Raw genomic sequence first — 541640 nt, forward strand, 5'->3', positions numbered from 1 at the left:
TGGTGAGGGAAATAGTGTATGTGTTGGGGGAAGGGCAGGGGTAGGTGGGGACTCTCATATTTTTCCATTCAATTTTTCTGTGAACCTAAAACTGCTTTAAAAATGCTAATTAAAGAGAAAATATTATAAACAGCAAAATAATTCAGTAAGATGTCTGAATATTAATATTAATATTTAGAAACTAGCTTTCACGTTTACAAACAACAACTAGTTAGAAAAATTAATGGAAGTAACAAATCTATTTAAGAATCTGTAATTTAAAAGCTCCCTACAACCAAAAGTTCAAGACCAGATGGCTTCATAGGAGAATTCCACCAAACATACAAAGGAGAATGTATACCAATCCTTCTTGACCTCTTTCAAAAGACTGAAGAGGAGGGAATACTCCCAAAGACATTCTGTGAAGCCACCGTCACCCTGATACCAAAACCCAACAGAGACATGGCCAAAAAAGAAAATTACAGGGCAACATCGCTGATGAATACAGATGCAGAAACTCTCAACAAAACATTAATAAACCATAAAACAACATATGAAAAAGATCACGCTGTGCTGTGCTTAGTCACTCAGTTGTGTCTGACCCCATGCACTATAGTCTGCCAGGCTCCTCTGTCCAGGGGGATTCTCCAGGCAAGAACACTAGAGTGGGTTGCCACGCCCTCTTCCAGGGGACCTTCCCAACCCAGGGGTTGAGCCCAGGTCTCCTGCATTGCAGGCAGATTCTTTACTGTCTGAGCCACCAGGGAAGCCCAAGAATACTGGAGTGGGTAGCCTATCCTTTCTTCAGGGGATCTTCCAGACCCAGGAATCAAACTGCAGGTGGATTTTTTTTTACCAGCTAGCTAATACACCATGACCAAGTTGGATCTATCCCAGGGTAATAAAGATGGTTCAATGAATGCAAATCAGTCAATGTGATACACCAGATCAACAAAGACAAAAACCACACCATCATTTCAACAGATGTGGAAAAGGCATTTGATAAAACTCAACATCCATTCATGATAAACTCTCTTACCAAAGTAGGTGTAGAAGGAACATATCTCAACCTAATAGAAGTTATTTATTACAAACCCACAGCCCAGTATAATACTCAATGGTGAAAAACTGAAAGCCTTACTGCTAAAACCAGGAAAAAGACAAGGATGCTCACTGTTACCACTTCTATTCAACACAGTATTGGAAGTCCTAGCCACAACAATTGGACACAAAAAAGGAATAAAAGATATCCAAATTGAAAAGGAAGAGTTAAAATTGTCATTATGTGCAGATGACATGATACTATACATGAAAATGTAAGCACTCCACACAAAAACTATTCAGTTCAGTTCAGTTCAGTTCAGTCGCTCAGTCGTGTCTGACTCTTTGCGACCCCATGAATCACAGCACGCCAGGCCTCCCCGTCCATCTCCAACTCCCGGAGTTCACTCAAACTCATGTCCATCGAGTCGGTGATACCATCCAGCCATCTCATTCTCTGTTGTCCCCTTCTCCTCCTGTCCCAAATCCCTCCCAGCATCACAGTCTTTTCCAGTGAGTCAACTCTTTGCATGAGGTGGCCAAAGTATTGGAGTTTCAGCTTTAGTATCAGTCCTTCCAATGAACTATTAGGTTGGTGTAAAAGTAATGGCAGTTTTGCACTGTTGAACTTTGCTGTTTGATACTGGAATACATTCCTAATAAATGTGGTTATGTTATACACCATTTTAATGCACATTTTTTGCTTTATGCTTTTTCTAAAGACTTATTATTTGCTGTTTATTTTATACTTATTTCAGACTATAGAAATTATGTTAGACAAAAACAAATTTGAGTGATTTCTTAATTCGAGTTCAAAATGAGTTGTAAAGCAGTGGAGAAAACTCGCAACATCAACAATGCATTTGGCCTGGGTACTGCTAACGAATGTACAGTGCAGTGGTGGTTCAAGAAGTTTTACAAAGGGGAGGAGAGTCTTGAAGATGAGGAGCATAGAGGCCAGCCACAGGAAGTTGACAACGACCAACTGAGAGCAACCATTGAAGCTAATCCTCTTACAACTAAATGAGAAGTTGCAAAGAACTGAATGTCAACCATTCTATGATCATTCAGCATTTGAAGAAAATTGGAAAGGTGAAAAACTTGATAAGTGGGTGCCTCATGAGCTGACCGCAGATAAAAAAAAAACAGTCGCTTTGAAATGTCTTCTGTTATTCTACACAACACGGCAAAACATTTCTGGATTGGATTGTGATGTGCGACAAAAAGTGGATTTCATATGACAACCAGTAATGACTAGCTCAGTGGTTGGACTGAGAAGAAAATTCAAAGCACTTTCCAAAACCAAACTTGCACCAAAAAAAGGGTCATGGTCACTGGTAGTCTGCTGCTAGTCTGATCCAATACAGCTTTCTAAATCCTGGCAAAACCGTTACATCTGAGAAGAATGCTCAGCAAATCTATGAGATGAACCAAAAACTGAAACACCTGCAGCCAGCATCAAAAAGGGTCAACAAAAAGGGTCCAGTTCTTCTCCACAACAATGGCCAACTGCATGTCGCACAACCAACACTTCAAAGGTTGAACAAATTGGGCTGAAGTTTTGCTTCATCTGCCATATTTCCTGACCTCTCACCAACTGACTACCACATCTGCAAGCATCTTGACAACTTTTTGCAGGGAAAATGCTTCCAAAACCAACAGCAGGCAGAAAATGCTTTCCAACAGTTTGATGAATCCTGAAGCACAGACTTTTACATTACAGGAATAAACAAACTTATCTCTCATTGGCAAAAGTGTGTTGATTGTAATGGTTCCTCTTTTAATTGATAAAGATATGTTGGAACCTAGTTATAGTGATTTAAAATCTACAGTTAATTTGTACCAACCTGATAGAACTGATAAACAAATTCAACAAAGTAGGGGAATTCAAGATTAACATACAGAAATTTGTTGTATTTCTTTACATTAATAGTGAAATATCAGAAAGAAACTTGAAACAATCTCTTTTAAAATTGCAGCAAAAACATAAAACATTTAGAAATAAACCTCACCAGGAGGTGAAAAGACTATTATGCTGGGAACTATAAAACATTTATAGGGGCTTCCCCAGTGGCCCAGCAGGTCAAGAATCCACTTGCAATGCAGAAGCCATAGGAGATGTGGGTTTGATCCCTAGTTTGGAAGATCCCCTGGAGGAAGGCATGGCAACCAACTTTAGTATTCTTGCCTGGAGAATCCCATGGACTGAGGAACCTGGTGGGTTACAGTCCACAGGGTCATAAAGAGTCAGACATGACCGAAATGACTGAGCACACATGCATAAAACATTAATAATGGAAACTGAAGATGATTCAAAGAAATAGAAGGATAAACCATGCTCTTGGATTGGATGAATCAATATTGTTAAAAGGCCATGTTACCCAAAACAAGCTACAAATCTAATGTTATCCCTATCAATTTTCCCATGACATTTTTCATAGAACTAAAACAAATAACCCTAAAATTTATATGAAACCATAAAAAACCCATAATTGCCAAAGCAATCCTTAGCAAAAAGAACAAAGCAGGATACATAACCCTCCTAAACTTCAGACACTACTACAAAGAAACAATAGTCAAAACAGCATGGTACTGGCACATGGATCAATGGAATCCATGGACATATGGGTCAATGGAATAGAATAGAGACCCCAGAAATAACTCCAATACCCAGGGTCAACTAATCTTCAATAAAGGAGGCAAGAATATACAATGGGGAAAAGTCAGTCTCTTCAGCAGGTGGTGCTGGCAAAGTTGGACAGCAACATGTAAATCAATAAAGTTAGAACACACCCTCACATCAGACACAAGCTCAAAGTGACCTAAAGACTTAAACATGTTTTATGACATCATGAAACTCCTAGAAGGGAACATGGGCAAAACATTCCCTGACATAACTGTACCAGTGTTTTCTTAGGTCAGTCTCCCAAGGCAATAGAAATGAAACAAAAATAAATGGGACCCAATCAAGCTTTTTCACAACAAAGGAAACCATAAACAAAATAAAATGGGCAGTCTACAGAATGGGAGAAAATATTTGCAAATGATATGTCTGACAAGAGCTTAATTTCCAAAATATACAAACAGTGGTTTTTGATATACATACAATAAAAAACCCAAACAACCTGATTGAAACTAAACAGACATTTCTCCAAAGATGACAAACAGATGGCCTACAGGCACATGAAAAGATGTTCAACATTGCTAATTATTAGGGAAATGAAAATCAAAGCTAAAATGAAATATCACCTCACACCAGTCAAAATGGCCATCATTGAAAAATCTACAAATAATATATTCTAGAAAGGGTGTGATGAGAAGGGAACCCTCCTATCCCACTGGTGGGAATGTAAGTTGGTGCGGCAACTATGGAAATCATTATAGGGTTTCCACAAAAAACTAAAAATAGAGTTGCTATATGATCAAGCAATTCCACTCCTGGGCATATATTTGAACAAGGCTGTAATTCAAAAAGATACATACACCCCTATGTTCACAAAGCGAAGACATGGAGGCAACCTGAATGTCCATCAGCAGATGGATGGATAAGGAAGATGTTGTACATATATACATGAATACTACTCAGCCATAAAAAAGAATGAAATAATGCCATTTTCAGCAACATGGATGAACCTAGAGATTATCCTACTAAGTGAAGTAAGTCAAAAAGAGAAAGAGGATGTGCTATCACTTATAAATTGAATCTGAATCATGACACAAATGAACCTATCTACAGAACAAATAGACTTACAGACAAAGAGAACAGATTAGTAGTTGCCAAGTTGGGGGGATGCATTGGGAGTTTGGGGTTGCTCCTGCTGCTGCTGCTGCTGCTAAGTCACCTCAGTCGTGTCCAACTCTGTGTGACCCCATAGACGGAAGCCCACCAGGCTCCCCCTTCCCTGGGATTCTCCAGGCAAGAACACTGGAGTGGGTTGCCATTTTAGCAGATGCAAATTATTATGTAGAGAATGGATAAACAACAAGGTCCTACTGTATAGCACAGGGAACTATATTCAATATCCTGTGATAAACCATAATGGAAAAAGATATTAAAAGGAATATACATATGTACAACTGAATCACTTTGCTGAACAGCAGAAATTAACACAACACTGTAAATCAACTATACTTCCATAAAATTTTTAAAAAGAAAATATATTTGTATTAGCAAAACAAAAAATGAAACAATCAGGAAAAACATAATGAGATGTATGCAATATATTTATCAATAAAACATTAAAATTCTACTAAGGAATACTAAAGACTTAAACAAACAAAAACTACCACGTTTTTAGAAAGTCCATTTACTCTAGGTTTATAAATGTTAAAAATACCAACAGGTTAAATATTATAAATCAATGCTATCTCAAAAAAAAAAATCCAAGATTTTTTTTAAAGCAAACAAGCAGGAATATCCAGGACAAATGAGAGGGAGCCAGACTTATCAGCAATTAAAGTGTCTTATCTTATCACACCCATTATAATTAGTGTGGTACAGGCACAGAGGAGAGATAGATCAATGGAACAAATAGAAAACACAGGAATAGATTCAAATACAAAGGAACTTAGGATATGATAAAGTCAAAATTCCAAATCAGTGGAGGAAAACTATTCAATATAAAACTGCTAGGCAAACAGGGTAGGCTGTCTGGGGAAAAAAAAGTTTATCAATACCACATACTTCACAGTAAGATAATTCTAAGATTGACCAAATATGTAAATGTTTTAAAAAAATGAAACTAAATGAATAATCCACTTTGCAATGCAGGGGGCATGGGTTCCCCCTGCTGGGGGAACTAAGACCCCACATGCTGTGGGGAACTGAACCTGGACACCATAACGAAAGGTCCTACATACAATGAAAGATTCTGACCCACTAAATAAATATTAAAAAAAAACCATGAATAATGAGGAAGCAATGGAAGAGTTAAATAACTTTGCAGATGAGAAAGCACTTTTAAGAATGGCACAACACGCAAAGAGCCTTAAAAGACAAGGAGCAAATTGTACTACATAAAATTTAAAAAGCTCTCTGTGGCAAAAGATACCATAATCACAGGCAAAGTCAAAAAATTAGGAAAGAATATACTGCAAGGAGATCCAACCAGTCCATTCTAAAGGAGATCAATCCTGGGTGTTCATTGGAGGGACTGATGCTAAAGCTGAAACTGCAATACTTTGGCCACCTCATGCAACGAGTTGACTTACTGGAAAAGACTCTGATGCTGGGAAAGGTTGGGGGCGGGAGGAGAAGGGGACGACGGAGAATGAGATGGTTGGATGGCATCACCGACTCTGTGGACATGAGTTTGAGTGTACTCCGGGAGTTGGTGATGGACAGGGAGGCCTGGCGTGCTGTGATTCATGGGGTCGCGGAGAGTTGGACACGACTGAGCGACTGAACTGAACTGAACTGAACTGAACTATGCCACATCAACAGATTCATACTAAGAGAAATGCAAATTAAAACTCACTGAGATACCATCTTTACCTATTAGTTTAGTAACAGTCATAAACTCTGGTAATAGGTTATCAGAGAGATGCATGAATGGGTATTTTCTTATGTTGCTGGTGGCTATGTAAACTGGCACAACCTCTGAGTTTGATAATATCTATAAAACTACCACTATTATTTTTAAAGACAGGGTTGTTTGGTTTATATCTTGTTATTTCCATTTACCTACTTGGCATTCCCTCTCTTATTTTAAATCTTAGGCTGCTCTTGTGAGATCATTTTCCCCTCGATAGTGCAGGTTTGTTGATGGTAAAGTCTCACCCTTCAATCTCAGAAGATAGTTATACGTGTTTATAATTCTAGGTTGATAGTTATTTTCTATCAACATTGGCAAGATTGTATTCACTGTCTTCTGACTGCTATGTTGCTGTTGAGGAGTCCACTGTCCTTTAAATCATGGAATCTTTAGAGCGACCTTGCCTTTCTCTCTGGCTATCTTGAAGATCTTATATTTGTCTTTTATCTCTTCAGTTTTACTGAGCTGTGTCTAGATATGGATTTATCTTTATATTCAGCTTACTCAACTAAGTACACATTTTTGCAAACTTTAATAAAAGCCATTATCCCTTTAAATACTTTCTTTCATTGCTCTCCATTTTTATATGCTTATATTAGAGCTTTTTTAGTCTAACCTTCATAGCTCTTAATTAGTGCTTCCTTTATGTTTTCCCTCTATTTATCTCTCAGCACTGTATCTGTAGTAGTTTATTAACTCCCAATTCTCTCTTTTATCTCTGCCTAGTTGATATTTTAAGAATTACATTTTTTGTTTCAAGAGAATATTCCTGGTATTCTCTTGTTGCTTTATTTTCATCTCTGTGATTGCCTTATTTCTTTAAGCTTTTATATACAGCTGTATCTTTTAAACTTCAATTTAAGAATTTTAGATTGCAGAAGAATTATAAAGAGAGTCCATGCAGCACAGCTTCCCTTCATGTTAACATCTTATAAAACCATGACATATTTACCAAAATTAAGAAGTTAACATTCCACTAAAGCCCTTTCTGTTCTAGGATCCATCAGGATACTATGATGCCTTAGTTATCATCACTCCTTCAATTCTTACAGTATACCATTGTATCTGTCTCTCGTTTTTCATGACCTCAACTTTTGACGAATGGTGGTCAGGAAATTTATAGAATCTCTCTCAACTTGGATTTGTTTGATGTTCTCTAATGACTAGTGTGGGGTTATGGATTTAGGTGGAGAATACTAGAGAGGTGAAGTGCTCTCCTCATAAAATCATGTGGGACTGATATCAATGTGATTTATTATTGATCATATTAGTCTTGTTCATGTGGTCAAGGTGGTGTCTGTCAGTCTTCTCCACTGTAAAGCTATTTTTCCCTTTTCAGATTCTATTGGTGAGAAGCCAGTCACTCAGTCCAGCCGATCTCAAGGGAAATGGAATTAAACTCCTTTTCCCTGAGGGAAGAGTATCAAAGAAAATGGTCAAAGCTAGTGTAGCATTCAACAATATTTCGGAAGACATACTTTGAGTCCATGTAAATACTCTGCTGCTTCTTAGGGCTTCTCTCCCTGATTAGCATTTACTTGTAGGTCCTACTTGCAGGAATCACTATGTAGTATTCTAATGGTGATTTTCTATTTCACTCATTCCTTCTGTTTATCATTTGAAATTCTTTTGTAAGGAAGATTTGTCCTTCTCCTCCCACTTATTTATTCAATCATTCACAGATGTGTATGTTACATGGTTATAAAAATTACTTTCTTTTGAAGGCAGGAAAGGAAAAAGCAACAATATATAGTAAATAGAATATAAAAAATAAGGTAGAAATAAGTCCTCATACAATAAATAGTATTAATAATAATTATAAGTAAACTGTCACTAATGATAATTATATAAAGGCAGTATACATCTGACAGAAACTCCTCGTGTTGATATCTTGACTATAATCAATCAGCAGTAGTTGCTCAGTCACGTCTGACTCTTTGTGACCCTGTGGACTGTAGCCCTCCGGGCTCCTCTATCCATGAGATTTTCCAGGCAAGAATACTGGAGTGGGTTGTCATTTCCTTCTCCAGGGGACCTTCCCAACGCAGGGACTGAACTCAGGTCTCCCTCATTGCAGGCAGATTCTTTACCATCTGAGCCTCTAGGGAGTTTATTAAAATGATAGAGAAAAATAAAAAAGAAACAGAAAAAGGTGTATCAGCTGAATATGAACCAAAGAATGCCAGAAGAGCAAGATTAATAACAAAATATAATTCAAGAGAAAAAGCATCATATTGTCAAAGAATGATATAACATATGGTAAAATGGCCATAAACCAATGCATCCAACAGAAGTCTGAAAATATATAAAGCAATCACAGATAGAACTGCAGGAAAAAAACAGTTTAACAATTTCAGCTGAAGATTTTAACTGAAATCTTTGCCTCAGAAAGAGATAACTTAGGGGAAAAAACAAACAAAAAACCCAAAGATACAGATGATTTGAATCACTCAGTTAAAAATCTCAAGAGTGAAGGTGTATCCAGAGATGGAGGCACCTGGCTGGCCATTTCCCAATGGTGAGAGCCTCTGTGAATTAGAAATACATCATGGGATCTGGACTGGTTTGTAAAACATCGCATTAAGTGAAAGATAAGGTGAGAAGGAGATTGACGTTTCTTAGCACAGGACAATGTATTTAAGCACAGGACACATATCCATGAAAACACATATGCTTTACATAAATGCAAGAAGGCACATCCAAACACAGTAGAATAGATGCCCATGATCGGATAAGGGAGGAACGGGAACAGGAATTGTGTCCAACTGTAAAAAGGGGGATAATAAATTAATAAAACAGGAGATGGGTCTTGTGGGTTGGTAATGATGATAAACCCTGAGCTGAGGCAGATGATAAACTCACCACCTTCTGTAAACAAACCTGATTGTAATCTTTCCTATTAGCAGAAAGGTCTGAGGATGTGCTAAGTGACCCTAGCAGTCATGGGACCTGCGGATAACTAATTCTTTGCAGAACATCTCAAGTGACTGGGAGCCCAAAGGCAACTTTGGAGGTGGGAACGGCCCATTCCCAGCACCAGGCACTGGATCACCTGCCCTCCCAGCCCGGGCAAAACTCCCTCAAAACTGGCATTTCGGTCTTGGGGGATGCACGCATTCTGAGCTGAGCCACCCAGAAACTGGCTCTAGCTCAACCCAAGCTTCTGGATTTCTCAAGGTTTGAACTCCGGAGAGCAAAGTTCTCCAGGCCAGGGTCCAAGCTGGCTGAGATTTCTCTTTGTGGCTCCCCCTCCCTCATCACTTCCTATTCCCATAGGAATATTTGGGTGGGGAACAGATCCAGCCCCAAGCAAGCAACCGCAGAAAAAATATCCCAATGACCTTCAGAACATCCAGAATAGGAGTTTTAAAAAATCTTAAGTAAGGACTTAAGGACTTACATAAGTTGTCTAAGGACTCGAATGACATTTCTCCAAAGAAGATATACAATAATGTATTCAGTTCAGTTCAGTCACTCAGTCGTGTCCGACTCTTTGTGACCCCATAAATCACAGCACGCCAAGCCTCCCTGTCCATCACGAACTCCCAGAGTTCACTCAAACTCATGTCCATCGAGTCAGTGATGCCATCCAGCCATCTCATTCTCTGTCGTCCCCGTCTCCTCCCGCCCCCAATCCCTCCCAGCGTCAGAGTCTTTTCCAGTGAGTCAACTCTTCGCATGAGGTGGCCAAAGTATTGGAGTTTCAGCTTTAGCATCAGTCCTTCCAATGAACATCCAGGATTGATCTCCTTCAGAATGGACTGGTTGGATCTCCTTGCAGTCCAAGGGACTCTCAAGAGTCTTCTCCAGCACCACAGTTCAAAAGAATCAATTCTTTGGTGATCAGCTTTCTTTATAGTCCAACTCTCACATCCATACATGACCACGGGAAAACCATAGCCTTGACTAGACGGACCTTTGTTGGCAAAGTAATGTCTCTGCTTTTTAATATGCTATCTAGGTTGGTCATAACTTTCCTTCCAAGGAGTAAGCATCTTTTAATTTCATGGCTGCAATCAACATCCGCAGTGATTTTGGAGCCCCCAAAAATAAAGTCTGACACTGTTTCCACTGTTTTTCCATCTATTGCCCATGAAGTGATGGGACCAGATGCCATGATCTTTGTTTTCTGAATGTTGAGCTTCAAGCCAACCTTTTCACTCTCCTCTTTCACTTTCATCAAGAGGCTCTTGAGTTCCTCTTCACTTTCTGCCATAAGGGTGGTGTCATCTGCATATCTGAGGTTATTGATATTTCTCCCAGCAATCTTGATTCCAACTTGTGCTTCTTCCAGCCCAGCGTTCCTCATGATGTACTCTGCATATAAGTTAAATAAACAGGGTGACAATATACAACCTTGACATACTCCTTTATTAGGTTGGTGTAAATGTAATTTTGATTTTGCATTGTTGAACTTTGCCACTTGATATTGGAATACATTCTTAAATAAATGTGGTTATGTTATATTTAATTTTAATGAACATTTATTAATTTGTTTTCTGCTAATGAATTATTATTATTAATATTATAATTATAAATCTATAATTATATAAATATATAATTATAAATATTATTAATATTTCTGTTTATTTTATATGTATTTTATTTTTATTTCTTTTCTTTTCTTTTTTTTAATTTTTTTTTAAATTTTACAATATTATATTGGTTGGTTTTGCCATACATTGATATGAATTCGCCCCAGGTGTACATGAGTTCCCCCTCCTGAACCCCCCTCTCACCTCCCTCCTCCCTTTATCCTCCCTCTGGGTCATCCCCGCACACCAGCCCCGAGTATCCTGTAACATGCATTGACCCTGAACTGCTGATTCATTTCACATATGACAACATACATGTTTCAATGTCATTCTCTCAAATCATCCCACCCTCACCCTCTCCCACAGAGTCCCAAAGACTGTTCTATATGCCTATGTCTCTTTTGCAGTCTCGTATACAGGGTTCAGGTTACCATCTTTCTAAATTCCATATATATGCGTTAGGATCATGGAGAAAGCAAGAGAGTTCCAGAAAAACATCTATTTCTGCTTCATTGACTATGCCAAAGCCTTTGACTGTGTGGATCACAATAAACTGTGGAACATTCTGAAAGAGATGGGAATCCCAGACCACCTGACCTGCCTCTTGAGAAACCTGTATGCAGGTCAGGAAGCAACAGTTAGAACCGGTCATGGAACAACAGACTGGTTCCAAATAGGAAAAGGAGTGCGTCAAGGTTGTATATTGTCACCTTGCTTATTTAACTTATATGCAGAGTACATCATGAGGAACGCTGGGCTGGAAGAAGCACAAGCTGGAATCAAGATTGCTGGGAGAAATATCAATAACCTCAGATATGCAGATGACACTACCCTTATGGCAGAAAGTGAAGAGGAACTCAAAAGCCTCTTGATGAAAGTGAAAGAGGAGAGTGAAAAGGTTGGCTTGAAGCTCAACATTCAGAAAACAAAGATCATGGCATCTGGTCCCATCACTTCATGGGAAATAGATGGAAAAACAGTGGAAACAGTGTCAGACTTTATTTTTTTGGGCTCCAAAATCACTGCAGATGCTGATTGCAGCCATGAAATTAAAAGACGCTTGCTCCTTGGAAGGAAAGTTATGACTGACCTTGATAGTATATTAAAAAGCAGAGACATTACTTTGCCAACCAAGGTCCGTCTAGTCAAGGCAATGGTTTTTCCCGTGGTCATGTATGGATGTGAGAGTTGGACTGTGAAGAAAGCTGATCGCCGAAGAATCGATGCTTTTGAACTGTGGTGTTGGAGAAGACTCTTGAGAGTCCCTTATACTGCAAGGAGATCCAACCAGTCCATTCTAAAGGAGATCAATCCTGGATGTTCATTGGAGGGACTGATGCTAAAGCTGAAACTGCAATACTTTGGCCACCTCATGCAACGAGTTGACTCACTGGAAAAGACTCTGATGCTGGGAAAGGTTGGGGGCGGGAGGAGAAGGGGACGACGGAGAATGAGATGGCTGGATAGCATCACCGACTCTGTGAACATGAGTTTGAGTGTACTCCGGGAGTTGGTGATGGACAGGGAGGCCTGGCGTGCTGTGATTCATGGGGTCGCGGAGAGTCGGACACGACTGAGCGACTGAACTGAACTGAACTGAACTGAACTGATACTGTATTGATGTTTTTCTTTCTGGCTTACTTCACTCTGTATAATTGGCTCCAATTTCATCCACCTCATTAAAACTGATTCAGATGCATTCTTTTTGATGGCTGAAAAATACTCCATTGTGTATATGTACCAAAGCTTTCTTATCCATTCATCTGCAGATGGACATCTAGGTTGCTTCCATGTCCTGGCTATTATAAACAGTGCTGCAATGAACATTGGAGTACACGTGTCTCTTTCCATTCTGGTTTCCTCGGTGTGTATGCCCAGGAGGGCAATTGCTGGATCATATGGCAGTTCTATTTCCAGTTTTTTGAGGAATCTCCACACTGTTCTCCATAGTGGCTGTACTAGTTTGCATTCCCACCAACAGTGTAAGAGGGTTCCCTTTTCTCCACACCCTCTCCAGCATTTATTGCATGTAGACTTTTGGATAGCAGCCATTCTGACTGGTGTGAAATGGTATCTCATTGTGGTTTTGATTTGCATTTCTCTGATTATGAGGGATGTTGAGCATTTTTTCATGTGTTTGTTAGCCATCTTTATGTCTTCTTTGGAGAAATGTCTGTTTCTTTGGCCCATTTTTTGATTGGGTCATTTATTTTTCTGGAATTGAGTTGCAGGAGCTGCTTATATATTTTGGAGATTAATCCTTTATCAGTTGCTTCATTTGCTATTATTTTCTCCCATTCTGAAGGCTGTCTTTTCACCTTGCTTATAGTTTCCTTTGCTCTGCAGAAGCTTTTGATTTTAATTAGGTCTCATTCGTTTATTTTTGCTTTTATTTCCAATATTCTGGGAGGTGGGTCTTGGAGGATCCTGCGGTGATTTATGTCGGAGAGTGTTTTGCCTACGTTCTCCTCTAGGAGTTTTATAGTATCTGGTCTTACATTTAGCTCTCTAATCCATTTTGAGTTTATTTTGGTGTATGGTGTTAGGAAGTGTTCTAGTTTCATTCTTTTACAAGTGGCTGACCAGTTTTCCCAGCACCACTTGTTAAAGAGACTGTCTTTTCTCCATTGTACATTCTTGCCTCCTTTGTCAAAGATAAGGTGTCCATAGGTGCGTGGATTTATCTCTGGGCTTTCTATTTTGTTCCATTGATCTATATTTCTGTCTTTAGGCCAGTACCATACTGTCTTGATGACTGTGGCTTTGTAGTAGAGCCTGAAGTCTGGCAGGTTAATTCCCCCAGTTCCATTCTTCTTCCTCAAGATTGCTTTGGCTATTCGAGGTTTTTTGTATTTCCATACAAATTGTGAGATTATTTGTTCTAGTTCTGTGAAAAATATCGTTGGTAGCTTGATAGGGATTGCATTAAATGTATAAATTACTTTGGGTAGTATACTCATTTTTACAATATTTATTCTTCCAATCCACGAACACGGTATATTTCTCCATCTATTAGTGTCCTCTTTGATTACTTTCACTAGTGTTTTATAGTTTTCTATGTACAAATCTTTTGTTTCCTTAGGTAGATATATTCCTAAGTATTTAATTCTTTTCGTTGCAACAGTGAATGGAATAGTTTCCTTAATTTCTCTATTTTCTCATTATTAGTGTATAGGAATGCAAGGGATTTCTGTGTGTTGATTTTATATCCTGCAACTTTACTGTATTCATTGATTAGCTCTAGTAGTTTTCTGATAGAGTCTTTAGGGTTTTTTGTGTAGAGGATCATGTCATCAGCGAATAGTGAAAGTTTTACTTCTTCTTTTCCAATTTGTATTCCTTTTATGTCTTTTTCTGCTCTGATTGCTGTAGCCAAAACTTCCAGAACTATGTTGAATAGTAGTGGTGAGAGTGGGCACCCTTGTCTTGTTCCTGACTTTAAGGGAAATGCTTTCAGTTTTTCACCATTGAGGATAATGTTTGCTGTGGGTTTGTCATATATAGCTTTTATTATGTTGAGATATGTCCCTTCTATTCCCACTTTCTGGAGGGTTTTTATCATAAATGGATATTGTATTTTGTTGAAGGCTTTCTCTGCATCTATTGAGATAATCATATGATTTTTATTTTTCAGTTTGTTAATGTGGTGTATTACGTTGATTGATTTGCGGATATTGAAGAATCCTTGCATTCCTGGGATAAAGCCCACTTGGTCATGATGTATGATCTTCTTAATGTGTTGTTGGATTCTGATTGCTAGAATTTTGTTAAGGATTTTTGCATCTATGTTCATCAGTGATATTGGCCTGTAGTTTTCTTTTTTTGTGGGGTCTTTACCAGGTTTTGGGATTAGGGTGATGGTGGCCTCATAGAATGAGTTTGGAAGTTTCCCTTCCTCAGCTATTTTCTGGAAGAGTTTGAGTAGAATAGGTGTTAGCTCTTCTCTAAATTTTTGGTAGAATTCAGCTGTGAAGCCGTCTGGACCTGGGCTTTTGTTTGCTGGGAGATTTTTGATTAATTATAAATCTATAATTATATAAATATATAATTATAAATATTATTAATATTTCTGTTTATTTTATATGTATTTTAGACTATGAAAATGATATTAGACAAAAAGCAAATTTGAGCAATATTCTTATTTGAGTTCAAAATGGGTCATAAAGCAGCAGAGACAACTCACAACATCAACAATGCATTTGGCCCAGGAACTGCTAACAAATGTACAGTGCAGTGGTGACTCACTAGTTTTTCAAGGGAGACTAGAGCCTTGAAGGTGAGGGAAACAGTGACTGGCCATCGGAGGTTGACGACGACCAACTGAGAGGATCTGATCCTCTCACAACTACACAAGAAGTTGCCCAAGAACTCAACGTCTACCATTCTATAGTCGTTTGGCACCTGAAACAAACTGGAAAGGTGAAAAAGCTTGATAAGTGGATGCCTCATGAGCGAACTGCAAATAAAAATATGTACGTTTTAAAGTGTCATCTTCTCTTAATCTATGCAACAACAAATTATTTCTCAATTGGATTGTGACGGGCAATGAAAAGTGGATTTTATACGACAGCCAGTGATGACCAGCTCAGTCGCTGACCAAGAAGAAGTTCCAAAGCACTTCCCAAAGCCAGCTTGCACCAAAAGCAGGGTCATGGTCACTGTTTGGTGATCTGCTGCTGGTCTGAGCCACTATAGTTTTCTGAATCCCAGTGAGACCATTCCATCTGAAGAGTATGCTCAGCAAGTCAATGAGATGCACTGAAAACTGCAATGCCTGCAGGTGGTGTTGGTCACCAGAAAGGGCCCAATTCTTCTCCACTATAATGTCTGTCTGCACGGCGCACAACCAGTACTTCAAAAGCTGAGCGAATGGGGCTGTGAAGTTTGGCTTCATCCGCCATGTTCACCTGACCTTTTGCCAACGTACTACCACTTCTTCAAGCATCTCAGCAACTTCCGGCAAGGAATAATGCTTTCACAACCAGCAGGAGGCAGAAAATGCTTTCTAAGAGTTTGCCGAATCCCTAAGCATGGGTTTTTATGCTACAGGAATAAACAAACTTATTTCTCATTGACAAAAATGCATTGATTGTAATGGTTCCTATTTTGATTAATAAATATGTGTTTGAGTCTAGTTAAAATGATTTTAAATTTGGAGTCCGAAACCATAATTACTTTTGCACCAACCTAGTATAACGGCCAATAAGCACATAAAAGATGCTCAAGATCACTAGTCATTAGGGAATGCAAACCTAAAGCATAGTTAAATACCTCTTCACACCCTTTAGGATGGTTATTATAAAAAAGAAAAATAAAACAAGTGCTGAAAAGGATATGGAGAAATCGGAATCTTTGTGCATTGTTAGAAAGGTATGTAAAATGGTGCCACCTCTGTTGAAAACAGCATGGCAGTTCCTTAAAAAATTAAAGATGAAGTTACCATATGATCCAGCAATTCCATTTCTGGGTATATACATAAAAGAATCAAAAGCAGGGACTCGAAATGTTACTTGCACACTCATATACACAGCAGCATTAAAAAGGTGGAAGCAACCCATGTCCATAGACAGATGAATATATAAACAAAATGTGGTAGAGAAGTTAATGGAATACTTCAGTTCAGTTCAGTCGCTCAGTCGTGTCCGACTCTCTGTGACCCCATGAATCACAGCACGCCAGGCCTCCTTGTCTATCACCAACTCCCGGAGTTCACTCAAACTCCTGTCCACAGAGTCAGTGATGCCATCCAGCCATCTCATTCTCTGTCATCCCTGTCTCCTCCTGCCCCCAACCTTTTCCAGCATCAGAGTCTTTTCCAGTGAGTCAGCTCGTCGCATGAGGTGGCCAAAGTATTGCAGTTTCAGCTTTAGCATCAGTCCTTCCAATGAACACTCAGGATTGATTTCCTTTAGAATGGACTGGTTGGATCTCCTTGCAGTATAAGGGACTCTCAAGAGTCTTCTCCAACACCACAGTTCAAAAGCATCAATTATTCGGCGATCAGCTTTTTTCACAGTCCAACTCTCACATCCACACATGACCACAGGAAAACCATAGCCTTGACTAGACGGACCTTTGTTGGCAAAGTAATGTCTCTGCTGTTTAATATACTATCTAGGTTGGTCATAACTTTCCTTCCAAGGAGCAAGAGTATTTTAATTTCATGGCTGCAATCAGCATCTGCAGTGATTTTGGAGCCCCCAGAAATAAAGTCTGATACTGTTTCCACTGTTTTTCCATCTATTTCCCATGAAGTGATGGGACCAGATGCCATGATCTTAGTTTTCTGAATGTTGAGCTTCAAGCCAACCTTTTCACTCTCCTCTTTCACTTTCATCAAGAGGCTTTTGAGTTCCTCTTCACTTTCTGCCATAAGGGTGGTGTCATAGAATATTTATCTAACCTTAAAAAGGAACAAAATTCTGACATACACGACGTGGATGAAACTTGAAGATATCATGCTATGTGAATTATGAAATAAGCCAGGCACAAAAGGACAGATGATTCCTCTTATATGAGACACTCAGAGAAGTCAAACTCACAGAGACAGAAAGTAGAGGGGTTGCTGCGGGGGCTGGGGGCAGGGGCTGGGGAGGAGTGGGGAGTGGTTAGTGTTTCACATACAGAGTTTCAGTTGGGGAAAAGGAAAAAGTTCTGGAGGTGGATGGTGGTGATGGTTGCAGAGTAGCATGCAGGTACTTATTGCCACAGAACTGTACACTTAAAAATGGTTGAAATGGTAAATTTTTATGTTATGTGTATTTTTTCACGATAAAAACCGTGAAATTGCCTGAGAGGAGACTCTGCAAAGCAGATGCATCTCAACTAAAGCAACCTCCATCCCACCCCCAGTGGGTCCTTCTTAGGACCTGACCTAAGGTTGGGGGAGGGAGGAGGCCTAACTCTTTAAAAGTTCTTTGGCCTTTGATGGAGAGGGAAATGGGAAGAAAAGAGGAAGGGCTTCGAAAGTTGGATCCTGAGATAGCTCCGGGTGAGGCCGGTTCCTGTCAGCCTTTCCTGGTAGGAATCAGCACTCTGTCCTTTCACAAGAGGAAAGGTCTGGAAGTGGGTGTGCAAGCTTACACGTGGGTACACACGTGTATCATGTACTGGTGGCTGTGCGCACAGGCGCTGATGCAGGGGTGCTATCTCTTACTGAAAGAAACACATTAAAACCATCCCCCAAGCTTAGTAGCTGGGCCCGGTGGCCCCTGTCAGCCTGCATGTCGCTCCTTCCTAGTCACACCCACTCTCTGCTGTGGGACCAGAGACCCTTCATCCAGGAACACTGATGGCACAGATCTGCAGGAAGAAACTGCTCCCAGCCCTCGGTAACCCCTCAAAAGGAGGGACTTCCTGCCCTGAGGCTCAGCCGAGCAGCCAGTGGCCGACAAGCTTTGCTGTGAAATTCTGTCGTTTCAAAGATAAGCTCACGTCTCTAACTTGGGCAGGGCCAGCACTTCTGTTATCAGTGAGGATCCCATGAACCCACAAATGCTGACCCAGGCTTCCTGCCCTGGGTCGGGGGCCCGCCTGACCAGGGCTCTGAGATGATCATGGAGATCTGAGTGCTGGAGATAAGGGCAATTGCACCTGGACTTTGGCTGGGGTGTTCTGGAGGCTGCGGCAGGCACACCAGCTTGCCACCACCATGCCCTGGGGCTGGCTGTGCTTGGGTTCAAATCCCAGCGAGTTCTTCCATTCTCATGGCCTCACTCGCCTATCCTGTAGAATGGGAGTGAAACTAATAGCTCCCCAGAAGGGATGTCAGGAGGGAGAGATGAGGTAACAATGAATGTTGGGGACTGAATGGACAAAATGCTGCATCCTTGAAAGATGCCTCACTGCCACTTCCGTTGCAGTCCACGATGAGTGAAGCCAGCTTGGAACCCTAGGGCAGATGGAACTGAGACAGAGAAAGAAAGTGGAGGGAAGAAGGGAAGGAGGGTGGGGGAGCCGGGTTGGGGTTTGAGCACACTCTGGAGCAACGGGCCTTGGGAGAGCCACCTTCCTCCCAGCTGTGCCCAAGCTCTGAGCCATGCCCCATCTATCTGTGCATCACACCGTCTGGACCCGCGCCTCTGCCCCTTCATGAGGGAAGGTAAGCAGAGTCAGACACATCTTGGGGCTCGGGGAGTGCCACACAGATGGCCTGATCTGGGGGACATCTCACCCAAACATTGTCTACCTCGATAGTTCAGCACTGGTGGGGGATGGGCAGAGAGACCGTGGGTCATTCCCTGCCCAACCCTGCCCAACAAAATAAGAGCGAACTGTCACGGGTAGGAAGATGTCCTCCCAAATTCACATGCTGAAGTCCTAACCCCCAGTACTTCAGAATGCCTCTGAATGAGGATATTTCCTGTCATCCTCTACTGAGGAAGGGCCTGGAAGTGGGTGTATATGCTTACCACAGGTACACATATCCATCATGGACGTGTGGGTGCATACACACTCACTGACAAAGAAAGGCTATCTCTTACTGAAAGAAATAATTTATTCAAACCATCCCCTGAGCTTAGCAGCTGGGGCAGGTGGCCCCTCAGCCTGCCTGTCCCTCTGGCATGACCTTATTTGAACACAGGGTTGTTGAAGATGGAATTAGTTAAGATGAGGTCATGAATATGGGTCTTAATCCAATATGTCTGATATCCTTGTAAAAAGGGGAGATTTGGATATAGAGACACAGGCATCAGGCCAAGATTGGGGTGATCTACAAGACAAGGGATCAATCTTCTGACATCTTGACCTTGGACTTCCAGCCTCCAAAACTGAGACAATAATTTTTGTTGTTTAAGCCACTCAGCAAACTATATATACATCCTGGGAAAGGGGCCAGCCTTGTGCCTAGGAATAGACAGTGGCCAACCCTGATGCCAGCAGTAATCCTTTCTTTGTCAGCTCCATAGTCTGGGAGTTGCCAGAGGCTACTCCAGGAAAGGTCTACTTACAGAATGCAAAACTAGCATCTTATCTCTCTTGCCCATTCATTCATTCTTTTAGCTAACACCTTATTAGGCTGTAGCTATGTTCCAGATTGAGCTTGGCCCAGGGACTGCAGTGGACAGAAGGCAGGCTTGGTCTCTATCCTTGAATAACTGGGTCTGGGGATAGATCTTTCCCAAACACAAACTGTTAATTGAGGAGGGGAGAGGAGAGCCTGGGGAGAACATGGAAAGCAGACTTCTGGTCTGTTCCCCCCTGTCAGCCTTCCCTGTCCAGCTGCCAGGCTTTGGGACACATGGATCTGGGTTCCCAGGACAGCCTCTCATGGGTAGAGAGGGCCACACCCCACGCCCAAGGAGGAAACACACTATGTCCAAGGAATGTGGGGTTTCTGGCTGTCAAAGATCATCTTTTGCTGGGGCTGATGATGCTGCAGAACACAGCTAGCACTTGCGGTTTGCAATATGTGTTACAATCGTTTCTCTCCAGCAGTCCTCCCAGTACTGGAGCAATGCAGGAATAACACTGAGGATGACCCTCATTTACAGCTCTGTAAACTGAGCTTCCCAGAGTCCTCTGGGAAGGACTCTGTGGGGATCATGGAGCCAAACTCTAGGTTGCCTGTTTGGTGTCCAGTGCCAGCAGCCCTGCTTGAACTTGAGCTGTGAACAGAGGTGAGACTTGGACTCCTCCAACCAGGCTTAGAGTAGGGAGCCTACAAGCAGTGCAGACTGCAGGTGGGCTCAGCTGTCTGTCAGCCTGCAGACCGGTAGGCAGCTTGCAGAGGTCAAGTTCACTATGTTCTCCTCTTACTCCAGAAAACATTCAGAATATGCACCTTATCCACAAGCTACTGAACAAGGGTTCAGTTTATCAGTGTGGCCTTATCATGTAGTGGCTCTGGGCTCAAATCCTGACTTATTAGCTGAGTGACCTTGGGCCAGTTACTTATCATCACCAAGCTTCAAATGCTTCATCTGTAAAATGTGGCTGTAATACCATACACCTGCTTTTGAGGGTTGTTTTGAGAGGTAAGCTATATAACTTACAGAAAGTGTCTGGTACAATGCCCAGCACAGTAAACACACTCTTTAATCATTAGACATTCACATGAGTATTGAGGTTAAGATGTGGGCTTTGCATGCTCTTGGACTGGAAGAATTAATATTGTTGAAATGGCCATACTACCCAAAGCAATCTACAGGTTTAATATAATCCCTATCAAATTAATTATGACATTTTTTCAAAGAACAAATAATCCTAAAATTTATATGGAACCATAAAAGACCCAGAATTGCCCAAGCAAAGTGGGAGGGTTATAGACTTCAGACAATACTACAAAACTGCAGGAATCAGAACAGCTTGGTATTGGCACAAAACCAGACATATAGGTCATTGGAACACAACAGAGCCCAGGAATAAACCCACACACCTATGGGCAATTAATGTTCGACAAAAGAGGCAAGAATATACAATGGGGAAAGACAGTCTCTTCAGCAAGTGGTGTTGGGAAAGTTGGGATAGCCACATGTAAGTCAATGAAGTTTGAACACATCCTACACCAGACACAAAAACAAACTCAAAGTGGCTTAGACTTAAACATAAGACCTGACACCATGAAACTCCTAGAAGGAAACAAAGGTAAAACATTCCCTGACATAAAATGTACCGATATTTTCTTAAGTCAGTCTCCCAAGTCAATAGAAATAAAAACAAAAAGAAACAAATGGGACCTAGTCAAGCTTACAATCTTCTGTATAGCAAAGGAAGATGAAATGAAGACATACTACAGACTGGGAGAAAATATTTGCAAATGATGCGACTGACAAGCACTTAATTTCCAAAATATACAAATAGTGCATACAACTAATTAACAAAAAAGACAAATAACCCAATAGAAAAATGGGCAAAAGATCTAAATAGACATTTTTCCAAAGAAGAAATACAGATGACCAACCGGCACATGAAAAGATGCTCAACATCGCTTTCAGTTCAGTTCAGTTCAGTTCAGTCGCTCAGTCGTGTCCGACTCTCCGCGACCCCATGAATCACAGCACGCCAGGCCTCCCTGTCCATCACCAACTCCCGGAGTACACTCAAACTCATGTCCACAGAGTCGGTGATGCCATCCAGCCAACTCATTCTCCGTCGTCCCCTTCTCCTCCCGCCCCCAACCTTTCCCAGCATCAGAGTCTTTTCCAGTGAGTCAACTCGTCTCATGAGGTGGCCAAAGTATTGGAGTTTCAGCTTTAGCATCAGTCCCTCCAATGAACATCCAGGATTGATCTCCTTTAGAATGGACTGGTTGGATCTCCTTGCAGTATAAGGGACTCTCAAGAGTCTTCTCCAACACCACAGTTCAAAAGCATCGATTCTTCGGCGATCAGCTTTCTTCACAGTCCAACTCTCACATCCATACATGACCACGGGAAAAACCATTGCCTTGACTAGACGGACCTTGGTCGGCAAAGTAATGTCTCTGCTTTTTAATATACTATCAAGGTTGGTCATAACTTTCCTTCCAAGGAGCAAGCGTCTTTTAATTTCATGGCTGCAATCAGCATCTGCAGTGATTTTGGAGCCCAAAAAAATAAAGTCTGACACTGTTTCCACTGTTTTTCCATCTATTTCCCATGAAGTGATGGGACCAGATGCCATGATCTTTGTTTTCTGAATGTTGAGCTTCAAGCCAACCTTTTCACTCTCCTCTTTCACTTTCATCAAGAGGCTTTTGAGTTCCTCTTCACTTTCTGCCATAAGGGTAGTGTCATCTGCATATCTGAGGTTATTGATATTTCTCCCAGCAATCTTGATTCCAGCTTGTGCTTCTTCCAGCCCAGCGTTCCTCATGATGTACTCTGCATATAAGTTAAATAAGCAAGGTGACAATATACAACCTTGACGCACTCCTTTTCCTATTTGGAACCAGTCTGTTGTTCCATGACCGGTTCTAACTGTTGCTTCCTGACCTGCATACAGGTTTCTCAAGAGGCAGGTCAGGTGGTCTGGGATTCCCATCTCTTTCAGAATGTTCCACAGTTTATTGTGATCCACACAGTCAAAGGCTTTGGCATAGTCAATGAAGCAGAAATAGATGTTTTTCTGAAACTCTCTTGCTTTCTCCATGATCCAGCGGATGTTGGCAATTTGATCTCTGGTGCCTCTGCCTTTTCTAAAACCTGCTTGAACATCTGGGAGTTCACGGTTTACATACTGCTGAAGCCTGGCTTGGAGAATTTTGAGCATGACTTTACTAGCGTGTGAGATGAGTGCAATTGTGCGGTAGTTTGAGCATTCTTTGGCATTGCCTTTCTTTGGGATTGGAATGAAGACTGACCTCTTCCAGTCCTGTGGCCACTGCTGAGTTTTCCAAATCTGCTGGCATATTGAGTGCAGCACTTTCACAGCATCATCTTTCAAGACTTGAAATAGCTCAACTGGAATTCCATCACCACCACTAGCTTTGTTCGTAGTGATGCTTTCTAAGGCCCACTTGACTTCACATTCCAAGATGTCTGGCTCTAGGTCAGTGATCACATTATCGTGACTATCTTGGTCGTGAAGATCTTTTTTGTACAGTTCATCTGTGTATTCCTGCCACCTCTTCTTAATATCTTCTGCTTCTGTTAGGTCCATACCATTTCTGTCCTTTATCGCTTTAGAGAAATGCAAACCAAAGCTACAATGAGGTACTGCCTCACACCAGTCAGAACTATTGTTGCTGTTCAGTTGCTAAGCTGTGTCCAACTCTTTGTGACCCCATGATCTAGAGTATGCCAAGTTTCTATGTCCATCACTATCTCCCTGAGTTTGCTTAAACTCATGTCCATTGAATCAGTGATGCCATCCAACCATCTCATCATCTGTCACCCCCTTCTCCTTTTGCCCTCAATTTTTCCCAGCATCAGGGTCTTTTCCAGTGAGTCAGCTCTTCACACCAAGTGGCAAAAACATTGGAGATTCAGCTTTAGCATCAGTCCTTCCAATGAATATCCAGGGTTGATTTCCTTTAGGGTTGACTAGTTTGATCTCCTTGATGTCTAAGGGACTCTCAAGAGTCTTCTCCAGCACCACAGATAGAAAGCATCAATTCTTTGGTACTCAACCTTTTTTATGGTCCAACTCTGACATCTGTACATGACTACTAGAAAAACCATAGCTTTCAGTCAGAATGGCCAACATTAAAAAGTCTACAAATGACACATGTTGGAGAGGGTGTGGAGAAAAGGGAGCGCTCCTACACTGCTGATGGAAATGTAAATTGGTGCAGTCATTATGGAAAAGTATGGAATTTCTTTGAAAACCTAGAGTTGTGATATGATCCAACTATCTCGCTCCTGGACATATACCCAGACAAAACTATAATTCAAAAAGATACATGCACCCTGATGTTCATAGCAGCACCATTTACGATAGCCAAGACATGGAAACAATCTAAATGTCCACCAACAAATGTATGGATAAAGAATATGTGGTATATAAATACAATGGAATATTACTCAGCCATCAAGAAGAATGAAATAATGCCATCTGCAGCAACATGGATAGATCTAGAGATTATGATAGTAAGTGAAGTCAGTCAGAAATAGACAAATGCCATATGCTATCCCTTATATATGGAATCTAAAATATGACACAAATCAACATATCTATGAAACAGAAATAGACTCACAGACAGAAAACAGACTTGTAGTTGCCAGAAGGGAGGTCGTTGGGCTAGGGAAGAATTGGGAACTTGGGATTAGCCGATGCAAACGCTAGTATATATAGGATGGTTAAACAATAAGATCTTACTGTATAGCACAAGGAACCATATTCAACAGCCTGTGACAAAATGTAATGGAAAAGAATATATATAAAAAACTGAGTCACACACAGCAGAATTAGCACAACATTTAAGTCAACTATACTTCAATAAAATAAAAAATATATATATGTGGGCTTTGACCATCTGGATTGGAATTCTGCTCCATCATTTACTGGCTGTGTGATCTCAGGCAAGTTTCTTCCCCACTCTGTGGTGGAGGTTGCGGTCCGCTGTCCCAAGCCCCTTCAAGACTGAGGCTCTCAGTCCTGAGCTGCTGGCAGTGTTGGTGGTTGATGGGTCCCAGTTGTGTTTTTCTCCAGGACTTGGCCCTCAGCGGAAGAAAGTCACCTTGCTCAAGGTCACATGTTCCCTCCCCCCACTTCTCAAACCTGTCTCCTCTGGAAGGTTGAGGAAGGCGTATAAAGGCCTGATCCTCTTGCTGTATGGCAGGATAATCCTGAAGGGACCCTGGAGTTCCTTGTGGGATCCGCTGGGGTCTCCCTTGCTACAACATTGCATTTCGACTCCTCTCCGCCCATTTCATGAATCCTCACCCCCTTGGAGGTACTGTTCCTGAGAGCTCTCCTCAATAAATCTGCACACACACCTGTCTCAACCCAACATGTGACAGTGACTAGTGATGCCAGGAGACAGGCTAGGAATAGAATTCAAAGTGGGATTTTGGTGCTGGATCGTGGTCTAACAGGCAATGAGGACCTCAGGCATGTAGTGGCAGCACATTGTTAAAACTGTCCCAGGTGGTGAACTGGGTTGGGATACTTATGGAAGGCAACGCATAGGTTTGTGCTGGTTACTGTGGACTGTGTCCTGCTACCCAAGAGCTGAGAACCAGGCTCTGAGTGTGAGCCTGGAGCTACATTCCCATCAGCAGAAAGTGCTGCCCTTGTAGGCCTTGTTTTCCTCAAAGATGAGGGCATGGGAGACACTGATTGGGAAGCTGAGATTTCTTCCAGCTCTCGGATTCTTCACAAGTGAACTAGTGATGGAAGCGGGTTGGGGGCTGAGGGGAGCGATGGGAGTGCCTTGGAGACAAGTGTGAATATGCGAGGTGGAGGGTTCTGGGGGGGATTTTGTGTGTCTCCACCTTCCCTGAAGCAGCCGGTCTGATCTTGGGCTCAGGCCTCTAGCCCTCCCCTAGGCCCATGGGTTCTAATTCTGACCTCAGAGGGCTTGGATTTTTGTCCACTTCTCTCAGGAAGAGCTTGGCTTCATAGATTTCTCTTTCTTCCTCCCACATCTGCCCACAGCCTGGCAGGAAGGTGTGGGCTCAGGATCGCACAGTTACAGAAGTAGGAGAGGTCAGACCCATGTTCTGGGGTCTGGTGCATGGGGCCTTGAGTTTGTGCTCCTGCACTGGCCTGGGCAGGCGGGCCCTCACTCCATCCCCTCCAGAAGATCCATGAGCACTTGACTCACTGTTATTGCCTGCCCCCAGCCCATGAGGCAGACACTCGGGGAAGAAATGGAGGCTCTGAAGGGCTCACTGTCTTCTTGAAGGTTCCATGGCTCGTGGAGGAGCCCCTTCCCTCCAGCACAGAGTAGCTGTAAGCCTGGTCCTCCTGCTGGCCTGCTCTGCTCCTCACTGGGGCCGACTCAGCGTTGTTTGGCAAGAGATGAGAGGATGTGAAACATCAGGACGGTGATCGGGACAGTGGAAGGTTTTAGGTTTTGCTTGTTTATTTATTCATTCCCAAATGAAAATTTGCTTTAAAATTCAAAATTAAAATTTAAAGAAAAAAAAGGTAAAGTAAAAATTACCCTTAAATTCCACCAACTGGAGACAGTTACCGTTAACAGTTTGGTGAACAGATTTCCAGACAGCTCCGTGTGTGTGTGATATTTTATGATAATGGGATCATCCACTGTTTCATAACCAACTCTTTTTACTCAACAATATGTCATGGAAATCTTTCCACATGGGTAAATATAGCTCTGTAGTTCATTTGCTGGCTGCAGACCATCCATTGTATTTCACTGCAAGTGAAAATATGCATTATCTTGCATTTATCCAACCTAAAACCCTGGGCATTTAGGTTGTTTGCAGGATCTTGCTGTCACAGAGACTCTCTGATGAGCATTACCACATCTCCGCCTTGGCTATTTGTCTACTGCTGTCTCCGGGCACATTCTAGCATGCTGATCTTCGAGAAAATTCCCACAGCAGTGGTGGCTACTCTGCCGCCTCATTCCAGTCATAGAGTTTTGTTTTCCAGGGGCTTCTACACATTCTCTCATGGCAGCTCAGCAGGCACACACCCAGGGATGCAGCTTTTTTTTTCTCTTGGGCAGCTCTGGGTGAGAGGCAGGGTGGGCCTTGACCCCAACCTGTGAAATTTCCAAGTCCAAACCCAAAGACACAAACCAGGCCACATGAATCAGCCCTACAGAGGTTGGTGGGGCTTGAGGGTGGCCTGAAACTCAGCCAGGGGCTTGACTTTGCCCTCTAAGACGCCAAAGGGCCAGGTGGGGCCTAAAGACCTTGGGCCAAAGGCTGCCAGTGGGCCACGATGGAAGCCTGGGCTTGGTACCCCATTGATTCATTTATTGACCTGCGGTTTTATCTAGTAAGGTAGGTTTGTGGTAGGACTGGGTAAGCAGAACCAAGGAAGATTTCACAGTTGGTAGGGGAGAGCCCACAGGCAGAAGCGGTAACTGACAATTCTCATGCACTTGAGGGAAGCAAGGTGTGGGGGTTGGAGGGTTTTAGGTGGTCGTTACTCCATTAGCAGACTTTAGTCTATACCTTAGCCAGGTAAGGCTTATTTTTAAAAAAACAAAGTGGCCTTCCCTGGTGGTCCAGTGGTTAAGAATCCACCTGCAAATGCAGTGGACATGGGTTAGATCTCTGGCCTGGGAAGATTCTACATGCTGCAGGACAACGGAGCCCTCATGCCACAACTACAGAAGCCCACACGCCCTAGAGCCCGGCTCCATAGCAAGAGACGCCATTGCAACACGACAGTGACCCTGCTCGCCACAACCAGAGAAAAGCCCATGCGGCAACGAAGACCCAGCGCAGCCAAAAACAAATAAATGGAAACTTAGAAGAAAATGGAGTGAGGGCAACTTTCATTGTTATGAATACACTCCCTCAACACTCACACAGAGCTTTTTGCCAAGGGGAGAGACACAGGTGAACCTATTTCACCATTTTCAAAGGCAAGGTTTCCTCTGCGCCCCTTCAGTGTGTCCCAAGGTCATGGGTTGTTTTGCTGGGGTACAATGACTCTATCAGGGGCTAGGTTTGAGGTCTGGAGGAGGCCTGCTAAAGAGGGTGAGAAGGGAGTTGGGGAGAGGACAGCAGAGTCCCGGAGTCTAGGTGGTGAGATCCTATCTATGAGGCATCCAGGTTGTTTCCATGGAGATGAATATCTCTGAGCAGACATCCATCAAACTGATCATGACCTTGACTGTCATGGTTGCCAGTTAGTGCTTCCTCCCAGGAGATGGTCTTCAAAAGTGCTTTTGGGGAAAAATGTACAACCAAGAATATTCTACCCGGCAAGGCTCTTTTTCAGATACCAGGGAGAAATCAAAGGCTTTACAGACAAGCAAAAGCTAAGAGAATTTGGTACCACTAAACCAGCTTTACAACAAATGCTAAGGGAACTTCCCTAGATGGAAAAGGCAACAACTAGAAGCCAGAAAATTACTAATGGGAAAGCTCACCTGTAAAGGCAAACATAAAGATAGGAAATCATCCACAGAAAATTATTAAACCCAGTAATTGTGAGAAGAGAACAGTATAAATATTGGGATATTGCAGAATATTATAAATGCATTTGAAATGAAGGGAACAGCAACTTGAAACAATCTTGTATATATACATAGACTGACATATCAAAACCTCATGGTTGCTGCAAACCAAAACACCCTGTTACGAAAATCAAAGTTATCACAAAAAAGAAAATTATCGGCCAATATCACTGATAAACATGGATGCAAAAATCCTCAACAAGATACTAGCAAACCAAAATCCAGCAATACATTAAAAGGATCATACACCATGATCAGATGGGAAGAAAACCATAATTTGAAAAGATACATGCACCCCAATATTCTTTGCAGCACTATTTATAATAGCAAGACATGGAAGCAATGTAAATATTCATCGACAGATGAATGAATGAGGAAGACGTGGTACATATATATACAATGGAATATTAATCATAAAGAAATGATTGCTGCCTTTTGCAGCAATATGGATGCAACTAGAGATCATCATACTAAGTGAAATCAGCCAGAGAAAGACAAATATCATATAGCACTAATGTGTGCTGTGCTTGGTCTCTCAGTTGTGTCCGACTCTTGTGACCCCAGAGTCTGTAGACTGCCAGGCTCCTCTGTCCATGGGATTCTCCAGGCAAGAATATTGGAGTGGGTTGCCATTTTCTTCTCCGGGGATCTTCCTGACCCAGGAATCAAACCTGAGTCTCCTGCATTGCAGGCAGATTCTTTACTGACTGAGCTACGAGGGAAGCCCTTGTAGCTTATATATGGAATCTAAAAACAATGATATATATGACTTATTTGTAAAACAGAATCAGACTCACAGACTTCAAAAAATAAGCTCACGGTTACCAAAGGGGAAAAGTGGAGGGAGCGATAAATCAAGAGTTTGGGATTAACATATAGACACTGCTATACATAAAATAATCAGCACAAGGACTTCTACTCAATGTTCTGTAATAGCCTATATGGGAAAAGAATCTGAAAGAGTAGATACATGTAAAAGTATAACCGAATCACTTTGCTGTATCCTGAAACACAACGCTGTATATCAATAATACTCCAGTAAAAATTTAAAGAGCTCTTGCTGTATTCTTCCTCTTGCTAAGACAGTAGGGCCCCACCCATGCTTACTCAGGAAGTTCAGAGAGGCAGCACGTGCTGTTAGGAATCCATTTCAGGACAGGGCTGAGGCTGGGCCAGGGTGGAAGATGATCTGGCTCCTAGCAGCCTCTATCCATTTCCTGTCTTTAATCACAGTACTCTGATTTTCCCCTTCCTCCCCCAATCTTGGGCTTTTCTGGTGGTGCAGTGGTAAAGAGTTCTCCTGCCAATGCAGGAGACACAAAAGACTCGAATTCAATCCCTGGGTGGGAAGATCCCTTGGAGGAGGGAATGGCAACCCATTCCAGTATTCTTGCCTGGAAAATTCCATGGACAGAAACGCTGGCAGGCTACAGTCCATGCGGTCGCAAAGTGTCAGACATGACTGAGCACTCAGCATACACACCCCCATTCTTAGACCTTGTACTTTGGGGGATGGCTCTACCAATCCATATGTGGCAGCGGACAATTTATGACCCTGCTGACACCAATTAGAAGGGTCTCAGACTTCTCTCCTGCCATGGCACCATGCCCCATCCTCCCAGATGCAGCAAAAACTCCAGCTGGCCATCCACCTGATGACAGGGGCTGTGGGACAGGGCGCAGGTCTGCACAGCTACTCCGGAGCTCCTTTCAGGGACAAATGTCAACCACTCTCTGAGGATACTCAAAGGCTTATGACAACTGGACTGAATTATTGCTGACACCTCTAATTCCATGCTTCAGCTAAACATTGTATTCCTCACGGTGCCACCTATTCCTAAGGTCACCTCCTGCCTTATCACTGAAATCCCCCCTGAAGCCCAGCCCTGGAACTCTCAGGTGACACCAACTCTGATTCTTGATTTGAGCCACAGAAGGTCATACAGAGACCCTGGAGACCCACAGATGAAGTTTATTCCCACAGATGACTTTCCCTGAATCACACAGCCTATTAAAAAACCAGGACAAGTCCCCAAAACCCAACTTGTGCCCTTCCCACTGTTAGCACTGTATACCTCATGGGTACATTCAGCTCAAACAATGGATTAGAAAATCACATGAGAACAGTCTGGCCTGGGTGCTGCTGCTCACGCCACCCCAGCATCTCCCTCTCTCTGCTCTGCTCACCATCTGCGCTCCCTGTGTTTGGTGCCTCGCACAGCAAGACTCTTGTGTCTGCTTTCTGGGCCCAAGAAGAGAGAAAGCGCAGGGTTACGATAGCCCGAGTGGCTCCTGTGAAAGCGCCTTCCTGAAATCCCTGCTCTGTAACTTGTTTCATCAGCCGGGCCTGGTTGCCTGGCCATTCAGAGTGAAGAGTTTCAGCTGAACTTGCTGACATTCAGCAGCAAACCAAGGTGTGCCAGGGAGGAAGCCGTGGGAGGGGATGGTGGGTGCCACAGGCAGAGTCTGCCGTGAATCTGCCTGGATTGGGATTTTGATGACTAATTCTCCGCTGGCAAGTTGCCAGGCCCTTCTCTTCATCCCCCAGTGTCCCAAAGGCTGGCCACAGTAGACAATGTAAAATGGAGTTGTTTCTGGGAACGTCAGAAACTAAAAAAGTGGAAGAGGGTTATTCTGACCATATGTGCTCCTCATGCTCGTCTTTGAGAGCTTTCCCTCTCCTGAAAGCCCTGCTCAGAAATGCTCGGTGGGGGACCCGGGGGCAGCAGGAGCCAAGAGCCATGTGCTGGGTGGAAGGCCAAAGTCAGGATGCCTGCCCTCACCCTTGGCTACCTTGCTGGGACCCCTAGGCTGGGCACTTCAGCAGCACCCTGCACCTCCCTCCCCTCCTCCATGGAGCATGCAGCGTGGACACAGGCCGCCCCTTCTTTCAGGCTGGTGCAGCTCCCTCCATGAGTGCCTCCTAACTATGCGCCTTTCTCACCAGGCCTCCACCCCACAGGGACTGCACTTGTCACGCGCTCAGGGGATGTGAACTCCTCTCCAAATTGAGGTGGCCTGAGGAGCAGCATCAGAAATGCTCATTCTTGGGCCCCACTCCTGCCCCACGGAGTCAGAGATGCTCAGGGTGGGGCCAGCGCTCCGCCTTAACCAGCACTCTGGGTGGTTTCTGATAAACGGTCCAGTTTGGGAAGAGGTGGCAAGAATACACAGAAGAACTGTACAAAAAAGATCTTCACGACCAAGATAGTCACGATAACGTGATCAATGACCTAGAGCCAGACATCTTGGAATGTGAAGTCAAATGGGCCTTAGAAAGCATCGCTACGAACAAAGCTAGTGGAGGTGATGGAATTCCAGTTGAGCTATTTCAAATCCTGAAAGATAATGCTGTGAAAGTGCTGCACTCAATATGCCAGCAAATTTGGAAAACTCAGCAGTGGCCACAGGACTGGAAAAGGTCAGTCTTCATTCCAATCCCAAAGAAAGGCAATGCCAAAGAATGCTCAAACTACCGCACAATTGCACTCATCTCACACGCTAGTAAAGTCATGCTCAAAATTCTCCAAGCCAGGCTTCAGCAATATGTGAACCGTGAACTCTCAGATGTTCAAGCAGGTTTCAGAAAAGGCAGAGGCACCAGAGATCAAATTGCCAACATCCGCTGGATCATGGAGAAAGCAAGAGGGTTCCAGAAAAACATCTATTTCTGCTTCATTGACTATGCCAAAGCTTTTGACTGTGTGGATCATAATAAACTGTGGAACATTCTGAAAGAGATGGGAATCCCAGACCACCTGACCTGTCTCTTGAGAAATCTGTATGCAGGTCAGGAAGCAACAGTCAGAACTATACATGGAACAACAGACTGGTTCCAAATAGGAAAAGGAGTACGTCAAGGTTGTATATTGTCACTCTGCTTATTTAACTTATATGCAGAGTACATCATGAGGAACGCTGGGCTGGAAGAAGCACAAGCTGGAATCAAGATTGCTGGGAGAAATATCAATAACCTCAGATATGCAGATAACACTACCCTTATGGCAGAAAGTGAAGAGGAACTCAAAAGCCTCTTGATGAAAGTGAAAGAGGAGAGTGAAAAGGTTGGCTTGAAGCTCAACATTCAGAAAACTAAGATCATGGCATCTGGTCCCATCACTTCATGGGAAATAGATGGAAAAACAGTGGAAACAGTGTCAGACTTTATTTTTTTGGGCTCCAGAATCACTGCAGATGCTGATTGCAGCCATGAAATTAAAAGACACTTACTCCTTGGAAAGAAAGTTATGACCAACCTTGATAGTATATTGAAAAGCAGAGACATTACTTTGCCAACAAAGGTCCGTCTAGTCAAGTCTATGGTTTTTCCCATGGTCATGTATGGATGTGAGAGTTGGACTGTGAAGAAAGCTGATCGCTGAAGAATTGATGCTTTTGAATTGTGGTGTTGGAGAAGACTCTTGAGAGTCCGTTGGACTGCAAGGAGATCCAACCAGTCCATTCTAAAGGAGATCGATCCTGGGTGTTCATTGGAAGGACTGATGCTAAAGCTGAAACTCCAATACTTTGGCCACCTCATGTGACGAGTTGACTCACTGGAAAAGACTCTGATGCTGGGAAAGGTTGGGGGCGGGAGGAGAAGGGGATGACAGAGAATGAGATGGCTGGATGGCATCACCGACTCGATGGACATGAGTTTGAGTGAACTCCGGGAGTTGGTGATGGACAGGGAGGCCTGGCATGCTGTGATTCATGGGGTCACGGAGAGTCGGACACGACTGAGCGACTGAACTGAACTGAATGACTTTCAGGTTGTGAAATAGCTTCTAGGCTGTTTGTGCCAACCCTAAGGCAGCTGGGAAAGGCAGAAATAAAAAGAGCCCACCTGGCCCCTTTGTGCTCAGCACCAACCAGGCAATAATCCTGGGAAGACGGAGACTGTTGAGTCTAAGAATAATTGTTCGGGCTAGGAACTACAGAGGGACCGTCCAAATCTCCATTTTGTAGGGCTGGGAACTGAGATTGAGACAGGAGAAAGCATTTCCCTGAGGTGAATACCAAAAGTGGAACTGCAATTCAAATTTCTTCAGTCCTAGGTTTATTTTTCTCCCCAAACTGAAACATCTTTTAAAAAAATTATAGCACATATACCTATTGTGTGAACCTTTGTAAGTCGTGGTCCTAACGGATCCATCCTCATTGCAAACTTGTAAAGAAAGCCCTGGGGAGGAGTCTGGAGCTGGGGGTGATGTTCTCTCCTCAGTGTGCTGAGAAGCCAGGAGGACCGTCCGTCCTTGTTGGGGGGTCACTCATTTTCTCACTGTCCCTTCTTCCACACACTAGCCCAGTGGCCTCACCAAACAAGCCCAAGGGCAGGGGCAGTGGGCTTTAACTGAACTTGTGTCTTCCGGAGCCCTGAAAAGAGGTTGTCAGAGCTGGACAGCTGTGCACACAGCAGGCTGGTGCAACCCAACTGCCTGCAGGGCCCAGACAGTTTCTACCACACTGCTACAAATTTGAAGCTTACAAATCAAGTTAACAAACTTAAACATGTCCTGTCCTCCTACTTTGACAAATAAACCTTTATATAGACTTGGCTGACTGAACTCTGAGGTTCAGAGGGAACAGGCTCCACCCCATAGCTCTTCTTACCCAGGTTCCATGCCGTTCTTTGAGGGCCTGTTCATCAAGCTCCAGCCACGCCTCCCATCAAAGGGCCATCTTTTGACCACCCCTTGGAGGCAGGACCTGGAGAAGAGGCCGTCTGGACCCTGGAAGCTGGGATAAGAATTTTAGGATTATGTCTAAAAAATGGGGTCTGGGCTTCAGGTGAACATGTCCCCTTTCCCCATGACTCCTCCAGCTGTTGGGGGCCGTGGTCAGAGAAGGGCTCACTTCTCAAAATGCGGTCCCAGGACTGGCAATATGGACACCTCTTGGCTGCTGGTTAGAGCTGCAGCCTTGCTGCAGACCCACTGAGTCAGAACTGGCAGTCTAACAAGATCCCCAGGGATTCAGGTGCACATTGGGATTTGCAGAGCACTGTTCTAAAGCCCAGGCCCATCTTGCCCAGGTCTATGGGTACTAACAGTGGGTATTAGTAAATATTTGCTCAACGAACACCAAATGCCACCTAAGCCAGCTAGGGTGAGTGGCTGCCTGGCTCACAATTCTTTAATCTTGTCTTTCTGTGGCCTCTGTGGCCAGAGGTGATAGGTCCAGCAGGAGTCACCTGACCCACTTAGGGTCCAGATTTCTCCCGCAGGAATCCGAAACCAAAGCCCCCAAATCCAGATCCCAGAGTAACAGCAGTAGCAATAATTAATGTCTCCTGTACCTGTTATGTGCCAAGCACAGTGCTGAGTGTTTTACATACAGTATAAGTATCCTGTCTTCACAACAACCTCATCAGGTGGGTATTATTATTCTGTTTGTTGTTTAGATGAGGAGCTGTGGCTTGGATTTAATTAACTCCCCCAATGGATTGGGGGGGGGTGCAGGGACTGCATCAAGAGAGCTGATTGGCCAAACCTGAGCCACGTGGTGCAGAGACAACATTATCAACTTCTGCTGCCAGGACCCCAGACTTCCTGGCTTCATGGTGATTGGGTGCCTTGGGGAGCAGGGTCCCAGCTCTGTGAGGAGGGAGGGAGGGAGGGAGGGAAGAGGGCAGGCTTGGGGAAGAATGAAGGGCGGGAGCCCTGGGAGAGGGGAGCACCAAGAACCTCCACTTCCCAAGTGAGTGTAGGGCACCAGCCAAGACCAGCCCACCTGCCACTCTTCAGTACAGGCCAGAGAGTTCCCACTGCGAGGATCAACTCCTCCTTCCCTTCCTCCAGTGAGTTAGCAGCCGGCTTGTCAAAGGAACGGTGTGGGTGACTTATTTTGGAGACACAGGGCAGTAGGTGGTGGAGAAGACCGCACTGCTCTGCGCCTGGTCCCCAGAGGAACAGACGCCTAAGAGGCCGAGAGGACGGAGGCAGCGGGGATGTGCTGGGATGGCTGAAGCTAGAGAAACAGTCCGTACTGGAGAAGGGAGTTGTGGGCCTCGCTGGATGGAGGCTCGGACTGGTTCCTGACCATGGTTCTGAGTGGAATCTGTCATTCTGGGAGGTAGGAGGTGACCTGGGGCTTGCAGACCTCTGACCACCCATGAAGAAAAAAGTGAACCATCATCAGTTGTCTATCAGAATCCAAGCCTCAGCCAGTGCAGGGTTATTTGGCTTTATTTAAAAGAACAAACCAATGTCTTTCATGAGTGTTAACACAGCAGTGGCTCCTTGCTGTCACCTGACAGTCAGAAGTCGCCCAGCACTCAGGCAGGTCACACCCTTGAGGGGCTCACAGTATAGGGTCACACCCTGGGCAGCACACTGGCCCAGGACGGCCACATGGATACACTCCTCACTGCACAAATCTCCCTTTAAAAAAAAAAAAAGAAATCAAACAGTCATCAAGTCAGAGAAGAATTACTTTGCTCCTTCAGAGAAGAGGGTACAAGCTTGGTAGCTGAGGCCGGCTCCTTCTGGCCTCTCACAGTGGGGTGGGGGCCAGGACTCCTCAGGATGGTGCGACAGTGGCCAGAACACTGCCAGTGGCCTCATTCTCCGCTGAGCATGGAAGGGATCCATCCCCACGCCCACAGGTGGGGGCGAAGCCCTGGGAGCCCAGCCTGTCATCAGCATCCCCGAGGCCCCCGCAGACGGAGATGCAAATAGCTCCAGGCCCACGCGGCTCCCAGCCTGCTGACGAAGGTGGCTTGCTCTCATTTCTTCTTTTCACTTTTTTTAAGGGAGCAGATTTCAGAGTAAGAGCTGGCAGTTCAGGGAACTTTTTCCTGCTCTCCAAACAACCATGACGATAATGGACACCCTCTCCCAGAACTTTCCACTGATTTGAAGGCGATGGGGAGGATGGAGCCTTCCGCTGAAATGAGTGGCCCTCAGGCCCAGTCAGAGGACAGCTGGGAGGAAGAGGCCCCATGTTCACACCTGAGGAGCAGGGACTCCCCTCAGCCCCTCACTGGACTGAGGTTCATCTGACAAACAGAATGGCATCTCCCTATCCTCAGCTCTTCAGAGGCAGCCCCCCACACTTAAGCGCCTGGAGATCCCTTGGTAGCCCCGAAGGCTGAACCCTTTAATTTGGAGGAAACCACTGCTGCCAGAGGTATAGGAGTAGCTCCAGAGCGGTGGACATCACAGCAGGGCAGGAGTAGATAAACTGTGATGGAGCCTAAGAGGAGGAAACTCAGGAGTGGGGATTCTTGCTGATGGGGCTGAGCCTCAGGACAGAGCCTGGTGCAGCTGAACCACCAAAGGGCAGGGCACACAGATCATGCCTTGTTCTGAGCCCTGCCCTTCTTACCACAGACAAGTATTGAGGAAAGATTTTAGACCTCCAACCCTGCATCAAGCCCCCTACCTAGTAAAAATTCTGAGAAGCATTTCCGTTGCCCCAGGACCCTTGAGGACTTCATTCTTAGGGTCCAGCCCTGGCCTCCCCAGCCCAGCACAATCAGGGGTCCAGCTGTCCTGGCCATGCCAAGCCGCAGAAGGCAAGGACAAAGGGCTGTGAGTGCCCAGAAGCTTTGCCTCCTTGGAGGGCCTGGCTCCAGCCTCGTCAGGTACTGCCTCAGTGGACAGACACATAGTCTCCTCACGAGGGAGCTGGAACAAGGAGTACAGAGGACAGACGGAGCGGGGGCTGACGGGAAGTGCTGGGTGCGGTGTCCATTCCCCAGAGGAGGAGGTGGGAACCAGCAGGGAGGGGCTGGCAGGACTGTCATCTCACCAGGCCCCCCTAGGCGGCTCAGTAGGGCGAGTTCCAGCAGAGAGGGCCATGTGGGAAGCTCAGGTTCAGTCCGTTTCCTTGGCAACCGGTCTTTTCCAAACCCGAGGCTGGTGAGGATCTGCGTGGTGGGAGCCTGCAGACCTACAGGGAGGCGGCTGTGCCAGGCTGTGGGTGGGGCGTGACTGGAGGCGGGCCAGCGCGCCACCTCAGGTAGCGGAGGGACAGGTGGTGCCTGGGAGGCAGAGGCTGGGTTCCAGCAGGAGGGACCCGCTCAGTCCAGTTGGGGGCACTTTGTTTTAACATTCAGCTTTATTCCACTTTGAAGCAATCACAGAAACTTCAGTGTCGGAATCGCAGCCCTGAGGAGCTCTATGGTTTTTCACGCTTCCTTTTCCATCACACATTCTTTTCTCTGAGCAGTGTTAACCGGATTTACTGAGAACAGCCTGATTTAGAGAGATTTTTGAATAGGTTTCCATTCCAAAGGAGGGCAAGGCTGGCCCAGAGATGCTTCAGAAGCAGGGCTGGAGGAGGCTGGCTGTGAGGGCCAGCGGGAGCAGCAGCAGGAGTAGGGAGACCCTGGAGGCCACGGTCGCTGAGGGATTAAACACAGACTGTTAGGGCCTTGAAGTGCCAGGGGCTGTGTCTGTGACCCACTGCCACTCATGTGCAGGGCTAGATGGAGCGTACTTTTGTGTACTAAATTCACTCCAGGCTCCCTCTTGCTACCCTATTACAATTTTTCTTTCCCCTGGTTTCCTTACATATTCATTTCTTTCAAAATTACACTACATGTATATTTATGCAGTTGCCTGAATCCTCTTTGGATGATTATTTTTAACATTTATATTCATTATCCAGGTCTGTCTGGATTCCACCGCCAGTGTTTCTGCTATAACTGTTCAGACCCTCTCAGGGCACTTCATCTTGATCGTTTGCAAAGACTCAGAGTGCCCTTCAGTTCACTCAAGGTTTGGGGAGAAAGGCTTGGGAGGATGCCCAGGGATTGTGCCCACTCTTCTGTGGGGTGTGACCCTGCTGGCCTGCCCTACCTGTGCCTGAGCACTGCTGAGACAGCATCCCTTCCAGAGCCACCACGTAGTCAGGGCCCAGCCAGTCACGGTATGTTGTCTTCTCTCCCACAGGTACCACCCGGACGGTGGCATCCTTGAAAAGCAGGTCTTGGCCATGATAGCTGGAGGAGTCGAACATTTTGAACCCATTCTTATTGCGGTCATCTCCAAAGAGGTCCTGGAAGCACACAGCAGATCTGCTTTGCATTTGGGCTCACAAGTGGTCACCTGGCTATCACTTGCCATTAATTTCTTTATGCACCAAGGAGCAAGGAAAGTCAGGTGCCAAGACTCTGCATTAAAATCATTGATTCATTGACCTCTGTCACCAAAGCCAATGTGCAGTAAGAGATGACCAGAGCCACCACAGTAAGACAGCCATCCAGAAACATCACACCAAACCAGCTCTTGGATATTGAAGCCTGAGCCTTCACAGGAAGAAAGACTCAGAAATTAGAGAGGATGTGGAGGAGATTACTGAGGGGTCTGCTAATTCTGCTCAGTATTCCTCATCCTTTTCTACCAGGCTTCCTTCCTCACTCTTTTTTATGGGTATCCTTTATCCCAAACCAAAATGATTTCATAAGAGAGCCATTCATTCTGATACCAGTACTAAGAAAGTACTAGGTAAGTTGAATATCCTTTACTAACCCACCCTCCTCGCACCCAAGAAGTTCTTGAGGAGCTGTTCTCTTCCCTGTTGAGGGTTCTCAGAGTGAGTGTGCTATGGCTCCTGCCCTGAGACAGTCAGGAAAAAGGCCAGAAGGGATGTGAGAAATGAGGAATACATACAGGACATCAGAAGAACATAGACAAATGCCCACTTCAGCCTTCAAATACTGGTCAAGGGGGAAAGAAAGAGTAAGGTGGCTATTGATCTTTTGGGGAAACTCATGGATCCTCGTGAGGATCTGATGAAAGCTCCCAGCCTTCTCCCCAGAAAAGTGCACATCCATACAGGGCTCTTCCTGTTTTGAGACCCTTGGGGAAGCCCACAGACCCAGAGTTAAGAATTCCTGAAACAGAGGGATTCCATAGGAAAGATGAGGTTAAACATCATTTCCAAGCTTAGGAACTGGCCTAGAGGGTCAGCTGGTTCTGCCAGTCTGTGGTGCTTATGGACAGAGGGAAATGAGGTCAGTTTCAGGCTACATCAGGTTGGGGGTGTGTAGAGGGGAAGGTTTGGAACCTGGGGCCGTATTGTCAGACGGCCTGGGTTCAAATTTCAGATGTGTTTTGAAAGTGTGGCCAATAGGATTTGTTGATGGACTGGAAGTAGGGCGTGAGAGGAAGACAGGAGTCTGACCTGACTCCAGAGGAAATGGGAGGTCTGAGGCTGCTGTTCACTGAAGTGGGGAAGACGGAGGGAAAAAGAGGAGTCCAACTTTGAATTGTTCAGGTCAAGACGCCTGTTGGAAATGTCAAAAAGGCAACTGCCAAAGACGCATGTTTGAGATTAAAGGGTGAGACTGAAGCAGGGTTGAGGATGTACACTTAGCAGTCCGGATGGTAGTTAATGACCTGGGGCTGGATGAGATCAATAGGGGTATAGGTGCTGACAGAGAAGAGGGCTTAGGATGAACCCTGGGGGCACACTAGTGGGTACCAGCCAGGGAAATGAGGAAGAACCAGCAAAGGAGATGGAGGAGAGGCTGGAGAGTAGCAGGAAAGCCAGGCAGGCATGGGGCATGGGGCCTGGGGAGCCAAGGGGGAAACTGCATTCAGGAGGGTGGTGAAGTTCAGGAAGAGGGAAGTGCAACCAGTGCTGCTGAGAGGTCAGGGAGACGTGGACTGAGAAACAGCCACAGGATTTAGCAGCATGGGTCAGTGAGACGTTGGCCAAGGCAGTCTCAGCACCCTGGTGGGGCCTGTCTGGAATAGTCTCCATCCTTAAGAGAGACCAGGAAAGGAGGAATCGATAACTGCAGACTAGAGATGGCTCTTTGAAGGAATTCTGCTGTAAAAGGGAGTGGGGTTATGGTTACAAGGGGATGTGAGACCAAGAGAAGGGTCACTTGTCTTTACAGGATGGTAGAAATAATAGCAGGTCTGTATGTTGGTGGGAATGGTCTGGCTGAGAAGGGAAAATGAATGGTGCAGGAGACAGAGGGGACGGTGGTTGGCGGGATGGCCTTGACTAAGTGACATTCACAGCATTTCTGAGAAATTCCCTAGAATTTCCTCAGTTTCTCCTGATGTCTGCTCCAGGTAGACTGAGGTGACTGAGGCTTGGCTTGCCTCTGTCACCATCCCCCCCGGCAAACCACCCAGTGGGGCAGCTCCTGCCCTCGCTCACCTGGGCCTTGTCCAGCAGTCCATACACAGTGAAGATGTTGGTGTCCGGACGGACCATGACAGCATGGGATGGTATCTGTGCCAGGTTGCAGGCTGCAAACTGGGTCACCTCGGCCCGGGCCCCATTGGGACACAGCAGCTCGTAGTCCTCCGACATGAGCTCAGCAGCCCAGGGCTCAGAGCTGTGGCCTGAAGGGATGAAACAGAGGGAGGGAGAGGATAGAGAGAGACTGCTCTCCTCAGGAACCCCAAGTCCTTGACTGGGGAGAGGTGGTGATATCTGGCCAGCTCCCCAACCCTCCCTACCCTTCAACTGCTCAGCTCTGTTACCAGAGTGAGTGAGCCCAGCGCGGTTTATGATGTTATTTGTGGGGAATAAGAAGCAGGTACTATGTAGCAATGAACTATATAATCACTCCCATTTTTCAAGTAGAAGAACAGGCTCTTAATCACTCCTTGGCAAAGAACTCCATCTGTGTGTCATAGGTCTCAGGCTGGAGGGTACGATGGACTCTTCCCTAACAGCTGAAATTCTCAAGCCAGACAGAATAAAACATCATGTGTTGTTGATCTATAAGAGGCAATTTCAAATGCCCCTTCTTGCAAAGAATCTCATCAGGTTTGCTAGAATGGGACTCCGAAATCTGCATTTTAAACCAGTAACTCAGTAATTCTGATGCAGGTGGCTGGTCCAAAGGCTTCCTGACAAACACTACATTCGTGAATCACATTACTCTGTGCCTTCATATATTCACTTAGTAGACACTGCCTTTCTATCTCCAGGAGGAACTCCAGGTGGGTCCTTGAGATAAAAAAATTTGAGTGGCTGTGGGAAGTGGGTGCCTCTCCACAGGTGAACCTTGAAAGGGCCCCGTCTCCTCCCTGAACCCCCAGCCCAGGACACAGAGGGCACAGGCTGGGGCAGGGCTCACCACTCCCTCCTTCTGGGGGATGACCCCCAGTGCTGTTGGTGGGTGGTTGGCAGGTGAGGGGGTTATGACAACAGGGCCTGGAACCCTTCCAGTTCTGTTGAGGAAACTGGTTTTCAGCCTTAGTGACTTTCATAGGCATGGTGGGATCTGAGTTTTGAAATACTGATTGATGTTTTTTCCCTGTATGTCTTGCCTTTCCTTCACCAATCTCCACCTCCCCTTCAGGCCTTCTGCCTTTCTGCCCTGAGTTCGTGGGAAGAGATGTGTTAGGAGAGGGTGGAGAAGACTTAGCTTCCAGTGTTTGGGGTTGCAAAGCCTGGGGTGTAGGCAGGGTATACAGAAAACACAAAAAAGGTTGAAGGGAAATAGTTTCCAGTCTTCAAAATGCATAGATTCCCCAAGGAGGGAGAACAGAACAGGGCAGGGGAGTGAGGTATAGGCCTGCAACCCAGTAGAACTTCAGGTGGGGGTTTTGGGGTCCCAGAGCAGAGTTCCTGGCCTCTTCTCCCCAGTGGAGCCCAGGAAGGTGACTCCAGAGAAAAAACCACCTTATGATGTGAATGGGGGCATGCCTTGCCTCACGCACCTTGGGGCTGCAGAGTGACTTCCCCGCATGTGGCGTTGACAGGCTCGGGAACAAACACAAGATGCTAATGTGAACTGATGACCCCGGGGTGAGCGGTCCCTGCCACCCTACCCACACAGCTTGGTGCCATGCAAACCCCTGGAAGGGGTTTCTCCAAACTGACTGTCTACCATTTTGGTAGAGTGGGAATTTGGCTTCCAGAGAAATAGACTGTCAGGTGACCTGTGCCCTTGGATATGTAGCCCGAGGCCTGTTCTGACTGTTTGGCCCTTGGTCTCCTGGGCTCCTCAAGGGGCAGAGCCTTCTAGACTCAGTCTTTCCCTGCTGCAACTTGGCCTGCAATCCCAGCAACATCTAGTGCTAGATTCTGCTGGAGATGGGGAAGGGCCCTACCAGTGTGTCCCAGGGCTGACACATACCATTTGTATTGTCAAAGACCGTCGTGTGCTTGACGAAGGCAACATCCCCTGCATTCTCAACCAGGCACCTGACACACAAGAAGTCAAGACAAGTGTCGGCAGAAGGTCCCATCCTGGCCCCTGGCCCCAGGACCTCCTCCCCTGCCGCCCGGCCCAGCCCCCCGGGTACCTGAAGGCGCCACTGTAGCCGTAGTACCTCTCCTGGCTGTTGCCCACACACTTGTTGCGGCCTTGCTCATCCCCCACGCAGAGCGCACACAGTGAGGAGGGGTAGTTTTTGGGGTTGTTCACGGGCACACAGCTGGCACTGAAGAACTCACTCACCGCTGGGGCAGAGGGAGAGGGCCGTGCTGAGGGGCCATGGCAGAGAGGGTGACTGCTCCCCCACAGATCTGCCCCCCTTGCCTGGCACTATGGCTCAAGGCCACCCATTTGCTCCCGCCCATCCAGCTCTGAGCTGCACATCCCCTCCTGTGAGGATCACGGGGATGGGGGATGCAGAGATTGTCTAGATATGAGAACCCTTCCTGACAACCTCTGGTAGAAGAACCCACCTTCCCTTAAACTCCCTCAGGGACAGGGAACTCACTACCTCATAAACTCTTCTGTTCTAGTCAGAGCAACTGCCCAGCTGTCTGGGAGTGGGAGCAGCCAGTCCTAACACCTTACATGTGCTTGTGTGGGTGGTTAGAAAAAAGATGTGTTATTTTCCTCCAACGTGCCAGCCGGGACAGAGGTGTGTATGCAGCCAGCTTCCTCCTGCCTTCCTTGCACCATGAATGTGCATGACTTAACACCCAGGGAGGGCCCTGCCTATGGCATATGCTAGATGCTGGGTAAACGTGTCTTCTTCAGCACTTATATAGATGGCTGGCCACTTCCCAACAAGGTCCCCCAGATGCCCAGTGACTGGACTACACAGCCTGTGAGCCAGGACAGTGTGAGCCAGGCCTAGAGCCAATGCACTTGGCCTGCTCCCCACCCCCCTGGAAATATTCCACTCTGAGTAAGTGGTTAGGGGCCCTGCTACCCTCCACAGAACCAGACACCATTGTTCTGGGTGTGGCCAAGAATATTCCCCAACCTTCCTGAGAGCAAGGGGCATGTCAAGGAGGAAGAGGAACTCTCTCTGGGACTGCCTTTTCTGGGGTCCTGCTGGGAGAGGACCTCAACCCTCAGAACTGGCCCTGACCCCAGTGAACCCCCAAGAAGAGCTTGCACGTGTGTGTGTCTGCAGGGGGCGGTACCTGTGAGGACATCGCAGTCCCTGGGCCGGATGAAGCCCCTCTGCACGAGGGCACCCACAGGGATGTCCCAACCTGCGGGGCTGCCAAAGCCTGGGTGGCAGGAGCGCTTGCCCCGCAGCTCATCCAGGGTGAAGGCATAGGAGCTGTTCCGCTTTACCACGGCCACCACGAAGTACGAGTTACTTCTGTCCTCCGCTGGGGGAAGGGACACCAGTGAGGCCCTTCATCTGTGCTTAGTGGCCTCGGCTGAGCAAGAGCCAGGACCAGAGCCTGCAATCTATTCCCTCCAATTTGTTCCCTCCAGCTGCTTTGACCTCAGAGCAGTGGCTCTGGCCCCACACACTGCTCCCCACTGCAGTCAGACCCTGGCTTTCCTGGGCTCAAAAGCGCCCAGGCCGAGAGCCAGGTGGGTGTTCAGAGAGCGTATCTGGCAGCAAGACCTCTGTGTGTCCCCTCATTGCTGAGGGGCAGCCTGTGGGGCTCCACTTTTCAGCAGCTCCAACTGCTGAAATTCCAGAAGAATTTCTTTCTTTCCTTACACTCAGGTGGTATTTTTCTCACCTCCTGGGAGAAAAGTGGAGGCATAGCTGAGGTTACAAATGTGCTTTCCCTAAGATGAGAGAGTTCTCACGTCCAAGTGGAGTGGACCTGAGGTCAGTAGACCTAGGGACAGAGCGCCTGGGCCCTGGTCATTGAAAAGGTGTTCATGAGCTGACAGGAAGGTGGGTCCCAGGGCCACCTGCCATGAGCCACATGGTCTGGATGGAAGAGGCCGAGGAGGCTTTCTAATTCAGACCCTGGCAAATTATTCAGCCTGCTTCTGTATAGCCTGGGATGCAAGCTAAAAATAATTTTTAAAGCATTGTTTAAAAAAAGAACATGCAGCAGAGTCTGTATGTGGCCTGCAGAGCCTGAAGTGTTTACTCTCTGACCCCTCACAGGAAGTTTGCTAAAGCCTGCCAGACTTTCAGTGACTGGGTGGGTACACTGTGCCTGGGGCCAGAGTTGTTTGCCTGTGACAGACAGCAACTGGGAGAAAGACTCTTTTAGAGAAGTTTTTATTAAAAAAAAAGAAAGAAAAATCAACCACCTCCCTACTGAGGCCAGTGGGCTGGCACCTGCACTCACGGGCATAGTGCTCCCCGGCTGCTGGAACCAGGCCGTATGTCTTCCCTGCTGTATAAATGTCCTCACCCTTTAGGGTCACAGTGTCAATTTGCCCAGCCTGCAGAGGGGACAGAAAGGGTGGTCAAGCTGAGGTGGGTCCCCAGACAGCTCTGGGTGTCAGGATCTGACAGAGGTGCCAAAGCTGGGTCTCTCAGGAACTCTGGCCTTAGGCTCCCTTTCCCTGGGAACCCTATCCAGCCCCATCTGCCCCTTCCTCTCCTTGTAAGGATGCTTGGAGGACCAGAGACCTGAAGCCATCCAGCATCAGCATTCCCATGCACGGGTGTCTTTCAATCTTGAAGCAAATGTTTTCTGAGGGTCTCCTGTTGCCAGACCCTGTTCTGAGCAGCACCTAGCACAGTGCCTGCTCTCGTGCTCCATGTGGGGCTTGCCAGCCTCAGAGACCTGGGCATTGCACTGCATCCCCAGAACCTGGCCAAGGACTGGCACACAGCACGAGTGCATTACATACTTCTCAAATGTGTGCGTGAATGGGTGAACGAGCCAGGTCTGAAAAGAAGACAGTCTCAGGGTCTATGGGAGGGGTCTCCATGGTTGAGGGATAGAGCCTTGCCTCAGGAGTAGCCCAGGTCTGTCCCCCCTCAGATGCCTCTAGAGCCTGGGTCACCTGTGCCCCATCCCCACTTGTCCATTCTGAAGCCTCTGGACAGGTGGTTCCTCAGACCCTGCCAAGAGATTAACTGATAATCAAGCCATACCCCAAGGAAGGAGATGGGACCCAGGGAGAGAGGGGACACTGGCACCCCAGGAAGGTGCCCCCCATGGTCAAGGGCTGAGGCATGAAGTTATGACGACAGAATAAAGGCAGTGATGTTGATATTCAGAGCCTAGGGGGGCATCTCTAGGGGACCCCTTCCCTCTCATTTAGATCTTCTCCTACACATCATGATGCTGAGGAGGAGCCCAGACCCTAAGCCACAGCCTAGGGGCCGGGCCAGCTGACCCCTACCTTGCCTGGGTCACTGTGGTCAGGCAGGAAATAGATATTAGAGCTACACTGGACACCATCTCTGAGAGCCTTATAAGTTAGAACTGAGAATCTCTGAGCCTTTTGCTGGGGTTCTCAGGACCCCCCTAATGCCAGTCCTTTCCTCCTGTGGTCCTCTGTGAGCTCAGATGGAGAGAGGAATTGTGCCTGGAGAGAGCTGCATCGCCCAGCAGCTCTGCCTGGTCTAGGGCCCCTGCAATCAGCCACTCCTACACAGCACAGCCTGCCCACGACTCGGAAAATGAAGAGTCCCAACCCCTGAATCTCCCTTCCTCAATTCCAGCTGGCCTCCCCTCCCTCTGCGCCATATCATGCTCCAGGCGACCTCTGGGGAGAGAGGCTCCCCCACCCTTGACCTGGGTGTCCTGGAGCAAGTTACTTCCCCAACCTCCCCTAGCCTCAGTCCCCACCTCTGATAATAATCATACCCACCCCACAAGTGTCGTCATGAAGATTAACTGAGGTCACCCACACGAAGGCTTAGCACAGTGCGGGGTACGTGGGAAGTGAGTGCTTATGAGATTGTTAGTGTCATGATCCCGGCCCCATGTCGTTCCTGCCTGCTTGCCTCTTTTCAAGTCAATGTGCTGCCTGGCTGGGGCAGGGTGGACACCCCAGAGCATGTGACTTGGCCTGCACTTGGGGACCACTTTGAAAAGGGCTTCTCACCATCAGGCCCCACCCTAGCTGATCTTAAAAAACAGGAGGGAAGCAGTCCAGAAGCAGAGGAGACCCCTGTGACCACAGTAGGACCTCAGCCCTGGCTGCAGGGCCATGGGACTGCTTCCCACTCCTGGCCTCAGTCTCCAGTCAGAGAAACAAAGCAGGACAGAGCTGAATGGGTCTCAAGACCAGGGTCAGGTGGCAGGCATATTAATGAACGCTTAATCAATTTAATAGGCCATGATAAGCTTAAAAAATAAGACTAGGATAGAATACACAGAAACTATTAGCACACATTGTACTTAGTAAAGGTAGGCACGGTTTGGTTTCATACCTCTCTATAGGGGATATATATTTTTACAGGTTTATTTCTGAAAGAAAACTTTTGTGTGCTAGACTGTGACGTAAAATGTATTTCTGACTGCATTACAGTTTAATAAATGATGCCCAATGCTACCCCTCAATGTGCACAAGGGGAAACAGACTCAGAAAGGGAAAAGAACTTGCCCAAGGCCACAGGGTCATCAGCGCCAAGTTGGGCCAGTCCCATGGTCCTTCTGCTCCTGGCCCACCTGCTCAACAGGGAGGAGTCCCTGGGCTCCCCCAAGGGAAACAGCCTCCTTCTCCCTGCCTTCCCCCACCCCCCACTAACGGGTGGTGGTTGCTTCCTGTGGCAACTTCCTCCTCCCCTTTCTCTGTGGCATTGTTCTTCTACTCAGACTGCCCTGTATCCTCCAGACCAGGCAGGCAGAGCGAGGACCAGTAAGGACCATCCCAGGCAGTGGCACTGCCAGCCCACCTGGCCCGCTCTGCCCTCTGGACGCAGCTCCCACCTGGATTCGTTCCATGCACTGCTGGGGGGACTCGGCTGACACACACTGGATCTCTGGCTTGAGCCTCTGCCGGCTGAAGGCCACAGCCATGTCGCCACACTTTTGGATCTCGGGCGTGGACAGCACACACCAGCGCAGGTAGTGGGGCAGCCCTGTGTGGGTATGAACATGTGATCACACTGGCCTGCATCAGGGGCTGGCCCTCAGCAGGAAGAGCCTGGAATCAGACCCAAGAGAAATTATGCCCCTTTCTTTCCGTGGTTAGCTAAAAGGGTAAGTTATTTCTCTATCTGATCCTGTTTCCTTACCCAGAAAGGAGAGGACAGAATCCCTTTCATGGGGCTGTGAGAAGGCTTGAGGCAGATCATGGCTGTCATGTATGTAACTCAGGTCTGGCACAGCATCTCTCTGGTTGTAGGTGGTGGATACATGGGGGTGGGGGCTAGAAGCATGAAGTCATTGGTAGACTACTGTAAGGGTCCAGGCAAGGAACAGTGCCAGAACCAGGGCCACGGCCACATGGTGAGGAGGAGGAGTGAGGCGCTGTGGGAGAATGAGGGCATTGTGGGAGGACGGGGGCATTGTGGGAGGATGGGGGCATTGTGGGAGGACAGGGGCATTGTGGGAGGACGGGGGCATTGTGGGAGGACGGGGGCATTGTGGGAGGAGCAATGCACAGTGAAGGAAGAAAGATGGGACTTGACAAATACTGGGTGGAGGGGCAAAGAGACCCTTCCCAAGACAGACCCTGGGGTTCTGGATCCCATCCCCCAGAGCAGGTAGGGTTTCCAGGGTACAGTGCTGCCATTTGACTCCAGAGATGCGTCTTCCCCACCCATGAGAGGCAGGGAGGTGGAAGAAACAGGTTCCCACTGAGGCCAAGAAGCACACACACCTCCTGGGGTGTGTGTCCTCCTCTAGCCACCTCTCCAGCAAGCCTGACCACACCCATGGTCAGGCTGGGGCCAGCAGGAGAAGAGAAAGGTAGACTTACGGTTGGGATCACAGATGAGACCCTTCATGGCATGCAGGTATTCACGGCCCAGCCATGCCTCATAGGTCTGCGTGGCAATGGGCACCAGCTCGGATGTGGAGTCTTTGAACAGCAGGTTCTTCTGGCCATAGGCCTCAGAGCTGAACATGTGGAAGCTGCTACCCTCATGGCTGAACAGACGCTGTGTGTCAAGGGGCAGGGGTGGGGGCTGATGATGCACTGCAGGGAGTGCTTGTATGTTCTGCCTCTGGGTTCTGCCTCTAGGTCCTGCCCCTGGTCTGGCTGGTGCAGCCCCGGGATGGCTCTGAGTTCCCACCCTGGTGAAAGACAAGAAGGTCCCACCACCCCGAGAAGCTGTGTGGGGTGCCCTGAACTCACCTGGCCTTCGTTGAGCATCCGGAAGATGAGGCCTCCATCTGTGTCGGCCCGGACCACCACAGCGTGAGCTGGTACCCGAGCCAGGTGGCATCGCCTCCATTCAGTGACCTCAGCCCGGCTGCCATCCCGGCACAGCAGCTCAAAGTCCTGTGACAGCAGTGCCTGGCCCCAGGAGGGCAGGGTTTTCCCTGGAAAGATGGGAATCCTGTCATGAGCCAACTCCTATCCTGGGTGGAGCTTGGTGAGGACATCAGGGAGGACCCTTGGGAGGGGGCCTGGGGAGAGCCTAGGGTGTCATGGACCACAGACACACAGTGAAAAGTGGCCCTTACAGGAAGTGAGAACCAAATCACACCAAGAAGTGAGAACCCAGAACCACACCAGGAGGTGAAAACCAGAACTCGGAATGAAGAGGAGCTTGGTGGCTGCACTGTATAAAATCAGGTGTCTCTACAGACTGTGTCTATTTACTTACGTTTTAAATTTGTAGCCAATTTCTAATAAAATGGATTTGAGATATCTGACAATAAAATAACACATATAAACAGAACTGCTTATTAAAGACAGAAAGAATAAGAAAGTAAGAGAAACTGAGGATGACAGAGAAATATATCAGGAGCTCACCACTGCCATTTGGCACTAAATTTAGTTCCGAGCATAGAGCAATGGTGGAAACAAACCCTGACAGAATTTTCCAGAACTGTGGCCTAGATAGAAAAGGGCAAATTCTTGAAGCTTCACCCACCACTCCACCTATTAATATTTTTGTATTTTTTCTCCATGTTCTTTTTTCTATTCTATCCTTTAACCATTTTAAATACGGTTAAAGCCATACATGGTAAGCAATTTTACATCCTGTTTTTTTTTCACTTATTTAAAAATATTTTTCCACATTACTGGAAGCTTTCCATAAAACTCATTTATAAGTCTGAATATCAACACCAAACAGGAATATTAATAAGACTAATTTTAAGGATTGTAACTCATGCAATAAAATATACCACAGATGGCCCTACATAACAATATTTTAATGACTTTTAAATTTTAAAATGAGGAGGATAAACCGTTGCTAGATAATAGGAGGGAAAAAGATAATTTGTGTGATCATGAACACTCTATTCACTCCAAAGCTATTTAAAAACAAACAAAAAAACCAAGAAAGTAATAGTTTGGAAAACTCCACAAAGGTCATTTTTAATGACTGCATGATAATTTATAGAACTCTCAGCAATTACTCAGTGTCATTCTCTCCCCACTCCTCAACTTTCCTCTATTTTTAAACTGCTACAAAACCTCTGTAATAGAATTCTGGGGGATCGCTTGGCCTTCACCCGAGACAAATGCGTCATTTAGGTAATTCAATCTGCCACTCCTGTTTTCCTTCACTAGGGACAATTAAAGACATATTACTTCACTACTTTGCACATTTATATCAATACCAATCTTGTTGCAATCTTTAAAGGCAACTCTTTAAATAATTACTTTCTTATATTTCCTTAGATTATCATCAAAATTTTAAATAATTATAACCCAATACACCCCTAATGCCAGGCTTCAGCAATACGTGAACCATGAACTTCCAGATGTTCAAGCTGGTTTTAGAAAAGGCAGAGGAACCAGAGATCAAATTGCCAACATCCGCTGGATCATGGAAAAAGCAAGAGAGTGCCAGAAAAACATCTATTTCTGCTTTATTGACTATGCTAAAGCCTTTGACTGTGTGGATCACAATAAACTGTGGAAAATTCTGAAAGAGATGGGAATACCAGACCACCTCACCTGCCTCTTGAGAAACCTGTATGCAGGTCAGGAAGCAACAGTTAGAACTGGACATGGAACAACAGACTGGTTCCGAATAGGAAAAGGAGTACGTCAAGATTGTATATTGTTACCCTGCTTATTTAACTTATATGCAGAGTACATCATGAGAAACGCTGGGCTGGAGGAAGCACAAGCTAGCATCAAGATTGCCAGGAGAAATATCAATGACCTCGGATATGCAGATGACACCACCCTTATGGCAGAAAGTGAAGAGGAACTAAAAAGCCTCTTGATGAAAGTGAAAGAGGAGAGTGAAAAAGTTGGCTTGAAGCTCAACATTCAGAAAACTAAGATCATGGCATCTGGTCCCATCCCTTCATGGCAAATAGATGGGGAAATAGTGGAAACAGTGTCAGACTTTATTTTGGGGGGCTCCAAAATCACTGAAGATGGTGATTGCAGCCATGAAATTAAAAGACGCTTACTCCTTGGGAGGAAAGTTATGACCAAGGATATGTGACCAATAGATAGCAAGTTATGACCAAGGATATATGACCAATAGATAGCATATTAAAAAGCAGAGACATTACTTTGCCAACCAAGGTCTGTCTAGTCAAGGCTATGGTTTTTCCAGTGGTCATGTATGGATGTGAGGGTTGGACTGTGAAGAAAGCTGATCGGCGAAGAATTGATGCTTTTGAACTGTGGTGTTGGAGAAGACTCTTGAGAGTCCCTTGGACTGCAAGGAGATCCAACCAGTCCATCCTAAAGGAGATCAGTCCTGAGTGTTCATTGGTAGGACTGATGTTGAAGATGAAACTCCAGTACTTTGGCCATCTGATGCGAAAAGCTGACTCATTTGAAAAGACCCTGATGCTGGGAAAGATTGAAGGCAGAAGGGGACGACAGAGGATGAGATGGTTGGATGGCATCACCGACTCAATGGACATGGGTTTGTGTGGACTCTGGGAGTTGGTGATGGACAGGGAAGCCTGGCGTGCCGCGGTTCATGGGGTTGCAAAGAGTCAGACACGACCGAGCAACTGAACTGAACTGAACTGAACATCCCTAATTCTTTCTCCACCTTCCAATTGCTTGATTCATTATAGGACTGTTGTGCTCTGGGGACAATCCTATCTTTTTTTCAGATCATTTTTCTCTTGAATCTGGTTCATGCTCTTTGCCTCCATGAATGTCAGACTATATTATGGACCTTCTAATTTAAAGGGAAATAATAACAGTAAAAAAAGAGATAATGATTTTTTTTAAAGAAGAGAATGATCAGACATGATGGAACATGAAAAACTGTAGAGACAAAGGTTGATTGATAGCCATCAGGGAGGGGGTTGGGAGAGACTGACCAGAAAGTGGTATGATGGAACTTCGCGGTGAAAGGTCTGCCACAGTCACTATCTTTCTTTTAACATATATTTTATCTATTTATTTAGGCTATTTTATATATTTATTTAGGCTGAGCCAGCTCTCAGTTGTGGCATGTGGATCTAGTTCCCTGACTAGGGATCGAACCTATGTCCCTTGCATTGAGAGCGCAGTGTTATCCACTGGTAACCAGGGAAGTCCCCACAGTCACTATCTTGATTGTGGTGGTAGTGGTTATACAACAGTGTATTTTTAGCAAAACTCATAGAACAGTACTTCAAAAGGGGTGCATTTTGCTGTACATAAATTATACTTCAATTAAAAAAATAAAAGATTCTTAGGCAAATCCAAATTAGAGTACATTCTATAAAATAACTGACCTGACTCTTCAAAAATGTCAGTGTCACTAAACACAAAGAAAGATTGAGAAACTATTTGAAGTTAAGGAAAACTAAAGCAACCTAACAACTAAATACCATGCATGATCCTAGATCAGGTCCTGGCCTGAAAAAATTGTGGCAAAGGACAGAATTGACAATTAGCGAATCTGAAATATGGTTTATAACTTAGATATTATGTCCATGCCACATTTCCTGAATTTGATAACTGCACTGTGGTGAGGTCCATAACACCTTGTTCTTAGGAGATATGTACTAAAGTATTAAAGGGTGTGATGTAAGCAAACATACTCTAAAACGGTTCAGAAACACACACACAGACACACAAAGAATGATCAGTTCCGTGTGGCAAATGCTCAGAGCTGGAATCTGGATAAAGAATAAATGGAAGTTTTTTTAATTATTCTTGCAATTCTTCTAAAGATCAATTATTTCAAAATCTAAAGATTCTTAAATGACAGTGGTGTAATTGATCAACACGTAACACCAATCCATCTTTAGAAAGTCCTCATCTGGGGTAAAGGGAGGGCTCTTCAGGAAAATGAGCAAAGGCTGGAAGGGGACAGGAGATGACAGCTAGTGCAGAGGTTTATAAACTATTTTTTTCAAAAGGAGAACCCAATCTTCACAAGGAAAATGAACCCACAGCCAGATATGTATCTGAGCAGGGCAGAGCAGCTCACCAGCCCCCTTGTGCGCAGAGCAGTTTAAGCTCCACTGGTGAGACCCAGCTCTTCCATTCCATCAGGGAGGCTTATGGGGCCTGACGCCCGCCGCTGGGGGCCAGCCCCTCACTCACCATCTGTGTTCTCCAGAACTGTGCTGTGCTTCACAAAGGCCACGTCCCCGGCCCCTTCCGCCAGGCACCTGCGCGGGTGGACGCAATGAGGCAGGCTGGGGTCCAGCTGCCATCCTCCGCCTCGGGAGGTCTGGCCTGGGCTTGTGCTGGGTGGGGTCTTGGCGGGCATGGAGCCGGGCAGGCAGCCCAGGCTCCAGTTCCCCAGTCTGTGTGGCTGAGCAATTTGTGGAACCTACCTAACCTCTATTGCCTCTAAAGCAGGGATGAGAAAGCAGCTCCCCTAGAGAGAGATCCTTTATAATCCATGTAGATTCTGTGCAGCTGAGCTTGGGGCCTGAAAGGAGCTGATGCTCGTAGGACTGCTGCTTGATTGGCAGCCTTAATGCTCAGGATGTTTTGAAGATGACTCTGTCCTAAGGCAGGGGATTGGGCTAGACCTTCTCAATCCACATCGACAACCCTGTGTGGAAGGGCTCAGGACTTTGTGGATCCTCCATCTGTCACTACCCAGTGAAGGAGGCAGGTCAGGGCCACTGGGCAGAGGGGCTGCCCAGGTCCCTACAGTCAGCAAGCAAGCCAGGACTGGACTGGGGCATGTCTCCAGGAGAGGCAGGGTGGGTGAGTCTCTGACTTGGAGGACCAAGAACCATTTCTCCCTCTGTGCCCCAAACTTCATCTCCCCTGTTACACCCTGGGGTGTGGGGCGGCAGCAAGCTCTCCGGTTCCAGGTGGAAACACTGTAGCCAGGGTGGAGAGGGAACCAGGAGGCTTCCACGCCAGCCCCCACCGGGCATGTTTCCTCCTTTGTGGGCAGATGGAAGGGCCCACAAGCAGTTAAGAGACTCCTGTCGCCATGGAGCACGGATTTAAAGGGCCAGCCTGAATAGGAGCAGAGAGAGGCCAGCCCTGAGTTCACGCCTTGGGGGTCCCTGCCACACTGCCTCACTCCAGCATCCTCCCTGCTGGTCTCAGACACCACAGTGGGGACCTGGGAGCAGCAAAGGGCCATTTTTTGCCATTTTCTTCTCTCTGAGCCCTTACTTCTTTAAATATACCAAACATGTTGATTTTATGAGTAAATCCTGTCTGGCATATTCTGGTTTGAGGTTTTTAAACTAACCAGGCACATGAACTATATAAAGGGTGCTTTGATGAGATGCAGCTGACATCACCACTCCCCTAGGGGCCCATTCAATGACGAGGTGTGTTTCCCCAGTGCTTGTGGCCCCACCCCAGCCCCTCTCACCGGAAGGCCCCGCTGTAGTCATAGTATCTCTCCAGGGGGCTCTTGTCACACACTCCTTCCCCAGTGGTGTCACCCCGGCAGAGGCGACAGAGGGACTCTGAGTAACTGGTCTCTCCTGCCCCCGGGACGCAGCTCCCGCCAAAATAGTCGCTGACAGCTGTGGGAGAAGAAAGAGTGGGGTCAATCGCACAGCATCAGACCCCCGCCCCATCCTCCAGGGAGGGCTTGGGCCACTCAGGCTGTAGTCAGGAGGGCTGGACTCTCCAGACTCCAGTCTGAGCAGACCTGGGGAACTGGATCCGTTCAGAAGGAGGACTGGTTGGTGAAGAGGGTCGGGATCTGCAGGATTTGGGGGCCTCTTCAAGCACCCGGGCCCCAGGTCCACCCTCTTGGCAAATATTTATCCTGTGCCCAGTTACACCCTAGTGCCATGTAGGGTGAGCAAGTGCTGGTACTACACTGGGCCAGTTGCATAGTGCTTGGCTAAACCAAGCTCTTCCGAGGCGGGTTCCTTTCTTGGTCTTTCTGCATCCTCACAGGGCAGTAGATATTTAATAACTGGGCCAAGTGACTGGTAAACCTCCCACCCCTGGTCACCATTTGAGAGGACATGGCTTCCAAGTTCTTATGCATGGCGCTCTGTGGGGACAGAGTATCTGTGTATGTGTATGCAGGCGGAGGTAGCACGCACGTGTGTAGTGTGTGGGTTTGGGTGTGTGTGTGTGCTCTCTCACCACTGTGAGAAGCCCACCGGGAGGTATGGAAGTTGAGCTCCCAGTAAGAGCAGCTCCCCGGAGTGAGCGCACACCCTGTGTATTCTGCAAAGGCACAGTGTGCATGATCTCAGTCCTCCAAACCACAGCACTATAGTAAGTCTTAACCTCCCCCTTTTGCAGGTGAGGAGAGTGAAGTTCATTGTGTATCTTTCTGAGGGCAGGCCATGCTGAGCCAGGGTTTTCACTCATGTGTCCCCACAGAAAAGTCTGGGCTTTGAAAGACTCCCAGGTACAGACAAACCAGGAGGCAGCCTGCTCAGGGATACAGGGTTTGGGGACACCCGAAGCTCTGTCTGAGGTGCGCTGTAGTCCCAAGAAGGAAGTTTAATAATAATGTAGTTGTGATGTGTCGGAGGCCACCTCAGATTGACACAGCACAATGGCCAGTGGCTGACTGGGAAAAGAAGCCCAAAGCATGAGAACCAGGGCTCTGGGCTCCTGGCCAGGCCCCCTGGGATCCCCTGCCCTCACCCAACTCAGGGACACATTTCGTCTGCAGGACAACCCTATTCTCACCACCCGTGAATCAATGTGGGGCTCTGATTAGCCACTTGTGAGCTTACTGGGTACAAGCCTCGTTTGAGTCCTGAAAAAATACAGCTTCTGACCCTGTGAAGCCGATGGCACATTTATGGAAACAGCAACCATGTCTACCGCAGGTGCGAGGCACTGCTGGGAGATTCACCATCTCCCGTGGGGAGGGCTTTGTGGGCCTCTTGTGGGCCCTGTGCTTGGCTGTGCTGTGGAAGCCGGGACGAGGGCACACTGCCTGGAGGAGCCGGCCAAGCAGGAATGTAAGTGGTGCAGCACCAGGCCAGCCAGTAGGAGAGGGAGTGACGTCCCTGACCAGCCGTCCCGAGGGCCCAGGGGAGGGGGGACTGTGCTGCTCCTTAAAGGGTTCCAGGACGGTGAGCCTGGAGAGGGGGTCCTGTGAGGGGAAACGCAGAGCCCTGCGGGAGAAGCCTCTGGCAGCCAAGCCCTCACCTCTGAGCACATCACAGCCCATCACCGAGAGGCGGCCGCTCTCGACCAGGAAGCCCACGGGCACGTTCCAGCCCACCGTCCGGTTGATGCCCGTGTGGCAGGACTTCACGCCTTTCAGGGTGTTGATGGTCACCTGGGAGCCCCTCCTGACCACAGCTACGGCATAATAGGAGGTTCCAATCTCTAGAAGGAGGGGAGAGGAGAGTAGTGAGCGTGGCAAGGGAGAAGCTGCGAGAGAGGCTGGGACCCTGCTCGGGAGGGTGGAGGGGGAAGGGTGTGTGTGGGTGTGCTCACACACGCGTGTGCTGTGTTCTAGTACTGAGGTAGCAAGTGGGTGCAATGCACACGTCATCACAAGACCCCACCCCTGCCAGCCTCAGGGGGTAGCTATTATCCTGAGATGTTAATTCATGCATTAACTTCCCCCTTTTCCTTCCCAAGTCAGCAGGCACTACATTTGCACACATCAAGGGATCTCTGCAGCCAGACCAAAAGCAGAAGTAGCCTGTAAGTCTTGTTTTCCAAAAGTATAGGCCCTTAGGAGAACCTAAAGGAACTGAGGGAATGGTGTCCTGTTATGGGAATAAGGGTGGTTGGGAGGGAGCAGGGCAGGGGCTTCCCCCAGATTAGAAAAAGTGATTTCTCAGTGCTGGGCCGGGGTGGGAGGATAGACTGGAAGAGAAACACTAGTAATGTGGTCCTGAATCACTCAGGTGAGTCATCCCAAATAGCCACAGTGAATCGCCTAAAATGGGCCTGGTCTGCATCCTTGTGTAGCCCCGGTCCCAGCACAGGGTCTCACTTGGTCACTTGATCACTGTCAGATGAGTGGGGTGCATGTGGGTAGGCAAGGGTCTAAGCCTTGCAAGAGTGCCCTGGACCAGATGTCGCCTGGGAGAGGCTATTCAGACAAGACAGCGATGACTCCTCTATGGGGTCCGACGACCAGGGAGCATCCCAGCACACACACACACAGATATGCACACGACTGCCCGGGGCGGCGAGATGCCCAGGATCAGAATGAAGTTAAGTTCGAGAAAACCAAGCTGGTGTAATTGCCTGCACACCTGAGCCTGCCCTGTGCCAATCGGGGTCTCACCCTCGGCCTCCCCAGTGTGGCTTTCCTTTCTAGCTCCTTGAACGCACCGAGCTCTTTCCTCCCCGGGCCTTTCTCCGAGCTCCGGTCTCCAGAGAGGCCCTCCTGCGCTCTATGTCAGCAGGCCTCCCATCGCCCTCATCTCCTGCATGGCCATTACTGCGCTCACAGCACCCAGCACCCAGCACATGCGCAGCTGAAGCGTTTGGTGTTTACTCACCACGTGACTCCTGCTCTGTGAGGGCAGGAACAGGCTCTCGTGTTCACTAGTCTATGTTCATGATTGGCATAGAGGTGCTCAATGAACATGCAGAATTAATTAAAAGAGGAAGAGCTGCGTCTGGGGCCCACGAGGCAGGGCTGTTTCTGGCCATTGAGTGGAAAGGCTGGCTGGTTTGCAGGGCTGGACCATGTGGACCATGTCCTGTGTCCTCTGACAGTTATCAAGTGACCAAGTGAGACCCTGTGCTGGGTACCAGGCACCGGGGCTATGCAAGGATGCAGACCAGGCCCGCCTCGGGGTCTTGCTGTGCTGAGGACAGAGAAGACAGACAGAGGGGACAGGACCTTGTGGAGTGAGCGAGTGCTCTGAAAAACAGGAAGGAGAGGCCTTTGCAGGGGTCGGAGGGCCCAGGGGAGCTCTTTGGTGGGGACAGCTGAGCTGGGCTTGGAGAGACTAAAGGCACTGGACAGGTGGGGAGGGGGATCCAACCAGCAGGCTGAGCCAGAGGCAGGTGTATGTGAGTGCGGGACCCACATTCCTGACTGCATCCATGTGTCAGGGGCACACAGACCCACTCACTGAATCCACGTGACACGGCAGGGATCACTGTCCCGATGTTATGGTCTGGAGGAGGCCATGTGGAGGTCATCAGGGGTCACAGAAGATGATGGCAAGGACAGAACCAGGGTTCCTTCATGGTCTGTTGCGCTCTGCAGCTCCTGGTCACCACTTCCTGTCCAGCCTGTCCCACTCCCCGCTGCATCTCACAGAGGCCACTGGGATGCAGGCAGCTGGACCTCACTGACGCCCTGTTCACCTGGCTATCGTGCCCAGCCTTACACCAGGTGTGGGGCAGCCCCTCAGTAAGAGCTGATGGGTGACAGAGGGCTGCTGGGCTCCCCATGAGGAAGAACAAACTCAGGTCAGCCCTGCGTGTTTCTGGCACCCCCAGGTCTCAGGGGCGGGACATTCTGGGGACAGGACCACTGACCAGCTCGGGGGCTGTGGGGTCGGGTCAAGTCCAGCAATGACACACTGCTGAGAAACCTCCTCTCTCCTGCCATCCTTCCCACTTGCCCTCTGACCTTGATCGTACACCTCGCCCACCACAGGCTTCAGACCGTGCTCCTTCCCCGCCTGGTAAATGGCTCCTCCATCCAGAGTGATGGCATCAGCCTCCTGGGCCTGCTGGGAACACATGGGTCAGTGCAGCCTGGTGCTAGGACTGCTCAGCCAGGAGCTTGGGGATGCCCACCAGTCCCCCTCGAATAGCCCTGGGGGTGCACACAGTCAGTCCTTCCATCTGGCCCAGAAGCCCTATCCTGGCTCAGCCTTGCAGGCCACTCCCCGCCAGGGCCCAGGGGGCTCCCCTCATCAGGACCAAGGGCTCGCCTTATTTTTCTAATTATATTATTTTTAATTTTATTGGACTCTGGTGGCTCAGATGGTAAAGAATCCGCTTTGAGAAGAACTGGGTTCGATCCCTGGGTTGGGAAGATCCCCTAGAAAAGGGCATGGCAACCTGCTCCAGTATTCTTGCCTGGAAAGTCTCATGGATGGAGGAGCCTGGCAGGCTACAGTGCGTGGGGTCACAGTCGGACATGACTGAGAGACTAAGCAGTATAATAGACACACATAGCTAAAAATAAGCACAAAATGAAAATCAGTGAAAAGTGAGTGTCCCTCACTTTCTTGTTTCTCCACCCCTTGTCTCTACCGCTAACCTGTTTCCCGGGTTTTCTCTCTAAGATGCAGGTTGAATCCTACGGATGCTCTCCTCAGTTCGGTTTATTCCTTTTCATTTTAAAAAACACAAATGGGGTCACAATAGAATGACGGTTCAGCATAGTTGCTTTCCACCCTTATGGTGGATCCAAGCCGCTGGCCACATGGACTCTGACTGGATTCGCTCTGGGGGCACATCCGGGGCTAAACTGGAGGGAAGACCCAGGGGCCCTTGTTCCTCTCCCCATCGCCTCCCTCCACACCTCGTCCTGCACTAAAGTCCTGCCTCTTAACTGTCAGTGCTAGTTAGCAGACCTCCCACCACTCAGGAAATCTCTCCCACTCCCCACTCACCCACCCAGGACTGCTGGCTCTGTTCCTCCTGCCCCAGAAAAGACGCAAGCCCTATTCTAGAAAACTCCAGGGAGGAGGGAGAAACTGCTGTGGGTCACCGAGTGGTCTGTTGTACGGGCTCCCCTGGGTGGGGCAGGTCGTGTCCCTCATGTAGAAGGGCTCTGTGTAAGGAAACTCTGCCTCTCAGACACCTTTCCCCACCAGTGCCTGAGCAGGGCCCTCCCGGGGCCTCCCAGCGCCTGGCCTGTGCCTCCTCAGCAGGAAACAGGCTGGCCCTTGTTACCAGGGAAACTCAGGCGATCCTATCACCTGGCCCTGGCAGGGGGACTTGGGAACCTTTCCCAGTGAATGAGGCTGTTGTGTGCTCCCTCCTGAGTCACAACCCTCTTGTCTGGGCAGAACGGAAGGGAGAGGACTCACGGTGATGAGCTGGATGCAGTGGTCGGCGGAGGTGCCCTGGACACACAGGACAGAGGGCTGGATGCCTGCTTGCTGGAAGGCCTTGCTCATGTCACTGCACTTTTGCTGCTCCGGGTCTGAGATGGTGCACCACCGCACCTCCATCCCGCCAAGCACTGGGGACGGGCGGGGGACAGTGAGGCTGGGCCCCTGCAGCCCAAGCCCACTCTGGGACCCTTCAGCACAAACAGCCAGTCCTCACCACAGCCCTGGCCTCCCACTGTGGGGTGCTAGGGCACAAAGAGGTGTTGTAGCCAGGGAAAATGCTGGGCTCACCTGTAAAGCCATATGTGGGCCATGCATTCCCTGCCCGGAGACAGACATCTGGCCCTTTGCATTGGCCAGGGAGGGTCTCCCAGTGTAGCAGCCGGGTTTTCCTCACCCACCCCTCCCCAGCCTGGAGCACAGCCTGGCAGATGGAAGGAGCACTGGCTGGTTCCTTCCTCTCTTGAGTCTTTGTGTCCTCTAGCAAGAGAGTGCTGGACTGGGTCCTCTCCCTCAGCAGTGTCCCTGGGCCCCCATCATAAACTGGGACATGAGACCAGGAAATGGTCGTGGCTGCCCCTCAGGAGACTTGCACCCCTTGAAGCATCAGTGGTTACATCCACTGCAGACCCACCCTCTGTGGGCAAAGCTCCAGGCCCCTGACAAGGGGAGGGAGGGGAATCAGCAGGTTGGCCTTAAGTTCCTCTTCCTCCAGCTGGTGACTTCAGGCAACTTATTTGACCTCTCTGAGCCTGTTTTATTGTCTGAGAAAGCAGATGAGGGCAATACCTTCTGCGCTAGAAGTAAACCTCTCTGGAGAGTCCGGATACAGGGTCTTCAGCTGACTTTCAGTTAGGCCCCTCCTCTGGTGGGGACCCTCTTGGGTCCTGGGATCTGACCAGGTCAGAGTTCCAGAGAGCCCCCAGTCTAGGGGCCCAGCAGGGAGCCTCCTCCACTAATCACCCTCCCAGCCAGACCTGCCCTGAGGCTTTGGGTCCATTTCCACCAGGCAAGGACTCTCCCAAGGCAGTCTGTGCTTCCCATCCCTACTCCAAGGGTCAAGACTGCAGATTTCTCCAGTCTCCCTTCCGCTCCTCTTGGCCTCCCCCAGCCCTGCCCCAGGGATGTAGAACTGCTCTCCCCTCTCCAGTGCTCCAAAGCTGCACCCTGGTAGAGCTGGCAACTGCTGGCCCTGACCGGAGTGGCAGTTCCATTTTCTGTACTGATGGTCAGAGCAGTGGCTTGAAGCCATCCTTTCACCAGCCTCCGCCGGCGATCCCTGCGGGCAGCCGGGCAGCTCCCCAGAAGATCCCACCTCAAGTCTCAGCGTCAGGGATCCTGACTCCCTTGGGAGTGGCCTGCCCAAGGAGAAGACCCTGCCTGCACCCCCTTCACTGTTCATGCTGGGCACCCTGGAGCGGTCTTCAGGGCAGTATCTCTCGCCTCCTCCCCTCCAGTCCCTCAGTCTCCTCCCGCCTCCCTCCGGAAAAAGTAGAGCCTCTCTGGCTCCTAGACCCTCCCTGGGCTTCCTAGGCATCAAGAGCATTCACTCTCCGGACCTCCTCTCCAGGATTCTCGCGTCCATGCCTCTGCCGGCGCCTCTCCTTGGCTACCTTCGCTTTTTCAATGCCCAGCTCGATGCCGCTTCCTCAAAGAAGCCCTCCAGACATCCTGGTCTGCTCGGGTCAGGGCTAGTACCCTCCCCTGTCGTCCTTCGCGCCTTTCCTAATCTCCCCTCTTTCCTGGGAAACAAGGTTCAGGACACAATTTTCAGCCCGCGAGACCCTCCTGTGGCTGGGGATGGGGGTTGTGGCTGGAGAACCCAGGACCCCCGCCCCAGCTCCGTCTCGCAGGGCCGGGCGGCGGGGTCTCACCAGTGCGCAGAGTCAGGAAGAGCCACAGAGCCGCGCAGGAACCCCGCATGGCGCAGCTAGCTGGGGCCGGGCTGGGCGCGGGTTTTGTCTACTTCTGGGTCGCAGAGGGTCAGCAGCAGCGGGACTTTCTTCCTCCTTCCTCTCTGGCACTGGCCTTCAGCTCCTTAAGAGCGGTTGGGGCGAGCTTCGGTGGCGTCCACGCCTCTACCGTGCACCCGCCCACCCTGACTGGACACCTGGGCTGACCTGGGTGGCCCTGCCCTTCCCTCTGGTGCCCCCTGCTGGAGCCTCTGCAGGTACGCAGTGGGTGCTGGAGTAGTCTCTCAAGTCGTCTCTCTTGATCCCCGCGCTCCTAGGCCTGGACAAGCACACACAGCTGTTCCTGAGAGTCAGGTAACTGCTGTCTAGGGCCCGATTCCCCCAGCTGACCGGTGTTTCAGGGCTGTCTCCCTGTAACAGTCTGCCCCTCATTCCAGAACATCCCTCTCTTGTCCTAGAAAGATCCCCAATAGCTTGTTCCACTGGAGAGGGAAAAGTTCAGATTTGGAAAGACGAAGAAGAGGTCAGAATCCTAGGGCATGAGCTGGAAGAAAGGAAGCTCAAGAGCAATGGAATTCATTCACCAGCATCTCTTCAAACACAGGTTTGTACAGAGAATGTGGGGCTACAGAGATGACCTCCGGTTGAAGGGGTCCTGGCCGGAGAGAGACTGGCAGTGGGGGATCTCACTGCCTCCTCTTGGACCTGGAGGAGGTAAGTGACTTGCCCTGGGTCACACATTCAGACAGTGACAGTGCTGGAACTGGGACCCCGGTCTCCAGCAGAGCCTGGCTCATTCCATCATGCTTTGGTGGACGGGAGGAAGAGTAAAGATGGGGAAGAAGAGGAAGCAGAAAAGACGAAGAGGGGGATGAGAGGAGAAGGAGAGTGAAGAAGGAGAGGGACGAAAGAGTGGGTTGTCTGTCTAGGCCAGTGCGTCTCAAAGTGTGGTCCCCAAATCAACAGCAGCAGCATCACTTGGGAACCTATTAGCTATGCAGATTCTCAGGCCCACATCCGACTCACTATATCAAAAACTCTAGGGGTAGACAGTCAGCAGTCCGTGTTTTAGATTCTGGTGCACAGCAGGGTTTAAGAAGCACTGCTCTCGGTAGACTGGAATTGTAGTTCTCCATGTATACTGAGGGCGTGAGGAACGGACTACACAAATGGTTACTCAGTGATCTACCTCCATTTATATCCTCATCTTTGGTCATCACCACCCCTCCTCTACCCCCATGAGTACCCAGGAATGAGACCCTCCCTGTCTTGGGTAGAGGACAAGAATACTCTGTGAGAGAGAAGGAACCTTGTGTCTGAGTTTGTCAGTCCCCGAGTTTGCTCTGCTCCCTGGGGAAGGGAGCCTTGGCTTTTCTGATTGGATCATGAAGCTGTTGCTTATCACACCCTGAGATGATCAGTGGAAGCCACATGGGCCGGGCTTCAGGAGACCTTGTTATCTCTTGTCATCACTGACTCAGTGTGTGACCTCGGCAAGTTCATTCTGTCTGGGCTTGCTTCCCCTGTAAAAGGCAGGTCATGATGACCCTGACATGCCATTCCTCTTTCCCGATAGCTGTCTGCTCTGGAGAATCTGAGGGGAGAATATTTGGTGGGAGCTGTTTCTTCATCCCCAGCTAGATCCATCAGGAGGATGGGTACCTCTAATTTGCATAGAGAGATGGCAGGTGACTCTGGAAGAGGGGCTATGACTTGTCCTAGGGGATGGAATAGGTGTTCTTAGCAAGCCTCACTCTGTAAGGATGAAAAGGCTCACTTTACCATACTCCAGGAGCAACCAGAAGTTACGGACAGGATTTGTGTTCATTACATTATTCCTTTAGTAAAACTCCAGGTGACATTGATAAGGTGTCAAACATCTATAAAATAAGAGCTTGGGTGAGCTCTTTCATAATGGGTTCTTTTCCTGTCTCTTAGGAGTCATTCCTCAACTGTGTTGCGTCAGGGAACTAGCTGTTGGTGGGCTCCAGGGCCTTCTACCTCAGGCCCGTTTGCCTGACCTTAGCATGGACATTGCTTAGCATTGATGCTCCTGTGTAATGGGGAGCTCTGCCATGGCTTGAGCCTGGATGCTATTTCTGGGGTGCAGACATATCTGGGTGAATCAGAGGAATGGTGGGATGCAATGAGAGTAATGGAACCCAGGAATAGTCCTATAGAGGAGCAGAGGCACTGAGCATAGTTTGGTCCCCATTCTGGACTTACACTGGGATTAGAGGGAGAGGATAAAAGCTATAAGAACTGGTTTTACTAACACTTGCGTAAGATGTTAGGGCCTAAGCAACAGTGCTTTGGGGCTTCCTCACCTTATTTCATAATATGAAATACAGAGAGCCTTTTTCTACCAAAGACACAGCTCTGGTTCTCCAAGGATTCAGGAGCTTGCTTGTAAGGAACCAATGCTGCTGGATGGAACACACCAAAGATAGACTCTGGGGACTCAGAAGAAAGGGCCTTTGACAGGGAACAGAGAACCTACATGGGCAGATGGTAGCTAATGAGATAGCAAAACGTGAACAATTCTTTTACCCAGAATCTTAGGAAAATTCAAAAAATTTTTTTCAACAAACCATAGTTTGTATTTTTCTATTTCTATGAGTTTTCATGTCTATGACTAGGAAAAAGTCCACTTTATTCTGGATAATTGAAAGGGCTAGTATGCACAGAGAAATCAGGCATGGTGAACACTTACAGAGATAAATGTGTCATCAAAGGACACTACATTCTTACTCCTGATATCACTCCCTAATATTTGCTGTTTAACACATCTGGATTTGTATATTGAGATCAATGGTAGGCATATTAAGCAAATTTTGTTAATAAAAGCTTTTGCTTCTCTAAAAGTGTTTACCCTATGAAACTGGACTTAGAGGAAGCCCCTTGGAAGAAAAGCTAGCTATGACCAACCTAGACAGCATATTAAAAAGCAGCATTACTTTGCCAACAAGGTCCGTCTAGTCAAAGCTATGGTTTTTCCAGTGGTCACGTATGGATGTGAGAGTTGGACTACAAAGAAAGCTGAGCACTGGATAATTGATGCTTTTGAACTGTGGTGTTGGAGAAGACTCTTGAGAGTCCCTTGGACTGCAAGGAGATCCAACCAGTCCATCCTGAAGGAAATCAGTCCTGAATATTCATTGGAAGGACTGATGCTGAAGCTGAAACTCCAATACTTTGGTCACCTGATGTGAAGAACTGACTCATTGGAAAAGACCCTGATGCTGGGCAAGATTGAAGGTGGGAGGAGAAGGGGACAACATATGGTTGGATGGCATCACTGACTTGACATGAGTTTGAGCAAGCTCCTGGAGTTGGTAATGGACAGGGAAGGCTGGCATGCTGCAGTCCATAGGGTTGCAAAGAGTTGGACACAACTGAGCAACTGAACTGACTGTATTTGGGCTACATGATACCTTATGTGTAACCTTTTCAAAGGCAGATTCTCTTATCACAGGGCCTTGAATGGGAGTATGATTTCTAATTATGAGCTATTAGGTTTGAGGATCTTACTACCATTGTTAAGGTCTCTTTTACTGCTGGAGGGAGGAGGCTGAGAAGAGCCACAGAAACTGGGAGCAGATCCCCAGAAGTTTTGTCTGAGCCATTTCAGTGGCATGGCAAGGGCTGAGGCTTGACCAGGAGGCTGAACTCCACAAGGGCCCGGGTGTCATCTTGTCTGCCACCATTCCCAATGTCCAGCACCGTGCCTGGGATAAGCAGGCATTCAATAAACATTATTTAAGTGAAAAGTGGATAGTGTGTCTCAAGATATTTGGCTAAGAAAGGAAGAGAAGAGGTTGTTTTCAGGAGATTCAGGGTCAAGGGAAAGTTACATAGGATAGGAGAGAGTTGATCATATAGTCAAGCACAAGTAGCCCATGGAGGAAGGAGAATAATGACACAGAAGAGGATGATGGAAGAAGATGGAAGGAATAAGATCGGCAAGACACGCAGAGTGGTCTTGAAAGGAAAAGAAAAATGCTTCTTCCTTGGAGATGGGTAAAATTAGGGGTGGGAGACTCCACCTGAGTCAGACCTGCATTCAAGGCTAACTCTCTCATCCTGGAGCTCAGTTTAATGATCAAACCACAAAAGTTTGTTTCCCCTCGAAAATTCTCCTTGCAGTCCAGACTTTAAAATTTAGAAGATTAAAATGCTCCAACTCCGGAGATACAGCTTTAAAAGCTATTAATAAGTCTCTATCTATTTCATTGAATAGAAGATTTAATCTGAATGGAAACCAGTATAAAAGGAAGCTAAAGAGCAAAGATCTTTAAAAAATCAATTTAGAACAGGAAATATGGGTGGCAATGTCTAATGATTCCAAGATTTGAGAAGTTCATAGTGCCTAACAAATGCATAAAGTAACTTTGAATATTTAAGAATGAAATAAAAATACTATTTTGTCTTTCAACTATTAGCTTGATAGAAAATAAACACTTTAATAAGCTATTTAGACCCAATTACTTAATAAATTAAACTACTAGACCTAAAAGCATTATGAAAAAGACATTAAGGGGGTGTGAACAGAGAAAATTTGGGAACCTCTGTTTTAGAGTACTGTATTTTACTTTAGTTTTTACCAATGTAAAAATCACTTTTAAATAAACTTAATATGAAATTCAAATATGCTTTCATTGTGTACTGCCAATATAAAAGGAGATTTGGGATTTATTCTTCATAATACTTAAAAGTAATATACTTGTTGAGTAGTCATCAATAAGATATTTATTAAAAACTTAAAAAAAATGTTATTTATCTATTTTGGCTGTGCTACGAGAGCTTCTCATTGAAGTGGCTTCTCTTGTTGCAGAGCACTAGCTCATGGGCTTCAGTAGTTGTGACTCCCGGGCTCTAGGGCACAGGTTCAACAGTTGTGTCCCAAGGGTTTAGCTGCTCTACCTGGATCAGGGATCAAACCTGTGTCTCCTGCACTGGCAGGCAAATTATTACCACAAGCCACCAGAAAAGCCCAGACATTTATTCTATTAAGAACATCACATAAAAGTACACACAAAACTCCCTAAGTCCATAAGAAATTTCAACTGAAGTAGGAAAAAGCATATAATTAAGTTCTTAAAAAATCTTCCCCCAATTAGAGAAAGCTAGCTGGACTGTGCCTTTAAATTAGACAATTCCTGGGCAGTCCAGTGGTTAGGACTCCATTCTATCACTGCTGGGGGCCTGGGTTCAAGCCCTGGTTGGGGAACTAAAATTCCACAAGCCAGGCAGTGTGGCCAAAAAGAAAAAAATGTAAATTAATCTAACACTTCCGATGGTGATTTTAACAATCACCATCAGAATGGCTGATTATAATGGTTGAAATTATAAAAATATACAAGTAACTATTAAATTTCAGTTCAATAAATATTTGAGCTTCTACAAATAGAACAGTGCTGTGCTTTCAAAAAATATATAGTCTAGTGGGAGAGTTCGGAGAAGGCAATGGCACCCCACTCCAGTACTCTTGCCTGGAGGGTCCCATGGACGGAGGAGCCTGGTGGGCTGCCGTCTATGGGGTCGCACAGAGTCGGACACGACTGAAGTGACTTGGTGGCAGCAGCAGCAGCAGCAAAGAGCAAAGAAGTAAAATCCAAGAATATTGTATTTGGCTCTGTCACTTTCAGAAAAATTCATACCCAGCTACTTAACGATGTTTCAGATGACTTATTATGAAAATGTATGCACAAGAAGATAAAATCGATACAAAAAGACAAAAGTCACAAAGTATGTTCAGGAAGGGAGATTGTTATTTTGGGAACAGAAAAGGAAAGGACTATAATTTAAAAAATTTACCTAATTTAGAGATTTATTGTCAGACCTTTTTATCCACTCTCATCTATTCTCTATGTTCCCAACTCTTATCAATTTGCAAATTAAGACACAGCCAACACTTATACAAGGCTATTTTTAGCCCACTGAAAACCACAGCAGTGAAGATGACCATGCTGTTGAGAGGCCTGCAGGCTCTGGACAAGTAGAGGAGCTGTGCGCCCTGATTACCTGCCCCAGACACTTCGCTGGGACAGAGGAATACAAGGGGAAACCACCTCATCTGTAAAGGCAGCACAGAGAGTGCATGCTCAGTGTTAAGGGGACACCCAGTAAGTGCTGCAGGAATTCAGGCATCGAGGACTGTAACTAGGAAGGCTTCTGCAGGAGGGACTCAGGGGGTCTTTGAAGAAAGGTGGAGCTTTAGTGAGGGGACCTCGATCAGCAATCATCATAGTAGGAATCTGCATGATCACCAGTCTCAAGACAAACACTGTGGAGGGTGTGTGACTAAGGATGACTGGGGAGGTAGATGATTTATCGACCACATAGTATGTTCCAGGGACTACACAGGCACATGGATTTGTTTGTATTTAGTCCCCATGAAGGTCATTGAAGAGATGCACGATCCAAGTTGCATTTTAAGAAAAAGCAGATGCTCGGGGCTGGTGCACTGGGATGACCCAGAGGGATGGGATGGGGAGGGAGGTGGGAGGGGGGTTCAAGATGGGGAACACGTGTACACCTGGGGCGGATTCATGTCAATGTATGGCAAAACCAATACAACATTGTAATTAGCCTCCAATTAAAATAAATTTTTAAAAAATTAAAAAAATAAATTATTGGGCATTAAAAAAAATAAAACCATATGAAGAAGAAACATAATAAAGTCAAGATTCTGATAAAATATATAAATGCTTGTAGTAAAACTTTATGATAAATGTGCCAAAAATAAATAAATAAGAGATACAGGAAAAAAAGGAAAGAAAAACATCTGGTGGATGACTGACTGGATTAGCAAGGCAGGATCAGAAGTTGGGCAAGGATTTAAGGGGCCACTGAAATAATCCAGGCCTGGGGGTGAGACTGGGTTAGGGTCCTGGATTAGAGTGATGACAGTGGAAATGACAGCAAGGAAAATATACTTAGGAAGAATCAATAGTATCTAGTAACTAGATATTTGAGGGAGAGAATGTGATGGAGAGAATATTCCATTAAGTACAGCTATGATTAGCCAAAGGTAGAAAAATAGTTAAAAGGTTAGTAGAGCTTTTTTCCTCATAAGGAAGCAGTGAGGAATGTCAGATAAACTAAATCTGAACCAAGCACTGAACTTTCAGAGAAAGAAATGGATCTATCATCGAGAGGTATCTTTAGTCTTAAATACCACTAGGGAAGTAGATATTTTTGATTAAATTACTCTCACAAGATTTAGAAAACCTTTTGGTAGAGATTTATAGTGTGGAACATATGGGACCTTCCTCTTGTTTTTAGCCCTTCCATCTGTGAGGTAAATGAACCTAATTTTAGACATCCTAAAGAAAGATTACATCACTTGTTCTAGTCTTTACTTCCACCAGAAAATTCACTGTACCTTGTTTCACATGCTAATTGCTTTGTGCACTGACTTCTGTATAGTTAAAAAAGATTATTCTACTGTAGTTAAAAACTGTCCAAATGAAATGTCATTAACAGCTGATTAGCAGAAGTAGGGGTGGTTACATACTCAAGTACTTTATTTTGAGTGAAGACCAGGTAGTTCCTAAGCTTTAGTCTAGAACCAGTTTAAAGGCATGACCTTTTTTTTTTTTTTTGAAAACACACGAGAAAGCAAGTCATGTTGTGGCAAGAATAGAAAAGGCCACAAGATGAGTGTTCCATCTACATGCAAAATGGCCGAGAGTCAAACCAGTCAACCAGCTCTGGTTCAGATTCCTTGAGTACGTGGCACTGAAATTAGATTTCTGTTCATCACGTAATATTAGTAGTATTTAAGATTCAGAGAGGTTACCTCTAAATAAAATTGGTAGTAAATAATTAAAAAGAAAAAACAAAACAGTCTGTGGGTGTTCAGCAAACTAGATTTTCTTAAAAGGTTAGGTAGGGCTGTCTTTTCACAGACTGTTTTCTAAATTATAAGGTTATCAATTTCATGTCTGACAAACAGTTGTTTTGTTACTCAGATGACTCTCTCCTTATTTACTACTGTCCTAAACAAACTATAGTTTCCTTAGGAGACTAACAATGAGAATCTGGCACCAGTAACTGGCACATCTAGCTACTGGATCATCTGAGTGTTATTCCTGGGAACCTGAAATTCTACAAATCCTAAATTGCTTATTCTAGCAGTCTCCTACTTCAGGCACAATTTTGTTCTGTAAACAGGCTCTTGGGATCTATTACTATGCATTTAAAGTTTGTTTTAGGATGATAGGTTCCTGTGCAACTGCCAAAATGCATGATGCTCACAGTAGAGATAAAGGTGGGCCTGGGGAGGGCCTGCCATAACTGTCAGATCAGACCCATTTCTGGCTTTGCTCCTTGTTCCTTCAGGCTTATGGTCATAATGAAGCACAAAAGCATAGCGGGGAAAACTGGAAACAATCCCAGATCACTTCAGTGACTGGATAAATGAACAGTAGTACATCCATAAATGGACTACAGTAATGAAAATTAGCAAACTTGATACCTGCTGTGTCAGGGATGAACCTTGGATGCACTTTGATTAAGTGAATGAAGCCACACCCTAAATGCTACATATATGATATGATTCCATTTATATGACATTCTGAGGAAGGTAAAACTAGATAAGTACTAAGAAAAGATCGGTGGTTATCAGAAGTTGGGGTCTGGAGGACTACATAGGAGCCAGAATGAGGAATTTTGGGGATAATGGAAGTGTTTTGTATTTCTGATTGTCAGAGTGGTTACATGACTCTATGCACATATCAACATAGAACTGTACACCATTCTACTGTGCAAAACTGAAAGACAAATACAATAAGCAAGTTAGGATAGTGGCCTCTTTTGCAGTAAGAAGTAGTGACTGGGAGTGAGCTGAGGGGGTGGCAGTGCCTGGGGTGCTGGTCATGTTGTTTTCTGAGCTTCAAGCTGATTACATGGGAGATATTGGTTTGTAATAATTCAATGAGGCATATGTTTTTATATATTATACTTCAATAAAAAGTAAACAAGAGATGGTGAGAGAGAATTCCAATCTTCACTGTCCCCTGGTCTCCTCCACCTAATTCTTCCCATTATCTATTTACTACCACTTTAGGTAACAGAAGCCACTAGAAAAACCCTAGTGCGAAACTCTCCCTGGTTAAGGTCTGGTACTTGGTTCCTAAAAGTCTCAAATAATAATACCAGGTTACTTGACCACCGATTCTGTTCACAGTGCTGTTTGGCAGACCAAGGTTTGTTTTGCCAGTTCTCAGGTAACTGTATTTGGAAGCGGAATGCAGAAAGAGCTGGTAATAGTAGGAAGTGAATGAGAAAGTAGTCAATGAGTAGTGACTGTTTTATTCTTAAATTGAAAGAAAATGTATCAGGGCAATTTAAAGCTTTCCAGACATGTCTCTCAAAAATTAATATTCTAGAGAACTGCTATAACTGTAGGGTCTAACACTGCAGAGACGTCTGAGAATGGGTTATGAAATCTTGATGCCTTCCAGTTCCATGTTTGAGTTACAATAGGTCACGGTCACAGCATCTGACAAAAAGCTGAGAATCCTTAGAAGATGAGAAAGCATGATTATGTTGTTGTTCAGTTGCTCAGTTGAGTCTCTTTGCGACCCCATGGACTGCAGCATAACAGGCTTCCCTGTCCTTCACCATCTCCCAGAGCTTGCGCAAACTCATGTCCATTGAATCGGTGATGCCATCTAACCATCTCATCCTCTGTCGTCCCCTTCTCCTCCTGCCTTCAATCTTGCCCAGCATCAGGGTCTTTTCTAACGACTCGGCTCTTTGTATCAGGTGACCAAAGTATTGGAGACTCAACTTCAGCATCAGTCCTTCCAATGAATATTCAGGAGTGATTTCCTTTACGATTGACTGGTTTGATCTTGCAGTCCAAGAGACTCTCAAGAGTCTTCTCCAACACGACAGTTCAAAAGTATAAATTCTTTGGCACTCAGCCTTCTTTATGGTCTGACTCTCACATCCATATGTGACTACTGGAAAAAAAATAGCTTTGACTAGACGGACCTTTTTTTGGCAAAATAATGTCTGTTTTTTAATATGCCATCTAGGTTGGTCATAGCTTTTCTTCCAAGGTGCAAGCATCTTTTAATTTCATGGCTGCAGTCACCATCTGCAGTGATTTTGGAGCCCAAGAAAATAAAGTCTGTCACAGAGACTTACTAAAATGAAAATAGTTTTGTAACTAAAAGTCTGTCAGAATTTATAGGGATGTAGAATGGGGGACCATGTTCTTCTTTCTCAGTCTTCTGCACCATAAACACACTCCAGAGCAAGGGAAAGAACAGACATTGAGAGTCAAGTATCAGATGCTGTAATTAGTGTTTTATACACACTGCTTTATTTAACTCTTATTAACAACCCTGCAAAGAAGTCAATCAAATCTCACTTAAAATAGAGCACAATGAAGGCTCAAGTTAGTCTTTATACAAAGGGAACTGGAACAAATTCAGGCTTCTAATTCCAAGGAAAAGGGAATTAATTTTAAAGGGCTCCCTTTATTTGTAATCTTACTGATTCTCAAAATATATCCGTTTTACAGATAAGTAAACTGAAAGAGGGATGAGATGACTTGCCCAACTAATGTTACATAAACCAGTTAAGTGGCAAAGCTGTCGTTCAAGTCAAGCTGTTTCCATAGCCCACATTCTTCACAGTATAGTCTTCTGCTGCCAAAGCCAATGAGAGCTATACTGTGCAATTCTGGAGTGAGATAAACAGAGTCTTCAATACTGGGCTAAACCATCTAAACTTGGGTCAGAAAAGTGACATTTGTGTTCTGATATCTTTTAAATTCATCCATCTCAATAAAATCTCAAGCTCACTGATACTTTCTTTTAATCAATAATTCAAAATTTGAGGGACTGAACAGCCCACTTAATTAAGCTCACAGCAAGGGGAAGAAAAGGACCTGGAATGGGAGAAAAACAACTGTTCTTAGGAGCCAGGAGTTACAGGCTGTAATCCTGGCTCTGTCCCTGGCTGCAGCACAACTTTGATTAAGACACAGGGATCTCTGGCTTCTGTTTCACTACCTGTAAATCAAGAGTATTCAAGGCAGAATCTCAGAATGTAACTGTTTAGTACTTTGGAAAACAAAATTTCCACACCAGTAAAGTCCCCAAATTGCCGTTTGGAGTTTATGACTGTGCAGTGGTTTAGCAGGTTTGTGTGCTGACCAGTGCTTTCTGCTTGAAACTCGCTTCATCATTTTTTGAAGAGCCCTGCACAGATACAGCGGAGAAGGCAATGGCAAGCCACTCCAGCACTCTTGCCTAGAAAATCCCATGGACAGAGGAGCCTGGTGGGCAGCAGTCCATGGGGTTGCTACTAGTCGGACACGACTGAGCGACTTCACTTTCACTTTTCACTTTCATGCATTGGAGAAGGAAATGGCAACCCACTCCAGTGTTCTTGCCTGGAGAATCCCAGGGACGGCAGAGCCTGGTGGGCTGCCGTCTATGGGGTCGCACAGAATCGGACACGACTGAAGCGACTTAGCAGCAGCAGCACAGATACAGAATAGCAAAGCAACCAGAGCCGTGTAGTCATATTTAAGAGGTACTTTTATTTTTGCCAATTTAAGGGTATTAAGGTGCACACTGGGCTACGCATGTGGTGCAGTGGTAAAGAATCTGCTTGCCAATACAGGAGACACAAGAGACTTGAATTTGATCCTTGGGTTGGGAAATCCCATGGACAGAGGAGCCTGGTGGGTTACAGTTGCTGGGGTTGCAGAGTCAGATATGACTGAGCAACTGAGAACAGCATAAGGAAGATAATTTAAATATGGAATATTTCATAAAACATCCAAAATAGTAGTATTCCCTGTGTATTAGAATCGTGGACTTCTCCCCTAATGAATAGTGTTCCATTTTTAATCCTAAAGAGGTTCTTTGCCAGTATGACAGTGCTAGGGCTACTTGTTTGCCAGAAATAGTCCTTTCAGCTGTGATGGGAATGACTTATTCCATGTGTTTGTCCTTACTTACTGTGTGACTCTGGGCAAGGACCTTCATCTATCTTTAAGAGACAATAACATAAATTAAGCTATAGCGCCTTACACAGTAGGGGCTGAAAAATGAGGCAGCCTGGTGTATCAGAAAAAAAACATGCAGAAGAGACAGCACTGCCATTTACTAGCAAATAAGTTTGGCAAAGTGATTCTGCTTAAGCCTGACAGTGGGGCCAGTAACTTGTATCTTCTTTTAAACAATTAAATGATACTATACTAAAGTGACTGCTGCATAGTAGTACTAAGCAACTAGTACTTTTATTAATAATTCTATACAATCTAGAAAGGTGAACACAAGTTAGTATTCTCTTACCAAAAAAAAATCACTTAACAAGGACATTCAGAAAGCAATAATTTTAACACAAAAATGGCATCATTTTATAAGCTCCTGATATTTTACAACATTTGACCAGTAAATGCTGCAAAATGGCTTAGGCTGGGTCCTGCTATAAGGTGATTTCTGGGGCTCTGGAGATCATATGACAACAGTAGTCTTCTGATATATTTATGTTTGGTAACAACTTACTATATTCAGCATATAACACCTATGGTATATATTTCAATGTGTTAACATATTCAATTCCAAAATCGATAGAAGATATTTGATTAGGTTGCCTAACAATTCCTGAATTCTGTTTACAAATTATGTGATGCTCCAAATTGTCCCCCAAAATGCTAGCCTGTAAAATAATTTTTTCTTTCAGAATACAAGACACATTTAACATACAGATTTTACAATAAAGTTTATTAGCTGTTCTCCTCTTTCTCATAAATGGAATGGATAACGTCAATAATTCTTTACAAACCAGTATGCATTTAAGAAACTGTAATGAGGAGGCTGTCAAAACACATATTCAATAAACAACTCCAAAAAAAGCCATGGGAAGCCAAACAGTATTATAAAAGACCAGAGAAATTGATTTCTGAAATTGTTATCTACTTTTCACTAAAATTTCTTAATTGCTCACCATGAAGATCTGTGCAACTCTACGGCAGAGCAGCTACAAGAGATGAAAGGTGTGCAGTCTGAGGGGAAAATACTCATACACATGAGGCTTTTGCCTATTAATAAAGGAGAACTGGAAAGAGGTGGAGACCATTCCAAACCCAATGACAAGAACAACAGTAACAACAAAATCCACCCCCCTGAAAAAACACCCCCCACAAAAAACCAACCAGGAACCATCTGAAAACTTTTATAGAAAAGAGGAGAACATGCCCATGTTTTTACTTATAACCTAATTTCCCTAAAGGTTTCTTTCCACACCACCATACTCTCATTTTCACTTCACATGATTAAGGAAGATAAAGTCTAATCAATTAATATTTAATTTAAAAACCGAACAAAAAGAGTAGGTGGCAAAAGAAAAAAATATATTTTAAATATACATATATATGTTTGTGTGTGTGCAACTATGTAAAGAAAATAATTCCCATAGTTACAGAGTTTAAAGAAAGTTTTATATATATTTATATATATATATTTTATTATAACAAAATAGTCAGTTATTGTGGGTAAAATATTCATTAAAATCTGACCCCTAAGAATGCATTTAAAGTTTTAGACTATGTATTGGACTTCTTTCCCACTGCCATAATGAATACTACATCACTACTGTAATGTCTGTTTTGTATTTATGTCCATGAAATCTTCTCAACCTTATGTGTAAAAGGTGAGCTCCCCAAGCACCTAAATATGGCCTCAATTCAGAAAATGTGATGATCATTATGTATGAACAACTTCTGTAAGACACTATAAATAGTGTTGCACAAGTAGATTAAAAACATTTAAACACTGTTATTCCTAGCAAATCTACTGGGAGGAAAAAAAACAAACTTCAAATAATAAAAGACTTTAAGAAGAACGCTTATGAAAAATGAATATCCCTTGTGAAATTAATAGTTAACTCAGATATTAATTTGAAATTAAGAAACATATATTGCTGTTATTTGTCTGTATGAAATATTTGCTTTGATAAGAGTCAATTGAGAAAAGGACTTGAGAGTTAACATACTGGCCAAACCATGCTATTAAAGTTAAGCGTGCACTGTTGCTCAAAATTCACTACATTGATTAAAAACACTTTTCTTTCATTTATATTGAAATTTGGAAAGAATGTATATAAAGCTTTTCTGAAAATCTCTTAAAGTTACTTTTCCTTAAACATTAAGGAATTTTACCACAATTACCCCGTCTCCTAAAATCCTATTAATAGCTGGTCAGGCCATTCTATCTTCACCTGTAAAAAATGGCCACAAACCAATAGTGACATGAAATAACACAGATGGTACAACTTGAGGGAGACACTAAGACATCAAAAATAAGTGCAACTGCAGACCATGGTGAGTGGGATATGATTCAACAAGAAAGAAGTAATGAAGACAGACTCGAAAAGGAAAGGGCAAAGAAGTGTTGAAGAAAATGAGACTGTGGAAAAGAGAAACATCAGTCCTCATAACTTTTCTTTTGCTGGAACCCAAATGTAAGGACCAGACTGTTCTTCTATGATCTGCTTCACTTGGTTGTAAATGTCTTCCAGCGTATCTCCCTGTACAATAGCTGTAATGATAGAATCAGAAACCTCCATTAATTGCTTATCTTCACCATTACAATTATTTGTAAAATAACTGGAAACACTTATTCAGGAAGAAATACTGTTTATGTATTGTTTAACTAGTAAAAAGCTCATTTTATTAATTTTCCTATTTGTAAAATAGAAAATATTTCAAAAGTTTATCAAAAAGCAAGATTTGGTGATGTTTACTTTGTGCATTTGGGAAACAGACACTGAAGTAATTAGATGCAAAAGAACAGCTATCTGCAACTTACTCTTAAATGTTTCATAAAAAAGTATAAATGTGGTAAAATGTTAGTGCTGGTGGAATATGAGTATACGCAAGTGCTGGTACTATTCTTGTGACTATTCTGTTAAGTCTGAAATTATTAAAAAATCCTTAACAAAAAAACACTTGGGTTACAATTCCATGATACTTAATGGTACTTATTAATAATATGAACACCAAATATAAATTAATCATCATTTCAAGCAAATAATTAATTACAAAAACCTACCCAAAGATACCTTAGGAATAACTTGAATAAAATTTTGGAACTGCTCTCTTCTCTTTCTAAACAAATATCTTAAAAATGGATCAAAATTTATAAAGGATAAGAGAAAAATCAGTATCATAAGAAAAAATCAACTCTGAATGTTTCCCTCTGGTCAGTATGAATTATTCTGGTACATGCTGTCCTTATCAACAACCTAAGATACACTAAATTTCAAGAGTCTTCATCACCACAACCTAGATTACATGAATTATTCTGAAAATGATAGCACTTATTACTGGTAATTGTGGACATAGTTCAAAATTCATTTCACTGAGTCAGTTCTTATGGTCCCAAAGCAAAATTCTAACATACAAGCATCTACACATGATGCCAACCTGTGAAATGTTCAGTAAATTCTTGTTCCAGTTTCATGGCTCTCTCAAACGTCTTTCTGGCTTGTTCTTCTGTCAGACGCTTATTCATTTCCCTAGGCAAATAAATTTAGAAATTAATAATTACATTATAATACTTTTGAAAAAGGGTGATAAAGGAAAGAAGACACATATAAAGTCATGAAAAGCTGAGGTCTGTTGAGAACTGTAATGTAAATTGCAAACTATATTCAGTCACTGTATCTGGAATGACAGAAGGGTTTCAACATTTTCTTGCATGAGTTCAGGACAGCCAAAAAAACCCAAACACTAATTTGTCAATTTTGACTTTGATGAAAATATCATATTAAAATATGACTTACAGATCTACTTACCAATTTATAAGGTAGTAAAGGGGATATATGAACACATTAAATAATACCATGAGAAGGCAATCAGCAAAATAGTCTGGGTGACACTGCAGAGTAAGTGAGTTGGTTTCTTCAACAAAGAAACAGAAAAAAGGAAAAGATGGGAGGGAGAATCTGTAGATCAAAAGACTTAACAAACTGTCATGAATAGACTTTGTTTGGAACTTGATTCAAACAAACTGAAAACTTAAGAAACAAGAAAATATGAACTATCTGATGCTATCAAGGAATTACTGTTTCAGTGTGACATCACAGTGATGTTTTTAACAAGGAATTTTATCTTTCAAATACATATAAAGATGTATGGATGAAATCATACAATGTCTGGGATTTGTTTCAAAATAATCTGGAGTGGAGGGTTAAGGAGGTGTTGGGATAAACAAGATTAGTCGTAGTTGATAATTATATTACAGCTGGATGATGGATATATGAAAGTTTGTTCCCAATTTAAGAGAGAAAGCTTTCAATGTTTCACTTTCAAATATGACATTTGCTTTGATATTCTGTAGATGACTTTCTTCAGATTAAGGAAAATTCCCTTTTATTCATAGTTTACAAAATGTTTTTGTCATGAATAAATGTTAATTTTACCAAATGCTTTTTTTACATTAAAATGATCTTTTTTTTACTAAAATTTGTTGTTTTTTTTTGGGGGGGGGTGCTGTGCTGTGCATCTTGTGGGATCTTAATTCCCCAGCCAGGGACTGAAACTGAACTTGGGTCACCACAGAAAATCACTAAGTCCTAATCACTAGACTGCCAGGGGAATTCCTGTAAAACTGATAATGTGGTACACTACACTAACTTTTTAAAAAACTGAAACATTGCTGATTTAAAATGCTCTTAGTTTTAGGTGCAGAGCAAAGTGATTCTGTTTTATCTATCTATATGTGTACATATATTCTTTTCATATATATATTATATATACTTTTTCAGGTTCTTTTCCATTTTATGTTATTACAAGATACTAAATCTAGTTCTCTGTGCTGTACAGTAGGTCCCTGGTGTTTATCTATTTTATATATAGTCACTTTCACTTTTCACTTTCACACGCTGGAGAAGGAAATGGCAACCCACTCCAGTGTTCTTGCCTGGAGAATCCCAGGGACGGGGGAGCCTGGTGGGCTTCTGTCTATGGGGTCACACAGAGTCGGACACGACTGAAGTGACTTAGCAGCAGCAGCAGCAGTGTGTATCTATTAATCCCTCAATTCCTAATTCATTTTCCCATCTCCTCTTTGGTAATAATCATGTTTGTTTTCTATAATACACTAATTTTTAAAAATCACTTTAAAAATTGTGGTAAAGGGGCTTCTCTGGTGGTTCAGATGGTAAAGAATCCACCTGCAATGCAAGAGACCCAGGTTGGATCTCTGGGTCCAATATCATATGGTAATCTGATTTTTAGTATGTTGAGAAAATCCCATACTATTTTCTACAGCAGCTGCACCATTTTATATTCCCACCTACACAAGAGTTCCAGTTTTTCCACATCCTTGGCAGCATTTATTTTCTGCTTTTTGACAGTAGCCATCCTAATGGGTGTGAGGTGGTATGTCACTGTAGTTTTGATTTGCATTTCCCTAGTGATTAGTGGGGTCACTGAGGGTCGGACACAACTGAGAGACTTCACTTTCACTTTTCACTTTCACACATTGGAGAAGGAAATGGCAAGCCACTCCAGTATTCTTGCCTGGAGAATCCCAGGGATGGGGGAGCCTGGTGAGCTGCCGTCTATGGGGTCACACAGAGTCAGACATGACTGAAGAGACTTAGCAGCAGCAGCAGCAGCAGTGATTAGTGATGCTAGGCATCTTTTAATGTGCTAACTGGCCATTTGTTTACCTCTCCTCTTTGGAGAAATATCTATTTAAGTCCTATCCCCATTTTTGAATCAAGTTTTATGCTGTTGTTGAGTTTTAGTTTTCTATACATTCTGGATTTTAATCTGTTATCAGGTCTATGATTTACAAATATTTTCTCCCATTCTATGGATTACCTTTTTATTCTGTGGGTAGTGTCTTTTGATATAAAAAGCTTTAAGCAGTCACAAAGTCTAACCTCCCTTTTTTCTTTTGTTACCTGTGTCTTTGGTGTCATATCTAAGAAATCACTGCCAAATCCAATGTTGTGAAGTTTTTGTCCTATGTTTCCAAGAGTTTTACTGTCTTATGTTTAGGGCCTTGATCCATTTTTAGCTGACTTTTGTATGTAGTATTAGGTAAGGGTCCACCTTCATTCTTTTGCATGTGGATACACAACTTTCCTGGCATCATCTGTTGAACAGACTATCCTTTCCATTTTTTTTTTTTTTAAGATTTTTGTTTGACATGGACCATTTTTAAAGTATTCACTGAATTTGTTATAATACTGCTTCTGTTTCATGTTTTGGTTTTTTAGCTACAAGGCATGTGGGATCTTGGTTCTCCAACCAGGGATTGAACCTGCATCCCCTGCACTGGCAGATGTTGACCCCTGAACAAGGCTGGGGTTAGGGATGCCAACCCTCCACACAACTGAAAATCTGTGTATAATTTAACAGTCAGCCCTCCATATACTTGGTGCCTCTGTATCCATAGTTCCCCATCCACAGATTCAGTCAACTGTAGACTGAGTAGTACTGCAGTATTTACTACTGAAAAAAGATCCATGTTTAAGTAGACCCATTGGGAGGACTGATCAATACTTTGGCCACCTGATGCAAAGAGCTGACTCATTAGAAAAGACCCTGACCCTGGGAAAGATTGAAGGCAGGAGGAGAAGGGGATGGCAGAGGAAGAGATGACTGGATGGCATTACCGACTGGATGGACATGAGTTTGAGCAAGCTCTGGGAGTTGGTGAAGGACAGGGAAGCCTGGCGTGCTGTAGTCCATGGGGTGGCAAATAGTCCGACAAGACTGAACAACTGAACTGATGGCTGTTCAACTGAACTGATCAACCGTGACTGAACAACTGAACTGATGCGATGTTCAAGGGTGAACTGTAGACACAACAGAGAAATCCTGCAGGTCCAACTGTTGTCTAGGTGGGAGATGGATTCCTGGTGCTTCCTACTCCAACTTCTTTCTACCTCTATCATGGATTAATCTCAAATGTGAATCTAGCCTTGCATTCCTTAAATAAACCCAACTTGGCTGTTATATTTTATCTAATAAAAACTGCTGGATTCAATTTGCTCATATTTTGGTAAGGATTTCTGCATCTACATTCATGGTAAGACTCGTCTGTCAGTTTTATTTCTTGTGAATCTCTGACAGATTTTGGTATTAAGTTAATGCCTATAAAATTAGTTGAAGAATCTTTGTTAAGACTAGTATAGCTTTCTAATTTTTGGTAGAAGTTCTTTTGGCTCAGTGTTTTATTTGTAGGAAGGCCTTCCATAATAGAGTTAAGTTCTTTAGTAATACAGGCCTAGATTTTCTTTTTTCCTTTTCTATTTCTTCAGATTTTTTTAAAGTATAATTCTCAAACACAGAAGACAAATACCATAAATGTTTATCCTGATGAGTTTTCAGCAACTTATGTTTACCTGTATATCCAGTACTTAGACTGAGATAGAGAACATTACCTTGGCACCTAGGAGGTAATCTTCACTCCAGTCACCAACCAACCCTCAAAGAGTAACCTCTATTTGATTTTTATAATGATTAAATTTGGGACCATGGAATATACATATACTTTTAGGTCTGGATTTTTGTTTCACTCAAATTGTATTTATGAGATTCTTCTATACTTTTGTGTGTGGTTGGAGACTGTTCATTCCCATTAACGTAGAATATTTCATTGTGTGAATGTTATAATTCACGAATGTATGATGGGCATTTGGATAATTTCAAATTTCTGGTTATTTAGTATAGTATTTCTGTCTAACCTAGTACTTGTCTTTGTAAACACAGGTAAACATTTCTGTTGAGTGTATATCTAGAAATGAGACTTCTGGGTCCTAAGTAATGTATATGTTCAGCTTTAGGAGATACTGTGAACAGTTTACCAATGTGGATATACCAATTTACACTCCTACTGTGCTAATCAAGGTTGCAAAGCAAAGGTATAAATGTATCTTACTAATGGAGTAAACCTTTAACTATTATGAATGTCCCTCTTTTTTTCTAGTAATACTTCTTACTTGAAGTATACTTTGAAAGTAGCATAAACCAGCTTTAATTTGTTGAGTTTTCCATGGTATATCCTTTCTCCCCCTTCTCTTTCAGCCTTTTCACAGACTAATAATTAAGTCTGTCATATGACTGATGGGTTTTCCCAAAATATGACACTTTGGTATAATGAGCATTTTAAGTTGAAGGAATGTGTAAAATGACAGGTGCAGGAGGGACTCTCTGACCTTTCTCTGAAGCAGGTCAAGAAGACCCTCATGTCAGACGTGACCTCCCTATATCTGAAGAAAAGCAGCATCCTTATCCCTGAAGACAGAGGGAAGCTGAGAGGAATTTGAATGAACAAGCCTTACTAAGTTTCCACCAGGTTACTACTCTTAAGTCATATCCTCTGGTCCTATCACATTTCCCCATCATTCTCCACTCTTCATCTAACCTAGTATAAAAATGTTCAGGTTTAACCATTTCTTTGGGTTTTCATTTCCTTATGAAGCGTCCTATGTGACCGTAAAATGTAGATTTGCATGCTTTTCTCCTGTTAATTTGTCTTTTGTTACAGAGGCCCAGCTGAGAACCTAGAGGATTAAAAGGTAAAGATATTCTTCCTTTTCTACAAAAGTAACGTATCGTTATTTATTTTTCATTCTTCTATTCAGACAATTTTTGTCTTTTAATTGGACCATTTAGGCTAGCATTTAATTAACTAAACATTTGGGTTAATTTATACCATCTTATTATCTGTATCCTTTTGCCCCCCCTCCCCATATCATGTTTCTATTTGTTCATTCCTCTCTTTTAGTATTTATTTAAATTCTATTTTTTGCCCTCTATTAGATAAACAGTCATATATTATTTGATTCTCTTAATCAGAGCTGCATCACCTAATTAAGTAGGTACTAGATCCATGTGATTATTTAAACTTAAAAATTCCAATGTCACTTAATATGTAGTATATTAATGTTGATTATGATAGTATCAAGAGTGCTTATTTAATCCTCACAACAACCCTCTAAGGTGGATATACTATTATTACCTGCATTTTACAGACAAAGGAATTGAGATGCAAGAAGGGTAAGTAAATTATCCAATCTAATAAGTAACAGAGACTGGATCTGTACTTAGAGGCTGTGCCTTAGGAATTTACACTTACATGATATTTTCCATGGATTTGGGTTTAATAAAAATGGAGATTGGGTAAAGTTGTGCAATCTGTAATCTCTTTATGGCATTTCCAGACACATCAAGGATACAGTGTTTGCCCTAAAATAGAGGGGATAGAGAAGAAAAGTAAGTGAACCAAGTATTTTCAATTGTATTGCAAGTATATTTCCTAGAAGTACAAAATCTTAATTATGATATGTTTGGATTCTGTTCACTTTAAGCAAATCTGTCATTTCTATTATGAAGACAATGTATAATGACTATAGATAATTAATTCTCCATTCTCAAATATTACATTTAAAAAGGAATAAAAATGCAGTTTCCACAGACCAGTAATCTCTCAAAATGGCAACCAATATGGGGTTCCTGTCTTTTATTTTGCTGAGAAAGGGTACTAAAATATATCCTAAGGTTACCATCTTGCCACAAATCATCATTTTATAAAAGAATATATGATTAAACAAGAAGGTAAAAGCGAGACTCTTTAAAACTGCATATATATTACCACTATCCTATTTTTCATCTTACTGGGGAGTGGTGAAAACTTTATCACAAACTAGAACATTTGAAAACCCCAGTTCTGAATTTAAGAAACTTTCCTGACTAACTTAAATTCACTGCCAAAGGCCATCAAGGTTTTCAGTAAAGAGGAGCATTTCCATGTTAAATAGGGTAGTACTTCTAATTTATCAAACAGATTTTATTATAACATTTCCCTGGTGACTCAGACAGTAAAGAATCCGCCTGCAATGCGGGAGACCTGGGTTCGATCCCTGGATTGGGAAGATCCCCAGAAGATGAAATGGCATCCCATTCCAGTATTCTTGCCTGGAGAATTCCTGTGTACAGAGGAGCCTAGTGGGCTACAGTCCATGGGGTCACAGAGAGTCGAACATGACTGAAGTGACTTAGCACTAAAATCAGGTACTCCCCTATAATGCATCTTGGAATCTAAGGGCTTAAATCCAGTTCAGTTCAGTTCAGTTGCTCAGTCGTGTCCAACTCTCCGCGACCCCATGAATCACAGCACGCCAGGCCTCCCTGTCCATCACCAACTCCCGGAGTTCACTCAAACTCATGTCCACAGAGTCGGTGATGCCATCCAGCCATCTCATTCTTGGTCGTCCCCTTCTCCTCCCGCCTCCAACCTTTCCTAGCATCAGAGTCTTTTCCAGTGAGTCAACTCGTCGCATGAGGTGGCCAAAGTACTGCAGTTTCAGCTTTAGCATCAGTCCCTCCAATGAACACCCAGGATTGATCTCCTTTAGAATGGACTGGTTGGATCTCCTTGCAGTATAAGGGACTCTCAAGAGTCTTCTCCAACACCACAGTTCAAAAGCATCGATTCTTTGGCGATCAGCCTTCTTCACAGTCCAACTCTCACATCCATACATGACCACGGGAAAAACCATTGCCTTGACTAGACGGACCTTGGTTGGCAAACTAATGTCTCTGCTTTTTAATATACTATCAAGGTTGGTCATAACTTTCCTTCCAAGGAGCAAGCGTCTTTTAATTTCATGGCTGCAATCAGCATCTGCAGTGATTTTGGAGCCCCCCAAAATAAAGTCTGACACTGTTTCCACTGTTTTTCCATCTATTTCCCATGAAGTGATGGGACCAGATGCCATGATCTTAGTTTTCTGAATGTTGAGCTTCAAGCCAACCTTTTCACTCTCCTCTTTCACTTTCATCGAGAGGCTTTTGAGTTCCTCTTCACTTTCTGCCATAAGGGTAGTGTCATCTGCATATCTGAGGTTATTGATATTTCTCCCAGCAATCTTGATTCCAGCTTGTGCTTCTTCCAGCCCAGCGTTCCTCATGATGTACTCTGCATATAAGTTAAATAAGCAAGGTGACAATATACAACCTTGACGTACACCTTTTCCTATTTGGAACCAGTCTGTTGTTCCATGTACAGTTCTAACTGTTGCTTCCTGACCTGCATACAGGTTTCTCAAGAGGCAGGTCAGGTGGTCTGGGATTCCCATCTCTTTCAGAATGTTCCACAGTTTATTGTGATCCACACAGTCAAAGGCTTTGGCATAGTCAATGAAGCAGAAATAGATGTTTTTCTGAAACTCTCTTGCTTTCTCCATGATCCAGCGGATGTTGGCAATTTGATCTCTGGTGCCTCTGCCTTTTCTAAAACCTGCTTGAACATCTGGGAGTTCACGGTTTACATACTGCTGAAGCCTGGCTTGGAGAATTTTGAGCATGACTTTACTAGCGTGTGAGATGAGTGCAATTGTGCGGTAGTTTGAGCATTCTTTGGCATTGCCTTTCTTTGGGATTGGAATGAAGACTGACCTCTTCCAGTCCTGTGGCCAGCGCTGAGTTTTCCAAATCTGCTGGCATATTGAGTGCAGCACTTTCACAGCATCATCTTTCAAGACTTGAAATAGCTCAACTGGAATTCCATCACCTCCACTAGCTTTGTTAGTAGTGATGCTTTCTAAGGCCCACTTGACTTCACATTCCAAGATGTCTGGCTCTAGGTCAGTGATCACATTATCGTGACTATCTTGGTCGTGAAGATCTTTTTTGTACAGTTCTTCTGTGTATTCCAGTTCAGTGAATGGTAATTTCAATTTAGTAGGAATATTTAAAATAAAAAAAATTAATACTGTATGAATACTTCAAACACACAGAAAAGTAAATAAAAGACATATATGTACCTACCACCCGCTTTTATTAAATATTACTGCTTTATCTGATTGCTTAGAAATGAAAAACGTTTACACTGAAACATTAATATCTTGTTTGCTTTATTTTATCCCTCTCTATATATGTACACAAATTGTAGACATAATAACTTCTTTACTCCTTACTTCCTGAACTCAATGACATCTCTTATATAACCACAGTACAATTTCTCAGTTGGTCATCTAGTACTGTTTACCGCAAAAGGAAAAAAAAAATTCTTGCTCTAGGGCCAGTCCAGGACCACACATTGTATTTAGTTGTAATGTGTCTTTAGTCTGTCAAGCTGGCACAATTCTTTAGTCTCTTTCATGATCTTGATATTTCTGATAGTACTGAATATTTTTTTCAGAGAATATGCCTCAACCTGGGTTTGCCTAATATTTCTCATCAGATAGCTGGTACACATTTTTGGCAGCAATAGCACAGAAATGATGTTGCATCTTTCTCAGTCCATCATGCTCAGTCCAGGAAGCATATGATGACTACTAGTGATTTTAATATATTTTTTTAGTGATGTTAATTAAAAACAATTTTTTAAAAATTTATTTCTGGTTGTGCTGGGTCTCTTGCTGTGTGCAGGTTTTTCTCTAGTTGTGGCGAATGGGGCTACTCTTCATAATGGTGCTTGGGCTTCTCACTGCAGTGGCTTTTCTTGTTGCAGAGCACAGGCTCTACAGTGTGGGTTCAGTAGTTGTGGCACATGGGCTTAGTTTGCTCCATGGCATGTGGGATCTTCCCAATTCAAGGATCGAATACATGTCTCTTGTGCTGGCAGACAGATTCCTAACCACAAGACCACCAGGGAAATCCTGATGTTAATTCTGATCACTTTTTAAAGGTTTTGTCTGCCAGATTTCACCACTGTAAGACTACTGTTTCCCTTTTATAACTGATAAATATTTTGGGGAAGGATATGTTGAAACTATGTAAATATCCTGTTTCTCATCAGATAGTAATTAATTCACTCAATAATTTTAGCATACACTGGTGACTCTTGCCTTAAACAATTATGGTATTTGTCAAGAGAGATCTAACTCCATTCATTATTCCCTCTAACTTTATTAGTAGACATTAATAATGTAAGGTAAAGCTTTCCTTCCATCCACTTATTTATTCATGTATTTACTTATACCATTGTGAACTCTTAGATTCTTATTCTCTGTGTTACAATAAGCTATTATCATTTTAATATTCTAATTTTTCCAAACTTGGCCACTGGGTGACTTTACAGGTTGACTTCAGTGTCTTTATGAAATATTTGTATCATTCTTTAAGCACTTCCTTAGTTTTCTGGCACAGCAAAATGTTCTAGGCTTATCTTTTACTTTCCCAATGGAACCAGCCATAATTCTAATGAATTCTAGGTCTTTTTAATGGAGGATAGTATTTAGAAAACAAGATCTAAGCAGTGGTATTACTGAGAGTCATCATTTTTAGGCCTTCTTTGTGGAAACAGCAAGAAAATGTATACACACGTTTATATTTTCTATATCTACTATATTAAGATGTATAGATTTACATTCATATCTCTAATTCCAGTCCAATTATCACAGTTTATTCTATCCTTATTTCTAAAATCCCTGCAATGACAGTGAGAAATCTAGCTCACAAACTGTAAATTTATTATTTGCTCAACTCTAAAACATATATTAGTTTCAGACCTATTATCCCATACCACTCTGAAAAACAAACCTACTAATTAGAGTTCAGTATTTGTTCACAGGTTTTCTGTCTTAAGACTATCTTTAAGGATTATTGGGATTAAGACTTTCCCCTTCCCTTCCCCTCTTCAATGAAGTTATTTGAAAATTAATTTTAAAATAACTATTTGAAATACAGTTAGATTAGATTTAGTTTGTTCATATATCATTCTGCTTTCTTCTATTTTCTCTTTTTATTTTTTGAATATACAAAATGCTAACATAGTGCTGAAGTCAAAATTATACGAAAAGGTATACTTGGAGAATTGTTACACCTCCACCCATTCTTCCTCAATCCCTCTCTCTCATCCTTTCCAATCCTCCCTCTGTAGGTAACTCATCTCAGGCTTGATTTATCATTTAAAAAAATGTTTTAAATCTTACTTCTGTGTGAATTATTTATATCTTTTGTCTATTTTTTGTTAGATTTTGGTCTCTAGTCCCTCAATTTTTAAGTATGTTTAATATTTTGGGAATATCACCCCTTGGCTTGCAGACTTTTCATCAGGTGTTTTGTGACATTGGTAATGGTGTTTTATATTAGTTTTTAGAAAAATTTCTTTGCAAGCCGAAGTCTTTTTATTTCCATATGGTCAGAATTTATCAGTCTTTTATTGCATCTGCATTTTGATTTATGGCTAAAATATCTTTCCTATGCCCAGGTTATATTTTCTTCTTTCCATTATTGTTGCTTTGTCTCTAAGTCATGTCTGACTCTTGCGACCCCATGGACTGCATCCTGCCAGGCTCCTCTGTCCATGGGATTTTCCAGGCAAGAACACTGGAGTGGCTTGCCATTTTCTTCTCTAGGGGATCTTCCCGACCCAGGGATCGAACCCATGTCTCCTGCATGGCAGGTGGGTTATTTACCACTGAGCAACCAGGGAAGCCTGTCAACTTTAGTAGAGCCAATTCTTGCATATGGTGTGAAGTATGGTTCTAATTTATCTTTTCTTCAGTTGTTCTAACTCTATTTATTAAAAAGTTCATTATTAAAAGCCCCAGTGACTTGAGATTGCACCTTTATCATATACTGTATTTTCATACGTATTTGGGTCTTTCCTGGATTTTCTTTACTTTGGATCTATTCATCTCTTGGTCCTATTCATGGGCCATTGTGCTGCTGCTAAGTCGCTTCAGTTGTGAGGACACTGTTTTAGTGTGCTAAAAAGTGCTATAAAGAAGACTTTATAGTATCCTTTAATATCTGGTAGGGCTAAAATCTCTTGAAGCTTTTCTTTTTGTATTGTCCTGGCTTCTCATATGAACTTCAATTTCTTTAACTTCATAAAAAAGCTGGTGGTCATTTATTATGTTCATATATAAATTAGCTTAGAACTGGCAGCTTTATAATGTTAAATTGTCATAGCTAAGGACAAGGGATGTCTTTCCATTTGTTCAAGTCTAATACTCTTCTAAGGGTGTTTTACAGATTTCCTCATATAAGTCAGAATATTTCTCATTAAGTTCACTAAGTATTTTACATTCTATTTCTTATAAGTATGGTTTTCTCTATCATCTGATAACTATTCATGTAAAACCTATTAATCTCTGCAAATTAATTTTATAAGCTACCTTACTCTAGCTTTTTTATGTCTTTGATTTTACAGTGAATTTATATTTTATCAAATACATTTTATAATAGATTTTTTATGGTGTATTCTTGCCTGGAGAATCCCGTGTACAGAGGAGCCTGGTGGGCTGCTGTCCATGGGGTTGTACAGAGTCGGATACAACTGAAGAGACTTACCAGCAGCAGCAGGAATACTATAATATCTGAAAACAGAGACAGTTTTCTTTCCAATGATTATGCCTCTGATTGATCTGTATTGTGTAATAGCACTGACAATACCTTGAGTAGTAGTAGAGATGGACGTCCTTGCCTTCCTCCTCATCATAATGGCACTGTCTCAGTGTTTTTCCCATTAAGGATTTAAAATGAAGATTATCAATCCATCCATCTCAATCTTTTTCCTTTTACTCTTTAAAAAATAATAATCTCTATGTTTTTGAGATTTCTTCCTCCAGGCAGAGGTACTGAATTTACCAAATGCTTTTCAGGCATCTATGAATATATTTTTTTCTCTTTAGATCTGTTAATGTGATAGATTACATTAATGGATTTCCTAATATTGAGCTGACTTTAAATAGCTTTAATTCTACTTGGTCATGGTATATTATTTTTGCAATGTGGTATTGGATTCTGTTTATTAAAATATTTAATACTTCTGTATTAATATTTATCAGTAACATTGGTCTGTAATTTTCACTGTCTCCATCAGGTTTAGATATCAATATTAGATTTGCTTCATAAAAAGAATGCTCTTGAATGGTGTTTACAGAGCTTTAGGATGATCTAACCTTCCATGAAGTCGTCTGGACCTAATGCTTTTTGTGGGATAGTTTCTTGATAACTTGCTCTATTTTTTCTAAAGACTTTTTCTTCTATAACTCTTTTCATCCCTAATAGGTCAATTTTGGTAAACTTTTTTTTTCAGGAAATTATCCATCTCAACCAAGTTTTGAATTTTATTTATATAAAGATATTCAGTGTATGATTTCATACTATTTCAAGTGGCTCAGTGGTAAAGAATCCACCTGGCAATGCAGGAGATGCAAGAGACATGGATTTGATCCCTGGGTTGGGAAGATCTCCTGGAGTAGGAAATGGCAACCCACTCCAGTATTCTTGCTTGGAAAATTCCACAGATAGAGGAACCTGGTGGGCTATATATAGTCCATGGGTTTGCAAACAATTGGATGTGACTGAGCATGCACACCCGCAAGCTATGGAATAGGAAAACAACCAGAGACAACGTAATCACATTTAGGAGGTAGTTTTATTTTAGCCAAATTAAGGGTATTAAGAAGCATACTGGGCTACCCAGCTGGTGCAGTAGTAAAAAATCTGCCTGTCAATACAGGAGATGCAAAATATGTGGGTTTGATCCCTGGGTTGGGAAGATCCTCCTGGAGTAGGAAAGGGCAACCCACAATACTGTATAAGTACAATATTATAGAAGTTTCCGGTATAAAACATAGTGATTCATACATTTTAAAGGTTATATTCTATTTATGGTTATTATATTCCTTGTGCTGTACTATATCTTCTCATAGTTTATTTTATACTTATGCCTGTTTTTAAGTTAATGAAAACATAAAATATATTTATAAAAACAAACTATTTAGGCTGTCTTATGTTAAAGTTTATATAAATAGTGTCATCCTGTATATATCTTTTACAACTTCACGGACTTACAATTTTGAGATTTATTAATGTGGCTACACATAATTAGTGGATATTCTAGTTTATTCACTTTAGCTGCTGCATCCTACTGCATGAATAAATAATTATTCATTCTCCTTTGCTGAGTCTAATTTTTCACTACTGTAAAGTTCTACTATGCATATCATTACACATACTTAGATATCAAAACCTCTACTTAGATATCAAAAAGTAGAATTTCTGAGTCACAGGTTTTATACATTTATTTGGTATTGCCTAATTATTCTCAAATGAAGTTCTACTAATTTTACCCCCATTAACCATATCTAATAGGATTTTCTATTTTCCCAAATTCCTACCATCACTGAACATGTCCATTTTTATGATTTTTAAAATTAGAATTAGCTCTAATTATTAGTTCAAATTAATTAGTTCTAATAAAGAATTAATCAAACCTCTTATTAGAAAAAGGAGCACTAAGAGATGGAAAACTGAGATGCTGAATTACTGCTGTATTTTTGTAGATATCTCATGACTAAATCTTAAACTATTATATAGTTTTGAAGGTATAAAATAATTTGTTGATGTCTGTTCTCTAGGCCCAAAAACTAAGTTAAGCAGCACACCTGGAGCACACTGTTTTCACTTTACCATTAATACTGCTTTAACCCAAGGTCAATATATCATCAGACTGCTTTCAAAAAATCTGTTGCTGTTAGTGTTACTGAGAACTTTCCACACTGTCTTTTATTAAATGACCATTCAGGGAAAATTTTTGTCTAGTCTCAGTACCAGAAGCAATGCACACATATCTTGAACATCTGGTTCATTTTTATCGATGAACATTGCTGATCTTAGCTTCTTAATTATGCTAGATGTTGGAAAGCTAGTGCTAAACAAAAGGTCAATCTCTAGCAAAAGCACAGGACCTCAAAATAATCATTCCCCTCTCCTCTTCAAGAAGGGGCTTCCCAAGTAGCTCAGTGGTAAAGAATCCACCTTTGAATGCAGGAGATGCAGGTTTAATCCCTGGGTCAGGAAGATCCCTTGGAGGAAGAAATGGGAGCCCACTCTAGTATTCTTGCCTAGAAAAATTCCACAGACAGAGGAGCCAGGCAGGCTGGAGCCCATTGGGTCGCAAAGAGTCGGACATGACTGAGCACGCGTGACACAGACCTCTTAAGAGAGACTTATGCTATCATTTCTATTCTTATTTTCCTAGTTGATCTTTTTTTTGGCGTGTCAGGGCCTGGGTTTTCACCTCCCCACATGGAGGAGCCAGCAGTGAGCTAAGGCCCCTGGTGGCTCTGGGTGCCGAATCTCACCTGTGGCCATGGCCAAAGTCAGAGGTGATTTTCAACCAACACTGACTGTTGATCTTCTTAATCTACTTTATCTTACATATTTTCCTAAAATTAACCTAAAAGTTAATATTTAGTTGAATAAATTTATAACACTGCTTAAATTAATGCTGCAACAAGGACCTACATTTTTTTTTTCAAAAACATGAATTAAGTTTCTATCTCATCATTCTTTCATACTGTCAAAGGTGTATTTGATTAGAAACTTCATTCTGAGATCACTTTGATACTTACCTTTTCTGCTACTTCTCGCACAGACTGAACACTTGTTCCATACAGATGGTTATTATACTGGCCGGCTTCAATGAATTTATGTTCCTGGATATCTTTTTCCATTTGCTCTCTTGAAGTCACAAAATGATAATCTCTTCCATCCACCTCATAATCTCGTTTTGGTCTAGTTGTATCTTTAATAGAAAAGAGCTTGAAGTGTTTAATATTAAAAGGCACAAGAAATTCATTAGCTACTTGAAGAACTGTTTTGTAAAGTTCAATATAACAGAGACTGAAAGTGACAATAATATGAAGGATATGGAGGAATTACTAATAAAGTAAATATAAACCACTAAAAAATGGTAATGTGTTACCACATCACTCTACTTAGCCCCACAAATTGTATACAATTATTTTATATTGTTAGATTAATTATGCTTCCATTATGGATTCTGATTATAATTACTTTTATTTTTTGTCTGATTATTGACTGTGAAGATTGATAAACACCTTTTACTATTGTGATTATGTAATTATTATTCACTGAATACCACCGAATTATGACTGGTAAACAGAAAATAACAGAATTCTATATCACTAAAACTACCATTTAACAGAAAACCATGTAATTAATTTTTAAAATCCAGATGGATATTGGAATTTTCTGAAAAATACAAATGCTCAGGTATTGATTTTTTCCTCCAAGGCTCTAGATGTGCTTTTAACAAGCATCCATGTTTAAAAACAACTGGACTATACGATGATTTTTTACTTTTATCTAGTTTGTTCACTTTATGAAATATTCATTTAGTTTGTTTTCCAATTTTTCCATGTCTTTTCCTGTTGTTCTTCTTTCTCAAGACTTTATCAAGTGTAGTAGAAAAGCTTTTGTACACATATACAGACACATTTATAAATATGGTTCATATAATATATATATATTAGAAAACTTATGAATTTTTGCCTAGCTAAAAAATTTATGACATTTTAATTCCACTTGTATGACTTAGTATGATTAAGAATGCTAGATTTCTAATTTATATTCTCTCAAAATTTGATAATTCCATGTATTTTGGCATCTAATATTACTGCTAAAAGACTAGAAAGTTTATTATCTTAGTGATTAAAAAAAAAATTTGAATGAGAAATGAAACTTCTAATCCAATTCTGAGAATAAAAAGAAATACTATGTTGTAAAAAAAACACACCTCCCCCACAGGAAATAAACAGTGATACAGTATTATTAACTAAAGTGCAGATTTTGTTCAATATTTCACAAGATTTTATGACAGTGTCCATTAAGTAATGGATCTTATTCAAAATTCCACATTGTATTTAATTGCATTGAGCAGCTTCAGCTGCATGCAACAGATTCTGGTAACATTTTTATTTCTGTTACAAATATTTTCTAAGTTTCCTTGTTATGGCTTCTTAGATACACCCATCATTTAAAAGTGGAAAACTTCCAAATACATCAAATCTTTAAAGTATCTTTTAAAAAAATTTATTGGAGTATACAGTTGATTTAAATTTTTGTGTTAGTTTCTGCTGTATAGAAAGGTGACTCAGTTATACATATATCCACTCTTTACAGATTCTTTACCCATATAGGTCATTATAGACTACTGTGTAGAATTCCTTGTGCTACACAGTAGGTCCTTATTAGTTATCTATTTTTTTATATAGTAGTATATATCTGTTGTAATTGGTATTTTGTTCTGTAATTGGTATTTCTTAGCCATTTGCCTACCAGTTACTCCTATGGTCCTATGATGTATCTTCTGAAAATTAATAATGAGCAATATTTTGAAGCAAGGTTTCACACTTAACTGTGATATAATAATTTATGCCAGCTTATGGTCTAGATTTGGAGGATGGTGATACATATTACAGAAGTCAGTATTCAGATTGGGCTTCCCTGGTGGCTCAGTGGTAAAGAATCTGCCTGAAAGGCAGGAGACCCAGGTTTGATCCCTAGGTCAGGAAGAAAGGCACGGCAACCTACTCCAGTATTCTTGCCTAGAGAATACCATGGACAGACCAGCCTGGCAGGCTGCAGTTCCATCAGTCAGTCAGTCAGTTCAGTCGCTCAGTCGTGTCCAACTCTTAGCGACCCCACGAATCATAGCATGCCAGGTCTCCCTGTCCATCACCAACTCCTGGAGTTCACTCAAACTCATGTCCATTGAGTCAGTGATGCCATCCAGCCACCTCATCCTCTGTCGTCCCCTTCTCCTCCTGCCCCCAATCCCTCCCAGCATCAGAGTCTTTTCCAGTGAGTCAACTCTTCGCATGAGGTGGCCAAAGTATTGGAGTTCCAGGACAGATTTCCTTCAGAATGGACTGGTTGGATCTCCTTGCAGGCCAAGGGACTCTCAAGAGTCGTCTCCAACACCACAGTTCAAAAGCATCAATTCTTCCGTGCTCAGCTTTCTTCACAGTCCAATTCTCACATCCATACATGACCACTGGAAAAACCATAGCCTTGACTAGACGAACCTTTGTTGACAAAGTAATGTCTCTGCTTTTTAATATGCTATCTAGGTTGGTCATAACTTTCCTTCCAAGGAGTAAGGGTCTTTTAATTTCATGGCTGCAATCAGCATCCACAGTGATTTTGGAGCCCAAAAAAAACAGTCTGACACTGTTTCCACCGTTTCCCCATCTATTTCCCATGAAGTGATGGGACCAGATGCCATGATCTTAGTTTTCTGAATGTTGAGCTTAAGCCAACTTTTTCACTCTCCTCTTTCACTTTCATCAAGAGGCTTTTGAGTTCCTCTTCACTTTCTGCCATAAGGGTGGTGTCATCTGCATATCTGAGGTTATTGATATTTCTCCTGGCAATCTTGATTCCAGCTTGTGCTTCTTCCAGCCCAGCGTTTCTCATGATGTACTCTGCATATAAGTTAAATAAGCAGGGTGACAATATACAACCTTGACGTACTCCTTTTCCTATTTGGAACCAGTCTGTTGTTCCATGTCCAGTTCTAGCTGTTGCTTCCTGACCTGCATATAGGTTTCTCAAGAGGTAGGTGAGGTGGTCTGGTATTCCCATCTCTTTCAGAATTTTCCACAGTTTATTGTGATCCACACAGTCAAAGGCTTTGGCATAGTCAGTAAAGCAAAGTAGATGTTTTTCTGGCACTCTCTTGCTTTTTCTATGATCCAGTGGATGTTGGCAATTTGATCTCTGGTTCTTTTGCCTTTTCTAAGACCAGCTTGAACATCTGGAAGTTCACGGTTCACGTATTGCTGAAGCCTGGCTTGGAGAATTTTGAGCATTACTTTGCTAGTGTGTGAGATGAGTGCAATTGTGCGGTAGTTTGAGCATTCTTTGGCATTGCCTTTCTCTGGGATTGGAATGAAAACTGACCTTTTCCAGTCCTGTGGCCACTGTGTCGCACAAACTTGGACACGACTGAAGTGACTAAGCAAGTAGCATGTATCTGCTAATCCTAAACTCCTAATTAATCTCTCCTCTACCTCCTTTCCCTTTGGTAACTATAGATTTATTTTCTATGTCTGTGAACCTGCTTCCATTCTGTAAACAGATTCATTTGTATCATTTTTTTTTTTTTTTTTACGTTCCACATATAAGCAGTATCATACATTGGTTTTTCTTTATATGCCTTAAAACTCAGTATGACAATCTCTAGGTCTATTCATGTTGCTGCAAATGGCATTATTTCACTCTTTTTAAGGCAGGGTGATACACCATTGCATATATGTACCACATCTTAGAAGAGTGATTTCTTCCTACTAAATAACAGTCTTAATGATACAGAATTCTATTATTTTCTGTTGACTAATCGTGATACAATGGTATTAAATAATAGTTACATAATCATGATAGTAAAAGATGTTTATCAGTCTCACAATCGGTAACCAGACAATAAAAAAAGATAATTATGATTGCAAGCCATAATGGAAACATGTTTAACCAAACAGTTTGGGGGGTAAAGTAGAGTGATGTGGTTAGTTGAAGCACATACATGCACATGTTCTCATCTGCCCAGCCAGTCTAGGTCTTTTGGTTGGTTCATTTTAATTGTCCATATGTATGATTCTATTACCATTTTCTTAATTGTTTTGGATTTATTTTTTGTAGGTCTTGTCCTTGTCTTGGGTTTCTTGCCTAGAGAAGTTCCTTTAGTATTTGTCGTAAAGCTGGATTTGGGGCTGAATTTTCTTAACTTTTGCTTGTCTGGAAAGCTTTTGATTTCTCTGTCAAATCTGAATGAGAGTCTTGCTGGGTAGAGTATTCTTGGTTGTAGGTTCTTCCCTTTCATCACTTTAAATATATTGTGCCATTTTCTTCTGGCATGGAAAGTTTCTGTTGAGATATCAGCTGATAACCTTATGGGAACTGCCTTGTATGTTATTTGTCATTTTCCCCTTTTTGCTTTTAATATTTTGTCTTTAATTTCTGTCAGTTTGACTATTATGTGTCTTGGTGTATTCCTCCTTGAGTTTATCCTGCCTGGGACTCTCTGTGCTTCCTGGACTTGGCTATTTCCTTTCCCACTTTAGGGAAGTTTTTGGCTATTATCTCTTCAAATATTTTCTCAGGTCCTTTCTCTCTCTCCTCCTCCTGGGACCCTTATAATGTGAATGTTGGTGTGTTTAATGCTGTCCTAGAGGTCTCTTAGGCTTTTTATTTTTTCCTATACTCTGTTCTGCAGCAGTGATTTCCACCATTCGGTCCTCTAGGTCACTTATCTGATCTGCATCAGTTATTATAGAATAACTGCTATCGATTCCTTCTAGTGTATTGTTCATCTTTGTTCTTTCTAGGTCTTTGGCAATCATTTCTTGCATCTTCTCAATCTTTGCCTCCATTCTTTTTCCAAGATCCTAGATCATTTCCACTATCATTATTTTGAATTCTTTTTCTGGAAGGTTGCCCATCACCCCTTTATTCGATTGTTTTTCTGGGGTTTTACCTTGTCCCTTCATCTGGGACAAAATCCTCTGCTTTTTCATCCTGGTTAACTTTTTGTGATGTGGTTTTGTTTCCAGCTGCTGTGGGATTGTAGTTCTTCTTGCTTCTTCTGTCTGCCCTCTGGTGAATGAGGCTAAGAGGCTCGTATAGGCTTCCTGATGGGAGGGACTGGTGGTGGGAAAAAGTGAGTCTTGCTCTGGGGGGCAGGGCTGTGCTCAGTAAAACTTCAATCCAATTATCTACTGATGGGTGGGGCTGTGCTCTCTCCCTATTAGCTGTTTGACTTAAGCCCTGGGGTTTATAGGCTCTGTGGGTTAATGGCAACTTTCCAAGAGGACTTACACCAAAGGGCCCCTCTAGGACTGCTGCTGCCAGTGCCTCTGTCCCTATGGCAAGCCACTGCTGACCCACACTTCCACAGGAGGCCCTCCAACACTAACAGGTAGGCTTTGTTCAGTCTCCTGGGGAGTCACTGCTCCTTCCGCCTGGGTCTTGGTGTGTACAAGATTTTGTTTGTGTCCTCCAAGAGTGCAGTCTCTGATTCCTAGTCCTGTAATCAAATCCCACTGGCCTTCAAAGTCAGACTGCCTGGGGATTCCCAGTCCCTTCGCTGGATGTGCAGGCTGCAAAGCCTGATAGGAGACTCAGAACCTTCACAAGGGTAGGAGAACGTCTTTGGTACTATTGTTCTCTAGATTGTGGGTCGGCCATCTAGCAGGTATGGGATTTGATTTGATTGTGTTTGCACCTCTCCCACCATCCTGTTACAGCTTCTTCTTTGTCTTTGGACATGGAATATCTTTTTTTGGTGGGTTCCAGTGTGCTTCTGTTGATGGTTGTTCAAAAGCTAGCTGTAATTTTGGTGCTCTGCTGGAGGAGATGAGCGCATGTACTTCTACGTAACAATCTTTGATTTTAATTTCTCACTTAAATGTTTTCTTCTCTACAACACTCTCTGTGGTTTTCCAGTCTTCTAACTTTATTGAGGCTTTCAATGGCTAGGTCAAAGATCTCTATTGCTAAATGTCACATTACACTTGAAAATACGTGGCTTAAATGTATGATTTCATTTCATTAGACCACAAATTTTTTCTGCATCTATGTCCCTGGATATGTTCCAGTGTCTCCTAGTTTACAGTCTATGGGAACTTGAATAGAATTTGTTTCCCACTATAGTGTGAAAATTGTATAAATCTTAATAATGTTGAATTGGTTATAGTGCTTTTGAGGTCTACTACATCCTTCTACTTTTCTGTATATTTATTGTATTAATTTTAGAGAGTTTGATATTGAAACTCCAACTAAAAATCTTAATTTATCTAGTAATAAAAATAATTGTAATATAATAGTGAAACTATATATAACTTTGTTCTGTATTTACCAAGTCTCCTATAAATGCATTTCATACTTTCATAATTTAAAAAATAAAAAAGAGGAAAAAAAAAAGGTAATGCTTACTTTGACCACACAATGACAAAATGTTAAGAACATTAATTAAGAATTTTTATGTGAGTTACTCACGAGGAACACATGATCCAAATTTGTCAGGAAATTCTGAGATAAGGTCATCATTTATCCTGTCTTTCATAGGTCCCAATATGATCACTGGTCGAGTATAATTAACTATAAAAACAAACATGTTAAAAGGAATAAACACTTAACAAACATCTATGTATTTTACTTTACTAGAAAACAAAAGTATCCTTAACTTATGAAGAATTTCTTTTTTCTCTACCAATGAAACTTCAATCTGTTTGAAGTCATAGTAAGTGTTAGTGTCACTCAGTTCTGTGCGACTGTGACCACATGGACTGTAGCCCGCAGGCTCCTCTGTCCATGGAATTCTCCAGGCAAGAATATTGGAGTGGGTAGCCGTTCCCTTCTCCAGGGGATCTTCCTGACCCAGGGATCGAACCTGAGTCTCCTGCATTGCAGACAGATTCTTTACCATCTGAGCCACTAGGGAAGCCCTGTTTGAAGTCATACACTAAGATAAATTTAACCAAGTTAAACCCAGCATTTTAGTAGATAAGACTTCTATACATTGCTAGCATCATCTCATTACAAATGAGAAAACAGTACAGTGTTTTACTGATCCTTTCTGAAGCAATAACTGCAAGGAAGCAGATCAAAGAAGGGCAAAAAAGAAATGTGGTATAATCAAGAGTAGTCATCTAGAATGATGATCTAATAGAAGTGTAAACACTGGACTGTAAGGGATCATGCTGGAAGCAGGGAGACTGGCAGTGAAAATCATACTTAAATTTGGTAGGAGGGATGAAAGGAGGTTATAAGTAAGAAATACATGATAAGAATAAATAGGGCCTAGAAACTGATTGGACAAGGGAGATGAAGTGCAGAGAAAGATAAAAGATGATTCTAAGATTTTGAACAAGGATTATTAGAAGGATAGTGATACTATTATGAACACTGGAAAGAAGCTGCTTAAGAAATAAAAAGCAATATAAAATGACTAGATTTTAATAATCTAAGGGTTAAATCATGTTTCATAAAATATACATAGTAAAATTCTACATACAGATACATATAGTAAGAAAAAACACTAAAATTCTAACAAAATGTTTTTTTTTAAGGTATATCTTAATAATGTTTTAAGATATGAGTTGAGTTAGACTGATTTTCCAAATTATGTTTTTCTATAAGACTGTAAAATATAAACAGACTTCACAAACCTTCTTGTTGATTCACTGGTTCATAAGATAAGACATATTCTTCTTGACCACCTATTAGAAAGTTAAAATACAGGTAAGAAAATCTATAAAGATAACTATACCAATTTAATTCTTTAATAGAACATATAAAATACTAGAATTTTCCTGAGAAAATCAGTGAAGACATAAAAAAGGCACTTTATAAATTAATTATGGCAAGATTTAGGGAAAAAATAAAAATTAGAGTAGCAAAGATTGGTATATATAAAAACAAATTATAAATGTGCTATTAATAACTAACTTTCTGTTTTTCTGTGTTTTACAGATTAAATCTTCACTTGGGATGTCAAGCATAGCTATTAACTTTTTACTGAGAATCTAAACTCTTAAATATTTTAAAGTTAATGCTTTAACAAGCAGTCCTACATATATGCATATTAGATAAGTTAGTGTTATTAATATGCTGTATTTTTGGTTTTACCAGGTATAACATTTAATACTGCATATACATTTTATAATTACAACTATTTTCTAACCAAAAATTTTAATGCAAAGGTAAAATTAGTGTTACTATTTCACTGATGAAAAAAATTCATTGATTACTATAATAATTCATTTGTTCAATTTAAAAAAAATAACATTTTGAGTTAAAAAAAGTTTTAGATAAAATTAAATTCTTGTTTTTCAACAAAATGCATCACATTGATAGTAAAGGAGAAATAATATATTTTGCTTTGATCTTAAAAGCACTTTCACAAGTTAAATTCTCTAAGTGAAAGGATTAGAGCATATGAATATCCTACACAGAAATGTCTACACATTATACCTCTGCTCAACTAAAATAAAAAGTTGAAAACGTCAGTTCTTAATACACAAACACACATACACACACACACGAAGAAAACAAACTAGGAAGAATTGTTAGATTCAAGTGGTTCAATGAAATCAACCAGTATTTGGAGAATGTATTTAAAGATATTTTCCTTAATGATTATGACTCTATAACAATCTTTTCACTAAATTTGTTTATTTTATATGTATGCAGCTATAAATCTTTTAAATTCTTATACTGGTAAAAATATTCAAAGTATATTTTGTTGTTTTAAAATTTATTATATCAGATATATATATATATTTATAAGTTGCTTTTAAAAGTACTGTATGTAAAACATGTTTTACATGTTATCAGAAACATGCAATTTGAATTTTCCACACCTAATAATACATGCAAATGGTGAGACAGACAGTATATACTTTCATTACCTCTTTTTAGTCTAGAAAGCTTCACAACTACTCTCTGGTGAGTTCTGATATAAGTTAATAAAATGCTAAAATATGAGAAATTACACTACCACACCAAAAAAGAAAATCAATAAGTAACTATTATGCATAAAAAATAACAACCAATCAAATGAATGAGGGTTAAAAGTATATATTGTCAACACAGAAAATACTAGACTGATATTAACAGGATGGACCTTTTGAGCAGCCATACTCATCTGTAATCAAGATTACTTTCATATTAGACAGCAGTAAAAAAAAAAAAAAAGTCAGAAAAGCAATTTTAATTTTTAAGGTGTTAAACTGACAATATTCATGTACTCTTCCCGCCTCCCATGCCCAAATGTATTTTAAAATTTCAAATGCTTACATACATCACTTAATAATATAATACCAAGACTATAACAAAAGAACCAAAAATTAAATTAGTATTACTATTTGAATAATAGTTGAAAATTTTCCCTCTGTCATTTCTTACGTTCACCAAAAGCTGGCAATACACAGTATCTTGACACACACCAGTATTGGTGACACAAAACAAAAAAGGATATAAACCTAATTATAATTTAGCATTATTGAAAATTATTTTAATGCCTCTGTTAGAAACAAAATTACTAAACTTAAATGCAAAACACAAGCTTATCCCTATTTAGTTAGATATTTACTTCTTATAAAAGATACAAATACACACACACATATTGTGTACATGAACAGCAGTTCTGTTAAAATGAATTTTTGTATTTTATGAAAACTTTGGGAAAAAACCCCACAGTATGTATTACTGGAGATAACAAAAGAACAAATAACTTAAAACACTTACGGTAACTACTTTCGCTATCGCTGGCATTAGAAGTTACATGTTCTGAAATTGCAGGACAATGGAAAAAATAAAGAGAACACAGAGTCATGAGTTTAAGAAAAGCAAATTATCAAAATAAACACAAGGTGACAACAAAAAGTTGAGCTATAAACCACAGATATCCAAAGAGTTTTTAAAAACATTTCTGATTTTCTTTGAAAAGTTTATTTCAAGTAAATGAATATGAATTAGCAAGGAAAAAATCTGTAAGCAAGGACAATGCTTCATTTTCTGTTCAACAGTTTATGAACAAAATCTTATTATGAATGGCAAGCAGATCCTAAATTAGTCCAACTGTCAACATAAAAACCCCAATGAGAAAATGTCCCTGTCACCATTTACTTTAGGTCGGTCATGATACAGATATGACTAACAAAGAAGACTTGTTATATCTGAGAAAACAGATGTCCATTATAAGGAAGTTGTATCTTAAAATATAAATGGAAAAAAAAAATGACCCTGCTTTTAGTTTAGTTTCTTTCTTGTTCCTGAAATAAAATCCATGTCTGAGATCATACAGATAAAAGTATTCTGGATACCACAGATTTCCTGATGCTCTAAAACAGGTCAAATGGAACAGAAGGTGGGATTGTATTCTAAAGTAGACTAGAGAGACACATGTACTCCAATGTTCACTGCAGCACTGTTTACAATAGCCAGAACATGGAAGCAACCTAGATGTCCATCTGCAGATGAATGGATAAGAAAGCTCTGGTACATATACACAATGGAGTAATTTTCAGCCATTAAAAAGAATGCATTTGAATCAATTCTAATGAGGTGGATGAAATTGGAGCCTATTATACAGAGTGAAGTAAGCCAGAAAGAAAAATATACCAATACAGTATACTAACGCATATATATGGAATTTAGAAAGATGCAAATGATAACCCTGAATACGAGACAGCAAAAGAGACACAGATGTATAGAACAGTCTTTGGGACTCTGTGGGAGAGGGTGAGGGTGGGATGATTTGGGAGAATGGCATTGAAACACGTATGTTGTCATATGTGAAACGAATCACTAGTTCAGGGTTGATGCATGTTATAGGATGCTCGGGGCTGGCATGCGGGGATGACCCAGAGGGAGGATAAAGGGAGGAGGGAGGTGGGAGGTGGGTTCAGGAGGGGGAACTTATGTAAACCTGGGGCGAATTCATGTCAATGTATGGCAAAACCAACCAATATTAATATTGTAAAATAATTTGCCTCCAATAAAAAATAATAAAAAAAAAATGAGAGCTATCATGTAGGAAAAAAAAATAAAGTAGACTAGTATTTCTGAGAAACTGCTTTGGTAAAACTGACAACAGCTGTTTAGTAAAACAAAAAGATGATTAAAAACACACCCATATGCCTGGCCCCTCCCTTCAAAGTGACCCCATTTCATAACTTGATTGTTCAGTAACACCCAGCACTCTTCTCATGTAAATGTAATCTCTAGTGTTGTCTTAGTAAGTGTTCTCCTTCGAATAAAAAGGAATTTTATCTATAAAATCTAAAATAACAAAAATTTCCATGGAAGAGAAGTAAAGATAACAAAAATTAAAGGATAAGGAAAAAGTTTGGGGAGAAATATATGCTGTACCATACAAGAATTGATGCTTTTGAACTGTGGTGCTGGAGAAGACTCTTGAGAGTCCCTTGGACTGCAAGGAGATCCAACCAGTCCATTCTAGAGGAGATCAATCCTGGGTGTTCATTGGAAGGACTGATGCTAAAGCTGAAACTCCAATACTTTGGCCACCTCATGCGATGAGTTGACCCACTGGAAAAGACTCTGATGCTGGGAGCGACTGGGGATAGGAGACGGGGACAACAGAGAATGAGGTGGCTGGATGGCATCACTGACTCGATGGACATGAGTTTGAGTGAACTCCGGGAGTTGGTGATGGACAGGGAGGCCTGGCGTGCTGTGGTCCATGTGGTCGCTAAGAGTCGGACACGACTGAGCGACTGAACTGAACTGATTGAACTGAATACCACCTACACAGTCTCCTAAAATCAAGGAGCACTACTGAAAAGTTCAGAGAATGGTAAAACTTAGTGTTAGTACAGTTCTTGAATTGCTGTCATCGTGAAAAATAAGTTCATTATTCTAATTTGCAAAGACAAGATACAGCTTTCTTAATCATTGCTATGTATATTTTAAATAAAGGAGGAACATTAAAAATTATAGACTGAATAATATATAAACATTAAAAAAAGTTGGTTTTTTAAAGTTTATATTTAAAAATTTCTTCTATGTTAACACACAGATGTCAAAACAATCATTTTAAACTGTTGCATAATATTCTATTGGACTGTTAAATCATGATTTATCTTACTATTTGTTTTGTTTTAAATTGTTTTTCATAGACATCAACAATTAATGTGTTCATTTATATGTCTTTCACCTTTTGTCCCAGTTCCTTAAAATTCATTCCCAGAAGTAGGAATGCCACATAGAAAAAAGAAAAAGTTCTTAAATTTATACTAGGATTGGAATTACATCCTGAATATAAAAGAAAGAAATGTTAGTTACTGCACTTGAGCGAGTGGAAGGGGAGAGTAAGTCAAAGTATAAAAAAAACAAATTAACCATGAGTTGACAATTAGAGAAGTTGGATAAATGAATGCTTGTGGGGTTTATTTTATTTTTCCTCTTCTACTGAATATATCTGACATGTTATATACATATATACAAAGTTGAAGGTGCTACATTCTCTTTTCTGGGCATTTCTCTTACTTATCTTGCATTCTCTAAAATTGCCAATAGTTATAAAGCAATCAAATTCAAGTTCTTTCAAGTATGCTTTAAATAACTCCTCTACAGTAAAATCTTGCTACTTAAAGCATTGCCCTTGGAATAGCATTATCACCATTGGTTGGGAGCCTATTAAACAGGTAAAATGTTCTTTCCCTGATAATAAAAATAATCTTTTCAAGGCATTTTTATCAAAGAAAATATTCAAATATCCAATAAACATATAAAAGGTGTTCAAGCTTATTACTTATCAGGTAAATGCAAATTAAAACCATAACAGCTGACTGTGTGGGAGAGGTGAGTGTGGGATGATATGAGAGAATAGCACTGAAACATGTATATTAATCACCATATGTAAAATAGATGACCAGTGCAAGTTTGATGCGTGAAGCAGGCAGGGCACTCAAATCTGGTGCTCTGGGACAACTCAGAGGGATGGGGTGGGGAGAGAGAAGGGAGGTGGGTTCAGGATGGGGGGATAATTCCTGTACACCTATGGCTGATTCATGTCAATGTATGCCTAAAACCACCACAATATTGTAAAGTAATTAGCCTCCAATTAAAATAAATTAATTAAAACAAAACACCACAAAAGGTATCTATCATCCACCAGAATGACCAAAATGAAAAAACAGAAACAAAAGATATGTCAAGTGTAGAGAAAGATATGTAGCAATTGGAACTCATATACTTTTGGGGGCAGGGTGGGGTAAATTGATACCCACTTTGTAAAATTACTTGGCACCATCTACTAAAGCCTATCATACTTATGTATCTGTGACTCAATAATTCATTTCCTAGGTTTATCCCCAACAGAAAGACATATGTTCATACTAAAAGACATTAAAGGAATGTTGAAAGGAACACCATTCAAAATAGCCCTAAGTATATGTTTATTTACAAATCTCAGACAATATATGTAGTTTCATAACTTTCTTACTTATATTGTGAGCATTTTCCACATCATTATGCTTTAATGTGATTTTCAATGGTTATAAAATATTATATTGTATAGTATGTCATTCTTCATCAACTACTTCCCAGCTGTAAGGCATTTTAGGGGCATTTTAATTTTGAGGGGCTGTAATTTCTAACTCCATCACTTCATGGCAAATAGATGGGGAAACAGTGGCAACAGTGTCAGACTTGATATTCTGGAATCCAAAATCACTGTAGATGGTGATTGCAGCCACGAAATTAAAAGACGCTTACTCCTTGGAAGGAAAGTTATGACCAACCTAGATAGCATATTAAAAAGCAGAGACGTTACTTTTCCAACAAAGGTCCGTCTAGTCAAGGCTATGGTTTTTCCAGTGGTCATGTATGGATGTGAGAGTTGGACTGTGAAGAAAGCTGATCGCTGAAGAATTGATGCTTTTGAACTGTGGTGTTGGAGAAGACTCTTGAGAGTCCCTTGGCCTGCAAGGAGACCCAATCAGTCCATCCTAAAGGAGATCAGTCCTGGGTGTTCATTGGAAGGACTGAGGCTGAAGCCCAAACTTCAATACTTTGGCCACCTCATGCAAAGAGTTGACTCACTGGAAAAGACCCTGCTGCTGGGAGGGACTGGGGGGAGGGGGAGAAGGGGATGACAGAGGATGAGATGGCTGGATGGCATCACTGACTCGATGGACATGAGTCTGGGTAAACTGTGGGAGTTGGTGATGGACAGGGAGGCCTGGCGTGCTGTGATTCATGGGGTTGCAAAGAGTCGGACACAACTGAGCAACTGAACTGAATTTTTAAAGATTAATGAAACACCCTGATATATAAACCTATGTCTCCAGCTCTGATTACATCCTCAGGGTAAATTCCCTGAGGAGGAATTAGTAGGTTAAAAGATATGCTTTTCCAAAAATCCTGTACCAATTTACACTACTAAAAGTAGTATGTTAAAAGCAGTCATTTCACAGAACCATGTCCATCACTGGATACTCCTTTAAAAGAACAGTTTGCTAAGCTGATGGGTAAAACATATCATTTTGTTTATTAATTATTAGGGCTGTTAAACATTTTTATATGTTTATTTAATTGGCTTATCTTCTGAGCACTCTTCTTGTATCATTTGTCCAGTTTTCCAGTGAAGAGTTAGTTTCTTACTTGTCAGAAATCTGTGTTAAGAATATTATCCTTTTGACATAAGATAGTATAAATAGTAAACAGTATAAACAGTACAGTAAAACTCTTAAAAGTTTTAATTTTTGTTTATAATGTTTGATGACCACAACCATTTCAAATCTCTCTAATCAAGTCTCACCTTTCTAGTCAAACATTTCTTCTTGAGACTATGTGTTTTCTCTTTGTTCTCGATAAATACTACAAATCATCAGTCTCAAAGAATACTACTACTCTCACACTTACTCTTTTTTTACTCTCACATTTCCTTCACACAAATGAAAATGTCTGGCTTTGGCATCTAAGATCTCTGCACCATTCTACTTACATAAATCTTTAAGACAGAGAAAGAAGGAATGCAACAGGAAACCTATGTGCCTAACTGTAGAAGTTTCTGATGTGTTCTACAAAATAGAAAGCTATAAAAATAAACTGCACACAAAACATAGGTACAAATCATGTCTGAAATTGTATGCTATAATTTCATTTCTGAGCATCTTATATAAACACTACTGAACTACACACACTGTTTACTCTTTTCTAAAGGAATCTTACCCAGTTTTTTTCCTCTTGAATTTTTTCAAAATTGCCTTCTTAAAGCATAAAAGCTACACAGATTTCTATTTCTGGCTTTTTTATAAGCTATGATGATTTAGTTGCATCCTCCCAGATTTCCATCATATTCTAATCAGTTCTGTTAGTCAAAATTAGGTTTTGAAAGACAATTTCTCTTATTGTTTCCTCTACTGTCAGCAGGGTAAATCAATAATTTGATTTTCTTTTTTATAGAATCTTTGAATTCTTGTCTACGAAGAGTATTCTAGGGTATTTTGTTTCTGTGTTCTTTAATTAAATACCCTATTTTTTCAAAGGTTGTGTGAAATTACATGCAGATGTCCATCTTTCTTGCTATTCAGTGTTATTCCACAGCTCTTCAACAGGTTTATCTGGAATAATTTGTCCTTCTGTTCTCAATCCTTTCAGAGTCCTGTTCCAACAAAGCTTAATGAATACCAACATGAAGTCACACTTATTTTCTTGTATTAAAATTGCACAGAATTTTGCTTTTTTCTTGTATCCTGAACTTTGTTGTTTGGTTGCTAAGTTGTGCCTGACTCTTTGCGACTCCATGGACTGTAGTCCATCAGGCTCCTCTGTCCATTGGATTTCCCAAGGAAAAATACTGGAGTGGGTTGCCATTTCCTTCTCTAGGGGATCTTCTCCTACACTTGCAGGTGGATTCTTTATACTGCTGAGCCACCAGGGAAGCCTATCCTGAACTTTAAGATGTAGATAACTGAGGTCTTAAATAATGCTCTTGACCCACCCTTCTTCCCAGTATAATAATTAGCATCCTATCAGCTGCTAGTAATATTTTATGTGATAGCCTCCATCTTATCCAGTTTTAGAATTTTACTGATTTTTTTCCTGTCTCCATCAACCTTTTCTAAATAAAATCTTCTTGATGTGATTTAGTCACCAGGTGAATAAATTCTTTCAGTTCCTGTGAGATGAAGCATAGAAACCTATCATTCAAGAAATCTTAAGTCACGACCAGAAAATAAATCAATGACATGGGTAATCAGTTATCATTTTTCATTTGTTTCTCTTTCCAAGCCCCACACCTCAATTAAAATGAGAGATGAAAATATGATGTGGTCAAGGTATAGTTATCTATTATAAAAAAATCAACATGGGAACCAAATTCTTCATTTAGTTCCTTTTTCCATGAGCTTTCCATAGGTCTCTGATGATTCAACAGATAGCAGAAATCTGTGGGATCATTTGATGATCCATCGCACTGCATGACCATTCTCAAAATAAATTCTATAGCATTAACAATCTGTGGAAATATTTTACAGTTTCTGAAGATTTTCACCGATAGTTTTTCCCAAAGGAAAGAGATTTAAAAAAGGTGCCACTAGTGATAGTAAATTTGTGACTCTTGCCAGATCCTAAAAAGGCAAATGCATAAATAGCAAAGTGTGAGTACCAGAAATAATTACATATAAAGCATACTGCTTTCAATCTAATATAAACTTTTAATTATTAAAAGTTGAAATAAAAATCAAGTACCTATAGTTAAGCTTAAAAGTCCAATACAAAGTTAGCATTAATCAAGGAAAAAAACTATGAAATTTAAAGTTTATTAACTTAGGAAGTTAAAAAAGATATTGGCTAAATCCTTAATGATCAACAAATTATGAAGTTTTCAAAATGCTTAATAATGTAAACGGAAATATCTAGAAAAAAACTTTAGCCTAAAAGATTACTTCTATGAGTCACTGTCACCTAAAATAACTTAGCAGGATTTGGTAAAATTTCACATTTAATCAATTTGAACAGATTCACATTTAAAATTGTTTGCGAAAATGACTTATTTCATTCATTCTAATATTTACTGAATGACTCCTACATATCAGACTCTATACCAAGCTTTATATGAAGATTAAATACTAACTAGAAAATTAAATGGGAACAATGAACACACACACACACAATTCCCCCCAAACAGAGACAACATCTTGGTTTAAAAAAAAAAAAAGGATAATAATTCTTATAATTCTTTTTATAACTTATATCTTCCATAAAAAAGACATATAAAATTTTCCTACCACACAGACTGCTATTTGAACTTGAGTTCTACAATTCTTTTCTAATATTTAAGATCTATTGTGTTTTATAGTTTCACATTATAGCAATGCTTTTTGAACAGAGATTCAAAGTGATTTTAAAAAAGGTGGGTGGAATAAAACGGTAAGAAAAATTATATTCTACCTTCTAATAATGAGGGCAGATGTTTAAAAAAAATTAAAAGTCTTTCTTCAAATTTAAAAAATTCCTAGAGAAAAGTAATTACCATAAAAACTATAAAGAGGGAAATATGAGCAGAGAGCTCTTCAAATGATGTGAAAAATGAAAAAAATTAAAGGGTATTATAGAAATAAAAATCCCAAGCATACTATTAACATGAAAAATCTAAGAGCAATCTAAATCATACACCTCCTCATGCCAGATAGGCACTACCATGAGTCTCAAAATGTATCTGAAAAAGGTAGGTCTGTAGATGGAGGTAAAAAAGTAACTTGGGAGTATTTTGATCACTTACTCAGGCCTTTTGATCCCATGTCGTCAGGGATCTCCTGTAGAGAGTAGTTCCCAGAGAGCAAGCAATAAAAAGATAATCAAAGAAAATAGTTGTCAGTAATGCATAAAATTGGTGCTACAATAAGAGACAGTTCCAAGACCATTACAGGTGCACGTATCTTACAGAGCATGTCTGTGTATTTCTGAAAGTTTAATTAAGCTAATGGCTAGATATGCTCTACTAAAAGAATGTGAGTTCTATATGAGAAGCTGATTAGGATAGAGAAGCAAAAATTTTGACTGTTTCTTGCTATTTTAAAAGTAAAATTCAGATTATCTACATATAATGAAGAAATAGGATAAAATAGAATGTTTTGAAAAGATCTATTATCAAAGATTGGCAACGCTATACCTAGAAGGTTCTGAGGTACTCATGTTTTTGTCTAAAATATTCTTTTGAGATTATGTTGAATGTTTCTTATAAGAACCTTTACATAAAATAATTCTATTTGAAACACAGCTTAAAAGTATCATTTGCTTTAAGAATTCCTAAGGGGCCAGAAAAAGTTAAGATTGGTATGCAGATTAATTTATGCTTGTTAAGTCGTCCCTAGTTAAGATAAATAGTAACCTGTTGCAGCTCTTGAAACTGTCTCCATGGTAACAACCAACTGCAGGGCAGTAGGTCCCTCTACATTTATCTTCAGTTGACCACTGGATCCACATACTTACGGTCAGCATCACTTGTTTCCTGCTCACTCTGGTCCTTGTTCTTGTAGAAGGGGAATTTTCGGGAAAAGAGGTTCTTTTTACGCTTGTCATTGAATGACTGCTGAAGAAGAGAAGGAGGGGCAAAACAAAGGGATGTCTACTGTCTGTGTGTACAAAGGCCCAGCCTAGTAGCTCTGTGAAAGCTGACTCTTGTGACCACAGTGTGCAGTTTGTATATGAATTTTGCTTTAATGACATATACAGTAAATTTCTAATTTAGTATTAACTTCTCTAATTCTAACATTTTAACTGAAAGTACTGAAAAATTTAAGTTTATAAATTAAGGAGTATAATTCAGTGATACCTAAAAATAATGAGTAAGTGCTATTTGATTTAAAAAAAAAAAAGGAAGAGTAAACCAGATTAGCTACTACGATAGTCCAAACCAAATTCACGTTTATATCAATCCATATTCTTTGAGATTTCTAAGTGCTCTATAGTCAAAATTACTTTAGCTATTCAAATATTTTTAATGGTTTACATAATAATCTTCATTTTCCTCTGGCTTTAGCAAATTTTTTCCTTTTCTCTCTCTGTGGCTCCAACAAACTAACAAAAAGCCACTACTAAAAAAGAGAACCAAAAAAACTAAGAAAGTTGCTAGTGTTGAAAATTTAAAACAATCTTTTTTTAAAAAGAGAATTAGGATAACTAAATGCTTATGGCATGAATCACGAAATGGGAAGAAAACTAAGATGTGTCCATCAAGCACAGAGTCCAGCAAAAGAATTATCAGTGCTATCTAACCAAGGAAGAAGATTCAACTTTCCTGGCCAATTTAAATGCCATCATAACTGATGTATTAGCCTTTCAGCTCTATCATATTATCTATTTTTAAAGTATATATAAATAAAATGGAACCAGATTCAATCCACTGACACCATGTCCTGAATAGGGAATGAAAGGTTTGATGCCTGTAATGCCAGAGAGGCAGTTAAAATTCTAGTAGTTTATACATAATTGTTATGACAGCTGATTTGATGGTCCATTATTGCACAGATGTCAGAAACAAGTTTTTTCCCTTCTTGAATGTCCCATTTGTGCATTCAGAGTTTTAACAGCATGTAGCACAAAGAAAGATGAGGCTAAAGAGGAATAGCTTCTTTTGTAATTTGTCACAGGCATCCATGTCTTGAAGGAAATGGCCTTGTGACACCAGGAATTATTTTTTGAAGTGGGAACAATATAAAGGATAGAAATTTTGTTTTAATTTTCTTTTAGTTTATCCATGTCGTACGATGCTATCAATATTTTGAAGTATATCAACACCAGATGGTGTTTTTTTGGGGGATGCCTATATTTTCAGTCATGGGATATCAGGTGATTAAGGTACTGAAATGGATTAAAGTGACTTTAAGTTCAAATTCTATTACTTGAAAAGATTTATCTTGGTAAGAATATTTATGAAAACTTTTATTTTTATTTTTTCATATCAACAGGTCAAAATTAATAAGTTCATAGTCATTAGTCAAGTGAACTATCTTGATATTAATCTTAAAATATGAAGGCTTTGATAAAGAAATCAGAAGTTAAAAACTAAGTTGAGGAAAAAATACTGTGGAGAAATGTAAGCTTATAGTTTCATAAACTGTCAAGTAGCATTATTTGAATAAAAATCCTTGCCTGAATCCAAATATTAGAAAACAGAAAGAGAAGAAAACAAATTTCTGTAGGAAAAAAATTCATGGTAATCTAATTTAGGGAAGGAATTTTTTTTTCATGACAATCACTGATTTCAAATTCAGTAATAATTTTAATGCCATCCAATAAAACTGGTACATTTTTAATAAAAGGTTATTTACTCCTCCTACTGCTTATACAGTGGTCAGAGTCAGTTTCACAGCAAACAACCAAAAGAAACATGAAGTTTAAAATGTTTTGATTTTTGATATCTTTGCAGTTAGCCAAAATGAGATATCATAAAGATATCATAATATAGGACAGAAAGAAATGCTTGTTAGTCAAGAATGTATTAATTGTATTATATCTAACATCCTGCAGGTGAAGAATTTATTAAAAGTGAAAAATAGCACAAGCAAACAGGATGAAAATGTGTAGGGAAAATGCAAAACTGAAGAAATGTACTACCTCTAGTTTCTTTATATTTTCAATACAAAACGATCTGTTTAGTTACTTATTGTTATTCATGCTATACTGCGAGAGTGCAATAAATAAAAGGACTGATAAAACATTATAAATTTATGAAACATATATCAAATATCTAAATATATAATTTCCATATGTAGTATTTCAAAATAGCTAGATGAATGTTAAAAATGTTAATGAGAACCTGAAGTGTTTTTAAAAAGTCTGTATTGGAAATAAAGTCCATAACCTATCACATAAGGACAGGAAAAGAAGAGCTTAGAATGGGAAACGGTATTACAGAGAGATGCAGTTCTGTATCAATGGCAAGCGTATTTTTACCCCACTCAGTACCATGCATACTTTGGGTGCTGTGTTAGAACACAGTGACTGTTTATAAAGTTGGTTATAGTCAACAAACAAGACTAAGATTTAAATATGTCGTTAATTCAGTTAACTTCTTACAGTTTGAAAGAAAAGTTACAACATGCAATTTCTTTTTCAATACACTGACAATGTATTTATTAAAATATTTTAAAAGACATTATAAAACGAGCATGAAAATCACTGTATATATTTCAAATCCTGAGCATTTACTTGGGGATATTTTTCTTCAAAGATTTTCTATTTCAAATATTTACTTCAGATTATACTATATAATTTTGTATTTTCTGAAAGGTACAAATAAATTTAAAAGAAACTTTTCATTCCCAAAATAACTGAATACATTATACAATTTACTGAGATTTAATTTCTTTGATCAAGGACCATATTCCTTTAAAATATTAAAACTTTGAATGCTTAGTGACATCAGACATGTACAAAGAGTAGGATTAATTTATTTGCAGAGTTAATTTTCCATATTCTTTTGAAACTTGATCAAAAGATGTATAAAACATTTGCTTTAGATGTAAAAATCCCCAAATATAAAACACTGCTATAAACAGTATTTCAACACAGTATGTGTTCAGCTCTTTCTTCAGGCTTATTGCTAGAATATTCCATTGCAGTATTTATACACATACTACAGGATGAAGACTGTGATATCATCCACTGACATTCACCAGATTCAAGAAGGACTTTACATGAAAACAAAAATACATCTAAAACATATATAAAATAATTTTGATATTTTTCTTGCCCATTTACAAAGTCCTCCTCTTGACTGTCCCTTTATTTCCTTAAGATAAAAATTCATATAGATTTAAACATTTGAAACATGGATTCTATTAATATGTAATATTAGGAACAAAGGAGGAAAAGAACAAGATAATTTCCATACTTGCAAAATCCCATAAACTTAGATTATGAACTAGTTAATAATTTGGGGGGACCTATTTTCTCAGAAGATGTATTATTAGTTATGGCAATTAATACTGTTGACACAAGTTTCTAAATAACTGTTCATCTGTATGAAGGCTGAATTCATTTCAATTATAAAAATAACAACCAAAAGTATGTAAAGAATATATCAAATGACAATTCTGATAATCTGGAAAAGTCTGTGAAATGGGTGCTTTCATTTAATAAATTGCTTACTTGAGCAAATCTATTATTGTAAACCACCAATGGCAAGAGCTGTTAATAGTTAATTTTTATGGCGAGGTCCTTCTAACTTTAATAATGTAACTCAAACAAGGATTATGAAAAAGTCAAAAACAGATTTCATATACGCACCCCTTTATCTCCTCTTGCTTTAGAATTGAATTTCACTGTTTTTAATCGGGCCCGTTCTTTCTTCTCAACCCTGGCAAAGCACAGATTATTTTTTAAGTATAATAAACATAATCAAGGCTCTAACTAGAAATCATCAGGATTGCTACTTTAATATGGCGCATTTTCATATTCTAAAGCCTTTAAAAGTCATTTGCCTCTCACAATTAACAACAACTTCTGAGAAATGAAATATGGGGCTCATTTTATTATGAAACAAAACCACTTGTGAAGTAAAAGTATGTATAGTTATATATGCACTCAAATCCATAACTATACTGAAATTTTTATGATGTACCACTTCTGAGTTCAGCAATTTTCCAGGTTTTCCATTTGTTCTGGTTTTTGAATATTTAGCTTATGGACCATATATGCTAAAAACTCAGTGTCAGAGAGAAAGCAAATGAAGTAAAATGTTAACAGCTGAGGAAAGCAGATAAAGGAAATGTGGGTATTCTATGTACTATTCTTGTATTTCTTTTGTACTTATATTTTCTGCAGCTCTGAAATTTTTAAAAATAAAAAGTAGGGAAATAACATTTAAGTTTAATTCCAATGATATATTTGTATAAATACATAAAGTAACCATTTACAGTACACAAAATAGAGTTTTAAAGTATCTTCGGAAGGATACAGAAGAAATGGTAACCTTAGTTAACTTCTAAGGGAAGAAGGTGAAATGGGTGGGTGGGGAACAGGGTTCAAAGGGGGCCTGTACAGCTGTTAAATCTTTTTAATTTTCTTGTTGAAAGTGTTACCTTTCAAACAAGCAAGCAACACACTACAACAACGTACACAGTGTACAATCTACAGCCATGTATGAATACTGCAACCAGTATGAATCATGAAAAATTTCATACAAATTAAGCTTTATAAATCCTTGATTTCAGCATAGCAATTATATTAGTATATAGCAGAAAAACCTACCAAAAAGCCTATGAATAAATGCATATTTTTCATTTTTTATTATCTAACTATAAAGTTTTACCATGGGTACACAGAAGAACCCTAACAGTCAATTTAAAATTTGTGTTTTTTCTATTCCAGAGCAACCCTGAGGGTCCATGATAGGAATAATTAATTTATAATTTTGCCAAGGCACTTATTCAGGGCACTGAGAAACTAACATTTAGTGAGTGAACATTCACAACTCAAAATGGCTTTGTTTTCTAATCATTATTTTGCTTACTAAAATAGTTGAGTGACTTCAACTGTGTTTGTCAATACTGTTCCCAAAAGAAAACTAAGAACTGTAGGAACTCCAAGTCCTTGTGCTATTACTAGACTTAAGGATGTCTAAGAAAGATAGCATTCTATGTAAAAAATTACAAGTATAGAATACACTGAAGGATGAAATGGCATAATTGGTTGTGATTTCATATTGTAATTTATGGCAGGAAAATTATATTCTATATTATTATTCATGAATTTGGGAATTTGTAGCAGTGTCAAGGTATATCTCTTTTATCATTTTTGGCTTCAAAATCCAACCTTATAGGATTTTTATACAAAATGAAAAATAGCTCTTTCCACCAAAGTCAGCTGTATTTCTCATTTGTTGCAGACACATGTAAAGCCTTTGCAAGATAAAAGACTTCAAGAGATAAAGACAATTTTTAGGAACTCTGACCTTGATATTTAAGATGTGAGGTTTCTATTGACTCAACAAGGCACAGAGGAAGCATTTCTGCATTTAAAGGATACTATCTTCTATTCTAGGGAAGAAGTTATGCTGAGGGCTGCATTGCTAAAAGAGGAGTTGTCATCAAATAGTTGGATCTTGCTAAAAATATGGATCTAGCCAACAACAGTCATAAATTCCAAAACCACAATTTCAGAGATTTTGGCAATATTTCAACATTTGTATTCTTCAAAGTCTATCAACAGATGTACAAATATATATATGGTAGAGAGGTTTATAAAGAGGCATACAATTTGGCATAAGTATCAATTTAGAGTCTCAACAAAATAAGTCCAATTTATTAATAAGGAAAGAACAAGTTTATTATATCATAAGCTTAACTTGAAGTGAATTAACTAGCTAAAATAAACATCAATGTCTCTCTGACAATTTTCACTGGCTATCTTAAAACTTTTAAGTTTTAGGCAGTGATCTGGCTGAATCAGATCTCATATATAAGTTCTTTTGGGGAAGTTATGAACTGATGTTTTAACACCTTTCCCATAAAAGTAGAGACATCCAATAACATTTCATTGACCTCAGAGAGGATTGTTGGGATCACCTTTTTCAAAGAAACTCTGCACTTAACCACTTATGCCACTAGATGGTAAGTATGCACCAGTGAGTGAATCACTACGATAACCAGTTAAAACAAAGAGGAAAGACTACTGAATGCACGGATGATTCTAAATTAAGCAAGAAAAAGAGATGATATCTAAAAGAAATGTCTAAACATATCTAACATATCTAAAAGAAAATTTTATATATTCCTAAAAATTTTGCATTTAAAATGCTTTCTTTTTTTTAATCTAGAAGAGGCAATTCACACAATCAAGACCCCTGAAAATTTGAGTTTTAACACCACTGACATGGGAAAACTCATAGCTCAGTCAGTAAAGAATCTGCCTGCAAAGCAGGAAACCTGGGTTTGATTCTGGGTCAGGAATATCCCCTGGACAGAGGAGCCTCGCAGGCTATAGTCCATGGAGCTGCAAGAGTCGGAATGACTTAGCGACTGAAATCAAACCACCACATGGGACAACTATAGAGGTTTTTAATTCTTTCTCCACTGGTACAGATCTATGGCACAGTGACTTAAAATATACTTACTTTGTTTTAACAACTAGTAGGAACTTTAGAGAAATTTCCATTTGTGGACTTCATAATCTCTTACTATATCATTGGTTAAAATAAAAAGTGAAAGGAAGTGAAAGTCGCTCAGTTGTGTCTGCCTTTTTGTGACCCCATGGACTATACAGTCCATTGGATTCTCCAGGCCAGAATACTGGAATAGGTAGCCTTTCCCTTCTCCAGGGGATCTTCCCAACCCAGGGATCGAACCCAGGTCTCCCGCACTGCAGGTGAATTCTTTATCAGCTGAGCCACAGGGAAGCCCAAGAATACTGGAGTGGGTAGCCTATTCTTTCTCCAGAGGATCTTCCTGACCCAGGATTCTAACCAGGGTCTCCTGCACTGCAGGTGGTTTTTTACCAAATGAGCTATCAGGGAAGCCCAGTTACAATACAAGGTGAATAAAATTAAATGGCTGTGAAACACAATATAAAACACCAAGCATAAAATCATCACTTCAGTAAAAGAAATTTTAAAAATTCCCAGCAATTATTCATGTTGTCCAATTTTCAAGTGGTAAGACTCTAACAGACTTATATTTACCTGCGTTTACTTGGAATCACCCCAACTTCATCACTTTCACCATCTGGTGTAACCTGTCTGGCTTGCCACCATTCATCATCAGAAGCATTAATAACATGGAGGATATCTCCAAATTTGAAGTTCAATCCCTGACTAGGAAGGCCACTGTCTTTAGTCTTGTCATAATCAAAGAGGGCCCTGGATTAAGAAGAAAAAAATCTGCATTTCTTATAATGATACTATCAATATTAAATAAACAGAATCCTAAAAGTATATATATAATTTAGGTAGATAATGAAATAATGTACCATGGTAGGCAAAATAATGCCAAGCTCAATTCTGTGTTATATACAAGACAATGAGAGTAAAAAGAAATAGCAAAATTAACTTGTAATGGTAACAGACGTACTATTCTCTCAATAGTGTATGAGAAATTTAAAATATTGTACAAGAAAATAAAAAAACATACTTTTAGTACAATCAAATAGCAAACTATACTGAATTCTAAAATGATCTGGTGAGTTGCTCTAAATTAATAAAGTAAATATTAAAAGACACTCTCCTCTTTGACTAGACACACTTGGGAAAACAAATTTCCTGACTGATCTGATTCACCATTTGTGGACTTTAAGGCTAGCAGAACAGAGTGATTATTTTCCCAGGTAAGTATTTCTTTCATTTGTTCATAAAAGCAGAGTTAATAGGGTTTTCAGAGTCAATAACAATGATGAAAACTAATTACACGTGACTATATGATGACTTAACAGTTGCCAACTGTTTTGGAAAAAATACTGTATTAATTTAACATAATTTCAAGATGTTAGGAATATTTTAAAATTTGATAACAAGAAAGTAATGTCCTACTACTTAATTAGTATACAATATTTAAAGAAATTAAAATTCTTATATTCAAAAAACTTCTCTCAAGAGTAGAGGAAGGATCCTAGCAACTACATTTAAAATATAATTTATTGATTCTTTTGTTTTAATTTGGCAACAGGAAATTAGGACACAAATCATATTCCTTTTCATGCTACTCAACTTTTAAGAAGCTGTCTCTTGAAGTCAAACTGAAGAGGGGCGAAATTAATTGACAGCTAAATGCTAGTTAATGCTTTTCAAATATGTTCTTTCAAATCTTTTCAGTGGCTAATAGTGTAAAGGAAATTGGTGAATCAAATGTGGGAAGGTTTACTTAAACATATATTAAAACATATACAACACATTGGATTTTGTTTGAAGAAAGAATTCTCAAAGTACAGAATTCTACTGTACAAATTAGGATTATAAATGATATTAATACTAAAGTCATTACTTCAATAAATTCTGAATACTGAGGAAGCATCTTTCTATTGAAAAAATAGAGTTAACATCAAAAAACAGAGGTTTGATATAGTCAGGCATTTACTAAATGTTTATTTAAAAAGGTAAAGATGATGAAGATACAAATAAATAGAATACAAGATAACAGAGTAGCTTAAGAGGTAGAACAAATGCCACAAGACATTTAGAAAAAGGAAAACTATACCTTAACATTTTTATTATCATAAATTAAATTTTGAATTACAAAATCAATACAACTATTACTGATGAGCAATGGAGAAACTCACAATTTCTACTCCCTATGTTAACATTTAAACTTTGCCTTTTAGTACTTTGATTCATAAAAAAAAGGGAAGTACTCATGGAATACTTATGCAAGTTATTAATCATAAGAATATAATGAACACTTGTTAATCTACTACCCAACCTAAAGGTTTCTACACAAAACTTTTATCAGTGACTCACATTCACCTATGTATTTTTCCCCTCGATCCTGCTTTCCTCAGATTGAGTTAAGCACTAATTAGAGTATAACCACCATTCTGAATACAGAGTTTGTTATTTCCTTGCTCTTTACCCTTTTTTGCTGATGCTTTGATTTTATCACACACATATGGATGACTCTGTATTTATGTATGATTTCACTTGTTTCAGATCTTTATAAAAAAGCACCATACTGTACATAGTCTATTGCAGCCTTAACTTCATTCTTACTTTTGAAATTAAAAATATATTTACCAACAAGAACCATAAGACTTCTGGTTAATTACGGCAGATTGGCTATATGTGTCTACAGGCATGCCTCATTTTATTGTGTTTCTCTTTATTACACTTGGCAGATATTGTATATATATATTTTTTTTCCCCCACAACTGGAAGGCTCTGTGTTGGTTTGGCGTGACTATTGGTGTCATTTTTCTGACATTTGCTCACTCTGCGTCTCTGTGTCACATTTTGTTAATTCTCCTAATACTTCAAACTTTTTCATTAATATATTTATTATGGTGATCAGTGATCCTTAATTTTACTATTGTAATCATTTTGGGGTATCACAAACCATGCTTTCATAAAAAACAGTTATGTTTAGTGAAGAAGGCATGGTGAAAGCTAAGACAGGCCAAAAGCTAGGCTTCTTGCATTAGTAAGCCAAGCTGAAAAAAAACCCCGAAGGCACACAGGAATAATAAGAAAGTGAAAAAGCCTTATTGCTGATACTGAGAAAATTCTAGAGCTCTAGACAGAAGATCAAACCAGCCATAACATTCCTTTAAGCCAAAGCGTAACTCAGAGCAAGGCCCAAACTCTTCAATTCTGTGAAGGCTGAGAGAAGTGAGCAAGCTGCAAAAGTTTGAAGTTTAGCTCCTAAGGTTTCAGGAAAGAAACCGTCCCTATAACATAGAAGTGCAAGGTAAAGCAGCAGGTACTGATGTAGAAGCTGTAACAAATTATCCAGAAGATCTAGCTAGGATAAGTAATGAAGGTTGTTACTCTAAACAACAGACTTTCAATGTGGACAAAACAGCCTTATATTGGAAGAAAATGCCATGAGGAACTTTCATAGCTAAAGAGAAGTCAATGCCTGGCTTCAAAACTTAAAGGGCAGGCTGACTCTCTCGTCAGGGCTTAATGCAGCTGTGAGTTTAAATTAAGCCAACGCTCAATTACCATTCTGAAAATCCAAGGGTCTTTAAGAACTATGCTAAATCTACAGTGCTCTAGAATTGAAATAACAAAGCCTAGATGACAGCACATTTGTTTACAACATGGTTTACTGAATATTTTAAGCATACTGTTAAGATCTACTGCTCAAAAAAGATTTCTTTCAAAATGTTACTGCTAACAGACAATGTACTTGGTCACCCAAGAGTTTTGATGGCGATGTACAATGAGATGAATATTATGCTGAGACAACTTCCATTCTGTAGTCCATGGATCAAGGAGTAATTTTGACTTTAGATGTCATTAAGAACACTGTTGATTCATGGGAAGAGGTCAAAATGTCAATATTATTAGGAGTTTGCAGGAAATTGATTCCAGTCTTCATGGATGACTTTGAGGGGTTTAAGACGTCAGCAGAGGAAGTAACTACATACATGGTAGACACAGAAAGAGAACTAGAATGAGAAGTGGAGCCAGAAGGTGTGACTGAACTGCTGCACTCCCATGATAAAACTTGGAAAGATGTTTAAACTCAAAAAATGAGGATGCTTGTGGATGAGAAAAGAAAGTGGTTTCTTGAGGTAGAATCCACTCCTGGTGAAGATGCAGTGAAGCTTATTGAAATGACAAGGTATGGAAATATTGTATCAACTTACTTGATAAAGCAGCAGCAGAATTTGAGAGAATTGACTGTAATTTTGAAAAAAGTTGACTGTGGTTAAAATACTATCAAGCAGCATTACATGCTCCAGAGAAATTGTTCATGAAAGGAAGAGTTGATCAATTTGGCAAATTCTACCACTGTCTTATTTTAAGAAATTGCCACAGCCACCTCAAACCTTTAGCAACCACCTCCCTGATCAGTCAGCAATCATCAACACAGAGGCAGGACCTTCCATCAGAAAAAAAAAAAAAATTTAAATTGCTTAAGGCTCGTTGACAACTAGCATTTTTTTAAGCAATAAAATATTTAAAAATTGAGATTATATTTTTTAAGAGCCATAATGCTATTGTACATTTATAGATTACAGAACAGTGTAAATATAAGTTTTATATGCACTGGGGAACCAAAACATTCATGATTTCCTTTATTGTGATGTTCACTGTATTGTGGTCTGCAACTGAACCTGCAAAATCTCTCAAGTAATGCTTGCATTTTCTTTCCATCCTGAAACTCACTAAAATTACAATAACAACAACAACAAAAGATAAATACAAAAGAGAGATGACAGCAGGAGAAGACAGAGTTTAACATGGTTTTGAATGATGGTAAATTTAGAGTAGAGGAAGCTCTAAACGGCGTACCTGAAGAGAGGGATTGAAATAAAATAACCGAAGTAAGATTTACTCCACAAAACCCTAGAAATGCTCACAAATTAGAAGTGCACACTATCTAGGCAGAGATAAATCACAGCAGTGAAAACAGAAGAACTGGTAGAAATTATCATAGTAATTAAATGTTACTCAAACAAAGAATATTTTATTATAAAAAAGATACTGGAAAACTGTTGGATATGTCATAACAACTTAAAAAAACTTCTAGTCCTTATGTATTTTGTCTTTCTTTATCATACTATTCTTATTCAAGAGGTTATATAACTTTCATTAATAAAATTATAATAATATTCCCAAAGACATACTATTCCTAAAAGACATACTGTCAGGAAATCAATCATAAAAAACATTTCCTTGGTTTTCAATACTGCATTCTCCTTGGTTTTCAATACTGCATTTTCCTTGCAGTATACTTTTCTATAGTGAAAACTAAGTCAAAGTGAAAATCCTGAAAGAACTTGCATGCATAAATGAAGACTGCTATAACTAGAAATTTAAAAAAGTTTACCTGACATAGAGGGATCGCTTCTGGCTAGTTCGAAGAGAACCTGAACCTGAACTAATGCTACTATTCATCATCTGCTCCCGTAAGTCATGTATTTTGGCTTCAAAACGACTGTATTCTGATAGAAGAAAAAAGAAAAGTAAATTCATATTTTATATCCTAAAAAATTACTTGAAGATAAAATATTAAATATGTAAGCTGTCTTATAATTAAATGTGGTCAGACTCTTAAGAGAATAATCTATACAAGATTTTGCCCCATATGTAAATTTAAAAATGTAACAATCTTCTAAATGAACCATAAATTAGGACTGGCTGAGAATAGTATTTTCAGTACACTATTTTAGAGCTCATATCACATTTAATAAATTAAAAGACAATCTCCATGCATCAAATAGCAGTATTAATCTTACTTTACTGTTGAATTTAACTGTAAGTTTTAAAAAGTAGGATTTATTCTAATTTCTATACTAAAAAAAGAAGTCTAAAATAATTTATACTAGATACTTTGTTTACTGACTTTTTCCCTGTGAAGAAGTCAGCTAATTGTATTTTCAAATTATATGATGTGAGAAGGGTCAGTAATATGGGAAAAATATGCCTTAGAAGCTAATGAAATTAACTTTATGTCAACTTATTTTATAATTTATAAATTTTCAAAACAACAAAATAAGACACAAAAAGTAATCTGAAGGAATAAATATATTATTTAAGATAGTTTTTATACAAAAACAAATGTGATTTTGAAGATGGATGATTTTAAATTATTCCATACACTAAAAACTACCAAAACTATTAATAATAACAAGTTTATAATCACTTAAAAATACTGCAATTACATGGTTATACCCATTTATACCTTTTTCTCTATTTATAATAACCAATTGTCTAACAGACAAGTCAGATACCATCAGATTTTCTTATAAAACCAGTCTCATAACAAAAGCAAGTTATGTGTCTGGAGTGTGTGTAGTTTAAGAAGACAAAAAGTAAACATAATTATTGCTGTGTTACTCTTCGTTTTACCACAGTCACCAAATTTATTTGCTGGATACCAAGAATAGGATTTTTCAGTCAAGAATACTGGAGTGGCTTGCCATCTCCTTCTTCAGGAGATCTCCCTGACCCAGAGATCAAACCTGTGTCTCCTGCAGGTGGATTATTCCTTACCTGCTGAGTCACTGGGGAAGCCAACTGAAACAACAATTCATCAAAAAACTAAAAAATATTTAAATGTTCACAATAATATATATTCTTTTATTGTTCTTTAAAAATATAATAGGAAATTTAAAGTATAAAAATTAGTAGACTGATTAGTAAAAATGAACCCCTGACAATTCAACAATTATCAACTCATGGCAAATCTTTAGGCTGTGAAGACACAGCTAAGACACAGATTGATGAATGAATAAATAGGTTAAAAATATGAAGTGAATCTTGAGTTTACACTGGCTCTTCTAATTAAAAATTAGTACCATTAGGTTTTTACTTAATCTCTTATATCTCTATATGCTTTCTTATATATGAAGAATCTTGGTTCTCAACAAATGGAATAACAGAATTACAGTACTCCACCACATCTTACTTGTTTATAATACCAATATTACAATTATTACATGATCACTGAAAATAGTTAACTATCTTCCCTAGTTCTTTTTATTTTGGAATACGTTCTGTTAGAAATATATAGTTGAACACCATTTTAAAATCACTTGGAATATTCCTTCCTAGGTGTGAATGCTGCCAGACGGATATACATCAAGGTTCATTTGTTCATTTTTATTTTCAACTTCACTTTTTAGAGGTTACTTTGTAAACTTTTCTTTTTTTTATAAATAGGTAACATAGTTCCAAAGTCAAATCTATAAAACAAGGATATCCCTTTCTCCCTACCCTATTCTGTTCTGATCATTATAAACATTTAAAGAAAGGTTTATCCTTCCATTTAAAATAATATAAGTAAATATATATGTTCACGCAACTATGTTTACACTTATTCTATATTATTTTAATAAATGTATATTTTACTTATACGTATTTTGTAATTATGTGTATATGTACACACACACATATATGTGCTCCTCCTTCTTTAATAAACAGTAATATAGAAACTGCAATACTTTGGCCACCTCATGCGACAAGCTGACTCACTGGAAAAGACTCTGATGCTGGGAAAGGTTGGGGGTGGGAGGAGAAGGGGATGACAGAGAATGAGATGGCTGGATGGCATCACTGACTCTGTGGACATGAGTTTGAGTGAACTCCGGGAGTTGGTGATAGACAGGGAGGCCTGGCGTGCTGTGATTCATGGGGTCGCAGAGAGTCGGACACGACTGAGCGACTGAACTGAACTGAACTGAATATACACATTTCTCCACCTTGCTTATTTTACTCAATAGTAAGTATAGCAGTGGTCTTAGTGCAGTAATAGTAAGAATGCTCCACACCCTATACAGATGTCCCTCTTTTTTTTTTTTAATAGTTACATGGTTCTTTTATTTCTAACCTCTGTCTCTGTTACAAGATACTGTATAGGGTTAGATTTTGCTTTATTATCAAATCTGAAAATTGTTTTCTTGAAACAATTAAGGTGAATTAACTTTTGATATGATTGAAGTTGTGTGTGTGAACTCCAGTTCTATTCATACTATTTTGTATGTTGAATATATATGAATATATTTACAAATATGCCTTTTAAATAAATAGCCTGAGGCAGATTATATATTCCAAGGATGCCTGGCATCCCATATGGTCTTGTACTATGTGACCTTGCCATTTCCCCATCAAGAGGTGAAGTCTAATCCCCTTCTTCAATTTGGACTGGTCTTATGACTCAACTGTAAGCAAGTGAATGTGGTAGAAATGATCATATGTGACTTTCCAGGTTAGATCAGAAGAGTCCGTGGAACTTTTTCCTGGTTCTTATGGGGTGGTTGCTCTGGAGGAAGCCAGGAATCGTGTAAAAAGTCCAAGCACTACTCTGTAAAGGTCATGCAATAGTGCTCTGAGCCCAAACCTTTAGCTGGTACCAACAAAGTCACAAGAAAAGGGGAGTGAAACCATTTTGGACCTTCCAAAGTAGCTTATCCATCTGCTGAATCCCATTAAGTGACTTCAGTCTATGCCACAAGACCATCCAAGCCAAAATTCTGGCTGAATTCCTAATCTACTGAATCCATAAAATGACTGCTGTCTTAATCCACTGAGCTTTAGGGGTAGTTATGAAGTAACAGTAACTAGACCACAGTCTCACTGTGCAGTCTATTTTATTTGTTCATGAATATATACACACACAGGGACAAGTCCTTCTAAGTTTATATATACACACACACAAGGAATCATATATATTATTTAAATATAATATATAAAATATTTATATAAAATTTGTATTTTACTAAACACGTTTATAAAACATTTATACATACATAATAAAATATATCTACATAAAATTTATATATTTATAAAAGTGAATATATAAACATAAAATTAGGAAGCTTCATTCTGTTGTTCTAATGATAACCCTTTGTTTTGATTTTGGCCCCTACTACGAGCAATCTCCCCAAATCTGATTTGAAACATTATCCTTTTATGTTAATAACTTCAAAACAATCAGAAAGTTTATTCTATGTTAATATTATCTTCAATTCTACCCCCACTTTCTGATAACTGCATTTTCTCCAAATTGTCACAGCATACAGTTTTTTCATATTATACACTCTTTTCCTTATAACTATCTTAATTACTAATACTAGTCTTTATATCAGTATCTCTTCCATCATTTTGGGTGTCTGAAGTTTGTTCTTTCTTCTCAGGAAGGGTTTATGTAAACCCTAATTCTTCACTAATATATTTGATTGTAGTCTTTATATTTGAAGCCCGTTTGTTTCAGTTTCTTTCTCTGATTCTTAAGTATATTGACTGCATTGTCTCCTATAAACCACTGCTGATGAAGTTCTGATGACAACTTCATTTTCTTTTCTTTAAAAACCATTTTTTGAGGGCCTGAAATTTCACCAAAATATTTTTCTTTTAACTTCAATACTTTTATTATAATATTTCTCAGTGATTGTTATCACCTTAGGTACCTGGACAAACTTTTTGATATGCAGTTTTAATTTTTTTTAATTTTAGAAAAGTTTTCCTGTTTATACATTTTTATTATTTGTTTAGTTGTACTGGCCTTTTCCTATGATATTCCTATTATATGTATGTCGAATATTCTCTGCCAACTTTCTGTATCTGTCACTCTCAAATCCATTTTTATTATTTTTTAAAAGATTAATATATTTTTCAAGATTGTAGTAATCACAGACTGTTTTTCCTGAACCATTTGAGAGTAACTTGCTATTGTGATGTCTCATCACTCTTGAATTCTCAGTGTGTATTTCCTACAAATAAAGATGTTTTTAAATACAATCACAAAGCCATCAAAATTAAGAAAGCAACATTAATACATTACTATATCATGCTCACATTCCATTTAAGTTTCCTCAATAATGTCGTTAAGAGCAAATCGATCAAGTCTGAAACCATGAGTTGTCTTATGAGAGTATGTAGGCATTTAAATTGTCGTATTTTAAAACACCCCTCCAGAGAGAGCAGTTCCTCAGTCTCCTTGACTTTGCAATCTTACTACTGCTGAAAACTACAGGCCAATTATTTTGTAGAGCTTCTCTTTAGATTTGTTGATGTTCCCACATGATGAGTCCTGTAACTTTGGCAGCAATGTTACAGAAGAGATGTATGTTTCTTCCAGTGCACCCTAGCAGGTGGTATACATTTCTGATTTGTCCCATTACTGATGTTATTAACTTTCAGCACTTGATGAAAGTTGTGTCTGCCAGGTTTCTTTACTGCAAAATTACTATTTTTCTTTCAGTTGCAAATAATAAGTTATTGAAACTATGCACACTTCTCCATTCTCATCAAACTTTCAATTAACTCATTTATTTGTATTAATAAAGACTCATTATTTCCTAGTTCATCCAGTGGATTACTATCAGGTATTATTATCATCAATTTGATGCTCCAAATGTTCCGTATTTGGCCTTTTGAACTGGATTATGTACCCTTTTGACATGCCTCCCATCATTCCTTGAGCACCATGCTTTCTGGCATAAAATATTACAGGATAATCTAATACTTGCCCCGTTCAACTCTTGAAACAAGATATTTATTCAAACAGCCTTGGCACTTTAGATGGGAATGGCAAAAAGATGGGGAAACAGTGACTGACTGTTATTTTGGGCTCCAAAATCACTGCAGATGCTGATTGCAGTCATGAAATTAAAAGATGCTTACTTCTTGGAAGGAAAGTTATGACCAACCTAGACAGCATATTAAAAAGCAGAGACATTACTTTGTCAACAAAGGTCTGTCTAGTCAAGGCTATGGTTTTTCCAGTGGTCATGTATAGATGTGAGAGTTGGACTATAAAAAAAGCTGAGCACAGAAGAATTGATGCTTTTGAACTGTGGTGTTGGAGAAGACTCTTGAGAGTCCCTTGGACTGCAAGGAGATCCAAGGAGATCCAACCAGTCTGTCCTAAAGGAGATCAGTCCTTCATTGGAAGGACTGATGTTGAAGTGGAAACTCCAATACTTTGGCCACCTGATGCGAAGAGCTGACTCACTTGAGAAGACCCTGATGCTGGGAAAGATTGAGGGCAGGAGGAGAAGGGGCCGACAGAGGATGAGATGGTTGGATGGCATCATCGACTCAATGGACATGGGTTTGGGTAGACTCCGGCAGTTGGTGATGGAGAGGGAGGCTTGGCGTGCTGCGATTTATGGGGTCGCAAAGAGTTGGACAGGACTGAGTGACTGAACTGAACTGAGTATTTAGAAACCAAGATCTGAGTCTTAGGTGTGCTGACTGCTACGGGGGTTTCACTGAGCCCACACCTTTTCAGTGGACTGAGCCAGAGATTACAGTATATGTATGTAAAATAGATACATTTATAATGTTTATGGACTTCCCTGATGGCTCAGATGGTAAAGCATCTGTCTACAATGTGGGAGACCCGGGTTCGAGCCCTGGGTTGGGAGGATCCCCTGGAGAAGGAAATGGCAACCCACTCCAGTACAATTGCCTGGAAAATCCCATGGACAGAGGAGCCTGGTAGGCTACAGTCTATGGGGTCGCAAAGAGTCGGACACGACTCAGCGACTTCACTTTCACTTTATAATGCTTATATTTGTATAAATGGAAAACAATATGTTCATATTAATTTCTAAAATTCTAATATTATATGGTTTATATTTTCCCCTTTTCTGTATTTATAACTCTCTTCTTGAACAGTGAAAGTTACAGATAACACTACCCTTAAAATAAATATTCATTTGATCAATCTCTCTATGTAACTAGTCTTCTGTCTCTAGAACCATCTACTTTCCGGACTGTTTTCAGATCAGTCCAATGTGTAACCATCTTACTTTGCTCAGGCTCCCACTTCTTACACCAGGACAGCTCCTGCCCTCATCAGGGGTCAGTCCTATTCAGTTACCACAGCTGTCCCCTACCTTCGGGGTCTTGCAATGCACCTAACTACCTTGCTATCCTTCACATACAATGACTTTAATACAAAATTGATCCGGATGTAGAAGGGAAAGAATTCTTTAATTTTTAAAAATTTACTGTTTTTTTACACAGTTGCTTTAAATAACTATTGTGCTCCTTCTAAACTTAGATTTTGAAATAAAATGCTTCTTTATTTCTAATAATTTGAGTTCTATTAACTCATTTACTTTCATCAAGAGGCTTTTTAGTTCTTCTTCACTTTCTGCCATAAGGGTAGTGTCATCTGCTTATCTGAGGTTATTGATATTTCTCCCAGCAATCTTGATTCCAGCTTGTGCTTCTTCCAGCCCAGCGTTCCTCATGATGTACTCTGCATATAAGTTAAATAAGCAAGGTGACAATATACAGCCTTGATGTACTCCTTTTCCTATTTGGAACCAGTCTGTTGTTCCATGTACAGTTCTGACTGTTGCTTCGTGACCTGCATACAGGTTTCTCAAGAGGCAGGTCAGGTGGTCTGGTATTCCCATCTCTTTCAGAATTTTCCACAGTTTATTGTGATCCACACAGTCAAAGGCTTTGGCATAGTCAATGAAGCAGAAACAGATGTTTTTCTGGAACTCTCTTGCTTTCTCCATGATCCAGCGGAAACTGCAATACTTTGGCCACCTCATGCGATGAGTTGACTCACTGGAAAAGACTCTGATGCTGGGAAAGGTTGGGGGCAGGAGGAGAAGGGGACGACTGAGAATGAGATGGCTGGATGGCATCACCGACTCTGTGGACATGAGTTTGAGTGAACTCCGGGACTTGGTGACGGACAGGGAGGACTGGCGTGCTGTGATTCATGGGGTCGCGGAGAGTTGGACACGACTGAGCGACTGAACTGAACTGAACTCATTTACATTTTTCTTCCACATCATCATCAGTTTTCTTTAATTTGTTCTGCAATATTAGGTTATACTTTTCATTTGTTTTCTGGGCATGTCTTTGGCATACTTTCACTGTAGAGACATTATTCTGATCCTTATATTCATATTTCAAATAGGTTTCCATTGGATTCAATCTTGATCCTTTTCTGTTGTTCATTTTTACATAAATTAGTTTTCTTGAACTTTCAATTAAAGATAAAGAGTATTGGGTCAGGATTTTTCAAGTTTTCTATCTTCATAGCTCTAGAACTCCTTTTTGCTGTTTCTGTCAAGTGTTCAAAGATCTATCTCATACACTGAGATTTCCAGGTACTGTTCTTTCCTCCCATTCATCTGGACCTTCCAGAAGTTCTCCCTTAGTGAGGGGCTTTGAACTAAAATGGAGTTATAGCTGTTATCTGTACCACAGGGCTCAGACAGATCCTGCTCCTTCACACCTTACTGAGATACCTTGCACTCACATACAGACTGTGCAAAAATCCTTATAGCTTCAGGTGCTGTTCTCAAATTGATCCACTGCGCTTTTTAGTGAGTACAGACTGACTTTCAGGCTTCCATCACTTCTCCTTGTGCAGATGCTGATATCACTATCACAGGGTCTTACAGCTGTTGACAGCTTGTTTATTCTTGTGTGTATTTTGGGGCTCAAAGGGTATCTTTTCATCTGATTTTGCTATTCTAATTGTTTTCTGGGAGTGAGGAGGAGGAAGTTCTGGGTGATTCAGTTATAAATCTACTATCTTATTTTGTATGTTCTCTTTATCCCCCTAGGATAGCCACTAAAATGTTCCATCATATTAGTGGCTATCTTAGAAAACTATTAGGAAGTGATGAGTTTTATCACTTAATTTTGTTTTAAAGTTTCATAACCTTTAATATTTTAAATATAATTTGTATATTTGTATAATTTTATTTTTAATAATCACCATGTTTAACAACTAGTTTGCAAAATTCCTGAAAGTTTAACAACTGACTCTTGTAAGACAGTACATCACTGAACTTTTTCAGAAGTGACTTCGGTCATTCTTTAGCTCTCTGAGTTCCCAGTTTCCCTTCACTTTTTGTTTGATAATTCCTTACTGTCTTAGCAGTGATCTGATGCTTTTAAAAAATATTTTTTATTTGGCTGCACCAGATCTTAGTTGAAGCACACGAGATCTTCAATATTCGTGAACTCTTAGTTGCTGTATGTCGGATCTAGTTTCCTGAACAGGGATTGAACCCAGGCCCCTGCATTGGCAGTGAGGAGTCTTGGTCAAAGACTGCCAGGGAAGTCGCTTCAACGCTTTTAATTAGATGTTTATTATACTTCATGTAGCATTATTAGTTGTTTTCAGCCATTTTGCCAATTGAATTATCCAAAGTCCTAGTATTCTACATTTTAGAAATTTATAAACTTTCTGTAAAAAGATCACATTACCTTTTACAGTGAGGCAGAAAATGTTCTTTGCTGAGATCTAAGTTACTACAAAGCAACGAAAGCTCAGATAGTCAACATTTAAGATATTAGAGACCTAAAGTAAATCCCTGACAATATCTTAAATTTGTACCTTACTGATTTTGTTCACTCTGTTCAGATTTTCATATTTATGGTCTTTACTTTCTATTAACAATTCCTCATAACCATCTGCCTGTTTTGAACGTACTTTAATACTTTCCTCAAAGTTAGTTTTCCTTTAAACCTCCCATTTTATTTACCTAGCTAAGATTCCTATCTTTTCTTTTTGTTTCAATTAACTGATACTTTCAGCTCTAATAATTTTTACCTTATACTCAACCTCTGTTATCTTTTATTTTGGAAGAAGACTCTCATTTCTTTTTTTCTGTTAAGTGATTTGCATCCCTCTTCTAGAAATTACACCACAACTCATTTCAAGAAAGGTACCACCAGAGACAGGTAAAATGTTAAGAGATAATCTCCACTAAGCATTTCAGAAATTTGTGAATCAAACTATATTCCCTATCATGAAGTATGTTAGGGAATCTCTGAACTATTGGCTATAAGTTAAACAGTATGTGTATGATTACAAGAGGAGAGACAATATTTAATAGCCAATTTTCTGCATTTTACTTCCCATTTCAACTTCTAATCTTAGTTTGTATCTCCATACTAGAAGTGAAAAGATAGAAGAAAGCAGGTGGGAAGAGAGCAGGGAGAAATTCTATCTCCTCTAATTTCTTTGAAGCTTGCAATCCTATCTATGAAGAATAAAACTCATCCATACTCTATAATGAAATATATTAATTAAACACAGAGGTAACATCTGAGAGCAACAACTGTCAGAGAATGGTTACTAAGACTGGTCTAGAAACAAAGAGTCAAAGTTTCTGAGTCAGAAGTCCGGTTGGTTGTTTTCAGCAGTTAGGAAAGAGAAAGGTATAGGAAGGAAAGTAAGTTACTGAAAAAATTAATTAGGAGCCTGCTACAGAACATCACTTTAAGAAATGACAAATGCTTGCAAAGAAATGCTACTAATCCAATACAACCTCTCTATTCAGTCTCCAAACTTTCTGGTTGCTACCAAAAGTATTTATGAAAATAAGATGAGTTAAAACTTCATTCCTGTAACTCAGATTTAAATCAAACCTTTGAAACTGAGAAAAGTAGCTCTGGCCAAAGCTCTCAGCTTTTCTAGGCTTTAGTCACTTGAAGATTAGGGATAGTCACACCAATCTCGAAAATGTTTTTTTCTCCTATGAAAACAAAATAAAATACCTCACAAATTTAAGATTTATCCACTGGGAAATAAAATACATTTAATATATGTTTAATTCTTTCCCTTTGCTCTTTTTCCTTTATCATATCATTGCAATATAATTATTTCTGAAACAAAAAATAAGGTCTGAAAGTTACAGTATACAATGAGTAACAGTGAGATAAAATATTTGAGTTTAGAACTTTTTGTGAAGGCAAGTAGCTTTACTATGTGGTTGAGAGATATTCAACGTATGGAGACCATTTGGAACCCCAGAGTTGTCGCAGAGATTATTTTAAGCTGAGGACATTTGAGGTTCAACAAACATAGAAAAAAACCTTCTTAGAGCTTTCCTTATCTGACTAGAAGTAGAAATTTCTGGGAAACGAGGCTATTGTATAATAACTCTCCTTTCTTGGGGAGCTTTATGGCCATGAAGAAGATGGAAAGACTACTCTTACTGTAGAGATAAACACTGTCACAAACTTTCTCCTAAAAATGTTTTCTTTCCTTAAGAAAAATATTTGTTTTTCCATTAGGAAACTTTTCTCTCTACTCCCCTTTCCAAACTCTGTTAGACAGGTAAGCCTTTAACTTTAACCATTTAATAGTGGTGCTGGAGAAGACTCCTGAGAGTCCCTTTGACTGCAAGGAGATCAAACCAGTCAATCCTAAAGGAAATCATCCCTGAATATTCACTGGAAGGACTGACGCTGAAGCTGAAGTTCCAATACTTTGGCCACCTGATGTGAAGAGCTGACTCATTGGAAAAGACCCTGATGTGGGAAAAACTGAAGGCAAAAGAAGGGGTTGGCAGAGAATTAGATGGTTAGATAGCATCACTGACTGAATGAACATGAACTTGAGCAAACTCTGAGAAACAGTGGAGGACACAGGAGCCTGGAGTGCTGCAGTCCATGGTGTCTCAAAGAATTGGACACAACTGAATGCCTAAACAACAATGACAATTTAATGAGCTGGTTACTTCTCATACTTGTTGGCTCCCTATACGCATAAAAAATAAAAACTTTTCTTCTGTTAATCTGTCTTCTCTCAATTTAATTCATAAATCCCAGCCCCTGAAACTAAAAGGGCAGAGGAAAAGTTTCTTCTCCTCTACCAAGGGCTAGGAATAAATTTTAACCACTTAACAGCTGTGTAACTGGCAAGTTGCTTAACCTTCCTGTGCCTTATTTTATTAAGCTGTAATGAAAATAGCACTAAAAGTACCCACTTTATAGGGCTTTATGGGAATTAAAAGAGTTAATAAATATGGTTAGATGTCTGGCATATATTTTTTTCTATTACAGTCTATCACCCAACTCATTTGTCAAAATTTCGTACATTTTGGATATGCAGTAAAACACTAGAATAGTAATTCCAGTGCCTGTGTTTGATTTCTGACTGTAATTCCCCAAAATGATTAGTAGTAAAGCTCTAAAAAACATACTGCTGCTTATTTTTGGAGTTAGCGAAACTGAGGGGAGGTAGGAGATGAAGTCCTTCTGAATGTTTTGTAGAGGTTTTCATACTTAGAGCCTATGTCATAAAAGTTTAAAGTATATAGGCTGAAAAACTCGTAACAGTATTTCATGGATGACTAATAGGCAAGCAATAGACCCTGAAAGATAAAAACTCACTCTTAACCAAAGAAGCTTACCTCTGCACATATGTATATATGTCAGATTATCAATGAAGCAGAGAATCCAAAGGTGTTTGTCATTAATAAAATGAAGATACTAACTGTAAGGAGATGACTAATTATCAGAGTATCAGGGATTCCATTTGTATTTGGAAAATAGCCCCCTCACTGAGAAAGAAAATCTGACTCTTATCTTAAATTTATATCCTTGGCCTTCACAGCAGTTACACATTGATGATGTGGAATTTTTTTTAAGTTGTATGACAAAAATACATTTATTAAAACTACATAATTAATTAATATTAAAACATAAAGCCATTGTGTCACTGCCTAATAAACAAACGTAAGGCAAGTAGCAATACAGTAAAGAGGACAGGTAAGTTTTCAAAGTACCCAAAACATGCTTTAAAATTTTAATTCTATTATCCTTGGTCTTCTGTCATTCTTTATAGAATGTCATTTTTTCTCTCGGCCCATTGAAAGCCTGCCCATTCATTAGCCTTCCAGTTAAGTTCCAATCCTACTCTATGCCATTTTTTCCTTTAAAGGATGCAATATCATTTACCTCCTTTTGAGTTTCTAATGTAATGTTCGTTTTCTGTGCTCTGTCGGTACTTACCTTGTTTATTAGGCAATGACACCACAGCTGTGGTAAAAAAAACACAGTACAAATCCACACTGCCAGGCTAAACACTTATCAAAATATTCCTAGTGAAAAGTACTTACATTTTTTAAAGTCAACAGACCTGGGACTGAATCCTAGTTATTGCTAGCTTTTATTTGAGTCTATATTATTATCTGTATATAGGGATATAGCTATGTGTTTCATAAAGCTCCAGAGCAAGGCTTAAATAAATAAAAACAAATAGGCACCTAAATAAACATATAAACTGTGTTAAGTGTTGTAATGAAAAATATCAACAGTACTAAAAGAAATGGAATCATAAGAGGGAGCCAATCATATAAATAACAGGGGAAAAATATTCTAAGAACAGAATGAACAGAGAATTAGGAAAATACCTTCTGTAATCAAGGGTCTGAAAGAAGGACTATATGGTTAGAGCTTAAGGAGCAAAAAAATGAGTAGAGGGAGCACAGTAAAGCCAAACATGCATACTGTGCTCAATCACACATGGCCTTGCAGACTCTATTACGATTTTATTCAGAGGATAACTGGAAGTGTTTTAAATGGGAAACGATACAATCCAATCTTTTTATTTTAAAAGATGATTTTGGCTGATTGCCTGGAGAAAGTACAAGAAAGAAGTAAGGAGACATGCTGGAGGCTATTAGAAAAGTTCAGGTAAGATATGGTCGTGGGTTTGGTCAGGTTAGTGGCCGAGAAATAGAGGGTGAGAACAGGGAAGGGAGGTCAAGGCTGAGTCCTAGTCCTCTGACTTAAGCATCAATGGAAATGCCATTTACTGAAGGAGTAAAAGAATTGTTTCAGACATGTTCAGTTTCAAACATTAGGGAGAAATACAGCTGGAGAAATCAAAGAAGAAGTAACGTCTGGTGTTTAGGAGATATTTGGGGAAAAAAGATATATACACAAGAATAATTAACATAAGATTCCAACCTTAAAACAGAAGACGTCTGCTAAGTAGTAGCTACTTGAATAAGCAACATTGGATGCAAATTCTCCTTGATACAAAAATGGCTCCATAAAGATTAGAAAAGTTCAAAGTTTTGAATATAACTAAAGAAAAAGTATCAATCAGAAAGATTCACACAGAAGAAAAGCATAGAAATCACAAAACAGAACAACAAAACCAGAGGACAAGCACAGAAAAAGATAATCTGAAAAGGAGATTCCTAGGCCCAAAAAGTACCTATCCTAGGACAAGGGAAGACCACCTTTGCCAGCCATCAGTGGCAAGCATGCCTAGCGTATACAGAGGTACATTTTAGGCTTAGTCAAGAGTCATTAAACACACCACTGATAAAATTAAAGATACTTGTCCTGATCTATGCTCACCAAGCATTAAAGCAGTTCTTTTATCAATCAATCTTTATCTCCTTATTAATAAGGAAATATTTTAACTGGATTTCAGAGGATTCTTGATAAACATATATTCTTGAATATATCTGGATTTTGACCATTCTGAGTTTTCTATTATGCTGTGTCTTTTCAATATAAATAATTACTTCTTTTTAATTGAGGAAAGTTTTCTTGAGTGAATTATAAGTTCAAGCATTTATTCCCTTCTTTTAAAAAATTTTACTTTTTCCAGAAAGTCTAATTATTATATGCTATAATATAATACAGCATCCCTGGGTTAGGAAGATCCCCTGGAGAAGGGAAAGGCTACCTACTCCAGTATTGTGGCCTGGAGAATTCCATACAGTCCATGGGGTGGCAAAGAGTCGGACATGACTGCGCGACTTTCTCATATATATATAAAATAACCTGTCTTTTCTCTCTAAATTGTAAAAATTCTCTTTGCTTTTGTTTCATTTTGTTTACTTTTCCTATTGTATCCTTTATGTCCCCTATTGATTTTTTCTATAATATCTCTTTGTGTTTCAACTTAAGAAAATGGTTTGCTTTCTTCTTCTTTCCTGGGTTATGCTAGCTCAAAATCAATCTCTTCTGGTTGTTAAGCCATCTTTTCCTCTTGCTAATAAGCTTTATTGTTTGTTTCCACCTCTTATTAACATCTCTATATGAATGCCAGGTCAATTCCTTTTAAACTGCTTATTACTGAATGAGTTGGCTGGACCAGAAACTTTGGAGTGCAGGGAAAACTTTGGAGTGGAGAGATGGAAGCATATTTTTACATCATCTAAAACCAAATAGCTGTCAACTTATCTGATACTAGCAAGAGAGATGGTTTTGACCAAATATGGGTCCCTCTAGTTCTATAAACAAAACCACATCAAGGATGGCTTTTGCTAGCTTGCTACTCCAATTTCCATGTGCCCTGCTATAAACAAGGGATTTACAGCCCCTCACCTTTAGGAAGTTCGATTTAAGTTTGGTTACCATTGAGCATTCTCAACATTTCATGTTTTACCCTACGCTTCTTTCCATGTAGCTTTGCCAGATCTTAACCTGCTTAAACAGCCTTTACCTGTATTTTGTTGCAAGATATTATACCTGTCTTCTTAGTTTTGCTTAATGCTAGGTGAAGCTGTATGGATAGAAGTATGTTTACATTTTATTTTCCTTGGTGCTTTTGTATTTGGTTTCCATATAATATACCTATTGGCCAGAAGATAAAAGCATGGCTACATCCCAGGGGCAGCTTTTGTTTCGTACAAAAATTAATAAGTTGGCATTCTGATTTCATCTATTATTCCTTAATTTGCTTGATTAATGTGATTTATTTGGAACTTACCTCTTACATAAATGAATTTGTTCTTGTTCAATTATGAACCTAGAATACTATGGTTTATAATATTATATTATGAAATAGCAAGCAATGCCCAATATACTATTTTGATCACGTAAAACCCATATTGGGGTTTTGTTATAGAAATAAATCCTGCTCCAAGAAAATAATAATAAATGTAACTAAACTAATGTTGCCAAATTATAGAATGTTTTGCCTGGCTCCTTTGGTCACATCATTCTTTCCTTCTTCACCTTGTTTATGAACATTAATTAGTATGCTATGTATTCTTTTGGGTGTTTAAGCTTTTTAAATTCCACTGAGGTTTTACTGAAGTGGTTATGTTGATGTACACTAGAGTCTTATGTATGTTTAATATGACCTCAAATTTTCCATTATAATCTCCCAGCAGGAACTTGGCAAGGTTATATCCATAAGACTTCACTGTTTAGAAACATATTCCAAATTTGTATTCTTTCTTTCTTTTTAAAGTAACAATAAAAGCTATTAGAGTGTCTTAATCTTGATATTAATAAATATAATCTAATTCAAAAGTCAGAAAAAATTAAGATAACTTAATAGACTATCTCTGCTTTTCAACCACTGAGTTAGTAAAAGGTATATTTAGAAGTATGTGTTTGGTTAGATGACAGATTTTTTTTAAATAAACATTTAAAAATTAATCCAAATGATGAAATATTCAGAGTTGGCAGATATAAGTTCCTATATTCTATTTAACAGCACTTTGACTTGGATAGTGAATTACATTCTAACTAAACAAATAATAGGGTTTCCCTGGTGACTCAATGGAAAAGAATCCTTCTGCAAATGCAGGAGACGTGGGTTCAATCCCTGGGTCGGGAAGATCCCCTTGAGAAGGAAATGGCAACCCACTCCAGTTTTCTTGCTTAGGAAACCCCATGGACAGAAGACCTTGCGGGCTACAGTCCATGGGGCTGCAAGAGTTGGACATGACTCAGTGACTAAACAGCAACAAAAAATAACAGATTAATGAATCAGACAAAAACACAAAAAGAAAGCTAAGCTTCAGAAGTTAAACATTATTAAGAGGAAGACTTCTAAAAACTGAAATAAAAAATAAAAACAGACAACAAGAATTTATTACCTTCAGGTCGGTACTGTGCAACAATTGTGACAGCTTGACCAGCATTTTTTAAAGCAGCTGCTGCCTGCTCATGGCTGGCAGTTCTGAGGTCAACACTGTTTACCTGTAAATCAAATCAAATATTAAATTCGAAAGAAAACCATCACACTAATTAGAAATCATAATAGCCTGTTTGTTAAGAAGGCATAGATTAAAAAAATTAGTTGCAATTATTTTATGACTAAAATATTTTCTTGTTCTGATTTACTAAAAATATATTGCATAGTAAAACAAAAGACTACTATCAATAGAAACAATTTTATTCACTAAAAATACTATGTTCACTGTTAAGTGAACAAAACCAAAACATTCCCCCCTAGGTTTCTAGAAGGCCATCAATCTCTTGAGAAATGTCCCTTAATTTGACAACCTGAAAAGTCAAAAGTGTCATCATTTTGTACATTTCATTTCACTAGTAATTCAAACAATGAAAAGGAAATTCATTTTGTTTATAGCATCATTTCAAATCCTGCCATATTTTCACTATTATTAATCTCAATTTCAATTCTCTTCCTTCCTTTCCTAAACCTTCTATTCTTTTGGAGTAACTGGAAAGCAATAACTTCAAATATTAAAAGAGCTCAGATCTCACAGCCTGACATTAAATACAATAAATGTTACTAAATAAGCGAGAAGACATTCTTTTCTTTTTTAACACAGGGACCTTCCTTGGGTGAGGTGATCAATCCCACTCCAGAAGAATAGGCAACTTAATTCTTCTTTCTGAAAGGCTGCCAGTACCTAGTACTCTCCATGGTACACTACCTTTAGAGACTGAAACTTTTACACTACAAGAAAAACTTAACAGGACATTGATGTGAGCACTAGACTTAAATGTAACTAATTTAAATATTTAAGTTGGCCATCCCCCCTAAGAACCATCAATGAATAAAATACAGCAATGTTTGGGACCTCTAATGAATACTTTTGGAAAAGAAGAGAAACTATCATGCAATTTTTATATGAAAGTTTGTTTCCTCAACATCTAATCTAAAACCTGTTAAAAGTTACACATCAATTTTGTAAAATTTGACTATAGCCTAGAAATTTCTGGAATGTAAAGAATATTTAAAACAGTGAAGACCTGATGTTTTATATTATCTATAAGGATATCACTATGTAACTAAGTTAATACGTGCACACACCTTTTGAATGAAAATCAAGACGCAAAAACCTTAATCTAAACGAATGTAACATATCGTGGTTTTACTAGAGAATATCTCCAGCTAAAGGCCATAAAAAACTCAACACAATGTATAAACAGCTTTACATTGAACATAAAATCCTAATTCTAGCAGAAAAAATTACGAGAATATAAAAGGTAGACAAACTTTCAAATATTGTTGTAGAAAATATTATAATTTTTAATGAATTATTCCTGAGCATCAAAGTCTTTGGCTACAGAAAAAATCTGAAGATAACCAATACAGATTCAAAACAGAATAATTTGTTAACAAGACTACAAATTTAAAATGTTCCTAAACAATGCCAAACATTTTAATGTAAAACATTATCAAGGATATTTTAGAAGAAATCTTGGTACTGAGAGGCACACAATGGTCATTAAAAGAAAAAAAAAACACTTAAAAATATGGAGATACAATTCATATAAAATCGACATTTTTCAAGTTTAGTGTTTTTGTAGTTTTCAGTACATTCACAATTATTACAATCATCACCATGCTTCAGATCCAAAACATTTTCATCAGCTTCCCCAAACCCCACTACCTATTAGCATTCTTTCCCCTCTTCCCTCTCCTCCACTACTTTCTAAGAATTTGTCTGTTCTGTACATTTAAAATGAAAGAAATATAATAATATGTGGCTATTATTGTTTGGCTTCTTTACTTAGCTTGTTTCCACAGCTCATCCTTGAGTTAGTACATCATTACTTATCTGAATCATATACTCCATTGTATATATATCTGAATATATATATATATCTGAATCATATACTCCATTGTATGGATATTCCATATTTATCTATATTGCTAATTTTACTCTTTTTGATACTACTGTAAATAAAACTGTTTTCTTAATTTCACTTTCAGGTTGCTCAGTGCTGGTATACAGAAGCACAGATGTTTCTTGTATAGTGACTCTCTGTCCTGCAAATGTGCTGAGTTTGTTATCTTTGATTTTTTGGATCTCATAATATCTTCTGTATGTAAGATCATAGAGTCTGCAAATAACATATATCCTTCTTCTTCCTAACTGCCCAGTGTAGAAGCTCCAGTACAAGGATGAATGAAGGTGGCGAGAGCGGACACCCTTGTTCCCGATCTTAGAGGGAAAGCTTTCAGTGTCTCAGCGTTTAGTCTTATCGATACAAAGGCTATCAGTTTTTCATAGACACACTTTATCAGGTTGAGGAAAGTTTCCCACTATTCCTGATTTGTTTGGTGTTTTTATGATGTAAAGGCGGTGGTTTTTGACAAGAGATTTTTCTGTAGAGACAGTCATGAGATAGTTTATATCCTTAGCTCTATTAACATGATGTCTTACTTTGTTCGGCATTCCTATGTTGAACCAGCTATACATTCCTTGGATAAATTTCACTTGGTTATAGTTTATAATTCTTTTTTAATGCTGGTGTACAATCCTTTTTTATACTGTTGAATCCATATGGCTATTTTGTTGAGGATTTTTACACATAAATTCATAAGGGATATTGAGTTTTTCCTTTTTGTGATATCTTTGGTTTGATACAAGAATGAATTGGCCTTGTACAATAGGTTCTTCACACCTATTCCCTTTTTTGGGAAGAGTCTGTGAATGACTGGAGTCAATAATTCTTAATACATTTCATAGATTGCACAAGTGAGGCCATCTGGCAATGGGCTTTTTTTTTCCTTTGTGGGAAGTTTTGATTATCAATTCAACCCTTAACTGTTAAAGATCTATAGTTATAGTTTCTATTTATTCTTGAATCAGTTTCAATGGTTTATTTCTTTCTAGAAACTTATCAGCAATTACACAGTCATGTCCAACTCTTTGCAACCCTACAGACTGTAGCCCACTAGGTTCCTCTGTCCATGGGATTCTCTAGGCAAGAATACTGGAGTAGGTTGCTGTGCCCTCCACCAGGCGATCTTCCAGACCCAGGGACTGAACCCAAGTCTCTTGCATCTCCTGCACTGGCAGGTGGATTCTATACCACGAGCGCCACCTGGAAGCCCATATACAACTACATATCATGTTTAATCTATATGATAAATATAAAATGTCCTTTGATTTTTAGTAACAATTTTTGTCTTAAAGTCTATTTTGTCTTATATTTGTATGGTCACTGTATGTGTTTCTTGGTTAGTTTGCATAGCATATCTTTCCCAACATTTTATTTTCAACAAAGACTGAATCTAAAGTGTGTCTGTTGTAGAAAGTATATAGTTGGATCTTTTTTCATCTATCCTGTTAATATCTGTCTTTTAATTGGAGTATTTAATGCATTTACCTTCAATGCATTATTGAACAGAAAAGATTTATGTCATCCATTTTACTATTTGTTTTCTTCACACCTTATGTCATTTTTTGCTTGTCTATTCCTCTATTACTAATGTCCTGATAAAATAGATATTTTCCAGTGTACTATTCTAATATCCTTTAAAAATCATATATATATACATATATATATATATATATGAGTTATTTTCTTAGTGGTTTTGATAGATTATAATTAACATTGTATAACCATTTACTTTGGATTAATACCAACTTAGTTTCAATAGTAAATAAGAACTCTGCTCCAATATATCTCTTGTGATACTCTTGTCATATAAATTACATTTTTAAACAATGTGTGTGCGCCCATCAACAGAGATCTAAAATTATTGCTTTATTTAATCATTGTTTAAATTATACTGGAGGAAAGCACTACAAACAAAAAATACACTTATGCTGTTTTATATTTACCTATGTATTTTTAACAGTGTTCTTTATTTACTCATATGGATTTGGGTTACTCTCTAATGTCGTCTCTTTTTAGTCTGAAGGATTCTCTTTAGTATTTCTTGGGTTTACTGCCTATAACAGCACTTAAGGAGATTAACTTCCCTTAGGTTTTATTTACCTAGCACTGGGATTTGTTCTTCATTTCTGAAGGATAGTTTGACTGGGTATAAAACCCTTGGACAATGGCTTTTTTCTTTCAGAACTGCCTTCTGGCTTCCATGGTTTTTGACAAGAAATTAGCTGTTAATCTTATTGAGAATTCCCTGTATGTAATAAGTCATTTCTCTTTGCTTACAGGGTTCTTTGTCTTTTGATATTTTATTATGATATCAACACATCGGTGGTATGGATCTTTTCAAGTTTAGTGCACAATGCTTTCACTAAATATGGGAAGTTTTTTGCTATTTATTTATTCAAATACCCTTTCTGTCCCTTTCTCTCCAGTCATTCTGACTTTTTTATGCATATACTGGTATATTTGATGGCATCCACACAAGCCTCTGAGGCTCTGTTAATTTTTCTTAATTCTTTTTTTTTTCTGTTCTTTAGCCTAGGTATCTTAATAAATGTCTCTTCAAAGTTTGTGGATTCTTTTTTTTGCCAGGTCAAATCTGCTGTTGAGCATGACAAAGAGGATTTTTTTTTTTTTCTGATTTCACTTACTGTACTTCTCAACACCAAAATTTGTTTCTTTTTTATAAAAGTAATCTCTTTATTGACATACTCTACTTGGTGAGATATTGTTCCTATATTTTCTCTTCATCCTGTAGATAGTTTCCTTTAGTTCTTCAAACATATTTAAAATATCTCACTTAAAATCTTTATCTAGTAGTCTAATTTTGGGCTTCCTTAGGGACAGTTTCTACTGATTGTTTCCCCCACTGCGTATATTTTCTTGTTTTGTTGAAAACTGGACATTTAAAAAAATAAACAGCAATTTTGGAAATCAGATCTCCTATCCAGGGCTTGTTATTACTGCTGTTTGTTATGGTAGTCGTTTGGGGACTTTTCTAAATTCTATAAGGTTTATATTTTGTTATATGTGCCAATGACATCTCTGTCCGATTAGCAGAGTGTTTAGCTAATGATTGGACACTGACTTCCTTAAATACCAGACCCTTTGCTGAAGGGCTCTGTGTACATGTTGGGTAATGCCCTCAACAATCATTTAGACAATTGATAATTCTGCCTTAATCTTCATCTCCTTCATGCACAGAGCCCCATAATCAGCCAGAAGTGAGAGTTAAGGGCCTTTTCAGGTCTTTCCTGAGCAGGCACACACTCCAGGACATGTATGTATCCTCCTAGATTCCAATGAATAAGAGCTTTTCAAAGGCCCTATGGAGGTTTCTCCCTAGTTTTTCCTTTTAAGTTTTCGATTAGTCTACTGTCTGCCCCAAATGTTATGCAATGTCTCAGGAAGCCATAATATGCCTGTAATTATCTTGACACTTAGCCCAGGAGAAAAGGCTTTTGCATTGGTGGAGCTCTGAATCAGGTCAAATACAGAGAACCTTTAAATAAGGTGTTCCAGGAACCACCAGACAGGTCAAATTATAACAGTTCTTTGGAAAGGAAACTATGAATATTCTACCACCATTTTGCTTTCTTTACTGGCTTAGGCCACCAGTTTTCACCATAAAATTTGGCTATTTTTCAAGGCAAATGGTGATAGGGAGACAGGGAAATTAACTGATAAAACTCAATAAAAACTTCACAAACCTCACTCTTAGGGAAATTCTGCATTTTCCCCCCCTCTTCTTGAGGAAATACTTCCTGAATTGCTGTAAGTCTGGTTACTTTCCAGAGTTCTAAAAAGCTTATTCTAACAATTCTGGCCACTTTTCTCATTTTTTTTATGGAGGACAGCATTTCTGTTGAAGTCTTTTGCGTCACTTTCCATGACTCTCAATTTTCAGTGCATATCAACTATGTTCTCCTCTATTCTTGGCATCACTGGAAATAACAGTAATACCTCCATTTATATCAGTGGAAAATGTAGTGTTCAACATCTGTAATAAATTCTGATTTCAAAAGCTTCTGTCTTCAACAGCATTAAATATATCAAATGGAATTATTTTATAGAAAGCATTACTTATTTTCTCACTTCCCAAATAACTTCTTTACACTTTTCTTAGAAATGTGGGTTATCATTAAGAACCTTAATAACAAGGGTATAATAACACAGGAGCAGCAACATCAGCATTTCATGGAAACTCGTTAGATACACATATTTTCAGATCTTACCTAAGTCATATTGCATCAGAAACTTTGGGAATGGAATCCAGGAATTTGCTTTTTAATAATGCATTGGGGTGATCTATAGCAAGTTGAAGATTGAAAATAGTAAATTTTATGTAAAGAGGTACTTAAACAAGTGTACCATAGTTTTCTTTTAGTTTTTAGTATATTTTCTCATGTTTTTCTCTTTATCCTAATGTCTTTCCTATTTTTCTTAGGGTATTTCCCTATAGAAGTTAGTAACCATTAAAAATATTAAGATTACTGATGCGTATTGCCAAACAGAAAGCTGTATATAACTTATAGTAACATTAGGGCAAGCAAGTGGTTGGGACTATTGAGACTTTCAGTTTTAAAACTGAGCCTAGAGGGGTTTCTAGGCCTGGGGCTTTCAGTGCTAAAACTGGAAAAGTTCTGAGTGAACCAGGTTGTGTTGGTCGGTCAATTTAACATATTCTAGCTGTGTGTTAGTAACCCACATAAACAGTTTCACATGGAAATTTACAAAACATCTATTTTTGTTTTGAGTTTTTCACACTTAACTCTTAAGCCAATTGAGAATTTATTTTGACACAAGGTGTGAAGTGAGGCTCTAAGCTAATTTTATTCCACCAAGTAACTAGCTAGTTTGCCCAACATTTATTTTTTAAAAAATTCATTCCTTACCACTAATATGAACAATACTGTAAGTCATTTTTAAAATTTGAATTACAGTATAACTTACAAGCAATAAAATGTACAAATTTAAACAGTTCAGCTGGAAGGACTTCTGACAACTGTACACGCCCATGAAATTACAACCCCAGACATATCTTTTCCACCTACCAACCCAGAAATCTCCATTATGCCTCTTTATTGTATTCAATACAATTACCAGCAACCACGTTCTGGCTTATCAGTATAAATTATGTTGCCTGCTCATGGTTATCTTATAATCTTAAAAAATTATCTTATAATAATTATATTACTTATAATACAGTATGTATTTTTGTGGTGCATTCTATTTTTACTCAACACAATTTTTTTAGTGTCATCTGTGCTGCTTGAGTGTCATTATAAATAAGCTGTTATGAACATTCCTATTACAATGCTTCTGTAAACATAAGATGTCTAAGGTAAAATATGGGTGGTAAGGTTCAGTTCAGTTCAGTTCAGTTCAGTCACTCAGTCGTGTCTGACTCTTTGCGACCCCATGAATCACAGCATGCCAGGCCTCCGTGTCCATCACCAACTCCCGGAGTTCACTCAAACTCATGTCCATCGAGTCGGTGATGCCATCCAGCCATCTCATTCTCTGTCGTCCCCTTTTCCCCCCACCCCCAATCTTTCCCAGCATCAGAGTCTTTTCCAGTGAGTCAACTCGTCGCATGAGGTGGCCAAAGTATTGGAGTTTCAGCTTTAGCATCATGTTTAATTTCTTTAAAACTTCGTTAGAAGTTCTTGCAGCAGTTGTATAGTTTTATATATCCACCAGTAATGAATAATAACTGCCCCACATTCTTGCCAGTGCTTGCTGCCATCATTTTTTCCCTTCCACTCATTCAACTGGATAGGATATGGTACTTCATTATGGCTTTAAAAACATTTTTATTTAGGTACAATTTACATTCAATAATCTTTTTTAGTATATATAATCTATACTGTATAGCCACTGCCACAATCAAGATATAGAAAAGTGACATTGTTCCCAAATTCCTCTAAACCTGCTTATTCACTGTATTTTTACATTGTCCTGATGCCTAATGTTAAGTACTGTTCCATGTGTTTATAGGCTATTCATATGCCTTGTTTTGTAAAATATCTGTTTATGTCTTTTGCTCGTTTTACTCATCTTTCCTTGCTTCTTTGTGGGAGATGTTTATATATTCTGGATATGAGTTTTTTGTGTGATATATGTACTGAGCATATTTTTTCCCTACTGTATGGTTTGCCTACTTGGTTTCTTAAAGACACCTTTTTTTTTTTAAACGGTTAGTGTTTAATACATCTTGTCCAAGAAACTGCTGTCTGCCTTAGGGTTGCAAAGATATCCTCCTACTCTTGGTCCTGAGCAGCTCAAAGTACAGAATTGCTGAGGTTGGTTTTCACAGATCTTCATCTCAAGGTCCCCTATTTATTGGCAGGTGCCTTGTATTTTGGGATGCTCTGTGTGACTTAGTAATAATTTTCTCTTAATTCTCTGTTGGTTCCAAACCTTTGGTTTACAAGCTCCAAGTTCTTGCTGAAGACCCATGGAAAAGAGAAGAGAGGTAGATACAGACTTGCTGTGTGACTTCCCAGAATTTTTATCAGTTTCACCAGTCCACTGAGGCCATTACATGTTGGGTAAAGTTTTGGCTGATTTCTTCCGGTATCTGTCTAATCCTTCTCTCTCCCCTACCACTCTCTAAGGAGGAGCTGCCACTGTGTTGTCCATGAAGGGTTACTTACTGTCTGGAAGTCAATTTACCTAGGTCACTTTGAATCATCAGTTCTCTGATGAGTTTACAGTTTCTGTAAACTTATCCAGATTGTTTTGGTTGTTATGATAAGAGTGATGGTCTCAAGATGCTCAATATTATAACCATGTAACTAAGGTGTGTTTCTGTTTTAAAATCTATTCCAATAATCATTATTTCGGGTTAGTATGCTATTTTATTTGCTGTAGCCTGAAACATTTGAGAGCAATTTCCATTTACTTGCATTGCATACTAATATATTTTCTACAATTGCAGTACAATTGCCAATTTGAAGACTCAAATTTCCAAGAGTTTCACTCAAGTATCAACTAGTTATACCAAGATCTGAGAACAACTAAAACAAAAAAGAGCTGTACTTCTTTTGTAAATGATCAGTCATCACCTCTCTGTCTTGGATTCAGTCTGTCTTTAATTATAAAGGATCCTCAGAAGGATCTAAGTATGTGCAAGGAAGGATCAGTTGGCAAGAGGAACTGATTTGAAAATGGCAATAAAAGATCCAAATTTTGGAATGCTTTTCCTATCATGTTCTAGCCACATACATTTTTGGCTTGAAGAGTATTTTCTGATGTTTACTTTAAATTGAAGAAATGATTAAAAATAGTTATCAATATTGAATAGCACTGCTGATCTAGGATATAGGTTTTTTTCCTATATCTCAGATCCTGAATTTTGGAAGTGTTACCTAAATATTTAATTAAAACAAAATGGCACAGCATAATATAGTGGTTAAAGGGAGGTATTATTAGCTACTGTGAGCAAACTAAACTCCGTTCTTAAGTTTTCTCATTGGAAAAATGGTTATAAGGATGATGCTCCCGAGTCTACTACAAGCAATGTAAGACATTTTTCAAAGAATACCACTCCCCAATTCAGGCAGCACTGAATACCAACCTATAAAGTATTACTGACATTAAGCTCACAATGCAAAATTTAGAACATAAGGAAACAACATATGTCATTATAAAGTAACATGTATTAGATACCTAAACTTCAGAAAACAGAACTATTATATTATTTACAGAATACAGACATATCCCATTTTATTGCGCTTTATGTTACTGTATTCACAGGTACTGCATTTATTTTTAAACAGATTGGAAGTGTGTGGCAACCTTGCTTTCACCAAGTCTGATGGTGCTATTTTTCCAATAGCATTTGCTCACTTTGTGTCACTGTCACATTTTAGGAATCCTTGAAATACTTCAAACCCTCCACCAGCAAAAAGATTATGACTTTCTGCAGATCCAGATGATGGTTAGCATCTTTTAGCAATAAAATAAAATTAAGGTATGGACATTGTTTTTTAGACATAATGCTAATCTAACAGACCTAACAGAAGCAGAAGATATTAAGAAGAGGTGGCAAGAATACACAGAACTATAGAAAAAAGATCTTCACGACTCAGATAATCATGATGGTATGATCACTCACCTAGAGCTAGACATCCTGGAATGCAAAAGTCAAGTGGGCCTTAGGAAGCATAACTACGAGCAAAGCTAGTGGAGGTGATGGAATTCCAGTTGAGCTCTTTCAAATCCTAAAAGATGATGCTGTGAAAGTGCTGCACTCAATATGTCAGCAAATTTGGAAAACTCAGCAGTGGCCACAGGACTGGAAAGGTCAGTTTTCATTCCAATCCCAAAGAAAGGCAATGCCAAAGAATGCTCAAACTATTGCACAACTGCACTCATCTCACATGCTAACAAAGTAATGCTCAAACTTCTCAAAGCCAGGCTTCAACAGTACATGAACCGTGAATTTCCAGATGTTTATGCCGGATTTAGAAAAGGCAGAGGAACCAGAGATCAAATTGCCAACATCCGTTCAATCATCAAAATGAGAAACAGAGTACAGAAAAACATCTGCTTCTGTTTATTGACTATGCCAAAGATTTTGACTGTGTGGATCACAACAAACTGTGGAAAATTATTCAAGAGATGGGAATACCAGACCACCTCATCTGCCTCTTGAGAAATCTGTATGCAGGTCAAGAATCAACAATTAGAACTGGACATGGAACAACAGACTGGTTCCAAATAGGAAAAGGAGTATGTTGAGGCTGTATATTGTCACCCTGCTTATTTAACTTATATGCAGGGTACATCATGAGAAAACCTGGACTGGAGGAAGCACAAGGTGGAATCAAGATTGCAGGGAAAAATATCAATAACCTCAGATATGCAGATGACACCCTTATGGCAGAACGCAAAGAAGAACTAAAGAGCCTCTTGATGAAAGTGGAAGAGGAGAGTGAAAAAGTTGGTTTAAAGCTCAACATTCAGAAAACTAAGATCATGACATTTGGGTCCCATCACTTCATGGCAAATAGATGGGGAAACAGTGGGAACAGTGGCAGACTTTACTTTTTTGGGCTCCAAAATCACTGCAGATGGTGACTGCAGCCATGAAACTAAAAGACACTTGCTCCTTGGAAGAAAAGTTAGACCAACCCAGATGGCATATTAAAAAGCAGAGACATTACTCTGCCAGCAAAGGTTTGTCTAATCAAAGCTACGGTTTTTCCAGTAGTCATGTATGGATATGAGAGTTGGACTATAAAGAAAGCTGAGCGTGGAAGAATTGATGCTTTTGAACTGTGGTGTTGGCAGACTCTTGAGAGTCCCTTGCACTGCAAGGAGATCCAACCAGTCTATTCTAAGGGAAATCAGTCTTAAATATTCATTGGAAGGACTGATGCTGAAGCTGAAACTCCAGTACTTTGGCCTCCTGATGTGAAGCACCAACTCACTGGAAGAGACCCTGATGCTGGAAAAGATAGAAGGTGGGAGGAGAAGGGGATGACAGAGGATGAGATGGCTGGATGACATCACTGACTCAATGGACATGAGTTTGAGTAAACTCTGGGATTTGGTGAGGGACAAGGAGGCCTGGCGTGCTGCAGTCCATGGGGTTGCAAAGAGTCGGACATGACTGAGCCACTGGCCTGAACAGACTACAATATAACATAATCATAAGTTTTATATGTATTGGGAAACCAAATATTTGTTTGACTTTCTTTACTGCAATATGCTTTATGGTGGTGGCCTGGAACTGAACCCGAAGTATCTTTGAGGTATGTCAGTATAAAATAAATTGGTTTAAAAGAAAAACCTAAAAGAACATAACATAACAAACTTTAAATAGTCGAGATTCTCCCAAAACCACCAAGGAAGATTTGCAAAAGAATTAGAACTTCTCGAAAGAAAGTGATACTTTGAAATGAAAAAGTTAGTTTTAGCCTAAAGAGCTTATTAGACACAGATGAAGAAAATTTATGAAGCAGAAAGCAGATTTGACTGATAATTACCTAATGATAAAAAATTTCGACCTACCAGGAAGGAAAGAGGATTCTAAAGTTAGACGCATCTAATAGCATAGCTTCGAAATACAAGGAAAAGACTGCTGCCAGGACAAACTGTTAGACCTACCTTTCATTCACATAAACTTTAAAAGCCTTTTTTAATCATAAAGCAACAACAGATTGAAGCATAAAGAAGATATGAACTATGCAAGCAACAAAGATGAGTTAACAGACATATAGAAAACCCTGCAGCCAACAAATAGAGAATGCATACTTTCTTCAAGTATATTCATAAAGACTGACATATTTTAAGTCAAATACCAAAAGAAAATCTATCATACAGAACATGTTCCCTGTCAACAATGTAACTCTACAATTAAGCTGTAAAATGTTAGAAGATAGCCAAAATACCTCCGGTATCTTCAGAATATAAAAATTTTAATAATTAACAGGTCATAGTTAAAATAGTGAAAACATTATTTTGATTAAGATATCCTACCGATATAATACGATCTCCTTTTCTGAGCTCTCCACTAAGATCGGCAGGTCCTCCAGCCAAAATAAAGGAGATAAATATTCCTTCTCCATCTTCACCTCCTACAATGTTGAAACCAAGGCCTGTTGAACCACGATGAAGAACAACTTTTCTAGGTTCCCTGAAAATGAAAAAAATATTGAATACCTTAAAATATATAAAGAATGTAACATTCTATCAATGAGAATTCCCCACTGATACATCATATTACCATACTATTAAGAAAACTAGATGAAATTTAAACAAGTTTTCTAAACTTTGGGGAAAAGAAATTCTTTCTAAGCCTAGAAATTAAAAGCAAAAATCCTAGTTTTATATAAAAGCTAAAAATCCTTTTAGCAAAATATAAAATTAAAATAAAAATGTGAAAGCAATGTGAATATTTGAAAAAATGATATAAAAGAGCCCACTCAAAAAATAACACTCATGAAAAATTGATTGTCTAAGAAGCAGTCCACTCCATTTCTCACATGCTGAAATAAGTGGATATCCCTTTGTTTAGAGAAAGTAGGTCCCCTTTCCAGTCTCAAAGGGATAAACCATGAATGACCTATGCCAGTCACTGTATTTCCACTCTTCTTTGCTAACGTGAGGCTATGACCCTATTTTGGCCTCTGAGAAATAAAGGGAAATTTTATTGTCATTTCCTAAGAGAGACAGACCCTAACAAGGACAAAGCTCATTCTGTCGCCACACAAATCACATTTGTTCCCCTCCTTATCCCAAATTACTCCCACACAAAAGAATGAACTATAAAATCCCATTACTGGTTTGGACATATTACAATCATGAAGATAAAACAAACAGAATCCCAGAGACACCATGGACCTAGGGTTGCTACACAAATGTTAGAAATGCCCATCTCTAGATTTTTTATATAAAATAATTATCTTTATTTAAGTCACATCCCTCCAATTCACCTACCTATCTCTGCTTTTCATCTATTTTTCTACATGCCTCTCTTCTGCTCCCTCCAACTCGCAATTTAAAATCTCTGAAATCGGGATACATTTTACAGCTAATAATGCTGCACATTTGTTGCCAGTTGTGCATAACTGTGTGAGAACCACTTACATTTTCCAATAAGACCATGAAAATCCCAACAGCAGGCTATTTCAGATATGATGAATCACAGAATATCATTTGAGATTAGAATGTCTCATACATGGTAAATACTTTAAAAATTTAATCTGCTTTTAAAAAAAAATACTGGAGAAAACTGTTGGTAACAAATGACTTAAAAGAATATTTCTAAAAATTGAATTTTAGGGATTCTTTCATTTAATGTAGGACTAATCTTAAATATCTGTCTGCTCAAAATTTAAAGTGGTGTTTTCCAGTCATACACAGGTATTCATCAATCACTTTTGTCAGTTCACTTACAGGATTAACAAAATTATATTTTCTTGTCAAAATCAGCAAAATCAAACAATATGCTGTTTAGGAAATATACACATACACACATATATGAAAGAAAAAGGGGAATAATAAAATCAAAATATAGATAAGAAGTTAACTTGGTGGGGCAGAGTAGGAGAAGCAGGGTAGGATCAGGGGCACAAGATAGGTTTCACTATATTGGTGCTGTCTTATTTATTTCCTTGTTATATTGTGGACTCATGGTGAGGATTCCTACAGTACATTAAAACATATGTAGGAATTATAATGCTACATTAGCAAATAATAATTTTAAAATATCCTGCTGAAATTTACCAGTATTTCCAGAGGAAAATAAATTCTAATTTTTCAAATGCATATGAAGAGATGATCAACATCACTAATCATTAGGGAAATGCAACAAATCACAATGAGATACATCCCACCTACTACAAAGGCTATAAGACAAAACGAAATAGAAAAAACAAGCGCTAATGAAAATATGGAGAAACTGGAACCCTCATATACTGATGGTGAGAATGTAAAATGGTGGGACTGCCATAGAAAACAATTAGGTGGTTCCTCATATACCTAAATATAGTATATTTATATACTATATATATATATACCATGTGTTCCAGTAATTCCACATCTATGTATATATCTAAAGGAATTAAAAGTAAGTTAGCAAGCAGATATGTGCATGACAATGTTTATCATGTCATTACTCATAATACCCAAAAGGTGGAGACAAACCAAGTGTCCATCAACAGATGAGTGGTAAACAAAATGTGGTATATACATACAATGAAATATTATACAGCCATACACAAGAATTTGAATGCATGACACAACATGTATGAATTTTGTAAACATTATGCTAAGTGAAAGAAACCAGATACAAAATGTTAAGTATTGTAAGACTCCACTAAGTGAACAGTTTAGAATATGCAAATTTACAGAGATGAAATATGATTAGAGGTTATCAGTAGCTAAGAGAACAGGAAACGTGAGTTAATGCTTAATGATTACAGAGTCTGAGGTGATGAAAAGGGTTCTGAAAAAGATAGTAGTGTTGGTCATTAATGCCACTGAACCACAATTTGAAATGGTTACAATAGCACATTTTATGTTATACATCTGTTCAGTTCAGTCACTCAGTAGTGTCCAACTCTTTGCAACCCCAGGGACTGCAGCATGCCAGGCTCTCCTGTTCATCACCAACTCCCAGAGCTTTCTCAGGCTCATGTCCATTGAGTCGGTGATGCCATCCAACCATCTCGTCCTCTGACATCCTCTTCATCTCCTGCCTTCAATCTTTCCCAGCATCAAGGTCTTTTCTAATGAGTCAGATCTTCACATCAGGTGGCCAAAGTATTGGAATTTCAGCATCAGTCCTTCCAATGAATATTCAGGACTGATTTCCTTTAGGATGGACTGGTTGGATCAAGAGTCTTCTCCAACACCACAGTTCAAAAGCATCAGTTCTTCAGTTCTCAGGTCTCTTTATGGTCCAACTCTTACATCCACACATGACTACTGGAAAAACCATAGCTTTGACTAGATGGACCTTTGTTGGCAAAGTAATGTCTCTGGTTTTTAATATGCTGTCTAGGTTTATTGTAGCTTTTTTCCAAGGAGAAAGTGTCTTTTAATTTCATGACTGCAGTCACAATCTGCAATGATTCTGGAGCCCAAGAAAATAAAGTCTGTCACTGTTTCCATTGTTTTCCCATCTATTTGCCATGAAGTGATGGGAGCAGATGCCATGATATTCGTTTTTTGAATGTTGAGTGTTAAGCCAACTTTTTTACCTTCCACTTTCATTTTCAATAGGCTCTTCAGTTCCTCTTTGCTTTTGGCCATAAGGGTGGTGTTATCTTCATATCTTGAGGTTATTGATATTTCTCCTGGCAATCTTGATTCTAGCTGGTGCTTCATCCGCTCAGATTTCACATGATGTACCTTACATATAAAGTTATTAAGCAGGGTGACAATATACAGCCTTGACATACTCCTTTCCCAGTTTGGAACCAGTCTGTTGTTTCATGTCCGGTTCTAACTGTTACTTCTTGACCTGCATACAGATTTCTCAAAAGGCAGGTAAGGTGTTATATATATTTTACCATAATTAAAAAAATTTATAATGTAATACTTGAAAAATCACAAAGTCGTACATTTTAAATAGGTAAACTGTATGGTATGGAAATCACACTTAATAAAGGTGTTAAAAAATTAACTTTAGAATCATTAACGGTATGCTGGGAATTCTTTTATCTTCCCTTTATATTGGTAATGTTATATAATCTCTAGAAAGTGTTTAGGGTCGAATTGTGCAAAGCTTCTAATATGAAGTAAAGATTTCTGTACTTCATTATCTGGGCAAAGTAGTAGAATTATCAAAAGAGGGTGATAAAACACAGCATTTTAGGAAGACATATTTAATAATCAACCACCTGATTTTAAAAAATATAGAAAACAGCAGGCTGAAACAAGATGGCGGAGAAATAGGACGTTGAGACCACTTTCTCCCCCACAAATTCATCAAAAGAACATTTGAACACTGAGTAAAGTCCATAAAACAACTTCTGAATGCTGGCAGAGGACATCAGGCACCTAGAAAAGCAGCCCATTGTCTTCAAAAGAAGGCAGGAAAAAACATAAACGATAAAAAGAAAGACAAAAGAAGTAGGGATGGAGCTCCGTCCCGGGAAGGGAGGCATAAAAAAAGAGAGAAGTTTCTGAAACCAGGAAACACTCTCACAGGTGAGTCTGTGGCGAGCCTTGGAACCTCAGAGGACAACACAACCGGGAGAAAAAGAAATAAAATAATTAAACCTCACAGCTTACGAGTCCAATGGTAACTCCCAGCGGAGAAGCAGAGCAGACGCCCGCATCGGCCATTAACAAGCGGGGCCTGGGCAGGGAGGAGCCAACTGAACTCTTAGAGAGAGGACCTGGCCTGAATGCCGTGAGGGCAGTCTGGGGGAGCTGACTGGAGATAGCAGAGCAGACTGTGGGGTAGCTACCCCGCGAAAAGCCCTAACTTAAGACTCTGCCAGCCCCACTCACAGAACAAAAGACTGAGCAGAGCTAGCTGGCTACGGATGGCCCATCCCCCACCGAGACAGGCAGGGGAGGGCAGTCAGAGCCAGAAGCAGGCAATCGCAGTCCCAGAGAGGCATCCGATACCAATCTACAGGCAGGCTTCAGTGTTAACCAAGACTTTTTGGGTTTCTGACTGGTTAACATCTGCCTGAGAAGGTGCGCTGGCTGTACACAGAAAACTGAGCAGGAGGGACCGGGGAGGTGATAAGCCGCAGCGACTGCGCTCGCTAAACACCTGGTCACTTGAGCTGCTCGGTCCGGGGAAGGCACAAAACGCAGGCCCAACCAAGTCTGCGCCTTTGTGGAGTACCCAAGTACCTGAACCTGAGTGGCTTAGACCTGGGACGTGCATGCAACCCAGCGCCGGCCTCAGACAGTTATCGGCAGAGCAACTTAGAGCCTGTGCAGTGTAGACTGGGACAGAAAACACGCTGTGAGCGGGGGCAAACCCAGTGTGGCGGGCACACTGCCAACACTCCCCACAGACGCCAGAGATATTTCTCTGCAGTGTTCCTCCCTTCCCAGAACAGGACTGAACAAGTGAGCTTTAAAAAGTGTCCACAACCGCCCCCTAGTGTCAGGGTGGAAATTAGACATTGAAGAGACCAGCAAACAGAAGCTAAAACAGAGGGAACCACCTTGGAAGTGACTATACAGGCTGTCCAAAGTCACTCCAAACCTACTGACATCTCATAACTCATTACTAGTCACTTCATTGCACTCCAGAGAGAAGAAATCCAGCTCCACCCATCAGAATACTGACACAAGCTTCCCTAACCAGGGAACCTTGACAAGCCACCATTCAACCTCACCCATGGCAAGGAAACTCCACAATAAAGGGAACACCACAAACTGCCAGAAGACAGAAAGGCCACCCAAACACAGCAATATAAGCAAGATTAAGAGGCAGAGAAATACCTAGCAAATAAAGGAACAGTATAAATGCCTACCAACCCAAACAAAAGAGGAAGAGACAGGGAATCTACCTGATAAAGAATTCCAAATAATGATAGTGAAATTGATCCAAAATCTTGAAAGCAAATTGGAGTTACAGATAAATAATCTGGAGACGAGGATTGAGAAGATGCAAGAAAGGTTTAATAAGGATCTAGAAGAAATAAAAAAGAGTCAATATACAATGAATAATGCAATAGATGAGATCAAAAACACTCTGGAGGGAACCAATAGTAGAATAACGGAGGCAGAAGATAGAATAAGTGAGTTAGAAGACAGAATGGTAGTAATAAATGAAGCAAAGAGGAAAACAGAAAAACGAATTAAAAGAAATGAGGACAATCTCAGAGACCTCTGGGACAATTTTAAACGCCCCAATATCCGAATCATAGGAGTTCCAGAAGAAGACAAGAAGAAAGACCATACTTGACGAGATAATAGTTGAAAACTGCCCTAAAATGGGGAAGGAAATAATCACCCAAGTCCAAGAATCCCAGAGAGTCCCAAACAGGATAAACCCAAGGCGAAATACCCCAAGACACATATTAATCAAATTAACAAAGATCAAACACAAAGAACAAATATTAAAAACAGCAAGGGAAAAGCAACAAATAACACACAAGGGGATCCCCATAAGGATTACAGCTGACCTTTCAACAGAAACTCTTCAGGCCAGGAGGGAATGGCAGGGCACACTTAAAGTGATGAAAGAAAATAACCTACAGCCCAGATTACTGTACCCAGCAAGGATCTCATTCAAGTATGAAGGTGAAATCAAAAGCTTTACAGACAGGCAAAAGCTGAGAGAATTCAGCATCACCAAACCAGCTCTCCAACAAATGCTAAAGGACCTTCTCTAGACAGGAAACACAGAATGAGTGTATAAACTCGAACCCAAAACAATAAAGAAAATGGCAACAGGACCACACTTATCAATAATTACCTTAAACGTAAATGGGTTGAATGCCCCAACCAAAAGACAAAGACTGGCTGAATGGATACAAAAGCAAGACCCCCATATATGTTGTCTACAAGAGACCCACGTCAAAATGAGGGACACATACAGAATGAAAGTGAAGGGCTGGAAAAAGATATTCCATGCAAATAGAGACCAAAAGAAAGCAGGAGTAGCAATACTCATATCAGATAAAATAGACTTTAAGACAAAGGCTGTGAAAGGAGACAATGAAGGACACTACATAATGATCAAAGGCTCAATCCAAGAAGATATAACAATTATAAATATATATGCACCCAACATAGGAGTACCACAATATGTGAGACTAATACTAACAAGTATGAAAGGGGAAATTAACAATAACACAATAATAGTGGGAGACTTTAATACCCCACTCACACCTATGGATAGATCAACTAAACAGAAAATCAACAAGGAAACACAAAAGTTAAATGATACAATAGACCAGTTAGACCTAATAGATATCTATAGGACATTTCACCCCAAAATAATGAATTTCACCTTCTTCTCAAGTGCACACGGAACGATAGATCACATCCTGCGCCATAAATCTAGCATTGGTAAATTCAAAAAAACTGAAATCATTTCAAGCGTCTTTTCTGACCACAACGCAGTAAGACTGGATCTCAATTACAGGAGAAAAATTATTAAAAATTCCAACATATGGAGGCTGAACAACACGCTGCTGAATAACGAACAAATCATTGAAGAAATCAAAAGAGAAATCAAAATATGCATATAAATGAATGAAAATGAAAACACAACAATCCAAAACCTGTGGGAAACTGTAAAAGCAGTGCTAAGGGGGAAGGTTCATAGCAATACAGACATACCTCAAGAAACAAGAAAAAAGCCAACTGAATAACCTAACTCTACACCTAAAGCAACTAGAAAAGGAAGAAATGAAGAATCCTAGGGTCAGTAGAAGGAAAGAGATTTTAAAAATTAGGGCAGATATAAATACAAAAGAAACAAAAGAGACCATAGCAAAATTCAAAAGCTGGTTCTTTGAGAGGGTAAATAAAATTGACAAACCACTAGCCAGACTCATCAAGAAACAAAGGGAGAAAAACTAAATCAATAAAATTAGAAATGAAAAGGGAGAGATCACAACAGACAATACAGAAATACAAAGGATCATAAGAGACTATTATCAGCAATTATATGCCAATAAAATGGACAACTTGCAAGAAATGGACAAATTCTTAGATAAGTATAACTTTCCAAAACTGAACCAGGAAGATATAGAAAATCTTAACAGACCCATCATAAGCACGGAAATTGAAACTGTAATCAGAAATCTTCCAGCAAACAAAAGCCCAGGTCCAGATGGCTTCACAGCTGAATTCTACCAAAAATTTAGAGAAGAGCTAACACCTATCCTGCACAAACTCTTCCAGAAAATTGCAGAGGAAGGTGAACTTCCTAACTCATTTTATGAGGCCAATATCACCCTAATACCAAAACCTGACAAAGATGCCACAAAAAAAGAGAACTACAGGCCAATATCACTGATGAACATAGATGCAAAAATCCTTAACAAAATTCTAGCAATCAGAATTCAACAACACATTAAAAAGATCACACATCATGACCAAGTGGACTTTATCCCAGGGATGCAAGGATTCTTCAATATCCACAAATCAATCAATGTAATACACCACATTAACAAATTGAAAAATAAAAACCATATGATTATTTCAATAGATGCAGAGAAAGCCTTTGACAAAATTCAACATCCATTTATGACCAAAACCCTCCAGAAGGCGGGAATAGAAGGAACATTCCTCAACGTAATAAAAGCTATATATGACAAACCCACAGCAAACATTATCCTCAATGGTGAAAATTGAAAGCGTTTCCCCTAAAGTCAGGAACAAGACAAGGGTGCCCACTCTCACCACTACTATTCAACATAGTTCTGGAAGTTTTGGCCACAGCAATCAGAGCAGAAAAAGACATAAAAGGAATTCAAATAGGAAAAGAAGAAGTAAAACTCTCACTGTTTGCAGATGACATGATCCTCTACACAGAAAACCCTAAAGACTCTACCAGAAAATTACTAGAGCTTATCAATGAATAGAGTAAAGTTGCATGATATAAAATCAACACACAGAAATCCCTTGCATTCCTATACACTAATAATGAGAAAATAGAAAGAGAAATTAAGGAAACTATTCCATTCACCGTTGCAACGAAAAGAATAAAATACTTAGGAATATACCTACCTAAAGAAACAAAAGACCTATACATAGAAAACTATAAAACATTGGTGAAAGAAATCAGAGAGGACACTAACAGATGTAGAAACATACCATGTTCATGGATTGGAAGAATAAATATTGTGAAAATGAATATATTACCTAAAGTAATTTATAAGTTCAATGCAATCCCTATCAAGCTACCAATGGTGTTTTTCACAGAGCTAGAACAAATAATTTCACAATTTGTATGGAAATACAAAAAGCCTCGCATAGCCAAAGCAATCTTGAGAAAGAAGAATGGAACTGGGGGAATCAACCTGCCGGACTTCAGGCTCTACTTCAAAGCCACAGTCACCAAGACAGTATGGTACTGGCATAAAGACAGAAATATAGATCAATGGAACAAAATAGAAAGCCCAGAGATAAATCCATGCACCTATGGACACCTTATCTTTGACAAGGGAGGTAAGAATATTCAATGGAGAAAAGACAGTCTCTTTAACAAGCGGTGCTGGGAAAACTTGTCAACCACTTGTAAAAGAATGAAACTAGAACACTCCCTAACACCACACACAAAAATAAACTCAAAATGGATTAAAGATCTAAATGTAAGACCAGAAACTATAAAACTCCTAGAGGAGAACATAGGCAAAACACTCTCCGACATAAATCACAGCAGGATCCTCCATGGCCCACCTCCCAGAATATTGGAAATAAAAGCAAAAATAAACAAATGGGACCTAATTAAAATTAAAAGTTTCTGCACAGCAAAGGAAACTATAAGCAAGGTGAAAAGACAGCCTTCAGAATGGGAGAAAATAATAGCAAATGAAGCAACTGATAAAGGATTAATCTCAAAAATATACAAGCAACTCCTGCAGCTCAATTCCAGAAAAATAAACGACCCAATCAAAAAATGGGCCAAAGAACTAAACAGACATTTCTCCAAAGAAGACATACAGATGGCTAACAAACAAATGAAAAGATGCTCAACATCACTCATCATCAGAGAAATGCAAATTAAAACCACAATGAGGTACCATTTCACGCCAGTCAGAATGGCTGCTATCCAAAAGTCTACAAGCAATAAATGCTGGAGAGGGTGTGGAGAGAAGGGAACCCTCTTACACTGTTGGTGGGAATGCAAACTAGTACAGCCGCTATGGAGAACAGTGTGGAGATTCCTCAAAAAACTGGAAATAGAACTGCCATCTGACCCAGCAATCGCACTCCTGGGCATACACACCGAGGAAACCAGAATTGAAAGAGACACATGTACCCCAATGTTCATCGCAGCACTGTTTATAATAGCCAGGACATGGAAGCAACCTAGATGTCCATCTGCAGATGAATGGATAAGAAAGCTTTGGTACATATACACAATGGAGTATTACTCAGCCATTAAAAAGATGCATTTGAATCAGTTCTAATGAGGTGGATGAAACTGGAGCCTATCATACAGAGTGAAGTAAGCCAGAAAGAAAAACACCAATACAGTATACTAACGCATATATATGGAATTTAGAAAGATGCAAATGATAACCCTGTATATGAGACAGCAAAAGAGACACAGATGTATAGAACAGTCTTTGGGACTCTGTGGGAGAGAGTGAGGGTGGGATGATTTGGGAGAATGGCATTGAAACATGTATGTTGTCATATATGAAACGAATCACCAGTTCAGGGTCGATGCATGTTATAGGATGCTCGGGGCTGGCGTGCGGGGATGACCCAGAGGGAGGATAAAGGGAGGAGGGAGGTGGGAGGGGGGGTCAGGAGGGGGAACTTATGTAAACCCGGGGCGAATTCATGTCAATATATGGCAAAAACAACCAATATAATATTGTAAAATAATTTGCCTCCAATAAAAAATAAATTACTTAAAAAAAAAAAAAAGAACGCTGTGGTACATTTACACAATGGAGTACTGCTGCTGCTGCTGCTGCTAAGTCGCTTCAGTCGTGTCCGACTCTGTGCGACCCCATAGACGGCAGCCCGCCAGGCTCCGCCATCCCTGGGATTTTCCAAGCAAGAACACTACTCAGCGATTAAAAAGAATACATTTGAATTAGTTCTAATGAGGTGGATGAAACCGGAGCCTATTATACAAAGCGAAGTAAGCCAGAAACAAAAACACCAATACAGTATATTCACACATATATATGGAATATAGCAAGAGGATAACAATAACCCTGTATACGAGACAACAGCAGAGACTTGGATGTGTGGAGCAGTCTTTTGGACTCTGTGGGAGAGGGCGAGGGTGGGATAATTTGGGAGAATGGATTGAAACATGTATATTATCATATGTGAAATGAATCTGACGTGGTTGGGGGCTCCCCACCTCAACACTCTGTGGATTTAAGAGGCCGTTCCTTCCGGAAGTGTAGCCTGGGACAGAACCTGCATGCTGAATTTACTAATTAAGAAATGAGAACTATAAAGGTGGCATAGAAATACAAGAAACTATTCTTAAGTAATCTTTTAAAACTTTGAACAGAGTTACAGATTTTGCCATTTGTTATAACTGGTATATGTAATTTAACCAGAACCATGAGAAAGTTGGTATTGTGTGAATTCTGAGGCACTTTCGACACGTTGTAGGAGTGATGTAGACTTTCTTGAGTTTTACACATTCATAAGTGAATGGTCTGTATCTTGTGCCTTTGTTGGTTTTCTGTGAGCTGTAGTTTCTGGGAAGTGAGCAGCTCTCATTCCTGTAACTCTTGTAACCCAGTCATTCGTGTGCCTCCTTCATGAGGATTCAGTGCGGCTGTGGTGCTGTTATCCCTCTGATAGGAACTCTAACTCAGTGTAAAGCCCCAAAGATCTGTTACTTATTTTTATTTTATATTTTACTATATTTTATTTATAGTGTTGTGTTTGTTTCAGGTGTAAAGCAAAGTGATACAGTCATATATATATATATATGAATTAACAAAATTCATATATATATGAATTAACAAAAGCAGTTCTCGTCTTTTGATGGGGAGCTCGTGGTTTATAATATAAATGGCATTATTTTGAGAGAGGGATAACCTAGGTATGGCATTGGGTTTTTTTTCTTTTTGCAGCTTGAGGCAGTTGTAAAATAATGTAGCTTTTTGCAACTTTGTATTCTAAAGTATTTTTTTCATCTGGTAAAATTTTAACTGTTAATGTTTATGGCATTGCACTTTGTACCATTTATTAAACAAAAATTTTTTAAAAAATAAAAAATATAGAAAACAGGTAGGCCTGTTGTGTAATACTACAAAGTTCAACACAATATTCTAGACAAGAGATATGTAGTGAAAAAAGATGGGAACAGCAATGAAGATGCTAACATATTTTTAATTTGAAAAATATGCCGATTAAAGACTACATAAACCATTAACTACTTCCACTTTACTTCTATAAATAAACACTACTAGATAATAGCAACAAGAAAACAACCATAATAGATCAGTATACTGCTGCTAAGCTGCTAAGTCACTTCAGTTGTGTCCGACTCCGTGAGACCCCATAGATGACAGCCCACCAGGCTCTGCTGTCCCTGGGATTCTCCAGGCAAGAACACTGGAGTGGGTTGCCATTTCCTTCTCCAATGTATGAAAGTGAAAAGTGAAAGTGAAGTCGCTCAGTCGTGTCCGACTCTTTGCAACCCCATGGACTGCAGCCCACCAGGCTCCTCCGTCCATGGGATTTTCTATGCAAGAGCACTGGAGTGAGATCAGTATACTAGCACAGCCTAAATGTTAATAGCCCTGAAAATTCATATCAGAAACATATAATCATAGACGCTATTCTGATAATTTTCATTCTTAAACAATTACTATCTATTAAATTAAATCCTCAATATTGCTAACTCTTGAAGAAGAGGACAAAGACAAACACTCCTATCTGACATTTAAGAGATCACTGCCTAGAGTTGGTAGTCTGACTAATAAAGAATAATTACAAAGGTTCAAAAAAAAAAGTCAACAATAAAATTTAAAAAACATAAAATGACATTAATTGGCATCATTTACCATTAAATTCTATAAAGCTACTATGAAATACTTCCATGGAAGTTATACAGCAAACTGTTCATATATAATACATTATTAAGTTGGATAATAATGTATTATATATGAACAGTTTGCTGTATAACTTCCATGGAAGTATTTCATAGTAGCTAATATGAAAAAGATCTAAAATATTTTTTCACTTTTTGTTTCCCACTTAGATAAGTTTTTGGTAATATAAAGATAATCTGCAAACTTCAGTGAGTAATGTTAGTAATGCTAGATGAAAGTAAATTTTAGGTGTCAGAAGATCAAATATATACACCAACAAACAAAATTCTGAATATGAATCAAATGATTGCCATAATATTTTATGATATATATTATAAATGGACTATATGAAAAGTTAGTTTTAAATATTCATAAGTACACTTTTAACTTCGTTTTACCTAATTTCTAAGGATAATTTACCAATCCTTTAAAAAAGGAACATTAAAAAAAGTGTTGATTTGTAAAGTAAAATATTTTATACTTATGGCCCTTAAATGAACCTTTCAAATAAAATTAAGGTTTAAATTTATTATCTGTTAATAAAATTATTTAGTCCTGAAAACTGTGACTATCCTACTTGGTTGATTATAACTCCGTCTAATGACTGGCTTTATGTAAGAATGATGACCATTCAATTCCTTACCTTGTAATTTCATCATCTCCAAGTACTGCTTTAGAAACAGGTGAATATCTGGCTGGTGATGCTGGTGTCTGGCCCAAGTAGGAAGGTGGGCTAACATGGTTATCAATAGGCTGAGAAGAAGCTTAAAAATAAAGTAAAAAACACTTGAAAATGGAAACACGCCATTCAGTACCATGTTTATAGGTTATCAATGTCACAGTTAATTAATGTATAATTCATAGTTACTCATTTATATAATAGGATTTGGTAGAGAAAATGTATTTACTAGGTAAAAAAAATTAGAGAAGTTCAACTTTCCAGGTAAAAACTAGTTTAGACATTCAGGTCAGCAAAGCAAACTTATTCCATTTGGTTTCTCTGACAAAACAACTAAAAAGGAGTTTTACAGTAACTGATTTGCCAAATGTAAATCAAGGAAAGGTTATTCAAAAGACTGTCACAGGAAAGAATAAACTAAATCAATCTTAAGTATAATAATTTAATTTTTCTAAGAAGTTATTTTGCAGATTAACATTTTTAGAGAAGTATATTCAACTGATCCCTGAACAACATGGGGGTTAGAAGCACTGACCCTCCAAGCAGTTGAAAATGCACATATGATTTTACAGCTGGGCCTCAATATTCATGGTTCTGCATCTACAGATTGAGCCAACCATAAGATCTGTAGTATGCACTGAAAAACATCTATATATAAGTGGATCTGCATAGTACAAACCCACATTGTTCAACAATCAACTGCATACTCAAAATTTGATTGTGAGTAACAAAAACCAAAAGCTTAAAAATAAGTGCAAAAAGATTATGCTTAACAAAGTTTTAAAATAAATTAAGGGACTTCTGACTTTCCAGCATGACTCTCATGAAAAAAGAACATACTAAAATGCAAAAACACAGTTTGAAGAGACAGGGCAAGCATTAAGAACCAGACTCATATACACAGTGATGCTGGAATGATCAGACCAGGATTTGAAACAAAAATGATTAATATGTTGACATGGATAAAGCAAACAGTATGTATAAAGAAGGCAGTATGCAGGAACAGATGGGCAATACAAGTGGAGAGACGGAAATTCTAAGAAAGAAACAAAAAGAAATACTAGAGATCAAAAACACTGTAACAGAAATGAATAATGTATCTGATGAGCTACTAGTAGTTTGGACATGGCTTAAGGGAAGAATCTCTGAGCTTGATATCTCAATGGTAACCTCTAAAACTGAAAAGCAAAGAGAAAAAATGACTGGGGTTGGTGGGCAGGGGGCGGGGATCAGAACAAAATATCCAAGAAAAGCGACAAAACTACAAAACTACATATGCGTAATGGGAATACCAAAAGGAGAAAAAGAGAAATGAATAGAAGCATTTGAAACAACAATGATGATAATTTCCCCAATTAATGTCAGACACCAAACCATAGACAGACCTAGAAAACTCAAGAGAACACTAAGCAGGATAAATGCAAATACATACTGTTTTCAAACTACAGACGAAAAAAGGAGGGGCAAAATGCCCTAAAAGTAGTCACAGGGAATTAAAAGCCTTACCTTACTGGTAGAGGCGCAAGGTAAGAATTACATTTGACTTCTCCTTAGTAAGTCATTCAAGTAAAGACAATGGAGTGAAATATTTAGTGTTAAGAGAAAAAACCCACCTTGTATCCTGTGAAATTATCCTTCAAAGGTGAAGAAGACATAAACACTTCATTAAACAAAAACTGAGGGAATATTTATTGGTAGTAGATTTGGCTTTTGAAATGTTAAAAGAAGTTCTTTAGAGAGAAGGGAAGTTAGTAGGTCAGAAGTTCAGTTATACAGAAAGAAAGAGCACTGAGGGAATAAGGTAAAATAAAAACTAGTTTTTCTTATTCTTGATTGATCTAACAAAAAACACTTTGTTCAAAATAACAGCAATGTTGTATTTGACTATGTTTGTTTATGCATATATGTATTTGTGTATAAATGAAATGAATGTCAGCATGATACAAGGATACAAATGATACATGAAACAGTGATACCAGGGATGGGAGTGAGGAATTAGGATTATTTTGTTATCATAAGAAACTCTCACTAACAGTAAAGCTGAACAGTGTTACCTCAAAGTGGAATTAGATTAGCATACATGAATATTGCAAACTCTAGGGCAACCACTAAAAAAAGTGAAAGAGAATATAACTAATACACTAAAGAAGGAGAGAAAACAGAATTATATAAAATGCTTAATTAAAGCCATTTTTCCCCCCTAAAAAAATGGATGACAAATATAGGACCAAAAAACAGGGCAACAAATAGAAAAGAGTAGCAAATATCACAGACATTAATCCAACTCTATCAATAATCAATTTGAGTATCAATGGCCTAAATACACCAATTTGAAGACAGGTATTGTCAGAGCGGATCAAAAAACCAAGACCCAAGTATATACTGTCATCACTAAAGCCACTTTAAATATAAAGGTCTATATATATATATTTAAATATATATACTAAAAGGATGGAGAAAGATATATCATGCTAACACTAATCAAAAGAAAGCAGGAGTAGCTATATTAATTTCCACTGAGAAGACTTCAAAGTAAGGAAAATTATCCAGGTTAAAGAAAGGCATTACTTAATGATAAGGTGGTCAGTTCTCCAAGAAGACATACAATAGGGTGTCAAACTATGTGAGGCCAAACTATCTGAGAAATCGATTAATCCATACCTCTTTATCAGAAATGAACAAATACAGCAGGCAGAAAATCAGGAAGGATATAGTTGAACTCAATAATATCACTAATCAACTGGATATGATGGACATCTATAGATGAAGTCACTCCAGTACTCTTGCCTGGAAAATTCCATGGACTGAGGAGCCTGGTAGGCTACAGTCCATGGGGTCAGAAAGAGTCGGACACGACTGAGTGACTTCACTCACTCACTATAGACATCTGTAGACTTCATCCAACAACAGCAGAAAACATATTTTTCTTAAGCTCCCATGTTACATTCACCAAAACAGACCATGTCCTGGGCTATAAAAAATATCTCAACAAATTAAAAAAAATAGAAATCATACAATGTTCATTCTTAGAGCACAATGAAATTAAATTAGAAATCAGTAACAAAATGATTGCTAAAACCCCCAAATATCTGGAGAGTAAATAACACATTCCTAGATACATTTGGGTCAAAGAAGTAATCTCCAGAGAAATTTAAAAAATGTTCTGAAGCCAGGACATGGAAGCAACCTAGATGTCCATTTGCAGACGAATGGATAAGAAAGTTGTGGTACATTTACACAATGGAGTATTACTCAGCAATTAAAAAGAATACATTTGAATCAGTTTTAATGAGGTGGATGAAACTGGAGCCTATTATAGAGTGAAGTAAGCCAGAAAGAAAAACATCAATACAGTATACTAATGCATATATATGGAATTCAGAAAGATGGTAACAATAACCCTGTATACGAGACAGCAAAAGAGACACAGATGTACAGAACAGTCTTTTGGACTCTGTGGGAGAGGGCGAGGGTGGGATGATTTGGGAGAATGGCATTGAAACATGTATATTTTCATATGTGAAGTGAATCGCCAGTCCAGGTTCGATGCATGATACAGGATGCTTGGGGCTGGTGTGCTGGGATGAACCAGAGGGATGGGATGGGGAGGGAGGAGGGAGGGGGGTTCAAGATGGGGAACACATATACACCCGGGGCAGATTCATGTCAATGTATGACAAAACCAATACAATAATGTAAAGTAATTCATCTCCAATTAAAATAAATAAATTAAAAAATAATAATAAAATTAAAAAATGTTCTGAACTAAAAGAAAATGAAAACACAACTTATCGACATGTGGGATGTAGGAAAAGCAGTGCTTAGAGAGAAATTTACAGTATTAAATGCATATATTAGAAAAAGAGAAAGATCTTTATCTAAAATGAATCATCTTGGCTTCTACCTTATAAAACTAGAAAAAATAAGCAGAAGTAAAAAAATAAAAAATCTGAGCAGAAATCAGTGAAATTTTAAAAACAAGAAATCAACAGAGAAAAAAATTAATAAGAACCAAAAGCTGGTTCTTTGAAAAGATCAATAAAATCAATAAGCCTCTAGCTAGGCTGAGAAAAAAAGAGAGAAGACAGAAATGAAAAAGCAGCTATCACTACAGGTTCCACGATATTAAAAGAATAGTAAGTACTATGAAGAACTCTATGCCCAAAGATCTGGTAACCTAGACAAAATGGAACAGTTCCTTAAGGAGACAATCTGCTAAAACTCACAAAAAAGAAATAGGCAAGCTGAACAAACCTTTATCTATTAGAAAAACTGAATCAATAATTGATAATCTTCTGAAAAGAAAGCACCAGGCCCAAATGGATTCAGTGGTGAGTTCTATAAAATATTAAAGAAATGAACTATACCAATTGTCTATAATCACTTCCAGGACACAGAAGCCAAGGGAATACTTCCTACCTCATTCTGTGAAGCCAGCATTATTTAACAAAACCTGACAAAGAAATCTTAAGGAAAAAACCCCTATAGAGCAACATCTCTCATGAACATAAGTGGAAAAATCTGCAACAAAATGTTAGCAAATCAAACCCAATAATACATTAAAAAAATTATATACCACAAGCATCTGGGATTTATCCCAGGTATGCAAGGTTGGTTCAATATTCAGAAATAAATACATATAATCCATCACATGTGTGTGCATACATACTTAGTTGCTAAGTCATGTCCAACTCTTTGTGACCCCATGGACTACAGGCCTTCAGGCTCCTCTGTCCATGGGATTTTCCAGGCAAGAATACAGAAGTGGGTGGCCATTTCCTCTTCCAAGGGACATTCCCAAACCAGTGATCAAATGCACATCTCCTTTGTCTCCTGCACTAAGGTAATGCTATTAAATCAATGTGATACTGCTGTACAACTATTAGAATGGCTAAAAAAACAGAACAATGGTAAAACCAAATGCTTGTGAGGATGTGGAGTTACAGGAACTCTCATACATTGCTGGTGGGAATGCAAAATGGTACAGCCTCGTTGAAAGACAATTTGGCTGTTTATTATAAAACTAAACAGTCTTACCACATGATCCAGCAATTGTACTCCTGGGTTATTGACCCAAAGGAGTTAAAAATTCCCGCACATTACTATGCGAAAGGAGGCTTTTTGCTTTTCTTTCAAATATCTATGATGCCTTCTTCAATTCAACAGGTTTATGGAAAACTTTAGCCTGTGTGATTTTAAAATATTTTTGAATTTTTAGCTCAAATTTGGCAAAATTAGCAGAGGGATGAATTATTTTTATTGTTTCTAAGGCGTTTGAGGTTTTTGGGTGTAACTTTGGTATTTCAACTGGATATAAATGATATATTCAATGCCATTTTGTACATTTCAGGTAAAGTTGGAAATGTCATTAATCAAATTATATAGAATGTATTTTATGAAAAGCAAAATGTGATATATATATTTTTTAATTTTTATAAGTACAGTTGATTTACAATATTGTGCTAGTTATAGGTATAAGAAGTTCAGATTTTAAAAGGCTACAGTTCAGTTCAGTCAGTCGCTCAGTCGTGTCCGACTCTCTGCGACCCCATGAATCACATCACGCCAGGCCTCCCTGTCCATCACCAACTCCCGGAGTTCACTCAAACTCATGTCCATCGAGTCGGTGATGCCATCCAGCCATCTCATTCTCTGTCGTTCCCTTCTCCCCCTGCCCCCAATCCCTCCTAGCATCACTGGAAAAGTGAGTCAACTCTTCGCATGAGGTGGCCAAAGTATTGGAGTTTCAGCTTTAGCATCAGTCCTTCACATATTGTGTGATTCCAACTATATGACATTCTGAAAAAGGCAAAACTATGGAGGTAGTAAAATGATCAGAGGATGCCAGAGGTAGAGAGGAGGGAGGGATGAATAGGCAGAGTACAGGATTTTTAGGGCAACGAAACTATGCTGTATGATACTGATAGCTGGTACATGTCATTATACATTTATCCAACCCTACAGAATGGACATCAAGAGGGAACCTTAAAGTATACTATGGGCTTTGGGTAATGATGTGACAATGTAGGGTCATCAATTGGAACCAATGTACCACTCTGGTAGGAGATGTTGATAATAGGAAAAGCTATGGAGGTGGGACACTTCTGGATCTTTGATTAATTTTCCTGTAAACCTAAAACTGCTTTAAATGTAAAGGGAAAAAAAGGACATGCCCTGACACCAGCTCAGATCTGTCAATCCAATTCATATTATCCTTTTTAATGCACCCCCCAAAAATGGTAACCTAGTAAAAGGAACAACAAAAAAAAAAGCAAAACTCCAGTAATAATTTCATTTCAATAATAATAAACATAATAGAGTCCATCAGTTGTAATTCTAGTAAGAGCTAGGAACAGAATATTATAAAGTTATTTCTGACCCAGGCAAGCAACACATTTCAGTTGCAACTTCCAAAACCACAATGCATTTGAATTATGTGATTATTGAAAAATGTAGAAAGCAATATTTAACTTTCTTGAGGTATTAACTATGATAAAGGTACAAGGCATTTCAAAAATCTAGCTGAAATATTTATTACTTAACGACCAATCTCTCCTTTCATTACATTACTGTCTTCTACACATAAAGCACTGTTAATACCTATTGGGAAAACAAAAATATGCAAGGATCATTATTTCAAATTACTACAGTGGCCAGATAGGTAACATTAAGAGTGAAGCAGCCTGAGTAAAAGACAGTAGATAATGACTATAAATACGGTGTACTGAAAAGAAATGTATGCTCTATCAAAAGGAGATACCATCTATACATCTGTATCTTTCTGTAATCATACAAAAAGGAAAAAGACTATGACATATACTGACAGTATATGGTTTCGAAGTCTGCTGCATCTTTGATTTTATAAGCTTGCAGTCTCCATTAGCAGTTGTTTCCTGTCCAATTCATATATAAGATAGTGTTTTGCATTTGAGTCAAAGGACTTTCTATCAATGGCTCTTCTGAAGACCAAAGTCTTTCCTGGCGTGATATATAAGAATATCTGTGATTTTCAATGGAACTGGCATGATGGCCTAAAGCAACTGACATTCATGTGAACCATTATAATCACTGGCCTTTTAAAGTCCAGAGTTTACTGATTTCTGACTCAAATTTCTTTGCTGCATTAACAAGTTTGGCTGAAACAAACGAACAACAACAAAAAAAAACCCACTGGGCAAGAAACTCAGTCAACTGCCCAAGCCAGAAAATGTACCTTTTCCCTACCATATCCAGACTTTGTCTTTATTTGATGGATCCTTTCTGAAGGAGTCATTCTCACATGTAACTCACATGGCAGGAACTAAAAATTAATGTTTCTACCTGGTGGCTCAGAGGTTAAAGCGTCTGCCTCCAATGCGGGAGACCCGGGTTCGATTCCTGGGTCGGGAAGATCCCCTGGAGAAGGAAACGGTAACCCACTCCAGTATTCTTGCCTGGAGAATCCCATGGACGGAAAAGCCTGGTAGGCTACAGTCCCCGGGGTCGCATAGAGTCGGACACGACTGAGCGATGGAACGGAACCGAATAGAACGGAATCAGAGAAATGACTATCAAAAGGAATAATCAGATAAAACAACGCTATTTCGTATACCCCAAATCCTAAGTAATAAAGATTCCTCAGAGACCTACAAAACAAGGGAGCCTGAATATCTTTAGATATCTAGGTTAATGACCCAAACCTTCCAAAGTTTAGGAGAGAAGCTAAGTGGAAGAACTTGAGGTAAAAAGTAGGAGGAGATCAGTGGGCGATCAGAAGTTTAACAACATCTTTCATCTGAAGAGAATATAAATTAAAAGTGAAAAGATACATAATGCAAAAGCATGAGAATTTTAATGTCATCAAAGAAATTATCTTCTTTATAACAGAGGTCCCCAACCCCCAAGCCGCTTAACAGAGCCTTTAGGAATTCAGCTGCATAGCAGGAGGTGAGTGGCGGGTGAGCAAGCTTCAGAGGCTACTCTCCACTGCTCACATTACTGCCTGAACCTTCCCTCCATCTGCCCCACCTGTTGAAAAACTGTCTTCCACGAAACCGGTCCCTGGTGCCAAAAAGGTTGGGAACCACTGCTTTATCAGATCCAATGAACTTTTTAAATTCAGTAATAAACTTCCTTTTATTCCTGGGTGGGCTTCCCTGGTAGCTCAGTTGGTAAAGAATCCACCTGCAATGCCAGAGACCCCAGTTCGATTCCCGGGTACCATATTTTGGCTATTATCCATATGTGCATTACAACTGTTAAGAGCATGACCCCATCTGAGATTTATGGTCACAGCTAAGTTATAATTCTGCGCTCTTCTCCAGTCACGTTCTGCTTCTTAGGGAGCGAGACTGGATAAAGACAGCAAGCTGAACTAGGATTGGAATTCTGCCAGTGAAGATGAAGAAGGCAAGAAAGTAGAAGATGTATGCAGTGAACTGAATATAATGACAAACCAAGGAGGCTAAGTTAAAAAAAGAAGACAAGTAGACACACAAAGGAACAACCAAGTAAAGGCATCAAATGACTGAAGATCAAAATAAAGATGAACTGTTAGGAGTAAATAAACTGATGGATGTAGTCAGAGAATGAGATGATTTAAATCAAGATTTTGGACCTGGTGAAGGTACTGAAAATGATAAGATCTAAATTATTATCTTGGAAGCAAATATCTGAGTTGGAGTGGAGGGCAGGAGAGTTAGAAAGAAACAGATCATTAAACAAAGAAACCTGGTTATTGAATGAATCAGTGTGGGTTTTGACTGGTCATCACTAAGGATGACAATGTGAATAACAGTATTAAAGGACAATGAGAGCACCACTATCTTCAGGAACTAAAGCCACACTGATGGGAAGGACACTAGATGACTAACATAAGGAATAGGCAGTAAGTTGAACCGTCTGATGGCGAGGGCTTCAGGAGAGCCAACAGGTAATAACCATTTATGTAAAAACTTTTCAAACATAAATGCTTCTTAAAACACACATAAGTAAGTTATTTACAAATTATGTGCATATAATATGAACATGGTCTGGAAGTGTATAACAAAATTCATATGAAGAAAACATGTTTTATCATAAAAGTGTTCTGGAAACAGAACACTTTTATGATAAAGTTGAATGAGCAACGTAAACTTCAACTTTTTCACAATATTCTATTAGTTTAAAAACAGATAAAAAAAGGCAAGAAATATCCTATATATGACTATAGGGAAAACTATTAAATATTATTTAATTACTACTCTTTGGGACCAGCTCTATTTTTTAAATGTCATATTATTTTATATAAAAGAGATAATTCAATAAAAATAACATTTTCTTTCTAGTTCAACTGTAAGCAGCAGTCTGTATTTTTGTATATTTGGCCATAATCAGGATGCCAATTCTCAATCTGTTAACTGGCACTTAGTTGTCTTGAACAGATAAGGCAGCATAATAAATAAGATCAATATTTAAATTGGTAAATAAAAGAACTTATTATTGAATTTGCATCTCCTAATAAATAAAATTACATAAAGCCCTGTGCAAGCCAAATATATGGAAGAATTTTCAGCAAGCAGTAAAGTTCTGACACAAATGAAGTATAAGACATCAACTTTGTTCATTAAAGAGACTGAATATTGTTACAAAACCACAAATCTCTCTAAAATTCTATAATTTATAAAAAGAAAACTTAGAAAAGCAGATTATAGAGTATATTGATCTTTATTACATTTGGGAGCTTCTAGTATTGACTCAATATTCCAAATAAAACTTTCATTTTTCAATCAACATGAACACATAAAAAATATATTTACATTTCATCTCAACTTGTATATTAAAAAAAGAAAATCACATAGGAAACTTAAAATTACCTAGGTACTTTCATTACGATTCTAGGAAATACAATTGTATTATGCACAACTGTGATACGTAATACACTAAGAGTTTGAAGTACAAAGATGGTATCTGTGCTCACACAGTTGAGAGTATAAAAAAGCACAGGTCTTAGAAATATTTTAAGTTACTATTTCTCAAAGCACAGCCCATAAACCAGCAGCACTGGAAGTATCAGAATTACTTTGCTTGTTAAAATAATTGCTTGTTCAAGTATATTTCTGTGTTTCATCTCAAAATTATTAGAACAAAACAAGAGTCTCCATTATGAGCAAATACCTTTGGTGGCTATCATTTACATAAAAGTTTAAGAATCAATGTCTTAAATAATTACTGCTATGAAATTACAGGTGAAAAGGTGAAAAACTCACCCCCCTTATTATTAATGAACATTCTGACTTAAAATTGATTTTAAAAATTATTAGGTTAAAATGTTTAACAGTTCTGTTTTAAATATTTGTATAAGGTTTAAACTTTATATTGGGAACTTTCATTAAAATTTATCACGACTAAGGAAATAAGATAGATTATAAGCAAACAGACTTACAGTTGGTGATATCAGGTGGTGCATAGCCATCATTCATATACATACTTGTGGGTTTTGCCACTTTCAAATAAACAAAATCAGATGTGTTCTTTAAGGCAGTTACTGCTTCTTCATGAGTAACTTCTTCTAAACACACACTATTCACCTAAAAGAAAATCCCCAAAGTTTTACTTCTTCCTTCTCACTCTGAATGTCGTATTTTTTTTTTTTTCTTCTTTATTCCTCTGGGTAGAATCTTTACTATACCGTTGAACAGGAGTGGTAGTTGTGTCTTCCTAGGAATTTGTCCTTTTATCTAAGCTACCTGATGTGTTGGTATAGAGTTGCTTATAAATAAAAGTATTTCCTTTTGCTCTTTCATTCCTACTTTTAGAAATTTGAGTTATTTGTCAGTCTAGCTAAAGGTTTGTCAATTTTGTTCATTTTTTGAAGGCCCAAGTTTTGGTTTTGTTGATCTCTATGGTTGTCCTATTCCCTATGTTGTTAAGTTTTGCCCTAATCCTTTCTCTTCTGCTAGCATTAGGTTTAGACTGTTCCTCTTTTCAGTACACATTTTTTTTGGTGTGTATGTTTGCCTCTGAACTGTTTATTTTATATTGGAGTATAGTCAATTAACAATGTTGTGATAGTTTCAGGTAGCCAGCAAAGGGACTCAATCATGCATGTACATGTATTCATTCTCCCCCGAATTTCCCTCCCATCCAGGCTGCCACATAACATTGAGTAGAGTTCCCTGTGCTATACAAAGGTCCTGGATGATTATCCATTCTAAACATAGCAGAATGTTTCTAGTGTTTTAAATTATAATGCACTAAACAAATGTTCATTTTAGTATATTTTCCATTTCTCTAACGTGCAACTTTATAATCGACTGTAGGAGATTTTTTTTAATGTTTTGACAAAAATTTCTAAAGGTCACAGAACAATACTAACTTTCCCATTGACTACTAATAAAGTTTCGCAGGGTTTCAGCTGCATGGTCATTCTTATGGTCCCACCCTACAGTGTATAGTGAGGACTGTCTGCATTCTGAAATATTCACTTGTGGTATACTGTTCATCTGATGGCCTGAAATGAGACATTAGTAACTATGATGCAAAGCAAGGATTAATAAATGCCACACGTTAGAGTTATCTTCTTGGATAGCCTACTCGTGGTATGTTTCTCTTGGAACCTGGCCATCTTATTAAGAAGCCCAACTTAGCCACGTGGACAGGCCACTGGAGAATTAAAATACTTGGCTAACAGCCCCACTTGAGCTCCCAACTGACAGGCAAAACTAATTCTTCCACTATATATGAGCCAGCTTGAAAGTGCATCCCTGGCCCTAGTTTAGCCACCCCAGTAGACATTACGAGGAGTCAAGATATGCTGTCCTGGCCAAACCCACCCAAACTGCATAAGTAAATAAATAACTGTTGTCATTTTAGTCACTAATTTTAGTGTTTTCTTATGCAGCATTAGATAACTGAATAAAGAGCTAATAAGATTTGCTAAGGGATTCAATGTGGAAAGGGAAAGAGAATGATCCTAAAGTTTCAGACCTGGGCAAAATAGAAGGATAAAGTTCCCATTTAATTAGATGTGGAAATTATGCAAAGTGCAGAACTGGGGGTGGCAGGGTTGGGGCGGTGGGTTGCTGTGACTTGGAAGTTTATTTTTAGATACAGTAGTCCTTTGGTTTCTGGGGGGAATGATTCTATGACCCCATTGCCCAAATTACCCTGCTTAAGGATAAAAAAAAATTCTGCAGATTCTCAAGCTCCTATGTAAAATGGAATAGTATTTGCATACACATAGCGTGCTGTGATCGCAAAGAGTCTGACACGACTGAGCAACTGAACTGAACTGAACTGAGGGTTGGATGGAGGGTCATAACACTGTACAGGAGAGATGACCAACATCATCCCAAAGAAAAAGAAATGCAAGAAGGCAAAATGGCTGTCTTAAGGAGGCCTTACAAATAGCTGAGAAAAGAAGAGAAATGAAAGGTAACGGAGAAAAGGAAAGATATACCCAACTGAATGCAGAGGTCCAGAGAATAGCAAGAAAAGATAAGAAAGTCTTCTTCAGTGAACAACACAAAGAAATAGAGAAAACAATAGAATGGGAAAGACTAGAGATCTCTTCAAGAATACTGGAGATACCAAGGGAAAATTTCATACAAGGATGGACACAAAAAAGGACAGAAACGGTAATGACCTAACAGAAACAAAAGAGATTAAAAAGATGTGGCAAGAATACATGGAAGAACTATACAAAAAAGGTCTTAATGACCCAGATAACCACAATGGTGTGGTCACTCACCTAGAGCCAGACATTCTGGAGTATGAAGTCAAATAGGCATTAGAAAGCCTCAGAAAGTCTAGCTTTCTACTAGGAAGAAAGCTAGTGGAGGTGATAGAATTACAACTGAGTTGCTTAAAATCCTAAATGATGATGCTCCTAAAAGATCCTAAAGTGCTGCACTCAATATGTCAGCAAATTTGGAAAATGCAGCAGTGGCCAAAGGACTAGAAAAGGTCAGTTTCATTCTAATCCCAAATGAGGGCAATTCCAAAGAATGTTCAAACTACTATATAGTTGTGCTCATTTCACATGCTAGCAAGATTATGCTCAAAATCCTTCAAGTTAGGCTTCAGCAGTACGTGAACCAAGAACTTCCAGATGTACAAGCTGGATTTAGAAAAGGCAGAGGAACCAGAGATCAAATGGCCAACATTTGCTGGATCATGGAGAAAGCAAGAAAATTACAGAAAATTCACAATGCTGAAGCTGTTGACTGTGTGGATCACAACAAACTGTGGAAAATTCTTAAAGATATGGGGATACTAGACCACCTTACTGTCTCCTCAGAAACCTGTATGCAGATCAAGAAAAAAAGAGCTGGAACTGGACATGGAACAATGGACTGGTTCCAAATTGGGAAAGGAGTACGTCAAGGCTGTATACTGTCATTCTGCTTATTTAACTTCTATACAGAGTACATTATGTGAAATGCTGGGCTGGATCAATTACAAACTGGAAAAAGGATAAATATCAGATAGCTGATGATACTACTCTAGTGGCAGAAAGCAAAGAGGAACTACACAGCCTCTTGATGAGGGTGAAAGGGGACAGTGAAAAGCTGACTTAAAACTCAACATTCAAAAAACTAAGATCATAGCATCTGGTCCCATCACTTCATGGCAAATGGATGGGGAAAAAGTGGAAACAGTGACAGATTTTATTTTCTTGGGCTTCAAAATCACTGCAGATGGTGACTGCAGCCATGAAATTAAAAGACACTTGCTCCTTAGAAGAAAAGTTATGGCAATCCTAGACAGCATATTAAAAAACAGACATCACCTTACCGACAAAGGTCCATATAGTCAAAGATAAGGTTTTTCCAGTAGTCACGTATGGATGTGAGAGTTGGACCTTAAAGAAGGCTGAGTTCCAAAGAATTGATATTTTTGAATTGTGGTGCTAGAGAAGACTATTGAGAGTCCCTTGGATAGCAAGGAGATTCAATCAGTCCATCCTAAAGGAAATCAGTCCTGAACATTCATTGGAAGGACTGATGCTGAAGCTCCAATCCTCTGGCCACGTGATGCGAAGAACTGACTCATTAGAAAAGACCCTGATGCTGGGAAAGATTGAAGGCAGGTGGAGAAGGGGACGTCAGAGGATGAGATGGTTGGATGACATCATCAACTCAATGGATATGCATTTGAGCAAAATCCAGGAGACAGTAAAGGACAGGGAAGCCTGGCATGCTGCAGTCCATGGTGTTGCTAAGTGTCAGACATGACTTAGTGAGTGAACACCACACTACTCTCTTACTTAAATCATCTCAGACTACTTATCATACCTAATACAATGTAAACACAATGTGAATAGTTGTCAGCCTGTAGTCAGTAAGTTTAGGGTTTTGAGAACTTTTTGGAATTCTTCCCCTCCAAGTATTTTTGATCCTCAGTTGGTTAAATTCATAGATGTGGAACCCATGGACACAGAAGGCCAACTGTATATTTGAGATGACTCTTGAGACATACATAAGGAGACTGAAGTTCAGAAAACAATACTTATTACTATCATATACAATGAGACCTAGTAAGCTATTTGACTATCTGTCAAAGAGAAAAGAAAATGTGCAATGTTTAGAGGTTAGGGAAAAGATGCATCAGAAAGCAGAATGAGAAGGAATGGCCAGTGAGTTAAAAGGAATAGCAAGATAGAGGGTGACTAGTATGGAAACTGGAAAGAGTATTTTAAGAAGGCAAAAGGTGTGTCGGATGCCTGATTCATCAATTAAAGTGAGAGATAAAATTGAATAATTTCAATTATTTGAATAATAATTGAATAATTTCAGTGGAGTTATGGCAACAAAAGCCTCATTAAATGGCAAATTCAGTGTAAATTTCTTGTTCTCTATTCTTAAAACTGATTCTGGAGAAACCATAAAGGAGGACATAAGAAATTAAAAAAAGAATGAGAAACCTAGTGGAGAAAGGTTGTCTGGAACTGGTGTATGTGTATGTGGGGTATGTGTGTATATGTGAAGATGAGGGAATGCTGGTTGTAGCTTGGGGAAAAGAGTGCCAAGTCATAGCCATGAGAGGATAAGTTAGAGAAGAGCAGCTGCAGGGCAGTTTCTTCCTCCTATTATTAACTAGCAGAAATAACTAGCAGCTATTCTCAGCAGAGGTATTCAAAAGGGCAAATAAGTACGAGGAAAGAACCCAAATCACCACTATATCAGACTTTGTATGCCTTTCCAGATTCACTTGAGCCTACCTGCTCACTAGGTCTTGGCTGCCTGCTTACAAGAGAGCCCTGGCTATTGCTACTCTTATCTTGTCTCCTACCATTGGCACCCCACTCCAGTACTCTTGCTTGGAAAATTCCATGGACTGAGGAGCCTGGTAGGCTACAGTCCATGGGGTCACAATAGAGTTGGACACGACTGAGTGACTTTACTTTCACCATTATGAACTATTTCAACCTCTTCTGTAGTCAAGGCTGGGCTTGGGCATGGCTCACATGTTCCACATTAAGAGCAGTAACATATCAGAAAATCACAACTGATGTGTCTAGACCACCAACGCTTTGGCTCTTTTAACACTTCTGGGTTCAGGGAAAGTGAAGTGCCACAGTGTGGGAGCTGGCCTTCCTAGCATTCAGCCAGAGGGGCTGGGTAACACAGACAAGAAATCTAGGATAGTTAACCCCTGTGGGGTAGACTCTAAATAACAAGAGAGAGGAGACTAACAGGGGCCAGGAGATCAATCCTTTTTTTGCTTGGATAGCTGGATCTAAGGTTTAGCAGTTCCACATTGCCAGCCTGGAAGACTGTCCTATATTATAAGCAACCAGCTATATTTTCTTATGAAATTATAGACAGCTCAGAAACATAATACCTTGTATTGGCTTTCCTTCATTTTCTGCCTCCCTTTTCATTTCCACTCACTCCAGCTTCTCTGAAGTTCTATCTCCATATAATAACTTAGCACAGTAGCTTTTCTTCAGGTTTGTTTTTGTAGGGAATATGAACTAGGAGAGTTATTAATGAAGATTGGATAAATAAATTGTAATATAGTCTATAGTTTCAGAATAGAATATTATGAAGAGAGGAAATGACTAAATCTCAGCTCTAGGCAGCAATATGGATAAGTCTCAGTAAAACAATATTGAGGGAAAAAGTATTAAAAGACTACATACTGCACAACAGCCTTTAAATTTTTTTTCAAAACAATACTAAACAAAAAACTTAGGTATATATACGTGATTGTGCGTGTTTGTGTGTGAAGTTGCTCAGTCATGTCTGACTCTTTGTGACACTGTGGACTGTAGCCCACCAGGCTCCTCTGTCCATGGGATTTTCCAGGCAAGAATACTAGAAGAATATTGCCATTTCCTTCTCCAGGGGATCTACCCGACCCAGGGACTGAACTCAGGTCTCCCACATTGTAGACAAACACTTTACTGTTTGAGCCACCAGGCAAGTCCCATGTGATTCAGTTCAGTGGCTCAGTCGTGTCTGACTCTCCGTGACCCCATGAATCACAGCACGCCAGTCCTCCCTGTCCATCACCAACTCCCGGAGTTCACTCAAACTCATGTCCACAGAGTTGGTGATGCCATCCAGTCATCTCATTCTCTGTCGTCCCCTTCTCCTCCCGCCCCCAACCTTTCCCAGCATCAGAGTCTTTTCCAGTGAGTCAACTCGTCGCATGAGGTGGCCAAAGTATTGGAGTTTCAGCTTTAGCATCAGTCCTTCCAATGAACACCCAGGACTGATCTCCTTCAATCTTTAAAAAGCAAAGGAATGAGAAACACAAATTGTTGATATTCTAGTTCTTCAGTTAGATAATAACTAATAGTTTTCATTATATTATAAATAAAAAGTATAGATTAGAACAAGAAAGGGAAAAAGAAGGTCACACACGACAAAGGATAATACTGTCATGAACCTAAGGATTATGATTAAATAATTTTGTGCATCCAAGCTCAAATAGGATAAAAGGAAAAGAGAAGGGACTTAGCAGAGGAAATGGAAATCACAAACAGATAATGAAGAGTCATTTTTCAGGTCCTGACTAAAGAAAGGCTAGTATTCACTCTGTAAATGTCATTTAAACATTTTCAGCATGTAGAATTTCCAGAGTCTTTTAGAAAAAAGAGACATCAAAGTGACTTTTAAAACAATGGATTTTTTATACTTACTGCTAAAAGTTTATCTCCAATCTGAAGTTTACCATCTTTATGAGCTGCTCCTCCTTCAATTATTTTGGTTACATAGATGCTATTATCCCCAGGAATATGCTGATTTCCAACACCTCCAGCAATGCTAAACCCAAGACCTGTTTGGAAAACACTAGTTTTAGAATGTTACCCACAAATGTAAACCTAAGTTCAGAAAGAAATGACTGAAAAGTAGAAAACAGATTCTATAAGGTGATAATTTCCCTAAATTAATGCTTTTTAAAATAGAAAAGAATCTATTACCTATTTTTAAAATCCTAAGTATTTTGTAATCAGGAGCAATTACAAATGTAAGTGCTCCTACAGTTACAAGTAAGTACCTTCCCCTTCCCTCCCAGGTACTTCTTAAAGTGTCTCATGCATTTGTGTTAGTTCAAAGAATTCATGTAAAACTGTTTCACTTTTGTTTCCATCATAATTGCACTTCTTCAGTTCAGTTCAGTTGCTCAGTCGTGTCCGACTCTTTGCGACCCCATGAATCACAGCACGCCAGGCCTCCCTGTCCAACACCAAATCCCGGAGTTCACTCAAACTCATGTCCATCAAGTTGGTGATGCCATCCAGCCATCTCATTCTCTGTCGTCCCCTTCTCCTCCCGCCCCCAATCCTTCCCAGCATCAGTCTTTTCCAGTGAGTCAGCTCGTCGCATGAGGTGGCCAAAGTATTGGAGTTTCAGCTTTAGCATCAGTCCTTGCAATGAACACCCAGGACTGATCTCCTTTAGAATGGACTGGTTGGATCTCCCTGCAGTACAAGGGACTCTCTAGTCTTCTCCAGCACCACAGTTCAAAAGCATCAATTCTTCGGCGATCAGCTTTCTTCACAGTCCAACTCTCACATCCATACATGACCACTGGAAAACCATAGCCTTGACTAGACGGACCTTTGTTGGCAAAGTAATGTCTCTGCTTTTTAATATACTATCTAGGTTGGTCATAACTTTCCTTCCAAGGAGTAAGCGTCTTTTAATTTCATGGCTGCAATCAGCATCCGCAGTGATTTTGGAGCCCAAAAAAATAAAGTCTGACACTGTTTCCACTGTTACCCCATCTATTTCCCATGAAGTGATGGGACCAGATGCCATGATCTTTGTTTCCTGAAAGTTGAGTTTCAAGCCAACCTTTTCACTCTCCTCTTTCACTTTCATCAAGAGGCTTTTTAGTTCCTCCTCACTTTCTGCCATAAGGGTGGTGTCATCTGCATATCTGAGGTTATTGATATTTCTCCCAGCAATCTTCTTACTAACACTTTTAATACTTCCACAAGATTAAAACAACTGAGAGAAAAAAAAATCAATGGTGGGCAGAACAGCTTCAGAAATGCAGATGTTTTTGTTCTTTTTCAATATCCTATGAATTAATTTTAAGTAAGGAATTTCAGTAGTTCATAAATCCCATGGCCTTAATACTAAACTTGTAGCTCTCTATTCATTTTTCTTGAAGCCACGAATTAGAATCAATATTTCCATTTATCCTCAATCCCATCCATGTTTTCAAAATTCAGATCACATCCTAATAGTCTTCACTGCAGATATAACTACTAATAATATGCTCATTAATATTTTCTTCTTTTATCCTGTGTATTTGCATTTAATATACTTTGTAGATTAATGATTACAAGTTAATATCAATACATGACTTCAAAATGTTTATGCCGAATGCTACTTAAAACAAAAATCAGTAGAAATAACACAGAGATTCTAAAATTCACTAAAGCGAAAGTTGCTCAGTCATATCTGACTCTTTGCCCACCAGTCTGTAGCCCGCCAGGCGCCTCTGTCCACGGAATTCTCTAGGCCAGAATACCGGAATGGGTAGCCATTCCCTTCTCCAGGGGATCTTTCCAACCCAGGGATCAAACCCTGGTCTCCCACACTGCAGGTGGATTCTTTACCATGTGAGTCACCAGGGAAGCCCCACCCCTCCAAATTCAGTAAATTCTATAGATTACCAGTATTGCTAATCTTAGAATGTGTGTCATCTATAACTTAAGAGTTACATGTCACTTAGAGATTTCTTACTTAATAAATAGTTTTTGTTTGATTTAGTTCATACCTTTAGGACCTTTAATGAGTTTTATTTCCATTATTTTTTCTGATACTGGTTTCCGTCTTTTTACATACAAGCGTACAATAGATCCTGCTTCTTTCAATGCTTCAACTGCTTTGCTGTGTGTTACATCACGAACATCTACTTCATTTACCCGCAAAATACAGTCATTGACTCTGAGGAAAAACAACAATTAAATATTAAAAATTTAATATCAATTTTTCACTTTGCCGATTTTTATTTTCATATTTTTAAGGATAACTATTTACTACAATTTTTTCTGAGAAGAAACTTCATGCTAAATTCCAATATATCAAATACTTATATAAATACAAACATTTCTCAAGGGCCATCAAAGGAAATAGTGCAAATAATAGATTATTTTACAAAAATATTAAATGATAATAACAGTTGTCTATGTACAGAAATTAAAATACTTTAAAAAACAGAAAATACTTATTTAGCACTAATCACAAGCTACGAACTTCTTTTAGTGTTTTAACCCTTACAACATCGTGTAAGGCAGATCTATCTATATCCCTATTTTACAGATGGAAGAACTGAGCCACAAAGTTTAAATAACTTTCCCAAAGCCACCCAGATAATGACCAATAGAGCAGTGATTCAAAGATAAGAAATCTACTGCTTAGACCAAATATCACAGTGGCAAATCAGATTAATTCATTGATTTATTAAAAAATAAACTGATCTCCAAGTGGGGTTTACCCCAGGGATGCAGGGATTCTTCAATATATGCACATCAATCAATGTGATATACATATTAACAAATGAAAGGATAAAAACCATATGATAATCTCAATATATGCAGAAAAAGCTTTTGACAAAATTCAATATGTATATATGGATGTGAGAGTTGGACTGTGAAGAAGGCTGATCGCCAAAGAATTGATGCTTTTGAACTGTGGTGCTGGAGAAGACTCTTGAGAGTCCCTTGGACTGCAAGGAGATCCAACCAGTCCATTCTAGAGGAGATCAATCCTGGGTGTTCACTGGAAGGACTGATGCTAAAGCTGAAACTCCAATACTTTGGCCACCTCATGCGACGAGTTGACTCACTGGAAAAGACTCTGATGCTGGGAGCGATTGGGGGTAGGAGGAGACGGGGATGACAGAGAATGAGGTGGCTGGATGGCATCACCGACTTGATGGACATGAGTTTGAGTGAACTCTGGGAGTTGGTGATGGACAGGGAGGCCTGGCGTGCTGTGGTTCATGGGGTCGCTAAGAGTTGGACACGACTGAGCGACTGAACTAACTATGATAAAAACTCTCCAGAAAGTGGGCATACAGGAAACCTACCTCAACATAATAAAGGCTATATAGGACAAACCCACAGTAAACATTATTCTCAATGGTGAAACACTGAAAGCATTTCCTCTAAGATCAGGAACAAGGGTGCCCACTCTTGCCACTATTATTCAACAAAGTTTTGGAAGTCCTAGTCATGGCAATCAGAGAAGAAAAAGAAATAAAAGGAATCCAAATTGGAAAAGAAGAAATAAAACTGTCACTGTTTGCAGATGACATGAGACTATACATAGAGCCACCAGAAAACGATTAGAGCTAATCAGTGAGTTTAGTAAAGTTGCAGATACAAAATTAATACCCAGAAATCTCTTGCATTTCTAAGCACTAACAATGAAAAATCAGAAAGAGAAATTAAGGAAACAATCCCATTTACAACTGCAACAAAAAGAACAAAATATCTAGACATAAATCTGCCCAAGGAGGCAAAAGACCTGTATGCAGAAAACTATAAGATACTAATGAAACAAAATCAAAGATGACACAAAGATGGAGAGATATACCACATTCTTGGATTAGAAGAATCAACATTGTGAAAATGACTATACTAACCGAAAACAATCTACAGATTCAACGAAAATCCTATCAAATTACCAATGGTATTTTTCACAGAACTTTTGAGTTAACCAAAACATTTGTTCTGATTTTTCCCTAAGACTGTATGGAAAAACTAAAACAAACTTTTTGGCCAACCCAATAGAAAAACTTTGTTAACAATTTATATGGAAACACAAAAGACTCTGAAAAGGACTTCCCTGGTGGTCCAATGGTTAAGAATCTGCCTGCCAAGGCAGGAGACACAGTTCCATCCCTGGTCAGGAAAGATGCCGTGTGCCACAGAGCAACTAAGCCTATTTGCCATAGGATGCTGAAACCAACATACTCTAGAGCTGGTGCTCTTCAACAAGAGAAGCCACTGAAATGAGATGTGTAGCTCCCACTCACTGCAACGAAAAGTAGACTCCACTCACCAAAACTAGAAAAACTCAGCAATGAAAACCTAGCAAAGCCAAAAGTAAATTAATTTAAAAAAGACTCCAAATCCCAAAGCAATCTTGAGAAAGAAAAACGGAGATGGAGGTATCAGGCTCTCTGACTTTATACTATACTACAAAGCTACAGTAATCAAGATAGTATGGTACTGGCACAAAAACAGAAATACAGATCAATGGAACAAGATAGAAAGCCCAGAGATAAATCCATGCACCAATGGGTACACCCTTTCTTTGACAAAGGAGGCAAGAATATACAATGGATAAAACACAGTCTCCTTAATAAGTTATGCTGGGAAAACTGGACAACTGTATGTAAAAGCATGAAATTACAACATTTCCTAACACCGTGGACAAAAATAAACTCAAAATGAATTAAAGACCTAAATGTAAGGTCAGACACTATGAAACTCTTGGTGGAAAACATAGGCAGAACACTCTATGACATAAATCACAGCAACATGCTCTCTGATCTACTTCCTAGAGTAATAGGAATAAAAATAAACAAATGAGACCTAATTAAACTTAAAAGCTTTTGCACAGCAAAGAAAAACATAAACAAGAGAAAGACAACCCTCAGAATGAGAGAAAATATTTGCAAATGAAACAACTGAAAATGGATTAATCTCCAAAATACAAAAGGAGCTCATGCTCAATACCAAAAAAACCCCTAAACTATCCAATTAAAAAAATGGGTGGAAGACCTGAACAGACATTTCTACAAAGAAGATATATACAGATGGCTAACAAACACATAAGAAGTTGCTCAACTTCACTAATTATTCAGTTCAGTTCAGTTCAGTTGCTCAGTCGTGTCCGACTCTCCGCGACCCCATGAATCACAGCACGCCAGCCCTCCCTGTCCATCACCAACTCCCTAAGTTCACTCAAACTCATGTCCATCGAGTCGGTGATGCCATCCAGCCATCTCATTCTCTGTCGTCCCCGTCTCCTCCTACCCCCAATCCCTCCCAGCATCAGACTCTTTTCCAGTGAGTCAACTGGTCGCATGAGGTGGCCAAAGTATTGGAGTTTCAGCTTTGGCATCAGTCCTTCCAATAATTATTAGATAAATGCAAATCAAAACCACAACGAGGTATCATCTCACACCAAAGTGGTCCTCCACAAACAATTTTGGAGAGGGTGTGAAGAAACGGATCTCTCTTGTACTGTGGGTGGGAATGTAAACTGATACACTCATGATGGAGAACAGTGTGGAGGTTCCTTAAAAAACTAAAAAGTGAAAAAAAAAAAAAAAAAAAGTAGAACTGCCATAATACCCAGGAATCCCACTATTGGGCATATACCCTGAGAAAACTGTAATAAAAAATATACATGTACCCCAATGTTCACTGCAGCACTATTTACAACAGCCAGAACATGGAAGCAACTGAAATGTCCAGGAACAGATGAATGGATAAAGAAGATGTGGTACATATATACAATGGAATATTACTCCACCATCCAAAGGAATAAACCTGGGTCATTTGTAGTGATGTGGGTGAACCTAGAGTCTGTCATACTGAAGTAAGTCAGAAAGAGAAGAACAAATATCATGTATTAACACATACACACATATATGAAATCTAGAAAAATGGTACTGATAAACCTACTTACAGGGCAGTAATACAGATGCAGACATAGAGAACAGATTTGTGAACCACTCAGCTGGAAGGAGAGGGTGAGATGAATTGAGTAGCACTGATAGAAACACACTACCATGTGTAAAACAGATAGTTAGTGGGAAGCAGTTGCATAGCACAGGGAGCTCACCTCGGTACTATGTGATGACCTAGAGTGGCTGGATAGAGGTCCAAGGAGGGAGGGGATATATGTACACATATAGCTGATTTACTTTGTTACTCAGCAGAAACTATCACAACATTGTGAAGCAATTATACTCCAATAAAAAAATAAATAAATTGACCTTAGTTTCAATCGCACGGTATTCATGTAGAAAACAAATAAAAAGATGGTCATCTCAAATTGGTCAGGGAAGGGAACAAAATACAACTAAAATATTTCAAATGATCATGCTAAACTTCTATAACGTATCAAACTGAGTTTAGAGAAAAGAAATTCTATATCCAAAGATAGTGATACCTTACAGTTAGTAGTACAGGTCAGTTCTCCAGTGGAACAAATGGAACATTTTAATTTGCATACAAGAAGCACAAATAAAAGGCAAATAACAAAATCAGGAAATATATGCCTACACCTATATGACTGTTCAAATTATTAATTTTATATCTAACTTCATTAATATACCACTTGTCATATCCCAGTGAGAAGTTTAGAAACTGAAGAGCTGCATAAGGCACCAACAGTCTTAAAATAAAATACTGTTTTCTCACAGAGCATATAAAATCTTTAGTTCTAGAACTTTTAGAAAACTGTCACCATGTGTAAAAAACAACAAACAAGATAACAGGAAAAGTGCCATAATCTATGATCTAAGATTGTGTCTAAGGAAACAACAAAGATGCCAAAGATCTTTGTTTAACAAGATACTAAGGATATCTTCTGAAATGGAACATTAAACAAAAGACCAGTTACTTACATTTATTCAATTTAGAAAACAGGTTAATTTATTTAAAGTTTGCATTAAACTTTTCTCTTTGTGGTGCATGTGTGTGTGTGTTATTCGCTCAGTCTTGTCCAACTCTTTCTGACGCCATGGAATATAGCCCACCAGGCTCATCTGTCCAAGGGATTCTCCAGACAAGAATACTGGAGTGCATAGCCATTCCCTTCTCCAGGGAATCTTTCCAACCCAGGGATCAAAAAACCTGGGTCGCCTGCACTGCAGGCAAATTCTTTACCACCTGAGCCACCAGGTACAAGAAAAAACTCAGGACATACCAATATATGATCCCTTAAACCTTAAGTAAGTTTATACATATTCCCCACCCAGAAAATAACTGACAATACAATGGGAAATCTACAATTTCTACACATTTGCTCAGAAATATTTAAATCATTAATCAAAATTATTATTCAAAATGTTTAATTTCTAAGATAAAATTGAGTTCCTAAATGAAAAGAGGGAAACAATGCTTAAAGCACAATTATATCATTCATTCATTTGCTATTTGAGCATCTACCTTATGTTAGTTATTATGATAATGTTTCTTATTTGTATTTATTCATTGTTTAATTTCTCTCAAGAAAAAGATACAAAGAAGATTTGGTATCACAGAATCAAGTACAAAACATACCGCAATCTTCCATCTTGGGCAGCTGCTCCCCCTGCAATAATTTTAGTGATGAAAATACTTGAGTCATCTCCAATGTGTGGGTTGTCTGTACCTCCTGCAATGCTGAAACCAAGCCCTGAATTTCCCTGGGAATAGAGGGGGAAAAATTGACATAGAAAAAAATTATTGATAGGTTCCTGTCACTATAGGACCTAGAAACTGTACTAATATAGGCAACACACATATAAAGGCATATATATATATATATATGGAATACGATGATTTTTAAATTAAAAAATATAAGGAAAGCTATTCTTTTCTCTATGAATTCAGAGGTATTACTGAAAAATAGGTGAAGCTGAAGATGTAGTGAGTACTTTCAGAGTTTGGTCTACAATTCTTTCTTTAAAAGTATGTATAGTTCATCCTTGTAGAGGTGTCACTATTAGGTCTCCTTCTTTTAGACTGCACCTAGCTCATGTTTGGGACAGCAAATTGATCCCAAGAGGAAAACGCTTAAGTGATCCTTGTGCTGCTGTTATTTCCAACTAGGTAATATCAATATATTATTTCAGCCTTTTAAGAAGGGGGCATTTGGTGGGGCTTTGCTTCTTCTAACTTTGCCATCAACTTACTTTAAAATTACCAAATTGTATCAGCTAAGTAACACTGCCATCATCCTTGAGGTGTTTAACCAAGAAACCTACCTGACTAGCAAAAGGCATTTTTTAAATACTGAAAGTCTAACTGAAAAATTTAACATTGGTAGGCTTTCTTGACAGCAAAGTTAATTTTGCCAAAGCAGCATGGCTTCTTGCTCATATTGTGTACTGATTTTTGAATAATATTTTCTTCGAAGGAAGGGTTCTCTACTGGTGCAAAAAGAAAAACTGATCTCAAAGGTATTAGACATTTATTTTTTCAAGAATGATTTAACTTTGGTGTTCGGTGAGCTCAAATAAGTGGGTATATCTGGATATATTACAAAACTGTATAAAATACCTTAAAATTTCACTCAATTATGATAGTCCTAAAATTCTATTTTAATAAAATTTTTCCAGTCTAAACTCTAGAGTTACTAAAGTGGTAGTAAATAGTATCAAAAGGTTGTATGGGGACACCAAGATACTCAGGTATTCTTTTTTATTTGCTTTTAAAAAATCAAGATATAATTACAAATATTTTGTGTAGGTTTAAGGTATATAACATGTTGATTTGATGTATTTATATAGAACAATATGATTACCTCTGTATTTAGCTTACTTTATTTAGATTACCACTTTATGTACTAGCTTTATTTAGCTAACACCTCTATGAGGTTACATAATTGCCATTATTTTTTATGGTGAGAACATTTAAGAACTAGTCTCTTGCAATTCTGAAGTATATAATACAGTATTGTTGACTATATTCACTACGCTGTGCATATAAGAAGTCTGGAACTTATTCATCATCTAGTTGCAAGTTTGTACACTTTAACAACATCTCCCTAATTCCTGGTACTCAAGTCCTTTAATCAGTGAAAAATACAATGTAGAGTTCTGACTAAATGAATTTAAAATGTACTAGGAAAAAATGAAAACATGAATGAGGTAAAAAGTTAGGATTATGTCAAGAAATTTCAATAAAGCTGGGGAAAAAACCAACAAAATGCTACATTAAAATGCGCACAATACATTAATATTGCTTACCTGTAAGACTCAGTCAGCTACCTCACTTGAACAGGTGGCCCAAATTCAGGTAAACAGGCAGTAAAAATCTATTACACGTGTAAAAGACACTCTGAGGTCTATTTTCACTCAGTTTATCTGGCTAAAACATAAATCTAATCCTTTCAGTTCAGTTCAGTCGCTCAGTGGTGTCCGACTCTTTGCGACCCCATGAATCACAGCACGCCAGGCCTCCCTGTCCATCACCAACTCCCGGAGTTCACTCAAACTCATGTCCATTGAGTCGGTGATGACATCCAGCCATTTCATTCTCTGTTGTCCCCTTCTCCTCCTGCCCCCAATCCCTCCCAGCGTCAGAGTCTTTTCCAGTGAGTCCAGACATTCAGTTACTTAGAAAAGTCACTTATGTAAAGTACCTCATTTTCCAAAAAATGATGGTCAGACAAGGTGGCACTGCTAAAATATACCATCAATTGAATGCAGATATTCCTAAGGGGAAAACATATCAAGAAAATTCACACATCTGAATTGTGACTGTACGTGCATGAGCTTAGTCGTGTCTGACTCTTTTTGACCCCATCGACTGTAGCCCACCAGACTACTCTGTCCATGGGATTCTCTAGGCAAGAATACTGGAATGGGTTGCCATTCCCTTCTCCAGGGGATCTTCCCAACCCAGGGACTGAACCCACATTTCCTTCATCTCCCTATATCTGAATTGTACCTATAAGTTATTTTCTGACTAGGGGAATGCATAATAAAGTTTTCAGTAAGGTCTTTTCCAGTAAATCTATGGTTATTATTTTTCTAGGAAACAAAACTGATACAATGATCAAGTTACTAGCTCAAGAGACAAAATACTCATTTAAAATAAATAACACTTCATTATATGAAAACTAAATAATAAAATTAAAAACTGAGAAAATCTGAGATATTGTCAGTCCAGAGGAGCACAAGGAGACATAATAACTAAATGTAATATGATATTCCAGATAGGATTCTGGAGGAGAAAAACAAAAAGTAAGGAAACTCAAAGTATAAACTTTAGTTGATAATAATGTATCAGTGTTACTTCACTGGTTCAAACAAATGTATTTTAGTAATGTAAGATGTTAATGGGAAATGGATGGGGAAACAGTGGAAACAGTGCCAGACTTTATTTTTTTGGGCTCCAAAATCACTGCAGATGCTGACTGCAGCCATGAAATTAAAAGATGCTTATTCACTGGAAGGAAAGTTATGACCAACCTTGATAGCATATTAAAAAGCAGAGACATTAATTTGCCAACAAAGGTCTGTCTAAGTCAAGGCTATGGTTTTTCCAGTGGTCATGTATGGATGTGAAAGTTGGACTGTGAAGAAAGCTGATCGCTGAAGAATTGATGCTTTTGAACTGTGGTGCTGGAGAAGACTCTTGCGAGTCCCTTGGACTGCAAGGAGATCCAACCAGTCCATTCTAAAGGAGATCAATCCTGGGTGTTCACTGGAAGGACTGATGCTAAAGCTGAAACTCCAATACTTTGGCCACCTCATGCGACGAGTTGACTCACTGGAAAAGACTCTGATGCTGGGAAGGATTGGGGGCAGGAGGAGAAGGGGACGACAGAGAATGAGATGACTGGATGGCATCACCGACTCGATGGACATGAGTTTGAGTGAACTCTGGGAGTTGGTGATGGACAGGGAGGCCTGGCGTGCTGTGATTCATGGGGTCGCAAAGGGTCGGACACGACTGAGCGACTGAACTGAACTGAAGATGTTAATAAATAGGTAAAACTGAGTCGAGGGTAAATGGAAACTCTGTACTACTTTTCTACAAATCTAAATATTTTAAATAAAAGTTTATTTTTTAAAAAAGTTCTTAAAGAAAAGCAACATGTTGTGAAAATACCACAGCTAATTTTATGACATGTGGACTTATTAAAGAAACTACTATTATTACATGGTTCTGCTTTTGAAAGATGATCTTCCTTAGATTCTATATGAAAAAGCAGTATATTAAGAGTTCTTTAAAGAAACAGATTTCTTTTCATAAAAGCTTAAGATAATGAATAGGCTTTTACCCTTTCAAGTGTGATTTCTTCATATTCATAATCTGCATCAGTGCCATTAACCTAGTAGGGAAAAAAGTAGTACAGAAATTTAGAGTGTAAAATTTAAAATGACAAGACAATTTTTGTATGATTTCTTTTTTTCCCACTTTTTTTTCAAATTTAAGGATAACTGCTTTATAGAATTTTGTGTTTTTTGTCATACATCAACAAGAATCAGCCATAGGTTGACCCATGTCCCCTCTCTTCCAAACCTCCCTCCCCATCCCACCCTTTCAGATTGTCACAGAGCCCCTGTTAAATGAAACCCTGTTAAATGTGATAGTAATCAAATAACATAGCTTGATTCTAATAATTCTGGGAAACATTTTCAAGGAATGGAACAGTACAAACATGATTAATGACATTTATGATACTGTGACTTTCAAATACAGAAAGGGTACACTCAGCTTTTAATACTTACTGAACTCTTGACCCTCTTCTTCACTTTAATTCATACATCTAATTAGCTATCAATTCCTACTGACTTAAATACTTCAGTTTTTCCTGAAAACCATCACCTCTTCATTTTCATTTCTATTACTTTGGTTCAAGTTGTTGTTAATTTCTTCTGGGCTACAGCAAATGTAATCTACTCCATCTCTTAGATTACTATTCTTCACGGCTCAAATCATTCTAATGTGTTTTACACAAATGGATCTTTATGAAAGCCATGTATAACATACTTCCTCCAAAATTCTCTGAAACTCTCATACAAGGCTCTGTATGAACTGACCCAAATCATAACTCAACTTCATTCCTAACATGTATCTCCCCTCTTTATGAGCCTTATATACCATTAAACTTAAATGATTTGCTCTGTCTGTTACATATCCTTCAAGTTCTCACCTCTATAATCTTTCTGGTGATATGAAACTGAGCAAAGTAATCTCGTAAGTCAAATACGGATTGTGATAAACTGCATCTCTAGATGCCTCCCATCTTCCATCCTAAGTGCTCTTCTGCAATCTGATGAAACCACCCGACCATCAAGAGATGTTATGTTTCCCTTTCTCTTGGATCTAGGCAGGTTCTAGATGACTTCTGCTAAAAAGAGTGTGGCACAAATAATGCTCTGCGATTTTAGAATCTAGGTCATGTGATGCCTTGTAGTGTCTGTCTTGTTTTAAGAATGCACCTTCTTAAAATTCAAAAGCTATAATGTGAGGAAGCTCAAAGACCCTACGAGGTGCTTCAAAAGCGCCAAAAGCCCCAGTTGCACGTCCACCCTTAACTGGCACTGACTGTCAACCACGGTGAATGAGGCTGTTTTGGGTCTTCCAGTCTTTCCCCACGTCCCAGCCAAGATCATGTAAAGCAGAACTATCCAATTAATTCAGAAAACCGTGAGAAATACTTATTTTTTAAGCCACAGTGTTTCACCGTGGCTTGTTATACAGCAATAGAATAATGAAACAACAGAAGAATGAAATCTATGTAAGCCATTTTGTTTTCTTTACCATACTATAAGAAAGCAACCCCTAATTCAGGTTCAATTCATAAGACAATAACATCATTAAACATATTCAAACTGGGTTTCTAAATGCCAAGAATACATTATAAAAACCACAAATTACCATTTCATTAGTGTAAAAGAACAAAAAACCAATGGTGTAATATTTTCAAAAGCAGTATGGTTTCCAGGAAAATTACAAAATGGGTGTTTAGTTTTCTTATCATAATATTTTCATAAAATGTGGCTTTCAACAGGAAAAATATGCTTGGCTAATGGGTTTATCACCCTCAATAGGACAAGGTGAGAGGGAAACAAGAAATAAAATTAGAGAAGAGAAATAAAATAAAATTAAATCAATCTTTAGACAAAATAAGATGTTACTGACAAAATATTTGAGCTTTTTTTCCCATCCTCAAAAACAGAAAAGCATAGATTTAGAATACTTCATGAGAACTGGCATTACTAGTACTTTCTAGGTTTAGAATTTAGTCCTAGTAACAAAATGGGATTCTATATTAAGGATGAAGGTGAAAGCTGGAGAAGTGGATTGGAGCCTGATTATGAAACATCCTGAATGTTTTCCTGATGAATGGAAAATATTGGAAATTTTGGAGCATCAAGTAGGTTTAAATGTTTTCCAGAAAAAGAACCATGGCAGTGTGGAACACAAATAGAAGAGAAATTAGAGAAAAGTAAATTGGTAAAGAAGTTATGGAAATAATTTGCATAAAAGGCAAAAATTCTAAAGACACTTAAGAATAGGCAGTAAATTCCTAATTATAAAAAAATCTTAATATAAGTGGAAAAAATTTCATAAAGTCATAACTAAGAACAACTTATCTATAATCAACTTGACTAGGAAAAAAACAGATTATATAACACATACAAAGGTGAGTTGTGTTCCACTCCTAATATAATTTGGGGCTTCCCTGGTGGCTCAGCTGATAAAGAATCCACCTGCTACGTGTAAGACCTGGGTTTGATCCTTGGGTTGGGAAGATCCCCTGGAGAAGGGAATGGTTGGTTACCTACTCCAGTATTCTGGCCTGGAGAATGCCATGGACTGTATAGTCCATGGGGTTACAAAGAGTTGGACACGACTGAGAGACTTTCACTTTTCAATATGATTTGGGACAAGAACTATACTTTTAATTAAATGCTGTTTTATAATATATTTTATTATCTGTGGAGAAATCGCTCCAAATTGCTCTTAATTTTTACTTGGTTATTTTTGAGTTTTTAACTTTTCTACATCAAACTGTCCTAAAGAAGTTTCTGTGATGATATAAGTGTAATACAATCTGTCTTGTCCAACACAGGAGTTACTTACCCACAAGTGACTACTGAGTGCTTGTAATGTGACTACTGCCAGCAGAAAAACTATAAATATCATTGAATTTTAATCAATATAAATTTAAATACCAACATGTGGCTAGTGGCTTGCAATTTTGGAAGATGTAGCTCTAAGTGAATCATTAAATCTAACTATATCCCTCTAAAATACATGCACATATTCTCTTTTTATCTCTCCTCCTTCTCCCTTTCCTCTCTCCTCCCCCGACTCCAAATACACATTCTCTTTTTTGGTGCTGTGATTGGCACGATACCAAATTTACAGATTTATCTGGAAGAAACAATGATCTCTACTTTATCTTTCTGTTCTGCAACAAAAACTGCTGTGTACTTAAGTATTCCTCTACACCATCAGTAAGTTTCACAGCTTTCTTACAACAAACTATATACATTTCCTGTTAAGCTGATTGCTATGTGTGTGTGTTGCTCACTCAGTTGTGTCTGAGTCTCTGTGACCCCACGGACTGCAGACCACCAGTCTTCTCTGTCCATGGAATTCCCCAGGCAAGGATACTGGAGTGGGTTGCCATTTCCTTCTCCAGTGGATATTCGTCCTGACCCAGGGATCAAACCCACATTGCAGACAGATTCTCTACTTTCTGAGCCACCAGGAAGACCACGTATGCGGCTTCAAACTGATTGCTAGGTATTTCATAGTTCACTGAAAGAGTTAATAACTCATATTTTCAACTGGTTTTTGCTAGTATATTTGAATACCATTCACTGTTTAATATTTAAGTTGTTTTAGCTTTTAAAAAAATATAATTTGCTTCAATTATAGATGATATACCATAAAGAATACAGATGTTCTTGGCCCCTTATTCCTAAAGATTAAAATTTTCTAAACAGCTTGCACTAATATATCCAAACAGGACAGACAGATCCTAATACATAATAGATATTAAGACTCTCCAAAAAGATACAAAGAAGTCTAATTTAAGACTTATCTGTCATTTAAGGTTCATTTCAGTAATACCTTTCAAATTACAGAGTAATACATTAAAATTCAAGATATTGCCTATCAACATTCATACAACTCACTGTGTGATTCTGATTGTGGAAGTTGCTCAGCTGCATCTGACTCTTTGCAACCCCATAGACTATACAGTCTATGGAATTCTCCAGGCCCGAATACTGGAGTGGGTAGCCTTTCTCTTCTCCAGGGATCTTCCCAACCCAGGAATCGAACCTAGGTCTCCCATATTCTCAGGCAATTAAAAACCTCAAAAGTCTATACCATCATAAGGTAAGAATCTAAAAATAAAAATGTACTAGGAAGAAGAAAATGTTCTTCCTAATGAAAAATCAACATTGCTAAATACAAAATATTAACCCTGAAAGAATTTACTCATGAATTTTTCCTAAATAATGAATAGCCATTTAGGTCAACTTTAAAATAATATAGTTATTAATTAAACGTACAGAAAAACTGATGCTGATTGCAGCCATGAAATTAAAAGACGCTTGCTCCTTGGAAGGAAAGTTATGACCAACCTTGATAGTATATTAAAAAGCAGAGACATTACTTTGCCAACCAAGGTCCGTCTAGTCAAGGCAATGGTTTTTCCCGTGGTCATGTATGGATGTGAGAGTTGGACTGTGAAGAAGGCTGATCGCCGAAGAATCAATGCTTTTGAACTGTGGTGCTGGAGAAGACTCTTGAGAGTCCCTTATACTGCAAGGAGATCCAGCCAGTCCATTCTAGAGGAGATCAATCCTGGATGTTCATTGGAGGGACTGATGCTAAAGCTGAAACTGCAATACTTTGGCCACCTCATGCGACGAGTTGATTCACTGGAAAAGACTCTGATGCTGGGAAAGGTTGGGGGCGGGAGGAGAAGGGGACGACAGAGAATGAGATGGCTGGATGGCATCACCGACTCTGTGGACATGAGTTTGAGTGAACTCCGGGAGTTGGTGATGGATAGGGAGGCCTGGCGTGCTGTGATTCATGGGGTCGCGGAGAGTCGGACACGACTGAGCGACTGAACTGAACTGAACTGAACAGAAAAACTGAAGCTTTCATTGCAACCCCATGGACTATAGCCAGCCAGGCTCCTCTGTCCATGGAATTCTCTAGGCAGGAATACTGGAGTGGCCAAAGAATTGACATTCCACTGGCTGTTTGTTATGGAATTAAAGAGGATTAAAACAAACATACAAAAACAAAAATCAAAACAAGAAACAAAAGACGAACCCAAGACAAATGGTAAATACAAAATCAGACAAATAACAACAAAAACAAAGACATATACACACACACGCAAAACTGAAACAGAATTAACAAATGATTTATCTCCGAAATACACAAATAGCTCATGCAGCTCAACACCAGAAAAACAAACAACCCAATCAAAAAGTAGCCAGAAGACCGAAACAGACCTTTCTCCAAAGACATACAGATACGCTAATAGACACATGAAAAGATGCTCAACATCACTCATTATTAAGAGAAATGCAAACCAAAACTACAATGAAATATATCCTCACAGTGGTCAGAATGACCACCATCAAAAATTCTATAAAAAGTAAATTCTGGAAAGGGTATGGAAAAAGGGAACCCTCTTGCACTGCTGGTGGGAATGTAAATTGATACAGTCACTATAGAGGACAGTATGGAGATTCCTTAAATATCTAGGAATAAAAGTACTATATGACCCAACAATCCCGCTACTGGGCAAATATCCTGAAAAAACATAATTGAAAAAGACACAGGTACCCCAGTGTTCACTGCAGCACTATACAACAGCTAGGACATGGAAGCAACCCAGATATACATTGACAGATGAATGAATAAAGAAGCTGTGGTATATACATACAATGGAATATTTATTGTTGTTGTTCAATCACTAGGTCGTGTCCGACTCTTTGGACCCCATGGATTGCATGCAGCCCACCAGGCTTCCCTGTCCTTCACCATCTCCCAGAGCTTGCTCAAAATCATGTTCACTGAGTTGGTGATGCCATCCAACCATCTCGTCCTCTGTTGTCCCTTTCTCCTCCTGCTTTCAATCTTTCCCAGCATCAGGGTCTTTTCCAATGAGTTGGCTCTTCGCATTAGGTGACCAAAGTATTGGAGTTTCAGCACCAGTTCTTCCAATGAATATTCATGACTGATTTCCTTTAGGATGGACTGGTTTGACCACCTTGCAGTCCAAGGGGCTCTCAAGAGCCAACACCACAGTTCAAAAGCATTAATTCTTTGGTGCTCAACCTTCTTTATGGCCCAACTCTCACATCCATACATGACTACTGGAAAAACCATTCAGTTCAGTCGCTCAGCCGTGTCCAGCTCTTTGCGACCCCATGAACCGCAGCACACCAGGCCTCCCGGTCCAGCACCAACTCCCAGAGTCCACCCAAACCCATGTCCATTGAGTCGGTGATGCCATCCAACCATCTCATCCTCTGTCGTCCCCTATTCCTCCTGCCCTCAATCTTTCCCAGTATCGGGCTCTTTTCAAATGAGTCAGCTCTTCGCATCAAGTAGCCAAAGTATTAGAGTTTCAGTTTCAACATCAGTCCTTCCAGTGAACACCCAAGACTGATCTCCTTTAGGATGGACTGGTTGGATCTCCTTGCAGTCCAAGGGACTCTCTCAAGAGTCTTCTCCAACACCACAGTTCAAAAGCATCAATTCTTCAGCGATCAGCTTTCTTCACAGTTCAACTCTCACATCCACACATGAGCACGGGAAAAACCATAGCCTTGACTAGACAGGCCTAGCTCTGACTATATGGCCCTTTGTTGGCAAAATGATTTCTCTGCTTTTTAGTATGTTGTCTAGAACTGCCATAACTTTTCTTCCAAGGAGCAAGTACCTTTTAATTTCATGGCTGCACTCACCATCTGCAGTGATTTTGGAGCCCAAGAAAATAAGTCTGTCAGTGTTTCCACTGTTTCCCCATCTATTTGCCATGAAGCGATGAAACCAGATGCCATGAACTTAGTTTTTAAAATGTTGAGTGTTAGCCAACTATTTCACACTCCTCTTTCATCTTCATCAAGGTTCTGCAGTTCCTCTTCATTTTCTGCCATAAAGGTGGTGTCATCTGCATATCTGAGGTTATTGATATTTCTCCTGGCAATCTTGTTTCCAGCTTGTGCTTCATCCAGCCCAGCATTTCACATGATGTACTCTGCACATAATTTAAATAAGCAAGGTGACAATATACAGTCTTGAGGTATTCCTTTCCCAATTTGAAACCAGTCTGTTGCTTCAAATCCAGTTCTAACTGTTGCTTCTTACCTGCATACAGCTTTCTCAGGAGGCAGGTCAGGTGGTCTGGTATTCCCATCTCTTTCAGAATTTTCCACAATTTGTTGTGATCCACACAGTTAAAGGCTTTAGCGTAGTTAATGAAGCAAAAGTAGAGGTTTTTCTGGAATTCTCTTGCTTTTTCGATGATCTAATGGATTCTGGCAATTTGATCTCTGGTTCCTCTGCCTTTTCTAAATTCAGTGTGAACATCTGGAAGTTCGCTATTCATGTACTGTTGAAGCCACCATGGAGAATTTTGAGCATTACTTTCCTAGCATGTGAGATGAGTGCAACTGTGTGGTAGTATGCACATTCTTTGGCACTGCCTTTCTTTGGGATTGGAATGAAGACTGACTTTTTCCAGTCCTGTGGCCACTGCTGAGTTTTCCAAATTTGCTGGCATATTGAGTGCAGCACTTTCACAGCATCATCTTTTAGGATTTCAAATAGCTCAACTGGAATTCCATCACCTCCACTAGCTTTGTTCATAGTGATGCTTCCTAAGGTCCACCTGACCTCACACTCCAGGATGCTTGGCTCTAGGTGAGTGATCATACCATTGTGGTTATCTGGGTCATTAAGATCTTTTTTGCATAGTACTTCTAGATATTCTTGCCACCTGTTCTTAATATCTTCTGCTTCCATTAGATCCATTCCATTTCTGTCATTTACTGTGCCCATCTTTGCATGAAATGTTCCCTTGGTATCTCTGATTTTCTTGACGAGATCTCTAGTCTTTCCCATTCTATTGTTTTCCTGTTTCTTATAATTGTTCACTTCAGTTCTGTTCAGTCGTTCAGTCGTGTCTGACTCTTGCGACCCCATAGACTGTAGCACGCCAGGCCTCCCTGTCCATCACCAACTCCCGGAGTTTACTCAAACCCATGTCCATTGAGTCAGTGATGCCAGTCAACCATCTCATCCTCTGTCATCCCCTTCTCCTTCTGCCTTCAATCTTTCCCAGCAACAGGGTCTTTTCAATTGAGTCAGTTCTTCGCATCAGGTAGCCAAAGTACTGTAGTTTCAGCTTCAGCATCAGTCCTTCCAATGAATATTCAAGACTGATTTTCTTTATGATGGACTGGTTCAATTTTCTTGCTGTCCAAGGGACTCTCAAGAGTCTTCAACACCACCACAGTTCAAAAGCTTTGATGCTCAGCTTTCTTTATAGTCCAACTCTCACATCCATACAGAACTACAGGAAAAACCACAGCTTTGACTAGGCAGAACTTTGTTGGCATTGTTCGTGTAGGAAGGCTTTCTTAAAATCTCTGCTTGGTATTCTTTGGAACTGTGCATTCACATGGGTATATCTTTGCTTTTCTCCTTTGCTTTTCGCTTCTCTTCTTTTTTCATCTATTTGTAAGGCCTCCTCAAAGAACCATTTTGCCTTTTTGCATTTCTTTTTCTTGAGGGGGGAAAAATGCAAAAAGGAATATTACTCAGCCACAAAAACACCACATTTGAGTCAGTTCCAATGAGGTGGATAAACCTAGTGCCTATTATAAAGAGTGAAGTAAGACAGAAAGAGAAAGACAAATATCATATATTAACACACATCTATATATAAAATCTAGGAAGATGGTACTGATGAACCTATTTTCAGGGCAGCAATGGAGACACAGACATAGAGAACAGACAATAGGACCCAGGGCAGGCGAAAGAGAGGGTGGGTGGGATGAATGGAAAGAGTAGCATGGAAACACATACATTATCATATGCAAAATAGATAGAGAGTGGGAATTTTCTGTATAATACAGGGAGCTCAAACAGGTACTCTGTGACAACTTAGAGCTGTAGCAGGTGGAAGGAGGGTTCAAGAGGGAGGGGACATGTGTATACCAAGGGCGGATTTATGGTTATGTATGGCAGAAACCAACACAATACTGTAAAGCAATTATCTATCAATTAGGAAAAAAAAGAAAACTGGAATGGTTAGCCATCCCCTTCTCCAGGGGATCTTCCTGACCCAGAGATAAAACCCACATTTGCAGATTCTTTACCATCTGAGCCACCAGGGAAGCTCTGTGTAAGAAAGCTACCAAAGTAAAATTAAATGAATTTTCCTAATCTTTACTCTTTATGGTTTTACAGAAAATATGAAAGAATAATTAAGAATTATTTCAACAAATTCCTTCATTTCTGCTAATTACCAGAACCAGAAAGACCTCTAGAATTTTTGCTTAATATTTTAGTATTTAGGAAAAGAACAGGATTTCAGAGAGAGAACCAAACCCAATGCCAATGAAATTATAGTATCAATTAATACTTAACACTGAGTTTAATACATCATACTTAACTGTACAAGGGTGAAAGCTTTCACCCAAGGATCAGAAATAAAATAAGAATGTTAGCTCTTGCAATTTCTATGAAACATTTTAATGGAGGGTTTAGCCATGGCAATTAGGCAAGGAAAATAAATAAAAGGCATATTTATTGAAAGAAAAGTGAAAATATTTGTTTGTATATTACATGACCTTATGTAGAAAGTCCAAAGGAATCTACAATAAGAACAAAAAACAAAACTAATTTATGAGTTCACTAACACTGCAGGATCGGAGAAGGCAATGGCAAGCCACTCCAGTACTCTTGCCTAGAAAATCCCATGGATGGAGGAGCCTGGTAGGCTGTAGTCCGTGGGGTCGCTGGGGGTCGGACACGACTGAGCGACTTCACTTTCACTTTTTACTTTCACACATTGGAGAAGGAAATGGCAACCCACTCCTGTGTTCTTGCCTGGAGAATCCCAGGGACGGGGGAGCCTGGTGGGCTTCTGTCTATGGGGTCACACAGAGTCGGACACGACTGAAGTGACTTAGCAGCAACACTGCAGGATAGATCAATACCCCCAAATCCATTATATTCCTAAACACTAGCAATGAAAAATCCATACATAAAATTAAGAAAACAATTTCATTTATAATATCATTTAAAGAATAAAATACTTAGGAATAAATTTAATTTAAAAAGTGTAAGACAAATACACTGAAAATTTAAAACGCTGTTAACAAAATTGAAGATGTAAAGGAATGGACAGACAATATGTTCATGGACTAAGAGACATAATACTAATAAAATGACAGTAATTCCCAGATACTGTATGCAATGTCTGTTGCTGTTGTTTAGTTGTTAAGTCCAATTATCGGTGACCCCAAGGACTGTAGCCCACCAGGCTCCTCTGTTCATGGGATTTCCCAGTAAAGAATACTAGAGTGGGTTGCCATTTCTCTCTCCAAGGGATCTTCCCAGCCACGGATTGAACCCACATCTCCTGCATTGGCAGGTGGATTCTGGGTGGATTCTTTACCTCTCATCCACCGGGGATGTCCACGCCAATGCTTACCACAGCACTATTCACGACAGCCAAAAGGTGGAAATGACCCAAGAGCCCATCAAGAGAAGGATGAAGAAACAAAATGTAGTAAGTGAAGTCGCTCAGTCGTGTCCGACTCTTTGCGACCCCAGGGACTGTAGCCCACCAGGCTCCTCCGTCCATGGGATTCTCCAGGCAAGAATACTGGAGTGGGTTGCCATTTGCTTCTCCAGGGAATCTTCCTGACCGAGGGATTGAACCCAGGTCTCCCGCACTGCAGGCAGACGCTTTAACCTCTGAGCCACCAGGTAAGCCCAGTACATACATATAATGAAATATTTAATTCGACCACAAAAACGAATTAAGTTCTAACACATGATACAACACAGATGAACCTTCACAATACTACGCCTAGTGAAAGTCAGACACACAAAAAAATTTACTGTATGATTCCTTTTTTAAAAGTTTTTATTGGAGTACAGTTGATTTACAATGTTGTGTTGGTTTCAGGTGTACATGTATGATTCTATTTATATGAACAGTCCAGAAAAAACAAAGCCATAGTGACAGAAAGTAGATTAGTGATTATCAGGGGCTGAGGTAAGGGCAAAATGGGGACTGACTGCTAATGGGTACAGGGTTTCCTTACAAGGTGATAAAAAATGTTATGGAATTTGAAAGTGGTGGTGATGGCACAATGTTGTGAATAAACTAAAACCATGTGATATGTAAATGTCTCAACATAAAAAAAAATTTAAGGTGAAAAAGAATTGACATATAAATTCAAGTTGAAACAATGAAGTAATATACTTTATGGTAACAAACATTATGCTAACAAAGGATCAAAAAATTTATTAACACACCATGCTAGTGACAGTATGGGGTTAAAACATTAATAATTTTTGTTGAATCATAATGCTAGAAAGTATAATTTGGCAATAATGATCAAATCTAAAAACTGACACACCCTTTGAGCAATCTATGTATACAAATATATTCAGATTATATAATTGCATATATACACAAACATCTATACAAAAATTATCAGTGGGACATTGATTTTTGTATGGGAAAAGTTCGAAAACACATATATCCTTATTTATGCACAAAATATTTATAAAAGGATATATATATACATGTATATATATGTACATGTTCTTTTAATATATATCCTATACACACACACACTTACATTTTATGCCTTAGGCGGGAACTAGAAGACTAGGAGTAGAAGTGAAGAAAGATTCTCTTTTCATTGGATATATCGTGGTATATATTGAATTTTATACAATGTATATGCATTACCTGTTCAATTAACTACTGAATTTTAGGAAGCACTGTGACAACAGCCGGGGGTGGGGGTGTGGGGAATATGATATATAATGCAACAGCTGCAAGTTTTCTTATTTTTATTCATCAACTCATAGCTAGTATTTAATGATCAGAACTTAACAAAGGAATAACAAATAAGTTTAAAAGCCATTCGGGAACATATTTTAAATTTCATAATTAAAACTAATCAGCCACAAAGAATATTACTAAACATTTTATAGTGTTTTTCAAATATGATAAAGTAGAACAACTCTGAAACAAAATCTTAAGAAAATGGAATTTATCTAATTGCCTTATGTAGAGAAAAGGGTTACTATATCAGGCCCAAGGCTGCTATGGCTAGAAGAGTCTTAGTAGGCATTTGAGAAATTGACTTTGGGAGCGTTCTCACCATTCCCTAACTGAAACGGTTGTTTACTGTTGGCAAGACTTTGCAGAGACAATGAACTTTATGCTGAACACCGATTTTCCTTCTGGGAGCTTGGAAATTTGGTATGTACTGGATAGAGGGTGTCTATGTGAACAACCAACAATAAATAACTGTGGTGAAGCCCAAATAATGGGCTTCCCTGGGCAGAAAAACTGAATATTGTTGCTACATTTTCACTGCTAGGTGAAAACAGTGCTCTGTGGACCCCTCTTGGGAGGAAGATAGTACAAGGAAATCTAAAGATGTATTCCTCTAGACAAATAGCCTTGTAATCTGACTATGGATCCTGACTTATTACATATAAATAAATCTTAGCCACAGGTACAAGGTGCTGAGCCTTGTGAGTCTTTCTAGAGAATTTCTCAACATGGGTAGTGAATGGGTTTAGAGACTTTCAACATATTCTGCTTAGCAGGAAAATTATTTTTTGAATAATGTGTCATAAAAACTAAGTTTGCTGTCTGTATGTTAATCCTGCTTTTAATTTGTTGACATCTCTAAAAGGCATGTGTATTTATTTTCTTTGTTGATACAGTTTTCTGTTAGTTCTTACATAGTATCCTTCCAGTTCAAAGGGTTTTAAAATAAAAATATTTAATATCTCCTTAAGCAAAACACAATTCAACAAACGAACAAGGGATAAAATGTGAAGAACAAAATATTGACAAAAGCACAAACAAAATTCTTAAGTATTCAATATCAGTGTGAAAGGTGACACTGATTGAAGAGTACTTTTGGTTCGTATTAAATATTATTATTTAAAGTTTTCAAAAATCTCCCCAAATTTGCTATACCCATATAAATATACACAGAATATAAAGCCAAATAAAATGTTTTAAAGTACAGATGAAAATCGACTATAGTTCAAAAATGAGAGAAAAAAGATTTTTATAATCTTAAATTATGCACCATTTGATTTTTTTTAAATGCACAGGTATAACTTCTACTTAAACATCTTCAAAGATACTTTAGGTGGGGTGAAAAATGTTAAGACTGTGCTGTTCTGGCTATTTATCTTTAGGAGAAAGAAGACTTTAACAAAAGTTTAGAGAGAAGGAGCAATCAATTTAAAGTTACAAAGTTATAACTGTGAACACATATAAATCTGGTCACTAAAAACATAGTCACTCAATTAGACTTCAAAAATGACTCTCTGATGATTCTCTGGTGGCTCAGAGGTTAAAGCATCTGCCTCCAATGCAGGAAGACCTGGGTTCGATCCCTGGGTAGGGAAGATCCCCTGGAGAAGGAAACGGTAACCCACTCCAGTATTCTTGCCTGAAGAATCCCATGGATGGAGAAGCCTGGTAGGCTACAGTCCACGGGGTCGCATAGAGTTGGACATGACTGAGCGATGGAACGGAACGGATGATATGGCATTGTGTAAATGACCACCGGTGAGAGTGCGCCCATAGTGAAAGCTATTCATTTTAATTTAAAAATGAAATTTATTTCAACAGTTCTGCTTTGTAAGAGCATGGGAAAAACAAAAAAGGATAGTATGTTTCATTTACTTTAGCAATTACAGCTCAGTGACAGAGTATCATAAGTACAATGTATTAGAGAAAATAATGCTGTGATTTTGACATCTGTATCAAAACCTGAACAGGAAAAACAGAATTATATATGGTGATGAATGGAACTTACATAAGTTGATGTTTCCAAGCTTTCTGTGTTGACCAGCACTGGAGGAGGATTTGCCTTAAAGAAAGAATTGTAAATGTGTTAGGCTTAACAGGAAAATTGGTACATTACATATTAATGTTCACAAATATTAGAAGCATATGAACGATTTGCTACTTCTTAAATTATAATTTTATATGAAGTTTTCATATGTTAAACAACATATCCAGTTTCTAGCACCAATGGAAAGAATTAGATATATAGGCAGCTATTACATTTGCTTTTGAGAAATGATTATTTCTGCTACAACAGACACAATTTTGTTAAGATTTGCAAAGTTCACCAGTCTTCTCAAAAAATTCACAAATATTCTCTAATATAACAAAAAACTGTATATAATTTTTATATATATAATATATATATATATTAATTATATCCCAAATTTCTTGGAAATCACCTCTTTTCTAGTCTCAAGGATCCCCTGAAGATTCCAACATTTCATCACCCAGAAAAAAAATTGTCTCATACTGAACTGTGTTTAAACACTGGGGGAAAGGAGCCATACAAAGAAATCCATCATAAACTTTAATTAGAATACTGGAAACACATTCAGTGTAAAAGCCTTCAATTGTTATCAATGGCAATTACTGCTTTTCATCTGTTATTCTAGACTACTCACAGAACAATTAAGGGTCAACCACTCCCCACCTCCCTAAAAACACAAGCAGAGTAACATAGATCTAACTAAGTTTGGGATGAAAAAAGCTTGATTTTCTGCTTAAGCTGCAAAGTGTTTGTTATGAAGGTGCAACAAAATTTTAAAAATAAAACGCAATTATTACCAAATGAAAACCAGACCGAACATACTAGAAAATTGATGTGACTCCTCTTAAAATTCTTTCTTTTGTATATTTAAAAATATATAATTACCAAGTCAAATGACATTTTCAGAGAATCAAACAGATGACTATCCTTTAAATAAATTTTAAGAGATATGCTTGCATAAAATAATTGTACTGTATGCATCTAAGCTACATGAAGCAGCAAGTTAAAAATGAGTGGGGACAAGGATTCCAGTAAAGCACAGGGAACTATATTCGGTATATTAAAATAATCTATAATAGAAAATAATCTGAAGAAGATACATATACACATAACTAGATCGCTTTGCTGTACATCTGAAACAATAAAAAATCCTGAAAAAAACCAAAATGAGTAGGGAATACTGTATTAAATACAAACATAATACTAGCTACTTTATGTGCAGCCCTACCTTTAATGATAATAGTCTATTTTCCAATGATTCAGTGAGAATCAAACCTAATACTATTTGTGAGATTGCTAAAAATACTATTTGTGAGAGACATTTGAGATTTTACGAAGATTAGGAATTATTCATTTCCCAATGACTACTGGGATCTCAAACTGATATTTTTAAATTAAAAAATTAATGGTACAACTTCACCTTACATTGCTTAAGCAATTACAGAGGAAGGCAAGAAAGAACAAGGCTATTTAAACTTACAAAAGAAGATATAATCTTTAAAAATTAAGGCAAGAAAACCATCTGGCTTCCTCTGCACGTTTATTACCAAAAATATAGTGGAAAAAGTTGACTTTTACAATAATCTAACTTATACCAAAATTATCACAACCCTAGCTGCTCATGATCACCAAATCATCATCACTGAATTTGTTACCTTTGGATTCTAGTTATATAAAAATCTGGTATTGAAATACATATAAATTATATAAAGTGTTAAATTTCCTTCAAGATAGAAAATGACAGTGAGAGATTAGGAGAAGGAGGGGTTATGGATCATATAAGTGCATGAATTGAGGACTGCTGTAGTTGGGTGATAAATATACATGGGAGTTCACTGTACTACTCCCTTTCTATTTGAACAGTCTTGAATTTTTTCATAAAATATAGCAAACAATTATATTGAGTCAAGTACTCAGCTTGTAAGAGGTTAATAATGAAGGTAGTTGTAAAATACTATGGGTTAAAGCTGTTATTAAGATATTAGCATTCACATCATAAAGTTAATTTCAACTTTAAAGTTCAGATCTGGAAAAAGAATACAGACTAGTAAAAATAATTTATAATTTTGGCTTAATGAATGTGATTAGATAATTAATATATGTACAATCAGTTTATTTGTAGATGTATCTTAGAAATAATCTGAGTGAATGACCATACCTGAAGGGAAAGCATAGACTTGAAACTGAACAGAAACTCAAACTGAGGATTAACAAGAATTTCATTCAAAACTAATGTTACATTAAGCAATTTGAAAAGACCTATCACAAAATGTAGTCTAAAATAAGAGCCTATGTACATGCAGCTCAAGAGGCATGATTTGATGGCCTCAAGTTCAGCCACCAAAATAACGTTAAAAATATTTAAGACTGTGTTAGCAGGAAGAGAATTAAAACATTTACCTTAAAATACATTATACTTTTACTTACTAACTTGAGGATTTCTAAATTCTTATAGAATACAGAAATGGTATCTGACAAAGTAATAATCCATCCCTCTCAAACTTGGAGGTGGTGGGAATGAGGTAGCCCAATGGGCTTGGAGAGTACAATATACAACTCGAAAACACAGTACCTTAACACCAAAGCCAGAGCAAGTACCTTAGATAGATGAGATACAGAAAAATTTGGCCACCAAATTTGCTACTTTCAGATAGCTGAAACAAAGAGCACTAAAACAAAAAATACAGTATCAAATTTGGCTAGTTTAAGACCTTGGTATCTATAATTAGGATGGGAGATAGCAGAACAGATAACATGGAATTACCAGCTTTACTTAGGGAGGAAACCAAATAACAGCAACAAGACTTGAGGATAATCTATGTGAAAGTTACTTGCTGATTAAAGTTATTTAAATAACTTTAAATGACACATCAAAAAGCAAGACTCTAGATTTCTCTCTACCTCACTCTACCATTCAATGACTTTGAATATACAGGTAAATCACAAGTACTAATTATTGAAACTTATTTCTTCCATCTATAAAGACACGTGCCTTTAACCAAAAGGACTGTGTGACAACTCAGTAAAGTAATATTAAAGACAAAACAAAAAACTGTGTTGTAAACCACAGAAACCTATTGCTAATCCATTATACTTACTAATAGTATATACCATTGTATATGTCTCAACTTAACGACAATAATGAAATCCTATGATTCACTTAGAAATGGTGGGGGAGGGTGACAGGAAAGGGGCAGGATATACCAGAAACAGAAACTAACCAACCGCTAAAGAATATGACCCACGAATTAATAACAAGACTTAAGAAACATAGTTTTGATCATCCAACTTTTAAAATGTTATTTCATTAATAAAGGGCCTCATAAGTCTGCTGCTGTTAACATACTGCAGCATCCTAATCCAATTTCAGAGAACAATATTACATTTTAAAATTTCTGTGTTAAAATAATTCTAAGATTCAGTTATTTAAAAACAGGCCAAAATTAGTTTAGAAAATGCTTTTATGCTGTATACTGTATTTCTCCTTCTTAGCATTTATCGAAGTTTCATTATATTATTGGTTTAATGTCACTCTCTTTCTTCCCTACTAAATTATAAACAAGTATTTCTCCAATAAAGAACTCATAAACCCCAGAGAGTAGTACATGTTGGATTCTAATTTGGCACACACAGCACTGAAAGTTAAAAACTATCATGTTAGTGACCACTATATAAATATGTAAGTTAAAGTGACTGTAAAAACAAATAGGATGAATTCTGGAATGATGACAGAATAAAACATCCCACAAATTTGCTTCTCCACCAAGATGACGACTGTACTGGCAAAATGCAATTGCCAGTGTGACATAAGTATTTTGGAATTTGGTAGTCTATTGAGGGCTTGCAACTTCCAGAAGTTATTAGATGTCAAACTGTGGTTCCGTTCCGTTGCGTCGCTCAGCCAGTCAGTTTCAATTCTCAGCAGTGTTGCAGCTACCCAACTCCCATCCTTCATAATTTGTTCCTAGAGCAGCTGGCAAAAGCCTGCACAAGCCAGGGCAGAGTAGGGAGGGAGAGGGCAGCCAAAAAGGACCCTGTTCTTCAAATATAGGAAATCTGTGTTCTGATTGCTACCTCTGATCACAGAGGTTTCAAAGAGGCAGTGGCCATTATTGCTGAGCCTCCCCCAAGTAATATAAATCCCTCCCCCTCTGGCTGAAGTGACTCCTAGATTTAAAGGTCAAGTGTCTCCTCCCATAATTTCATTTGTCTCTTTTCCCCCTTTTGAGAATCAGACACTGAAGTTTAGAATATTAAAAAACAACCACATATATGAGGGAAGTCACAAAGTCATTGCACATGCCTGGGGAAAGTGCAGGCATAGAAAAAAATCAGAGAAGATTTTAAGGTTATCTCAGAGGTTGATTTTTATAGGCACAAAGATAGCCTATAGCAATCAAAAAAACAAAAACAAAAAAACCCAGCAAACTTTAGAAAACGGGAGAATCTGATTTCCAGAAAAATCGTAAGATTCAAATGTCCAATTTCCAACAAAAAAAATCAAAAGGCATGCAAAGAAATAGGAACATATGTTCCATTCAAAGGAGGGAGAGTGAAGAAAAAAGAACCTGTCTCTGAAAAAGAGCTGGTGGCATATCTATTAGACAAATGATTTAAAGCAACCACTGTAAAGATATCCAAACAACTAAAAGACAAGGTGCACAAAGTCAAGAAAAGAATGTATGAACAAAATGGAAAAAGTAATAAAAGATAGAAAACCTAAAGAGAAACCAATTCTGAAGGTGAAAAGTAAAGTAACTGAAATGAAAAATTCACTAAAGCAGATGTGAGTAGGCAGAAGAATTAGGAAACCTGAAGATAGGATGATGTAAATTATTAAGTCTGAGAACAGAAAGACTGAAGAAAAGTAACCAGAGTCTAAAGAGACTTGTGGGCCATCATTAAGCAGACCAACAAACATACTATGGGAGTCCAAGCAGAGATAGATCAAGGGGGAAGAAAGAATATCTGAAGAAATAATGGGTAAAACATCCCCAAATTTGATGAAAGACATGAATATAAACAATCAAAGAAGCTCAAAAAACTCAAGGTAGGATGAACTCAGAGAGATTCACACTCAGACACATTAAAATCAAACTGCTGAAAGACAAAGAGAAAATTGTGATAGCAGTATGACAAAGTGACTCAGTATACAAGAGCTCCTTTGAGGTCAGGAAACAGTGGGCTGGTATATTCAAAGTGCTAAAAGAAAACCACTGTCAACCAAGAACCCAGTAACTAGCAAAACAATCTTTCAAATATGAGGGAGAAATTATGGCATTCTCAAATAAACAAAGCTGAAGGAGATCATTACTTATAGACTGGCCCTGAAAAAAATGCTAAAGTGAATCCTACACATAGAAATGAAAGGACACAAGACAGAAACTCTAGGTGTCTGAAGAAATAAAGACCTTGGTAATAAGGATAAATACAAAAAAAAACTACTATCTTAATAGTGTTTTGTAACATCACTTTTTGTTATCTACATGATTTAAGAGACTAATATTTTTTAAACTATATTTTAAAGAAGTGGACATGTCATTCACTCAGTCATGTCTGACTCTTTGTGACCCCATGGACAATAGCCCACCAGGTTCCTCTACCCATGGGGTTTTCCAGACAAAATACTGGAGTGGGTTGCCATGCCTGATCCTGGGTAGGAAGATCGTCTGGAGAAGGGCATGACAACCCACTCCAGTATTGTTGCCTGGAATTTTATATTTTAAAAGTTAGTCTAAAAGTGAATTATTCATACAGAAATGATGTCAACCTCAGTAAATAACTAAAATTGATTACTAGTCCAGAAGTTAATACTATAATAATTTTGCTTTGTAATTTCACATTTATTTTCTACATAATTTAAAACATGAATGCATTTTAAAATTGTTAGTTTACATTTTTGTACATATAATGTATAAAGTTGTAATTCTGTGACATAAACAACTGAAAGGGGTGGGTATGTAACTGTTAAGAGGAGTAGAATTTTCATATATCATTAAAGTTAAACTGATACAAATTCAAATTTGAGTGTTATAACTTCAGGATGTTAAATGTAATCTCCATGGTAACCACAGAGAAATTAGCTACAGAATATACATAAAAAGAAACATGAAAGGAATTTAAACATTTCACTACCTATATATAAAAATGAACCAAACAAAAAATAAGACAGTAATGCAGGAAATAAACCTGTAATAAATATAGAAAATAAATAACAAAATGACAGAAGCCTCTCCTTATCAATAATTACTTTAAGTGCAAATTCCTTAAACCCTCCAATCAAAAAAAAGCAGAATGGATAAAACCACATGACCCAACTACGTTTTCTACAAGAGACTTCATTGAGATCCAAAGATGCAAACAGGTTGAAAGGATAGAAAAAGATATTCCATACAACTAGCAACTAAAAGATAGGAGTGACTATATTAATATTGGACAAAAGTTGCAAGGGACAAAGGAAATTACATATTAATAGAAGGTTTAATACAGTAAGAAAATAAAACAATTAACATTCATGTATCTAATGATATACCATCAAAAATCTATGAAATAGCGACAGAATTAAACAGTTTTATAAATAATAGTTGAAGATTTCAATAACATGAAAAATAATATGTAAAATAACAAAATAACATGTAAAATAGCCAGACAAAAGTACAGAAAAAAATGACTTAAATGACACAATAAACCAATCTGACCTAACAGACATATTTGGAACACTCTGCCCAACAACAGGATACATTCTTTTCAAGTGCACTTGGATCATTTCCAGAATATACCATGTTAGGCCACAATTATATATCAATAGATTTAGTAAGAAAGTTGTCATACAAAGTATGTTTTATGTCAAAAATGGATGAAAAGCGCACTCGGCTCCGAGGCGTCACGGTCAAAGGCACTTTTGCGGGCCCCGCCGCAGCTGACCCAGCTCCTCGGTGTAGGGAAGATGGTGGGCCGGAACAGCGCCATCGCCGCCGGCGTATGCAGGGCCCTTTTCATCGGTTACTGCATTTACTGCGACCGCAAGAGACAGAGCGACCGCAAGAGACAGAGCGACCCCAAGAGACAGAGCGACCCCAACTTCAAGAACCGGCTGCGAGAACGAAGAAAGAAACAGAAGCTTGCCAAGGAGAGAGCTGGGCTTTCCAAGTTACCTGACCTTAAAGATGCTGAAGCCGTTCAGAAATTCTTTCTGGAAGAAATACAGCTTGGTGAAGAATTACTAGCTCAAGGTGAATATGAGAAGGGTGTGGACCATCTGACAAACGCAATTGCTCTGTGTGGACAGCCACAGCAGTTACTGCAAGTGTTGCAACAAACTCTTCCACCACCAGTGATCTAGATGCTTCTGACTAAGCTCCCAACATAAGTGCTCAGAGCTTGGCTGAAGATGATGTGGAATGAGAAACAAATGTCAACATAATGATCTCAATTAAAGCGTATTTTTAAAATCTTAACTCAGAAGATGATCGTCTCTGGTGGAGTAAGGGCAGATAAGCTTGTTATGGACTGTCCTCCACAGTGAAGTCTACTAAAGTTAATTTTTACTTTGTGTAGATCCATTTGTCTGTTTATTTATTTTTCCCAGTGAAAAGTGTATTTTGATAGAGAGCTTTTCATTTTATAAATATACACTATGAATTACTGAAATATGCATTTGTTTATTCCTAAAATGTGTAATTAGAATGTACATATAACATCTCATTACTTACATTAAAAATACCCAGTGCTCAGTTTTGGAAGATAGGCCCAAAACAGTGTAGAAGAAAACTGAAGAATATACTTGTTTTGCTCTGCATCAGAAAGTTGGCTGGAAACTTGTGTTGATCAAAATTGAGCATTAAAATAAGAGATTATTTCTTTCTATTTAATCTCTTAAATATGTGTAATGTGCTGCTATGATATAATAACAACTTCACCCCCTCCCTTGAAATGTTTTCTTTAAATCAGTGGGTTTGATGTGTTCTGGATATTTATCTCCTTGTATTTTAGATACATGTAGTTGCAGATAACACCAGGAATTAGATGTTTATACATTCTTAATCTGGCTGAGTAAGCTTTACCAGTTAATGTCTGCCTACTTGCCTCATATATAAACTGAGGAAATGGGTCTGCTAATTCAGCTTCTAATTCCTTTGGTTCTGTGCAGCATTTTCAAATCCCTCTTTCTGAGGGAAATACCTGTTTGGGCAGCCAGCCCTTGTGTTTTTTTATACTCTCAATTTTGCATGCTTGCCTGACTTAGTATTTCTGAATTGGTTTTTTAAAAGATAAAACGTGTTGATTTCCACTGAAATCATGGTTCTGTCACTACTTTTATAAATTAACCTGAAATGTAACCTTCAAGGTAACTGGGACAATATGCTTGTAAAAGTGTTTGTTCCCGTTTGCTTTTATCCTCAGTGTTCCTCCTTAATCCCCTGCCAACCCTTATCTTGTATGAGAACAAGGTGTAACTTTGTGGCTGAAGATTTGAATGAAAGATAATGGGACCTTTTATTCTCTAAATAGGGACATGTTATCTGCAGCCAAAGATTAAATATCAGACCTAAGAATAAAGATCCTTGGTACTTAAAAAAAAATGGATGAAGATAGTAAGCAATAATAGAAGCAAACTGGAAAATTCACCAAGTTGTGGAAATTAAACGACATACTATTAACCAATGAATCAAATAAATAATAGAGAATATGAGGCCAATAGCTGTTTTTTTAAAAGATCAACAAATGGACAAACTTTTAGTTAGATGGACTAACGGAAAAGGAGAGAAGAATAAATTATTAAAACCAGAAATGAAAGTGGGAATATTATTGTTAATTCAACAGAAACAAAAAGGATTATCAGTTCAGTTCAGTTCAGTCGCTCAGTCGTGTCCGACTCTCCACGACCCCATGAATCACAGCACGCCAGGCCTCCCTGTCCATCACCAACTCCCGGAGCTCACTCAAACTCATGTCCAGAGTCGGTGATGCCACCCAGCCATCTCATTCTCTGTCGTCCCCTTCAGCAAGTTTAAGCCAACAAACTGGATAACTTACGCAAAATGGAAAAACTCCTACCAATGCCGAACCATGAAGAGAAAATTTTAATACTTTATAATTACCAAGGAAATTGAATCAATAATCAAATATCTCCTGACAAAAAAAAGCCCTTGAAATCTGATTGTTTTCCTGGTGAAATCTACCAAAAATTTGAAGAACTACCATCAATTTTTCTCAAATTCTACCCCAAAATTGAAGAGGAAGGTATATTCCCCAACTTATACTTTGAGGCCAGCATTATCACTATAAGAAAACTGCACACCAATATCCCTTATGTATACTGATCCAAAAATCTCAACAAAAATTGAATTCAGCATTATACTAAGAGGTTTATATACTATGACCAAGTAGGATTTATTCCTGGATTGCAAGGATGATTCAACACAGGAAAACTGATCAATGTAACATACCACATCAATAGAATGAAGAAGGAAAAAAAAAAAAAAAAACCAACATGATCATCTCAATCTATGCAGGAACTATGTGACAGTATTAAATATTTTAACTAAGAATATAAGGAAACCACCACCACATAATAAAGGTTATATATGAAAAACCTACAGCAAACATCATACTTCCATGGTGAAAGACTGAAAACTTTCCCTCTAATATCAAAAAACAAGTCAAGCCAGCCCACTCTCACCACTTCTATCTAACAAAGTATTGAAAATCAGCCAATTAAACAAATATGAATAATTATCCAGCAGCTTCAGCTGCAAGCAACAAATTCTGGTAAATTCTCTTTTCAATTTTTACTCTATTATAAATATTTCTATTTCCTTGCTATGGCTTCTTAGACATACTGATCATTTAAAAGTAGACATTTAATTTCTAAATACATGCGATTTTAAAGTGTCTTTAATATTAATTTCCCATTCTGATATTATTTTCTCATTTAAATGCTTTCTTCTCTGTAATCACCCTCTGTTTTTTCAGTCTTCTAACATTACTGATCGCCGAAGAATTGATGCTTTTGAACTGTGGTGCTGGAGAAGACTCTTGAAAGTCCCTTGGACTGCAAGGAGATCCAACCAGTCCATTCTAAAGGAGATCAGTCCTGGGTGTTCATTGGAAGGACTGATGCTAAAGCTCAAACTCCAATACTTTGGCCACCTCATGCGACGAGTTGACTTCTCTGTATATTCATTCTATTAATTTTTGAGAGTTTGATATTGAAACTCCAACTAAAAATCTTAATTTATCTACTTAAAAAAATAATTGCAATATGTAGTGGAACTACATACAACCATGTTCTATATTTTCCAAGTCTCTTGTAAATGTGTTATCATACTTTCATAATTTTTAAAAAAGGCCAAAACAAGGGGCACTCTGACCCTCCTTTCTGTTTCCCTGTAAAGCATGAAATAAATTTCCCAAATAAAAAAAGAAAACTATCTGTTTGCAGATAATATGATCATATATGTAGAAAATTCTGAAGGAACCACACAAAAGTCTGTTAGAACTAAAAAACTTAGCAAAGTGGCAGTAAATGGTCTACACACAGAAATCAGTTGCTTTCCTATATACAAACAAGTTGGAAAGCAAACAAAAACAATTCAATTTACAACAGTATCAAAAAGAATAAAACAGTTAGGAGTGAACTTAGCCAATGAGTGAAATATCTGTGCAATGAAAACTATAATATTGCTGAAAGAAATTAAAGACAATAGGAATAAATGGAACACATCCCTTGTTAATGACATCTTAATACTGTTAAGATGTCAATACTACCCAAAGCAATTTATAGATTTAATACAATTCCTATCAAAACAACAATGATGTCTTTTGCAGAAATAGGAAAACTCATCCTAAAATTCATATGGAATCTCAAGGAACCTGAAGAGACAAAATAATCCTAAAACCGGCAAAGCTAGAGGACTTAAATTTCTTCATTAAGTTTGGCATTGGCATAAAAGCAGCCATATGCCACTGGAATTGAATATACAGTGCAGAAATAATCCCACATATATACAGTCAAATTATTTTCAATTATAAGGGTACAAAGACCATTTGATGGGAACAAGACAGTCTTTTCAACACACAGTGCTGAAACACTGGATATCCAAATGCAAAATAATGAAGCCTAACACCTAACACCATATACAAAAATTAATTTTAAATGGATCCATGATTTAAATAAGACCTAAAACTATAAAACCCTAAGAAGAAAACACAAGATAAAAGCTTCACGACACTGCATTTGGCAGTGATTCACTGGATATAACACCAAAGGTACAGGCAACAAAAGAAAATATAGACAATTTGGACTTTCTAAAAACTAAAATAAGTTGCGCCGAAGAATCGATGCTTTTGAACTGTGGTGTTGGAGAAGACTCTTGAGAGTCTCTTATACTGCAAGGAGATCCAACCAGTCCATTCTAAAGGAGATCAATCCTGGATGTTCACTGGAGGGACTGATGCTAAAGCTGAAACTGCAATACTCTGGCCACCTCATGCGACGAGTTGACTCACTGGAAAAGACTCTGATGCTGGGAAAGGTTGGGGGTGGGAGGAGAGGGGGACGACAGAGAATGAGATGGCTGGATGGCATCACCGAATCTGTGGACATGAGTTTGAGTGTACTCCGGGAGCTGGTGATGGACAGGAAGGCCTGGCATGCTGTGATTGATGGGGTCGCGGAGAGTCGGACACGACTGAGCAACTGAACTGAACTGAAAAACTAAAAATTTTGTGCGTCAAATGACACTATCCACAGAGTAAAAAGACAACTCACAGAATGGGAGTCAATATTTGCAAATCATGTATCTAATAAGGAACTAATATCCAGAATACACAGAGAATTCCTAAAACTCAAAAGAAACCAACAACACAATTCAAAATGGGTAAAGGATATTTCTCCAAAGATGATTTACAAAGGGCCAATAAACACATGAAAAGATGTTCAACATCACTAATCACTGGGGAGTTGAAAATCAGAACTACAATGAGATGCCACCTTATACCCATCAGTTTGGCTAACAATATGAAAACAATAAATGTAAGGAGTATTGCTGTAGATGTGGGAAAATTGGAACCACTGTACTTCATCGGTGGGAATATAAAGTGCTACACCACTGTGGAAAATAGAATGATGGTTCCCCTAAAAATTTAGTTACAAAATAATCCAGTTATTAACTTTCAGGTATACACTCTAAAGAACTGAAGGCAGGGTCTTGAAGATGTATCTGTACACCCATGTTCATAGCAGCATTATTCACAATAGCTAAAATGTGGAAGCGACTTGAGTTGTTCACTGACGAATGGATAAGCAAAGTCTGATACACACATAAAATGTGATATTATTTAGCTTTCAAAAGAAGGTATATTCTGATGCTACATATGTATATAGCATGGGTTAACCTTAAGGACAGTATGCTAAGTGAAATAAGCTAGTCACAAACAGACATATACTGTTATAATTTCACTTATCTAAAGTACTTGAGTCAAAATCACAGAGAAACAATGTAGAATACTAGTTGCCAAGGCCTGAGCCGGGAGGTGAGGGGGGAGAGAGAGGAATGGGGAATTCACTGTTTAATGGGTATAGAGTTTCAATTCTGCAAAATGAATAAAAAGTTCTGCAGATGGATGATGGTGACATATAGACACCAATATGAATGTACTTAATACCACTGAACTGTAAACTTTAAAATAGTTAAGGTGGTGTAATATATATTATGTGTTTATTACAAATAAAAAAGGAAAAAATGTGACCTCAATCTAATTATTAAAATGCATCAAACAAACCCAAATCGCAGGTATTCTACAAAATAACTAGCCCGTTCTCTTGTAAATGGCCACACAAGTGACTGTGGCGCTACTTAAGATTAAAGTAGATTCATGTACTCTAACTGTGGTCTTGGATGGGACAAAGGACCTGTTTTTGTTTTTCATATAAAGAACATTACTAGGCTACTGGCAAAATAGAATCATGGTCTGTAGTGTTATGTTGCTTTTCTTGTGGCTCAGATGGTAAAGAATACACCTACAACGCAGGAGATCTGGGTTCAATCCCTGGGTTGGGAAGATACCCTGGTGAAGGGAACTGCTACCCACTCCAGTATTCTGGTCTGGAGAATTACATGGACAGAGGAGCCTGGCAGGCTAGCTAACTTTCTGCTTTAGATCACTATATTATAGCAATATTTTTCTTTCTCAGGAAGACATTTAGTATTGTAAAGTATTAATATTTACGGTAAGGGGACAGGAGTGAAGCTTCCTTTTAACTGATATACAAAAAAAATCATACTCAATTATATAAGAAGAGAAATGATGAAGCAGATGTGGTAGGCAAAATTTTTAACAATTGGGGGAGACATGGGTATATGAAGTTTTTGTACAATTCTTCCAACTCTTTGTAAGTGTGAAATAATTTGAAAATAACATAAAAACAAACAAAAAAATCCAAGACACAAACAGAATAGGGGCACTGCATTCAAGTGATAGTGTGTGGTTAAAAAAGGCCCATCAAGGTAATCCAAATATATTCCTGTATTTAAGATTACTACTGTGATTCATGGGGTCACAAAGAGTCAGACACGACTGAGCGATTGAACTGAACTAAAGTGAAAACGGAACAAGCCATGCTTTAGATTATACTAATGATCAAATCATTTAAGGGTCAACACTCATATGTTCTGTGAAACTTGCACTGTCCAAAAGCAATAGGATACTCTATACCGTATACACCTCTAACCTTAATTCCTCTCATGTCATGTGGGAGTTATCTGCTGTCTCTTGCATGAACAGATAGTAGGCTCTCAGAGGAAAAGAACAATGTTATATTAATTTTTGTATTTAACATGACTGGAACAGTAACAAATTATTAAACAAAAAACAATGCCTCCAAAGCATCTATTTGAGTATGAACATAGACTTTTCATACAAACATAAAACTTTCATTACATGATAGCTCCTCAGAACTGGTTAAAAAAAAAAGGTCTGAAGAATCTAGTTTTAAAGAAGAGTATTTATTCTGGGTGTATATTTAATAGGCCAGTATCTTAAGAGATTATATCATCAGTAGGAAGAACTAGCATCTGTCATACAATTGCTATGTGCTCAGTTTCTATGTGGATGAAGAAACCGAGGCTCTGAGAAACTGAATAATGTTCCTACCATCACACAACCAGGAAAGGGCAAGGCCAGGAATTGGTAGAGTAAGGTTTACTATAAAGTCCAGGTTCTTTCTGTAACTTCATAAGCCATACAAAATCAATACACAGAAATCATTTGCATTCCTATATATTAACAATGAAAAATAAAAAAAAGAAGGAATCAATCCCATTCACCAGTGCAACAAAAAGAATTAAATATCTAGGAATAAACCTACCTAAGGAGACAAAAGAACTGTATACAGAAAGTATACGACATTGATGAAAGAAATCAAAAAAATATGACATAAACAGATGGAGAAATATTCCACATTTCTAGGTAGGAAGAATCAATATTGTGAAAATGACTACACTACCAAATGCAGTCTACAGATTTAACGTGATCCTTACCAAATTACCAACAGCATTTTTCACAGAACTAAAACAAAAAATTTCACTATTCACATGGAAACACAAAAGACCCCGAATAGCCAAAGCAGTCTTGAGAAAGAAGAATGGAGCTGGAGTAGAATGCAGCTGACTGTAGTCATCAAGACAGTATGGTATGGGCACAGAAACAGAAATATAGACCAATGGAACAAGACAGAATGCCCAGAAATAAACCCATGCACCTATGGATACCTTATTTCTGACAAAGGAGGCAAGAATATACAATGAGGCAAAGAAAGCCTCTTCAATAAGTGGTGCTGGGAAAACTGGACAGCTACACGTAAAAGAATGAAATTAGAACACTTCCTAACACCACACACAAAGAAAAATTCAAAATGGATTACAGACCTAAATGTAAGACCAGGAACTATAAAACTCTTACAGGAAAACATAGGCAGAACACTCAATGACATAAATCAAAGCAAGATCCTCTACGACTCACCTTCTAGAGTAATGGAAGTAAAAATGAAAGTAAATAAGTGGAACTTGATTAAACTCAAAAGCTTTTGCAGAGTAAAGGAAACTCTGCTGCTACTGCTGCTAAGTCGCTTCAGTCGTGTCCGACTCTGTGCGACCCCATAGATGGCAGCCGACCCTGGGATTCTCCAGGCAAGAACACTGGAGTGGGTTGCCATTTCCTTCTCCATAAGCTAGGTGAAAAGACAACCCTCGGAATGGGAGAAAATAATAGCAAATGAAATAACTTACAAAGGATTAATTTCCAAAATATACAAGCAGCTCATACAACTCAATACCAGAAAAACAACCCAATCAAAAAGTAGGAAAAAGACCTAAATAGACATTTCTCTGAAAAAGACATACAGATGGCTAACAAACACATGGACAGATGCTCAACATCATTCATTATTAGAGAAATGAAAATCAAAACTACAATGAGATATCACCTTACACCGGTCAGAATGGCTATCATCAAAAAGTCTACAAACAATACATGCTGGAGAGGGTGTGGAGAAAAGGGAACCCTCTTGCACTGTTGGTGGGAATGTAAATTGATACAGCCACTGTGGAAGACGGTATGGAGATTCCTTAAAAAACTAGGAATAATACGACCCAGCAATGCCACTCCTGGGCATATACCCTGAGGAAACCAAAACTGAAAAAGACACATGTACCCCAATGTTCACTGCAGCACTATTTACAGTAGCTAGAACACAGAAGCAACCTACATGTCCATCGACAGAAGAAAGAATGAAATTGTGGTACATATACACAATGGAATATTCAGTTCAGTTCAGTCGCTCAGCCATGTCCGACTCTTTGCGACCCCATGAATCACAGCACGCCAGGCCTCACTCAGCCATAAAAACAAATGCATTTGAGTCAGTTCTAATGAGATGGATGAACCTAGAGTCTATTATACAGAATGAAGTAAGAAAGAGAAAGATAAATATTGTATACTAACACATATATACAGAATCTAGAATGATGGTATTGAAGAATTTATTTGCAGGGCAGCAATGGAAAAACAGACATAGAAAACAGACTTATGGACAAGGGCAGAGGGGAGGAGAGCGTAAAACATATGGAGAAAGTAACATGGAAACTTACATTACTGTATGTAAAATAGATAGCCAATGGGAATTTGCTGTATGTCTCAGGATTCTCAAACAGGCGCTCTCTATCAATCTAGAGGCATGGGATGGGGAGGAGATGGAAGGGAGGTTCAAGAGTGAGGGGATGTATGTGTACCAATGGCTGATTCATGTTGAAGCTTGACAGAAAACAACAAAATCCTGTAAAGCAATTATCCTTCAATAAATAAAAAAAAGCCATTCAATGTATCTCTGTACCACTCTAAATAATAAGCATGATAATTTTCATATTTTCATAAAATTTAAATGACATGATCAATATAAAAGTACTCTGAAAGTTTAAAGTTCTAAAAATAAGACAATATTTAAAAAATTTATCATCTTTCTAGCTATCTGTCCTCAAACTCACTTTGAAATAGAGAGGTGTTAGCTCCCATTTTTATAGATGAAGGGAGTATAAAACTCAGAAAGGTTAAATAATTTGAGTCATAAAGCAGGACTAGACTCTAAACCTTAAATTTTCTGTTTCTATTTCTATTATCTCCTGATGCATGCAAAGTATAAAGCAGTAGATATTTAGAAGAAAAACTGTTTTTATTTAAAATGTTAAAATCAGGTTATATATAAGATATGGATTTAAAAATTCATTTGGGGACAAATATTTTAATCGCTTTTATTAATTTTATAATGTATATGTTATACTCAATTACTCAGGTATACACTCACTTATATTGCAAAATAAGGCACACCCACAGCCTTCTCATGTTAAAACAAATTATTAAACTATTCTACATAGACTTTTATAAGCATATTTAAAACCTAAAATGAGGTTCAGTTCAGTTCAGCCGCTCAGTTGTGTCCAGCTCTTTGCGACCCCATGAAACAGTATGCCAGGCCTCCCTGTCCATCACCAACTCCCGAAGTTCACTCAAACTCATGTCCATCGAGTCGGTGATGCCATCCAGCCATCTCATTCTCTGTCGTCCCCGTCTCCTCCCGCCCCCAATCCTTCCCAGCATCAGTCTTTTCCAGTGAGTCAACTCGTCGCACGAGGTGGTCAAAGTATTGGAGTTTCAGCTTTAGCATCAGTCCTTCCAATGAACACCCAGGATCAATCTCCTTTAGAATGGACTGGTTGAGGTTAGGTAATATAAATAAACCTCTCCTGTTTGTTTTTTTAAACTTGCTCCCTGGTTTACTGTCTCAAGCAAATATGAAGTAACACTAATGATACAAATAGCCAAGATGAAGTGCTAGCAGCACATGTATATTGTTCTTTCAAACACTGTAAAACATCTCAAATAAGTACTATTATCATCATCAGTGTTACAGGTGAGTAACGAGATCAAGGTTAAGTAAACTACAATTACACAGCCAGTTAAGTGGTAGGAAAGTGAAAAAGTATTAGTTGCTCAGTCATGTCTGACTCTTTGTGACCCCATGGACTATAGCCCGTCAGGCTCCTCTGTCCATGAAATTGTCCAGGCAAGAATACCGGAGAGGGCAGGAAGTGGCAGAACTACAATTCTAAACCAGATCAATCTAAGTTCTTTATTTATAATTACAAGGTTATGCAATCTCAAAACATATTTCAAGTGTAGTGTGATACTAAGCTAGGGACACTTGGAATAAATAAATCAGAGAACTTCTGAATAGGAGAGGACTGGTTCCTAACTGAATATAAGAGCAGAAATTACTATAAAATTTCAAAGGGTTCTAGAAAACTATTTTGACATCAAAAGACAAACTGAGGTGACATGACTAGAATAAACTTTCAAGTCTCCTCCTTTAAAAAATATTGTGCTACTAAATCCTAGTTACTTGGAAGAATGTTACATTATTACAATAACCTTTGACTGTCTAGGTAGAATTATATTTTATAATTTATAAATTCAATTTCTCTTTGCACTGTATAGAAAATATCCATCTGGACTTATCTATTCAATTGTTGGTAGTTTTATAATTTGACTTTTTGTAATTTTCGTAAGTTTTAGTATAATACCTATATTTCCCCTAGAATCTTATTTTGTATAATGTTCTTACTGATTTTCACTTTTTAGGAAAGGAGAAAGGCACTGAGATGAGAACAATGAAAGGTGATAACCCATTTTTCCCCCTAATAGGACTTATTTTGACACTGTTTACACAGCAAAAACACCATTTTTACTAGATTTTATGTTACAGGTCAATAATAGTAAAATTACCTAAAGATCCATTTGTTTACACATTAAAATGAAATAATGACCTTTGATGTGAAAGATCTCAATTATCCTACTTACTAATACCACAGTGATTTTACCTTTGGATAATTCTGTTGGTAGTTTGTCTTAATAAGCCATCCCTTGGAACTACTAAAGCTCTGAAAGCTACAAATATTCAGATTCTCTGACATTTGGCTATTATTTCATTGTATTTTTTGACTGTTACACATTAATTTAAAAAGATAAACTCATGATTTTAGAGTATTTTTACATTTACAGAAAAGTTGCAAAGATACCATAAAGAGTTCCCAAACACTTTATATACATCAGCTATTCTTTTTCAATAATGAATGTGAAGTATGTTATCCTACCAAATGACAGAAAGATTATTTCCAAAGAAGGTCAATATATACTGGAAAACAAAATGCTATATATAAAAGGACACATATAGTACAAGATCAGGAAGAACAATTATTTTTACTATCTTCAGAAAATAAACAAAATTTCCCAAAGCAAATTTTAAAATTGTTTTGAACAGACTTACATGTATAAAAGGCATGATAACAAATCTAAGGAGGTTCAATACGATGATGTTTAGAATGTATCCTTTTTGTAGATAACCTAATAAAATGGCAAATATTGAACCCATCTTGTATTAAATCCCAGATATTTAACTCCCTAAAAATATCATTTAAACTCCAAAGTGTATTACCAAATCTAACAAAGAAACAGTTGAAATGATCTGAAAAGAATACAAATGAAACCATTAAGAACAAATAAAATTTTTATAAAGAAAAAAGAAACTAATAAAAACCTGTGGTATGATGGGTAGGATGACAGTATTCTCAGCAGGGACTGGCAGGACAGGGATCACAGGGACAGTGGGAGAAGAGGGAGATACAGCTTCTGTTGGCTAAAAATCATCAATGACAAAAAATCAGGAAAAATACAAAATAAAAGGGAAACATATAACAGAAAGTTTTGTCACAAAGATAAATTAGAGTTTTCAGAAATAACTAAAATAGGTAAAATAATATTTTACTTCAACTTAAATGAGAAAATGCTCTTAGAAGTAATTATACAACCAATAATAATTTTAATGACTCTAGTTACAATAAGTGACTACTCTTTAGATGTGTAAATGAAAATAATAAAAAATAATGATTTAACAATACTCGTGCACTGAGAGATAAGACGCTCACTTCACAGACTACAAAATATTTTTACAGCATTCAGGATATATTTGACCACTTGCTTCCTTGCACTCAAAGAATCAATTACTCTCATGATTAATTCAATTACTTTTAAAAAAGATGTAAATGGAACACAGAAAGGGTGTCTTGTAAAAGTACCAATCTCTGTTACCTGGATTAATTCATAAATATTTACTATACTGACATATTCTATATAAGAATTATTAAACTCATATCCTATACAAAAACCGGAAATTAATTGATGACCTAAATATAAGCATTAAAAACACAAAATTATTAGAAGAAAACATAGGGATAAATCTGGATTTAACAATGGATTCTTAAATATAATATCAAAAACAGAAGTAAAAAAAGTTAGACTGTATCAGAATTCAAACCTTTTGTAAAGCAAATGGCATTATCGAGAAAGGGAAAAACAACATATAGAATGGGAGAAAATCTTGCAAACTGTACATTTGATGATGGTTTCACATGAAGAACAGATGAAGAACTCGTGTAAAAAAATGGGCAACGGACCTGAAACAGACATTTTCCAAAGAGGATACACATATGCACCCCAAAGTTCATAGCAACACTACAATAACCAGGACATGAAAGCAACCTAAATGTCCATCAACGGATGAATGGATAAAGAAGATGTGGCACATATAAACAGGATATTACTCAGCCATAGAAAAGAACAAAACTGGGTCATTTGTAGAGATGTGGATGGACCCAGAGTCTGTCATACAGAGTGGAGTAAGTCAGAAAGAGACAAGTGAGTATCATATTTAATGCATATATGTAGAATCTAGAAAAATGGTACAGATGAGCTTATCTGCAGGGCACAAATAGAGACACAGACGTAGGGACCAGACAGATATATGGACATGGGGTGAGGAGGGTTGGTAGTGGGATGAACTGGGAGATTGGGATTGACATACACTGACGAGTAAAACAGATAGTGGGAACCTACAGTATAGCACAGGAAGCTAAGCTCGGTGCACGTGGTGACCCATATGGATGGAATGGGGAGTGGGTGAAGGGGAGGTTCAAGAGGGAGGGGGGATATGTATAAATATAGCTGATTCACTTCATTGTACAGAAAAAACTATTACAACATTTAAAAGCAACAAAACCCCAATTTAAAAAAAAATAATAAGCACATGAAAATCTATTCAATATTATTATTCATTTAGTTCAATTCAGTTCAGTCACTCAGTCGTGTCCAACTCTTTGCAACCCCATGAATCACAGCACACCAGGCCTCCCCGTCCATCACCAACTCCTGGAGTTCACTCAAACTCATGTGCATCGAGTCGGTGATGCCATCCAGCCATCTCATTCTCTGTCGTCCCCTTCTCCTCCTGCCCCTAATCCCTCCCAAAGTCAGTCTTTTCCAGTGAGTCAACTCTTCACACGAGGTGGCCAAAGTATTGGAAATGTAAATCAAAGTAACGATGACATATTACTTCATATTACTAGGAGGCAATAATAAAAAAGTAAAAACAAAAATAGAAAGTAACAAATGTTGGCAAGGATATGCAGAAATTGGAATCATCAAAAACTGCTGGTGGGGATGGAAAACGGTGCTGCCACTATGGAAAACAGTTTGTTTGGCAGTCCTTCAAAAAAACTACCCCTAGGAGTACCATCAGTTCAGTCGCTCAGTTGTGTCCGACTCTTTGTGACCCCATGAATCACAGCACACCAGGCCTCCCTGTCCATCACCAACTCCCGGAGCTCACCCAAACTCATATCCATCGAGTCGGTGATGCCATCCAGCCATCTCATTCTCTGTCGTCCGTCCCCATCTCCTCCAACCCCCAATCCCTCCCAGCACCAGACTCTTTTCCAGTGAGTCAACTCATATGACCCACCAATTCTACTCCTAGGTAAATACTTAAAAGAGCGGAAAACTGGGACTTGAATACTTTTCCCTAGTGTTCAGTGATGCATTATTCACAATAGCCAAAAGGTGGAAACAACTCAAGGGTATCCGTCAACAGATACAGAGATACAAAACATGGTGTGTGTACATACACATACACACACACACACAGTGGATAGCCATTCAGCCATAAAAAGGGATGAAATTCTGATATCTGCTACACCATGGACAAACATTGAAAACATTATGCTAAGTGAAATTAACCGGACACAAAAGGTCAATATTTTGTGATTCCACTTATATTTAGAATAGGTAAATTCATATAAAGTAGATTAGAAGTTACCAGGGGTAAGGGAGACAGGAGTGTAAGGAGTTTACTGCTTAATGGTTACAAAGTAAGTTTGAGACAGTGAAAAGGTTTTGGAATTAGACAGTGGTAATAGCTGCTCATCTGGTTCCATCACTTCATGGGAAATAGATGGGGAAACAGTGGAAACAGTGTCAGACTTTATTTTTTTGGGCTCCAAAATCACTGCAGATGCTGATTGCAGCAAGGAAATTAAAAGACGCTTACTCCTTGGAAGGAAAGTTATGACCAACCTAGATAGCGTATTAAAAAGCAGAGACATTACTTTGCCAACAAAGGTCCGTCTAGTCAAGGCTTTGGTTTTTCCAGTGGTCATGTATGGATGTGAGAGTTGGACTGTGAAGAAAGCTGATCGCCGAAGAATTGATGCTTTTGAACTGTGGTGCTGGAGAAGACTCTTGAGAGTCCCTTGGACTACAAGGAGATCCAACCAGTCCATTCTAAAGGAGATCGATCCTGGGTGTTCATTGGAAGGACTGATGCTAAAGCTGAAACTCCAATACTTTGGCCACCTCATGCGATGAGTTGACTCACTGGAAAAGACTCTGATGCTGCGAGGGATTGGGGGCGGGAGGAGACGGGGACGACAGAGAATGAGATGACTGGATGGCATCACAGACTCGATGGACATGAGTTTGAGTGAACTCCGGGAGTTGGTGATGGACAGGGAGGCCTGGCATGCTGTGATTTGTGGGGTCGCAAAGAGTCGGACATGACTGAGCGACTGAACTGAACTGAAAGACCTCAAAAATATTTTAATGCAGGGAAGCAGGTCCCTTAACAGTGCTGTTGGATATATAACTTCATACAAACTTTACAAAAAGCAATCTAATAGCTTTAAAAATGTTGAACTCTTTGACTGAGTAATTCTGTTAGTCTATTCTGAGGGAAGCCTGGCATGCTGCAGTCCATGGGGTCGCAGAGTTGGACAAGACTGAGTGACTGAATTGAATTCTAAGGGAATATTAAAAAAGCAAATGTCTTAATATTCAATATATTTGAACACTGTACTTGGGAAAATGAAAAATATCCTAAATATAAGGTGTTGGAATGGTTGCGCAAATAGTGATAATTTCATAAGATTAAATACTATGCCCCTGGAGAAGGGCACAGCAACATACTCCAGTATTCTTGCCTGGAGAATTGCATGGACAGAGGAGCCTGGTGGGCTAGAGTCCATGGGGTCACAAAGAGACATGACTGAAGCGACTTAGCATGCAATTACTATGCATCGATTAATAATCATCTGTAAGAACAGTCATAAGTCATATAGGATATTGCCTATGGCATGACATTAACTAAAAAAGGGAAGATAAAAATTTTATTTAAAAAAATGGAAAGAAATGTTTGATAAGTTAACCCCTGAGGACAGGATTATGAATGTTTTTTCCCCCTGCCTCTACTTTGAATTCTACTTTTCCAGTTGTCAACAATGAATAAATAGTGATGCTGTAATGCATGGTGAGGGATGGAAGATCTATTCCTATTAAGAGAAAAACAATTATACTATTTTACCATCTCATTTTCTAGAAAATAAACTGAAAATGCGTTTCACATTAATTGTTCAAAAAGATGCTAAAAATTTCAATGATTTTTATAAGACCATTAGAGTTGAAAAAGCTAGGGATCAAGTTTAACCCTTCATCTTACAACTGAGCTTAAGCTCACAGAAGTTAACTTGTGAGGAATGAGGAAAAGATTTGCTAGACTATTGTAGAAAGAGACTGTAAGCCATTAGATTTTGTTTCCTTTTTTCTTTCTTTTTAGTATTACCAATTTAAATGAGTTCTCTGTTTTTTAGATAAAAAAAAAAAAAAAAAAATCTCCCAGCAAACAAAAGCCCAGGTCCAGACGGCTTCACAGCTGAATTCTACCAAAAATTTAGAGAAGAGCTAACACCTATTCTACTCAAACTCTTCCAGAAAATAGCTGAGGAAGGGAAACTTCCAAACTCATTCTATGAGGCCACCATCACCCTAATCCCAAAACCTGGTAAAGACCCCACAAAAAAAGAAAACTATAGGCCAATATCACTGATGAACATAGATGCAAAAATCCTTAACAAAATTCTAGCAATCAGAATCCAACAACACATTAAGAAGATCATACATCATGACCAAGTGGGCTTTATCCCAGGAATGCAAGGATTCTTCAATATCCGCAAATCAATCAACGTAATACACCACATTAACAAACTGAAAAATAAAAATCATATGATTATCTCAATAGATGCAGAGAAAGCCTTCGACAAAATTCAACATCCATTTTTGATAAAAACCCTCCAGAAAGTGGGAATTGAAGGGACATACCTCAACATAATAAAAGCTATATATGACAAACCCACAGCAAACATTATCCTCAATGGTGAAAAACTGAAAGCATTTCCCCTAAAGTCAGGAACAAGACAAGGGTGCCCACTCTCACCACTACTATTCAACATAGTTCTGGAAGTTTTGGCCACAGCAATCAGAGCAGAAAAAGACATAAAAGGAATACAAATTGGAAAAGAAGAAGTAAAGCTTTAAAAAAAAAAAAAAAAAAGAAAAGAAAAAAAAATAAAAATAAATGAGTTCTCTGTTTTGAAAGATGGAAAAGTTACAGAGATGGACAATGGTGAGGCTGCACAACACCATGAATGTATTTATTGACACTGAATTAATTGTACTTAAGTATACTAAGAAAGGTTAAAACGGCAAAATTTTGTTACATATATTTTATCAAAATTAAAAATAAATTAGGAATAAAGTCTCTGTCTGTCTTACTTGGGATTCCAGCCACCATTTACATTGTTCCTATAGGGGAAAAAAAACAGCTGAATTCCATATTATGAGCTTAAATAATTTAAATGCTACCAATTTTCAATGGAATATTTACAACTTTTAAAAAATGTTTGAAAAACCCAAGAGATTCCGACTCCTAATTTATGAAAAAGAGAAAAAGATAGTTTTAAAAGAATTTAAGTGAAGTAAGTCAGATAGAGGAAGACAAATACCACGATTTCACCAAAAAACAAAACAAACAAAATGAAAACATAAGATAGAAAACACAGTCTCATAGATACAGAGAACAAATGCACAGATGCCAAAAAGGGAGGGAGTTGGGGGGTGGACAAAATAGGTGAAGGAAATTAAGAGGTATAAACCTTTAGTTACGTAAGTCACAGGGATGTAATATATAGCACAAAAAGTAAGGTCAGTAATATCATAAAACTTTGTATGGGGAGAGATGGTTACTAGACTTACTGTGATGATCATTTCATGATGTATGCAAATATCAAATCATTCAGTACACCCAAAACCAACATAATATTGTTCATCAACTATATTTCAATTATTCTAGAAAACTACTGCTGAATCAACTGAATATACATATGGAAAATGAAATGAACCCTTACCCTACTACCCTACACCATATGTAAAATTCCAGATGGTTTACCGTCATATTAACAGAAGTACAAAAATTAGCTTTCTAGAAGATAGCAATGATAGAATGTAATCAGCATCTTGATGCAGGCAAGTACAGGTTGCTGAAGTCAAGCAGAGTGAGGCAAGCATCTGTGCACAGGGAGGGAAGGGTGGCAGAAGTGGTGTTGGAGTCTAAGCAGGATGAAGAGGATGTCGCATATGGGCAAGTAGTGGCAGCAGCCTGGTATGTTTGTTGGATCTCAAGTGTGACAGAGTGTCTGTGTGGCAGTAGCAGTAGTCTGGCATGAAGTATAGAGGCCTCAGTGGAACAAGATGGGGATATCTCTTTGATCTTGAGCAGGGTGGGAAGGATGTCCACTAAGGGCATCAACAGTGATAGGAGGTTGCTGACATACCTGAGATTTGATCCAATAAGTAAATATATAAAGGATAGTGGGAGCAAGGGTCCTCACGTCAGAGAATGGAGTTGCAAACATGGAAAGGGAGAAAATATCAGCATGAAATCTATGGTTCTAGACTAGATTTGGAGGCACTAGTATGACAGCATGGTTTTCAATATATATAGACAAATACAGAAATAAATGTGTATGTTTACATATACATATGTACCCCTGCTCTGTCTACAGAGAACATCTGGGAGCAGTAACACCTCAACAGCATGAAAATATCTAGCACTCAGATTTTGGCTTATAAATATTCATTCTCTGATTTTTTAAAAAAGGAATCTTTGGAGAAATGACTCCAGAGCTAGAGCCTAGAACTTTCTGCCGTGCCAGAAAATAAGGAGGTGCCCAAAGAATTAATGAGGCATGACAAAGGACACAGAAGTCAGCTTGCTGGGGCTCTTATCAGTTACACTGGGAACAATGTGAGACTCAGATAATAATAACAATGGCATAAAGTGAAGTCGCTCAGTCGTGTTCGACTCTTTGCGACCCCGGGGACTGTAGCCTACCAGGCTCCTCTGTCCCTGGGATTATCCAGGCAAGAATACTGGAGTGGGTTGACATTTCCCTCTCCAGGGGATCTTCTGGACCCAGGGATCGAACCCAGGTCTCCCGCATGGCAGGCAGACGCTTTAACCTCTGAGACACCAGGGCAGACCCCTATGATGGCATAAACCCTACTGAATTAAAGAGGACTCCAAGAGTCTGCTGCTGCTAAGTCACTTCAGTCGTGTCCGACTCTGTGTGACCCCATAGACGGAAGCCCACCAGGCTCCCCCGTCCCTGGGATTCTCCAGGCAAGAACACTGGAGTGGGTTGCCATTTCCTTCTCCAATGTGTGAAAGTGAAAGTGAAAGTGAAGTTGCCCAGTCGTGTCCAACCCATAGCGACCCCACGGACTGCAGCCTACCAGGCTCCTCCATCCATGGGATTTTCTAGGCAAGAGTACTGGAGTGGCTTGCCATTGCCTTCTCCGTCCAAGAGTCTACACTTATATAAAAATTACATAACAATGAAACGAATAGAGAGAAAAGCACATTTCCTTACAGTAGGTGCCAATCAAAAATGTAGAAGGAATGATGGAATCACAAAATTATAATCTGGCAACCACCACACTAATAACTCATTTAAGAAACATCAACAAATGTTAAAACTTCCACTGCTACTGAATTACCCTTTGATTTCATTCTAGTGGAAGCAAGTTTGAGTGGGAGACACAGACACACATGTATCTCCCCTACAAATTTTTATTAATTACAGTGAAGAAATCCAGCAGACACTATCTTAACCAAAGTTATCACCAGGGATGGGACAAATCAAAATCATGTTACCTGATAGGATGTAATCAGAGTATATCACTTCTGGGATATTCTTATCAAAGATACATAACCTGAACATTAAACATCAGACAAACCCAAGCTGAGTGATAAACTACAAAATAACTGGCTGTAGTCATTCAAAGTATCAGGGACAAGAAAGTAACATTTATCATCTTTATTTAATTTTTAAAAACACCTTTGTTAAGGTGTAACTGATATACAAGAAATTGTACTTTTTAATGTATACAATTTAATGAGTTTGGACATATGCAAACACCTGTGAAAAAATTACCACAATCAAAGTAAGAGACATATCTAAAACCTATAAGAAGTTTCTTTTGCCTCTAAATAGAGTCAGATATTAGCTAATTAATAATCCACTTTAACATAAATAAGACAAAGCTATATGCTTATAACAAATTTCAAGCACAAACATTTCCTCCATTAGGCGGTTGCTCTCAAAAACCCTTTATGATAACTATAAATTCTTCTATATTACATTGTAATACTGGCTCTGAACCTATTTTAAATATATTTCCTTTTGATAGAATCCTTTAGAGGATCTGAATACTACCATTTTTTAAAATCTTAAACAAAACATACACCATCTGATTCCACCCCACTCTCTACAGGGCACTGAGCAAGTGCTTTGAAGAACATACAGCCCTGCCTATTTTTAAGGAAAGGAAAATACTGCTGAGAAAATCTTCAAAAACAAATGCATATCAAAACACATAATTTCCTAGTCACAATCAATAACCAGTTTGAGTCACAAAGGATTATCAACAACAAAATAAGTCACTTAGTTTGCATGAAACAAAATACTGCCCTAAACAAATAATATCTAGTCTAATGAAGGTTGAGTGATGAGGAACAGTATAGATGTTAAATATGATAACAGAGTAAAAAGAGACGAGGATATTTTGAGCGCAGGATTGAGAGCATGATAAAATTCTGGTGAGCTGTAGAAGATGATTCTAAATTGGAAAATGTCAAACTTAAGACTCTAATATGAATAATGAGGCAGCAATATAGAGTAACTATTACATTTGGGTTATTACAGAAAAGGAATTCAGCCTAAGCATTTGAAACTTGAAAAATCTTACATATATATTTTATTAGACAATATGACTTTCAGGCCATCATCCTTTTTTCTGTTCCATTTGTATCACTCAATAAGATCAGCTCCAAAGAGTTTTAGTTGTTTTTGGTTTTTTTAAAAATCTTGACCATGTGACTAACAACAGTCTCAGTTGTTTCTATCCATAGCAACACCATGGAGTCATCAGCCTCTGAGGCCTCCTTCTGAGACTTGTTTCCATGACAACATAGGCTATAATATTAACAATGTCTCAAAGAATACTGCAGAAAATGGTAAATTCCCATAAAGTAACTGGATTGTACATATTTTTAAAGTATTTTTTAAATGCCAGTATCAAATTGATGGCTTCCTGAAAAAATGTTTTAACTAATTTTTAGAGATCCCTGTTATTTATTCACAGTTTTACATTTTAAATTTGATGTAAGAGCTAAAATTATGAAAGCAGCTTTTAAAAAGATTTTGATAAAAAGTGGTCTGAAGCCTCATGAGGTATAGACACATGCTTAACATGTACTGCACCTCTACATTTATGACTATGTACCTCCCTCTTTCACTTGCCCTCACTCCACTCGATAAATGGGAAAAGAAAAAAAAAAAAGAGAGAATCCTTACCTTTAATAAATCCCTCTGCTTGAAATAGCTAAAGTGGTTTTTTATATGTGCATATGAATCCTGTCTGATACAGGAAGAAACAGAAGGAATAATTAGGAGGCTACTATGATAATCCAGCTGAGAGGTCATCAGTAGCTTCAACCAAATGGTTGAAATGGTAACAGTGAAAATGGACATGCTGCCAAGTCACTTCAGTCATGTCTGACTCTGTGCGACCCCATAGACGGAAGCCCAACAGGCTCGCCCGTCCCTGGGATTCTCCAGGCAAGAACACTGGAGTGGGCTGCATGAGTAGTCAAATAAAGATAATTTCTGAATGTAGAAGTGGTATCTATATATGACTGATGGGAAGCTGGGAACGACTATTAAGAATAACAACAATGGCCACTAAAAATTACCTTTTACATCGTAGTTAAATCCAACCATAAAAGATTTACAATGCTTTCTGAACATATTTTTCTTAACTTTTTCTCACTTATAGTCTTACTTATTAATATGCTCATAACATTAAATTCTAAAGAAAGATAACTAATACCATACTACCAGGTAATGAGCTTAGAATACCCACAAAGATTCAATAAGCACTTGGTAAATTTATAACATATTTGATGCTGGGAGGGATTGGGGGCGGGAGGAGATGGGGACGACAGGGAATGAGATGGATGGATGGCATCACCAACTCGACGGACATGAGTTTGAGGAGTTGGTGATGGACAGGGAGGCCTGGCGTGCTGTGATTCATGGGGTCACGAAGAGTCGGACATGACTGAGCGACTGAACTGAACTGAAGGAAAATGAAATAAATGAATTAGCAGATCTTTTGTTGGTCTATAAGAATTTTCCTTTGTTTTTGGTTTTTGTATGGTATAGTTTAATATTTTTAATCTAAGTTCCTTTGTTTAAATTTCTACAATGTGGTAATGAGACATATTTCCTTGAATAAATGTCAAAGAAAATATCTAAGAGGGAAAGAGAAATCAGGGAAAAGAACTGCAAGCTTTTTGTATGTTTATAGAAGGATAAAATGCAGCACAATAAATTTACCAAAACTGTTTGGAAATCATTGTACTAATAGGGGTCCAGAACCTTCAAAATAAGTTTTTGTTATTGCTTAGATCTGGTTCCTATTTGATTCAAATGCTCATTTTGCCACATTTACTCCAAATAGTACATTTAATATAAACTCCATAACATGTTATTTGAACCAGCTGCATATGATATCCATATCATAATTATCTCTGAAGCAAACAGCAACAAAACTAGATATATTCTGAAACAAATACTAAGGGATTAAATACAAATTTTTGATTTTAAAATAACAAAGGGGAGAAAGGAAAACAGTCTAGTGATTAACAATCCTTGTATATAAGCATGGGTGCAAATCTGTTAATTTACACAGACAGAACATAGTAGTTCATGAATCTATCAATATTTCAGTTTACAAGATTGATGAATAGTTAAGGTATATCATCACTTCATTATAAAAAGATAGCATTCCATCAGCAATCAGCCATTCATTTTGTACTGATACAAGGATGAACCAACAATCATTCAAAATTTCAACTAAACAGAAATCCAAAACTTGAATTTAAAGCTGTGGTCACATAATTAACAAACATTTGGTAGTTTCATATTGAAACTACCAAATGCAATATGCTGCCTGCCTCCCCACATTTATCAGACTATGGCTACAGAAACACACAAAACCATGGACTTCACAATGACTAACGTAAAATGGGACCGCAACACTTCCTAGTACTCATACATTCACCCTATTTTGTTCATTCTTGTACAGTCCCTAATGATTCAGGTCACTGTTAACCTTTCTGAAGTTATCTTCTACTATTCTCCTCCCATTTAGTGTTTCGGCCATACTGATCTCTCTGCTGTGTTTCAAACACTCTAAACAAGCTCTGGCCTCAGAGTCCTTATTCAGTCTTCCTTGCCTAGAATGCTCTTGTCCCAGATATCCATATGACTCAACTCCATTTCTTTTATGCCTTGCTCAAATAACACCCTTCAGTTGAAGCTTCTCCTAGTTATTCTACTAAACCCACCCCCACCACATACACACAAATATACACATTTCCTATTGTCTTCTCTTTCTACCTTTCCCCCAGTATACTATATATTTTAATTATTATATTTTGTCATCTGTCTTCTCCCCCTTTAATATAAGCTCTACAGGAGTAAGGATTCTTATTCTATTCACTATTACTCCTGTATACCTAGTTCATAGAATAATATCTAGCACATAGGAAGTAGTTAATACATGTTTCTTGGATGAACAAAACAACATGATTGACAAAAGAGAATGAGTTCATCAGCACTCTAGAATGACAAAGTGACTCAGAGAACAGATTGTGTATATCCATCCCTCCCCCTGCCCACTTTCATTCTATACACATAGAAGACACTGCTAAGAGATTCTGCATGCTTGGGCAGCCACTACCAATCAGAAAGTGCTCAAGATGTTCCAGTATTTGATGACCTTAGAAGTTCAAAATATAAAAATGCCAAAAAATTGCCAGCTTCATGTCCTCTGTCTGCATGCGTGCTAAGTCACCACAGTCTATAGAGTCACACAGAGTCATCCCTCTGCCAGGCTCCTCTGTCCATGGGATTTTCAAGGCAAGAATCCTGGAGTGGGTTGCCATGGCCTCTGCCAGGGAATCTTCCCAATCCAGGTATCAAACCTATGTTTCTTATGTCTGCATTAGCAGGTGGATTCTTTACCACTAGTGCCATCTGGGAAGCCTTGTTCTCTGCTGCTGCTGCTGCTAAGTCGCTTCAGTCGTGTCCGACTCTGTGCGACCCCATGGACGGCAGCCGACCAGGCTCCGCTGTCCCTGGGATTCTCCAGGCAAGACAGTTAATTGCTTAATAATATCCTAAGTGAAAGTAAACATGTCTTGTTCAAGAACATCTGCTCAAAAGATTTTCTCCTCTTTCCTTTTTAAACTGTATTAAGTAGTAAATATCACTGACAGATCATATTTAAAGCCTGCGGTGCCCTTCTTCCAAACTTCTGGGTTCCACTAACCTCAACTCGATCCCTAGGTCCCTTCTCAGATGGTAGCTGCTTCCTGTTGTTACTATCTCTGTTTTATTTTGGTGTTCACATGTTTCCTTTTCAGTTCTCCAATTCCTTTTAAATCACCATTCATATCACATGTTCCCTGTTAAAATAATTACTATGGTGTCTGTTTTTCTGGCTGGACCTACTCAAGGTTACCAATCCTCTTGTCAAAACATAATTCTTCATCATTCTGTAATAAGATTGCTTCTCGGTTTTCTCCAGATTCCTCACTTAAAAGACCAGAGTATTTAGTAGGATCAATTTCACCGGTGGTTGTGAAAGTGGTGATAAAGATGATGATGATAGATACTTTACTGATGTCAGGTATTAGAGTAAGGGTTTTGCAGGTTTGTCCCATTTAATTTTTTACTAAATCTTGATCCTTGTTTTCTGCAGGTGAAAGAGAGAGACTCAGAATTTAGGTAATTTATCCAATGTGCTACAGCTAAAATAGAACAGAAATTTAAACTCAGTCCATCATCCTCTAAAAACAACACTCTAAACCACTGCTCTCCAAAATCCTGCTATGTATTTAGTATAGTTGAAGCATTTAATTCCTAAGGTTGGTATCTTTTCCTGCTATATGTCAAAATACTTACAAAGTGATTATTTTTCAAATTTACAATGCTTTGATACATTAGATGGTTCCAGTAAGATTAGTCAGAGTTAAATACAGAAAAATGAGGCTGGGATACGTTTCGTTTCAAACTGCAGATTATAATCTTCAGTTATTTGCCTCAGAGCCAACAAAAATTTTGTAAGGCAATCAATTGGTCCCATTCTGTCATAAGAATAACTTCCTTATACTCACAGCTGGCTGAGTCAATAGTCACAGTTTAGATTTCAAAAATACTGATAATACTGCTCAGAAAGGGACTACACTGGGGTCTACTAATGGATAAAGAATGAACAGGCAGCGCTCCTGTTAAGAGGTGAGGGGGAAAACATCTTTTAAATAAATTTGTCTAGGGGCAGAAGTTGTGTTTAGGATTCTAAAATTCTGCTGCTTCCAGATGTGATACCAGTTGGCTTACACTTGCACAAAATAGGTCCCGCCTTCGTTAACTGATTTGTACATGCCTGTACAATTGCCACATCAGTTGGTTTATTTAAAGTTTGGTAAATAAGCTGGTAATTGTAGGATACTGTTCTCTGCATGATCTTAATAGCTGCTCTTACCTTTATCAAAGTTCTAAATTTTGATATAAGAATGGAGGACTGAAAAATGTTATCTAAATAACAGTGCCAGGAAGTACACAGTGAGAAAAATCTTTAAAGAAAATGACACTAAGTCAAATTTTAACAGTAAGAATATAAGTTCTTCATATATTAATATATATGCTTCAATTTTTTTCACAGAAGCATTTGAATTAGTTTTGAAATAGACATGATATTATAAAATCCTGTAATGCAAATTATAATTTTAAAGCCATAGTTGTACATAAAAATGGCTTGGGAAATTTACAGTGGCCAAACCATATTTAGAAGTTCCAAACTTCTTTGTAGCCATCATCAGATTAAATGAAAATAAACGCATATAATTAACTTTATTCATTCAACAAAGTCATCATCTGCATTCACCACTCTAGGCTCTAGGGATATAAGAAAACATACATCTATCCTACCAGCTCTTGTGAAGCTTTTCGTTTTGCAGCTGACATTAAATCATTACCCAATTGATTACTGAAATATAGTTGTGATAAGAGGTATGGAATACAATTCTCATGAAAACAAATATTGCTTAAAGTAAGAAAAGAGCAAAAATGTTGTGTGAGTTGAATGTCCTACTTTGACCCCAGAGGTCATGGGCCTGTCACTTTTCAGTACTGTTATTAACACATTATTTTAAAAGTTAACCCTAAAACTATATATCACACACACACATACATACATGTTAGATATTAAAATTTGCAAATTGCAGTTTGTGCAATAAAACATATATTGCTATGTGTCCTTGACCAAAAAAAGTGAAAGTGAAAGTTGCTCAGTTGTGTCCAACTCATTGAGACTGCATGGACTGTAGCCTGCCAGGTTCCTCTGTCCATGGAATTCTCCAGGCCAGAATACTGGAGTGGGTAGCCTTTCCCTTCTCCAGGGAATCATCCCAACCCAGGGATCGAATCCAAGTCTCCTACACTGCAGGTGAATTCTTTACCTTCTGAGCCCTCCTTGATAAAAGGACAACCTAACAGTTATAACACTATACAGAAACTACAAATATGTACACCACACACTTCCTATTTATAAAGAGTCTATATAACAAACTTTACTTACTCAGTTCTTCAAACTATAGCCAATCTAATCCACCTCAAGCTATCAAGGTTGTTCTTTTAAGACTTTATTTTTTAGAGTAGAAAGTACAGAATTCCCATATAACCTCTGCCCACACACATGCATTGCATCCCCATTATTAACATTTCCCACCTGAGCTGTACATTGTACAGCTGATGAATCTACAATGACACATCACTGCTATCCAAAGTTCATAGTTTACACTAGGGTTCATTCTTGATGTACATTTACAAGTTTAAACAAATATATAATGTCAGGTATCCACCATATAGTACCATACAGAATAGTTTCACTGGCCTAAAAATCTGTGCTCTATTCATCCCTCCCTCTTTCCTAACTTTGGCAACTAATCTTTTTACTATCTCCATAGTTTTGCCTTTTCCAGAATGTCATATAGTTGGAAGCATAGAATGTGTAGTGTTTTTAGATTGGTGTCTTTCCCTTAGAAATATGTACTTATAGAGTTCTTCCATATCTTTTTAACACTTCGTAACATTTCATTATCTTGTTATTTACCCACTGAAGGTTATCTGGGTTGCTTCCAAGTTTTGGCAATCATGAATAAAGCTGCAATAAACATCTGTGTGCAAATTTTCATGTGGACATAAATGCTCAACTCATTTGAATGAAAACCAAGGAGTGCAACTACTGAATTAAATGGTCAATCTGGTATTTTTTTTTTAAAGTGACTATAACCACTGTAAACTTTTTGTTTAATCTTCATCTTTATGCTTTTCTAGTGTCCAAATTACTGGGTCTTAAACACCACTTAAACATATTTTTGAGTAATTATCTTTTGGGTATAAAGGGAAACAATTTCCAAATCTCAGTAATGGCATTTTTAACAAAAGTACTGGCCTTTTGAGTAGGAAATTCAACTTTGTCAAGAGACAGCATCTCACAACCAGTATAGCAGAATTTTTATCCTAACTTTGATTGCTTGGTAATCATTACTCAAAGAGACGGTTTCTACCCATTCTCTGGGAAATTTATTCTACTATCACAGTTTGTATTTCCAAAGTAGTTTAAGAGGATTATCTACTTACTCTATATTCTAGTTTAATACAAAGGCATCACACTGCTGAATATAAGCAATTTCATTCTTTAGAGATGAAGGAAAAAAAAATACATATAAGTAAATACAAAAATGTATTTTATACATATATATATTTGACCACTTCAAAATACAACTATCATTAGGCATGAGGCCCAATGTTTAAAACGTATATAGATAAGGTTAGGCCAATTCATGTTGGTCCAAAGTGGAAATGTCTTGGTGTGAATATTTAGATCTGCTGCCTGGGAGGAACTGTCATAAGATAAAAGCTTATAGACAATGATACCATATGCCCCTGTCTGCCTGAGAAATTCCCCTTCTCTATCAAAAGTACTCCAAGTTTGGTCAGTGAGTGATACATTCATCCCAGTTATAGGGAAACTTAATAGTTTTTCTCCTCTTCTCTCCCTGCTTCACCTTCTCAAGGCGAAGGGTAAAAAAGAAGAGAATCATCAGCTGGAGGATCAGTATAACACTGAAGTGTGATGCGTTTCACAAAACATTTAAGAGAGAATTCAGATGGATTAAAAATATATAATAATAAAGAGTCAGGCAGTATAAAGTTCTATGAAGAAAAATGCTTAAAAAGATAAAAGGACAATGATGTTTGAAAGAGTGCCTGCTACCTTAGATAAGAATCTAGAAAGATCCTCTGAGAAGGTAACAGATGAGCAGAAATCTGAAGGAAGTGAGGAAATGAACTATGAGAATATCTGAGGAAAGAATGTTCCAGGCAGAGGAAACAGTAATATTAAGGTTTCTGAGACAGCCACATGCTTGATGTATTTGAGGAACAGGAACAAGGCCAATACAACAAAGTAAGTGAGGGAGCAACAGGAAATGGGATTGCAGACACTGCCAGGGACTAGATAATAAAGGGCCTTTTGAACTATGGTAAAGAAGGACTTAGGATTTTATTATATATCGGATTGGAAGCCATGGAAGTGATAAAAACAAGATAATGACATGAACTGACATTCTGTAAGGATTCCTCTGGCTTCCGGGTAAAGAACAGACTGGTGAAAGCAGGAGGGGCGGCCTTGAGGAGATACCCCTCGTCCAAGGTAAGGTACAGCGGCTGCGCCTTGCTGGAGCAGCTGGGAAGCGATACTCCACAACCAAGTGGAATATAAGAATCCAGTGTTCTGGGGAGGAAGGAACAAGATGGCGGAGGGATAAGACGGCGAGACCACTTTCTCCCCCACAAATTCATCAAAAGAACATTTGAACGCGGAGTAAAGTCCACAAAACAACTTCTGAATACTGGCAGAGGACATCAGGCTCCCAGAAAAGCAGCCCATTGTCTTCTAAAGGAGAGAGAAGAAATCCAGCTCCACCCACCAGAACACCGACACATGCTTCCCTAACCAGGGAACCCGGACAAGTCACCCGTCCAACCCCACACACAGCGAAGAAACTACATAATAAAGAGAACTCCACAAACTGCAAGAAGAGGGAAAGGCCACCCCAAGCAAAGCAATATAAGCAAGATGAAGAGGCAGAGAAATACCCAGCAAGTAAAGGAACAAGATAATTGCCCACCAACACAAACAAAAGAAGAAGATATAGGGAATTTACCTGATAAAGAATTTCAAATTTTGATGGTGAAAATGATTCAAAATCTTGAAAGCAAAATGGAGTTACAGATAAATAACCTGGAGAAAAGGATTGAGAAGATGGAAGAAAGATTTAATAAGGACTTAGAAGAAATAAAAAAGAGTCAATATACAATGAATAATGCAATAGATGAGATCAGAAACACTCTGGAGGGAACAAACAGTAGAATAACAGAGGCAGAAGACAGGATAAGCGAACTAGAAGATAGAATTGTAGAAATAAATGAAACAGAGAGGAAAAAAGAAAAACGAATTAAAAGAAATGAGGACAATATTAGAGACCTCTGGGACAATGTTAAACGCTCCAACATTCGAATCATAGGAGTCCCAGAAGAAGAAGACAAAAAGAAAGACCATGAGAGAATACTTGAGGAGATAATAGTTGAAAACTTCCCTAAAATAGGGAAAGAAATAATCACCCAAGTCCAAGAAACCCAGAGAGTCCCCAACAGGATAAACCCAAGGCGAAATACTCCAAGACACATATTAATCAAATTAACAAAGATCAAACACAAAGAACAAATATTAAAAGCAGCAAGGGAAAAGCAGCAAATAACACATAAGGGGATTCCCATAAGGATAACAGCTGATCTTTCAACAAAACTCTTCAGGCCAGAAAGGAGTGGCAAGACATACTTAAAGTGATGAAAGAAAATACCCTACAGCCCAGATTACTATACCCAGCAAGGATCTCATTCAAATATGAAGGAGAAATCAAAAGCTTTACAGACAAGCAAAAGCTGAGGGAATTTAGCATCACCAAACCAGCTCTCCAACAAATGCTAAAGGATCTTCTATAGACAGGAAACACAGAAAGAGTGTATAAACTTGAACCCAAAGCAATAAAGAAAATGGCTAGGGGATCGTACTTATCAATAATTACCTTAAACGTAAATGGGTTGAAATTTTCAAAAAGGCTAGGAAACAATTCTCATAGCCACCAATAGTTCAGTGTTGAGTTCATGAATAGTTTTTAAAGTTTGGGACAAACTGTAGTATTTGCTATTTGAAGTACTATTTGTAACTGGCATATTACAATGTAACATTGGTCTTCATTTCCAACTTAAAACGCCTAAAAATGCCTAACAGGTTTTTAGATTTGTGAATTTTAGTTGAAATGTATTTTACGATGTTACTAAACCTGCAGAAATATTGAAATATTTCAGAGAACTTATTCACTGTACATTTAATTTATTTTATTTATAAAAGTTATGAACTGTAGAAAGTTTTACTTGTTGGGTCAAATGCTTGTTGCTTCAAATGCTTGTTGCATTTGAAGTGCTAGTTACAAGAAAATCAAATACCTTCAATGTATAAATGCTATTAAGTTTTTAAAGGACTCTGGAGTATAAGTAAGTTTGTTTAAAGAAATTTAGTCTGTTCAACTTGAATCAGCTCTGTCAAACATTAATTAAAAGCCTCATTTAAAAAAATAAATAAATAAATAAATAATGGTGGTGGGAGGGAGGGTTGGGAAGCTGGCTGGAGGTGGAGGTGGTGAAGTTTATAAATCTAATTAAAAATGAAGTTGCATTTCCATTTTCCAAAACCACCCATCCACCAGCGTACTGTGTCACTAGACATTTTGTACGATTTTACTTTGCGACAGAAACCATTACATTTAAAAATTTATTACAGCAAGGTTAGTTAGACACATGATGGATGCAGCTTTAATCCTGCCATATATTATTACAGTTAAAATGTAAATGATGAAAAATATTTTGTGCTTATCAGCATTTATGTGGAAATGTGTTTTACAGTGATATATGGTGTTATATTTCTATTATTGTGATGAAAAAGAAAGCAATACAAAAAGATGAAGTGTTTATTAAAACATGAAAAAAAAAAGAAATAAATGGTTTTGCAGCACTGAAGAGATTATAGAAAGTAAATAAGCTAGATCAGACCTGTTTTATGTAGTAATTTTATAGTTTATTTTAATTATTTCAGTTGTAAAATATTGTTATACTGTTAATTAGTTCTGATTGTTCATATTAAACTATTGAAATGCAAATAAATAAATACATAAAAGAAAAAAAAAGAACAGACTGGTGAGAGTGAAGAATGGAGATAGGGAGTCCAAACAGATTATCTACTGCTGCAGTTCAGGCAACAAATTAAATAATTTTAATTAGTCATTATAGAGTAGTGAGAAGTGGTTAGATCATATATTCTAAACACAGAGCCAACAGAATTTGCTATTAAATTGTGTGAGCAAAAGAAAAAGGAACAGAAGATGATTTCAAGGGTTTTTTTATGTTCAGCATCTCAATGACTAAATGAGGATGGGGAAAATAATAATATTAGAAACTATTTTTGACAAGTTAACTTTCAGATACCTAATCCAAGATACAGATTAGGAAAGCCAGATATACAAGTCTAGTGAACAGGGATTAGCTCTGGATTGAAGATATGAATATTGATGTTAATTAAAGGCACTTGGATAAGATCAACTGAAAAATGAATATAAAAAAAGAAGTTCAAGGACTGATGCCCTGAGTTACTCTGTTAGTAGTTAAGAAGAGGAGGAGGATACTGCAAAGGAAATTGAGGTTGGGAGAGTAAGGAGAATGGTGTTCAAGAGTTAAATGAGAAAAGAATTTAAAGGAGGGAGTGAACAGTCAATGTGTAAAAAGCTGTGGAAGGGTCAAGCAAAATGAAGACTGAGAATTGATCACTGGATTTGACAGTCTATACTCCAAGAGGGATGCTTTAATGAGAGGTATTATGCTGAGTATGTATGCTGATGCGAATATTCCAGTACAGAGGGAAAGACAGATAATGCAATGAAGAGGGAATTTCAGAACTCTCTGAAAAGTCAAAAATGAGGATTTAGTACAAAAGTGATGGGTGAGATTTAAGAACACAAACAGATTATTTAACAGGATGGGAGACGGAATAAGACCATCAATTGAGAATGAGGGCCAGGAAACAGGTATTGGAAATTTAACATGCAGCTTTGGAGCCAATATGGAGGAGGCAGAGTTGCAATTAACCAAGGTTGGATCTTACCATTGCAGTGACAGAGGAGCAAGCAAGTTAAGACTATGAAAGGTATTGTTTAAAGTTATGGGCCAAGGAATTTGAGCAAGGCAAGGAGGGAAGTGGGAACACGAAAGAAGTGACAGATAGTAAAAAGTTGGGCTGGAGGTCTTTAGAGGGTAAAAGAAAAATTGTTATAGAGGAGAGGAGTCGTAAAGAAGGGAAGTGTTCGTCACTTTGAAATGCTTGCAACCGAGATTTTCTAAGTGACATACTCAATGATAATGAGGTCTTCTTTTAAAAAAAAATTTTATTTATTTATTTGGTTGTAGGAGGCCTGGCGTGCTGTGATTCATGGGGTTGCAAAGAGTCGTACACGACTGAGCGACTGAACTGAAGTCTTAGTTGTAGCATGCGTGATCTAGTTCTCTGACCAAGGATTGAACCTGGGCCCCCAGCATTGGGAGCATGGAGTCTTAGCCACCAGACCCTAATGAGGGAAGTCCCTAATGAGGTCTTACTATAACCATTTAAGCAGGTCACTCAAGTGAAAGAAAAAAATAAGACTCCTAGAGGTAAGGATAGGGCTTCCCTCGTGGCTCAGAGGTTAAAGCGTCTACCTCCAATGCAGGAGACCCGGGTTCGATCCCTGGGTCAGGAAGATCCCCTGGAGAAGGAAACGGTAACCCACTCCAGTATTCTTGCCTGGAGAATCCCATGGACGGAGAAGTCTGGTAGGCTACAGTCCACGGGGTCGCAAAGAGTCGGACACGACTGAGCGACAGAATAGAACGGAACGGACAGGTAAGGATAATCAAAGAACTAAGAGGTCAAGATTTTGGAAGGATCACATCAAGAGACTGAAAATCTCAAAGAATGATTACATGAATAGTGGACAAAGAAAAGATAGTAAACCTTGGTTTAAATCATCAGTGTAAATGGTGGTTCAAATCATCTGTGAGCAGATGTATATGACTAGATGCATAAGATGTATATGACTAGACATGAGAGGGAGTAGAAACACTGTCAGTCTGATGACAGGTACATTTTTTAAAGATAGAAGTTACAATCATCCATAAATATCAATAATAAGCAAGGAAGACATCAACTCCACTTGGTCCCAAGGTAAACAGGATGTGATAGATAAAAATTCCACTTTTTTGAGGGCTACAGAAAAAACAGTATTCTTGGGGGAATGTCAGATTTCTGTGAGAGAAAAAAGATGAGATAAACCATCACAGAAGAGCTTGAGGATAAAGGAAATTTTGGTGATCACGAACTGGGAGTTCCAAAGAGCAGAGTGAAAGAAATGGGGAGATCATAGATAAACAGGAGTTTAGAACAGATCAGAAATAAACCAAAGTCAAACAGAGATAAGGAAATAAGTGACAGTGATCTGGAAGGCTTGGATTTTTTGTAGCAATTAAGATGAAAGGAAAGCAAAGTATAAAATTAGTTCTGATGGCAAGCTTGGTAAAAGGTGGTGTGTGCATGCTAGTTGGTTCAAATGTTTGACTCCTTGTGACCCCATGGACCACAACCCGCCAAGCTCCTCACTCAGTCCATGGGATCTTCCAGGCAAGAATACTGGAGGAGGTTGCCATTTCCTCCTCCAAGGGATTGATCTTCCCAAGCTAGGGATCAAACCTGCGTTTCCTGTGGCTCCTGCATTGGCAGGGGCATTCTTTATCACTGAGCCACCTGGGAATCCCAGTAAAAGGTGGATAATCAGTTAAATTTTAGTTGTCTAGTTGTGATTGATTTAGCATTTGCAGAAGTGAGTACTGGGAAGGAAGGCAAGATCAGGGAACTGGCAGGCTTACCAAGAATTTGAAGTGCTCATTGGGGCTCTTCCCTTAAATTCTGCAACTGAGGATTTAAAAGTGTACAGAATGTCTGAATGAACTGCACTATCCTAGGTACCGTAATTCCTAATTATCTACTTTGAATTTTAAGACTATTAAAACTAAGCAATAAAAAATAAAATAATAAAAATAATAGCTGCCAGGCACTGTACTAAATATGTTATATACATTTAACTGTTTAATCAGTTAACTCAATGAAGTTGATGTTATTGTCTTCATTTTGGGGACAGTATATCCAATGCTCCTAAAACTTAAATCTTTTCTACTCCAGAATGTACCTGTTTAGGATAAATAGTATGCTTTTATACAAATCAACCTATTTTTCTGGTATCTGAACAGTGGGCATCTAAATGAACAGTGGTTTCTTATATTTTAATTTAGGACAGAGTTTTTTTCCTCTAAAAAGCAGATTATTCAATTCATGTGGCTAATATTCACTTCTGTTAAAATTTTATTGTTCTGCTTCAATTATGGTAAATCATTATATCTGTTTCATTTACTCCTAGGAAGAGAATTTTGCTGTCTTCAGCTTAATTTGGCAGGTCAATTGTCTGGGGAAGGTAGGAAATTCTTTTTGAACATTTCTAATGATCCACATTAGGGATTCTGAAGTAATTCAAAATATGGGAACAGTTGCTAAATATACATTTGAAGTGATCTACCACATTACAGCTGTTCAAAGCTTACACGGCTACAATTTTCATTAATAAACACTGACATCACCAAGTAGATAAAAGCTTTTACTTCGGAAATAATCAAGTAGCAAAGTCTAGAAGTACTATGCCAGAATTCTTTAAATCCTTGCTGAATATAAAAACTGGTCCTGGATAGGAACAGAGTTGCATACACTAAATAGGACAGGGCAAACAGACATCAAAGGATCGTAAATACAATATCACAAAGAAGGCTGAGATGAGGAACTGAGGAGGGCTCGACAATGAGTATCCCACATTTTCTATAATGACTAATCAAAATTAAGAACACAAGTAGTATTGGAGCTCAAAATAGAAAAACTTACACCAAGTAAAATAATGCACAAGAAACTCAGCTTAACATTAAAAAAATTCACAATGTAAATTTTTGGGATACAGCCAAATGACAGACATTAGTGACAATTTACAAACTGTATGGTTATCATCACTGTGCAAAGATTCAAAGGGGTGAGGAAATGATGGGGGGTTTGTGTAGCCTGAAGAAAATCTGAAGAGGAGAAGAAAAGGGAAGTGAGGAAGGAGAAGAAAAGGGAAGTGAGGAAGAGATGGGCTACAGTGAAGAATCAAACGCACTTATGATGGCAATAGAGTGAATCCAATAAAGATAAGTACCCAAGAGGTTTCAGATTAGGCTTCATATTTTGGAAGGCCATGAGATAACAAGGTGTTAGGTGAGAGAAATGAAAACTAATTAATCAGTCAATTCCATAAACATGTACTGAGCACCAACTTCACGGCAAGCCCCATCTGAGAAGCTGAGGGAGAGTCTTGGAGAAGTCTATAATCACCTGGCTTTCCTAACATTTAAAAAATATTAATGATTTTTCTACTAAGTTCCACATGCTACAGTAGAATCTGACACAAAATCATAGTTGTAAACACAAATATCTTAAACAGATGAGCAATTTAAGTGAATATATAAGTTTTCTATTTATAGAGGACATTTGATGGGATTGATATTAAATCAGAGTAATTACTTTCAAATTAGTAAAACTGCATTTAATAACAACTCTCTAGAATGCTAGAAGTACCATACATCATAGTTATAAGGAATTAAAATCAAAGTTAATCTTCCTATCAAATCTTAGAAAACAATATTTCTGACAATAGTGAAACAAGAGACCTGGTAATTACTGTTACTATTTATAATGATAGAACAAAACATTATCATACATATCATACATATAATGATAGAACAAAACATTATATCATACATATAATGATAGAACAAAACATTATCATACATATATATATAGACCTGGTAATTACTGTTACTATTTATAATGATAGAACAAAAAATTATCATACATTGAGCGTATATAGCATATGCTCAATAAATTACAAAATTTCATTAATCTACTTTGTTTTTAACAATATAAAAATTCTCTGGTGCTAAAAAATAAAACTTCTAGACATGAGTCAGTAAATGAAACATAAAAATGTATTATAGGATTAACTAACATCTAAATAGGTCTCACATTCGTTCTCAGTCCTATTACATTTCATCTTGTAAAATGAATTTCAGTGAGTTACAACAAAAGATTTTGACATATAAAATATCCAACTCATCAGTGAGGAAAACAACACAGAATGAAAACTGATATGTTGGTACTCCAGAGCTGGAGAAATAAAAGCTAAAACTCTGACCTAAAGTCTATATTTACAGATACGAAATACAAAGGTAATGAAAAAGACAAAATAAGTAACAGAAAAAGGGCTGAAAGAAATAAAAATAAGTCATTTGTCAGTATACATAAGTGATATGAATCAAATGGGAGGAAGATAAAATTTTAAATAGCTTTGTAGGACCAACTAGAGTTTTCATTAAAATCCTGACTATTTTAGTGCAATGCAATAGTAACTTTATGGCCCAACTCCTAGGTAACTGATGTAATTGTGTGTTTTCAATAGCTTTATTAGGTAAACTATTTGGTTGTGTTTGTATGTTATCTTATAAGATGAACTATATATCAATGGTTGTGTCTGCATATACACATATGGTAGTGTGTATTTGAAGTTTTTAACATAACTTTCTCATTGACAATGGAAATATCACTTAATAGTAATCCACAAGGAATAATAATGCCTACCTAGCTTTAGCCCCTGTGTCCCTTTTTGGTATATGTAACTGCAGTTAAAATTAAGTTAGTTAAATTCTTGGGGGCAGAAGTCAACCTAAGGGTTAAATGAATCATTGCCTCTTAAGTTTTTATTATAAGTAACTTCACTGCCTACTTATAAACTATTAACGACTCTACCTACTTAAGTAACTTCATCTCTCTCAAAAATGTAAGAAAAACAAGTACAATGTTTTTACTTAAGAAATTTAAGATTTTAAAATAAAAATTATTGAAAGACAATTCTAAAACCAAAACCAAGAAGATTTGACAGTTACTTTATACTTACTGTGCTGCTTCTAATTCTTTTTCTAAAAGATGGTTTTCAATTAAAGGAATTTTTTTTTTAAAAGGCCCTAAGGTATGCGTCTACATTTTAATTTAAATATGATTGATGTCAAAGGACAACAGCATTCTCATCTTGTTTTTAAATTAGACTAATTTTCATTTTACTAGAGTTGAATGAATATCTATTAAAAACATGTTTTAAAATAAAAATATTCCCCAAATCCTCCTTTAATACCAAATAATAGGTATTTCATCAAATTATTAACTTTATATTTTCCTTATATTTTTAATACTCCTCAAAAAGTTGTTTTATATCATCTTTTTAAAATTTGGAGACTTTTAGTGTTTGCTCAGTTCCTTGAACTGTCAACTGAATATATGATAAAATAAACTTATTATCATGTAATTATTCAAATTTACTATCAAATTAACCCTAGGTAATATATTTACAGAAATGGAAGGATTCATTACATCCCTTGAAAAAGACATACTATAATAACTTTAAGATATTAGCATGTACAATAATAGACAACTGTATTCAATTTAATCTATTCTCAAAACACTAGAAAATAAAAATACTTCAAATTATCTTGCTTATTGACTGCAACAATCTCCCTGAGGTTATTTAATGACATATAATAACTAAACAAACAGACATTTTCTTTTGTCAGACATCATACTTTATAGCATTTAACACAGTCTGAAAATTAGGAGACAAACATTAATAAAGCACATTTTAATTTATGTATGAATGGCTTTATATTTTTAGATTAGTCATTCAACAGAATCTGAGACTGTTTTGTTTGGCATTACATAAGAGCAAATGGGAAAATATTTTTGTTTCCCCTTTTGTGCTAAAGACCTGCATAGATGGACTGAAAACACACATTTCTGCGCACCCAGGGTTTCAGTACATAAGATTATGTTTTAATAATAAGAAATCTATACTAATACATTTCTGCAAAGCAACATGAACCAAAATATACTGAAAATAATTTCAACAAGTGGTATGTTACCTGGGTGGAGCTGGTGGCTACCGAGATGCAGTCAATAAAGCTGTGTCTTCGAGTGAAAAATGCAACTATCTGCTGCCAGCGTGAAGGTTCTGGCTCAGCTTGCAGTTCATCTGATGAGCCCTTTTTTGCCCAGTGTTTTTGCTTTGGGCCTACCGAGCCATGGCTAGAGCTAGTATTGCCTCCTCGACTGGCGCGTGAGTATAGAAGTGTGTTGTTCCCGAAAATGTAATTCATCTCTGCAGCCCTGCAGGTGGTTGCCAAGCAGTCTTACTTCTCTACCAGCTGCTGAGTGGTGAATGATCGGTAAAAACTGCAGCCAGAATTACAGCAGCATCACTTGTAGATCAGGGAAAATAAAAACCTTGAGAAAGGATGCTCATTTTCTCTGTAATTTCTTCCCATGAAAGAGCTTGCATCTTTCCTCTGTACCTGTTGTTAGCTGTATGATGGCTGAGTTTATATTTGTAGGCAAAAAAGACGGCATAAGGTGGATTTCTTTCTCATGATTATTTTTTCACCAGCGTCTGCAGGAACCAAAAGCTGTTCTTTTGTTAGCTGATAACTAGACGGACTGAAATCCAGGAAGTGAGCTTGATTAGCAGGTAAAGAAGGATGTTATAAACACTGGACTACCAAGACCCTTTGGGGCTGCCTGATTTAATGTACTGGGTGGAGAAACCCTGGATTACCAAGTTCAATCGCAGTCTGAAGTAAAATCCAATGGCATCTTCACTGCTTAAATAAATTATAAATATGAACTGAATTTAAAAATACGAGAAGATTCTCTCTGCCAACACTTCTAATTGTTTAAAATAATTTTACTAAAGGAGTCTTTTTCATTCAGATATAAATTTCTACATCGGGAAGGCACTTACATTAAATAGCACTAAGGTTTTAAAAGGTACCATCTACATTAAACTCTGAGGATCTAATGATACAGAGAAATCCATTTGGAATGTAACCTGATCATTTTATGTAATATACTGGTCTTAAGTGCTTTGATTAATTGAGTTTGATGACAGAAACAGAATAATTAGCAAAATAAGTATTTGGCTTCTGGTACTTTTGTAATAAAAAAAGCATTGTTATCAGCATCATCCTCTCATATATGTTATAAACATTATCAAGTTATGAATTTGTAAAAATACAAAAAGAAATGCTAAATTTTTTATTTTATAGCAATAGAACATATTTGTTCTAATACTACATAAATAATACTCTGGTTCACAAAATAACACTGTTTGTTAAATAAATACTTTCTAACATCTAATATCTAGGTCTGTATTTCTCCACACAGCAGTCCACCTCAGAATAACCTAGGGTGGTTGTTAAAAAAAAAAAATGCAGACTGGTATCCTCTCCCTATCAGAATTTTTAGGGGTAAGGGAGATCTGAGAATTTTCATTTTTAAATAGCCCCCTAAATAAGCACCCTTAAGTTTGAGAACCACAAACTCCTAAATCTGTTCTAATACTGTGCTGCTGCTGCTAAGTCACTTCAGTCGTGTCCGACTCTGTGCGACCCCATAGACGGAAGCCCACCAGGCTCCCCCGTCCCTGGGATTCTCCAGGCAAGAACACTGGAGTGGGTTGCCATTTCCTTCTCCAATACTGTGCTACATTAGTATATAACACAATATATTACCATTATAAACAATATGTGAATAAAAACGGTACTTCAAAATTTACCAGTAGTTGAATGACTCAATTTTAAAGTTGATATAACCGTATCATAATTCCCAACCTCAGCCATGAATATTTTTTTTCAGATGCAGATCTACAAAATCTTGCTTACTTTTGCTTACTGGCACCAACTAAATGCAGCCTACTGGGATGTAGCATTGGCAAACCACAACCTCTAGGTCTACTACAAATCCTGATTTGGCAAGAAAAGATGCAAACACTGTCTCTATGATCCACCTCTAAGATACAAACACATGCCCCAAAAGGGTTGAGAGTCATGTGGGACTGCTGGAAGTAATACGTTTTATGACAGATTATAGCAGAGTTTGCTTCCTCCCAAGGACTCTACAAACAGTTGCTGGCAGTTTTACGGCCATATACAGATTGGTCTTATCTATTTGGCAGTAGGGGAATAGAGCAAACACTAAGGGTAGACAAAGAACTAAGAATACTCTCTAAAGAAAAAAAACAAACTAAAAATAAAAAGTCTTACCATGGACCAGGTACTGATCAGTGTGGTTTATACAAATGCTCTAGTAATTGGCTGTGTGCTCAGACAAGTGAGACTCCTTGTGACCACATGGACTATAGCCTACCAGGCTCCTGTCCATGGAATTTTTCAGGCAAGAATACTAGAGTGGATTGCCATTTTCTTCCTTCAGGGGATCTTCCCAATCTCCAGGGATTAAATTTGTGTCTCTTGTGTCTCCTGCAGTGGCAGGCAGATTCTTTACCACTATCGCCCCCTGGAAACCCAATTAGTGTGGTTTATACAAATGCTCTAGTAATTGGTTTGGCCCCTAAATGTGTGTCTTGACCCATATATGATGGAAAACTAGGGTGGAAACCTAGATTTTATATAGATTCTGTTACCCTGAATTGGTAAAGACAAGGATATTGAAAACAAATGTTGAATGCAAATATCCTACCTAAGTTGAAAACAGTATCAACAACACCCAGTCATTCATATACAATAATTTCTTATGCTAGACAGCCAAAGACTTGGGAACAATTAAAAGCTAACAGAATACTCCATCCCATACACGGAATGAGAAATACTTTTCAATTTAAAAATTTCCTATGCAAACCCAATGACATAAAAAAAAAAAAAAACTGAGTTTTGAGACAGGTTTCTTTATGAATATGTCCCATTACCTAGCTACAGAAATTTAGGGTCATCTCGTCGATTGCCCATAGTCAACACCCGCACACAAAATCATGCATGTACCTAACTCACAATTGGTTTCATACAATCTGACTGGGAAGCAGAAGGCACCCAAGTCCTCACTGATCTCTGCTTTAAAATAACCCTACCCATGTGGCAAAGCTGAAAGATACTCTATTCCATTAAAACAAAATTTTAATTATAGAACTTGCAAAGTCTCTTTAAAATAGTATATTTTAAAAAATACCACACAATGTTTAAATCACCGAAGAGAACACTATTAAGATTTTAATATAATATATGAAGAATTAACATTTTATTTTTGCAGTCAGATTCTCTACTACTGAGCTATACTCCACACCTAATATTCTTTTTTTCTGTATAGCTTAATCTTTCTTTTTCAAAGAACGATAATATTATCTACAGCAGAACTCTAAACAAGAGGAGGCTTCCCAGGTGGCGTAGTGGTAAAGAATCCACCTGCCAACGCAGGAAAGTTCGACCTCTGGGTTGGGAAAATCCCCTAGAGGAGGAAATGGCAACATACTCCAGTATTCTTGCATGGAAAATTCCATGGACAGAGGAGCCTAGAGGGCTAGTCCATAGGGTTGCAAACAGTTGGAGACAACTGAGTGTGCACACGTACGTGCACACACACACACATACACAGTAGCAGAAAGCATAATTAAACAAAGCATATCCATTTAGTGGATTTTTACATACTTTAAATATGATAATGAAAAACTTATGACTGTGAGAAGTGTTTATTTTATAACATTAAACGGTAAGGACAGTTCAAAAATTTACACAGGATAGGCCCTCAAATACTTGTATACATTTCCAAACTCGCAAATAAACCCAGAAGACTTTAAGATATAGTAACAAAGGCAATGATTAAATAATCTTGGTGAAAATTTTTAAAAGGTTGAAGCATGAGAGGAAAAACAATACTGAACCTCTAAAATACTAGAAAAAAAAAATTACTAAGTAACCACAAAGTCAACAATACTATAAATCCAACATAACATTTTCCTTACCTTTTTATCTTTATAATATGGCTTACTAAATTTTAAAACATGCAGCTGTGCTAAGTTAAGAAAAGATAAGTTTGATAACATAGATTTGTTATTTACCTGATCATTTATACACAAATTCCTTCTGTATGAGCGCCATCTAGTGGTCATATTGTATGCACACTGTGTGCTCATCTTATACACCAGTGTCATCCAAGAAAGATAAAATTCAACAGTATTTTAAAATGCTCTGGAGTTGTGAAAACAAAGTTCATTTCAAAAAGTACTCAGTATGCACTCAAAGTGGGAAAGATTCTATTCCTGTACTAAAGTAGTTCAACAGGCACATGTTTGCTTATATCCATTCTTCTGCTACCCCTGTTTCTCACAATATTAAAAAAACTACCAACTGCTGTTGGTGATTTCATTTGATAGTATTAGTTGCTGCTGCTGCTGCTAAGTCACTTCAGTCGTGTCCGACTCTGTGCGACCCCATAGATGGCAGCCCACCAGGCTCCCCCACCCCTGGGATTCTCCAGGCAAGAACACTGGAGTGGATTGCCATTTCCTTCTCCAATGTGTGAAAGTGAAAAGTGAAAGTGAAGTCGCTCAGTCATGTCTGACTCGTAGCGACCCCACGGACTGCAGCCTACCAGGCTCCTCACTCCATGGGATTTTCTAGGCAAGAGTACTGGAGTGACTTGCCATTGCATTCTCCGGATAGTATTAGTACTACTGGATTAAATGCTTCCAGGATAGAAGATACACTTATTTAAAATAATTATCTGTTCACATACCCTGTTCTGTCTTCAAGTCCCTCAACTACATTTACTTTGCACATAAAAAATAATTTTCCTTGTCACTGAAGACAAAGTCAAAACATGAACTCTTTTATTTATCCAATGACCACTGTAACATCTTATACTAAGCCATCTCACCCTTGTCACTCCATCTAGGTTTAAATCTATTTTGAAAAAGGCTGAGATTTTATTTGTTCAGCTTACAGTTCTGGCCATTTTTCCTAATTCTTAGATCATTTTCAGTTTAAAGTATCTTAAACATTGTTCTTATATATCATATGACTATATTTAGAATGTTTAAAATCTAACCTTTAAGATTCTCATGTACCACAAAAATCTACCCACTATGTACGTATCCTTCAGGTTAGGATTTATCAACATTATGTCGCCAACATCTTTCCTGAAACTGTTTAGCACTGACAAGAAACTTCCAGTTTCTTTTAGAGTCCTAAATCACAATTACTTTTTAAAAATAATCACTTTTGTTTTTTGCCACACCAAATGGCATCTTAGTTCCCCAAGCAGGGATTAAACCTGTGCCACCTGCAGTGGAAGCACAGTCTAAACCACTGGACTGCCAGGGAAGTCCAAATCATACTTTTATGTTTTATGCTAATAACGGAATTAAGTAACTTTCAATCACTATCTTATTTCACTCATGACTTCAGTAAAGAGAATCAGCATTAGCACTACAACGCCTTGATAGATTATCTCACAGCATGGTTCACGGTGGCAAAACCTTCCTAGGGCTACTCATCAGCTCAGGGTCAAGGTCTTCCTTACCTTGTCCTCATTTCCTAACAACCATCCTAAACATCAGCTACAGTTCATGAACTTTCCTGCATTTTTAGTTTCCTCAGACAATCACCCTCCCACTGTACTTATTTTCTCTAGTAACTGTTTTCTCTGAATTGGCATCTTGTACACATCCTTCAGCAGAGGTCCAAATGTCAACTTTCTTTTTAAGAATACTTCAAGAATTTAATTTCTCTCTTTTTCATGTTACATCATACCATGTTATAATATCTCTCCATAAAAATACCAATCACTGAAGTTTAACAAACTAACCAGCACAGATGTTTAATAAATGCTAAATGTATGTTATTTAATAAACAAAACTAATATTCTAACAGTTGATTTTTAAAGCAATCATCTATTAGTCTTATTTTTCTATTGACATTCATAAGAATTGTGAACAACAAAAATAGTGCCTAATTTACATTCTACTCAGCAAATCGCTACTATTCAAAGGTAACTTTTCAAATTAAAAAAATAATAATTCATATACTGAGTTCTATGTATAGTACAGTGTTACTTGCTTCATTCCAATCACAATACTACAAAAGTTGAGAGCTTCTTTATATTAGCTTTAAAAAAAAAAAGACTCCTAATATGGTAATCTTATATATATTTTAAATAAAATATACTTCATTATTAAGTTTCCTAAAACATTGGCAGCTATTTGTAAAAAATTTTTTTAAATTAAAACTTGCCTTGTCAAAATAAGGCTGTTTTTAAAAAATTTGGTTTTCTAACACAAAGTAACCTGAACCATTTTGCTATTATACTACCCCAGTTCTATGCTCCCTCCTCAAATTTTAATCTATGCATATGACAGGAGAAGCAGGAAGAAATACCCCAAAAGGTGGTTTTAATAATTCTTAAATTACAAATGTATCAGAAAATAGTCTCTCAAAAATCCAGTCTATCAAAATTTCTGACCCAGTAATCTGACTTCTGGAAAACCATTCTAAGAAAACAACCAAAACATTCTTTAGATGCCCCAAGATGATTCACTGCAGCCTTCTTTATGAAACCTAGTAAAAATGGAAATAACAAACAGCGAACACCAGAAGTGTTCATCAAAGTACAAATATACTATGTAATATAATGTATCAGGTTTTTTAAAAAAAAATTAACATGAGAAAATGTGTAAAACAAATTTATAATAGGAAAAAAAACCTGTCATTAAAAACAGTAAGATGCAAAGTATGACTTAGAAAAAGGTGGAAGAGAAGTTAGATAATTTCTTCTACTGGTAAAGAAAATCCTTATCAGTGCCCAGATATAAATCAGGAGAGCCAGCAAGAAAAACAGAGAATACAATGATGATATCCAGTTTCTCTACCTAACTGCACCAGAAGTTTATCTATAACTATTTCAGAGACTGATGCTGTTAATATCTTATACAAGAAAACAAAATGAGAAACAGCAAGATAATGGCATATAAGGACTGATAGATTCAGCTGCTTTCCGATGAGACCAGTTGAATTATTACCATAGTACACTAAGATGCTTTGAGGCTAGTACTTTCTTGATTTTAACCAACATTTGTCAAAGATTTGCATACAAATACTCAAACTGCCCTTCACTATGGCAATAGTATAACAACAGCAAACTATAAGATGTAAGCCAATTTCAGAAAAGACAAAATATAAAAAAGGTGTGGTTTATAACTTATAGTAAAGGAAATTTTAAGCTTCATAACATACTTCTTTAAATAAACCTCTGTCAAACTTTTCATACTGTTCATGGTGTTCTCAAGGCAAGAATACTGAAATGGTTTGCCATTCCCTTCTCCAGTGGACCGCATTTTCTCAGATCTCTCCACCATGACCTGTCCGTCTTGGGTGGGTAGCTCTACTCACAGCATGGCTCATAGTTTCACTGAGTTGGACAAGGCTGTGGTCCATGTAATCAGTTTGGTTAGTTTTGTGGTTGTGATTGTGGTTTTCATTCTGTCTGCCCTCTGATGAGTAAGGATAAGAGGCTTATGGAAGTTTCCTGATGGGAGATACTGACTGTGGGGGAAACTGGATCTTGTTCTGATTACTCTGCTGACAAAAGTTTGTCTAGTCAAAACTATGGTTTTCCAGTAGTTGTATGGATGTGACAGTTGGACCAAAAAGAAAGCTGAATGCCAAATAATTAATGCTTTTAAACTGTGGCACTGGACTCTTGAGAGTCCCTTGGACTACAAGGAGATCCAACAGTCAATCCTAAAAGGAAATCAGTCCTGAATATTCATTGGAAGGACTGACGCTGAAGCTTCGATACTTTTGCCACCTGATGTGAAGAACTGACTCACTGGAAAAGACCCTGATGCTGGAAAAGACTGAAGGCAGGAGGAGAAGGGGATGACAGAGGATGAAATGGTTGGATGGCATCACCGATTCGATGGACATGAGTTTGAGCAAGCTCCGGGAGTTGGTGATGGACAGGGAGGCCTGGCATGCTGCAGTCCATGGGATCGCAAAGAGTCGGACACAACTGAGCAACTGAACCGAACTGTCAAACTTGTCTTTAAAAAGCCCAGGAAGGGGGGAAATGCTATGAGAGATATAATCCTTTATCATTTAATAATTAACTGCAAAGGACAAAAGCATTTTTAAAGCAGATACCAGAAGAATAAGGCAAATTGACTTCTCTTATGGTAAGAAAATCAGGAGAAAAGGAATCAAATTAAGGAAGCAAGTGAGAGAAAATCTTTAAGAAGTATAACATTTTCTCTTTCAACAACTGGAAATACTTAGTCTCACTGCAGAGTGAGGATTAAATTAAGAGATGTCAGAAATTTACTTTAAAATACTTTAAGACAGACAGTAAAGATGTGTATGGTGGTTCAATTAAGCTAGGTTCTAGGGGCAGTGTTTCTCAACAGTGGCTATCTACAAGAAACACCGAGAGAACTGTCATAACTCTTCAAAGCCAGACTCTATCCCAGAACAATTAAATCATAATCTCTGAGATATAAATTTTAAAACTTCTTAAAGTGATTTCAATGTTCAGCCACAGCTGAGAACCATTACTTTATAGACAGTCAGCTGTCCTAAACAAGAATTCACATTCCTAGACCAGTCAGCTAACATTTAAGTATAAAGTAAATGGCTACTGTAGGAATTTTGTTATATCAATCTTTGATCAACACCAAAAGCTCCCCAAATATAATGAATGAGGTGGGCTTTCACTGCTGAAATTCATTATACTTCATTTATATGGACTGGCTGAATTAAAGACACAATCCACTCATGTACAAGGGAAAGAAAAGTCTCTGAAAAGGCTTAGAGCCTTAGGGATGGCGCCTTAGGTTTAATCCCCAAGATGTCTAGAAATTCTATGTAACAAAATCTTGGTCTCTGCAATATTGTTTTATTTGCCTAGAGTGAGCATTTATACGACAACAGAAAGTTGAGGCTTCATCATATTTAAAGAGGCTAAGGACTTCCCTGGAGGTCCAGTGGCTTAGACTCTGAGCTTCCACTGCAGGGGAACTGGGTTCAATCCCTGGTCAGGGAACTAGATCCCACATGCCACAACTAAGATCCAGCCCAGCCAAACAAAAAAAAAAAAACTTTTTTTTTAAGAGGCTATATACAATACTTCATGCTACCTGGCTCATTATCTGTTAAAATGTATGCTTATATGAGAATCTGCATACCTACAGAAGTAACTACCAAACACCTACAAAAAAACTGAGAGCTTGAGTGTGTGCAAATTGACTTTGGACCATTTTTAACAATTATAGTCACCAAAACCCAAAATATTAGAAACAAGAATCATACATACCTGGGAGGGATTTTCAACTGAAGAAATAGATTTTATTAATTCAGTCAAGGGAAAACAGGCATAGGCTGATAACAGCATATAAAGCAGGAAGGAGTGCTTAGAATTCGTATTCTAAGGTTCTTTTGTTGTTCAAAATGAGAGTAAATTTATTGTTTAAATTTCTGTGAGTGAAACATGTATATTAAAGCTTCTAAAACAATTTCTAGAATGACCATTAAAGGAAAAGAAACAGAACAACTTCCAAGCTAGTAAGAAGGAAAAACGAGATGAAAAAATAAAATTGAAAAGAAGACATGATAGGCACTTCCCAGATGGTGCAGTGGTAAGGAATCCACTTGCCAGTGAAAGAGACACAGGAGGTGGGTTCAATCCCTGGGTTGGGAAGATTCCCTGGAGTAGGAAATGGCAACCTACTCCAGTATTCTTGCCTGGAAAATTCCATGGACAAAGGAGACTAGCTGACTACTGTCCATAAGGTTGCAAAGAGTCAGACATGACTGAGCATGCATGCAATGCAATTAAAATACTTTTAAACAACTCATGGAGCAAAGAAAAATCATAATAGAAATAAAAAGCTTGAATGATGATAAACATTTCATATTAAACCCATAGGTTACAGATAAAGTACTATTTAAAGGAAAATTTACAAATTCAAATAGCATTAGAAAAAGCTGATAATGTAATAAGCAACCAAACTGAGAAGCCAGGGGGGAAAAAAATCAAAACAGAATAAACTCATGGAAAGTAGGAAAAAATAAAATAATACTGGTAAGAGGAGAAAGGGGAAAAAATAGAAGGAAAACTGTCACTAATAGCCAACTGATTTTTTCCCCCTGTGTACTTTACTTTCATTTATCCTCCCAGGGGAAGATCAGACCGCCTCTGCCAAACACAATCTTTGACTGATATGGAGGCTATCCACACATTTATATATGTACATAAGCATGTGTGTGTGTGTATGTATATATGTGTATATGAAAGGGGGTGGGTGTGGCAGCACATGGGGGAGGAGCACAGGAGAAGATTTTTTTAAAAGATGTTCTTATTTACTTATTTAGGTATACAGTTGATCTACAATGTTGTATTAATTACTGCTGTACAACAAAGTGATTCAGTTATACATATATATACTCTTTAATACTCTTTCCATTATGGTTTATCATAGGATACTGAATACAGTTCTCTGTGCTATACAGTAGGACATTTTTGTTTATCCATCCATGGGCTTCTCCGTCTGTGGGATTCTCCAGGCAAGAATACTGGAGTGGGTTACCATTTCCTTCTCCAGGGGATCTTCCCGACCCAGGGATTGAACCCGGGTCTCCTACATTGGAGGCAGACGCTTTTAACCTCTGAGTCACCAGGGAATCCCATATATAAAAGCTTTCATCTCCTAGTCCCAACCTTCCAATCCATCCCTCCTCCAACTCCCTTCCCTTGTCAATCATCAGTCTGTTTTCTAGTAAAAGACATGGTTTTCTGAAAGCAACCCTTCTTTGGCAAGAATAACCAAGGGGGAAAAAGGCATAAATAAATGATACTAGGAATGAAAAAGGGGCTACACCTAAATGTGCTGCAGACATTTAAAAAAAATTGGATGTTGAGAATATTTCAAAATATGAAATGGACAAATACCTAGAAAAATTATTAACTAAAAATCTTAGTGATACTATATAATCATTAAACTTTTTAACCAGTAATATGAAATCATACCTCAAAGAGAATTACAAAGTCCACTTTAAGGTTTACTAGTAGGAAATGATTCTTACATAAAATACATACAACTAACAAAGGATTAGAATCCAGAATATAGAGTGAACTTGTACAAATCAGTAAAAAGAAAAATCCAATACAAAAATGAAAAAAATTCTTGAGAAGGTATGTCACAGAATAGGAAATCTAAATGATCAGTATTATCAAACAGTGCAATGTACACTAAAATCACAGTAAGATGCTACTTCAAACCCAAAACAATGGCAAAAAAAAAAAAATACCGAGACTATAGATCAATTAAAACTGTTATATACTGATGTTGAAAATATAAATTATACAACCAGTTGGAAAAATAATCTGGTGTTATCTGTAAAGATGTTATATATAACCTACAATTTTAACTGCATTTTTAACACTAGTAATAATCTGAAAATAACAGCCATCAAAAGTAAGGTAAATTATAGCATATTCATAAAATAGAAAACTCTAGGGCAGTGAAAATAATGAATTTTGAGAATATAATGTTGAGCAAAAAATGCAAGTTGAGATTACACATAGTATAATTCCAGTTATATAAAACAAAAACATGCAAAGGAAACAATATATTGATTAGAAATCTAAACATGTGAAACCGGGACTGTGGTTATTTCTGAGGGGAGAAACAGGTGATGGTGTCAGGTAAAGCCACATATTGGACTTCAAAGATACTGTTAAGCTCTTTTTCTGAACCTACTAAATTATTTTTTTACAAGTTTAAAAATATTTCATTGTGGGTATTTGAAATATAATACCTATTTCTTTAATGAGAACTCTTAGGCTTAAAGATCGTATCAATGAATAAAAGTTATTTATAAAATACAGTTTTAAAATATCTTTAGAATGCTAATAAATAACATGAAATTTCTTACAACTATAAAAACCAGAAACAACTAAGGTCGGAAAATCATACATTAAAGAACAGTTCTCTCCAAGCATGTGTGACATTAGTAACAAAAGTAACAAATAATTCACAGCAACAAAATTAAGTTATTATTTTACCTTTACTGGTGAAATATGAGAGTGAGAAACAAATCCATGGACGTTTTCAATTTCTGACAGGTTCTTCTCTGAAACATGAACCAATTCAGGACCTATCACCTCATTAGTGATTTGTGGAGAAATGTGCTCTTGAGGAGGTGTATCTTCATCCTGATACCGGTATTTCTGTAAAACACAAAATATTATTAAATATGAGAAAGCTCTGAAGAGCAACATGAATTCGATTCAAATCATGATTTTCATAACTACCCAAATAATAATATTTAGCTACATGAAAAGTGTATTTTATGGTTTAATACAGAAAGTCTGAGAGACATGGTTCTCCATTTTAAAGTCATGCCAATATTTTAATAAAGTTATCTGATTATTAAAAATAAGTCAGAATCTGGGATGATGGCAGAGTAAGAAACACCAGAAATCTGTCGCCCCCACCTAAGTAACAGCTGCACAGGCATAATCTGTCTGATATAATTTTGCAAATCTCGAGTCTGCTGAAGGCTTGCAACATCAGGGGAAAACTTGGATGTATATTGTGTTTAACTTGGATCAGTTTTACCACCTCTGTTCAACATGGTACTGGAAGACGTAGCCAGAACAATAAGGCAAGAAGAAATAAAAGGCATCAAATTGGAAAGGAAGAAGCAGTATTATCTCTGTTTTCTATCAATAAAGACTCAGCAAAAAAGCTGTCAGAACTACTGAATACAGCAAAGCAATGGGACACTGCTTTGTATCCTACAAAAGTCAACACACAAAAATCAGCTGCATCTCTATACACAATCAGTTGTATTTCTATATACATACAATCTGAAAACTACAAAAACAATTCTATTTACAACAGCATTAAAAAAAACCAGGAATGAACTCAACCAACAAGGTGAAAGACCTGGGCCATGAAAACTATAAAATATTGATGAACAAAATTAAAGACAACATAAATAAATGGAAACACATCCTGTATTCATAGGTTGAAGATTTAATATTGGTAAGATGTCAATACTACTTAAAGCAATACTGCAAATTTAATCCAATTCCTATCAAAACCCCAATGACATTCTTTTACAGAAATTAAAAAACTCATCCTAAAATTCATTTGGATCTAAAGGGATTCAAATAGCAAAAATAACCATGAAAAGAAAATACCAAAGCTGAAAGGCTCCCTCTCATTTCAAAACTTACTACAAAGTTACAGTAATCAAAACAGTTTGTTATTGGCATGAAGATAGATATATGGACCAATGGAATGAAGCAGAATTCAGAAAAAGATCCTCACACACACAAATTATTTTTCACATGGGTGCCAAGACTATTCAGTGGGAAAGACAATCTTTTCAACAAATGGTGCTGCAAAAACCACATACTGACACATAAAAGGATGAAGTTGGACCCTTACAAAATACTATATACAAAAACGAACTCAAGGTGGATCAAGGGCATAAATCTAAGACTTGAAAGAATAAAACTGTTAGAGGAAAAGCTTTAAGATACTGACTGCATTTGGCTACGAGTTTTTGGCTATGACACCAAAGGCAGAAGTAACAAGAGAAAAACAGATGAATTTGATTTCATAAAATTGACAAAATTTTGTGCAACAAATGACTCTAACCAGACAGTAAAAAGAAATGAGAGAAAATATTTACAAATCATATATCTGATAAAGGATTAATGTCCAGAATATATAGAAAACTTCTAAAATTCAACAAAAACAAACAATTCAATTAAAAAATGGGCAAAGAACTCCAAAAGAGATATATATAGAAAGAGCCAGTAAGCACATGAAAAGATGCTCAACATCACTATCATTAGAGAAATGCAAATCAAAACTATGAGGTATCATCTGACAATCACTGGAATGGCTACTACTAAGAAACAGCCAAGGTTCTACTGTATAGCACAGAGAAATATATTTAATATTCTATGACAAACCATAATGGAAAAGAATGAAAAGAATATATATACGTATATATATAAGAAAGGATGTATATTTGTAACTGAATCGCTTTGCTGTACAGCAGTAATTAACACAACATTGTAAATCAATTATAGTTCAGTGAAAGAATTATTAAAAAAAAAAAAAAGACTGGTTAAAAAAACCCAGAAAACAAACACTGGTAAGGATGTAGAGAAATCAGAATGCTTTGCACTACTGGTAGAAATGTAAAACGGTACAGCCACCATAGAAAATAGTATGGTGGTTCCTTGAAAATACGATTACCATATGATCCAATAATTCGAATTCTGAGCATATAACCAAAAGAACTGAAAGCACGGTCTTGAAGAGAGAGTTCTACACCAGTGTTCATGGTAGCATTATTCACAGTAACTAAAACATGAAAGAAACCCAAGTATCTACTAACTGATGGATGGATAAGCAAAATGAGGTACATATACACTATGGAATATTATTCAGCCCTAAATGATGCTGGGAGGGATTAGGCAGGAGGAGAAGGGGACGACAGAGTATGAGATGGCTGGATGGCATCACCGACTCAATGGACATGAGTTTGAGTGAACTCTGGGAGTTGGTGATAGACACGGAGGCCTGACGTGCTGTGATTCATGGGGTCGCAAAGAGTCAGACATGACTCTTGGAACTGAACTGAATGAAGGAAATTCTGTAATATGTTACAACATGGATGAACCTTGTAGACATTATGCTAGTGAAATAAACCAGTCACAAAAAGACAAATACTGTATGACTCCACTTATATGAGGTATTTAGAGTGGTCAAAATCATAAAGACAAAGTAGAATTGTGGTTGTCATGGGCTGGCGGGAGGAGAGAATTCTGAGTTACTGTTCAACAGGCATAGAATTTCAGTTTCACTAGATTAAAAGTTATGGGAATGGATGGTGGTGATGGTTGTTCAACAATGTAGACGCATTTAATACCACTGAGCTGCAAACTCAAAAATGGTTAAGGTGGTAAATTTCATCTTATATGTATTTTTACCACAATAAAAAATAAGTACAAATAAGACTTCAAAGCTAGGTGAAAAAGAAATCTGAACACTGATTTGTCCATTTTTTTACCCAACGTTAGCTGAACACTGTATCTCTAAAGATACATTTAAGTGAAGTCAACATACAAAGCCAATGTCAGCTAATTTAGTCTGGTCTTCTTATCCAATTAACTTGTACCAAAAAAAAAAAAGAAAGAAAAAACTCAGCCTTTTCAAATTCTAACTGAAAATTAGTTATTCGATAACCATACTTATAAAAAAAAATCTTTGCCTCTTTCTGTGTATACGCACACATTCTATTTTTAAAAGATTAACATAATTTTAAGAAAGCCAAATCTACTTCATACCATACACAGCAGTAAAAGAAATCATAATACAGGAATGGGAAGAAAATAAAAGTGCATGTTTCTCATCCTGGGCTGGGAATCTGTAAGCACATACACAAAACCAGAAGAAACTTAGCTACTCATCCCCAAATTAAACACACATATAAAGAAATCACAAACAAGGCACAAAAGAAAACAAATGTTTAAAACAACAAGATTATTAGCCCTATAGGCTGGCTCTTATAAATCACTGGGAGAAGAATGAGTCAACAAACATAATAAAGGGATGCTCACAAAAGACATACAACTGGGTGTATAAACTTATAGGAAAACATGCTCATCTTTTTAGGAAGTAAAAATTACAATGTCAACATTCAGAGAAATGGGCTTCCTGGTAGAGGTCTTTTCCTGGTGGACAATCTGGTAAAATGTTTTAAGAGTTCTGAAAATATTTCTACTTCTCTAGTAATTATACTTCCAGGAATTAATCTTAGAAGAAACAGCACTAGTGAGGAATATAAATATGTGTGGTATACTGACAAACTGTAAAATATACTTTAAAAAACTTAATGATGAATTTGACCACTGAAAGTTACTACACAACTTCCAGCATCATTTTACAAACTATATCCTTCTGTGAAATGGTACAATTACACAGACAACAACAACCATCAACATCAACAAAAGAAATCAACAACAGCCAGTTTATTTAACAGGATATAAGAAACCCACTTTTACATGTAGACTTCAATTATTTTCAAAACCACTGAAAAGAATTTACTAACTTTATCCTGAGTAAGACTAAAGTTAACACAGACATACTTACAAAACTTAACAGTTTATATGCTCAAATGAGTGAAAGCAAAATGTAAACATTTCTATACCTTAACAATAGATACACTACTTGTTACTATATTTTCAGCTTTAAAGATACTCCACAACTTAGTTTAAGGAGTAGTTTAGGGAGAAATACATGCAGAAGGATATTCACTATAGATTAGTTTGAAATAAAGAAAAATTAGAAATAAGCGGCTTATCATCAATATATGTTTTTAAATTATGTTATCAATAATATGAAAGGAAATGTTATGTGGAAGTCAAACTAGGTAAAAAGTTACCTCTTCTAAGGGGAAAAGATGAAGACACAAGTACCAAATGAGGAAAGCACGTCTCAAAGCTAACAAACTCATTTTGAACATTTTAAAGCAGAACGATAGCACATCTATGTGTACGGACGTATAAACATTGTACACGCAATTATGTGTTTGCGAAGCATATCCACAAATGGCCATATGTATTAATAATTCGGAGGGGTCTGAAAAGATTTAAAACAAAAGAAGAAATCACTGAAATTCTGAAAAGCAAAAAAATCACTAAAAATTTTGTCTTTTCACTTTTCAAAAGACATAAAATTGTTAGTGATTTCTTTCTTTTTCAGAATGAACCATTTCTTGTTTTATATCTTTCAGACTTCCCCCTGACAAATTTTATATATCTTCTAATATACAAGTTGCCCCTTGATCTCTTTATATTCCATATAATTACTCAGAAACTCAAGGTATTTAACCTGTAGGCTTCCCAGTATAATCACTTCATATTCACGGAACAATTCAGTGTGATTCCCTGGCTTCTGTTGTTGTTTAGTAGCTAAGTTGTGTCAGACTTCTTTGTGACTCCATGGACTGCAGGGCAGCAGGCTCTTCCATGCATGGAATTTCCCAGGCAAGAATACTGGAATGGGCTGTCATTCCTTCCCCAGGGGATCTTCTTAACCCAGGATCAAACCCATGTCTCCTGCATTGGTAGGCGGATTCCTTACCACTAAGCCACCAGGGGAAGTATCCCTGGCTTCTGTACTTTCTGCAAACTGGCAGCAGAATCCAATAGCTTGATCAGTCTCATGTTTAATCCTTTTGGCTAGACTATAGATGGTACTGTGTTCTTCTATCAAGTAACACATGATGTCTGGTTATATCTTTTTGCAACATTAGGAGCTCCTGATACTCAACGCCTAAATCAATTCACTCCATGAGGGTTGTAAAATGATGACAATCTATTCTTCTTTTTTCATTTATTAAAAGATACATACACACACACAAATATGTAAGAGTTCTCTTCACTTACTATTTGGTTAACAGCTGGTATGGTTCACACATGAATAACATGTTCTTCTATCTACCAGTTTTCAAGATAGATAAAAAATTGGCTCCCTATCATCCTCCAAAAGCAATTAGGAGTTTTTCATATATCACTCAATGCAATCCCAATCAAAATTCCATCTGGCTTTCTTCAAAATTAACAAGCTGAGCCTAATACTCAGGAAGGGCTGCAAAAGACCCAGATAGTCAAAACAGTCTTGAAACAGAAGAAGAAAGTGGAGGAGTGACACTTTGCAATTTTAAAACTGCCTTCAAAACTGTATGAATCAAGATTGTGATACTGGCACAACGATAGACACAGAGCAGTGTAACAGAATTAATAGTCCAGAAATGTATCCTATGATTTATGGTCAAGTGATTTTCAGCATAAGCACTAAGAAAATTTAATGAGAAAGGGGTATCTTTTCAACGTCTGGATGCAAAAAAAAGTTAAATTAGACCTCTTTCTCACACGAGATATAAAAGGTTAGTTCAAAATGGATTAAGACCCAAATGTAAGAACTAAAACCATAAAAGTCTTAAGAAAATTTAAGTACATATCTTTGCAACCTTGTATTGTTGTTCAGTACCTAAGTCTGACTCTTTGTGACCCCATGGCCTGCAGCACGGCAGGCTTCCCTGTCCTTCATCCACTCCTGGAGTGTGCTCAAACTCCTGTCCATTGAGTCAGTGATGCCATCCAACCATCTCATCCTCTGTCACGTTCTTCTCCTGCTGCCCTCAATCTTTCCCAGAATCACGATCTTTTCCAATGAGTCAGCTCTGCATCAGGTGGCCAAAGTATTGGAGCTTCAGCATCAGTCCTTCCAATGAATATTCAGGGTTGATCTCCTTTAGGATGGATTGGTTTTATCATGCAGTCCAAGGGACTCTGAAGAGTCTTCAAAAATATTAATTCTTTGGCACTCTGCCTTCTTCATGGTCTAGATCTCACATCTATACGTAACTACTGGAAAAACCATAGCTTTAACTATATGGACCTTTGTCAGCAAAATGATGTCTCTCCTTTTTAATACACTGTCACAGCTTGTCATAGCTTTCCTTCCAAGGAGCAAGTGTCTTTTATTTCATGGCTGCAGTCATCATCCGCAGTGATTCTGAAGCCCAAGAAAATACAATCTGTCACTGCTTCTAACTTTTTTCCCTTCTATTTGCCATGCGGTGATGGGACCAGATGCCATGATCTTAGCTTTTCTAATGCTGAGTTTTAAGCAAGCTTTTTTACTCTCCTCTTTCACCCTCATCAAGAGGCTCTTTAGTTTCTCTCCACTCTCTGCCATTAGAGTGGTATCATCTACTCTGAGGCTGTTCACATTTCTCCCAGCAATCTTGATTCCAGCTTGTGATTCATCCAGCCTGGTATTTCACGTGACATACTCTGCACAGAAGTTAAAATAAACAGGGTGATAATACACAGCCTTGTCATACTCCTTTCCCAATTTTGAACCAGTCAGTTGAGGTTCTAACTGTTGCTTCTTGACCTGCATACAAGTTTCTTAGGGGACAGGTCGGGAAGTCTGGTATTTCCATCTCTGTTAAGAATTTTTCCTCAGTTGTGATCCACATAGTCAAAGGCTTTAGTGTAGTCAATGACGTAGATGTTTTTCTGGAATTCCCTCGATTTCTCTATGATCCAATGAATTCTGGCAATTTAATCTCTGGTTCCTCTGTGCCTTTTCTAAATCGAGCTTGTACATCTGGAAGTTCTCAGCTCACATACTGCTGAAGTCTACCTTGAAGGATTTTGAGCATAATCTTTCTAGAAGGAATGGCAAACTACTCCAGTATTCTTGCCATGAGAACTCCATGAACAGTATGAAAAGGCAACCTTGTATTAGCCAGTGGTTTCTCAGGTATGACATTTAAAACACAAGCCACCAAAAAGAGGATTGGGGGGAACAACAGATAAATCTGACTTCATATAAATGAAAAAACTTTTTTGATCATCAAAGGTCACTATTAGAAAGGTGAAAAAATAACTCACAGAAAAGGAGAAAATATTTGCAAATCATGTATTTGATAAGGCTATCTACAAACAGTGCATAAGGTAAGTATCCAAAATATATAAGGAAGGCTTTCAACCCAACAATAAAAAGGCAACACAATTTTCAAATGGGCAAAGGATTTAAACAGACATTTCTCCAAAGTAATTTATATTTTGGATATAAATATCTTCAAAACCAAATGTGCTATATACATATAATAGAATAGTTATCAGCCAAAAAAAAGAAGGAATCACTGATATAGGGGACAAAGTTGGTGAAACACAAAATAATCTGAAAGAAGCTAGGTTATAAAATAGAATATATTGTATTATTTCATTTATATAAAACTCTAGAAAAGTCAAACTAATCTATAATCTAGAAATTAAACCAGTAGTAGTCTGGGAGAAGGATAAGAGAAAGGGATTGAAAGAAGGAAACTTACAGGAGTGATGGATATGTTCACTACCTCAATTATAGTGATGGTTTCAAAGGTGTGTACACATGTCAAAACCTGTAAAATTGTACTCTTTTAATATGTACAGTTTATTGTATGTCAATTATAGTAAAGCTAATTTTAAAAATTGCATTCATTATGTTTAGATTCTAATTAAAATTTCTAATGAAGTGTTTCATTATTCCTCTCAAATTATTATAAAATGACAAAGTATTCAAAAACAAAAATAGTAACAAAAAAATAAAAGGCCCACAAAGAATGAGGAATAATTTTCCAGGTACACTGAGGGTTAAGTGATTGTTAGCTAAGAGAAATGATCAAGGCAGTCTGTATAGCAGATACCTACCTTTATAAGAATAAGGTAAAGAACATAATGGAATTTACAAGAAGCTTTACTCACTTTAAATGTGAGGTACAAATTACTAAGTGTAAAATAAGTAACCTATAAGGACAAATGGTACCATATGGGGAATACAGCCAATATAATAACTTTAAATTGAGTATAATATATGAAAAGACTGACATATGTTGTACATCCAAAACTAATACTATAAATCAACTATACTTCAATTAAAAAGAAAGAAAAAATTTGTGAAATATGTCAAACTTGCATGGCTTTTTTCCCTCTAAAACCAACTGAGGATACCTTTAAAAATTCTGCCAGGAGCTCCTAGTGGTCTTAATGACTATGAAATTCAGGGGAAGATTTCCTTTATATGTATTTTTAATTCTAGCAAATGGCAAAGATAGTTTAAAGTAAATTTGTTTTTCCTTTAAACAAAAATCCCCATAGCTATTCTATCAGAACAAACACACTCTTGGGACTTCAAGTCCAGAAAAACAGCCAATTTGCTTCACTCCTCAAAACAAACTGTTGAACAAAAGTTATTATTTTCTATCTCTGCAGGATGAATCAGGAACTACAACTTCTATTGCTGCACAATTTTATAGATAATTTCCAATTGATGAATAGGTTGTATTCCAAATATCAGTACTTTTCCCTTGTTTAAAAACTTGAAATCCTTACAAAATAGATTATGTTAGGTTCCCTCAAACATAGACAGCCAAACACACATATACATGCATATATGTATATAGATAATACTGTTTTGAAATTAAAACTCAGAATACCAAAATATTCTTTATCTTCTTTCCTACCTTCCATTCCCAAATATAAGATCAAGAAATCTCTTCTTTGATAGTAGCAAATAGGAATAGGGTGGCCAAATTGAGAAGCAGAGTCTGTACTGACTTTCTTAATCTGAAAAATTCAAGTAATTTTTAAAATAAATATTTAAAAATCAGAGCACCCTTATTCTTTGGGCAATCACTACTGATAGAATATGTTCAAACAAGGTTTATGAATGCTCAGCAAACTTCATAATAAAGTGTTTTCCAGGATGTGATATATCATAAATGCTTTACATTCAAAACTTCCCTCACACGTTTGTGGAACTTTGAATTCTAATTTTTCCTTAATAAGGTCCTTGTTTGGGGTTGAACTGTACGATCCAAAATTCATCTGTTGAAGCCCTAGGGTCCCAGTACCTTAGAATAGGGCTGCATTTCAAGACAGGGCTTTTTAAGAAATGATTGTTAAAATGAAGCCAGTAGGGTATAATAATCCAATACAACTGGTGTTCTTATAAGAAGAAATGTGAACACACTGAGAGACACACCAGGGGGCGCCTGTGCACAAAGGAAACCGGATGATAAAAGGCAGCAAGAGGACCGCCATCTGCAAACTACAGAGAAAGAGATGTAAGAGAAAAAAGTCAATTCTGCCAGCATCTTGAATTTCGGCTTCCAGAAGAGAGAAAAAATAAAACTTTGCTGTTTAAGCCATTGAGTGTATATTTTGTAACAACAGCCTTAGCAAACAGCTTAAAAAGCAATCATTAATTATGCACACTACAGTTATTCTTACTGTTTTTATCCCAACATTCTTGCTCACAGAATTTCTAACTAGAGCAGCATTTCCTTTGTTCACTGCTATATTTCCACAGCACAGATACTCAATAAATAATTACTGACTGAACATGGGAGAATGCATGAATGAATGAGCCAATCTATTAATGACTGATTTTCTTTTTAAAATTATAAAAGACATATATACTGTTGTAACTCCTGAAACAATTCCACTATTTCAATGTTATATAATCAAATAAGGGGTGCTTGTCTTAAATTTAGTATATCCTTTCAAAACTTGTCAAGTTTCCCATTTGTTAACAATTGTGAAAAAGAAAATGACATCTATATATATATTTAAAAACAATACATTCTTAAAGGAATATAAGAAAAACTCCATTTAAAGGTAATAAATTTTCAAATAAAGAAATTGAAAGCCTAGTCATTAACACATCACCATGTGCATGCGTGCTCAATCGCTTCAGTCATGTCTGACTCTTAGTGACTCTATGGACTGTAGCCCGCCAGGCTCCTCTATCCGTGGAATTCTCCAGGCAAGAATACTGGAAGATCCTTCAGGGGATCTTCTGGATCCAGGTATCTAACCCATGTCTCTTATGTTTCCTGCATTGGCAGGCGTGTTCTTCACACTAGCGCCACCTGGCAAGCCCAATACATCACCATATATAGTTCTAAATGGATATGAAGGAAAACAAGCAACTATTTCTACATGTAGACTTATTATGGGCCTAGTGCAACCAGCAAACTGCTACTAGAAACTACTTACCAAAACATGAAATAATTATTTAAATATTCACTTTGAGGAAGGAATTTAACACAGAATCCTGAAAGACTGAAGAATTAACTGAAGTCCTGTAGTTACTGAAGAATATCTTTCCTCCTTCAAAGAAACTGCAATCAAAAAAAAAAAAGCGGAGGGGGGGAAGCAGTTTCCAGGGAATTCCCTATCAGTCCAATGGTTAGGGCTTCATGCTCTCACTGCTGAGGGCCTAGGTTCAGGGAACTAAGGTCCCACAAGCTGCATGGTGCGGTCAAAAAACAAAACAAAAGAGAACAGTACACTAAAGATATCAGTTCAGTGTCAAAGTCTTGTAACAAAGCCAAGAGAAAAGTATATTCAATGTTAGAAAAAAAAAATTAGGGGAAACTTGTGCTTTAACTAAGGCATTTAACATTACTGCTAAAAATTATTCTTAACCAATTAAAAGGAACAGTTTGCTATTGGTCATTCATTAGATATTCCTCAATTTGTGTCTATTTTTAAAATGTATTCTTAAGAATATTTTAAGTCACCTATTAATGCTTAGTAAACTGGTTTGAAGGAAACTTCTAAGGCTAAAGGGACATGCTCCTTATACTTCAGCATGTACAGAACTAATCCAAAAATAGGTTTTTGCAAGTTTACTTTTGCTTCTGAAGGTTGCAGCAAAGAAATAAAAGAAGAGAGCTCCAACTGAACCTTACTACTTTATTTCAACTAAACAGACATACCACTTAATTAGCAACATCTATTAGCAGATGTTGCAATTAATCAGATTTCAGTTAAAAAATTGCATTTATCATTAATTCAGACTGTAAGTTGCTTCACCTAATATTACAATGTTTTCTTTGCTTTTCTCTAATATAGAGGCTATAAAAGCTAAATACTAAGTTTCCTACTTCCCCTTACTACTAAGTAAATATAAGCAGATACAGTGTAGCTTTATAAACCACAATCTTTCCTCCTTCCCACTTCTTTCTGTTTTTAGGGCTACAGCTCCAACAGTTACCTTTCAATGAGGCAAAGGCCAAGAGAAAGGCAGAGATGTCAGCAGCTGTTCTGTTCTGTCGCTCAGTCGTGTCCGACTCTTTGCGACCCCGTGGACTGTAGCCTACCAGGCTTCTCCGTCCATGGGATTCTCCAGGCAAGAATACTGGAGTGGGTTACCATTTCCTTCTCCAGGGCATCTTCCCGACCCAGGGATCGAACCCGGGTCTCCCGCATTGGAGGCAGACGCATTAACCTCTGAGCCACCAGGGAAGCCCATAGCAGCTGTAAACTTGCAAGCTGATTATAACTAGGAAAAAAAATAAAAGCCCACTTGTTTCAAAGCCATTGTCAGCCTAGTATTTAATTATTTGCAAATACCATCTTTAAGCATGACTCAAACTAAGCAAAGTAAATGGGCCATAGTGGTCAAATCTATGTGGTAAGACTTTTTTCCCTCCAGGGAAGGGGGGTGGGTAGGAGGTGGTAGAAGGGGAAGGTAATTATAGAACAGTAAGACAGTGCTTCTCAACCTTTCCCACGAAATATCTAATAGCAATAAATAAATCAATCAATCATCACTTCAAGAATATGAAGAGATATACAGCAAGGAGTCATAGCCATACATGTAATACTTCCTAAAAGCCTTACCTTTTTGTCTTATGTGAATTCCACAAATATAATTAACTTATACCAATTATCTAAAGAAATTATACATTAACCTATTCAAATGATATATCACAAGTTTCAATATGAAAATATTTTAGTCTCTTTTTCTTATTTAAAAATACATTCAAGAAAAATTGATTACACACACACACATATATATACACACACACACACACAAATATATACTTTTCTATATCCATTAACACATCATGTTTATCTTGAAACTACCTGTATCCTAGGCCAAGAACCAAAGCTGTAAGGGAACTGCACCTCTTCTAATAAAATAGGACCACTAAAGTTTAGGGCAAAGATGGGTTCGATAAAGGACAGAAATGGAATGGACCTAACAGAAGCAGAAGATATTAAGAAGAGGTGGCAAGAATACACAGAAGAACTGTACAAAAAAGATCTTCACGACGAAGATAATCACGATGGCGTGATCACTCACCTGGAACCAGACATCTTGGAATGTGAAGTCAAGTGGGCCTTAGAGAGCATCACGACGAACAAAGCTAGTGGAGGTGATTGAATTCCAATTGAGCTATTTCAAATCCTGAAAGATGATGCTGTGAAAGTGCTGCCCTCAATATGCTAGCAAATTTGGAAAACTCAGCAATGGCCACAGGACTGGAAAAGGTCAGTCTTCATTCCAATCCCAAAGAAAGGGAATGTCAAAGAATGCTCAAACTACCGCACAATTGCACTCATCTCACACGCTAGGAAAGTCATGCTCAAAATTCTCCAAGCCAGGCTTCAGCAGTATGTAAACCGTGAACTCCCAGATGTTCAAGCAGGTTTTAGAAAAGGCAGAGGCACCAGAGATCAAATTGCCAACATCCATTGGATCATGGAGAAAGCAAGAGAGTTCCAGAAAAACATCTATTTCTGCTTCATTGACTATGCCAAAGCCTTTGACTGTGTGGATCACAAGAAACTGTGGAAAATTCTGAAACAGATGACAATACCAGACCACCTGACCTGCCTCTTGAGAAACCTGTATGCAGGTCAGGAAGCAACAGTTAGAACTGGCCATGGAACAACAGACTGGTTCCAAATAGGAAAAGGAGTACGTCAAGGTTGTATATTGTCACCCTGCTTATTCAACTTATATGCAGAGTACATCATGAGGAACACTGGGCTGGAAGAAGCATAAGCTGGAATCAAGATTGCTGGGAGAAATATCAATAATCTCAGATATGCAGATGACACCACCCTTATGGCAGAAAGTGAAGAGGAACTCAAAGGCCTCTTGATGAAAGTGAAAGAGGAGAGTGAAAAGGTTGGCTTGAAGCTCAACATTCAGAAAACGAAGATCATGGCATCTGGCCCCATCACTTCATGGGAAATAGATGGGGAAACAGTGGAAACAATGTCAGACTTTATTTTTTTGGGCTCCAAAATCACTGCGGATGCTGACTGCAGCCATGAAATTAAAAGACGCTTACTCCTTGGAAGGAAAGTTATGACCAGCTTAGATAGCATATTAAAAAGTAAAGACATTACTCTGCCAACCAAGGTCCGTCTAGTCAAAGCCATGGTTTTTCCCGTGGTCATGTATGGATGTGAGAGTTGGACTGTGAAGAAAGCTGAGCACCGAAGAATTGATGCTTTTGAACTGTGGTGCTGGAGAAGACTCTTGAGAGTCCCTTGGACTGCAAGGAGATCCAACCAGTCCATTCTAGAGGAGATCAATCCTGGGTGTTCATTGGAAGGACTGATGCTAAAGCTGAAACTCCAATACTTTGGCCACCTCATGCAATGAGTTGACTCACTGGAAAAGAGTCTGATGCTAGGAGGGATTGGGGGCAGGAGAAGAAGGGGACGACAGAGAATGAGATGGCTGGATGGCATCACCGACTCGATGGACATGAGTTTGAGTGAACTCCGGAGGTGGTGATGGACAGGGAAGCCTGGCGTGCTGTGGTTCATGGGGTCGCAAAGAGTCGGACATGACTAAGCAACTGAACTGAACTGATTACTTTCTATTTACCTATAAAGTAAGCAAACAAGAATTGATATTAAAAGCACTAGCAATACAGAAAATAAAGCTCACGCACAGTACTGGTATTATGCTTATGCACTGGAAAGTAAGATTTGCTTACCCTGATCATCACAAGCTACTTTTAGTACGTATTTACCAAACGTTGAGGGTTAATTTCACCTTTTGTATGTTCTACTGTTCTTCCCAAAAGTGCTCTGCTTTAACTGTATATTAAAAATTCAAATCTAAATTTAGTTCTATTTAAATATAAAACTTTAAATGATGAATTCTGAATATTTAAAAATACACTAAAGACAAATGCAACTAGGACCCCTGCAGTCTCAGGAGCTTTATTTCTGTATACGGGTACCCTTCTGCTTTACGAAAGTTCACTTTAGGCCACTTCGCTTTTATAAAGACCTACACTATTACTTGTATTCCTTAACTGAAGAAATTTCAAGAGGATTGTGGATTATACGAAAAAAGGCAAAAAGCAAAAACAGCATTCATCATTTGCTGTGCAGTGAGCTGTTACAGAGGAGGGCTTCTCTGTAACAAGCAATGTGCACCGCAAGTAGTGAGAGGAGCACCACCAAGACCCTCTCTAGGGAACTGTCCTCAGCACCTCAGTCAAGCGGCCATAGCTTTGAACTGTGTCTGTGAGTATCCGTGCTTCACCTCAATTTTATTTCTTATCTCCATTTAGGAAGGTATGTCCTAAGATAACTGCCTCTTTTGGCTTTTGGAAGGGTTTCATAGGAATGCTCTACTTTTGGATAATAGGGAAAACCTGTATAGTCTTTTATCAATGTTATTTGTTGCACAATTCAAACAACTTGGGGAAAACTCTTTAAAAATTCTATCCACAAAAGTTTAAGCAAAGAAAAAGCATTCTTTTTACTATACAAAATAAATTATCTAATGATTTCCTAAAGACAAGTTTAATGATGTAAATGGCCTTTTAACTATTTTAACTATCTTGAATTACAGAGCATGACCACCCCAAGATATTTTCAATAAAACATTTTCTCAGTTTTCCCACTAGGGGGCAAACAAGAACCTCAAGTGGCATTCTGTGACCCACAGGATCTAAAGTGGTTTAAGGGAGTGATGGGGGTGGTGGTGATTGAGAGTCAAAGTCCAGACATAGGGCTTCCCTGGTGGCTCAGACCATAAAAAATCTGCCTGCAAGGCAGAAGACCAGGTTCAATCCCTGGGTGTGGAAGATCCCCTGGAGAAGGAAGAAACAACCCACTCCAGTATTCTCACCCGGAGAATTTCTTCTCTTTTTCTGTCATGCCACGCAGCATGTGGGATCTAAGTTCCCTGACCAGGGATCAAACCTGCGCCCCCTACATTGGAAGTGCAGAGTCTTAACCACTAGACCAGCAGGGAGAATTTCAAGGACTGAGGCGCCTGGAGGGCTATAGCTCATGAGGTCTGCAAAGAGTCAGCCACAATTGAATAACTAACACTTTCACTTTTTCATGCCACTTTTCTAAAACTGATACTATGATAAGGACAGCATTCTTAAAAGATACTATTTCATAAGGTATTTAATTTGCCTAAATACAAAAAAAAAAGGAAAAATTTGGAGATCCAACCAGTCCATTCTAAAGGAGATCAATCCTGGGTGTTCATTGGAAGGACTGATGCTAAAGCTGAAACTCCAATACTTTGGCCACTTCATGCGACGAGTTGACTCACTGGAAAAGACTCTGATGCTAGGAAAGGTTGGGGGCAGGAGGAGAAGGGGACGACAGAGAATGAGATGGCTGGATGGCATCACTGACTCTGTGGACATGAGTTTGAGTGAACTCCGGGGGTTGGTGATGTACAGGGAGGCCTGGCGTGCTGTGATTCATGGGGTCGCGGAGAGTCGGACACGACTGACCTACTGAACTGAACTTTATAAAAACATTATTTAAAAAATTCAAAATCCTTCTCAGATATTCTGTTGCACATGCTACATGAAAAAAATGTAGGCTTAAGACTGAGGGAAAAACAAAAATGTACCTTGAGCTATTTAAATCATGAATATGAATTTTACACCAGTACAATTTAATGACCAACACAAATCTTAAACTTAAAAAAAATCTGTTCCCACAAGCAGCATATTTTTCCTACACAACCTTTCCATGTTTGAGAAAATGTTTCAGAAAAGTTCTGAAATATCATTAGGAAAATAAGATGGTTGTGACACTGCAAAGAGTTTAAAATGGGAAGAAATAAAAGCCTTATATGGCCAGAAAAGCAATATATTCTCAAATAAATGGATAAAAAATGGTTTCAGTGTAATTTTTTTTAGTCAATTAGCAATTTGGAGACCTCTTCACATCATCAATTGGGAAGGTTCAGTCTTATAAAAACTAAGGTTTCATTCAAAAACACACTTCAAAAATACTACTATATTAATTAGAAAATTCTTCCTGCTTTTAACTTTGTTTTAAATCATACACTATTTATTATAGAAATCAGGCAAAAAGACATCACTTCCTTACTTAATACTTTATGAAAAGAAACCATTTATTTTTAAGACAAACTCTACATATATTTATTTTCCATAGATCATATTAGTAACATAACCACTGTCTGACTTGTAAGGTATGGGGAGGGTCATGTTTCTTTTGTTGTTTGTATTGTTTAAAAGCTTTTTCCCCCCTCTACAAAATTTAAAATTAATATTTGATTTAGTACTCAAATTACTAAGCCTATGACATTAAACACAAAACTTGCCACCAATAATTTCTTCCATCAAAAAGATTTTAGAAGGCATTCAAGTCCTGCATATCAACGCTGTTTTTAGCATATTTAATTTGCCACAGTAGCAAAACATACAAATCAAGTCAATAATCAATTTTCATTAATGGATAATGATATTTTACATACAGCTTTAAAAAAATAATTCTTCTATTACACTTTCACAGTATAAAAACCAATTTCTTATTTGTGTTAGCGACATAAAGTTCAGTTCAGTCACTCAGTTGTGTCCAACTATTTGCGACCCCATGAACTGCAGCGCGCCAGGCCTCTCTGTCCATTACCAACTCCCAGAGTTTACCCAAACCCATGTCCATTGAGTCAGTGATGCCATCCAACCATCTCATCCTCTGTCGTCCCCTTCTTCTCCTGCCCTCAATCTTTCCCAGCATCTGGGTCTTTTCAAATGAGTCAGCTCTTCCCATGAGGTGGCCAAAGTATTGGAGTTTCAGCTTCAACATCAGTCCTTCCAATGAACACCCAGGACTGATATCCTTTAAGATGGACTGGTTGGATCTTCTTACAGTCCAAGGGACTCTAAAGAGTCTTCTCCAACACCACAGTCCAAAAGCATCAATTATTCAGTGCTCAGCTTTCTTCACAGTCCAACTCTCACATCCATACATGACTATTGGAAAAACCATAGCCTTGACTAGACGGATCTTTGTTGACAAGAAAAATCTCTGCTTTTTAGGCTGGTCATAGCTTTCCTTCCAAGGAGTAAGTGTCTTTTAATTTCATGGCTGCAATCAGCATCCTCAGTGATTTTGGAGCCCCCAAAAATAAAGTCAGCCACTGTTTCCACCGTTTCTCTGTTTGCAATGAAGTGAAGGGACCAGATGACATGATCTTATTTTCTGAATGTTGAGCTTTAAACCAATTTTTTCACTCTCCTCTTTCACTTTCATCAAGAGGCTCTTTCATTCCTCTTTGCATTCTGCCATAAGGGTGATGTCATCTGCATATCTGAGGTTATTGATATTTCTCCCGGCAATCTTGATTCCAGCTTGTGCTTCACCCAGCCCAGCGTTTCTCATGATGTACTCTGCACATAAATTAAATAAGCAGGGGGACAACATACAGCCTTGACGTACTCCTTTCCCAATTTGGAACCAGTCTGTTGTTCCATGTCCAGTTCTAACTGCTGGACCTGCATACAGATGTCTCAAGAAGCAGGTCCGGAGGTCTGGTATTGCCATCTCTTTCAGAATGTTCCACAGTTTGTTGTGATCCACACAGTCAAAGGCTTTGGCATAGTCAATGAAGCAGAAATAGATGTTTTTCTGGAACTCTCTTGCTTTTCCGATGATCCAGCGGATGTTGGCAATTTGATCTCTGGTTCCTCTGTCTTTTCTAAAACCAGCTTGAACATTTGGAAGTTCACGGTTCACATACTGCTGAAGTCTGGCTTGGAGAATTTTGAGCATGACTTTACTAGCGTGTGAGATGAGTGCAATTGTGTGGTAGTTTGAGCTTTCTTTGGCATTGCCTTTCTTTGGGATAGGAATGAAGACTGACCTTTTCCAATCCTGTGGCCACTGCTGAGTTTTCCAGATTTGCTAGCATATTGAGTGCAGCACTGTCACAGCATCATCTTTTAGGATTTGAAATAGCTCAACTAGAATTCCATCACCTCCACTAGCTTTGTTCGTTGATGCTTCCTAAGGACCACTTGACTTCACAAAGTAGAGGGGATTATACTCCATGTATTAAAGTCAACCAAACCATCTAACCTGAATTATTTCTTTGCTGAAATACTACTGGATTTTAAAACTAAGTGTTTTTAGAAATATTATTCAAACCCGCCTTACATTCAAACATTAAAGATACTGTGCTGCTGGTACATGCTACTTTACAATGGCATAACATCGGAGAAAAGCAATTGAAGTTTTTGATGCTAGAAGACATTTTTTTCAGACCCTGAGCACTTCATTCAGTCTTGGATTGACTGAAATCCCAGAAGAATATCTTGGTAAATGTTGCTTGCTGGTTGTTTTGAACATTTAATATAGAAACAAAGCATTCTTTAAAAAAAAAAATTATATTAGAATGTTGCATTCTCCAGCAGAGATCAGGTCACCATACTAAGAATGCAGGAATTAAGATGCTGTTTCTTTTTCCTATGTAATAAACCTGTTTCAAATTCCCAGAATGAAACAACTCATTCAGCACCACTTTGTAAGGGCCTTCTAATATCTTTAAAACCAGGATCAGATTCATCACAGAAACTTCACCTGCTGCAATGTAAGGATTGCTACCACCTCCTTAAGAAAATAATACAACAGGTTCAGAGCCATTATGCTTAAATATACACTGGCTGCCTTGGGGTAGGGGCAAAATGTTGCAGCAAAAGACTCATTACACAGTCTACAGGTAAGTCTAGAACATACTGGACATGATGATTTCTTACAACACTAACCATCCTATGCTAAATTAGAGTTAAATGGCAAAAAGTGCCTTTATCACTTCTATTTTGTGATTTGATTATTCTCTACATCATTCAAGAAACAAAAAAACTCAATTATTTGGCAAAATTAAAGAGAATAATAAAAAAATTAAGCTTTGGCAGTATATAAGCCCAGAGATGTAAATATTTTTAATACATCAAAATAACTTAAAAATTTTGAGAAATGTTACTGAATTTATTTTGATGTATATCCATACTATGGAGAAAGTTTTAAAAAGGCAAAATGTCAAGCAATTTATTTCACTGATGTATCACTGATTTATCTGCTCTTTCAGAGATTATTTTCCGTGCTTTGGCTATTAAATCAACCCATTAGCAGAAAAGTACAATTATCTAATTACATCCAAACCAACAAATAAAACACTGAAACTGTCATTCTCAAAGTATTTCATATTTAAAATCTTGTATGTTACTTTTTATGCCATGCTGCTGCTAAGTCACTTCAGTCGTGTCCGACTCTGTGCGACCCCATAGACGGAAGCCCACCAGGCTCCCCCGTCCCTGGGATTCTCCAGGCAAGAACACTGGAGTGGGTTGCCATTTCCTTCTCCAATGTGTGAAAGTGAAAAGTGGAAGTGAACTCGCTCAGTCGTGTCCGACCCTTAGCGACCCCACGGACTGCAGCGTACCAGGCTCCTCCATCCATGGGATTTTCCAGGCAAGAGTACTGGATAGCTTTGCTATAATTAGAAAAGTCAATATTTAAACTTAGAACCTATATTAACCAGTGATAGCAAAATGCTAGATAACAATGAAAGAATAATTATTTCTTCACCTAAACAATTATTTTTTCTTTCTTCCACAATATTTGGGGCTTTGTAACCACTATATGTGTACTGCAGTTAGGAAATGACCAGGATAATTGCTAATAAGGATTGTTGAATTTTACAAAACTAAAGTTAACATTTCATATACTTGTACTCAAAGACCTACATCTCTAATAATAAAAGATTTTTGTGGACACATAAACTTTGCTATATCACAAGGACAGTGAGCTAAAAGACAGGAACAACTCCCTTACCAATAATCACTACTATATGGGGGGGACACATGTATACCTGTGGCTGATTCATGTTGATGTATGGTAAAAACCATCACAGTATTGTAAAGTAATTATCCTCCAATTAAAATAAGCTAAAACAACAACAGCAACAATCACTACTATAATTCCACATCTCTCCAAGGATACTTTTAATTCTAATTTCCTGAACTATTCCCTATTCTGCCTCATTCCTAAAATGTTTATCAGGGTAAGAGAAAGGAGGAGCTAAAACTAGGTTACATTTCTAAAACAGGGTAGAAAATGACTGGCTCTCGATTACCTGGTGGATAATTATACAACTCACATGAACTTTGTGAAACTTAAATGAAAGGTCAAGTGTCAAATGTAACAAAGAAAAGAAAAAGTGTGCTCCTCAGAAGACTATATATTTAAAAACAAATTTACTAAATCAGAACTACAGTTTAGTTCAGTCGCTCAGTCGTGCCTGACTCTTTGCGACCCCATGAACTGCAGCACGTCAGGCCTCCCTGTCCATCACCACCTCCCAGGGTTTACCCAAATTCATGTATATTGAGTCGGTGATACCATCCAACCATCCCATCCTCTGTCGTCCCCTTCTCCTCCTGCCGTCAATCTTTCCCAGCATCAGGGTCTTTTCCAGTGAAAAGTATCAGGTGGCCAAAGTACTGGAGTTTCAGCTTCAACACCAGTCATTCCAATGATCATTCAGGACTCATTTCCTTTAGGATGGACCCGTTGGATCTCCCGGCTACCCAAAAGACTCTCAAGAGTCTTCTCCAACACCAAAGTTCAACAGCATCTATTCTCCAGCACTCAGGTTTCTTTATAGTCCAACTCTCACATCCACACTTGACTACTGGAAAAACCATAGCTTTGACCAGATGGAAACTGTCGGCAAAGTAATGTCTCTGCTTTTTAATATGATATCTAGGTTGGACTTAGCTTTTCTTCCAAGGAGCAAGAATCTTCTAATTTCATATCTGCAGTCACCATCTGCAGTGACTTGGGAGCCCCAAAAAAGTCTCTCACTGTTTGCATTGGTCCCCATCTACTTGCCATGAAGTGATGGAACCAAATGCCATGACCTTAGTTTTCTAAATGTTGAGTTTTAAGCCAACTTTTTCATTCCCTTCTTTCACTTTCATCAAGAGGCTCTTTCGTTCCTCTTCATATTCTGCCATAAGGGTGGTGTCATCTGCGTATCTGAGGTTACTGGTATTTCTCCCAGCAATCTTGTTTCTAGCTTGTGCTTCATCCGGGTGGGCATTTCACATGATGTACTCTGTATCGACGTCAAATAAGCAAGGTGACAATATACAACCTTGACATACTCCTTTCCCTATTTGGAACCAGTCTGTTGTTCCATGTCCAGTTTCAACTGTTGCTTCTTGACCTGTATACAGATTTCTCAGGTGGCAAGTATTTTCATCTTTCAGAATTTTCCACAGTTTGTTGTGATCCATACAGTCAAAGGCTTTGGCATAGTCAATAAAGCAGAAATAGATGTTTTTCTGGAACTCTCTTGCTTTTTCAATGATCCAAAAGATGTTGGCAATTTGATCTCTGGTTCCTCTGCCTTTTCTAAATCCAGCTTGAACATCTGGAAGTTCACGGTTCACGTACTGTTGAAGCCTGGCTTGGAGAATTTTGAGCATGACTTTGCTAGAGTGTGACGTGTGCAATTGTGCAGTAGTTTGAGCATTCTTTGGCATTGCCTTTCTTTGGGATTGGAATGAAAACTGATCTTTTCCAGTCCTGTGGCCACTGCTGAGTTTTCCAAATTTGCTGACATATTGAGTACAGCTCTTTCACAGCATAATCTTTTAGGATCTGAAATAGCTCAGCTGGAATTCCATCACCTCCACTAGCTTTGTTTGTAGTGATGCTTCCTAAGGCCCACTGGACTTCACGTTCCAGCATATCTGGCTCTAGGTCAATGATCACACCATCAAGGTTATCTGGGTCATGAAGATCTTTTTGTATAGTTTTTCTGTGTATTCTTGCCTATCAAACTGTAATTCTCAAGATATTTCACTGCTGTGTTTCAAGGGTCCCACTGATATTCTTTCATTTTAAAACTTTGATATTCATACTTTTGAATTTAAAAATCCACAAGCACAAATGTATAACAAGTTTTAATACTGGCATTCATCTGTAAGAACTTATTTACTTAGACTATCAGCTAAAATTGGTAGGTCTACAAATACACCTCCAGTTTTTGAGCACATGTGGGATTTGTCTCACTGATCAGTTCTGCACTGCAATTTCATGAAAATTCAGCACATGAAATAAAGTGCACATCTGTTCACCTAAATTATATAAGTACATTATTTTCGCATGTGTCTCACTAAATAAAATGCTATGTAAAGTTCAAATATATCTAATCAGCCTAAGTCCTTGACAAGGCTTAGCTTAGAGCTGACTGTACAATAAACATGTAATATATTCAACTATAATAAAACTGTTGTATGATTGTTTTAATTAATATTATGAATTATTAGCGGGTTTTGTCTGATTTTTAAAGAAAATGAATGGGTTCAAGTAATATATTTTTGATTAAAATTTGTGAGAAACATGAATTTGGGTCTTTACATCCAAAACCTAATTTTGACTGTTTTGAAACTGAGTAAATCTGACAGATAAGCACTGAAGTATCTTGAGGTTTTTTTGTTTGCTTTTAATGATACTTCATAAAATCAGTATCAGAAGTACATTCTATAAACAATGACTTTCAAACTGCTTAAGCTGCATGTTAGTAATAATAAGTAATAACAGTGTCATCATCGTCAGTAACAGTACTTAATAGTTGTTGACTACATGTCAGGCATTTTGTGCAAAGTGCTTTATACATGTAATAAAAATTACCAAAAACGGGAAAAAGGGGAAAATTAGACAGCAGATCCCTACAATGTTATATGGGTACAAAAGTCTCTTAAGGATATCTACGGCAATGGTTCTCAACCAGGGACAATTTGACCCCCAGGGAACATTTGACAAGGTCTGGAAATATTCTTGTTGCTATACTGGAGAAGGGAGGTTACAGACATCTAGTGAGTAGGAGTCAAGTGTGTTACTAAAAGTCGTACAATGCACAACCCCACAACAAAGAATTGTCAAACACTAAAAGTCAACAGTGACAAGGTTTAAAAAAATCCTGATTTCACGGAATGTGCTTCATTTCACTATTTGCTATTGATTTAAAAAATCTGCAGATTTAGCCAAGTTATAAATTTAACTTACAAATTTTTATCCAGTACAGAAGTAAATAATTTCTGCCCAGTTGAAAAGGTAACTACAAAGATTAAGTTCATGGTCTTATTGGATATTAATCTGTTCCTATCTAACTCAGCAATCCTATGTTAACACTGCCTATAAATACCTAAGTTCCCAATGCACTCTAGGCTGGTTTAGCATCTTACTGGTTCTCTCACTTAATAAGTGGATGGAATACAATCTATGATACATGTTCATCTTTTGTTTGCTTAGTAATAACTTTTCTTTTTTGAAAATCATACAACACAAGTATTTAGCTCATTTAATCCAAAAACTTCATGAGGTAAAAATTATGTCTGAGTCACCTTAGTTCTTCCCCTATCTTTGGGCTTCCCAGGTGGCACCAGTGGTAAAGAATGCACCTGCCAATGCAGGAGACGCAAGAGACGCAGGTTCGATTCTTGGATTGGGAAGATTCCCTAGAGAAACAAATGGCAACCCACTCCAATATTCTTGCTAAGGGAATCCCATGGACAGAGGAGCCTGGAGAGCGACAGTCGACAGGGTTGTAAAAAGTCAGACATGACTGAAGCAACTTAGAACACACACAGGCTGTGAGATTTTGTGTGTGCCCTTGAAGAGCAGGGCTCTTCCCTGATGGCTCAGTGCAAGGGATCAGTTAGCTTACAGTCTGTTTTCTACAGCCCTCCTGCTCTTCCATACACAAGCCCCAAAGCCAGACATTCTGGGTACTCATCTTCCCAGTGTTAGTTCCCCAGGTTTCAGATAAATGATATTTGAAACTGAAATAATAAGAAAACTTCACGACTTGTCAACTTGTGTCTACTTTATCCTGGAAGAACAGAATGTCATAACAATAGGTCACAATGAAAAGTTTTGTTATACCTTTTGAAAATTTAATGTAAAAATAATTTCAGCTTGGTACTTGCCTGGTGGTCCAGTGATTGAAAATCTGCCTTCCAATGCAGGAGACACAAGTTTGACCACTGATCAGGGAATTGAGATCCAACAAGTTGCAGAGCAACTAAGCCCATGGGCCACAACTACTGAGCTTGCGCACTCTAGAGCCTGCATGCCACAGCTAGGGATCCTGCATGCCACATCTAGAGAGCCTTCATGCTGCAAATACTGAAGCCTGCACACTGCAACTACAGAGCCCACGTGCCCAACTGGAGTCTGTGCACTGCCAACAAAAGATCCTACATGTCACAACTAGGACCCAACACAACAAACAAATATTTAATTTACAAAAAACCCAACAATTAACAAAATGGCAATAAATACATATCAATAATTACCTTATATGTAAACAGGCTAAATGCTCCAATCATTAGACAGAATGGCTGAAATGATATAAAATCAAGACTCTTATATATGCTTCCTACAAGAGATTCACTTCAGATCTAAAGACACATACAGATGGAAAGTGAAGAGATGGAAAAAGGAATTCCATGCAATGGAAATGAAAAGAAAGCTGGGACAGCAACACTTATACTAGACAGAATGGACTTTAAAACTAAGATTGAAACAAGCGACAAAGAAGAGCAATAGGTAATGATAATCTTCCAACAAGAAGATATGACAATTGTAATATACATGCACATAACAAAGGAGCACCTAAATACATAAACGACATATTAACAAACATAAAGACAGAAATAACAGTAACAGAATAGTAGCAGGAGTCTTTACCACCACAGTTACATCAACGGACTGGTCACCCAGACAGAAAATCAATAAGGAAACCCCAGTATTAAACACATTAAATCAGGCGGACTTAATAGATATATAAAGAGCATTCCACCCCAAAGCAACAGAACACACATCCTTTTGAAGTGCACATGTAACATTCTTCAAAATAGATGACATGCGAGGACACAAAAAGAGACTCAGCAAACCTAAGAAGACTGAAATAATACCAAGCATCTTTTCCAGTCACAATGCTATGAGACTAGAAATCAACTATAAGAAAAAGAACTGGAAAAAATCACACATACATGGAGGATAAACAATATGCTACTAAACAACCAATTGGTCACTGAAGAAATCGAAGAGGAAATAAAAATGCTTGGACACAAATGAAAACAGGAAACACAACAATCCAACACAAATCAAAAGAGAAACACAATGATCCAAAATCTATGGGACACAACAAAAGCATTTCTAACAGGAAAGTTTATAGTGGTAGAAGCCTATCTCAGAAAACAAGTAAAACCTCAAACAACCTAATATTCAGATAAAGGCACCAAAAAGTTAGAAGAAGGAAAGAAACAGTAAAGATCACAGTAGAAATAAACGAAGTATAGACAAAAAGAAAACAGAGAACATAATGTAACCAAAAGTTGGCGCTTTGAAAAGATAAAATAGATAAACTTTGGTCAGATTCATCAAGGAAAAGAGAATCCAAATAAATAAAATGAGAAAAGTTATAATCAACATCACAAAAATATAAGCAATAAGACACTACTAGATTGACAAAATAAAAAACCTAGAAGAAATGATGAATTCATAGAAATGAACAATCTCCAAGACTGAATGAAGAAAGAGAATATGAACAGAATATACCAGCAATTAAACTAAATCAGTAATTTAACAAACACAAGTGCAGGATAGGACAGCTTCACATATGAATTCCACCAAATTTTAAAAGGAGAATCGAGCCTATTATTCTCAAAATATTCTAAAACAATGAAGAGCAAGAAATGCTTCTGAACTTATTCTACACAGTAGGCACTACCCTAATGACTAAGCCAGGCAAAGACACAACAAAAAAAAGAGAAAATTCAGTTCAGTTCAGTTCAGTTCAGTTGCTCAGTGGTGTCCGACTCTCCGCGACCCCATAAATCACAGCACGCCAGGCCTCCCTGTCCATCACCAACTCCCGGAGTTCACTCAAACTCATGTCCACAGAGTCGGTGATGCCATCCAGCCATCTCATTCTCGGTCGTCCCCTTCTCCTCCCGCCCCCAACCTTTCCCAGCATCAGAGTCTTTTCCAGGCAGTCAACTCATCGCATGAGGTGGCCAAAGTATTGGACTTTCAGCTTTAGCATCAGTCCTTCCAATGAACACCCAGGATTGATATCCTTTAGAATGGACTGGTTGGATCTCCTTGCAGTCCAAGGGACTCTCAAGAGTCTTCTCCAACACCACAGTTCAAAAGCATTGATTCTTCAGCGATCAGCTTTCTTCAGTCCAACTCTCACATCCATACATGACCACGGGAAAAACCACTGCCTTGACTAGACGGACCTTTGTTGGCAAAGTAATGTCTCTGCTTTGTAATATACTATCAAGGTTGGTCATAACTTTCCTTCCAAGGAGTAAGCGTCTTTTAATTTCATGGCTTCAATCAGCATCTGCAGTGATTTTGGAGCCCCCAAAAATAAAGTCTGACACTGTTTCCACTGTTTCCCCATCTATTTCCCATGAAGTGATGGGACCAGATGCCCTGATCTTTGTTTTCTGAATGTTGAGCTTCAAGCCAACCTTTTCACTCTCCTCTTTCACTTTCATCAAGAGGCCTTTGAGTTCCTCTTCACTTTCTGCCATAAGGGTGGTGTCATCTGCATATCTGAGGTTATTGATATTTCTCCCGGCAATCTTGATTCCAGGTTGTGTTTCTTCCAGCCCAGCGTTCCTCATGATGTACTTTGCATATAAGTTGAATAAGCAAGGTGACAATATACAACCTTGACGTACAACTTTTCCTATTTGGAACCAGTCTGTTGTTCCATGGCCAGTTCTGACTATTGCTTCCTGACCTGCATACAGGTTTCTCAAGAGGCAGGTCAGGTGGTCTGGGATTCCCATCTCTTTCAGAATGTTCCACAGTTTCTTGTGATCCACACAGTCAAAGGCTTTGGCATAGTCAATGAAGCAGAAATAGATGTTTTTCTGAAACTCTCTTGCTTTCTCCATGATCCAGCGGATGTTGGCAATTTGATCTCTGGTGCCTCTGCCTTTTCTAAAACCTGCTTGAACATCTGGGAGTTCACGGGTTACATACTGCTGAAGCCTGGCTTGGAGAATTTTGAGCATGACTTTACTAGCGTGTGAGATGAGTGCAATTGTGTGGCAGTTTGAGCATTCTTTGGCATTGCCTTTCTTTGGGATTGGAATGAAGACTGACCTCTTCCAGTCCTGTGGCCACTGCTGAGTTTTCCAAATCTGCTGGCATATTGAGTGCAGCACTTTCACAGCATCATCTTTCAAGACTTGAAATAGCTCAACTGGAATTCCATCACCTCCACTAGCTTTGTTCGTAGTGATGCTTTCTAAGACCCACTTGACTTCACATTCCAAGATATCTGGCTCTAGGTCAGTGATCACGTTATCGTGACTATCTTGGTCGTGAAGATCTTTTTTGTACAGTTCTTCTGTGTATTCTTTCAACCTCTTCTTAATATCTTCTCCTTCTGTTAGGTCCATATCATTTCTGTCCTTTATCGAGCCCATCTTTGGATGAAATGTTCCCTTGGAATCTCTAATTTTCTTCAAGAGGTCTCTTGTTTTTCCTATTCTGTTGTTTTCCTCTATTTCTTTGCATTGATCACTGAGGAAGTCTTTCTTATCTCTCCTTGCTATTCTTTGGAACTCTGCATTCAGATGCTTATATCTTTCCTTTTCTCCTTTGCTTTTGCCTCTCTTCTTTTCACAGCTATTTGTAAGGCCTCCTCAGACAGCCATTTCGCTCTTTTGCATTTCTTTTCCATGGGGATGGTCTTGGTCCCTGTCTCCTGTACAATGTCATGAACCTCCGTCCAGAATTCATCAGGCACTCTATCTATCAGATCTAGTCTCTTAAATCTATTTCTCGCTTCCACTGTATAAACATAAGGGGTTTGATTGAGGTCATATCTGAATGGTCTAGTGGTTTTCCCTACTTTCTTCAATTTCAGTCTGAATTTGGCAGTAAGGAGTTCATGATCTGAGCCACAGTCAGCTCCTGGTCTTGTTTTTGCTAACTGTATACAGCTTCTCCATCTTTGGCTGCAAAGAATATAATCAATCTGATTTCGGTGTTGACCATCTGGTGATGTCCATGTGTAGAGTCTTCTCTTGTGTTGTTGGAAGAGGGTGTTTGCTATGACCAGTGTGTTCTCTTGGCAAAACTCTATTAGCCTTTGCCCTGCTTCATTCCGTGCTCCAAGGCCAAATTTGCCTGTTACTCCAGGTGTTTCTTGACTTCCTACTTTTGCATTCCAGTCCCCTATAATGAAAAGGACATCTTTTTTGGGTGTTAGTTCTAAAAGGTCTTGTAGGTCTTCATTCAGTTCAGTTCAGTTCAGTTCAGTCGCTCAGTCGTGTCCGACTCTCCGCGACCCCATCAATCACAGCACGCCAGGCTTCCCTGTCCATCACCAACTCCCGGAGTACACTCAAACTCATGTCCACAGAGGCGGTGATGCCATCCAGCCATCTCATTCTCTGTCGTCCCCTTCTCCTCCCGCCCCCAACCTTTCCCAGCATCAGAATCTTTTCCAGTGAGTCAACTCGTCGCATGAGGTGGCCAAAGTATTGCAGTTTCAGCTTTAGCATCAGTCCCTCCAATGAACATCCAGGACTGATCTCCTTTAGAATGGACTGGTTGGATCTCCTTGCAGTATAAGGGACTCTCAAGAGTCTTCTCCAACACCACAGTTCAAAAGCATCGATTCTTCGGCGTAGGTCTTCATAGAACCGATTAATTTCGGCTTCTTCAGCATTACTGGTTGGGGCATAGGCCTGGATTACTGTAATATTGAATGGTTTGCCTTGGAAACGAACAGAAATCATTATGTCATTTTTAAGATTGCATCCAAGTACTGCATTTCGGACTCTTTTGTTTACCATGATGGCTACTCCATTTCTTCTAAGGAATTCCTGCCCACAGTAGTAGATATAATGGTCATCTGAGTTAAATTCACCCATTCCAGTCCATTTTAATTCACTGATTCCTAGAATGTCTATGTTCACTCTTGCCATCTCCTGTTTGACCACTTCCAATTTGCCTTGATTCATGGACCTAACATTTCAGGTTCCTGTGCAATATTGCTCTTTACAGCACCGGACCTCGCTTCTATCACTGGTCACATCCACAACTGGGTATTGGTTTTGCTTTTGCTCCATCCCTTTATTCCTTCTAGAGTTATTTCTCCACTGAGCTCCAGTAGCATACTGGGCACCTACCGACCTGGGGAATTCCTCATTCAGTATCCTATCATTTTGCCCTTTGATACAGCCGAATGTGGTCCACTGGAGAAGGGAATGGCAAACCACTTCAGTATACTTGCATTGAGAACCCCATGAACAGTATCAAAGAGAAAATTACATGCCAATATCACTTATGAACATAGGTGTAAAACCCTCAACAAAATATCAACAAATTGAATTCAATGTTACATTAGAAGGATCTTACATGATCAAGTGGGATTTACCCTAGAAACACAAGCATAGTTCAATATCCACCAATCAGTCACCATGATACACAATATTAACAAACTGAAGAATAAAATCCATATGATCATCTCAACAGATATAGGGAAAGCTTTGGACAAAATTCAACATCCGTTTATAACAAAAACTCTCAACAAAGTGAGTATGGAGGTAACACATCTCAACATGATAAAGGCCATATATATGACAAGCCCACACGTAATATCATAATCATCAATGAAAAGCTTTTCCTCTAAGATCAGAAATAAGACAAAGTGTCCACCTTTGCCACTTTCATCCTAGCCATAGCAATCAGACAAGAAAAACATATAAATGGAATCCTACTTGTAAAGGAAGAAGTAAAACCGTCACTCTTTACTGTTTGCAGGTGACAAGATATATATATCACCAAAAAACTATGAGAGCTCATCAAAGAATTTTGTAAAGCTTAAGGGTACAAAATTAACATACAGACATCTGTTGTATTTCTATATACTAACAATGAACTATCAGAAAAACAAGTTAAGAAAACAATCCCACTTACAATCACATCAGAAAGAATAAAATACCCAGTAATAAATCTAACTAAGGAGGCAAAAGATCTGTACTTGGAAAACTAACACTAATGAAAGAAACTGAAGATGACAAAAAGAAATGGAAAGGTACATCATGCTCATGGCCTGGAAGAATTAATAATTGATAAAATGACCACACTACCCAAGGCAATCTACAGATTCAATACAATCCCTATCAAATGGCATTTTTCAAAGAGCTAGAACAAATAATTCAAAAATTTTAACAAAAATATATATTAAAAAATAAAAACACCAAACAGTCAAAGCAATCTTAAGTACAAAGGACAAACCCGGAGATAAATTACATTCCCTGATTTCAAACTACACAACAAAGCTACATTAATCAAAACAGTATGGTACAGGCACCAAAACAGACACAACGATCAATGAAACAGAATAAAGAGCCCAAAAATGATCCCACACTTATATCATCAATCTATCTATGATAAAGAAGGCAAGAATATATGGCAGGAAAAGACACCCTTTTCAATAAATGATGCTGGGAAAACTCAATAGCTACATACAAGAGAATCAAATGGGTCTACATTCTCACACCACATACAAAAATAAACTCAAAATGGATAGAAGACTTACATATAAGACCTAAAAGCATGAAACCCCTAGAAGAAACCATAGGCAATACACTCTCTGACCTCAGTCTTAGCAATTATTTTTTTGAATATGTCTCCTCAAGCAAGGGAAACAAAAGCAAAAACAAACAAATTGGACTACATCAAACTAAAAGGCTTTTGCACTACACAGGAAACTATCAAGAAAATAAAAAGGCCATCTACTGAATTGGAGAAGATATTTGCAAATGATATATTCAATAAGGGGTTACGATCCAAAATACAACAAAAAAAAACTCATACAACTCAACTTCAAGAAAACAAACAACCAGATTAAAAATGAGTAGGGAAAACACACAGATGGCCAACAGATACATGAAAAGATGCTCTACATCAGAGAAATATAATTCAAAACCACAGTAAGTTATCACCTCACACATATCAAAACAGCAGTTATTAAAAAGACAACAAACAAGTGTTGATGAGAATGTGGAGAAAAGAGAACCCTTGTACAGTGCTGGTGGGAATGTAAATTGGTGCAGCCACCATAGATTGCACTTCTGGTTATTTTCCCAAAGATAACAAAAACACTAATTTGAAAAGATACACACATTGTGATGTTTGTCAGAGAATTATTTACAACAGCCAAGATAAGTAAGCTACTTAAGTGCCATAGATGAATGGATAAGGGGTGTGTGGGGGTGGGGGTGTGTGTGTGCGTGCCATAGATGAAGGGCATAGATGAATGGATAAGGGGTGTGTGTGTGTGCATGTGTGCCATAGATGAATGGATAGGGGTGTGTGTGTGTGTGTGTGTGTGTTGGAATATTACTCAGCCATAAAAAAGAATGAAATCTTGCCATTTGGATTAAGATGGACAGAGCTAGAAGGGAATATGTTAGGTGATGTAAGTCAGAGAGAGAAAGAAAAATATCATGCAATTTTACCTATTTGTGGAAACCAAAATTCAAATGAACAAACATAACAGAAACAGACACACAGATACAGAAAATGAACAAGTGGTGGCCAGATGGGAGGAGAGTGGTAGGGGTGAATGAAATACGTAAGTAAGATTAAAACACACCAACTTGCAGTTACAAAATGAATGAGACATGCGGACGAAATATATTCAGAGAGGAATATAGTCAATAATAATGTACCATCTCTGGTGATAGAGAACTAGACTTATATGGTGATCATTCTGTAACACACAGAATATCAAATCACTACGCTATAATATGCACCAAGAACTAACATAGTGTTGTAGATCAATTACACTTCAAAACAAATTCATTCACACAAAAAGATTAAACTTGTGGTTACCAGAGCGGGGCGGGGCGGGGTGGGGGGGATTGTGGAGGAATGGGGGAATTAGTTGAAGGTGGTCAAAAGGAACATACTTCCAGTTAAAGGATAAATAAATACTAGGGATGTAATGTACAAAATGACTAATATAATTAACAGTGCTGTGATACATGAAAATTGTTCAGAGAGTAGGAGTAAATCCTAAGAGTTCTCATCTCACAGAAAACATTTTTTTCTTTTATTTTCTATCTACACAAGATGATGGATATTCACTATCCTTACTGTGATAATAATTTCTTGATATATGGAAGTCAAATCATTATGGTGGAACCTTTAAAATTTTATTTATTTATATTTGTACCAGGTCTTCACTGCTCCATGTAGGTTTTCTCTAGTTGGAGCAGGTGGGGACTACTCTCCAGTTGCAGGCATGGGCTTCTCATTGCAATGGCTTCTCTTGTTGTGGAGCACAGGCTCTAGAGTACATGGGCTCAGTAGTTGTGGCGCACAGGCTTAACTGTCCTGCAACATGTGGAATCTTCCCAAACCAAGGATCAAACCAGTGTGCCCCACACTGGCAGATGGATTCTTAACCACTGCTGCACCAGGAAGTCCCTATGCTATGCTGTGCTCAGTCACTCAGTCGTGTCCAACTCTTTGTGACCCAATGGACTGTAGCCTACCAGGCTCCTTTATCCATAGGGATTCTCCAGGCAAGAATACTGGAGTGGGTTGTCCTGCCCTCCTCCAGGGGATCTTCCCAACCCAGGTCTCCCGCACTGCAGGCTAATTCTTTACCATCTAAGCTACCAGGAAAGCCAAGAATACTGGAGTGTGTAGCCTATTCCTTCTCCAACGGATCAAACTGGCATCTCCAGTGTTGCAGGCAGATTCTTTACCAGCTGAGTTACCAGGGAAGCCCTGCTATGCAATACACCTTAACTTATATAGTGCTCCATGTCTATTAAATCTCAATAAAACTGGAAAGAAACTGATTATATTTTGCTGTAATTAAGAATATTAAAATACTGTCAAATAAGATGTTGAATAATTAAAACTAATGTTAAATCAAACCTATATTCATTCTTGATCGAACTGCACTATCCTGACTGACTTCAATTAACTACATAATTTCAACTGCTTTCACAGTTGAACAGAGACAATCTAAAAAGAAGAACCAATTCTACTGTGACTATATACGATTTCAAAAAATGGGGCAAATGTGTATGCTGCAAACCATACCATGAAACCTCAATGTATAGGGCCAAAACAGAGACTGTGATAGTGTAACTAAAGGAGCATCAAGCAACTACCACACTTTGCTTTGTGCATATGGGTATTACTTATAAAGAAGTTCTAAAAGGAAACCTAGCACCATCTCAATAACCCGAGTCTGAGTACAAGAAAGAAATGTAGCCCTGCTAAAATGATACTGCTTATGGTAATAGAAAAGGCAAAACTACAGAGGCAGAAAAAGATCATAGCTGTCAGGGGTGCACAGGGGGAAGGAGAGATGAACAGGTGGGGCACTGGGGATTTTTAAGGAAATAAAACTATTCTGTATGATAATATAATGGTAGATACATGTCATTATATATTTTCAAAACCCACAGAATAAATAGCATGCACAATGAACCCTAAAAATGCAAACAATGGACATTAGTTAATACTGTATCAATACTGGCTCATTAACTGGAACTCTATGATGCATTTTCTCAATTTTTCTGTAAACCTAAAACTGCTCTAAAATAGTCTATTAATTTAAAAAGAAAAAGATAATGTTCTGTTTAAAGAAAAATAAATAGCCTATAGGGTTTATGATACATGTTGAAGACGTATGATAACAGCAGCACAAAGGACGGGAAGAGGAAATGGAGGCGCAGTGCTGCAAGGTTTTAATGTTATACGCCAAGTGCTATAATATTTGAAGGTAAACTATGGTAACTTAAGATGCATGTATAATGAGTCTTAGACTCTGGCACCTAGAACAACTAACAAAGAGGTGCAGCTAATAACTGGGCTTCCCTGGTGGCTCAGACAGTAAAGAATCTACCTGCAATGTGGGAGACCCGGGTTTGATCCCTAGGTCAGGAAGATCCCCTGGAGAAGGGAATGGCTGCCCACGCCAGTATTCTTGCCTGGAGAATCCCATGGACAGAGGTGCCTGGCAGGCTACAGTCCACAGGGTTGCAAACAGTCGGACATGACTAAGCACCTAACCAAAAAAAAAAAGCACAGCTAATAAACCAATAGTTAAAGATAAAATGGAATTATAAAAGACACTCAATTACTGCAAAACAAGGTGGTAAAAGGAAAAAACAAAGAATAGATGGGACGAATACTAAACAAACAGCAAAATGCCAGATTTACACCCAACTGCGCAGGAGGGCCAAAAGGAGCTACTCCACGTTCAAGGTCAGGAAGGGAGGCCGTGAGGAGATACCCCTCGTCCAAGGTGAGGAGGACCGGCTGCGCTTTGCTGGAGCAGCCATGAAGAGATACCCCACGACCAAGGTAAGAGAAACCCAAGTAAGATAGTAGGTATTGCGAGAGGGCAAACACACTGAAATCATAATCACAGAAAACTAGTCGATCTGATCACACAGACCACAGCCTTGTCTAACTCAATGAAACTAACCCATGCCGTGTGGGGCCACCCAAGACAGGTGGGTCATGGTGGAGAGGTCTGACAGAATGTGGTCCACTGGAGAACGGAATGGCAAACCACTTCAGTATACCTGCCTTGAGAACCCCATGAACAGTATGAAAAGGCAAAATGATAGGATACTGAAAGAGGGACTCCCCAGGTCAGTAGGTACCCAATATACTACTGGAGATCAGTGGAGAATAAATCCAGAAAGAATGAAGGGATGCAGACAAAGCAAAAACAATACCCAGTTGTGGAGGTGACTGGTGATAGAAGCAAGGTTCTATGCTGTAAAGAGCAATATTGCACAGGAACCTGGAATGTTAGGTCCATGAATCAAAGCAAATTGGAAGTGGTCAAACAGGAGATGGCAAGAGTGAACGTCGACATTCTAGGAATCAGTGAATTAAAATGGACTGGAATGGGTGAATTTAACTCAGATGACCATTATATCTACTACTGTGGGCAGGAATCCCTTAGAAGAAATGGAGAAGCCGTCATGGTCAACAAAAGAGTCCGAAATGCAGTACTTGGATGCAATCTCGAAAAAGACAGAATCATCTCTGTTTGTTTCCAAGGCAAACCATTCAATATTACAGTAATTCAAGTCTATGGCCCAACCAGTAACGCTGAAGAAGCCAAAGTTGAACGGTTCTATGAAGACCTACAAGACCTTTTAGAACTAACACCCAAAAAAGATGTCCTTTTCATTATAGAGGGCTGGAATGCAAAAGTAGGAAGTCAAGAAACACCTGGAGTAACAGGCAAATTTGGCCTTGAGGCACGGAATGAAGCAGGGCAAAGGCTAATAGAGTTTTGCCAAGAGAACACACTGGTCATAGCAAACACCCTCTTCCAACAACACAAGAGAAGACTCTACACATGGACATCACCAGATGGTCAACACCAAAATCAGATTGATTATATTCTTTGCAGCCAAAGATGGAGAAGCTGTATACAGTTAGCAAAAACAAGACCAGGAGCTGACTGTGGCTCAGATCATGAACTCCTTACTGCCAAATTCAGACTGAAATTGAAGAAAGTAGGGAAAACCACTAGACCATTCAGATATGACCTTAATCAAACCCCTTATGATTATACAGTGGAAGTGAGAAATAGATTTAAGGGACTAGATCTGATAGATAGAGTGCCTGATGAACTATGGACAGAGGTTCGTGACACTGTACAGGAGACAGGGACCAAGACCATCCCCATGGAAAAGAAATGCAAAAAAGCAAAATGGCTGTCTGAGGAGGCCTTACAAATAGCTGTGAAAAGAAGAGAAGCAAAAAGCAAAGGAGAAAAGGAAAGATATAAGCATCTGAATGCAGAGTTCCAAAGAATAGCAAGGAGAGATAAGAAAGCCTTCCTCAGCGATCAATGCAAAGAAATAGAGGAAAACAACAGAATAGGAAAGACAAGAGATCTCTTCAAAAAATTAGAGATACCAATGGAACATTTCATGCAAAGATGGGCTTGATAAAGGACAGAAATGGTATGGACCTAAGCAGAAGATATTAAGAAGAGGTGGCAAGAATACACAGAAGAACTGTACAAAAAAGATCTTCATGACCCAGATAATCACGACGGTGTGATCACTCACCTAGAGCCAGACATCTTGGAATGTGAAGTCAAGTGGGCCTTAGAAAGCATCACTACGAACAAAGCTTGTGGAGGTGATGGAATTCCAGTTGAGCTATTTCAAATCCTAAAAGAGGATGCTGTGAAAGTGCTGCACTCAATATGCCAGCAAATTTGGAAAACTCAGCAGTGGCCACGGGACTGGAAAAGGTCAGCTTTCATTCCAATCCCAAAGACAGGAAATGCCAAAGAATGCTCAAACTACTGCACAATTGCACTCATCTCACACACCAGTATAAAGTAATGCTCAAAATTCTCCAAGCCAGGCTTCAGCAATATGTGAACCGTGCGTGAACTTCCAGATGTTCAAGCAGGTTTTAGAAAAGGCAGAGGAACCAGAGATCAAATTGCCAACATCCGCTGGATCATGGAAAAAGCAAGAGAGTTCCAGAAAAACATCTATTTCTGCTTTATTGACTATGCCAAAGCCTTTGACTGTGTGGATCACAATAAACTCTGGAAAATTCTGGGAAGAGATGGCAATACCAGACCTCCTGACCTGCTTCTTGAGACATCTGTATGCAGGTCAGGAAGCAACAGTTAGAATTGGACATGGAACAACAGACTGGTTACAAATAGGAAAAGGAGTACATCAAGGCTGTATATTGTCACCTTGCTTATTTAACTTCTATGCAGAGTACATCATGAGGAACGCTGGGCTGGAAGAAGCACAAGCTGGAATCAAGATTGCTGGGAGAAATATCAATAACCTCAGATATGCAGATGACACCACCCTTATGGCAGAAAGTGAAGAGGAATGAAAGAGCCTCTTGATGAAAGTGAAAGAGGAGAGTGAAAAAGTTGGAATGAAGCTCAACATTCAGAAGACTAAGATCATGGCATCTGATCCCATCACTTCATGGGAAATAGATGGAGAAACATTGGAAACAGTGGCTGACTTTATTTTGGGGGGCTCCAAAATCACTGCGGATGCTCACTGCAGCCATGAAATTAAAAGATGCTTACTCCTTGTAAGCAAAGTTATGACCAACCTAGATAGAATATTAAAAAGCAGAGACATTACTTTGCCGACAAAGGTCCGTATAGTCAAGGCTATGGTTTTTCCCGTGGTCATGTATGGATGTGAGAGTTGGACTGTGAAGAAAGCTGATCACCGAAGAATTGATGCTTTTGACCTGTGGTGTTGGAGGAGACTCTTGAGAGTCCCTTGGACTGCAAGGAGATCCAACCAGTCCTTTCTAAAGGAGATCAGTCCTGGGTGTTCATTGGAAGGACTGATGCCGAAGCTGAAACTCCTATACTTTGGCCACCTCATGCGAAGAAAAGACTGATGCTGGGAGGGATTGGGGGCGGGAGGAGAAGTGGACGACAGAGAATGAGATGGCTGTATAGCATTACCGACTTGATGGACATAAGTTTGAGTGAACTCCGGGAGTTGGTGATGGACGGAGGCCTAGTGTGCTGTGATTCATGGGGTCACAGAGTCGGACACAACTGAGTGACTGAACTGAACTGACACTGATAATTAAATGTAAACTGTCTAAATGTGCCCATCAAACAGGACATTCAAAGTCATGTGTCTGATCCCCAAATTATATTTTTCAAATAGCAGACTGACAAATTATAAATATTAGATTTTTATTTATGTATTACAAGATTTCTAATCTATTAACTTTATTTTCCATATAGATTTGTAATCTAAACAAAGTAAACAATTATAGAGTGATAAGCACTAAAAAGCAAACAATGTGGTCAAGGGGCAACAGGGAAGATTTAAATTAGATAAGGCCTCTTTGAGATGGTTCATTCAGTCTGAAACCTAAAAGATTTTAAGAAAATTGACACGAAAAACCAAGGAGAGTGACTTTCAGGCAATAGAAGTATCTGATCCAAAAGTGCTGGAATTTTAGGATGTGAAAGTAGGCTTGTATAACTAGAGAAGACTTAAACCAGGAGAGTAGCTTAAATCAGAAAGGCGGCCAGGTTCTAGCTGATGTAGGATCTAATATTTGAAAATGAGCATATTCTAACCGGAATTGTGAGCCATTCAGAGGACTTTTAATAAGGAAGAGATGATACTCTGATTTAGCTATTTTTTTTCCCATTCTGGTTTATGTGAAGAATGGATTATATACAAAAATAACAGACAAAAGAGATCAACTACTAGGAACTTGTGTCCAAGTTAGAAACAATGATAAATTACACAAGGATGCTAACAGTGTTGATAAGAAGCAGCATTACGGTTGTATCTTGAAGAAGCTGGAAGTTCCAGCCAGTGCAATCAGGCAAATGAAAGAAAATAAAGGCATAGAAATTAGAAAGGAAGAAATAAAACTCCCAATCCGCAGACTGTCTACATTAAAAAAATCTCAAAAAACCTACAACGAATAGTGAGTTCAGCAAGGGCACAGGATACAAGATAAAAATACAAAATATCAGGACTTCCCTGGTGGTACAGTGGCTGAGACTGCGCTCCCAGTGCAGGGGGCCTGAGTCCGATCCCTGGTCAGGGAACTAAATCTCACATGCCGCAAGTAAGACCTTGTGCAGCCATAAAAATAAAAACTATTTTTAAAAAATACAAAAGTCAATCATATTTTTATTTTTTCCACCATATTTTTATACACTAGCAACAAACACATGAATATCAAAAGATTTGCCACAAAAAGTATGACTCATGAAAGGAAAAATTAATAGATAGGACTTCATCAAAATTAAAAGTTTTTGCTCCATGAAAGGCCCTAATAAGAGGATGAAATGACAAGCTACAAGTTGGAAGAAAATATTTGTACATGACATTTGATAAAGGACCAGTATGCCAGATGATGTAAAGAACTGTCAAAACTCAATAAGAAATCCTATTAGAATATGGGCAAAAGAAATGCAGAGGCATACAAAAAGGGTATGCAGATGTCAAATAAGGACATGAAAAGATATTCAACATCATTTGCCACTCAGTTCAGTTCAGTCGCTCAGTCGTGTCCGACTCTCTGCGACCCCATGAATCACAGCACGCCAGGCCTCCCTGTCCATCACCATCTCCCGGAGTTCACTCAAACTCATGTCCACAGAGTCGGTGATGCCATCCAGCCATCTCACTCTCTGTCGTCCCCTTCTCCTCCCGCCCCCAATTCCTCCCAGCATCAGAGTCTTTTCCAGTGAGTCAACTCGTCGCATGAGGTGGCCAAAGTATTGGATATTTGCCATTAGGGAAATGTAAATTAAAACCACAATGAGATGTCACTACATACCTATGAAAAGGGCTAAAATAAAAAACAGTTGCAGCACCAAATGGTGCAGAGAAACTGGATCAATCACACACTGCTGATGAAAATGCCAAAATGGTACAACCATAGTGGAAAGCAGCTCAGCAGTTTCTTAAAAAAACAAACATGCAACAATATGACCCAGTAATTTGCATTCCTGGGTATTTATCCCAAAGAAATAAATACTTATGTTCATATAAAACCTGTACACAAATGTTTAACAGCAGCTTTATTTCTAATAGCCAAAGCCTGGAAAACTTAGATGTCCTTCGACAGGTGAATAGTTATCATTGGTACAGCCATATCATGGAATAGTACCCAGCAACAACAAAAAACCAAAATACTAATATAAACAACAACCATTTTCCAGATGAATCTCCAGAAAATTATACTGAATTAAGGTTACATACTTAGGATTCTCAATTTATGTAAAACTCTTAAAGTGACAAAATTACAGAAATGGAATATTGATGAGTAGTTCCTGTGAAATAAGAGGGCGTGGGGTGGAAGAAAAAGTAGGTATTGCTAGAAAAAAGCAGTCTGAGGGATCTGTGCAGTGATGGTAATATTCTGGATCTTGACTGAATTAATGTTAACATCCTAGCTAGTGACACTGTACTATAGTTACCTTTGGAGAAAACTGAGTAAACAGCACGTGACATCTCTGTTTTGTTTGTTTGTTTGGTTTTTTACCAAATGTACATGAATCTACATTACAGAAAGCTTTTTTAAAATAAATGGAAAATTTAAAACACAAATTAGTCTATAAAGAATCCAAATTCCAAAGAGATGAACCTTTTCTTAAAAAGGCAGATGCTTACCTAAGTGGAATATTTAGCAAATTTTTACTCAGGTTGGCAAAGAATTGGGCCTGATCTAGGTTAAGGAACTCTGCTGGGATAAGCAGTGGGGTTTTTAACCATATACAGTTGGCATGTCAGGTTGGGATCTGTAGGATCCTAAAATGGAGAGCCTGCTGTCCCCACACACTGGCTCACCCTCATAGGACACTTACTGAGAGTACTATTACAATGCAGAAAGCTGGAAAATGAGTTGGAGAAGCAGTGAAACATTTCTACAGTGTCACATTTCTTATATCTTAAAGTTCTGGTGGTAGAATGGACCTATGAAAGTTACAGAACTGGCATCATCCAGATGATACTTGAAAACTGAAGTGAGCTGAAAGTAACTAATGTAGCAACCTAGCTCTAAACAAACAACTCCTAAATGATTAGTTTCCTTCTAGCTTCTTACAAGGAAAATAACATAGGTTCAATCTCAATGGTTCTTTCATCATCGCTTAAAGCACAAAACAAAAAAATTCAAGATATGGCAAGAATCAAAAAAACATGAACACTAAGAGAGGATTAATAAAAGTAGATCCACAGCAGAATCAGAGAAGACACAGACGTCAGAACTAGAAGAAAAGGAGTTTAAAATGGCAACTTTAAACATATACAATATATTAAATACAAATGATCCTACTGTTCTGCCAGGTCCTCCAACTTTCTCCAATCCCTTAGCCATGGCTGCTGCTGCTGCGTCACTTCAGTCGTGTCCGACTCTGTGTGACCCCATATACAGAAGCCCACCAGGGTCCCCCGTCCCTGGGATTCTCCAGGCAAGAACACTGGAGTGGGATGCCATTGGCATCGACTACTAATAAATGACAGCACTTTTTCCTTCAACCTGTTATTAGATTTCTTAGCAAAGACCTCTAAATACAAAAACAACCAAAGGAGGTATCAAGAAAAAAAAAAAAAACCTATTTAGTCAAAAGGTAGGCTGTTTCAGTCACAGGGTTCATGAAGAAATGTAAAGATACCACTTTGAGGTGGAGCAGTGGGCAAATCAAACTTAGTAAGTAGGTGAAAATGTGTCTTTGATGCCTTCCTCCCATCTAATTAAACAAATACTTTCTGGTAAGGATCTCCAAGATGAATTTAAACTCTACCTTCCAGGAAAATGTGCCCAAGAGAAATAAGTGCTTATGTCCACAAAAGACTTCTACAAAAAAGTTCAAAGCAGCTTTACTCTTTACAGTCCCAAACTGGAAACAACCCAAATTCTAACAATAGCAGAATAAAGTTGTGGTATATTCATGAATAAGAATACTGCTGCTGCTGCTAAGTCACTTCAGTCGTGTCCGACTCTGTGTGACCCCATAGACGGAAGCCCACCAGGCTCCCCTGTTCCTGGGATTCTCCAGGCAAGAACACTGGAGTGGGTTGCCATTGCCTTCTCCTACACAGCAATAAAAAGGGAAAAATTACTGACACATTCAGGGACACACATGCTCAGCAAAAGAAACCAAAAGTGATCATATACACCATATGACTACATTTATAATAAGTTCAAAACTAATCTATAGTGAAAAAGGTCAGAAAAATGATTACTTCTGGGGAGGGCATAATGTTCTTCTTTTAGGAAGAACATTCAGGAAGGGAGTCCTCTGGAGTACTGAAAATGTTTTATATTTTTATATAGATAGTGCTCATGGTTATTAAAAAATCACCAAAATGCCTACATAAGATTTGTATTTTATGAAAATAAAGTCATAACAATGATGATAATAAGGTTGTGAAACCAAATACATGCTAATGTCTGATAAACAGGAATCTCTAGGAATTACTGGAAGGTGTTTGCATTCTACTAAACTGAGAGGAACTGTGATGATGAAAGCATATTTTTCTTTACTGCATGTTAACTATTTAAATAACTCCCAGCATTTTGTTTATATGCCCTTTGCAAACAACCATTCTGAATTATCTTTTTAGATATTTATCTTCAACACTAGACCCAAAGTTCATCTGGGGCAAGGATCAGAAAACTTTCTCTATAAAAGGCCAGATAGTAAACATTTTCAGCTTTGCAGGTCAGATGGTCTCTACTACCAACTACTCAAATTCTAACACTGTAATATGAAAGAAGCCATGACAGCAAGTAAATGAATGTGGTCTGATCTGGCCCACTGGCTGTCTCGATTTAGAGCAAGAACTATACTAACAATCTTTGTTCCTCCATTTCTAGCTTATATACAGATTACTTCATATACATTAGGGTACCCAGCAAACCAAAGCTGAAGGTAATCTTAAAAATTATCTCTTCTAATCCCTTCATTTTATAGTGAAAAACCTGTAGTCCAGAGGTTAAAATTTTGCTCACTATCATCACTGTTTGGGCAATGCTTCCTTTTGGTAAACACATGAAGACTTACATCCCTATTTAATATTGATTTGAATTTCAAATCAATTAAGTAACATATCAAATTAAATAAACAGCAAAACTATTTTTACTTTAGAAAAATATCTTTACTGGTAGAACTTTTTAGTTTGCTTATAAGCCATCTATACAAGCTCTGAATCACACCACCATACAGACTCAATCAAGTGACCACTTAAATCCTATCATGTAAAATAAGAAGCTAAGATTTTTGTTCCAAGATCCAAGTTTTTCTAAAAGCCAAAAATCATGACAATGAACATATTTTGGTGATGGACAGGGAGGCCTGGCGTGCTGTGATTCATGGGGTCGCGGAGAGTCGGACACGACTGAGCGACTGAACTGAACTGAACATTAGGTAATAAATATAAGTTAACAATTAAGTTACAAGAATAATATTTTATATAGTTATACTCCAAAGTAATAGAATACTCCAATCTAATACTTCTAAAAACATGATCCCAGTATAGGTTATTGAACATTTTTCATGACAGTAAAACAATTAGGCAACAGTAGAGGGCAGCATTTCTATACATTATTAAAATTCAACTTTCTAAAATCTAAGAAACTTAAAATGTCTATACTAAGACTTTCTTTAAAAAGGTCTTACACTCCTTTCAAAGCTGCTGGCTAACACACAATTTTAATACAACCCAGCACAAATAAAAGTGCTCTGATGTATAATTATGAACATTTAAATCAAAGACATTTCTGTTCATACTTCTCAAACTGATAAGCCAAAACAATTCAACATTCTCTGATGATTTATTAATTACCATTATCAGTTACCCATTTAAATAGTTGTTGAGTATCCACCGGAATCACAAATAAACATTTTTTCCCACAAGGGGACAATCCTTTTTCTTTATTCATGTAAGATGGTTACATACTAATCACCAAAAGGATATACAGTAAAAAACTTTTGGCAATCAGAGACTCAAGGAACTGTCTTCAAAGACAGGTATTATCATAACTCTAAGATCCAAAATAAAAGCAGCAAAAGAAGAGGTAAATAAAGCAGAAACAGGTGTAAAAGTATCTTTAAAACTCATCCCTTTTCATTTTCCTTTATTCCTAATTTCAACTTGCCTTCATATAGAACTGCATCTAAACCATAACCACCCTTAAAAAGAAAGAGAGCCAATACACTAGTATTGGCAGTACTAGTATTGGCATAAAAGGCAGGGAAGAAGAATTATAAGAGGGAACACCAACAGTGTTAAGGGAAGAGAGATTCAGAAAAGACTGCTGTGTCTAACTAGAAGGCTGTATTTTCTTACTATTTAATGAAAATTATTAAAAATATCTGCTAACAGTATTAAAGTCTTACTATTTCACACACTTGACAGTACATAATTATTACTCAATTAATCTTTAACAACCCTATAAAGTAGGTGCCATTATATCCCTATTTTAGAGATGTGGAAACGAGATACAGAAGGAATAAATGACTTGTCCAGGAATCAAGTGCTGGGACTAGAACCTCAAAGGTCTCCAGAACTTGAGCTCTTAACTATTATCCTTTATTCTCTGCCAAGACTAAGCTGTACAATTTCAGCTGAGTGATTTCTGCAGAATGCAGACCAAAAGGAATTTGAAAAGTGAGACAGTGATAAAATAAGAAGCTTCAGTTATTCATTTTAAAGTTCAATTGTAAAAGCATAAGCAGAAATAGGTAGTACTTGAAAGCAATCTCTATTATTCCAATGGAGTCAGTCCCAAATAAGGCACACCCCCCAGTGAACACTGACTGGATATTAAAAATTAATAAAAAGATGAAACGGTCAAGAAACTCAATCATTATGGATGGATAAGATCAAAAGATCATGAATTTTTCCAGATGAAGAACCAATTCAGTGAAAATACTCTTAATATAAAAACAGTATATTTTAACTGGGAAAACAGTCTGAAAATAGTCTTTAGTTTAGAAATTGTGGCAATATTTTATTAAAACATTAAAAATGTCCACACCTTATACACTAGAAATTCCTCACCAAAAGAATCATGGTTATGCTGAGATTAAGTATCAGTATATCACTTTCAAAGAAAAAAACAAACAATTCAAATGTTGACTAAGTTATAAAACATCCAAACAATGGAGTCATTTAAAATGACTATAGATGATTACGTGTAAGGCTGTTTAGGACATATTAAACACAAAAGATCCCATTGCTCCACCAAGGCCCTTACCCTCCTCCAAACTCTCCACTATGGCAAAGCCTATGGACTGAAGACAGCACTTTTCCTTCAATCTGTTAGAATTCTCAACACAGCCCTCTAGGCATCCAACAAAATCCAGAAATAACCCCATTTCACTCAATCAAAAGGCAACTTTAGTTAACTGATAAACTTTGGCAAAACTTACTAAACAGGTTAAGTGTCTTTGATTAAACAAAAATCAACTAGTAAGATTGATTAAAATCCTGTTCCCCAGGCTAGGGAATCAAAAAGACTACCACCTACCCTTTTGTTGGCAGTTTACACTATTAGTTGGGAAGGTATGTAAGAGAAAAATTTACCAAGTTCTCTTGCTGCATCTTACCGGACAAAAAAACTTTCCTTAAGTTGTACTTGATCAGCCTTTAGTATCAGAGGGGAGACTAGCTCCAGGATCCTCAGATACCAAAATCCACAGATGCTCAAGTCCCTTTATATAAAATGATACAGTAGAGTCATTCCTCTGTATCTACAGATGCAGAACCTGAGATTATGGAGAGCCAACCACACTTATTTAGAGGCTGTTCCCAATACCAAAACACTTTCTCAAAGTCTAAATTGATTCTAAAGTCTATGTGTGTAGACAAACAAGAATCATCTTTTGTTTTTTTTTTATTTTTTTTATTGGAGGCTATTTTACAATATTATATTGGTTGGTTTTGCCATACACTGAAGAAATAAACTCAGAAGCAGAGAATAACTATATTAGATGTTGCTGCTGCTGCTGCTGCTAAGTCGATTCAGCTGTGTCTGACTCTGTGCGACCCCATAATGGCAGCCCACCAGGCTCCGCTGTCCCTGGGATTCTCCAGGCAAGAACACTGGAGTGGGTGTTCAGTTCAGTTCAGCTCAGTCACTCAGTCGTGTCCGACTCTTTGCGACCCCATGAACCGCAGCACGCCAGGCCTCCCTGTCCATCACCAACTCCTAGAGTTCACTCAAACTCACCTCCATCGAGTCGGTGATGCCATCCAGTCATCTCATTCTCTGTTGTTCCCTTCTCCTCCCGCCCCCAATCCCTCCCAGCGTCATAGTCTTTTCCAGTGAGTCAACTCGTCGCATGAGGTGGCCAAAGTATTGGAGCTTCAGCTTTAGCATCAGTCCTTCCAATGAACACCCAGGACTGATCTCCTTTAGAATGGACTGGTTGGATCTCCTTGCAGTCCAAGGGACTCTCAAGAGTCTTCTCCAACACCAGTTCAAAAGCATCAATTCTTCAGTGATCAGCTTTCTTCAAAGTCCAACTCTCACATCCATACATGACCACTGGAAAAGCCACAGCCTTGACTAGACGGACCTCTGTTGGCAAAGTAATGTCTCTGCTTTTTAATATGCTATCTAGGTTGGTCATAACTTTCCTTCCAAGGAGTAAGCGTCTTTTAATTTCATGGCTGCAATCAGCATCCGCAGTGATTTTGGAGCCCAAAAATATAAAGTTTAAAAAACTTCAGCAGGTATTAATAAAAGCCATCAAGTCAGTTCTTAAATGGACAAATCAATGAAATAGAATTCAATATCCAGAACAGTCCCAAGTATGTGGGAATTTATTTGGCAAAAAGTGTCATTTCAATCCAGTGGGGGTAAATATAAACTTTTAATAAATGATGCTGGAACAAATGGATAGCCATGGGGGGAAACATTACACTGGTTCTACAACTAACACTATAGATCAAGATAATCTTCAAATGGCCCTAAGACTTAAAAATGAAATCTTATATAAAACACTGAAAGGACACCTGGGTGAATTATTTATAACTCTGGAATATGAATGTGGAAGGTTTTACTACGACTCAAAATTCAGAAGAAAGAGAACGGGATAGAAGGGGAGGCCTAATAAATAAAGTATGCGGAAAAAATCTGCAACTCATATCATGGACAAAGCTCCTAGAAACTGAGAAGAAAAAGACCAACAACGCAAAAGAAAAAAAAATTATGAAATTTAATAAACCTTGCTTAAACACATGAGAAATGCAAATTAAAACTACATCCATATACCATTTCTCACTCAAGAAGCTGGCAGAAATACAAAAATTTGCAAATACATTCTGTCAACACAGTCTCAGGGAAATAATCACTCTCATACATTGCTGGTGGGAATGCAAAATGATACAACTTAAATGGAAAAGAATCTGACAACAGCTACCTAAATTACCTAAACCAGCAATCCTATATGATACAGATACATATGCACAAATATAAAATGAAACACAAAGTTTTTTTTCACTGAAAAAATATTAACAGTAAAAGGTTAAAAATAACTTTAGTGCCTAGTAAAAACATATTTATAGCTTGTGAAAATTTGGCATTTTTCATGATATACAATACTTGTTATGTATCCAACTTTCATCTTTCTCCAATGAGAAGCAGCTGTTACAGGTTATATATTTAAAAGCCCAAGTTTGATTAAGGAAACTATGATATATCAAAATAACTAAACTACATATTTCTATAAAAATGAATGAGAAAAAATTATGTGTACTAAAATGGAGAACCTTTCAGGATACTGTAAGTAAAACCAGCAAGCGGCAAAAGATTAAATAAATATAAAACAAACTACTGTCATACAGGGAAAGGGAGATATAAAGCATTTTAAATTTTTGTATACACACAAACAATGGATAGAAATAAATACAAATAAAAATAGTTTCCTATGGGGACCAGAACTGGAAGGGACAGAAGTGAGACAGCTATATAGTTTTTTCTTTTTGATGATTTTTGACTCCTGAGTTTGAGTAATATATGAGTTTATTATCTACTCAAAAAAATGTTTAAAAAATTCAGGGGTAAATAAGTGAAGGGTTGTATGGAATGGTTGTTACAATCAATAATCTAAGTCTACTTAATTAAAATTTAGTTCCTCTGTCAAACTGGAACAGGACAGCACAGATACACAACATTCTCATCACTGCATCAAGTTACACTAGACAGTACTTAACTTGTTAGTCAACATTTTGCAGTCTAGAGATGGAAGTAAGCCCTATAAAATGAAAAAGAATCAGATTCTCCCAGACTAAGTATAAGCAAGAAAAATATAATTATATATACAACCATTAAAAAAAATCAGTCAAATACGTAAGAGACTAGTAGGCAAGTATCAAGATAAGATGATGCAGTCCATCCCCACCATAAACTAAGAAAGAGATGAAAAACACTGGGAAGACAGGCACTGTCTGGGTCATTCTGATTTTATAATATAGAAAGATGAATGAATTTTAGTGACTATTTTCCAGGATATCAACATAAAACCATATTCAAAATAGAACTTAATACAAACTAAAATATTCACTTATTTTTTTTAATCCACAAGTTTGGAATACCAATGCCAAAGCCTCATTCATTCAACAATTATTTACTGAGCATCCACTATATGTAGATACTCAGACACTTGGCCAGGCCTCAGGAATACCATAAGAATAAAAGTCTTATTTTGTGAAGTTTATAGTTCAGTGAAAAAACATACACTAATAAAGAATCACACACAGACATGATATACTGCATGGTATAGAGGAAAAGTAAAGAATACTTATAGAAGTTAAAGAACCTTACTTACTAATCGTGGGCACAAGGAAGGCTTCTCTCAAGAAATAATCTATAAACGGAATCTGAAGGGTTGGGTGGTTTAGTCGCTAAGTTGCATCCGACTCTTGTGGCCCCAAGGACTGTAGCCTGCAAGGCTCCTCTGTCCATGGTATTTTCCAGGCAATAATACTGGAGTGGGTTGCCATTTCCCTCTCCAGGGTATCTTCCTGACCCAGGGACCAAACCCAGGTCTCCTGTACTGCAGGCACATTCTAGCAATGACTTGCAAACAGGAAATTATTATGCATGAAGATTTCAAAGAAGAAGAAAATCACCTCACAAGAGCTGAGGGGAAGAAAAAAAACCTGTAAATAGAAATAATGAAAACTTCGTTCACAACTCCTAAAACATATGTATTGGCAATCCCCTAACCGGAAGAGACTCTCCAAGATGGCAAAGACCTCAAATACTGCCCTAACAGAATTTAATATGGACTCCAAGTTTTGGCAAACAAGTTGAATAATAACAATAACAACAGCTTGTATTGAGTAAGAGAATAAAATATGAACACTCCTTTCCTCCTAAAAAGCTTAATCAAGAACTCAAGAAGCTTTTTTCTTTACAGGTCTTTCTCCTGCCACCTAAACTTCCACTAAATGACCCTACAATGATTAGACTCATCTACTTGATCAACAAACAGGTATAACAAAAGATGGAGAAAGACAGGATTCTACTCCAAGAAATTATTAAAGTTAAGCAACTCCCTTCTCAGAAGTTAATCCATAGCTGGGAAAACTCTGTACTAAAGAATAAGAATGCCCTTAGCTGCAGCTGCAGTTTATACACAGTGCTTATCACTAACAAAAGAAAACATATCGTATACAATACTCCCAAATCACTATTGTTGGCTCTTGTATGCTTTGAGTTAATCTTCCCATTGTGATAATGAGCCTGACAAAACACATCTCTTCCTGGCCTTCTAACATTATTAACTCTCCATCAACTGACATATATTTACAAAAGAGCTAATTAAGAACACAAGGATTTACAAACACAAAAATCTCTTACACATTATGTGGAAAAGCACAAAATAAAATACTGCATCCAAACTGATTAAATTACATAAAGATCTATGTATGTATACTAACAATAAAGAAATATTGCCACAAGAGAAATGTTCACTAGGATCTTTTACCGTGCAAAACATGTAAATGCAAAATAATATTTTTAAAAATGCAAATTGAAGAGGAAATACACTTTCATTTCCCATTAAGAAGCAAAACAAACATTACATTTGTGTTTAAAATGTATTAAACAGAGAAACAACTACAGCTATTTATGATTATCTTAAATTAGTAAATGGCATTAATACTACTGTAAATAGAGGCCAAAATTTGGCTGTTCAGTAACAGTGATGATTTACTTGTCACAGCTCACAACCTAGCTATTTGCAAAGGTTTTAAAATAAGAGTCTTCACTGTGAAGAACATAGTTATTGTGGCGGGGGGGTGGGGGGGGTGGGGGGTGTGTGAGGTGGCCAGGGGGAGGATGGAAGCCCAGAAAACTAATCATTGCTTTAGCTCAACCCACATGCCTGTTCTTAAGGGTATCCATGGTAGCAGTGATGCAACATGCCTACCTAACTCACCATGCCTACACAAGTGGGAGAAAGGGGAGGCGGATGATGAAAAAAGATTCACTTGAAAAGGTGTTTTAGTATTAACATGATAGAACTACATCAACTATATTGACAGACTTAAAAAATAAAAAATATAAAACCATAAAGCTCTCTAAAAATCAGAAAAGCAAGGAAAGACTCAAGGGGGAAAGAAAACACTGCAGCACTTTGGCTGAAAAGAAAATTAAGATTTTTTGCTTTTCTTGCTGTAGCTACTGGTTAAATATGTTCAAAGAGTTTTATATTTCTGTTAATAGAAGAAATCATTTTAATTTAGCTCTTTCAAAAGTAACTACAAATATGTTTTAGGCTTCCTAATTTCCATCCTACATCTTTTCTATTTTTAACAGTTACATAATAAAAACTTATTACAACTTTTATGTACTGATTCCACACAATTTTTTTAAAATGTAGCTCTCTTTTGCTTAAAGAGGATCAAATATAAGATTTTAAAAATCAATCCAGAAAGATAGGGCAGAGAGAAGATAGACCATTTCAAATAACCTATAATATTAGAAATAAACTATTAGAAATATTAGGTATTCTATAATATTCTGTATTATTAGAAATATTCTATAATATTAGAAATAAAAATGAATGTGATGAAATGATAAAAGGTAAATCACAGAGAGACTCAACCACAGACCATCACAAAAAGAACTTTTATATATATTAAAAAAACCCAACTCACTAGACTAAACCTGTGTCCCAGGCTTACTGTCCTTTAAACATTCTATAAGAATAGTTTGATAAGACAGTTTTACATGGAAGACATAAACAGAATGGGAGCAGACAATAGGCAAGTTAGTATCTGATCAAAACTCTTACTGTATGAACTGTAACTCTGAACAAGCAAACAAAACTAATTTCTATCAGTTTTCTTGCTTCTCCTCTTGTTGTGAAAGATAATTTACTATGTAAGAACAGACTTTGCAGATTTCACAAATTTACTGATTCTTTTATTATTGAATGTAACTTAAAAATCTCAACAATTTTTGTCTAACAATCACTGTGGCATTATAAGTTTATAGAAACCCCCCAAAATAAATTATTCCATATTTTAAAAGCCAATGTATAAATTTTAAATGTAAGCATCTTGAATCTTACACAGTCACACAAAGTCCACAAACTGGTGCTCAGAAATAAAAGAAACCAAACTTAGAACTTAAGTGAAGTATGTTGCACTTTGAGGATAAATGAGAAAAACAGACTTTGAAACAAATAACTGTAAGGAATTCTTGAACAAATGTAATCATTTTAAATCCAATCAACATCTTTCCAAAGGCAACACAATCAGAACTTTACTATTCTCCTTAAAAAAAAAACTTACTATATTTGCAATAAATAAAGGAGAGAGTCCAGAAAATGTTCTCAAAATGAGTTATATTTTCAACCAGTACGACATATGGGGACAGAAAAAAAAAGGAGAGGTGAGAACTTTGAGAATATATTTAGAAGATATAATTAGGGCCCTATAAACCTTTGCTGTTGGGAGAAAGCCTTCCTATAAACCACAGGGGGAAAATATCCATTTAATAAACTACTTTTAGTTATCTGAAACACACTTCAGAATATTACCTTTCCTAAAGGAAATAAACTAAGCATCATATGGATTCAAATTTCAAATATATAACAATGGCTACACTTTATTTTTTAAATAGATTATAAACAAAAAAGTCTCTCACGGTTGTCACTAACAAACACAGAAAGCATACTGTATCTTACCTTTGTAGTTACAATGCACAGGCAATCCATTACTCTACCATTACAACAGTTAATACATAGAGCAGTTTATTGCAAGCTATAAGTTGCCTATATGAATAAAAAATAAAAATAAAGTTGTGAGATAAAACCACTGATGAAAAGTTATAACTGTGACAAGATCTCTCCAGGATCCATTCTTAGAGGCAGCAATTTTTCTACTACCTGAAATACAGGAAACCAGAATGTGTCACGTGCCCTACAATCTTCTTTATGTAATCTATATTTGAAGAACTTGAAATTATCCAACAAAACACTGTGGAAGTCGTCAGGGTTTATTCCACAAGAGATCACTGCTGCTTCAGATGCTATTTCATTAATCCCTCTTTTAAAGATATGAGGTTGACAGGGAGTCATCTGATGAAATGTTCCACAAAGAGGTTTCCCCGATACAGATTTAAAACTCCTTCCTTGTTCGCTATAGTTTGGATATTCAAAAAGAAAAAAAAAATCACTAAAAAAGGAAAAAAAAAATTGTAAGCAAACATTTCTTCCACTAAACCATTTCAGCAACTGCAGCTTGCAAAGTAATGACTTTCTCAGGCAGTAATGAATGGAATATTCCATGTGATATTTTTGAGAAGGGGGGAAAGAAGAACAAAATGCAATAATTTAAAATATTATCTCTAGAACTTACTTCTTTTCCCTTTAAAAAAAAATGTAATAGTAACATTTACCAATGTAGTCAGATGTTAACTTTAGTGCCCCACTAAATCTATTTCACTTAATCTCTTAAAAAAAAAAAGCCACCACCACAAAAAGGTAATTGTAACTAAGTACCATTTCAAACTCCTCAAGAAGACTTCGTTTTTAAACCAGAAGCAGCCTAACTTTGTGAATTCATGTCCTGTCCTCAAATTCATTGGAAACAGAGCTACATAGGCTGACAGGGGAAACGGCATACTGCTGCAACTGGCTCTGAGTTTCCGAAGCTTGCAGTCACACTCCCCTGTAAAAATGTGTAACAGTGAAGAGTATTACCTGCAATTTCTGTCCACAAGGTTTCCTCATCATCTACAGATATTATAAACTGCCTCAAATTCAAACAAGTGAACTGTTCCCATTTGCTTTTTATGTCATGGGCTGCATCAGCAACTTTCACACTAACCAAGTTTCACTATAAAGGATTATGCAAAAGAGTTAATACATGTATGTCACTCAGTATCTATCACATTACTGTTATTACTATTATTGATTGGCTATTAGATGACAGCCTGTTTCAAGTCTAATACACCTAAGACAGATCCAATGGGATTTTATCTTGAACAGTCTAATGGGACTGTTGTAAGGATTAACTAAGGTACAACACTTAAAATAATGCCAATCTTTGTAAGTTCTCAGTACTAGCCAGTTACAGCTATATATCTATATACATGCACATGCAACTATGAGGCTAGAAGGGTGGGCAGAAGTAAATTTCATCACTGGCCAACATATCCTTTCCTCCAAGCAGAACAGATATCTTGGGAATTACCTGCTCAGTTAGAGACTGAGAGTATCTGCTTTTTCCCACACAGCCCAACAATCGTTTGCTCTCAAGACAAAAAAGTAAAGCCCACTCATGGGTCATGATTCCTTAAGCAAAGTTTACCATTTTAGAAAGAATACTGAAAACATTACAGGTAATATCTAACTACTGACTAAGCACTGCAGACGGTAAAGCGTCTGCGTACAATGTGGAGACCCGGGTTCGATCCCTGGGTCGGGAAGATCCTCTGGAGAAGGAAATGGCAACCCACTCCAGTACTCTTGCCTGGAAAATCCCATGGACAGAGAAGCCTGATAGGCTACAGTCGGTGGGGTCACAAAGAGTCGGACACGACTGAGCAACTAAACTTTCTTTCTTTCTGTGAGGGAAAATAAAGAGCTTTGTGAAATGCTTTAGCGAGTTTCTCCCTTAGTGTTCTGTGTAATTTTTATTACCTATTAGTATACCCTAGAGAGAGAAAGCATTCCTAAGTTTGGCAGATCTCATAACAGTGGAGACTGAAAATCACTGTATCAGGAGTCAGAAACAGTGCTTCAGCCCATTAACAGAACTGAAACTGTGTAACTTGAAGTAGTCATATTCTTAGGCAAATACAGATGAAACTTCAAACTGACTCAATTAACATATAAATATTTAACAATATATATTAAAAATATATCTAAAATACTGTTTAATTCTACTCACATTCAGAAAACAATTTTGGTCAAACTTCACATTCACCTTAAATGTTAGGGTCATGATTATAACTACAACCACTTTTTAAATTAATTCTTCATTTTGCTCAATTTCATTTCTAAGTTGCTTAGATACAGCACTTTTAATCCATGTAATATATCACCTTACAGATCTCAAATCACTGTTAGTACCTATTCACATAGATACTAACTGATTTTCCCTATTTGTTTTCTCAGTATATATTATAACCTCTACAATATAACCACTTACTATATTACTCTTTAGTATACTTTTTAATTTTCAAAAAAAAGCTTACATATACTATCCAATGCCCGCAGTTTTTAAGGTCATACTCAGGAAATGATTATTTAATCTGTATTAAGTTCTACACTCATTGCATCTTTTACAAACTTCCAAACTGACACTGATTAAGGACATTTCAAGTCAATATATTCTTCTTAAATAGTCATTTGCTGTGCAAAATATTGATAATTTAAAAATTACTTTGTAATATGAGCAACTTTAGAGGTTTCAAATACAAGCCTTTGGGATGACAACACCTCACCTAATATTCAGGCTCATAAGATATTTAACAGTATTTTAGAATATCAATGGCTGTCTATATAGGCAATTGTTTCCAACCATAATAGAATAATAGGGAATAGTTTAACTCTCCTACCTTAAAACAACTAAAAAATAGGACAAATAAGGAATAATGATTTTCAGATACTGAACAAAGTCCCATAAATGCCCAGGAACTGCCTGGAAAAAGTTTCCACACTGCAGCAGAAGGATGGGGAAACTAAACAAAGTCCAGCAATCTAAGATGAAGAGCCAGAGTTTAGAATTCAGGAAGGTCAAGGTGTCTAAAATTCACAGATAAGAGTACCAGAGAGGAGAAGTGCATAGCATGAGAGCCACAGATCTGCAGAGTTCTTCTTGAGTCTTTATTATACCCATTAGTCATATATATAATGAAACTTGAGGCTGAGGAAAGAACCCTAGGTGGAACAATCCCAGAACGCATGCAGGGCTAAGAAGAATGGAAAAACTCATAATATACAGGCTCTGGGTGGAGTATCCGGAAAAGTACCAGGACAAAATTAACCCTATACTGAAGGCTGCTTGGTGGTCCCACTAAAAAAAGACTGAAAGCAAGTTTCAAAAGGAGCAAGCTCTTTCCAAGTAATTTAACTGTATCCCAAAACAAATCTCAAGAATATTTAAGGGAACACAAAAATACTGAGGACCTGAAAAGGTAAAATTTATAACATCTGCCAAATCTAATTTAAAAAATTCTCAGGTATACAAAGAAGAGGTAAATATAACCTGGAGAGGAGAAAAAGCAATCAACAAAAAGGACCCAGACCTGCAGAAACAAGACTAACAGACACCGAAGACAAATTCATGCTTTCCAAAAGGAAGTGAGGAGGGGGAGAGGGACAAACAAATTAGGGATATGGGATTAACAGATACAAACTATTGAACATAAAACAGATAAGCAACAAGGATTTACCTGTATAGCACAGGAAAGCATACCCAATACCTTATAATAACCTATAATAAGGTATAATCTGCAAAAAGAAAAAAGAATCACTATGCTGTACACCTGAAACACAGTATCACTAATCAACTATACTTCAATAAAAAACAAATAAAAATCCAAAACGACAGATGACAGAATTAGCACTCAAGGATATTTTCAAATTATTATAAACTTACCCCATATATTCATGAATACAGAGGAAAGCATGAACATCTTAGTATATGTACTGCCGAAGCGAGCACATACATGAACATCTTAATGAGACATGGAAAATAAAAAAGGAACCAAATTAAACTTTTAGAGATAAAAATTCAAATGCCTTGGAAAAAACTGATTAAATGAGATTAACACTTCAGAAAATTAATGAAGTGAAAACGTAACAGAAACTGTCCAAAATACAACACATAGAGGAAAAATGACTAAAAAAAAAAAAAGAATCACATCAATGAGCTATGGGACAAATTCAATCAACCCAATAAACACCTGTTTACACAGTCCCTAAAAAAAAAAAAAAAGAGAGAGGGTAACAGAAAAAAAAATTATTGAAATAATGGATAAAAACTTGCCATATTTGGCAAAAACTATAAACACAGATCCAAGAACTCCACAAATCCCAAAGACATGAAGAAAATTGTACAATGGAAAGTGTAAAGGAATGACAAGCAGCAAACTCAGGACAGTGATTCATTCTGGGGGATGAGGCAGAGAAGGTAATCAGGATGGAAAATAAAAGATCGTCAACTATATAACATTTCCTTTTCTTAAGCTAGGTAACAGGTACATGCATGCGTGCGTCAGTTGCCCAGCTGTGTCCTACTCTTTGGGACCCCCTCTGACTGTAGCCTGCCAGGCTCCTCTGTCCATGGGAATTTTCAGGCAAGAATACTGAAGGGGGTTGACATTTTCCTCCTCCAGGGGATCTTTCCAAAATAAGGATTGAACCTGTGTCTCCTGTGTCTCCTGCATTGCAGGCGGATTCTTTACTAGCTGAGCCATCATGGAAATCCCTAGATAACAGGTACATGGAGATTCGAAATAGTCTCTTCAGATTTCTGTGTAACTATAATCTTTTTTTTCTAGTAACTCACAAAAAGAAGATAATCAACAAGACAGTTGCCAAGAAGACAAAAAATTTTCAAACAGATTGTAGCAACCACCACCAAAAAATCAAGGAAGGTAAAAATTCCACCTGCCAATGCGGGAGATGTGGTTTCAATTCCAATATCAGGAAGATCCCCTGCAGAAGGAAATGGCAACCACTCCAATTCTTGCTGGGAAAATCTCATAGACAGAGGAGCCTGGCGGGTTACAGTCCATGGGATCAGAGTTAGACACGACTCAGTGGCTGAGCATGAGCAAAAGGCTAGTGACACTGAAGAGGGATTTTATGTTCTTTATCCTTTGCTACACTGATAAATTACTGAGTATGCAACATTTTAATAAAAACAGTAAGATCATTTTATAAACCTACCATTTACTTAGCACTTCATTTTATGTCAGACTCTGATTTAAGTTTCACATAAATTATTCCACCTTATACACTCTCTTACAGATGGTGGTAGTGGTAAAGAATTCAACTTCCAATGCAGGAAATGCCAGAGCGGTGGGTTAGATCCCTGGGTCGGGAAGATCCCCTGTAGTAGGAAATGGCAACCCACTCCAGTGTCCTTGCCTGGAAAATTCCATGGACAGAGGAGCCTGGCGGGCTATAGTACACAGGGTCGCAAAGAGTCAGGCATGACTTAGCTTGCCCGCACCACCATCATCTCATCTCATACATAAAAGCACCAAATGAAGGGAGTTCTGTTTTCACCTTCACTTTATAGATGATGAAACTAAAAACAGTTAAGCAATCTGCCCTATATTTATAATGTAATGCAACAGATCTGAACACAGATATAGAAGAAAGTTCTTACGGAACGATACACAGTTCTCATTTTAAATATATATGAGCTAAATAATATACTCATTAACATACAGAATTAGTTGAATAAATATATATCAAATGGTTAAAAGTGGTTGTCTCAAAGAATATCTTAAAAAGGACTGACTTTCAACAATGTACACCTCCCTGTACATGTATGTTTTAAGATATGCCTGAATTATCTTTGTAATCAGAGATTTTTTTTTTTTTAATAATTGAAAAAGAGAGATAGAAATTCCTATAAAAAAGAAGCATCACAAGCCAGGTTACAGTGCTGGCTTCAGCAGCACATATACTAAAATTGGAACCATACAGAGAAGATTAGCATGGCCCCCGCATAAATATGACATGCAAATTCGTGAAGCCATCCATATTTTTATACCTATGGCTGACTCATGTTGATGTATGGCAGAAATCAACACAATATTGTAAAGCAATTTATCCTTCAATTAAAAATAAATTTTTTTTTTAAAGAAGCCACATTACAGAATATTGGGAATGAGAAGGAAAGAAAGGAAAAATATTAACTACTTTTTTCAAGAAACTTAACTAGGAAGAGAAGGAATACTACAGGGTCCTACTGAGAAGAACTTTTCCTATTTGTCTGTTTTCTTTTAATGGAATCTTTGAATGTATTTATAGGGTAAAGGGAAGAAGGAAACAAAGGCCCAAGAGAGGAAAAGGTTATATATATTACATGAGGAGTGGAGAGAATGAGATTTCAAAAGATAAAACGATCAAGAGTGCAATAGAAGCTTTCAACATTTATTTGAGACCATGACTTTCACATAACTGAAAACATATTTCTATAAAGTTGGAAATTTCTGCAGTGAGCATGTATTACTTTAGTAATGCAAACAAATGGGGAGGGTTATTTTAAATATCCATACACTTTACTGGGAAAAATTATATATGCATTTTATTCCAACTCAAAATCCCCACATTTTTCACATTTAGAGAAACACAAGGGGGAGCTTGTTTAAGAGCATATGAGGTGATAGTAATGCTCTAATACCGAACTTGGTAACAGATGCAGATATGGATAACAAATAAAATTATTCAAATGAGTTACTGAAAATGTCTTATAATCAAAACTCATAATTTAAAACTAACTGGGGATGCCTTCTTGCAGAGCATGAATCTGTAACTATTGTGGTACTCTTAAGCTTTAACAGATTTTTATTTTCTTAGTAACTATAATATTTTGCCAAGTTTTCTCCTAGATTAACAGCTTGGCATAATATGGCAGTTGTTCCACTTCTCTCATAGCATTTCATTGTATTTCACTTCCATTTCAAAGTTATTATTTTAGAGGTATATCCTTCAGTTCTAGAACTGGCATCTACCATTTAAACATTGAAATAAGATTGTCATAGATATAAACATAAAAATATAAAAATTACATAACAGTGAATATAAAATAACAGCATAATGGTCATCAAAATCACTTGCAGAAACATATAATGATGCACACATCACTTAGTACACACACCTGTCAGCTTTGGTCTTGATAAAATTTTTCAATTACAGGGTCTCTAAGGGTTGTGCATTATTTCTAGTTTTACACGCTCACACCACTTAAAAACTGGAATTAAATGAGAGCACTGTAAATCTGGTGGCAGAGAGAGGGAATTCAAACTAGTGTCTCTGGGATGTACTGAGAGAGAGAGACATTCTGCTAGAAAAATAGAATATTAGAAACAAGGATAAAAACCTTGAGGACACTGATGAAGGAAAGAGGAAAACAAGCTGAGCACCAATACATACGATTATCAATTACTCTGAAGGCAGGAATTCAAAAATGTGAAAAAATTATGAAGCTGTGCTATAAAATTTGGTCAGCTGTCTTCCACAGTCCATAGTAAGAGCTGAACTGGAGGTCTGCATTAGGGATATAGAGTTACGGGATAGATGGTACCAAAGATAAGTACTGAATTTGAATATGGACTGACAATAGCACTACTGTAGATACTATCATTGTATCAACTTTAATGTTTTTTAGTCTGCTAATTGTATACTAGATGTTTTTAGGAAAAGTCATATAAAATAAACTCCTTTTTCACTGGAGAACTGTGCTGAAGTATTTAAGGCTAAAGATCATGTCTGCAATTTGCTCTCAAATGGGTGAGCAAGAATAGATTTTAAAAGTGTGTGTACATGTGTACAGGGAACAAGCAAATGTGAAAAAATGTCAACTTCACTATTCTTGTAATTTTCCTGTAGATGTACATTTTTTTTCAAAAGAATAAAAATTTTTTAAAGAGAAATTGGAAAAGAATCCAAAATAACAGTAAAATGTAAGTACTATAAGAAAACTACAAAGTGCTACGGGCATTCAGAAGGGATTTATCTCACAGAAAAGATGAATGAAGATCTCACGTGGATGGCTGCTGAGCTGTGTCATGTAAGAGAGATAAAGTACAGACATTCCAACTGGAATATACATACCAAACCACTTTCAGAAGCCATTGCTGCAAGAGTAATTTCACTTTCCTATGTTAAAAGTGAAAAGTGAAAGAAGTGTCAGTTGTCATTCAGTCATTCAGTCGTGTCTGACTCTGCCATACAATGGACTACAGCCCTCCAGCTCCTCTGTCCATGGAATTCTCCAGGAAAGAATACTGGAGTGTGTTGCCATTCCTATGTTAAATACATCCTATGTTTTTTCTACAAACTAGCTCGTTATGTTTCTGTCTCTATTAAAATTACTTTTGTTGTTCAGTCACTCAGTTGTGTCTGAGTCTTTGTGACCCCAAAGTCTGCAGCACGCCAGGCCTCCTTGTCCTTCACCATCTCCCAGAGCTTGCTCAAACTCATGTCCATTGAGTCAGTGATGCCATCCAACCATCTCATCCTCTATTATCCCCTTCTCCTCCTGTCTTCAGTCTTTCCCAGCATCAGGGTTTTTTTCCAATGAGTCAGCTCTTTGCATCAGGTGGCCAAAGTATTGGAGTTTCAGCTTCAGCATCAGTTCAATTCAGTTGCTCAGTGGTGTCCGACTCTTTGAGAACCCTTGGACTACAGCATGCCAGGCTTCCCTGTCCATCACCAACTCCCAGAACCTACTCAAACTCATCTCCATCAAATCGGTGATGCCATCCAACCATCTCATCCTCTGTCATCCCCTTCTCCTGCCTTCAATCTTGCCCAGCATCAGGGTCTTTTCTAATGAGTCTGTTCTTTGTATCAGCTTCAGCATAAGTCCTTCCAATGAATATTCAGGACTGATTTCCTTTACGATGGACTGGTTGGATCTCCTTGCAGTCCAAGGGACTCTCAAGAGTCTTCTCTAACACCACAGTTCAAAAGCATCAATTCTTCAACGCTCAGCCTTCTTTCTGGTCCAACTCTCACATCCGTACATGACTACTGGAAAAACCATAGCTTTGATTAGACAAACCTATGCTGGCAAAGTAATGTCTCTGCTTTTAAAAATACTGCCTAGGTTTGTCATAGCTTTTTTTCCAAAGAGTAAGTGTCTTTTAATTTCATGACTGCAGACATCAACTGCAATGATTCTGGAGCCCAAGAAAATAAGGTCTGTCATTGTTCCCACTGTTTCCCCTTCTATTTGCTATGAAGTGATGGGACCAGATGCCATAATCTTCGTTTTTTGAATGCTTGAGTTTTAAGCCAGCTTTTTCACTCTCCTCTTTCACTTTCATCAAGAGGTTCTTTAGTTCCTCTTTGCTTTCTACCATAAGGGTAGTATCATCTGCATTATTGATATTTCTCCTGGCAATCTTGATTTCAGCTTGTGCTTCATCCAGCCTGGCATTTGGCATGCTGTACTCTACATAGAAGTTAAATAAGCAGGGTGACAATATACAGCCTTGACATACTCCTTTTCTTATCTGGAACTAGTCTGTTGTACCATGTCCAGTTCTAACTGGAGCTTCTTGACCTGCATACAGGTTTCACAGGAGGCAGGGAAGGTGATCTTGTATTCCCATCTCTAAGAATTTTCCATACTTTGTTGTGATCCACACAGTCAAAGGCTTTAACGTCGTCAATGAAACAGAAGTAGATGTTTTTCTGTAACTCTCTTGCTTTTTCTATGGTCCAATGGATGATGGCAATTTCGTTCTTCTGCCTTGGGACGGGGGAGCCTGGTGGGCTGCCGTCTATGGGGTCGCACAGAGTCGGACACGACTGAAGTGACTTAGCAGCAGCAGCCTTTTCTAAACCCAGCTTGTAAATTCAAATTACTTATTTTTCTCTTATTTTATTAACTGTAGTGTGGTATTTTCATTGTCTAGGTAACAAATCCAATTACTAAGCAAGTTTATTAAATTAAGTCAGAGAAAAATATCTGCCTTAAAGTCTGAAATTCTAAGTTCTAACCTGGTTTTCCAAATGATAATAACGTAAGTTTGGGCAGCCACAATATCCCTGAATTACAGTTTGCTGAATTTTAAAGCGAGTATCAGCTCTACATACTAAAGACCAAAATCTGACTTAACTCATATATATTAGGAGATTACTAATAGGCAAGAATCCATTATCCTGTAACATCTCAAAATACAGTAATGTATGTGAAGGTACCCTTTAAAACTATACAACTTGAAAATAAGATTTTTATAATCCTTTCCTATGGAACATGTGAACATTTTTTTTTTAAGAAAGGAAGAAAGAACACAATGTATCACTTTAAAAATCAATACTATAATATGTTTACACCAGTAATGTTTCTCAAATTTTATTTTACTAATTCTGATGCAAAAGACTAAAGATAAGGCTCTGTCACCTGCCTCTTTACTCTTACATACCAAAGATAATACCACAAAGAAAAGGCATTCAGATGGAACAGAGAAACAGAAGTCACTATTCCGGCTGATTCTAGTTCTGGGGCAGTGAAAATTCAAAATGAACTTGGGAAAACTGTTCCAGCATGCAAGAACATGCTCAAAGACAAATGTATGCATGTCAAAAGGACATGGAGGGATCCCTTCAAGAGATCCTCCACATTTGGAGTAATCTGAGTACCCAAAGACGAATAACTGAAATCTGTATGCAGGTCAAGAAGCAACAGTTAGAATTGGACATGGAACAACAGACTGGTTCCAAATAGGAAAAGGAGTATATCAAGGGTGTATACTGTCACTCTGCTTATTTCACTTATATGCAGAGTACATCATGCAAAATGCCAGGCTGGATGAAGCACAAGCTGGAATCAAGATTGCCAGGAGAAATATCAATAACCTCAGATATGCAGATGACACCACCCTTATGGCACAAAGTGAAGAACTAAAGAGCCTCTTGATGAAAGTGAAAGAGGAGAGTGAAAAAGTTGGCTTAAAACTCAGCATTCAGAAAACTAAGATCATGGCATCTGGTTCCATCACTTCATGGCAAATAGATGGGGAAACAACGGAAACAGTGTCAGACTTTATTTTAGGAGGCTCCAAAATCACTGCAGATGGTGACTGCAGCCCTGAAATTAAAAGATGCTTGCTTCTTGGAAGAAAAGCTATGATCAACCTAGACAGCATATTAAAAAGCAAAGACATTGCTTTACAAACAAAGGTCCGTCTAGTCAAAGCTATGGTTTTCCCAGTAGTCATGCATGAATGTGCGAGTTAAGACTATATATATAGAAAGCTGAGTGCCAAAGAATTGATGCTTTTGAACTGTGGTGTTGAAGAAAATTATTGCAAGTCCCTTGGACTGCAAAGAGACCCAACCAGTCCATCCTAAAGGAGATCAGTCCTAGGTGTTCATTGGAAGGACTGATGCTGAGCTGAAACTCTAGTACTTTGGCCACCTGATGCGAAGAACCGATTCACTGGAAAAGACCCTGATGCTGGGAAAGATTGCAAGTGGGAGGAGAAGAGGACAACAGAGGATAAGATGGTTGGATGGCATCACCAACGCGATGGAGATGAGCTTGAGTAGGTTCCAGGAGTTGGTGATGGACAGGGAAGCCTGGCATGCTGCAGTCAATGGGGTCACAAAGAGTCAGACACGACTGAGTGACTGAACTGAACTGACTGAATAACAGACAGACTTTAAAAACTAAATAAGTAACACCCTTCAGTCCACAGTGATAGCTGTTGTGTGTTTTTTTATAGTGATAGTTTTATTCAGAAAAGCAAGAATAAAGTGTGGGTGTAGGGCTCTTTAGTCACCTTTGCAGGGGATCATCACACAAACTACTCTAAACGCTGGTCATTAAAAGAAAATATAAGCTTTATCCTATCTTTTTAGGAGAACCACAGTTTCAACCCTAACCGATGGGGATTAAGTACTTTTTACAGAAGAACACCAACTAAAAAATACAAATGGAATGATAAAATTAGAAAGGATAATCAACATGTTTTGAAACTTCTAATGGAATAAGTGATGTAGGCAAAGATCATTAATGGACAAATCAGGTAAATATTCACTCAATACAAGGTGCTAAAGTGCTACCCCCAAAGATACTTAATAACTACAAAAAGAAAATCATAACTGTACAAGGAGGATCTGGAGGTCACCACCTCTAAGTAATCATACTTAATCATCACAAGTGCAACAAGCTGATATCATATGCTTCCTGCTGTGATGCAACCTGAAGTACCATATATCATTATGAAGTCTGCTTACCAAAAATGAGTCTAATCAACCTTGACATCTAACTTCTGTTATCAGAAATGTAAGACTTATTGAAATGACTTAACATGAAAAAACAGACTGCTAAACAAATACACAACATGTGTTATACTATAAGACAACTGGCATGGTCTCTTCAAAAAGTCATTTAAAGGGGTAAAAAAAGATGGGGAGGCCATTCCTCTAGATTTTAAGCGAGTAAAGAGAATGTACCAGGTTTGGTATGTGCCCCCCTGACTCACTGCATTGCCTGTTCCCAGACCTTCACATCTGCTTTTCATCCTGAGCCGCCCTGGCAACACCTCGTGCCTCTGGCCTGTCGTTCACAGTTCACCCTCTCACCTCCTTACTTGCAGCTTTCCTGTAAAACCAAATACCATATCCCCTGCACCCACAAATCCACAACCCTGAAATGCAGGGGAACTGATGGTCACTAGAAGCCAGAAGATAAAATTCTCTATGGCTTCTCAGAGATGCTATAGCCAAGATTCAGCAATCAGTCACACTTATAGTGGCAGGAAGCATCCTTGTATTAGTTTTTCCTTATTTCCAGCTTATTCACCTTTTTCCTTACTTGTGCTCCCTAGGAGTGAATGAACTCTCTAAATAAAGTACCTAATAAAGCATTAGCTCTCTGCCTCAAGTTCTGTTATCAGGGAAATTCAGATAAAAATTGACTTAATGATCAAATTCAGTACATGAATCTTAACTGGCTTTTTAAAAGTCCTAAAAGATCAGAATGATAATTTAATAATATTTATTAAGTTTCTTAGGTGTGATAATAGTTGTAAGGTTACACAGGAGAATGTTTGACTATTCTTACATATGACAGAGAATGAGATGGATGGATGGCATTACCAACTCGATGGACATGAGTTTGAGTGAACTCCGGGAGTTGGTGATGGACAGGGAGGCCTGGCGTGCTGTGATTCATGGGGTCACAAAGAGTCGGACATGACTGAGCAACTGAACTGAACTGAACTCATACGAGATATATGAAGTTTTTACAAGATAAGTGCATGATGTCTATGCTTGATTTTCAAATAGATTCTCCAAACACACATACAGAGAAAAGGCAAATGTTATAAAATATTAGTAAGTGTTGACTCTACATGAATGTTTGCTGGTCTCTCCTTTTCATTTTACAAAATATCTCAGAATGCAGTCACTTAGCAACTCCATTATCACATATATCCATCCTTAACTGGACTACTGAAACAGATTCCTAACAGGTCTCCTGCTCTACCCTTACTACAGTGAATTTTCAACAAAACATCCTGAAGGATCACTTTAAAGGTTAGGTTAAACAACGCCACTCCTCTGCTCCAAAACTTTGCAAATGCTTCACATGGTCTGCCCCTGTCTTACACTCTGACCTCATCTCCCACTGCTCCTCACTCACTCTGCTCTAGCCCCACTGGCCATACGGCTATTTCTCATATATTCCAGCCTTCTTCTTGCCTTGGTCTTTACACTGGTTATCCCTCAGACAGGTGCATTAACTTTCAATTCTTTACACAAGTATCACCTCAACAAGGCCTACCATAAATACACTATTTAAAATTGCAAAGCATCCCCCCCACACACAATCTGGCATTCCTGTTCCTCTTAATCCCCTACTCTTTCTTTCCTCTCCTCTCACTTATCACTTTCTAACCTACTAGATAAATGCATGATATACAATAGGTACTCAGTATCTGTTGACTAAATGAATTGACATTCAAAAAAAAAACGACCAGTGACCAAAGAAGAAAAGAATTCAAAGGATGAGTGGAGAAACAGGCAGTGGCCAAACAATTTGGGATTTCTGAGTCTCATGAGGGATTTCCTACTTCATTCTGAGAGGAATGGAAATCCAATGAAAGGTAATGACATAATTTGCATTTTATAAAGATAATCTTGTAAATAAACTGGTCATAAATTCAAAAAGGGAATTGGCGAATACAGACAAGCCAAGAATCTAGGCAAAAAATGAGGATGGTTTAGGCTAGAGTGGCAAGAATGAGACATATTGGAATGCTGATTCATGTGACACTTTGCAAATTTCAGCACAAATTAGATGTAAATGTGAAAGCCAAAATAAAAGCCTCTAACAAATAATACAGTAGACTATCTTTATGACTTAAGGAAACACTTCAAAAGGCACAAAAAGCTTTAAGCATAAATTGAACTATATAAAAGAAATCTTGATTATTAAAAGATTGTACTTGATAATTAAAAGATTAAAAAGAATGCTTCAGAGTGGGGAAAAAAATACCTATTACACATATACCTGACAAAGGAATCATTCCAGATAGAGACCTTCTACAGATCAATAAGATAGAAAACATAACTCAGCAAAAAGTGTGTTAAAAACTTGAACACTTCAAAAAAGATAGCAAAATGAACAGTAAACATATGAAAAGGTGTTTGTTAATCTTGTTAATGAGGAAGTGCAAATACAACTATGAAGTACCAGTACACACCTACCAGAATGGCTGAAAAACTAATGATAACAAGTGTTGACCATTACATGAAAAACGAAACTTACACATACTGGTGGCAATTATATTAATAAAAACAGGTATAATCATTTCGCAAAACTGTTTCCATTATGTACTAAAACTAAACATATCATTTTCACAATTGAGTATATAAGCAACAGAAACGCATACACAGGTCCCCAAAAAATGTACACAGTTCTGCTGTGTTAGTCTAAAAATGTAAATTTGTTCCAATGCAACTGATGTATTAGGGAACAATATGAACAAAGCACAAATTTCACGTTTGCTTATGCACAATCCAATCTATGAGAAACACTAGGTAAAGACAGAAAATTGAACCCAGATGGAAAAAGACACATAGGAATACATAAAATGTACATATTTCAGGCTTTAGTTTGAGTGTTATGAGTCATACTGGTGGTGTAACTTCTCATCTACTTTCAGATAACTTTCCCCACCAGCACTTCACAATAACTCACAAGCCTTAACCGGGACACACACTCCCATATCAAGCAAGATTTTTTTTCATGGTAAAATGTCATATATATTGTAATTTATGCATTTCTTAATCATTTAACATTTGCGAAACTGTGCTGCCATTTTCATTATGTCCTTAGCTTTGGTATATGTGGCACTTACAAGTTTTAAGTTTTGAGTCACCCATTTTCTAAATATATAAGCTCTGTGATTTTTATTGAACACCTTTGCAAAGTATGGTGATTTTTAAGAAGGTAAACACTGTGCTATGGCAGATATAACCATAAAAGAATATTCAAAGCAGCACTAACCCAAAACTAGAAACAGGTCGAATATTCATCATCAACAGAATCAATAAAATACAGTGTGGTTATATCATACAATGGAATATTAAACAGCAGAAATAATGGAAAAACTTCAAATTATGAATGAAATTCACACCTGAAAAAAAGCTAGCTACAAGCTAGAGTACAAACTATATGAATCTCTTAATATACAGTTTTAAAAGAGGCAAAACTGATTTACGGTGTTAGAAATTAAGATAGCCCTTTGAGGAAAGGGAAGTAGGTAGTGAATACAAAAAGTAAGAGCGAGAGTTTGGGGGTACTGGTATATTTCTTTTTTAAAATTGAAATATAAAGGACATACTATAAAATTCACCAAATTTTAAAGTGCACAATTCAGTGGTTTTTAGTATATTCATGGAGTTTTGCAACCATTATCACTGTCTAATTCCAGAACCCATTAGCAGTCATTCCACTTTTTCCCCCTGACCTGATGTATTCACAATGCAGTAATTCATCAAGCTGCTGCTACTGCTAAGTCGCTTCAGTCGTGTCCGACTCTGTGCGACCCCAGAGACGGCAGCCTACCAGACTCCTCCGTTCCTGGGATTCTCCAGGCAAGAACACTGGAGTGGGTTGCCATTTCCTTGTCCAATGCATGAGAGTGAAAAGTGAAAGTGAAGTCGCTCAGTGATATCCAACTCTTCGCGACACCATGGACTGCAGCCCACCAGGCTCCTCCATCCATAGAATTTTCCAGACAAGAGTACCACAGTGGGGTGCCATTGTCTTCTCCATTCATCAAGCTATACATTTATAATTTGTGGACCTTTACATATGAATATTACACAGTACTTCAATAAACATATAAAGTTTCTGTTTAGAGGACTTCAGATTAAACCTGGTAGACTGAATATATGCTTTAACTCTACTATCTCCTAACTCAAACTAAACCAGGTGGATTATTGTACAGCATTAAATACAAGGTCAAACAGAAAGGGAAAGAGATATCCTCCCTATACCACTGAGTCAGGTAATTTCGCTCCCATAAAAATGAACTCACAAGGGCTGAAAAGGGGGACTGAAACATAGCAGACACAACTGAAAACAAGACTACACAACTGAAAGTGGATTCCCTGTGTATTATTTTTGCTCTATTGTTCAGTTCCTAAGTCACGCCAGGCCTCCCTGTCTGTCACCAACTCCTGGAATCCACCCAAACCCATGTCCATTGAGTCGGTGATGCCATCCAACCATCTCATTCTCTGAGTCCCCTTCTCCTCCTGCCCTCAATCTTTCCCAGCATTAGGGTCTTTTCCAGTGAGTCAGCCCTTCCCATCAGGTGGCCAAAGTACTGGAGTTTCAGCTTCAACATCAGTCCTTCTAATGAACACCAAGGACTGATCTCCTTTAGGATGGGCTGGTTGGATCTTCTTGCTGTCCAAGGGACTCTCAAGAGTCTTCTCCAACACCACAGTTCAAAAGCATCAATTCTTCGGCAATCAGCTTTCTTCACAATCCAACTCTCACATCCATACATGACCACAGGAAAAACCATAGCCTTGACTAGACAGACCTTGGTTGGCAAAGTAATGTCTCTGCTTCTTAATATGCTGTCTAGGTTGGTCATAACTTTCCTTCCAAGGAACAAGCGTCTTTTAATTTCATGGCTGCAATCACCATCCACAGTGATTTTGGAGCCCAGAAAAATAAAGTCAGCCACTCTTTCCATTGTTTCCCCATCTATTTGCCATGAAGTGATGGGACCAGATGCCATGATCATAGTTGAGCTTTAAGCCAACTTCTTCACTCTCTTCTTTCACTTTCATCAAGAGGTTCTTTAGTTCCTCACTTTCTGCCGTAAGGGTGGTATCATCTGCATATCTGAGGTTATTGATATTTCTTCCGGCAATCCTGATTCCAGCTTGTGCTTCCTTCAGCCCAGTGTTTCTCATGATGTACTCTGCGTGTAAGTTAAATAAGCAGGGTGACAATATACAGCCTTGACATACTCCTTTTCCTATCTGGAACCAGTCTGTTGTTCCATGTCCAGTTCTAACTGTTGCTTCCTGACCTGTATACAGGTTTCTCAAGAGGCAGGTCAGGTGGTCTGGTATTCCCATCTCTTTCAGAATTTTCCACAGTTTGCTCAAATTCATTTCCATTGAGTCGGTTATGCTATCTAACCATCTCATCCTCTGCTGACCTCTTCTCCTCCAGCCTTTAATCTTTTACAGCATCAGGGTCTTTTCCAAGAAGTCAGCTCTTCGTATCAGGTGGCCAAAGTATTGGAGCTTTAGCGTCAGTCCTTCCAATGAATATTCAGGGTTGATTTTCTTTAGAATTGACGGATTTGACCTCTTTGCAGTCCCAAGGGACTCTCAAGAGTCTTCACCACCACCACAGTTCGAAAACATCAGTTTCGAACAGTTCGAAGCAGTCGGACTTCTTTATGGTCCAACTCTCACATCCGCACATGACAAAAACCCTAGTTTTTACTATATGAACCTCTGTCGACAGTGATATCTCTGCTTTTTAATATGCCGTCTAGGTTTGTCAAGCTTTTCTTCCAAGAAGCAAGCATCTGTTAATTTCATGGCTGCAGTCACTATCTGCAGGGATTTTGGAGCTCAAGAAAATAAAATCTGTCACTGCTTCTAACTTTTTTCCCTTCTATTTGCCATGAAGTCATGGGACCAGAGGCCAAGTTCTTAGTTTTTTGAATGCTGAGTTTTAAGCCAGCTTTTTCACCTCCTATTTCACCCTCATGAAGCAGCTCTAGTTCCTCTTCACCTTCTGCCATTAGAGTGGTATCATCTGCATACCTGAGACTGTTATTTCACCTGGGAATCTTGATTCCAGCCTGTAATTCATCCAGCCCTGCATTTTGCATGATGTACTCTGCATATAAGCAGGATGACAACATTCCTTGACATACTCTTTTCCCAACTTTGAATCAGTCTGTTGTTCCATGTCCAGTCCTAACTGTTGCTTCTTGACCTGCACACAGGTTTCGCAGGAGGCAGGTAAGGTGGTCTGGTATTCCCATCTCTTCAAGAATTATCCAGTTTGCTGTGATCCACACAAAGGCTTTAGCATAGTCAATGAAGCAGAGATGTTTTTCTGAAATTCTCTTGCTTTTTCTATGATCCAGTGTACACTGGCAATTTGATCTCGGGCTCCTCTGCCTTTTCTAAACTCAGCTGTATATCTGGAAGTTCTTGGTTTACATACTGTTGAAGTCTAGCTTGAAGGATTTTGAGCATTATCTTGCTAGCATGTGAAATGAGTGCAAGTGTGCAGCAGTCTGAACATTTTTTGGGACTGGATGAAAACTGACTTTTTCTAGTCCTGTGGCCATTGCTGACTTTTTCAAATTTGCTGGCATATTGAGTGCAGCACTTTCACAGCATCATCTTTTAGGATTTGAAATAGCTCAGCTAGAATTCCATCAGTGCCACTAGCTTTGTTTGCAGTGATGCTTCCTAAGGCCCACTTGACTTCACACTCCAGGATGTATGGCTCTAGGTGAATAACCACACTATCATGGTTATCCTGGTCATTAATACCTTTTTTGTATAGTTCTGTGTATTCTTGCCACCTGTTCTAATCTCTTCTGCTTCTGTTAGGTCCTTATCATTTCTGTCCTTCACCGTGCCCATCTTTGCATGAAATGTTTCCTTGATATCTCCAATTTTCTTGAAGAGAGCTCTAGTCTTTCCTATTCTATTGTTTCCCTCTATTTTGCACTGTTCAGAGAAGAAGGCCTTATCTCTCCTTGCTATTCTCTAGAGCCTGCATTCAGTTGAATATATCTTTCCCTTTCTGCCTTGCTTTTCACTTCCCTTCTTTCCTCAGCTATTTATAAAGCCTCCTCAGACAACTACTTTACTTATGGTTACTGTTTCTTATACAGTGTTACAATCCTCTGTCCATAATTCTTCAGGCGCTCTACCAAATTTAATCCCTTGAATCTATTTGTCACCTCTACCGTATAATCATAAAGAATTTCTTTTTAATCTACCTGAATTAACTCTCTTTTATCACAGAGTCACACTATACTTTTTGATCTACAACCTGCTTTCAATCATTTAATAACCATATAGGAGATATATAGACTTGCATTTTTATGCCTGCTACTTTATATTGCATTAAGTGGCTGTACAATAACATGTTTGTCCAATTTCTTACTGATAATCATTTAGATTGCTTTTTTACTAATATTACAAGCAATATTGTAATGAACACACATACATATATTTTTAATATATATTAATAGTTTGTGAGAGTCCATCCATGACATATACTGGATCAAAGGTATGAATATTTACTGTCAAGTTATCTTTAAAAACTGTTATACCACAGTATTCTACCAACAGTATAAGTGTTTGTGTTTCTTCATATTGAATCTTTGACAGTCAAGTTAGTGAAAAATACTGTTAATTTTTTTTAAGTTACACTGAACATCTCTCCATAGGTTTATTGGCCCGTTTATATTTCTTTTCCTCCAAACTGCCCATTCTTATCCTTTGGTCACTTTCCTATTGAATTTGGCCTTTTTCTTCTTACTGACCTATAAGAGGTTTCCTGAGTTAAAAGGGTTAGAAATTCATTCCTTTTTTTATATGTGATGGAATTTCTTCCCAGTGTAGCATTTCTTATTTCTTCATTGTATCTTTCAAGATACAGAAATTCTACAATCAAAGTTCAAACAATCAAACTCTGTAAAGTCCACAAAGAAATTCTACAGAGTCAGTAACCTTTTCTTTGAATTTTTCAAGATTTTCTTTGTTGTCATGTTTAGAAAAGCTTTCACTCTATCCAAAAATGATTTAAAAGTTTATTTTTATGGGGTTTTTTTTTAAACCTTTGAATCTTTGATCCATTTGAAATGTACCGTATCATCAGGAACAGGATTACCATAGACTAAATGTATCATACTCCTAATTCACAGGCTGAAATTCTAACCCCAAATGTGACAGTATTAACAAATTGGCCTTTGGGAAGTGACTATGTCTCCAGAGTAGAGCTTTTATGAATGGCTTTAGTGCTTGTAAAAAAGAAATCTCACAGAGCTTCTTCACACCTTCTTTGGTGATGAGGACACAGCAAGAAAATGGTCACTGATGAACCAGAAAGTGAGATCTCACTACACAGTGAATCTATTAGTGACCTGTTCTTGGGCTTCACATTCTCCAGAACTGTAAGAAATAAATCTCTGTTACTGATAAGCCACTCAGTCTATGGCATCCTGTTTGAGCAGACAAAAAGAATGTGCATGCCCCCTCTCTTGGAATTTCTGTTTAAATCAGGCAGTTTCTCTCCTATTCTTGCATTTTGCTTCCTTTCAAATATTCTTCTTCTTACAATCTCTAAAAGTAATTGCTCTTATTTTAGAATGGATTTGTTTTTATAAAAATGACACATGCTCATTATTTTTAAAAAGTAACAGAAGAGTACTAAGAAGAAAAAATATCCCCATCACCCACAATCATTAATATTACACAAACATTTCCAAACATCTCACTAGGCATATGTTCAAAGTAAAAGAAAGATATACCAAAGCCAAAAAAAGTTGTAACTAAATGGAATACTAATTAATATTATGATACTAATAAATATTTTAAAAATAGCATTAATTCTCATTTTATTACATCAGAAGAAATAGAAGAAACCCAATCACATGGCTACATATTAACTGACAAATGGGAATCTTGCAAGAGTTAGATCAGTTATCAACGGTTAAAAAAATAAAAGGGCAAGAAAGAAAAGTGGATAGATGCTTTCCAAGACAAAAATTTTTACTTTAAGAGAATAAGAGAGGCAAGCCCAGGTGGAAATTGATCAATCTCAAATATTTTTTGCAAAAGTAACTCTTTAAGATAGTCCTGCAAAAGTGAACACAAAATGAAAGAGACAAAATCATGATGCATGCCATTTTGTCTGAAAAAGACTATCTTATTTTTTAATCTAAAAATTAGGGCACTGTGTAAAAATACTCTTAAGTTTTTATATAAGACAAAATATTTTAATGATTTTCATTTTTTCAAGTTATAGTCCAATAAAAACTTTTGTTTGCATTTGTTTAAATTTAAGTCAGCACATTCTCTTCAACTGGGTAAAACATGTGAGGTGAATTAAATAATCCAACTCTCTTTTCAATCCCAAACACTGTACCCCTAAGAGTCTAAAGTAGGAACTGAAATAAGAGATCATGTTAAAGGTCACTTAAGGCATGTTTTCTGTCCAAACGAAGCATAAATGGATGGCTAACACAGGAACATCCTCTCCTTCTTTCCCTCAAAAGAAAAGAATTCAAATCTCCAAATATGCCAAGCTTATTATTTTTTAAGTCTTATAACTGTCATCCACCAGTGTATTTCAAAACTATTTGCATTTTCAGATTAACATCTGCAGCTATTCTGTCCTCTCTGCAAAACAGTACTTGCCTTCAACTGACCTTAACTCACAGATTTTTCTTTGTCGATCAAATCTAAGTCCACTCATGAATGGATACAGATTTCAAACACCACTACAGCATTTTCCATGCGCCAAGCCCTACACAACATTTTGTTGTGTTCCTTCTCCTCTACATTCCTAATTAATAAGATCTGATATTTTCAGTCTGAAGGGTCTTGCTTTCCTATTAATTTTAGATACCTTTACTATGTCCATAATATACCTTTCAGGATATGCAGAAACCAGCAATGCAAAAAGCATTCTAGGTACCAGTGCCTCACAATTTTATAAAAGTTAAAATGTTTCCAATACTATTCTTAATGAAATTCAATGCATAGTTGATCTTTCAGACTAAAATCTATATGGAAATTAACTTTCAGCATGCAGAACTGTCCATTTATTTAACCTTAATGAACATTTATTGGTTACACTGAACCAGTCATAATCTACAGTCTCCTAAAAAATTAGACAAATCAACTTCAAGAACTCTATGCTTTATAATTATAGCTGAGCACCATAAATGAGACAGGAGAAAAATAAAGTTATTAAATAAGAAGCCAATTCTCTTAAAATTTCACATGGTTCTTAAAATTCTTTACACAATAAATGTGAAACAGAAACTGTATCACTGATTAACATTTTAAACATCTATCTGAAATGGACTAACATAAGTACAAATGATATACCAAATAAAGGGAACAGAAACTGAAATTATCTAAGAGAAAATGACAAAAACAATAAAATAGGAAAATAAGGATACACAGGCAATTTAACACTAGAATTTCTAACCAGAGAGAAAAATATAAGGACATACTACAGTTCATAAAGAGAACTGTGAAATGGGTATTATGATGTCTAAAATCAGAAGGTAGACTTGCCCAAATTAGCCAAATAAACTGGGTCAAATTATTCATTTTCGTCTGGATTGCAATTTCTTCATCTTTAAGATGAAGGGGAGTGGGGTTGGGGATGAGATCTGATTCTTCTGGCTCTAAAATTCTATAGTTCTATGCTATCTCATATAAGAGGAAACTGAGAATTTCTCTATTTCATTAACAGAGGGCTGTGTGGTTGCTGCCTACCAATACTTTTCCCTGATTCAATTTTCCAGGCACTTCTCCAGCAGTAATTAGAAGATACTAGAAACAAAGTCAGACAACCACCTTCAAATGACTAATATGCCTTAGACAGAACCCTGATTACAAAACGCTTCACATCTCCATTATGCCACATATAACTCCACCAGCAATAAAAGATCACAACAAAAAAGAACATTACTAAAATAGTTATGAAAACTCAAAGAAATACAATTTTTAACTTCAAAAACAATGCTGTCCTTAAGCTTTACTGATCAGTCTCTAGTGAGATTTAACAATGCAATCCTTCAAGCCAATAGAGAGAGAATCCTAGGGATAAATGTAACAACTGCTGTCTGAAAAAAAACAAAAAATACCAGAGCAAAACCATCTTTTCAAAGTAGTTTCTATCTAATTATCCCAGAAAGGAGCCTCGCTGATGTTTACCATGCAGAGTATTCTTTAACAGTCTAAAGACTTTAAGTAATACTAAGACTAATAAGGCTAAAGTAATACTAATAAAACTAAAGCAATACTTAACAGTCAAGTATTTCATACTTTGAACCATTTACATTTTAAGACAGGAATACCACAAATTCTGAGCTTTTTCTTCAAAAATATTTTTAATTCCATGGTTTTCATACCATTATAAATGATACTCCCACAAAATATCCATTTTAATAAAATGAAAAAATTTAGGAGCCCTAATTAATTGATCACTGAAAACCTCTTAAGGAAAATTTTTTTTTATCTTACCTCTACACTAGGGCTAAGGCTGCTTGGCAGTGTTTCTGAAGTCACAGTAGTGCTTGGAAGGCTGGAAATTTCCCAAGTATTTACAGGCTGTATTGGTTCAGACTGCTTTGAATGATCTATACATTTTGGATTATCCAGTAAGGTCACTTCATAAAATTCTTGAATATCTAGAGGTGAGGAAAGGAAAAGAAAAATTCAAAAGTAATCTGTATTTTCTAATTAAACTATGCATTGCTAAAACAATGTTTAACTCAAATGCAAAACTTCTACTCAGATTAGTAAAATAAATCCAATCTTATAATGTACTTAAACAGTGTGTATTTTATTACATCACAGTCGTATCAGAACCTGCAGGGCACAGTGTAAAAGTCACAGGCTTTTTATACTTAGTCAGTGCTGAGTTCAAATCCCTATTTCATCACCCTACTATCACCTTTATAGGCAAGTTACTTAACCTCTGATAACTTGCCTCTTATTACTGTGAATTGTTACTAGGATTCACGTAATGCATATAAAGTGCACACTGGCACATACACAGCTCCTAAAGATAGTACTTAATATCATTATCTTGAATTCTGCAGAAATAAGTCATTACTGATATTTTACAAATTTGTATCACCAATATCCAGGTTTGGAATATAAACCACTCAAGTAGTTTTAACTGCCCTAGTAACCAAAGTAAGACAAAAAAAGAATAATTCTTTAAAACAAAATCAAAGGATTACGAAATATTTTTAGATACCCTCACATTCAAGTAGTTAAAAATAATAAGTTAAAATATTTTGTTATTTTAGAAACAATCAGTTAAAAGTATGGCAAAACACTAAAAGAAATCATAAATGTACTTATAAAAGCACAGAATAATTTGGAAGATTAAGTTACTGTTATCAATTGGAATTACATGAATTTAGTATATTAACATTGGTTATGTTGCTCAGAAACTCTGAATGGGAGTTATATAATGTTTAAGTACACCACTACTAGTTTTTCATTTCGCTTCTGGTATAATTTTGAGTTGATATTTTTTAAAGGAGGGAAATTATTATTTAACAGCAAAGATGAGGTATTATCTGGTATAGAACCAAATACAATAACTGCAAATTCACTAAGTTGTGTCCGACTCTTTTGCAATGCCACGGACTGTAGCTTTCCAGGCTCCTCTTGCCAGGGATTTCCCAAGCAGGAATACTGGAGTGAGTTGCCATTTTCTTCTCCAATGGATCTTCCCAACCCAGGGATCAAACCTGCATCTCTTTCACTGGCAGGTGGATTCTTTACCAGTGAGCCACCAGAGAAGTCCATAAATAACATTTATGGATAAGTTATGGATAACTTTTGTTTCTCGACATGATGAAAACATTAGTATCTCCTTTAAAAAACATCAGAAGACAGCAGAGACAAAGCAACTCCCTTTATAGTTTTGATAACCAGTGGAACTGTATAACTTTCTAGGTAAAAGGTTAATAAAAACTAAAGTCTGACAGTGAGAATAATATCAACCTATTTCACAAGATGTTAATATTACTGTGGAAAACTGTATGTAAAAGCATTTTATAAACCATGAATCACTATGTCAGCTGTTCACATAAGCATCATGGAAGAGTCAAACCTCAAATTCAGAGTTAGCTAAAAAAGATTCTTATCAAACAAAAATTGCTTAACCTGAATCCAAATCAAGTCTCTAGAACCAACTTCTAGTTCAGAGAAAATACAAGGGACAGAGGAACATGTTGAGTGATATCAGAAAAGCAAAGAACAAAACTGATTCAGAGGAAGACGTTCTACAAGACACTGGCCTGATATCTTTCAATGTCATGAAAGGGAAAATAAATTGTTTAAAAGTAAAGACTTTTCTGTGTAAAGGAACTAAAAAAGACACAGCCACTAACTGCAATGTCAAAGCCTTAACTGGTGTATATGTGTGTTTGGGGAAGGTTGGGGAGGGTGAACTATAAAAGACATTGTGACAATAATTAGGGAAACTTAAATACAGACTGTTTTCCAAAATATATTTGACAAAAACATCTTTTTGTATAAGATATACATGTGTGCAAGAGTATGTATATACTTATGTAGCAGAACATATATTTCCATATATGTAAGAGATATTTTCTATATGTAGAAGATAAACACTTGTAGATCTACCTACCTATCTAGAGAAAAATCTCCAACCCCCTCCACAAAAACAAAACAAACAAAAAGCTCTTAGCACAGTATTATGCCCCCTAAGAGCACTAAATAAATGTTGAGCAATTGGTCAGTTACCAATCTCAAGATAAATAACCCAAGTCACTACATAAAACTTTTGTATTTTCCAATACTGTAAATGAAGTTTCAAATTTTAAATTTCTATGTGACCTTTTATTCTAATTAACAGATATACTGATATACTGCCCTTTAATAAAATCTTTTAAAATTTTAGACCAGTTCTGTCCAAAATAACTTTCTGCAATGATAAATGTTCTATAGCTATACTACCCAATACGGTAGCCACTCGCTATATGCGGCTCTTGGGCATTTAAAATGTGATTAGTGTGACTGAGGAACTGAATTTATAATTTTATTTATTTAGGTTTAATTAAATACCCACACGTAGCGAGTGGCTACAGTATAGGACAACAGAAATCTAGACTAATTATATAATTCAGCACTCTGTGTATGCTCAGTCTACTCAGCTGTGTCCAACTCTTTGCGGCCCCATGGACTATAGCCCGCCAGGCTCCTCTGCCCATGGAACTCTCCCAGGCAAGAATACTGGAGTGGGCTGCCATTTCCTACGCCAGGGGATCCTCCCGATTCAGGGATCAAACCTGTGTCTCTTATGTCTCCTGCACTGGCAGGCAGATTCTTTACCATTGGCACCACCTGGGAAGCCCATAATATAACTCAGAGTAAACGTTTAATGGTCAAAGAGTAAAGATTCCCAGATGAATTTTTCAAAAGTTCACTTGCAACTTGCTTTTACCAATCAAAATGCCTCATTTCTAGGTCTTACATTAAGCTATCAAACAATCCTAATTTGCTGAATCTGAGCTCCTATGGACCAGAGAACCAAATATCCACATTATTGGCTATAACACACTTAAGAAAATACAAGCTGAGTAAACATCCATCAGGAAGGCTATTATTAACAAAACAGTCACTGTTGGTGGGAATATAAATAATACACTCACTATGGAAAACAGTGTATGTTTTCCACATACACTGTGCAATGTATATGGTGGTTTCTCAAAATATTAAAACACAGAATCACCTATTGATCCAGCAATTCCGCTTATGGGTATACCCAAAAGAACTGAAAGTAAGGACTCAAACAGATATTTATATACCCATGTTCACAGCAGCATTATTCACAATAACCAAAAGGTGAAGACAACCTAAATGGTCATCAACAGATGAATGGTTAATAAATGAAATGTGGTATATAAAAATAATGTATTATTATTCACCCTTTAAAAGGAATAAAATTCTGATTAGATCTACCACACACATGAATCTTGAAGAGATATGATGCTAAGTAGGGTAAGTCAAACACAAACGGACAAATATTGTATAATTCCACTTCTATGAGGTACCTAGAACAATCAAATAGAAATAGAAAGAAAATTTATTCGCACAGACTGGGACATGAAGAGAATGTGAAGCTACTGTTTAACAGGTAAAGAAATTCAATCTGGGGACTTCTCTGGTGGTCCAGTCGTTAAGAATTTACTTGCCAACGCAGGGGACACCAATGCAGGATTCCACATGCTGCCAAGACAACTAAGCCTATGCACCACAACTACTGAGTCAGCACTCCAGGATCTGAGATCCACAACTAATGAGCTCACGTGCTGCAAATACTGAGGCCTGCGTGCCTTAAAGCCCGTGCTCTGCAACAAGAGAAGCCACTGCAATGAGAAGCCTATGCTTCACAACAAAAAGTAGCCCCTGCTCACTGCAACTAGAGAAAGCCTGGCAAAGTGATGGAAGATCCAGGACAGTCATAAATAAATAAATAATTTAAAAAAAAAGAAAGAAATTCAATTTGAGATAGTGAAAACATTCCAGACATGGATAGTGACGACAGCAACATAACAATGTGAAATTACTCAATGTCACTGAACTGCACACTTAAAAATGGTAAATTTTATGTGACATATATATAATACTTTATCATAATAAAAAATAAGTTGAATGAGATTCTAGGGGAGTTTAAATGAATAAAGTATATGGGATAGAACATGTGGGCCTTAGGAAGTATCATTACGAACAAAGCTAGTGGAGGTGATGGAATTCCAGTTGAGCTATTTCAAATCCTAAAAGATGATGCTGTGAAAATGCTGCACTCAATATGCCAGCCAATTTGGAAAACTCAGCAGTGACCACAGGACTTGAAAAGGTCAGTTTTCATTCCAATCCCAAAGAAAGGTAATGCCAAAGAATGCTCAAACTACCACACAATTGCACTCATCTCACACGCTAGTAAAGTAATGCTCAAAATTCTCCAAGCCAGGCTTCAGCAAACATGAACTGTGATCTTCCAGATGTTCACGCTGGTTTTAGAAAAGGCAGAGGAACAAGAGATCAAATTGCAAACATCCACTGGATCATCGGAAAAGCAAGAGAGTTCCAGAAAAACATCTATTTCTGCTTTATTGACTATGCCAACACCTCTATGTGGCTCACAATAAACTGTGGAAAATTCTGAAAGAGATGGGAATACCAGACCACCTGACCTGCCTCTTGAGAAACCTGTATGCAGGTCAGGAAGCTACAGTTAGAACTGGACATAAACAATAGACTGGTACGTCAAGGTTGTATATTGCCACCCTGCTATTTTAACTTATATGCAGAGTACATCATGAGGAACGCTGGGTGGAAGAAGCAGAAACTAGAATCAAGATTGCCGGGAGAAATATCAATAACTTCAGATATGCAGATGACAACACCCTTATGGCAAAAAGTGAAGAAGAACTGAAGAGCCTCTTGATGAAAGTGAAAGAGGAGAGTGAAAAAGTTGGCTTAATGCACAACATTCAGAAAACTAAGATCATGGCATCCGTCCCATCACTTCATGGCAAATAGATGGGGAAACAGTGGAAACAGTGGCTGACTCTTTCTCTGGGCTCCAAAATCACTGCAGATGGTAACTGCACCCATGAAATTAAAAGACGCTTACTCCTTGGAAGGAGAGTTATGACCAACCTAGACAGCATATTCAAAAGCAGAGACATTACTTTGTCAACTAAGGTCTGCCTAGTCAAGGCTATGGTTTTTCCAGTAGTCATGTATGCATGTGAGAGTTGGACTATAAAGAAAGGTGAGCGCCAAAGAATTGATGCTTTTGAACCGTGGTGTTGGAGAAGACTCTTGAGAATCCCTTGGCCTGTAAGGAGATCCAACCAGTCCACTCTAAAGGAGATCAGTCCTGGGTGTTCCCTGTAAGGACTGATGTTGAAGTGGAAACTCCAGTATTTTGGCCACCTGATGCGAAGAGCTGATTCATTTGAAAAGACCCTGATGTTGGGAAGGATTGAGGGAAGGAGAAGGGGATGACAGAGAATGAGATGGCTGTATGGCTTCACCGACTTGATGCATATGAGTTTGAGTGAACTCCGGGAGTTGGTGATGGACAGAGAGGCCTGGCGTGCTGTGATTTGGGAAGAGAAGGGGACGACAGAGAATGAGATGGCTCGATGGCATCACCGACTCAATGGACATGAGTTTGAGTGAACTCCGGGAGTTGGTGATGGACAGGGAGGCCTGGCGTGCTGTGATTCATGGGGTCGCAAAGAGTCGGTCACGACTAAGCGACTGAACTGAACTGAACTGTAGTGAAAGAAGCCAATATGAAAAGGCTATATGCTGTGTGATTCCATCTGGAAAACACAGAGTGATACAGAGAGTAAAAGGACCAGTGATTGCCAGGGGTTGGAGTTGAGATAGGTGAATAAGCAGAGTACAGAGGATTTTTAGGACAGTAAAACTATTCTGTATAGTGTCGTGGATATATATAAGTATCTGTCTACAATGATAGACACAGGTCATCACACATTTGTCCAAACCTACAGATCGTACAAATCTAAGAGTGAATACTAAGGTCAAACTATGGACTTTGGGTGATAATAATGTGCTCATGCAGGTTCATCAACTGTGACAAATGCACCACTCTCATGGGAGATGCCAAATGTGAGAGTCTATGCATGTGTGAGGGCAGGTACCGTCTTCTCAGCTTTGCTGTGAATCTAAAATTGCTCTAAAAAATAAAGTCTTTAAAAACTTAAAATAGATATGAGCTATCAAGTCATGAAAAGACATGGTGAAACCTTATCTTTGATAAGTAAAATGCATATTGCTACGTGAAAGAAATCAATATGAAAAAGCCCCACACTTGAGATTTTAACTATGTAACATTCTGGAAAAGGCATAACTACACAGACAATAGAAAGATAACTGGTTCCCGGGGATTTAGGAGGAGGGAGAAACAGAATAGGTGGAGCAAGAGACAACAGAAAGATCAGTGGTTCCCAAGGGTTTGGTGAGAGGGACAGAGGGATAAATATGTAGAACACAGATTTTGAGGGGAGTGAAACTATCCTGTGTGATACTGTAACAGTGAATACATTTGCCAAAGCAACAAATGTGTATGTCAAGTTTATAGGTGGAGCAAGAGACAGCAGAAAGATCAGTGGTTGCCAGGGGTTTGGGGAGAGGGACAGAGGGATAAATATGTAGAACACAGATTTTGAGGGGAGTGAAACTATCCTGTGTGATACTGTAACAGTGAATACGTCTGTCAAAGCAACAAATGTGTATGTCAAGTTTATCAATGTATTGACACAAAGAGAGAATCTTAATGTAAACTATGGACTTTAGTTAATTTAATACTGGCTTATCAACTGTAACAAATATACCACACTAATAAAAATGTCAATAATATGAGAAATGGGAGTGTGCAGAGGTAAGGATATGGAAACTGTTGCTTTCCACTCAATTTTTCTATAAACCGAAAAATGCTGAAAAGTCTAATAATTTTTTAAATGTTTAAGGGAGCATAATAAATAACAGTTCAGTTCAGTCGCATCCGACTCTTTGCGACCCCATGAATCACAGGACGCCAGGCCTCCCTGTCCATCACCAACTCCCGGAGTTCACTCAAACTCATATGCATCAAGTCGGTGATGCCATACAGCCATCTCATTCCCTGTTATCCCCTTCTCCTCCCACCCCCAACCTTTCCCAGCATCAGAGTCTTTTCCAGTGAGTCAACTCTTAGCATGAGGTGGCCAAAGTATTGCAGTTTCAGCTTTAGCATCAGTCCTTCCAATGAACACCCAGGGTTGATCTCCTTTAGAATGGACTGGTTGGATCTCCTTGCAGTATAAGGGACTCTCAAGAGTCTTCTCCAACACCACAGTTCAAAAGCATCAATTCTTCGGCGATCAGCTTTCTTCACAGTCCAACTCTCACATCTATACATGACCACGGGAAAAACCATAGCCTTGACTAGACGGACCCTGGTTGGCAAAGTAATGTCTCTGCTTTTTAATATGCTATCTAGGTTGGTCATAACTTTCCTTCCAAGGAGTAAGCGTCTTTTTATTTCCTGGCTGCAATCAGCATCTGCAGTGATTTATATTAAAAAACAAGCAATCTCATACTTCATTTCAAAATAATTTACAAATGTATTAAAATTTTAAATGTTGAGAAAAGAAGCCATGACAGAATTTGAACACAGTTAATATATCAATAACCTCAGATATGCAGATGACACCACCCTTATGGCAGAAAGTGAAGAGGAACTCAAAAGCTTCTTGATGAAAGTGAAAGAGGAGAGTGAAAAGGTTGGCTTGAAGCTCAACATTCAGAAAACAAAGATCATGGCATCTGGTCCCATCACTTCATGGGAAATAGATGGAAAAACAGTGGAAACAGTGTCAGACTTTATTTTTTTAGGCTCCAAAATCACTGCAGATGCTGATTGCAGCCATGAAATTAAAAGACGCTTGCTCCTTGGAAGGAAAGTTATGACCAACCTTGATAGTATATTAAAAAGCAGAGACATTACTTTGCCAACCATGGTCCATCTAGTCAAGGCAATGGTTTTTCCCGTGGTCATGTATGGATGTGAGAGTTGGACTGTGAAGAAAGCTGATCGCCGAAGAATCGATGCTTTTGAACTGTGGTGTTGGAGAAGACTCTTGAGAGTCCCTTATACTGCAAGGAGATCCAACCAGTCCATTCTAAAGGAGATCAATCCTGGGTGTTCATTGGAGGGACTGATGCTAAGGCTGAAACTGCAATACTTTGGCCACCTCATGCGACGAGTTGACTCACTGGAAAAGACTCTGATGCTGGGAAAGGTTGGGGGTGGGAAGAGAAGGGGACGACGGAGAATGAGATGGCTGGATGGCATCACCGACTCTGTGGACATGAGTTTGAGTGTACTCCGGGAGTTGGTGATGGACAGGGAGGCCTGGCGTGCTGTGATTCATGGGGTCGCGGAGAGTCGGACACGACTGAGCGACTGAACTGAACTGAATATTTTCATAATCTTAGGGATAAGAAAGTCTTTCTAAGCATAATACCAAGGGTAATTTTTTTAAATTACTTTAAAAACAAATGACAATGCATTAAAAACAAATGCAACTTGCAAAGGCAGGTAGCACTGACATCTCAAATGGACATTTTATACCTCTAAGGAAAAAAAATGGAAAAAAAGAGTGGTGGGGGGCACATGACATGAACAAATAAATCAAAGAAATTAACAACGATATAAGAAAATTCTTACATCGTTGGTTATTTATTCAAAAAAATATAAAATAAAACATCAAAATGACTATAGGTGTCTTCTACATATCAGAACAGAAAATACTAAAAACATAACACTTTGATGTGCTTAAGGGATAGTAAATTTGTCATTCTTTCACATACCTAAAAAATTAAATTAAAATAACATTTTTGACAGTAATTAAACAAACAAAAAATCACATCAAAAGCCTTTTTAAAGTCACATCCCCTTTACCAAGCAGTTCAATTCTAGGAACTTATCCAAAGAATATATAGAACAAAGAACATATACAAAAGCAATCTTGTCTATGATTCAAAAAATTATATATCTACACGCTCCTGGGAAATTGTTAGTATAACTACAAAAAAATCTATACAGTGCAACAGTCTTTAAACAGCATAACCCATTGATATGGAAAGGCACATAATGACAAATATTGTGGGATAAAAATAGTTAAAGTGTACAGCACAGAGAAGTCACACTGTATACACTTAAGCAAATTCAACCACAGTACCTCTTTTTCCACCAGAAATAGGTATTAGTCCAGTGCAAATGTCAGCAAATAAAAACTGAGAAGAGAGAAGACTGTTCCCTCAGGTAGTCTCCATTATCATAGCATCTCTCTATATTTCACTGTGCTGAATGTGACTCTAGAATTATGTGCTTTTAATACTAAAGGTCATTTAAACACAAGTCAACTACTTCATCTGCTGACCAACTGAAGAAATGATTTCTCTCCACCAGAGAGAAAAACAGTGGAATTGCAGTTAATGAGACACAATTCCTGAAGAATTTTTAAGGATAATTTTAATCTGATGATATTTTTCATTTTATATAACAATTTTAAGTATCAATTCCCATTGAATTGTAGAATCAATTATGCCATGTTTTATTTGGAGCTTCCCAGGTGGCTCAAGTGGTAAAGAACCTGCCTGCCAATGCAGGAGACTGGGGTTCAATTCCTGGATTGAGAAGATCCCTGGAGGAGGAAATGGCAACCCACTCCAGTATTCTTGCCTGGAGAATTCCACCAAAATCACAGGTGACAAAAGAAAGAATACTGGAATTTCCATGGACATAGGAGCCAGGTGGGCTATAGTCAGCCCATGGGGTCACAAACATGTTAGACGCAACTGAGCACCATGTTCTACACACAAAATTTATATACAGGACTTTGTTTTGCAAAATGAAAGAGTGTATATATACACAATAATAACATTCTAGCAGGATCTTTACCCTATGGAAGAAGTAGGTTATCTCTGTTGCAAGAATTTTCTTGCTTATAATATTTTATATAAAGTATATGTATCTAACCATAAATGTTTATAAATTCCACTCTGGAGGGTTAGAGAAAAGACAACTAGACAGCTAATGTACAATGAAATACAATCCAATCATTTAAGAGAGAAAAATTTTACCAGTTAATTGATTAAAAGCAAGTATAATGTTTTCGTAAACTAAAATATATAATATTCAAACCTACTCAGGCACAGATTATTCTGCTTTTGACTAAACCAACATACATTTAAAAAATCATTTTGATTCCCAAAGAGGGAAGTACATAAAATTTTGAACTATGTATTATAATTTGTTGTTTCACACACTAGAAAGATAAAAAAGGTCAAGCCAATATCCAAAATAAATTATTCCAACACTTTAAATATAACTAACAGTCATAGTATACTCCATAAAACAAGATATGTATCAAAAGGAACAAGAACTTCTCAAAGAAATGGTTGATTCTAAGGTTGGGGCAGGTTATGTACAAGATGAACCTAGAATATTTTGTTATGCCAAAAACTACGAAAGTGCTTAAAATGAGGGAATGCCATAAAGACATTACGACCAAGCTAGAGAAGCCTTATACTAGGTAAATCTGAGACAATCTGAACACCAAAATCATTAAGGATGATAATAAATGATCAACCACTGAAAGAAATATGATAGCTAGATAGGTAGGTAGATAAATGACAGAGGAATGCTCTTAATTATAGTAAAATGCCAACTGTTAACTGGAAACTATAGAAAAGTGCTGCTGTATTAAAAAAACAAAACAAAACACTACTACAATCTTTCAACTGTCATCTTCAACACAGTAAAAACTGATTCAGGCAAGCATGATCAGTGGATGCTAAGTCTAGATGGAAATGTCTCTGAAGAGCAGGGGGACTACAAGGTGTTAAAGTGTCTCCCCCATACACTGCTTATAAACTGCAAAGGGGAAAAAAGTAACTACAGACTAGAGCAATCAGACAATATCTTAACTGGGTGATTAAAATTAACATTAAATGAAGGGCAGAAGACATCATGTACCTCTGGATGTACAGAAACATAGAGAATACATAACCTGAGTTTAATCACAAGCAAATATTAGCAAACTTACAACAGGAAACTTTATATAAAAAAATAAGAGCAGGGGGAACTATATTCTTCAAATATGTTAATGTCATAAAAGACACAGGCTGTGGAAATGTGCACAGATTAAAGACTAAAGAGGAACCAGAGAGCAAACTGCCAACATCTGCTGGATCTTAGAAAATGCAAGAGAATTCCAGAAAATCATCTACTTCTGCTTCATTGATTACTTTGAAAATCTTTGACTGTGTGGATCACACAGACTGTGGAAAACTCTTCAAGAGATGGGAATACCACAACACCTTACCTGTCTCCTGAGAAACCTGTAGGCTGGTCAAAAAGCAACAGTTAGAACTGAACATGGAACAACTGACTGATTCAACATTGGGAAAGTGAAAGTGAATTTGTTCAGTCATGTGAGACCACATGGACTGTAGCCTACCAGGCTCCTCTGGCCATGGGATTTTCCAGGCAAGAGTACTGGAGTGGGTTGCCATTTCCTTCTGCAGGGGATCTTCCCAACTCAGGGATTGAACACAGGTCTCCCGCATTGCAGGCAGACGCTTTAGCAACTGAGCCACCAGGGAAGCCCCAAAATTGGGAAAGGAGTATGTCAAGGCTGTATATTGTCACCCTGCTTATTTAACATATATGCAGAGTACATCACCTGAAATGCTGGGCTGGATGAAGCACAAGCTGGAATCAAGACTGCTGGGAGAAATATCAATAACCTCAGATATGCAGACGACACTACCCTTATGGCAGAAAGCAGAGAGGAACTAAAGGACCTCTGGATGAAGGTGGAAGAGGAGACTGAAAAAGCTGGTTTAAAACTCAAACATTCAAAAAACTAGGATCATGACATCTGGTCCCATCACTTCATGGCAAACATGGGGGAAACAATGGAAACAGTGAGAGAGCTCGAAATCACTGCAGATGGTGACTGCAGCCATGAAATTAAGACGCTTGCTCCTTGGAAGAAAAGCTATGACCAACCTAGACAGCATATTAAAAAGCAGAGACATTAATTTGCCAACAAAGGTCCATCTAGTCAAAGCTATGGTTTTTCCAGTAGTCATGTATGAATGTGAGAGTTGGACCATAAAGAAGGCTGAGCATCGAAGAATTGATACTTTTGAACTGTGATGTTGGAGAAGACTCTTGAGAGTCCCCTGGACTTCAGGGAGACCAAACCAGTCAATCTTAAAGGAAATCAACCCTGAATATTCATTAGAAGGACTGATGCTGAAGTTGAAGCTCCAGTACTCTAGACAAGTGACGTGAAGAGCTGGATCATCAGAAAAGACCCTGATGCTGGGAAAGGCTGAAGGCAGGAGAAGGGGACAACAGAGGACAAGATGGTTGGATGGCATCACTGACTGAATGGACAGTGAATTTCAGCAAGCTCTGGGAGACGGTGAAGAACAGGGGACAGGAAGGACAGGGAAGCCTGGAGTGCTACAGTCCATGGGGTCAAAAAGAGATGGACAAGACACAGCAACTGAATAGCAACAATAAAGAGACTTGACAACTAAATGCAGTACTTGGATAGTATATCGGAAAAAGTATTGGAAAAGGAAATTTTTAATAGGAAAAAAAACTGTCCCTACATAGATAAAATAACTAGGGCTAGAAGAAATATTTAAAGATGCTTTTACAGCTCTGTGATTGCAAGGTTCTAAAGAGAATTCGACCAGTTTCTGCTTTTAAAGTATTGCCTCAAAGCAAGAGTGAAGAGGAACTAAAAAGGCTCTTGATGAAAGTGAAAGAGGAGAGTGAAAAGGTTGGCTTGAAGCTCAACATTCAGAAAACAAAGATCATGGCATCTGGTCCCATCACTTCTTGGGAAATAGATGGGGAAACAGTGGAAACAGTGTCAGACTTTATTTTTGGGGGCTCCAAAATCACTGCAGATGCTGACTGCAGCCATGAAATTAAAAGACGCTTACTCCTTGGAAGGAAAGTTATGACCAACCTAGATAGCATATTAAAAAGCAGAGACATTACTTTGCCAACCAAGGTCCGTCTAGTCAAGGCTATGGTTTTTCCAGTGGTCATGTATGGATGTGAGAGTTGGACTGTGAAGAAAGCCGATCGCCGAAGAATTGATGCTTTTGAACTGTGGTGTTGGAGAAGACTCTTGAGAGTCCCTTGGACTGCAAGGAGATCCAACCAGTCCATTCTAAAGGAGATCAATCCTGGGTGTTCATTGGAGGGACTGATGCTAAACCTGAAACTGCAATACTTTGGTCACCTTATGCGACGAATTGACTCACTGGAAAAGACTCTGATGCTGGGAGGGATTAGGGGCAGGAGGAGAAGGGGACGACAGAGAATGAGATGGCTGGATGGCATCACCGACTTGATGGACATGAGTTTGAGTGAACTCCGGGAGTTGGTGATGGACAGGGAGGCCTGGCGTGCTGTGATTCATGAGGTTGCATAGAGTCGGACACGACTGAGCGACTGAACTGAACTGAAGAGTAACAAATAAGTAACAACCCAATTCAACCAAAACCACCAACCAGAAAGTTAATAAAATTTTCCTCTAATTCCATAAAGTTGTAGCCAATAGTCTGATCCATATTCTGTTATAACTGTTTTCCTTCCTCAAACCTACACACACACACACACAGTTGTACCAAGTTAATGATACACTAACATATTATATTACCAAGACGAACAATAAGCAAAAAATCTAAGGAATGGTGACATTTTACCATTATAGCTGGAAGTTTGGAATACACTTTTCAAAATACATAAATTCCATCATTATAAACATTCTCCTTTAAAGTAAAAACTTTTAAAAACAATGTTTTAAAAACATTGACCCTACAGAGCAACATCTATGTTAAACATATCTGTTGTCACTGTTCTTTATCACATAATAGTATTAAACTTATGATAAAGACCACCCTAATGGTTGAAGGTGAACAAAGACTCTGGATCAGATTAGGTGAGTCCAGTTTCTGGCTCCACAACTGACCATCTGAGAATTCTTGGGAAAGCTACATAATCACCCATCTCCTCTTTTTTCTAATCTATAAAACGGTATAATCACCTCATAGGTGAATACACATCTCACAGAATTATGATGACTAAATGAGATATTTTTATCAGCACATAGAAAGTGTTTAATAAATATTAGCCATTATTACTTTTTACATTCTTAAAAATTAATCTTATTATCACATCCATTAGGATGGCTACTATCAAACAAACTGAAATTATCAAGTGTTGGCAAACTGTGGAGAAACTGGAACCCTTGTGCACTGTCGCTAGGATTATAAAAAGGTACAATTTCTATGAAAAACATTGTGGTGGTTTCTTGGAAAAATTAAAAATTTAACTATTATACGATCCTACAATGCCTCTTTCGCATGTACACTCAAAAGAACTGAAAGTAGATTTTCAAAGAGATACTTGCATACTCACACAGTCACACTGCTGACAAGCAGTCAAGAGGTAGAACAATGCCAACATCTATCTAGGGATCAATGGATAAACAAAAATCTGGCACACACATTTATACACACACACACACATTTATGCACACACATTTATGCACACACATTTATGCACACACACATATTTAGGGGGGGTGGACAACGCCACCCCCCACCACTCACTATTATTCAGCCTTAATAAGGAAGGAAATCCTATCACATGCCACAACATGAATGAACTTTGAGAATATTACGCTAAGTAAAATAAACCTGTCACAAAAAGACAAATACTTTATGATTTCCGTATATGAGGTATTCACAGTAGTCAAAATCAGAGACAGAAAGTAGAACGGTGGTTACCAAGGGCTGGAGAGAGGAAGAAAAGGGGAGCTGTTGCTTAATACATATCAAGTTTTAGTTTTGCAAGATGAAAATGTTCTGAATTGTTTCACAGCAATATGAATATACTTAACATGCTAACCAACATATTTAAAAATGGTTAAGGTGGTAGATTTTAGGGGTTTTTTTTTACAATTAAAATAAAAAAGGAGTCACACTTGAAATTCAGTATCTCCAAATTTAAATGTCCTTCACTATGTTTACAAAGGCAAGGGAAAGTTAATAAAGTAGCAGTAAACAAATTTGAAGCTAAAAATCTCAGAAATGGACAGTTTCATTGCATAATCCATCTTCATTTTGAAATATGTGCAGAATTAAAATAAAATAGTGCTTTAAAATAAGACTGCTATTTATCACAGACAAAATATACAAATCATGTGACTCAACTTACTAAAGTCTCCAAAGCCAGTCTGATCTTGAGCCCAGGATTTTCTCCTGTGCACAAGGACGGTAGGTGAGTTCTCTGGTCCCATAGGTAAACCCAGAGGTCTAGACTGGGACCAAATCTTTGAGGACTACTGAGATCCTCTCTGATCCCAGACAAACCTGAGAATGAGAGATGACCACAAACCACTATGGACCTGAACAGCTGACTGTCATCAAACCACATTCAATCTATTTTACTCACAAAATTTTCAACTAGAAGTACAGAAAATGAGACTACAAAATCAAATATAGTGTTTTCAACTTGCTCTCACCTAAATTAGGGATTAAAATTAGGTGGATTTTATTTCCCATTTATACAAAAATAATCACCAGATGTCTGGGGAATAAATTTTTTTTAAATGCACAGTTCATGGACTTTTTTAAAGCTGTAATTTAAATACTCACCTCTAAAGAAACAACTTAGCTGAAACTCAGAAGTTAATAAAATCTTTTCTACTTTCAATAATTTTTAAATCTATAAACCATCCTTCAAGGATACTACTACCAAGTCTCAGAGCAAGAACAATGATTACCATATTTCACTGAATTGAGGATATTGATACTGACACTATCAACTATAAAATGCACCATTATTTCACATGCCACTAAGAATGTAAAACCAATGCCAATATATATCCACTATAAAATTCATCCCAAATTCAGAGATGTTAAAGTTTTTAAAAATTGGTATCTTAGAACAGATATAGCGCAGTACGTACATGCTTATTCCTCTAAATAACAACAAAGTGATGGTGGTTTAGTTGCTAAGTTGTGTCCAACTCTTGCAACCCCATGGACCAGTCTGGCAGGGTCCTCTCTTCATGGGATTTCTCAGGCAAGAATATTGGAGTGGGTTGCCATCTCCTTCGCCGGGGCATCTTCCCGACCCAGGGATTGAACCCATGTCTCCTTCATTGCAGGTGGATTCTTTACTGTTGAGCCACCAAGGAAGCCCTCAAGGTACCAGAAACCTAACCTTAATAATATATCAACTACGAGGTGGGGGGATCCCATAACAACTTAGGTCCTTGCACAAAGTTGTTTTAAATGCATGAAAACAGTGGATACAAACTACCAATTCAAGAATCACTCAATAAATAACTGTTGTAGACTGCAAGTCCAAGTAGTAACTAAGTAATTCACTATAGCCTAAGGAAATGACTTCCAAACTCAAGTCAAAGACCTAAGCACCATATGATTTTCAACAATTAGTGGTCAAGACCCTATGTCTCCTTTAATTCAATGATTCACAAGTATAACCTCAGAAGATGAAGTACTACCTACTAAAGCAAAAAACAATTAACAGAATTTTTCCGTACATACTATGAACACAATGGACTCTAGTTTAACTTAGGGTAATTTACAGGTTTAAAAAACTATCACACTGTTTCAGAAACAATGGCACAGATGCAAAGCAAAGAAAATCTTACTGACCTAAAATTTTTCAAAAATTAATTAAGCCAACTTAAGCATTTACTAAAAACTGCATTTATTAACTTAGTAGTGTCAACAATCAACAATTCATTCAATTACAGTATAGAAACACAAAAAACCCTCTACTAAATTTACTTGTTTCAAAATTCCTAAAATGTATTACTTTCCTTACACCAAAGTCTGATATATTCTATACAACCTTAAAATATAAGTAAACCTAAACAGCAAAGCTTAAATTCACAACCAATAAAATTACACAGGACAAAGAAGACTGACAAGTATAAGTTACAATTAGAAAACTAACTCTACCAGAATTCAGTTATGCATAAGAATAAACACATTCAAAATTGGGGAGGCAGAATATATTAAAAAAAAAAATCCCCATCAACATTGCAAATCTACTTCTCATCTCAATCTAAGTGTTGGTTCTGGTTGACTACTTCACTAATCATTTAATTTCCTTAAGTCATGGACTCCACACAGAGGACTCCATCTATCTATGAATTACATGTAAAATAAGACATACAAGTTATACTACTTTTTCCTAAACAGTGAGCCTACTAAATAAAACATTCCTAGGTTTAATGGTGATTTAGAAGGTAACTAAAAATGATTTTCCCTTCCTTTGTTGTTTTTTCAGAGGAATCCAATTTGATCCATTTGGACCTTAAACCTCAGAACTTAGAAATTCAAACATAATAAATGTCCATCTGTTTAAACAAAATAAGCAAAATACTGGTCATTTTTAAACATGGGTGACAGACATATAGTTCATTATACTGTTCTCTCTGTTGTTGTGTATGCTTTCAAAAGTTTATAATAATGCTAAATTATATGTAAGTGTACTGAGTGATATTCTTTAATGTTTTCTTTAATTCTAAAACTAATTTAGTAGAGTATCAATTTACCAATAAGCTATTTGATAGAATATATTAACTTGAAAGTAGGATAGGATAGGATACATTAACCTCAAATCACATCAAAAGTTACTCCATCAATACATAGATACAAGGTTGTCACTACTAAGGAAAAAAAATACAATGCAATGAAATGTCTTATTTTAATATGTTATATAGTCAATGATGAATAAAAATGCATTTATTATTAGAATCGAAAGGGAAAATTTTTCTAGTTCAGTGGTTTGTAAACTTCAAGGTACCTAGAGAAGAGGGTCAGAACAGATCATCTTGTTTCATACACCAGGAATTGTGTACAAAATATAAGACTTTGCTTTAAAAAATAATCTAGCTACTTTTTAGGAAAAAGGTTAAAAGCCACTGTTTCACTACACCCACATGCTACAGCTAATGCAGTGACCTAGAAAAGATTGTATGATTTATACCATCTCATTCAATCAATAGCACTGTCAGGAGTAGAACTCAGCACCCTTGTTCAGTTCTCCTCTAAAACAATGAACCACATCAAATTTAAGTTACAGTTAAGAATAAAATTCTGGTTCAATATTCTTGTCTGTAAAATAAGATTAGACCAAGATTATCTGTAAGATCATTTTTCAAGTCTAAAACTCTAACTCTACAAATGCCAAGTTTAAACAGAGGTCTATATTAAGAGAATGAATGTTCTTAAACACAGAACTCTTCAAACATTTTCAGAGATTCCAGGGAAATAACAAAATCAACACAGAAACAAGCTAACAGTTATTCAGTCATTACTTTTTGCAACCTCTTCATTTTTTAAAGCTAGGATATTACACTTTGCTATCAAAGACCGCTGAAATAATACTGAAAGGTTTTTGGTTGTTAGATATTTTTGGAAAAGATATTGGTCTAAGTACCAAAATACACAATTCACTGGATGTGAAGTAACTGCATGCCTCACAGATAACCAAGTATATATCACTCTCTTAAGTTTAAAATAAGTGAATTCAGAGAAGCATTAAGCCCAGCTGACACATAATGGTCACAAATAAAGTTTTAATTCCCACCTATTAAAGCCTGAAAGAGGTTGCTCTGGAATATGTTAATAACCCGTTCTATGGAACTTCTGAGCTGTCTGTCTTCTGTTTGGCTTAGTTTCGAACGATAATCTTCCAAAAGGTGCAGTGCTCTCTGGGTATCTGAAAAGAAAAAAAAAAGTTTGATTAAAATTATATATTTACAAGGAAGTACTACAAACTATCTATGCAGCAAATGACTCTGACAGACACCTAAACAATTATCCAAACCTCCAAGTCAATCCATGCTACTATGTTCTTGTACACATAAATAGTCCTTAGAAATGATCCAAAAAAATGTTCATTATGTCACAATAAAACAAAGTGAGTAGTTTGTAACCAATGTGTTCTAGTGATCATTTAACCACTGTTAGTAACATAGTTTCAGTTGATCTGATATACAAACCCCGATTACTACAATCTGTTATTATAATTCAAACATTCTTTCAAAACTAGTAGTTCTTGGCCAGTATTCCACATTCGTTCACGAAAGGGTTTACTAAGAATGATAAAATGAAATATTAAAACGCCAACACAAACTTCTTAAAAAGACATTTCAGAGGGAAAAAAAGTTAATTGCCTCTCCAGTCACTAGAGAGATGTCAAGGGAAAAAAGTTTGACAAACATTTACGTGTTTCCATCGTCTGAATGATTGAGGCTTAGATTCCCTAAGTAGTAAGGCTAAGGCTGTGCTGTCTCATCAGTTACACAAACATCTGTTAAACAGCAAGCACAAAACAGAAAAAAGCAAGGGATACCCACAAGAGTTCCGAAGTAAACTCTCACCTTGCTTCCGGACCGGCATTTTTCTCCAGAATCAGGAAGAGAGCACACACACCTTAAAACACAAAACAGAAAGGAAACAGAACTGAATTTAGAAAAGAACAGAATCGAGGTTAAACTAGCATTTACCCCTAACTCTCAAATCGAAAAACTCCTAGCCCTATTTGAAAAGTCCACCTAGCAAAGTTTTCCCAAGTGAAAGAAGAAAGAGCCTCAAAACCCAGCAGTGTCAATCTAGAAAGCTTTCACCTAGGTTGGGTTCCCCCGCAAATTAAGAGCAGACAGAAGCAAGCTGCCAAACTCTCCTAGAAAGCTGCCCCCCTTCTCCAAAGGGCGCTTAATGCTAGACGTGGGGCCACCCCTCCCCCGGCATAAGAAGGCAGACCCCCCACCTGCTACTGGGGGGTGAAGACGCGCTCCGACCCTTGGCCCCTAAACCAGCAGAGACTGTAAAGCACTCGGAGAAGGGACCAACAGGATTGATCACCCCGCCCTGCTCGGGCCCCCTCCTCTCGCTTGCCTGATTCCTTGTGGGCTTCCTCCGAGCTACTCCAGCGAGGGCCGGACAGGACAGCGGCCGCTCTCCGACGCCCTCGCGCCCCACATGCACACCTCCGCGGGCCCCCACACCTGCGGCGCCGCCACAAAGTTCCTGCGAGCGGCGTGCGCTCGGAGCTGGGGTGCGCCGCGGGCCGTCTCCCCCGCCCTGCCCCGCTCCACGTCCCCCCGCCCCACCCGGGGCTCGCGGAGCTGTGCAGAGGGGGCTGAGGGAACGGGGGAGGAGCTCCCCTCGGCGGCTGCACCCCGTCGCCTCCTCCTCCGCCTCAGCCGCCGGCGCCTCCTCACGCGCCGGTGCCCGCTCGCCCGCTCGCCCTCTCAGCTCTTAGCCGCCACACCCCCGGAACCTCGCCTCCTTCCGCGCCCCCAACCGCTCTCCCCCTAAACTTTCCGCCAAGATGGCGGCCCTTGATCTGGATTGCCGCGCCCCCACGTGACCGCGTTCCCAGCGCTCTCAGCCAATGGGAAGTGAGGAGGCGGCTCGCGCCGAGCCCCGGGCTCTCAGCGCTGCTACCTTTGGGTTCGGAGAGGGAGGAGGGCCAGGAGGGGGCTGGGGACGGCAGCAGGGGTCCTGAGGAACGTGGGAGTGAACCTCCGTGCGTAAAGGCGCGGCCACCGAAGTGGTTCTGAGAACAAAGGAGTTGACGCACAGACTCTACAGGTGGGCCAGGGCGCCCTGAAGAGCCCGCCTTTACCTCGTCCTAGCCCACCGGTGTGTCCCGCGGTTCTGAGCGCTTGGCGCGCCCGGCGAGCAAGAGTGACAGTGTCGGAAGAGAAATGTGACCTCACCTACACCGGATCCAGGACACACATTCCGAGACACCCTTGAACCTCACTAAACGCGTGTCGTTTCCAGCTCAGCCGGAGAGACATCCACCCCGGGGGTGGATCCCCAACCTGGAAAAGCATTCTCTGGGAGGTGTCGACTGCGCCACCCACGATAGGGGGCGGGAAAGGGCGGGGCCTGGGAGGGGGAAAAGGGAGGCGTTTGCGAGGGGGAGGGGTGCGGTCTCTGCATTCTTACACTTGGTGCTAATTCTTTAAAAGTTACTGTTAGCCCCTCAGTAAAAGTTTTGGAGGAATTGAATTAAAGAAGGGTAGGTAAAATATGGAGATTAGTTAATCTGATAAGAGGTTGAGGGTTTTACCAGATAATTTTTTAAATCTAAGTGATTAATTCCAAGTATGAATGCATTTAAGGAATGGAATAGAAAATTGGTTCGTTCGTTTTCTCATTCATTCTCCCTTGCCTGCAACTCCCGCCAAGTCAACAGCTTCAAGAATTACCCAAGCTCTGGCGGCCCCTTTAAGAGCTCACCTGTAGCTACCGCCCGCCCAGCCGAAGCTCAGTTAGCAAAGCTAGTTTAAGTTTCCGTTGCACCTAGGAACGGGACTACTGGCGGGCCAGGACCCTGCTCCGGTGCTGAGAGTCCTCGGTTCTGGAAAAGGAATTGGGCAAAGCTGTCTAAATCACTTCCAGGTCTTCGACCCTCTTCTGTGTAGCAGCAACAACCTCCGTGCTCTGATCCCGAGAGAAGAATTTGCCTAAGATCACCCAGTTCAGTTCAGTCGCTCAGTCGTGTCCGATTCTTTGCGATCCCATGGACTGCAGCTCGCCAGGCCTCCCTGTCCATCACCAACTCCAGGAGCTTACTCAAACTCATGTCCATTGAGTCAGTGATGCCATCCAACCACCTCATCCACTGTCGTCCCCTTCTCCTCCCGCCTTCAATCTTTCACAGCATCAGGGTCTTTTCCAGTGAGTCAGTTCTTCCCATCAGGTGGCCAAAGTATTGGAGTTTCAGCTTCAGCATCAGTCCTACCAATGAACACCCAGGACTTATCTCCCTTAGGATGGACTGGTTGGATCTCCTTGCAGTTCAAAGGACTCTCAAGAGTCTTCTCCAACACCACAGTTCAAAAGCATCAATTCTTCAGCGCTCAGCTTTCTTTATAGCCCAGCTTTCACATCCATACATGACTACTGGAAAAACTATAGCTTTGACTAGACGGACCTTTGTTGGCAAAGTAATGTCTCTACTTTTTAATATGCTGTCTAGGTTGGTCATAACTTTTCTTCCAAGTAGCAAGCATCTTTTCATGGCTTCAGTCATAACATGCAGTGATTCCTTACAAATAGCTGTGAAAAGAAGAGACGCAAAAGACAAAGGAGAAAAGGAATGATATACCTATCTGAATGAAGAGTTCCAAAGAATAGCAAGGAGAGATAAGAAAGACTTCCTCAGTGATCAATGCAAAGAAATAGAGGAAAACAATAGAATGGGAAAGACTAGAGATCTCTTCAAGAAAATTAGAGATACCAAGGGAACATTTCATGCAAAGATGGGCACAATAAAGGACAGAAATGGTATGGACCTAACAGAAGAAGAAGGTATTAAGAAGACATGCCAAGAATACACAGAAGAACTGTACAAAAAAGATCTTCATGACCCAGATAATCACGACGGTGTGACCACTCATCTAGAACCAGACATCCTGGAATGCAAAGTCAAGTGGACCTTAGGAAGCATCACTGTGAACAAAGTTAGTGGAGGTGATGGAATTCTGTTGAGCTATTTCAAGATCACCCAGAGTTGGTGACAAAACTGGAACCACAGAGATCGTGTCTGTCAAAACTAGAAGGCTTTTCCCAGTAAACCAGATAGTCTTTCACGGAGGCAATATCCTTGGGCTAATAAAGGAAAGTCCCAGGAACCTTGTACTGTAATCATAACAGTTGCTCAGAGGTATATTGGTTTCACTTCTGGATTGCATCTTGGAATCCTAACTTGTTATGAGAACCCAGTGACTTAAGAGCTCATCTAGACTTACTATCTCAGTTTAAGATAAACTGAGGTCCAGAGTGGGGAAGCAACTTGCCCGAGGACATATAGACTAATTAGTGACAGCAGCCCAGAATTAATGCTCCTAGCTTCAGTTCAAGATTCCTTCCACTGTGACTTTGGACACTTGAGAGTAGTATATTGCTGGTGTATTGATAGAAAATCTCTTTATGTGCTCCTGCATCATGGGAGCTTGAGCAACAGTTAAAGCAGCATTTCAGAGAAGAAATGGGATGGAAAAGTAAAAGGAAGATCTTAAAAGCAAGGGCTTAAATAGGAGGATTTTTTTAATAGTGAAATAGGTGGTGGGGAGGGTTAATAGTGGGCTTCCCTGGATGACTCAGATGGTGAAGAATCTGCCTGCAATGCGGGAGACCTGGGTTGGATCCCTGGATTAGGAAGATCCCCTGGAGGGGTGCATGGCAACCCACTCCAGTATTCTTGCCTTGAGAATCCCTATGGACAGAGGAGCCTAGCAGGCTATGGTTCTTCGCGTCGCAAAGAGTTGGACAAGACTGAGCAACTAAGCACAGCACAGCAAAGGGTTAACAGTGAAAATGACTGATGGCATGCATCCTGTTATCAAGACTTCATTGATGAACTATGAGTGAAGTGGTTCCACTTCAGGAACCATTCTAAGAATGGAATAGGCAGAATTTAGAAGAAGAGGAAGAGACTTCATCTACCCCCTTAATTTCATCTATTGTTCATATATGTTCACTTGGTAGGTGATGGGGATAGAAATAAAGATCTAAACCCTGTTCTCAGGGACCCACAGCCTAGTAACAAATGGACAAAGACCAAAGCAGGTTTTCTTAGGGGCCACTGACAAATCAAAGACAAAATCCGTGTGAGTTCTCAATGTCTTCCTAGTCCTCTCCCTAAAAACAAAGAGAAGGCAGAGAAAGAAGAGGAAACAAGAGGACATGAAGCCCTTTCTTCTTGTCATCTTTTAGCCATACGTGGTCAGCAGTGTCCAGAATGGACAGACATGAATGATGCTAACACCTGTTACACCCTTCGGGCTAGGACAAGTCCAGGCCTAGAATGCGGAGCCTTTATTCTTCATTCCTCTCTTCTGTCCATCAGTATTAGTTACCTAAAGCTGCATAACAAATTCCTCAGAGCTTAGTAACTTAAAACACAGTAGCTTAGTAACTAAAACAGTAATAAACATTATCTCACATTTTCTGTGCATCCGAAATTCAGGAGAACTTTAGCTGGATGGTTCTGGCTTGTGGTCTCAAGAGATTACAGTCAAGATATTTACCAGGGCTGCAATCATCTGAAGATTTAATGGATTAAAGGAGGCTCTTCCAGTATGACTCCCACATGGCCTCTGACTGTTGGCAAGAGGTCTCAGTTTACCAAGCAGTTCTGTCTATAAGGCTGCATGATTATCTTCATGATATGGTGGCTGACTTCCTCCAGAGCAACTGTTCATAGAGAGCAAGGCAGCAACCATAATATCTTTCATAACCTAATCTCAGAAGTAACATACCATCATTTCCATAGCCTCATATTTGTTACTCAGGTCAGCCTCAAAGAGTATGAATACCAGGAGGTTAGACTCAATGGGGCCTCTTAAGAGTCTGGCTACCACATCATCACAACATACAAAGCAATGGCATCTGGATTTTTCCAAACTTTTATTTCCTTGAAGTTCTCCTCACTTCAGGCAGATAGCAGCTGCCATCAACTAAGATCTAATACAGGATCTGATTAATGTTCCAACTTCCTCATTAAAAATAATTATAATAATGAATATATATAGATATATGTATATAAACTTTCCAGCTACAAGTTAACTTTCCTTAGAAATAGCTTCAAAGACTTAGGAGCCAAAGGATTATAGAGAAAGGCTCTAATCCACTATTATTCTACTGAGATGTCAGAGATTTGATTCTCAAACAAAATTGTTTCTCAGTTTTAAACCTTCCCTTCCCAATAATCCTTCAACCCAAGCCACCCTTGTAGCTCCACATCTCTGTCTGTGTCCTTTCCCCCAGTCAGGTCCCCAGCCTATCTTGTATAAAATTAACCCAGGTCCTGCCAGACTCTATTGCATCTTTTGCTCTCACTCTGGCAGTGTCAAGGTCATCAATAAAAGGAAAGGATGCTATCAAAAACAGCCATGCCAGCTTAGGCTGCAAAAAATGGAACAGTGTTGAGAATGATCAAGTGACCATGCAGGTTTAGACCTCCAGGAAGAGCTCAGGAGGCATTTCCTGGCAACACACTTAGGAGGGATCTAGCAAACCAGCACCTAGTAAGAAAAGAGTGACTAGAGCGTTCAGGGATGCGAAACCTTACCCAAAGGGGAACCGAGGGCCAGTCCTTTCAGAAAAGAGAACTTCAGGGAGCTCGACTTTAATCTTCAAACAAGCGTATTCCGTGTATCTAAGGGACAGGACTAAAACTAATGGATGAGAGTTTACAGGGCCACAAGAAGTTCTTCCTTAATGGAATCGGTCAGAACTCTAAAATTCCAAAGACCTGCCCCCGGATGGTGGGCATTCCCCTTCAAGCAGAGGCTGAAAGAATCCAGCAAGGCTTCCTTGTCAGAGAGAGGTAGATAACCAGGACAGAAGATTGGACTAAGTGGCCTTTAAGACAACAGTTCCAAGCACTTGAAATTTTGGTCCCTGCTGTGGTATTTGTACCATTGAAAGTTATGACCAACCTTGATAGTATATTAAAAAGCAGAGACATTACTTTGCCAACCAAGGTCCATCTAGTCAAGGCAATGGTTTTTCCCGTGGTCATGTATGGATGAGAGAGTTGGACTGTGAAGAAAGCTGATCGCCGAAGAATCGATGCTTTTGAACTGTGGTGTTGGAGAAGACTCTTGAGAGTCCCTTATACTGCAAGGAGATCCAACCAGTCCATTCTAAAGGAGATCAATCCTGGATGTTCATTGGAGGGACTGATGCTAAAGCTGAAACTGCAATACTTTGGCCACCTGATGCGACGAGTTGACTCACTGGAAAAGACTCTGATGCTGGGAAAGGTTGGGGGCGGGAGGAGAAGGGGACGACTGAGAATGAGATGGCTAGATGGCATCACCGACTCTGTGGACATGAGTTTGAGTGTACTCCGGGAGTTGGTGATGGACAGGGAGGCCTGGCGTGCTGTGATTCATGGGGTCGCGGAGAGTCGGACACGACTGAGCGACTGAACTGAACTGATCTACATCAAAAATCCATTCCATCCATTTTTAGATTTTTAGTGGTACTAAGACTGACCTGCTTCTGCACAGATAATTCTTACCAAAACACAAGGTACAAGTTGAAATCAATTCTCTTTAAAACAGGAGTTGCCCACCTCCATGACAATTAGGGACTGAACTCATGCTTTTTAATGTATGATCCATCCTCAAATTCCTGTATTATGCTGTAATGGGTTCCTAAGTCGGTATCAGACTAATAGCCGCTTCCCATTTAAACTGGTGTACTTTTGTACTGCTATAGCCTTTCATAGAGTGTTCAAAGACAGATTTAACTCATTATAGTCTCACAGCAACCTTTGAGATAAATGTATTGGTTATGACCTCCCACTTTGCAGAGGAGGACATTGAGGAAAAAGGAAATAAATAATCCAGTCTAGAACACCACAGCTAGTGAGTAATAGAGTTGCGACTGATGGTTAATTCATTGTTTACTCTATTGAATTATGTTGCATTTTCTCTACTTGATTCTTTTCTAAAACAACAAACAAGCAAACAACTGTATGTGTGGGTGTGGGTGTGGGTGTGTGTGTGTGTATGTGTTGGGGCAGGCAGCAGGTGTATGAGAGACAGATCAGAGATACAGATGTCAGAAAGACAGAGATACTAACGGAAAGAGAGAGAAGAGAGACACAGAGAGTCTGATAAAATATAACTCTGGCTAGTCTGTTATGATAATATATATGTTATATATTTATCATATATTTGAATGCTTTTAACAGTGAAGATAATTTTTATGGAAATAGGAATGTCACCTCTGACCACAAAGAAATAAGTATCCACACCCTAATTATACATGATAACTAAATAAGATTTTTTTAGTGTAAAGGTTTTATTTAAAATACTCTATAGCTTTTTCTCTCCTTCCTTTACCCTGAAAAGTACCATTGAATATTAATGAGGGGTTTCACAGATGTATGGAACAAGCAGTGTGGGGTCCTTGGACACCATCTAGTGCCATCCTCTCCTTTGCAAGACAGAAGAGCTCCCAGATAGTATCAGCACACAATTATTAAAGGCTTCTCCCTGATAGCAGAACGCTAATTGGGGCTTCCCTTGTGGCTCAGAGGTTAAGGCGTCTGCCTCCAATGCAGGAGACCCGGGTTCAATCCCTGGGTCGGGAAGATCCCCTGGAGAAGGAAACGGTAACCCACTACTATTCTTGCCTGGAGAATCCCATGGACGGAGAAGCCTGGTAGGCTACAGTCCATGGAGTCGCAAAGAGTCGGACACGACTGAGCGACGGGACGGACGGACGGACGGATTGGCCTTTCAGGAAAAATCAGTCGTCCTCTGGGCAGGGAGGGGGAGTGGGAAATTAGTAATATTTTCTAAAAATACATTTCTAAGTTTAACCAAATTTGCCTTTCTACTTGTGAGGAGCTCAGAGTATTGACAGAAACTCTAGAATCCCATATTGAAATCCTTAGGATTATAGTCAAATCTCTACATGAGACAGCCTCCTCACCCCACTCCCTACCAAAAGGATTACCAGTGTCTATTCAAAGAAGGCTCTGGGTAGGGCCCTCTGATCAGATTATCCTTTCATAGGAAACCTAAATGGAATTTGAAGAAACACTGCTGGAATTTTAGGAAATCATTTGTATTTCATTTCTGAACCATGGCTTGGCTAATAGAATTCTGATAAGCAAAAGAATCCGAAAGATTCTTCACGATGAGATATTGATTGAGTCCCAGTGACCAATCTCCTTTAGCACAAAAAACTGCCATAGTCTTCCGGAAGCTCTCTATGCCAGTCTTCCGTTTTGGGGAAATGACACCATCTAGAGATGTCATTTTCCTGTTTCTCATGTTGTATAACCCCAGATTCCTTTATTATTTCCTTTTATTTTAAGCTCACCAGAACAGTAACAACAAAATATCATTTAAATATTATTTTCTATTTAAATTCCCTTTATATTAGATTAATCTCTTTCAAAAGATAGTTTTTTTAAAAAAATGAGATTAATTATCTTGTTAATAAATCAGGCTACAGTTGAGGAAGCATCCACATATGCTTTTCTAAAACCCTGCAAAAATTCTGAAAGTTGGAAAACATTTCAAATTGCTAGTTGCTTTATGAATAAATAAAGCTAAGCCCAAAGTAGGTGGGAGACAATAAAATAATAACTATAAAAACAAAAATTAAAAGGAGGCCGATGTTATCAATTGCTAATGAAAGTGGTGAAAGTATTTAAGAAAAAGGAAGAAGCAGATATTGGATAAGAAATGCTACCATGATAGTTTAGAGAAGCTTGGATTCAGTGGAGTAAAATAAAGCTATATTCTTTTCTCTCTTTGAAAATCACTCTGAAAATATTAGAACAAAAAGAAACTTGTTTCTCCATATTCAATGAAAATAAGAGTGCTTAGTAACCCCAAAAAAGATAGAAAGTAGTTGGAGAATTGGTCAAATTCAAGTGCCTAAGCCATAACTAACTAAATAAAAATAAAACAAGTAGGAAAAAATGTGTGTGTGTTTGTGTGATGTGTTAACTATTGATTAACATAACAAGACTGTCTGCTTCTCTCATTGTCTGTATTTTTATAAACATTTGAAATATGTTTACATTTGAATTAAACATTTAAACATTAAACATTCAATTTAAACATTTGAATTAAAATTTTATACCCAGAAAACAGCAGGTATATTGTTTTGAATAATCCTAAAAGGGCTAAGGAAATAGAGACTCCAGATACCATTGAAGATGAGGTGCAGCTAGGCATTGTGGGGCAGTGGAGGGAGTGATGAAAAGGAAAATGATTAAATACCTACATAAGGAGAAATTAGATGTTATGTTTCCATACACTCAGATGGGTGACCCCTTCCCCTTCTACTCCAAAAGACAGGAGTTTTATTTACTGAAGAAAAAGAGAGTTTTCAGATTTGGGGTTGCTAAATGCAGAAGGTGGTGGTGAGTTACAGTAATAAAAACAGGAGACTAAGAGAAAATGTGCACACTAAACACAGAGATATTCCCTTACCAACTTACTTCCTCCCCTTAGATCCGGGAGCCATAGCTGGACACACATCCTCCAGACAAAACAAAACAAAAATGGAATTGCCTGAGGGGGGAAAAACAATAGATACAGTTGGGAGATTTACAATAAATGTTAGTCTGAGCCACCAGGAAAATGCAAATCAAAATCACAATCAGATACAACTTCACACCCACTAGGATGGCTATAACTAAAAAGACACATCTGTTAAGACATACCTATCATTATAACAAATGCTACCTAAGATATGGTTCCTGGAAAGCTCAGTGGGTAAAGAATCTGCCTACAAGGCAGGAGATACAAGAGACATGGGTTAAATCCTTGGGTCGTAAAGATCCCCTGGAGAAGAAAACCCACTCTTCTGTTGGGTTACAACCCTTTCCAGTATTCTTTTTTTATTTTTTAGAAGAATTTATTTATTTTTAATTAATTTATTTATTTTAATTGGAGGCTAATTACTTTACAATATTGTAGTGGTTTTTGCCATACATTGACATGACAGTCATGGGTGTACATGTGTTCCCCATCCTGAACCCCCCTCCTACATCCCTCCCCATCCCATCTCTCAGGGTCATCCCAGTACACCAGCCCTGAGCACCCTGTCTCATGCATCGAACCTGGACTGGAGATCTATTTCACATTTGATAATGTTGCAGGCAAGGGGACCCCTTCCAGGGCCTGAAACTGGGCTCTTGTCTAACACTCAGAAATGAATTGTCCGAGGAGACACATCTGCTGACAAAGCAAGAGATTTTATTGGGAAAGGGCACCCAGGTGGAGAGCAGTAGGGTAAGGGAACCCAGGAGAACAGCTCGGCCTCATGGCTCGGGTTTCATGGTAATGGGATTAGTTTCCGGGTTGTCCTTAGCCAATCATTCTGACTCAGAGTCCTTCCTGGGGGTGCACGCCGTGTTCAGCCAAGATGGACGCCAGAGAGGAGGATTCTGGGAGGTGGTCAGACAGGTGGTGTCTCCTTTTGACCTTTCCCGAACTCTTCTGGCTGGTTGAAGCTTAATTGTTCCCTGTTCCTTACCAGGACCTTCTGTCAAATGGTTACTGTGGTGCCTGACCAGGGTGGGTGGTTTCAATCAGTGTGCTTCCCCTAACAATAATATACATGTTTCAAGGCTATTTTCTCAAATTATCCCACCCTCGCCTTTTCCCACAGATTCCAAAAGTCTGTTCTTTACATCAATGTCCCTTTTGCTGTCTCGAATATAGGGTCATTATTACCGTCTTTCTAAATTCCATATGCATGCATTAATATACTGTATTGGTGTTTTTCTTTCTGACTTCACTCTATATAATAGGCTCCAGTTTCATCCACCTCATTAGAACGCAAGTATTCTTGACTGGGAAATCCAATGGGCTCAAAAAGAGTCAGACACGACTGATAACTAAGCACACACCTAGAATACAGAGCAATCAGAACGCACATATGTTACTGGTGGGGATGTAAAATGGTGCAGCCACTTTAGAAAACAATCTGGCAGTTTCTCAAATGGTTAAACAGACAGTTACTATATGACACAAGAATTCCACTCCTGAATATTTACCAAAGAGAACTGAAAACATATGTCCACACAAAAACTGTACACAAATGTTCTTAGCAGCAGTATCCATAATAGCCAAAAAGTGGAAACAACCTAGAAGTTCATGAACAGACGATGGACTAAAAAATATATATATTCATACAATGAATTATTATTCAGCAATAAAAAGGATTAAAGTTCTGATATATATTACATGATGTAAACATAATCTTTGAAAATATTATGTTAAGTAAAAGAAGTTAGTTACAAAGGACCACATAGTATATGTTTTTATTTCTATGAAATGTCCTGAATAGGCAAATCTATAGAGATAGCAAGAAGACTAGTGGTTGCCTGGGGTTGAGGGCTATGACTTAGGGTAGAATGTTAAAGGGTTAGGAGTTTTCCTGAGGTTAATGAGTGTGTTCGAAATTGATTTGGTGTTGGAAGTGCAACTCTGTGAATGTTATCAAAAGCCATGGAATTCTACACTTTAAATGGGTGAATTGTATGGTATGTGATTTATATCTCCATAGAACTATTTTTAAAGTCAGTTTGGCCACTTTATTGCCCTTCAAGAATGCCAATCAAAGAGCCCCTCCCAAGTACAAAAAACTTCCCATCATCTGTTTTCACCATCAGTAAGGAACCAAGGGTCACCAAACATTTGGGTAACGCCCAAATAGTCACCATCATGAAGGATGGTGACCAAAAATGGACAAACCAGAGAAAAAAATCTCTGAGATAATAAAAGTTCTGAGTCATTGCAAGGAATATGGGGAAAATCAGTTCAGTTCAGTTCAGTTGCTCAGTAATGTCCGACTCTCCGTGACCCCATGAATCACAGCACTCCAGGCCTCCCTGTCCATCACCAACTCCCGGAGTTCACTCAAACTCATGTCCACAGAGTCAGTGATGCCATCCAGCCATCTCATTCTCCGTCGTCCCCTTCTCCTCCCGCCCCCAACCTTTCCCAGCATCAGAGTCTTTTCCAGTGAGTCAACTCGTCGCATGAGGTGGCCAAAGTATTGCAGTTTCAGCTTTAGCATCAGTCCTTCCAATGAACACCCAGGATTGATCTCCTTTAGAATGGACTGGTTGGATCTCCTTGCAGTCCAAGGGACTCTCAAGAGTCTTCTCCAACACCACAGTTCAAAAGCATCAATTATTCGGCAATCAGCTTCCTTCACAGTCCAACTCTCACATCCATACATGACCACGGGAAAAACCATAGCCTTGACTAGACGGACCTTGGTTGGCAAAGTAATGTCTCTGCTTTTTAATATAGTATGGGGAAAATAAAAAACTTTTAATTATTATCCTCAGAGAAGATACTGAATCCATGACGTGAACACTATAATCAAAAAAGGAAGAAAAGAGTTCTTTAAAATTAAAAATTTGAAAACAAAACACAAAACTAAACAAAAATTTGGAAGATAGGGTCAAGGAAATATCCAGAAAGAAAGGATGAGAAAGAAAATCTAGGAAAGTAAGAGGTTTGATAAACAAAGAATATCAAATAAGAGATATTCCAGAAGAGAGATCAAGGGAGAAAATTAAGTATGTAGTACAAGAAATTAACAAAATAAGGGAAGGAAGTAAATAATGCAAGAAATTCATTAGAACTGAAAAATAAGAGTCTACAAATCAAAAAAGGCCCACTGACCAGCAAGGTTAATGGATATAGAAAGACTCACACCAAAATATATCACTGTGATTTTTAGAACACTAAAAATGCAATGTAGATCCTTAGTGCTTCCAAGAAGAAAAAACAGTCCACATATTAAGAATTTAGAAAGCAGAATGGCATCAGACTTCTCAGTAACCTTGGAAGTTAGAAGATATTTAAACAATGCACTTAAGTTTTTAAGGAAAAAAAATTGCTTTTCCTTGGGATTGTATGTGTAAACAGACTAGCGATCTGCATGCAATTAAAAAAACTTTGTTTTTTAGTGTCTCAAAAAAATTGATCTCTGATACATGCTTTTTCTGGAGGCTTCTAGATGGATGTACTTCATCAAGAGCATAAACTAAAATAGGATATATGGGATCCAAGAAACAGGTTCCAAAGTGAAATGGGTGAAGAGAATTTCCAGGGTGCTGGTTTCTGACAATTTCAGTACTAAAACTGTGAAATAGAACTTTGAGAGGAAGTGGTACAGGCTGGAAGGTGGGAGGACTTCAGGATCAATGGTTCCAAGACAGCCATGGAACCAGTAAACTAGTTGATAATTTTGATCACATGGAAAATTTGATCAAGTAGTGTTTTTCAGAGCTGTTTTGGAGGGGGTGGAAAAACTTAAGAAGATGTTGACAGAAAAATAAACAAAAAACATCTAATTGTTAATTTCAGAAAAATGAATTGTGTAAGAAAGAAAATATCACTATATACAGTTTGATTCAAAAGTATAATATTTTTGTAGTCCTAGTAATGAACACATAATATAGTAATGAAAAATAATTTAACAACAACCAAAAAGAGAGATACAGTTACAAGAACAGAATTTATTTAGTCACTAAGCTGTATCCAACTCTGCAACTCCTATAGCCTGCCAGGCTTCTCTGTCCATGAGATTTCCCAGGCAAGAATGCTGGAGTGTGTTGCCATTTCCTTCTCTAGAGGATCTTCCTGACCCAGGGATCGAACTCACACTTCTGCATTGGCAGGCAGATTCTTTACTGTTGAGACACCAGGGAAGCCCTAAATGCAGGATGAGAACTAGTACATTAATAATTTCAGATAAGTCATACATATGAAATAGAAGTAAATGGATGGTTTCAACTTTTGAATAAAAGTATCAAAATTGTCTATATTATTTAATGATATAGGAGTAAGTTTCAGAAGAAACAGCTGAAAGAATTGAAGATTTTTCTCCAGAGTGGGATGGAAGCAGTGGAGAGGTGGGGAGAGGGCAAAGACCTTGTATTTATCGTTACTATAGGAATTTTAGCATTCTTGACCTTTAAAAATTACATGCATAAAAAAAATGATAAGGGATGGATAAAGATTATTTTAAAATTCATATAGGAAATTCCCTAGAAATCCAGTGGTTAGGACTCCCCGCTCTCACCTCCAAGGGCCCAGATTCAGTCCCTGATTGACACTAAGATACCACAAGCTATGCAGTATGGTAAAAAAAAAAAATCTTATAAAATTTATATAAAGAGAAGTTAAGTGATGTACAGTAACTTCCATGCACATTGAATCCTTAAGCAGAATTTCATTGCTAAATGTAAATGTAAAGAATCTGATAACTCAGTTGCTGCTGCGGCAACCATCCCTCCTGGAAACTGAGATGGCTGGAGGAAGTGGTCATTACAGGGCCAGAATGACAAGAGTTCAGAATCTCCTTTTCTAGGGGGTCGCTCATATTTTCTCCAGCAAGGTTCTAAATGTGGTTCTGTTTGTAGATAGTTCTGTTTACTGCTCAGAATCTTTCTAACTTGATATATGTGTGAGTCCCGAAGATTTCTAGAAAACACTTTGAAAGTGAAATGTTGTGTCTTCCCTACCTAAATCATAAAAACTCTAAGAAAAATCACTCTATTAGCTGCTGCTGCTGCTAAGTCACTTCAGTCGTGTCCGACTCTGTGTGACCCCATAGACGGAAGCCCACCAGGCTCCCCCGTCCCTGGAATTCTCCCGGCAAGAACACTGGAGTGGGTTGCCATTTCCTTCTCCAATGTGTGAAAGTGAAAAGTGGAAGTGAACTCGCTCAGTTGTGTCCGACCCTTAGCGACCCCACGGACTGCAGCCTACCAGGCTCCTCCATCCATGGGATTTTCTAGGCAAGAGTACTGGAGTGGCTTGCCAGTGCCTTCTCCGACTCTATTAGCATCCAGTATTAAAATGTCAGTATGCTTTAACTTATATATCGATGGTTTCTTTAAGTGTCTATTTTTAAACAAATACACAATTTTAAAAGCTATATAACTAAGATTTATTTATGGTTAAAAAATAAAACTGCAAACAACAGGATCATATATACTTAAAAGTGGGATTTCCCTGGTGGCTCAGTGGTAAAGAATCTACTTGCTAATGCAGGAGACATAAGAGATGTGGGTTTTGTCCCAGGGTTGAGAAGGTCCCCTGGAGGAGGGCATGGCAACCCACTCCAGTATTTGTGCCTGGAGAAACCCACGGACTGAGAAGCCTAGTGGGCTACAGTCCATGGGGTCACAAGTGACTTAGCATGCACACATACTTAAAAATAAAGTATCCATTCCCATCTCCAAGCCAGGCTTCAACAATATGTGAACCGTGAACTCCCAGATGTTCAAGCTAGTTTTAGAAAAGACAGAGGAACCAGAGATCAAATTGCCAACATCTGCTGGATCATTGGAAAAGCAAGAGAGTTCCAGAAAAACATCTATTTCTGCTTCATTGACTATGCCAACGCCTTTGACTGTGTGGATCACAACAAACTGTGGAAAATTCTGAAAGAGATGGGAATACCAGACCACCTGACCTGCCTCTTGAGAAACCTGTATGCAGGTCAAAAAGCAACAGTCAGAACTGGCCATGGAACAACAGACTGGTTCCAAATAGGAAAAGGAGTACGTCAAGGCTGTATATTGTCCCTGCTTATTTAACTTATATGCAGGGTACATCATGAGAAACACTGGGCTGGAAGAAGCACAAGCTGGAATCAAGATTGCCGGAAGAAATATCAATAACCTCAGATGTGCAGATGACAACACCCTTATAGCAGAAAACGAAGAAGAACTAAAGAGCCTCTGGATGAAAGTGAAACAAGAGAGTGAAAAAGTTGGCTTAAAACTCAACATTCAGAAGACTAAGATCATGGCATCCGGTCCCACCACTTCATGGCAAATAGATGGGGAAACAGTGGAAACAGTGGCTGACTATATTTTTCTGGGCTCAAAAACCACTGCAGATAGTGACTGCAGCCATGAAATAAAAAGATGCTTACTCCTTGGAAGAAAAGTTATGACCAACCTAGACAGCATATTAAAAGCAGAGACATTACTTTGCCAACAAAGGTCCATCTAGTCAAGGCTATGGTTTTTCCAGTAGTCATGTATGGATGTGACAATAGGACTATAAAGAAAGCTGAGCCCAGAAGAATTGATGCTTTTGAACTGTGGTGCTGGAGAAGACTCTTGAAACTCCCTTGGACTGCAAGGAGATCCAACCAGTCCATCCTAAAGGAAATCAGCCCTGAATGTTCATTGGAGGGACTGATGTTGAAGCTGAAACTCCAATACTTTGGCCACCTGATGCAAAGAGCTGACTCATTAGAAAAGACCCTGATGCTGGGAAAGATTGAAGGTGAGAGAAGGTACCCAGAGGATGAGATGGTTGGATGGCATCACTGACTCAATGGACATGAGTTTGAGTAAGTTTGGGAGTTGGTGATGGATACGGAGGCCTAGTGTGCTGTAGTCCATGGGGTCGCAAAGAGTTGGACACAACTGAGTGGCTGAAATGAACTGAACTGAGATTCCCATTGTTGTCACCCTGCTCTGATTCATTCTTTAAGAATGGAGTTTAATAGTTTGATAAAGCTGAAACTGCAATACTTTGGCCACCTCATGCGATGAGTTGACTTACTGGAAAAGACTCTGATGCTGGAAAAGGTTGGGGGCGGGAGGAGAAGGGGTCGACAGAGAATGAGATGGCTGGATGGCATCACCGACTCTGTGGACATGAGTTTGAGTGAGCTCCGGGAGTTGGTGATGGACAGGGAGGCCTGGCGTGCTGTGATTCATGGGGTTGCAGAGAGTTGGACATGACTGAGCGACTGAACTGAACTGAACTGAAATTGCTTTGTAGGTCACTACATTTTGATTTTTCAAAGCAGATGGAGGTGAGAAAGTAATTCAAGAAACTAACTGCCATGTATGATGAAAGATTGAACATACACACAGATGTTGGCTAGACTGTACACGACAATAGATCTCTGATCCACAATCTCTGCCGTGACCAGCCCAGGAAGCCAACTACAACCTCTGTAGCAATTGATGCAGAATGATCAGGACTTGGTTATTGATTGTCAGCTTTCCTGTGTTTTGCCCTTGCTTCTAACTCAGGGCTAACCAGAAAAAATCAAATATGCTAAGTCAATTACATAAAATGTCCTGTTGACTCTCCCACTGCCAGCTTTCCTGCGTCAACAACCTTCAATCAGAGCATACTTGATGCCCTTTTTTTTTCAATTTTTTTTAAAACCACTGAATACTACATCTTATTTTATTTTATTTTTTTACAATATTATATTGGTTGGTTTTGCCATACATTGACATGAATCCTAATTCTCCTGCCTACCCTTGAGTCTCCGCCAAACACAAGATATGGTAGCTGATCCACACTATAGTAACTACTGAATAACTAGCCATTGATCTTATTCAGGTGGTCATCATTTATTTCCACAATAAAAGAAAACCTTCCTACAAGAAGCAAAAATGATATCAGAATAACAGTTTAGTCTGCTGCTTTAATGAAACCTTAATTTATTAGTCTCAACTAATATGCAGTATGCTAGTATGAGCTAGCCAGTAAAATAAGTTGTATTTCCCTAGGACAAATGTAAACAAACTTGTTTAAGAAGGAAACTACCGAGCTGAATCCTTAAGACTTGGACATTTGACTCTGAGTCATTGTTTATGGCCTGTATCAGGCATACTATTTGTTTTGAACTTCTCAAAATTTCTTGATTGAATGTGAAAGGAGAGAAGGCCTCAGCAATTAATATAAATGGCATAAAATGAATTATTAATAATAATGTTTCTCATGCCAGTCTCTTTATTTTTAGAAAATCTCTTATTTCCCTTGAAGATTTGTAACACTATTGTTAGAGTTGGGTTTTTTTTTAATTATATAATTACTTGTCTAAGGATGATTGCTCCTCTCCTCTCTCAATTATATTCAATTTACTAAACCAGACCACAGAGTTTTTCTTTAATAAAGTTGGCAAACAGAGCAACTGAAAACATTTCGCTCCAGAGAATCATATTCTAGTAAGTTTTACTGAAGATGACATTTTCATTAGCACTGCTAATGAACTATGCCTATTCCTTTGGGAAGCCATAATTTATTAAAAGAATTAAAAGTCTGAAAAAACAGCAAAAGAATTACACTCATTCATTTTGAATGTGACTACAGTATTTGCAACAGAAAAAATAGTGAGTATTCCCTAAAGTCATGGCTTTTAAACACTGCATAATTCTGGGTATTGCTGTCAGGGAAGCATTGCACCATTGCTCATTAGAAGGATAATGCCATTATAATAGCTTTACTCTGAGGCATAAACTAGTTAAATGAAGCATTAGAAAAAGAATGCCAAAGTTTGTTTGGTGAATCACTAGTTCTATAGTTTGGTGAGTCTACAATGAACCAGAAAGAAATCCAGCTAGCAACTTAATTTGAAGAAAGCTTCCAAGGAAGAGTATACAATTCTTATCACTGGTCTCTAGGCTTCATTATCTTTGTTCATGAAACTGCCTGTTCACATTTAGCTTTGAAAGTTAATTGTGAACAAATCAGGGGAGACTAAAAGTTCAAACAATACAGCATTGAGGAAGATCTCTTTGGGTTAGTACTTTTGATTTCCTTCTTTGCACTGTGACTTTTACTGGAAACTTGGGTGTGACTGGTGCTTTTCTGGTCCAAAGTACCAAGAAGTTCAGATCAGGTTAAGGTCAAGCTCAGTGCAGACTGACTCTGAGGCCAGTTTATTGACATGTCCTTTTGTAGGCTGGAATTGCTTGAGGAGTACAGGTTCCTGGGAATCACTAGAGCTATTCTCCAAAGCTGAACCAGTTAGTCAGCAAAATTGTGTGCTGTGTCTTGAATCTGGTCTCTCAGCACAGAATCTCATTGAATGCCTTTTAAATTTGGTCATGGAGAGATGAGGGTGCAGGAGTAGCAAGGAAAAGTACCCTGCAGAGAAAGCTCTTAACCCAAATCTCCATAGAGGAGATTGCTCTAAAATTCATTACTATGACCCTCTTTAATGTGAAAGACAGGTTTCTGAAGAAATGATGAAGTCAAGGTGTTTTATTACAAGATGAAAAAGACTGCAGCAAGTCCTGAGTCAGTGCTGGCACAGAGAGAACTGCATTGGTCCTTCTGTTCCTCCTGTCCAACGGGCCTGGTACAGGGTGCTATTGGGGACAATACCAGTGGATAGTGGTTTTGGTGGCTCTAGCTGGATCTCAGAGGTCCTAGAGGTTGGTCAATGCGTCAAACTCAGTTGTCAGTGAAGAGGTGACTCACCTTCAGGTAGGAAATGTGAAAGCCTTCAGTTCAGTTCAGTTCAGTCGATCAGTCGTGTCTGACTTTTTGCGACCCCAGGGATTAAAGCATGCTAGGCCTCTCTGTCCATCTCCAGCTCCTGGAGTTTACTCTAACTCATGTCCATTGAGTTGGTAATGCCATCCAACCATCTCATCATCTGGCGTCCCCTTCTCCTCCTGCCCCCAACCCCTCCCAGCATCAGGGTCTTTTCCAATGAGTCAGCTCTTCGCAATAGGTGGCCAAAGTATTGGAGTTTCAGCTTCAACATCAGTCCCTCCAATGAACACCCAGGATTGATCTCCTTTAGGATGGACTGGTTGGATCTCCTTGCAGTCCAAGGGACTCTCAAGAATCTTCTCCTATACCACAGTTCAAAAGCATCAATTCTTCTGCGCTCAGCTTTCTTTATAGTCCAGTTATCACATCCATACATGACTACTGGAAAAACCATAGCCTTGACTATACGGACCTTTGTTGGCAAAGTAATGTCTCTGCTTTTAATATGCTGTCTAGGTTGGTCATAACTTTTCTTCCAAGGAGTGTCTTTTTATTTCATGGCTGCAGTCACTATCTGCAGTGATTTTGGAGCCCCCCAAAATGTAGTCAGCCACTGTTTCCGTTGTTTCCCATCTATTTGCCATGAAGTGATGGGACCGGATGCCATGATCTTAGTCTTCTGAATGTTGAGCTTTAAGCCAACTTTTTCACTCTCTTGTTTCATTTTCATTAAGAGGCTCTTTAGTTCTTCTTCACTTTTTGCCATAAGAGTGTGTCATCTGCATATCTGAGGTTATTGATATTTCTCGTGGCAATCTTGATTCCAGCTTGCGCTTCATCCAGCCCAGCGTTCCTCATGATGTACTCTGCATATAAGTTAAATAAGCTAGGTGACAATATACAGCCTTGACGTACTCCTTTTCCTATTTGGAACCAGTCTGTTGTTCCATGTCCAGTTCTAACTGTTTTTGACCTGCATACAGGTTTCTCAGGAGGCAGGTCAGGTGGTCTGGTATTCCCATCTCTTGAAGAATTTTCCACAGTTTATTGTGATCCACACAGTCAAAGGCTTTGGCATAGTCAATAAAGCAGAAATAGATGTTTTTATGGAACTCTCTTGCTTTCCCAATGATCCAGTGGATGTTGGCAATTTGATCTCTGGTTCCTCTGCCTTTTCTAAAACTAGCTTGAACATCTGTGAGTTCACGGTTCACATATTGTTGAATCCTGGGGTGAAGAATTTTGAGAATGACTTTGCTAGTGTGTGAGATGAGAGCAATTGTGCGGTAGTTTGAGCATTCTTTGGCATTGCCTTTCTTAGGGTATGGAATGAAAACTGACCTTTTCCAGTCCTGTGGCCACTGCTGAGTTTTCCTAATTTGCTGGGATATTGAGTGCAGCACTTTCACAGCATCATCTTTTAGGATTTGAAATAGTTCAATTGGAATTCCATCACCTCTACTAGCTTTGTTCGTGAAAGCCTTACTAGCAAGAAAACCTTAATTCAAGGTTAAGGTCAAGTCACTACAAGCAATATTTAGTAGTAGCAGTACCTATTTAGTAGTGTTCCAGGCATTGTGACTATATGAAAGAAAATGGTTGAGTTCTTACCCTCAGGGAACTTTTGGTGAAATGAAAGGAAGTCAATATAGATAACTTAAGTATACTGTGATACATAGTAAGAAAGCAAATCCTGTGCTGAACCCTGAAGGATAAATTAGCTGAAGAAAGAAAGGTGGAAGTATTTATAGGCTGGAAAGAGGAGAATGAAAGGCAGCAACAAGGCCTGGGGAATTCAAAGGCAAGCTAGGCACAGCAAGGTCACAGATTCAGATTCCTCTGTTTTCTGAGAAGAGGAGTCCGAGTCTCTTCAGGCACAAGTAATAGGATGATGACCTGCACGGTCAGAGGCTGTGTTCAGCACCTCACTGAAGTTACTGTTGAAGTATATACCTATGTCCTTCCACACAGGGGGCTGGAATTGAGCTCTCACCCTAGCCTCCTTCCATCCTTCCTCGCCCATGAGTGTCTCATGTCTTCTGACATTTCTCTCTAGTCTTATATCCCTCCTTTTTCTTTGTTTTCCCCTTGAGCTTCTCAAAAATGACCTCATTTCATAAGGCAGGGAATTCTGAAATGAATCAAGTCTGAAACATGGTCCCATTGGTGAAATACCTTGGAGTTCGCAGCATCCCTTGCTCCCAGGGTCCTTAAGCCCCCATCAGGCTAGTATTTGGGAAGTGACCCCATCAAGTGGGTGTTCTACACAGACAGCCTAATTGAGCAAGAGACTGAAAAGGGAGGAAGGCACAGGGAGAAGGGCAGGGAGGGAGAAAAGAGGCTCTGAGGGCTCAATCTTCCTGGCTGGGCAACTAACTGCTTCCTCCCAGTCCTGATGCTGACCTGCCAGGGTATCATTAACTCCTAGACTCAGAAGAGTACATTGATGTGGTTACCAAAGTACTCTTGACAAATTTGCCATTTGATGGAGTGAAACTTACAAGTACTTTTTCTTCATTAACAATTTGTTTCAGTTCATGCACTCACTAAGAAACATTAGAAAACAGAAAAGCACCAGGAAAAAGACCAAAATTAACCCAATTTACACACCCCGAAGATAACTACTAACATTTGCTGTAGACATTTCCAGTATTTTTCATGCATATATATTTGCTGTAGGTATTTCCAGTATTTTTAATGTATATTTTTCTCATAAAAATAGTACCAACTATTTTGTAGCCTCTTTAAAATTAAAAGGAAGCTACATTTTTTTTTCAGCTTCAAAAGGGTTTAACAATAATGACAGAAAACTAAGGATCTTTGTGAGTGATATTGACTCCTTGGAAAATGGGTGATGCAATTCAATTAATGGGTTAAACATTAGATATTGCAGGATTAACCTTTCATAAAGATGTTTACCCGCTTGAGATACATCATATGTCTACACAAACATACTTCCTCTAACTGGGGAATCAGGAGATCTGAGTGATACTATCAATATTCTAACCCTCAATTCGATAAGCAGTCTTAAGCAAATCAACTCAATATTGCTTTTCTAGATAAAGTCCAAATTCTTAAACATCATGTATCAAGTCCTGTATTGTCTGGTCCATCCAGCTATATGGAATCACATATAGTTCTCAGAGTATAGCATGCTTTCCTATGCTTGTTTTTTTGTTTTGTTTTTCTGCCTGAAAAACTCTCTTACCATGTGCCCCATCACCTCCTCCTTGCTTTTAAAAAATTTTAATTGTGGTGACATTAAAATTACTATCTTAAGCATTTTAAAGTGTGCAGTTCAGTAGTGTTAAGTACATTTATACCACTGTACAACCAATCTCCAGAATTATTTTCCTCTTGAAACACTGAAACTCTATACCCACTGAACAATAACTCTCCCTTCCCTCCTCCCTCCAGCCCCTAGCAATCATTATTCTAGTTTCTCTCTCTCTGAGTCTGACTACCTTAGGTGCCTCTTGTAAATGGAATCATGCAATATTCATCATTTTGTGGCTGGCTTATTTCATTCAGCATAATGTTCTCAGGTTCATTCATACTGTAGCATGTGTCAGGATTGCCTGCCTTCTTAAAATTGAATAACACTTCATTTATTATATATATCATATTTTATTATCTATTCATCTACCAGTGGAACTTGGGTGGCTTCTACTTTTTGGTTGTAGTGAATAAAGCTGCCAAAACCTTGAGTGTACAAATATCTCCTCAGAATCCTGCTTTCAATTTTGGGGGAGTATATATCCAGATGTGGAATTGCTGGATTGTATGATACTATTTTTGCAACCTCTTTTTTAAACTTTGTTTTTTTTATACTTCTTTCCTCCATATTAATAATAATCCACTCTTTTCCAGAATGGTTTTTATTATCCATAGAGGATTTTTTTAAATGACGTGCTTAATTAATGGGTTGCTTCTAATTTTCCATTATTAAAAACAATGCTAGAATAAATATTTACTCATATGGTGAATTCCTAGAAGTGGAATTGTGAGGTAAAGGGGTACACATTTTTAATTTAAGGTTTTGATGTATAGTGTTTCAGCATATGTACAAGCTTCTAATGGTTTCTTTTTATGTTACATCAGCCTCTATTGCCAGTACCCTGTGTCATCAGGGCAAGGGTTCCAGCTTGAGGATCCTACAGTATCTTTAAACTCTACCCTCAAAGAAAAGAACTCTTTATATCAAAATTCTTATTCAGAAGTGAAGGTGTTGCATAAGTCATCAGTCACAAGAAACAAAATGAAAGATCAGATCTTGCTGCTTAAATTTTCAATTTTTAATTTTAATTAATAAGTGATATCAATTCCATTTTAAAATAGCCCTCTTAAAAACTAAGAACTTCCAGATGTTCAAGCTGGATTTAGAAAAGGCAGAGGAACCAGAGATCAGATTGCCAACATCCTTTGAATCGCAGAAAAAGTAAGAGAGTTACAGAAAATCATCTACTTCTGCTTCATTGACTATACTAAAGCCTTTGACTGTGTGGATCACAACAAACTGGAAAATTCTGAAAGAGATGGTAATACCAGACTGCCTGACCTGCCTCCTGAGAAATCTGTATGCAGGTCAAAAAGCAACAGTTAGAGCTGGTCATGGAACAACAGACTGGTTCCAAATAGGGAAAGGAGTATGTCAAGGCTGTATATTGTCACCTTGCTTTTTTAACTTATATGCAGAGTACATCATGCAAAATGCTGGGCTGGATGAAACACAAGCTGGAATCAAGATTGCTGGGAGAAATATCAGTAACCTCAGATATGCATATGACACTACCCTTATAGCAGAAAATAAATGACAGGAAATAAAGAGCTTCTGGATGAAGGTGAAAGAGGAGAGTGAACAAAATTGGCTTAAAACTCAACATTTAAAAAACTAAGATCATGGCATCTGGTCCCATCACTTCATGGCAAATAGATGGGGAAACAATGGAAACAGTGACAGACTTTATTTTCTTGGACTCCAAAATCACTGCAGATGGTGACTGCAGCCATGAAATTAAAAGACACTCGCTCCTTGGAAGAAAAGCTATGACCTAGACAGCATATCAAAAATCAGAGACATTATTTAACCAGCAAAGGTCCTTATAGCCAAAGTTATTTTTTTTTACAGTAGTCATGTATGAATGTGAGAGTTGGACCTTAAAGAAAGCTGAACGCTGAAGATTGATGCTTTTGAACTGTGGTGTTGAAGAAGATTCTTGCAAGTTCCTTGGGCAGCAAGGAGATCAAACTAGTCAATCCTAAAGTAAATCAACACTGAATATTCATTGGAAGGACTGATGCTGAAGCTGAAGCTCCAATACTTTGGCCACCTGATGCAAAGAACTGACTCATTGGAAAAGACCCTGATGCTGGAAAAGATTGAAGGTGGGAGGAGAAGGGGATGACAGAGGATGAGATGGTTGGATGGCATCACTGACTCAATGGACATGAGTTTGAGCAAGCTCCTGGAGTTAGTGATGGACAGGGAAGCCTGGCATGCTACAGTCTATGGGGTCACAAAGAGTCGGACGTGACTAGCGACTGAACTGAACTGAAATAAACGTGGAAAGTCCTTTCAAGTTTGTATATATTACTCTTTATATACCACTTCCAGTTACATTTCTTATAATTAGTTATCATTTTTTCTGGATTACACATGAAGAAATTGAAATAAAGAAAGAAATGGGAGTGAGAGAAAGAGAGGGAGAGAAAGATACCTTGAGAAAGACCCAGCAGAAACAACAGATGGCAGAAGGGGATCTTCAAACATATGTTGCAACTAAACTAAAACGTTGATTAACATGTTTAAGGAAATTAAGATGTTTGAAAAAAAACAAAATTAGAAGAAAATTAAATTTAAAAAAATTGAGGTCCGGAGAAGTGACTTGCCTGAAGTCACAAAGCTGAAAATCAGTATCTTCTGGTTCTAAGTTCATTACTTTTCCAATTAAAGGTGATTCATTTCCAGTCCTTGAGATCCAGGAATAATGAGTAAGCATAGTACAGACTTTTCTAAGACTTTTTATTCTCCCTCCAAATTGGAAAGGTGATAACAGTTTGGGGAAAGTAGGTGAAAACAAGCCATTTTATGGTTGATACTTAGTAGGGGATTATAAGTAGTTTTTCTTCCTTCCCTAGGATGGTGTGATACCCTTCATGGTATTGATGTAGTATAGTGTTGAGCATGGTGGACGGGCTCCCAGGTCAGCCTGTTTGGATTTGAACCTTGGTTCCACAGCATTAGTTATGTGATCTGAACAAGTTAACCTCTCTGTGCTTTCATTTCTTCACTTATTCAATGGACACCAACAATCTAGTGACAATAATTACAAGATTATTATCAGGATTAGACAAGATAATGTGAATCCCTGGCAAAGGCTAATTGCCTGATGCTTACTGCTAGTGATGAGGACTGAGGTAATACTGTTTTTTTGTTTTATCTTGGCGAAGATGGTACGTGAAAAGGGCTGGTGCAGAACAAGGTAAGAGTGAAAATAGCCTTCTCTGCCGCTGGCTGTTTAAAAAATATAATTAAAAGACTTCTCTGGTGGACTATCACTGGTTTTCAGAAATTTGATTATAATATGGTCTATCTGTGCTGTGCTGAGTTGTTCAGTCATGTCTGACTATGTGTGACCCCATGGACTATAGCCAGCCAGGTTCCTTGATTCATGGGGATTCTCTAGGCAAGAATACTGGAGTGGGTTGCCATGCACTTCTCCAGAGGATCTTCCCAACCCAGGGATTGAACCCAGGTCTCCCACATTGCAGGCAGATTCTTTACCGTCTGAGACACCAGGGAAGCCCATGGCCTATCTACTATAGTTTAATTTGTGTTTATTCTGTCTTATGGTTTGTCAAGCTTATATCTGTGGGCTTATAGCTTTTATCAAAATATATATATTTGGCTATTATTTCTTCAATGATATTTCTGCCTTACCTTCTGGGACTCTAATTACAAGAATGTTTAACATTCTTGATATTGTCTGACAGGTCACTAAAACCTGGTTCAATTTTTTCCCTTTTTTCTTGTTGTGCTTCAGTTTATAAATTTTGCATTGTTATGTTTCTAAGTTTATGGATCCTTTATTCTGCAGTGTCTAATTTGCTATTAATCAAATTAAATCATTTCACGTATTGTATTTTTGAACTTCACAGAGTTCCATTTTGGGTCTTTATTATATCTGTCCATGGGATTCTCCAGGCAAGAATACTGGAGTGGGTTGCTATTTTCTCCTCCAGGGGATCTTCCAGACCCAGGGATTGAACCTGTGTCTCTTTTGTCTCCTGCATTGGCAGGTGAGTTCTTTACCACTAGTGCCACATTGTCTGGTAATTCTATCCTCTTTCATTTATGGGCTTGTCTCAACTTACTTGTTTTTCTCCTTGTCGTAGGTTATATCTCCTGCTTCTTTCATCTTTCAGATGAATCTGCTCAGGAGTGGAATGACTTCCTGGAATCTGAGGCAAGAAGAGAGAGAGGGAGAAGGACAAGTAAGGAGAAGCCACACTGCCTTCTGTCAGAGAGAGATCCAGAACAAGAAGATTCTGCCTTTGCAGAATCAATGGCAATAGTGCCTTTCACTTAACATATCACACTGAGGTTCACAAAACACTTTCATCTCCACTATCCTCCACAACTTATACAACGTCCTTTCCTACCGTCACCAGGTTACAGATGAGAAGACTGATGCTCAGACATATTTATGCGACTTGTTATTTGCTCAGAAGTCTAAGGGCCACTGTTAACATTCTTACTGATCTAGGACCTTTTCCATTCAGGAGTTAAAAAAAAAGATTAGATTCTCTGCCTCAAGAAATTCTGTTGCATACATGGACCTGAAAGATTCTCAGAGTTCTTTAACCTGCCTCCATTCCTTTGTTAATTTTTTTTTATAGAGGACTAAAAGATATTTGCAACCACTACAGATTTGTTATTAACAGTTCCTCCCAGGGTGTAAAAGACCTTGTGTGGTGGATTGGGAGCATTCACTGGTGATTTCCTCATAAATATATTGGCATGTTATTAGCAGGGAATCCACTGATGTCAAATGATGATCCTAGGACTTCTACCTTGCCTCAGCCACTAATTAGCTCTTGCATCACTGCTATATTGTGGCCCTCACTTTCAATTTGGAGAGTCTAGTCTGAATATCATTTAATGATTGATACCTGGTGCTGCTGCTGCTGCTGCTAAGTCACTTCAGTCGTGTCCGACTCTGTGTGACCCCATAGATGGAAGCCCACCAGGCTCCCCCATCCCTGGGATTCTCCAGGCAAGAACACTGGAGTGGGTTGCCATTTCCTTCTCCAATGTGTGAAAGTGAAAAGTGAAAGTGAAGTCGCTCAGTCGTGTCCGACCCTTAGCGACCCCATGGACTGCAGCCCACCAGGCTCCTCCATCCATGGGATTTTCCAAGCAAGAGTACTGGAGTGGCTTGCCATTGCCTTCTCCGGATTGATACCTAGTATAGTGTAAATTGGACTAGGATTCATTTCTCTTTTTCAAGGAATTATATTAGCAAATTGGTATCTACATCAGTAGGTTTAAAACTTTTTTCTTTTTAACAGAAATACACCTTTAAAAAATACATATATAAAATCTTTTTTTTTTTTGCTGCATGCGTGACTAGCGGGAACCCAGACCAGGAATGGAATCTGGGCCCCTTGCAGTGGAAGCATGGAGTCCTAATCACTGTACCCCCAGGGAAGTCCCATAAAAATAAAATCTTAAGGGGAGCCCAACTACATAACACGGATAAAAATGGAACTGATCAGTGGAGCTGATCTGGGTGTGGCTGGCAGAGGCAGCACTGAAAGAGTCCTGCAACTTGAGAGGCCTTCTGCTGAACTCTGGGGCTGCAAGAGTTAGTGAAAATACGGATCTTTTATTAAAAAGATAATACTAAAACGTCCATTCACCAATCCTCTATCCAGACAACACTTCCTGAACCCCTGCAGTGTGAGATGCTATATCAGATCTTGGGGAAGCAGCAGTAAGGGGTAGTGCCTTAACACAGGGTCAGACACCTGGTAGATGTTTGATAAAGATTATAGAGAATGAGGAAAAAGAAGCCCAAGGAGCCAAGGTGGGATACAACAAGAATAATGCCAAGACTAAACCTAAAATGGGGATCAGGAAAGCAAGTGAAGTAGGTGGGGATAAACCTTTCCTTCAGGTAGCTTCTCTTCACAGAAGACATTTTGTTGACCTCACTTTTTGCCAAAATCTGTTGCCACCTCACCTCCTGGGTTCCCAGAACTCTGTTCCTCTTCATTTCACAAAGTGGGGTCAAATTAGTTAGGGCTGTTTTGCTTTAAAGGAACAAAAGCTTAACTTGCCAATTAAAATGTTAACTAAAAACAGAGTGGGTAAGAACTTTCATTGGAGGGATACTTGGGAAACTCTTAAAACTTAATAATGAGAAAACAAACACTCCAATTTAAAAAAGGTAAATATTGGAATAGACACTTCACCAGAGAAGATAGAGAGATGGCAAAGAAGCACATGAAAAGATGCTCAAAAACAGTAGTCATTAGGGGAATGGAAATTAAAACCACAATGAAATATCCCACCTACTGGAATAGCTACAAGTCAAAAGACTGAAAAGACTAAGTATTGGCAAAGTTGGAGAACAAGTGCAGCTCTCATATACTTCTAGGGGAAACAGAAAATGATACCATGACTTTGTAAAACAGTTTGGCAGTTTCCTAAGAAGTTAAATACACATCTACCACCTAACCACACCACTAGGCATTTACACTAGAGAAATAAAAACATATGTTTGTGTATAAATTCTCACATCCATGTCCATAACAGCTTTCCTTGTAATGTCCAAAACTGTAAACCACCCAAATTTTCATTGACAGAGGAATGGATAAGCAAATGGAGGTATATCCAAGGAATGGAATACTACTTGACAATAAAAAGGAATTAATTATTGATATGCATTGATGAATATCAAAATAATTATGCTGAGTGAAGGAACCCAGACATCTCCTGAAAAGAACATTATCTCATTAACATAAAATTCTAGAAAAGGAAAACAAATCTATCATGGTAGAAAGCAGATCAGTGATTGTCTTGGGATGATGGGTTGTGGGGCATGTAGGACAGGAGGAAGGGATTATCAAGTGCCATGAGAAAACGTCTGGAGAGTAAAGGATGCATTTATTGTGGTGATAGTTTCAGTATATATACTTTGTCCAAAAAATCACACATTTCAACACATGCAGCTTATTGTATGTCAATTATACTCAGTAAAGCTTTTTTTTTTAAAGTAACAAACAAGGAATTTCTCTTCAAACTAAACATGCAATTATCATACCCAGCAATTGCACTCTTGGGTATTTAAGCCAGAAAAATGAAAACTTATATTTATACAGAAAAACCACAGGAGTGTTCACAGCAGCTTTATTCATATTAGTTAAAAAAAAAAACCCAACTGGAAACAATATAAATGTTCTTCAGTGGGTGAATGGCTAAACAAATTCTGGTACATTTAAACAATGGTATACTACTCAGCAGTGAAAAGGAACAACCTGTTGATACATGCAACAACTTGGAGGATCTGAAGTGATGATAGGCAATCTCCAAAGGTTACATACTATATGATTCTATTTATAATCATCCTTGAATTACAAAACTATAGAGATGCAGAGCAGAGTCGCGGTTGCCAAGTGCCCAGTGAGTCAAGTAGGTGTGACCCTAAGAGGCAGCATAAGGGAGTACCTTTGTGGGAATGAAACTGTTCTGTATCCTGATTGCTCTGGTGGTTACACAATTTATGTGGGGTAAAGCTGCATAGAAACACACACATTCATACACACAGATGACAACATACGAAAACTGCCGCAAACTGAATCAAGTCTGTCAATTTCCTTGTTCTTCTAGTGTACCAAACTCACACCACTGGAGGAGTTGTATTCGAGGGACTCTATGAGCTATTTTCGCAACTTCCTGTGATCTAAATGCTTTCAGAATAAAAAGTTTACAAACGTGCATAATAGAGATTAAAAAAAAAAACAGCTCTTCTGGAGATGGCAGTTTGGGCTGGTAAGGGTAACACTTTCTGAGACACACTTTTCCCTGAAAGCTCTACCTAAATGTCTTTGATTAAGTACCCAGTGCGAGACAAAGGACACATGAATTCCTGTTCCTCCTCATTTTAAAAAGAGGCAAAAACTCTAAAATGTTGAACAAGTCTATGAATATGTATTCTTGATTGGTCATAGCTTCAAAGCAGAAGGCATGAGACTGTGAGTTTATGGAGGGTAGGACACTATCTTTATGATTCTAGCATGTAGCCCAGGGCTTGGCTCATAGGAGAAGCTGAGCAAAAGCTTTTGGAACGAGGATGATAGGGAGGGAGGGAAAAAGAAAGGTGAGGAAAGGGAGGAGACTGCCAGTAGAACCTGGACCATCTTCTCTTCTGTGTCAGTGCAGAAATGTCGGGTCAGTTAATGAGATAACAGGGTATAGGACCCATTCCAAATACAGGGGAGTGTGGGCACACTGTTTGGGGCCTGTGTGAACTTCCACAGCCTTAAAACATGAAAATCATAGCTCCTGTTGGACTTCCCTTTCACCAGGGGTCAGGATGCCCTGTGTAGATGAGGCTGCATATAAGTAGGCTAAGGTTAGAACTGGGAGGTCTGGAAAGAGTCACTGAATCATCGTGTAGTAGATTTTAAGGATGAATATGGACTGAGGTCTTGACAGAGAGCCCAGATTCAGCTAAAGATGAACAAATTCCAAACCCAGTTCAGAAATCCAGAGTGAATCCCAAGGGGAACCTACAATCAGGAGTCAGACAGGGCAGGACTGGCATGATCAGAAACAAGCATGGCCATCTGAGCAGGAAGTGGGTGTGGGGCCATTCCTTGTCCTCATCTGTCCTGGGGCCCTCTGATGGCAGACTTACAGACATAGCCAGAACGGACGACTTCATTGTGACTTATTTCATAAGGGAGTTAGCAGAATATGAAGCTTTCTAGAATATCTTGAATTCTTCAAAATGTTAGGAACACAGCTAATATTTATTCAGATTCTGAGAGCTTCTTTCCTCAACATAATCTTGAAAATTCTGTAACTCAGCTTTGGTAGATTGTCTGGGTTCAATGTCATATAACCAAATTGCCGCCTTGTTCTAGTTCAAACCTCCTTCTCCCCCTGGATTCCAAGATTTTATGTTTTTAAAAGTGTCAGATTGTTTGGGGCCTGTTTGCACTTCATTATTCGGTTACACTGCCTCCCCCTATGCTTATATGACTTCAAATTCCACATTTTCTCTTACAAACCTTTACACCAAAGCATAGCTACACAAGTTTACATGGTTCAGGGATATAGATTCAGCAGAAATACATGGTTCAGGGATATAGATTCAGTAGAAATATGGATATCTTGTTTTTCTGAGAAATACATTTAACACGATACTGGGAGGCTACATTTTCCCTCATGACAGCTCTGGACTTACATTTCACATCCATCTTCTTAACCTTTCACATCATTTCCTGAAGCCATTTCATCTTCTAAAATGCCAACCTAAAAATAAGTAATCACACTGAAAAGGATCCAGATGGAAACAGGGAAACATGGACACATTCACTCGGTACGCAAAACATTTTCTATATTTGTCAGTAGACTTAAGTTTGCGTCTCATCTTCATGTTTGCCTCATAACAAGGCAAACGTATTGCCTCGTATTAGAGATTAAAAGAAATGTTTGGGCCGATTGAAACAAAATTCATTCTACGTGGCTTTTGACTTTAGGTGATAGTAGTTTACTTAGGCATTTGTGGAAGTGTAAGAAAATTATCTGGAAATAAATATGACTAATTTATATTTTTATTTAATCAAACTAAGATTTTAGATTGCTGCATACATCAAGAAGTATTTTTTCATTTCCACGAGGAAAGAAGGTTGTATCAAGTTCAGAACTTGACAAATCCCATTATTTTTCTTGGTGTGTGTGCATGCGAAGTCACTTCAGTCATGTCCAACTCTTTGTGACTCCATGGACTGTAGCCCACCAGGCTCTTCTGTCTATGGGATTCTCCAGGCAAGAATACTCAAGTGGTTTGCCATGCCCTTCTCCAGGGGATCTTCCCGACCCAGGGATCGAACCCACGTCTCTTACATCTCCTGTATTAGCAGGTGGATTCTTTACCACTAGAGCCACTTTTTTTGTATAGGAATATGTAAAACTTTCTAAGGCATGTTTTTAGCTTCCAAGACACAGACAATTAGGACATGAAAGTCACGAAAAACATAGGAATGCTGTAGATTGCAAGTCATAAATGTGAAATAGACTAATCAGAATCCATAATGAGCCATTATTTTTAGAATGCTCTTATTCTCTTTTTAGAAGAAAGAAGAGCAGCATACACAAACATACTTTTCTCAGATGGGATTTCATAACTTTCTTTTCAAAGGAATCTTCTGCTGTCAGTACACATTCAACTAAAACGCTGCATTTTCTGTATCTACAGTCTTGTTCAATGGCAACTGACATTCAGAATGAGAATGTTGAGATGCCGTAAGATATTGAATCACCAAAGGAAAAAACTAACATTCATTACCAAAATAGGCAATCTTTCAACACCATGTTAAAACAATTGTCAGAATAAAGAGTTGAAACAAAATGTTTACTTAATAGTTATCTATCATATAATGAGACCTCTCCCATTTAGGAGAGGTCTCATTCTCTAGGCAGGATGATGAGATTGTATTAAAGAGTTATAAATTTTAGGACGAAGTTAATGATCTAAGCCATTGAAGTATTCAGATTATTCCCCCACAATTTGAAAAACTATTAGCCCCTAAATTGTGTGGCTTTAGAAAATGGCCCATGTGTGAGACTTAGACCTGTTTCATTCTTAAGGCTTCCTTGGTGGCTCAGGCTGTAAAGAATCTGCCTGCAATGCAGGAGACAAGGGTTTGATCCCTGGGTTGGGAAGATCTGCTGGAGAAGGGAGTGGAAACCCACTCCAGTATTCTTGCCTGGAGACTCCCCATGGACAGAGGAGCCGGGCAGGCTATAGTCCACGAGGTTGCAAAGAATCAGACACGACTGAGCGACTAAGCACACACACATTGTTAAGTTTAATTGAACATGAATTATAAGTCATGATTTGATTACCTTTTAGGCTCCAAAAATGTTGCTAGATTTAAAGTACAGGTGCTGCAAAGGCAACAAAATGATTGGTATGCACACTTCCCTCAAAAAGATGTTGAGCCTCAAAACCAAAGGAGCACACCTTTAAATATTTTCAAGGCAACAAACGTGCAGCCACCCCATCCTGCACCCTCAGACATCCAAATCCCACCATGTAGGTCTTGTCTAGACACAACCCTGACCCAAAGCTGAACATGGTGTCTCCCTCTTTTGAATTCTCTGAAACATGGAAGTACCAGCTTATGACTCCAGGATAGCTGTTCATTTCTCTTGTGACAGAGTGCTGAACTGCACTCTGTAAAGTAGTAATGTATCTGCATGCTTCATCTCCACTACTAGACTGTAAACTTTTTGAGTGTGAGGACCATATCTGTTTTATCTTCTTCGACATAACGTAGATGAATATGTTCAATTATGAAATATTCTTGAAGGTCTAAGTTTCTATTCTCATGGAATTCTTTGTATCTATTAGTGCTTAATGCTTTTCTTAGGTGTCTAAGAAAGATCTGTTGACTGACTGACCCACTGAAAGCCTTTATTTATTTCCAGAATTATTACCAGAATTCCAGTGGTATCTGGTAGAGGGAGGCCCAGCAGACAGAAGGTCAGCTCTGTAAAGGGCATTTGTTGGAATGGAGCCTGGCAGGCTGACCTGCCGTCCTCGGTTCACTGTCTATCTGGCGCCAGTGTGGCCACTGATCCTTCCATTTCACACTATAGGATTTGGTTGCACCCCGTGGCGTCCTGGCAAGCGACCCTCAGGGAAGTGTGGCTGTCTGACCCCATGCTAAAAAGGTGTTTCAGGACTGGTAAGTACAGAGGCTGCCAAAAACTACCCCTATCCTTTGCATGTGCAAATAGCAAACATTAGCACAGCTCTCCTCCCTCAAGAAGCAAGGGAAACTAAGAACATCTAAACCCAAGTGAGGATCTAGTTAAAAGAAATCAAGCCAGGCCCTTTGTTTCGTTTTTCTTTCTGTGCCAAATGCATAGGACTGAATACGTGGAGAAAGCGGTGTGTTTTTGCCACTTTCCAAATGCTTCCAAATCTTGCAAGACTTTCTAAACTGTTTTTATCAATTGTAATCTGTCCTGGAGTAGAGAGGTCACCTTTAGGGGAAAAAAGCACATCTCACTTGAGTAGCATATGCAGGAAAATGTTCAATAAATCACTTTCTCATTACTAAATACTTTCCTTGTTTTAAAATCCAGAAAGGAAAAAATTAAGAAGGAAAAGAGTGAGATTTCAGAATGGTCATTTTCTGGTTCGAACTGGTAATCTAGGGACCCACTGGCCACCTGCCCCTCCACCCTCCTTGGCCAACCACAGGTGAAGTTAGGAGCACCCGGCTTCTCTGACATGTTTGCAATGCCTCACTTAGAACACTCACCAACTGCTGTATTTTTTTCCACAGAGTCTCACTATTCACTATAAATACTAAAAGAACAGGCCCCTTGTTCTCAGGCAAGAAAACACAGAAGCTTCATTTGTTTATTATTTTTAGCCACTATGCATTTTGTGTGCTTTATAGCTTCTTGAATGATTGTTTAATTGTGAATATATTGGCATGTGATTTGAGGTCAGCTGTTTGTTCCCTGGGTGGTACAATCAATCCATAATTCTGACAGGGAGAAATCTCATTAAAGTTCAAGCTTCAAATTCTAGGCTATCAGCATATAATCTCTAGATCTTCAGATCCTATATGTCTCATGAAAAATTTATCTATTTAATTTCCCTTGGATGCCGTTTTTAAAGCGGTCTCCCTTTTCTTCACTGCTCTAAAAAACTGCATTTTGGCAAACAAAAGATTGCCTCCAATTTCCCACCTAAAGAGACTCATAATTAATATTTTGATTCATAGTCTTTTCAAATGGTTGGAAGAGTGAACAAGCTCGGAAACAAAATAAGCTTCACCAGGGCTTTAAGTGTTGCCATGTTATTCAAAGTCTTTTTATTTTTTAACGCCAAAACCACATAAAGTAAGATTTTTTTTTTTCACTTAATGTTTTCAGTTGCCACCAGTATACAGCTCAAGCTTACCTTGGAGCTCTGTTGATAAAGAATCTACTCGCAATGCAGGAGACCTGGGTTCAGTCCCTGGGTTGGGAAGATCCCCTGGAGAAGGGAAAGGCTACCCACTCCAGTATTCTGGCCTGGAGAATTCCATGAAGTGTTGCAAAGAGTCAGACTCGACTGAGTGACCTTCATTCACTTCACTTTATACAGCTCAAATGGATCATCAGTCTCTGGGAAAACTGCATTTTTAAGAAAAAGATGGATTTCTGCTGTTTTGAAGCCCATTACAAGAATGCCTTGACTGAGCACTGATTTTCTATTTCTCCCAGATTATGCCCCACCCCACTCCAGCACTTCTTAAACACTTTTGGGATCCCTTTGTCTGGTTCTGTTGCTTCCAGTTTTGTATTTGATGGGGTGAGAGGAGGATCAGAGGGATAATAATGGATAAATAATATTATTTATTATTTTAATATTAAGTGGTCAATCCTGGAAAACTGGAACACAGGTATTGTTTGTATTAGTTTCTATATTTGTAAGTAAATCTCTTTGCTAAATATGGCAACACTTGTCAGATAAAGATTAAAATGTGCATGCCAATATGGTAGTTAAAGCCAGGCCAGAGGGTGGTGGGGAGTAGGAGCAGGAGAGGACTTGGAGGCAGTGCATGTGAACCAATCTTTCCAGAATTCAGGCTGTGAAGCAATCGGGTCGAGGCAGGGTTAAGACACAGAGGATTTTCCCAAGGGGAGTAGACACCATATGTTGCATCATTTCCGGTCACCCCCACCAGCCAGAAACCACAAAGTTCAATACCATGACTTACCTGTTTTTGTATGAAAGTGCTGACCTACCCAGCCCAGACCCTTTCTCTTGTGCATCAGAAACTCAAGAAGTGGTTGTTAAAGAAAATCCTTAGACTGGTTTCTCCACTCCTATAGTAAAGAACTAAGATGATCCCAGAAATGCCTTACTTTTGCCTCTAGCTGAAAATTATGACCCAATGTATTTTGGGCAAATACCATTCATGTTGATCAGAATGATCTGAGCAATTGCCTCAGCTCTCCATTTCTATTCACACTTACCAGCAAAAGCACGTCTGAGAGTCCAGTCACCCTCCCTCTCTCCCTGCAAATATACAGTAGCAGCAGGAGCAGCTGGGAATCTCTTAATTGCCTTGTACTTGTCAAGATGATGCAACTTTCCAGGTGAGTGAGACAGATTCTGAATACCTGGCTGAGGGGAAAACAAAACAAAACAAAACTTGAACCAAACTAGCAGATTAAGTTTCTCAAGAGGATTTTTGAGGCCCGCGGGAAATTCCAGCCTCCTTCAGCTGGAGCGTCCTTCACTGCTCAGTTGGTAAATCATCTGTCAGCAACGCAGGAGACCAGGGTTTGATTCCTGGGTCAGGAAGATCCCCTGGAGAAGGAAATGGCAAACCACTCCAGTATTCTTGCCTGGAGAATCTCATGGACAGAGAAGCCTGGTGGGCTACAGTCCATGGGATCGCAAGAGTCGGATGTGACTTAGCGACTAAATCACCACCACCATCAACTCCAGCTGATGGTCGCTGCACCCCGCGGTCACACACCGCCTTCCCACCTTTATGCAGCTGAGTGAAATCCATCACCCTGTCAAAGGAGTAAACCAACCATAAAACAAACCTATCAAAGGGCCGCTCAGGCCTGTCTTAGTTCAGTTCAGTTCAGTTCAGTCGCTCAGTCGTGTCCGACTCTTTGCGAACCCATGAATCACAGCACGCCAGGCCTCCCTGTCCATCACCAACTCCCAGAGTTCACTCAAACTCATGTCCATCAAGTCGGTGATGCCATCCAGCCATCTCATTCTCTGTCGTCCCCTTCTCCTCCCGCCCCCAACCTTTCCCAGCATCAGACTCTTTTCCAGTGAGTCAACTCGTCGCATGAGGTGGCCAAAGTATTGGAGTTTCAGCTTTAGCATCAGTCCTTCCAATGAACACCCAGGATTGATCTCCTTTAGAATGGACTGGTTGGATCTCCTTGCTGTCCAAGGGACTCTCAAGAGTCTTCTCCAGCACCACAGTTCAAAAGCATCAATTCTTCTGTGCTCATCTTTCTTCACAGTCCAACTCTCACATCCATACATGACCACGGGAAAAACCATAGCCTTGACTAGCTGGACCTTTGTTGGCAAAGTAATGTCTCTGCTTTTATACGCTATCTAGGTTGGTCATAACTTTCCTTCCAAGGAGTAAGCGTCTTTTAATTTCCTTGCTGCAATCAGCATCTGCAGTGATTTTGGAGCCCAAAAAAATAAAGTCTGACACTGTTTAAGTGATCCAAAATATTCAAGCAAATGCAAAATTGCTTCTGAAGACAGGTCTTTTGCATTTCTGCTCCTAACACACTCTTGAGTCAACACTGGAGATGCCCTGGACTCTGCTTGGGAGAAAAGGAGGAGACCCTGGTGCTGAAGAAAGGGCCTTGGGGCTCTGCATAGGCGATGATACAGAAGGGAGGCCCCAGAATATGTCTGGAGGGACAGGGTCTGGGAGTGCTTTATGTCCGTTGAACAAAAAAGAAACATGTTTCATGGAAAAATTTGGATTTTTGAGGTTGGATTAGATCTGAGTTCAATCCAGATCTACCCTCCTTCAGTTCAGTCCAGTCGCTCAGTCGTGTCCGACTTTTTGCGACCTCATGGAGTGCAGCATGCCAGGCCTCCTTCCTTAGTGTTGTAATATTGGGATGATGCTGAGAGCTAACTTTAGTGTTGATACATTTGGATTTAATTTCTAGTGGGATGAGGATAACACTTTTCAAAATACCTTCCTCATATGTTCTTACAGTCATTCTACCTTTATGGCTCTAAGAAACAGGATAACATGAACAGTACCACAAGGAGGAGGATGCAATACAGGGACCCTCCCTGTTAAACAGATGGAGGGGAGGGCAGCCCTTTCCACAGAGGGATGAGGAAGTGAAGTGAAGTGAAGTAAAGTCGCTCAGTCGTGTCCGACTCTTTGCGACCCCGTGGACTGCAGCCTACCAGACTTCTCTGTCCGTGGGATAAGGAGGCAAAAGGGAGAAGAAGGAAGTGCCCAGAAGGGGATGATCTGAAACCGTCGGTTCAGTTGAGGAAGATTCCAGAGCCAAGGTCTGTTCTCCTCTCCCTGCCTAAGAGACTCTGGGAGGAGATAGCCTTAGGGGACCCTGCACTGACCTGAGGGGGCTCATGGAGGAGAGAGGAGGCCTGAGGCAGGACTGCCTCCCAGCTTCGTGCTCCTCGAGCCAGAAGCTCCTGGCAGCCCCCAGTGGGGAAATGCAAAGGGTCCCCCACAGGGGGAGGTGACCCGAAACAGAGACTGTGACGAGGACCACCCACACCCGGAGGGATGGGCTGAGAACCACGTCTACTGTACTGGTGAGAGCAGCGAGGATGCCACAGAGCCAGCATCAGGGAGGATCAGGGAGCCGAGAGAACCGGCCGCATGCTTGCATAGCGTTTGGTTCCAGGTGTGTGTAGGGCGCTGTGTGCGAACACAGTGAGGACTTAGGATGCTGAGAACTACAGAGAAGGACGCACCTTCTTGGGAGACGGAGGAGAGGAGCAAGACCTGGAGAGGGAGAAAGAGCCTCGGAAGAAGTTCGAGCCTTCAGTTATTTAAATACTTCTTCAAAAGAAACTGAGAAAACTGGAAAAAGATAAACACAAAAAACTCGTTTACTACCATTCTTCTTCTTCTTCAAAAAAAATCCAATGACACCTGGAGATCTTTGACTTGACACATTTTGATATTTCTTTCCTGCTCCTCACTGGGATTTGAGGATCTAGAGGTCGAAATTACCAGTTATGAAAAATAAAGGACTCTACCAATTATGCACATTTGAGGTAGAGTGTATAAATTTACAGTAAACCCCTTCTCTAGAGGAACTTTGTCAACCTGGGTTATCTTAACTTCTTTGGGCCTCAGCTATGAAATGGGAATAATACTACTTCATAAAGGTTGTTGGGGGTATTAAATGAAATGATGCATGTGAAATGCTGGGTACAGTCCTCAGCACATAGTTATGCCTGTTAATGGTTATAAACATTATCACTTAGCTTTCAGGAGCTTCCTCTTCTTCCACTGTAAACTGGGTTTGCAATATCCATCTTGCGCAATAGGTTTGAAAAAAGCATGGCTTTCTCTTTCTCTTGAGTTTCCTTTTCTCAAGAGCTATCATTTATTTCATCTCATCTCCTACCTCCAATAAATACATCTCTATTCATTTATTCTTTTCCATGGGGATGGTCTTGGTCCCTGTCTCCTGTACAATGTCACGAACCTCCATCCATAGTTCATCAGGCACTCTATCTATCAGATCTAGTCCCTTAAATCTAATTCTCACTTCCACTGTATAATCATAAGGGATTTGACTTAGGTCATATCTGAATGGTCTAGTGTTTTTCCCTACTTTCTTCAATTTCAGTCTGAATTTGGCAATAAGGAGTTCATGATCTGAGCCACAGTCAGCTCCTGGTCTTGTTTTTGCTAACTGTATAGAGCTTCTCCATTTTTGGCTGCAAAGAATATAATCAATCTGATTTCAGTGTTGACCATCTTGTGATGTCCATGTATAGAGTCTTCTCTTGTGTTGTTGGAAGAGGGTGTTTGCTATGACCAATGAGTTCTCTTGCCAAAACTCTATTAGCCTTTGCCCTGCTTCATTCCATGCTCCAAGGCCAAATTTGCCTGTTACTCCAGGTGTTTCTTGACTTTCTACTTTTGCATTCCAGCCCGCTATAATGAAAAGGGCATCTTTTTTGGGTGTTAGTTCTAAAAGGTCTTGTAGGTCTTCGTAGAACCGTTCAACTTCGGCTTCTTCCGCATTACTGGTTGGGGCGTATGCTTGGATTACTGTAATATTGAATGGCTTGCCTTGGAAACGAACAGAGATCATTCTGTCGTTTTTGAGATTGCATCCAAGTACTGCATTTTGGACTCTTTGGAGAAGACTCTTGAGAGTTCCTTGGACCACAAGGAGATCCAACCAGTCCATTCTAAAGGAGATCAGTCCTGGGTGTTCATTGGAAGGACTGAAGCTAAACTGAAGCTCCAATACTTTGGCCACCTCACGCGAAGAGTTGACTCACTGGAAAAGACTCTGATGCTGGGAGGGATTGGGGGCAGGAGGAGAAGGGGACGACAGAGAATGAGATGGCTGGATGGCATCACCGACCCGATAGACATGAGTTTGAGTAAACTCCGGGAGTTGGTGATGGAGAGAGAGGCCTGGCGTGCTGTGATTCATGGGGTTGCAAAGAGTCAGACACGACTGACTGAACTGAACTGAACTGAACTATTCATTTATTCAAGCAAAACTGTTTTCTGAGTTTCAGCTTCGTGCAGATCACTCTCCTGAGGGTTTCTGAGATGATGCATATATAGTATTTATCATTCATGTTCTGCTGGTTGACAGGGGAGGGTCAGTAATTCTACATCTTTATCACAGAAGGGAAAGATGATGAGTGGATAGCAAATGCACTGCAGGAATTCAGGGGAGGCAGTGTTGATTTCTGGTTAGAAGTCAGGGAATGCTTCCTGCATAACATGGAGTTTGAACCAGACCATGAAGAATGACAAATACTTAGGCAAGTAAACATTGGGGAGGGCATTCTAGGGAGGGCACAAGGATGTGTGTTGAGATGGGTGGGTGATTCTGTGTGACCAGTTCAGGGAAGATCAAAGGTTGGAGGAAAGATAGGCTGGAGAGCTCGGTATAGGCCCGATATAATGGATCCACAATGCTAATAAGCTAATAGCCATCAACTTTTCACTTGCTTCACACAAAGAAGGAGAAGGAACTATAAAATGTATTGAGCTCTAGATACACAAGAGCCACTACACTGAGACCATTGTTCTATGAATAGTATCTCTAAACATCATGACCGTGCTGGAAGGCAGGTATTCACACAGGAGAACACTAAGGTTCAGAGAGGTTAGGTAACTTACCTGAGATCACACAGCTAGCTAGAAATAGTCCACTCAGAATAAAATCTGGCCTTGCCTGATCCAAAGTTAGTGCTACAAAACAAGGCCTTCAGGCCTTACCTGTTATACCTGTTTCCTTGGGAAAGCAGCATTGCTTTCCACCTCCTGTGTTTAAGGAAGTTCTCTCACCAATAAATCAGCAGGCAGGTGAGCTGGAAGCTGTGTAAGGAAATGGGGTCCAATGGGGAGATTTATTTGATTCCAGGACTCAGGGTCATGGAAAACTGCCAGAAGGAGATTGGTCTCCTCCTCCAAATAGCCCCATGAATGCCCTGGCAATCTTGACCCACCCAAGAATACTGTGAGGGATGAGATTTGCCTTAAGAAAGTAATGGGAGCCTAAAGGAGGGAGACCCAAGGTACTTATATCTTCTGTGTATTTATGCTCCATTCAAGTCCCAGAGGATTACAGCTTGCAGTGACTCTCAGGTCAGACTTAAGATATGACAGACTCATGTTTATTTGAGAAGGCTTGACACATTTGTGTGTCTCCTCAGCTGGAACCAGCACAGCAAGACCCAGGACAGTTTTGGTTTTGTACCATGAGTCTTCTCTCTGGGGAACGAGAGACCAGATCTGACCTTGTGAATCCTGGGGAAGTGGCTGGGGCTCAGGGAGATAGACTGACTAAACTCACACAGATGGGAGTAGGGAGAGTTGAGATGAGAGCCTAAAGACGGTGATCCTGTGCTGCCCACAGGAGAATAAACTCACCTCATCAGAGGACTAGAAAACAGCGTACACTCCCAATGGCCTGTGGCTGGTTTTATAAGAAGCATAGGATTTTTACAGCTAGAGAAGACAGTAAAGATCATTTCGCCCAATTAATTCACTTTATAGATGAGAACACTGAGGCTCAGAGTAGGAAATTGACTTGCCCAAGGTCACAACACTTAGTGGTAGAACTTGGTCTAGGCCATAGATCCACTGCCTGTGCTTTGTACTTTTTCCACTAATGCTGAGTAATATGTTCCACAGATTATTAACCGCCCCACACATTTACATGTGGCGAGTCAGGAGGTCCTCAATCACATCTTCCATTTAGACAAGCATACCTTTCCAATTCTATGAAGGAGATAAAAATGTGTCATAATTTCAAATCAACCATTGAACGCAATTCCCCAGACATCTGGTACTTTTCTGGTTTGAAAGCCCCTACATTTTCCTCCATGAATCTTAGAAAGCCAAAGCAGAGAGTTGGCTCTCGTGCTCCAGTTCATTTTTTACAAAGTTCCCCAAATGCTAAACAGATTTCCTACACTCTCAGTGACAAGAACATCCTCTCTGGCCAAAATCCTGCTCTATTTTCTCATGCCAGGAATGTGTATGGCCCCACAGCCATCTTCTGCAGGGGCAACCAGCAAGCATTCCAGGCTGTTTCACCCTGTGGAACAAAAAGCCTGGAGCCCACCTCGTTTCTGGTCTTGTTTTTCTAGGAAGCGGCCATGACTTGCTCATGAACCCAGGCAGGGGCTGTTTCTCATCACTTCTTGCAATGGGGGATTTCAGGGAGCCCGAGAGAAGGAAGTCAGATCTCTGCTCCCTCTGGCAGTAGTGCCATTCTCTTATCTCTTCTCCCAAAAGGCCATTTCTCTGGGTCTGACGTGACTTTTTCCTCCAAGACAGGCCCAGCAAGGATCCATTTGCATTCCTGCCCTGCATTCCAGCAGAGTCCCTTAGGCACTGTGGCTGGAAATGATTTAGCAGGGAATTCAGCCAGCTTCCCTTTTAATCAGTCACATCCTCACAGGCACAGGGAATCCCACCCTGCTCACCTGGGGGATGGAAGGAGCCTACCTCACTTTGACAGGGTTTCTGTAAGTGATGCAATAAACAGTGAGCCTCCAGGAAAGAGGTTATAAAAAGACTCCTTCTCTGAGGGTTAATTGTGAAATCAATATCTTCAGGAGCCCCTCCCCTTTCCTGGGAGTTTCTGCAAAGCAGATGCTTCTCAGATGACATCCAAACATCCATTCACCCTGCAGTGCTTCCTCAGCACCACTCGGACTGAGGAGGAGGGAGGAGTGGAGCTGGGCCTGGAAGAGCTGGCAGGATTTGCTGAGGATATTCAGGCAAGGAGACGGGGTAAGCCAAGGTCTGGGAGAATGAATGACCCAGGGTGGATGAGGAAGGGAGAGTCAGGGAGCAACTGGAGGGAAACTGAGGTCTTGTTGGGGAAGAGGGAGTGATGACTAGTCAGGGTCCCAACAGGAAGCAGAGGGCACACCCAAGATAGGATAATTAGAAAAGGATTTATTTGCAAAGTTGGGGGTGTAGGAGAACCATAAATAATAGCACACTTAACCAAGGCTCAGTAAGAGCCAAGGCATTGCACCTCTAGGTACAGAGATAATCACTAGAACAGAGAGAGTGTCACATCGAATAGCTGCCTTAGAAGAACAGAGGCTTTGGTCAAGGACGCAGTCAGCTTGACACAGCCCTGCTGGGAGAAGTCCAGCTAGAGGGGAATTTACAATGAAACTGGTCAAGTTTACACTGTCGTGATCACAGTGATACAGGTCCCATCCCACGTCTGGGGAGTAACCCTAGCAAGGTGTTCATATGTCCCATGCTTTTATAATTTTTTTTGGTAAATTTTATAAAAGGAAGATATTTTTGATCCTAGTTTCTTTCTACCACACACATCCTATGTTGGGTGGCTTTGGAGGCGTCGTGGGCATTTTTAGGATCTAGTTGAGGAGAAGATGAGTTTGGGTTGGGTGAGATATATTTAAGTTGCTCACAGTCACTCTGTATATATTTAATTCACCGCTAGCTGTCCTCATGTAGGAATGGCTTCCAGGAATACTCTTACCACCAACTCATCTTATGTCAAGACTTAAAGGTCCAGAGAGGTCACACTGTAATAAAAGTGTGTCCTTTGGTGCCCAGCATGGATGTAGGCAGGTAGTGAAGAGAACAAAATTGGTGTGAGGAGCCGGAAACTGATCTGTGGCCCATACTCAGACCTAAAATTTTAGGTCTAGAATTCAGTTCTCATTGTCAGAAATATAATGCAACACATGCAACTATAAATGCACCATCCTAATTCTTTTTAAATGGAACTCCATTTGTTAGTTCTCAGATTCCTGCATTTATAGGTAGGTATAAAAAATTTCAGATCATATCAAAATTAGCAGTTTATTAAGAAGAAGAAAGAAAATGCAAATAGAAGTCAAGGATCTTGGATTATTCGGTAATCTTACTGATGAAGAAGCTCCAATACTTAGGCCACCTGACTCACTGGAAAAGACCCTGATGCTGGGAAAGATTGAAGGAGGAAAGGGGGATGAAAGAGGATGAGATGGTTGGATGGCATCACTGACTCGATGGACATGAGTTTGAGAAAGCTGCGGGAGTTGGTGATGGACAGGGAAGCGTGGCATGCTGCAGTTCATGGGGTTGCAAAGAGTCGAACACGACTGAGAGACTGAACTGAACTGAACTATTGACGAAGAAAAGTAAAGCATATGAACTCATTGGGAAAATATTTACTTTTCTTTCTGCTTTGATACAAAATCCTGACATCTATGAAGATGCTCTAGAGGGGTTCCCTGGAAATGGTCTATGAACTGGATAGTTGCATTCAATTCTTTTATTGTGGAGAGCTCTCAGGAGATACACTTGTAAAGAAATGTGGATGGCAGGACTGGGAAAAGACGACAAACCTGTGGCCTCAGCAGATCCTATATTCTAGCAGCTGAGGGATGGCTACTCTGGCCCCATGAGGGAATCTAGGCAAAACCACACAGCATCCTCTATAAGAGATAACATAAAACTTATGGTTTGCTGCCACTATAATGGGGCCCAAAGTTTGTGTATGTGTGTGTTAAAGTCAATCAGTTGTGTCCAACTCTCTGCAACCCCATCAACTGTAGCCCCCAGGCTCCTCTGTCCATGGGATTCTCTGGGCAGGAATACTAGAGTGGGTATTCATTCTCTTCTCTAGGAGATTTTCCTGACCCAGGGATAGAACCTGGATCTCCTGTATTGCAGGCAGATTCTTTACCATCTGAGCCACAAAGGAAGACCAAGCTGGTTTATAAGTCTTAGCAATTCAGAGTAGTAAGATTAGTTCCTGCACAAGAAAATTGGAAATGCTCTAGATCTTAGTTATATGTGAAGGGAAATATAGAAGAGAAAATAGAAGTCTTCCAAAATGGAATAGTAATTTCAAATTTTGACATATTACAAATGATGAGTTATAAAACTGAATTTGTTCTACATCTATGGGGTCGCACAGAGTCGGACATTGCTAATGTAAAAATATCCAAATTCCAATCAAATCCACTAGAGGAAAGAATGGATTATATTTCCCTTCTTTTTCTAAAAAATTTTATTTACAAAGTTGTGACATAAAGAGTCAAAGAATATACTGTCGAAAACAGTTGTATCTCTGATATTTGTGGACCAATAGAATTGCAAGCTTCAGTCTCATAAGATCAGAATCACACTTAGACCCAAAGGAATAAGCACCCTGTCATCATACTCCCCTCACTCAGATAGCCCTCTGGAGCTCCCCAGTAGCTGAACCCAACAGAAGTCAGAGGCCCTGTGGCAGGGAGCAGGGTGGAGAAGGGTGCCATATATTGAAGACACCAGCCACAGCTAAGTAATATGGTTATGGTGGCCTTGATGCCAAACTCAACTTGCATTTTACTCACAGAAAAATGAAATCTGAGCGACATAAAACATAAACATATATGGAAGGAGCCTTTAATCTGGGGTTGTAAAACATGCCTGCCACTCACCACTCACTAACAACCCACTAAGGCAAAGTCCTTAGCCTGCAGACAGGCAGAGATGTGTGAGCTCCTTTTCTCATCTTTGTGGCCTGGGGAGTCTGGGCTCCCAAGCAAGTCATGAGGGAAGAGCCAGTGGGGAACACTATGAAAGCAAAGGGCGGAGCATCATCACTTTGGATATGAGCCCCTAAACAGAGGCTGTGGTTATTCCTTTCACTATTAGCAGCCCTTAAAGCCTGAATGTCCAATCTATACCCCTCCTTCCCACATGCTGTAAGTGAGGCCCTCTCGTCTTGTCACTGTCTCCCAGCTGCAGCTCTGCAAAGTCAATGCCAGCCGCACACACAGAATCAGATGGGTTGTCATCACTGGATGATAGGAGCCCAAGTTTGAGGTGCAAATGCCAGAACCCAGTTCCTCTTCTGGCTCTTTCTTGACCTTCCTGGGTAACTGAAGTCCTGGCCTCTTTCCCTGCTTTGCTGAGATCCCAGGAGACTCCATATTGACCCTCTCCTTCCCTGGTCCCACACCAAGTGCTCTCCTCGACTGATTCTTCCCTTGCTTCGTCCTCCATCCAGAAACAAGGACTCAGTCTGCTCTCTCCAGGCAGCAGGCTTCCCAATGTCTTTTCTTTTTTTCTTTGGAGCATAGTTGACTAACAATGTTGTTAGTTTCAGGTGTACGGCAAAGTGATTCAGTTATACATATACACGCATCTATTAATTTTCAAATTATTTTATCCATTTTTTTCTTTTATCTAACAGACTTCTGCCTGAGTGTCCCCAGATACTTCAGAGGCATTATATTCAAAACCAAACTCACTAAATCCTGACAATTCTTCCTCCGTAATATTGCTCAGTTCTGCCCTTTCCTCCTCTTTCTCCCTGTCACTCCCTTATGTAGGCTCCAATTACCTCTGGTCCGAACCATTGGAACCACCTGTCATAATCTGCCCACACAAGTGCCATGGTGAAATTCTAAAACTTGATGGTGTCACTTCTTTCCTCAAAAACCTTCTGTGGCTCTCCCGGACTTTATAAACTGAGTCCATATCTTTCTACCTGGTCATCTTTATTCTGTAAACAAGCATGCATGTGACATTGCAGTTATTTTTAAACATGTAATCGTGCATTTATTGCTTGCTCCAGGCAACCTCTCCCCACTCCCCCCATTAGGCAAGGAAATTTGCTGGCTAAATAAATGAACATTTTTGCATTGTTTTCCCTTTCTAGCTGTATAACGCTCTACTCGCCCCTGCTCCTCCTCCTTTCCCCAGGCTAGTCAAACTCACATGCTTACTGTTCTACCTTGTCTCTTGCCCAAATCAGCTCTCCATTGGGGGTCTTCTTTCCTAGTCATTCCTTCCCAACCTCTGTCAATGTATGAGTGTTTGGCACTTGTGTACACACACACACACACACACACACACTTTCACATACACTCACACACACACATACACAAACACAGCTACTTTCTCCATGAAAACTTTCTTGCTTTTTCTCCTTCCCTCTTCTCTCTCCTGTAGGAAATGGCAACCCACTCCAGTATTCTTGCCTGGAAAAGCCCATGGACAGAGGAGCCTGGGGGCTACAGCCCATGGGGTCACAAAGAGTCTGACATGACTGAGTGACCAGTGCTTCTCTCTCCAGGAATTAATCTCCTCTTAGAACTCCCTGAGTATTTATTCATGTGCCTCCCATGGCTTGCATCATATTTTGCTGACCTATTTCTCTTACTGGTTTACACATTTTATCTCCTCTACCAGACAAAGAATGCCTCCAGGACTCAGCTGTGTATGAGTCATTTTTTGTCTCCAGCAGCACTGGCTTACAGTGGGCATTTATGAATGGATTAACGGACACATCTGCCCTTCAAAGCATGGTCTTTCTTCTCATTATGTAATCCATGATTATAGTCCTATTGTAAAACACTCAAAAATATTAATAGAACTCAACTTCCTTTTGCTTATCTCTAGTCTCAGTCCCCTCCTCATTTATATAGCTATGCAATGAAGATATAATTTAGTTTTGAGAGATTTTTATTTTAAATAGAGGTATACTGTATATTATTTTGCAGCCTGCTTCTTTTACTTTACAGTATGTCAAAAGTATCTTCTCATCTTTCTATAACACTAGATAAATGGTAACTCATTCTAACAGCTGCAAGATTCCGTAGCTTGGATGTGCCATAGCCTATTTAAACATCCCCTTTATTGATGGTCATCTGCATTATTTTGAATATTTTGCTATATACATGTCTCCTTACACACATAAGACGTCTTCTAGAATATAGATGAAGAATTTGTAAGTCAAAAGAAACACACTTTTAATATTGTATTTGATTCAAGCAAAAGAAAAAATTGTGTTAGATGTCAAATAGATTTCCCAGGAGACTGCATTTACATTCTCCAAACCCTTGCCATCGTTTGATGTTATAAATCTTTAACACTTTGGCCAATCTGATGAGAGAAAAAGAACATTGTATTATATTAATATGCATCTCCACATTTGCCCAAAGAAGACTGAGCACAACTTTACGGGCTTATTGACCATTTGGCTCTCTTCTTCTGAAAAATGTACATATCCTTTGCCTGTGTTGCATTGGGTAGTTTATCTTTTCCTTTCAAAATCAGGATATCTTGACAAATTTTGAATAGTAATTCTTTGTCTATTATGAATAATATATATATTGTAAATATTTTATCTGAATCTGTTGTTTATCTTTTGTCTTGAGAGTGTCTAATTTGCTATATCTTCTTTTTGAGGAAAATTTGAATTTTCCAAATATGTATCTAATTGTCACAACACTCTTTATGAAATCCATCTATTCTTTGATGATGTGAAACACCACTTTTATCAAATAGAAATTTCCTATCTATGTAGACCTATTCCTGGACTTTTAACATTTTTTTAATCATTTTGTTTAAGGTATGTTTCTTACAAGCAGCGTTAAGATAGAGATTGGGTTTTGGTTTTGTTTTCCTTTTAAGCCCAGTGTATAGATTATATATTAAAAAGCAGAGACATTACTTTGTCAACAAAAGTCCGTCTAGTCAAGGCTATGGTTTTTCCATTAGTCATGTATGGATGTGAGAGACGGACTGAGAAGAAAGCTGAGCGCCAAAGAATTGATGCTTTTGAACTATGGTGTTGGAGAAGACTCTCGAGAGTCTCTTGGACTTCAAGGAGATCCAATCAGTCCATCCTAAAGGAGATCAGTCCTGGTTGTTCATTGGAAGGACTGAAGTTGAAGCTAAAACTCCAATACTTTGGTCACCTCATGCGAAGAGTTGACTCACTGGAAAAGACCCTGATGCTGGGAGGGATTGGGGGCAGGAAGAGAAGGGGACGACAGAGGATGAGATGGCTGGATGGCATCACCGACTCAGTGGACATGAGTTTGGGTAAACTCTGGGAGTTGGTGATGGACAGGGAGGCCTGGTGTGCTGCGATTCATGGGGTCGCAAAGAGTCGGACATGACTGAGCTACTGAACTGAACTGAACTGACTGATAAATTATATTTTGTAAAGAGAGAATTCAGTTCATTCACACTTAGTGTAACAACTATGAAACCTGATTTAATTTCTTCTGGCTTACCTTAAGTTTGTTATGACTTTTTCTTTCTCCTTAATTTTACTAGCCTGCTCAAATTGCTTTTCCTCTCTATTCTTGTTAAAATGGGAGTTGCCTGCAATCTTTCCATCTCATTAATGGTTATCTCCCCTTTCCTTTTCTAGTGCTCAATATCAAACTCTTTTATTATTATTAGAAAATGAGGTATTATTTCTCCCACTTAGATACTTTATCTCCCTACTGTTTCTCCCACTTAGGTGCTTCTTCATTCTGCCACTTAGATATTTAGAATACTTCTACTTTCCCCATTTTCTTCTTCTTATTCCAAGAGCCTCTGGAATGCTTTCATTCTGCATGCCCTTCCCCCAACACCTAGGTTTTGCTGAAATAGCACAGCACTTTTCTTTTTAGATCTTATTAGAATTATCCTTGCAGCATGTCATCTCTATTTTAAGAATCCTTTCAGCATTACACAGTTCCAGGCTCTTGTTATCCATTTATACTGAACTATATGTGTATATAAATCAATACACATACACATATACACACGCGTGTGTGTGTGTGTGTGTGTGTGTATAGGTAAGCATGTGTATATATGTATGAGCAAACATGTGGCACTAGCTGCTGCCAATGCAGGAGACATCAGAGACGTGGGTTTGATTCCTGGGTCGGGAAGATCCTTTGGAGGAAGGCATGGCAACCCACTCCAGTATTCTAGCCTTGAGAATCTCATGGACAGAGGAGCCTGGCAGGCTATAGTCCATGGGGTCACAAAGAGTTGGACATGACTGAAGCCACTTAGCATGCATACGTATACATACATGTGTGTATATGTGTTAAAATATATAAGGAAACATGATTTGTTGCGCACCCCTATTTCTTCTCTTCTGTAACTCATTTAATTTTGGTTGGAGTCTCTTTGAAACTATTTTCTTCAGTGAGTACTATAATTCTTGGATACTTGAATATTTGAAATATACATATGTATATAGATATATGTACATATATATATTAACTTCTGTGGGTGATTGATGCCTTGGCTAGGTGTAGGCTAGGTGTAGGCTAGGTATTGCTGTCCTTGACCCCAGAACTCTGTAGATGTTATTCTACCATCTCATTCTATCCTTTTTGTCATCTGGGACTTGGACTTAATTAGTCCCATGTAAGCTCAAAGCCTTTGACTGTGTGGATCACAATAAACTGTGGAAAATTCTGAAAGAGATGGGAATACCAGACTACCTGATCTGCCTCTTGAGAAACCTGTATGCAGGTCAGGAAGCAACAGTTAGAACTGGCCATGGAACAACAGACTGGTTCCAAATAGGAAAAGGAGTACGTCAAGGTTGTATACTGTCACCCTGCTTATTTAACTTATGTGCATCATGAGGAACGCTGGGCTGGAAGAAGCACAAGCTGGAATCAAGATTGCCGGGAGAAATATCAATAACCTCAGATATGCAGATGACACTACCCTTATGGCAGAAAGTGAAGAAGAACTAAAGAGCCTCTTGATGAAAGTAAAAGAGTAGAGTGAAAAAGTTGACTTAAAGCTCAACACTCAGAAAACTAACACCATGGCATCTGGTCCCATCACTTAATGGCAAATACATGGGGAAACAGTGGAAACAGTGGCAGACATTTTTTTTGCTCCAAAATCACTATATGGTGACTGCAGCCGTGAAATTAAAAGACGCTTACTCCTTGGAAGAAAAGTTATGACCAACCTAGAGAGCATATTAAAAAGCAGAGACATTACTTTGCCAAGCAAGGCTATGGTTTTTCCAGTAGTCATGTATGGATGTGAGAGTTGGACTATAAAGAAAGCTGAGTGCCAAAGAATTGATGCTTTTGAACTGTGGTGTTGGATAAGACTCTTGAGAGTCCCTTGGACTGCAAGAACATCCAACCAGTCCATCCTAAAGGAAATCAGCCCTGAATGTTCCTTGGAAGGACTGATGTTGAAGCTGAAACTCCAATACTCTGGCCACCTGATGCAAAGAGCTGACTCATTAGAAAAGACACGGATGCTGGGAAAGATTGAAGGCGGGAGGAGAAGGGGATGACAGAGGATGAGATGGTTAGATGGCATCACTGACTCGATGGACATGAGTTTGAGTGAATTGCAGGAGTTGGTGATGGACAGGGAGGCCCGGTGTGCTGTGATTCATGGAGTCACAAAGCATTGGACACGACTGAGTGACTGAAGTGAACTGAACTGAAGCTCTCCTAGACCTGCCCTCAGAATCTTATATTTTCCTCCATGATTTCAATTTCTTTGTATTATTCCCTGGGGTTTGTAATATTTCTCACACATTTTTCTTTCAGGCCACTAATTGAGTCTCAAATCTGTCTTTTCCCTTAAATCCTTCATTTAAATGATTCTGTAAATCATTTTTGGTTAAAAAAGCGTGATTTCTGTTACTGGGCAACTTCACTGGGCTCTCTTTGATGCTGTTTTTGTTGTTGAAGTTGTCCTCTGTCTCCTCTGGTGGCTCTTTGGAAACTTGTTCTGGGTGTTCCTCTCCTTGTGGCCTCCTCGTTCTTTTTTTTTTATTATTATTATTAATTTATTTTAATTGAAGGCTAATTACTTTACAATATTGTAGTGGTTTGTGCCATACATTGACTTGAATCAGCCATGCGTGTACATGTGTTCCCCATTCTGAACCCCCTCCCACCTTCCTTCCCTTTCCATCTCTCAGGGTCATCCCGGTGCACCAGCCCTGAGCACCCTGTCTCATGCATCAAACCTGGACAGGCGATCTATTTCACATATGGTGAAGCAGGGCAAAGGCTAACAGAGTTTTGTCAAGAGAATGCACTGGTCATAGCAAACACCCTCTTCCAACAACACAAGAGAAGACTCTACACATGGACATCACCAGATGGTCAACACCGAAATCAGATTGATTATATTCTTTGGAGCCAAAGATGGAGAAGCTCTATACAGTTAGCAAAAACAAGACCAGGAGCTGACTGTGGCCCAGATCATGAACTCCTTATTGCCAAACTCAGACTTAAATTGAAGAAAGTGAAGAAAACCACTAGACCATTCAGATATGACCTAAATCAAATCCCTTATGATTATACAGTGGAAGTGAGAAATAGATTTAAGGGACTAGATCTGATAGATAGAGTTCCTGATGAACTCTGGACGGAGGCTCATGACATTGTACAGGAGACAGGGACCAAGACCATCCCCATGGAAAAGAAATGCAAAAAAGCAAAATGGCTGTCTGAGGAGGCCTTACAAATAGCTGTGAAAAGAAGAGAAGTGAAAAGCAAAGGACAAAAGGAAAGATATAAGCATCTGAATGCAGAGTTCCAAAGAATAACAAGGAGAGATAAGAAAGCCTTCCTTGGCGATCAATGCATTGAAATAGAGGAAAACAACAGAATAGGAAAAACAAGAGATCTCTTCAAGAAAATTAGAGATTCCAAGGGAACATTTCATGCAAACATGGGCCCGATAAAGGACAGAAATGGTATGGACCTAACAGAAGCAGAAGATATTAAGAAGAGGTGGCAAGAATACACAGAAGAACTGTACAAAAAAGATCTTCACAAACAAGATAGTCACGATAACGTGATCACTGACCTAGAGCCAGACATCTTGGAATGCGAAGTCAAGTGGGCCTTAGAGAGCATCACTATGAACAAAGCTAGTGGAGATGATAGAATTCCAGTTGAGCTATTTCAAATCCTGAAAGAGGATGCTGTGAAAGTGCTGCACTCAATATGACAGCAAATTTGGAAAACTCAGCAGTGGCCACAGGACTGGAAAAGGTCAGTCTTCATTCCAATCCCAAAGACAGGCAATGCCAAAGAATGCTCAAACTACTGCACAATTGCACTCATCTCACATGCTAGTAAAGTCATGCTCAAAATTCTCTAAGCCAGGCTTCAGCAATATGTGAACCGTGAACTCCCAGATGTTCAAACAGGTTTTAGAAAAGGCAGAGGCACCAGAGATCAAATTGCCAACATCCGCTGGATCATGGAGAAAGCAAGAGAGTTCCAGAAAAACATCTATTTCTGCTTCATTGACTATGCCAAAGCCTTTGACTGTGTGGATCACAATAAACTGTGGAACATTCTGAAAGAGATGGCAATACCAGACCACCTGACCTGCCTCTTGAGAAACCTGTATGCAGGTCAGGAAGCAACAGTCAGAACTGGACATGGAACAACAGACTAGTTCCAAATAGGAAAAGGAGTACGTCAAGGCTGTATATTGTCACCCTGCTTATTTAACTTATATGCAGAGTACATCATGAGGAACACTGGGCTGGAAGAAACACAAGCTGGAATCAAGATTGCCGGGAGAAATATCAATAACCTCAGATATGCAGATGACACCACCCTTATGGCAGAAAGTGAAGAGGAACTCAAAAGCCTCTTGATGAAAGTGAAAGAGGAGAGTGAAAAGGTTGGCTTGAAGCTCAACATTCAGAAAACGAAGATCATGGCATCTGGTCCCATCACTTCATGGGAAATAGATGGAAAAACAGTGGAAACAGTGTCAGACTTTATTTTTGGGGGCTCCAAAATCACTGAAGATGCTGATTGCAGCCATGAAATTAAAAGACGCTTACTCCTTGGAAGGAAAGTTATGACCAACCTTGATAGTATATTAAAAAGCAGAAACATTACTTTGCCAACCAAGGTCCGTCTAGTCAAGGCTATGGTTTTTCCCGTGGTCATGTATGGATGTGAGAGTTGGACTGTGAAGAAAGCTGATCGCCGAAGAATTGATGCTTTTGAACTGTGGTATTGGAGAAGACTCTTGAGAGTCCCTTGGACTGCAAGGAGATCCAACCAGTCCATTCTAAAGAAGATCAACCCTGGGTGTTCATTGGAAGGACTGATGCTAAAGCTGAAACTGCAATACTTTGGCCACCTCATGCGACGAGTTAACTCACTGGAAAGGACTCTGATGCTGGGAAAGGTTGGGGGCAGGAGGAGAAGGGGACGACAGAGAATGAGATGGCTGGATGGCATCACCGACTCTGTGGACATGAGTTTGAGTGAACTCCGGGAGTTGGTGATGGATGGGGAAGCCTGGCGTGCTGTGATTCATGGGGTTGCAGAGAGTCGGACACGACTGAATGACTGAACTGAACTGAACTGAACTGAACTCAATATACATGTTTCAATGCTATTCTCTCAAATCATCCCACCTCCACGTTCTTGAGTGTATTGTTTCTTGTCTTTCCCTGATCCCTATGGCTCAGTGGCTGAACAACTGACCAGGTTGTGTAAAAGCAGGCAGACAGGTCAGTCCCCTGCTGAGGTAGCAGGAGGAACCTCTGCTCTGGGTCTCACAGGAACACCCTCGGCTCCCCTGCCCTATTCCTCCTTAGCTTTAGGGAGGGAGGTCAGGGAGTCTGGAATATGTACAGCAGGCTGGAGTCATGCTTCCTTCCGAATCTCATCATGGGCTCTTTAGGGGGAAAAAGTCCCACTTCAGCTATCCAGCCTTTTCCCTCCAGACCCTTTCTGCCAGCTGTTTCACTCAAAAGTGATGTGTGGGTAGGAGCTAACATCGTATGTCGGGAAAGGAGACACATTAAGCTTCTGTCATACCAGAATCCCCCTTTGTCTGTTTTTCTGATCTTTGTCTATTCCATTGCCATAGCTGCAGAATTTTAATTATCATGACATTAAAGTAAAATTTGCTCCTTGGTAAGGCATGTCTTCATTTTTTCTCTTTTTCAAATTTTCCTTGGCTCTTATGCATTTCATCTTCCTGATGAATATTAGAATCAGCTTATTGTTCCTTAGAAGAGCTCCTTGTTGTCTTTTTGGAAAGGACTCAGGTCAGTTTACAGATAAATATGGACAGGTTGCACATCCCTCCAAATAACATCTTCCCATGTAGAAGCAAGGTAACTGTTTATTCAAGACCTCTTCTAAGTCTTTTAGTAAAGTTTTATGGTATTTTAAATGTATTTTTAAAAGTAGACTTTGTGCAGTTCTTTTAAAGGGTATTACTAGATGCTTTTGGTAGCTTTCATTGCTACTGTACATTGAACATGCTTAGTTTTTTATTATCGGTTCAGTTTAGTGGCTCAGTCACGTCCAATTCTTTGAGACCCCATGAACCGCCGCATGCCAGGCCTCCCTGTCCATCATCACCTCCTGCAGTTTACCCAAACTCATGTCCACTGAGTCGGTGATACCATCCAACCACCTCATCCTCTGTTGTCCCCTTCTCCTCCTGCCTTCAATCTTTCCCAGCATCAGGGTCTTTTCTAATGAGTCAACTCTTCGTATCAGGTGGCCAAAGTATTGGAGTTTCAGCTTCAACATCAGTCCTTCCAATGAACACCCAGGACTGATCTCCTTTAGGATGGACTGGTTGGATCTCCTTTTGTCCAAGGGACTCTCAAGAGTCTTCTTCAACACCACAGTTCAAAAGCATCAATTCTTTGGCCCTCAGCTTTCTTTATAGTCTAACTCTCACATCCATACACGACTACTGGAAAAACGGTAGCCTTGACTAGACGGACCTTTGTTGGCAAAGTAATGTCTCTGCTTTTTAATATAGTAAATGCCAAATGTTGAAATAGATGGAATAGTATATAAATACTCCTATTCCCATGAAGTGATGGGACCAGATGCCATGATCTTTGTTTTCTCAATGTTGAGCTTCAAGCCAACCTTCTCACTCTCCTCTTTCACTTTCATCAAGAGGCTTTTGAGTTCCTCTTCACTTTCTGCCATAAGGGTGGTGTCATCTGCATATCTGAGGTTATTGATATTTCTCCCAGCAGTCTTGATTCCAGCTTGTGCTTCTTCCAGCCCAGTGTTCCTCATGATGTACTCTGCATATAAGTTAAATAAGCAAGGTGACAATATACAACCTTGACGTACACCCTTTCCTATTTGGAACCAGTCTGTTGTTCCATGTCCAGTTCTAACTGTTGCTTCCTGACCTGCATACAGGTTTCTTAAGAGGCAGAAACAGTGGAAACAGTGTCAGACTTTATTTTTTTGGGCTCCAGAATCACTGCAGATGCTGATTGCAGGCATGAAATTAAAAGATGCTTGCTCCTTGGAAGGAAAGTTATGACTAACCTTGATAGTATATTAAAAAGCAGAGACATTACTTTGCCAACCAAGGTCCGTCTAGTCAAGGCTATGGTTTTTCCCATGGTCATGTATGGATGTGAGAGTTGGACTGTGAAGAAGGCTGATCGCCGAAGAATCGATGCTTTTGAACTGTGGTGTTGGAGAAGACTCTTGAGAGTCCCTTATACTGCAAGGAGATCCAACCAGTCCATTCTAAAGGAGATCAGTCCTGGATGTTCATTGGAGGGACTGATGCTAAAGCTGAAACTGCAATACTTTGGCCACCTCATGCGACGAGTTGACTCACTGGAAAAGACTCTGATGCTGGGAGGGGTTGGGGGTGGGAGGAGAAGGGGACGACGGAGAATGAGATGGCTGGATGGCATCACCGACTCTGTGGACATGAGTTTGAGTGTACTCCGGGAGTTGGTGATGGACAGGGAGGCCTGGCGTGCTGTGATTCATGGGGTCGCGGAGAATCGGACACGACTGAGCGACTGAACTGAACTGAACTGAATGACCATCACTCACCTTAAAGTTTTTAAAAATTTTGAAATTGTGGTAAAATACACATAACATGAAATTTAGCATCTTAACCACTTTAATTGTACATTTAGTAGCAAGGTCCTTCACACTGTTCTACAACCAATCTCAAAAACTCTTTTCATCTTGTAACACTGAAACTCTGTTTCCATTGAACAACAATTCTGCATTCCCCTTTCTGCCTTCAGCTCTTGGCAACCACTATTTAACTTTTTTTCTCTGTGAATTTGACTACCACATGTGCCTCTTACAAGTGGAATTATATAGTATTTGTCTTCTGAAGTGAAGTGAAAGTCACTCAGTCGTGTCCAAGTCTTTGTGATCCTATGGACTATACAGTCCATGGAATTCTTCAGGCCAGAATACTGAAGTGGGTGGCTGTTCCCTTTTCCAGGGGATCTGCCCAACCCAGGAATAGAACCCAGGTCTCCTGCATTGCAGGTGTATTCTTTACCAGCTGAGCCACCACTCCTTATTTCACTTAGCATAGTGTCCTCAAAGTTCATCCATGTTGCTGCATGTGTCAGGATTGCCTTCCTTTCCAAAGCTGAATGATAGCCCATTGTAAGTATACAGCACATGTTGTTTATCCATTCCTCTGTTCATGGGCACTAGAGTTATTCCCACCTGTTGGCTCCTGTGAATAATGCCATTACCCATCTTCAACAATAATAAACTTGGAGTCAATCCTATTTCGTCTGTAACCCTACCACTCTCTCCATCCATATTACTTCCAAGCAAATCTGAAAACAGTACTTTACAAATTGTATTTTCTATTTGGTTAAAGATCACTCTCCCTGGGAGTGATCTTTAACCAAAGAGAATTAGAGTCTGGAAATCAACACTATTTCATCCCAATTAGCTTGAATCTGTTTAACATAAAAATGAAGTGCAGATGAGGTGGGAAAGTTGTCACAGAAATGGTAGGTGAGAAAGGAAAAGAAGGTCAGAGAGTGGCGAAGGCTCTCTGCATGTACGTGAGCTTCTGCTCTCCCCTCCCTACTGTCACCTCCTTCCCCTCGAATCTCTGGTCCCCTTGTCCCAGAAGCAGGAAAGACTCCAAAGCTCACAGGCCACTGCAACCAGCCTAACTCTAGGGACCCCAGAAAAGCCTCTACAGATCTCTGTCCACTTGCCTACAATCAGGGCATTTTGCTTTGGCAGTGCTAGGGCTGAATTCAAGCTATGCCTTGAACTCACTGACACTGCCTTGGGAGCCAAGGTCTATTCCTGGAGAAGAGATTAGTGGAAATTCCTCAGGAAGAAATTGGCTGCCTGTGAATGCCAAGAGGCATCTCTAGATAAACTACTCAGAAACAAGAGTTCTGATGTTCATATCACTTTAAAATTACACTGAGCATCTGAGTATGGCACAATTTAAGTCAATTAATTTGGCCTCTGTTGAGCCATCCTCAAGAGCACACAGATGCTCTCTGCTGGGACTCACCTTGGAGATGTGGTGGCCCCTTGCCTTTGTTCCCTTGGGAAATAAAAACTTGTGCTAAGGGAGCATGGTAGTAGTCATTCTGGAAGGGCCTGAATTTATCTTCCAACTAGTCTTGGAGAAAAAAACACAATCATTCTCACCCTCCCTTAAAGGTCCCTTTACTGATGGTCCCCAGTATTCTCTTTCTAATCCCATCAACATCATAAATATTCCCTTAACAATCCCTTGGACAGCTCAAACCTGGGCTAGATTTCATCCAAAGGAAATCACTGCAAGCAGAAGAACTTTTGGCTCCTTCTCTCAGGCCAGTAGCCCTGTCTGTCCTCTCTTTTCTACTCTGCTGATCTGAGATTTCTCTCCATTCTCAAGAGGAGGATTAGAAAGTGTGGGTCAACCCAGAGTTTGCTATGAACAATGTCCAACAGGAGCTGAAGCACCTGGGGCCTGTTTGCAGCTCAGTCAGTAGGCATGTGTCCTGAGCTGGTGACGTGCAGCTTCTCTTGAGTGTCACAGAGGCAGTATCCTGCACTGCAGACTCAGGACATGCCCCCACCACTTCTCCAATGGGTTTTATCCCATCTTACCAGTGTCTATCTGATAAATATGGACGGATCACTTCTACTCCCTCAGCCTCTGTTTGTTGATAAAATCAGGGGATTGAACTGGGTGGTCCCAAAGGCCTCTTCTAGCTCTGAATCTATGAAAAAAGTCACCTGCTCTGGAAATCAGACGGACCTCTATGGCTCTGGGCCCTAACTCCAGAGACCCTTAAAGGCCACCTGAGTCAAAGATGGAGCTGGGAGGGAAGTGGGAGCTCCAGATAGGTCTTCCCAAAGTAGAATTTGGGAGGTGCTTTGGCATGTATTGAAAAGACCCTGGAGAGCCTGGAACAGCAAATAAGCCACTCCAGCCTGGGTTAGAAAGACTTGTTCCTGACATTGCACAGTGGGTCTTGGAGCACCATTCAGTTTAGGTAGCTGTGAACCTAAAGCCCAAAGTGGACTTGGGGCCATAACATCAAAGAATCCCTCTTCTTTCTTCATTAAAGCAACTGCAAAGATCAACCAGGACCCAGAATCAAAAAAGAATTCCAAGAGTTAGAACCCAAAGAGGAGTCCCCCACAAGAACGTCCAAAAGAGGACAACAGAGGCTCCTCACGTATTCTAAAGAGGGGTCCTCAAGCTTTAACACACATTGGAATCCCCTTTAGGGCTTGTTGAAACATAGAGTGCTGGCCCACCCCCTAGACTCTGATTCTGTAGGTCTGGGATGAGCATTGAGAATTTGCAAGTCTAACAAGCTCCCAGAGGATGTTGCTGCTGCAGGTCTGGGGCCATCCTTTAAGAATGGCTTCATTAAGAAGACTAGGAGGAGATGTCATAAGTGACTGGTGACAAGCTCAGCTAGCAGCTCTGCCCTTTACCAGACACAGACAAGCTCCAAGGCCCTGCCAAGCCTGCTTCTTCATCTGTAGAATGGGAGTGATAGTAAGTGAGGAGTGGAGAGGAGATAGACGTAAATACTTCAGAATAGTGCCTAGCACAAAGTGACTGCTCCATAAAAGTTAGCTATCTGTGCCTCGCAACATGGTGGCTGATGAATACAAAGCCTCCAGCTTGTGGAAAGTGGTCACTAGTGCTTATTTTATATTTATATTATTTATTAGGCTTGTGCTCAGACACAAGTAAAATAAACCAACTGGAGTGGCTGCTGCTGCTGCTAAGTCACTTCAGTCATGTCTGACTCTGTGCAACCCCATAGATGGCAGCCCACCAGGCTCACCCGTCCCTGGGATTCTCAAGTCAAGAGCACTGGAGTGGGTTGCATTTCCGTCCCCAATGCATGAAAGTGAAAGTGAATTTGCTCAGTCGTATCCGACTCTTAGCAACCCCATGGACTGCAGCCTACCAGCTCCTCCATCCATGGGATTTGCCAGGCAAGAGTACTGGAGTGGGGTGCCATTGCCTTCTCCACTGGAGTGGCTAGAACAGTTATTTTAGCTTTCCAGACTCTGTAGTAGAGACAGCAAGAAAAAGGAGGGGCTTTCTCCCTCCTGTAAAAATTAACACGAAAAAGCATTAACATTTTTTTTCAAGTCCTTAAATAATAGGGACTTGCCCTTGAAATTAAACTGAGTTTTATTTGATCAAAGAAGAGTGTCAAATTTGCCTTCAGACTTCCTCTAAAAAGCTTTTTTCCTAGAATCCCTCATTCTGAACACCTGGCCTTTAGTAGGCCCTCGAAAGCCATTTGTTAACTGTTCAATGACCTTTGAGTACCTATTTGCTCTCCCTTCCTAGAGTGAATAAGCTCTTTTGGGTCAAAGCACTGGCACACAGTAGGAACTCAGGAAATATTTGGGGAATGGAATGGAATCAAGTTTATGTCAAATGAAGACCACCAAATTGGCAACTGGGCCCAAATCCACGTTGGGTGTGTATACTCTGGGTCACTACTGTATTATTAGAGTAATGAATTATTTTAAACTTCATAAACTTTTTTGTGTGTGAAGCCACAGTCTCCTCCTGGCACCAGAAACACATATCTTGTCTCCATGAGGTCACTGCAGGGAGAGATTAACTCCAAGAAGCTCAGCAGGTTTAAATTTCCCTGAGTGGGTGTGGCTATTCGCTGCCTGGCTGACTTTCAAGCCACACTTTTCTCCCCTCTTGTTTCAGCAACAATGGCTGTGAATAGAACTCTTTTCTCCACTGCAAGGAATAAGAAAGAGTTTACAGATAGATGGACCAGATCTCTTTTTTTCAGACTTTTTGTTTCCAAAGTTCTCTCTGACCTGAGAATGGTAAGGCACATGTAGGCCTCCTAATCACTGCTGATCAGAGGAGGAGCTACATTTGGGGGGAGGTCCCCAGGGAGCCCTTCCTTTCCCTTCTTAGACCTTTGAGTCAAATCTAGTGGAAAATGTATTCTACTTCAATAATGAGAATAATGTCAGTTTTAGCTCAATTCAAAGGAAAAAAAAATGCTAGAATTTTATAAACTGCAGATTTTTCTTCCATACATTTGTAAGCCTTTAATATCTGGTTTTGTGTTTTGACCACCGGTAAAATGCAGCAAATGGAATATTACCTGAAGCTTCGCGGACATCACTGCAGGCTACCTGGACTGATTGGAATGGCACTACTCCTGGATGTACTCAGAAGCTACCCCTGCTGCCTGGAAGGCAGGGAGGAGAGGTTGGCTTGACATGATGCTTAATTGCTTCCGAGTATTTCTATGTTTTGATCCATTCATAGAAAGGACACTCAGATGTGAAAAGAAATATCTCCATTTGACCAAAATTTTTATTCCGTGTGACAATGGAGCAAGTGTGCAGCTTGGAGTCTGACAGTCCTGGATCTAACCTTAGATCTTCTATTCTTACTTGTATAACTTCAGGCAAATTATTTAACCTTTCTGAGCCTTAGTTTCTCCACTTGTAAAATGGAAAGATGACTACTTACCTAGGTTTTTTTTTGTAGGAATTACCAAGATAATAATACAGCAAGTGGCTGATAGTACCCCTGACCCAAGAGAAATGGCAGTTATTATTACTCTGATTCATATATTGGTTGCTGGGTGGCTATTTTTTTTAAGCAGGGCAGGACTTGGGGGAGAGGGGTGGTGGGTGGTGACTTGGCCACAGGTGTGGTCCTGAACCTAGCTCTGAATCTTTCAAGTCTTTCAAGTTATGGGGCTCTACGTGGTTATACCTATTATATCCTTATTAATTCTTTATCCATGCTTTAGCCCCAGCTCCGCTCCCTCCCACTCACAGGAAGCAGAAACCTGTGGTTTTCCAGCTAGAGTTTTATATCGACGCTGGCTTCTAAAGGTCTTTCCTGCTACTAGAAAAGACCAAAGAATACAAAGAATGAGAATGCTGACTCCTGGGAGGGAGACACGGAGCTTCACAGCTCGCTGACACAGCATGTGATCGTCTCTCCCCGGGGAGATGAGCCACCTGGCACTGCTGCTCAAGAGGTGAGCGCCTATGGAGCCTGCTATGTATGCAGAACGCCCAGGCGCCGTGGACTGGCTTCACGTGGCCAGAGGGCAGGCTTCAGCAAAACTGTTGTATCGACCTGACACGTGGGCCCGGCCCAGTGTCCACCCTGCTCTGTTCTGTGGGGACCTTGGGAGGACCTCGGTCCTGCTGGAGGTGCTGTGTGGGCAGCTTTTTACAAAGATGAGAGAGAGACAGGTACAAGAGCTGATCAGAGAGAGGCTGAGAGACACCGAGGATCAAGGAGACGAAGACTGAATGGGAAGCACAGAGAGGGACAGACGGACAGACAAAGGGTAGGAGAGGCACGGAGAGAGCAGAGCAACACAGGGAAACAGGGAGAAGCTCAGAGACACACGCAGAGGGGAGGAGACGGGACAGCAGAGGGAGAGCTACAGAGAAAGACACCCTCAGAGGGAGAGGAGGAGAAACAGTTTCCAGGGAGATGGAGGATGCTGAGGGTGCAGGTTAGCAGGACCAGCCGGGGCTCCTGGGGAGACTGTGTACTTTGCACCCAGGAGTCTTCATCCTGAAGTGGGTTCTTCGTTCTCAGCAGCCAGCCGCGTTCAGAGGGTATGCTGAAGTGGGCTGGGTGGATGTACAGGGCCAGCTGACCTTCAGCTGTGGTTTACAGTCACTAGCGCTTTACTCCACAGGCTGGGGCCACAGGCAATCTAGTTGCTCAGGGCAGATTCTCCCCATGACGCCCCATGGGACCGTGACATAGACCTGCGGCCAGGGCTGACTGAGCTGAGGGAAAGGAGTGGCCTCCTGCACCCCTGGGTGTCCAGCAGTCAGGGACCTGCACCCTGCAGTGGCTGGCCCGACCCTGGGGCCCTGGCTGCTGGTGCGGGCCTCTGCGGTTATCTCAGGAATGAGGGGGAACAATCAGTCCACTTCCGAAGCAAACCCCATCCCCTCTGGCACGCGCATGCCCAGGTAGACATAAACACTTTCCAGTCTACTGGGGAAATGGCTCCTGTAAAGCAGAGAGAATTTAGTAATTGAAGTCAGTCACTGCAAAATTTCCCCCATTTCCCAACAAAATGGGGCAACGTGCTTCACCTGAGAAATCTTGACTGATTTTAGCATGGGACCACCTGGGGTGGCCCCCAGAGGTGGGGGCTCTAGGCAGCAGAGTCACCCTCAGACACTAAGATGCTAAGAGATCGTTTGGGGGCCATTCCCAGAGCCTCTCTCGCTCCTCCCCAGTTCTCACTCCCTGACCTGTCCTGTGTTCCCCTAACCCCTGCCTGCTCCTTTTTGTGCTGAGGACCACTGAGACTCCTCTTCCTCCACGCTTGCTCACCCAGCCTCATAGCGTTTGCCCACTCCTATTGGACAGACTCTTTGGGGGCTTGTCTTCGTCCTTGGGACCCTATTGTGTGAGACCAACTGTCTTGCTGGCCAGACCCAAACCTCGATGGGATCATGAGGCCTTGTCCTGAGGCTCCAGGAGACATGCTACCATCTCCTTGTCAGAAAGGAAGGTGACACCCTTTGACCCTGGCTCCTCAAAGTAGAAGTTGCAATACAAACAAGTTCATCAGAGAAATCATACCTGTCTATGGACTAAGAAACTGGGCCCAGGCAAACGTGCAAGATAACTGCATTCCTGTGCCTGTCCTTAGGGCATATGAAGTAGCCAGTGTGGTCAGTTCATCAAGCTGGAGGCCTGTGTGGGACTTTGGAGTAATGTCACAGCTGGGTCAAATGCACCCTGGGGACCCAGGGACCAGCCAGAGAGCTGGCACAGCATGCGGTTTTGTCACCAGGCTGGCTCGGTGCCCTCATCAATACAAGCAGTCTTACTTTCTGTTTCCATTGTACTTTAGTTGGCAAAGTACTTTCCTACTCACTATCAGATTGCATTCTCCCCACAATTCCTAGGAGGTAGGCAATCCCCTTTTTGCCCCATAGAGAAAAAAGTGGAGAGTGCAGACGTGCATAGTTTCTTCAAATGAATAATGTCTGTGCCATGAACCAATCTGGATCTTCAGGATTCAAAAACCAGGGTACTTTCCCCTCTGGCCGCTGTTATGGTAAGACACTATCCAGCCCTGCCAGCATCCTGTCTCCTCTCCTTTATTTTTCTCTGCAAAGGAAAATCCAAAGTGGCAGGAGAGAGCTTGTCTGTCATTCCTCAGGGTGTTAGACAGTCCCAGACTCACGCAGAAAACTTTCAGCTTGAGGGCTCCTTTTCCAGCTGTCTGCCTCGCAGTCCTCCACCGCCCCCATATTTTCAGGCACCCTGCATGTGGGCCAGAAAAAGGCACAAATGCTTCGTGGCAAAATAAGCACAGGCCTCTCGTTCCAGGGTGACACAGCAGGGTGGGGGATGAGGAGACTTGTCGCACCTTGGTGCTAGTTACTGCTGAACTACGGGAAAGCCACTGCTCTGAGGTGTACATCTCAGATCCAGTCCTTTGTGGAAATCTCATTAATACTGGTGAGGGCTTCAGACGATTCTCTGGGAGTTTCTTTTTTTTTTTTTTATTTTCTGTTGAATTGTTAGTTCTTTTTTTTTTTTGTAGTTAATTTATTTTTTATTGGAGGCAAATTATTTTACAATATTATATTGGTTGGTTCTCTGGGAGTTTCTAATGACAATTTTCTTGTTTCCAATAATTCTACTTATTTCTCTTTTATTTCACTAATCAGAATTTCCAAGTATTAAAGAACAGTAACAATTGAAGAGATCTTTGTTCTTGATTTTATTTCTTTTATTTATTTATTTTTTATTGGAGGCTAATTATTTTACAGTATTATATTGGTTGGTTTTGCCATACATTGACATGAATCCGCCCCGGGTATACATGAGTTCCCTCTCCTGAACCTCCCTCCCTCCTCCCTCCTCCCTTTATCCTCCCTCTGGGTCATCCCCGCACACCAGCCCTGAGCATCCTGTAACATGCATCGACCCTGAACTGGTGATTCGTTTCACATATGACAACATACATGTTTCAATGCCATTCTCCCAAATCATCCCACCCTCACCCTCTCCCACAGAGTCCCAAAGACTGTTCTATACATCTGTGTCTCTTTTGCTGTCTCGTATACAGGGTTATCATTTGCATCTTTCTAAATTCCATATATATGCATTAGTATGGGGCTTCCCTGGTGGCTCAGAGGTTAAAGCCTCTGCCTCCAATGCGGGAGACCCGGGTTCGATCCCTGGGTCGGGAAGATCCCCTGGAGAAGGAAATGGAAACCCACTCCAGTATTCTTGCCTGGAGAATCCCATGGACGGAGAAGCCTGGTAGGCTACAGTCCACGGGGTCGCAAAGAGTCGGACACGACTGAGAGACTGAACGGAACGGAACGGATACTGTATTGGTGTTTTTCTTTCTGGCTTACTTCACTCTGTATAATAGGCTCCAGTTTCATCCACCTCATTAGAACTGATTCAAATGCATTCTTTTTAATGGCTGAGTAATACTCCATTGTGTAAATGTACCACAGCTTTCTTAACCATTCGTCTGCAGATGGACATCTAGGTTGCTTCCATGTCCTGGCTATTATAAACAGTGCTACAATGAACTGTCCTTGATTTTAATAAGATTATGTCTAATGCTTAGTACTGCTTTGCTATATTGTATTGCTACTGTCATGAGTTGCATGAGTTGCAATTAATTGTGTTGAGGAAGTACTTTTCTATTCCTAGTTCCAAAAAATAAAAAAGTTTAAAGCAAATCAGGAGTGAGTGTTAAATTTTCCAATAAAGATCTGTGTGTGTGCTTAGTCGCTCAGTTGTGTCTGATTCTCGGCAGCCCCTTGGACTATAGCCCGCTAGGCACCTCTGTCCATGGGATTTCCCAGGCAAGAATACTGGAGTGGGTTGCCATGCCCTTCTCCAGAGGATCTTCCCAACCCAGGAATCAAACCCTCATCTCTTGAGTCTCCTGTGTTGGCAGGCAGGTTCTTTACCACTAGTGCCACCTGGGAAGCCCGATAAAGATTTAACAGATGCAAAATGCCTTAAGCCAAAGGACTGGATCAAGAAGAATGCCTGTTGGATCATGTCATGGTTGGCAGAGCAACCGAAGAGATCTGACAGTCTTTTCCCGGAAGACCCGGAGAGACGGGGCTCTGCTGTTTGTCACCTGAGACACTTGGGATGTCACTTAACCTCTCTGAGTCAATCACCTCATCTGTAAAAGGGGATAATAATAGTCTCCACCTGCTTGTTTTATAAAGCTGAAGCGAGGTGATATGTGTGAAGTACTGAGATGGCCTGTCTCCAAGATGCCCCAGATAATCTCTGCCTCCTGGTACTGACACCATATGTCATCTCCTCCTGTGTAGCATTAGAAGCGGTCCATGTGACCAGCAGAATACAGTAGAGGTGTTGGTGTGTCACGTCTAAGCCAGGGTCATAAAAGAGCATTGAGGTTTCCTGCTTGGTCACTCTCCTTCGGGGTCATTTGTTCTTGAGGGAGGATCACATGTTGTGAGAGGCCCACAGGTTATGGAGGTAAAGCCTGCTGCCAACAACATGTGTGTAAGCCATGTTAGGAATAGATCCTGCAGCCCAGTCAAGCCTTCAGAGACAGCAGCTCCAGTTGTCATGTTGACGGCAACCTCGGAGACCCTGACCAGGACCACACAGCCAAATCACTCCCTGATTGCTAACCCTCAGAAACCATGTAACACAATAAATGCTCATTGTCTTAGGCTGCTGAGTTTGGCAATGTTTTGTTACATAGCAAGAGAAAATTAGTGCAAGTTCCTAGCCTATAGTCAATGCTCAATTAAGGTTATCAGTTTCATTAATATTAGTAGCAATGAGCATTCAAGTTACTAAAAAATAATCCAGTTGACCCTAACATTAAAAACCAATGTGAAAGTTTAGCAAAATCCTCCATTCTTCAAAAGATCTTTCTCATTAGTCAGGCCTAATTCTAACCATGTCAGGATTTCTATTATGCATACCTGGTTACATGAAAATGAGTTATAAGAAAATCAGTTCACACTTTAGAGAAAGTAATTTTGCTGAGAAAATCGCTTTGTTGGTTTTCTCACGTGTAAATTAAGGAGGATGGAATAGATCTATGCTATCCAAAACAGTACCACTGGCCATGCGTGGCTATTTACATTTATATTTAATTAAATTTAAATAAAATTATTAGCCTAGTTGTACTAGCCACATTTCAAGTGCTCAATAGCCATATGAGGCTAGTAGCCTTTAGATAGGATCCAGAGGGTGATGTGCAACAAAGCAGTGCGCAGTCTGTGCAACTGTTCAGGGAGGCCTTGATGCTGATCTAGGTAAGCTATATACCGTAAGCTACCAGGAAAAGCAGAATGAAAGTGGTGGGGGAGAAGTCAGGGACTGACGCTTAAGCTGGATGAAGTCCAAGTGACTCTTGCCAGCCGATAACCAGGAAATCAGCCCAGGAGTCAGGAACCAAGAATAGGAACAGGACAAAGAATGGCACATTACACGGACAGAGGACAAAGGTTTGGCTGGAAGTATTGAGGGCTGCTTCTTAGGAGGTTTGACTTCCTGATGCAGGAACATGTGAGTAAAGGGTTAAAAGGGAATTTATTTGTTCTGTGGAGGGATATCATTTTTTCTTTTCTTTCTGCCTACAAATCTATATGGCAATGAGAGAGAGAACCAGAGCTAACAGTGCAAGTTACAGGGGTCAAACTGCAGCAGAACAAAAAGAGGAGACAGTTAACACAGCCAGGGCTCACTCACAGTGAGAGGGGCCGTGAGGGGGCTGGCTGTAGAGCTCTAAGTCCTTTCAAATGCTCAGAGAAAGGCTGGGTGGCCTCTGTTAGGGAGGGTGTGTGTATGGGGAGTAGGGAGTGGGAAGAGATTTCTGCTGACTAGGGACTCTGAGGAGCTTCCAACTCTTACAGTGTATGAAGTGCCAAGTGCTGTATTTGCCAAGTACACCAGGATAGTCAGGGGTCTGTTTAACAGTTTGAGGACAGAGTTTGATCCAGAAGGTGTTTAGAGCATGTGTATGGATCCTTTTTGGTCCTTGGTAAGCTTAAGCAAAGATTTCCTTCTGCCCTTCCTCAGATCTCCAGCCTCATCAGGCAGCAAATGAGCCAGGAGTTCAGTGCAGTGATCTGGGGCTGAAAGTCACCTCCACGCTAGCACCTGGCCCACAGCATCGGGCTGGAAGTGTTTTCAGGTCCCACGATGGGAGGTAAGGCTGGAGAGGATTAGCTAGAGAAACTGTTAGGCCACATCCCTGTCAGAGCCACAAGCCCATAAAACACACTTGTGTGGGTTAGCAAAAGGCACTCCCTGCTCCAGGAGGACACATCACCCACAGTCTTTTGATTTGACAAGAGGAAGAGTTCTCTCTTGCGCTGTGGTTAACATGCACCACCGTACCCCAATCCCTATCCTCTCCCTCCTGTAAGCTGCGTCTCCTGGGTGTTATGAGCTCAGGACTGGATGTAGAAGAGTACTAGATCAATCAGTGAGGATGAGTGGGAAACTCAAGGAATAGTTCCATGTCAGAAATCAGCCATCTGGCAGACAAAGCCACATGAAGCCGAAGTCTAACATTACAACTGATGCTGACTCTTCTGGTCCTTTCTCGGAGCCGTAGAGCACAGGGGAGGCCGCAGACAGAGGGAGACTTTTCAGGAACACATCTCCAGATGCCTTCTTCCTTCATGTGTTCCTTAAATGTACTTACTCTTTTACTTGCACTTAAAGACTTATGTGTTAAATAGTTTTTGATTTATGTATATGTATAATCTATGCCTTCAATATCTGTCCATAATTTCATTTTCTGTCTTGAATTCCAAGCTCCTAGAAAGTGAAGACTCTGCACTACATGAGTAATATTGCTTTGTAAAATGCTTGGCATGTTGCCACCTGGTACTTTGAGATATTAACAATGGTAATAAAGTTCAAATCCTGTACTCTGGCATTCCAGACTTTCTATCATCTGACCTTCCCCTGATCTACTCCCCTCCCCACCCTCATCGTTTGGTTTCAGTATCCGATATAACAGCCAAACTGGCCTATATTCCTTGGGCATCCCATCTCCAGGTCTCATCCCAAGCTATTTCCTTCATCTGCATACCCCTGTCCTCCTTCTTCTACTCCCAAGTGTCCAAGTCCAGGCCATCTCTGGAAGGTCATCTCTAATACTAATCCTTATGATATCATCCCTGATTCTTTAAGCAGGAGTGATTTTGCATTATTGCTCACTCATGATACTTCATGTCAACTTTTTCTGGATCTAATTACATACTACCACGTTTTATTGCTCTCTGCACTAATGACTGCTTCCCCTTGAGAATCTCGGATCCTTGAGGGCAGAGGCTGTGTCTTATCCATCGTCCCCTCCACAGGGCTAACTCTAGGACTGGCCACCTGTTTTCATCTCTATGACCTGGACAAATCCGGTCCCTACTCTGAAACATGATTTACTCTTCAGCAAGCACATTGGAGGAGATGATCTCTAGGGAGCATGTTATTCTGAGACTCTTAGTCCATCAGTTCAGTTCAGTTCAGTTCGGTCGCTCAGTCGTGTCCGACTCTCCGCGACCCCATGAATCACAGCACGCCAGGCCTCCCTATCCATCACCAACTCCCGGAGTTCACTCAAACTCATGTCCACAGAGTCGGTGATGCCATCCAGCCATCTCATTCTCTGTCGTCCCCTTCTCCTCCCGCCCCCAACCTTTCCCAGCATCAGAGTCTTTTCCAGTGAGTCAACTCGTCGCATGAGGTCCATAGGGCTCACTGAATGATGAGAAGGTTGTGAAGAGGGCTTCCCCCACCCCCACCCCCAACAGGAGAGCTTTGGAGACTTGTTTATGGAGGCCTAAGAGTTCCTGGATTGCCAAGAAGTTGGAAATTCAAACTGGTTAGTTGCTTGTACCAGATTTCTCTCTTCCCATGAATGGGAATGACATTAAGTGACTCAGAGAGGAGTCAGCACAAAGATGAAATCTCTGTTCTTTGAAATTGGTGCTGGGGCCTCTCCTGCAGCTCCTATTCATTCCTTCAAGAAGCAAAGGGTATCAAGAGCCCATGATACTCCCCATGTGGCGGCTGGAGGTGCTGTGCTCTTGGAAATCCAGCCTCTCCCATGGTGACAATCAGGCTACACATGTGGTGTCAGAGCCCCTTGTCAAAGGACCTGCCTGCAATAGCCCTGGAGATCCTGAACCAACACCTATTTTTGGCAATAATTATCTAGCCTTTCATAACAGCCTGAGTACATGAGCAGATTTTTAAAAAATAGGCCAATATTGTCTCCCCAGATTCCTGGAGGTGACTCAGCACAGTAGTGTACAGTAGCTGTGATTCACAGAGCGTGTAGGCACCAAAGGCCTGTGGGTGAACCGTGGCAGCTGTTCAGCTTCCCTCCTAGAATCCATAGGGTCACAGCCACGGAGAGGACGTATGCACACCTCACACCCCCAGTCATCCGGAATGCCACTGTCACCACTAAGTCATGGGCTTCTCTGCCTTATAGAGGTGGCCAACCATCCAAGCCAAGAGCATTTGGCAGCACAGCTCCAGGGCTGGGACAGGGTAGGGAAGGAGACATGCTGGGACTCAGCCAAATGGGGGCAGACGTCTACCTAGGGCTTGAGGGGAATGAGAAGGGTGTCCATGGGGAGGATGTAGGAGGGTACAGGCAATGTCCGCTGACAGAGGCTCAGCCAGGAGTCTGGGCCCAGCTGTGCTGCTGACTCACTGTGGGCTCTTAATCTCCTGCGGAGGGCAGGCCCAGCTCCTAGAAGCCTAGAGGGCTTAGTGGTATTTGTGCAGCTACAGAAATGGGGCCTGTGGACTGGCATGTAGCCCTGCCTGGCCATGCACATGAGGGCAGGGGAGCAGGCTGGGGTGGGAGAGAGCAGTGAGAGGGAGGGTAAGGTGTTTGGAAAGAGAGGCGTGAGCCTGCACTAGCCTGTGACAGGAGTGTTTACAGAGGGGCTGACAGGGAGGCAGAATGTGGGGGTGGGGTGGAAGTGGGGGAAAGGTGGGTAAACACACACCCAGGTTTAGGTCAAGGTGGGTTATGCATTTTTCAGTTTTCATAGCTGACTCAAAGACTTTAAGCTTCTCAATAAAATATATTAGTCCTGCTCAGAGGTTTAAGGATCCTGACAAGTTAAGGACATTAACTGAAATTCAAGACCCACTTCAGAGCTTTTGTTTCTTTCCTTCTGGCCCCTCTACCCCACCCCATCAAGGGCCCTAGTATTCACTTAATTTTCTTCTCTGTCTCATTGTGAAAATGTAAGATGGAAAGGAAAATGCGCCCCCCCCCCCAACTTCAGATGTTCCAACAATGCTGACAGGAGACCCAGAAAGAGGCCCATGCCTTCCGATGTGCGTGCTCAGTCACTCAGTCACGTCCACTCTTTGCGACCCTATGGACCATAGCCCACCAGGCTCCTCTGTCCATGAGATTCTCCAGGCAAGAATACTGGAGTGGGTAGCCATTCCCTTCTCCAAGGGATCTTTCCAACCTAGGGATCAAACTCACAAGAGATCCAATTTCTCGCATCTTCTGCTTTGGCAGGCAGATTCTTTGCCACTGCACCACCTAGGAAACCCATGACTCCTAAGACTCTAAGTGAAATGCTGACTCTTGGCACAAAAATGTAGAGATAATGTTGTTTTGAAGTATTTTTAGAGGTGTTTCTATAACCTGTACATCTTGTTGCTCTGGAGCCTCACAATCCCTAAAGCAGGGAGTGTTGATGCCTCAGGGAAGGGCAGTCTCTGCCTTAGTTGAGGATTCACTGTCAAATCAGATTTTTCTGAGTCCCAAGAATGATAATAGGCTTGAAAGTCAAGTGTTAGGGAAAGGATTTTCTTAAGGCCTGGAGGTTCTGGTCATGGAATTTGATCTGTCCCTCCGAGGAGGGAAGAGGAAAGTAGGGGAGGCAGCCCATCCTTCTATTTCTAACAGATCTTAGGAAAAGGGTGACAGAGGGGTTCAGATAGCTTTGTGTCTCCATCTCCTTACCCCAGGTTCCAGTCTTGGGGGTGACATGTTTGCTAAGTTGAGGAGAACACTGTCTTTTTTTCAGCCTGCAGGGACAACCACACACATTCCCTGCACCCACATCGGGTATCTGTGGCCACATCAAAGGAGATGAGCACAGCATGGGAATCTCTGTGGCTCCTAGAGGCTGATAGAAACTTTGCTGAAAGTCTGACTGGGGAGTTGGAGTGGGGGTGCTTGGCACTGTAGCCAAAATCAGACTGCCTTTGTAAGTCTGCCTGGAAGTCCAACAAGGCCTGGTAGGATCCAATAGTCCTGAAGGAGTCAAGTATCACAGAGATAACTGAGCCCTGGCCAAACTGAAGCAGACATCAGCGGAATATCCATCCCTTACCTGTGGCTCATGTGAGCCCTCGGATCAGCAACTCTAAACAGTGACTGCTCAACAGACTCAATTCTGATGAGTGAGTCCCGGGTCCACACCCAAAAGTTCTGATTTAATTTAGTTTGTGGTGAAGCATTGGTGCTTTTGTTTTAAAAGCAGCCTGGAATAAATAAATAAAAGCAGCCTGGAAAGCTTTTGCACAGCAAAGGAAACCATAAACAAAATGAAAAGACAACCTACAGAATGGGAGAAAATATTTGCAAATAATGAGACTGACAAGGCATTAATTTCCAAAATATACAAACAATACATATAGCTCAATAATGAAAAACAAAAACAACCCAATCAAACAATAGGTAGAAGACCTAAATAGACATTTCTCCAAAGAAGACATACAAATGGCAAACAGGCACATGAAAAAAATGTTCAACATTGCTAATTATTAGAGAAATGCAAATCAAAACTACAATGAGATATCACCTCACTGTGGTCAGAATGACCATCATCAAAAAGTCTACAAATAATGAATTCTGAAGACGGTATGGAAAAAGGGGAACCCTCCTGTACTGTTGGTGTAAATCGATGTGGCCACTGTGGAGAACAGTATAGAGGTATCTTAAAAAACTAAAAATAGAGTTACTCTATGATCAAGCAGTCTCACTACTGGGCATATTTCCAGAGGAAACTAATTTGAAAAGATGCACCCAGCTCAGTGTTCATAGCATCACTATTTACAACAGCTAAGACATGGACGCAAACTAAATGTCCATCAATAGATGAATGGATAAATAAGTTATATATACACACACACATACACATGTGTATGTATCATAAACAGAATGGAACAGTGCCATTTGGAGCAACATGGATGGATCTAGAGAGTATTATATTAAGTGAAATAAGCCAGACAAAGACAAATATTTGCTATTGCTTACATGGGGGCAGGGGAGATAGAAATAAACTTATTTACAAAACAGAAATAGACTCATAGCATAGAAAACAAACTATGATTACTAAAGGGGGAAGTGGCAGGGAAGGATAAATTAGGAGTTTGGAATTAGCATATATATACTCAGTTCAGTTCAGTTCAGTTCAGTTGCTCAGTCGTGTTTGACTCTTTGCGACCCCATGAATCACAGCACGCCATGCCTCCCTGCCCGTCACCAACTCCCACAGTTTACCCAAACTCATGTCCATCGAGTCGGTGATGCCATCCAGCCACCTCATTCTCTGTTGTCCCCTTCTCCTCCCGCCCCCAATCCCTCCCAGCATCAGGGTCTTTTCCAATGAGTCAAATCTTCGCATGAGGTGGCCAAAATATTGGAGTTTCAGCTTCAACATCAGTCCTTCCAATGAACACCCAGGACTGATCTCCTTTAGAATGGACTGGTTGGATCTCCTTGCAGTCCAAGGGACTCTCAAGAGTCTTCTCCAGCACCACAGTTCAAAAGCATCAATTCTTCGGCGATCAGCTTTCTTCACAGTCCAACTTTCACATCCATATACATACTACTAGATGTAAAACAGATAAACAAGAATCTACTATATAGCATGGGAAACTATACTCAATACTCAGTGTTTTGTAATAATCTATAAGGGAAAAGAATCTTTAAAAGAATATATATATATATGTACATATATATGGGTGTGTGTTGTTGTTATTGTTCAGTCACTAAGTCATGTCTGACTCTTTACAGCCTCAAGGACTGTAGCCTGCCAGGCTCCTCTGTCTATGGGATTTCCCAAGCAAAAATACTGAAGTGGGTTGCTATTTCCTTCTCCAGGGGATCTTCCCAACCCAGGGATTGAACCTGCCTCTTTTGCATTGGCAGGAGGATTCTTTATCACTGAGCCACCAGGTAAGACCATATATGTGTGTGTGTGTGTGTGTGTACATATATGTGTGTAAGTGTATACGTGTATATATACATGTATGCATGTGTGTGTGTATATATATATGAAACTGAATCACTATGCTGTACACCTGAAACTAACACATTGTAAATCAGCTATACTCTAATAAAAACAAAAGCATCCTGGGCTTGGGACCAGGGAAGTGAACCGTTTCCTTCAGGGTTAGGAATATCCTCCACACCTAGGTTAGGAGTAGGGTGAGGCAAGTGAAGCACCAAGGATGTACATTTAAAGAGATGCTCATTGTCAAGGCCATGGAGGGGCAGGGTAGGCGCCTGAGAGTACCTCCTTCCATGTGTTTCCCTGCGGCCACCCTAGCTCACCTAGACCTGCTCCACCTCCTGTCCAGGTAAGCTCCTTCCCTGGTCTGATTTGAAGAGGTTATCCAGGCCATAAGTTTCTCCCCTTCAGAAGGCACAGGAAAATTGCAGATGAAAATGTCATGGGGCCAAGAGACCTCTGGGGAATGGGCTGGGGAAGACAGTGGGCAGAAAACCAAAGAAAGGACAGACTAAATCATTACCTAAAGGCTTTGCCAGTTTCTGGGATGAGAATGACCCGACATGACCACTGGCTGCAAGATACAGCTTAGTCATTTCCACCAGGCCTCTGAAGCCAGGACATTTTGGTTTAACTCACTATGGGGGAGGGTGGACAAGACCCAGGATTCTTCAGAAAGGGATTCAAGTTGTACAAACCAAAGTATGTTCATGTTCTGTTACAGTCACAGAGACAAAGTGGGTGTGCCTGCCTCCAACAGTGTGTGGGAGAGTTCCAGGGAACCTGCCCGGCTCTTGGTTGCTCATCATTTGTCTCACCCAGAAATCCGTCCCCGTGGCAATGAATCAGAAATCGGCACCGTGGAAGGCAGACTTCTGAGGAGCATTTGGAACTAATTAGTTGGTTAGTGTGAGCTCAGGGCTCTAGTGAATGGCGCAGCACTGTGTGAAATCTCGGGCTTTACACACTGGGACAAATGCCTTCTTTGTCAGTAATAAGTGACCTTTGTTTCCCTCTGCCCTGCCTCCCCACCTCCCTGCCTCATCCTGGCCTCAGCCCAGATCCTGGGTGATCCAGAAGGAAACCTGACCTGGCCTTGACGATGGAGTTGGGCACCCTGAGCCTCCGTACAGGGGGGATGGGTGTCATTCTGTATTTTAACCCGAAGCTGTTCTTACAGTGGGTAGGGACAAGGGCCCTGGCTTTAGGAGCAGAGCTGTGTTCTGACCCATGTTTGAGCACCGTTTAAAACCCAGTTCCGTTATCTCCTTTTTCTCAGTTTTGACAGTAGGGGAGAGATGTCAAAGTCAGCAGAGGCAGAGTAAGGAAGCCGAAGGCTGACTCCTCCTTCACACAGCTGACTCCTAATTGCTGCCCAGGGCCCTTACAGCAGTCTCTGGTCCCAGGTCACAAACCTTCTATCCTGAACCAGTTTCCTCTAGAATGAGAGTTTGAAGTCTGACTTACTTCAGATCTGTGGGCTGGCCAGATCTGCCAGCAGAGGGGATCTGCCTGCTTTCAGGACTCTGGAGATGGTTAACACGTGAGGAGCCACTGAGGCTTCCTAATGAACTAGGCCACGTCTTTCTTTCTCAATCTTGATTTCTGCTGAGAGAAGCAGCATCAATGACCCATAAAACTTGAGAGCTTTTCCCTTACCTATTTGCTAGGATCTATTAATCTCTTCTGATCGCCAGCAGCTAACCCATCTGCAAGACACCTGGGCTTGATTTAATTAATGTGCAAAGCAAAAGAACATGAGGCAGGTAAAAATGTGTAATTGGCAATAGTGTCTTAAGATTTTATTTGTTGGTTCCCCACTCCTCCTCCTTCCAGGCAGTGGGAGGGGATGAGAAGGAGCCAAAGGCAAATATAGTTTAATTCCACCTTGAGTAATAACTCCGGAAAGTCCTCTAAAAAATTGCTGGCTGTTTAATTCAGCAATTTGAACTCGCATTTGGGAACATCATCAAACTGTAAATGCTTTGATCTTTTTTATGCTTCTGTACATAAGGAAAATCAAGTACACCTAATTCCTATGCTGTGTTGTCATAAGCATTAGAAACTCTTGGCACATGGCCACGGGTAGGAGGCTCGAGAAGGGCTGGCTTTGTCAGAGAAGGAAATAGCTGGTTTCCTTGAAGTGAACAACATCACAAGAGAAGCCAAGAGGCCGGCGCTCTGTGAGGCCAGTGGCTCACGAGATGACACTGGACAGGACGTGCCCCCTCCTGACCACCACTTTCTAGTTTTAAAATAAGGGATAATGTCAGATGATTTCTAAATTTCGTAGTCCTCCCTCCCCCCAACCACCTAAGCTCTGCCATTCTTTGCTTCTAGGAAACACATTCCTTTCTCATACCACAAACCCAGAGGTGAGGAAGGTTAAGCAAGGCCAAAGGTAACTAGGTCCAGAAACTTGCTCTGCAGGCTTGATTATCAAAATGTTTAAGGAAAAGATAACCAGTTGTGGATTATGAGATTTCTTTGAACAGTGAAATACCTCGGATGTGGTGCAGAGCCTGTAGCCACAGAAGAGAAAAAAAATTAACTGGCCTTTGGGATGGTTTGTGGGGTGCCTGTGACCTCAGCCTTAATCAGCATCTCATGCTTTCCTGCCTACAACACTAGAAAACCACATGGGTTTTAGGCGATTACTCGAAGCAGTGCACTGCCTTCCATGCTATTGCACACTCTTCTTCTATGAAGGAAGAAAAGCAGAACTGGGGCAACAGGGGCAGAGATGTATTCATTCATACCTTCACTCAGGCATTTATTCAACAGATCCTAATCCCCTGTAATACATGAAACCCTAGGGAGGAAGTAGGAAATGGATGAAGCCATCCCAGAGGCTGTCAATTGTTCTTTGAGCACCTATGTTCATATCCTTGGCAATTTCAGATTATGTAGTAAATCGGTAACAAGAGGAAGTTGTTCACAAGGAGACTTATCTTCTGCTTCTTAATGAGCCTGGATGGTCACAAGTCCTTAACTAAGAATGCCTGCCTCTGTCTGGAAGGCAGCTATGCTAACCACTATATCACCAATGCTTCTCCCAACTCTGTCTGTCAAGTTCCTGTTCTTCCTTCAAGGCCTGATTCCATGCCATCACCCCTGGAAAGCCTCTCCTGGTGTCCCTAGGCAAATGTGATCTCTGTTTTCAATGATCCATGGCATTTGGTTGGTCCCACTCAGTCAGTTATCTTATACCCAAACTTGCACTGTTTTTGATTCTGTATGTGTCTTATTCTTTAGACTGGTAGCTCCTCAAGAGCAGGGACTTCTGAGACACAGGAAGGACAGACTTTGTTGGAGTGGTAAATATTCTGATTGTGAGGTTTTATTAGAGTCTTGTAAATCATACCATCGAGGGAAACTGACTAACGGGCACACCAGATCTCTCTGTCTTGTATCTTATAACAGCATGTATGTATGCATGCTCACTCACTCCAGTCAGGTCTGACTCTGAGACCCTATGGGCTGTAGCCCAAGGGGAGGCTCCTCTGTCCATGGGATTCTCCAGGCAAGAATACTGGAGTGGGTTACCATGCCCTCCTCCAGGGGATCTTCCCGACCCAGGATTGAACTGGCATCTCCTGTGTCTCCTGCATTGGTAGGCAGATTCTTTACAACTAGTGCCTCCTGGGAAGCCCTATAACAGCATATGCATCTACACTTATGTCCAAATAAAAATTGTAATTAAAAATAAAGCACACAGAATCATAACACCTCAAAGATGGAAGAAACTCAAGAGGTCCCCTAGTCCTGCCTTTACCCAAGAAAAGAATTCCTGCCACAGCAGCCCACATCTATCAGCCTCTCAAACTGCAGCAATGAAGAATTCACTATTTCATGGAGAAGAACGTTCCATTTTCAGACAATTTCAGAGCTATTCTGAAACTAACAGCCCAGGCTATGTCTTCCTCTTGGAGCTCACACGGAAGAAGCTGCTTTCTTATCCCCGTGACAACCCTCCTGGTCGTTATGTTCACCTGAGCCTCCGCTAGGCTGTAGGGTTTCTGTTCTCTTAACTTACCTCCATGTTTTGAGTTCTCATACCACTCTGGAACCTTTTCTTTGATTATACCTCATATGTTACTCTGATCTGAAACAGGATTAATAGCCTCCTTTGTTCCGGATACCCCACTGACTCCAAAGCAGTTAAAGACTACATGAGCATCCCTATGCTAACTGCATGCCATTGGCTCATATTAAATGTAGAGTCCACAATAACCCCTTAATTTTTCTGTTATACCAGCTACAGTCATACTCCCTATCACCAACATCAGCAATTTTGTTTTGACTCAGAAGTAGAACTTTACATTTCTCTACACCTGGCTGCTGTTCAGTTGACAACTTGAAGGGGGTCTGAGTCTTGGGTGGGAAGTGGATGACTGGGAGTACGAGGATGTGTGCACTTAACATGCTGCCCCAGGTTGGTCTGCTTGCTGCAGCAGTGTGCCCAGAGATGTCTGAGTACTTCCAGCATTGGCAATCTGGGGTATTGCTCATTATTGTTGGATGGCAAGATAGGTTTATTTTTATAACAAGTATTTACTGCAGAACAGCCTAGCAGAACCTCCTGGGTTTCACAACTCTTCCGGCTCTGTTACGCATGAGGAATGAAGCCAGCCATCCTCACTCCCCATCCCCATAGAGACACCAACTGGGAACCAGAACATCAGTGTCAAGCATCTGTGCCTGCAGCTCAGGGGGACAGGGAGGACACCTCTGTGGGGCATTAGAGGGCAGAACCGTCTCATCCCTAACAAAACGAGAAGAGAAGGCAAGCCTTCCAGTCTCTTTAGTGCAAGGTGGGACAGAGCACCTGCTTATGTGAATTCAGCGAGGTCCAATTCTTCTGGGGAGATACAAAGGCAGTCTAGAGCCCAGGGGCCCAAAGCGTCAGTTTACCCTGCGTTCTCTTCCTTCAGCTGTCTTGGCATCGAACACTGTTGCAGTGGCCACTGAGAAGCCAGGGGAAGGAAGTCCCCATCTCTCCCCGGTTCAGACACCTTCAGTGGCTCCTGCTGTCTTGGATTCCACCTCTGCCGCTTTCCTCACACAACTGACATGTCTTCTTCATGTGTCCTTCCTCTCCATCTGTTGTTAGATAGATGGGTCACCACTGAAATGCACACTTACGTGAAGACTTCCTTAGTTCCTCCAAGGATTGTAGTCTCACTCTGCTCTGTACTTTTCTCTTCTCAGTGTCCAAGAGGACACAGTCCTGGCAGGGTTCACAGAAGACTGCTGTGCTTGACAGACTGTGCCAGACTGATCTTAGATGGGCCCTGTCTTATTTCCATCTAGTCTGGGCCTGTGGCAAAGATTGCTTGTTGTCCCCTAATACCCACTCTTCCCTTCCTCCATGGCAGTAGACATTTCAGCAGAGCACATGGTCACCCAGAATAAAGACAACAGACAACAATCCTCATCCTTCTTTGTAGCTAGTCATTGCCATGTGACCAAGTTCTGGTCAATGGGATGGGAGTCCAAAGGTTGAGCAATCTCTCAACCTTTAAAGAGAAGTATTCTCTCCACTCCCGCCCAACACACACAGCATGGCTCCGTCACCCTTTCCCTTAGTTGGAATGTGAATGTGGTGGTGAGTCATACTGGACCATGCAAATGAGGACAACAAACAAGAGATGATTGATGAAGCAAGAAAAGAAGCCTGTACCTCTGATGATTCCCTGAGCAGAACCATTTTACTAGCTCAGACTTTACTTGAGAAATACACTTCTGTCTTGTTCAAACAATAGTTATTCTGGGTCTCTGTCCCATGCTGCTAAACCTAACTCCTAACTAATGCTTTCCAGATGGCTCAATGGTAGAGAATTCACCTGCCAATGCAGGAAATGTAAGAGACATGGGTTCAATCCCTGGGTTGGGAGGATCCCCTGGAGAAGGAGATGGCTACTCACTCCAGTATTCTTGCCTGGAAATCCTGTGGACAGAGGAGCCTGGTGGGTTACAGTCCAGGGGGTAGCAAAGAGTCAGGCAAGACTGAGTGACTGAGCACACATCGTGTCCCACTCCACTTAACTCTTAGCTTCCTGTCTGCTTCTCCCTCTCACTGCCTCTTTGACTCCCTGCCAGCTTTTGGCTTGTCCCTCCCCACTTGGCCTAACCTGACCTCTCAAGGTAGGTTTGGATCCTTTCTCTGGCATCTGTCCTGACAGGCAACATAGGGGAAAGTATGGTTAGGGCCAAGCTGGCGTTTTTGGATTCTGTTTGCTCTCTGGTTCTAGCCTCAGCTATGTGGGTGTCGAACACAGGCACTTAGGGCCCCCTGAGCCCTTACCTTTTACACTCGCCTTTGATTTGAGTCCTTGCCTTATTCCCCTGGTCAGTGGGATGGGAGTACAAAGCTTGAGCAATCTTTCAACCTTTAAAGAGAAGGATGCTCCCCCCACCCCCATGGCTCCATTTCCCTTCCCATTGGTTGGAATGTGAATGTGGTAGTGAATCATGTTGGACCAGACTGTGAGTTCCCCAAGGGCAGGCATTGGACCTGCCTCCTCTTGAAAGATCCCCTAACAACTTGTCCTTAGCAGGCCCATGCCAATGTGTGGATTCTCATCATAGGATTCCTAGAGCAGCACACTGAGCCCTGGGCGGTGCAGACGACTGTGTGCTTGTTGCTAGCTTTGCCCAGTTATTGAAGCCTTCCCAGCTGGAAGAGGCAAGGATCAATAAGTCCATTCACCAACTGCTTCTCAGTTGGGGTTCTTCCCAGAAGTTCTCCTCTCCACACAATGAAAGAGAGGGTTCAGCCTGACTCCACCCCCCAGTACTTCGTCCTCCCAAGACAAGCTATGCTCACTGACTATTGACCTTTAAGTGTTAAGCCACAAACCCAGAGCAGGATAAATTTTAGTCACTGAATTGAGAAGAAAGGATTGGTCTGTACTGTACTTCCCATAATACCTAAAAATAACTTCTTCTCACAGGCCTGAGTGGGGAAAATGACTGGGAAATACAGTAGAACCCCTTAATTAAGTAGCTGATGACACTACACCTTCTGTACCAGACTTTCCAGGGTTGAGGGAGCTGGAAGACACATTCCTGTGTGCCAAGAGCATTGAGTCCCCGAGGATTAGAGCAAACCTGGGGGACGGGAGGCACATTGCTTTACCATGCTCACTCTCAGTGACGAGTATGGAGAAGGTTCTGTGGGGAAGTTGGACAGCGTTGGTTGTAGAAGACAGAGCTCCAGCTTAGGAATGAGAAAACTGTCCTAGGTAACAGCTCTGCCACTTCCTGCTTCCCCCAGTTACTGAACCTGAACAAGTTCCCAGAGCTTTCTGGACTCACATTCTCTGATGGGAAGAGTGGACAAGATGCTCTCCAAATCCCTCCCTGCCACAGCGTCCTAGCAATCTGGTTGTTCTGCTGGTCATCTGCTTCATATTAATAGCTTCCTTCAGCTCCTGTCTGCCTCCACTCCACCTGGCCACCCACACACACTCACGGCTTTCCTCACCCCTCCCTGCTGTCTGCTCCTTGCGACACTGGACTAAAGAAACAGGCACAATCCAAGTTTTGCATAAACACAGACTCCTATCAACACCAGAGAGGGACTAGGAGGGGGAGGCAGTGCACCCAACTCCTTGGATGACTCAGGGGTTTAGTTACTGACTGCCTGCTCTGGTACAGCCAGGGGCAGAAAGGAAGCAGGAAGGGGCAACTTGGAGCCATTCTTACATGTCAGTGATTTCTTTAGGGCTCTGACTTAGTTTCATTTTTACTTTTCCAGCCAGTTCCAAAGTATTGCCACACTGCTCATCACCTCATTCACTCATCAATATGTACCTTCTTTCAAGTCTCTCTTTTTCCCTAACCATGAGCTATAACTGGCTCCCAAAGGTTTTGTTCTTGTTCAGTTGCCAAGTCATGTTTGACTCTTTACAACCCCATGGACTGCAACACACCAGGCTCTCCTGGACCCCACTATCTCTCAGAGTTTGCTCAAATTCATGTCCGTTGAGTCAGCGATGTTGTCTAACCATCTTATCCGCTGCTCACACCCCTGTTCTCCTCCTGCCTTCCATCTTTCCCAGCATCAGGGTCTTTTCCAAGAGTCAGCTCTCTGCATCAGATGGCCAAAGTATTGGAACTTCAGCTTCAGCATCAGTCCTTCCAATGAATATTCAGGGTTGATTTCCTTCAGGATTGACTCGTTTGATCCATGCTGTCCAAAGGACTCTCAAGAGTCTTCTCCAGCATCACAATTCAAAAGAATCAATTATTTGGTGCTTGGACTTCTTTATGGTCCAACTCTCACATCCATACATGACTACTGGAAAAACCATAGCCTTGACTATATGTACCTTTGTTAGCAAAGTGATGTCTGCTTTTTAATACATTGTCTAGGTCAGTCATAGCTTTCCTTCCAAGGAGCAAGCGTCTTTTTAATTTCATGGCTGCAGTCCCCATCCACAGTGATTTTGAAGCCCCCCAAAATAAAATCTGTCACTGCTTCCACTTTTCCCCCTTCTATTTGCCATGAAGTGATGGGACCAGATGCCATGATTTTAGCTTTTTGAATGTTGAGTTTTGGGCCAACTTTTTGACTCTCCTCTTTCACCTTTGTCAAGCGGCTCTTTAGTTCCTCTTCACTCTCTAGTGTATCCAAAATAGTCATATTTGGATCTTGCTCATTGTCTCCCAGCACACTTTCTCAAAAACTACATTCTACTGCAACAGCCTGGCCTTATTCAATTAAATTCCCGTTCTCCCATGCAGCAGATGGCAAAAATAATGTATAGCTATTCGTGGCCATAAACTAACAGCCACAATAGTTTATAGCTCCTCTTCTTAATAGGGTAGGCAATTTCCCTACTCCTTTTTTTTTTTATTGTGGTAAGATACATATAAACATAGAACTTACTGTTTCAACCATTTAAAAATGTACAATTCTGTGGCATTAAGCACATTCACATTGTTGTGCAACTTTACCACCATCGATCTCCAGAACTTTCTCATCTTCAACTGAAACACTACACCCTTTGAACACTAACTCCCAATTTCCTCCTCTCTCTAGCTCCTGGCAACCACTATTCTACTTTTTGTTTCTATTAACTTGCTTATTGTTCAGTTCAGTTCAGTCGCTCAGTCGTGTCTGACTCTTTGCGACCCCATGAATCACTGGGAAAGGTTGGGGGCAGGAGGAGAAGGGGACAACAGAGAATGAGATGGCTGGATGGCATCACCAACTCTGTGGACATGAGTTTGTGTGAACTCTGGGAGTTGGTGATGGACAGGGAGGCCTGGTGTGCTGTGGTTCATGGGGTCTCAGAGAGTCGGACACGACTGAGCGACTGGACTGAACTGAACTGAACTGAACTGAATCACAGCACGCCAGGCCTCCCTGTCCATCACCAACTCCCGGAGTTCACTCAAACTCATGTCCATCAAGTCGGTGATGCCATCCAACCACCTCATTCTCTGTCGTCCCCTTCTCCTCCTGCCCCCAATCCTTCCCAGCATCAGAGTCTTTTCCAGTGAGTCAACTCATCGCATGAGGTGGCCAAAGTATTGGAGTTTCAGCTTTAGCATCAGTCCTTCCAATGAACACCCAGGATTGATCTCCTTTAGAATGGACTGGTTGGATCTCCTTGCTGTCCAAGGGACTCTCAAGAGTCTTCTCCAGCACCACAGTTCAAAAGCATCAATTCTTCGGCGATCAGCTTTCTTCACAGTCCAACTGTCACATCCATACATGACCATGGGAAAAACCATAGCCTTGACTAGACGGACCTTTGTTGGCAAAGTAATGTCTCTGCTTTTTAATATACTATCTAGGTTGGTCATAACTTTCCTTCCAAGGAGTAAGCGTCTTTTAATTTCATGGCTGCAATCAGCATCTGCAGTGATTTTGGAGTCCAAGAAAATAAAGTCTGACACTGTTTCCACTGTTTTTCCATCTATTTCCCATGAAGTGATGGGACCAGATGCCATGATCTTTGTTTTCTGAATGTTGAGCTTCATGCCAACCTTTTCACTCTCCTCTTTCACTTTCATCAAGAGGCTTTTGAGTTCCTCTTCACTTTCTGCCATAAGGGTGGTGTCATCTGCATATCTGAGGTTATTGATATATCTCCCAGCAATCTTGATTCCAGCTTGTGCTTCTTCCAGCCCAGCGTTCCTCATGATGTACTCTGCATATAAGTTAAATAAGCAGGGTGACAATATACAGCCTTGACGTACTCCTTTTCCTATTTGGAACCAGTCTGTTGTTCCATGTACAGTTCTGACTGTTGCTTCCTGACCTGCATACAGGTTTCTCAAGAGGCAGGTCAGGTGGTCTGTTATTCCCATCTTTTTCAGAATTTTCCACAGTTTATTGTGATCCACACAGTCAAAGGCTTTGGCATAGTCAATGAAGCAGAAATCGATGTTTTTCTGGAACTCTCTTGCTTTCTCCATGATCCAGCGGATGTTGGCAATTTGATCTCTGGTGCCTCTGCCTTTTCTAAAACCTGCTTGAACATCTGGGAGTTCACGGTTCACATATTGCTGAAGCCTGGCTTGGAGAATTTTGAGCATGACTTTCCTAGCGTGTGAGATGAGTGCAATTGTGCGGTAGTTTGAGCATTCTTTGGCATTGCCTTTCTTTGGGATTGGAATGAAGACTGACCTTTTCCAGTCCTGTGGCCACTGCTAGGTTTTCCAAATTTGCTGGCATGTTGAGTGCAGCACTTTCACAGCATCATCTTTCAGGATTTGAAATAGCTCAATTGGAATTCCATCACCTCCACTAGCTTTGTTTGTAGTGATGCGTTCTAAGGCCCACTTGACTTCACATTCCAAGATGTCTGGCTCTAGGTCAGTGATCACGTTATCATGATTATGTTGGTCGTGAAGATCTTTTTGTACAGTTCTTCTGTGTATTCTTTCCACCTCTTCTTAATATCTTCTGCTTCTGTTAGGTCCATAGGAAGTTCATATATGTGGACTCACACAGTATTTTTCTTTTTGACTAGCTTATTTCAATTAGCATAATGTCTTCAAGGTTCATCACTTGTAGCAAGTGACAGGATTTACTTGCTTTTTAAAGGCTGAAAATGAATTCCATTGTATTCATATGTCACATTTTGTTTGTCCATTCACACTTGCATTATCCATTAGACAGACACCTTTTGGCTATTGTGAATAAAGCCGCTATGCACATAGGTGTACAAATCTCTGTAGAAGTCCCTGCTTTCAATTCTTTTGGGTATATACCCAAAACTGGAATTGTTGAATCATATGGTAATTTTGCATTTAACTTTTTTTGAGCATTCACCATTCTGTTTCTCATAGTGGCTGTACCATTTTACATTCCCATCAGCAATACACAGATGTTCCAATTTTTCCACATTCTGTCCAACACTTGCTATTTTCTATTTTTCTGGATAATAGCCATCCTTATGGGTGTGAAATGGCATCTCACTGTGGTTTTGATTTGCATTCTTCTAATGTTACACACCTTTTCATGTGTTTATTGGCCATCTTATATCTTCTTTGGAGAAAGGTCAAGTTCCCTGTTCTTGGCACTAGGAAGAAAGCCAAGAATGGGGAACTGGGCTGGCCATTAGAAGGACTAATCATCCCAGCTTGTTCAGAACACTCCCAGTTTTTGTTCTGAAAGTCCTGCATCCTAGGAAACCTTTCAGTGCTAGGCACAGCAGGACAGTTGGTCACTCTGGCTGGCCTTTGATCTATGGAGTGCATTGGAAGTGACAACATACAACTTTCAGTCCAGGCCTCAAGGGGCTTTGCTGCTTCCTCCCATGCCACGCCTGGACATTCACTGCCTCATAAACAAACCCAAGCTAGACGGTCAGATGATATGAGGCATGAGGCCTAGTCGCCTCATAACTCTTGCTAACAGTGTGCTGGCCACCAGACCTGTGAGTGAGGCCATCCTCACTTATTCAACTGCCAGCCAATTCGCTGGCTGATGGCAGACACACGGAACAGTGGAGCTCAGCCAAGATGGCCCAAAGCAGAAGAACAGCCTGGCCAGCCCGCAGAGCTGTTATCTCAGTAAGTCACTGTTGCTTTAAACCACAAGGCTTGGGGATGATTTAAGGTGAGGCTGGGGATGATTTGTTACTCAGTGCAAACTAATTCATACAGTTCCCCATAAAAGCTGCTATGTTCATTGTTTCTCTAAGATCTTCGCTGCAGGCAGGACCATCCGTGCCCTCTCAGTGCCCTTAATCTTAGTGAGAAGAGCTTCACCTACTCTTTTACTGCAGTGTGGCCACTAAACAGCCAAGAGGCTTTTCATTCTCTCTGCCAAAAGCAGACAAAAGCTTTCCATACTTTCCTTCCCTTTGTCCTTCTGCCACCATGCACTTCTCACGGTGCAAAGAGAAATGAGCTCATTAGAGGCTGAAGTGGCCCTAAGGGTCCCTTCTGCCTAGCACAGTCAGCTGCTTCTCCTTAAACACTTTCCATTTTTCTCTCTCCGATCTTTTTCTTCTTGATCACAGTGCATCTGAAAGAATTCTGACTTGCTTCAAATGCTCTTCCTCCAGTTGGGTGAAGCTTCTGTGACTCTACTTCTGTTCTGCTTGCTTGGTTCTCTGGGAAGTCTCAATGTGGGGAGTTGTTTTGACACTGGAGCCTGGTCATTGCCATCCTAGAAGCTGCTGCAAATCTGTTCAGAGGGCTTCATTCTGGGAACTCGAGGTCAAGTGGGACTAGCCCACTCTTCTAAAGGAGATCTGCTTCTTGCTGGAACTTCTGGCTCTTAACCCTCTCAGGAAACATTGAACTGTAATTATTAATAACTGTCCAATTATAAGGGATGACTTCCCTGGTGGCTTAGACGGTAAAGTGTCTGCCTACAATGTGGGAGACCTGGGTTCAATCCCTGAATCGGAAAGATCTCCTGGAGAAGGAAATGGCAACCCACTCCAGTATTCTTGCCTGGAAATTCCCATGGATGGAGGAACCTGGTAAGCTACAGTCCATGGGGTTGCGAATAATCGGACGTGACTGAGCGACTTCACATCACAGTGATAAGGGACCAAAACATGCAGGCTGCTTTCTTTTCTCCTCATCAACTCTTGGTGAGCCCCGGCAACTCACCGTAAGAGGGATCAGTTCATGGTGCTACCGCAGCCTTCAAGGCATGTAGGCAGCTGACTGTAGGCGACAGATTGATTGTCAGCCTCAGAGTGATGAGAATTCCATTTCAAGACTCCTGCCCTAGTCCTGGTCAATAAAGATCAAGCCATGGAAACGTAAAGACTTGAAGGACTTTAGAAATCACCTGGTCCAACACTGCCATTTTACAGACGAGGAAACTGGGACCCAGACTTGCCCAAGTCTGGAAGTGACTTGTCCAAGGCTATCCAGCAAGATGGTGGCAAAGCCAGGGCTAGAACTATGGCCTTGGACTTTAAGGCTGGTGCTGTCTCAGCTACTATTGCTGCTGGCAGATGTAGGCTTTGGTTGGTTTTTGAAAAATGAGTTAGGAGAAGTGAAAGGAAGCCAAGGATTTTCTATAGACCAAACTGTTGGGTGGCAGAAGCAGAGGGTGGAGGGTGCTGCCAAGATGAGAGATCTTACCCCATCCTCTCCTTAAGCTGAGAACATCTACAGGACAGAAACAAAACTGAAATAAAAAGGAGCCAAGCATCTTACCCAAGCCAGCCTAGGAACACCTACCAGAGGAGAATGCCGAGTCCTCCCACCTTTCTATTTTATTTAGGAAACACTTTTCTTATGATCGTACACAGTTTTTCCACAGGATAACTCCGTTGTGTATTAAATATCTGTGTTTCTATTAATTCCCTTCTGACGCTTGTCAGGTTTTCACATTGTGCCGTCACTGTAAGGATGCGTCTCTCAGGGTGTTTTTTCTCTAATGTTATTTCACATTCAGGTTTTTTTAATCAATAGAGTCCTCACGTTTGTCAATTATAATGCTGTGTCCATTACGTGGGTGCATCATAATTTGCTTTCCAGTTTGCCTCAGGTTTAATATTTGTGTCATTTCTCATTCACTAGTATTAATAACACCAATATGGTTATTTCTGTATGAACAATTTTTTATCCCTTTGGGTTTATTTATTTGGAATATGCTTTCCTGGTCAGAATGATTGGATCGTGGTTAGGGCTCAGATCTTGCTATTGCCAGATTACTCTCTAGAAAGATGCAATCATTTTTTAGGGCCTTCAGCTTCATTTAAATGTGCCATTTCTGTTAGCACAAAACTGGGCTATCATTGAGTTTTATAATTTCTATTCACTTTTTTCCATGTCAAATTGGGTAAACTAAATAGTCAGGAATACAGGATATGAATCAAGGGAGAGGATCTGTGAGATGAAGCCAAGAAATGGAATTGGGCAGGAGCTATAACAAATGCTCCAAGTAGGATGAAGTGAGTGAGGGTTATTTGTTACAGCCACTTGTCCCCGGGTTTGTGGTAGGCTGATCTAGGTTGAAAATTCATAGTTAGGGTGTACCCCAGTTAAAAACATGTGTGGTGGAGCATGAAAACTGTTTTCATCTTTGCATTTCCTTCTCTTTTTTCAGCCAGATTGTGCATCTTTTTGTAGATAGTGTACTATCTATATTCCTTCTGTGCATTATCTCTGATTCCTTGTCATGAGGACTTTTTTCCTACTTTCACCAGCAAACTCAGAGCCCTTGGATCATAAAGGAGCATAAGAACCTTTCTGCACTGGCTTCTCCTCACCCTGGGCCCCCTGGCTCACAACAAGGCACAGTGGTGTGGCCATTTCTGAGAAATGGCTCTTCCTGACTGTTTTGGATTTAGTCAAGATGATGATAGCTGAATGGAGCTCCTCAGAAGCTCCAGGGAGAAAGCGGTTGCTCAGGGAACACAAGTGGTGGTCCAGCTCCTTGGGCCCATCTCTGCTTTTGCTCACCCACATGCAACAGTTTTTAGAGTGGTTTCATACAACCTAATATTCAGAGGTTCCCTCAGGGACTGGTAGGCCAACTTTTGAGCCCAAACCAAGAAGTCTGTTGACCACATGTTCTGCTCTGAAGCTTAATACATGTGAAAAGTTATATCTAATATTCTTGGGAGAAACCAAACATAGGAAAGTCAGTTTGTGGGATGCAACTGCTCATTTTTTGTAAGAAGCATCCTTGCCTAAGGATTTGGTGAACTCTCAGCCCTTTAGAGTTGGGCTATGGATTCTTTAGTCCTAATTAGACATGTGGACAAGCAGAGGCTTTAAGAGGTACAGAGGGGCTTCCCTGATAGCTCAGTTGGTAAAGAATTCTCCTGCAATGCGGAAGACCCTGGTTCAATTCCTGGGTTGGGAAGATGTGCTAGAGAAGGGATAGGCTACCCACTCCAGTATTTTTGGGCTTCCCTTGTGGCTTCTCTTGTGGCTCCTGCAATGCAGGAGACCTGGTTCAGTCCCTGGATTGGGAAGATCCCCTGGAGAAGGGAAAGGCTATCCACTCTAGTAAGATCCTCAATAGCCCTGAATGAAGTCATTGCCATCCTGCTAGACCTGGTCAGCATCTGATTGGCACCAGGGCAGATTCAGCACAGTCAGCACAGTATCCTCTCCAGTGGGCTACCTGTGGGCTGGGCTGTACTCCTTTCTTCCTAAAAGTCTAGAATTGATGGGGTAAGAGGATGGTTGTACAGAATGGATCATCTCATTTTCCACTGGGATAGTCAACAACTTGATCTCTACCACTGAAGTATCTCCTTCTGTGAATATTTACCTACCTATGAGCTGGGTCAGTAGATGCTTCCTAGACAACTGCACTGAGAATCTTAAAAGATGGCACAGTCTCCTTCCTTTTCTCACTGATTCTGGGAAAAAAAAAAAAAAAAGCCATCCCCAGTCCCTTTCCTAGCTCTTAGCACTCCAGGCAGGCTAACACTGGATAAAGCCCTCTGATATCCCTCATTGCAAGGACCCCAAAAGTACATTAAAAGGCCTTCAGCCAAGCTGTCTTTGTTTAAGACACAGCAGTTGATCTCTGAAGCAGCTAATAGAGGCCCCAAGTACTGACCATTACATTTAAAGAAGACCTAAAGGAAATAGGAGGCTAGTTAATGAGCTTCCTTGGGCTCCCATCATATACCCAGAGCAAAAGAAAGACAAGAGAATGAATAGGAGAAATTAAGGCCTTCTCCCCAGAGTGGCCCTACACATTCCTATTCCCTCGGTTCAGTTCAGTTCAGTTCAATCGCTCAGTTGCGTCCGACTCTCCGCAACCCCATGAATCACAGCACGCCAGGCCTCCCTGTCCATCACCAACTCCCGGAGTTCACTCATACTCATGTCCACAGAGTCAGTGATGCCATCCAGCCATCTCATTCTCTGTCGTCCCTGTCTCCTCCCGCCCCCAATCTTTCCCAGCATCAGAGTCTTTTCCAGTGAGTCAACTCGTCCTATGAGGTGGCCAAAGTATTGCAGTTTCAGCTTTAGCATCAGTCCTTCCAAACAGTAAGTCCATTAAACTCCAGCCTTCTGGGGTTCAGCAAAGCTACATGGGTCAAATGAGGGCACTTTGTAGGCCTTCTTGGGCCCCAATCAGGATTTGACCCTTATCCAAAGGGAGCAGATGATGTAGATCCCGGCACAGGATCTAGTACAGGATCTAGCATGTGTCCAGGAGAGATAGACACACTCAGGTTAGGTAGAAACAGCCACAGGGCCAAGCAATCAGACTTGTGGGCCACTCTTGAGCTAAACATGTGTAGCCCCTAACCAGGATTTTGTAGAGCCCCTTGGGGGAAAAAACACAATCCATACAGATCAGTTGAAAATACCTGTTCTCAAAGACTCTGAACTTAGAAGTAAGAGCTTGACAAACAGGAAGGGGCATGAGTCTCATACAGCAGCAGACGATGAAAGCAGCATGAGGGAGAAAGGAAAGATGCAGACACCCAACAGAATTCTGTCCACGTGAAGCAGGTGTACACACTGGACCCAACAGAGGTGATACTCTCGGCCTTAAAGTTCTTGGCAAGGAGAAAACAGACATCCACAGCATACCCTCAGCTCCATCCAAGAGCATGTCTACATTTGGAAAGCCTTGGCCCTCTCCTTGAACTTGGTTTTCAAGGTTTCAGCAGTGAGTCATCTCATCCCCCATCAGCCCTGACGTGTCTGAACCTGTAAGCACTTCCAGCACTGGAGCACACGTCATCTTCACACCATGGATGACTAACTACAGCCTGCTCACAGTCTCCTCATTATCACAAAACAAAAACGTTATGTGCCTCAAAGCTGAGGTTTGGGGAACAGTGGGTTTGAAGAGCTTCAGTAGCAGCAGAGAGACAAGGCAGCAAAGAACTAACCTTTTGACAGACTCTTGCAATGCTCAGGAGCACAGGCCAAGCAACCCAGCATCCAGATAGGGCTTTCTCTGGCAGGATAGTATCATTAATATCATTCATTACTGCCTCTGATTAAGTTCCCAGGCTCATTAAGATCGCTGAGCCTTTGAATGTTTCTCTTGGATCAGATTGGATTCCAATTTGCAGAGAATTGTCAGGGCTTTCTAGCACCCAGTGCAGGCCAGATAGCATCTCTTGGCTTGACTTCTTCCTAACGTTTCTCCCCTGTGCTTCTGTATGTGCACCACTGATGACGCAAATCCTCATTCCAGCCTGCGGGCTAGCAGCCCCATTGCTGCCAGGTGAACTAAGGGCTTCTAATCTAAACAATCTAATCCAATCTAAACAACATATACAGTCCAAAACACTTAAGCTAAACTGATTCAAAATTATGCAGGTATATGTTAACTCTCCAATTAGTCAGAATCACAGCTAAGCCAACTTTAAAAAGGAGAGTGAAGACTGCTCTTACCTTCTCTGACACTATGACACATTGTAAAGCCATCATGATAAAAACAGTAATTAAAAATGTACAAATAGGCCAACAAAACAGAATAGAGAGCTCAGACACAGACTCATATATATGTCAGAATTGAATATAGGACGAAGGTGCTACCACAAATTGGGGAAAGGATAGATTGTTTAGTAAATGCCATCTGGGGAAGTGGCTTACTATATGGAGAAAAAGAAATTTGAATCTCTACTTAATGCCATGTACAAAAGAGGGCTCTGGGTGGTATAAAGACATACGTGTAAAAAGTTAAAAGAAAGTAGTAGGAAAAAATTAGTAGGATTAAGTGCAGAAAAATACCTTTGTGATTCAGGAGAGCTCTTTTAAGATGAAATTTCAAAAGCATAGCCATAGGCAAAATTTTATGAATTTGATTAATCACAATTAAGGATTTCTAATCAGCAAAAGATTCCATGAACAAAGTTAAAACACTGATTTAAAAAAAAGAAGATATGTGTAACATCTAAAACCAATGGGGATTGATGCAAAGAACATGCAAAGATCTTAAACATTTATGACTGCAATAGAAAATGGGGAAAGGATATAAACAGACATTGTACAGAAGATGAAACTCAAAAGAATTAGCAAGTTGGTGTAGGTCAGTCTTCCTGGAAGCAGAATCTGAGATGCAGAGTTTTGAGCAGGTTTGTTTGGAAGTGGTGAGGGAATGAAGTAAACAGCAGTGGGTGGAACCAAGAATCTGAACTGTGTTGCAGTTCAGATTAGACTGACCCCATGGGGGAATGTGGAAACTAGGGTCTCTCTTCAGAGAGGTCTTGGACTTAGCAAAGGACCAGGCTTTCTCTGTCTTCAATGACTAGTCATTGAATGGATGCCATCCTCAAGGAGAGTTCACAGCCCAAGGTGAAGCAGCTTCCTCTGGCTGAGGATAATTGCTGGGGAGGGTTCATCTGTGAGCCATCAGCAGCCAGCACTTCCAGCAGCTGGGTTAACAAGGGCCTTGGTCTTAGGACAGGAATCTTAACAGTACACTATATATCCACAACGGCAGATATCAAGGAAGACTCAAAAATGTTATTGATATGAAAAATGCAAATTAAAACATCAAAGAGCTATCACTGCATTCCTTAGCAAAATTTAGAAGGAAGTGTAGTGCCAAGTATTGGCAGGGATATGGGGCGTGACAGCTCTTGTGGACTGCTGGTGAGAAGATGAACATCAGAAAAATGCATCAGCAAACTTTCTCAGGACTATTCTGGCATTATGAGTCAAATTCAGTGTTGCATACTAGCAATTCCTCCCCTGGTTATATATCCCAAGAAATTCTTACATAATTCCATAAGGAGACTTGTGTGCAAATGTTTTCTGCATGGTTATTTGTGGTGGGAGTTGGGGGCTACCTGAGTTTTCACCACTGAGTTGAGAAATCAAATACAGTGAATACATACCTGGGAATTCTATACAGTGAGATTGTAGCAAGTGATCAGATATACACACAGAAACATGGATGGATCTTGAGAACAATGAAAAGAATGGGGCAGGGGAGGAACAAAGAAAAGAGATATAATGAAGGAATATTAACATAAATTAAAAATATTGCAAACACAGGGAACTATACTCAACATCTTATAATAAACTATAATGGAAGAGAATCTGAAAAAGAATAATATGTGTGTGTATGTGTGTGTAACTGAATCACTTTGCTGAATACCAGAAACTAACACAATATTGTAAATCAACTATACTTCAAAAAAAAAAAATACTGCAAGCAAATACTATTTGTATGGAAGCAAACAAAAGGATACATACTAAATACATAAGAATCACCACGGGCTACAGAGGGAAATGGGATCGTGGGGTGGGGAGTAAAAGGAATAAGGAAGTGAATTCTAGAGAGGGGTCTTCCCAGGACCAATGATCTAGGCTGGCTCCATGGCTCCATGAAACAAGAGTCAGATTAATTCAACTCTCTACACCTGCTTTTTAAAACAAGCGGCAGCAGCAACCACCTCTTGAGCCCTGGAAAAGTAAGTTCCTGTTCGCCACCTCTGCTTTCTCTGAGATCTCTCCTCAAAGGTCACAGGCTGAGTCACTGGAAAACCGAAGGTCCTGCTACACACTGCTCTCCGCTCCTCCGTGCGAATGAAATGACAGCCACCTCCTATCTTCAGCGGGATGAAAATGTTGGCACCTGGATAAAGGTTCATGCATCTCCCAGGCAGAAGGACTCTTTGCTCAAAGGATGCTTTTCATTGTCTAAACCTTGAACTTTCCCACCTGTGATTTCAATCAAAGTCATCACCTTAACTGAAATGCAATAGGCAAAATAGCCACTGCCCCACTTTGATCAGGACTGGTATGAAAGATAGAGGAAACACAACCAATTTGGAGTGTTGTCTTAGATCTTGCCCACCTCTGAGAGGGCCCTGAACAGAGAGATGATGTCCCACTGGGAAATGGACTCGCCTTGGCCCACTCATCTGGCAAGCCCTCTCTGCTCATGGGGAATGGGTGAGGTGTGAGCTCCTCTTGTGAAATCTACCCTGCATGACCCATCAGTCCCAGAAAAACTGGAGATCCTGAGAAAAACAGAAGAATAATGAGGCTTATCAGTTGGTCTTGGGTCCCCTTCCCCACGGTGGCTATTCCAAACCCCAGTTGCTGTCTCTGAAGTCCCTAAACCTATATCCCACAAGCGATTAGAGAACAAGCTCAGGTTACCAGTTCAAAGGGAGGAACACAGAGATTAAGATCCAGGGATGCAAAGGAGAGCTGAGCTGGGAAGTGTGAGAGAAGCCCTGCCTCTCAGGCTTGAAAGGTAGAACCAGTAAAGGTGGCCCTAAACTCTGCTCTGAACCTTTCCACGCTAGGCCCTGACTCCCAGGTTAACCCTTCCTTGCCCAGGGCATGCCTTTCTCAGCACTATAGAAAAGCTCTCTTCCATCCACCAACCTTGTGTTCACAAACAAGGCTCTGTAATGAACAGGATCCCTAGGCAAAATGAGAATCCCAGGATATGTGGCAAGAGAGTTGGTGTGGTTACCATTTTTATCATGTGTTTTTCTGGGCCCAGAAAGTAAACTTCTGTGTCTGCTTTAAGTTTTAATTCAGGAAAGTTCAGAGTAAGATGGATCTTGCTATTTAAAGACTTCTGGGACTTTCCTGGTGGTCCATAGGTTAAGAATTTATCTTGCAATGCCAAGGACGCAGGCTCAATCCCTGGTGGGGAGACTAAGATCCACATGACTCAGAGCTATTGTCATGATATGTCTGCACATCTATCTTCACCGCTGGACTGTAAACTCCTTGAGGACAGAGGCTACGCTCCACCTCACTTAGCTTTGTATCCCTAATGCTTAACACAGGGCCTGGCATAGAGGAGGTTTTGCATATTTGCTCAATGAAGTGACTGATTAATGGATGGCTAAATGAATTAATACTAACAATGGCTAATATTAATTTAGTAATTAATACTAATAGTGGCTAAATGAAATATACTAATATTCCCAGAGGAAAAAATTAAGGGAACTGCTTTTATTGGCCTAAACTGGTGTTAAAGTTTCACCAATGCAAAAAATTGACATAGAAGTAACAGAAATCTTCGGAGGAAGTGACCATGTCATCCTCGGGTTCTCCAATGTCTTATTTGGCAGCAAATATTTAATGAGCACCTCCTCTGAGATAGATACACTGTCTATCTTTACAAGATAGACAAGACACAATTCCTACCTTTCAGGATATCCCAGAGTAGCTGATGATGAGTGCTCTGACAATGTGCAGAGGCTGCTGTGAGGGGCTGGGGGCGGGGACGGGAGAGATTCCTGAGAGAGATGTCAGGTCAGGAGAGAGAAGAATGCCATCCTAGACAGAGGATGCCCAGGCAGAAGCCCAGAGGTGTGAGGGCACGGGAGTTCGGGAGTATTCTGCTTGGGGAGTGGAAGGGAGTAATAGAGATGGAGACAAAGTCTTACTAAGGAATTGAGATTTTACTTTGAGGGTATGAGGGAACCCCTGAAAGAATCCTAAAATACCTCAATTACCAGAGTTGCAGAGTAGAACATCACTGTTTTGGCGGTGTAGAAAATGGATTGGAGGAACAGGACTGCTATAAGAGAGATGAGTTAGGAGACTATTTAGAATATACTCGGAAAGCAGATGGACAGAAGAATAGACATCAAAGACATTAAAGAGTAGCTGTGAGAACTCAGTCACCTCATGCGCACACTGGCTCTCAGGCTTCAGGTTTGGATGACTGCTTGGTAGAGACACCACCACCCAAGTGGGCAAACAGGCTGAGGAGCAGGCTTGGGAGTAAAGACAATGAGTTCAGTGGGGAGTCTGAGGGCCTGGGGGCCATCTAGGCCGATCCTCAAGGAAGATGAACATGTGAGTCAGTAGCTCAAGGAAGGGAACTGGCCATGATACCGACCAGGGGGAGGCTCCAGGGGGCACAGGCAGAGGGTGAAAGAGCAGGAGTGTGCCAATCACCCAGGGAGAGGGGTGGGGTGGGGAAAAAAACAGTTATCTGAGAGTCTCAATAATCTTTTGTGTAGATTTCCAAACATTTTAAAGAATCCTCTAGGTGCCTCAGAGTTGCTGTCTCAAAGCAAATACAGCAAAGCATTAGGAAAGCAATTACAGAAAAACAGCAGTAGTGAGAGAGGAGACTGATTTTCAGATGTCCTTTGTGGATAGCAACAAAACGACATGGAAGGAACTTCATGAAAAGAAAGAGAAAGGCATCTGGATAAATGATGTTTTGCTTATCTGAAATGATGCCCAGGGCCTGACCTGCACCCCCGTCCCCACTCCCAGGTCCAACATTAAGGAGCAGGCTTCCGAGGAAACTGCAGCCTTGCCTCCCTGGCTGCTTCAGCCTTGAAATCTTTACAAGTTACAGGCATCTGAGACACATGATGGCCCGATCAAGCTACATGCCTGTGTAAATCTGCTTCCTAGCTGTGAGGAATAAAAATCAATATTTTAAAATCTGAATTATTCAGATGCCGTACCCCAGAGGTGATTCATAACCTCTGGAGCGCCTCAGTAGGAGAACAGAGATGGAGCGTTTGCGTGAACGTGGCTGAGCCCACAATTTCCGATGCTATCAGTGAGAGGGCTGACAAAAGATTAAATAACAGAATTGTTCTTACAGTGTCCTAAGGAGCGCCCCGAGGAGCTGGGCTGCTCCTGCTAAGAAGCCTAGACTATCACAGTAAGGAGAGAAGCGATTTGCCCTTACGAAGGAGCAGTGGGTCTCCTGGGCTCTCCAAGGGCTGGTGTCTTCAAGGACTCCTGGGTACTTTGCACAAGGGAATAGAGGTTAAGCTGGGAGACAGAAGATTCTTCCAAGTACTCCCTTTTTAAAACAGAATGTAAGAGCTCCCCAAATCAGCATGTCATGTAGGCACTTAAAACTACTGGTGCTGGGCAAGGCCTGGGCTATCAAGACCGTGGACTATGTCTGCCCTGACCTAGAGGAGCGGGATGAAGATGGAGTGTGAATGGTTCAGTGACAGCTGATCTCACAAAGGGAGAAAGCTCCAGAACCCATTCTAGAGAGAGGGAGGCAGAGCATGCTTACTGGTCCAGGAAGGGCAAAGACCTGAGTTCTGAGTCCTTATCTCTACCACAGTGTGACCTTGGATGAGACAGTTACCTTTCTCAGCCTCAGATTCTGTAACACAAAAATACATAATCCCCTGCTTACTGGGTTCTTAGAAAGATCAAATGAATATAAGCAGAAACCCCTTGCTGTCCCCTCACATTGTGTATTAGTTGGGATATTGCTTTGGTTGTTCTAACAGAGGGACCAAAATAACAATGGCTTAAATGAGATAGGAGTTTATTTCTCTCATATAAAACTCCAAACTACTGTGGCCGCTCTGGTCCAAGAGGTCATCAGAGGCCCAGGTGCCTTCTATCTGACTACCAAGGGTGTCATCGTTTTTTCCTTACTCTGAGAAAGCTCCCTGCCACTGCCACACCACCAATAGTAGAAGGGCGAAGGGGCAAAGGAGGGCCAGCCCCTTCCCCAAGGCCAGGACTTTATATACCACCTCTTCTCATTTCCCGCTGCCCAGACCACAGTCGCATAGTCACAGTTCAGTTCAGTCGCTCAGTCATGTCTGACTCTTTGTGACCCCATAGACTGCAGCACACTAGGTTCCCTATCTATCACCAACTCCCGGAGCTTGCTCAAACTCATGTCCATCGAGTTGGTGATGCCATCCAACCATCTCATCCTCTGTCGCCCCCTTCTCCTCCTGCCTTCAATCTTTCCCAGCATCGGGGTCTTTTCTAGTGAGTCAGTTCTTCACATCAGGTGGCCAGAGTATCATCTGGCTCTAAGAGGAGCTGCTGCTGCTAAGTCACTTCAGTCGTGTCCAACTCTGTGTGACCCCATAGACGGAAGCCCACCAGGCTCCCCCGTCCCTGGGATCCTCCAGGCAAGAACACTGGAGTGGGTTGCCATTTCCTTCTCCAATGTGTGAAAGTGAAGTCGCTCAGTCGTTTCCGACCCTTAGCAACCTCACGGACTGCAGCCTACCAGGCTCCTCCATCCATGGGATTTTCTAGGCAAGAGTACTGGAGTGGCCTGCCATTGCCTTCTCCGCTAGGAAATGTAATTGTTTCCTGGGAAGTCACAGACTCAACAGAAAATTCTGTGATTATAGAAGCAGAGGAGATAGATATTAAGGAGCAATTTGCAGTCCCTGCCACCCTCACTTTGTCCCAAATCTTGCATTTACATCACTTCCCTCGGGAGGCCTTGCTCGACTCCCCAGGATACTTAGATGCCCCTCCCTTTGCTCACTTACATCACTTTGGCTTGCTGTCAGTTTTTCTGTCTGGAATGTAACCTCCAGGAGTGTGGGCTGTGTCATTCTTCCTCCCTTCTGCCCCCAGAGCTGGGCACAGAGTGGACTCGACACACATCTGTGCTAAGGATGTCTGTCACCACAGGACCTTGGGATGTCCTTGGGGTGCAACTCTGTAGCTTTGAGCCACCAGTGCTCTCCAACCCAGGATTTGTTTGGAATAAAACTGGTACCTCCTGCTGCTTCCCAGCAAGGCGAGGCGGGGATGGGGGGCAAGTCATTGCCCTAAGGACAGGCAGACTTTTCCTTTCACCCCTTAGTCCTCACCTTGTGTCGGTCTTTAGTAGGGTGCCCATTCTTCATCAGAGCCCTCGGGTGGGCAACTGAGTCAGGATGAACGCTGGCTCTGCAGCTCTGTCGTTCAGATCTGAGGGTGAACAGGTGGGGGAAGAGCTTTCCCTAGCACAGTGCCCAGAATGGAGGCTGCAGGTGGAGACTTGGTTTTTCATTCCCAGTCTCCACAGTGCAGCTCCCAGCCTGAAGCCTATACTGCGAGGAGGGGAGAGGACCTTAGAGAGGACATCCTGGGGTAGTCGGCCTGCACCCCATGGGGAAAAATGGCCCCCCACAGTCTGGGCCACACGAACCCACAGTTTAGTCCTTGAGCAGCTTCTTGGGTCTCCACTTTAGTGCCCTCCAGCTCACACCTGACTTGACATAAACCTCATCATTTTTTTTTAGAAATCTCTTTCTTCTTAGCTCATTTTCTCTGTTACCAAGATTTCTTTAGGGATCCCAGGAAACATGACTCTGGTTCCCATGTGGAGGGGAGGCCCGGTCCCAGGACTGATCTCCAAACCCCTTGCCACATTCTCTTCATTCTCTGTGTCTTACTTTGATTGGAACTAGAGGATGACCAGGCCTGGGCTCTGAGTGACCAGCCCTTTTTGGCAGTCTCTGGAGCCACTGAGGGGCAAGTCACTAGACACCAAGCCCTAGGAGTTGCTGGGTGCTCACATTACACTGATAAATAAAATGAGCTTATTCAAGAGCCAAGTTCAAATTTCCCTGTTTGTATTTTTCCAGAGAGCTGGGAGAGAGTAGCCATATCCTGCCAGCCGCCCCTGGGAACTCGGTCGCCCCTCCTCCCATGGCTGGCATCTTTTCCCTCCAGACTGTGGCCCTGGCTTGAGCTGGGAACAGACAGGACTGCAGTTTCATTCCAGTAGCTGGGTTTTTTCCCCCATAAAATGGCTGTGTCCCTTTAAGTCCCTGCCAGTCTCCTCTCTTGGACAGGCTGTAGGTTAAATAAATCAACTGACCAGACTTTTCTCTCTGGGGGTTCTGGGCTGGAAATTCCTCCTACTTGCTTCAGCTTGTGTGCGGGAACAAAGAGTAGTTAAGAAGGGATTAACTTTTCCCTCTGTTGGTTTCTCTCTTCTTAGAATAATTCCATTTTTAATTCAGGGATTAAGGTTTCTCTTGGAACACTGCTTCTTTCCTGGTTCTTTACTGACTGTCCGTAGAGCTACAGAAAGTTTCCCTGCACCCAACATGCGGAGTGAGTGTCAGTCACCTTTACAGCGTGGCTTCTTGCATCCCTGACTCTTGGATTCACACATTTCTCTCCAGCACAAACCCTGGACTGGCCTTCTGAAACTCCAAGTAACATTCTATTCATAAAGTTATTTCCCCAAGCAGTCTTCTCTTCTGGGAAGAGAATACATTCATCAACTTATACAAATAGTATGGTTCACATTAAAATTTGATAGTGAAGGATGGTAGAGTTTTGTTTGGGAGTTGGGATTTCTGGATTCTCCTGCTACTTCTGGCATTAGCTAGGGTGACCTTGAGAAAGTCATTGCACTTGGCTGAGCCTTACAGACACCTCTGTAACGTAAGAGGTTCCTTTTAGTGCTAATATTCTAGCATCTATAATAAAAAATCTTGCAGTTCACATGACACTTCCTCATCACGAACATGCACAGAGGAAGACTTGACCTGGGGGTTCAAGGTAATCATAATCAGGAGAGGATCCTGAAGCACCTGGCTTTAACAGCTAATTACTCCAGACTGCTGCTGCTGCTGCTAAGTCACTTCAGTCGTGTCCGACTTTGTGCGACCCCATAGATGGCAGCCTGCCAGGCTCCGCCGTCCCTGGGATTCTCCAGGCAAGAACACTGGAGTCGGTTGCCATTTCCTTCTCCAATGCATGCAAGTGAAAAGTGAAAGTGAAGTCGCTCAGTCGTATCCGACTCTTAGTGACCCCATGGACTGCAGCCTACCAGGCTCCTCCGCCCATGGGATTTTCCAGGCAAGAGTACTGGAGTTGGGTGCCATTGCCTTCTCCTACTCCAGACTAGATCTTTCTATATCTGTGCTCTTCGTACAGAAGGTCTAATGGATTAATGGAGACCAGTGGTAACTGGGACTAGGCTCAGAATGGACAGACGAGATGCCTGATACCCCAGGATCCATGCCATTCCATTCTTATTCCCCAGAAGGGCACCAGGTTTTTCTATAGTCTCATGTTGAGTAAAGGTCTGAACTAGAATCAACTGGTGCCTGGGACAGGGTCAGGATGGGGTGGGGGCAGGGTTCAAGACAGACCATCATAAGCCCTGTCTCTCTGAGGTCTCAGCCAAATATTTGGCCAGAAGCACCACTCCCATCAGCCCCGGGACTGTTCCACACCAGGCTCACCCCTCCCTGCCTGAAGTGTGGCCTAAAAGGTAGGTTTGGCTGTGCTGAGAACAAGTGATGTTTCTACTAAGCAACAATATCACTCAACAGCACAGTGACTTCAGCTTTAAAAACCTGGAAAGAAAACTGCTCTCCAAACAAGCGTGAAATATTCGAAAGTTTTCAAAAAGGAGCTGAGTCTGTTTTCCAGAGGAGGGAAGAGGGCGCTGTAAATGTGGTAGTTAGGAACAGACCTTTCTTCCATTCTTTAAAGCAATGGCGATGCTATAAGGCTTGCAGATCAGACCTCTTTGTGAGAAGGACCATTTGGGGACTCATGAATTTGGCGGACAAATTCAGGAAAGTAGGCTGTGCCTCAGCAGGGGAGTTGCAGACCTGCAGCAGCCAGGATGTCTTTTCTGGAGTGTAGTTGTGCCCAGTACATAGTGGCCTTCAGGATTGACCCAGGGTGTGTGTTTGCGGGGCAGGGAGTTGGGGAAGAGTGGGTGTGGTGGAGTAGGAAAATATCCTTCAGATGCGTGCTTCAGGTTGTCATGGAATTCTCGAGAAGATGCCACAGTGTGGTCCCAATGTCAGTGTGAGGGCTGTGTCCTGGGTCTGATCTCAGTTGTTACCCCCACCCCCGGCCGAGTACTACAGTTAGACCCTTGGGTTTCATACAGGCTTCCCCAGTGCAGAGAATGCAGAGTGAATCATGACTCCCTCACACAAACAGCCCTGGCTCTGCTAGAAACAGGATGGATATGAAGCTGATTGCTGAAGTGTATTTGGCCAGATTTGTTTATGTTAATTGTTTTATGACCTCCCCAAATCTGGCTAATCTATGTAGCACTGGAATTGTCTACTTTTCACTGTATAGATATAGCTTCTTATTGACTTTATTTGACTTAAACTGTGACTATGTTAAGTTCTATACAAATATTAAATTGTCAGTCATTACGCAAGAGAAACTTTTACTCATTAATTTTGCTTACATTTAAAACAGTGATTCACATCCATGGCTGCACATTGATATAACCAGGGAAATTTTATAAAAATTCCCATGCCTCAGGCCCACCTCCAGAAAAAAAATCTATTTTAATTGATTTGAAGTGGGGCATGGGCATTGATTTTTTTTAAAGGTCCCCAGATGATTCTAATTGCAGCCAGGATTGCGAAACATTGTTCTGAATGATGCCTGAGAAATGTGCTAATTTAGTCAGGAGAGGGGAAACAGTCAAATGAGATCTAAGCTTGAATTAACTGGCTTGTTTTGTCAGTATTCAGTCCAGTATCTGGATAGGAACAAAGCCAAGATTACAGTGCAGTTATGTAAGGTTTGGAGGATAAGCTACTTCTCCTAACACTGACTTATTACTGTATGTATATTTTATCTAGAACAACACTTTGGAAATATTGGGCAGGAAATTCATGTTGTGTGAATAGAGTCCCTTAATATTCAGCAATACTCCTTCCATGTTCTGAACGGATAGGAGATAATAAATAATTATATTTAAAATAATCTGCGCTGAAAATGTTTCTGGTAATACCAGTTCATAATGAGCCAAATGGCACAATTTATATTGCTCTGAATTTCAGGACATCACTGGTGATTTACAATGACCAGAGGCCCAAATCACCATCTCTTGCCCCTCAGATGAACTTTCTGGCAGTGTGCCTGAAGGTGGAGTGGGGAAAATAATTCAGGTAGAAGAGAATTGAACAAAGGCAAATCACTGAATAAGGGAATTTGAGCTTGTTAGCAGACTGGGACTGATCACCTCTCAGCGGGATGATTCAGGGGTCCCAAATGGTTGGAATCTTTGTTTTCCCTTTTCTGAGAAAGACAGGTCCATTAGCTCTCCTGCTGCCTTAGAGCTTAATTTGTTGTTTTTTTTCCCTTGACACTATGGAGGGGACAGTACATTCCAAAAGTTAGAGGATGGCTAAGGGAAATTTACCCTCTTTGTAGGATATCATTAAGCATATGGTGTCTGGGGTATGGGGGGATGGGGAAAACCATTAGCAAACAGGAGCCAAGAGAGGGATTAGCTCATAAAGAGAAGGTTGTTGAGAGCAGTTTGGGCTGCTGGCAGGAGGAGCTGCCAGATAGAGACTCAAGCTTGGGAATTAAAAATTCAGCTCTCACTGTGTTTTTAAAGAGTTATCAATGTGAGGGTAGAGTTAGGAACTGCCCTCCCAGGAAGGAGACACATTAAATTTACCGAGGACCAAACCCCCTAAAGCTACAGTACCTGGCATCATTCTCTGGGCGGGGGGCGGGGATTGCTGATCCCTGGACAGGGTAACTGGCTGCCCTCCCACTGGTGTCAGGGATCCTGTGTGTAAGAGAACAGGCTGAAGTACTCAGGGGGTTACCTGATTCCATGTTTGCAGAGGCAAGAAGGTGACATTTAGGGCTTAAATAGTGCTCCTTTTATAAGTAAATGACTACCTGGAGAGAGGACTAACTAAGCCAGGTACTTGACATTTTCTAGCTGATTTTGTATTGGAAAAGCCCCAGATTACCTTTCACTCCCATCAAGCTCTCTGCCAACCTCCTGGTGGAAAGGGAATCCCCAGGACCATTATGGTGCCTGAATGATGCTCAGTCAGCTCGTGACTTAGCCTGCTGTCCCTTCCCTAGCTCTATGTCTTCCCCTTCTCCAGGTCTATGTGGGATAAGAAAGACTTTGATGGAGGTTTTTAGACTGCGAATAAGCATATTAAAAAGCAGAGACATTACTTTGCCAACAAAGGTCCGTCTAGTCAAGGCTATGGTTTTTCCAGTAGTCATGTATGAATGTGAGAGTTGGACTATAAAGAAAGCTGAGCACAAAAGAATTGATGCTTTTGTACTGTGGTGTTGGAGAAGACCCTTGACAGTCCCTTGGACTGCAAGGAGATCCAACCAGTCCATCCTAAAGGAGATCAGTCCTGGGTGTTCATTGGAAGGACTGACGCTAAAGCTGAAACTCCAATACTTTGGCCACCTGATGTGAAGAGCTGACTCATTTGAAAAGACCCTGATGCTGGGAAAGATTGCGGGAGGGAGGAGAAGGGGACGACAGAGGATAAGGTGGTTGGATGGCATCACTGACTCAATGGACATGAGTTTGAGTGAACTCCGGGAGTTGGTGATGGACAGGGAGGCCTGGTGTGCAGCAGTCCATGGGGTCCCAAAGAGTCGGACATGATTGAGCGACTGAACTGAGGCTAAGTGTGTCTTATTGGCAATGTAAATAACAGTAAAAGGATAAAGGAGAAGGAGGCTGCTTAATTGTGGATTGAAGAAGAAATTTAGGAGACTGAATCCTAGGGAGGTCCTGTTTCTCAGGGCCCTTGCCTGGTGGTTGTGGATTAAATATAAACACCTAACCTACACTGGAGGCAGAATTCAACTTCTTTACCAAATAATCAAAATATCAGTATTTGTTATATGCAGGTAGATCTCTATCTGCCAGCTTATCTCCCTCTACAATCCTTGCCCGGCCCCAGACAGGGCAAATCACCTCTCCTCATTGCTTCCTAAGCAGTGTCTTTCATGGGTGTTACTGAGCTTGTTGCCTGAGACTGTGGTTGGCAGGGAAAGTGAATCTCCCAGGCTCTGATGGACCGGTATCTTACTTATCCAGCATCCTCAGCAGTAGAAGGCTCTCGTTGAATGTCTGTTGAATGAACCTGTGTGTTCATGTATTCTGTCTATCATTTCTAATAAACACTGAAAGCCAAAGGACAAAGATGGAGTAATCGGGAAATAGAGAAAGAGGTATCTGGTAGAAGCATAGGGTTGAAACATATTATCAAGCCATTCACAGAAAGTTGACTTCTCTTTCTCTACCCACGTCATCTGCAAAGGAGGAGGTTCAGTGGACAGGTTTATGGCTGAGTGTCCAGGGACCTTGATCAAGAGTCAGGGAAGCTGTCTTTTGTCTGACTCTCTGACCTGGGGCAAGTCCCCTCTCATGGAATGAGATTATCCCAGATGACCTCCCAAGGTCCTTACACTTCTGTCATTTTGTAATCTTATACATCTAGCACCATAATCCCAAGGTAGTTCTTATGACTCATAAGATTACATTCTCTCTGTGTGTGTATATATATATACTGCAACTTCTTTATTATTTTATTCCTCCAAGGTATTGGAGGAAGCACTTTCCCGTGGTTTGAGGGCCTGAGGACATGGCACAGAGTGTACCAGGCCTGCATTTACCCACCAGCCCTCAGCCCTCTAGGACTCAAGTGAGGTTCAGCTTCAAAAGACTCAGTGTCACACATGCCAGACCACAGCTGCTCAAAATAGGAAAATTCTTGTTAGGAAATGACCACAGCCCCCTGGAACTGTGGAAAACATTGCCTCAGACAAAAAGGACGTTTCCAATGGAAAAAAAAAATCAGCAGGCGTATTATGTCTGCTAATGCGGTCAGCCCAGGCAGTTCTCAGCAAATCCTGCCTACTCAGGCCTTTGGCTTTAGGGCAGTTCTTTTCCACTCGACACTGGTCCTAATGATAAATGCAGGCTCTCACCTCTTCTGGCCCCAGCTGTCTCAAAAATCAGACTTGGAAGTCATTTTCAAATTTATCTTTGGACTGCCTTTTAAATGCTTCCTCCAGAGGCAAAAATCACAAAATGCTTTCACTAGAATGGGTTTTAGAGATCATCTCATGACCCTAATTTAATACCCTGTCTGTGAAGAAATACAATGTCCCAGGTAGGGAAGTGTCTTGCTCAAGGTTACATAGACAGGTCAAGGGGAAGAGTCCTGAAGCCCACTTCAAGTTCTTTCCACTTCTACATTGCCTCCAGCCACAGAGCCAGTTTTTCTGCTTCCTTCTCATGCAGCTGTTTCCAAACCAACCAACCTGCCAATCAGGTAACCAACATGTAAGTGCTTCCTATGAGCCTAGGACTATGAACTCTGTGACAGATTATGTTTTTATTGTCCCAAAGTGCAATAGTAACACTCCCCTTTTGGCACAGAGCAGAGGTGGCCTGCGTGGGTGAGTCTTCCTTTGGTCTCTGGAACTTAGAGTTCCACTTTTTCCTTGAAAAACATCTAGAGTTAGTTGGAAGGAATTGTATATTTTTGAGTGGGTCAGATCCCAATTCTGGGGCAGGATGGCTTAGGTCCAGGTGGTGCTCCAACCATGCAAGGGAGCAGCAGCAGCTGAGAGGAGGTCCGAGCCAGCACAGGTGCAAAGCCAGCTGCCCGCCCTTCTCAGCCCCTCTGTCGACTGAAGCCACACCCCCTCTTCCTGAGGTTTCAAGGCTGGACCAAGTGCAGCCCTTGCCCAGCTAATGCTCTTCAGGTTCACTCCCTCCAGATAGCAATAACTCTTCCTTCTTAGGCCACCGCAGACAAGGATTGAATTTTTTCCCATGTAAATACATTAAATATTCAATATAACAGATAACATAGACATTTATACATATGTATATGTATGGTCAGGCCATTCAAGATGGCTATTGGTCTCTGTTCACCTCCTGCTTGATCAAGCCCTGCTTTGCTCACATGACTAGCCAATCTTCTTAATTACATAGGACTTACTTTGTCCCTGGTAACTAATGAGCCCACATGATAGTAATTCCACCCTATAGATGGTAGCTCCTTCTCACCTCATTAGGGAAGACTGCTGCCATGTCCTGCCTACCATACGCTGCACACAGTGGGGTGTCGGAGAAGGCAAGTACTTTTGCCTGGGAAATCCCATGGACGGAGGAGCCTGGTGGGCTGCAGTCCATGGGGTTGCTAAGAGTTGGACACGACTGAGCGACTTCAATTTCACGTTTCACTTTCATGCATTGGAGAAGGAAATGGCAACCCACTCCAGAGTCCTTGCCTGGAGAATCCCAGGGACGGGGGAGCCTGGTGGGCTGCCGTCTATGGGGTCACACAGAGTTGGACACGACTGATGTGATTTAGCAGCGGCAGCAGCAGCAGCAGTGGGGTGTAGCTCCAGGACGCTTTTGTAAGATCCCCTGTCCAATAAACCATTGATGTCTCTGGGCTTTTTCTTTGGTCTCTGGGCAAGGCTGGGCAACTATAAGGCTTGCAGTTTTGGGGGTACAGCCCAACACTACTATGTTTACAAATGCTTGCACCATAAAGTGATTTAAGAAAACATTTTTTGAATTATTTATTCACAGGGATCTCTTGAAATTTCTTTTCTGTTCATCTTACTGCTGTCCAGAAATAGTATGATCTGTTCTTCTTAAATTTGCTGCTACATAGTAGGAAATGATCCCCTTGGTAGAAATAATCCATTTGAAGAGGAAACATTTACTAAAATAGAATTGAAAGTAATGCCAGAAGTGATAACATTTATAGATTAGAGATTTATAAAATAAAATTTAAAACACCTTGTGGTAGAAAACTTTAAAAATACTTTTTAAGAATCTGCAAGCCCGTCACCTAGCACGGTGCCATCTAATTTGGCTGTGCTAACCATCATGTTGCCATGAGCACTTGAAATGTGAAAATCTGAGTGAGATGTACTGTTAGTGTAATATACACCCTGGATTTTGAAGATTTTGTACAAAAAAAAGTATAAAATCCATCATTAATAACTTTAAAAATACTTATGTGCTTGAAATTATATTTGGACATATTAAAACATCATTAAAATTAATTTCACCTGTTTTTTAATGCAGCTACTAAAAACCTCAAAATTACATGTGTGACTCACCTTACATTTCTATTTGACTTCTAGGTCTAGAGAAAACACTGCTAACATTTTGATGTATTTCCCCCATGGTGTGTGTCTGCAGTTGAAAAGTCCAGCTCCTGGTTACAACCCCATGTGTGATTTTTCAGGCCTGATCCCCAGGCAAGGCTTTCCCTGGCAGCCACACCAGGAAAGCTGTGGTCCTGGCACCAGCCTCGGCACGCAGCTCAGGCATCCCAGTCTCTGTAGAGTCGCAGCCTAGTCTCAGGCCTCTTGGCCAGTCAAGCCCTTCATATATTTACATCCCTAACCCTGGTGTCTTCATGCCCAGGTCTCCTTATCTGAGGTCTTGGGCAGAGGTCTTCCAGGCACCTCTGCTGAGACCTCTGTGTGGAGGCACAACCTTGCCACTTCTCCCCACTGGGGACCCAGGACCCAGCACATATCCACTCTCAGTTCTCCCCTCCCTCACTCTGGGGTCTGTGAAGCTGCCAGAGCTTCTTATTCAGGACCCCTTCAACACTGAGATCAGCCCACATCAGTGCTGATCCACCTGGGCCTCTACCAACGTGTCATTTCATGGAGAAAATGAAACAGGAAGAAGTTAACACCTTCTCGGGTTCAGCCTCCTGCTTATACTATCACAGTAAGTGATTAAAGTCTTCACTGTTACTTTCATTTTGGCTCATTGTTGCTTCAATCAGCTGTTCCGACACCTGACAGCTCGGCTTGCTCTTCCAGCTCAGCTGAGCTCCTGACAGTATTTCTCTTCAAATACAGTTTTTATCTATATCGGTCAGGATTCCTACAGGAGACAAACAGTCAAATTAGGATAATCCAAAGAGGTTTTATTTATAAAGGAGCTAACTAGTAAAGATAGGTTGGAGTATGGGACAATCACAAAGGACAGTTAGAAACCCAGGGCTAGCAGAGCAGAGCTGCTCCCATCCCTGAGTCTGATGGGATAAGGGGAGGGAGAGGGCCTAGAAACCAGGAAAGAGAGCTGTACAGAGCTGGGATGCTCCGAAAGGAAGGAAACAGCCAGATTGAGGTCATGTCATTGGATGGAACTGGGGAAATAAATACCTCATATCTCTCTCCTCCTCCTCCTCCCTCTAACTTTGAAGTTGTCCATTGGCTAAAACCAATCAGAAGCCAGAGGACAGGGAACCCCTGTAGCTGTGGTCCTCTCTCAGTGCAGAAAGCAGAGTGGAGACAGGGGAAAGTGAATGTAGCCATACAATTTGCTATCTGGCACTTTCCTCACATGGCATTGCCCTAAGTCATATCCTGTTAACCCGATTTCCTTCCAGCATCTCATCCTAACGCCTACACTACTGAGCAGGCACAGTCTACAGGACACCCAGCCCAAACACCTTAATCCCATTTGGGTTTCTAGCCTGGGATACTGTTTGATGCTGTGTGTGTGTGTACACAGGCATGTATGCACTGCAAATGTGCAGGTGTTATAATCTCCGTCCCTCCTAGAACATGCTTCCTTCAACACTAGCCCTGAGCAGGAACACCCGGAGCCTACATGCGTGTGGCTTTGCACAGGTGAGACCCTCTGGTGGGCTGGATCTTTTGAATCCTGCCCTGGTTCCCACACACCCCAGAGTCTTCTTTCTTTCCTTGTCCAACATGAGTCACCCGCCCACCCCTACTTAAGTACTGTTTCCCTTCAGTGGACTACCACAAGTGACTGGTGCCCTCCCAGACATTGGTACTCCACCAAGAGTGGGGTCTGGGAAAGGGTGATCTTCCTAGGCTAAGATGTTCAGAATGAGGTGAATCCTCCGGGGTCAGGGTACAGCCCTCCCAATTCTCTAATTGAATCTTTAATTGTCTAGTTCAAGTTTCTAGGAAATTAGATGAAGAGACTACCCAGGCTAAACAGTCCCGGAGCAGAGGCCCCTGGAAGGCAGCAGGGAGTGAGTGGACTGCACGTGACAAGATAGGGTTGACCTTCCTTTTTTATCATCTGTCCACAAAGCCAATGGATGCTGAGTTGCCAGGCAAGGGGCTCCAGGGTCAGCTAGTGGCTGTGCTCAGGTACAAGAAAGCTTATTTGAAAAGGAAGCAAGAGAGAAGGTATAATGCCATGGTGGGGATGTGGCGAGCAGAAGGGAATCATTTTATAGAACAGGAAACAATCTGTTGCAGGGATTATTATACCTCAGGAAGAAGAAAAGACAATTTAAGTTTTGGGGGGAGAAGGCAATTTGAACGTAAACTGATGAAGGTGCCATCTGAAGGAGCATTCATTTTGTGCTTGTCAAGGCCCTGAACATGTAGGAGGACCCACAACCACCAAGGGCAAGCCCAAGGGACAAAGAAGACTTTCTGGCTGGGAGGGAGGTGAACGACCAGTGGTGATGTCCTCCCAGCACAAAGGGGGCACCTGGCGCGTTGATGCCAGACTGGCCATCAGTGTCTGCCCAGTCACCTGACATCCCTGGCATATTCAGCTTTATATGCCTTCATTCATCCCCTCATTCATTCGCTGGTCTGACATTTAATATAGACCCTTGTTCTGTGTTGGTTGCGGAGAAGGCAATGGCAAGCCACTCCAGTACTCTTGCCTAGAAAATCCCATGGATGGAGGAGCCTCGTAGGCTGCAGTCCGTGGGGTCGCTAAGGGTTGGACACGACTGAGCGACTTCACTTTCACTTTTCACTTTCACACATTGGAGAAGGAAATGGCGACCCACTCCAGTGTTCTTGCCTGGAGAATCCCAGGGAAGGGGGAGCCTGGTGGGCTTCCGTCTATGGGGTCACACAGAGTCGGACACGACTGAAGTGACTTAGCAGCAGCAGCAGCAGCAGCTGTGTTGGTTGAGGCACTAGGCAGAGAGAGACAGGAAAGAAGGACAAGTCACCAGAAAGCTAACAGTGCAGTGGAGGAGAAAAACAAGGTTTCCAAGTTTCCAGGGCAGCGAGGGGCTGTGATGGGGAGACAGTAAATATTAAGGATTAAGAAGGAGTGAGGAAGGCTTCACTCAGAAGTAGAGGGCTGAGGGAAGGAGGAAGAGAATGAGTTCACTAAGCAGGTGCTCAGCAAGTGTTTCTTGACCCCCTCCCAATAAAAATGGAATGCATACATCATAAGAATTTACCAATGTATTGTGAATACTGTCAGTTTTTCTCTTGGTTTACCTATTAATTTGGAATCTACACATTAAAGTTTTCCGTGGATAACAATGAGGCATCCTGGAATCTCTTTGGGTTCCCAGCTCCTCCAGGGGCTGGCCTTCTGTCAGTCGCTGAAGAGTACACATATCTGAGGGATAGCTAATAGCAGAAAGCTGTGAAAAGATCCCTGGGTAAGGATTTCAAGTCAGTGAGACTGAGAAACTGCCAACGGTGGCTCAGGGCCTTTAAGATGTTCTTGGGTGAGAATCTGAGAGGCTGATCCCACTGGGCCCCCAGGCTTGAGAAAGACCTTGGATAGAAGGCCTTTGCTTCTGTCCCTTGGAGCAGCCTTCCCTCCAGTTTATCCTCAACTTTGTCCCCTGCACTCGGGAAGTCTGGTCCCCTTGGAATGGGGCTCAGTGCTTGTCCCTTTCCCCACCCCTCCATCCTGTCATAGATGTCTGGCAGGATACCTTCTCCCATGGCAGACCTAGCAGGGCTCCAGTTTCTACTTCTGTTAAGCACAGGGGAGTCTGGACAAAACAGAAACAATAGCCTCTAAAAAGTACTCACTTTTTCTTGCTTACACTACTATTCTCTTCCCCACAGGACTGGACACTCTGTCCTTCTCACTGTCAATCATTACTGACCCTTTGAGAGCCTGCCATCTTGGAACCCACTCTCCTAGCCACAGGCTTAAGATAACCAATAACCTCCAGCAGAAAGAATGTAAAATTACAACATAGATCCTCTTGTGATGAGAGTGAGCAGAAATGATGCCCAATCTCCAAACTCCAAGCCCAAACCAAGTGTCTACCAGATACGGGCTGACAGCCTGAGCTGAGGCCAAACTGAGAACCCGCGGAGGCTCTTTAAAGAGCTGAAGCAATGGCAAGAATGGGAGAGTCTGATGAATCCACCAAGGGCTCATCTCCGTATCGCCAAACAGCTGTCCATGTCTTGTTCTCTTCTCCCTGGATAGTTCCTGTTTTCCACATGCAAGACACTCAGTACTTACTTGTTGGATTAACAAATGAATATGTTAGATGGATTTGTCTCAAACTGTCTGAGGTTTTAACTACTCTGAGGAGATATTTTGGGGTCATAAAGACCCAGGCGCTGAATATTTCAATACATATGAAAACATCTGGAACTCACATAATTCCTTATTTGCACCCTTGAAAACTATGCACTATTGAGCAGAAAAAGTAAGAAAAAAATCACTGGTGCTTGTTGATAATCTTAAGGGGAAGAAGAAATTGTGGTGTATGTGTCTGTATGTATGGGCATCTGAGGACAGGGAACAAGAGAAAAATCGTTCAAAAATGGAAAATCTCGTTTTAAATTTTTCTCTTTATGAGGACCTCCCTGATCAGCTCCCATGAAGAGGACCCCATCCCTTGCCATTCACATCATCCACCAATCAGTTCAGGGCTCTGCCCTGAGGTTGTAGCTGGTGTCCACTTCTCCAGTTCTGGGGCCTCCCATGCAGACACCAGAGCCTTGTTTAACAATGATGACAGCATCTAACACTGACAGCTCTCTCAGTGTTAGAAGATTGTCCTGTCTACCAGATGCCTGCTGTCCCCTATCAGGGATGACAATATACTGATAATTCTATAGTTAGGGCTAGCCCTCTTGCAGAAGAGGTGGAAGCCCTTTCTCAGTGTCATGGCTCAGTGCCAGCCAATGGACTAGTGGATTCTGCTTCCATCCTAAGGAGTCAAGGGTCCTGGAAAGGGAGGTGGGCAGCTAGAGCAGTAACTAACAAAGGCTAGAGGGGAAAAGATTGTTCCCAGTGACTGTACTGGGCTTGCACTAAGTCTGGGTAGCAGCTTAGGTGCAGTGAATGCCAAGCAAAGCTGCCAGCTCCAGAGAGACAGGGCTTTTGACTCCCAGCTGATGCACAAGCAGAGGAAGCCAGAGCTGCCACAGGAAATGGGACATTTCTGAGGTGCAGCCACCAGTGTAGTTGGGGGGCTCACAGTCACGTTGCCTGGGAGAGGACAGCTCAGGATGCAAGCAGGAGGGTGGTGGCTAACAGGCTGAGAACATCTGAAAAGTCTCTTCCTTCCCCCAAATCGCAAACTTTCCCTAAGCACTGACATGAAGCTGTTTATATTTCCTAGCCAAGATGAAATCTTTTGCTGACCAGATTTGAAGACAAACAGATTGCAAACTTTCTTCCTCTTCATGTGGTATTGGGTTGGGAGGAGAGAGAGAGACACTCATAGAAACATACAGACTGACATAGCCATAACGAATTAGTCTTTCTATGAAGTATTTGATCACACACATGAATTAATTGGAAATCAGCAGTCAGCCCTATTATCTGTTTGTACTCAAGTTAAAAAAATGTCACACTGTTAAGTTTCTGCTTTTCTGACATTTTATATAGCTTGAAATAAAAATCTAAGATGAGAGACAGCAAATTCTTTGTTTCTTTTATCTGGGGGGTGGGGAGTAGGGAATAAAAATGTATCTCCTACCCTTGTCAGTTAATAGATTTTAGTGGAATTGCTAGGCCAGAGTATCCTATTACAGGGAAAAACAAAACAGGCTGGGTTTCTAGTTTATTACTAGCTCTGGGATCAACTTCATGGTTTGGCTGATATTTTCTGTTTTTCTTTAATGAAAATGAAAGTCCTTTGTGCACAATCTCTCTAAACTTTTAGGGTAATCTAATTGTTCTTAAGTCACATGGTTCCTATGGGGACACACGAAAGGCTCTTCTAAACCCATAATCCTAGGTTATAAAAAAATCTAGGCGACTGATCAAAGGTGAACTGCCCATTTACAACTCCTCTTTCAAGGCCGCTTCCCATCTTCCTGACAGTTTTATAGAAGTGTTTCTCTTTTTCTGCAACCCAGATCAAAGATTTGAATGTGAGGGTCTCCCTACCCCCCACCTGGCACGGAAGGAAAGGATTATCTAGGAATTAAAAACCTCAGAGAAGTGGGCTTACCCACCTCCCTGGAGGGTGGGGGCAAGACCTGGAGCCTTTTCTTGATGATAGGAACTGAGCCAAACAAAAGCAGGGTTGCCCTGTCTGTGTTCTTGCAGAGGAGGAGATAAACTTACTCCATCTTCCAGCCTTCCAACTGAAATTTTCTGACCTTTTGTGTGTAGTTTTAGTTAATACCTACAAGTTGCTAGAATCAGGTTTATTCATTGGTCATTGACCTTCCTTTCCCTCCCACCCACAGTAAACTCAAGCAACAGTGCCATCCCAGGCCACTGGAAGTTCCCCCGAAAACCTGAGTCTGGGTAGCAGTGAGCAGAGCAGGAGGAGGGAAGTAGCTGCACAGCGTGTTTCTTCACTTGAGTTCACAGCTTCATCCATTTAGTGGTTTGTTTTCAATACTACCCCCTGCCTTTTCCTGGTCACACCTGGATTTTCTTTAGGTCTTAACAGTCAAGGTAAATTTCTTAAGAATGCTTCTTTGAGGGCTGGACATGCCTCCATCCCATCCCTGGGGACTCAGAGCCTAATCCTGTAAAGAGACACTAAGATTGGAAACAGGAGAACCATGAAGCTCCTCTTCCTCTGGGAACCACCAACCTACTTTCCCCAATGAACACTGGGGTTTCATTAGGACGGACTCTCATGGTAGGGGTGTTGAGAGGGGTGGAACACAGTTTCCCAAAATTACATAATCTTTTCATTTAAAGGGACTTGAGAGATCATCTAAGACTTCCCCTACAGAGAAACTACAGAGAATCCGGATACATCCGATTCACCCAGAGTTCACCCAACCCAAGATAGATCCTGAAACCAGATCTTCTTACTTGGGCTTCTGCTACCTTAGAGCTCAATATAGGATGCCCCGAAAGAAAATAAACTTTTGAAGTGTTTGGTCCCTTGGGGACTGCTAGTTTGACTGGCTGTTTAGGGTTTAATGACAGTGGGTATGGAGAATTGTTTGGGGATATTGGTGGAGGCATATTCTCCAGAACTACCACTTCTAGTGGGACAGTCAACCCCTGAGGACCCTCTGCATTCTGGCCTTTCCTCTGCAGTCTTCCAACCTCAGTTCCCTCTTCCCAATAATTGCCTCTGCTCCAGCCAAATCCCTCTACTCACTGCTCTTGCTTCCTCTCTTTGTATAGTCCCCTTTGTCCTGCCCTTGGACAGGCAACCCACTCCAATATTCTTGCCTGGGAAATCCCATGGACAGAGGAGCCTGGCAGGCTATAATACATGAGGTGGCAAAGTGTCAGACACTGCTTATCGACTGAGCATACACACATCCATGCTTTAAAGCCCATCTCAAGTCCCAGCCCGTCTTCCTCCTGGAGTAATACTCAGAACCTACTCTAGACACTTGCCACTTAAAGTGTGACCACAGACCTGCAGTACCAGCCCCACCCCAAAGCTGCTTAATAAGAGCCCACATTTTAACAAGATATCCTGGTGACTGATATACATAATCAAATGTGAGACACACTGGTCTCAACTAGGGTGCTTCTAGTGTGATCCTAGGACCAACAGCATCAGCATCACCTGGGAATATGTTAAACATGCAAATTCTTGAGCCCTACCTCAGGCCTACTGAATCAGACACTCTGGGGTGGTACCTAACAATCTGTGCTTTAACAAGCCCTCCACAGGATTCCAAGGCAAGATCATTTAGTGAATAGTATAATTTTGGTGGTTCCAAACACTAGTTAAATGCTCTTATATTGCATTTAAATGGGCATTATACAATATAAATATAAAAGGTAAAATTCATATTAATAAATAAAAATTTTAATTAGAACAATATAAAATAAAAATACACAAGTCAAGGGAAACTGTAGAAGAAAGGAAAAAGTTTCATATTATAGTACCTTTAACAGTACTTTTTTTTCCTGCTCTTTGAACAAGGGGCTCCACATTATAATTTTGCTCTGGGGCTAGTAAAATATATTGCCATCTCTGTCCTATCTTGTCCAGTATTCAAACAGGAACATTTCTGAGAATGACATAGAACACTATTAGTAATCCCTTCTGGCCACAGGTACAACTGGGCCTGTGCTAAGCAGTGCAGGACACGGTTATCCTAAATTTGAAAGTCCATAATGGTGAAGGAGAAAGCAAAATAGCAGTAATGGCATTCTGCTTTCTTTCTGTCAACTGAAGGAAATTTTACAAAGTTGTATTTTCTAAGCGTGCAATGTGTTAACTAGTAGGCTAACTCTAGATATTTCAGCAGACCACACATTGGGCTTAGAAACAGATTATGCTGGCTCTTTCCCTGTTGTTCTACACATAGAAGAATCTTCTTGGTTATTTATCTTTAACTTGCCCAGCCTTCAAAACCTCACCTTTTTGTTGTGCTTCTTCTTGCCTCTGACATTCGTAAAAGTCTGTGTCATTCTAAACACACACTTGACTTTGTGCCTCTCCTCCCAGCTTTGTGCGGGTGCCCTCTTAACATCAGGACTCATCAGCAGAAACGCTGTTTCCTTTCGATGCCTTTTTTTTCTTCCTCATCAGGATCATTCACAATTTTAGGCTCTGAATTTTATTTTTAGAACCATCCTTTTTTTTTTTAGCCATACTCCCTTTCAGAGATTCTCACCATGAGATCATCTGTTTTGAACTTTTTGAAGTCTGCTTTCAAGTCTGTAAGTCTGAAGACACGCCTCTGACTTGTCCTGCTTGAATGGGATGAGCACTCTCTTCGAAAATCCTGTGAGTTTTGCATCACTAACAGTTCTTTGCTGGCAGAATCCAGTCTGTATAATCAGTTCCCCTTGTCACCTGTTCCTTTCAAGTGATGAAAATTTCAGTCAAGCCACTTAGGAATTTACTTAATATCTTGCTTTTCAAAAAAGCTGGGGACTTATAGACTTCTACTACATGTCCATTTTAAACATCAACATTTGCCATTATGTTTTCTCTGTGCTAGTTTTCAAAATATGTCTACAACAGTATCTCCCATCCCAGTTATTCTTATTACTACATGACTTTGACATTTCTCCCTTCAATAGGTGGGCTCTGTATCCCCACCTCTTAAACACAGCAGTCTTGTGACCATGGCAGAAAGGATGCTATGGAACGTCCAAGGCTAGATCATAACATGTGATATAGCTTCCACCTGGTTCTCTCCAGGGATGCTCATTCCTGGAACTGAGCAGCCATGCTGTGAGGAAAACCAAACTAGGTCAGGTGGAGAAACCAAGTGGAGAAGTCACATGTAGGTATTTTGGAAGACAGCCCAGGTGAAGGCCCAGCCAATAACCAGCAAAAATGGCCAGACTTATGAGTGAAAAAGCTTATGAGTTCGGATGATTAGAGCCTCCCAGACTTCACATCTTCCCAACTGAGGTCCTAGACAAGGTAGCCCAAAGACAAGCCATCCCCACTTTGTCCTGTCTGAATTCCTGATCCACATAAACTATGAGAGAGAATACATACATGATAGTTTCTTAAGCCCCTGAGTCTTGGGAGATGATCTGTAATGCAGCAATGGAGAACACATTAACTAAGAAACAAAAATTAAGACTGATTAAGAATCTATCATCTATTTTTCTGACTGGTTGGTACTTGGTTTACTGCCATTCCAAAAAGCTATCCCTGTAATTTAAATTCAATTCCACCAAGTGGAAGTGAAATCATGATTGAATCAATACTAATCCAGTCATTGGGCAGAGACTGTACTCCCTTTTCTATTTTTTTTTTTTTTTTGGCTGTAGCTGCGCAGCTTCTGGGATCTTAGTTCCCAAACCAGGGATTGAACCCATGCCTTCAGCAGTGAAAGAGCAGAGTCCTAACCACTGGATCCCCAGGGAATTGCCTGTGCTCCCTTTTCTAAATCATACTTTTGTATGACATTTAATCTTGGTTATTAAAGCAGTTAGATCATCCCTGCTTAGTATACTGTGTGAATTTAAGAAAGAGCAAAATTAAAACATTTCTCACATACTTCTCTAGCTGACTAACATAACACACAATTCTATCTAATTTCAGACCCCCTGTTGGAAAATGTTCCCTCCTATTTTAATTTATTGAGTCAGAGATTGTGTGGTTGCAATGAACAGAACCTATTCAAACTGGCTTAAGTAAAAAAGAAATATGATTAGAAATAGAGGGATCTGGTGGAACCAAAAGCAGGAGCGAGGCCAGGCTTCATAAGAATGATGCCAGAAATGGCAAAGTTGATGAGAGCCAGACTGGTCTGTCTCTTCAAGTCTTTGTCTTTTAGAGCTCTGCAGCTGCTGCTGTTCCTCAGTTGCTTCAGTCGTGTTCGACTCTGTGTGACCCCAAAGACTGCAGCCCACCAGGCTCTTCTGTCCCTGGGATCCTCCAGGCAAGAATACTGGAGTGGGTTGCCATTTCCTTCTCCATTTTAGAACTCTATTGCCTCTTATAGCTAACTCTTTAGGGCACATTTCTCATCTCTCTTTTTCCTCCTTCCACACCCACTCCCTCCCTCCAGAGAGCATATTGTTAAGGACACTCTGAAGTCAAGGTGCCTAGATTCAAATACTAGAGCCATCATTTAGTTGCTCATGACCTTGAGCAAGTTCCTTAAGCTTCTATTCTTCAGTTTCCTCATTTATAAAGTGGGGATGAAGAAACTAATTGTAATTACCTTGTAGGATTATTGTGAGATAAAGTGACTCATATAAATAAAGTTCTTTAAACAGTGCCTGGCACTTTGCAAGTTTGGCTTTCATTATTATCTTTCCCAACTCACCTTGTTCAGACCTATGTCCAAACACGGGTGCCCCAATCCCAGTTTCATATCCAACATAGAGTTCAAGCTGCTGGCAGAAACCTGCTGTTTCTGAGACCCAGCTCCCTGTTCCCAGGAGAGAGCATCTGATTGGTCCAGCTGGGGTCACCTGTCTTCTCATGGTCCAATTAGCTACGGCAGAAGGTAAGGGAGTGGGTGATGAGAGGTCTTAGTAGGGACAGGTGGAGTAGATTGTCTGAGAAGGGGATAGTGTTGGTCCTCAGAAGAGGGCTTGTGTGCCACTACTCCAACATATGTAATCAACTCCATTTCCAACGTGGCAGCTCTGGCACTTTGAGCCCCTGCTGAACAGGGGTTGTTCCTATCATTGACTGACTCCAATAGCATGAAGAAAGTGGCTTCTTCTTCCAGCCAACATTTCTGTTCTCTCTCCCACCTCTCCCGCAAAACTAGCTCTCCTCCTTCTGCTTGGCTTTGAGGACTCTAGTCCTCTGCTGCTGCTGCTAAGTCACTTCAGTTGTGTCCGACTCTGTGTGACCCCATAGACGGAAGCCCACCAGGCTCCCCCATCCCTGGGATTCTCCAGGCAAGAACACTGGAGTGGGTTGCCATTTCCTTCTCCAATGTGTGAAAGTGAAAAGTGAAAGCGAAGTTGTTCAGTCGTGTCTGACTCTTAGCGACCCCATGGACTGCAGCCTACCAGGCTCCTCCGTCCATGGGATTTTCTAGGCAAGAGTACTGGAGTGGCTTGCAATTGCCTTCTCCAACTCTAGTCCTCTAAGATACCACAATACAAGTGTCTCTTCCTACTAGAAGATGTATTTTACAAATCCTCACCTGGATTTCCCCCTCTGGCATCATAGTGAACATTCTCTCTCAAAGAGAACAAAAAGGAAGCATCAGATCCTTTTCATCTGGTATTGTGAGTTTGAGCTATTAAGCATGTGGTGGCTATTTACTTGTTGAGGCTCTTGCTGGTAATGGAAACTTTGAGAAATAATACTTAAAGTTATTGATCTCACCATAGATAAAAAGAAAATTCAACAAAATGTTGAATAGAAAGGACTTGGTTTATCAAAAGGATAATAATGTTTAAGAAATACTGTTCATCTCCTTTCATTTCTATATAACATTCTGATCGCCATTAGATTTGGTTGATTGGGGTAAACGGCTCTGAAGCTGCTGATTTCAAAATCTTAACGCAATCTTCAGAAATACTTGAATATCATGGACAAATCAATAGTGCTTAAGTAATGGAGCAGAGCTGACTGGTGGTCCTTCCTGGGAGAAAAAATGACTGCATCAGTCTACTCAAGTGCCAGGCCATCCTCCAAATTGACACGAGCTGACCTTTTTCCTGGGCTTTCTTACTCTTTTATTGGTGATTCTTTAAGTCTCAGAAACCTTACAATGACTGATATTCTTATTGTTTTCGGGTGTTACCATTAGACTTTCTTTCTTAGTGTCTGAGGATTGTGCATTCTTGAGGACCCTGTGAGACACAGAAAGGGCTTTTTAGGGGGAAATGACCCATGACTGATCATTAGCTCTGTGAAATGACTGACTTGAAAGGAGGCATAATGTTCCCATCAACTATAAATGAGAAGATTGCTCACAACTTAAGGTCTATATTCCCTGTATCCAATACCCCCATTTCCTTTCCTCTGAGTCATCCTTTAATGAATTGATTGCTTCCCTCATTTTTTTTCTTCAATTGCTGTCTAGGCAAGGTTGTCAGACTGATTTGCAGTTTGAGCCAAAGAAGCAACCGCTTTCACTCTATCCACTTCAACTAGAAGTAGACAAAACTATCGTAATCCAATCTAATAAAGCTTAGAAGAAAACAAGATGTGTGGCCTGCTATTAAATTATTGCTATACTTAATAAACTGTGGATGTCAAAAATAATACATATAAATGCTCCAGGGCATGTGGAGACAATGAACACAATTTACTCCAGTAATAATTAAAGGGCTGTTGGTGTTCAACTCAGATACCCACAAGAAATAGTTGCTGAACTTCTCTGACTAGCTCCTCCAAAGAGGCCGTTCTGCTTCTCTTCACCCTATCACTCTAAAGTATATTTTGTGTAGCACTTACTAGTCTCTTATATTTTTACAGTTCTTATAGTTTTTACTTTTTATTGTTTACATTCTCTATGAATGTAATGAAGAGCAGAGCCCTTTCCTGTGTCTCTCTCACCACTCTCTTCTCAGAGCTTAGAACAAAGCTCAGTTTATCAGTTCAGTTCAGTTCAGTCGCTCAGTCGTGTCCGACTCTCCGCAGCCCCATGAATCACAGTACGCCAGGCCTCCCTGTCCATCACCAACTCCCGGAGTTCACTCAAACTCATGTCCACAGAGTCGGTGATGCCATCCAGCCATCTCATTCTCTGTCATCCCCTTCTCCTCCCGACCCCAACCTTTCCCAGCATCAGAGTCTTTTCCAGTGAGTCAACTCATCGCATGAGGTAGTCAAAGTATTGCAGTTTCAGCTTTAGCATCAATCCTTCCAATGAATACCTAGGATTGATCTCCTTTAGAATTGACTGGTTGGATCTCCTTGCAGTCCAAGGGACTCTCAAGAGTCTTCTCCAACACCACAGCTCAGTTTATAGAGGGTACCTAATAAATATTTGCTGCATTAACGTGCCCCCCCCGAGTCCCTGGGGCCTTCCAGCCTCACTATCAGCTCCTAGAGAGTGTATTATCTTTCTTCCTGGACTCTCCTTGACATGGAACCCTGTTGGCTCTCCATAATCCACAATAGTAGACGCTATAGCTATTGCTCCTGCTGGCAATGGTGAGGATGGCTAGGGGATCCGTTTGCTGGGGGAAAGGAGAGGTAACTTTCAGAGACATTCCACAGGCTACCCCCATTTTCAAAAAGCACTTTTTTCCTTAGCCCCATTTTCAAAAGGCAAACTCTGAAAAAGTCAAGTTTTGCTATAAACTTAGTTTCTGATTAGAAACCAGTGAGGTGTATGGAGTGCAAACCCATGCAGCAGCCCATGAAGTGCACTGAACTCCAGGAAGCACCTAGAAACCAGGCCTGGTGTGTACTGAGCAATTGGAACTGTAGTTCTAGCATCAGAGAGTACCAAATGGAACCAGATATTCTTCAAAAGCCTCATAGTCCTGACTCCAGACTTGTGACTTAGTCCTCTGTGACTTTAACGCTGTCTCTACTTGCCTCACGTCTGAAGCACACCAAGTCCTTTGCAAACCCTCTTGCATAGGCTGTTGCTCCACACCCCTCAGCTCAGTTCAGTTCATTTGCTCAGTTGTGTCCGACTCTGCGACCCTATGGACTGCAGCACGCCAGGCCTCCCTGTCCATAACCAACTCCCAGAGTTTACTCAAACTCATGTCCATTGAGTTGGTGATGCCATCCAACCATCTCATCCTCTGGCGTCCCCTTCTCCTCCTGCCTTCAATCTTTCCCAGCATCAGTCTTTTCCAATGAGTGAGTTCTTTGCATCGGGTGGCCAAAGTATTGGAGTTTCAGCTTCAGCATCAGTCCTTCCAATGAATATTCAGAACTGATGTCCTTTAGGATGGACTGGTTGGATCTCCTTGCAGTCCAAGAGGCTCTCAAGAGTCTTCTCCAACACCACAGTTCAAAACCATCAATTCTTTGGTGCTCAGCTTTCTTTATAGTCCAACTCTCACATCCATACATGACTACTGGAAAAACCATAGCTTTGACTAGACGGACCTTTGTTGGCAAAGTGAAGTCTTTGTTTTTAATATGCTATCTAGGTTGGTCATAGCTTTTCTTCCAAGGAGCAAGCGTCTTTTAATTTCATGGCTGCAGTCACCATCTGCAGTGATTTTTGAGTCCCCCAAAATAAAGTCTGTCACTGTTTCCATTGTTTCTCATCTATTTGCCATGAAGTGATGGGACCTGATGCCATGATCTTAGTTTTCTGAATGTTGAGCTTTAAGCCAATTTTTTCACTCTCCTCTTTCACTTTTCATCAAGAGGCTCTTTAGTTCTTCTTCTTTGCTTTCTGCCATAAGTGTGGTATCATCTGAATATCTGAAGTTATTGATATTTCTCCCAGCAATTTACTGTTGCAGGTCAGTTATTTGTTTATATTTGTAACCAATCCTTGGGATCAGAGGTCATGTCTTGTCCTTTGCCTCCCTCTTCCTCAGCATGACTCTCAATAATTTTAAAAAAAATCAGCCTAATCTTTATGTTTTCCTAAGCAACATGCTAATCTAGGGAAGTACTGGGGCTCATACATAAATATAAAATGTAATGGAGAAGTGTAGGGAATAGTAAAACAGCATATTTTATCCTTAGTTCCTGGTTGTCCGGCAGCTCCCATATCAAAGGCCAAGCTGGGGGTGGGGGGTGGGCACTTACCTCCTAACTATTTTCATGGTTTAGAGAGAAGAGCCCTATTTTCCTTATGAGGGCCAGGCTATGAGAGAGCTGCCCAGTGGGAGTTGGAGGATAGAATACAAGATGAAGAGGAGGGGATCCTCCTCCTCCTGCTTCTGTGGGCATTGGGAGAAGGAAAAGAGATGAAAATTGTGGAAGGAAATAATCAGGTTGGAAGTTTATAGTTTACCTCACTGCTCCCCCCAACCCAAGTTTGAAATCCAGATGGGTGAAGATGCTAGACGGCTTTTTAAGGAAACTTCCACTCCATGGTGGCCCCCTGTGAGAGAATCAGCTTGTTCCCCATTACTAACAGGAGGTCACATTAAGAGCTGAAAATGGCCACTTCAAAAAATGGCCAGCCTCAGTGCTTTCAGGCCCCACTCCAGGCTCATGTGCCATGCTAGGGCCCATAAATCCCCAAATAGAGATGGTAGCTGAGGCACAAGTGAGTAGGCCTATCAGGGGTCTCTGTGGAGTAAGGCAGAGTGAAACCACATCAGAGGCCTTAGGGCAGATGGGGAAAGTGACTGAGACTCAGAGGGTGTGAGCCAGCAAGGTACCCCATGCCCTGACTGAATCACAAAATTTCCTGTAGAAACCAGAAACTGGTCAGACACCCAGCTGGCAATAGGAACACACAGGGCCCAGAGGCCAGCACATGACAGACAAGAGCTCCAAGGCCACTGCCACCATCTTGGGGTGGAATAGGGGGAGGAGAAAGACACCAGACTTCTAAGCATTTAGCCCTATGAGTCTCTTGAAACAGGGACGGACTGAGCTACTATTGACTGGTAAGTTACTATTATCTTTACTCCCTTTGCTGTAAAACAGGGACAGGATTCATGAGAAAGATTTAGTCAGTCATATGAAAACCCCACATTTTCTCCTCATGTCTGAGTCATTGTGTATAGACTGGCAATTGTACTACCCGTATTATTGAGTATCTGCTCTTTATCTGAAGCTTCATAAAAGTTTGGTCCAGTGTTATTACTACTAGTGACACCAAAAATGTGAAAGTCTTTAGAACTCTTTTAAAAATTGATTTCTAATGAATGAATGTGGTTCCAAGATAACACCAAGTTTGAAAGAGCGTATCAGTTGGTGTCATTAGGAACAAAAACCATCTTCCTGCTTGGGTCACACAAAGCTGTAGTAGGGTCCCCACATGTACTAAGATGAGCAGTCTCAGGGCTGTCTCCAGACTCCTACCATCCCCTGTGAACTGCATAGAAGTTCAGAGGAAAGGAAGGCAGGGACAAAACTCCGATAGAAGGGCAAGTTGATAAACATGCCTATTTATCACTGTACAATCCTCTGCCTTTTTTTATCCTATTGATTTTCTTGCTCTGCTGTGTATGCCACTACATGTAGAATGAATGTACTTGTGAGCAACTGCAGTTGAGTGATGATAACTTAGGTAAGTTACAGCTTCAAATTCTTCCCAGTCCCAACCTGCCTGGTCCCCAAAATCCAGAAGAAAGAAAACCATGAACTGTAAAAGCGGGTAGAACCTGTCTGTGGGTCTCTGACCATCTGTGTGTCCCCACTGACTGTGAGCTCTGGAAGGCCAGGGTTCTTCAGTGTATTCATCTTGGCAGCCTTCAGTTATTTCCCAGTGTCAGATGAATGAAAGATGCTTGAAAGTGTCTGAAGCAGAGCTTGTTGCCCAACTCTTGTGCTGTCCTTAGTTGCTCAGTCATGTCTGATTCTTTGTAACCTTATGGACTGTAGCCCACCAGGCTCCTCTGTCCATGGGATTCTCTAAGCAAGAATAATGGAGTGGGTTGCCATGCCCTCCTCCAGGGGATCTTCCCAACCCCGTGATCGAACCCAGGTCTCCTGCATTACAGGCAAATTCTTTACTGTCTGAGCCACCAGGGAAGCCCAAGAATACTGGATTGGGTAGCCTATCCCTTCTCCAGGGGGTCTACTGACCCAGGAATTGAACCGAGGTCTCCTGCATTGCAGGTGGATTCTTTACAGCTGAGCTACCAGGGCCCAGCTCTTAGAAGATAGTAAATCCCCTAGGGCTTGACATGACTTGAGAAAAGTTAAGGAGAATATCAGTCTTCCATGGGGGAGATTTGTTGTTCTCTGTCTTCTCACCTATGAAGCAGGTCTGAGGAAGCCATACAGGATCTTAGGGTAGCTTGGGAGATCTTGGCATGATTGTGAGAGCTCTAGGGTAGCCCAGATTATTCCTTATCAAGATACTCGAGAATATGGGGTGATTCTAAAGCAAAGATTTTAGGGCCTTCAAAGTACACTCAGCTTCCATTTAATAGACAAGAACCCTTGGGGGAATTGTGGGATCACAGGGAAAGTTGGGGGGAAAAGGGAGAGACCCTGCATGCTTTCAACTGTTTTTTAAATGAGGGAGACTAGAGAGGGATGGGAATTTCTTGAGAAAAAGAATGTAACAGTGAGCAGGGGGAAAGAGGTGAGAAAAAGAGAGGGGCCTCAGAAAGGGCAGGAGGCTGGAGAGGCAGGAGTGAATGATGGAGCATTGGGGTCACAAGGGCTGTGGTCACAGCAGTTTGAGGGTTGGGAGTCATTGTTGATGTGGGGAGGAAGAAGGCAGAAGTTGCTACATCTTGGAAATGCCAAGGAATCAGAGACCTTTGTAAAATCAGAAACACAAAGAGCCAGAAAGCCTCAACTCTCTGACACCTTCCTATTTTTTTCAACAAGAACACTAAGGCCATGAGAAGTCAGGCTAGTATCAGGGCTGCACACACCAATAGCTCAGGGATACGAAGGCAGGTCCGGGCAGTCAAGGCTCCTGTATGGTGCCCCTTGAGTCTCATGCAGCACCTTTGGACCCCAAAAAAGAGGCAGTGTGACAGAGGAAATAGCCAAAGAAGAAGGATAAAAGGATTTTTTTTAAAGTCAGGAAGTCCATGAAATTTGCTCAATAATAATAGACACCTTTCAATGAACAGTATTTAATCCTATTAAAGCTTTGGAAGTGAAGTCACTCAGTCGTGTCCGACCCTTAGCAACCCCACGGACTGCAGCCTACCAGGCTCCTCCATCCATGGGATTTTCTAGGCAAGAGTACTGGAGTGGCTTGCCATTGCCTTCTCCGAAGGTACTGGCAAATCACTGAGCCTTTCTTGACTAGAAGGGAATTACTGATGAGAGAATTTAATTGAGGCCAATGCCCTTCCCCAGAGGATCCCAGAGCAGCCATGAACATCAAATGTAGCTCTTCTGAGATGCCAGCAAGACTCCCTATGCCTCTCCAAACCCTTATGTCCCCCTAAAGAAACCAAACTGTCCTCAGTATGACATCCAGGACAGGATAAATGCATTTCTAATGAGGGATATGCTTGTTAGGGGTTTAGACTCCACTGTTTCCAGGCTTTTTAAAACTGTCAACCAGTTGAAGCAACAACTAGGCCTGAGAGGAAAACATCTAAAGAGGCTCCTATTATCCAAGGTTACAGGTCTAGAGCCCCTTCCCCCAAGGCCCTGCAAGAGAAGGGGCACAAATAGCAACGCTCATGTCTCTGCCACCTGGCTGTTCCCGAGGTCCTCCTGGTAGCAAGAATCCAGACAGCGCACGCACAGTTTATGTGTTTTGGATTCAGAGATAGCACTGACAAACCTGAGAGCGGGTGAGTCAGATTAGGACGGGGCAACCATGCTGTCAGAGGAATTTCAGTGCGGTGTAGTTATCTGTGGCGAGGAAGTTGAAGGTCACCCAGAGTCCATTATGGGAAGAGAGAGGGGAAAACCGACTGAAGTGCACAGAGCAATACACATAGATTTAAAAAGCACAGTGCTGGAGGAAGAAGGGAAAAGAGACTGTCCATATGATATAGCACAATTTACATGAAAAAATATATATATCACAGGAAATACACAAAAAGATACAGATTAAATCCATGATTGCCTGTAGGGGAAGGAGAATGGGAGGGGTACATGGAGGAAAAAGGGAATGAACACAGAGCAGGGCCTTGAACAGACCAAAGAGGACAGAGTGCCTTGAGGTCCATGGGAATGAGGGTAGTATCTGAGGACCCTCCTTAAGAAGATCAAAATTTTTCCTAGTGTGTTTCAAGAAAAAGTCCAAATAAACTAGCGCTCTAGGTTCTTTTCCTTCTCCTGAAGAAGGCTTAATCCTTCTGAAAGAAATCAGCCTGTGCTGTGATCTCATGGAGGCTGAAGGGCCAGTGGTCCAGGAGAAGAGGGGCCTCTTGGATGCCGTGGCCTAGCTGCGGGACTTTGGCTCAGCATCCCATGTGTCTTAGGGGGTATAGGAGGGTGGTCCCCAATGAGACAGCAGCAGTAGAAAGAAGTGCTACTATCCACCAGAAAGGATGCATGCTCACAACACAGATGGAACCTTCTCATTAGCTCTGAAATAAATTTTATACTCTGAGAAGGGAGGACATGGCTCCCAGTAAATTCTTGGGGTGCATATAATGATCACCTTGCAGATAAGTAAACTGAGACTTAGAAAGAAGGCAGTTTGTTTGAGGTCATGCAACTAATAAGTGGCAGAGAAAGCATTTAAATCTTGATGTCTGTGACTCCATGGCTCACTGCCATGTTACATCTCCAGCGCAAATCTTTATGTTGCATACACACACACACACACACACTTACATAGGCATGTTACTAAAGTTATATGTCATGAAACTAATTCATACTCTGGTTGCTTCTCCCAATCAGCCCTTAAGGGCACCATGGAACAGCATTTCTCAGCGGGTAGACAAGGGCAGCTGGGATCATTGCAGAGTTCCTTGTGCAAAACCAACAAGAGTGGCAAGAGTCAGCTTTGGGGAACAAGACCCTTTGGCCCAGGGTAGGAAGTGGAATAGAGGGGAGGATGTGGGGAGGTTTCCCAGTGTGTAATGTGATTCCAGAAATAGCCACTGAAGACAGAACAGAGAGATGCTTTGCAGTAGACATCTCCTTGTGTGTAATCCTCATGTGTAATTCACCTGAGGCCAAGAGAAGAGATGGAAAAAGGGACTGTCAGCTGTGAACTCTCTAGTTGGTCTTTACGCCCTAACACTTACTAACACTAACTCAAAGTATCTCTGATGGCAGAGATGGGAGAAGAGGTAGTGGAATTTCAGGGTCTGAGGGATATTAAACATCATCTCAGCTAACTCCTCTGTAGGTGGTGGAGAGCATGGTGGCTTGTGCCACACCATGCATGAATAAGAACTTAAACCCTTGGCTCCCAGGCTGGTGCTTGCCCACCTGCCACAGTGCTGGCCTTAGCAGGTCAGCTTCAGGGTACAACTCCCTTCAGCCCACCGCAAGACCCTGCTCCTCCCTCTCTGCTCCTTGTCTGCCAGCATTCTCGTTCTCTCTGGGTGAGAGCAAGAGACGCCTCTTGGATTGGAAGGCAAGTGCTCAGGGCTGAGATTCTGCACAGATGAGCAGTTTGGCCTTGGCTGACCTCCTTCCATGCACCTTCTTTTCCAGCCTCTTCTTTCAGGAACCCCTCCCCACACATTTTATACCCGCCCACTCTTTCTTTCTAAACCTGGGGTGGGAACCATGACCTTAATTTTTAAAATTCTGGTCAATTTATTTTTCAAAGAAAAAACCGGGCCATGCTATAACCATTCAGGGGGCTCCAAGCACAGGAAAACCAGAGCCTGTCACGATGGATTTTCTTTCTTTCCACCAAAACAAGAGACACTCCCAGAACACAAAAGACACTGAGAATCCTGTCTCCTTGGGGGATTTAATTATTGCCATTAGTTGTTCTCTTCTTCAGCAGTGGCATCTTTGCCTCACTGCTTCTGGAGAAGAGGGATGTAGAATTTCAATTCTTAGCCAGACTGGGTGGGAGCCATCCCCTGACAGGCACCCAGCAGGAGGTAAGATAAATGGCCACCTACCCAGTTGCAGAGGCCCTGAGCCCCCAGACAAAGCCACCACTCACTAGTTATTCCCTGAAGTCCACCATTGGAGTTTTATTTATTTAGCTTTGGCATGTATTTGACTGTCAAAATTCAAATATTTCTGGAAGGGATGATAGTTATGACTGCTATTTGCAACTTAGTAGAATTGTTTTTAAGACCATACTCCAAAGGCAATTTTTCGAGTAAGAGAGAAAAATCAGATGGCGAAGAAAGGGAAGAAAGTGGAGGGGGGAAGTGTTCACAAATTAGAGGTGGAGAAGGGCCCAACAGGAGGCTGGGGTGCAGAGGCAGACTCACCCTACCTCACTGGCTGGCCTAGACCTCTGGATCTCAGTGTGGGCTCAGCATCAGTAGCACCGGTGCCACCTGGATCCTGTCAGACACAGTTTCAGGAGCTCCATCCCAGACCTGCTGAATCAGAAACTTTGCAGACAGGGCCCAGAAATCTATTTTAACAAGCCCCCTCATGACTTTGAGACATCCTAAAGGTTGAGAACCAATGGCTTGCAATGTCTGTCCTATTTGGCAGGACCGCTCCTGTACCCTACTGTTCATCAAGCTCTGTTCTCTGATTTGCCTTCTGCTCTCTGCCCTGCAAGCGTGAGGCATGAGAAACCACCACTGTGTGTGGCTAGGAAAGCTCTCTAACCACAAGAGGTGGGATGGTAACAGAGCAAGGCTGCCTTTGGCCAAAAGGGCAAGGGTTTTGGGTAGGGTCTGAGGAATTACTGATGAAATTTGATGAGTGAAATTGAGGGAGCAGTGAAAGAAGTTCCCCCAGGACAGCCATCTGGGCACTTGAGAAACTCAAGCAGGGATCATGGAGGTAGAAATATGGCAATAGAAGGGCTCAAGCCCTGATTGGGGCCCCACAGAGTGTGGGTTCTGGGCCATGAGGTATCACTGGGTGCCTCCTTTCCCTCTGAATCAACTTCCCTTGGGTCGATGGGCTCCAGATGCACCGCTTAGACCAGTTTATTTCCTTGTTATCCTCCACCATCCCTCAACTCCCAACCACCCCTTGCCCAGGTAACCTTGCTACAGAGGAAAGGAAGAGTTTCAAGGAATCAGATAGTGAAACCTGAAACAGTCCTCTGTAAGTTGCACGTGGCTTTGAAATCTGCTTCCCTGATCTCTTTTTCTCCGTAGACCTTGTCTGCATCTGAAATGTTATGGGTTTTCTTTTTTTCCTTTTTTTGGTCTATCCTTCTACTAGAGTGTGAGCCCCATGAGGGCAGAGATTTTTTTTTTTTCTCCTGTATATTTACCTTATAATCCTCAGGGCTTAGGATGACTTTTACTTTAGTCGTGTCTGACTCTGTGTGACCCCATAGACGGAAGCCCACCAGGCTCCCCCTTCCCTGGGATTCTCCAGGCAAGAACACTGGAATGGGTTGCCATTTCCTTTTCCAATGTGTGAAAGTGAAGTCGCTCAGTCATGTCCTACCCTTAGTGACCCCACGGACTGCAGCCTACCAGGCTCCTCCATCCATGGGATTTTCTAGGCAAGAGTACTGGAGTGGCTTGCCATTCAGCACACAGCTAAATAGGGTTTCCCTGGTGGCTCAGATAGTAAAGTATCTGCCTACAATGTGGGAGACCTGGGTTCGATCCCTGGGTTAGGAAGATCCCCTGGAGAAGGAAATGGCAACCCACTCCAGTACTCTTGCCTGGAAAATTGCATGGATGGAGGAGCCTGGTAGGCTACAGTCCATGAGGTCACAAAGAGTCGGGCAAGACTGAGCAACTTCACTTTCACTTTAGCACACAGCAGGCATTCAATAGTTTTTTGAAAAAAATGAATGAATCTGTCAATACTTATTTGAACATAAAAATTATCCCCCGTCTCACCAATACTTGTGTAAAAATCAATGCCTCGCATCTTCTACAAAGTAGGTGCTTCAGATGCCTGTACATACCACAGCTTCTGGAGCTTCCCTTGTAGCTCAGCTGGTAAAGAGTCTGCTTGCAATGCAGGAGACCTGGGTTCAACTTCTGGGTTGGGAAGATCCCCTGGAGAAGGGATAGACTACCCACTCCAGTATTCATGGGCTTCCCAGGTGGCTCATACAGTAAAGAATCTGCCTGCACTGTGAGAGTATTCATGGGCTTCTCAGGTGGCTCAGATGGTAAAGAATCCACCTGCAATGTGAGAGACCATGGTTCGATCCCTGGGTTGTGAAGATCCCCTGGAGAAGGGCATGGCAACCCATTTTAGTATTTTTGCTAAAAGAGAATCCTATGGCAGAGGAGCCTGGCGGGCTACAGTCCAAGGGTTTGCAAAGAGTCAGACTAAGCACAAGCACTAAGCTCCAGGCTCCACTACAAAGCGAAGCTTCACTTCTGATCAGACAGTCATGATGAGAGAGGATGAGGCTGGGGGGGTCAGGGCCTGCTTGTGAAGGGAGGATCAGTTACCAAGGTGCGTGTTTCTCTGGCCTCAGCCAGACTAGTGTTTTTGGGAGGTGGGAGTGCAGGCAAGTTATATATAACCCAATGACAGACAATGTACACAAACTAGTCTAACCAGGACCTAGCACACTGTGGACACCCAATGAGGTCAGCAAAAATCTCTATTTGTATCTGAACTCCAGTGAAATCTTGATGAACAAGACATTCAGGAAATAGCCTGGCAAGATTTGCTCTCCTTGACCACAGAAAATGGGTCCTAGTCCCAATGCTTCCCTGGTACTTGGCACAGTATGCGTCTACAAGGCTCTAAATGAATGCTTGATGAATGAAAAATATTGCTTCCATTGATTTTTTTTTCTGGATATTAAATTATATTTCAGGCCCTGTGGCTAAAATTCATTCTAAAATGCATTTTGCAACATTTCTACATTAGCAAGTGAAGAGTCCTGAACTTCCTTACATCTTCCTATGGAAACACAGAATCTTGGAAATGGTCATCAGCAAGTACACCAACTTCCTTGATCACATGTCATTGTAGGGAGGGATGCAAAAAGGGTACATGAAACTGAATTTGTTTTAACCCTAAGAAATCATGGGGTATTAAAAGAATTCCTTGATCTTTTTCCTTAAGCCTCAGGTTTAGAGCTTATAAGCCTAATCTAATAAGTGGAGAAACCAAGGTCCAGAGAGAGGAAGGGCATTCAATATGTGAAAAGCAATGTCAGAACTGGAACCTTGGTCTCTTGGCCCCCAATTTAACACTCTTTCCATTTTGTTGATTTGTTTCTATGAACAGAAAGCAGAGAAAAATTCTGATTTATTCATGCTTAAGTTCCATATTAAGGGAAAATATAAATTTCTTGCTAAGGATAAAGTTATTGAACTCTTTATACTTAGCGCTGTCTTAGCTACTACAAGGGACAAAGCAGACACAAATTGTCCTTCTCTATTGCACAATGATAATCACGATTATAATAGTAAGTTTCAATTTTTGAGTACTTTTTCTACAGAAACATTGGGTGCTTTACATGTATTACCACAAATAATTATCATCGCATCTGTATAAAATATATTTCTACATTAGGCCTTTTTGGGTTGCTCGTGACAGAAACCCAACTAATACAGGCTTAAGAGAAAAGGGAATTGTTGGCACACACAAATGAAAACACCAGGAGTTGTCTAGTTTCTGGGTAGGCTGGATCCATGTGTTCAAACAATATTATCAAAGATTTCCCTCTCTATCTCCTCTGTATAAGCTTCACTCTCTAGTGAAGCTTCATATTCTTTCTATGTGATGAAAAAGATGAGCCCTAGAGCTATGACTCCCATAAGCCTTACAGCTTATAATTTCAGAAGGAAAGAGCCCTATTCTAACCTAACACCTGCATCAGCCCTCCTCAAGACCTCAACTGATGCATTTTAGGTTATGTGGGCACATCTGTACCAATCACCAAATCTAGTAAAATGAGAAATGTTGGCCACTCCATATCTTCATATGGTGGTGGGGGTGGGGAGGGTAGAGGGTCCTTTACAGTGGAATAGAGGAGGGGAGATTCATAATCCCATTTTACATTGGTTGAAACTGAGACTTATAGAAATCAAGCAACTACCCAAGACCACAGGGCCTCTTAGAGGCAGAGATGGAACATAATAAATTCAGAATATCTGTCTCCACAGCCTATGTTTTAAATTTTCCTTTTTTAAAAATCATACTTTAAAATTCATTTAAAAAGTGTACAAATCAGTGAAAACCTGTTTTAATCATTATCCGGCTTTGGTGTTACCAGTTCTTAGCTGTGAAGTATGTGGTAAGTAATTTGTTGCTATTAATGGTTGAATTATCAAAAGCTATTGATTTACTTTTAAAAATAGAAATCAATTAATTAAGGATTACCCATTCCCTGGTAGCTCAGCTAGTAAAGAATCTGCCTGTAATGCAGGAGACTCCAGTTCAATTCCTGGGTTGGGAAGATCCACTGGAGAAGGGATAGGCTACCCACTCCAGTATTCCTGGGCTTCCCGGGTGGCTCAGACAACAAAGAATCTGCTTGCAATGCAGGAAACCTGGGTTGGGAAGATTCCCTGGAGAAGGGAACTGCCTACCCACTCCAATATTCTGGCCTGGAGAATTCCAACGACAGAGGAGTGTGGCAGGCTACAGTCCATGCAGTTGCAAAGAGTCAGATATGACTGAGTGACTTTCACTTTTACCCATATAATAATGTCATCCTCATTTCCTTGTATTCTGATATACCCTTTTAGGTATAGCCAGCAACACTCCTGCAGAAGAGGGTGTTGTCACCCATTTTGAGCGTTTCCTAGGGAAAAAAATGCTACAGCTTGGAGTACTGCTATGTCTTGCCATAAATAAAGCTTTCAACATTATAAAAGAGAATGAGAAAGCCCTCTAAGAAAGATATAGAGTATCCTAGAAATATTAGTAGAATGACAAATCTGTTCAGCAACATTGCAGATCATAAGATTAAAATTAAATCAATACCATTTCTAAATTCCAGTGATGGAAGACTAGAAAAAATAAAATGGAAAAAAGAGCATACATTCCCTGAAGAATCTAAAACATTAAATATTTTGCATTTAACCTAACAGGACATGCAAAAATCTATTCAAGGAAAATTATAAACCTTTAATGAAAAGGGAAAAAGACTTACTGAACAAATAGAGCTTTTGGCTAGGAAGATTCTATTTGGAAAATGATACAAAAACTAATGCAATCTTGGGCCACATGAATACTCAGCTTTAGAAGGAGGGAGGTAGTAATCCTGCTTCCCCTGAGTCATTCAGACCATACTCTTAGGGAAACTGAAACAAACTAGAACACGTCTTGGGGAGGTGCAAGGGGAGGGACTATATGTGGCCAGGCTGGCAACAGGTCTGAAAACCACGTCATATCAGGAACTGAGTAGGTTTAATCTAGATGTTAGAGAACTTCAGGAATGTCCACTGGGTTAGAGAAGATTTAGAGGCAGATTGGAAAAGTGTTACTTCTACCACAGCATAGAAGTATTAGACTTGCTCTGTGAGTGAAAATTATAGGAAGAGAGACGTTAGCTTGAATAAGGTAACAGCTTTCTAAAAGTGAGAACTGTCAATGATCTAAATTAAATAGCCTGTGAAGCAGGCTGAGCAAAATATTATCATCCCTAACAAAGAGATTAGGAAAAGCAAGCAAAAACGACATGTCTGTGATCAACCAAGAGGAGCATATGAGATTGTGGATGTCCCAGTACAATGCCCACTTGCCCAGGGCTGCTTTCAGACCCAGCATTGAAGCTTCAAGAGATGCAGCAAAACAGGTGTGAACAGCCAGCAGGATGGAAGTCACAGAGAAGCTATCAATGTCAAAATGTGACAAACAACTCTGAATATCCTGTGGAGAGAAGGATACAAACAGGCAAAGAACAACGATTTCCAATGGTCAAGTGGTGACTTCTGACAAGAAACAGTGACCTCTGTCAGGAGAGCAGGAATTTCTGTCAGGAGAGCAGGGATTTTTTGACAGGAGAGCAATGATTTATGACAGGAAATCAAGGATTTCTGACAGGATATTAGTGGATTTCTGACAAGAGAACAAGGATTTCTGAGTGGTGATTCTTCTCAGAACAGAGATTTTTAAAAAGAAGAGGGGTGATTCCTGACACAACAGTGATTTCTGACAGGAGACAGTGATTGCTGATAGGAGAACACAGATTTCTGACAGGACATTAATGCCCATTACAGAGAAGAGTAGTGATTTCTGACAGGTCTTTGACAGGAATGAGGATGAGGGCTTTTTTTTTTTCCCCAAGGAAGACAAAAAAGCAGCACAGAACAAACTGGAAAACAAGGACAAATCAAATTCCCTCTGGAAATATCTGTTGGTCCTGAGTGTGAGGGCTTCCCTGGTGGCTCAGACGGTAAAGAGTCTGCCTGCAATGCAAAAGACCTGGGTTTGATCTCTAGGTCAGGAAGATCCCCTGGAGGACGGAATGGCTACCCACTCCAGTATCCTTGCCTGGAAAATCCCATGGGCTGAGCAGCCTGGCAGTCCATTGGGTCACAGAGAGACATGACTGAGCGACTAACACTTCCTGAGGGTGGATGGAAGGAGGTTCGTCAGTAATAAGAACAAGCTGGATACAGGAAGGCTCAAATTGGTCAACATTTGGTAGATGGGAGATTGAGTAGGCTGGAGGGAGAGTATCTGGGAGACTTACATCACAGTTGTGAGCATAAAGAAGGGGGAAATGCATTCCCATCAAGAGACCCGGAGAAAGAGAGGGAAATCTGGAAATCTTCAACCCCACCCCACCCACCAAAGCAGAAATAACAAAGCCTTGGTTCTGACTCAGGGAATTCTAGTCAAAGCTTTTGCCCCCTTAATTAATTACAGATTCTTGGCAAAGTGGGTAGGATAGGAAAGAAATTATCTCCGTAAAGGTGTAGCCCTATAGCTATTCAGGAACCAGATTCTAACTTGGTGAGAAGTCAGTCTTGTGGTAGAGGAACAGGAATGAAAGGATGTGGAGGTATGCGCCTCTGACAGAACAATCCTACTCAGACGGGAGAGGGTGTCTCGGCGCCCCAGCACACCACGCATGCGCCTGAGAGCTTCCTCTCCGTTAGGAGGGAGGGGTGCGGGGGGAGGGCGGGCGAGGGCGCAGCCTGGCTTGGGTCACTGACAGGAGCCTTTTCTCGCAGGTGGTGAGGTTTCCTCTGAGGAAAAGCCGAGCAGTGCACCTCCAAGCAGGATATGTCTCAGAGGGGAAGGAACGCTTTTTTCTTTTTCCTCAAACTGAGCTCTCATTGACCCCAGCTCCAAGCACAGCGTCCACCACGTGACTGGATTCCTGCAGGCTCGTAGCGCTAGGAGAATTCTAATTGTGCAGATCCCCAGAACAGCTGCAGCATCCCGAGCCAGGAGCACCAGACTCGTACTTCCGACCGGATGCGGGGCTCAGCACAGCTCTTAACACTCAGCCCTACGGGCCTGAGGCAGGGACTTCCCCCACTCCCACCCAACTTTTGCTCTCCGTGGGGTCCCTTTCCTCCTAGAGACGCAGGGAGCATGGTCTTTTCTTTCCAGCTGCTACCGCCGCTCCTCCCTCTTGGGATTCCTTTCAATCCCACACTTGATTTGGAGGAGGAGGAATTCCCCAGCTTTCCCGCCCGCCCCGCCACCTCTTGATGCTCCTAACTGGCCTTCCAGGTATTTAATTACTGCAGATGTCAACTGGGAATTAGGGTGGTCATTATAAAATTACGGATAAGATTTTTTTTTGTCTCAAATTTGCATTTCTGAAGATGCAGTGATTTTTCTCAGGAGATAGTAGTTTGCTGGCCCTGCCTCACTTTGACAACTGCCCTAATAGGCCTTCCCCAGACAAAGACCTTTCTTGCGTGCCTGCCTGTGGAGGCAGGAGAAATCTCTTATGTCCTTAGTAGTGATTCTTACTCCATTGCCTGGGTCACTGCTCATCCACAATTTCCCAAGGAGAGGAGTGGGAACCAGCAGACTCTTCAGTCTCCAAATCAGTCCCCTTCTGTGAAGACTCAAAAAGTCTTTCTAGTTGAGTGACTTTAGGCAAGTTGCTCAACCTAGTTACCTCATCTGTAAAACAGGGATAAGAATGCTTACTTCACAAGATGGTTGAGGTGATTAAATGAGATTGTATGTGCGCGTGCGCGGGTGCGTGTGTGTGTGTGTGTGTGTGTGTGTGGTGTCTGGCACCCAGTAGGTTTCTAAATTTGGTCCCCTTCTGACTGGGGTAAGCAGGGCCACAGCAGGAAACATCGTGCAGTTTGGGCTAGTCTGAAGGCACCCAGCTGGGCAGATGAGCCAAGGCTGAGATACCATGGGTCCTTTACTTTCAGTGTCTGGTATTCTGGCTGGGGCTTTTCTACACAAAGACTGTGTCTCTCCTGCACAAAGGAACTTAGGCAAGCAGCAGCCCCTGGGTGTCTATGCTGGCACCCAGCCCACCCTGCTGGAGAAAGAGAGAATGGCATTTGTAAGACTAGCCTTTATATCACCCCCTGCCTCACAGTTAGACCGGGTTCCCCTCTTCTGCTTGTCATGGGAGGCCTTGGCCAGGTGGAGAGCAGCTGCCAGTGCCATGAGCTCCTCATCTCCTTAAGTGGGGGGCGGGGGGGGGGGGGAGGTGGGTAGTCTGTTTGCACTGGGGCTCTTAAAAAGCACTCCTCCTCCTAACAGGCTTCTCATGGGGGTGATTTGCAGGGTCTCAAACTCAGAACCATTACTTTTATATCCCAGGACCCCCAAAGAGACTCTCTTTAACCAAGCAGTTTCCCCCCTCTTTGCCCCAGCAGAAAAAGACTAAAAGATGGAGTTCAAGGCCCCAGCCATCCTGACACTCTATGCAGCTCCAATAGGAAGGGGCTTCCTGTGCAGAGCTGCCTTGATTATTGCTCCTTTTCATCTTCATTTCTGTTTCAGATAGCTGGCAAGACATATGACAGGGTTACATCTCCAAGAGCTAGCCTATCCTTCTGCTCTGCTTCTCACTGGTAACCAAGGGCACTCCAGTGGACACTGACAGAAATACACACTGACCAGCTCATGCAACTCAATATAAAAAATGCAACCCAATTTAAAAAAAGGGTGAAAATCTAGATAGACATTTCTCCAAAGAAGACATATAGATGGCCAATAGGTGCAGAAAAAAGTGCTCAACATTACTAATTATTAAAGAAATGTAAATCAAGATAACAACGAGATATTGCCTCACACTAGTCAGAATGACCGTCATCAAAAAGTCCTCAAGTGATAAATGGTGGAGAGGGAGTAGAGAAAAGGGAACCCTCCTACATCACTGGGAGTGTAATTGGTGGAACCACTATGGAAAACAGTATGGAGGGCCCATAAAAAAATTAAAAATACAGCTGCCATATGATCCAACAATGCCACTCCTAGACATATATCCAGAAAAGGTGAAAATCTAATTTGAAAAGATACATACACCCCAGTATTCAAAGCAGTACTATTTACAGTAGCCAAGACATAGAAACAACCCAAGTGCCCATCAACAGGTGATTGGTTTAAGAAGATGTGGTATATATACAATAGAGTATTACTGAGCCATAAAAAAAATGAAACATTGCCATTTGCAGCACCATAGATGGGCCTAGAGAATATCACACTAAGTGAAATAAGTTAAGCAGAGAAAGACAAATATGATACCACTTACATGTGGAATCTAAAAAATAATACAAAAAAGTCTATGTACAATACAGAAACAAACCCACAGACATAGAAAACAAAATTCATGGTTACCAAAGAGAAAAGCGAGTTTGCAGAGGGGTAAATTAGGAGTTTGAGATTAAGATACACAGTATTATACATGAAATAGATAAGCAATAAAAATTTACTGTATAACACAGGGAAGTATATTATTTACTGTGTAACACAGGGAAATATATATATATATATATAACTGAAAACAATAAATGCTCACAGAAACTGCAGAGCCTGGGTTTAGACGCAAAAGTTCAGTGAATGCTTGAAGAACCAGATTTTCTTCTCCCAGAGACTAGAGAGAACTGAACTTGGGAAGCAGGAAGAGGCAGCTGGGCCCGGACAGGAAGGATGAAAATGCCTGAGTCCTTGAAAGAGGGGAGGGGCAGGGAAACAAGGGGGCCCGTGGGGGTGTTCTGTGTTGGGGTCAGTGTGGACTCTCACCAGTCACCAGCTCTTGGTGCTTATAAGGCCTCAAACAGCAAATGGTGGCCTTGGGGACCAGAAGTAGGGGTAAGACCAAGAAGGAAAAGTCCACTCCTGAATGGAATCAGGTGGAAATTTCTCTGTAAGCAGGAGCATTGATGAACTCTATGCACTTAAGTGGTTTGACTGTGGTGGGAATGCTCTTCTCAAAAGAAAAAATTTCCAATGGAAGAATTATCTAGAAAAAGGTGGAATTATTTTAGCAAAAATCTTCAATTTAGATGCACAAAACTAATTTAATTTCTCAGATAATTGGAATATCTTTTAAGTGTTTATTCTTTAAATCATCAGAATATGAAACCTCTAAGGGACTCCCTTAGTCAGCACAATCCATCCCTGTTACACTTTAAGAAAGGAGCAATTGATGTCACTAGGGCATCAAAGAGACGTTTCAGTTCACTCAGCTGCCAGAATAACTATTTCCTTTGCATTACAGTGAAGTGAAGCTTGACCGTATTTCTAAATTAACACAAGTTCCTTGAAATTGATTTTTCAAGAATTCTAACATCTTTTGAATAAAGGCAACATTGCATATAAATTGAATATACTGTGATTTGGGAATAAGCTAGTCTTTGAGAAGAACCCCATGTGGTTGCATCCTGTAGACACTTAACTAGAATAATTCATGCTAGTGGTTCTCACCTGTGCAGGGGGGACAGGGGTGGCATTCCCCTGGCCCAGGAATATTTGGCAATGTCTGCAGACAGCTTTGGTTGTCATAACTGTAGGGTGCAAGTGGGTCAGGATGCTACTGCCATATAGTAAGGAGCAGCCAGAGATGCTGCTCAACATACCACAATGTACAAATCAACCCTCCACAACAAAGTAGTATTGGACCCAAAATGTCAATAGTCCTGAAGCTGAGAAATCATGGCTCAACGTAATGGAAAAAGAAGATATATTCCTAGTGAGGGACAATAGCATGGCTGCCCCGAGACTACTCACAGGCCTGAGGGCCAGGTCAGTCCTGTCAGCCATTGCTTGGGACTGGTCTCACCTTACCCAAGCTTTTAGGACGGTTATCTGATCTACAACCAAGACTTTCATCTTTGATACAACAATCAGGATGTCTGACTATTCTCTGCTGGCAGCAAGGATACTCACTTGAGCCTGGAGTGGAACATGAGTTGTTCCACCAGGACCTGAGACTGAGACTCTAGGTCAATGCATGTCTTTCCTGGGCAGGGCTGGTAGGATGCCACAGTGCTCATTTGGATGGAGCTACCTCCTCTGGCTTCCACTGGCAGCAGGTCTTCTTGTAAAAATATCTTATCTTTTTGGATACGTTAACGTCATCTATAAAGTCTGACTGCAACCTGGGGCCAGAGTCCACTTAAGATGATTGTATTACTTGGCTGATACATTCGTTATGTTTCCTTATCACAATTTAATGCAGGATTTCCCTGACCTGAGAGCAGAGGGAATTCTTCTGAGAAGCCAGCTAATCTGTGAGTGCCTGGTGTTTGAATAACTAACATAGTTTGCTCTAATCTAGCACCAGTATTTGTCAAAAGTATTAACACAATGTAACAATGAACAAAATATTATAAAATGTAAGCGGTGGTCATAATTATAATAACTTTTCATCAGTATGTGTTTTCTTAATCAACAAATGCTGTTAAATACAAATATTATCATGTGGAAGGGGCTCTGGGGAAGATTTTGATGATAAAAAAGGAAGGCTTATACTGGAAAAAGCTGGGAACCACTGTTTGACTCTCAGAAGGTTAATTTTCTATATTTATTGGTTCTTGAGCAGGGAGGCTCAATACCCCAGGGTTGCCCTCCATCCCCATGTCCCAAAGGATCTACTTGGTTACTGTGTCCCTAGGGACACACTGAGAACAGCTTTAACCCCTTGTATTTGCATGCTTTATAATTTCTACAGTGTGTTCACATCTGTTATATAATTGGCTCTTCCAAGTACCACCTTCCTTAGGGAACAGTGAAAAGTAAAAACATTCATCTAAAAATACCTCTTTGATTTCCAGTTGCTACAGCAGGTAGAGCCGGATCCTGGACCCCATCCTCTGACTTGGGACCCAGAGCTCTTTTCATTCCCCATGCACTGATAATAGACCTCTTGGTGGGTTCTCATCCACTGAATACTGAACTCCACTCCACAGTATTAATGATTAGTGGATAAAGAGATCCAATCGGTATTTAAGAGCTTTGATGAATGAGTCTCACACATTTCTGAATCCTAGCTAGTTTGTGAGAATTGCACAAAGGTAGAGAGAACAGAAAGTAATGAAATAGCACATGTTCAGTTGACATGGAAACCCATGTGTACCTTAAGGCTCGGATTTGGTACAATTTCTTGAAATTCCCCTTGAGGGTTCCAAGTGATCTTGGGGTTCTTTGAACCTCACTTTTGAAATCTGAAAAGTGAAAAAAATACTGAACTAGATTTATTTTTATCACTGTCAGATTTTATCACTGACATTCTATTAGTCTAAATCTATGGGTTCTATTAACATCATCAAAGGAAAAACTATCCAGGATAAAATGAATGTTTTGTTACCTCTGTGTATGAGGCATCCATTTAATCATTCAACCATCTAGTCATTAACAGACATTGATCAAGCATAAGGTACTATGCTAAGCTCTGTACAGAGTACAGAATTGGATACAGAAAAAGTCCATTGAACACAAATTTGTGCTGCTAACCTGTGTAAGGAAATCAAGAACATTTACAAAAGAGTCATTATATTTGACTTACAAATGATGCTTTAAACCACTTATGATGAAAAGTTAAGGGCTCTTCTATTGGAATGCAGAGTATGCAGACAAAGAAAATTTCCTGCAAGTGACTCAGAAATTCTCTGCACTCTAAACAGGCTCTCAAATGACTATAGTGTTCAGAGAAAACTAGTCATGAAACTCTTTACCTTCGGTTCTTTGTGATAAGCATCTACAATTTCATCATAAAAACTTCAAAATGAGTTCCAGTGCCACTTTCTTGAGGGTGAGAAAAAGAATATTTGTTAGACCTAATCTAGAATCTGGTATTGACTGTTGTACACTATGGGATTTCCTTACTGTCTTAAAAAACTTTTATATAGTATAATTCCATTATTTATGCAAAACCTTTTCATTTGATCAAAAAGTAACTACATTTTATTTGGTAGGGGGAGATGAGATTGATTTGGCAAATGGAAATCAAGGAGATATTTCTGCTAAGTCGCTTCAGTCGTGTCCGACTCTGTGCGACCCCATAGACAGCAGCCCACCAGGCTCCCATGTCCCTGGGACTCTCCAGGCAAGAATACTGGAGTGGGTTGCCATTTCCTCCTCCAAGGAGATATTTCTAGGTGGATGTTTTTACTTTCACTGTTATATGAAAGATGACAAAATTAGGCAGGAAATTCTAGAAGTCTGTGACACAAAGGAGGAAATTACTTGTGTGGTACCCTGTAGAGAGGATACACTGAGAAGATGCTGCAGACAAAGTGAGGGGCTTGCCAAGCTTTTTTTTTTTTTTCTTCTTCATTTCTGAGCATCACTGCCACACCATTACTGGGCACCATGCTTTGAGCAGGGTTACAAAGATGAGTAAGATGCTGTCCCTACTTTCAAGATGCTTGTAGTCTACTTGAGGGAAGCTCAGCTGAATAAGTGGACAGTTCTAGCCCAGTGTGATCAGGGCCCTAATGAGGTCAGTACTGAGATTACAGGCATACAAAGAAGGACCCTAACACTCAGGTTGGGGGCCTATGGGTGCTGCCTGCACAAGAGGCCCCAACATGCTTTCCAGAACAGATATTTCACCTGTGACTCTAAAGAGAAAAATGCATACAGAATCACAGGAGTGATAAGAAATCTCTCAGAGGAAAAACAAGGGACATGAAAATACTATCAAATTCTCCTATGCCTTTATTAATTATACTTGGAAAGGAGAGAAAGGCAGACACAAAGCCTCTGGGGTCGACAACACCTTCCTCCCAGGTTTGCTCAGGTTGTTAGGGAATCTCCAGGGACATCCACTCTTCCCATTAGCAGTGCATTGGGCCAAAGAATGCAGCATGAATGCACTAATATACTCTATATTGGATTACAAAGACAAGTAATTGCCATTTAAGTAGCAAGTAATGGTGAGAGCATTTGTTTTTGTTTTCATTCATTTGAACAGCAATTAATTTGTACCTAAATTAACAATAAAAATGGTTATGTGATCCAATAAAGTAGAAATGGTGGCAGGAGAAAAAATAGTATCTGTTTTACTAGCAAGGCTAAATCATACTTTTCCCTTCCCACTGTTGTTTGTCTCTTTGGAGAAGGTTATTTTCAGGCAGGTAGAGCAGGAACTGGGCATGCATGCTGGCCCCTGTTGGAGGTTCAGCCTCAAAGCCTGTGGACAGGAAAATGGGATCTATGTGATGAAAAGCATTGTTGACTTGAAATGGTACAGGCAGGTCACTACTGCAGCATGCTCCCAAGAAGGCCAGGAAACAGGCCGTCTGGAATTGTTTAATGCAAAGATAGACACAGAAAACTTAGATGTTAGTGCAGAATTAACAAACTGGTGTTTTGGGCAGCATATGACTAGCAGACACATTTTATTTGGCATAAAAGGGTTTTAAGTCTTTGGGTTTGTGTCCAATGTTTGAAAATTAGGATATTTCACATGAATATTCAGATCTCCAGTCCTCTTGAGAAACTGGAATATTATTTGCACCACATCTACATTCCTGCCTGGCAAGCTTGGTTGGAGCTGAGTGGTCACTGTTTCCTTTAGTCAGGCAGTGCTTACCGGTTTACTGCAGTTCCCACCACTCCCTGTCATCCTGTCCTGTGCCTGCCTCTCTTGTTATTAACTTGGTTGGCTCCTGTAGGAGTTTCTAACCTCTGTTTTCACATTTGCCTGGTCACTTTCAGGAGTAACTGCTTTGTTCACTCTTTATAGCAGCTTCACTTTTTAACTTCCTGGAGCATTTTGTTTTTATAGAATCTGGATGTTTTGGGCATAGAGGGTCCTCCCTGACCAAAGGTCTTACATCTTGTCACTATGCTCTTTGGGTTTGGCATTGAACCTTGGCCATAGAACCATAGACTTATCCAAAGAGAAGTTACCTTGGAGAGCATCTTACCCACCTGCCTCATTTAGGAAATGAGTTTCAGATAGGCCAAGGTACTTGTTTAAGTCACACAGAAACAAGTGTTGTGACAGAGACAGAGCCAACACTGGAACCAATTCTAGTACTTTCCTACTACCTTTCAGCCCCTTCTGGGTTGCTCATTCATGATACTTCATGTCCCAAAGCAAGAATATAATTTCTCAAGTTAATAATGTAGGCCTGTTGGGCAAGGAAACATTTGAACAGTGTAGGCCTGTTGGGCACAGTTCTCTGCTAAGATGGCCACTAGTGATGAGTTTAAAGCTTATTTTCTGATTCAGTCTGTTGACTTCTGAGAGCCTTGAACTGGGAGTGAAGCCAGCTGGGTTGGAGTCCCAACTCTCCCTCTTACCAGCTGTGTGAACTTGGGCAAGTTTCCTTGCCTCTCTGAGTCAGAATTTCCCAAGGGCAAGACAGGAATGCCTGCCTCACAGGATGTTGTGGTGATCACAGGACATAACAAACATGAGAGTTCTCAGAAGAATGTAAAAGAGTTAGATAAATAGAAGTTACTATTAGAGGCTGTTGAGCTTAGCTATCAGAGAATCCCAGAATTCCCTCATTTTAGAAGTGAGAGGCTGAGCCTCTGGGAACAGGGTTATCTAGCCAGCTACAGGCAGAATTCAGATTAGCAGACAGGTCTCAAATCTGCCCTGGTGTTGCCACAGTTGGATTCATAGATATCAATTAAAGCTGTGGGGGCCCCAGCACATGGGCTGCTGTCATGGAGTGAAATGGGAAACACTCGAACCTCCCCTCACAAGAGTTTGTAGTGTCCCAACTTCAGACATAGAATCATTGAAGGGTTCTAATTCTATGGGCAGAGCCCACATCACTGGTGATTGATTCCCAATATGTAAGCTTGAACTTGGAAGACATTATACTGTGCAAATGAACACTGCTTTTGCAAATTTGTGGGACCTGCCAGCTCTCTCAGTTTAACTAGATCTCTGCAGTGACATCCAGACATGTTCTGCATTAAATTAGAGCTGGTAATTTCAGAGGGAAGCAGCTTTGAAATGGCAAGAAAGACAAAAATCTGTTCCTTGAAAAATGACACCATATGTGCCCGCATTGCAGCAGTTAGGGTAAAAGGCTTTTCCTCCCTTTGTTACTCATCAAGCCGCCAATGTTAATGTCAGATTTGCAACAGAACCATATACTAATGAACCCAAATTAGCTCTAAAATTAGCTCTTAACAAGAAACTGGAGGCTAGCTCAAGGCAAGCAGATTTCTGTGACTGTGAGAGACAGAGAGCATTTTAGCAAAGCAGCCACATATTGATATGCTTAAGCCTCAAAAAAGATCCCTCTTTGCTCTAAGTGAATTGCCCAGGAAGAATTGTGCACAGCCTGCTGTCTGCCTGTGTGTCAGGAACTGGCGCTCAACCTGCAGTTTTAAGAAAACCTTTCCCCAGGCAGAACAGTTTTTGGGAGCTGAAGTGTGGGTGAGGAGATAGAGGGACTTCAGGGTCAGATCTGGGTTGAAGACAAGGTCCTGTGAGTGGTAGTGTTTAGAGCATGTTTCATTATCACTGTTGGTCCAACACCTTTTGCCATGATCTTAGTTTTCTGAATATTTAGCTTTAAGCCAACATTTTCACTCTCCTCTTACACTTTCGTCAAGAGGCTTTTTAGTTCTTCCTCACTTTCTGCCATAAGGGTGGTGTCTGTCATCTGCATATCTGAGGTTATTGATACTTCTCCCAGCAATCTTGATTCCAGCTTGTGCTTCCTCCAGCCCAGCGTTTCTTATGATATACTCTGCATATAAGTTAAATAAGCAGGGTGACAATATACAGCCTTGACGTACTCCTTTTCCTATTTGGAACCAGTCTGTTGTTCCATATCCAGTTCTAACTGTTGCTTCCTGACCTGCATACAGGTTTCTCAAGAGGCAGGTCAGGTGGTCTGGTATTCCCATCTCTTTCAGAATGTTCCACAGTTTATTGTGATCCACACAGTCAAAGGCTTTGGCATAGTCAATAAAGCAGAAATAGATGTTTTTCTGGAACTCTCTTGCTTTTTCGATGATCTAACGGATGTTGGCAATTTGATCTCTGGTTCCTCTGCCTCTTCTAAAATCATCTTGAACATCTGGAAGTTCATGGTTCACATATTGCTGAAGCCTGGCTTGGAGAATTTTGAGCATGACTTTACTAGCATGTGAGATGAGTGCAATCGTGCGGTAGTTTGAGCATTCTTTGGCATTGAAAACTGACGTTTTCCAGTCCTGTGGCCACTGCTGAGTTTTCCAAATTTGCTGTCATATTGAGTGCAGCACTTTCACAGCATCATCTTTCAGGATTTGAAATAGCTCAACTGGAATTCCATCACCTCCACTAGCTTTGTTCATAGTGATGCTTCCTAAGGCCCACTTGACTTCACATTCCAGGATGTCTGGCTCTAGGTGAGTGATCACACCATCGGGATTATATGGGTCATGAAGATCTTTTTTGTACAGTTCTTCTGTGTATTCTTGCCATCCCTTCTTAATATCTTCTGCTTCTGTTAGGTCCCTACCATTTCTGTCCTTTATCGAGCCCATCTTTGCATGAAATGTTCCTTTTGTAACTCTAATTTTCTTGAAGAGATCTCTTGTTTTTCCTATTCTGTTGTTTTCCTCTATTTCTTTGCGCTGATCGCTGAGGAAGGCTTTCTTATTTCTGCTTGCTATTCTTTGGAACTCTGCATTCAAATGGGTATATCTTTCCTTTTCTACTTTGCTTTTTGCTTCTCTTCTTTTCAAGGTATTTGTAAGGCCTCCTCAGACAGCCATTTTGCTTTTGTGCATTTTTTTTTCTTGGGGATGGTCTTGGTCCCTGTCTCCTGTACAGTGTCACGAACCTCTGTCCATAGTTCATCAGGCACTCTATCAGATCTAGCCCCTTAAATCTATTTCTCACTTGCACTGTATAATCATAAGGGATTTGATTTAGGTCATACCTGAATGGTCTAGTGGTTTTCCCCACTTTCTTCAATTCAAGTCTGAATTTGGCAATAAGGAGTTCATGATCTGAGCCACAGTCAGCTCCTGGTCTTGTTTTTGCTGACTGTATAGAGCTTCTCCATCTTTGGCTGCAGAGAATATAATCAATATGATTTTGTTGTTGACCATCTGGTGATGTCCATGTGTAGAGTCTTCTCTTGTGTTGTTGGAAGAGGGTGTTTGCTATTTATGACCAACCTAGACAGCATATTAAAAAGCAGAGACATTACTTTGTCAACAAAGGTCTGTCTAGTCAAGGCTGTGGTTTTTCCAGTGGTCATGTATGGATGTGAGAGTTGGACTATAAAGAAAGCTGAGCACGGAAGAATTGATGCTTTTGAACTGTGGTGTTGGAGAAGACTCTTGAGAATCCCGTGGACTGCAAGGAGATCCAACCAGTCCATCCTAAAGGAGATCAGTCCTGGGTGCTCATTGGAAGGACTGATGTTGAAGCTGAAACTCCAATACTTTGGCCACCTGATGCGAAGAGTTGACTTGTTTGAAAAGACCCTGATGCTGGGAAAGATTGAGGGCAGGAGAAGGGGACGACAGAGGATGAGATGGTTGGATGGCATCACCGACTCAATGGACATGAGTTAAAGTAAACTCCGGGAGTTGGTGATGGACCAGCCTGGTGTGCTGCGGTTCATGGGGTTGCAAAGAGTCAGACATGAATGAGTGACTGAACTGAACTGAACACCTTTTGAGAACCCATAGACTACAGAAAAACCAGTGATGGAAAATATTGTATAGATAAGCAATATTTAGCAGTTAAAATGGTTAATCACAGGTTATCTTCCCCCATCCTGAAAAAGTACCATCTGAAAATTTTTCTAAAGAATATCCTATTGGTAGTAACATTTCTAAGATATTAATGGAGTGGTAAGTTTCATTAAAAGGTTCCCAACCCCATCAAGTTTTACTGTCCTTGTTTCCTCAGTGGTTCCAGGTTGGAATTTGAAGGTCGGTGGGTCTACATGTTGAATGCCACTTTGTTTTTGGAGTCAACTCCAGGTTTGTGGACCAGGGAGGGGGGCAGAGGAACACAGGGGGTAGGGTGGGTGGTTAGAAATCTATCCAAGGAAAAAACAAAAGAATGAAAAAACCAAAGTAAAGAAGCAGTTGGGGAGTAGCAAGAAGATGGCAGTAGTTTAGGTATGGAGTGGTATGAATTAGCCACCCTTCCATCAGGAAAAATGTATCCAGTTCTTATAGAGGAGGTACCTATGTTCCTATACACTCAGAGAAGCAATGAACTCGTTTGGCCAAGGAGCACCCCTGTATTGACATCTGGGACACGTGAATGCAATTCATCTTCACATCCTGACCATATGCTGAGTACTGTCGGTTGAGCTTTGGGGTGGTTGGGCTGAGGAAGTCTTCCTCCTAGCCTCACAGAGCTCAATCTATTGGGATAAGATGGGTATATAGAAAACCAAAATAAAAGCAAGAGAGGGTGAGAGCGGCAAGGAAGGGCCCAAGAACGTGCTTCAAGGCTGCAGATGAAGGAGCGATTAGCTCTGTGTTGTGAGTATCTGGAAGACTGCACAGAAGAGGTGGCATCTAACCTGGATCTGGAAGTATGGATAGAAATTAGTTCCAGGACTTTTAGACCATCCAAGGCCAAACTCTAAGACTGACAATAAAGAAAAAAAGATGGTGTCATGAAAAAAGCTTTGGCTTGAGTTCTAATCCCACCTCAACATTAAAGATTGCTGCATATCTTCAACCAATTCATTTAACTTCTCTGGCAAATAAACAAGATGGTATAATGTAAGAGATCAAACACTACACAAATGCTAGTTGTTAGCAACGGTGTATGTACTGCCTCACAGGGCTGTTTTGAGACTTCTTTGAAACTGCTATTCAAGAGAAAGTTATTTTTATAAAAAAAAATTCTAGAATCTCCTGGCCTTAGAAAGAACTGCAAATGTAATAAAGGTTTATTGAATTATCAACAACTGAAGGAAAAACTGAAGCCCAGAATATACTGTATTAGGTTAACTGGAATTATAACTGGCAGAAACATATTTCTTGTTAAATAAAAAAGAACCCTTTTAAGCGAAACATTTATCAAGTTCTCTAATGATATTTATAAATAAATTTTTAAGATGAAGAACTTGCTATCATAATTGCCCATTTCTCCTGGCACCACTTGGCAGGACAAATCTCATAAACTCACAAATTTTTGTGTCAGTACAAATAGATCCATCTCCTCTGATTTTCTCTATAGTTTAGGATACATGGTGCAAATACACCAACTTCAATGAGCATGAGCTTGTGCTTTGTCTTTTCTCAATCTGCCAAAGAGCTTCACAAGATGGTTTCTAATAAATCTTGCTGCTGCTGCTGCTGCTGCTAGGTCGCTTACTCATCAATAAAACAAACTCCCTCTGAATCTGTCCTTCAAACTTAAGAAGAAGAAATTAAAACAACAGACCACAAGACTTGAGAGTATGTAAACGGGGAGTATACTTTGTTAGGGCTGCCATAGCAAAGTTCCATAGGCTGGGTGGCTTAAACAATGGAAATTTATTTCTTCACAGTTCTGGAGGCTAGAAGTCCAAGATCAAGTTGTCAGCAGAGTTGGTTTCTCCTGAAGCTTCTCTCGTTGTGGATGGCTATCTTCTCCCTGTATCTTTACACGGTCTTTTCTCATACCTGTCTGTGCCCAAATTTCCTCTTCTTATGAGGACATCAGTCATGTTGGATGAGGGCCCATCCAGGCTCCTCTGTCCATGGGATTCTCCAGGCAAGAATACTAGACTGGGTTGCTATTCCTTTCTCCAGAAAATCTTCCTGACCCAGGGATTGAACCCAGGTTTCCCGCATTTCAGGCAGATTCTTTACCATCTGAGCCACCAGGGAAGCCCTGCCATATACCTCATTTCACCTTAATTACCTCTTTAAAGGTCTTATCTCCAAATACAGTCACATTCTTGGGTACTGGGGATTAGGATTTCAACATATGAATTGGGGTGCAGGGGACAGCCTATAAGAAGAAGAAGACATTCCATATCTCTTTTAACCTTTAAAAAAACCAAAAGCCTATTGATAGTCTTCCACAACACCAACAAAAGACAAAGACTCATGCTCTCCTGCACAAACAGCACACATTTGTAGTGTGTGTTTCACCCACTTATGGGGCTGCATGTGGCCCTTGCTGCTGCTGCTGCTGCTAAGTCACTTCAGTCGTGTCTGACTCTGTGTGACCCCATAGACGTCAGCCCACCAGGCTCCCCCGTCCCTGGATTCTCCAGGCAAGAACACTGGAGTGGGTTACCATTTCCTTCTCCAATGTGTGAAAGTGAAAAGTGAAAGTGAAGTCGCTCAGTCGTGTCCAACCCTTAGCAACCCCACAGACTGCAGCCTACCAAGCTCCTCCATCCATGGGATTTTCCAGGCAAGAGTGCTGGAATGGCTTGCCATTGCCTTCTCCGCATGTGGCCCTTGGAAGGGCACAAATGGCCCAAGTCCATACCTTTCAGTTAAAGCAGCTCCAGTGGGAATGGGTTGTGGGAAAGGATGTGGGGCTTGTCTGTCAATGTCAAGGTCAGCTGTGCCAGCATCTAAACCGCTGGAGCAGTGGGAAAGTGGAGAAGGAGGACGGGTAGCTGTGAAGCTTTTCCAGGAACCATGTTGGTCTCCTTTCTCAACATTTTGAAAAGTAATTCTTCCTAGCCAGTTAGGAAATCTGGGAGCAGATCCTGAATCCTGGAGATCTGACCCCCTCACATACCACCAAGCCCAATGACAGACAACATCTGATAGGGAAGACAGAGATGGAAAACACTGTCTCATTAGCAATTGACTCTGCCTTTCAGATTTCTGAAAAAATCTGCAAAGGAAAACAAGTGTGTTCAAACAGCACTCCACCCTACTGTGCAGATGGGGACCGGGGCCCTCCACTCTGCAAGCTTCCTGGTTTTCCTGTGGGAACAATGAGTGTGATTTGAGGCAAGCTACAGAATGCCTGCAACTTTTCACCTGTGGACCTCCCTGGACAGAGACATGCCTAAATGGGAGTGACCAAGGGAACCAGGGCAGCATGACTTCCAGTCTAACAAAATGTGATCACCTAGAGACACTGGGACTAAGCCAGTCATGACCGTAACAGGAATCACTGAGGGCCTCCTGTGTGCCAGGAATTTACGTATATTCCACAGTTTAGTCTCCTCACTCTGAGGTAGAGATCATTACCTTCATTTAATAGATGAGGAGGCCCAAGTGCAGCAAAGTTAAAAGACTCACTTCCCCAAGACCACCAACTGTAAGTGATGGCACTGGAGTTTAAACTAGAGCTGGGACAGCTGTCCACAGTATGGTGATGTCTTCTCCGGCCCCAGCTACTGGTAACAGAATCTTACGGGCCTTGCAGCTTCCCTGCAAGCCTACCATACCTCAAGGCCATGGTCCCCAGAGTCAGCACCAAATGGTCCTCCGTTCTGCCTCTGCCAAGTCCAGCCTCACGTGGTCACTCAGTGCTCTGCTCAGCACACGGAAGGCCTTTAACAAACAGGAACTGAACTCAGGTGCCGCTGGGTCATGACACAAGCCACACTAGGTCCCTGGGATGAACGCCAGCACTGTGATCCTGGATGAAGTTCCTGGGAGGCCCAAGAGTGCCCTGGCTTCATTAGCGGAGGGCGTGCTGGCCTGTCAGCCTTCAGCCCACCGGTAAGACTTCAACTTTAGATCGAGAACAAAAACAAACACGCAGACCTGAAGAAATGGCCCTCTGTGATCCCTGGTGCCCCTCTTCCCCCTGTTTACAACGAGGTGCTTAATCCAGGGTCTTTACCATGATTTCGAGTCTGAAACAGTAACTTGATCAAGAAGACAAAGTGGAGAACAGTTACGCCTAATGCTGTCGCTGTGTTCTTTTGGATAAATCACTTCCCCATCACATGCTCTGCTTCATTAGCTGCCAAACTGGGCTGATAATGCTGACCACCTAATTCCCTTAGGAGAAAGAAGAGAGTGTTTACATCCAGCAGAGCCTGGAGCTCCTGGAGAAAATTATTAGATAAACACTGTACCGTTCAAATGGAATCTGGGCTTGTTTTTACTCTCACTGCCAAGGTAGAAGGACACAGCGTTTCAGATACATGCTCTAGAGCTTTAAGAGCCTTTTTCATTTTCCTGAGTGCTGTGGGAAAGAAGGTACTAATGTGTTTTAGAAAACTATGTATTGAATAATTTTATCTTCTGGAATTTGGAAACTCTGGATGGGTGAGGGAAAATCTTATTAAGAAATCAATCTAGTGGTTCATTTCTCCTTGCACACACAAACCCTCCTTCTTGGCAGGTGTCAGTCAAAAGTTTATAGAAACACTGTCAATCTGGAGGAAATCCTGACTCATCCTCTCAGCCTCAAAGAGAGCAAGTATTTGTCTTTCCTTTTTTTCTTTATCGAAACTAGTTTCTTCCCCAAAGCCTTTTCTAAAACAGCTATTGATTTCCTCTGACTTGAATAGGCCATTAATAATGCTGGGTCCTCAGGAGTCCCTTTAATGTCTTGTCTCTCTGTGGGGATGTATTTGCTTGCTGAGGTCCTCTGGGGGCCTGCCTCCCAGCCACAGGTGAGCACCCTGAAATGGGCTTACAGAGTGATTCACATCACATCACACCCCAACCTAGGATGGAGGGTGGGGAAGTGAGCTTGCCAGACACCCACCTTGCCCCCAGCACCCCCACCTATGGCCATGTCCAATCCGTGTCTGACTCCTGCTCTCAGCAGTCGCCAGCAGGCAGGCACCAGATAAAGAGCTAACTGGTAATTCAGGTGACAGCTGCTAATAATAAGATGAAGGACATTTCCTAAACCAGATACTGCACAGGCATCTCCAGAATCTCTTTGGCCTCTCTGAAGGTCACTGGTTTCTGCCCCAGTGTCCACTGCACACTAGTTCGGTGTGGGCCCCAACAACTTCACTCAGGCCTGACCCCAACAGTGCTTCCCTTCAAGGTCACACCACTCACCACCGTCATGGGAATGGAGTTTCCATCTTGACCTGACACGTAAAGTGCTTCATGGCCTGCATGGTGCTCGTATATGTGCAAAGGAAGAGTGGAGGAACTCATGTCCGTGGGCCAAATGTCTCCACAGGAGGAAGAAGCTGGCAGATACACTCTTCTCTCTTCCTCTCCTGACCGAGAAGGCATGTTGTATATGGTTGTCAGGTGGCCTCTCAGAAGATGTTCTCATGGAAGCAGCAGTTGTGGTTTATGCAAGTTGTGACTGGCTTGAAAATATGCCTGTTGATTGCCCCACCCAGCCTCACCCCCCTTTGCCCATATTTCTGCTCCTTGGGGTTGCATGCCCTAAATAAAGCAAATACTTAAGCATTACCTCAGGCTCTGCTGTCTGAGGAGCCCAGGGTAGACAGTTCTTCATAAACATGTGAGCATTTTTAAAGAGAGAGCTTGAAGGAGGGGTTGTTGAGACTCAAAGAAGGGCATTCTAATGATGGGATCATGGACAGTGGAGCTGAAGGAGAATAAAGTCAATCCAGATTTTCAGAAATGGGGAGGAAAGAGAGTGATGCTCTCTTTTGCTGCCTTGTCTCTGCATGCCAGGAAGCCTCCCCCTCCTTCTGCCCTTGCCTCGACCCAGGATTCTCTCTGCCTGGCTCTGCTGTGACATGCTTTTTTTCCATTTGTACATTCTGCTTCCCGAGGTGCTTCATCCCAGAGAAACACCTGCTCCCTCTGAAGGAGGTTGCCTGAATTATAAATGATCCTCCAACAGAGAAAGATGTGCTCGAGTGAGGGGAAAGAGAAAAACAGGTAAACAAGTGGGTCACAATGTTTCTCTGAGCATATCCCGGGACAATGCAAACTTTCTTTTCCCTTGAGCCCCTGGTCTGAACCCTGAGACCAAGCTCAGAAGACTTTGAAATCTTCCCAATCAACACTTTCTTCTTGTATTCTGGGTTTCTCCAGCTCTGTTATTTGCCTCACCCTCTTTCCTCTGTTTGTGTGTGACCTCTTTCCACTCTGTCTCTATGTGTCCAAATCCTATGCGTTCTTCAGGTCTCACAGCAAAATGTTAGCTCCTCCAGGAAGCCTTCCTGGATTTCCCAATTGGATATGATTGCTCTCAGGCCTCAGTCCTTTTCCCCTCTTAACTTTCTTACCTGTAATTTTAAGCAGCATATTAGTGGGACTCTGACTAATTCTCCTCTGTGAGTAGTTGGTCAGGAAATAATGAGGAAGGCAGGAAGGAAGGGAGGGGAGGAAAGACTCTATGGGCCTGGACAAGTACCTCCTGAGGTGGGAATACAGACGGGTCAGTGGCCAGTTTCCTTTGCCTTCTCCTTTTTGTGCATGCCAAGTGTTGCTAATGACAAGCTGCAGCAGAAAATCTCCACTTTGCTTCCCCAGGAGCGGTGCTGTCTGAGGAACTCACTTCATCCCTTCCCCTCACTGAAAATCCTGCATGCGAAGCCCGCTAGTGATTTCCGTGTGTGGACTTCCTGGGAGGACTTGACAGACATGGTCCCAAGTGCCCAGTCCATGGAGAAAGAGGCTGTGCTGGGGCATGGGAAGCCTGTCACTTGCTTTCTCCTCAGTCCTCCTCCCTGGCAAACGCTCTCCTCAGCTTTCACCTTGTCGTCTCCTTTGAGTCTGGTCTCCTCTCCTTCCTCTAAAACTCTCCAAGCTCTAAGTCCATGGTGACTGGATTTATTGTCTTGCACATTTAGACAATGCCCTTCTGCACATAGGAAGCCCTCAAACATATGTACTGAGTTAGTAAAGACAGACCATTTCCTTAATCCAAACTGCTTCAAAGGTAAGGAGACCCACCCTGAAGACAGGGTGCGATCCTGGGGTCACAGGTGAGGCATATTGGTCATCCACATGGCTCTGTATACCTGCTGAGTCCTCTGCCTGATACAGCCCAGGCCTCCTGTATAGCTGCTGGGTAATATATAAGATGACCAATTAAACTGGAATTTCAGATAAACAACGAATAATTTTTAGTATAAATATATCCCATGCAATATTTGGAACATACTTATACTAAAAATTATGTGTTGTTTATCTAAAATTCCAATTTACCTAGATATCCTGTGTTTTTATTTGTTGATCTGGCAACCCTCCCTGGGGGTCTCCTGGAACCCTGTATTGTAGCCATTCTCTGGCACCCAATTACAGCCCTCCTTTTGAGTCCCTGGGGCCAGGGAGATGTCAACTTCAGGAAAAGTCAGGAGTTTCTGGATTATTGATTTCTTGCCCGCTAAACTACTTTGCAACTGCTGCTGCTGCTGCTGCTAAGTCACTTCAGTCGTGTCCGACTCTGTGTGACTCCATAGACGGCAGCCCACCAGGCTCCCCTGTCCCTGGGATTCTCCAGGCAAGAACACTGGAGTGGGTTGCCATTTCCTTCTCCAACTTTGCAACTGGAAAAGAATAATTCCATTTTCCTCTCTTTGTGTTACTTTTAAGATGGGTTAACAATACATGCTTTGTCATATTATATATGCTATATGCTACAAAACCCACCAAACTTGGAGAAGGGTTTACAGCTTACAGAGCATGGCCAAGTGCATTCTCTCCTCACCCTCAGGTTAACCCTGGAAGTGCAGGACTGGAAGGTGGTGATCACTGTCTGCTCCCTGGGATACAGAGGCCTAGGGAGCTCAGTGACTCACTGAGAGTCTCAGCAGTGGTACTGGGGGAGCCCAAGCAAGCCCCAGGCCCTAGTTCCTTGTGCAACACCTCTCAACCTACAGCCACTGGACTCTAAGCTAATTAGGCAGCAAAGGAGTCTTTGGAGGAAGCTAAAAGTGAGAGGAAGTGCCCTGGAGGGATTAGGGTGGGGAGAGCAAACCAGAATGGCATGTTTTAATTGATCTTTGGCTGTGCCAGCTCCCAGGGCAAGCAGCTGCTGTTTCTGAGTCAGCACCTTGAGTGAGGCTCGGCCTGCCCAGAGTGCAGGCATTTCTGGGTTCTTCCCCACCCCAACCCCCCAAGTTCTTTGTGCAGGAAGTGAGTCTGTGTAAACCAAAAGGTTTCTTCTGCTCTCTTAATCAGCCAAGCCACTTGGAGCCTGGAGTCCTGGGAATACTGTCCAGGGTCACCTAGAGCTTCACCCCACCCTTCTACCCGGGCTTTCTCAGAAGCCCCAAGAGACCTGGCTCTGCAGATGAAGCTAGACGCAGCTCTGAAGATGCTGCAGCAAGCACAGAATCCTTTGTGAAAGAGTTTGAAAACTTGCATGCTACTTGGCAAATTTATTAGCGTCAGCAGTTATTCAGGGCCACCCAGGAGGCATACGCCTAGCTATAACCCTGGACAAAGAGAAAGTTTCCAATAGGAAAAAAAGAAACTTCAGCCTCACTGAAGGCCTTGGGATTTGGAAAAATCTCTTCTCAGACAAGGAGAAGAACCCTGGACTTGAGGACCTTCTTGCCACTGAATTCACACAGCCAATGGCTTGCCTGCATCTCCACAAAGATGTTTAACAGGCATCTCAAACCTAACAGAGCTCTTGGGCTTCCCTGGTGGTCCAATGGTTAAGAATCCACCTGCCAATGCAGGGGACAGAGGTTTGATCCCTGGTTGGGGAAGATACCATGCCACAGGGCAACTAAACCCTGTGTCACAACTACTGAGCCCATGCTCTGGAGCCCATGAGCTGCAACTACTGAAGCCCACATGCTCTAGAGCTCACAACAAAAGAAGCTATGGCAATGAAAAGCCTAAACACCGCAGCTACAGAAAGCCCATATGCAGCAAGGAAGACTCAGTGCAGCCAAATAATAATAATAATTTTTTAGAAGACTAGCAGAACTTGATGCTGTCCCACTCACCCCCTAACACATTAGTTCTCTAATTTTCCCCACCATCTACTCCAAAATAATTTCAGCTTAAGCCAAAAATCTAGATTCATCCTTGATTCCTCTTTTCACATCTCTATAGGCAATCCATCTACAAGATCTTTTGGTTCAGTCATCGTGAAGTATCTCAAATCTGTCCATTTCACTTCACCTCCATTGCCACTGATCTCTTCCAGGCCACCATTATCCATTTGAAGAAACCAGCTAGGTTTGTCCATAGCCACCATGGCTCCGTGACAATCCTTTTTCCTATATATCATCCCAAGGCCCTGCGTGATCTGGTTCTAGCCCACCTTCTATGCAAAGGGCTTCTCTTCCTTCAAGTAAGAATTAAAATATCACACGACTCTCCCTTTTAGTACCTGAATTGGCCATTTTCATATTTATTCATCTATGTTTATTTTCATACTGCCTTCTTCAAAATGTAAGCTCTGTGTCTTATTCTCTGTTAGATGCCCAGTTTGCCAATGTATTAGTTTCCTAAGGCTGCCATAACAAAGTACTACAGAGTGCCTTAAAACAGTAGAAATGTAATCTTTCACAGTTTTGGAGGCTGGACATCTGAATCAGGGTCTTGGTAGGACCATGCTCCCCACAAACCTCCTAGGGGAGAATTCTTTCTTGCCTCCTCTAGCTTCCAGTAGCTCTAAGCCTTCCTTGGCTGTGGCAACATAACTCCAATCTCTGCCTCTATTTTCACATGGGAGACGTCTCATTGGATCTGCATCTGTTTCTCATCTTCTCTTATTATAAGAACATCAGTCACAAAGGAGTAGGGCTCACCCTACTGTGGTAAGACCTCTTCTTAACTTGATTGTATTTGCCAAGACTCTATTTCCAAATAAGGTCACGTTAATAGATATCAGGGATTAGGACTTCAATGCATCTTTTTTTTAAGAAAAAAAATTTTTTTTGATGTGACCATTTTGGAAGTCTTTTATTGAATTTGTTACAATATTGCTTCTGTTTCATGTTTTGGTTTTTGGGCCATAAGGCATATGGGATCTTAGTTCCCTGATGAGGGATCAAACTGGTACCTGCCCCCCTCTCCCCGCAATGGAAGACAAAGGTTTAATCACTGGACTTCCAGGGAAGTCCCTAGCCTCTCTTGTTTGAGGCACAATTCAGCCTATAACACCCTGGCATAGTAGATGCTCAAAAAACATTTTGGGAATGAATGTTTTCAACTGGTCAGTAGATTACAGTGAACTGATTTCTGGAGCAGCAAATACAAGGGCCACAGGGCTGAACCATAAGTGGTAGGAACCCTATAACTCTATCATGCCACAGCAACCCACTAGAAAGAGAATAGGCAGATGAATCGGTTATTTGGTATTACACAGTTTTTTGAAATCTTAGACTAATTTTTTTCCCATTGATTTCAGCAAACTGACCAACAAGGCAGCCTGCCATTTACAAATGCCTCTACATGTACCTGTCTTCAGCTTCTCACAGAGGAGTGGACACGTGTGACAGCTGAAGGGGCAGGGGCTCTGAGGGATGGCGGGGCTTGCTAAGGAAATGGCAGGGCCAGGATGGGGCTTGGGCCATTTGGACGCCTTGGCCAGTGCCCCTGAAGGCAGTCACTGTGTGTATTTCACAGGCTATGGTCAAAGTCAGTCAGTGTTCTTATAGAGCTGCATGATAAATGCTCAAGAATGAGGAAGATGACAAGATGGAAGGAAATTTACTCAGCTTTAAAAGACTTTAAATAGCCAAGACTTAGGTATGCAAAACTGAGACTCATTCTGTATAATTCTGTTTGGAAAAAGAAAAAAAAAAAGACTCTAGAGTAACATCTTTTGAGATTATAGCTTCATAGTATTTTAGAGCTAGAAGAAAGACACAGCATAGGTTCTAGGAAGAGGCCCTTATCCTCAAAAAGGATGAAATCTCAGGAGTGGGATTAAGCCTCCAATGACTTTAAGACCAAAGCAGAGCATCCTAAGAGTGTCACCAAAGGGACTCAGAAGTGAAACTGTGGCTCTCCCACTATGACCCTGGAAGAAACTTCCTAGGAGAGGCGAGATGCCTTTGATCCAGGTCTGGAGGGAAAGAAATACAACTTTCACAGGCAGAAATACATTCTGAAAAGAGACTAGCTTGAGCAAAGATGACTGGAAAAAACTGGGTGTGTTAGTAATATGGGCACCAGTGGGGGATTATGACCAAAATATGTGTGCTGGGCTCACTCATGATAGATTCTTAGGAGCCCTATGCACTGGAGCCCACCAGGCTCCTCTGCATGGAATTTTCCAGGCAAGAATACTGGAATGGGGTACCATTTCCTACTCGAGGGGAATCTTGCCAACCGAGGGATCTAACTGGCATCTCTTGTGTCTCCTGCACTGGCAGTCATATTCTTTAAGGCTAGCACCACCTGGGAAGCCCATGACCAAAAAATGTGTGTGTTAGTCACTCAGTCATGTTCAATTCTTTGCGACCCCATGGTCTGTCCATGAAATTCTCTAGGCAAAGATACTGGAGTGGGTTGCCATTCTATTCTCCAGGAGATCTTCCCATCGAACCCTGGTCTCCTGCATTGCAGGCATATTCTTTATTGTCTGAGCTACCAGGGAAGCCCCAAAATGAGTTGGGTCAATCAGTTCATTCTCCATGAAATACCACTGGTTTGGGGTTCCAGCCCCAGCTCACTGATTCCCCAAGGGACTAGGCCCTGGGTCTCTGGGCCTGTCTCCTCATCTCTAAATAAGAAGGTTTTCTGAAGATATTAAGTGAAGCCTCAAGTTCTACAAAGATGCTGCTTTGATAGGCTTTTTTATTGAAATGCCTGTTAAGATTGAATTTTAAGAGTGGTTTTTATGCCTTAAAAATGTTTAAAAGCCACTGTTCTCAATAATCGATTTCCCTCCAACTGTATAATTCTAATTCTTTATGCTGCAGGCTTCAGAGTTGCTCTGGCTATTCAAATGAAGCATGACGCATTTAGGATTTACCAGGTCCCTCTGAATTGTCTATGGCTGTATTAAGTCATTTGACCTGTTTACAGTGGAAAATCCATTTTTACTTATATCCTTAGGAGAAAAAGCCTGGTGCTGCTGAAAGAGTCCTGAGAAGCAAGTCAGCAGATCTTGCTGCATGCTGTAATAACAAATATCATCCATAAAGCAGTATAAATAAAACAATGAATATCTGTTAAATAAATGCTAACTAATGACATCACCTTGAGTGAGTCTACTTGCCCTGTGACCCTTGCTTTTACAGTCTCTCTAAAATCAAGACATTGCCTGCTGGCCTGCCTCAAGGCGCTTTTGTAAGGCTCAATGAGAGAATATACTCGAAGGCTCTTTATAAAGCACTCCAAGTGTGTTATGTACCAGGTGGTGCTGGGTAAGTCAGGACTTGAGGGAGTAGCTCTCCTGGGTGATAGTGGAAGGGTGGTTTGACTCTGAGACCTCAGAAAGTGTCTGATATTCCCTGACGAGTATTTCTCAGTTTGGTCATAAGAAAGAATAAGAAAAAAAAGAAAAAGATAAATGCATGTGCTACCCACTTCAGACGTTTCACTCCACTCCAAGTCCCTGTTAGCCTTCTTAGTCACAAGATACATGAAACTAAGACTTGTATGAAAACTGATAGAGGCCTAGTGGGAGGAGGCTTGGCCAAGACAAATCTGCAAGGAAGACTGAGGCAGGAGGTCTTGTCTAACTTCCAAAGACATTTGTCACTTCTTTGCAGTATTTGTGAGCTCAAGATGGGGCTTATTTAATTTTACGTTTCATTTAGATCTTTAAGTGTATTTTTTTTTGTTGAGGTATAGTTGATGTACAATGCTATATGTTACAGGTGTATAATACAGTAGTTCACAATTTTTAAAGATTATACTCCATTTATAGTTATAAAATATTGGCTATATTCCCTGTGTTGCACAACAAATCTTTGTCGCTTATTTATTTTATCATAACAGTTTGGGCTTCATAAAACCCTACCTCATATTGCCCACCTCTCTCTCTCCCCACTGGTAACCATTAGTTTGTTCTCTATATCTGTGAGCCTGCTTTTTTTGCTATATTCACCAGTTTGTTATGTTTTTTAGATTCCACATATAAGTGATGTGTGTGTGCGTGCTCAGTCGTGTCTGACTCTTTGTGACTGCATGGGCTTTAGCCTACCAGGCACCTCTGTCCCAGCCCAGGGGCTGAGCCCACATTTCTGGTGTCTCCTGCATTGGCAGGTGGATTCTTTACCACTGAGTCAATGTAAGTGGTACCACACAGTATTAATCTTTCTCTGAAGACTTTTTTTGTTATTGTTGAACTCCTAATTAAAGCCACATCATTAGGCCAATGAATGAGCACAGTTTCTCCTATAGTTTACTGATCCTTCCACTGAACTTGTCCACTGACAATATATCCATCTACTAAAACTCATCCAGTGACACCTGTCCTCTAGTCAAACCACCATCCCCATGTCTTTACCCTTCACTGCCAGAGAGCTCAGGTGATTCAAATATGCTAGCCTCCATAATCAAGGGAGGCTAAGTTGTGACTGGCTAAGTTGAAACATCAAGAGATTGCAGTCCAAGGTAGTTTGCACACTGGAATGTAAGAAATGCCTTTGCCCTAGCACACTCCATGATTCTCCATCTTGTGGAACCCACCTTCCTTAGCCTGGTGGAAGGTCTCCTGGGATGGAGATAGGAGACGGACCTCAACCTTATCTGCCTCCACTCCTGATAACCAACAAGCATGTCCTTCCACTCTCCCTGCCTCAGTTTCCTTGCCCGTCCAACAGGTAGCTTGAACTAGTCCAGCCGTGAAGCTCCATTCCTTTCCTGGGGCGCTACCTCTGGGCTGAGAGGGAAGCTGAGCAGTTCTGCTTTTAGCACATTGATACCTGAGTAAGTTTTCCTTTGTGAAGGATTCTGCTGCTAAAAAAAAGAAAATGTCTGAAAAACATTGATCCTCACCCTGTGACTCCAAGGCTGCCCCAGCAACTTTCTGTCCCCCGACCCTGTAAGAAGCTCATATTCGGCTGCAGTGACTTTAGTCAAAACCCTACCCCGACATGCAATGCTCCGGCTCCAATTCCAGCCTCACCTCCTCCAAGAAGCCAACTTACCTGTGAGGATCACTGCTTATTCTGAAGAGCCCACTAGGTGTGGCCAGAGCTGTGCCGGCCTCAGAGTGCCCCATGCTGGCTGTCTCAAAGGTGCTGCACTTCTCCACCGACAGTCTAAGACCCCTAGGGGCAGGACCATGGTCTGGGTCCAGTGCCAATCCTGGGGCACAAGGGAGACCTTGTGTATGAACGTGGCAGAAGGTGACATCACTGATGGGGCCTTGAAGTCTGCTTAGAAGATAGTCATGTCCAACTCTGGGCCTCTCCCCACTGCCAAAGTGCAGCCAGCACAAGGGAAGAGACAGGTAGATTCCCAGGGCCGGCAGAAGGTGGAGTGAGTCTGAGCCATGCAGCCGACCCAGCTCCTGTAATAGCATCCCACCCCACCCCCACTCCCGACATGCTTTGGCGTGGCTGCTGTGACCCTGTAAACAGAAACTGCAACTGCACCGCAATTCCTCCAGGACTTGCTCTGACTCCCTCTCTTCCTCACTCTTCTGAGGAAGAGAACAACTTTCTCCTATGAAGAGACTAACTCTGCCTCATATCCATTACCTCCCTAATAGTGGGTGATCTTTGCAGGTCCCTTCTGCTCTCTGGGGGGCTTCCCAGGTGGCACGAGTGGCAAAGAACCCACCTGCCAATACAGGAGACATAGGAGACACTGGTTCGATTCCCGAGTCAGGAAGATCCCCTGGAGAAGGAAATGGCAACCCACTCCAGTATTCTTACCCAGAGAATACTATGGCCAGAGGAGCCTGGTGGGCTACGATCCATGGGGTCACAAAGAGCTGGACATGACTGAGAGACTAACCCTTCTGTTCTCTGGAGTTGGTTTCTGAAGCCCTGCCTCACTGACTTTTCCAGAAGTCTGCCACCCTTTTGCCTTGCTTGGCTCCATCCTGCTTGCACCCTGGGTTTCACCCTGGGACAATCACTCTTGGCTCTCCTTTGGCTCCAGCTCTGGGTTCTGCCCCAACAGAGACACCAGCCTAAGTTGATAGACCAGGCCTAGTCCCTCCAGCAGGGGAGTTGAGACAGGTAGGCTTGGCTCCTCTGATGATGTTCATATGACAGGCCAGGTAAGCACTGCTGCACTCATTCTACCTGCTGTGGAGCAGCAGAAGCCTTGGGGTCTCCTAGCAGTGATACTTTCTGGGCAACAGACAGAGCCAGCCTGAGCTGCAGAGGCATCGACCAGAGTTGGCAGTGCTGAGAGATCAGTGACTCCCCGAATGGCCAGCATGCCAGCCTCCAGAGAGAGGCCTGTGGGTGGGGGTTCACCTCTGCCTCTGCAATCTGTGTGACCTTGAGCAAGGCCTCTTTGTATATTCCCTCCCTCCCTTTCACAAACACGCTCTGAGCATTTTACAATGGCCAGGCCCTCTGTTAAGGCTCTGAGTCTTCAAAAAATATAGTCCTGATCCTCAATAAATTTGTAACCTAATTGCGGAAGCAGAAATGTGAACAAGTAACTGTAATATCTTTCTCCTGGGACTCAGTTTCCTTATCGGTAGAATAAAGGAGTTCCAGCCCTGACGCTCTGCAATGCTCTTACCACATTAGACCATCTGTTCCCACCGGTCTGGTGAAGTGGTAGCCCACAGTCAGCAGGTCATCCATGGAGTTAGTAATAAGTGATGACTTGGATTGCATTAAGGGAAGTCTGCAGTGTGGCTTTTGTGGCCAACAGATTGCTGTGGTCTGGGTCTTGCTTTCCAAATTTCCATTGTCTCAGCTACTTCAGTTAAAACTGTCAAGGATTATTTCCAGCATAGCCAGGGGATCCAAGGGGGATCAGATGAAAGACAGATTTTATGTCGGTGCTGGACCCAGCACTAAACTCAAAGCTCCTTCTGATTATTGGTCGAGGCTACCTGCAGGCCCACCAGGTCCACAGCCTCCCCTTTCTTGGCTAGGAACTGAGGAATATGAAATACATTTCTGGGAGCATAAGGGGCTCTCAGGTTGAAAACATTCCACAGGATTTCTGAGGACGGAGTACTTGGTGGCCTAGGGTAGTGCCTAACTAATGTTTTTCTGGCTGGTGGCAAATCTCAGATATTAGTTGCAGAGGCCCTGATTTTCACATCCCCATCTTTCTCACACCCACACCCCTCATAGCAACCATTCTCCCTCTTCTGTTTCTCAAGTTGAAATCCAGCAAAGGGCAAAGAAGACATCCAGGTTATTGGACCCACCCAGGATGTCTTCACAATCCTAGAGCAGGACCCCCCAACCTCTGGGATCTAATGCCTGATGATCTGAGGTGGAGGTAATGTCAGAATAATAGAAATAAAGTGCACAATAAATGTAATGCATTTGAACCATCCCAAAACCATCCCTCTCTCTGGTCTGTGGAAAAATTGTCTTCTATGAAACTGGTGCCTGGTGCCAAAAAGTTTGGGGACTGCTGCAGTAGAGGGCCCTCAGCCTGGGGAGAGAACCAGTGGAATAATGATCCCCTCTTGGAAGCCAGTGGTATACTGCTGATTCTATATTTATGCAGCAGTATTGATCACTTCGGAGAAGGCAATGGCAACCCACTCCAGTACTCTTGCCTGGCAAATCCCATGGACAGAGGAGCCTGGTAGGCTGCAGTCCATGGGGTTGCTAGGAGTCGGACACGACTGAAGCGACTTAGCAGCAGCAGCAGCATTGATCACTTCACTTTTCTTTCTTTGTTTTCCTCCACTTGTGTCTTCTTGATATCTTATGGAATTTGGTTTCCAAGGTCCTTGCCTTACATCTTCAAAGTCTGCAGAGAAAAAGTGGTCTCAGACAGTCCGGCTCTCATGGGCTGGCAGTTCCAGTTCCCCAGCTCAGAAGAGCACACACCTGTTGGGCACCCCAATATGCAGGGGCTGCCAGAGTACTTATTGCATTGTTCAGCTGGAGCATCAGACCAGAGACAGGGATATGGCCAGCAAACTTCAGGGGTAGTTAGGGAGGTATTGAAAGTCTTGCGATAAAAAATGGATCTTGAGAATTTCATCACTGTGTGGATGCTGCCCATTCCCTCCAAGAGGCAGCAATACTTGCTTCTTCCCTGGGAGCTTACAGAGATGAGAGGGCACATGGAAGTTGGTGGGACAGAGCCATCTTTACTCTGCACACCAGCTGAATATCAGCCCTGTCACATGGAGGTGAGGAAGCCTCCACTGCTGCCTCTGACGGGCTGAGATTGAAGCAACCAACTTGATCAACATAATTTGGTCTTATATTTGTTTGCTTTCCATTTAGTTTTGAAAACAACCTTTATCTTCACTGCCCTGTTGTTTGGCAGAACAGGTTGTGATTAGGCACAGAGCAGCACTTCACAGTTTCTTCTTGAAATTGCTGGATGAACACAGAAGCCAGCAATGAAGTGCTGCACTGAGAAGCTCTGGGGTGCTGCCTGGGTCACAGCTTCTGAGAGAGTGACTCACAGAGGAAGCCCAGGCCTGCCTGGGAGGCAGGAAGGGTAGCATTTAATGACTGATGGGCCCTGGACCGTGCCAGACAGAGGCAGATGGGATGAGGTTCACAAGGACATTGCATCATTCTGGGGGTGACTTGGACAGTGCCGAAAGCAGAAACAACTACCAGGAGGGCCACTCTTCCCTCATTTGCAAAACCTCTTGCCATTTTCTTTTTTTAAATTATTATTTGACCATTTATTTATACATAATTTATAACTAACATCTAAATTTTTACCTGATGCTCATGGTATATTCTTTAATTTATTTTTTTAATTGGAGGATAATTGCTTTACAATATTGTGTTGGTTTCTGCCATATATCAACATGAGTCAGCCATAGGTATGTCCCTTCCCTCTTTAACCTCCCTCATACCTCCCACCCCATCCCACCCCTCTAGGCTGCCACAGAGCACCAGATTTGAACTCCCTGTGTCATACAACAAATTCTTGCTATTTTCTTAAAGGGAACATCTTCTGAATTGTCTATAATTTTAGTTATGTTCTAGCCAAGCTTTAAAAATAGGGCACTTTTACATAGAAATTGAATTACTAAGCAGTTGTCAACATCAGCATCATCATTATCAAAATGCCATCCAGGTGTTCAGCTAAGCAGATCCTGGTGCAAGGCAATTTAAATGAATAAACACATTTCCTCCACATCTTTGGGAGTTTAGCTAAGAAGCGAAAAAACAACACTGATGTGGATAAAAATGTAAAAAGATATGCAGACACGACCCATGTTTCACAAAATCTGAGCCCATAGTATCAGGAAGGAATAAAAGGTGTGGTGTCTAATCCTCAGTCATACCTGCATCCATGTGAGGAAATGACGGCATGCTGATGGCTATGAGTCAGGGCTGCTGAAGGGAGGAGAGTGGACTTGAAGGGGCACTGAAAATTCTTTTGAGTCAAAATAACCCAGACTCAGAGCCCTTAAAGACAGACAGCACATCCTGTTTGTGACTGAATCCTCACCATCCACTACAGGGCCCAGCTGTATTGATCTTAAGAACTATTACTGTTGTTATCATCCCTGTTGTGAATGTCCCTCTGTCACCTACTAACTATCCCACCAGATAAGACTCTCATAAGGAGGGTTAGTGCTCACAGATGTCTTCAACTTGCTGAATTTTGTGGCAGGTATGACATATCACTGTTCTGGAAGCTCTTTCCCCAGGATTCTATAAACTGGAACAGCTATCATTGAGCACCATTTATTAAGAGGTAACAATTGCTGTTACAGTGTAATAGGTGCCATGGAAAATTGGAATTTAGTGTTGCAAGCCAGGACCTGGGAGCCAGAGTAATGAGCTGAGAAAATCTGAAGGGGCAATATTTGGGGCAGGGGTTGCTGAAAGGAGAGAGAATCAACTGGGAGGGGCCCTCTGTCCTACCTACAAGGATCTAGGGCTAAGGTGGGCCCAGGGATTCCCCAGCTGGAGTGGAGAAGAGCCACTTCCAACTGATTTGGAAGATACAACTCACACTTGAAAGGCTATTTTGTACATTCTTCTGGATTCTATGACTCACTGGTGGTGCAGTGGTAAAGAATCCACCTGCCAATGCAGGAAAGGCAAGAGATGCGGGTTTGATCCTTGGGTCAGGAAGATTCCCCTGGAGTGGGAAATAGCAACCCAATCCAGTATTCTTGCCTGGAGGATTCCATGGACAGAGGAGCCAGGCAGGCTGCAGGTCCATGGGGTTGCAAAGAGTCAGACATGACTGAGCATGCATGCACACACTGGATTCCATAGCACATAGATAAGGGTAAAATTGTCTAAAAAACGAAAACCTGTTTTTCTCTTCCACTCTTCAGGGAGATCTGGATTTGTTTTACAGGTGTTTCTCTTTCCTTCCCGGAGAAGGCAATGGCACCCCACTCCAGTACTCTTGCCTGGGAAATCCCATGGACGGAGAAGCCTGGTGGGCTGCAGTCCATGGGGTCGCTAAGAGTCAGACATGACTGAGCGACTTCACTTTGACTTTTCACTTTCATGCATTGGAGAAGGAAATGGCAACCCACTCTAGTGTTCTTGCCTGGAGAATCCCTGGGACGGGAGAGCCTGGTGGGCTGCCGTCTATGGGATTGCACAGAGTTGGACACGACTGATGCGACTGATGTGACTTAGCAGCAGCAGCAGCAGCTCCTTCCTTCCATAAAATAAAAGGAATCATACGGTCATCAGTACTCAGCTTCCTTAGATTTTCCTGTGTCTGATGGAGGCCGTCCATCAGACCTCCCCACATGAGCAGGGTGGAGTTTTCTAAATGGACTTTTGCAAAGCCCTGCAGGATGGGCGGGCAGGGCAAGGTCAGAGAAATGCAAAGCATCCCAGGCATCAGGCCGGGAATTTATTCCCATCCTCTCCTCTGCCTACACAACAGCTCCTCCCTAACCAAGCCACACCCCACCCAAGTCCTCAGCCTTCTCCCCTTGGAGCTGAAATTACCCCCAGACCTCTGGTGGAGATGTTGGCCCAGGTGAAGAGAGGGGAGAGCCTCTGGTCAGAGGAATGCCTACCGAGTCATCATGCAGTGGGAAAAGGCAAAACTGGGGCAGCTACCTCTGCTGGTTGGTCCAGAGAACAGGTATTGCAGACCTGTGAGTTTCATGTGCAGGCAAGAAGGGGGAGAGCCCATAGCCAGTGGACATAAAATTCCTAGAGGTGCTGCTTCCTGAACCCTGGGGCAGGCTCGAGCCTCGCTGGCGGGGCATGGGCTGGGGGTGTCATCACATGTGTCTAGCAACTAGGCTTAACACCCTCAAGAAGGAGGAGGGATGCGGAGTGAGGGTGAAGGATTAAAATAGGTTGGGGTGCTGTTCTAGCCTGAGGAAATGAAACACGTGAGAAAAAATATATATACTTGATTGCACATTCCAAGTTCCAAGGAGAGGCAGGATGGGGACTGGGAAAGTTTACCATCAGCAGCTCCTTTTGCAAACCTGGGATAAGAGCTAACCTGGAATGTGGCAGGGATGAGAAAGCCATGTGATAGCAACGCGACTAGGGAACTGCACTTTACAAAGCCTGGTCACAGTCAACAGGCTGCAGAATAGGATAACGGTCCTGGGAAGCAGCAGGATCACCTTGCACCTGTGTTACAGATGAAAAGACTGAGATAGATGCCAGCACTCAGCCACAGCAGTGTTCCTCAAAGCCAGGGCAAGGGACCCCGGTTGTGAACAAGATGACCTGGTGCTACAGGGTGAACACATGTGCTTCAACAGGCATGCATTTGTTGCAAAGAGCCACTTAAAATACAAGTATCATCATCAAATCTGTGATTTCAAGGCGACTTTATTTAGAAGGCTGCTGTGTTTCAAAGTGAGTTTATTTAAAGTTCATTTGAAGTATATGTTGTTCAGTCACTCAGTCATGTCCGACTCTTTGCGACCCTATGGACTGTAGCCTGCCAGGCTTCCCTGTCCTTCACTATCTCCCAGAGTTTGCTCAGACTCATGTCCATTGAGTCGATAATGCCATCCAACAATCTCATCCTCCGGCACCCCCTTCTCCTCCTCATTTGAAGTATTAAATAAATAATATTTTGTATGGTACTGGTTTTGATTTTAAGAAAAAACAAACAAAACATGAAGGTGGAAAACCAAGTGCTGATGGTGACAATGATGACAGCAACCTGTTTTGCAACACTCACTGTGGGCAGAAGCCTTTACATGTATTAAATCATATCTTCTCACCACAGCTCCATGGGGTTGGTACAACTGTTATCCCCATTTTACACAGAGGCCTGGAGGAGACCCTGGAAGGCACAGGATTGGATCCAGGCACTCAGACCTCAGAGCAATGCTCACCAGGCAGTGCACAGCTCACCACACGGCTGTGAAAGCACCTGGCTGGGGGCCCAGGTTGCAGGGGCTTTGAGACTCTGGGATGGGGAGGGTGTTGCTGTGCTTCCCCACTTCCAGTGCAGAACTACAGGAGCCTAAATCTCAGGACAGCATTACTTCCCAGTGCAAATGAGGACAAGTCAGTGACCACAGACCAGCTCCAGTGCAACCGGTTTTCCACACCAGGCAGTGCTTATATTGCATAGTAGATGTGAGCGCCTTGGGCAGAATCCTGGCTAACTCTGCTCCGTTTCAGGCTGGCCTTCCTGCCTGTCTGCTGAACTCTTTCAGATGGTTCTGGCTGTATTTATGAGGCTTTAACAGACAGGTTGTCTCTGCGTGACAAGGGGAGGGGGAGGGATAGCTGGAAAATGCCTGAAGAGTAGAGAGGAGGAAGCTCTGCATTCAAAGGCTTGCAGGACCAGTGCGGACCAAGAGAAAAGCAGAGGCCGACAGGTCCTGGACTTCGTCAGTGGAGAACACAAAAAACATTTTGCTTCTTACTTTCACACAGCAATTGAAAATCTTCTAGCACAGCAGGATCCCAGGCTGGATCTGCCCTGTCCTTAGAGCCCACATGTGTTCAAGTTGAACAATGAATCATTTCAAAGACCCCCCCGACCCCACCCCCGCAAAATCTTCCAGCACACCCTCCAGGACAGCACACTGTTTATGAGCAAGAGCTTTGGAATCCCAAAGTCACCTCTCATTAGCCTGATGCCCTTGCCTTTGACCTGTAACCTCTCTGCGACTCAGTCTCTCCATCTGTAAAGCGGGAATAGCAAAAGTGCTTCTCCCAGAGGGTACTGTGAGGACTAAATGAGAAGGTCTGAGCACAGCAAAGTCCTCAACTGTGGTAGTTGTTACTGTCATTATGATTATCCCTCCAGATGGGGTGCAGCTTCATGACCTCTCTGAGGAGACCTGACTCAGATTTTACGTTCAGGCTGATCTACCGAAACAAAGTAAAATTTTAGAAAGTTTTATTTTGATGCACTTAATGTCCCCAAGACAATAAAAAGAAGTGCATGGGCAAGTGTGCTGATTTAATAGGACATGTTAGTCAATGGTAAAAAATCAAAGTGGCCAGGAAAGTGATCCAGAGTTGAATTAAGGATCTCTCCCCTAAGATCTATTCTCGCTTAAGTGCTCCCTGTCTCAATAAAAATATCTAAGTGTTGGGGCTTTGAAGGGAGGGGGCCCAAGAAAATGACAGCTCTCTTCTATTTCCAGGTCAGAACCATTTCTATGATTTGAGGCTGATTGAACTGGTTAGGCTGCCCTGAACTGAACGTGCCTTCCAGAATGTAGGCTTCTACACAGGGGGTGTGAGTAGGGGTGGGGAGGGCAGAGCTGGCCCCACTAAGCTCATGGCATGGCCTTGAGACCAAACTGGATCACATCCATCTGTGGCAGGCCATGGTGAATAGAAAACTCAGATGGCCCTGAGCCATACTAGCCCAGTTCCTCCTCCCCAATGGACAAATCAATTGTATAGGGAGCCATGGGGACAGAGCTCAGGAGTGTTACTCTAATAAGAGTTCCTTCACCAGGAAACATAAGGAGTGGGGAATGAGTGTTCCCCTAATACCCTCCTCCACCTGGCTGCACAAGTTACCTGCCTCAGAGTGATCTCAGAAATCCCCACCTCTCCCCATATCCTACTTACCGCCAAGTCCTGTCAATTTCTCTTCCTAAACTTGTCTTGAATCTGTCCTCTGTTCCATTCTACAGCCACTACTCAGTAGCCCAAGACTCTACTATCTCTCACCTGAATTCTCACAGGCCTCTTCATCTACTTTTGCTGTCTCCAATCTGTCTTTAGTTTTGGGGAATCCCCCCATGGCATGAGGCTTTGGCTGCCATCTTTGTTTTTAACTGTTTTCCAAGGCTGGTTCTCTAGCCTTCCTGCTGAATTTCAATGCTTCCCAATATCCCTGAATAAATTCGTTTTCTGCTTAAGTCAGGCAGAATTCATTTCTGTTGTTTTCAACCAAGAACCATGACTGGTATAGTCTGGGGCCAGCAGGGCAGTGACATCTGACTTCTCTATGTGGCCAAACATGTGGCTGCCAAGCATGCAGACACTCCAGGAGGGAGCAGGACTGCTCTGGCAGCCCCTAAGTAGGGCCTCCTCAGGAACAGGGAGGAAAGTTGGCCATTTTGAGCTAGATAGAGCCTTTAGATGGAGTCAGGGTTCCCACAGATGTGTGGGTGGAGGCCACATCAGAGAAATCATCCTATTATTGGGATATGCCCATGGGGTGGGTCACCTAATACACCCTGGACTGGAGGTCTGGAAAACCCCAGATAGGTGGAGGCCCGGAGAACCCACAGTTGGTTCACGGTCCCTTGGGAAAGCAAAACCCTGCCCCTCCTGGGCCTTCTCATACTTGCCGTACTTTGACTGAAGAGACTGTACCTGCTCATCTGTTTCAAGAGGTTTTTCCATTTCCAGGACACTGGGTCTACTCAAATAACAAAACATGGGAGGAAATAAGCAGAGAGTCAGAGTGCACTTACCACACTTCCTGATGCCTCAAATAATAGGAGGTCAGTGTAGGAAAGGCCCTTGGGACTATCTAGTCCTGTGGTTTCAGACGCCAGCAGGCTTCAGAATCTTTCAGGATCACCAGGTTAGCAATGTGGATTCCCACAGGCTTCATCAAGGCCACAGCTGATCCACTAGCCCTAGGGTGGGTTTTGCATAAACTTTCCCAGTTAACAAGTTGGTAGAGAATAGTAATCCTAGTCCTTTACCCCATCCTACAGAGAAAGGAACTGAGACTCAAAAAACAAAATGACGTGACCAAGGACCCCAGAGAATCAGTTGTTGACCTGGACCCCAAGCCCAGGCCTCCTGATTCCCACTCCACTGGACTGGTTATGGCTCGTACAGGGCATGGAAAGTGCTTCTTTCCCAGGTTGGTTGCGTGATTTTGGTCCCCTGCCTCCCTTTTCTGATTGTACGAGGAGCAACTTATCATGGAGAAATGCTGGAAGTCAGGATGGATACCCTGCCCTTGTCTTTGCCAGAGAGGCTGCCATGGCCTTGGCTGAGGAGAAAACCCCACAGGCAAAGCCAGAAATTGATACGTCAAGACCCTCACTCAACCTAACACAGTCACGAGCCCAGGTTCCAGTTCTGGATTTTCCAATGCTCTGTGTGACCTTGGACAAGTTACTCCTATCCCCCAGTCTCTGTTGTGGCCAGTTCATAAAATGGAGATAGGTCTGCTATCTGCTGTCTATCCTGCCTACCTCATGGGCCTCTGGTGTGAAGGTACTCTGTAGACTCCCAAGTGCTTCCCAAGCAAGAGGGATTACAGACACTGGAAATGTGACTGAAACACCAATTTCCACTCACGGTTCCTTGAGGACGTGCCGGGCCCATCTTAGAAAGAGCAGAGGAAGTTAAGAGGCCGCCAGCAGTGCTCCAGGGAAACTCTCAGAGCCTTGTGAGCTGGCTGGCAAGGAGAACCTCTGCTCTCACAGAACTTCTGCATCAGAATCTGTCATCGCTGAGGACCACCCTCTCACTCCCAGGGGTGTGTGTGTGTTGGGAGCAGAGGAGTCACTGGACCAGGGCCTTCCTGTCTCTGGCCAAGACCCTCTGTCCATTCCTTAAAGTGTCCTGGCTCAGGAGCCCCTAGGAAGTGTTCCGAGGACGCCAGGGGTCCAAGAGATGCCACATCCCACTCTTACACACCACAGCCTGCTTCGGTTGTTAGAGCAGGTTCAAGAGGGTAGATTAGCTTATTCACAGTATGTTTTTCTATCTCACCAACATCACACCCCTCAGGACCATTTCCCTAGCTGGCAGGAGTCCCAGTTTACCTTAAGTTATCAAGACACCAAGATTCTTACACCATTCTGCCAAAAACTTGCCTGTCACCTTGCTCAACCCCTTCATCCCTTTGAGGCTGTTTTCTCATCTGTAAATGGGGGAAATAATTTCTGTCCCTCCCTCCAATGTAGGTGTGCTGTGTCAAATGAGAACGCTGTCGGGGAGGGCTTTGTTGTCATGATCTTGTAGGAGAAGCAGACAGGGGAGGCTTGGACAGGGAGCAAGATGGTGGCGGGGGTGGGGGATACAGAAATGACCTTCAGCTCCCAGAAGCAGGAAAGCTCTATGGAATGATTTCATTCCTGTCTCTACCTGGAGCTGTCTCAAGGTGGCAGGTACTGGTCATTCTAAGAGGAGAAAACATATCAGACCCGGGGACCTTGTATGATGAAGCCTAAAGAAAAGTTTTCTATGAGAAGACCTAAGCAGCCACTTTCTTCACAGAGGTGTGAGGTCACCCAAGCAAGTGCTTTTCAACCCCTTTTCCTCCCCCCACCTTTTTTTTTTTTTTATAGCACATCCCATTCTTTATAAGATCTTAAAGCAAACTCCTTATCAGTTACTTCTGAAGAATCACTGAGACCCTAGGAAGCACCACTGATTTACTGTGCAGGTGAGGGAAACAAAACAAAAAGCGTGGGTGGAATGTGACCAATGCCACACAGTAAGTTGGTTAGAACAAATTTCTAAAACCACCTGGAAAGCAGATCTCTAACCCTCAGCATAGGTGTCTCCAGGTCAATAGAGCATCAAAGAAACATGCAAAGTTTCCTTCATTTCTCCAGCATTTCCATACCCTGAGGGAAGAGACTCAGCACAGAGGTGTGGAGTAGTGAATAGGCGGGTGTTGTATTGGCACCACTGTAATAAACAAATCTCGTGCGCAGCAGGAGACTCATGGGCTCCTCTGAAAACAAGAATGTTTGGCAGGTTGTTTCTGAGGCACTGCGCCCCTCGCTGAAATTAAGCAGGAGCAGGATGGGCAACTCTGGACAAACGGAAATTCCTGCCAGTTGCCAGAGCCTCCTCCACCGCTCCCCTGAAGGCTGGCGGCCAGGCCAGGAGACTGACCCATCCGCAGAAGGGCCCCAGGTGTCTCCCACAATGGTCACGGGGCACCTGCATGGGCACCTGCATTTGTCATCGGCCAGAGTGGCTTTTTGAGGGCCCTTTCTGCCGCAGGGAGCTGGCAGGGGTCAGACACCCGATCCCTCCACCACGGTGGTGTGGGGCAGGTGGTCCACACACGGGAGGGTCGAGGGACGGGAGAGGACTGTCAGGGACTGAAGGCCAGGCATACGGTTCTACCACAAGAAGATTCCCCACCGCCCAGACAGCGCTGGGGCAGGGGCACCGGTGGAGGAGGGCGGAAGCACCCCAGCTGCCCGGCCGGGAGGCGGGGAAGGACGGGTCGCAAGGCGACAGGAGGAGCCGCAGGGAGCCACGGAGGCCACCGGGGCCAGCGCTGCGAGGCCACCCGGACGCCCCGCCTCCTGCTCCGGGCGAGTCCGAGTGCCCGCTTGGCTGGGAGCTGCTGAGCGGACGCCGGGAAGCACATCCCCGCCCGCACAGACAGCAGACCGTGGCTGCTCCGGGCCTGCCCGCGAGACCTGGCTCCCTCCCTTCCTCTGTTCTAGGGGTGGGTGTCGCCCATAGTTTAAAGCGGAGATGCTTTCTGAAAGGACCTGAGGTTAAGCAGGAGGCCCCAGCTTTCCTAGGAGGAGATTTTACTCACCTGGAAAAACAGGCCCTTCTGGGGGGTTAATCACAGGGCAGGGTAGCTCGCAGACAGGTGTTTATCAAGCGCTTAATCCCAGTGTCAGCTGGCAGACAGCAGGGCACCCTGCCTTCCCAAACCCAGGGACTCGTGGTCAAGAGAGACTCAGAATGTTCCAAGGAGAGGGACCCTTAGAGACTAGAACTCTGGAGTTGTGTGGTTTGCACACTGTTCTAGGTGGAAAGTGAGGACCTCAGGGTAGTGCCTGGGAGGTGGTAGGGGTGAGAGATTAGAGGGCACCTCATCCCCCTCCCTCTTTCATTTTTGCTGCATTAAAACTGCAGGAGATATCATTTGGAGAGAGTGTAACTAAGCACAAGTTGGAGGCCCTCTTTTGAATCTATTGTTTTCTTATTTTTATTTTGTTGTGTGTGACCTTGGGCAACTTAAAAACCTTAGTCTCAGGTTCTTCACATGTAAAACAGGAGTAAGAATAGTCAGTCAGTCAGTTCAGTCGCTCAGTCGTGTTCGACTCTTTGCAACCCCATGAATCGCAGCACGCCAGGCCTCCCTGTCCATCACCAACTCCCACCCAAACTCATGTCCATCGAGTCTATGATGCCATCCAGCCATCTCATTCTCTGTCGTCCCTGTCTCCTCCCGCCCCCAATCCTTCCCAGCATCAGAGTCTTTTCCAGTGAGTCAACTCATTGCATGAGGTGGCCAAAATATTGGAGTTTCAGCTTTAGCATCCTTCCAATGAACACCCAGGATTGATCTCCTTTAGAATGGACTGGTTGGATCTCCTTGCAGTCCAAGGGACTCTCAAGAGTCTTCTCCAGCACCGCAGTTCAAAAGCATCAATTCTTTGGTGCTCAGCTTTCTTCACAGTCCAACTGTCACATCTATACATGACCACTGGAAAAACCATATCCTTGACTAGACGGACCTTTGTTGGCAAAGTAATGTCTCTGCTTTTTAATATGCTATCTAGGTTGGTCATAACTTCCCTTCCTCCTTAAAAAGGTTGTTATAAGGTTTAAGTAAATTAATGCATGTGGTGCAGCTTATAACCTATCCTGCCTGGGTCACAGTGTTTTAGGGGTTGCTACTAATATTACTGCTATCCTTACTATTATTTTTTAAATGAAGCCCAGAACAGAGAAGGGACTTGACCAGGTGACAAAGGAATTTGGTAGTAAAGCGGGAAGCAGTACTAAGTTTCCTGTCTAGATGGAGTTCTTGATGTTTTAGACATTTTGAGATTGATGCTCCATGGAAATGTTTGAAAGTAAACAAAAGTCCATTTGGGGGAGGCCGCTGTGATTCATGGGGTCGCAAAGAGTCGGTCGCGACTGAGCGACTGAATTGAACTGAACTGAACACTGTATAAGCGGCCTCTGGCACAATCTCCCAGAGAAGGAAATGGCAACCCCCTCCAGTCAGTGTTCTTGCCTAGAGAATCCTGTGGACAGAGGAGCCTGGTGGGCTGCTGTCCATAGGGTCGCACAGAGTCGGACACGACCAAAGTGACTTAGCATGCATGCATGCATTGGAGAAGGAAATGGCAACCGACTCCAGTATTCTTGCCTGGAGAATCCCAGGAATGGAGGAGCCAGGTGGGCTGCCGTCTATGGAGTCGCACAGAGTCGGACACAACTGAAGCAAAGCAGCAGCAGCAGCAGCAGGCACAATCTCCATGATCCTCAGGAAGTAAGGAGGAGAGGGAGTGCAGAGAAAAGGAGGGAGATGAGAGGAGGAAGAAAAGAGAAAGGTGGGGAGAGGAGGAGGAGGTGGAAGAAGAGGTATCTGGAGCCTTCTGAGCTCAGCCACTAAATAGGAGATGTCTTATCTCTGGCTGCTATAGCAAGATACCACAGACAGGTGGCTTATAAACAACAGAAATTTATTTCTTACAGTTCTGGAGGCTGAGAAGTCCAATATCAAGGTGCCAGCAAGGTCAAGCAAGGGAGGGCCCTCTCCCTGGTTCATAGCTGGTTCACCAGCTGAGGACGCCATTCCTGAGGACTCCACCCTCATGACTTAAGCAACTCCCAAAGACCCCACTGCCCAACATACCATCATCTTCGGGTTTAGGATGTCAACATACAAATTTGGTGGCACACAAACATTCAGACTATAGCAGATGATCACATTGGGGGTGATCTTGAGGGGACACCCTCATTAGGTGGAGGAATTAGACCTCAAGAAAATTTAAAATCTGTCTTTTGTTTGGAGAATACGGTCTAGAGTTTGGGTTGCTCAGGGTCTCAGCCTGATTTATGGTCAATTTCACCTCAGTCACAGATTCATGAGTCTCTCCTCTCAATCTAAGCTGAGTCCAGCTTGAGAGGGACCCTGCTTAAAACCTGAGGAACAGTCAGGGCTTGCGTCCAGCAGTTAAAGAGAATCTGGTTCTGAATCCTGTCACTTTCTGACTGACTGGACAAGGATTTAAACCTAAGCCTCAGTTTAATCATCTATAAAATTGGGATTATAAATCTTGCCTCATAGTATCATCGGGAGGATCAAATGGGATAAGGCATATAAAGTGCTTAACCCAGGGCTTGGCACTAGGAAGTGCTCAATAAATGCTCATGACTATTATCATCAAATGTGTCTGCCTGCCCCCATATGTGCACAATGATTTCCTCATCTTCTGTCTAACTGTGGCCTACATTAGTCAGAATTTGGTTTGCCTCCAAAGAAATAATCCCAAACTACATAATTTAGTAGTAATGTAGAAAAGACATAAGTTTATTTCTTCTCACATAAAATTTGAGTAGCTGATCAAGGTGAAAAGTAATAGTCCCCTTGTATCTGGGATTCAGACATTATCTTATAATGCCATACATGGCCTTGACCCCATGGTTTAAGATGGCAGTATCCAAGTTCCAGGCAGCAGACTGACAGAATGAAGGAGCCAAAGGGTGCTTGTAAGCTCTCTCATAAGAAAGATTCCTGAAAGCTGTTGTACTACCATGTCTGCTCAAATGCCATTGGCTAGAACATAGTCACATGATCACCTATAGCTGCAAAGGAAGTTGGGACATGTAGTCTCTATTATGGGCAGGCACGTGTCCAGCTAAACATTGATGGGTACAGTGCTATAAAAGGGAGAATGTATAATGTATATCAGAAGCCTGTGGCAGGCTCTGCCCCAGGCCTCTGGCTTGTGCAGGAGAGCTAGGCAGCTTGAAGTCAGGTCTCAGGGCACTAAAAACCAGGAATGGGAGCGTATTGCTTCTCCTCAGCTTTCCATGGTGGCTCAATCTGCAATGAGAATGTGGAACTCAGGCCTTCTGCTGTGGATCAGAGAAAGTCCTATCCTGTTCAGCTACCTCCTGGGCCCTCCCAGGCCTCAAATCTACAGGCAGGAAGAAAACTGGAGAGGCAGCTGATGCCCCCTCCTGGCCAAAGAGAGGCCACTGAACGACACAGGGGTTCCAAGAGGGCAGAGTGACACAGAAGGTGGGCTTGGCACGGCCTAATGAGCTCTTCTCTTCAGGATACACACCTGAAAATTGGGGGGAGGCTGGGCCCCCAACTAGCACCACAATCCAGATGCCTAACTGGACAGACAGCTCTGCACTGGGCCTTCCACCCTGCTTTTCCTAACAGGAACACTCCAGCCGGCCACCTGGCCTCTGCCAGGGCTCAGGGAATATCTTTCCTTTTCCTTCCCTCACCCCACAAAGGTCTCTGAAACGGGAGGAGAGTTCACCAGCATCTCCCTACCCTGGCGCTTCTAAAACAGGCCCTCAGAAGACTTCCCTGGTGGTCCAGTGGCTAAGATTCTGCACTTCCAATGCAGAACCCAAACACAGACAGCCTGGGGTGGGGGAGGAGTGGTGATGCGCTCCCAGTGCAGACAGCCCAAGGAAGGAGGTGAGGGGGGTGGGAGGAACCAGTCTGTCCTCCCCAAAGCCAAATGAATGGACTGATCTCCCTGGACAGTTTCAAAGGTTTGTGCTGGAGAAAATACTTCCTTATTTGACAAGGGTGCACTTGTTATCCCGGCTTTGAGGGCTGAAGTCCTTCTGGCCAATAATTCTTTAACCCACCTGAAATCCTCTTCAGGGATTTCTGGTGAGGAGGTGATGTAGGGCTGTAGAGTTTGTTCTGCATTTAGTAATCAGAAAGGAGCACCTGGAGGAGGAAATTACCTCCTCTGTTCCAGGTCCCTGGAAGGAGCAGGGTGAGTGGTGAGGTGGGCTCTGGCTGCTAGGGCTCAACTATGAGTGTTTTCTGACTTCTGTCTCTGCCTCTGGAACATACTTGGAGTAAGACCTGTGTATTTCTCTGAAAGGTTGAGGTGGCATCAGCTGGGGATGGGAGAGACTTACTTAGGCCTGGCCTATGCTGGCCAGGAGCCTCCTGAGTCCCTTCCCTGTGCTAGATGCTAGGGACCTTACACACATAACAACCCTGCAAGGGACTCATTGTTACCCCCATTTTAGACATACAGAAACTGAGGCTTGGAGAG

General features: G+C 40.3%; 2 protein-coding genes, 2 non-coding genes and 1 pseudogene across 12 annotated transcripts; 2 read left to right on the forward strand and 3 right to left on the reverse strand.

Annotated features, from left to right (window-relative positions):
* Positions 1 to 35794: 35794 nt before the first annotated feature.
* Positions 35795 to 62236, reverse strand: MELTF (melanotransferrin). 2 transcript variants are annotated; one of them, XM_055406869.2, is made up of 16 exons: positions 62030 to 62236; positions 60132 to 60286; positions 58718 to 58817; positions 56314 to 56496; positions 54554 to 54710; positions 53308 to 53375; positions 48970 to 49157; positions 48592 to 48772; positions 47598 to 47749; positions 45054 to 45150; positions 43926 to 44120; positions 42848 to 43004; positions 42679 to 42746; positions 40743 to 40930; positions 38426 to 38624; positions 35795 to 37968 (listed from the first exon to the last, which is right to left on the reverse strand). In XM_055406869.2, exons 1-16 carry the CDS (start codon positions 62076 to 62078, stop codon positions 37886 to 37888), a joined length of 2220 nt encoding a protein of 739 aa, XP_055262844.2. In that variant the 5' UTR covers positions 62079 to 62236; the 3' UTR covers positions 35795 to 37885. The 2 variants fall into 2 exon arrangements, with proteins under 2 accessions (XP_055262844.2, XP_055263000.2); XM_055407025.2 differs by lacking the exon at positions 43926 to 44120.
* A 12571-nt stretch (positions 62237 to 74807) lies between these two features.
* On the reverse strand, positions 74808 to 362227 carry DLG1 (discs large MAGUK scaffold protein 1). Of its 8 annotated transcripts, none has more exons than XM_055407214.2 (26): positions 362095 to 362227; positions 360751 to 360802; positions 359955 to 360086; positions 341177 to 341343; positions 264943 to 265107; positions 226400 to 226498; positions 207229 to 207282; positions 193410 to 193460; positions 189698 to 189822; positions 184168 to 184337; positions 182075 to 182211; positions 175367 to 175511; positions 164929 to 165049; positions 151591 to 151747; positions 139098 to 139200; positions 122852 to 122966; positions 118048 to 118224; positions 114657 to 114726; positions 110856 to 110955; positions 102138 to 102179; positions 100058 to 100108; positions 98886 to 98987; positions 92441 to 92613; positions 83203 to 83312; positions 77529 to 77620; positions 74808 to 76641 (listed from the first exon to the last, which is right to left on the reverse strand). In XM_055407214.2, exons 2-26 carry the CDS (start codon positions 360767 to 360769, stop codon positions 76535 to 76537), a joined length of 2784 nt encoding a protein of 927 aa, XP_055263189.1. In that variant the 5' UTR covers positions 360770 to 360802; positions 362095 to 362227; the 3' UTR covers positions 74808 to 76534. The 8 variants fall into 8 exon arrangements, with proteins under 8 accessions (XP_055263189.1, XP_055263278.1, XP_055263270.1 ...); XM_055407303.2 differs by lacking the exons at positions 110856 to 110955; positions 362095 to 362227 and adding exons at positions 110146 to 110179; positions 361268 to 361703; XM_055407295.2 differs by lacking the exon at positions 362095 to 362227 and adding an exon at positions 361268 to 361703 and having other exon boundaries at positions 110856 to 110952.
* On the reverse strand, positions 92083 to 92210 carry LOC129553837 (small nucleolar RNA ACA64). Its single transcript, XR_008685530.1, has one exon. It is a non-coding gene; the product is annotated as a small nucleolar RNA ACA64 (small nucleolar RNA).
* LOC129544182 (mitochondrial import receptor subunit TOM20 homolog pseudogene) lies at positions 214196 to 214668 on the forward strand (annotated as a pseudogene).
* LOC129554049 (U6 spliceosomal RNA) lies at positions 323322 to 323428 on the forward strand. The gene has a single exon (XR_008685556.1). It is a non-coding gene; the product is annotated as a U6 spliceosomal RNA (small nuclear RNA).
* Positions 362228 to 541640: the final 179413 nt, after the last annotated feature.

The sequence above is a fragment of the Moschus berezovskii genome, chromosome 1 (assembly GCF_049115385.1).
Source record: "Moschus berezovskii isolate FMDL1 chromosome 1, NW_MosBer_1.0, whole genome shotgun sequence".
In the NCBI taxonomy this organism is placed as follows: domain Eukaryota; kingdom Metazoa; phylum Chordata; class Mammalia; order Artiodactyla; family Moschidae; genus Moschus; species Moschus berezovskii.

Coding starts and splice junctions, on each gene's coding strand:
- DLG1 (XM_055407214.2), bottom strand. Junction 175,512..182,074: donor TTGGAGATAAACTTTTAGCA/GTAAGTATAAAA, acceptor ATTTTCTTTTAG/GTGAATAGTGTGTGTTTAGA. Junction 76,642..77,528: donor ATTTACTGAACATTTCACAG/GTTGGCATCATG, acceptor CTATCATTACAG/CTATTGTACAGGGAGATACG.
- MELTF (XM_055406869.2), bottom strand. CDS start 62,078: ATGCGGGGTTCCTGCGCGGCTCTGTGGCTCTTCCTGACTCTGCGCACT. Junction 58,818..60,131: donor ACTGCATCCAGCTCATCACC/GTGAGTCCTCTC, acceptor TGTTCCCAGCAG/GCCCAGGAGGCTGATGCCAT. Junction 38,625..40,742: donor GACTGCTGGACAAGGCCCAG/GTGAGCGAGGGC, acceptor GTGTGCTTCCAG/GACCTCTTTGGAGATGACCG.